Source organism: Pan troglodytes, chromosome 9 (genome assembly GCF_028858775.2).
Source record: "Pan troglodytes isolate AG18354 chromosome 9, NHGRI_mPanTro3-v2.0_pri, whole genome shotgun sequence".
NCBI classification, from domain to species: Eukaryota; Metazoa; Chordata; class Mammalia; order Primates; family Hominidae; genus Pan; species Pan troglodytes.
Genome location: NC_072407.2, coordinates 63,730,077 through 64,289,147, shown reverse-complemented (window position 1 = coordinate 64,289,147; position 559,071 = coordinate 63,730,077). Strand labels below are relative to the sequence as shown.

Genomic DNA, 559,071 nt, shown 5'->3' with positions numbered 1-559,071 from the left:
ACAGACAGAAAAGAGACAAATTAGAGAGAGTGGGACTGCAGGAGGTGGTAGAGGCAGGAAATAGGGAGCCTGGGACAGTGGGAACAGCCACAGGCTGGAGGGAGGCCTCATCCATGCTGAGGGTGAGATCTTTGGGGTCCTGACCCTCTCATAGGACACTCAGGATTTCCCTCTGCTGACCGAGGCCCCATCTGCTGGCCCAGCAAGACTCACTAGCTCTCCTGGATTGTGCCCCTTCTCTGGGGGCAGGAAAGCCCTAGCCGCTCCTTCCGGCTGCTTCATTCTGCTGCCTCCCAGCTGGGTTAGTTCCTGGCTGCTGATCTCTCAGATCCTCTTGATCCCTACTCCCTCCAACCCGGTGCTCAAGGGACTGTGCTGTGCAGCCATCGTTCCCCTCCACCATAGTGAGTGTCTACACAGTGAAAACTCCTGAGGCATAGTTCCCATTTCCACGAGGAGGCACTCCCAGCCCCTGGCTGCCAAGGCCTCTGGCTGCTGAGGTCCCTGCCCAGACTTGCAAGACATTTTTCTGTTTTTTCATCCTCCTCCCAAGGTTGCTAGCCATGGCTCCCACCTGTCACCTGCGCTGAGCTGGGCCTCCCCTGATTTGGCCAGGGTGAGCACAGCTGAGCCTGGATGGGGTGATGTGGGGATGCCATGTGGCTGGGTCCCAGCTGACGGGGTGCAACGGGAACTGTGGTAAAGAGGGCGCCCAGAGCGGGTACTCAAGGTAGCATGGGAGAGGGCTGGCTTCAGATACCATAAATAATACAGGAATCAAAGTTCAGAGAGGCCACATGGCCTCTTCACTGTGTGCATATCCCAGGGGCTCCCTGGGAAGGATACAGCTGGGGACTGTTAAAGGCAAGACCCTTGATCTCCAGGAGCCGCTAGTCCAAAGGTAGAGAGCCGATGCTCTGCTGGGCATGACCATTCCAGAGAAGAGGTACAGAGCTGCAAACTGCTACAACTGGAGGGACCCCCGGGCTGTGCCAGGGTTGGGGACACAGCTTAAAAGTTCAAAGTCCAGCCAGGAGGTAAACACATAGCTAGGGCATGTGATAAGGTCTCTGGCAGAAGTCTGGAGTGCAGTGAGGCCTGAGTTAGCGTTCAAAAATGGGCCTTGCCTTCCATTCACAGTTGTCCTCAAACATCGCAGGCTGTGGCTCTCGTAAACCTTCTGGAAGGGGGGGATTCCAAGTACCTAGACTCTGAGTTTACATGGCCTCAAGGGTTTTCAAGAAATGATTACAGGACAAGCTCTGTGAGTATGATTGCATCATCCAGAAATGTACCCAAATACTGATTTAGTATTGTTTTTCCTTTGGTCTGAATTTCAAAACTCGAATTTCCTGCTTTACTTCACTTCACTTCAGGGGAAATCCCAGACATTTAAAACATCAGCTCTTCAGTTAAAATACCACGTAACCCATTCTCTCCCAATCCTCATCTATGTCTCCAGCCCTGAGGTTTTTCTTTGTTGCAATTAGCCTGTGGAACGGTTTGGGGTCTGGCCTTTTCACATAGCATTCCTGCACACACACATTCCAGCAACACACTTATTAAACACACTTACTGTATTTAATGGCCATGCGGGGTTCCATCATGTGCCCTGTCCTAGTTTTCAGCTTGTGTTTCAGCCAGTGACTCTACGGCTTTGGGCAAGCCTAACCTTTTTTGGGTCTCACCTTATCTGTAAAACATGATGATTTGGAAGCTCTAACGTCCTTTCCAAAGCCTTAAAATTTGTGGGGGGTCTATGATTTCCTAGCTGTGGATCCTAAATTGTGACTACACAATAACAATCCATAGAAGAGAAAGGGACCCAACATCTATTGAGAATTCCCCATGCGGCGGGAAGGCACTGAGCGAGGGATAGGTAGGAAAAGTGACACCTAGGCTTGCCAGCAAAAACACCATCAGAGGCCCCCCTGAGTGATCTCAGACCCCTTTGTTCCCAGTCCGGCCTCTGGACTTTGTCCCATTAGGAAATGAGGGGAGGGGGACACTCTCCCTCCCTCCCTCCCTCCCTCCACAGTGAAGCCACAGCCCTCCAGGTCTTATGACTGCTCTTCTCCTCCATGACAAAGCACTTTTTGAGCCCAAGCCCAGCCTAGCAGAGTGCTGAGTCACGGTGGGACAGCAACTCTCCACCGCAACCCCCACCACCGCCCCCTCCTGCTCCAGGATGTGCTGAACCTCCAGAAACCACCGGCTTGGCTCTTCTCTCATCTGAGGTCCCTCCCGCCACTCCTGGCCCTGGGAGGCGGCTGTCCTGGGAGACCAGCCAAACTCTCTGCTGCCTCCAAGTCACGAGGAGCTGAGCTGGAGGGTGGGGGAGGTAGAACCCTGGTCAACAAAGGTCCCAAGACCAGGCCACAGCTTCAGAAGAATCTAAAGGCTTGGACATTGCAGTTCTGACACCTCAAGTTACCAGAAAGTAGGGAACGGACACAAGCAATCATATAAACAATCATAAACACACACACACACTCACACTCCCCTACCAATAGATTTCCCTTCCATTGTTCCCAGCCAGCCTCCTCCCAATGACCTTCTACAGCACAAGCTGTCCCTCAGTCTTGCTGCGATGTTCACTGCAGCTACATGCATGTTTAGCCAAGCATGGAGCCAACACTGATTCAGGAAACCTACTCCCTGCAGCAGACCGACTTCCCTCCAGTGGGTCCGACAGCTTCATGCTGGCTTTGTCCCCCTGGACATCCCGGAAGCCTGGAAACTCAGCACATCTAGTCCAAAACCAAGCAGGCCTTCCCCAAGGGCTTTCCCCGAAACCTTCATTTCCTCCTGTGCTCCTTGGCTCAGGGAATGGCAGCAGCAGCCAGGCCTACCAAATCATAAAGCTGGGAGATCTCTTACACACTGCCCACCCCTGGCCCCCGACTTTCGCCAATCAGCCTGTTCATTTGATCTTCTCCAGATCTGTCAAATCTGTGTTCTATCTTCTCTGCTCACTAATAACTAAGGCTGCTGCCTCCTGACTGGTGCCCAGCCCTCTAGCCTCACTCTCATCCATCCTCCACATTCAATCGTGAATCCATCTGTTCATGCAACAGATACTGGGCACCAAGTAACAAGCACTTTGCAAAAAGCTGGGAGTGCAGAGACAAGACAGAAACAATGCCTGCCTTCCAGGAGCTTACCATCTACAGCACCAGTGCAGGCAATCAAAAGGGTCTCATAAGGCCAGGTGCGGTGGGTCATGCCTGTAATCCCAGCACTTTGGGAGGCCGAGGCAGGTGGATCACTTGAGGTCAGGAGTTCGAGACCAGCCTGGCCAACATGGTGAAACCCCGTCTCCATTAAAAACACAAAAATCAGCCAGGTGTGGTGGTAGGCACCTGTAGTCCCAGCTACTTGGGAGGCTGTGGCAGGAGGATCTCTTGAACCCAGGAGGTGGAGGTTGCAGTGAGCCGAGATCAAGCCACTGCACTCCAGCCTGGGCAACAAGGGCAAAACTCCATCTCAAAAAAAAAAGGTGTGACACATACATAGTACTTCATTAAACATACAAATATATATTATAGTTCCTAATCTTCATCACTTACATGAGCTACAAATATCATCCCAATTTGTCATCTCTGTTTTAACCTTGTTTACAACATCTTTTGTCTTACAGCTTTTCATTTTTAAATAGGCAAACCTGCCAACTGTACTTTTACAGCTTCTGACAGCCTCAGAAGAACATTCCTTACCCCAAAATTATAAAAATAATCTTGTATATATTCTTCTCAAAACTTTATACTTTTTTTAAGGCTTGGATTTTTAATCTATCTGGAATGTATTTTTAAATACTGAGTGAGTCATTTTTCTCCACATGACTCAATTGTTTCAACATAATTTGTTAAACCCATTCTTTCTTCCCTAATTTGACACAACAGTTTAGCATATACCAAGTTCTCATAATAGGGGGGCAGGACTATTTTGTTGCATTAATCTAGTCATCTCTTCCTGTGCCAGTACCATACTGCTTATAGCACTTTACTGTACCTTTATTATAGCACTAAACGCAAATCTATCAACACACTGACTCCTCCAAGTGAACTTTAGAATCATTTTGTGAAGTTTCAAAAAAAAAAAAAAAAATACTGTCCCAGAGACAGTAATGGCTGAGGAAAAACAAAAACAAAAAACTGCCTCTTATGGAAATTGCAGTGAATTTATGCTTATTTGGGGAAACTGACATCTTTACAGAATGAAGATTGACCGACCATTTGGGAATATGGTACCTCTTCATTTATGCTAGGCTTTTTGAATTTGTTTTTTTGTCCAGCAGTAAGCATTTATAGTTTTTTCTATATATTTCTTGTTAACTTTATTCCAAGGTACTTTAAGCTTTTGTTGTCAATGTAAGTGAAAAACATTTTTTTTCCCATTCTTTTTCCCCCTATTTTCTAACTGGTGGTTACTGTTATAAAGGAAAGCTTTGGATCCTATATATGGTGACTTTGCTATACTCTTATCCTAAGAGATTCCCAGTGTAAGGTTTCTAAAAACAAAGCTAATGAGGTGTCTCTATGCTGTCTCTAGGATCAAGTTTAACCTCTTTTTATGGAACACAACCCTGCCCGATCTTGCCCCTATTCTCCACCCTAACCAGCATCCCCCAACATAAACTGTACTTTCCAGGCCAACATTCTTTCTTTCTTTCTTTTTTTTTTTTTTTTGAGACGGAGTTTTGTTTTGTCTTCCAGGCTGGAGTGCAAAGGCGCGATCTCGGCTCACTGCAACCTCCGCCTCCCAGGTTCAAGCGATTCTCCTGCCTCAGCCTCCAGAGTAGCTAGGATTACAGGCGCATGCCACCACACCCGGCTAATTTTTGTATTTTCAGTAGAGAAGGGTTTAGCCTTGTTAGTTAGCCAGGCTGATCTCCAACTCCGACCTCAAGTGATCCGCCCGCCTCGGCCTCCCAAAATGCTGGGATTACAGGCATGAGCCACCGCGCCCAGCCCCAGGCAACATATTTTCTTAAGGCAGCTTTAACAGGCCATGCATTTCCACATTGCCACACCTTTGCATATGCTGTTCACTCTGCTCCAAATTCCCTTCCCTGTTTCTCTCCCGCACTTCACCTTCCTTTTAACTTTTTCTTCAAACTCAGCTCACGTGTCTTGCTTAGGGAGGGCTTCCCCGACCTCCTCCTATCCCAGACTGGGTAAGGTACTCTCCTGGTCTAGCAGCATCCTTCTGTTTACCTTATTCTTGTAGCTCTAGCACCACTAAAACGTTTTTCCTGCAAATAACATAGGTGCATTTTTAAATGAAACCGTGAAAAAGAAATCACCCTAATTCCGTCGGCAATTTATTTTAGTATTTCAGGAGAGTTGCTTTTTTAAACTAAGGTTTGGAAGTCTAGCTTCCAGCTGCAGGTTTGTGAGCATCCTGAAATTCAGTTCTTCCACCGATGCGTCAAAAGACGCGACAGAACAGTGGACCTCGAAGCCAGGACCTAGGTAAGGTTAGGGCCTAGCTCTAGCTCTGCCACCCATAAATTCACATCCACCCTGTGCCTGGGACTCAGCTGCAAGCCACACACACTGGCCCCACCCCTCCGGGGTCTCTTTCACCTGTCACCCGCCATTAACCCCGTCAGCTTCTCTCCAATGACACCCCAGGGTTGTCCTACAGGGCCACCGAAGCCTGAAGCTCCTGTGAGTGGGGCCGATAAGAGGCCATTTTGAAAAGTCCTCAGCATGGGCTTCGCCTTTAGATCCACGTCGTTTCTCCTTTCTAACCCGAGATGTGTCCCTTGGGTGCGAAGCGACACCAGCGATTCTCTCGGAGGCCCCGGTGGCTCACCCCCACGACTCCCCGGGGAGGCGGTCCCCATCCCTAGGGAAACCCGGCCCGCCCAGCCTTTGTTGCAGAAACTGCACACGGAGCCATATTTGCTTTCAGCCAAAGGCAGACGTGGTCGGAGGAGTCGGAAGGGCAGGGGCGGACCCGAAACCCGCCGTGCGCCCCACTTCTCCATCGCGCTCCTTCCTGGACTCTGAGGAAGAGAAAATGCGCTCGACCACCTAAGGACCGCGTCTCCACCTTCCACCTTCCCAATCTGCAGCTTCCCAATCTGCAGCAAGGTGTCACAAGGGCTTCTCCGCAGCTATGATTTTTAACACCATGCCCCGGGCCAGGAGCCTCAGGGTGCCCGTTCGGGAAAATGGGAGCCGAATCAGGATCACCCCATGCGCCCCCGCACCCTTCCCCCGCCGGTTCCAACGCCCGGGCGCCCCTAGACCGGGGGGGGGGGGGTTCTGAGGTGGACTTCCTGCGCCTCCTCGCAGCTTCCCTCCAACTCCACTAAACGGGCACAGAGACGCCACCGCTGTCCCAGAGGCAGTCGGCTACCGGTCCCCGCTCCCGAGCTCCGCCAGAGCGCGCGAGGGCCTCCAGCGGCCGCCCCTCCCCCACAGCAGGGGCGGGGTCCCGCGCCCACCGGAAGGAGCGGGCTCGGGGCGGGCAGCGCTGATTGGCCGGGGCGGGCCTGACGCCGACGCGGCTATAAGAGACCAAAAGCGACCCGCAGGGCCAGACGTTCTTCGCCGAGAGTCGTCGGGGTTTCCTGCTTCAACAGTGCTTGGACGGAACCCGGCGCTCGTCCCCCACCCCGGCCGGCCGCCCACAGCCAGCCCTCCGTCACCTCTTCACCGCACCCTCGGACTGCCCCAAGGCCCCCGCCGCCGCTCCAGCGCCGCGCAGCCACCGCCGCCGCCGCCGCCTCTCCTTAGTCGCCGCCATGACGACCGCGTCCACCTCGCAGGTGCGCCAGAACTACCACCAGGACTCAGAGGCCGCCATCAACCGCCAGATCAACCTGGAGCTCTACGCCTCCTACGTTTACCTGTCCATGGTGAGCGCGGGCGGGCCTAAGCGGTGGCGGGGGCCGGGCGCGGTTCCCGGGGCGCGCGCTGGGGCGGGCCGGGGGTGTGGCCACCCGCGGGCTCCCCCGCCTCCCTGCGCCCTTCTGGAAAATGGAGGCTGCTCGAGGTTTCCGAGGACTTCTCTGGCGCAGAAAGTCGGGGCAGCTGGTTCTTCTCGGCTGTACCCTGAGAATGCTCCCTCCTAGGCCAGGGCCGCCTCTGCACACCCTTCTTTTTTAAGGAGAGCTTGGTGTCCTGAAATCCTGGGGTTGCAAGACTGCCAGCCTGTGTGATCAATCCTGCGGTTAGGAAGGTGGAGTTTTGCTCTCCCATCTTTTCCTCTGCCTCCGGCATTTGGCCCTAAATGCCAGCGTTTTTTGCTTAGGTATCCAGCTCCCGTCCGCCTGTGTGTGGCGGAGCTGCTGGGTAACGGTGTCGAATAGCAAACCTTGGGGGCTGGCGGGAGGTGGCTTATCTTGTGGGTAGATCCCTCTCGAGCAGCCGTATCCACCTCTCGGCTCTGCTTATCTCTAAGTCCCACTTGCTTTGAAGCATATCTCTAGGAATCGCCCCTTCTGCAGTCACCGAAGTGTCACCTGACCTTGCGCCTAGGGAACTTAATTTATCTTTTATGTATCTTACCGTAAGAGGTGTGGAGTTTGGCCTACTAATTGAACCCCCAGTTCTTGGATAAAGTCCACCGACAGTTACTGGGCAAGAAATTTTTCAGTGATCAGTGGAATCAATTTTCCCAAATCTTGGTCTTAGGCAGTGTCGTGGGAGTCTTCCTTAGAATTGCCTTGTGATTGTCCAAACTATCCCAAGAATAAATGTGTTCCAAATGGATTTGAAAACAGGCCTGTATTTCTGTGACTGTCACTGCCTTTCACAAACACTTGACTACATCAAATGTCTACAACTGAAAATCAAATTTTTGTGATATAACTATTATAAAAGTATGTTTACATCAACATACTGTCCACATTTGCCACCTTGCATGGGGGTTTTTAATTTGTGTGTGTGTGTGAGAGACAGAGTCTCGCTCTGTCACCCAGGCTGGAGTGCAGTGGCGCGATCTCGGCTCACTGCAGCCTCCGCCTCCTGGGTTCAAGTGATTCTCTTACCTCAGGCTCCTGAGTAGCTGGAATTACAGGCGCACGCCACCACGCCCAGCTATTTTTTTTTATTTTTAGTAGAGACGGGGTTTCACCATGTTGACCAGGATGGTCTCGATCTGCTGACCTCGTGATCCGCCTGCCTCGGCCTCCCAAAGTGCTGGGATTACAGGCTGAGCCACCGCACCCAGCAGGGGTTTTTAATTTTATAAATAAATATGTGGTACAGCTGGCAGACTCCTGAGCTCAGTTTTAACCTTGCTTTAACATGGTTAATACAGGAGCAGGGAGGAGAAAAGGACTAAGTGCAGGGTCAGTACTCCAGCGCCCTCTCATCAGACAATGAATTCTGACACTGGCTGTAAGTTTTCTGTGCAGTAATACAGATCCTTAAGACATTGCCCCAGGCAATGCCCATAATATCCTAAAGGTTCCTTGAAGTTAACTTTCAAGGATCAAGTTTCAGTTTTCTATTTTAGAATAGAAACATTACTCTTGGGTTCAATCCAGTAGCTCATCTGCCCCCAGTCTCCTTAGGCACTGATTCCTTCATGCTGTGCTTTGAGAAAGGAAGCCTAGGCTGACGAGACCATCTTGCCTCCCTGTAGACCGTCACAGCTACCTGTTTCTGGGGATCCCTAGTATAACACATTCAGTGTTCCCCTTTCAGTCTTACTACTTTGACCGCGATGATGTGGCTTTGAAGAACTTTGCCAAATACTTTCTTCACCAATCTCATGAGGAGAGAGAACATGCTGAGAAACTGATGAAGCTGCAGAACCAACGAGGTGGCCGAATCTTCCTTCAGGATATCAAGGTGAACAAAAGATCCTAGGGGTGTCATACTTCATCATCTGGCAGTGTTCGGGTATCAGAAATCACTTAAACTAGCAATTGCCCTTATAAAGTGATGATACACTGGGCTTTTGCCTTTTGTGCTTTTTTAGGCTTACCATCTAAACTAAATTAGGTAAATAGTAATGTCCCTTTTGCCAAAACGTGGTGGTTAGAGATGATGGGCTTGCTGACTTCTAGGTTAGTTGGTAGAGATGCATTAACCTATTCTCATTCAGAAACCAGACTGTGATGACTGGGAGAGCGGGCTGAATGCGATGGAGTGTGCATTACATTTGGAAAAAAATGTGAATCAGTCACTACTGGAACTGCACAAACTGGCCACTGACAAAAATGACCCCCATGTGAGTATTGGAACCCCAGGAAATAAATGGAGGAAATCATTTGCCTTAGGGATTGGGAAAGCTGCCCACTAACTGTCTTCCCCATTGTTTTGCAGTTGTGTGACTTCATTGAGACACATTACCTGAATGAGCAGGTGAAAGCCATCAAAGAATTGGGTGACCACGTGACCAACTTGCGCAAGATGGGAGCGCCCGAATCTGGCTTGGCAGAATATCTCTTTGACAAGCACACCCTGGGAGACAGTGATAATGAAAGCTAAGCCTCAGGCTAATTTCCCCATAGCCGTGGGGTGACTTCCCTGGTCACCAAGGCAGTGCATGCATGTTGGGGTTTCCTTTACCTTTTCTATAAGTTGTACCAAAACATCCACTTAAGTTCTTTGATTTGTACCATTCCTTCAAATAAAGAAATTTGGTACCCAGGTGTTGTCTTTGAGGTCTTGGGATGAATCAGAAATCTATCCAGGCTATCTTCCAGATTCCTTAAGTGCTGTTGTTCAGTTCTAATCACACTAATCAAAAAGAAACGAGTATTTGTATTTATTAAACTCATTAGTTTGGGCAGTATACTAAGGTGTGGCTGTCTTGGATTCAGACAGAACTAAGGGTTCCCGACTCTGAATCCAGAGTCTGAGTTAAATGTTTCCAATGGTTCAGTCTAGCTTTCACAGTTTTTATGAATAAAAGGCATTAAAGGCTGAAGTAGTCTGGGATTTTTATCTATTAAGCTAACCATTTGATTCAGGCTGTTGTAGGACATGTTCTTCAGTGTGGACAGCTGTATGGCTGTGACTGGATCAGTGTCCTGCTGGTGTACACACAGGTGAGGACCTGGCTGGCGAAGCATCCCCGTTAGGAAGCAGGTTAGGAATGTGCTTCATCCCTAGTGAGAATGAAAGTATTAACAGCGTGAGTATGGAAGGTACCTTCATTTCAAATACCAAAATGTTGCAGTAGGAGGGCAAAGGTTGAGATGATCCTTTTTTTTTTTTTTTTTTTTTTTTTTTTGAGACAGTCTCACTCCGTCGCCCAGGCTGGATTGCAGTTGCTCAATCTCACTGCAACCACCACCTCCTGGGTTCAAGCAATTCTCCCCTCAACCTCCTGCATTGGGCCTACAGGCACACCACGACGCCCAGCTAATTTTTGTATTTTTTTTTGGTAGAGATGGGGTTTCATCATGTTGGCCAGGTTGGTCTCAAACTCCTGAGCTCCTATGATCCACTTGCCTCCATACCCAGCCCAAGACAAGATTCTTAAATATTAACATCCTTTGCTGAACAGGCCACAGATGTTTGCCAAGTTCCTGTCTAGCCCTAGAAGCAAGACTGAAATTGTTGCCCTTTTAAGTTTTCAATCATAATAGCTGCGTGTTCTGACCGTGAAAGTAGCTGCTTGAGAATCCAGAAAAGGGAAGTTACACTTCCTCCCACATGATTGGGGCTGAAGTGGGGTGTTTATAATTGGGTGAAAGTGTCCAGGAAATCTGGAATAAAGGGAAATATCTGATTTTGTGACAGCTTTGGGCTGACGCCAAGGAAGCAAGAAGTATTTTGGTGAGGTCCCCAGGCAGTGAGAAAATGACCTAAGGGCCCTGGACACCCTCAACCTCACCATCTACCAGTTCCTAGGAGTGAGGCAGTTCCTGCCACCTTTTCCTGTAGTGCTTGGGTACTACCCTAAATAGTTACGGGGGAAGTGTTCATCTGTCATCCAGCTGACTGCCACCTCATGGTTTTGGGTCAGCCACCCTTGCTCAAAGTAAGTTGGGGCCAGTGATAACATCTGCTCAGCTAAGCCTGGCCTGTCAGCCCTGGGGCAGTTCTCCAGCAGCATTCTGGTCAGCACAACCTCATCTTCCTTCACCTGGTCCCAAGAAGTCTTCTGGGTGATACCAGGGTGAAGTGAGAAAAGGTCCCGAACACTTCCCTAGGATCCCTGTGAAGGTGGCCAAGTATATACCCCAAGCCAGTGCTGGGCGTAGGTCCAGTGTGCTCTGGCAGTGATGGAACCCTAGGAAATTGTGGAGGAAGGGTAGGCTCAGAGCAAGGGAAGCTGGGGTGGGGCACAGGGCAATGCAGTGCCCCTGGTTCAGGTGGAGGACAGACCTGTTTTCCAAGGCCCAATAAGGATCCATGTGATCTTTGAGTGTAGTGTGTATGTTGGTTGGTGATTGTTCCAAAGGTTCTTTGAGGTGATTTTCGGGGATCTCTGGCATATCCGTCAGGTTAAACTCCACGGTTTTCCTCCTCACTTGAGATACTTCTGGGTGCTCCATCAAGGCCCCATCGCTCTCTGAGAGCAATTCAAAACTTTTCTTGGCCCCAGAACTCACAGTCTTTAAGCTTTTGTCTTTGGTGTCTATGCCTGTGACACTGTGAAGCTTTGACGGCGCTGATGGTTCTAGGGGGAAGAACATGGGAGTGGGGCTGAGGGGCGTCTGTGGGGCACTGTAGTAGCCTGGCCTCTGATACAGTGGGGCAGACTTGAAGGCGTCCACAGCCTTAAGCTTCCAGGCCTTGTTGTCTTCCTGGCCCCTAACGTTCTGTTTGGCTGCCTTGTGGTTTTTGGGCAGGCCCTCGTGGAGAAGGGATTCCCTCTTGGGCCACAGTAGTTTGGTCCTTGAGTTTGCCCTGGGAGGATGGTGATCATGGGACTGCAGGCCTAGGAAGCGGCCAATGATGCCAGCGTGAGCATCCTCCTCGTCCTCCTGATTGGGCTGGAACTCCATCTCCTCTTTGTTCAGGCTGGAAAGAAACAGGAGATGCAGGGCTGAGCCAGTGGACAAAGGACCAACACCTGGCCTTACTTCTCCCTTACCCCCGCTCCTCTCTCTCAGTTGGCCCAAGCCAAGGCCACACCGTCTTCCTCACCATGCCCCAGCTCTCACCTCTCTCCTGATCTGTCCTGTACCTCCCGGTGATCCCTCCAGGCCCAGCTCACCTCACTGTTTGTTGATTCCCTCTTGACCAGAGTTAACATCCAGCCCCCGCAACCACCCCGCCTGGCGTGTAAAGGCCTCCTCATCATTCACTTCCCCTGTAAAACCCCTCACTCCAGGCAGTCAGAAACACTGGTGCCCTGGCATGAGTGGTTCAGATGAGGCCCATGAGTGACTCTGGGCAATGCCAGGAATTTGTGGTTCCAACTGGGAGTGACATCCACAAAGAGAAATTTGGCTTCCTAGCAACAGGCATCCCGAGAGCCCCAGACCTTTACCCTGCAAGGGAAAGCTTATCTACCAGAGAGTATGGCCTGCCCTTGCCCAAGTTCAGATTCTTCCCATGTTCCATGGCCCAGCTCCAGACCCAGCTGGAAGCCGCCTCCCAGGCAGACAAAGATGACTGTGTTCCATGTTCTGTCCCTTTTCTGGACATCCAGTACTTTGTACCTTGTATCCAGAGTTTGAGGCTTGGGTTTGAGCTCCCTCCATAAATTGTGCATTCCTTGGAGACAAGGTCTATGCTTTATCGTTCTGTTTTCAGCCCTCCCCACCCCTCAACAACCTTCAGCTGCTGGGGTACAGACCATGTAGGGCTCAAAGTCATCCTCCAGAAATGTTTCTGACCTAAGCAAGCCTCCAGCCTTCATTTGATCACCTTCCCAACCCTTCCTCACACTATCTATAGACTGTAGTTAAACTCGATTGCAGTCTAGTAGGATATTTGGTTCTTAAAAGAACAAGCAGCCAGGCACAGTGGCTCACACATGTAATCCCAGCACTTTGGGAGGCTGAGGAGGGTGGATCACCTGAGGTCAGGAGTTCGAGACCAGCCTGGCCAACATGGTGAAACTGTCTCTACGAAAAATACAAAAATTAGCCGGGCTTGGTGGCTGGCACCTATAATCCCAGCTACTCGGGAGGCTGAGGCAGGAGAATTGCTTGAATCTGGGAGGCGGAGGTTGCAGTGAGCCGAGATTGTGCCACTGCACTCCAGCTCTGGGCAACAAGAGTGAAACTCCGTTTAAAAAAAAAAAAGAAAAGAACAAGCGAGAACAGCACTGGATACCGTGGAAGAAACCCTTGAGTATGAACCCTGACATGTGCCCAACACTCTCCAAGGCACTTTCAACTCTGTTGTCCTGGGGAGAAAGGACCAGCTGGGATAGCCCTTCAGCCCACTGCAGCTCAAGAGGGATTCAGATGGAATCAGGGAAGTGGGACCATGTGGGGATAAGTCTGGCTGCTGTGGGTGGCCTGAGCCCTTTACTCGGTAGGACAAAGTCAATTCAGGAGGTACCTGTGATGGCCTCGCTGCCTGCTGGGACTTTGCTGCCCCTCCCCCATCCCAGGGAACCCCACTTCCACTTCCCATCCAAGCACCCTAGCTTATCAGAAAACATAGTTTTGACACCTATAATTCCAGCATTTTGGGAGGCCAAAGCGGGCAGATTACTGGTCAGGAGTTCGAGACCAGCCTGGCCAACATGGTGAAACCTCATCTCTACTAAAAGTACAAAAATTAGCCAGTTGTGGTTGTGGGCACCTGTAATCCAAGCTACTGGGGAGGCTGAAGCAGGAGAATCACTTGAACCCAGGAGGCGGAGGTTGCAGTAAGCCAAGATCACGCCACTGCGCTCCAACCTGGGCGACAGAGCGAGATTCTGTCTCAAAAAGAAAAGAAAACATAGTTCTGGATGACAAGAGCCAGGTCCTAACGTTCCACTGCATCACTGATCACAGGCTGTCCTTCCAGCAGCAAATGCACCATTTGGTAGCTATGTGGCCTTGGACAACTTACTCTCTCTGAACCTGTACTTGAATTATCTGAAAACTTGGGATAACAAACCAGAATTATTGGGAGGAAAAAAATAGTTAATGTTTATAAAGAGCATAGTACAGTGCCTGACACTTACTGAAGCAACCTGTATGTACTAACTAGTGCTATTCTAAGTTCCTAGGCAGACCCCTGCACTAGGAGGGGCTTCCCACCCAGCCCCCTGGCTCTGGCCACACCTGATGTTGAAGGTGGAGCCCATAAAGGAGGCTCGACGGAACTGGGCGGAAGCAGCTGTGTAGGGGGGCTGTGGCTCAGGCTTATTCCAGTACATGTCTGGCTCCATCCGAGGCAGGTCCTGGTGCATCTCATCCACAGCCAACAGGGACACCTGGTCACCAGGGACAGAAGAAGTCCCACAGAAAGATCATCCCAGGCAGGACCTTGTATGTGCCTGATGACTTGGAGGAATCTCTCCCTCTCTCTGGACCTGTTTCCCTGCCTGTGAAATGGGGAGATGGGTGCCTGCCTGCAGCCTCAAAGATTGAGGTGAGAATCCTGTGAGTGAATGACTGGCTGCAGGAGGGAGGAGGGGAAGGGGTGATCATTCACTGTGAGGCCTCCCTACAGAACAGTGGGGACCTCTCTTTGGGTCCACTTTGGGGAAGGTCCATGGTATGGTCTCTCTCCCTCTCCCCATACCTGCAAATTCCTGTCGACAATCCAGTTGGTCTCAAAATCATCATCATCCTCTCCAAAGGGGTTGATGAGCTGCTCTGCCACCTTGGGGACAGGTGAGGCTCTGTAAACCCTCAGGCAGAACTCCTCAAAGCCAGCCTCCCCCTTTAAACCTCAGCTGCTGCTATTTCCACACCCCATGACGCCCTTCCTGCCTGACCACTGTCTTCAAAGGCAGAGTTTAGGGCTCCAGCCCCCCACACTTGTGGGCACCCACACACTTCTGGACACAGCCCCTCTAACTCTTCTGAGCCAGTCCTTCCCTGAACACCCACAGCTGTCCCTGAGTGTATCACTCGGCTGAGTCACTGCCTTTATCTCACCTCATGTATCTTACCTGGAGTTGCATAATTTTATTCATTCATGCAACAGAGATACATACTGAAGCTGGGCTGAACTAAAGGGCAGTCTAGGTGGGCAGATTCCTGGATAGCAACCTCTAAAATGCCCTAACAAAGCCCCGAAGAGGTGACACGCGTCTGCCTTAGGGGTCCAGGGGACATCTTGCAGGCCACTGGGGCACCCTGGAGAATTTCAAGCATAAAAGTGTGATTTGTTTTGATCTGCAGAAACCAAAGATAACTGGGGGGGCAGGGGGAATTTAGAGGAATAGGAATGCGTGTGTGTGTGTGTGTGTGTGTGTGTGTGTGTCACAGTGACAGGAAGGGCAGAGACAGAGACTTACACCCCCATTACCAAAAAATAAAGGAAGGTAGGAAGGGAGAGAGAGTGGGTGGGCAACAGAAGGAAGGAAAGATAAAGAGGTGGAGAGAAAACTGTGTGATTCAGAACATCTGTTCGGAGTATTGGCTGTGGTGGGAGGGAATACCTGGACAAGCCACCTGAGGTGAGGAACAAGACAGCCCAACAGGCATCTTGAATAAGGATAGGTGGTGCCAATCTGCCTTCTAAAGGGCAGGGGCTTCTGAACCTTAGGGCTTTGTTTTGTTGTTGTTGTTGTTTTTGAGATAGAGTTTCATTCTTTTGCCCAGGCTGGAGTGCAGTGGCACGATCTCAACTCACCACAACCTCTGCCTCCCGGGTTCAAGCGATTCTCCTGCCTCAGCCTCCCGAGTAGCTGGGATTACAGGTGTGCGCCACCACGCCTGGCTGCTTTCTACCCGTGAGACCTTCCTTTCCTGACACTGCATCCTCGTCTCAGGCAGCTGCTGGCCATGACCCCTCTGGCCATGCCTCCAGCCCAGCAGGGCCCTGGAGAGGCCCACCTTCAGCCAGCCAACATAGAAGAAGAACTGCAGGAACGTGAAGACGGGCACAACGAGGTCCAGCTCATGGCCAGGGTAGGCCTTGGCTGGGTTCAGAAACTGCCGCCCAACTAGACAAGTCAGGAAGAAGCTGTACACCGCCACAGTCACCACCTGGGAGGAGGAGGAGGAGGAGGAGGATGTGGTAGCAAAGGGCTAGGTGGGAACCCTGAAATCAGGATGCTCCCGGGGCTGGGAGTCTGAGACAGGAGACCAAGGCCTTGTTCTGACTTGCACACTCATGTGACTTAGGGTCTCTGTTAACCCCTTTGTTTGTTTGTTTGTTTGTGACAGAGTCTTGCTGTGTCGCCCAGGCTGGAGTGCAGTGGCATGATCTCAGCTCACTGCAACCTCCACCTCCCGGGTTCAAGCGATTCTCCTGCCTCAGCCTCCCAAGTAGCTGGGATTACAGGCGTGCACCACCACACAGCTAATTCTGTATTTTCAGTAGAGATGGGGTTTCACCATGTTGGCCAGGCTGGTCTCGAACTCCTGACCTCAGGTGATCCACCTGCCTCAGCTTCCCAAAGTGCTGGGATTACAGGCATGAGCCACTGCGCCCGGCCAACCTCTCTTTAATATAGGGATAATCACATTGCCTCTACTGGACTGGGCCAGGCAGGAGCCTGGACTCTTAGAACTTGGCACTTCGAAGTCCAGACCCAACTTCAAAGTGTGGACCCAACTCCCAGGGGAGCCACTTAGCCTCTAGGTGAGCCCTTCCCACCCCAGCTGCTTCCTTGGTCCTTCTAGCCTCAGTTTCCCAAAAGGGCAGCCTCACCAGCCTAGTCCTCACCTGTGTATACACCAGTGGGATACTAATCCAGTCGTAGGCATACAGGTGTCCACACTGAGTACGCAAGGTGTTCATCTCCTGGGGGGCAGAAGAGGGGGATGGGGTTCTGAACACCACCTGCCCCCACCCTGGGCTCGCCCCCCCCTCTTCTCCAGGTACCAGGGCCTGGTACCTATGGTCCACTCCTGGCTGTGTGGCCATGGGCAGCTCACTAAACCTCTTTGTGTCTCAGCTTCCTCATCTATCAAAAGGGAACCAGGACCTCACAGACTCGGAGAAGAGGGAGGGTCCTCTGAGAAGGGACCACCTCGGGCTGTGGATTGCTGTTGGAAAAGATTCTGCAACCCCACCTCAGGCTCTCGGAAGACCCTCAGGGGCCCGAGGCTTCTCTTTGTAGGAAACCTTGTTTCCTGTGGACCACAACCCTTCCCACTCTGCGGCAGCCCTGTCTGTACAGTGGGCTCACGTTCAGCAGGCTCTGGAGCAGGATAGGGTCCCGGATTCGACCTCCAAGCCACGCCTTCATTGACAGGTTGGCAAACCACACCCAGGGCACCCAGAACATGTTGTGTGGTAGGCTCAGTTTCTCCAACTGCTTGTGTTCTGCCGGAGTCATAAAGCCTGCAGAGTGGAGTGAAGAAGGCGGTGGGTGGGAGAACCTGCAGAAGGGATGGCCGGCACCTGCTGACCTATAGGAACCTCAGCACTCCTTTGCCATCCTCTTTCTTTCAACAACAAAAAAATTTCTGAGCACCTACTAGGTGCTGTTCTGGGCTGAGCATGTGGGCAGGGTATTTATTTATTTCCAGAGAAAGGGTCTGGCTCTGTCACCGAGGTTGGAGTGCAGCGGTGCGATCTTAGCGCACTGCAGTCTGGAACTGCTGGGCTCAAGTGATCCTCCTGCCTCAGCCTCCCGATACTCAGCCTCAGACTACAGGCACACGCCACCATGCCCTGCTAATTTTTAATGTTTTTGTAGAGATGGGGGTCTCGCTATGTTGCTCACGGGCGTCTCAAACAGCTGGGCTCAAGCGATCTTCCCACCTTTGCCTCCTAAAGCGCTGGGATTACAGGCGAGAGCCACCACGCCTAGCCTGGGTCTGTCTTATTAACCAGGACCAGGTCAGGCCAGGCTGAGGGGGTGTCAGAGACCAATGTCCCATACCTCCAGAGTGGAAACCGGAGATCAAGAGGGGCAAGGGCAGAGGGAAGTAGACCCTAGAACCTCACCAGTTCCCAAGCCGTCACCCTTCTTTCCATTATCCCTCAAGGGTCCTTAGCCCTGCCTCAGACTCCTACTCTCGGAGGGTGGGCTCCTGGCCTCGCCCCACCTTCAGACACCCGACTCTGTCCCGCCCAATTGGACCCCCAAATCTTGACAACACCCCACTCCTGGCTCCACCCAATCCCCCGAGTCCGGGGGACTTTGGCTCCACCCATCTTCCATTCCTGCCGCGCACATCTCGGCCCCTGGCTCTGCCCGGTGCCTCCCCGTTGCTCCCGGTCCGCCCACCTGCTTGCACCAGGTGCTGGGCGCTGGGGAAGCGCTTGTAGACTGCGGTGCTGACGCTGCGCAGGATGAGCACGTTGCCCAGGTTGGCGTAGCGGATGAGCGTGCGCCGCAGCAGCCGGCCTTGCTCATCCTTGCCTTCGACGAAGCCCGACACCAGGCTCATGAGGCGGTCGGGCCACGGCAGGTTCTCGTACTGGTTCCACCAGCGGGTCACGACCAGCGTCACGTAGAAGCCTGGGCAGGAGGGGCGGGGGGCGAGGGGCGAGGGGCCAGGCTGCGGCCAGAGCCCAGGGCCCAGCGCCCGGCGATGCCTCGGCTCCTCCAGCTTTCTGCTGCGAGCGGGCCTAGCCCCCAGCCCTCCTGGAAGGCGCTCGGGAGCGAGAGGCAGGCAGAGCCTCGCATGGAGGCGCGAGAGCCCCAAGGGTTCTGTCACCCGGGGGTCCCCCTTCTGGTCCCAGAAATCCGCCAGACCCCCTCCCCTCCCGCGCAGGGGCTCCAGGGACCATGATGTCAGCGCTTCCCTCAGAAAATGGGGTTTTCATTGCTAACGGCAGGACGTCTCACCTAACGTCTAACTTCAGTTTCTCTGGCTGCAGTCCGCACCTTTCCCTACAGAGAGGCGCCGACCTGCCGCTGGCGCTCCCCCGCCCCCTCCCCAGCCCCTTGCCGCAGCTCCTCGTGATCCTCCCCTGGCCTGTCTGGAGCCTGGGCGGCCACAGGGACCCGGAACAGCCAGAAGGGGGAACTCACCCAGCACGAAGGAAATGGGGATGAGCTGGATGTAGCTGTCGCAATACAGAGTCAGTTTCTCAAACATCAGCTGTTGTTCTTCCGTGAGGGCCAGCCTGAGGGTGGGGGTGGGGGTGGAATTGTGTGGACGCAGCGAGGAGATGGCTGAGACTGTCCCCAGGTCTAGCCCGGCCCTGGGTAGGAGTGGGACTGCCTCGATGCTATCCCACATTTTCCCCAGCCCAGGGCCCCCCCTGAGGCCTGAGCCAGGTCCATGATGCTCCTTGTACAGCCCCAAACCCGGACAGGAGGAGGCCCCCTCCAGTGGTTTCTTGTGGGGAGAATCCTCACACTGGCCACTGGGAGATGTGTAGGAAAGAAGGTCCTGCTGCAGAGGCCAGTTTCAGACACCCTGATCCTTTGAAAGCAGCCAAGGGTCAGTTGTTTAAAAGCAGGTCGAAACAGAGTGTTTGGGACGGGCACGGTGGTTCACGCCTGTAATCCCAGAGCTCTGGGAGGCTAAGGCAGGACCAAGAGTTCAAGACCAGCCTGGGCAACATAGCAAGACCCTATCTCTACAAAAAATTAGTTGGGTGCCGTTGCCGTATGCCTGCAGTCGTAGCCACTGGAGGCTGAGATAGGAGGATCACTTCAGCCCAGGAGTTGGAGGCTGCAATGGGCTGTGATTGCCATTGCACTTCAGCCTGGGTGACAGAGCGAGACACTGTCTCTAAAAAGAAAAAAAGAAACAGAGTGTTTGGCTTTAATGAGAGGGGTGAATAGGCAGAGGATTTTATTAGAGCAGTGAAACTACTCTGCCTGATGCTGTGATGGTGGAGACATCATTACACATTTATCCAAACCCATGGAATGTACAGCCCAAGAGTGAACCCTGCTGTACGCTATGAACTTTGGGTGATAGTGATGTGTCACTGTGGGTTCAGGGATTGTAATAAATCTACCACTGTAGTGTGGGGGTGTTGATAGTGGGGAGGCTGGGGGCAGGGGGAGGAGCAAAGAGACACATGAGAACTCTACCTTCTGCTCAATTTTGCTGTGAACCTAAAACTACTCTAAAAAATGAAGTCTGACTCTTTTTCAGCATGCATTGGTGCCCAAGTAAAAACCAAAGACCAATGTGCTTTGTATTTGGTATTAGGAGGAACTCAAGAATTTTATGTATTTGATGTTTTATAATCCATTGTAGTCATTAGTGCTTTTTCAATTTAAAATGCTATCATATATTCGGTGATTATATCTGTCCTTTATTTTATTGTTTAGATAAATGTTTTTGGTTTATTGGTTTTTGTTTGTTTGTTTGTTTGTTTGTTTTGAGATAGGGTCTTGCTCTGTTACCCAGGCTCAAGGGCAGCGGCACAGTCATGACTCACTGCAGCCTCAACCTCCTGGGCTCAAGCAATCCTCCCGCTTCAGCCTCCTGAGGAGCTGGGTGGGACTATAGGCATAAGCCACCATGCCCAGATCATTTTTTGATTTTTATTTTATTTTTAGACGGAGTCTCACTCTGTCACCTAGGCTGGAGTGCAATGGCATGGTCTCGGCTCACTGCAACCTCTGCCTCCCGGGCTCAAGCGATTCTCCGGCCTCATCCTCCTGAGTAGCTGGAACTACAGGTGCGTGCCACCCCACTCGGCTAATTTTTGTATTTTTAGTAGAGATTGGGTTCACTATGTTGGCCAGGCTGGTCTTGAACTCCTGACCTCATGATCCACCCACCTCGGCCTCCCAAAGTGCTGGGATTACAGGTGTGAGCCAAAGGGCCTAGCCAATTTTTTAATTTTTTATAGAGACAGGATCAGGATCTCCCTATGTTGCTCAGGTCCTAAACTCCTGGCCTCAAGTGATCCTCCTGCCTTGACCTCCCAAAGTGCTGGGATTACAGGTGTGAGCCCCTGTGGCTGGCCCTAACTTTTTTTAAAGTACCTTGGTGCCCTAGTAAAAACCAAATGTGCCTTGTTGCTAGCATTATTAAGAACACAAGAATTTCATGTATTTGATATTTTACAATCCATGTAATCATTAATGCTTTTTCAATTTAAAATGCTATCATATATTCTGTGATTATATTTTATTGTTTAGATAAACATTATTTTGTTTGCTTTTGAGATAGCCTGTCACTCAGGCTGAAGTGCAGTGGTGCGATCATAGCTCACTGCAGCCTCGACCTCACAGGCTTCAGCCATCCCCACACCTCAGCTTCCCAAGTAGCTGGGACCACAGGCAAATGCCACCACTCCCAGCTAATTTTTTAAATTTTTGGTAGAGACGGGGTCTCACTATGTTGCCCACGCTGAACTCCCAGGCTCAAGTGATCCCCGCACCTTGGCCCCTCAAAGTGCTGGGATTACAGACGCGAGTCACTGCTACTGGCCTTAGATAAACATTTTAATTAAAAAATAATTTTAAAAAATGTACCATGTGGGCTGTGCATGGTGGCTGACACCTGTAATCCCAGCACTTTGGGAGGCCGAGGTGGGTGGATCACTTGAGGTCAGGGGTTCAAGACCAGCCTGGCCAACATGATGAAACCCTGTCTCTACTAAAAATACAGAAAAAAAAAAAATTAGCCAGGCGTGGTGGTGTGTGCCTATAATTCCAGCTACTCAGGAGGCTAAGGCAGGAGAATCACTTGCACCTCGGAGGCAGAGGTTACAGTGAGCCAAGATTGCCCCCACTGCACTCCAGCCTGGGTGATGGAGTGAAACCCTGTCTCAAAAAAAAAAAAAAAAGTACCATGTGGTTGGTCAAGTGCAGTAGCTCACACTTGTAATCCCAGCCCCTTGGGAGGCTAAGGCAGGGGGATTGCTTGAGCCTAGGAGTTCGAGACCAGCCTGGACAACACAGTGAGACTCCATCTCTCTCTCTCTCTCTCTCTCTCTCTCTCTCTCTCTCTCTCTTTTTTAATGTACTATGTGGGCCTATGAGTCTGTGTGGGATTCAGTAAAACAGGCCAGTTGAGTGGGGCCAGACAAAGCCTGGGCTCCAGGGGTCCTCCTGGGGTTGGAGGAAGGGTGGCTAAAACCCTGCTGGCCTGGGTTGAGCAGCCTCTCAGTCTGACTTCTTTTCTCTCCCCAGCCCCCAGCCCCAGCCTCAGCTCCAGTGCCCAGGACCTGGTCAGGAGCTCAGCTTAGTCTTGTAGTGAACTGGTACACTGGCCCCTGAGCTGGCTGGGAGGCCCCCAGGAGCTCCCAGCCCCAGCCACATCCTTCCCAGGCCCCCCGGCCCAGCCCTGCCAGCTTTACCTATAAATAAAGCGGATGATGTAGTAGCAGAGCAGGAAGATTAAGAACTCGCCATATAGCAGCTTGTAGATGCTGCCCCGCCAGCACAGCAGCAGGCGGGAGAAGGAGCCTAAGCGGGCATTAGCCACTTGGCTTGTGTAGGTGATGGTCATGGCCAGGCAGTGGGCTGCAGCAGGTGGGCTTGGGTCCTGGTAGAGAGGGACACTGATTGGGGGTTTGTAGGGATCAGAGGCCCTGGTCAGAGCCTGTCAGGACCCTTCCCTGCTCTAGACCTCAACTCTCCCATAGGGATCCTAGGAGGTGGATGAAGTGGTCTCCAAGGCCCTGCCAGTTCTGACTGCCTTTTGGAAGTGGAAACCCAAGAAAGTGAGCCCAGAGGCTGCCCTTTGCTTTGGCAGGGAAGACGTAGATAGGCGTGTGCATTGCCATGTGCCTTTAACTTTCTATAATCACTGGGCGCAGTGGCTCATGCCTGTAATCCCAGCACTTTGGGAAGTCGAGGCAGGTGGATCACCTAAGGTCAGCAGTTCGAGACCAGCCTGGCCAACATGGTGAAACCCTGTCTCTACTAAAAATACCAAAAAATTATCCAGGCGTGGTGTGGGTGCCTGTAATCCCAGCTACTCAGGAGGCTGAGGCAGGAGAATCGCTTGAACCCAGGAGGTGGAGGTTGCAGTGAGCTGAGATCACGCCATTGCACTCCAGCCTGGGTAACAAGAGCAAAACTCTGTCTAAAAATAAATAAATAAATAAATAAATAAATAAATAAGTAATACAATGACAAAGGCAGTAACAGCAGCAATGTCTACACACTAAGCTCAGGTCCTCTGGGCTAGGCAGTGTTCTCAGCCCATCTTGTTCGTTAGCTCCCAAGCTCTCTCAACCACCCTAGTGTGAGAAGTATGGAAGGGACCAGGCAGCCCTGTCCACCACCATATTCCCATTCCCATAATGGAACCTAGCTGGTAGAGATGCTCAAATGATGTTTACTGAATGGTGGCTCCAGGGCCTTTCCACCTGCTGATCTTCCTGCCTGGAGGAAGCTCTTCCTGAGATACCTGCATGGTTCCTTCCCACTCCAGGTTCCCTTTAGAAAGGATGTTCCCAACCATCCTACCTGGAAATAGAGCCCCACTGCCACCGGTGCTCTGTGTCTCCTCACCTTGCTTGATATTTCTAGAGAGCACTTATCACTACTTGAAATTATACAGGATATCTGCCTGTTTCCTGCCTGTTTCCTCCTCAGAATGGAAGCTCCTCTTGTGTTCTCGTAGAAGGCGCTCAATAAAAATTTACTGAAGCAGTGATTGATGCCCCCTCCATTCTTTCCCTGTGTGTTTTGCTGCAGCCACACTGGCTGGCTGTGCCTGATGCACACCAAGCTCATTCCCACCTCAGGGCATTTGCACAGACACACAGGTGCCCACACACCTGCGCATGTGCTGCCTGTGTGTGCACATCCCACACAAATATGCAAGATGGCCATCCAACCCTGAAGGCCTCAAAGCCCCAGCCCAGTCCACCTGGGGCACCTTGTACTCACAGGTGGGGTTCCAGGTGGGTCCGATGACCCCACAGAAGGTCTGGCGACTAGGCTGGTGGGACTCCCTGGGACTCTGTGGCCAGTGCCCCTGCCCACTCTTAGAGGCTGGCACTGCCCACGTGAGTGCTGAGCCGCCGTCACTTGACTCCCTAAGCCAGGACCTCCACAAAGGAGTCCTTGTCTTGGTCCCTTCTTGTAATCTGCTCAGAAGCAACGGCCAGCACAGCCTGGCCATGGCCCCTCTAATTTCTTCTTGGAGGGCATTGGGCTGAGACCAGGGCTGGAATTTAGGGCAACACCCCCTCTACCATGGCCCTAAAATCCAGAGGCTGAAGGATCTGCTCCACCAGTGTTCTGACCCCTGAGGCCTTGCAGAGAGAGTTGGGGGTTAGGGGGCTGTGCTGAGCCTCAACTCCTGTGCCAGGAACTCTCCAGGAAGGAGGAGCCTCTGACTAGGCCCTGGGGTCTTTGACAGCCCTGTGGGCTATGGAAAGAATGAATACCGGGCTGCAGTCACCAGTCCTGGTTTCTGGTCCCAGCCTTGCCACCTGTGTGTGGTGACCCCGGGTGGGTTTCAGCTCCTCTCTCAGCCTCAGTGCCCTTATCTGAAAAGGATGGTGTTGCTTGGGAATTTCATCACCCTAGTAAAATGACAGAATTCTGCATATGCTGATGAGGAGCTCTGATTGGCTGCTGGTGACATCATACGTTATTCTGGCTGTGATTGGCTGGCAGGGCCCATCAGTAGGTTGCTTCAGAGAGATGGAAGGAGAAGCCTGCCGGGGCTGGTGGAGGGGGGTGAGTCTGGTGGGGGTTGACAGAACAGCCCTGGAGTTTATGCTGCTGGCTTCCAGCCAGCCAGTGCAATATGGGAATAAATGCCCAGATCCCCACGGGCAGCTGGTGAAAATCTCAGCATGTGATTCAATAAACTTTAATACATCAATCCATACTCAAGGGCTCTCCTAAGCTGTTGGAAGTGATGGGTGTCTACCTACACACTCCTCTTGTATTGTTCAATGAAGAGAGCAGAGCTCTAGGCAGCAGTGGTTCTTGGTCTTTAGAGGCCGTAAGAATCGCCCAAATGTTTATTAAACGGGCAGTTTTCTGAATCTTTCTCCAGAGTCTGAGTCTGTGGCCTTAGGGATGTTGCATTTTAATCAAGCACTGCAGGGGTTTATGAGGTGTGTGGTTTTGGGACTAAACTTCCAGAAGCCCTGATTTTATAATATGACCTTGTGTCTTAAAATAAACCCACTCTCATCCTCCCTTTCCTGTCACCCTCTCTCTCTGAAATGTACTAAGCGTTAACTATGCTGAGATTGCAGGTGATTTTTCTACACACCACTTTTTTTTTTCACTTTAAGTTCTGGGATATGTGTGCAGAATGTACAGGTTTGTTACATAGGTATACATGATGTGCAGGTTTGTTACATAGGTATACATGTGCCATGGTGGTTTGCTGCACCTGTCAACCCATCATCTAGGTTTTAAGCCTTGCGTGCATTAGGTATTTGTCCTAATGCTCTCCCTCCCCTTGTCCCCCACCCCCACACACCATTTTTGCCTTTATATAATTATCTGCCTAGAAAAAAAAACACTATTTCGCAATGACCTTGAATACTTTTCTAATCATGGCAAACAATAAAGCTGTTGTTATTATAAGAATCTCTTTAGAGGCAGCCTTGTAGGAGTATTTACTGCCTCCCCGCTGCCCCATCGCTGTCCTCAACTGATATGGGGAAAGAAGCAGGTTCACTTCAGCCTCAGTCTCCTCATATGCAAGATGGGACAACGATGCCTACCTTGGCAGCTGAATGAGAATGATGGATGGGACATGTGTCCGTCAACTCTCCAAACCAATGGTGCCTGTGCCTGACCCCTACGAATTCTGATTTGATTGGTCTGGATGGACCCCAGGTGTTGGGATTGTTCAAGTTCTCCAGGTGATTCTGATTTTATGGCCTGTGCTGAGTCATTGCTTAATGGATTATTTCCCTATCCTGTATTCCCTTCCCAACCAACACATCCTGAAACTCAAGAGAGAGTTTTCCATTTAGAAGATGATAAACAAATATATATTATATATATTTATATATTAACATATGTAAATACGTATTAATATGTCTATAATATTACAAATATATTTATTTGTATGTACACATATATTTATACATATAAATATATAAGTAAATATATAAGTATATTTTTGAGACAAGGTCACCCAGGCTGGAGTGCAATGGGTGTGATTTTGGCTCATTGCAACCTCCACTTCCCAGGCTCAAGCAATCCTCCCATCTCAGCCTCCCAAGTCGCTGGGACTACAGACGCACACCACCACACCCAGCTATTTTTGTTTTTTATAGAGATAGGGTCTCACTACATTACCCAGGCTGGTCTTGAGCTCTAAGTTCAAGCAGTCCTCCCACCTAGGCCTCCCAAAGTGGTGGGATTACAGGAGTGAGCCGCCACACTCAGCCAATAAGTATGTTTTAACTAAAGTTAACACACATGCCTGGCACCATGCCTGGAACATTGATGCTCATTCTGTACTCTCTGAAGGAATAAATGAAAATCCTGCCTTTGTGGAGACAAGTTCTTGCCTTCCCTGTGGTGGCCACTAGAGAGCGTGCTTGACTAGCTGGCTCTGGCTGGGGAAGCCTGGTTCACTGGTCAGGATCAGCGTAGACCACGGAGCTGGCACTGCTTCATCTCCCTGACCCCGACCAGCAGCCATAGAGCCATGAGAGGGAGTTGGAGACACTAGAGTCCCTCCTCCCTGTTCCCTCAACCGCAGGCTCCTTGGCAATATCCCAGGAGTACCACCAGGACCATCGACAGTGCATGCCCAGTCTCCCTTCCCCTCCCAGAGGCCCCAGCATGTCCCCAGAGACATCCCATGAGCAGCTGCTCCTGGCCCTGCCCCAGAGCTGAGACAGGCACACCCTGGCACAAGTCATGGTCTCTCCTACTGGGTCTCAGCTATGAAAATGTCCCCAGTTAGCCAGGCACGGCTCAGGCACACAGCAAAGTCATGAGTGCTGATTGACCCAAGCCGTGCCTGGAACAAGAGTCCCAGGATTGACCCCTGCAGAGATGGCACCCAACCCAGTCAAGGTCGCCCTCTTCTGCTTTCTGTTCCGCAAAGAAAATATTCGCCAAACCATTTCTCCTTCCAGAACTGAGCCTAATCTGATTCCTGCCTGTACGTATTCATAGTCAAAAAATTTGGAAACACTTAAATAACAACTCTAACACAGAATGGCAAGGCCTAAGATCTGTGCCAAGTGCACAGAGGTCAGGGAAATTTTTACAGACAATGGGGCATTTCGGTTGGGTCTTGAAGCATGAGTAGGAGTTCATGGAGCGGAGAAGAATGGAAGAGCATTACACATCAGGGGAACAACCTACGGAAAGTCATAGAGCTATTCCTGAAGGATGATTCAGTATCGCATGTTTATCCACATTTTACAAAGGAGGACACTGAAGCTCAAGGCCTGCCTTGTCCAAGGTCACACAGCTATAAATGGCTTGAGACTAGGATCTAGGTCTTTTGATTTTGGATCCTGAGCCCTTTCCCACTATCAGCTCTACAGTAAAGGTCAGTTTCTGAGAGATAGAGTCTTACCTGCTAGGGTAGTGGTCTCTCTTGGGGTTGAAGGGAGGTCCAAAGGATGGGGCCTGCATGAAAGATACTTTTTTTTTTTTTTTTTTTGAGACGGAGTCTCGCTTTGTTACCCAGGCTGGAGTGCAGTGGCATGATCTTGGCTCACTGCAACATCTGCCTCCTGGGTTCAAGTGATTTCCGGCTAAGTTTTGTATTTTTAGTAGAGATGGGGTTTCACCATGTTGGCCAGGTTGGTCTTGAACTCCTGACCTCAAGTAATCTACCCGCCTCGGCCTCCCAAAGTGCTAGGATTGCAGGCATGAGCCACTGTGCCTGGCCGCATGGAAGAGACTTTGACTGCAGCAGATTCCAAGCTCTCGAGCTTCCCAGCAGAGAGCCATCTCTTGGGGCAGCAGGGCAGAGCTGGGGAGATGCGCGGGGGTGCCAGACACAGAATGCTATGGCCTTCTCATCTAGAATTACCATAGCAACAGGAGCATCACAGAGGGCCTGCCTCGGTGCCCTTCTAGGCCCTGCCTCAGCTGGGCAGGAAGAAGGAGACCCAGCTTGGCTGGGGGCAGTAGGCAGGGGGCCCCGGGGTAAGTCAGCCAGGCCTGGATGCTGCCTCCAGGCTTTATGTGGGACACCTGCCAGCCCACACCCCTCTCTTGGGCCAGTCACAGAACAAATAGGGCAGAGGCCAAGAAAGAAAAGGAGGGGGCTTGGCATAGCTGGACAGGGGTGCTGGGGGACACTGCCAGTCCAGGGCCCGGAAGCCAGACAGACAACAGCACCTCCACCCTGAGCTCAGGCAGCCCTGATCCCTGAAGGGTGGAGTAAACTCAACATTCAAAGAGATAGAAACATAAGCCCTGGGCACCACAGAAAGACGACAGAAACCAGGAGAGGCTGGGATACACCTAGGTCCAACTTCATCAAACCCAGTCCTGCCCATGACAACGGAATAGCATGGAATAGACCAGAGCTGGACCAACTAGAGACACGAGGCAAGAGGATCCACTGTGCTGCGAGGTCCCCCATGGACTCTGCCAGGCTGCAGTTGGCCAGGTGAGGCACTGACCACTCTCCACCTTCCACCCACCCCCACCCCTCCAGCTCAGAACTGGGGCTCGTGGCAGGTGGGTATCAGAAAGGACATCATGGGTCAGGCTTCTCCTAGACAACTGTGCAGGGCCTGGATGCCGTCAAAGGTTCACACCCAGTGAGTAGCCTCAGTGTCTTCAGCTCAAATGGGCATGTTGAGTTTGACGTGCTGTGAAAGAATGGTAAGTTTCTCGTCCAGCTGCTCGTTTTGCAGACAAAGAAACTGAGGCACAGAGAAGGAAAATGACTTGCATGAAGTCACAGTAGGCCGCCTGTCTAGGTGAGTGCAGCAACTCCCCGCTGCCCCAGGATGCTCCTGCGGTTCGCTTCCACGGCGAGCACTGAATGCCGACCGACCGTGTTTAGCGCTGCGGTGGCCACTGTGAGAGGGAAAGAATAGTAGAAACAATCAGTTCTCCCCATCTTGACCACTTACCAGGTGTCAGGCAGTGCACTAAGCGCTCTTTAGAAATGTCATCTACTCATCAAAACAACCCCTGGGGAAGAGGAAGGGTCATCCATCTGTCATGGTGGATGGATGTGGGGGAGGACGGCACAAGGGTAGGCTAGATGAGGAGTAAGCCACATTGGCCCCTATCTGTCAGGTCAATGGGCTGATGGCAGGCTGCCTTAGCTGCCTTTCCCTGCCTCAGATGCAGACTGGCTGGGCTTCCACAGCTACAGCCTTCTCCACCCATGCTAGGGCTACCAGACTTAGCCAATAAAACTACAGGCCAGGCCAGGCGTGGTGGCTCCTACCTGTAATCCCAGCACTTTGGGAGGCTGAGGCGGGTGAATCACGGGAGGTCAGGAATACAAGACCAGCCTGGCCAACATGGCAAAATCCCGTCTCTACTAAAAATACAAAGATAATTAGCCAGGCATGGTGGCGCATGCCTGTAATCCCAGCTACTCGGGGAGGCTGAGGCAGGAGAATCACTTGAACCTGGGAGACAGAGGTTGCAGTGAGCCAAGATTGCACCATTGTACTCCAGCCTGGTTGACAAGAGCGAAACTCCGTGTCCAAAACAAAAACAAACATTAGATGACATCCTGGCAAAACAACTACAGGACAGTCGGGCAAATAAGAACTTCAGATAGAAAAGTGAATAATTTTTAGTGTAAATATGTCCCGGGGGAGGGGCCCGGGAGCATCGTCCTTTTTTCTGTGGTCCCTCTGCTTTGCTGATTTGCTTAATTGGTCCATTCCTTCCTGCTGCTGACTTCTAGAACCTGGCTTCTCAAACTGAGGTCTGGGGCCCAGTTACATCATTTGGAAGCTTGTTACCAATGCAGAATCTGCCCTGGTGCAGTGGCTCACACATATAATCCCTACATTTTGGGAGGCTGAGGTCGGATGATTGCTTGAGCCCAGGAGTTTGAGGCTGCAGTGAGCTATGATCACACCAGCTCAGAACTGCAGTCCAGACTAGGTGACAGAGCAAGACCCTGTCTCAACAAAGGAAGGAAGGAAGGAAGGAAGGAAGGAAGGAAGGAGGGAGGGAGGGAGGGAGGGAGGGAGGGAGGGAGGGAAGGAAGGAAGGGAAGGAAAGGAAGGAAGGGAAGGAAGGGAAGGAGGTAGGGAGGACTCCATTCTGCAGGTCGTCTTTTTTACTTTGTCGAGGAGGTTCCTTGATGCACAAAAGTTTTTAATTTATTTTGAAGGAGGGAGGAAGGGAGGGGAGGGGAGGAAGATTCATGTATGCCTGCTTTATACAACTATAAGAGAGATTTAAGACTATTGCTTACACTTCAAAAGGACTAAATGCTTGTTATAAACAATTAGGAAACTACAGAGCAGTTTAAAACAAAACAAAACAAACTCCCAAACAAGGTTATCATTTTGATGTATTTCCTTCCAGTCTTTTTTTTATAATTTTAATATTGAGGGGCAATCCGTGTCCTGTAAAATTCACCTTTTCCACTTATGTATGTAGTGTTTACATATTTACTGATGCTAAAGCCATCCTAGTAGGTGTGCAGTAGTATCTCATTGTGGTTTTGATTCTCATTTCCCAGATGGCAAACGATGTTAAGTATCTTCTCATGTGCTTATTGGCTGTTTGTTTATCCTCATTGGAGAAAGTCTATCCAAGTCTTTTGCCCATTTTTTCAGTTGGATTGTTTGCCTTCTTGTTGCTGTTAGAATTATTTATATATTCTGGATACTAGACCATTATCAAGCACGTGATTTACAAATATTTTCTCCCATTCTGTAGATCATCTTTTTTACTTTCTTGAGGAGGTACCTTGATGCATGAAAGTTTTTAATTCATTTTGAATTTTAAACATTAAAATTTTAATTTAGATAAATTTTGACCCTGTCAAATCCAAGGTCATGAAGATTTACCCCTACATTTTCTTCTAAAAATTCTATCGCTTTAGTTCTTACATTTAGGAATTTGACCTATTTTGAGTTAATTTTTATGTATCATTTGAGGTAAAGGTCCAACTTTCTTCTTTTGCATGTAGCTATCCAGGTGTCCATGTATATTTGTTGAAAAGCATATTCTTTCCTATTGACTTGTCTTGGCATACATGTTGAAAATCAATTGATAATACATATATGGGTTTATTTCTGGACTATCAATTCTATTGAGCTATATGTCACTTCAATATTTCATTGTTTGAATTATGTAGCTACGTAGGAATTTCGAAACCAGGAGTGTAAGTTCTCCAACTTTGTTCTTTTTCAAGATGGTTTTAGCTATTTGGGGTCCATTGCAATTCCATGTGAATTTTAGGATCGCCTTGCCCATTTCTGAAAAAAACGCAGTTGGAATTTTGATGGGGATTATACTGAGTCTGTTGATCACTTAATCATCTTTACAACATCAAGTCTTCCAATCCATGAACATAGGATGTCTTTTCATTTATTTAGGTCTTCTTTAGTTTCATTTACCACTGTCGTAGGGTTTTCAGTGTACAAGTCTTGCATCTTCTTGGTTAAAAATATTCCTAAGTCTCTTATTCTTTTTAATAAGAATAAAGTTCCATTTTGTAAATGGCATTATTTTCTTAATTTTATTTTCAGATTGTTTATTGCTAATGTATGGAAATACAGCTGATTTTTGTATATTAATCTTGTATCCTGTAACTTTGCTGAATTTATTTACTAGCTGTAATAGTTTTTGTGTGGATTCTTTAGGGTTTACTACATATAAGATCATGTCATAATTTGCCAGGTGCAGTGGTTCATGCATGTCATCCCAGCATTTGGGGAGACCAAGGAGGGAGAATTGTTTGAGCTCAGGTGTTTTTTGTTTGTTTGTTTGTTTTGAGACGGAGTTTTGCTCTTGTTGCCTAGGCTGGAGTGCCGTGGTGCGATCATGGCTCACTGCAACCTCCATCTTCTGGTTTCAAGCGATTCTCCTGCCTCAGCCTCCCAAGTAGTTGGGATTACAGGAGCATGCCACCATGTCTGGCTAATTTTTGTATTTTTAGTAGAGGCGGGGTTTCACCATGCTGGCCAGGCTGGTCTCAAATTTCTGACCTCAAGTGATCTGCCCGCCTAGGCCTCACAACGTGCTAAGATTATAGGCATGAGCCACCATGCCTGGCCTTTACACTGATTTTCATATGTTCAACTACCTTGCTTGCATTCCCATGATAAATCCCACGTGGACAGGATGTATAATCTTTTTAACATGTTGCTGGATTGGATTTGCTAGTATTTGGTTGAGGATATTTGCATCTATATTCATAAGGGATATTGGTCAGTATATTCCTTCTTTTTTTTTTTTTTTTTTTGAGACGGAGTCTTGCTCTGCTGCCCAGGCTGGAGTGCAGTGGTGAGATCTCGGCTCACTGCAAGCTCCGCCTCCTGGGTTCACGCCATTCTCCTGCCTCAGCTTCCCGAGTAGCTGGGACTACAGGTGCCTGCCACCACACCTGGCTAATTTTTTGTATTTTTAGTAGAGATGGGGTTTCACCACATTAGCCAGGATGGTCTCGATCTCCTGACCTCGTGATACACCTGCCTCAGCCTCCCAAATTGCTGGGATTACAGGCCTGAGCCACCACGCCCAGCCTGGTCTTTATATTTCTTTCCTTGTGAGATATTGTCTGGCTTTAGTTTTAGGATAATACTGGCACAAGAGAATGGGTTATGAAGTATATTCTTCTCTATTTTTTGGAACAGTTTGAGGATTGGCATTTATTCTTTATTTGCTCCTAATCGTTTCTCTATTGGAAGTTTTTTGATTACTGATTCAATCTTGTGTTTGAGGTCTATTCAAGTTTTCTGTTTCTTCTTGAGGAAGTTTTGGTTTCTAGGCATTTGTTCATTTAATCTAGGTTATCTAATTTGTTGTCATACAATTTTTCATAGTGTTCTATAATTCTTTCTCTATCTGTAAGGTTGGTAGTAGTTTTTATTTTTTAAATGTTTTATTTATTTTATTATTTATTTATAGAAACAGAATCTCACTTTATCACCCAGGCTGGAGTGCAGCTGTGTGATCATAGCTCACTGCTACCTTGAATTCCTAGGCTCAAGGGAGCCTCCTGCCTCAGCCTCCCAAGCAGCTGGGATTACAAGCACGTGCCACAGTGCCTGGCTAATTTTTACATTTTTTTTTTGAGATGGAGTCTTGCTGTGTTGCCCAGGCTGGAGTGCAGTGGTGCATTCTCGGCTCACTGCAACCTCCACCTCCCGGGTTCAAGTCATTCTCCCACCTCAGCCTCCTGAGTAGCTGGGACTATAGGCAAGTGCCACCATGCCCCGCTAATTTTTGTATTTTTAGTAGAGACAAGGATTCACCATGTTGCCCAGGCTGGTCTCAAACCCCTGACAAGTGATCCGCCCACCTCGTCTTCCCGAAGTGCTGGGATTACAGGCGTGAGCCACCGGGCCCAGCCTAACTTTTAAACTTTTTGTAGAGATAGGGTCTCACCATCTTGCCCAGGCTGGTCTCGAAATCCTGGGCTCAAGGAATCCTCTCGCCTTGGCCTCCCAAAATGCCAGGATTACAGGCATAACCACTATGCCTGGCCACATTTTTATTTTTAATTTTTATTCATTCATTTATGTATTTACTTTTTTTTTTCTTTTTTTTTGAGACGGAGTTTCACCCTTGGTTGCCCAGGCTGGAATGCAATGGCATGATCTCGGCTCACCGCAACCTCCACCTCCCAGGTTCAAGTGATTCTCCTGCCTCAGCCTCCCGGGTAGCTGGGATTACAGGCATGCGCCACTATGCCTGGCTAATTTTGTATTTTTAGTGGAGACAGGGTTTCTCCATGTTGGTCAGGCTGGTCTCGAACTCCCGACCTCAGGTGATCTGCCAGCTTCGGCCTCCCAAAGTGCTGGGATTACAGGCGTGAGCCACTGCACCCAGCCTATGTATTTACTTTAGAGACAGCATCTTGCTCTATCACCCAGGATGGAGAGAAGTGGTACGATCATAGCTCACTGCAGCTTTGAACTCCTGGGCTCAAGGCAATCCTCCTGCCTCAACCTCCCCAGTAGCTAGGACTACAGGCACGAGACACCATGTCCAGCTAGTAGTAATTTTTCTACTTTCATTCCTTTTTTTTTTTTTGAGACAGGGTCTCACTCTGTTGCCCAGGCTGGAGTGCAGTGGCAAGATCATAGTTCACTGCAGCCTCAATCTCCTGGGCTCAAGTAATCCTCCTGCCTCAGCCTCTCAAATAACTGGGACTACAGACATGTGCCACCACACCTGGCTAATTTTTTAATATTTTATTTTTAGCAGAGACAAGGTTTCCTTATGTTGCCCAAGCCGGTCTTGAACTCCTGAGTTCAAACAATTCCCCCGCACTGGCCTCCAAAAGTGCTCAGATTACAGGCGTGAGCCACTCCAGCCTTATTCCTAACTTTAGTAATTTGAGTCTTCTTTTTTTTTCTGGTCAGTCTAAAGTTTCATCAATTTTCTTGATCTTTTTGAAGAATCAACTTTTGTTTTCATTGATTCTTTCTGTTGTTTTTCTCTTTTCTATTTCATTTATCTCCACTCTTAATTTTTATTCTTTCTTTTGCTTGCTTTGGGTTTAGTTTATTCTACTTTTTCTAGTTCCTTAAATTGGAAATTTAGGTTATTAATTGGAGATCTTTCTTCTCTTTGATGTAGGTTTTTACAGCTATAAATTTCCCTTTGAGTACTGCTTTTGCGGTATTCGATAAGTTTTGGTATGCTGTATTTTCATTTTCATTCATCTCATCTAATTTCTCTTGTGAGTTTTTCTTTGATCCGTGGGGCAGTTAAGAGTGTGTTGCTTAATTCCCACATATTTGTGAATTTTTCACTTTTAATTCTGTTATTTCTAATTTCATTCCTTTGTGGTCGGAAAGATAATTCATATGATTTCAAATCTTTAAAATTTATTAAGACTTATTTTGTGGTCTAACATATGGTCTATCCTGGGGAATGTTTTATGTGTACTTTGAGAAGAATGTATATTCTGCTATGGTTGGGTAGAGTTAACACTGTTCAAGTCTTCTATGTCCTTATCTAGTGTGTAGTTCTAGCCATTATTGAAAGTGAAGTATTGACGTTTCCAACTATTCTTTTTATTTATTTATTTATTTATTTATTACTTTTTTTTATTTTTTGAGACAGAGTCTTGCTCTGTTACCAGGCTGGAGTGCAGTAGCACAATCTTGGCTCACCGCAACCTCTACCTCCCAGGTTCAAGCCATCCTCCTGCCTCAGCCTCCCAAATAGCTGGGATTACAGGCACACACTGCCATGCCCAGCTAAATTTTGTATTTTTAGTAGAGACAGGGTTTTACCATGTTGGACAGACCGGTCTTGAATTCCTGACCTCAGGTGATCTGCCCACCTCGGCCTCCCAAAGTGCCGGGATTAGAAGCGTGACCCACTGTGCTCGGCCGATATTTCCAGCTATTCTTGCTGGCCTGTTTCTACTTTGAATTCTGTCCATTTTTGCTTCAAATACTTTGAGGACTCTCCTGTTAGGTGAAATATATAATTGTTATATCTTCTTGATGAATTGAACCTTTTATCATTACAAAATGTTTCTCTTTGTCCCTTGTAACAATTTTTGCCTTAAGGTCTATTTTTTATAATATTAGGATATCCACTCCAGCCCTCTTTTTGTTAGTTTTCGTGGAATATATGTAGTATTTAGATACAGAGTCCCTTGTCACTCAAGCTGGAGTGCAGTGGCTGCAGCCTCAAACTCCTGGGCCGAAGGGATCCATCCTCCCACCTTAGCTTCCTGAGTAGCTGGGACTACAGGTGTGTGCCACCATACCAGGTTTTTTTGTTTGTTTGTTTGTTTGTTTTAGTAGATAGCATAACTTTGTTGCCCAGGCTGGTCTTGAACTCCTGGCCTCAAGAAATCCTCCCACTTCAGCCTACCAAAGGGCTGAAATTACAGGCGTGAGTCACTGCCCCTAGCCTGGAATATCTTCCATCCTTTCACTTTCAACAATTTGGGTCATTTGAGCTAAAGCGAAGCTCTTGTAGACAGCATATATAGTTGGATCATGTGGGTTTTTAAAAAAATTTTTAATTTTATAATGGAAAGCTTCACAAATTTGCATGTCAACCTTGCACAGGAGCCACGCTAATCTTCTCTGTATCATTCCAATTTTAGTATATGTGCTGCTGAAGTGAGCACTGGATCATGTTTTTTTAAAAAAAATCAATTCTACTAATCTCTGCCTTTCAATTGGATAATTCAATCCATTTACAGTTAATGTAATTACTGATAAGGATTTATTCCCATTTTGCTATTTTTTATATGCATTATATATTTTTGTTTTTTTGTTCCTCAACTCCTTCATTATTGCCTTCTATTGTGTTAAATATTTTCTAGTGCCCCATTTTGATTCTCTTTTTTTCTTTTGATTCCCTTCTTTTCTTTTCTTTTAGTTATTTTCTTAGTGGTTGTCTTGGATATTGAACAATTTGGCTGGGCATGGTGACTCAAGCCCTACCACTTTGGGAGGCTGAGGTAGGAGGATTGCTTGAGGTCAGAAGTTTGAGACCAGCCTGGGTAATAAAGAAAGACCCCATATCTAGCCACCCCCCCACCAAATTAGCCAGATGTGGTGATGTGCACCTGTAGTCCCAGCTACTCAGAGGCTGAGGTGGGATGATCACTTGAGTCCAGGAGTTCATGGCTGCAGTGAGCCATAATCGCAACACTGCACTCCAGCCCAAGCAACAGAGCAAGACCTGGTCTCAAAAACTGCAACTACAACAAAAAATTTAAATAATAATATTTAACAATCTAATTCTAATTAGTACCAACTTAGTTTCAATAGCATGCAAAATCTTTGAACCTCTATAGCTTCATCCCCTACCTTTCATGTTTTTATTGTCAGTAATTACATTTTTATGCCTTACATGCCCATCAACATAGATTTATGGTTATTGTAGATGTATTTTAAATTATATAAGAGAAAAAAGAGGAGTTTAAACTAAAAATACAGTAATACTAACTTTTATATTTATCTATGTATATTTACCTATGTATTTATTTTACTGATGTTCTTTATTTCTTCATGTGGTTTTGAGTTACTATCTAGTGTCCTTTAGTAGCAACCTGAACAGCTCCCTTTAGCATTTCTTATAGGGCAGGTCTACTAGCGACAAACTCTCTCGACTTTAGTTTATCTGAGGATGTCTTGAGTTCTCCTTTTTTTCCTGAAGGATAGCTTTGCCAGATATAGAAATCTTAGTTATATATAGATAGATATAGAAATCTTAATCCTCTTTTGTTTGTTGGTTTCAGCATTTTCTGAATATATCATCCCACTATCTGGCCCCCATGGTTTCTGATGAGAAATAAACTGTTAATCTTATTGAGATTAGCTTATATGTGATGAGTCACTTTTCTCTTGTTGTTTTCAAGATTCTCTCTTCAGGCAGGGAATGGTGGCTTACGCCTGTGATCCCAGCACTTTGGGAGGTCGAGGTGGGTGGATCACTTAAGGTAAGGAGTTTGAGACCAGCTTGGTCAACATGGCGAAACCCTGTCTCCCCTAAATATACAAAAATTAGCCAGGCACGGAGGAGGCGGATGTTACAGTGAGCTGAGATCGTGCCACTGCACTCCAGCCTGGGCAACAAAGTGAGATTCTGTCTCAAAACAACAACAACAAAAATCAAGATTCTCTTTTTATCTTTGTCTTTCAGTAGTTCGATTCTAATGTATCTTGGTTTTGATCTCTTTGTGTTTATCCTACTTGGGATTCATTAGATTTATTGAATGTGAAGACTGAATCTTCCATTACATTTTGGAAGTTTTGGGCCATTATTTCTTCAAATATTCTGTCTTCTTCTTTCTCTGCCTCCTCTCCATCTGGGACTTTCATTATGCATATGTTGTTATGCTCGATGGTATTCCATGGGTCTCTTAAACTCCATTTGCTTTTCTCCATTCTTGTTTCTCAGATTGTTAATCTCAGTGGACTTATCTTCAAGTGTGCTGATTGTTTCTTTTGCCTGCTGTAATCTATATTGACCTCCTCTAGCGAATTTTTATTTGTTATTATACTCTTCAACTCCAGAATTTATTTTTCTCTTTTTTCTTTTTCTTTTTTAAATGTTCCTCTTGGCATATACCTAAAACTCCAGGATTTCTATTTGTTTTCTTTTTATAATTTATCTTTATTTATACTCTATATTTAGTGAGATATAGTTCTCATGGTTTCCTTTAGGTCTTTGAATAGATTTAAAATAGTTGATTTAGGCCAGGTGTGGTGGCTCACCCCTGTAATCCCAGCACTTTGGGAGGCCGAGGTAGGTGGATCACCTGAGGCCAGGAGTTTGAGACCAGCCTGGCCAACATAGTGAAACTCCATCTCTACTAAAAATACAAAAATTAGCCAGGCATGGTGATAGGTGCCTATAATCCCAGCTATTCGGGAGGCTGAGGCAGTAGAGTCACTTGAACCTGGGAGGTGGGGGTTGCAGTTAGCTGAGATAGTGCCCCTACACTCCAGCCTGGGTGACAAAACAAGACTCCATCTCAAAAAATAATTAATTAACTAATACAATAAAATAGTTGATTTAAAGTCTATCTATAAAGTCTAATGTCTGTGCTTCCTCAGAAACAGTTTCTTTCTTTCTTTCTTTTTTTTTTTTTTGAGACACAGTCTTGCTCTGTCACCCAGGCTGGAGTGCAGTGGCTCAATCTCAGCTCACTGCAACCTCTGCCACACGGGTTCAAGCGATTCTCCTGCCTCAGCCTCCCAAGTAGCTGGGATCACAGGTGCGTGCCACCACGCCCAGCTAATTTTTGTATTTTTAGTAGAGATGGGGTTTCAACATCTTGGCCAGGCTGTTCTTGAACCCCAGACCTCGTGATTCATGGCCTCCCAAAATGCTGGGATTACAGGCGTGAGCCACCGCACCTGACCTAACAGTTTCTATTAATTTATTTTTTCCCCACACATAAACTATGCTCTCTTGTTTCTTTGAATGTCTCATAATTTTTGTTTGAAACTGGACATTTTTAATATTTAAATGTAGCAACTCTGGAAATCAAATCTGAAATCTCCCAGCACCCCAGAGTTTGTTATTGAGGCTTGTAGTACTTGTTGGGATTTTTTTGTTTTGTTTTGTTTTGTTTTTTGGTGACTTTTCTGAACTAATTTTGTAAAGTCTGTATTTTTTCTTGTGTATATCCACTGAAGTCTTTGTTTCATTAGCTTAGTGATCAGCTAATGACTTGACAGAGATTTTCTTAAATACCTAGAACAGTGGTAAAAATCTTCCAGTCTTTGCAGAATGGCTCTGTATGTGTTTTGGCACATACCTTCAACTCTAAGCCAGGCAATTTACAACTGTGCCTTAACCTTTGTCTTCTGCTTACAGAGAGCCTGAAGATCAGGTAGAGGTGGGAATTTAGGACCCCTTCAGGTCTTTTCTGAGCATGCACCCAGCCCTAGGCACGCATGTGCACCTCTATTCCCTGGACTATGTAGGAGCTTTTCAAAGCCCTTAGGGACTTTTGAAGTTTTCTACTATACCATTTGCACTGACATCTGATCCTTTTCTTTAGGCATAGAATATATATATATATACACACACACACACACACACACATATATATGTATATATACACATATATGTATATATGCACACAATATATATATTGTGTATATATATACATATATGTGTATGTATGTATGTGTGTGTGTGTGTGTGTGTGTGTGTGTATATATACTTACTCAGGCCAGGCACAGTGGCTCATACTTGTAATTCCAGCATTTTGGGAGGCTGAGGTAGGAGGATCACTTGAGCCCAGGAGTTTGAGGATGCAGTGAGCTAGGATTGTGCCACTGCACTCCAAGCTGGATGACAAAAGAAGATCCCATCTCTTTTGCTTGGAAATCATCTCAGCTAAATATTCAAGTGCATCACTCACAAATTCTGCTTTCCATGCAACTGTAGGACAAAGTATAGCTAGACTTTCTACCTCTATAGAACAGGGACCTCGTCTCCTTCAGTTTCTAGTAACATTTTCTTCATTTTGTTCTGAGTCCTCACTGGTAGAGCCTTAATAGCCATCTTTCTTTTTCTTTTCTTTTCTTTTTTTTTGAGACAAGGTCTTGCTCTGTTACCCAGGCTGGGGTGCAGTGGCGCAATCTTGGCTCACTGCTGCCTGCACCTCTTGGGTTCAAGTGATTCTCCTGCCTCAGCCTTCCTAGTAGCTAGGACTACAGGCACACACCACTATGCCCAGCTAATTTTTGCATTTTTAGTAGAGACAGGGTTTTGCCATGTTGCCGTGAGCCACCACACCCAGCCAATATCCATATTTTTACTAACAATCTGTTCAAGGAAACCTAGGCTTTTTCTGTCATGCTCCCCAAAATTCTTCGTCTCTACTCATTACCCAATTTCAAAGCTACCTCCACATTTTTAGGTTTTGGTTACAGCAGCACTCCACTCTTGGTTCCAAAATCTGCATTACTTTTTTTAATGATAATTGTAACAAATTATCACAAACTACGTGACTCTAAACAACAGAAACTTATTTTCTCACCATTCGGGAGGCCAGGATGTCCAAAATCAGTATTACTGGGCCTAAAGCAAGATGTCAGTAGATCTATGCTCCCTCTGGAGGCTCCAGGTGAGAATCCATTTCTTGTCTCTTTCAGCTCCTGGTGGCTGCCAGCACTCCTTGGCTTTTGGCCACAACACTCCTCCATCTTGTGCCTTTTCCTCTTTTGTCTGTGTCAGATCTCTTTCTGCCCCCCTCTTATAAGGATACATGTGATTGCATTTAGGGTCTACTCCAATGATTTGGAATAATCTCCCCATCTCACGGTCCTCAACTTAATTACATCTTTACAGACTCTGTTTTCATATAAGGTAACATTTACAGTTTTCAAAGATTAGGATTCAATATCTTTGAGAGGCCATTTTTATCCTACCACAGTTATGGTCCTATCATGGAATATTATACAGCAATAAAAATGAATGAACTGGCCAGGCATGGTGGTTCACACCTGTAATCCAAGCACTTTGGGAGGTTGAGGCAGGCAGATCACAAGGTCAGGAGTTTGAGACCAGCCTGGCCAACATGGTGAAATCCTGTCTCAACTAAAAATACAAAAATTAGCTGGGCATGGTAGTGCAAGCCTGTAATCCTAGCTACCTAGGAGGCTGAGGCAGGAGAATTGCATGAACCCGGAGGCAGAGGTTGCAGTGAGCTGAGATTGTGCCACTGCACTCCAGCCTGGGTGATAGAGTGAGACTCCGTCTCAAAAAAAAAAAAAAAAAAGAACTATAGTTACATAAAATAAGGTAAGTCTTGCATATAATGTTGAGTTAAAAAAAAGTTCTAGAAGACTTTATCACTATTTTCTATTTATGTCTTTGATTTCTCTTTTATTTGTGTCTTTTATTTCTTTTTAATGTCTTTTATTACATTGTAAGCCCTATAAAGCTTAGAATGTAAACCTCACAGGGCAGGGCCTTGTTTTGCTCATTGCTATACACCCTGTGCCTGGAAGAGTGACTGTCAGGCAAAGAAATACCAAACAAATAACTGCTGAATGAATGAACTATTAACATGGATATTTTTGAAGCCTGATACAAGCAAATAAAAAATCTTACAGTATAACACTAATTTTTTTATAAACCAGAATCCCAAAGTGCTGGGATTACAGATGTGAGCCACCATGTCCAGCTAAGGTGGTCTTTTTCAATTTGAAAACTCATATACTTCAGTTTTGGGAAATAATCTTGAATTATTTATTTGATGCTTTACCCCCTTCATTTTCTTTTCTTTTTTTTTTTTTTGAGACAGAGTCTTGCTCTGTCTCCCAGGCTGGAGTGCAGTGGTGAGATCTCGGCTCACTGCAAGCTCCACCTCCCGGGTTCACGCCATTCTCCTGCCTCAGCCTCCCGAGTAGCTGGGTCTACAGGCGCCCGCCACCACGCCCAGCTAATTTTTTGTATTTTTAGTAGAGACGGGGTTTCACCGTGTTAGCCAGGATGGTCTCAAACTCCTGACCTTGTGATCTGCCTGCCTCAGCCTCCCAAAGTGCTTGGATTACAGGTGTGAACCACCATGCCTGGCCAGTTCATTCATTTTCTTCTGTTGCTTCTTTATTCAGATATTGAATCTCCTAAATTGATTCTCTACTTTTCTAATCTTTTCACTATTTTCCATTTCTTTCTTTCTGAAGGATATTCCCTCAACTGTGTCTTCCAACCTTACTCATTGTTTTCATTTCTACCATCATGCTTTTAAATAATATATTATTTTCCAGTAGTTTTTGTTGTTCTGTGAATGTTTACTTTCATAGAATCAGGTTATTATTTCATGAATGCAATACCTTCTTTTCTCATCCTGAGGTTATTAATGCCTCTCCTTCTTCCTCCTCCTTGCCTTCCTTCTCCTCCTCCTCCTCTTCACCTCCTCTTCTTTTTTCTACAGAGTCTCTGTTTCCTGCAAGTTGCTTTTTTTCTGCTTACTGGGTTTGGTCTCTCTTAAGGTAGAGGTTCTCCTTAGTTGTCTGATAATCCTTGATTGCTCATTATTAAGAGCGAGATCTTAAAAACTGATGGCAAGCATGTTGACTTTGAGCTGGATGGATATTTTGTTGGGTAACATTCGTCTTAGATCTCTCTTCTTGGGTTGGCCAGAGTCCCATAGAGGGGCTGTCTGGAGGGTAAAAGTCTGTCTTTACCCTCCTGGTGACTGAGTGAGTTGCCACTTTGGCTGACAAGTGACAGAAGAGGGTTGGAGGTCTCGGATTTCAGTGTGTATACAATCACTTAACCCCCTTATTCAGCTACTGGCCCAAAGACCTTCTGTTTTGCCTTCTCCAGAGAATGAATCTCCAGTGTTATGCTAGACTAAGAAAGGGGCAGTTGGCCAGTGGCATGGAGTAGAGGAGGGGACCTAGGGATCAAATTGCTTATCGGTTCGCTTTGATCTAGTGCTCTATACTTCAGGTACTACCAAGGCCAGTGGTCTCTGCTGCCGCCAGCTCCTGATGTTTTGCTGCCTTGATGTAGCCATAGTTCAGAGACATTTGTTGACATCTCACACCATAATGATAGATGTGTCTATTTTCCCCTGTAGCTTTAATTATTTTTGCTTTAAATATTTTAGGCTATTTTATTAGGCACATATTAATTTAGATGGTTATATCTAGCTGGTGAATTTTTTTTAAACATTGTCATCACTTTATTATTACTGCATAGTGACCACCTCTACACTAATAATGTTGTTCGTCTTAAAGTTTGTTATTAATTTGGTCTTTTTGAGACAGGGTCTTGCTGTGTTGCCCAGACTGAGTGCAGTAGCATGATCACAGCTCACTGCAGCCTTGACCTCCCAGGCTAAAGTGATCCTCCTGCCTCAGCCTCCCAAGTAGCTGGGACTACAGGCCTGCACCACCACACCTGGCTAATTTTTGATTTTTTGTAGAGATGGGGTCTCCCCATGTTGCCCAGGCTGGTCTCGAACTCCTGAGCTCAAGTGATCCTCCCTTCTCAGCCTCCCAAAGTGCTGGGATTACATGCATAATTCACCATGATTCGTCTTAAAGTTTGGTTATTAATGCAGAAATACCACCTTGCTTTTGGTGTAACTTTTTCAAGCTCACCCTTTCCATATCCTTATGCTTAGGTGGTCAAATATGCCTTTTAAAAAAATATTTTGAACATTTTTAAGTATATAGTTTAGTGACATTAATTACATTCCCATTGTTGTGCAACCATTATCCATCTCTAGAACATTTTTTATCTTCCCAAATGAAACTCCATACCCATTAAACAAATATCACCTCCCCTCCATTCTCTATTTTCTATTCTTGATTTCATAGACCTTATAAGTCTATGCTTGGCTGGGAGCGGTGGCTCATGCCTGTAATCCCAGCACTTCAGGAGGCCGAGGCAGGTGTACCACTCTAACCCAGGAGTTTGAGACCAGCCTGGGCAACGTGGCAAAACCCTGCCTCTACTAAAACCACAAAGATTAGCCGGGCATGGTGGTGGCATGCGCCTGTAGTCCCAGCTACTTAGGAGGCCGAGGCAGGGGAATCACTTGAACCTGGGAGGCAGAGGTTGCAGCGAGCCGAGACTGCACCACTGCACACCAGCCTGGGCAACAACGGAGTGAGACCTTGTCAAAAAAAAAAAAAAAAAAAAAAGCCGGGCGCAGTGGCTCATGCCCATAGTCCCAGCACTTTGGGAGGCCGAGGCAGACAGATCACTTAAGGTCAGGAGATCGAGACCATCTTGGCCAACGTGGTGAAACCCCGTCTCTACTAAAATACAAAAAATTAGCTGGGTGTGGTGGTGCACACCTGTAGTCCCAGCTACTCAGGAGGCCGAGGCAGGGGAATCGCTTGAACCCAGGAGGTAGAGTTTGCAGTGAGCTAAGATCACACCACTGCACTCCAGCCTGGCGACAGAGCAAGACTCTGTCTCAAAAAAAAAAAAAAAAAAATCTGCTTGGTTCTCCTTGATAATCTCTTGTTGTTTATTCATGTTCAGATCATACATTGTTTTTAAATTTTTTAAAAGTTTTTTGAGACCAAGTCTCACTCTGTCACCCAGGCTGGAGTGTAGTGGTGCGATCTCGGCAGCTCACTGCACCTCTGCCTTCTGGGTTGAATCGATTCTCGTGTCTCAGCCTCCCAAGTAGCTGGGACAATAGGCGCATGCCACCACACCCAGCTAATTTTTGTGTTTGTAGCAGAGACAGGGTTTCACCATTTTGCCCAGGCTGGTCTCAAACTCCTGGGCTCAAGCGATCAACCTGCCTCAGCCTCCCAAAGTGCTGGGAAGCCACCATGCCTGCCCATATGTATATATTAACAATAACTTATCATACATGTCAAAATAGCTACAAGAGATGATTTGTAATGTTCTCAACACAAAGAAATGATAAATGTTTGAGGTGATGAATATCCCAGTTACCCAGATTTGATCATTATACATTGTATGCCTGTGTCAAAAGGCCACATATACCCCACAAATATGTACAACTATAATGTAGCCATAATTAAAAATAATTTTTTTTGTTTTTTGTAAATTTTGTGTGTGTTCTTTTTCTTTAAAAACAGATTCTAAAAATTCATGTGTTAACCTTTCTATATCATATATAGGAGACCACTACCTGGAGTCCTGTAGCATCTAAATCTGTTGCGTGTTGTTTCTGTTGATTCTTACTCATAGTGGCTAGCATCTTTATGTGCTGGTGATCTCTGATTGTGAGCTCACTGCTTGATATTGAGCAATAGGAATCCTTCATATCTAAATTTGGACACATTCCTTCAAGGAGGATTTGAATCTGCTTCTGCCTGGAGCCAGGGGTGTCACCAACATGAAACACTTCAGCCCTCTTTGAGGGTCCTAGCTCCATGTATTTTGAGGGTCCTCGCTTCATGTAGTTGGAGGGTCCTAGCTCCATGTATTTGGAGGGTCTTAGCTCCATGTATTTTGAGGGTCCTAGCTTCATGTATTTTGCGGGTCCTAGCTCCGTGTATTTTGAGGGTCCTAGCTCCATATATTTTGAGGGTCCTAGCTTCATGTATTTTGAGAGTCCTAGCTCCATGTATTTGGAGGGTCCTAGCACCATGTAGATGCCCAACATTCATGTCCCCAACCTCCCTCCTGGCCAAAGCTCCCAGCTTTGGCTGCACTTTCCTTTGTGGGTAAGGAAGTGGCTTTGGCAGACAAGGCCTAGAGCTTGATAGACAACACATCCTCAAATAATTATAGCCTATTTTTCTAGAATTTTTTTTTTTTTCTGTAGCAGGAAGGCTCCTCTCTGCTTCAAGTCCACCACATAACTAAGGAGCAGAAATTCTCCAAGCCATTCCACACTTATCCATAGGAGCCATCTTTTTGATATGTGAATCCGTTCACATCACACTCCTGTGTAAATCCTTCAATGACTCCTCTTAGTCTTTAAGTATAAAGTTTGAACTCCTTACCTAGCATACTGTATTAGTTCATTCTCACACTGCTATAAGAACTACTCAAGGCTGGGTAATTTATAAAGAAAAGAGGTTTCATAGGCTCACTGTTCTGCAGGCTGTACAGGAGGCATGGCTGGGGAGGCCTCAGGAAACTTATGATCATGGCTGAAGGTGAAGGGGAAGCAGGCACATCTTACATGGCCACAGCAGGTGGAAGAGAGCAAAGGGGGAGGTGCTACAGACTTTTAAACAACCAGATCTTGTGAGAACTGACTCACTATCACAAGAACAGCAGGGGGGAAATACATTACCATGACCCAGTCAACTCCCACCAGGCCCCTCCTTCAACACTGGAAATTACAATTCAACATGAGATTTGGGCAGGGATGCAGAGCCAAACCATACCACATACAAAGCCCCACAAGATCTAGCCCCTGACTCTCTTGCCAGCCCCAACTCTTTCAATGGTCTCCCTTTCCACTCCCAAACTCCTGCCTCAGGAAATTTTTCCAGACTCCTAACCTTAAGTCTAGGTTAGGAGTTCCTGGATGTGCTCCCAGACGACTTTGCACTTCCCCTATCCTTGTACCTGACCTGTGGTCCTGTGTGTTAGTCTGTTTTGCATTGCTATAGGGAATACCTGAGTCTGGGCAATTTGTATAGAAAAGAGGTTTCTCTGGCTCGCAGTTCTGCCAGCTGTACGGGAAGCACGGCACAAGCATCTGCTTCTGATGAGGGCCTCAGAAAGCTTCCAATCATGGCGGAAGTTTAAGTTGGGGGCATGCATGTCACGTGGTGAGAGAGAGAAAAAGAGAGAGATGGAGGGAGGTCCCAGACTCTTTTTAAGAATCAGATCTGGCTGGGTGCGGTGGCTCATGCCTATAGTCCTAGCACTTTGGGAGGCCAAGGCGGGTGGATCATCTGAGGTCAGGAGTTTGAGAGCAGCCTTGCCAACATGCTGAAACCCTGTCTCTAATAAAAATACAAAAATTAGCGGGGCATAGTGCCTGTAGTCCCAGCTACTCAGGAGGCTGAGGCAGGAGAATCGCTTGAACCTGGGAGGTGGAGGTTGCAGTGAGCCAAGATTGTGGCATTGCATGGGCCTGGCACCAGGCAAGAAAGAGTGATGAAATAAAAGTTTTCTGTATCTCGGCCAGGTGTGGCTCACATCTACAATTCCAGCACTTTGGGAGGCCGAGGCAGGCAGATTACAGGGTCAGGAGTTCGAGACCAGCCCGGCCAACATGGTGAAACCCCCATCTCTACTAAAAATACAAAATTTAGCCAGGCGTGGTGGCGTGCACCTTTAATCCCAGCTACTCTGGAGGCTGAGGCAGGAGAATCACTTGAACCCAGGAGGCAGAGGTTGCAGTGAGCTGAGATGGCGGCACTACACTCCAGCCTGGGCGACAGAGTGAGACTCCATCTCAAAAAAAGAATCAGATCCTGCAGCAACTCGTTACCACAGGGAGGGCACCAAGCCATTCATGAGGGAACCAAGCCCCCATGACCCAAACACCTCCCACAAGGCCCACCTCCAACACTGGGGATCATATTTCAATGTGAAATTTGGAGGGACAAATACCCAAACCATATCATGCTGTAATTAGATGTCTGAATCCCCCGCTACACATAATCCCCTCCTAAACTGTATACTTCATGAGTGCAGAAACATTGTCTGTCTGGTTCACTAATACGCCATCAGCACTTGGCATGTGTGTTCTTAAAAATCTGATGAATGAGCGAACACCTCTATTGAGCTCCCAGTGTTTTTTCTTATTGATTTTTGCAAATTCTTTATATGTTAACGATATTAACGCATTGCCATTGCCTGGGAATATTTTCGCCAAGTTATTTGCCTTTTAATTTTGGCTTTTTTTTTTTTTTTGGCAGGAAGGAGCATAAAGCAGCTTTACATTTGAATGCGGACAGATCTATTGATCTTTTTCTGTTAAGATCTCTTCAAAATGTTTCCAAGTTTAGAAAGTCTTTCCCTTGCTAGATGTGTAATAAGTGTTCACTTCTATTTTTTATGCACACAGCTGTCCATTTAATCTTCCCAAAGCAGGGCTCTGATCATTTCTCTCCTCTGCTCAAAAATGTTTAACCATCTCCTTGGAGCCTTTAGAATAAAGTCCAAATTCTTTAACTCGCCTCCAAGGCTTTTCAGGATTTAACCTGAGGCTGCCTTTCCAGACTTTTTTTTCCTGTCCCCCAAATGAGCCTGAGCTCCTGGCAAAGTGAAGGGTTTGCCTCTCTCTGTCTGTGTTCTGCCCTTCCCACCTCCAGGCCTTTTACCTGTTGGTCCCTCTGCAGGGAATGTCCATCCTTCATTTCTATATGGATTTTTTTTTTTTTTTTTTTTGAGACACAGTCTTGCTCTGTTGCCTAGGCTAGAGTGCAGTGGTGTGATGTTGGCTCACTGCAGCCTCCACCTCCCGGGTTCAAGCAATTTTCCTGCCTCAGCCTCCCAAGTAGCTGGGATTACAGGTGTGTGCCACCATGCCTGGCTAATTCGTGTATTTTTAGTAGAGACAGGGTTTTTACCATGTTGGCCAGGCTGGTCTTGAACTCCTGACGTCAAGTGATCCACCCACCTCAGCCTCCCAAAGTGCTGGGAATTACAGGTGTGAACCACTGCACCCGGTTCTATATGGATATTTAAATCCTATTGATTCTTCAATCCCTACTTTGTTTAAAAAGCCTCACTTTACCCTTCCTTCTGAGAGAGTGACTGGTGGAGGGATAAGAAAACAAGCTTTGGAGTCAGACAAACCTGGGTTAAAATCTGAGTTCCTTTACTTGTTAGCCATTGGCCAAATCCTTTAACCTTTCCAAATCTGTTTCCTCATCTTTAAAATGGGAACAGAAAGCAATGAAGGACCACCAAGGACCGTCGGGCTGCTGCAAGGATTAACAGAATCTGAGATTGCACGTAAAGATCCTAGCACAGTCTCCAGTTCACCCCACATTCTGCCACCTTGGAAGGGAGTCATCAGCTCTCTGGGGGTCACACCCTCCTCCACTAGTCATGTTTTCCCCCTGAAGATTTCTGATGGATTCTCTGTTCTCTAATAATTCCACAAGGTGGCTGAGCTTTCCTTCTGAGGAGTTGAGAGCGGGCGAACAGGTTTCATCTCTAGGAATTCAGCTCAGGCCCCAGGCACCTTGGTCAGACTCCCACACCCATCTGGGCCCAAAGGAATCCCCTCCTTCCTTCCTCCCTTCTTCGTCTGAAGTCAGTTTCATTACCAGGAACTGTTGATATTTCCAAAGGGGTTCACCAGCACCTCCTGCCCCTCACCATCAGCACCCCACAATATGATGATAAGTCAAGTGGAACAAAGATAATCCTCCCAGGTTTAAGGTGGGTAAACTGAGGCTCAAACTAGCTTCCATATATTTGTGTCTAGAACTTATGGGTCTTCGCAGCCAGAGAAGGGATTCTTTTCGTGGGGGCGCTGAGGGGCCTGGGCAGCTGTGGTGGAGAACTGGGGGAGCTCTGGCCCCAGAGCAGGAGATGGGCCAGGAATCCTGTCTCTCAGGGCCTCTGCCTTGTCCTCGAGTAGGTTAATTCGAATCTCTCAGAGGCTGGCCTGGAGTTTAGTGTCTGTGCTTGCTTTGTGAACTGACTTTGTGAGTAGATTCTTTTGCCTGCATCATTTGGGGAAGAAGCAAAGATGACGACTCACTGGCAGGGGCTGTATCTCTGGGGCTGAGAGTGAGGATGGGAACTTCCTGGACAGTGAAAAGAGCAAGTTTAGCTTCCGGAGGCCTGGCTGCTAGCTCCGCTCTGTACCCAGCATGCTGTACCACCTGGGACAAGTGCCTGCCCTCTCTGGACCCCAACTGCCCTCCCTAAAAAATGGAGATGGTGGTCGAAGGAGGTCTGTTGTGAATCTTAGTGTTCTCAAAGTGCTGTCCTGGGCTGAGCCCCTCCCTGAGCCCAGACTGTCCCCGGGGCCTGGCTTCACCAGGTTGGCCTGACCAAAGCTGTGACCCCATTCGGCCGCCTCCACACCCTCTGTCCTGCCCTTCCCTGAGGGGCCTGGGCCTGGTCTTGGTCAGGCCTGGGGACAGAGCAGGGAGCCTCCAGGCCCAAGTTTGACCTCCTGAGTCGCTTCCCCTCTCCCTGGAGCCAGAACCAGCGTCCTCTTTCCCTCCTGCTTGAAATCTGAGCTCAGAGATCCAGGGAGGACTTTGGCTGCAAAACATTCCATCCGCGCTGTCCAAACACCCTGCACAGCTGGCGGAGGGAGGGGCAGCCAGAACTGGCTTTCAGGAGCCCTGGGGCTGTTGTTTTCATGGAAATGGGGGAGCCCTCACTCTGAGGACCAGCACTGGCTGACCTGAGGAAGTTCACAGGGTCAAGTGGACCAAGGAAGGGCCCACCTGCACACATGTTCCTGGGGCTTACCCAGGGCCCCTCTGCTGAACACCCAGCCCTGCAGGGGAAAAATCCAGTTGCTTCAAAGTCTGCCCAGCCAGGTGTGCGTGGCTGCCTTGAGCCTGCCAGCTGGGAGGTGTCTGCGCCACAGGCAGGCGGATGGTGGCCTTGTGAGCCTCCCCTCGTGACTGAGCTCTATGCAGAGGCAGGGGAAGGGCAGGCAGGAATGACGCTGAGATAGCAAGAAGGGGAGGCGACTTCAGGCAGCGGCTTTTACTGACAAGACGTCCCAGACCTGGCTGCTTCTTGCTGTGACTCACAAGTGACCCTGGATGAGTCTCTGAGCCTCAGTTTCCTCATCTGCAAGAAGAGACAATCGGGCCTTTTCTGGCTCTGCCTTTTTTCTAAGAAGTTACAACCAAAGACAAGATCCTCAAAGCTTCCCATCCAGTCCAAGCTGTGTCTAAATGTCCAGAAACATAACAGGTTTTTCCATAAAGTCTCCAGCAACTCTGACTCAGTTTCCCCTCTCCCGCCCCCCCCCCCAAGAGGCTGGTGGGGTCTTGGCAGGGAGGGACCAACTCCCACATATGATGCCACCAGCCAGGCCAAGCCCTTTCCCCTCCTGCCATGTTGGGGTGATGGGGAGACCCCCACCCTTCACATATCCTGTTTTCCATTAATTGTTTCCAGGTGAGCCCAGAGGTTGCCCAGCAGAGGAAGGTGGGGGCACAGGAGAATTGAGCAGGGGGATCAGAGAGGAGCAAAAACAGGAAGGAGGTGGGAGCAGGCCATGGAAAATTCATTGCCAGGAAAGGGAGGACAGCATCTGGTTTGCATTAGGCTGAGAGAGCTTCGCAGCCCAAAGCCCAAGTGGCAGATACTGTTATCCGCTGGGCGGGGCGGGGCAGGGTGGGGTGTGAGGAACTGGCAGCTTCTCCCCAGCAGGGACTCAGAGGCTAACCAGAAAGAAGAGGGAAGTCCAGGCAGGAGGGAATAGGAAACACTTCTTTCAGTCTACACTGTGGCAGACACTTCACAAATGTTATCTTCTTCTTCTTTTTTTTTTTCCAAGACGGAGTTTGGCTCTTGTTGCCCAGGCTGGAGTGCAATGGTGGGATCTCAGCTCACCGCAACCTCTGCCTCCTGGGTTCAAGCGATTCTCCTGCCTCAGCCTCCCAAGTAGCTGGGACTACAGGCGCCTGCCACCACGCCCCGCTAATTTTTTGTATTTTTAGTAGAGACGGGTTTTTTTTTAAATAATAGAGATGAGGTCTCGGTTTGTTGCCTAGGGTGGTCTCCTGGGCTCAAGCGATCCTCCCACCTCGGCCTCCCAAAGTGCTGGGATTACAGGCATGAGCCACCGCACCTGGCCACAAATGTTATCTGCTTTAATACTCACTACTTCACAGGGGAGAACTTCCCATTTTATATAGATGAGGAAACTGAGTCCCAGAGAGGTTAAGTGACTTGCCTAAGGCCACACAGTCAGCGAGTGGCAGAACTAGGATGAGAATTTGGGCCAAATGAAGACAGGGTGGCACATTCACACCATCCCACAGGTGGATGGAGTCTGTGTACCAGGCAAGGTGACACTGAGAAGGGTGACGAGGATGGCCCAGCCTCTGCCCAGAGGGCCACTCAGTTCTTGTGGGAGTGTCCAACAGTTCCAGGGGGTGTTTGTCATGACGCAGGGCTAACCATGTGTCTGAGGGCTCTGGCGCCTGCAGAGGAAAAAAGTAACCCACAGGAGAGGGCTTCCTAGAGGAGGGGGTATGAACAAAAGAGAAACTTACTAGCAGAGGCAGGATGCAGTGGAGATAGCAGTCAGGGGGCATAGTATGTGGAAAGAAGAGGAATGGGCACATCTGGGCAATGACAACCGGCCTGGTGTGCTTTGGAGGGTAAGAATCCATCTCATAGTTGGAGAAACTGAGGCACGGAGAGGCTAACGTGCTCAAAGGCACACCGTCTGAAAGTGGGGTTGAATCCAGCCTGTCTGACCCCAGGCCTGTGTTCCCAGCCTGCTACCGCTGAGTTGTTCCTGGGCGGTGGTGGTGAGAAGTTTTAAGGGTAGTGAGACCCCGTCTCTCCAAAAAATAAAAAAAAATTTAAAAATTAGCCAAGCATGGTGACACATGCCTGGAGTCCCAGCTGCTCAGGAGGCTGAGGTGGGAGGATGGCTTGAGCTGGGGAGTTTGAGGCTGCCCTCCAGCCTGGGTGACGGAGCGAGACCCTGCCTTGAAAAATTAAAAACAAACAAACAAAAAACAAAACTGGGAATCTCAAATCTAAGAAAAAGAATTTAAAAATAAAGAAAAAAATAAAAAATAACAGTTTTTTGTTTGTTTGTTTTGTTTTTTGAGATGGAGTTTTGCTCTTGTTGCCCAGGCTGGAGTGCAATGGCCCAGTCTCAGCTCACCGCAACCTCCGCCTCCCGGGTTCAAGCCATTCTCCTGCCTCAGGCTCCCGAGTAGCTGAGATTACAGGCATGCGCCACCATGCCCGGCTAATTTTGTATTTTTAGTAGAGACAGGGTTTCACCATGTTGGTCAGGCTGGTCTTGAACTGCTGACTTCAGGTGATCCGCCCGCCTCAGCCTCCCAAAGTGCTGGGATTACAGGCGTCAGCCTCCGCGCCCCACCAATAAGAAAGCTTTAAGGGGATATTCAGGTTTGTGGTCACAGGCAGGAGGGCCTGTCTAGGGCTACACAGCCAGCTATGACAGCTATGACAGGATCAAGGCTGGACGGGCTCTTTCCAACACCCCAGCCTGCGTGGTGAGGGGACAAGCGGACCATCTGGGAGCCTGGCTAAAACACGGGGCCTCCCCTAGAGGTGTCTCACCTCCCCTGGCCCAGAGCCCAGGAAGGAGGGCCCAGTGTCTTCTGCTGCCTGAGGAGCCACAGGAGTTAATAATTACGGGGTTGAAGGAGATAGCGGCTGTCCTGGGAGGTGGTACCTCCCTCCCAGGCTGCTGCTCTGGGGAGATAGCAAAGGTTAGTGTGAGGCTCAGCCTGGTGGGGGGAAGAAGGCTCCTGCTACCTCCCTTCCCGGCACCCTCCAGAGGGACCCTCAGTCTGGCCTTGCAAGCATGGACTCTTCTGAGGAGCGCGCTGGGTGCCCCGCCCGAGGGACATGTCCCGTGTTCCTGGCCATGAGTGCAGGGACTGTCCGCTACGCCCCATCAGGCCTGTGCCCTGTACTTGAGGGGAACTTGAGAGAAGAGCCCTGGGGCACAGACAGGTGAGCTCAGGACCTGGGGCATGGAGGGGAGGGGGAGTCTTGGCAAGCTTCAGGGCAGCCAGTGTGAGAAGCTGGGCTCAGAGAGTCCTAGGCAATGGCTCTGATTGTCTTGTCCAATTTGGTGGCTGTACAGAGGTGGAGACTGAAGCTCAGAGAGGGCAAGACACTCATCCTGGGTCACACAGTGAGCTGAGGACACACCTGTAAGTCCAGAATCAGGGCCTGGGTTGTCCAGGCTGACTGTCTCCTGCTCCTCAGCTGCCTTCAGTCAAGGGTCTGTGGTCAAGGCTGCCAGGCTTGGGATGGAGCAGGCAGAGGGAGATAGAGGGAGGGAGGCTGAGGAGGGCAGTGGCTTGTAGGCAGAGGACACAACTTTTATTTATCCCTTCCCTGCCACTGGCCAGACACCTAGCATGTGCTCAGGAACCTCTTGCTGCCTGGCTGCACACAGCTGCAGCTGCCAGTGAGCCTCTAGTTTCTGGGTGGTCTTTTTGGAAAACGGGTGTAAGAGGACTCAGCCCCACTGCCCCTGGCTGGTGTGATATCAGGCAGGCTCCTTAACTTCTCCGAGCCCATCCTTTTCAACTGAGGAGCAAGTTCAGCTGAGCAGTAGGGTCCTCCTTACTGGGGGAGGCAGTGAGCCCTAGGAGTCCATGGTAGCAGGAAGCATGGATGACAGGCTATTTTTGGTTAGAAATTGAGTGTGGATGCTTCCAGAGTGGTGACCACAGACTTGTCCTTCAAGACCTCGCTCAAGGGCCTCCCCGGTCCACCAGACCTCCCAGGCTGAGGACTCTTCCTCCAGGGACATAGCCCTGAGCTGACGCCTCCTCCACCCTTTATCTCCCACTGGTCTGGGTTGCCATGACTTATCTCCTGCCGGGGCTTGTGAAGACTTGGAAGGCAAGGGCCCTGTGTTGGGTTCCTTTTGTGTCATTTTCTCCTCCTTCTCTAAATAGTGAACAAAATAAGGGCCAGGAAGACAACAGTTGCTCAAGACCAACTGATGAGGGATTCAAGCCAGCAAACACATGTGGACATCTGCTTTGGGTGGGCCAGACCCTGAGCTGGGCTGGGGGTGGGGTAGGGGAACATAGCTCCAAGAAAGAGAGAATCCCTGCCCTCTGGAAGCCATGGCCATGGAAACAACTGCCCTGCTGAGTGATGGCTATGGGACGCCTGGGCTAAATGATTCTAGAAAGTTGGAAGGGATGCTATGGAGAACTGCCTAGGTTGTTCACTGCACAAAGTGCTGGCCAAGGGAGCAAGCAAGGCATAGAATCCAGCCTCGCCTCCACTATCCAGATTCCATACCTTGCTGTGCGCTGTGCCCAGCGGGGAAAGAGCATTGTCTATTTGTGCCCTGGACGTGGAGGTCTTAGAGAATACGTCCCCCATCCTCCATCCTCCACCAACGTGGAGCCCCAGGAGGGCAGAACCTATGTCTGTACAGTTTCCTTCTGGGTCCCCAGCCCCTTGCATGCCCCATAGTCTATGCTCAGATGGAGTGGCTGAATGTATGAATGAGTAGAATGAATGAATAAAATGTGTCCTCAAATGAAGATCTGACTAACTTGAGCCTGCGGCCTGAGTCAGTGGGCCTGGAGGGGTAGCACTGGGACCTCTGGTAGCACCTAGAAGGGGAAGTACCTCCCACCACGCTCCCAGTCCTCCCCTAGACAGGGAAGGTGGGAGCCATGGTTCCTGGCGGGAGAGAAGACGGGTTCTGCTCTTACTGGTCCAGTCCCAGGCTGAAGTTGAGACGAATGATCAGGACTCAGAATGGGTGGGACGGAGGAACTGAGGGACAGGTAGACCAGTGGTCTGGGATTCAGGGAAGGTTTCACGGAGGATGTGGGACCAGACAGGTGTGTGTATGTGTGTGTGTCGGTGGGGGTGGGGTGGGGAATACTATCCAGAGGGCAGATGGTGAGTAAAGGCAGGGATGGGCAGAGCGTGTTAAGTGGCAGGAGGCTGAGTGAGGAGAGTTGGACCAGAAGTGGAAACTCCTTCGGGATAAAACTCAGAGAGTAGGACTCAGAAAACTTGTTTCGGGTTTGTCCCCTCCCCTTCCCAGCAGGCAGGATGTTGCACAGGGACAGGCACTAAGCAGACAGCCTAGGGAAGGAGTGCCGGGTGAGGAGGGGGGAGGGTGTCTGCTGGCCTTAAGTGACAATCTGTGTGAGAATCGAAAAGCTGAGAGCTCGGGAGCCATTGTAGGTTCTTGAGCAGGGGTGGCCCAAAGTGGGTGGTGCGGAGGGCGACTGGAGAGGAGGAGTCAGCTGGGGAGTCTGAGCGCGGCGCGGCCCGCGGGATGTTGGGGGCCGGGTTCCCTCCCAGCGCCGCGGTCTCCCTGTCCCGGCGCGGCGGGCCGGGTGGGGCCGGGCCTTGGGAGCGCGCGCCGGATCCCAGCGCCGGGCCGGCGGAGGGGCGGGGCCGGGCACGTGTCCTCGGGCCGCCCCCCCTCCGCCACGTGACCCGCCCAGGGCAGGGTCGGGGCTGGGCTGGGGGCCGCGAGCCCAGGCGGCTGAGACCTACTGACCGGCCGCGGGCAGGGCTGACAGGCGGTGGGGCGGCTCGGCCCCTGGCGGAGTCGGCGGCGGGCGGGGACGCGGCGCTGGGAGGACGCGGCGGCGGAGGCGCTGGGAACGGACGCCTGGGCGCCCCGAGGCGCCGGGATGTGGAGCGGGTAGGTCCGCGCGCGCTCGCGGTCCCGCGCTGGGTCTGGGCCGCGGCCGCCTCCCGGGACGGGAGGATTTCGGGGGTCCCCGCCGGGTCTGCGCCGCCACCCGGAGGTGCTGTGCGCCCCCGCCCTGCCTGCAGGCGAGCCGACTCGCAGCCAGGAGACTCCGGGGGAGGGGTCGGGGGTGTCTCTCGGGGTGCAGGGTGCGAAGGGTGGGCAGCCGACCGTCCCGGGGTGACAGCGTCAACTCCTCTTAGCTCATCAGGAGCGCAAGTGAGAAGAGTCGGGGTGTGGGGAAGAGTGTGCACGACTCTGGGGCATGCACCTAGAGGAAGGACCCCCAGCCCACCCTCCCAACCTGTCCCTCAACCCCTTCGCTGGATGAACTCTTGGAAAGCAGTGTAGCTGGGAAAGAGGGACTGGGTCTTTGCCAGGGTGGCTCCCAAGTTGAGGGCAGAACCTCCTTGTGGGGCTCTCGAAGTACGGAGGCTCTCAGAGGTGTGGAGTGGGAACCCCCCCCGCCCCGCAGCCTGGAGTGGGGTAGCACAGACTCTGGGTCCTGGATTAGTGGCCCCAGTGGCTGTGTCTGTTCAGGCCACTGGTTCTCAGGGGCAGTTGCAGTTCCTGGCCCATCTGATGTGGGACCCCTGCCCTGTATGTGCAGAAAGGTTGTGGTGTTTTTGTGGAGTTGGGCAAACACTTCCTCTGCCCCGTGGCCGGGAAAGACCAGGTCCTGGAGGAAATGTGGCCAGAATGGGGGACAGGTTGTACTCCTGTGCCCCCTGGGCCAGATGAGTGGTCCCAGGAGAGGGCTACTGCCCAGCTACAGCTGGGGAGTGAGGGAAGCCCCCCTGGAAAGGCAGGCAGGATCCACTTCACTCCATGGCACCTAGCAAAGGTTGAGCTGCGATGCTAGGGGAGGGATGGCCTTTCATCCCCAGCAGGGGGTGTGGAGAGAGTGGGCTCCTGTTAGGGGTGAGGTGTGGAGAGGCTTGGGACTTTTTTTTTTTTTTTTTTTTTGAGACAGAGTCTTGCTCTGTCACCCAGGCTGGAGTGCAGTGGCGAGATCTCAGCTCACTGCAACCTCCGCTGCCTGAGTACAAGCAATTCGCCTGTCTCAGCCTCCTGAGTAGCTGGGACTACAGGCACACACCACCACACCCGGCTAATTTTTGTATTTTTAGTAGAGACGGGGTTTCACAATATTGATCAGGCTGGTCTCGAACTCCTGACCTCAGGTGATCCACCAGCCTCAGCCTCCCAAAGTGCTAGGATTACAGGCTTTTACCACCACCACGCCCTGCCCTAAGACTTGAGACTCTTTTTTTTTTTTTTTTGAGACAGAGTCTCACTCTGTCGCCCAGGCTGGAGTGCAGTGGCGCGGCTCAGTGCAAGCTCCACCTCCCAGGTTCACACCATTCTCCTGCCTTAGCTTCCCGAGTAGCTGGGACTACAGGCGCCCGCCACCACGCCCAGCTAATTTTTTTGTGTTTTTAGTAGAGACAGGGTTTCACCATGTTAGCAAGGATGGTCTCGATCTCCTGACCTTGTGATCCGCCCGCCTCAGCCTCCCAAAGTGCTGGGATTACAGGTGTGAGCCACTGCACCCGGCCTGGGCTTGAGACTCTTAAAGGGAGAGAGTTGAAGGCCACTAGTGTATTTGTTGGCATTGTGCTTGGAGGAAGGAGGCTGGCTTAGGAGAAAGTGCTTGAGGTGGGTTTGTGGTACCTGGAGAGGTTAGGGCAGTCCTGCCCGGGGTGAATTGTGTTTGGGGAGCAGCCTCGTCTGCCGGAAGCCTGTGTCTTGTGCCGGCTGGGTGGACTCAGGCAACACAGCCCCTGAGTTAGTTGCTGTGTGACCTTGAGAGTGTGGACTTCCTTCTCTGGGCCTCTAGGTAAAATAAATGGTTTCTGGGGTGGGAGTGATCGCAGGTCAGAGAATGTCCTTCCCTGGAGGCACCCAGGCCAAGGCCAGACACAGCTGAGAGCCACCAGTAGATGGATGGTTGCTTCAAGCAGAGTCAGAGAGCCTTATATCCTGGGCAGGGACCCCTCCCCACCATCCAGCCCCCCTGCCATATTCCCAGCAACACTCTGGATGAGCCAGCTGCCAGGCTGACCCCCACAGAATCCTCAGTATGGCTCACTTCCTGCATGCACCCCTGCACCCCCACACCCCCAGGGGCCTAGCTGGGTGCTGAGCTCATATCATAATGGGTGCTTCATAAATGCAGATGGAAAGGATGAGGGGCAGTGAGAAGCTGGCGGAAGGGGTGAGGCAGAGCTTGGGGGTTACCTTGAGCTCTGTATTTTTATGGCCCCCCATTTGGGTGAGGAAACAGGGATTTAGAGTCAGGGGCCAAGCTGCCAGCCTCCACTGGGTGCCTGGTGTCCTAGGAGCTCACCCAGACCCCAGCAGCAGTTGGGAGGGGTCCTGTTCAGAGTCATACTTGCCAGGTTACTCTGACCAAGTCTGATGACAGCTCTGGCAGGTGTGTATTTGGGACTGTTGATCTTAGAACAGGAGGAGCCGGGATTAGGAGTCGGTGACCCCGGCGGGGCCGGTGATGTTAATGGACTTCGTTTCCTCACCTGTGAAATGAACTGAGATCTTTCTCTTGGTGGCTGTGCTTTGTTAATGGCCAGGTCCTGGTCATGGCCCCAGCCCTGGGCTACTCTTCTGGGGTGGGCGGCAGTGGCTGAACTCTGCCACAGCCTGGGTGGGTCCTCTTCTTTGGGACTCCTGAGCCTGGGCCCTGAACTCCAAACCCAGAGGCAGCTCCAGTCTGACTTTAGGTGCCCCTCCAAACTGGGCTGTCCCCCTTCCGATTCCCCACAGTTTCACACATTCATAGTTTTGGGTGCCAAGCCTGCTCCAAGGTGACGAGGTGAGGACAGCGTCTTGAGTACTTCTGTATCTAACATGGTGCTGGACACTTGGGACTTGGTCAGCAGAAGCCAGCGTTCAAGTTTCTGCATGACACTGTTCCAGCCCCCTGGTCTCAGTTTCCCCAGAGACGGGGCTCATCATACCTGTGGCTAGAGAGGGCCAGGCATTGATGGATGGCCCAGGAATGAGATGAGACCACTCCAACCTCCCAGGGGTTGGGGAGCATGTTTTTGCGGCAGGCAGGGCTGTAGGGGCCATCAACTGGCTGTGTGATCCTGAGCAAGTCACTTCACTGCCCTGGGCCTTGGCTATTCTAAGGGCATGGATCTGTGGGCTCCTGCCTGTAAGGCCCAAGTCACAGGGGACTAGAGGCCATGAGACAAGAGTCTGAAGTATGGCCCGAGGGCTCCAGGTCAGGCACGCAGGCCTCTTCATTGGGAAGGGGTTGTATAACCCTCACTGTTGCTGCTCCCTGGAAGCCCTCCGTGATCTAACTGCCTACCCTACCCCTCAACAGGTGGAGATCTTTCCTGCTGTTCTTTAATCAGGACATGGGTGTCGGGGGCAGACATCCTCATTAGAATCCTGCTTGTCCTAGACCCTCCAAGCTCTGCACATGATTTATGCCTAATAGGTCTTGGGAAATGAGGTAGCGGGAGGGAGATGCAAATCAAAATAGGATGTGGTAAGAAGGGGGCTGCCTGGTCGTGCAGATTGGATGGATCACGGCTGGTGGGGTGCCTGGCACATAATGGGTGCTCAGTATACACACTAGCTATTGGAGGTCTTCGGTGTCAATTCTTGGACTGAATGGGCAGGGTCGCCACAGGCACATTTGAGGATGTACTGCGTGCCCAGCCCTGTAGAAGAGGAGTGAGATGCGCCCCCTCCTAGGCCCTGTGCTGGCTCCCATGGAGAGACAGGGCTGGATTCCCCCGCCAGGGCTGGGCTGGACTGGCCTGGTGGCCTGGGGCTATGGCTGGCGGAGGCGTGGCCTGACTCACCTGCTTTAGGTGTTCTGATCTGCTTCCCATCCCCAGCTGTTCCTGACCTTCTCCCCCACTCCTCCTCCATGGTCTCTACTAGGACGTGCTGTTGTGCCCTTCTCCCTACTCTGGCTCCCCTTCCCCTGTGGCCCAGGCCCACCTTGGTTCCCACCTGTCCCTTTGTCCCCTCCTTGACTTGAGCTCATTGGATCCTGGCCCAACTCAGTGAGACTCATGACGATCTCTTTCATCCCCGGGTCCCAGACACTCTTCGGCTCTGGCGTCCAACACTCTCGTCCTTTCTGGCTCTCAAGCCCTTGCCCTCTCTGACACCCCCTCATCCAGGCTCAGGCTGCAGCTGCTCCCCCAAACCAGTGCCACTCGACAGCGTCACCCCATCCTGCCTATTCCCCCTCAGCTGCCTACGGGACGTGCCACTTCCCAGATGCCTCAGCCACCCACTTTCCTGTCCCTGAAAGACCCCCTCCCAGTTCCTCACTCCCAGCGTGGGTACCGCTGTTCTCAGCTTTCACCTTTTCCTTAGTTTTGAATTATCTTAATTATTGTTATTGCTTTTTCCTGCCCCCCCATCCAGCCCCTGTTCCTCCCACAATTCCCCCTTCCCATCTTTGTTTCTGTGTGTCCCCTCTGCTGTCCCCTCTTAGCCCAGGTCCTGCCTGGCTGTACAGCATTCTTGGGTGGCACCTCCAGTACTTGGGCGCTGTCTCAGACTTCCTCAAACCCCATCTGCCTCTTGCCTCACTTCTCCAAAACCGCCATTCATCCCCTTTCCTCTGGGTGACAGGCCACGTGATGCGCTATGCCTGTACTCTGTGTTCAGTTCCCATCCTGCCACTTCCTTGCTGTGTATTCTGGCCAGGTCACCATCCCTCTCTGAACCTCAGGGGCCTCATCTGGAAACCAGGTGGAGGAGCGCATCTCCCTGCAATTGTCCCGAGCTTCCAGGCCATGACACCTGTGGAGTGGTGGGCTGGCGTGGATGTGGCCTAGCGCTTGGGAACCTGACATGCTTGTGGGTTTGGGGCTGAAGACTTGGCCGCTCTCTAGGGGAGCCAAGCTTTGCTGGGCTTGCAGGCTGGCCTGAGAGCTGGCCCACCAACCCTTTCCTGGGACTCCCTTGGTCCCTGGATGTTAATCACATGGCTGTGAGCCTCCGTCCCCTCAGCGTCACCGCACAGGCTGAGCCTGAGTCTGAACAGGCCCCTGTGCCAAGGCACCGCCCCGGGGAGCCAGGCCCTGGGTCGGGGTTTCTGCAGCCTCCCCAGAGGCCTGGGCCCTGGCAGGCCGCTGAGTAGTCCCAGTGTGCCCTCCCAGCCGTCTCCTTCGTCCAGTTTCAGAACCACCCTTGCTGTCCCCTCCCCTGCTTATTGAATGAATCCGTTGTGCCCATGACCAACAGGGGTCTTTAGTTCCAGGAGGTAACTGGACAGGGTCATCTTGGGCACTGGTTGGAGAATAGGCTGGTCTGGCCACTGGCCAGGCCCTGCTGGCTTGGGGACACTGAGAGACCGAGGGCCACGGAGTCTAGGTCTCCTTCTTATTTTGTGGGTCGGGGCAAGAGCCCTGCTGGCCCTCCTAGGGTGGGCCTGGTGGGGTGAGGATTGTGGTTACTGCATTTTCTTTTGGTTGTGTGTTTCCTGGGGAAGTGACCCGTGGGGCCTTTCCTGTATGAACTGCCCGGGCCTCTCGGCAGTGGGAGCTGGCTTTGGGATGGGGGATGTTGGCTGGCTGCCCCATCTACCTCTGACCTTGACTCCTACCCTCTGAACAGGCTCCTTTCCAGAGGCATCTGTGGCTCATCTCAGATGCTGGGCTCTGTTTCTGCAGGGAACGGGGACTGAGGAGGTTTGTACAGAGAGCGGTGGACCCGGACTGAGGAGGGTAGGGACGCTGGGCAGCAGAACATTAAGTGGTCCCTGCTTGCCCCACGACTGAGTTCACCGCTGACTTGGGTGTTCACAGCCAGGTTTTCAGGCCTCTGGTCTGGGAGGCTGAAGTGTGTGTGAGATTGGAGATTCTGGCTTGGGCTGGACCCGAGGAGCCCAGGGTCCCTTCTTTGAAATTTCTGAGTCTCAGGAGTGGGCCTTGCAGCCTGGAAATGAGGAGGAAGAGGGTCTGCAGATTCTGGCTACCCTCCAAGGGCAGGTCAGGCCCTTCTTCCCTCCTGCTCCTGCCACCTTTGGCGTTGGGGAGTTGGTGGCTACTGGGTGGTCCCACTGTTCCCATGTTCCCACACTTCTTGCCATTGGGATTTGGCCTTGGGCTCTTCTACTGGGGGTGATGGGAAGGATGTCACAGACTCTGTCACAGGCCTCCTGGACCACTGTTTCCTCTGGCTACAAAATTGGGCCCTGTCCCCACTCTGCCCCACAAGGCAAAAATGAGAGCCTGTTGGGAAAATGGTGAGGTCAGCCAGCCACACCTCCAGCATATGTGCTTGGGACCAGCAGGAGAGACAGTTAGTCTTTCACTGTGGCCCAGAGGCCCAGACCACACTGGTGGATGAAGCTCGGCCCCCATGGGAGGGCCGGCAGCCTGGTTCTCCTCGGTCAGGGCATAGGCAATTGCAAGAGTCCTCTGTCCTGTCCTGTGCTGTCACCTCTTGCCCTTGGCCTGCAGTGAGCAGCCCTCAGCCCAGCCTGAGTGACTATGGCCATCCTGTCCTACCTGAGGACTTGGGCCGTGATGATTAAGGTGGGGACACATATCCATCACTCCATCAACAGTGTCTGTGCCAGACAGGGCTCTCAATACCCTTGTTCGGGGAAGTCTTCTTGGCAAGGGTCCACAGGCCTCCAGTTTAAGCTGTGGGACCCAGAGCCCAGGCAGGCTTCGTGAGTGTCTCAGCCAAACATGGCTGTGGATTGAACATGATTCACCCAGCACCAGGTCAGGACTGCTCTTAGAGCTCTTGATTCTTAGAGCACCTCCTGCAGGATTTCAGCTCCTATCCCTCAGGTGCAGAAGCAGGTTCAGAGAATTTCAGTAGCATTCTCAGGGGCTCATGTGTACCCCAGGTCAGAGGCCGACATGGACCCCAGGCTTGCCCCATCTGGCCTGTTCTCTCTGCCACAGCTCCCCCTGCCTAGGCCCTGCCTTCTGGAAAGGGGGTTTCTGGGCCTGCGCAGAGTCTGAGAAGCCAGTTCGGGCCAGAATTGGGTCAGATTTCCCTACTGCAGCCAAAGAGGAGCCTCCGAGTCTCCCTGGGCCCAGCAGCGCTTTATCTTGAAGCAGATGCACCGATTCCAACACTCACACTCCCCACCCACCTGCCCTTCCCCTGCAGCGGGGAAGCTTTGGGCCTGGGCTTGAAGACCTGGCCACCTGTCCCAGCACTGTCACTGACCAGCTGCGTGACCCCTGACAAGTCCCTTCACTCTGTGAGCCTCCGTCCCCTCATCTGTAGAATGGGACAATACCACGAGTGCTGTTGAGAGAGTTTTATGTTTGTTTGTTTGTTTTGAGACAGAGTTTCGCTCTGTCGTCCAGGCTGGAGTGCAGTGGCACAGTCTTGGCCCGGCTAATTTTTGTATTTTTAGCAGAGATGGGGTTTCACCATGTTGACCAGGCTGGTCTCGAACTCTTGACCTCAGGTGATCCACCTGCCTCAGCCTCCCAAAGTGCTGGGATTACAGGCATGAGCCACTGCGCCCAGCCGCTGTTGAGAGAATTTTAAAGGAGACAGCGTGGTCAGAGACCTGTGGAGAGTCTGGCAGAGTGAGTCCCCAGGGCACAGACCCCAGCCCAGGGCGCCGCCATAGCTCTCAGGCTGCGGGGGACCCTTGCCAGCAAGACTTCCCCAAACAGGAGTATTAGGAGAGAGCCCTGTCTGGCATAGACACTGTTGATGGAGTGATGGATATGTGTCCCCACCTTAGTCCTCAAGACCCACATCCCTGCCAGGCAGGACCCAGCCTGAGGAGCCTTGAGGCCACACTCTGGGCTGGTTCCAGAGCAGAGGGCAGGTGGGGCTGGGCAGCTGGACCAGGCTGTGTGAAGGGACTCATTGCTGGAAGTGGGCTCCTTGCTGGAGTCTCTGGGGGCCCATTTTCTGTGTGTTAACCAAGGGAGAAACTGAGGCTCAGGGGCTGCTTGGTGACCTTCCCAAGGTCCTGAGGACAGGGAGGGGAGACTGGTCCACAGACTTGCCTCTCACTCCTCCCTCTGCCTCAGCCGTCCTGAGTCCCACTTTCTCCTTGGCCTTGCATTCCCCCTCTGGTGCAGCCTCCCTGAGCCCCTCCCCCCAACTTCCCTCACTGATATCAGTGGCCCGCCCAGCCCCCCATCCCCAGCCCTGGTTGCTGCGGCTCAGAAGCTGCTGGCTCAGGAGCCTCCAGCTTTTGCTGAGTGAGCGAGTCCAGAGGTGCTGTCTTGGCACAAAACACCGCTGGCCGGGCCCTCGCCCTCCCTTCCCTCTCCAGGGTCCACTTTGGAGTGGAGAGTGTGGGTGGGGGGGGAATGAGGCCTCACACCACCTCCAGGGTCTTCAGCTTCAGGGAAGGGAGGGTCCTGAGGCCCAGAGAAGGGGGTGTTTGCCTGAGGTCACAAGGCAGGCCAGGGGAGAGCTGGGACTGCTCCCCACCAAGTCCAGGGGGACAGGAAGTGGGTCTGTCTTGTCCAAGCTGTTTGCAGAATCTTCCTGCCTCAGCCCTGCCTGCCCTGGCCTCATCCTTCCTCTCTGGTCCACCCTGAAAGGGGCAGAATTCGCATTAACTGTATCAGTGAAGGCAGCTCCTGCTTGAGTGCATCCGAGGTGCCAAGGTTTTACCCACACCTCCTCTGATCATTCAGTGACCTTTGAGGTAGGGCCATTGGAATAGGCTTCACTTAATACAAGTGGGACTCAACCCTGATGCATTTACAGTCACCTGTTAGACAAAGACGCTGACCACCTACTGTGTGCTGAGCACCTACTGCGTGTGCCAAACACAGCCCTCAGCCCTGGGCTGGAAGGGGTGGTTGACAAAGAGGAATAAGCCTCTTGCCCCAAGAGACTTTGTGCTTGGACATTTGCCCTTGTAACAACACTGATGATAGCTGGTAGGGTCCCAGTTTTCAGATGGAAAGGCTGAGGCTCAAGTGGCAGGCACATTGCCCCGGGGCGGTTTCTGGACTCAGCTCTCCAGGCCTCAGGACCCCACCCTGAACCTGCTGATACCTTTGTTTGTCTCCAGCCCACCCCAGCCAGACCAGGGCCTCCCGCCACCCCTTGCAGCTGTCCCGGTCCCCTGGAAGAGCACGGACCCCTGCCAAGGCCACAGGGAGTCCCCAGGAGCCCTGGTGGAGACCTCTGCAGGGGAGGAGGCCCAAGGCCAGGAGGGCCCCGCAGCCGCCCAGCTGGACGTGTTGCGCCTGCGCAGCTCTTCCATGGAGATCCGAGAGAAGGGCTCCGAGTTCCTGAAGGAGGAGCTGCACAGAGCGCAGAAGGTGGGTGCCTGCAGCAGGCTGGGGGGTCTTCGGTGGGGAGAAGTCAGGTTGGGAGAGCTGTGGGCTCTCATCAGGTGCCCAGAGATGTGCCCGAGGGAGAGGGATGTGCCCTCACCGAGGCCAGCTGCTGGCCAGGCCTGTGCTGGGCGCACCGATGGTCACCCGTCTTGACTGCAAACGTGCCCTGAGCTCTGATGAACTGGCAGGCAGGGCTTCAGCTTCATGCTGTGGCTAAACGGAAAAAGCATCACAAACTGTCAGGCACCAGAGGAAATAAACTCTGAGCCCCACATAAAATGACGAGGGGATGGAGCCTGGTCCGGTGGGCCTGGTCCCTCCCGTGCCAGGCCTGGGGATGCTGAGGTGCTCAAGTGCCTGCCTCTTTTCCTCCAGGAGCTGAAGCTAAAGGACGAGGAATGTGAGCGGCTGTCCAAGGTGCGGGAGCAGCTAGAACAGGAGCTGGAAGAGCTGACGGCCAGCCTGTTTGAGGTACACCGGCTGGGTGCGGGAACAACTTGGGGAATGGGTCATCTGGGCGTCCGTTGGCTCCTCACCACTCATGCAGGGACTGCCTTCGTCCTAGGAAGCTCACAAGATGGTTCGAGAAGCCAACATGAAGCAGGCAGCATCAGAAAAGCAGCTGAAGGAGGCTCGGGGCAAGGTGAGGCCCGTCCCCGCCTGCCCAGGCCAGCCCAGGCACCCGCCCTGCCTCCCGGCTCAGCGAGCACTGAGCTTTGCTGCCCGAGTGGACGCTCACCTGGCCTGGTGGGGCCAGCAGGAATGGGTGAACCTAGGCCCAGGGAGGGAAGGGAAGGGTGGGGGTCTGAGAACACAGGGCCCAGTGCCCCGGGGCTCCATCAGTGATTCTGCTGCACGGCAGAGCCTTTTCTGGGATCGTGCTGGGGCTGGGAGGACCCTGTGATTATTGTACCTTCTTCCCTCTCCTCCCAGCCCCACTTTACAAAGCAGAAACCTCACTCAGTATGGCTGTCTGAGCCTGGGCAAGTCGCTTCCTCTCTCCAAGCCTGGTTGCCCATCTGCAAAATGTGAGGCCTGGGCCTTTCCTGGCGCCTGGGGGCGGTCCCAGAACTCTCATGGGAGGCCCAGCCAGCTCCCAGACACTTGTTCCTAACAGAATCCTGCTCACAGAGTGACCTTGGGCAGGCCATGTCGCCTCTGTGAGCCTCAGTTTCCCTATGTGTAAAATGAGTGTCTGGGTCTCTGCCTCGAAGGCTGTTCTGAGGGCGTCGGGTGGGACTAGGTGCCCGTCACTGCAGGGGTGCATTGTCCTGAGTTAGGCTGATAGGCGGTGGCAGCCAGGATGGCATCCAGTCTGGGTGAGGGTTGACAGCCATCCCATCCCATGCAGATCGACATGCTGCAGGCAGAGGTGACAGCCTTGAAGACGCTGGTCATCACGTCCACACCAGCCTCTCCCAACCGCGAGCTTCACCCCCAGCTGCTGAGCCCCACCAAGGCCGGGCCCCGAAAGGGCCACTCTCGCCACAAGAGCACCAGCAGCACCCTCTGCCCCGCCGTGTGTCCCGCTGCGGGACACACCCTCACCCCAGACAGAGAGGGCAAGGAGGTGAGGGTGGGAAGTGGGCTCTGGGCATGGGGAAGGGTGGCAGTGCCTGCGGTAGGCAGGGTCCGAGCCCAGTGAGGACCAGCCTGCCCCATGCTGTGTGACCTGGAGCCTGTCCTGCACCTCTCTGGGATGTGAGGGCTGGGCAGGTCCTTTCTCTCCAACCTCCTGTGATCTGAGGCACTTGGCCTGCAGCCTCCAGGGTATACCATCTGGGGACCTGAGGCCCCCTTCCCTGCCCCACTGACTCCAAGCAGTAGGTAGTGGTCTCTGCACCTGAGGCTGGCTTTGGCCCTGAGGATCTGGGGCCTCCACTGAGACACACACTTCCTTGGCCTTAAGAGGCCAAGCAGCAGCCACTGGGCCTCAGGGGAGAGGCTGCCTGGACCCCGTGTGGCCACAGCCTTGAGCCCCAGGACCACCTGGTGACAGCCCTGTGCTCAAGGGGTTTCTGGCGCCCTCTGACTGTGGGGCTGAGACAAGCGTGGCCTTTGGAGGGGTGTCTCCGTCCCACCTCAGCTGGCCACACCAGTTGCTGGGCCCAGGCTGGGCTGACACTCATGGTCATGGGTCTGTAGGCAAATGAGGCCACCTGTCAGCACCTCAGCTTTCTCACCTGATAAATGGGGCCTCCCGGGGCTGCTGGAGGAACCAGAGACAGGGACATCAAGAGCTGAGTTCAGGGCTGCACCCAGGTAGTGCCTCAGAGGGCTGTGGTGCCTTCAGCTTCCTGGGTCCCTGGCGCCAACCCACTCGACTCCATCCTGGCTTCCACCTCTGTCTCCAGGGCCTCCAGGGAAGACCAGCAGGCCCTCATCCACCTCCTGAGCTCTGAGCTTCTGAATGTACATAACTTCTCCCCTTCCTCCTGTTCTGTCTCTGTGCACCTGTCTACCTGTCTGTCTGTCTATCCGTCTGTCTGTCCATCCGGCCCAGCCCGGGCTGGCCCCGCTGCTCTCCCTGCTCCTCTGCGTGGTCCCCAGCAAGGTGGTTCACCTCACCTATGAGCCGGCCTGGCCGCTCCCACCTGGGGAGCCCCCAGCCCCTGCCTCCACTCCCTCTCCCTCCTTTTCCCGACAGGTAAATGGCTCCAAAGAGGGGCCTCCCACTTTGCCCCCTCCCAGCCTCCCTCATTCTGCATGTGGCCTGGAGCAGGCCAGCAGTCGCCTCTGAGGTGTGGGCCCAGGGCAGCCTGTGTGTGTCCCCTCCTGTGTGCACGTGCTTGTGTGTGCTTGTGTACCTGCTGGTACCTGTGGCCTCCTGCCAGTTGCTCTTTGACTTTTCCTCCTCAAGGAGGCAGTGAGGGTCTTCAGGACAAAGCCCTGCACCCCACTCTAAAATCCAGTAGCGCCAAGAAACTTAACACCGGCCTGGAAACAAAACTTTTAGTTCTAAATTCTTTGGTGCAAAGGGCAGAAGGGAGCTCTGCTGCTGCTGGACTTGGCTTCCCTGCACGGCTGCTGGGGATCGACCTGCTGGCTTGCTGGGCCTGCCCCACGTCCTCCCTCGCTCCCCTTCAGCTCAGCCTGCATCTTCTATGCTGGCCCCAGTACCCTGACCGCCCCCACCCTCGCTTGCCCTCCCCCACAGGTGGACACAATCCTGTTTGCAGAGTTCCAGGCCTGGAGGGAATCCCCCACCCTGGACAAGACCTGCCCCTTCCTGGAAAGGGTGTACCGGGAGGACGTGGGCCCCTGCCTGGACTTCACGATGCAGGAGGTGAGGCATGGCAGAGGCGGGGCCAGCTGGGGGACACACCCCTCCGCCAGGGCCCAGCCCCTTACCACCCTGCCTGCCGCCCTGGTCTGCCACAGCTCTCGGTGCTGGTACGGGCCGCCGTGGAGGACAACACGCTCACCATTGAGCCGGTGGCTTCGCAGACGCTGCCCACAGTGAAGGTGGCCGAGGTTGACTGTAGCAGCACCAAGTAAGCTGAGGGTCTTAGCTCCTTCCTGCCCATGTGGGAAAGCCCTGCCAAGCCGTGTGTTCACTGTGCCGAGGGGTGGTCAGGATGCAGCAGCGCCGACAGGACAGGGACAGTTGCTGCCCCCACAGGGCAAGGAGGCAGTTTGGCAGGTTTCCTATGGACCCCCAGGCTTTCCAGAGAGGCCGGGAGCTAGGGTCTGCCTCTTCCTGACTGGTCTGCTCTGTGCCCTCCCCTTCTTTTCTTGAACCATGATTATCAGTTGCTGGCTGTGCCCCTGCCAATAAATAACGCAGTAGCCCTGGCATTTGTCCTCCAGCTACTCACCTGGCATTGAGCAGGGGAGCAGCAGAACAAAATAGCCAGGGTGGAGCAAGGGGCAGAAATTGGGGAGGATTTCACCTTGGCAGCCAAGAGCCTGGCTGGGGATGGCTGGTGCCCTGGTGGGAGGCTCATCACGGAGAGGGAGCATTTGAGCCAGGTTTTGAAGGATGAATAGAAGTTTGCCAAGCAGGGAAGGGCATTTCAGGCAGAGGGAACAGAATGTGCAAAGGTGTGAGAAGCTGGAGTATTAACGGAAGCACCACTGGGGCATCTGGCTAAGCAGTGGGGGGACAGGGAATTGGGGTGGAGGCTGCAGAGGCTGTTGGGGCCAGAGTATAAAGAGCCTTCACAGGTTTGGGCTTTAACCCACCAGCCAGTGCGGCAAAAGTCATCAATAGGCCGGGTGCAGTGGCTCACACCTGTAATCCCAGCACTCTGGGAGGTTGAGGCGGGTGGATCACTTGAGGTCAGGAGTTTGAGACCAACCTGGCCAACATGGAGAAAACCCCATCTCTACTAAAGATATAAAAGTTAGCTGGGTGTGGTGGCACACGCCTGTAATCTCAGCTGCTCGGGAGGCTGAGTCAGGAGAATTGCTTGAGCCTGGGAGACGGAGGTTGTGGTGAGCTGAGATCGCACCACTGCACTCCAGTCTGGGTGACAGAGTGAGACCCTGTCTCAAAAAAAAAAAAAGTCATCAATAGCTGCCACCTGAAAAGAGGCTCTCCGGTCCATCAGAGAGTCCCAGTGAACCAGGAGGCAACAAATGCTCTGATAAGTCCGCAGCCAAGGAGCTTTTTAAACCTTCATTTATTTGGGATTCTCCCTATTTCTTGGGAATTAGGAAAGCAAGAGAGAAAGATGATGGGTTAGATGTGGGTTTTTGGAGGAGCCCTGGCTCTGATGTGGAGAAGAAAGAGAGCGATGAGGCAGAGAGCTGGCCAGAAGGAGCCAAGGGGATGCAGGCCAAAAGTCCTGCTGCTGTGCCCTGGCCTGGGGACTTGGTGACCAAGCAGAGGGTGAGGACGAGAGAGCCGAGCAGATGATGGCCAGTGAAGAGCAGGTTTGGGGAGTGGGGCCCAGATGGGGGTTGCTCAGGGCCTGTGGAGACCCTTCATGTGGGTGGCTGAAGATGCTGAGCGACGTCACGCAGGACTCGGGGGAGGAGAGAAGAGGGCATAGGAGAAGGCTCTTAGACGGGGTTGGTTGGCATGCGGCTGAGAACCATGGGGGTTAGTGGGGTCAGAAGGCCTGGATGGATGAAGCAGGGGAGCTGCTGGGTGTTGGGAAGCGGGAGGCAGCCAGACCTCAACTCTGGTCTAGTTGGGGGAGGAGTGCCTGGTCTGAGTCCCCAGAAGTAGAGGGAGAGGCATATGCAGAGCCTGCAGAGGGTGGGACTTTGTACACCTGGCATGAGATTAACCAAGCTCTCTTGCCCAGTAGGGGCAAAACAAGGGTTCTAGGGGTACAGCTCAGCTTAGTTCGAGGTCTGTCCCAGGGATGGCTGGGGCCAGCTCCCTTCTCTGCCTGGCTCTGGGTTCCTTTGGAAGCCGGGTGGGGGAAGGGAGGCCTGCCCCTCCCCATGCATCCTCTCAGCTGCTGCATCTTCCCTGCATGCAGGGGTGAGGGAGAGGGGCAAGCCCCAGCCAGCCCCCGTGACCCATTTTGCTTTCCCCTAGCACATGTGCCCTGAGCGGGCTGACCCGCACCTGCCGCCACCGAATCCGGCTCGGGGACTCCAAAAGCCACTACTACATCTCGCCATCTTCCCGGGCCAGGGTGAGTCAGCCTTTGCAAGCGTTACTTGACTCCTTTGGGGCCACCTGGGTGCTGGGACACTGGGCCCTGGGCCTGGGAGTATGAATAGCACTACACCTTGATTTACTTATTTTATTTATTTATTTTTTGAGACAGAGTCTTTGTCACCCAGGCTGGAGTGCAGTGGCACAATCTCAGTTCACTGCAATGTCTGCCTCCCAGGCAGACATCAGCAATTCTCCTGCCTCAGCTTCCCAAGTAGCTGGGATTACAGGCATGTGCCACCACGCCCAGCTAATTTTGTATTTTTAGTAGAGATGGGGTTTCACCACGTTGGCCAGGCTGAACTCGAACTCCTGGCCTCAAGTGATCTGCCTGCCTCGGCCTCCCAAAGTGCTGGGATTATAGGTGTGAGCCACCACGCCCAGCCTTACATCTTGATTTACAGAGCAGGGTACAGGCTCAGAGAGGCGCAGAGACTGACTCGGGCCACACAGCCAAGCCAAGGGCAGTGGTTTGCTATTACGGTGTAACAAATTACTATCAACCTGGTAGCTTAAAATGGCGCAGTTCCCCATGTTGGACTCTAAGCACTACTTACTTACTGGATTCTCTGCTCAGGGACTTGCAAGGTCGCAGTAAGCTGTCAGCAGACTGTGTTCCTTTCTGGAAGTCAGGGTCCTCCTCAAAACTCACATTGTTGGCAGCATTCAGTTCCTTGTGTTTGAAGGACTGAGGCCCCTGTTTTCTTGCTGGCTGCTGGCAAGGGGACACCCTCAGCTTCTAGAGGACACCCGCAGTCCCCTGCCACAGGGCCTTGTTGCACAGGGCAGCTGACTTCAGAGCCATCAGGAGGGCCACTCTCCAGTCGGCTGAGATGCAGCCTTATGTATGAAATGTCATGGGATGACATCGCCCCCCTCTGTCATTCAATGTCACCTAATCCAGGAGTGATGCTAGAGTTCCAGTTAGAGTGCGGGGCTCCTGACGCCCAGACTCAGGTGCTGGCCGAAGCTTTGGAAAAGGTTCAGCGGTGCGTCTGGTGCACCAGCCTTAAGTCGGCCGTGAGTGCCAAGGGGCCTCTAGGAATCCCAGCTCCCACCCTCCCCTGCCGAGTGACCCAGACCAGGACAGGGGTTCTCACCAAGCTGGGGATTGAGGACAGGGATTCCTCTTCCTCTGTCCCTCTGTTGACTCTTAAGAGGATTGAGGGGAACAAGAGAACATGTTTGGAAACACGTTTCCAGTGACACAGCTTGAGGAACCATCTCAGGCCTGCTGGAGGCTCCTCGCGGGGGAGCAGGTCTAAAGGGGACAAATGGTCCCTTTGCTGGCAGCAGACTATACTGTCCTTGATGGACTCCACAAGGCATCCGAGCGTGAGTCCTCCCAGCGGTGTGCTGAGCACCCATTTACCAAAAGGGAGGCTGAGCCTTGGCAAAGGAAAGGGGTGTGTTCAGGGCCACACAGCCGAGACCTGGGATCCTGGCTCTGAGTCCACTGCAGCCCCTACCCTGTGGATTTGTGCCCACTGAGCCTTGTTCAGTGGCCACTTATCTCCATCACCGCTTTCCAGGCCCAACCATGGCTCAACAGCAGGCCCCACAAAAGATGTTCCCGTGCTCAACAATGTCACCTCTAGTGCTTTAAGTCCCTGGCCTGGGTGTCCTGCTGCACTGGATGAAGCTGGGGGTGGGAGATGAGGTGAGGAGGGTCTGAAGTTTTAGGATGTGGTCCCTGCCCTGAAAGACCAAGACATGTGGAGTCGACAGGGAAAAGTGTTTTCTCCCTAGCACACTCCCTGGAGAGGGAAAGCCCCCTCCCTGCTACTCCCTGCTCATGAGCCTCTGTGGGCATCCACTGTCCCTGCTCCTGTCCTGAGCTCTGCCCTGCCCCACCCTCCTGCCGCAGCCTCTCCTCAACCCTCCCTGTGCAGCGGTGTCCCTGCCACGACGGGCTGGTTCCCCGACCTCGCCCCGCTCTCTCGCACCTCCCTATCTTTGCCAGGCCACCACCGTCCCGCCCCTCCCCGAAGCTTCTCCACTCCCCAGCCTGCGGGTGCCCCTCTCACTTGACGTCCCTCCCCAGGAGTGTTGGACATTCAGTAGGGGCTGTTGCGGGCGGGCACAGCCGCCGGCTACCTTCCACCCTGTCTTAGGCTGGGTTCCGAAGAGGCAGAGCCTCACCTGGAGATTGTGTGCAGCTCCCAGGAGAATGAGGGAAGGGACGGGGGAGTCCAGCCAGGATGTGGCCTTAGCTGTAGCCCAGCTTCAGCCCCATCCACCGGGCTCTTAGCAGAGTTGATTCCACCCTGAGGCAAGGGGACTGTCCTTTCTATCTCCACACAAGTCAGTCATTGGCTGAGGTCTACAGGAGGAGTGAGTACAGAGGGGGGCACCTCTGAGCCATTAGTGCCCCCACTCTCAGCAGCTGGGAGATGGGGCCCAGGCCTGGGAAGGGGCCCTGGGCCAGGCACCAACAGTGCCCTCTCCGTGGTGTGAGTCCTCATAGCAGTGTCTGAGCCAACACAGGGTCCCCGGGGCCTGGCATGGAGCAGGCCTGAGGCCCCAGGGGCCCCGGGCAGCCCAGGTGAGCGGCTTCTGACCCCCTTTCCTTTCCCAGTGTTATCAGTAGCACTGGACTGAGGCCTGGCTGGCCCAAAACTCCAGCATCTGGAGCAAGCCGGCCTGTGAGAGGGCGAGTGTAGACTCTGGGACAGCCTGCCCGGTTCATCTCACAGCTCTGCTGCATGCTGGCTCATTAGCTCCGCCATCTCCGTGATGGATGTCAGCGGCTTCCCCCAGGTGGCTCCGCTTTCCCCCATGTAAGATGGAATAATAAGCGCGTCTACTCCGTTCGCTGCAGGCGCTTGATGAAATGACTGCTGCTGCTGCTGCTATTACAGCAGGGCTAGTCATGCTGTTGTTGATTACTACTTGAAAGCCCAGTCCCAGCTGAGTCAGGGAGCACTGCCTGGCTCTGCAGGGACCTGGGGCCTCCTGCTCTGGACTCAGATCCGCCTGTCAGGGGACCCCCAGCGTGGGGCTGGCAGGTCACACCGTCCCCACCTCTGCCCACAGATCACCGCAGTGTGCAACTTCTTCACCTACATCCGCTACATCCAGCAAGGCCTGGTGCGGCAGGACGGTGAGCGCCCCCTGGTGGTCGGTGCAGGGATGGCACACGGGAGTGGGGCTGGATGGGGAAGCGCCCTCTGGGCCCACCTGCCCCTAGCGGAGGCAAGACTCAGCTAGGAGGCTGGGGAGCGGGGAGGGTTGTGGTTTAGTAAAGCGTTCACAAACTTCCTGGGTGCTGAGCTCTGTACCTGAGTCCGTCCGGCTGGTCTTTCTCCTGTCCCCAAACCTCTCCCGGCCCCGCACAAGGGGGCCACCCCTGTGAATCTCTCCCTGGCCCTGGAGGTGGTGGCCACCTCCTCCTGGTCACCTGAACACAGGGTCACCCACCTCCAGCCTTTGCTCCCACTCCACTCCATGCTGGACAGGGCCTCCCTCCACCCCCTCCCCCCACAGCCCATTCTGCAAGGCCTGGCTCCCCGCTCCTCCACCAACCTTTGCTCGCTGCTGAGTCTTCTCCTGAACCAGTCTGGCCCGACCCTCTGAGTAAGGAGCTATCTCCTCTCCATCCTGGGGGTCAAGTCCTCTTGGAGGCCAAGGCCAAGGCATGCTGGGTGTTGACACCTGCTAGGTCCCCGGATGGCCGCTGTGGTCCCCGCCTCACTGCGCAGGGTCCTTGTGAGACCCCAGGGAGGCATCTGTGCCTTGTCTAATGTAGTTCCCAGGTCTGGACCACCGCTGTGGCGTGTGACAGCGTGTACCTGCGTGTCTGCATCGGGCTGTGGGGGTGGCCGTCAGTGTGGTGCAAACAGATCCCTCGGGTGTGGTCGGCACTCAGCAGTTTCCAAGGCTCAAGAGTGGAGCCTCAGAGAGGTCCAGCCACTCGCTGAGGTCATCTGTTTTGGGGGCCAGGGACCCTAGGGTGCTGTGCCAGCTGCTCTGTCCAAAGCCACAGGAGGGGACCTGGCCATCTGCCCGAGGTGACCCTGAGCTGTCCCCGACCTGTTCACCCTCTCTCTGCCTGCAGCAGAGCCCATGTTCTGGGAGATCATGAGGCTGCGGAAGGAGATGTCACTGGCCAAGCTCGGCTTCTTCCCCCAGGAGGCTTAGGGCGCGGCCCAGGCCTGAAGGGGAGCTCTGAGACAGAGCAAACACCCACCCCAGAACAAGCCGACACACAGGGAGACGGGGGCCTGGAGCCAGCCCTGAGCCAGAGGCAGAATGGATGGACAGACAGGCCATGGAGGCAGCACTGAGCCAGCACCACACGTCCATCCTGGGACAGACGGGCCTGGACTTCACGGCAAGACCCCCCTCTCTTCCCCACTGGGTTCTGCCACCACCAGGAGGATTTCAAGAAAGCACCAAAGACCAGGGAGCTTGGATCCATACTCGGGGGGCCTGAGCCCTTGGGAGGGGACACCTGAGGCAGCCAGCGCCCCCTCCCCAGTCCCCAGAACTGCCTGCAGGTGCCTTGTTGCTGGCTTGTTTTCAGAAAGGGACTGTTCTGGGTGGCTGGATCTCCAGGGTACCCTCCACCCCAGCTGCCAAGCCCTGGGCCAGCAGCACCCCCTTGTGGCCATCCTGTGCCTTGTTCCCGGTGGCCTCCCTATTGGACTACTAGGAGGGGCTGGCAGGGCCTCCATAGCACAGAACTGCCCCAAAGCCTTGTTAAGATGAGTCAAGACCCCTCCCCCGCTTCCTCCCTTCCTTTCCCCCTTCCTCCCTCCCCCTTCATAAAGGCCTCCCTTGTCACCTTCCCTCCCACCCCGTCTCAGCCCTGTGCTCCTGGAGGCCCTGCTCCCAAAACCGCTGGAAGGACTGGGGCACTTTCTCCCACAGTAGAACACAGACAGGGCTTCAGGTCGCCCATGCCTGTTTTCAGCTGTGGGTGGCCATGCAGACATGCGCCCTGGCATGTGGGGCCTGGGTGGGCAGGCAGGACCTGGGCCCTCCCACACATCAGAGCCCACTCGGGACCAGCGTTCGGAGCTCCCACCTGGACACATCCCTCACCACGTCCGGATTTCCTTCTTTGGATGGAATGTAACGCGATCTCTATTTAATAAAGGCAGGCTTTGTTGGTACAGGCTGGGTGGCCACGCGCCCTCACTCCTGCACCCTGGGGCTCTGGCCAAGGCTTGGGCATCTGAAGGAATGAAACCAAATCCTTTCCCTGCCCGCCCTCGTGCTTGGGATTAAACCCAAATCCTGAAGCCACCCCACCTCCGCCATCACCACTTACTTGCTGTGGGGAGGACTATTTGAGTCCTCCCTTAGTATTCAGAGGGCTGTGGGTTACTGGGGGATGAGCCAGGCCTCCCTCTCCCCGTGGCTGGTGGCCTGCTGTTGGGAAGAACGGCACCAAGGCTGGCTCTCCCACTGCCTCACTGTGGCACCTTGGTCAGGTCCTCCCCTGGGTCTCCTTGCATCCAGCAATGGTTACCTCCAGTCTCATAGAAGCCTGCAGCTCAGAGGCAAAGCATCGAGGCCACCTGTTGCTCAGTGGGACAGTGGCAGGATTGATTGGTGATGTCTGCTGGAAGCACAGGCGGGGACCATGGAAGCCCAGGTCTTAGACGAGCTCTCAGCAAGGGGCAGCCGTCACAGTTGGAAGAGGTGGGGGTGGCCAGGACCTCTGAGGACCCAGAGTGGGGCTGGGAAGGTGTCTTGTGGCTGAGCCCCTCCCCACCTGTAGGGATGTGGGCCCAGGCCAATAGATGCCTTCTTGGGGTGGTGGAGAGCATAGCAGCTTCTGAGTCGGGTCAGTATCTACTGGGCTGGTGACACCTTGTGGGGACTTCCGTATTGGCCTGAGGCCTTGGTGCCACTCAGCTGGTAGGTCAGGCTAGCTGTGGACTGGCCAGGACCACAGGAAGCCCTCCACCCATGCTGGGGACACCTGTGCTTGAGCTGAGAATGTCCAGGGGGAAGACTGGCAATCAAAAACATACCAGGAACACGCACAGGGCATCAGATGAAAGAGAGGAAAGCAGGCAGGCAAAGGAGGATGTCAGAAAAGGGCGCAAGAGGCTGTGTTCGCTGCTGTGATCCCCACAGCCTCTCTTGCGTGGCAGTCGCTTTCTCTCCTCTCTGTCAGTCCTGGGTCAGCTGCGGGGCCAAAGGAAGTTGGAGGTCTGGGCCCTGGAGCTGTCCACGCTACCCCCAGCTTCTGTGCTCCTGGCCCAGCAACACTGAAGACCTAGGAGACACCAGACCACGCTCCAGGGGCCAGGCAGAGGGTCCCATACCCCAGACCCGTGCTGCCTGCCCCTGCAATGGCATAGCCTGCTGTCAGACCCCAAGTGGGGTCATAAACAGAGAACTGAAATGCCTGGAGGATGGACATACACTCTCAGTATCTCCCAACGAGAGATAATAGCTGAGCACTGACTGTGCCAGGCATGATTCTAAACCCTTTAAATGATCTAATTCATTTCATCCTCCCAGCAACCTTATAGAGTACTATTCTCCCATTTTGCAGATGAGTAGAATGAGGCACACAGAAGTGCCACAGAGGAAATGATGGCCCCAGGATAGGAATCATGAGGCCAGCCCTGGAGCCCACAGTATGAACCAGCATCCTGGATTCCCTTTCCTAGACACCTGCAATGTGCTTAAAGGTGGCTGGGGAGGGTTAGCCGACATCAGCCACGAGGGAGTTGTTCCTCTTAAATGGATTTTCTAGATAACCCACTTGGGCCTCTCTGAGTACCCCTGGCACATGTGAACATTTTAACCCTCTTTGGCCCCCTCTTCAAACCTAGCAACGACTCTGGCCTCTGAGGGTGGAGGCGCTGAGCTGAGACCAGCTGCGCACTGGCGTGCTTCACTCCTGCAGGATGCTTTCCAGTCTGCCAAGACTGTCCTGATGGAACTCCTGCCGGGGCTGTGCACCTGGGCAAAGTCGCTCCTCTCTGGGCTTCAGTTTCCTCATCTGTGAGTTGGAAATATAGGACTAAATGGCTTTCGCAGCCTCCTTGCCTTTTTCATTTTATTATGGTAAAAAACCCATAACTTGTACTACCTTAACTCTTTTTTTTTTAATTGTTGTTTTTGTTTTGTTTTGTTTTGAGATGGAGTCTCACTCTGTTACCCAGGCTGGAGTGCAGTGGCGCAATCTAGGCTTACTGCAATCTCCACCTCCCGGGTTCAAGCGATTCTCCTGCCCCAGCCTTTCAAGTAGCTGGGTCTACAGGCATAAGCCACTATGCCCAGCTAATTTTTTGTGTGTGAATTTTTTTTTTTTTATTTTTTCAGTAGAGACGGGGTTTCACCATGTTGGCCAGTCTGTTCTTGAACTCCTGACCTCAAGTGATCCGCCCGCCTCAGCCTCCCACAGTGCTGGGATTACAGGTGTGAGCCACTGTGCCTGGCCCTCCCTTAACCATTTTTAAGTGTATAGTTCAGTAGTGCTAAGTCCATTTACAGTGTTCTGAAACATCTCCAGAACATTTTCATCTCACAAAACTGAGACTCTGTACCCATTAATCAACCCTCTATTTCCACCTCCTCCCAGCCTTAGGCAACCCCCATTCTACTTTCTATGAATTTCACTGCACGAGGGCCCTCATTTAAGTGGGTGATGCAGTATTTGTCCTCTCATTACTGGCTTCTTTCACTTCATGTCCTCAGTGTCCATCTGTTGTAGCGTGTGACAGGATTTCTTTCCTTTTTAAGACTGAATAATATTCCATTGTATGCATAGACCACGTTTTATTTTTTATTTTAAATTTTATTATATTATAATTAATTATTACTCCAGGCTGGAGTGCAATGGCGCGATCTCGGCTCACCGCAACCTCCACCTCCTGGGTTCAAGCCTTTCTCCTGCCTCAGCCTCCTGAGTAGCTGGGATTACAGGCATGCGCCACCATGCCTGGCTAATTTTTGTATTTTTAGTAGAGACAGGGTTTCTCCATGTTGGCCATGATGGTCTCAAACTCCTGACCTCAGGTGATCCGCCCGCCTCAGCCTCCCAAAGTGCTGGGATTATAGGCGTGAGCCACCGCGCCTGGCCTGACCACGTTTTGTTTATCCAGCGTCTGTGGATGGACAGTTGTGCTGCCTCACAATGACCTCTTGGCCATTGTGAATAATGCTGCTAAGAAAATAGATGTACAAATATCTCCTCAAGACTCTGCTTTCGGTTCTTTTGGGTATATGCCCAGAAGTGGAATTGCTGAATCATAGGCATTTTAAAGCCATTTTCATACTCTTTTCTATAGTTGGCTATAGCACTTCACATTCTTACCCACAATGCACAAGGGTTCTGCATCATTGCCAACACGTGTGATTTGATTTTTTGAGACCGGGTCTCCCTCTGTAGCCCAGGCTGGAGTACAATGGCATGATCTTGGGGCACTACAACCTCTGCTTCCCAGGCTCAAGTGATCCTTCTACCTCAGCCTCCTAAGTAGCTGGGACTGCAGGCGCATGCACCACCATGCCCTGCTAGGTTTTTTTTTTGTTTTTTTTTTGTTTTTTTTTTTTGTAGAAATAGGGTTTTGTCATGTTGCCCAGGCTGGTCTCGAACCCCTAGGCTCAAGAGATCCTCCCAAAGTGCTGGGATTACAGGCATGAACCACCATGCCTGGCATGATTTTTTCATTTATGTATTTATTTATTAAAGACGGGGTTGCTGCTATGTTGCCGAGGCTGGTCTTGAACTCCAGGGCTCAAGCAATCCTCCTGCCTCGGCCTCCCAAAGTGGTGGGATTCCAGGCCTTTTTCTTTTTTATAGGAGCCCTCCTAACAAGTGTGAGGCGGTATTTCATTGTAGTTTCATTTGCAGCTCTCTGATGATTAGCAATGCTGAGCACCTTTTCGTGTGTGTGTTGGCCATTTGTGTGCAGCCCCTCTTTCCTGAGGAGCATTCTGAGGAGCTCCGCCTGGCCTCCACAGTGATCCCTTCGAGGAGGACTTGGCCAATAGGGCTGTGGTCCCTGCCCTCACTCACAGCTCTTGCATGATTCTGTGGCCCCCGCTTCATCTTCCCCATCTCTTCTGGGGGCAGCTGGGGAAAGTGGAGGTTCTAACCTATCACAACCCCCAACCACCTCACACACAGGGGCTGAGACCAGGCCAGGGCTGGCCCCAAGGAAGAAGCCCCTAGGATGGCCACATCTGGCCACTCAGGGCTGCTGAAGGTGGGGCCAGGGCCAGGTCCATGCCCTCAGTGGATGGGCTGGATTTTGGTACAGGGGATGCATTCCTTCAAGAGTCAGCCTTCTTTCCTGTGCTGTGTGAACATGGTGGGGGGCAGGGGTGCCTGCAGCCCCCTTGGGCCAGGGCCACCAGCCATGCTCTTGCACCCCCACACACATGTGCCAGGTTGGGGTTCCAGGATATGGTCAGTGGGTGCCTCAGTGGAGAGGGCCCAGGCAGCCCCGGTGCCTGATGACATCATGGGCCTTGCTGGATGTCCTGACAAGCAAAGGCAGGAGCTCCTGGTACCATGGAGAACTCAGAGGCCCCCTCTGCCCTTCTGGGGATACTGGTCCTCTTTAGACCAAGACAAAATATTAGCATATCAGAGAAATATACTTAGGGTTTTCTAAGTGCATTTCCCCAACCAGCCGGTCAGCATCACCTGTGAACTGGCCATGTAAGTCTCTGCCTCCACACCGGACCCACCGAATAACCCTCCTGGGTGGTTCTGATGGAAGCCTTTCAGGTGGTTCTGATGGAAGATTGAAGACCAGTGCTCTGGAAGTAACCTTAGCCTGATTTGAATTCCTTGCTGGTGTGAACGCTTAACTTTTAGGAACAGGTATATTTATCACAAAGAAATCCGAAGCAATTAGGGGAGCTACCTACACCTTCAGAAGGACTTGAAGGTATTTAAATTAAAAAAAGCGGATGGGGCCCAGGTGCAGTGGCTCATGCCTGTAATCCCAGCATTTTGGGAGGCGAGAGGGTCACTTGAGTCCAGGAGTTCAAGACCAGCCTGGGCAACATGGCAAGACCCCCATTTCTACAAAAATAAAATAACACCAAAAATTAGCCGGGTATGATGGGGCGTGCCTGTAGTCCCAGCTGGGGACTCCCGAGACTGAGGTGGGGGTATCTCCTGAGCTTAGGATGTTGAGGCTGCAGTGAGCCGACATCATGCCACTACACTGCAGCCTGGGCGACAGAGTGAGACCCCTGTCTCAAAACAAAAAAGGGGTGGGGAAGCAGTAACAAGCACAGGTGTCCTCAGCCCATGGATGGCAGCGCCCGCCTCCACGCGCCAGTGCCCTCCTGCTCCCCTACCTCCCCCTTGGCCACCCCTGGCCATCCCCAGCCCTGCAGCGCCGAGGGCGGAGGAGAGGCCACCCGCCCCCAGCAGAGGGCTCCGCGAGAGCTGCAGCGGCGGTGGGGGCCCCGCAGAGATTGGGGCCCATGGTTTGAAGACTGTTCACAGGCACCCCGAGACAGCGTCCCCCCTCTGGGCGCACTGGATTTGACGTTGCAGGACGCGCGGCTGGAAGCCCCCCAGGCCCCGCTGCTCACAGACCGGGACTCCGCCTCCGGTTCCCGAGGGCGTGGCGAGGCGCTGCGGGACGCCCAACAGGTGCGTGTTGTGTCCCCAGGCCCCGCGCTCCGGGCGGAGTCAAGAGCCTGGAAGCCGGCAGCCCGGGGAAAGGGGGCGGGACGGTGCCCCGGGGCAGGGCTGGGTGGCGGCCGCTGTCCTCCCGGGAGGGGCGGGCCGCCTCGACGCCGCCCTCCCTGGCGGCCAATGGAGACCGAGGCCCCGCGCCTGGATTGGAGCGGACGCGGGGGGTCAGCCAGCCTTGGGGGCCGGGGCCTGGCCGGGGGCGGGGGGGCAGGCGAGGCGAGGCGGGCGCCGTCCGCGCGGTTATAAGGCGGGGAGTTCCCTGCGCCGCGAGCCGGGAGGCGCACGCTCGCTCGTACGGCGGCCGCGGCGGCAGGGCGGGGCCGGAGCAGCGGGCGGCGGCGGCGGAGGCGGCGCCCGGGAGCGCTCTTCGCTTCCCTCGGGGTCTTGCTCGGACCTCGGCCACCGCCTGGGATCCCCAGGACTCGTGCGTGCAGCATGGGCGGCGTCGGGGAGCCGGGACCGCGGGAGGGACCCGCGCAGCCGGGGGCGCCGCTGCCCACCTTCTGCTGGGAGCAGATCCGCGCGCACGACCAGCCCGGCGACAAGTGGCTGGTCATCGAGCGCCGCGTCTACGACATCAGCCGCTGGGCACAGCGGCACCCAGGGGGCAGCCGCCTCATCGGCCACCACGGCGCTGAGGACGCCACGGTAAGGAAGCCGTAAGGAAGCCACCCACCGGCGGGTGGAGCCTGGAGCTCGGTCGTGGGCGTGATGTCCCGCTCCACCTGTGGGGCCTTAGCATCCTCCCTCCCCTCGCTGACCTTTGACCTCCACGCCGGGACCCAGAGTTGGGGTGGACTAGCCAGGGCCAGATGTGGGGTAGGGAGGGCAGTTCCCTGCGTGGAGGACCCGCAGCTGTCCACGGAGCAGGTCTGCGGGGGAGGAGGGGGCCTCAGAGGTGGGTGTGTCATGCTGCAGAGCCTGCCCTGGGTGAGGGGCTGCCCTGTTGCTCCCAGGTCCCTGTTTCAGTTCTGGGTCCCCATGCTGGGTGCTTGCTGAGTGCTAGGCGTAGGGCAGGGCAGGGTCCCCAGGGGCCGGTAAGGACATGCCATTAGAGGCTGGGGGCTGGGCCGGCCTGAGGTCTGTGGCTTTCCCAAGAGCTTCTGTAAAGGGCTCAGGGACAGTGACTCACCTCTCCGGGCTAGCAGCTGCACGTGGGAGGGCTTTGCCAGCCAGGCTGGGTGGGCCTCTCCTGGAAGCACAGTCACCCCAGGAACAGGCTGGCCCCTGGGGACCCCAACTTCCCAATCCCAGCCCCTGTCTAGACAGGGAGGGATGTAGCCTGGCCCCAGGGTACTGTCTGGCTGGAGTCCAGTGGTGGAGCAGCCCGACCAGCCCCTTTTCCTTAGTTACCCACCTGCATAATAGGGGTTGGGGCCACGATGCCCTGTCTTTGACCCTCCAAATTTCTAGGTTGGCCACACTGGGTATCAGGAAGGTCTTCAAGACCCGAGGACATGAATCCTGAATGCTGGCTCTTTGGGCAGCAGCGGAGGTTCTGTCCAGTCCCAGGACTGTCGGCGTCCCTCTTGCCAGGGCCACCTGCTCTCTGCCGATTGCCATCTCCAGCATGTTGGACAATCTTCACTGGACTCTTTGAGGAAGAAAGCCCCTCTTTTCTCCTTCCACCCCATGAAGCTGAGGAGTGAGAATAAGAATCCTCCTGAAATTCTAAAAAAAAAAAAAAAGAGAGAACGCCTTGTCCGTGGCTGTTCAGGCGCCAGACGCTGGCCCGAGGGGACAGCACAGCCGTGGGATGAAGCAGCCCGGGGGCAGTATTTGCGCGTGCAGGTGTTTGCATGTCTGGGTGAGTGGTGTGTGTGCCTGCCTTTCTGCCAGGGCGTGGCGAGGTGAGGGGCACGGCTTCTCCCCAAAGGCCTGGCTGAGCCCTGGCCTCCCTTCAAGGAGTCTTGTGGATGCCTGCTCTGGTCTTTTTTTTTTTTTTAAGTATCTATTTTATTTATTATTATTTGTTTAAAAATAGAGACAGGGTCTCACTATGTTGCTCGGGCTGGTCTCAAAGTCCTGGGTTCAAGCATTCCTCCTGCCTCAGCCTCCGAAAGTTCTGAGATTACAGGCATGAGCCACCACTCCCGGCCTGCTCTAGTCTTTTGTAACCTAGAGGACAGTATGGATACAGAAAACTTTACTCCCCACCAACCGCCGGAGACAGAGTCTTGCTCTGCCACCCAGACTGGAGTGCAGTGGCGCCATCTTGGCTCACTGCAACCTCCGCCTCCCAGGTTCAAGCGATTCTCCTGCCTCAGCCTCCCGAGTAGCTGGGATTACGGGCACGCGCCACCACGCCCGGCATATTGTATTTTTAGTAGAGACGGGGTTTCACCATGTTGGCCAAGCTGGTCTCGAACTCCTGACCTCGTGATCCACCCACCTCGGCCTCCCAAAGTGCTGGGATTACAGGTGTGAGCCACCACACCCGGCTGGGATACAGAAAGCTTTTATTTCATCACTGTTTCCTGCCTGGTGCCAGGCCCATGCTGGGGTTCCTCCCAAGTGGAATTACTGACTTAACATTTAGCTTCGGATCCTGAGACTTCCATCACACAGTTTTCTCATTGATTCGCAGCCAATAATATCTGTTTTAAAAACATCTCAGGCCGAGCGCGTTGGCTCACACCTGTAATCCCAGCACTTTGGGAGGCTGAGGTGGGCAGATCACCTGAGGTCGGGAGTTTGAGACCAGCCTGACCAACATGGAGAAACCCTGTCTCTTCTTAAAAAATACAAAATTAGCCAGGCGTGGTGGCGCATGCCTGTAATCCCAGCACTTTGGGAGGCTGAGGCAGGAGAATCGCTTGAACCCAGGAGACGGAGGTTCCGGTGAGCTGAGATCGCGCCATTGCACTCCAGCCTGGGCAACAAGAGCAAAACTCCGTCTCAAACAAACCAACAAAAAACATCTCTCTGCTCCTTGGGGCCGGGTGCCAGCTCTGCTATTGGAGGCACTGAGCGACCTTGAAGCAGGCATGTCACTCCTCTGTGCCCCAGTTTACTCATCTGTAAAGTGGGGAGAGCTGGGGCAGACAGTGAGCTGGCTGAGGGCAGAACTGTGTCTTCTCAAGCCCATGGCCCAGGGCTGCCATGTAGTAGTTTGTATTCGGTAAATGCTGCTGGCCCCTAAGTGTGAGCGTGCCCTGCAAACTGCAGCGTACGGTGGGACAGCCCTGCATGGCTACCCGTTTCCTGGGTGACCTTACTTGGTTACGGTCCTATCTGAAGTAGGAAAGGGACACTTTAGGCTGTCTCTTAGCTCCCTCAAGGCCCCACAGCCTGGACTAGAGTTGCCAGAAATACTTGGTCCATTCAGGCCAAAGGGACTGTGAGGTTGCTGGGATGGTGCAATCACTCTTTGTCCATGATGAACCCACAGGGTAGACCAGGGGTTGGGCCAGCCCAGTGCCCTGTGTAGTTGAGCCCAGGCCCCAGGCATCCCATCCCGGGCGGTGGCCTCAGGTGGAGGTGGGGCAGCCAGTTGCCAGGGATGTGTTCCAGCGGTCACCTCTCACCAGCCCCGGCTGCCCATCAGCTGTTCTCAAGTCCAGGCAATGAAGCCTTCCTGCCAGGAAATTCCCAGAGTTTCTGTGCCATGAAGTCAGCCTGTGGCCATCTTGGGACACAAGGCCGGGTGCCCTGGGGAGAGTACTCTGGGCCCTTGGCCAGGTTTGTCTGAGAGTCATAGGCAGCCTGATACTAGTGGAGCCAGCCAGGGAGGGATGAGGCCCAGCCGCTGCTGGCCATAAGTATATAAGGGCCATGTGCTGAGCGCCTACTATGTGCCAGGTTTTGAAATCAGTACTTCATTTATTGAAACCCTCTCTTTTAATCCTCAAGGTGCCCCTATGAGGCACGTACCATTTATTGTTATTGCCACTTGACAGATGAGAAAACAGAGGCTCAGAGAGGCAAAGTGGCTTGAAATTCAGTGATTGGTCTGGGATTTGAATCCACAGCCATGTTCTTAAGGGCATGCTATGCTGCCACCTATCCTGTTTATTTCCGGCACTCATTCATTCTTCAATGTTTGACTCATTAAATCCATCAGTGAGCATCTTCTCTGTGTCATGCATGGTTCTCACCTCTGAAGATGTAGCTGTGAGCAAAACTTCTACAGGGAATGAGTTCACAGCAGAGGGATCAGCTAGAGCAAAGGCTCAGAGGTGGGACCGTGCGTCCTGTGTTCCAGGAATACAGTATGGCTGCAGCAGAGAGCAGTGGAGAGAGGGCCTGGCAGTGAGGTCTAGAGGCGGCCGGGCTGGCTCATGCTGGATGTTTGTGTCCTCGGAAGGACTTTGGCTTTATTTTAAAGAGGATGGGGAGCCCCAGAGAGCACAGCAGGGAAGCCTGGGGAGTCTGATGGACATTTAAAAGGATCCTTAATGGAGAGAGTGAAGGCAGAGCCTTCCAGAAGGGTAAGAGAAGGGAGGATGGAGACCTGCCCTCCCCCAAGGGAGGCCACTCAGAAGAGGTAGAGTGTGGCCAGGGCAGAGAGCAAGAGAGGCTGTGGACACAGGCACACTGGTCCAGTGAGAGCCATTAGACATTAGATTTAGCTTCATGTTGTCTTTAGAGAGGGAGCCAGCCTGGCCTCGCTCTATGATCTTGGACACATCCTTTCACTTCTGGGTCTCAGTTTCCCCATTAGTGTGATGAGGATGAGAATGCTTTTGTCCTGGGCACACTATGAGGGTGGTGCTGGGCACCTGGGTGCCTGGTTACCGTGGGCAACAAAGCTCTATTTGTGGGTGTGGTGAATGCATTGCCCACAGCAACTCAGGGCGGATGAGGGGTTTCCCAGCAGCCCCTGGTGCCCTTTCCGCTGAAGCCCTAACAACTGTGGGAAAATCCAAGTTCCAGCAGACCCCCTGAGCCCTCTGCCTTAGGACCCTCCTTCTAGGTGGTTCTCTGAGCCTGGCCTGAGCTGGAGGAGGGAGTGGCCAGTGCTGCAGCAGAGGCTGCTTCATAGTAATTGCAGCTAACAGTTATTGACTAGGCACTGTTGTGAGGGGTTTAGATGTGGTAACTGATTGAATTCGCCTAACAACTTTATGAGGTAAGTCCTATTGTTAGCCCATTTTGTAGATGAGGAGACTGAGTTTGAAACTGGGGGGTGTAATGGAACCTTCTCAGGACCCTTGAAGGGTAGGGCCTTCGTACTCGGGCCATGAGGGTGGGGTTTGTGTCTGGGTGGGAGCTGGGGAGGGACAGGACTAGGACTAGGCAGATCTGAGGCCACGGGAGTTGGTTGGGGGGTGGCTCCAGAGCCACTCCACTCCCTCCTACCACATTGACTGCCTTGAAAGTCCCCTAATGGCCACTCCCATGAAGTGTGACTGCTCTGGGCTCCCCGCAGGCGTTTTCTGCAAGGCCACCGCCCACCCAGGCCCCTTCCCCAGAGGGGCTACAGTGCCTTGCTCCTTCCTTGTGGGAAGAGTTGGGATTGTCTGGCGTCAGCAGGATACTGCCCCTGGGCATCCCTCCCGGTCTCTTCCTGCGGGTTTCTGATGAAACAGCCAGGCTCCAGTAGTGGAGCCAGAGGTCAGTGGTGGAGAGAGGACCAGGAGCCAGAGGGTATAGCTGCTTTGGGGCTACTGTGGGGTCAGGGACACTTGTGAGGCCAAGCGCCCTGGCTGCAGGAGCCCTCATATATATGCCCATCCTTCACCAGGACATTGAGGGGTGCTGGGGGACAGGGGTAGCTTTTTGGGGGTGTCTGCCTTCGACTTGGGCTCCGCTACACAGGCCAAATTTGGATGTCCCATGTTTAGAGCTGTGTTTCTTTGGGACCTCTTGGGGCCTCAGTTTCCTCATCTGTAAAATGGGATACTGATAGTGCTTCCCCACTGGCCTCCTCTGACGGGCGCCAGGGAGAGGATGGGACGGAGCATGGTGTGCTGGGCATGCTCCTGCTGTACCCACCCACCTGGGAGAGGAGAGAGGCAGGAATGTCCTGGGGGTGTCCTTTGAGGCATAGCCCTGTCACCCCAACATCCTACAAAGGCATGAGAAGGCAGCGAGGACAGACCCCGACCACCTGAGCCCTCAGCAGCCCTGCCACACTCCCTGCTTCACCCCCTTCCTGACTGATCTGGCACATTCTCGATTCTCCTAGGGAGTGACCAAAAATCCCTCCCTGCCCTGCTGTGTCTCTGGGGTGGAAGGAGGCTGCCAGCCCCTCCTCTCTCCCAGCCTCAGGCTTGGCCAGGACTTAACAGGCAGGCAGAGAAGCAGCTTCTCCACTCTCTTCCCTGACACCTGTAGGCCCCTCCTGCAGGCACTTACCTCTAAGTGGACTCTCAGGAGGAGGCTCATCAGGGCTGCAGGGCTCAGAAAGAGCTGGGCTGTGGAGCTCTTGCCAACCGCCAGGCCCCTTCTAAGTGCTTTAGCGCCACCGACTGCATCCTCCCAGCAGCCTTGTGAGATGGGGATTTGTGGTTCCCAGTTTACTGATGAGAAATACTGATGAGAGATGGGTGTGGTCTTGTCTGGGGCTCCCTGGCTCCTGGATAGCAGCTCAGGTTCCATCCTGGGCAGGCTGGCTCTGGGACACCCCCCCGACCAGCTGCTGTGTGGGATTCATGGTGGGGCTGGGACAGGGTGTGGGATCTTGGGGCCAACTGAGCCACTCTAGGCTTCCAGGGACCAAGGCCAGGCTGAGCTGTCTCTGTATCCTGAGAGAGCATGAACATCACAGAAGATGGGCCCGGGTTCGAATCCCAGCTCTGCCACTACTAACTGGGACCTGGGCAGGTGTCCCTTCCCGCTGAGCCTTCATTTCCTCACCAGCAAAATGGTTCGTGCCCCTGCTTTGGGGGCTGTGGAGGGTTGGCTCTTGTCTACTTGTTCATACCTGCTGTTGAGCAGCTGCTCTGTGCCGGCTCTGAGGATGCCACTGTGAACAGAGCCTGTCGCTACCTCCAGGAGCTTGTGTTTAGGGGTGCCGTTTTGATTCCAGCACTTTCACCCAGCTCTGCTTCGGTACCCGATGAGAGACGTCGAGTGCCGCTTTCCACTCGCTTGGGTGCGTGTGGGGGTTGGGGGGACAGGGCTTGGTGCACATACCCCTGGGTGGATGTTCCTGGGTGCACTTAGGGTGTGTGAGGGTGGGAACCTCCCACAGTTCCCTGAGGCTCCACTGATGAGGTCCAAGAACCGCCCTCCTGCCCCCCAGCCCAGGCTCCCAGCAGCTGGGCCCTTGGCTTCTTGAGATAGTGACTGGCCTCATGGCAAGGACCCCCGCACCCCACCTAGGAGAACTGCTGCTTCCCCTCTGTTCCAGGAGTGGCGACAAGCACAGTTTTTCGCTTTTGTTTTTGTTTTTTTCACTTGAAGTTCCGGGAAACGTGCAGAATGTGCAGGTTTGTTACATAGGTATACATGTGCCATGGTGGTTTGCTGCACCCATCAACCCCTCATCTAGGTTTTAAGCTCCATATACATTAGGCATTTGTCCTAATGCTCTCCCTCCCCTTGCCCCTCACCCGCCCAGTAGGCCCCGGTGTGTGATGTTCCCTTCCCTGTGTCCATGTGTTCTCATTGTTCAACTCTCACTTATGAGTGAGAAGAGACCTGGACTCTGATCTAACCTCAGTCAAATGGAACTGTGTGACCTTGAAGAAGTAGCTTAACCTCTCTGAGTCTTAGCTTCTGCCTGGCACCCCCATCCTTAAGGAGAGGCCCACAGAGGACCAGGTCACATGACCTCAGCCAGTTCCAGAGAAGGCTGTTCGCTTCCAGGTTTCGGCCTGAGTCCAGGCCCCTGCCCTACTCGCACTCCCTGATAGCATGAGAAGCACAGCCCCAGGGTGCCCACCCAGCTCTGAGAGCCCAGCCTGCTTCCCAGGGAACTGTCACAGCCCCACCTGTCCCTTCCCCAGCTGGAGCCCTGTCAATGGCTTTGGGGTTCTCTGACACAGCCCTGAGGGGGCTCACACTTCCCCTTATCATTGCAAGGGGTAGATCTGGCTTGAAGGCCCTGGGGCAGGCTTGGTTCTGTCCTCCCCTGTCAGTGCCTCAACAGGGCTGGCCTGGGTGAATCAGGACCAACGGGAAAGGAGGCGAGGAGACCAATCTGGACCCAAGATCCTCAGCTCAATAAGGTGGCCCCAGAACTGACATGGGGTGATAGAGGGAAGGGCTGGGAGGGAGGAGATTCTGGGGCCGCAGCCACAGCTTGCACGTTGTGCCGGGCGCGTCTGTGCGTGCCAGCTGCATCTTTGCGTACCATGTGTGCAAGGCTGTGTTTGGCTGAGTGTTCATGTGGGCCGTGATTGTGGGCATGTTTCTGAGTGTCTGAGTGATGCCTGCTGGTGTGGGCTGGTGGGTGTGTCTGCATGTGCGTGTGTGTCTGGGGAGTTTCAAAGGAGAAAGAGGGACTCGCCATCACGCTGGCTCAGCCTTAAAAAGGTAGGACATCCTGACATGTGCTGCAACATGGATGGACCTTAAGGACATTGTGCTGAGTGAAACAAGCCAGAGGCAAAGGAACAAACATGTGATTTCTCCCAGATGAGGTTTCCGGAGGAGGCAGATCTGTATGGACAGAAGGTAGCATGGTGGTTGCCGGGGCAGGGGGAGGAGAGAATGGAGAATTAGTGTTTAATGGGGACAGAGTTTCAGTTGGGGAAGGTGAAAAGGTTCTGGAGCTGGATGATGGTGATGGTTGGACAACACTGTGCATGCACTTAATACCACTGAGCTGGACACCTAAAAATGCTTACAATGGTAAATTTCATGTATATTTTACTACAATTTTTAAAAAATTGGCTGGGCGTGGTGGCTTATGCCTGTAATCCCAACACTTTGGGAGGCCAAGGCGGGAGGATTGCTTGAGCTCAGGAGTTCAACACCAGCCTGGGCAATATGGTGAAACCCCGACTCTACGAAATATACAAAAATTAGCCCGGTGTGGTGGCTTGCACCTCTAATCCCACCTACTCAGTAGGCTAAGGCACAAGAATCTCTTGAACCTGGGAGGTGGAGGTTGCAGTAAGCCGAGATCATGCCACTGCACCCCAGTCTGGGTGACAGAGCAAGACTCTGTCTCAAAAAATAAAAAATAAATAAAAAAATTAGAGGCCAGGTGTGGCTCACACCTGTACTCTCAACACTTTGGGAGGCTGAGGTGGGAGGATCGCTTGAAGTCAGGCGTTTAAGACATGCCTAGGCAACATAGTGAGACCTTGACTCTACAAAAAAATTCAAAAGTTAATGAGACATGGTGGTATGTGCCTGTAGTCCTAGCTGCTGGGGAGGCTGAGGTGGGAGGATCACTTACGACCAGGATTTCAAGGCTGCAGTGAGCTGTGATTGCATCACTGCACTCCAGCCTGGTGACAGAGTGAGGCCCTGTCTCAAAAAAATTTTTCAGTGTTTTTCTGGGCTGGGCGTGGTGGCTCATTCCTGTAATTCCAGCACTTTGGGAGGCTGAGGTGGGTGGATTGCTTGAGCCCAGGAGTTTAAGACCAGCTGGGCAACATGGCAAACCTCATCTCTACAAAAAATAAAAATAAAAAATTAGCTGGGCATGGTGGTGCACACCTGTACTAACAGCTACGAGAGAGGCTAAGGTGGGAGGATCACCTGAGCCCGGGAGGTTGAGGCTGCAGTGAGCCATGATTGCACCACTGCACTCTAGCCTGGGCGATACAGCAAGACCCTGTCTCAAAAAAAAAAAAAAAAAAAAAGGCACCCAGTGGGGTCAGTAGAGCCCCAAGAGTCTTCTTCCCTCCCAGCTCCCCTGTACACCAGCCCCAGCTCTGCAGGTAGCCGGGGGCCCAGACAGCTTCCTGGGGACCCCCAGCCTTCCCTCTGCCCCTTTTTCTACCAGTTTTGCTGCCCCTCCTTCAAGATTCATGTCCAGAGGGGGTGAGATCTGCACTTATACAGCCCCCTCCTCTGTAATGAGTGAGCCAAGTCAGCCCAGGTTATTCCAGAAGGGGCACCCTACCAGCCCCCCAGTCCCCAAGCTGCCCTGGGCCTATAAAAGCAGGCAAGGGGACCCCTAGTAGATCATGTAGGTGTTACCTCTTAGTGGGTGCTGGAGGGGCCTGAAGTGCTTTCTTCCCCCAGGGTGGTAGGAGAATGTCCTGGCAGTGACTTCAGGGCCCGCTGTCACTTCCGTTTTAAGACTCACCAGCTGGTAGGCTCATTAGCAAGAGGACAATAGGAGGCCCCTGTCCTCAGTCAGCTTTCTTCAAAGGTGTTTCCTTTAGCAACTGGGAGGCCTCCCTTCTCCAGACCCATGGGGACAACACCACCCAGCTACTGGTTCTATAGTCGAGGCTGCTGTATGGCTCTGGCTAGCCCATTCAGAGAGAGCCTCTGAAAGTACAAGGAAAAAAATCAGTCCAAGAGCTGTGAACAATTAGTGAGCCGATTACAATACCAAGACCACAGGCAGACCCGGAAGGCTAAGTGAGCCCAGGTGTGAAGTTCAAGCTTACTTTACTTCTGGGCCACTTCCTGGCTGGTCTCTTTCCCTGGCCCTTATCTTTCTCCTGGTCTGTCTTTTCTTCTCACCCCCTTTCTTTACTCTTTCTTCCTTCTCCTGCATCGTACTCCACCCCCACTCCAGCTATTACACAGAATCGCGAGAATGTTGGATTATTCATTTTATTTATTATGTTTTCTTTTTTGTAAAAATAGACAAGGTCTCACTATGTGGCCCAGGCTGGTCTTGAACTCCTGGCCTCAAGCAATCCTTGTGCCTTGGCCTCTTACAGTGCTGGGATTACAGATGTGAGCCACCATGCCTGGCCCATTTTATTTACTTTAAAAAAAAAAAATTAGGCTGGGCGCAGTGGCTCACACCTATAATTCCAGCACTTTGGGAGGCCAAGGTGGGCAGATCAACTGAGGTCAGGAGTTAAAGACCAGCTTGGCCACCTGGGGTCAGGAGTTTGAGACCAGCTACTCCGGAGGCTGAGACCGGAGAATTGCTTGAACCCAGGAGGTAGAGGTTGCAATGAACTGAGATCATGCCATTGCATGCCAGCCTGGGCAACAGAGCAAGACTGTCTCAAAAAAAGAAAAAAATTATGTTTTGTGCTCCTGCTTCCTGCTTTGTAAGTCAAATCAGTTTAACTGTTCAAGTGTCTTCCTTGCAAACCCCCAAGGACTCATGTGTGTCGCCCTTGACTGATCCCCCCACCCCGTGACCCAGTGGTCCTCAGTTCCAGGTTTTCCCACCTACCCTTCACCCACTGCTTATGTTTATAAAAATGGGGTAAATCAAATGTTCGTGACCCAGATCTTATTCTACATGCAGTGGAAACTTGTATGACTTAAGCTTTTTGGAAAAGCAGAACCTTTTTTCGTGGTTCAAGAAATCAGAGTCTTCCCGGGAGGTCTTTCTGTAAATCCAGAGCTGCAGATGTTTGACTGTGTTCAGAGAGGGGCCCTTGTGCTGGGTGAAGTGGATGGGGCACAGCAGGCAATAGGTGAAAAGCAGGACAACCTGGGGCCCTGGGAGGACCAGGGAGGGCCCATGGGCAAGGCGGACCCACTTGGTCCCATGTCTTTGACTGTTCATCAGCCGGCTGACTTCCTGTCCGCCTGTCGTCTGCTCTGCCCATCCATCCGTAGTCCTTCCGCCTGTCTCTGCTGGTTGCCACTGTGCTACTCAGCTGTGTCTGTCTGTCCGCCTGACTGTCTGCTCTCCTTCAGGATGCCTTCCGTGCCTTCCATCAAGATCTCAATTTTGTGCGCAAGTTCCTACAGCCCCTGTTGATTGGAGAGCTGGCTCCGGAAGAACCCAGCCAGGATGGACCCCTGAATGTGAGCAGAGCCCTAGGGGAGGCTCAGCCCCTGAGGGAGGGGGATGGCTGGAGGGCTGGGAGACATTGCCACATGGCCAGGAGCAGCTCCCTCGGCATTCGCCCAAGGGGATGCAGAGCCAGGGCTGAGCCTGCCCTCCCCTCCCAGGGGGCAGGCAGTTGAAAGTGAAGCTGTAGGGATGCCCTGAGAAGTCCAGGGCTCCAGATCTGGTTTAGCCAGGCACTCGTTTGGATCCCGAGGCAAGCTCCCTCCCTGTTGTCGCCCAGTGTCCCCATCAAAAGAAGGATTTTGATGAACTGATTTCTCTCCTGGCTGTAGCGTCTTACCCACCCCATACCTTTTGGGAGGGAGAGGAGGCTTCACCACCAGCCAGTGCTCCAGCTCACACCCCGGGCTGGGTACTGTTGTCACTTCATTCCCCTTTGCCCACACCCCTTGGGCCTGGCGATGGGAGGAGCGGCTGGGGCTCCAGGAGAATGGGGGTGGGGAGGAATTTCTTCCTTGGCTGATCGGCCCCTCTGCTATGGCAGGCGCAGCTGGTCGAGGACTTCCGAGCCCTGCACCAGGCAGCCGAGGACATGAAGCTGTTTGATGCCAGTCCCACCTTCTTTGCTTTCCTACTGGGCCACATCCTGGCCATGGAGGTGCTGGCCTGGCTCCTCATCTACCTCCTGGGTCCTGGCTGGGTGCCCAGTGCCCTGGCCGCCTTCATCCTGGCCATCTCTCAGGTGACCCCAGTTCTGTGTTGCAGCCACCTTAACTGCCCAACAGACGTGGGCCCCCATGCATCTGGGCATTGTGAACATATTTGCTAAATGAATGAATGGACCTATGAAAGGATGAATGGATGAATAAACAGATGAATGAGTGAACAGTCTGAAGGCCCATCAGGCATGTCTGTGGGTCAAGCTGCATTCCAGATGAGCCAAGAAGTTCCTTCTTGAACAGATTCCGATCAAGCACAGGGCCACTGAGCCAGAGGCTGCTGCCCTGCAGCTTCATGACACTTACGAGCCCCTCCACCTCCCTGGGACTCAGTTCTCATCTGTAAAAAGAGGACACTGGCCCACAAGGGTCTTGAAATGGAGCATTAGCACGGGGGTACCCTGCAAGCTGAAAGGATTCACTGGGGCCCCAGGCCCTGGCGGGCTCCGTCCTTCCCAACAGCTTCTGACCCTGCCTCTCTCCCCAGGCTCAGTCCTGGTGTCTGCAGCATGACCTGGGCCATGCCTCCATCTTCAAGAAGTCCTGGTGGAACCACGTGGCCCAGAAGTTCGTGATGGGGCAGCTAAAGGTGAGGGTGGGTTGGGTGGTCAGCCAGGTGCTGGGTGGCGCTGGGTCTGCCCAAGTGTGTGGGCACAGTCGGGGGCACAGCCTGCCCTGAGAGCCCCCTCGTCCTCCACAGGGCTTCTCCGCCCACTGGTGGAACTTCCGCCACTTCCAGCACCACGCCAAGCCCAACATCTTCCACAAAGACCCAGATGTGACGGTGGCGCCCGTCTTCCTCCTGGGGGAGTCATCCGTCGAGGTGGGTGGGGAGGGACGTGGACACCCTCTGGCTGGGCCTGCAGCTGAGGGGGAGCTAATGCACTGGGTCCCCACTCTGCCCCTGACCTAGTCCCTGATCTGGCCTCCACTCTGGCTGGGCCAAGCTCTGCCCCCGTGTCTTTCCTTCCCACCTCCCAACCTGCTGGGGAAGACCAACCCGCTTGCTAGAATCTAGAGTTGCCTTTGACCCTTGGCCCCAGCCAGCCCCGTGACCTTGCCCGGGAGAAGGAGGTGGCCTGGAGAGCTGCTGTCTCCAGCCGCCGCCTGTCTCCACAGTATGGCAAGAAGAAACGCAGATACCTACCCTACAACCAGCAGCACCTGTACTTCTTCCTGAGTGAGTGTCCATCTGTCCTTCTGGGGTGGGGGAGTGCCTGAGCCTGCACTGTCCTCCCTGCTGTCCTGGACCACTCCCAGCCACTTCCTGGGGCGGGGCACGCCTGTCAAGTCTCCCTGGTCATGGCATCCTCCCAGCCTCTGCAGTCTGTACACACTCTCCCAGCAGCATGCCTTTGCCCCAGCTGTCTCCCGTGCCTGGGACACCTTGCAGCCACGGGCCATCACAGCCCTGCTGGGAGCTTCCCCAAGCCCCACGTAGAATTTCTTCTTGCCCTCACTAGAGTGGTCCGGAGCCCTAGAGTCTTTGGGCAGTTGTTGGGGCGGACAGAGTGAGGACTCAAGTCTGGCCCTGACTTGCGGTGAAGGGTGGTGGGAGGTGGTGGGGTAAGGGCAGCCTGGGGAGGCTTGGACACAGAGTTGGGGGTGATATGGGGTCATTCAGCTGGATGTGACCAGCACCAACGTCCCAGGGGCATTCCTGGAGTAACAGAGCCCCTCACTCTGCTGCCCACTCACCTTGGCAGCCCAGCCCCACTCCTGAACACTCTCATGCCCCTTCTTGCAGTCGGCCCGCCGCTGCTCACCCTGGTGAACTTTGAAGTGGAAAATCTGGCGTACATGCTGGTGTGCATGCAGTGGGCGGTGAGTGGGGTTGCCCAGGACCCCGGGCATACGGCTGCCGTGGCAGGAGGTGGTGCCTCGGGGGACAGTACCTGCCCATGAAGGCAAACAGGGTGCACATGTGCGTGCAACAGTGTGGCTCACATGTGTGCGTGCAACAGTGTGGCTCACGTGTGCGCGCAGCAGGAGAGCGAGTGTGCCCGTGACTGTACGTGTGGTGGTGGGGGGGTTGAGGAACGGGGGGTGTGTGGGTCTCTCTCGGTGAGGGTGTCTTCCCAGGAGGAGTTGCTGGGCCGACTCTGCCAGGCATCTGTGTCCCTGGCAGGGTCTTCCCCAACACACCCTGCATGACACCTTCGTCACTAAAATCAGCCTCGTGAGCTGGCAGGGCAAGGACCCTGTTCCTTTACTCAGCTGAGAAAACCAGAGAGGGTGGTGGCCTGTCCTGGGCTCTGAGGCAAATCAGGCAGAAGGGTTGGATGCCTGAGGTCCTCCTCCCACCCACCAGGCCTCCAGACCTCCGGGCACCTGGAGACCTCTCGGTATCGCCTCTGCCCTCCTCTGCAGGATTTGCTCTGGGCCGCCAGCTTCTATGCCCGCTTCTTCTTATCCTACCTCCCCTTCTACGGCGTCCCTGGGGTGCTGCTCTTCTTTGTTGCTGTCAGGTATGGCAGGGAGTGGCGAGGTCACACACAGGCGACAGGTGACCCCACTGCACCCCCCCACCAGAGCTTCCCTTTTCCCGTCTGCAGAATGGGGCCAGTGGCACTGCCTCCCTGGCTTGCTGGCGGAATCACATAAACACAAGCATGGCAGGAGCCCAGGGTCGGTGGGTTTAGGGAGCGTGGCCTGGCTTGTAAGTGGCCTGGTGGGTGTCGGAGCTGCTCTGGGCTCAGCCTCACAGTGGACACTGCTCCATTCAGATTCTTTAAACACTGGCAAGGGGGCGATGGCCACAATCCTATTGTACAGATAAGGAAGTCAAGGCCACTTGGGGACAGCTGCTCTCCAGCCTCCACTCAGGGTGCCTAAGTGGTGAGCTGGACCTAGGGCAGTGCCCGAGCCTCCCCACAGGGTCCTGGAAAGCCACTGGTTCGTGTGGATCACACAGATGAACCACATCCCCAAGGAGATCGGCCACGAGAAGCACCGGGACTGGGTCAGCTCTCAGGTGGGCAGCAGGGGTGGGGCCCATCCTGGGTGGGGTGGGGGGTCCCAGCTAGGAGCCAGATGGCAAAGCAGGGATGAGGCCCTGACGGGGCTGCCAGGTGGGGGATGGTGCCGTGGGGTCAGGGATCTGCAACGGCCTCCTCACGTGTGCCCCGCCGGCTTCCGGCAGCTGGCAGCCACCTGCAACGTGGAGCCCTCACTTTTCACCAACTGGTTCAGCGGGCACCTCAACTTCCAGATCGAGCACCAGTGAGTGTGGGTGCTGGGGGCCAGTGGGAGGTGGGGAGGGGGTCCTGGGAGGGGATCCTGGGAGGGGACCCGTGGGTGGGGCCTCTCTCTGGAATCTCCCACTTCAGGTGCCAGCATACGCTCCCCACCCCCAGCCTCTTCCCCAGGATGCCGAGACACAACTACAGCCGGGTGGCCCCGCTGGTCAAGTCGCTGTGTGCCAAGCATGGCCTCAGCTACGAAGTGAAGCCCTTCCTCACCGCGCTGGTGGACATCGTCAGGTGAGGCTGCAGCCCGGCCCCTCTGCTCTGGTGGCTTCCCCAGGGCCTATGCCTACCCTTGTCCAGGTCAGCCTCATGCTGAGCCCCCAGGGTCCCTGAGCCTTTCTGTCCACGTCCCATGCCCTTCCTCCCTTCCCCAGCCTTCACGCACACAGTGAGAATTTCTGGAGCACCTACTGCAGACTCACAAACAGCAGTGCCTGCGGTGAGCAGGTCTATGCAAACCTACCCCCAAAGGCTGAGGGAAAGAAGCTAACAGATCCAGTTTCTCAGAAGGAAACACTTAACAGGGACTCATAAACAGAAGCCATGTCTCAGGGCCGGGTGCGGTGGCTCACGCCTGTAATTCCAGCACTTGGGGAGGCTGAGGTGGGCGGATCACTTGAGGTCAGGAGTTCGAGACCAGCCTGGCCAACATGGTGAAACCCCGTCTCTACTTAAAAAAAAAAAAAAAAAAAAAAAAAATTAGCTGGGTGTGGTGGCAGGTGCCCGTAATCCCAGCTACTTGGGAGGCTGAGGGAGGAGAATCACTTGAACTCGCAGGGGCGGAGGTTGCAGTGAGCTGAGATTGTGCCACTGCAGTCCAGCCTGGGCAACAGAGCAAGACTCTCTCAAAAACAAACAAAAAAACCATGTCTCAGGCAGCCAAGAGTTGGGACATCCCCTCACACGCCCTCTAGAAAGAACCCTCTATATAGCAAGCTTTTAGGGTGAACCCCATGCAGGTGGTTCTTATGAACCTGGTGACCACTGGAGGTTAGATAAGCGTCTACAAGAGGAGGTTATCTATGCCATGAGCTTGGCATTCAGGGTCAAGCATCGGTCATCAGACAGTTTTGCTTGAAGATGGCATTGCCCTTGTAGCAAGGCAGGCTCTAGAGAGCTTCCTGCCCTCTTGGAGCTGATGTTCCTTCCAGCAAAGGAAACAGCAAGCAATTAAAATAACAAATAAGTACATTACAGAAGATGGGCAAAAGAACAATGAAAAGCCCCTCAGGGTGGGGACAGGGGAGGGGAGGGGGGCGGCCAGGCAGGGGCGGCAGTTTCTAAATAGGTGGTAGGGTGGGCAGTATTGACAGGCTGACGTGTGAGCAGGGACAGGGAGGAGGGGAGAGGTCTCGCCACAGGGACATCTGGCAAAGAGCGTTCAGGCAGAGGGCACTTGACCCTGAATGCCAAGCTCATGGCATAGATAGCCGAGGCAGGCATGCAGGCACTCAGAGAAGGGACACGCCCGGCTTGCATCTTGGAAAGCTGCCCCTACTGGGAATGACTGGCGGGCAGGAGTCGAAGTGGAAAAGGAGAGCAGAGGACACTGCAGCCATCCAGGCGAGGGGTGATGGGGCTCAGCCCTTGTGGTCACCTTGGAGGTGGGGAACAGAGGCCAGATTCCAGGTCTTATACCTCTCCGCCTTTGTACACGCTGTTCCCCTTACTTGGTTGCCCTTCCTTCCTATGCTGGTGTTCAGATGCCCACTTCTCCTTCATGATCTCTCCCAGCCTGATGCTCTGAGCCCCTGCCATTTGGCACAGCCCTTTAGAGCGCCTGGCACAGGGCTTCCTAGCAGATTGTTGACATTTCTGGCTCCACTGCCCAATATCAGGCCCAAGATCGGGTGGGCAGGTTCCACGTCCTCTCTGTCCTTGGGTTGCAGTGCCCAGCAGGAGGCAGCAATGGAGAACTGGGTGCAGGAGGGACAGGCCCACCCAGGCTCATGCCTGGACTTGGCCTTGGCTGCCCTCCAGCTCCCCTACCCGACACCCGTCACCCGTCACCCTGGTCTAGATTCCATTCCAGAGAATGAGCATTCAGCTGTTCTCCCAACCCACCCTCCAGCCCGCATCGCTGCCTGCCCCCAGGGAAGGGAACCCACAGGGAATGGGGATCTCCGCTCACACTTACCATGGGGGATACAGGGGTGTTAGGATCTTGCAACTGAGCTCCTAACACCCACCCCCACTGCCACCCCCACCTCCCAGGTCCCTGAAGAAGTCTGGTGACATCTGGCTGGACGCCTACCTCCATCAGTGAAGGCAACACCCAGGCGGGCAGAGAAGGGCTCAGGGCACCAGCAACCAAGCCAGCCCCCGGCGGGATCGATACCCCCACCCCTCCACTGGCCAGCCTGGGGGTGCCCTGCCTGCCCTCCTGGTACTGTTGTCTTCCCCTCGGCCCCCTCACATGTGTATTCAGCAGCCCTATGGCCTCGGCTCTGGGCCTGATGGGACAGGGGTAGAGGGAAGGTGAGCATAGCACATTTTCCTAGAGCGAGAATTGGGGGAAAGCTGTTATTTTTATATTAAAATACATTCAGATGTATTATGGAGTGAAGTGGTGAATTTGCATGAGTTTTGAAGCTGGGGTCTGCCCAGACTCCCCAACAGCATTCAGGCCCTCGGCCATCAATGTGTGTGTTGGGGCCGGCGGCGGGGTTGAGGGGGAGCGCTAAGGAGCTCCCTTCAGCTCTAGATGCCCTGGGCCTGGGAGCCCAGGGATGCCTGGACTCGGACCTGCCCGAGGGCCTATTCACTTCCTATTCATGCTGGGCTTCAAGTCACTTGACGCTTCTGCATGGTGGGATGAGCGGGCCCAGCAGATGAGGACCCAGGGCTGGGGGCCATGTCTGCGGACGCTCCTGGACATGGACTGGGAAAGACGGTTGTGCCTCTTGACCTGCACTGGCCTCCCACGGCCCTCCATGATGGGGGGCCTGAAAGGGCCCCGCGCCGCGGGCCACCTGCTGATCTTAGCACCACACCTGGCATCACACCAGTGGTGGTGGTGCAGCCTGTGCCCGGTGGCCCAAGGAGGCAACGTCGATCTCCCTCAAGCCCACCTGGGACCAGGTGCTTGTCTGTAGTTACTGCAGTGAATAGGCTGGACCCCCGAGGCATGGCCATTCCTGTCCCTGAGTCCCTGGAGTCGGGTCTTAGGCTCCTTGTCTGGCAGTGGGCTGGACTGTGCCTGTGGGTTTCGGACAGTTCTGGGGAGGGCTTTGAGTTGCCTCTTGGGGCACCCAGAATTGGGAAGAAGATCTGGCTGGACCAATCAGTCCCCAGCATCCACACAGCCTGACAGCTCCAAGCTGAGCTGAGGGTTTCATCTGAAGTGTCGGCAGCTTGAAAAAGAAAGCTGAGTGAGGATTTCTATGAGGCCTTTCTGGAGTGGGAGCTGGGGTCGCCCTACCAGCTGCAGGGGTTGCCCCCTACTTTTTGGGCTTCCATTGGCCTGGACTGGGTTCTCTTTGGGAGGTGGAAAAGGCGCAAATTCTGCCAATTTTTGTTCAGCCCCTCCAAGGCCCATCCTCCGTGGGACGGAGCTGGAGGGGAAGCCCCACTGCCCCATCAACCCGCCCCCTACTCCACACATACACAAGGTGGCGCTGAGTGTTGCTGCCCATGAACTTCCCTTCCGAGACAGCCAGAAAGCTCCTCAGTGCTAAAGCTGATCACCGTAGTCTCACACCTGCTTCCTCTCTGTGAGGAGGGGCCGTCTGCACATTCCCATGGACTCTTGCGGCTCTTCCCAGGGGCTCCCCTTCTAGAAAGTTCTCTCTGACCCGCAGGGCTCCTCCCCTTCCCTGCCCAGCCTGTGACTAGGGTGTCTGTGACAGCACCTGGAATACTGACGTCATTTGCTGCTGGAGGCTGGTGGCAGCCCAGAGCCTGGCCCGGGAGACCCTGGTGTGTGTTTTCTGAGAGGATGACAGACAGGGTGTTTGGGTCCTGCTTCCCTCACCCTGACTTCTGGGGCAGGAGAGCACTTGGGGAGGTCCTGTTCGGCTCACATAATCTCCCAGACCCAGGAGCAGACAGCCCAAAGTTCCCTATGGCCTCCCGGCCCAGGGCAGTGCCAGCAGAGGCCTCCTGGTAGGGCCAGGGAAGCAGAGGGTGGCAGCCCCTTCAGCTTGGTTGTGAGTGAGATGCCTGCCCTCCTCCGGGTGCCACCCAGCCCCACCGGATCCACTCAAGTCAGACAGACTTGGGGGTGGGGTGGGGTGGGGGCAAGTCCTGTTTCTGCCAGGATGCAGGCTGTGTGACCTTGGGGGAGTTCCTTGACCCCTCTGAGCAGCAGTACCTAGGGTGATGGAAGAAAGGCTCTTAGCAAAGGGCACAGCAGCAGGCTCAGTTTATTCACAAATTTTGTGCACACAACCCAGTTCCCCAGGATGACCATTTGCTCTGTCACCTAGGGCAAGTTCTTTTTTGCCTTCCCTGAGCCTCAGTTTTCAGCCGAGGGTAAGATTGGATGCTCCTTGAAAGGTACTTCCTGCCTCAGACACACGCTTCTCATGGCCAGGGCGTGCCTTGCATTCAGGGTCTCTGCACAGGCTGTTCCCTCTGCAGGGACTCCCCCTTCCTGTCACCGCCTGTTTAAATCCTGTTGGCTCCTAGTGCCACGCGGGCGCCCTGAGCCAGCGCAGGCTCCGAATGGCATTCCCTCCGTCCACACCCTGGTAGAGATCGCTGTGCGCTGGCTCCGAGGCGCTCGCCAGGGAGATGCTAACACCGAGGATCCACGACAGCCGAGCCTGCAGCGCCACCCAGGGGCGCCCGGAGCATCTGCGCCAGTGTGGGGCGGGCCGTGCTCCCTACTGTCCCTGGTAACTTGCTTTGCGGACCCCTGGGAGGCCCCGCCCTCAGCAGCCACTCCTAGGTTTCTCCGGACCACCTGGGACCCATCACTGGCAGGGGAATCTTTGCTCTTGTCCCACTGTCCCCCATGCTAGATCCCCTGGGAACAGGTCACCCTCAGTCCTGAGCTGAGCTCCCCCTTCTCCATCTGTAGGTCTCTTAGTCTCAGAACAAAGGCTTAGGGCACAGGGGCCAGGTTTGTAAAAGGAAAGAGGCTTTGGTGGAACCTCTGAACCTCTGAGAAACCGTGTTCCTTTTTTATTGTCTGTACAACAGGTGTGGGCCCGGAGGAGAAACAGCTCCCGAGGGAAACCATAACCGCAGTGTTGGTTTGTTCCTTTGATCATCAACATTTGCTACGGGTCTCCCAGCCCAGGCAGATGTTGGAAATGATGATGCCCAAGAGCCAGCCCCTGCCTGGTGTGTTGGGAGTAGCTGGAGGGGAGCAGGGGGTCAACAAACTCTTTTGTGACGGGACAGGCCATGGGTTTCTCAAGGTTCCTCCCCCCACCACACTATGTCCTCAGGCAATGAGCCACCACAACTACTGGGAGCTTGGCCTATTCCAAGCTCTTGGCTGCTGTCACTCTTTCTCTTGGACACTTGCTCTTGAATGGGACGATTTAGAAGAAAGACCTGAATGCCTTTAAAATCCAAAGCAAAGTGTTTGTGATGGTGGAGGACGATGGGGACGTGATCCTGAAATCTCAGCACGCTGGGGGGCTGCTTGTTCCGTGTATGCACTGGCCACATGAAGCCAGTCGGCTGAGAAAAGGAAAACCAGTCCCGAGGGCAGTGGCGTTTCAGCCTGGGGCAAGCCGTCCCCACCGCGCCCCATTTCCCTCTCAGATGTTGGAACAGGAACTCTTTGAGAGGCAGCTTCTTTGTCCAGAGGGGCACACCTCTCGGGGGAGGGTGCAGCCCGGCTCGCTGAGGAGTCCCGATGGGCCCAAGGCACTGTGTCACACAAGCAATGGCCAGCCACTCCTGATGGCAGCCCAAGCCCAGCCCCAGTGGCTGCCAGCTCTGCCCTGGTCCAGCTTGGTAAAGGCTTCCTCTCCCCTCCGAGTAGGCACGAGGGCTTCGGAGTGTCCAGCCAGACACCCCGAGGATCTGCCTGTGGTGCCACAGCACCCTCCCCCGCCCCACACACACACACAGCTTAGACATGGGGCTGCAGATGTCCCCGCTACCCACAAAGCTGATACCCTTTTATCTGCGTAGCTACCCTGCCCTTATCTCCTCCTCAGAGACTAACTGCCTTCCACTGCCCCCACTCCTCCAGCCAGCCGCTGGGCCTCCTGGGAGCTGTCTGACATTTGACGTGATGGGGGCAGGGTCTGGGAACCAGCCCTTTCTGTGCAGGAGAGGTGGCCAGGAGCCTGCGGGTTAGGAGCAGGGTCCTGCTGCTGTGTGGCCTGCTGCAGTCCTGTCCTCTCTCTGGGCTCAGCCTCTTCACCCATGATGGAGGTGTTGGGGTTTGATTGCTCAGGGCCTTGAATATTGGGGCACCATGACTTTGGCAGGGGATAGGGATTAGAAACTCACAATTCTGGGTGTGTTGGCAAGGGGGTCAGCTGAGTACAGGGACAGGAGGGGGCGCTTAAGCAGAGAGCAGATATGAATGTCCTCAGCTTCTTGACCCAGGGAAGTATTCAAGGGCAAGGCGGGGCTGGGTGGGGCTGGGGAAGTCAGAGAAGCTCCAAGTGCCTGGTGAGGCTAGGCCAAGATTTACCTGGTGCCCTCATAGCCCCAGCGTCCATCTGGCCTCCAGTATCCCCAACTCCAAGCCCCCTGGTTGTTATGGGTGATGGACCCATGGATTTCCAACTGGTAGGGTTGGGAGGCCTGGGCTGGTCGCCATCCTGGAGGCGGGTCACAGGCACAGGGCAGAGGGTGGGAGCCGTGCCTGCCAGGGTCTTGTAACCTTGAAGGCCACTGCCAGCGGGTCCACCAGGAGGGCAAGGCCTAGGGTAAGCGGGTGTTGAGATAATGGCATCCTTGGGGCCCCTCTAGCCTGCCCCTGTGGACTATGGCCCACAGGGCCAGGGAGGGCAAAGGACTCCCCAGAGCCACTTGGTGAATCTGGGGTGAGTCGGCCACCTCGCTCAGGGCTTCTGTAATGCCAGGCCCTACTCAGGACACCCTGTGGCCACTGGGGAGCCATACGTACCCCAGCCAGTCTGCTGGCTGTCCCTACCTGGCTGGATTTTGGCCAGGCAAAGCGGGGGTCAGGGAAGCAGGCGGGGGCTGAGGTCTACTCAGGAGCCCTCCCCAGCCCTGCTGGGAGCAGCTACAAAGCCAAGGGGAGGCCCCAAGGTGTTAACTAGCCAGTGCCTCTTGGCCCTTCCTTGGCACACTTTCCCAGGATCAGCCCTGCCAGGAAAGCCAGCCCAGAGACGATGACGGAGCAGCATGGGGGTCCATGGGAGGCCAACTGTACAAGTGCCCCTGGCATGTTGTTTTAGACTCTTCCCAGCCTCTGGGGTCAGACAGACCTAGGATCCAATCTCTGTGCCTATGAACTGGTGACCCTGAGCTAGGATGATATCAGCCCCCCAACAGCCTGTGGGTTCTGAATGAGCCATTGCATATATGGGCATGGGAGCCACAAAAAGAATCATCAGCCTCCAGAGCCTTCTTCGGCCCCCTTTTTATTTAATTTAATTAATTAATTAATTTATTTATTTGAGACAGAGTCTCACTCTGTCGCTAGGCTGGAGTGAGCGATCTTGGCTCACTGCAACCTCTGCCTCCCAGGTTCAAGCAATTCTCCTGTCTCAGCCTCCTGAGTAGCTGGGACTGCAGGCACACACCACCATGCCCAGCTAATTTTTTTTTTTTTTTTTTTTTTGAGACGGAGTCTCGCTGTCGCCCAGGCTGGAGTACAGTGGTGTGATCTCAGCTCTCTGCAGGCTCTGCCCCGCCGGGGTTCACGCCATTCTCTTGCCTCAGCCTCCCACGTAGCTGGGACTACAGGCACCCGCCACCTCGCCCGGCTAATTTTTTGTATTTTTAGTAGAGACGGGGTTTCACCGTGTTAGCCAGGATGGTCTTGATCTCCTGACCTCGTGATCTGCCCGCCTCGGCCTCCCAAAGTGCTGGGATTACAGGCGTGAGCCACCGCACCCAGCCTAATTTTTGTATTTTTAGTAGAAACGGGGTTTCACCATGTTGGCCAGGATGGTCTCGATCTCTTGACTTTGTGATCTGCCCGCCTCGGCCTCCCAAAGTGCTGGGAGTACAGGCATGAGCCACCGCGCCCGGCCTTCTCCAGCCCCTTCCAAGGAGGCCAGGAATTCTGTTTGGCCTGGCGCTCTGTGGAAGCCGGCTGGCCCAGGGATGGGAGGGCAGATTGCACTTGGGGAGACAGCTGGGGAGGGAGGATGTTAGGAAGAGTCTCTGCAAGCCCCTCCATGCCACCCGCCTTGGGTAGGGGTCAGCTGCTGAGAGGTGGCTCTCAGCCCTGTTTTAGAATTGGGCTGGGGTCGGCTGCTGAGAGGAGGAAGATGGGCCAATGTTTTTGGGTCATTTCCACCAAGTTCCGGGCCCCAGAATGAATTTCAGAGGCAGCAGGGAGAGGCGGGTGGGATGGCCACAGGGGAGGGAGGGGATACAGAGAGATGCAAGCATGGGGACTCCTCCTGGTGCCCAGGCCCAGCTAGAAGGGCCTCATCTATCACCCAATACCATGGCCTGGCATTGGCGTGCAGGAAACACAGGAAGTGAGAATAAAATTCCTTATTTTATTTCAAAAAATGTAGGGGTGGGGAAGCAACATGATAAACATTACGATCAGCTCCCTATGGGTTCATTCTGCCTCTGCGGGGGTCGGGGGCATACAGTAGCTGGGGGGCATGCCATTGCCATGGCAACCCAGATGCTTAGTTGCAGGTCCCTCCTGGCTGCTTAGAGCTGGGGGGACTAGGCGCCCTCCCCGAAAGCCCCCATTCTGAGTTGTTGGTGCCTGCCCTTCCCCTGAATCTAAGAACTGATTAGTGGGTTAGACTGCAACAGCAGCTCAGGATCCTCCCAGGACTTCCCTCCCTCCCCTCTCACTTGCCCGTCCCCTCAGCTACCAGCACCTCCAGCCCCCGCCTCCTCCTCTTCTCAGCTCCACCCTGGTCCTCATGAGGTACCCCCCTCCCCAGCCCCTCAGGGCAGCCTCCTCCTGAGACTCCCTCCCGCTCTGCCTCCCTGGCCCTCCCTGACAGTCAGGGCCACCGAGGCAAGGCCATGTGGTGAAAGGCAGATTGTCCCAAGGCCCAGCCCTGCCGCCCCCTCCTATCAGAATGCATCCTGGAGCAACAGGTTAAACACAGTAAGGGCAGGTTCAGACAGGAGAGTGCCTGAGGCAGCGCCGTCCACACAGCAGCCCCGAGATGGGGAGGGCTGGGACGAGACCTCCCAGCTCCAGTGCCCTCCTGCAGCCTGCAGGGCCCACGTCCCCTGGGGCCAAATGGCCAGGGATTGGCTGGCACTGCCCAGCTGATAACAGAGCATTTGGAGAAGGGTCAGATTGCTCCAGAATCTTGGACCTCAGGACACCCTGAGGAAAAGCTGGAGGGTGGGCTGAGCCTCCAGGCCAGCTGGCCCCTCCCTGAACGTGGCCACTGCCTCTGCTGAGTCGCAAGAGACGAGGGACTCCCCCGTTGGTCCCAAGGTCACAGGCTCAAGTTGGGGAGGCGGTGGAATGGGGCCCGTGAAAGCCCAGGGTCAGAGCACTCTAGTGATGGGGTGGAGGACTCTTCCAGGGCCCAAGGTTTGGGCTGGCTGTGCCCGCAGGCCTGGGGCCCTGGACATCTTAAGAGAGGCCTCGGGTACTTAACCGAGCTGCAGGAGGGAGACCCGAGCTTTGTAACAAAGCAGGCCTCTCTACGAAAGGGTGGACCAATGGCAGCCGTCAGGGAGAGTGAAGCCAGGCCGGAAGGGTCAGGGGCCCTGCCCGACTAGGACCTGCCCCTACGAACCCCAAGAGCATCTGAAGAACCAAAGCGGGGGTGAGGCCTAGTGACCAGGCTGCAAGGGGAGACTCACAGGCCAGACCCATGGACCGCTGGTCTCCTCCCATCTTTAGGGGCAGAGAGTGGAGGTAGGACAGAGCCACCCCCGGTGGCCACTTCTCTGCTCCTTGGAAGAAGCGGCTGGGAGGCACTGGGAGGGCCATGACTGATGGCTGACGGCTGAGGGAGGGCAGGTCCCATGAGGGCAGGGTGCTATGGGGGAGATGTGAAGGGAAAAAGGAGAGGAGAAAGGGAGAAAGATCCAACATGGGGTCCGTGAGCAGTGCATACACCAGCCTCTCGGACACCCCTCAGAACAAAAGCCCATCATTCCTCTGGCCATCACCCCACCTGCACCCCTTCCCCACGGTGTCCCGGGGGCTGTGGCTTCATTTGTGAAGGTAGGCGTCCAGCCACAGCTTCCCAGATTTCTTCAGGGACCTGCAAAGTTGGGGATGGACCAGGGTCAGGGACCAGGACGGGACTGGCCCCAGGGAGTGCAAGGGCTGAGGAGGCCATCATTAAGGTGGCATGTATGTCCCCTTGGCCCTAACCAGGGCTTACCACTGCCACTGGGCCTGTGGGGCTGTCAGCTCAGAGCCTACCAGGAACCCCACACAGAAAGGGATGGTCTTCTTGCAGCCCAGGGAGAAAAGCCCAACAGCTCCTAACACAGGCTCGGGAGTAAGGCAGGTGCCCTGGTGGGTGACTGTGCCAGGAGGGCCCAGCCCCTCTTGTGATCCCACTGTCTGCACCACGGGTGATCCCAGGGCCCAGTGCCTGTGGACCTCCACCCCTCACCTGATGATGTCCAGCAGGGCCCTCAGTAGCGGCTTCTCCTGGTATTCAATGCCATGCTTGGCACATAGAGACTTCACCAGCGGGGCGATCTTGTGTAAGTTGTGCCGGGGCATGGTGGGGAAGAGGCTGAGGAGCGTGTAGGGTGGGCACAGCATGAGGACTCAGAGGGCCATGCTGCTCCCACTTCCTCCCACCACCCGGGCAGAGGCTGGCTGGGGCCCTCAGAGACCCTGTCCACAGCCAGGACCAGGCTCAAAGTGTGGCTCCTCGTGTGTGCCCAGTGGGGTGCCACGTGTGTGGAGGGGAGGGTGCAGCCCTCCGTGAGCAGGAGGGCGTTTGTGCTCTATGGAGCTGGGAAGATGTTGGGTGGACAGAGACAAAGTGTCATGTTTTTTAAAAAAGAAATGAAATAGCTGGGGAATGCTAAGAAAAGAGGCAGTGAGGTGAGGCACGGTGGCTCACGCCTGTAATCCCAGCATTTTGGGAGGCCGAGGCAGGCAGATCACTTGAGGCCAGAAGTTTGAGATCAGCCTGGGCAACATGGCAAGACCTCTTCTCTACAAAAAATAAAAATAAAAAATTAGGCCGGGCGCAGTGGCTCACACCTGTAATCCCAGCACTTTGGGAGGCCAACGCGGGTGGATCACTTGAGGCTAGGAGTTTGAGACCAGCCTGGCCAACATGGTGAAACCCCGTCTCCACCAAAAAATACAAAAATTAGGGCATGGTGGCACACGCCTGTAATCCCAGCTACCTGGGAGGCTGAGGCCTGAGAATTGCTTGAACCTGGTAGGTGGAGGATGCAGTGAGCCGAGATTGCGCCACTGCACTCCAGTCTGGGCAACAGAGCGAGATTCTGTCTCAAAATAAATAAATAAATAAAAGTAAAAAAAAAAGAAAAAATTAGTTGGGCATGGTGGCATGCACCTGCAGTCCCAGCTACTCAGGAGGCTGAGGTGGGAGGATAACTTTAGCTCAGGCGTTCAAGGCTGCAGTGAGCCAAGAAAGCACCACTGCACTCCAGCCCAGGAAGCAGGGTGAGACTCTGTCTCTACATTTTTTATTTTTTAATAATAAAAAAAAAAACCGTGACAAGAGGTGAGGCAAGGACAAGGGGCAGCAGGGCAGTCCCTCGGCCGATGTTCCAGGCAAGCTACGTAGCCCTGCCCTGCTAGCCTCACAGGGTCATGAGGTGCGTGTGCAGGCTCCATAACTACAAAGTCCCAGGCCCACGTGGAGGGAGGTGGTAACCACTATGACCAAGTGGCACAGGACAAGGGGCACAGGATGCCCCTCGGGGAGATGGAATAGGGGAGCCCCTCTCCTGACCTCAGCGGGGCTGGCTGGGAGCCTTGCTCTATATTGGGCAGAGACCTTGTCAGAGAGACAACAAAGAGGTGGCCCCCACATTCTGCACTCTGCCCAGTGGGGTAACGGCCACTTCCCTCCCGCTGTGGGTCTCCCCACCTCCCCGCAGCCCCGCGCTCACTGGTGCTCAATCTGGAAGTTAAGGTGTCCACTGAACCAGTCGTTGAAGAAGGACTGCTCCACGTTGCAGGTGGCTGTCAGCTGTCAGTAGAGGGGATGAGTGTCAGGGAACAAAGGAAGGCCCTAGGGCCCAGCCTTACCCAGGGTCTCCAGGCCACCCGTCCACGTCATACCGTCCTGCCTGATGGCCTCAGCCCACCCAGATGCCCCACCTGTCCTTCTGGGGAATTCCTGCTGCCCTTTCTTGCTCAGCCCTGAAGCTCCCAGCAGAAGGACACAGGCAGCCCCGGGAGGCCCAGCACAGCCCTGCGTTAGCAGGTGCAGAGCATCTGGGGCCAGGACATGGACATTGGGACCAGGCTCTGGTGACCGGCCCTGACTTCCCTACCTGGCTACTGAACCAGTCACGGTAGGCCTCCTGGTCAATCTCCATGACGATGTGATTCATCTGTGTGACCCACACAAACCAGTGGCTCTCCAGGAACCTGCAAGAGAACACAGCTCAGAGCAGGGGCCTCCGGGGGCCCAGCCACGGTGGGAACAGATCCACTCTCCCAACCAGCCCAGGACAGCCCCTGCCAAGGGGCCAGGATGGGAGGTCCCCAGGCAAAGTGGAGCCATCCGAGCCTCTTCTCATGCCAAAGCCATCATCAGTGCCAGTGGAGGGCCCAGGGATGAATCAGCAAAGCCCAGGCACCTGATGAAGTTGAGGAAAAGGAGGGCTCCCAGGATGCCGTAGAAAGGGATGTAGGTGATGAAGAACCGGATGTAGTAGCTGACAGCCCAGGCCAGGTCCTGCGGGGAAAGATGAAGTTAGGTGCAACCTGCCCTCTCCTCTGCCCTGGCACCAAGTGCCTGCCCCAGATGTGCACACACCTCACACTCAGGCCTCTAGAAGCTGGACCGCAGCCCACTGAAACGCAATGGGCAACTACACGCCACCTGCTTGCTCGGGGTTTGCATGGCTGCCTTTGTTTCTAGGGAAATGCTGAGTGTTTTAGCATCAGGAAGTGACTGTGCCCTGTTTTTCGGGAGAGAAACGGACCCTCCTGCTGAGGGGAAGCCATGGGGTAGGGGTGGGGGTCAGCAGCCCTCTCGTGGGGCAGGGGTAATTCTGAAGGTGCGCCCCCAACCCTGGGCCAGGTCCCCAACCGTCCCCCAGTCCTGTCCCTGCTCCTCAGCACCTGGGTCTCCTCCTGGCCTCTCCTTCCAGCAGGACAGAGGGCTTGGAGGGGTAGGGAAGGTCAGAGGTACCATCGTCCCTATCTCAGAGCTCTCACAACAGAGACTGGCCTCCCCAAGCCCCACTGTCATCCTGTGTCCCTCCACTCTGCTCTCCTCCCTGCCTCTGGCTGGACTGGTGTCAGGGACTGGGCTTGGACGTCTTCTCTCATGTACTGGGAGGGTGACTTCACGGCTCCACCTTGTCCACTGTCTCTCTGCCACCCAAGTCTTGTCTCAACTGGACCACAGCATCAGCTTCCCACAGTCCCCTGCTTGTCCTCGTGGCCATGGCAACCAGAGTGGCCTTCGCTCCAAGCAGGTCCCAACTCTCCCCTGCTAAAGCCCCCATCCCACCCAGAGTCACCCACGGAGCCTCATGGGGTTAAGAGCCTGTCTTTACTCAGCCCCCTGACCCAGCTTACTCCCTCCCCGGGGCCTCTGCATGGCCTGTTCCCACTGCCAGGGCGCTCATCCTGCCGTGAGTTTAGGTATGGTGACATGCCACAGGCTCAGCACAGGTGTCCGAGGTGGAAGGTGAGGCCAAGGGACTGCCCTGTCTCACTTCAAACGACTGAAGAACAAGGTCACATTTGTGTCTTAAAATAGATCCCCACCCACTGGAGAGGGGGAGACTAGGAAGTTATTCCAGCGGCTCAGACATGAAATGACAGAGGCCTAAACCAGAACCCACGGCGCTGACAAGGAGGTGACAGATTCCAGAACTGTCAGAGGCAACAGTGGCTGCATTTGTGCCTGCTTGGCTGTGGGGAATCTAGGCTGGTCCTAGGTGATCAGGGGTCGGGTGCCAGCAGCTGAACAGGAAAGGAGGAGGGGAGCGCTCAGGAGAGGCCGGAGATGGCCTCGGGGCCAACATTGGCCGAGGGCAGGACGATGTAGCCAGTTCTGCTCCCACTTTCCATCACATTCCTTCTATTCTGTGTGTGTGGTGCAACAGTGTGCAGTGTATCAACACATATATGGAAACAAAATGAGGATGGGGTTATGGATTTTTTTTTTTTTTGGAGATGGGATCTTGCTTTATTGCCCAGACTGGAGTGCAGTGGTGTGATCATGACTCTGTCCCAGGCTCAAGCCATACTTCTACCTCAGCCTCCCGAGTAGCTAATTTCTTTTCTTTTTTTTTTTTTTTTGAGAGGGAGTCTCGCTCTGTCGCCCAGGCTAGAGTGCAGTGGTGCGATCTTGGCTCACTGCAAGCTCCGCCTCCTGGGTTCATGCCATTCTCCTGCCTCAGCCTCCCAAGTAGCTGGGACTACAGGTGCCCGCCACCACGCCCGGATAATTTTTTGTATTTTTAGTGGAGATGGGGTTTCACCGTGTTCGCCAGGATGGTCTCGATCTCCTGACCTCGTGATCCGCCCGCCTTGGGCTCCCAAAGTGCTGGGATTACAGGCATGAGCCACTGTGTCTGGCCTTACCTGGATAATTTTTTTAAAGTTTTTATAGAGATGGGGGGGTCTCACTTATTTGCCCAGGCTGGTCTCGAATGCCTGTGCTCAAGTGATCCTCCAGCCTTGGCCTCCCAAAGTACTAGGATTACCGGTGTGAACCATTGCCCCGGCCCAACTTTTATTTTTAAGAGACAGGGTCTCACTCTGTTGCCCAGGCTTGAGTGCAGTGGTGTGATCACAGCTCACTGCAGCCTCAAACTCCTGGGCTCAAGCCATCCTCCTACCTCAGCCTCCAAAGTAGCTAGATTACAGGTGCGCATCACCACGCCCAGCTTTTTGTAGAGACAGGGTTTCGCCCATGTTGCTCAGGCTGGTCTCAAAACTCCTGGCTTCAGGTGATCCCTCCCACCTCAGCCTCCCAAAGTGCTGAGATCACAGGCGTGAGCCACCATGCCTGGCCTGGACTTCTTTTGAGTGTAAAGAGCAACACATACACAGAGATCGCTGGTTTCAGGGGCAGAGAGCCCAAGAGATCAGAAGCAGCCAAAGAGGTGGAGCGAGAGGGTTGGGAAGAAGCCAGCAGAGGTGGGGACCTGGAAGCCAACAGGGAGAACTGCAAGAGGGAGTGGCCAGTGGTGTCAGATACAGCAAAATTCCAGGAAGGTGAAGCGTGGGAGCATCTCAGGATCCAGGACGTGGCCCCGGGAACGGGGAACCTTGCCAGAGCATGTAAACCTCCCCGGGAAGCCTCCTTCAAAGATCTTAGGGTTTGTCACCTCTTTCCTCTAAGCCAGGGTCCCCCAACCTCCACACTATTGGCACCTGGAACAGGCTGCTTGTTGTCATGGGCGGTTCTCCAGGGCATGGCAGGGTGCTAAGCACCATCCTGGCTAGATGCCCACCAGATGCCAGTAGCACCCTCCTCTCCTGAAGTTGTGACAATTAAAAGTGTCTCCGGATACTGCCAAAGGGCAGAACAGCTCCCCTGAGAACCAGTGCCCCAGGTAATAGGTGCGCTCCTGGCTCTGAAAGCCCCGTGGGCTCATCACATTGTCCCCACTCTGCCATCCCCTTTTAGGAACATAGGGTGATTTCTTTTCCTGTTTAATGCTTTGTTCCTTAGGGAACAAGCACAGTCAAAAACAAACAAAAAAAAAGAAGTTGCTCACTGCAAGCTCCGCCTCCCAGGTTCAAGCGATTCTCCTGCCTCAGCCTCCTGAGTAGCTGGGACTACAGGTGCACGCCACCATGCCAGGCTAATTTTTTGTATTTTTAGTAGAGACGGGGTTCCACCATGCTGGCCAGGCTGGTCTCGAACTCCTGACTTCATGATCTGCCCGCCTCGGCCTCTCAAAGTGCTGGGATTACAAGCATGAGTGACTGCGCCCGGCAATAGGCCATTTATGAGTTAGAACGGGATTGGATGCTAGAGGCAAGGAGAGGGTGTAACATATATGAGGAGGGAAAAAACATAATGGTGCTAGTCTCTAACTTGAGCCACTGGGTGGATGATGGAGCCATTCATTAACATGGAGACCATCAGGATTAGGTTGTGGGAGAAGAGGAGAGGACTTATATTGAATATGTTGGATTTGAAATGGCTGGGACACCTCCAAATGGAGTTAGATTGGATATATGGGTCCAAGACTTGGAGATAAAATTTGACTTGGCTGCTCTTAAATTCACAGTCAGGGTGAAAAGGACAACTTCAGTTAGCGAGTGATAAAACAGTAATCAATAGGCCGGGCACAGTGGCTCACGCCTGTAATCCCAGCACTTTGGGAGGCTGAGGTGGGCAGATCACCTCAGGTTGGGAGTTTGAGACCAGCCTGACCAACATGGTGAAACCCTGTCTCTGCTAAAAATATAAAATTAGCTGGGTGTGGTGGTGCATTCCTGTAATCCCAGCTACTTCGGAGGCTGAGGCAGGAGAATTGCTTGAACCCAGGAGGCAGAGGTTTCGGTGAGCCGAGATCGCGCCATTGTACTCCAGCCTGGGCAACAAGAGCGAAACTCCACCTCAAAAACAAACAAACAAACAAAAAACAGTAATCAATAAACAAGTCCACATTTGGTTAAGAGAGGAAAAACTTCCCCATGGCTATTGGTTGGAGCATGAGGGACAAATAGACTGCTGAGAAAGACTGGATTTTAAGCAAGCATTTCAGAAAGTGACAATTTAGTCTTCGATAATTTTCAGATAAACAATTTATCTGCAAGGCGCAGTGGCTCACGCCTGTAATCCCAGCACTTTGGGAGGCCGAGGCAGGTGGATCACGAGTCAAGAGTTCAAGACCAGCCTGACCAACATGGTGAAACCCCATCACTACTAAAAATACAAAAATTAGCCAGGCATGGTGGCGGGCGCCTGTAGTCCCAGCTACTCAGGAGGTTGAGGCAGGAGAATCGCTTGAACCCAGGAGGCGGAGGTTGCAGTGAGCCGAGATCGCACCACTGCACTCCAGCCTGGGCGACAGAGCGAAACACCGTCTCAAAAAAAAAAAAGATGACGTAATTACAATGGGCCCTAATGCAATATGACCAATGTCCCTATTTTAAAAAAAGGAAAAATTTTCAAGTATCCGCTTTTGGTGAAGAAAAAAAGAAAATTAAAAAATAAGCCAGGCGTGGTGGCTCATGCCTGTAATCTCAGCACTTTGTGAGGCTGAGGCGGGCAGATCACTTGAGGCCAGGAGTTCGAGACCAGCCTGGCCAACATGGAAAAACCCCATCTCTAATAAAAATACAAAAATTAGCTGGGCATGGTGGCCGGTGCCTGTAATCCCAGGTACCTGGGAGGCTGAGTCACAAGAATCGCTTGAACCCAGGAGGTAGAGGCTGCAGTGAGCCGAGATCACACCACTGCACTCCAGCCTGTGTGACTCTGTCTCAATAAATAAACAAATAAACAAAATAATTTTTTTTAAAGAGGGATATTTGGACACAGATACAGATACAAATATGCAGAGAGATGATGTACCGAGAGGGAGGACGAAAGCCATCAACCAGCCGATGAGAGGCCCAGAACAGAGCCTTCCAGAGCCCTAAGGAATCCACCCTGCTAACACCTCAGTTTTGGACTTCCCGTCTCCAGAACCGGGAGAAAACACATCGCTGCTGCTTATGCCACTCAGTTCGTGGTGCTTTGTCATACGGTCTTCGCAAATGACCACACCTGTCATCTCAGCCAACGCCTAGCTGCTCCAACTTCAAACCAGGGTGTGGGGCAACCCAGTTCATGGGACTCAGGGCCCACAGGGAGCGGGGAAGGGAGATGGCCACACTTGCCTCTCATCATGCTGCCTTTGAGAACTTTCTCGGGGGCTCTGCAAAAGCAGGGGCTGCCCCAGTGGACTCCCTATGTCTGAGGGAGAGTAGAGATCTTTAGGACTGGGTCCTGGTGGCCCCAGAGGGAGTCCTTTCCTGAGAGGCAGCTACCCCAGGGAGGAGATGCATGGGGCCCCACAGGCTCCACTGGGGCACACGAGGAGGCAGCGTAGGACCCCCGGGTCCACCTGTCCCAGTCACCCTCCTCCCCATGCCAAGCCAGCTGTGTCCCCAACTCACCACCCAGTTCTTATGGACGATCATGGTCATGATGATCTGGTACTGGAAATACATGGGGATGAGCAGCGGCGGCCCAACTGCAGGAGAGAGACAGGCGCTTAGAGGCATCCATTCCACCCTGCCTGTGCCGGAAGGTCGGGGGAACCCAGGCCCAGCACTGAGCGCAGGGGCCAGCCCTGCAGATGTGGGCAGAAGCAGTCAGGGACCCCGGGGCCTGCAGAGAAGGCTGGGAGCCCTTGAGGACGTGTGTCACCCCTGGGACTCTCTGAGCCTCTGTGTCCCCGTCAGGCCTGTAACACGGGCTGAGGGGGTCTGCACAGGAAGGCTGCTGTGGCCCCCGCTTCTAACAAGTTTAGTGTCACTTTCTGGATCTGAAAAAGATGTCAGGTAGGAGGGAGAGACACACCACTCTGGGGGGAGGGGAGGGTCCCAGAGTGATTTCGGGGCGCCGAGCACTCACTCAGGAAGAAGTATTCGTGCTGGTGATTGTAGGGCAGGTATTTCAGCTTCTTCTTGCCGTACTGAGGAGAGAGGAGAGATCATGAGCACCCAGTAGCCTCAGCTCCCAGCCTCCCATGTTCCCCAACCTGTCCTGCAGCCACCATCCCTTCTATCTGCTCAGGGCACACCACTGTCCCTTTCCTGTCAATCTGCACCCTGGGCCCACCAAGCCTGGGGCCCCTCCAGCCCTCTGGGCTCCCCATGCTACAGCCAGCAGCGGCCAATGCTTCCTCAGCCCTAGCTGAGCACTGGCCCGATGGCATCGATCCTCTACAAGGCCGGCACTTCTGAGGCTGAGGCTCAGCGTTAACCCATGGCCCAAGGCCACGGGAAGTGGCCCTGGCTGGGATCACAACCCAAAAAGCTGACTCTGAGCCCATGTGACAGGCGCTAAACAAATGTTTGTTGAATGAATGTGCAACAGAGCAACTCTCGGCGGAGCATAAGCACCCAGGGGAGTTCCTAGGTCACCATGGAGAGCTCCCGGAGCCCGCAGTGGCAGGGAGAACCTAGGTAAGGGCCCCAGAATTGCTGCCAGTCATCAGGCTGGGAGCATCTGCCTCCCTGGAGCCTCCCTGTAACTTACAAGAGTGAATCACTCCTCCCCAGCTGGAGCCTAACCTTGAGGACAGAGGAGGCCACAGCACAGACTCCTCAGGCCATATCTGGCTACCTGAGGTCCCCATGAGGGCACCGGTTTCTTCCCCATCAGAGCCTGCACCTTGGGCAGCCTGATGCCCAGAGGCTCTAATGGAGGAGGGCTGGGCTGGGTCCTGGGCATCGTCATTGTCCAAAGCTGCTCAGGCCAGTCAGTGTGAGCCAGGCATAGGAACCACGGCCCCAGGGGATCCCTGGAGCCCTTAATTCCATGGTCCAGCCCCTAGGGACCAGCCCACCCTGCACTTCCAGGACTGAGACCAAAAGATGCCGCTCACTGAGTGACACCTGCTCCTCTTGCTTGCAGTGTGGGGAGGCTGGGCTTGCAGCCAGCAGATGCGCTTGAGCCGACTCTGCCTCTCACCAGTGCTGAGACTATGTGAGTCGCTTAGCCTTGCTGAGCCTTGTCTGGCATTCGAATCAGTGGTTGGTAAGAGGAGCCAATGAGAACATGGGCATAATGCCAAGTGCTGACCCCAGGACACTGCCCGTCACCCTCCCTATACCCCTGGATCCGAAGGCCAGAGATGCCTCCTCCTATAGTGTCCAGTCATACTTATTGCAGTCAGGAGGTCAAAGTGAGTTACAGAGGGAAGGGACTTTGGATGATGCCTAGGCCAGCGCCCCTCTCATCCAGGTGAGTAAAATGATTGTCCAAATCACAGGGAGAGCATGGATTCCTGAGGGAAGAGGCTATGGGTGGGAACCAGGTCCACCCTGTCCCCAAGACTTGCATCTTGGCACCAATGGCCATGGTCACGGCACACCCAGCTGAAGAACCCCCAGAAACAGTCCCTTTGTTCTGTGTGGCCTCCTGAGCCTTGGCAAGGATCTCACTCATTCCCAGAAAGGACAGCCACTTGCAGGAAGACTATCATTAAGGCCAGGGCTGAGGCCGGCCATGGAGAGGTCCGAGCCAGGGAGGCCTCACAGGAGCATTTCATGAGTCTCCAGTGGACGGAGGTGCTGGAGGAGCCAGCACTGCAGACATTGCTCTCGTGGCCAGTCTCGGGGCCTGCAGTGGCCCACAGAACAGGCCCCTGAGTCCTGCTCTAAGCTTCTCCCAGAGGCCAGGGAGCAGGCTCATAGCCCCAGCCTTGGCGTGCAGTGTCTCCAGCTCTGCTCAAGAGCTCCTCCCCACCGCATCTCTGTCCCACAGAGCATCCCATCCCTCTCGGGCTGGGCCGGCTGTACTCGGAAGTGAGCACAGAGGGCAACCCAGGCAGGTCAGCAGGGGTCAGGGCATCCTATGGAGGGACTGAGGGCTGGCCACGCTGTTGTGGGGGCCTGGGAGGCACCTGGGGAGTCTGTTTGGAGCTGCATGTGTACAGTAGGCACCCTGTTCTCATGGGTGATGGTGGCCTTTGGGTGGACAACACAGGTTACAGGGGCTGCCTCCGCTGGTAAGCACTGCTGGCTTTAGTGTGCGTCCCTTCAATGCCCCAGAATGACCCTCGGGAGCCAGGGGGTCCTGCTTGCCAGGCAGCAGCTGGCCTCAGAGTGGGCCTCTGTGGGACGGTGAGCAAAATGCTCATCACAGTCACGCGCGTGTATGTACATGCGTATGGTGACATACCACTACACATCTGTACCCATCTCGATGGCCTCAGCTGCAGTGGGTCTGCTGGGGGATGGCCAGTACTCCCCTACCAAACCAGAAAGTACAACTGTGGGCTTGGGATACGAAGCCCTGCCCTGTGGCTAACTCTCTGCTATCATCTTTCCCACGCTCAGTTCTTTGCCAGAGTTTTGCCGTTTAAGTCATGGGAGCAGGGAAGGGAGGGAGAGGTATTTTAGAATGTAGCAAGCTAGGGGGGTGAGTGCCTGGCTGTTTAATTGATCAGAAAGCTGGGGCTACCCAACAAACATATTTCACAAGGGCCCCCAGAACTCCGAAGCTGTGGTTTGCAACCAGATGGTTTGGGTTCGGACAGTGGTGTTGCCTTTTCCTTGCTGTTACCTTGAACAAGTCACCTCATGTCTCTTGGCCTTAGCTGTTCCATCCATGAAAGGGGTCGATGACAGCTCCCGCCTCACGGGTTAAGCAAGGACTAAGTGACGTTGTGCACGCACACTGCCCATCACAGTGCCCGGTCCACAGACTCACTCAACAAGAGTCAGGCTTCTTCCCAACTGGGGGCTCAGAGCCCCAAGTGTGGGGAGTGGAGGACCCCACACATCTCCTCCTCCCGAGGAGTCCCCGTCACACACACAGAGAAAGCCCAAGAGGCAAGGAAGACACATGACTTTCACCCGGCTGGGCTGCGGCCAAGGGTGTGGGTGGCACACATGGACCTCCCCCTGATCAGGAACGGCGCCTTCCCAGGCTGCGGTTGACAGGCAGGGACGCAGGCCAGGGGCAAGGGAGGGAGTGCAGCCAGCCCTGGCGGAGGGGCTGACTCTCCTGTCCTCGGCCTCTCCACGCACCTCAAGGCCAGGCTTGGATGAGGGCCTGGGGGATGCCGGGCCATGTGGAGGGGACCTTTCAGCTTTGGAACAAAATGTCTGAGGAATGACAAGGGCCCTCCTTGTCCATCGAGGGTTGGGGGAGGGGAGCTGTCGCAAAGCCCAGTCTCTGCCTCTGGGAACCTGCAAACTCACACACAGAGAGAAACAGGCGGCACAACCTCCCCAGCAGGAGCAGAATGGCAAGGTCCCAGTCCAAGGTCCCTGAGAGGGCGGCATGTGTGTCCCAAGGCGGGATGGGTGGCTTAAGCCTGTTCATGAAGGTCTGCCTGAAGCAGGAAGCCCAGGAGGTTAGCTTCAGACAGTCAGAGCAGCAGAGGTGGTTTCCCAGATGGGAGGAGGAGGAGGATCTCAGGCACGGCACGGCTTCTGAGGCCCCTTTACACTGCTACTGGGATAATGGTCTCACCAGCCCCCTCAGAAAACGGGGATATGGCAAAAGAAGAACAAAACAAGGCTGCTGCCAATATCACCGCCATTAAACTCAGCTCTGAAATTTCCCGTCAATGCAATAAAACCCAAAGCAGAAAACAGAGTGGAGCTATTAGAAAGAAAGAGACTACTTCAACATCCAGATTAGAAAGAAAGAAGGAAAGAAAGGAAGGAAGGAAGGAAGGAAGGAAGGAAGGAAGGAAGGAAGGAAGGAAGGAAAGAAAGAAAGAAAGAGTGACTACACTTTTTTTCTGTTTGTTTTGTTTTGTTTTGTTGTTGTTTTGAGACGGAGTCTCACTCTGTCGCCCAGGCTGGAGTGCAGTGGTGCTATCTCAGCTCACTGCAACCTCCGCCTCCCGGGTTCAAGCGATTCTCTTGCCTCAGCCTCCAGAGTAGCTGGGACTACAGGCGTGTGCCACCACGCCCAGCTAATTTTTTGTATTTTTAGTAGAGACGGGGGTTTCATTGTGTTAGCCAAGATGGTCTCGATCTCCTGACCTCATGATCCGCCAGCCTCGGCCTCCCAAAGTGCTGGGATTACAGACGTGAGCCACCACACTGGGCCGAGAGACTACGTTTTCATTATTTTCTAGGATATGATCATCTACCCAGGAAACTCAAAAGAATCAACTGAAACACAACTAGAATTATGAAGAGACGTAAGTGGACACTAGCGGGACAAAAGATAACTATCCCATTCATTGGAAGGCCATGCAAACAAAAATTTAGAAAAAAAAAGAAAATTAAGATAACTACCCCAATATCCACTGCTTTCCCGAGTACTGGAGAACCTCCAATCATAATGACAAAATATAAGACATATAAGGATTGCGTTTTAAAAGAAACATCCATGAGACATATAAAGAAGTACAGACCTTGGCCGGGCACAGTGGCTCATGCCTGTAATCCCAGCACTTTGGGAAGCTGAGGTAGGCAGATCACTTGAGGTCAGGAGTTCGAGACCAGCCTGGCCAACATGGTGAAACCCCGTCTCTACTAAAAATACAAGAATTAGCCGGGCATGGTGGCGGGTGCCTGTAGTCCCAGCTACTCGGGAGGCTGAGGCAGAACGATGGCTTGAGCCCAGGAGGTTGAGGCTGCAGTGAACTGAGATTGCGCCACTACGCTCTAGCCAAGGTGACAGAGCATGACCTTGTCTCAAAAACAAAAACAAAAACAAAAAGAGAGAGAAAGAGAAGGGGAAAGGCACCCCACTACGAGCTTCCAATGAGTTAAGTGCCAAGGATGAATGAGTGTGAGTGTGGCCCCCAAGTCATCCAGACGGTGGCCTGGGAGAGGACAGACAGCCCAGCCCAGGCCAAGCCCAGGCTGAGGAGCACTCACTGCCTCATATGAAGAAGCAATGCCACCTCATGGGGGTGCCGGGAAAACTGGCCGACTCTGGAGAAAAGTGAAGGCCGAACATCATCCTACCCATATCCCATTTGGCAGAAGTTAAAGATTGAAACACAAAACCTTAAAGAACTGAAAATAATATGTATGAAGAACTTTCTAAGCACACAAGAAATGAATCTCTGGGTAAAGTGAATATACTTTGCTACATATGACAAAAAGAATCCTCCTGGACAGCATCAATAAGACCAAAATGCAGAAAACGAGGAAAAGGGCTTTACTGCGGAGCCCGCGCTATTCACAGTTCCACGTGCTGGGAGCCGCTTGGCAGGGCTGCTTTGCTTATCTGTCCCCAGAGATAGAAGCCCTGGCCAGCGTCCTTGCTCTGGAGACTGGGATGGTGGCATGAGGCCCTGGGACCTGGCCGCTCCACCTGGCCCTGCTGTGGTGTGTGGGACTGGCATGTGACAAGTCCCATCAGACCCACTGTCACTTCAGTCAAGAGACCAGGGTTCCTTCCAGGGCAGCCGGGTCCTGCGAGAGCCAGAGCACAGGTCAAAACACCAGGAACCCAGGAAGCACCAATCCTTTCCCCATGAGTGTGAGAGCGGGGATTTCCACAGAACACCGCGGCACTGGCTGGGGACTTCCAAACGCCACTGGTAACTGAACAACCAGATCCTCACAGCCTCCCACCCCTATCTCCTGCCCCAAAGCCAGCATTCCAGAAGTGTCGGGGGTGAGAAGATGTCGGGAAAGGAGAGGCTTCTCTGGCCACCACGCACAAGAAAGACGCCTTCTTGCCAGTGCAGCTGGTGGGACTAGACTTTCTTTGTTAGAGACACAGAGAACATCTGTCAGGACAGCCAACGGCTCTACATTACAAAGCCTCCCCGAGAAAACGAAGCCTTTGTCCCCACTTATCAGAGGGCCTCAAGTTCATCAGTTCCGTTTTCTAGACACCTCTAATTAAAGCTGGCAAACTGTTTCCTAGAAGAATAACAATAGCCTGTACTTTGGCAGAAAATGGAATCCCTGGCAGCTTAGAGAGGCTTCCAAAGTACAGAACTGTGGCTGATTTCCTGCGAATTGGCCATGTTACAGAAAAATCCACGTTCCTGCTCAGATAGTCTCACGGGTGGAAATGAAATAAGAAGAGGGTGTACAAACCAGAACTGGGGAGCCAGGCTGTCTCCTCGCCTTGTTCCAAGCCTTAGGCGCCAAGGCTGTCGGGAATACTACTTCACTCACAGTGCCACTCCTTAGTGAGGGAAAATTGGCCTCACTTGGCAGATGCTGATTGAACCCTACTCTATGCATGGCTTTGTGGCTCCTAAGATCTGCATAAAAGCAACAAGGATCTTCTAAACTTTCATTTTAATCATTAATGTATTTCCAAAAAGCAGCGCATATATTTATTTTTTTCTTGTAAATTAGGTCCCGACATAGAGACTCTACATAAAAAAAAAGAATGTATTAAATAAGAACTTTTTTTGTGGAACGCATTGGTGGGGCCTTTATTCAAAAGAAATTATGGGCCGGACGCGGTGGCTTACACCCGTAATCCCAGCACTTTGGGAGGGCGAGGTGGGCGGATCACGAGGTCAGGAGTTCAAGACCAGCCTGGCCAACATGGTGAAACCCCGTCTCTACTAAAAATGAGAAAATTAGCCAGGCGTGGTGGTGTGCACCTGTAATCCCATCTACTCGGGAGGCTGAGGCAGGAGAATCACTTGAACCTGGGAGGTGGAGGTTGCAGTGAGCCAAGATAGCGCCACTGCACTCTAGACTGGGCAAGAGAGTGAGACTCTGTCTCAAAAAAAAAAAAAAAAAAAAAAGAAAAGAAAAGAAAGAAATTATGAATTACTAACACTCAATTTGTCTACCTTATAAAATAATGTAGGTCCTGTTATGGTTCAGAAATACAACAGAATACCATATGGCTAGAGGGAGATGAGACCTGTGTACATGAACTGGGGGGGAAGGGCATCCACATTCGCAGAGGTGGCAAGTTGCAGGATACAAGGTAGAATTTTTTTGTTTTTTATTTTTTTATTTTTGAGACAGAGTCTCCCTCTTCTGTCCCCGCTGGAGTGCAGTGGTGCAATCATAGCTCATTGCAGCCTTGAGGCTCCCAGGCTCAAGTGATTCCCCCACCTCAGCCTCCCCTGCACCTGGGACCACAGACGCACACCACTACACCTGGCTAATCTTTTGTATTTTTTGCAGAGATGGGGTCTCACTATGTAGCCCAGGCTGGTCTTGAACTCCTGGGCTCAAGCACTTCTCCCACTTCAGCCTCCCAAAGCACTGGGATTACAGGTGTGAGCCACCACAGCTGGCCTAAAATTTTTGTTTGTAAAGAAACAGATATATGCATGTTTATACACATATAAAAATATCTAGAAGACTGTATAGCATTTCTTGTTAACAGTGGTTACCCTCAAGGGCATAAAATTTGGGGCAAAGGGGAGGTTTGAGAGATTCACTTTTTTTTTCTTTTTTGAGACAGAGCTTTGCTCTGTTACCCAGGCTGGAGTGCAGTGGTGTGATCATAGTTCACTGTAGCCTCAACCTCCTAGGCTCAGCTCAAGGGATCCACCCACCTCAGCCTCCCCAATAACTGAGACTAGGCACGTGCTACCATGCCTGGCTAACTAAAAAAATATGTATTTTTTTAGAGACAGGGTCTTGCTATATTGCCCAGGCTGAGACTCGTGTTTTAATTCTGGATATTTCTGTACTGTTTAGAAGTTTATACCAAGTGTGTTCTATATTTGTAGTAATAAAATGAACTAATAGGAAAATAAAATGGTATAGTAAATGGAAGGCAATGGCCTAGCAGTCCAAAGGTCTGGGGCCTCACCCTAGACTGGCCACTAAATTACGTGACTGTCTCGGCTGGGCACGTTGGCTCATGCCTGTAATACCAGCACTTTGGGAAGCCGAAGCAGGCAGATCATGAGGTCAGGAGTTTGAGACCAGCCTGGCCATGGTGAAACCCTGTCTCTACTAAAAATACAAAAATTATTTGGCATGGTGGCACATGCCCGTAATCCCAGCTACGTGGGAGGCGGAGGCAGGAGAATTGCTTGAACCCAGGAGGCGGAGGTTGCAGTGAGCCAAGATTGTGCCATTGCACTCCAGCTCTGGGCAACAGAGCAAGACTCCGTCTCAGAAAAAAAAAAAATAAATTATGTGACCCTGAACGTGTTCCATCCTCTCGCTGACCTTCAATTTCTCATGCACTGGTGAAGCAGATTGGACCAAGCCACGTTGAGGCTCCTCCCAGTGTACAGGATGATGATTCTCCAAATAAGGTTTTCTCAACATGAGCTAGTCGGTTGGCGACCAAGCTTGAGCCCCTGAAATCTTGCCTTCCTGCTGAACTGGAACAAGATTTCCCTCTACCCTGGGAAAAAACAAGCCAGAAAATGCCCTTCCTGGCCTAAGGGTAGGAGGGAGACATCTACCATTCTAATGAGGAGCTGTGTCCGTATTTACAGGTGAGGCCATTCCACATACATTCCAGCCAGAACAATTCAGGGTACCTAGGAGAGGTATCTGTGTAGCAGGAGATGTGGACCTGCCTGGCTGAATGTCAGCTCTCTAGGCTTCCTTCCCTGCTCCCTGCTCAGGCCAAACACTTCCTAGGTCAACACCAACCCCTTAGTCATACCTCGATGGCTGCCATTCGCCCAGGCCAAACACTTCCTAGGTCAACACCATCTCCTTAGTTGTACCTCGATGGTCTGCCATTCGCCCAGGACACTTCCTAGGTCAACACCATCCCCTTAGTCGTACCTCGATGGGCTGCCATTTGCCCAGGACAAACACTTCCTAGGTCAACACCATCCCCTTAGTCGTACCTCGATGGGCTGCCATTCGCCCAGGACAAACACTTCCTAGGTCAACACCATCCTCTTAGTCGTACCTCGATGGGCTGCCATTCGCCCAGAACAAACACGTGCAGCATGTTCACATCGGGATCCTTGTGGAAGATGTTAGGCTTGGCGTGGTGCTGGAAGTGGCGATGATTCCACCAGTTGGCAGAGGCACCCTGTGGGGAGAGAGGGGTGGGGATGAGCCATGCAAGCCACCAGGGAACTGAGCTCGCTTGTAACAGGCCCTGCTTAGGAGCAGTTCCCAGAACCTTCAACCCTCGGGGATAGCACTTCAGGCCCCCACAAGGCCAGAATCCAGCCCTGCCATGACTGAGCTCAGAGCATGCGCCAGCCCCAGATGGAGTGAAGTCACTTTATCTCTCTAGGCTTCAGTTTCCCTGATCATAAGACGATGGTGGCAGATGAGGCGTGCTGCTGAGGGACCACACGGTGAGCGCTCCAGCAGGTGTGGCAGCCGGTCTCTGCCTCTCCGTCACCAGGTGTGGAACCAGAGCTATGCAAGGTGAAGCTGAGGTTTCAGGGACAGTGAGAAGTGGTCCCTACTATGTGGCCCAGAAATCTCCCTCCTGAGCGTATATCCAAGAGAAATGAAAACATGTCCACACACCAACTCATAGAGCAGTGTTCACAGCAGCATTCTTCAAAAGAACCAGAAGAGCAAAAGCAACACAAATGTTCATCAACAGATGAGTGGGTGAATGAAATGCAGATTATCCACACAATGGAATATCATTTGGCTGTGCCATAAAACAGAACGAATCACTGACACTTGCTACAACATGGATGAGCCTGGAAAACATGCTAAGGGAAGGAAGGAGCCACAAAAGACCACATATCACATGATTCCACTGACATGAAATGTCCAGAATAGGGAAATCTATAGAGACAGAAAGTTGAGCAGTTGTGTAGGGCTAGGATTGGGGTAGGGGAGGGAGTGAGGGGGTTGGGACGTGATGGCTAAGAAACGTGGGGTTTCTTTTGAGCATAATGAAGATGCTCTAAAATTGACTATGATGATGGTTGCATAAATCTGTGAATATACTAAAAGTCATTGATTTGTCTACTTTAAATGGGAAAACTGGCTGGGTGTGGTGGCTCACACCTGTAATTCCAGCACTTTGGGAGACAGAAGCGGGTGGATCACTTGAGGTCAGGAGTTTGAGACCAGCCTGGGCAACATGGTGAAACCCCGTCTCTACTAAAAATACAAAAATTAGCCAGGCGTGGTTGTGGGCGCCTGTAATCCCAGCTACTCGGGAGGCTGAGGCAGGAAAATCACTTGAACCCGGGAGGCAGAGATCACACCACTGCACTCCAGCCTAGGAGACAGAGCAAGACTCTGTTTAAAAAAAAAAAAAAAGTGAGAACTGTATCTCAATAAAGGATTTGGAGAGCGCAGTTGTGCTGCTATGCTGAGGGTGGGTCCTGAGATTCATGTCACACCAGGAAGGCTGGAGGGAGGGCTTAACAAACAACTGCTAACATGAACAAGAAGAACTTTCCTGTTTCTAACACTCAAATAGGATCCCATGAGACAAGACACATAACATGGATATTTCTTTTGAGGCCACAGGTGTCCGTCTCCTCAGCTCAGAGTTATGGCCCTCAACAGTTGCCCAGCGACAGATGAAAGAAAACACACTTTCCTGACCCTTTGGCATCACGACTATCCTGGTGAACTGTTGCCGGATCAATGCTTTGGCTAAGGGTCTGCAAAAAATGCCTATTTGCTAAACAAACATTTTACTTGGGAGATGCTTTTGGCACACACAGTCTATGGACACTAATAGCCATGGGTGGGAGCAGCAATGGACAGCTGTGGCCTTTGCAGTAACCTCAGGGCCCTGGAAACTGGCAGGCCTCAAAACCGATGAGAGAGAGAGAGAGAAAAAAAAAAAAAAAGTCAGAGAGTGAAAGCTCAGAGGCTTCACTTTGGGAGGCCGAAGCGTGTGGATCACTTGAGGTCAGGCGTTCAAGGCCAGCCTGGCCAACACGGAGAAACCCCGTCTCTACTAAAACTACAAAAATTATCTGGGCGTGGTGGCGGGCACCTGTAATCCCAACTACTCAGGAGTCTGAGGCAGGAGAATCCTGTGAACCCAGGAGGCCAAGATCATACCAACTTCACTTTAGCCTGAGCAACAGAGCAAGAGTCCGTCTCAAAAAAAAAAAAAAAGAAAAGAAAGAAAGAAAGCTTAGAGGCTTGAGGAATCAAATGACACATTTGCGTTTGTTGTCAAAAGGAAAAAAATTCCTGGGAAGAATCAAATGGAAAAATCTCTGGCACAAAGAAACTGAGGAGCAAGGCCTGAAACAAGTAAGCGTGATGTTTGGAGGATACCAACCCAGAGATGTTTATTGAACAAACAGATGGAGGAAAGCAAGACGGGCTGACAACAAGGAGGCAGTGAGGTGGGCAGTCCCGGTTCTCCCTGGACTTGGGATGAGATGTAATGAAAGCATTTTTTGTTCATGCTACTTCCTCTGCTGTGATTCTCTTCCTTTTTTTTTTTTTTTTTTTTTTGAGACAGAGTTTTGTTCTTGTCGCCCAGGCTGGAGTGCAGTGGTGCAATCTCAGCTCACTGCAACTTCCGCCTCCCAGGTTCTCCTACCTCAGCCTTCCGAGTAGCTGAGATTATAGGCGCCCGCCACCATGCCTGGCTAATTTTTGTATTTTCAGTAGAGATGGGGTTTCACCATGTTGGCCAGGCTGGTCTCAAACTCCTGAACCCAGGTGATCCGCCCACCTCCGCCTCCCAAAGTGCTGGGATTACAGGCATAACCCACCGCACCTGGCCTCTCTTCCATTCTTCTTTGCCAGGTGAAGCCCTGCTTGTCCTTCAAGAGCCCCTCCTTCCGGGCACCGGGAAGCCCGCCTTGCCCAGGAACAATGGCCAGCTCCGTGTTCCCAGAATGTGGTGCAGATGTTGCCTACCCTCAGCCAGCTGCCATGCTCTGCCTGGGAGGTGAACCAAGAGACAAAGCCCTTGTACTCACGGAGCTGAGAGGGAGGGTCTGGCCTCATCACACCAAACCCAAACTGAGCTGGGGCCAGGAAAGCTAAGTGTCCACGCAGCTGGAGAAGTTGGCCAGGCAGAGTGAGGGGTGCTTTCCTGACAGAGGCAAGAGCCTAGGGGAGGCCCTGGGAGAGGAAGGGGGAGTGTAGAATGCTCCAGAAGCCAGAGGAAAGCTCCTCGGTATAACTGTGACCAGCAGTGCTGGGTGGCGCCATATCAGAGCCTGAGGCAAAAAAAAAAAAAAAAAAAAAAAGTGCACTTCTGGCTTTAATGGAAGCAAACTCATCGATAACATTTTCTAAGTCTACTTTTTGCCTCATTTCATTTTCTTTCTTTTTTCTTTTTTCTTTTTTTTTGAGACGGAGTCTTCCTCTGTCACCCAGGCTGGAGGGCAGTGATGCAGTCTCAGCTCACTGCAACCTCTACCTCCCGGGTTCAAGTGATTCTCCTGTCTCAGCCTCCCGAGCAGCTGGGACTGCAGGCGTGTGCCACCACGCCCGGCTAATTTTTTGTATTTTTAGTGGAGATGGGGTTTCACCGTGTTAGCCAGGATGGTCTCGATCTTCTGACCTTGTGATCTGCCCTCCTCAACCTCCCAAAGTGCTGGGATTACAGGCGTGAGCCACCGCGCCTGGCCTCATTTCATTTTCAATGGAAAGAATTGCTGAGTTTGATGGTTTCTGTCAACCAAGCGATTAGCTTAAATAATTTTTATGTTTATTTTTTATTTTTGAGATGGAGCCTCACTCTGTCACCCAGGCTGGAGGGCTGTGGCACGATCTTGGCTCACTGCAACCTCCACCTCCCTGGTTCAAGTGATTCTCCTGTCTTAGCCTCCCGAGCACCCTCGCCTGGCTAATTTTTGTTTTTTTAGTAGAGACAGGGTTTCACCATGTTGGCCAGGCTGGTCTTGAACTCCTGACCTTAAGTGATCTACCTGCGTCAGCCTCCCAAAGTGCTGGGATTACAGGCATGAGCCACCACACCCGGCCAAGCCACCTCGCCCGGCCTTAACTAATTTCTAATTACATTCAACTGAAGCAAAAGTATAATAAGTTCTGTTTTGGTATAAATAAAGCATTTACACTTAGAATGTTATGACTTTTAATACATCAACTTCTTCATTGTTAAATATTTTTTTAACTACTTTAATCCTCTGGAAAAAAAAATCAACCATTAAAAAATGACACACGAACATGTTTAGAGGGTTGCATGTTTTTCCATTTGCCTCAGTTCATCCTGATCTTTATTTAAAATTTTGATATTTTGTTCATTGTGGATTTTTTTGCATTAATTTTGATTTTTTAAAAAACATATTGCAGGCCGGGCGCGGTGGCTCATGCCTGTAATCTCAGCACTTTGGGAGGCCAAGGCAGGTGGATCACCTTAGGTCAGGAGTTCAAGACCAGCCTGGACAACATGGAGAAACCCCATCTCTACTAAAAATACAAAAAAATTAGCTGGGCGTAGTGGCGCACACCTGTAATCCCAGCTACTCGGGAGGCTGAGACAGGAGAATCGCTTGAACCCGGGAGACAGAGGTTTCAGTGAGTTGAGATCACGCCATTGCACTCCAGCCTGGGCGACAAGAGTGAAACTCCATCTCAAAAAACAAAACAAAACCACGTTGCATTAAAACGTCATTTATCTTGATAACTGAATTTGTCTGGTGTCCCCTTAGAATTTGTCTGGTGTCCCCTTAGAATTTGTCTGGTGTCCCCTTAGATTTTATACCCTAAGCGAGTGCCTTACTTGCTTCACCCTAATCCCAGCCCTGGTGGCCTGAGATGAGGCTGCAGAAAGTCTGGTGATGTCCATTTCCAGATGCAGCGCCCAGATGGCACTGGGCCTTTCAGCTTGCATTTATTTATTTAGAGACAGTGTCTCACTCTGTCACCCATGCTGGAATGTAGTGGCACCATCACAGCTCACCGCAGCCTTCAAATCCCAGGCTCAAGCCATCCTCCGGCCTCAGCCTCCCCAGTAGCTGGGACTACAAGCATGCACCACCACCCCCGGCTAATTTTTTTATTTTTAGTAGAGACAGGGTCTTGCTATGTGGCCCAGGCTGGTCTCAAACTCTTGGCTTCAAGCAATCCTCCTGCCTTGACCTCCCAAAGCGCTGAGGTTATAGGCGTGAGCCACTGTGCCTGGCTGAAGTTTGCATTTCATCCTAAGTACAGTGCTGAACTACGAAAGAGTTTTAACCTCAGAATCGTCTTTGTAAAAGATCACACTTTGGAAGAAATGTCCACTGGGCATGACACGGGCTGAAGGCAAACAGGTCAGGATGTGGAGAACTCCCATTAAATCCCATTAGCAGTGCAGCCAACAGGAAGAAGGGGGTCCCAGCCTCTCACAGCACCTGGTAACCTACTCACAGGTCTTTCCAGCCTGTGCTAAGACATCTGAGTTGGCGAGGCCCTTGAGGACCTCCCTGTAGCCAGTCCCCTTTTTCCCAGTGATGGGAAGAGACACAGACCTACAAGATTTGTCCCCATGGCTGTGCACCTGCCGAGTGCTAGAGCCAATTTCAGGCAAGCTTGACCTCCGTGCTCTGGGGCACCCCTGAGTGAGCCACATGTCCATGTCCTTGGCCTGTCTCTGTGACACAGCACCAAGGACACAGCCAGTGGGGGCTGGTGGGCCGTGAGTGGAGCCCACATCCCCAAGCCCAAGGACCCTGTTTGCTGTCATCCACGTTCTACATGGAGACCAGTCCTCTGTCCTGGCCCCGTCTCCCGCCTGACGCAACAGCCGTGCTCTGGGGCCCCTCAAAGACTGAGGGCAATTGGACAGGAACAGTCCCCCCTGCCCGGCCCCTGCCCAGAATCTGGAAGCAGGACACAGCCCATCTTTGTTAAGTGTGTGGGTGCTAACATGGGTCAGGAGTTAAATGTTACTTTGCCATACTGAGGAGGGTTTGATCCAACAGAGAAGAGTATAAAATGAAACAAAGCACTCCACTATGTGCACCCTCTCCCTTTGCCCCTGAGATTCTGGACAGAGACCAGGTTCTCAGGCCACTTCAGGCTCAGGGCCAGGCAAGCTGCTCGCTGCGAAACTGGTGACCAGCTCAGGGGTGGTTGGCCACCAATGAGATCTGCAGCCGGCAAGCCAAGGGCGCCGTTGCGGTCTGGGTGGAAGAGGGGATAAGCTACACCCTACATGTAGCTCTTCCCTTGCCAGGGTGTGGAGGGATGGACTCTTTAGGACCCAGCTTTTCTCAGGAAGCAGGTACTGTTGGGTCAGGCTGCGATGGGGATAGTCTATTTCAGAGAGCAAGTTGGCAAAGACTCATTTTCAAAACTGAGGAGATAACGCCTGTCAGATCAGAACAAGGCAGTTGGCAATTCCAGCTTGTCTTTCTACAAACATGCTGAGACTCTGTGGTCTGCTTCCTTATCTAGGGGGAGGTGAGAGTGGAACTTCCTTAACTCCTGCACTTCTAACGACTTTTGTCCTTTGGGCCAGCTGATCATTCCGTAGTTTGGTGTCCCCTATCTGAGGCCTTATAGGATGACTTTTACTTTTTGTACCCCGCTTATTTCCAAAGAGTATTTGAAGTGGCTTGAGATAAAAGACTCATATATAACAGAAGGCTAAAATAAAGATAAAAGCATAAATGCCAGATGAGGAAGGAGAGAATGGGGGCACCAAAAACACAGACTAAAGATAGTTGCTGTTTCAAATGCTGCTTTGTACCTCTTGGCTTCTGAGGGGAAGAGAGAAACACAATGTGTTTCTTTTCCTTTTTTTTTTTGAGAGATGGGGGGGTCTCACTATGTTGCCCAGGCTGGTCTCGAACTCCTGGGCTCAAGCAATTCTCCTGCCTCAGCCTCCCGGGTGGCTGGGGTTACAGGTGCATGCCACCACACCCAGCACAACGTATTAAAGAGCTCACATCCCCAGTGAAAGGAAGCATACCAACTCATCAAAAAAGATGCTACAGGCCGGGTGCGGTGGCTCACACCTGTAATCCCAGCACTTTGGGAGGCCAAGGCAGGTAGATCACAAGGTCAGGAGTTTGATACCAGCCTGGCCAACATAGCAAAACCCCATCTCTACTAAAAATACAAAAATTAGTCAGGCATGGTGGCGAGTGCCTGTAATCCCAGCTACTCGGGAGGCTGAGGCAGGAGAATTGCTTGAACCCGGAGGTGGAGGTTGCAGTGACCCAAGATCACACCATTGCTTCCAGCTTGGGTGACAAGAGCAGGACTCTGTCTCAAAAAAAAAAAAAAAAAAAAAAAATACTGCTACTTTACTGTCCCCAAACAAAAACAGATTTGTTAGATGAGTCCTTAGCTAAGGAACATCAAAAAATACAATCCGCTGAGCCAAAAGACAAGAAAGGTGTGTGCCTGTCTTCATAATGAGTAGTACACCATGGCTTTGTGGTTCGGACCTGATCCAGAGACAGGGCTCAGGAAGTCAGCAGAATGGAGAGTCACCATGGCCCTCAGCATAGGCACACCTGCCTTGTCACCCTGTAGCCTCAGAGCACTGAGCAGAGAGGAATCCTGGTCCCTCTGTCTCAACTGCTGTCCAACAGGACAGATGCCCAGGGCTGCTGACACTTACCTTTAAGTGGCCAATGACGAATTTGTGGACAAGGTGGTTCCACTTGGGTTTTCTGTAGACAGACAGGTGGCCATAATCATGTTGCAGCCATCCAGCTTGGGCCTGGGGAGAGAGGGTCACACGTGCTGTCACAGCCTCAGCAAACAGGCACCAGGCCTCTGTCAGCTGGGGGAGGTGAGGGTGTCACGCCTCACCTGAGAGGTAGCAAGGACAAAGGCCGTGATGAGGGTAGGAATCCAGCCATTGCCAAAGTAAAAGACAGTGAACCATGCAATGCTCTCCAGGGCGATGATGTGGGCCAGGAGGAGGAGGAAGAACACGTGGTTGGTCTTGAACAGGTTCATGTCCTCAGCCGTCTTCCTCAGGGCCCGGAAGTCCTCAGTGATCTTTGACTGTTGACCAAGAGCACAGGGAAAGGAGTCAGCCACCAGCCACTCTGGAGGGAACATATGTCTCGGGCTGCCATTTCAACAGCCAATGCACAACCCAGAGAAGCTGTGGCAAGAGGGGGCCAAGCCACAAGCCTCGACCCTCCAGGAGTCCCTACAATAGCTGCTGTTACCACATGCCCCACACAGCCCTGGGGCCTGTATATTTGTCACAGCTAGGTAAGAGTGACAGAGAAAGGCTTTGACTCAAAAGCTTGCATTTTATACACCCTGTGTTCATAGCTCTATTCACATCAGGAAAAAGGTAGAAACAACACAAAGATCTCGTGATGGATGAATGGATCAGCAACACGTGGTCTATCCATGCAATGGAATATTACTCAGCCTTGAAAAGGGAGGAAATTCTGACACATGCTACAATGTGAGTGAACTTTGAAGACATCATGCTAAGGGAAACAGGCCAGTCACCAAAGGACAAATATTGTATGATTCCATACACAGGAGGTCCTTGGAGAGGCCAAATTCAGAGACAGAAAGTAGAATGGTGCCTGCCAGGGGCTGAGAGGTGGGAGAATGAGGAGTGAGTGCTTAATGGGTGTGGAATTTCAATTTGGGGAAGATGAGAACTGGATGGTGGTGATGGTTACATAACAATGTAAATGTGCTTATTTAATGCCACTGAACTGTACACGTCAAATGACTAAAATGGTTGACCACACTTTTTTAAAAAAGAAAACTTTAATCCCAGCACTTTGGGTGGCCGAGGCAGGCAGATCACCTGAGGTCAGGAGTTTGAGACCAGCCTGGCCAACATGGCGACACCCCATCTCTACTAAAAATACAAAAATTAGCCAGGCATGATGATGGGCACCTGTAACCCCAGCTACTTGGGAGGCTGAGGTAGGAGAACTGCTTGAACCTGGAGGCGGAGGTTGCAGTGAGCCGAGATGGTGTCACTGCACACCAGCCTGGGTAACAAGAGCAAAACTCCGTCTCAAAAAAAAAAAAAGAAAAGAAAAGAAAAGAAAAATAAAACTTGCATTTTCCACCACCCAACAGAGCACCACTTGCTCTGTGCACACTCTTGGGTCTTGAGGGGTTGAGTTGGGGGCGACACAAACTAGTGCAGGAGGGTGAGCTGAGGCAGGCAGGAGGGGGCTGTGAGCCCCGGGCACATGGAGCCAGGGAGGCAAAGCGGAGTCAAGGAGGGCCCTGGGAACACAATGGCATTGCGAGGAAGAAGGAACTTGGGACAAGAGGCAGGGGCAGGGCCGGATGGGGAGGAGAGTGGATACAAGGAGAGGAGCAGTACCCACAGGGCAGGACCAAGGTGCTATGAAGGGTGGTTCTGGTGGTGCCTGGTGGGAGCTTGGATGCTAAATGGTGCAGGATCTGCAGCAGAAAGGGAGAGCAGTGGAGAGAGCCAAGGAGCAAGGCCATGGACAAGGGAGCTACAGGGCAGGACGAGCAGAGCTGGGGAAGCCGCAGGCCAGGAGGTGCTGGGGCTGAGAGTGGGAGATGGACCCACTTGCGAAGGAGGCAGGAGGGGACAAGCATGGGCTGGCATGGGTACAGGGCAGGTGATCTCATGTGCCATGGAGGGCAAGGTGAGAGGAGGGGCATTGGCCTTTGAAGGACCTGCAGGGTGGCCCGCAGCTCATCAGGAAAGCCAGAGGCAATGGGGGTGGTGGGGGACTGGCCAAGAGTCCAGGCCAGGAGAGACCCTGGTCCTGGCCTGGCTCTGCTAAGCAGAGGGGTCCAGCCCAGACTGGCAACAAGAGGAGGAAGGGCTCGCTGAGGCCAGGGTGGGACTTCCCTAGTCCAGTCCCTGTTCTGGACACGAGGGTGAGGGAAGCTCAGAAGGAGCCATCCCCTGGGGCAAACAGGGGCCACAGTGGCCCAAGAGCAGAGTGAGTAATTGACCCAGCCACCTCGCTGGCACCAAGGCCCCACATGGCATCTACGGCCCTACCTGGCGGTGATGGGGAAGAAGAATTTCCAGAGTGCCAGCCTCAACCCCGGGGTCACAGCGTGCCTAGCAACGGCCTAGCGCAGACCTACTTGCTCTACCTAGGACAAGGCTGGGCCAGATGGATGCAGGAAGGGAACAGGGAAGGGTGCCCTCAGCCCTGCAAAGGACCAGGGTAGAACCAGCTTCCTGGGAAGGAGACTTGGGCAGGGGAAGGCTGGGATGAAGGAAGGAGGGGAGGAGGCCAGCAAGGGGAATATTGGAGACCCTCAGGAAAGCCAGAGGCAATGGGGGTGGTGGGGGACTGGCCAAGAGTCCAGGCCGGGAGAGACCCTGGTCCTGCCCTGGCTCTGCTGAACAAAGGGGTCTGGCCCAGGCTGGCAACAAGAGGAGGAAGAGCTTGCTGAGGCCAGGGTGGGACTTCCATGACCACCCTGGTCACAGCCTGTGGGTACCACTCCTCTCCTTGTAACAACTCTCCTCCCCGTCCTGCCCTGCCCCTGCCTCCTGTCCCAACTTTCTTCTATAAACCGCTCCGCCATTTACATGGGGACTTCATTGTTGAACAAAACAACAGCCCATGAGACCTCAGGGGTTGCTATTTTCACACATGGCTGTCCTGGAAGCCCAGCACCCAGGGGGGCGTCTGACCTGCAGACAATGAACAGATGACCAGGGAATGGTCATTCTTTCTCAAAGAGGTGCCCCGGACCACACACCCCAAAGCCACTCTTGTCATCAAATGACATTTTTCGGTGTTTCTGTCCTGTCTTTCCCCTAGATTGTCATCTGGCACCTTCCTGGAAAGGGATGGAGGAGAAGGAAAATGAAACTGGCCAGGAGAGAGGAGACGCCACTAGCCGTTGTCAAACCCCGGCTCCCAGGGAGGCTCTGAGGCCCTCCCTGAACACAGGTGATCCACAGTGGCTCCTCCAGAACAAAAGCACCCCTGCCTCAGCCCCAGTTACTGGTCCTGGGGCAAGGGGAGCCTCTCTCAGACTCCCAGCCACCCCCAGCCTCGTCTCCACCCCCACCCAGGTTGCAAGCCAGACTTACGTTCTTGCCGTGGTCCTGGCTGGGCTCCTCCGGGGCCAGTTCACCAATCAGCAGGGGTTTCAAGAACTTGCCCACGAATTCCAGGTCAGGGTGGAAGGCGCGGAAGGCATCCTGGAGAGCAGAGGGCAGTGGTGAGGCTGAGACCCGACCTCTGTCTGCTCTTGGGCCCCAAGGAGGACAGTGCTCACCAGCAACAGCTCCATGTGCGCACCCAGACACCAAACGGGGTCTCCTGTGATCTGGCCCCAAATGCCATCTCCAGCATTTTTCCAGGACAAAGCCCTCAGTGCCCAACGCCAATGGCAACAGCCACCTGCGCTTCTGTGCTGGTGCAGGCATGCTACACTCCCCAGGGGTTTGTGAATAGATGCATAGGCTGCCTTTGGGCAGGTCGGGAAATGGTGACCCTCCAGGAAGGCGCACCAGGCAGACACGGGGCTCAGGGAGGACTTGAGCCTCGACTGCTCGTGAGCTGAGTGCCTTGCATGGTGCACAAACCGCACCACCCACCATCTCTTACCAGTTCCTCACCTACATGTCCAGGGTTGTCAATGAAAAGGACAAGACCGAATACTACCATGGCACTGGAAATGTGCTGTGATGAAGTAAACAAAAAAATAAACACAGAATTATGTAAAAAGCGTTCCTGAAAAAAAGCCTAGGAGGATCTAGGCTATTATTGCACATGTTAAGGTAGTTGGATTATGCCTTGCTTTATTTTCATTACTTTCCAAACTCTAACACTGCTATAATGATACACATTTTAATCTTTTTTTCCCAATTATAAAGTAAAAACGTGCTGAGTTTTGGCCAAGTTAGAAAAGGCACAGCAGAATAAAGAGGAAAATAAATATCACCCAGAAAGTGGTCATTATTGCTAATATTTTAGCATTTTTCCTTCCAGCTTTTTTCTATACATATTATGCATATTACATGAATTATCTCATAAAAAATCTAGTATTTCTATTAGAGATGAGCCAGCACCAGGCTCCCCTGAGGTGATGCAATAGAATGTCCCAGTGGTGAACACTGTGTAATCTGCATCAAATCAAGCTTCCAGACATTGGTAGGATTGGCAAACCAGTCAAACTCCACCATGAGAAACAATCAGGAAAATCAATATAGCTGGGGAAAAACATACAAGTTTGTGGAAAAAACAAAAGTACAGAAGCATGGTCTAGATTAAAAGAGACTAAAATGATATAAAAACTGCAACTCTTGACTGGTCGCAGGGGCTCATGCCTGTAATCCCAGCACTTTGGGAGGCAGAGGCAGGAGGATCACTTGAGGCCAGGAGTTCAAGACCAGCCTGAGTAACATAGCAAGACCCCTGTCTCTACTAAGAATAAACAAAATTAGCCAGGCATGGTGGCCTGCACCAATAACTCCAGTTACTCGGGAGGCTGAGGCAGGAAGATACAATAAGCAATGATGGTGCCACTGCACTCCAGCCTGGGCAAGAGAGTGAGACCCTGTCTCAAAAAACAAACAGGCCGGGCACAGTGGCTCATGCCTGTAATCCCAGCACTTTGGGAAGCCGAGGCAGGGCGATCACCTGAAGTTAGGAGTTTGAGATCGGCCTGGGCAACATGGTGAAATCCCACCTCTACTGAAAATACAAAAATTAGCCAGGTGTAGCGGCGCACGCCTGTAATCCCAGCTGCTCAGGAGGCTGAGGCATGAGAATCCTTTGAAACCAGGAGGTGGAGGTTGCAGTGAGCCAAGATTGCACCACTGCACTCCAGCCTGGGCGACAGAGTGAGACTTTGACTCAAAAAACAAACAAACAAAACAACATCCTGCAATTCTTTAATGTGACAGGCTCTCACTTGAAGGAAAAAATAAGTTATACCAGGTTTTTCGGGAGTTGAATGAGAAAAAATGAATATGGACCAGATATTTGATCATATCAAGGAATTACTATTAATTTTCTTAAATGTGACAAAGGTACTGTGATGATGTTAGAGCATCTCTTCCTTTTTTCTCCGGAAATGATGAAGACCTTAGGGATGTGATCACACAATGACGCAGCTTATTTTCAAAAGGCAACTGCACACATATAAAGAGGAAAAACGCAAATGTGGCAAAATGTTAAGACTAGTGAATCTTGGTTGAGGATACACAGGTGTTTGCTTGTTCCTTCAACATTTAAGGATGTTGGGAAAATTTCAAAATTAAAAAGAAGAGGGGGCCGGGTGTGGTAATCCCAGCACTTTGGGAGGCCGAGGCGGCGGATTGCCTGAGGCCAGAAGTTTGAGATCAGACTGGCCAACATGGTGAAACCCCGTCTCTACTAAAAATACAAAAAAAAAAAAAAAAAAAAAATTAGCCAGGTGTGGTGGCACACGCCCGTAATCCCAGCTACTTGGGAGGTTGAGGCAGGGAATTGCTTTAGCCAGGGAGGTGGAAGGTTGCAGTGAGCTGAGATGGTGCCACTGCACTCCAGCCTGGCGACAGAGCGAGACTCCATCTCAAAAAAAAAAAAAAAAAGGGTCGGGGGAAGGTGGAGAAAGTGCTAACCACTCCTGGAAATCTTTTCACCCCCACACGTAAGGATCTCCCAAGGGTAACTGCCAGTCTCCCATCATCTCCTTACTGCATCACTGGCATCAAGTCCTTTGCTTGGTCTTTGTTCTATTTGTGTCCAGAACAGACTGACAAAGCAACACTTCGTGCAGGAGAAAACTGGGCCCACGGTTTCTTAAAAAATGCCTGTGACCCATTAGCCGAGCCGAAAAGGGATGGTAGCAGAGGATCAGGTCAAGAGTATTTTCAGGGAAAAGAGATGTGCTATTCCAGGGCCCTGGGGAGGCAGGGAGAAGTCCCTGGGGAGGCAGGGAGGAGGCCCTGGGGGCAGGCAGGGAGGAGGCCCAGGGTGCGGGCAGGGAGGAGCCCAGGGTTGCAGTGGTGACCAGCTTTGCTGGCTCTGGGTGGGGTGATCAGTCCCCACCAGAGCCTCAGCCGCCTATGCAAAATGAGCAAGGCCCTGGGAGAGGCCCGGAGGAGCTGCCAAAGTCAGGGCCCAGGGCTGGGCCTGAAAAAGCCCCTTCATTGGTCCTCCTCACATCACACCACGGCCTTTGAGAAATGAACAGGAAGTCCCTGGTAAGGCAGTTTCCTGAGAAGCAGCTGCAGTGGCTGATAACTAATGGATTCCTCTTGTCTCATTGAAAGGCAAGACTCAATGGCTTGCAAATAGACTTATCTCCACTCCTGCTGCCTCCCCACACCCGAACCCTGCAGTCTAGGTTCCAACTCCAAGGGAGCAGACAGATGACGAGCCCTGCCTTGACCTTGGTTGCTCCTCAGCCATTTCCAGAGGGCTCTCGGGCAGCCTCACCTCCCTGAGCCCAGGGGTAATGGGCATGCGCCAGGCAGGGAGCCAGGAGTGTTGCTCATGTTACTCCCTTAGGCCTTAAGCCCCAACTTCTGAGATGAAGATGCAGGAGCTCAGGAAGCAAAGTCCTGGGCTCCAGGTGGCAGAGCCAGGATCAAATCCAGGTCCATCTGCCTCTAAGGACTCTTTTCTCACGTGCCACACGCTTCCTGCCGTTTTAGAAAACCGAGCAGTCTGTTGGATCAGCTCCTTGCCCATGGTCAATGTGGCAGCTTTCCGAGCAGGCCTGGTGTGGACCGCCCTTGAACATACCACGCTCCTTTCCACACCAGGGCTGCCTCCATTCGGGACTCAGCCTCAACATCACCTCCAAGAGGCTTTTCCCAACATCACATCCAAAAGAGCTCTCCCAGCCCTGGGCCTTCCCTGGGTCATTGCCCTGTTAGATCTTCATAGCAGTCATCAAGGTTCGTCATCAGACTGCGTGACGTACCCACTTGTTTATGGCCTGCGTCCCCTGCTGGAGCATAAACCCCAGTTGGGAAGGCCTGCACCTGTCTTGTTCGCTGCAATAAACACAGTGCCTGTAACGGGGCCTAATAAGATGGCTCACGAGGGAATGAATGGACCCAGGACCCCACAGCTGCACACACTCTGATCTCATACTTTCCCACTGTGCAGTCATGACCAGACACTTGTCCTCTTCTGCGTTTCACACAACTTGGCTTCTGCCTCTGGAACACCAAAAGTCTTCTCCGGCATCCCCACGCTGGTGGTTGCTACAGCTGCCACCTGCTGAGGTGACGCAGGCGAGCCACGGGGCCATGGGAGTGGCTTGCATACATCAGCCAGGAATCTTTACCAAACTTCGTGAGGCAGGTCCTTTTTTAGAGATAAGAAATCAGGCGTAGGTTGGCAGAGCCACCTGCCCACTATCACACTTGGGAATGAGCTGAGCAGAGTTTGAGTCACATGTGGCTACCTTGAGCATTGCCCGCTGTTCGTACAAAGGCTTCCCTCAACACGAGTGTCCTCCTCCCTGAGAGGTGATTATATTTTGTGTCTCTCCCTTCACATTGCCATAAATGTGTCTCACACGCTGGCAGAAGGTTTCCAGCACCTGCCGGGTTACAGAAATATCTGGCAGGTATAAGGCAGACCAGGATTCAAGGCAAGGGAGGGCCAACCCAAACTTTGTCTTTGGACCAAGAATTGGAACTAGGCTCTATCCTAGTGTAACGGGAGAGAAGCCAGAGACTTTCCAGGAAGAGGACCCGGGACATGGGGAAGAGAAAGGATTGGTAAACAGGTGGAGAAAGCAGAGATGCACCCGCCTCGGCAGGGCAGGTGTGTGAGGTGGGGAGGTCAGAACACCCTGATTCTGAAGCGCTTGTCACACTTCGCTCTTTGCCAGTTCCTGCTTCTGCCATCACCCAGGTCTGATGCCAGTCAACTTCTCCACAGGGACATTTTCCCTGCCCCTGCCCCACTCTGGGTACAACTCACAGTTGCTCGCCATCCACTGAGAACCTGGTGCCAGGATTTGTTTATGGCCGTGCCCATGTCCTCTGGGGAGCAAGGCTAATCTCTGATCGAACGCTGAACAACTGGGCACTTTGCCTAGGATTTGGGAAGTGCAGCACGGGCAAGCACAGGGCACACAGTGCAGTAGGTGGCAGCCCTGCGGACCAGAACTTTATGGAACAAGTGATCTAAGAGTGTGGAGATGCACAGGAGGGACCCTCGCATTCTCCAGTGGAAATGAAGAGCAAGACAGGGACGCTGACTTCCTTTCTGCAGCAGAGAGAGGCAGGCAGGGCAGGAAGCCCCTATGCCATGTCCCCTCCAAGGAAAGAAGCAATGGAGGCTGGTGGGGCAGTGCTCTGTGGCCAAAGAGCCCTGCAGTGAGAGCCTCCCCCATAACACAGGGTCCAGGCACTACCCTGAGGGCAGAAAGGCAGGGCTGCACAGGAGACAGGCCCCTACAAAGGCAACATGGGCATGAAGAAATTGATGCCATTCTCCACTTTCATCTCAGAACTGCTTCCTGGGGATGCTGAGGCTGCAGCCACAGGAATTGGACAGCTCCCACCCAGATCTCAGCTGGGGAGATGGCGCTGCCCTCCAGGCCTGGGAATTCATAAAGCTGGGGCTGGAACCCAGGTCTCCTGCCTCTAAATACTACAACCCTCCTGCCCCGTGCAAAGGAGGCCAGAGTTCCACTTTCGATCTGTTGCGTTTTCACAAGAACATAGGAGCAGGCTGAAAGGTGGAACAAACCTCTGGTCTCTTCTCACCTTCCCTTGATTCTAAGAGGTCACCAATGCAGACCGGGCAGGAACAGTTGCTGAGACAAGGGCTAGGGGTAGGGGGCTGATGTCTAGAGGCAAAGGGTCCAGATCCAAGCCCCAGCTTGAGAGAGAGCAGGGGGAGCACATCCCACAGCTTCAGGTCTCTGTCTGTGAATAATTCATCTTTGTGTCTGGGCCCAGCTCAGAGCCATGGAGACACTCAATTAATGTTTGATGAATTGTTGCTGAAGATGAACAGTTCTGCAGTGGTGGGACTGCTGTGAAAAGAGCAGACACGCTCTTAGGGCGCGGGTGAGGGTTCCTTTTGCCCACAGCAAGGAAAAGGCGAGAGAAGCACCGCAGTACCAAAGGGAAGAGATCAGAGGTAGCAACAGGAAGGGAAGGAAGCTGGGAGGACTTGAGGTCAGATTCTGAGTTTAAGTCTGAGCACTGCCACTTGAGCCAGGTTTGATACCTCAGAGCAGTGAGAGATGCCTAAGGGGGCCGATCCGAGTATGAAATGAAGTGATACATATGAATGTGTTTTGTAAGTTGCAAAAATCAAGCAACTTATATTATTATAGGCAAGGTCAGGGTTTAGCTTCTGTGGAAGGACCACGTAACAGTTGCCCCATCCTTCTAGGGAGATGGATCTTGACTACCTGGATCTTTTGCTCTTCAGAAAAAAGAAAATGCCCTATTGAGGCCCCTGATTGTCCCGAGAATGGCTTCCTTGACTTCCAAGATTGTCCCAAGAATGGCTACCTTGACTTCTGACCTGTTTCCAGCCTTGTGTTAGGAATGACTGCACTGTGATGGGCTCAGAACATTGCCTGGGAATGTTCCAGGGAATCCAACCTGTCTTCTGATCAGTCCCTCCCCAGACTGTGCCTGGTCCACAAATTGTCACTCCCCATGTTCTGGGGGACAAACCATCACCCCAAGGGGCAAAGCCACTTGCTCAACAGCCTAGGCAAGGGTCTCTGGATTTCAGTAGCCTGTTCCTGCTTCTCTCTTTAGGTCCCCTTTCCACGTGCCCCACCCACCCCATGCTGCTCAAGGCCTTTTACCAACCTGGTCCTGGACAGTTTAAAAAAACAAAACAAAACAAAGAGAACCCAGCTGCTCACTCCACCATCACCATCATTCAACTCTGTATCCCCAGTTCGTGTATTTCATGCCCCCAAAAGTCTTATTTTAGAAGACAGGAAGCTCTGGGGACAGGGATTGCTTTTACGTGTTGCTACACCAAATAAAGCTAGCATAGATTTAAATTTTTTCTTCAAATTCCTCTTTGCATACTTTCCATTCTAGCTGTTTCGTAATCCTTGTTCTTATTCCCATTTGCCTGATAACACCCCATTGCATTCATCTAGTGGTTACAGTTGCTGGGTGCTTTGCCACAAATCAGTCTCATTGAAACAGGTACAGGTGTACCTTATAGATGAGGAGATGGGGCTCAGTCAAGTGACAACACTTAGTGGATGAGGCCAGTAATGACATCTTTCTTCAATTCTAGATCTGTTTGCAGCCCCGGTTGGCTCCCACCCTAGCTTATGAAAATAACAAAGCAACTAACATCCAAGATACCAGATTTATAGTCCATGAAAGTTATACAGAAAGCGCTGGAGCAGGACCAGAAATGAAGAGACTATTACATTTTTATGAGACAGAGAAAAGGTCAGGGAAGAGTAGGTCATCCTAGTCCTCTGTTAGGAGAGATGTGAGCACTGATTTTTGGAGGGAACTCAGTGTTAAGGTCAGGTAAGCACTGAGAACACCCAGAACAAGGAAGAAATAAACCAATCTGATGTGGTAATTAAACCAGAAAGGTCAAGGCAATTGCCAGACTAAGCGTTCACATAAGAAAATATGTTTAACAATGTGGAATAATCAGACCAAATTCATCGTATTTGACTTTTCCTTCTGGAAACTTTTTGGTGAGGGCCTGGACAGGACAGGAACCTTCTACAATTTACCTATGAAATCAGAAACAGACCAGCCCAAGTCCAGCAACATATAGTGGAAAGATCCCAGCCAGGATCCAGAAGGTCCTTTACTTAGGAATTACATTAACCCAACCTCCTCACTGGGCCGCGGAAAGGTCCAGGTGAGATAGCACTGAAGGTATGTGAAACATACCCACCTAAGTTCTAAATAGCATCACAAACCCACTGGGCTTAAGCAATGTCCACAAGCAAGTAAAACAGGATGGGACTGAAAGCTGTAGGGAATTTCAATATCGCTGACCTTCCCAATCTTAGATAAGCCCTGGCTCTGCTGGCCCACACCACCTGTCCATTGTCCAGCTTGGGTTATGGTGGCCTGGTCTGGCCTTCCCCTAGGCCTGTCTCCATGAGATGCAAGAGGTGGGGAAGTTAAGGGTTGGGCCTACACAGCTTAGAGAGCAAAAGCCCACCAACAGTTGGGCATCCTAGACCTCCAGGTGGAATGATCTACGTCAAGTTCATCCCTCCTTTCTGCCTCTCTCCTATTCACTTTCCCCAATTTCTGTATCCCATCAGACCTTTTTTCTTTGCATCCAATTCACTACCACCAATAGCTGCCCTTTCTTCCCTCCTTGCCTCTGTTCTTTTCCCTCTGGCCCATTCGAATCCATGGGATACCAGCTGCATCTCTAAATAAATGCCAGGATTTCAGACTGGGGTCCCCGGTGCGGGTAGCTGGTGCGGGGTAATCACTGAGCCACGCATTTGGTGCGGGTAAGGTGGGCAGCAATGGCTCCAGAGAGGCCCACTACCTTTAGGAGTGCAAGATGAGGGAAGGGTGTTCTTGGCAGGATTTAAAAAGAGAGAGCCATTGAGTTGAACGCCCGAGAGTAACCTCGAGTGCAGATGGACCTGTTGCCAAGCCAGTCTAGTGCTGCTAAATCCACCGGCTCAAGGCCTCACTCGACCTGGGCTTTGCAAACCCCAGGCCGTTCTCCTTCCACCAATCCCGGACGCCGGTTCCCAAGAAGGCCGGCTCGAGCTTGGGGTGAGTCTAGATAATCCCTGGAGCGTGGGAACCCGAGCTACTGGGCGGTTTTTCCCAGGTGGCCATTGAGGAACTTCTTAGACAAGAGTCCCAGCAGGAGCGATCCCCGGCCGGGGACGAGCTTTCCTTCTCGCCACCTAGTCTGGATGGAGAGTGCGGGACAAGCGCCGAGTCCCACACCTGGCTGCTTGCGCTCCCGCTCCTTTCAGCGGCGCGCAGGGGCGGCCATCTTCCCCGCTGGGGGCGCCAAAGCCGTCTGGCCCGAGCGCCCCCCTTGGGGAGTCCCTGCCTCCAGACAATCCCCGAGGAAGGGGAGGACGCGTGGGTCCCGGCGCGCGCGGTAGATGCTGCCCTGTTCTCCACCGCTGGGACCTTCACCGCAGCGCCGCCTCCCCGGGTCCCAGATCCGGTCTCCACCCCAGTCGGCCCAGAGGAGAAGGAGGATTGGGGAGGGGGTACGAGTGCAATAGATGCACTTTCCTTCCCTACAGGACGTCCCAAGCTCCATTCAGCGCCGGAGGTCTGTTTGGCGCACGGGGAGCCAGGGATCCTGACTCCGCCTGCAGCAGAGAAGGGTGGCTGGGGCGCCCCCAGACCCTTACCGTTGCATCTTCTCCAGCGTAGTGCCCGATGACCCGCTGGCCCCCCGGGTGCTGGATGGACCATTTGGTGATGTTGTAAACCTTGCGGTCAATGACCAGCCACCTGTCGGTGCGCAGGTTATGCTTCTGAATCTCCTCCCAGCTGAAGGTGGGCACCGACACCTCGCGCTCGGCGGCCCCCTCGCCCTGGTTCCCTCCCTTCCCCATGCTGCCTGCCGATTGTGACGCCCCGTGCACTGCGGCCTCCCCGCGCCGGCTGCTCGCTGCACAGACGGTTGCCTCCCAGCCGGTGTGTGCAGCCCGGGCCCTCTTCGCTTTCGGCTTTTGTCTTCTCCTACTCCTCCCACCGCGCCCCCTCCCCCAGCCTTCTCGCCTGCGCTCGGGAGTGTCCCTGCCTTCCTGGCGGAGGATCCCTGGCTTCCCAGTGCCCCCAAGCGGTCCCCTTCCTCCGCCCCTCCCTCAGCCCGCCCGCTATGGACTTTTGCCTCCAGTAAAAACTCCCCGGGAGCTCAGGGCCTCGACACCTCCTCTGCCCGCCCCTCCGGCTCCCCCCGCCTCGGGTTCCACATCCTCCCGCGTTCCCCGCCGCCCGGGTTTCCACAGCGATCAGCAGAGCGCCTGCACCAATCCGGTCGCGTCGCCCCGCCTGCCATTGGCCCAGGAGGATCTTTCGAAGGCCAGCGGGCTGGAGCGGCGGGTCCCCGGCTCCCCCGCCCTCCCGCGTGGAGTCGAGCCCTGCTGCGAGGCAGGCTACGTGTCCGACCTCCTCCCTCCCCCACTCTCCGGCCCCGGGCGCCGGAGGAGATCCTAGAGGAGATCCCGGTGGGGGCAACGAATGGGCTCCGAGCGCTCCGGGGCGCGTGCGCGCACGCCCGGCGCTCTGGGGGTTTGCACCTGATGCCGGCACAAAGCCGGCGCGGCCACCAGGGTGCCAGCAAGCGGCCGGGCGGGTGGACCAGCGGGCTGCGGGGCACTCAACTCCAGGGCCGGCTTGGCTAGGTGACGCCCTTCCTTGGCGCGCGGCAGTCGAGACTCCAGTATCCCACATTGTCCGCGCCATCCACATTCTGGCGCCTTTCTGCAACCTCCCTAGAGACACAAGCCGGCCTTGGATTAGAGGGCTTTGAACCCTCTAATCAGACAATCTTAGAAAAGAATTGCGGAACCTCTGCTCTGCTTTCTTGGTCTGGGCGCCATGGCTGCGGTGAGGGGGAAGGGAGGGGAAGGCAGAGGAAGGGGGCGATGAGGAACTGGCGCGGTCCTTGCCCAGGTCTCAGTAAGCTCAGTCTCTTTGGGAATTGTGGAAGCAGACACATCATTGGGCAGTGATGTTGTACAGACTCCAGCAAATAAAGACTGCCGTATCGAAGGGATAGGGGGAGGGTTAGGTCTTTTAGGCGTGGGGCAAGAGACAGGCCCCTCAGACCCCAGCTGGATGGGGCGGCTTAGTGCCGGGCGTCCTGGGGGAAATGGGCCTGACTGCATCCGGAGGGCTAACGGGACACGTGGGAAGTAAGGATGAACAGAGAGGGTGGGGTGCACGAGGCTTGGGAATCACTAGAGGAGTTATAGGGCCCTCAGATTTCAATGGGATTTACAGGTGCCTGTGTGCTAGCACACCCTAATCATTAGATTCTCATCACAGGCTGAGAGGTAAACAGGACGCATATTATTACGTCTCACTTGAAAATGGAGAGCCTGAGATTGAGAGAGATGGTCAAACGGGCCCTGCCCAATCTAAATTTCACAGGGATGCAGGGGTGGTGGGGGGATCACTCTGCCCAACTGGTGGGGTTGTACTTGGGGGGGCAGATGGGCTCCCTTTCCTCACATTCACAGTCCCCAACCTCTCCCATCACATTTCATGCTGGTGTCAGCCCTGAGCATCCTTCATTCACTCCACAGACTGCAGACATAAAGACAGTAAGGCCTCTCTGTCTTTGAGTGGGAGCAGACATCCCAAACAAAAGCCTTCTGTACAAGATAAGAGGATGAAGCAAGACCTCCAGAGAGTACGGTGGCCTTGAGGACTGTCAAACGTTGACGGAAATGGAACCAAGAAAATTATTTTCTCAGAAATGGATTAACACACCATATAGATAACTTTAATGAACATTTGTAAAGGGTGTGGAGCTCGGAGCAGGGAGTGATAGCTGAAAGGCAGAACCAGGGAGTATCTCACAGAGGAGGCTTTGAAGGTTCAGGACCTAAAAGGGAGCACGTATGGGTGGCCTGTGTAGGGTGGCTGAGAAGCGTGGACCGGCCAGGGCCTGGGGTCCCCAGCGGCTCCCAGCACAGTACTAGCCAGGGTAGGTCCTGAAAAAACATAAAAACATGTGTTGAAGACACAAATGAATGAATGAAGTTCAAAGAATGGCTCCAATGAGGCCGGCGGTAGATGGGGCTCAAATTGAGAAAAGCCCCAGCAGCCTCAGTAAGGGGTAAGAAGGGAGAACTTGACCATGGAAGAGGCTTGGACATCCGTAAAGCAGGTGTACTGTGATCAGATCCATGGTGTAGAAAGATAACTCCAGAGGCTGGGGCTGGACTGGGATGTACGGGAGAAACTGGGGAACAGTGATGAGTTCAAAGATGAGGGCAGTGCTCGAGGAGAGGGGAGGGGAGGCCTGAATTAAGAGAGAACTTTAGGGGGCTGACCCCACACTGGACACTGCCGTGTGCCTCCCTGCCCTCTAATTTTTTTTTGAGATGCAGTCTCACTCTGTTGCCCAGGCTAGAGTGCAGTGGTGCGATCTCTGCTCACTGCAAGCTCCACCTCCCGGGTTCACGCCATTCTCCTGCCTCAGCCTCCGGAGTAGCTGGGACTACAGGCGCCTGCCATCACACCCGGCTAATTTTTTTGTATTTTTAGTAGAGATGGGGTTTCACCGTGTTAGCCAGGATGGTCTCGATCTCCTGACCTCGTGATCCGCCCGTCTCGGCCTCCCAAAGTCCTGGGATTACAGGCATGAGCCACCGTGCCCGGCCCCTGCCCTCTAATTTTTTTATTTTTTGTGCAGACAGTATCTCATTATGTTGCCCAAGCTGGTCTTGACTCCTGCTCCTGTCTTATTTCTTGCTCTCTCTACTTGGAGAGACTGATGAGACTGTCCGGAGACAGTCTGCCCAGAGAAAACCCTGTAGTATCCATCCAACCCCAAAGTCGCTTGGGAAAAGGGGTGATCTCAGAGGGGAACGAGGTTCCCATGGCTTCCTCCTGCCCCACAGAATCCTCCTACCCTCCATCCCCAAACAGTGCCAAGGACTGCAGCTTCCTGGGGATCTTGCCAGGACCTTGTTGTGATCATCGTACTCTATTTGATCAGGGACAAAAGAGATTGGCCTGGGTGGCTTGGAGCCCAGACTGTTTCAGGCAGCCAAGTGGGTGAAAGGCTGGACTGGGTGGGGGGTGTGCTTTGGGAGACGGGGCCTGGTGGGCTGGAGCCCATGCCACCAATCCCCACTGAATGGGTGAAGGAGGCTTTCCAGCTTGTCCTCACAAGGAGTCTGAGGTCTGCTGGGAGACTCACAGGGTCATGGGAGCAAAGAGACTAGCTGATTAGAGGAAGAGTGAAAGTGAAAGGCATCCTTCAGCCACCCAGCAGCCAGCAGGGGCACGAGAGGGACTGCGACACTGACACGGAGCACCTGGTGGGCAAAGGACCAGCAGAATACCTTTCCTGGCCTCTTCCATCTCTTCCTTTCCTTGGTTGATAAATAATCTTTATCAACCAATGTTTAAAAAATCTGAGCTGTGTCCTTCTCAAGCCATCACCCCTATCTATTGCAGTCCATTCATTGTCAAATTTTGTGAATGAATAGTTCTCTCTGGGTCTATTTTTTTCCTTCCTTCCTTCCTTCCTGCCTGCCTGCCTGCCTGCCTTCTTTCCTTCCTTCCCTTCCCTTTCTTCCTTCCTTCCTTCCTTCCTTCCTTCCAGTCAGGGTCTTCCTCTGTCACTTAGGGTGACTGCAGTGGCACAATCACAGCTCACTGCAGCTTCGACCACCCAGGCTCAAGCGATCCTCCCACCTCAGCTTCCTTGGTAGCTGGGACTACAGGCACGCACCATCATGCCTGGTTAATTTTTTAAGTTTTTGTAGACACAGGGTCTCGCTATGTTGCCCAGGCTGGTCTTGAACTTCTGGACTCAAACAATCCTCCCACCTTGGCCTCCCAAAGTGTTGGGATTACAGGCGTGAGCCACTGTGCCTGGCCTCTGGGTCTACTTTCTGTCCCATCCATTTCTCAGATCATTGCAATCTTCTCTGATTCTAATAGTAAAGATAATAATCCTTCTGATTGGCTTCTCAATTTAGGTGGGCAAAGGACTTTCAAATAATGGACAAAAGCATTTGCACACTGTCCGGGGCTGAGGAAGCATTCAGTAGGTGGTGATTCTTATCCTTCTTCCTCCTAGCCTCATCCTCATGACAAGGCATAAAGTGGATATTGTTACTCTGTCTTTTCAGATGAAGACACTGGTGCTCATGGAGATAAGTCTGACCCCTCCATCTGCCCATGATAGATTGAGTCTTGGAACGCAAACCCCAGACCCTGAAGGCAGCCCTCTTGGCCTGCTCCCATCAAGCCTTCTGGAACCCTCTCTGAAAGGTCAGCAAGTCCAGCCGTGCCTTCTCAGACCTCTTTGAGGCATCCAGCCGGCTGACGTCCTGAAATGCCTTGCTTTCGGATTCTCTGACAATGCACAGTTCCCAGTTTGCTGCTGGACCAACCCCCTTCCTCCCTCCTCCATTTGTTTCCCCTTCTCCTCCTCTGCCTCCTCCTCCTCCCCCTCCCCCCTCCCCCTCCTCCTCCTCCCTTCCCCCTCCTCCTCCCTTCCCCCTCCTCCTCCTTCCCCTCCCCCTCCTCCCCCTCCTCCTTCTCCCCCTCCTCCTCCTCCTGCCCCCACCTCATCTTCCCCTCCAAATGCTCTGGGCCCTTGGCTCACTCAGTATTTTCTCCTTTAGGGAGATGACTGCATCTCAGATGGACATCCACAGACCTCTCCCAGGGCCAGAGCAGATTTCTAGTCAGCTCTTGCACATGCAAAACTGAGCTTCCTGCTAGCAGCTCAAAGACAATACAGGCTTCTCAGGACAAGGGAAAGGTCGCACCAGATGTGCTCTGGGACCTATCCAGGTCTAACCCTCACTGTTTCTGACCCCAAACTGACATCATCGTCCCTTCCCAAAACTGCCCCTTCCTTTTAAGTCCTTCATTTCTATTCATGGTACCACTGTTCCTCCTGTGACTTGGTCTCAGAATTCCAGAATGTCTTTTTCCGCTTCTCATCTCCCACCGCCCACCCTTGAAAAAAAATTGTTGTGTTCAGCAGACTGTGCCCCCAATGGTGTTTTCTTCTGCCTCCGCCGCTGCCTGCGCTGGCCAAGGCTCCCTGGCAGCCAGCTGTTGCACACACTGCTGCACGGTCATCTTGCTGGGGCCAGATCTCGCTGCACCCAAATTTTCAGTGGTTCCCTGTGGCCTAGAGAACCCAGTAGGGATAGGGGAGGAAGGAGAACGCACAGGAGAAGTGCCACGGAAGCAGGGGCACCGCTTCTGCCCAGCCCTGATGGCTCCTGGAGGCCCCTTGGGGAACGAGACCTGGAACAGAAACCCAAAGACATAAAGTCTAGTCCTGGCTCTGCAGCCACCCAGCTTTGAGATGAGTTTCATGTCCGGTCAAATCAGATGATTAGATCAGATGCTAAGTTGTGGCCAGCTCCAACATCATAAATATGCGTAGATGTCATATCTATAGATAGGTGTGGGAATCATTTAACTTGCATCATACCAATTTTAAAAGTGCTTTTTCTCTCAGTTATTTCAAATGATTGTCACAATAGTCCTTTGAGGCAAACAGGACGTGTATGTTTCTCTTTTTTACAAATGGGGAAACAGCATTGAACAGGTTAAATGAGTAGCCGGAAGTAAGCCTAGTTAGAGAACAGAGTATACTTTGGAATCAGACCTAAAAAGTCAAACTCCAATGACTTAACTTTGCAAAGCTTCAATTTCCCTGATGTAAAATGGGGATCATAAAGTAGTACCCACTTCTCCATATGTTGCCTCCTTTGGGTTACACCACATTTGGGCACCAGCAGTGAGAGTCAGCCATGCCGCAAACCAAGGCTGGGAGGTAGGTGCTGGACACTAGCTTGGTAAGACCCTGAGAGGGTCTCTCAACCTGAGACCCTCAACCCAAGAGGTTCTCTCAACCCTATCCCAGGCAAATTGTGGCCTCCTAATGCTGCGTCTCTCAGCAAACACTAAGGTGAGAGGAGGGGGCCCAGATATAGCAAAGGGGGACCACAGGGGGATCCCCCAGGATCCAGACTCTGAGACCCTTTGGAGCTCCTTGACCCAGTAAGCATCACCCTCAAATGCTTGCATTTGTTCGTGGTGTTGGATCAGGTCTTATCATGCATATTTGTCTTGGCTGTTATCACTAAGGCATTGACCTCAGCTCTGAGAGAGGACAGATGTCTTCTGAGTCAAGTTGGTGTATGGCCAACTTTGAGAGGCTGGGGAGGGGCAGAGGAGGTGCCACCAAGGAAAGAGAGCCTGTGGCAGCTACGAGGGCAGTACTGAAGCAGAGGGGGAATGTGGTTAAGGTGCCAGCAGGGCAGGAGCCCTCAGAAATACACAGCCAGAGGCACAGGCCAAGAGAACACGGGGTAGGAGTGCTGTACCTTGGGGCAGAAAGCAGCCTGGCAACTCTCTGGCTTTACCTTAAGACAGGGAAACTGAGGCCCAGAGATTGGCTTATCCAAAGTCACACAGTAGGAAATCTGAGAGGTTTCCTATTTCTAAGACTAGGATGGTCTACACATCTGGATCCACCCTCTCACCAAAAACACATACAAAACCTCAATAAAATACATAAAGCATCACTGAAATGCAGCAGTCACCAATTGCTTCATCTGTGCAAAGCTTTTTCAGATTTGGCTGACCAAATCTCTGGTGAGCTAATGTGCTAATGAGCAACATCCCCCACCTTTGGGTCTTGCCCCCAGGGGAGATGACACCCTACCCTAGCACCACCACTTAATGTCGTTGGCCATCTCCATCTGAAGGCCAAGTCGAGCAGGGGGAAACCAGATGACAGCGCACTGTGGTAAGAAGGATGCCACGTGGGGACAGGATAGGCTCAAGTTCATTGCCCTGGTTCTGTCTGCTTGGCTTTTCTCTTTCTGGTAAATGGTTTCGAGTAGACAGCCTCTAAATTCCTCTCTCATCTGTGATTCTGCTTTCTCCAAGGGTGGTAGGTTGCTTCAAGCCCAAGGCACCACCTCCTTTGTTCCAAGGTGGCCAACCTTGGGCGGTCAGTGTGCGCAGGAGTCAGCCCGCTCCAGTGCTGGCTACTAGAAGGAACCTCCTGCAGTCTGGAGGTCTCTGAGTCATCTCGGAATCCTGTCTGGACTGGCACCGGCAGACTAGAGACCTTCCTGCCTGTAGGAGTCTGTCCCGGAGTCCAGAGTAAAAGAGGTTGCTGGTCTCACCTCTCCTCACCGCCTGTCCCAGGCCCTGACATTGGGTGTGGTGCAGGGAGGGGCTTCTTCATCCATCTCTGCCATTGCTCTAAGCCCTCAATGTCAAACCTACACCTCTCACGCCCTCAAAGAGATCCTCTGGGTCTGCCAAGCCAACTCCTCCCCCTAATTGTCTCAAAAGTATTTCCTCTCACCAGCCCTAGGCACTGCCCATGTCTGGCCATCTGCATGTTCCTGCCAGAGTTCTGCACCCAACATTTAAGAGCCTTGGTGGTCTGGCACCTACCTCACTTTCCTGGCTTTATTCTTTCCTCCAGTCATCCTTCCCTCTGGCCATGCAGGGTGGCTCCCCATTTCCCACGCATGGCCGTGGCCTGCCAGTCCTCCTGGCCCTTGGTCCTTGCTCATCTCCTGGCCAGAGTGTCCTTCCCCACCTTGGCTGCCTGCAACTCCTATTCCACCTTAAGATCCAGCTGGTGATTGGGCTCCACTGTGGCAAAGTCAGGAGTCCTCTCTTTTGGGCTCCCAAATCACTTCTTATACACATAGCATCAAATTATGTGTGCATCTACCTCCACCAGCCAGCCTGGAAGTTCCCTGTGAGAAGAGGTGGAGTCTGATCAGCGTGGAGTCCTCGGTGTGGGCCACGTGCTGGAGGCTTATTAAACATGTGTGGAATTCAACTCTAAAGAGAGCTCTGGGGAAAGTCTGAGCCACAGGCCTCACACCTGAGCAGTGGGTGTGTCCTGTGTTGTGACCTTGTGGCTGGGCTGAGCTTCCAGGTCCTGTCCAGAAGTAAACATGGTACAGTGGAGCCCCCTCCACCCACTCCACATTACATTCCAGCTTTGCCTCTCAACTGCTTACTGCACGCCCCGGGACAAGTCACTTCATTCATTCATTCATTCATTCATTCAATCATTCATGTGTTTGTTCAGCATTTAATGGGCATTGGGGTGGCTTTGCAGTGTGTCAGCTTGGCTAAGCTGAACTACATTGCCCAGAATTCCCTTGCCCAGAGGGTCGTGGGTTGGGGTGGGTGGGCCAGGAGAAAAACCTGCACAAGATTTGGAAAGTAGAAGGGCAGCACAGCTGTTTTTGCTGTGCTCTGAGGCTGTGCAGGGCAGGCGCACGGCGGCACCTCCCCCAAGCTGTTGCTGAACACTGGCTTACCTTATTGGCCCGGGGCAGCTGCAAGGCCCGCAGGTCATCCAGCTCCTGGACCAGGTGTGTGGCTCTGCAGTGAAAATCCCCAGTTTGTCCCTCAGGGCCTTTGCATCATGGAAATTGCAGGTGGCGAGAGCTAGATACCATTCCAGTTTGTTCTTTGTCTTTCCCCCTTCACATCCAGCCTCTCTCCCTGAGCCGCCCCAGCTGACCTCAGGCCCAACAGAGACACAGAGATAACCCCTTACATAGACTAACCAACCAGCTCCTATCACTGAGGAGTTCTGACATCTGGAGAAACTCCTTATTCTCTATGGCTCACTGGAGTTCGGCTTCTGATGGAACCCCAGTGGATCCTCTGTGACAGGCACCCTCCTTGTCCATGCAGATAGGAAAATAAGCAAGAAATCACCCCCCTGGGCCTCAGGTTCCTCACTTTTACAATGAGGGTGGAGGGGCAATTGGATGATCCATCCCTAAGATTCCCAGCTGCTCCATCGAGGGTGTGATTGAACAAGCCCCCAAGTGAAAGGCACATAGAGCCACTGTTTGCACACCCATGGCTTAGGAAGCCGCTACTCCTGGGACAAAACACCCAGGGTCCAGAAGCCACCCAGAGTCCGAGCGCGGTGGCTCACACCTGTAATCCCAGCACTTTGGGAGGCCGAGGCAGGCAGATCACCTGAGGTCAGGAGTTCCAGACCTGCCTGGCCGACACAGTGAAACCCTATCCGTACTAAAAATACAAAAATTAGCTAGGTGTGGTGGCGGGCGGCTGTAATCCCAGCTACTTGGGAGGCTGAAGCAGGAGAATCACCTGAACCTGGGAGGTGGAGGTTGCCACTGCACTCTACCCTGGGCAGCAAAGTGAGACTCCAAAAATAAAGAAGCCACCCAGGAGCCAGGCTTTGATGACCTTGAGGCTGGGTCTGCCCCGGACTAAAGAGAGACCTTTGGGCTCTGATCACCTGTTAGTTTGGCCAAACAACCACTTGTTATTTTTCTTTCTGTTAATCCTGAGGTCAAAGAGCTTCCATGCTCTGTGCAGGAAGTGGGAGGTTTGCAACCTCTACACTGTGCTTTTTAAACTATCAGTAGTGAAGGAATAGCTTATTAAAAAGAAAAATCCAATCTGTCACAGACTGACATTCATAAAATGTAAAAAAATGAATCATTAGAAAAATAAAATGAAAAAAAGAAATACCTGAACCCAGATCTTTTTTTTTTTTTTTTTGGCAGAGTTTTGCTCTTGTTGCCCAGGCTGGAGTGCAATGGTGCGATCTCAGCTCACTGCAACCTCTGCCTCCCGGGTTCAAGCAATTCTCCTGCTTCAGCCTCATGAGTAGCTGAGATTACAGGTGTGCACCACCACACCTGGCTAATTTTGTATTTTTAGTAGAGGCAGGGTTTCTCCATGTTGGCCAGGCTGATCTCAAACTCCTGACTTCAGGTGATCCACCAGCCTTGGCCTCCCAAAGTGCTGGGATTACAGGCGTGGGCCACCACACCCAGCCCCAGGTTTTTTTTAAAATTAGAGCTAATAGGCATAAAATTACACCATCAAATTGCTAGAAACATTTCTAACTGCTTACTCCCAATTCTTGCACTTACCTCATCATGAACTGGCAACCAACAATCTGTGGAAAGTGCTGACGTGTGGACCACACCCCAAGTAGGATGTACCAGGGGGCAACCCTGGCTCCCTAAAGTATAGGCACTGCTGGTGAAGTTTCTTGCATTCTCGTGCAGAATAAAGAACACAGGCCTTAGCCTCTCACCGTGTGACCTTGCTCTGAGACCAAACCTCTCTGGGTCTCCAGTTTGACATCTGTAAAGTGGGGCACTGGTGGACCGCGGGTGATGTAAGTGACAGCACATTGTACATGCTTTCCATCATGTAGTGAAGACCCAACTGAGTCTACGCTGGGAACTGGCTGTGGCTGCTGATTGGTGGTTGGTAAAAGGGCTCTGCAAGGAGCACATTTTGGGGGTCCCGGGAGCAGGGACGGAGAAGGATCATTGTCATATCTATCTCTCTGAGACTAAGGAAGGCCACCCATGCTTTCTCCAGGCCCGGAGACACAGAAGGGGACAGAGCAGAGAAGGGAATGTGCCTCCTTTCTGGGAGACACACAGCACGGTTTGGGGCAGTAAGGTCTGCAGGAACCTTGTACCTTTAGCTCGCCAAGGCTTCTGCTACTTTGGGAGTGTGGACAGGCTGGGAAGTATGGGGTCCTCTGCAGTGCTTGCTAGTGGGGGCAGCAGTGAGGCACGTTCTTAAAGGAGACCACAGTGGGTATGTTGGTGAACCCAGATGAGATACTCTCTGTGAGCCCCCATTATAACTGGGGGAGCCTTAAACTACGGTATGCCGGCTGGGCGCAGTGGCTCACGCCTGTAATCCCAGCACTTTGGGAGGCCGAGACGGGCGGATCACTAGGTCAGGAGATCGAGACCATCCTGGCTAACACAGTGAAACCCCGTCTCTACTAAAAACACAAAAAATTAGCCGGGCATGGTGGCGGACGCCTGCAGTCCCAGCTACTCAGGAGACTGAGGCAGGAGAATGGCGTGAACCTGGGAGGCGGAGGTTGCAGTGAGCCGAGATCGCGCCACTGCACTCCAGCCTGGGCGACAGAGCGAGACTCTGTCTCAAAAAAAAAAAAAAAGTCTACAGTATGCCTTCTCAATGGGGCAGTATCACCCCTAGAGGGGCGAAAAAGTCTTATTCTTTTAATGCCTACAATATGTAAACATATATAGCATATCTATGGCTTTAACATTTCAAAGGGGGTGGTTGCAATTAAGGAGGAAAATGTCTAAAATGGCTCCTTAGGGGTGCAATAATGGAAAAAGATTTAGACACACTAACCTAGAAGGTCTGAAGCCCTGCTCTTATGTGAATGGATGCAACAAGCCAGTGAAATTCGTTCACAGGTGCCATTGTGAGCTCACTGGCTCCCCCCAGGTTGCTAAGACCCAGGGATATCCAAATTGTGTTATTTGTAACAAAAAACCCCAAACTCCTGACTCCCTGCAAACAAGGACACCACAGGAGTCTGCAGTCTCTCCCCTGCGCACTGTGCTTCCGTACCAGGCTGGCCTCTTCCAAAGCCCTGATCTGTCCACAGGTTACTCCTTGGCTTACTGTTATCTCTGAGCCATGTTAAGAAGCTACCAGTTCACTCCAGGTGCTGCTGAATGAGAGGATCCAGGAGATTTAGTACAGATTGTGCTTAGCCCTAATGAGCAAATCCTGTCTCTGATTGTGTCAGCTTCCAGAATAGTACTCCAAGCCTGTGGCTATTCTGGACACATTCACTGAATGGGGATCTCTTCCCTTCCTGGCCCCTGTCTCAATGGTCCCCATAGAGAGCCTGGAGGCCGTAGCACCAGCGACCTTCTTTTCTCTCTCCACCCCTCTCTTGTAGCCTCCTGATGATCCTCCAGCTTCCACTCTTAGCCTGCTCCATTCAGTTTGGGTGACCTTAAAATATAGGTTGGGTCCTGTCATTTCCCGGCTTAAAGCTTTCCCATTGTGCTTAGAATAGTCCTAATGCCTCACATCAAGGCTGCTTGATGGTTTTGAAAAGTCAAGTTCTTTCCTGTTTCATGGCCCTTGCCTAAACTGTTGCCTCTGCCCAAAATGTCCCTCCTCTCCACCAACTCATGTCTAGCTCAAAAGTCATATCTCAGGTGAGTTTTCCCTGACCACCCTGACCACTTTTTTTTTTTTTTTTTTTGCCACCCTGTTTGTTCTCTTCATGCATACGTTTGTTTGCTGATTGATTTATTGTCTTTCTTCCCACTGGAAAGGGTGGAACTTCCTGAAGGCAGAACCTGGTCTATCTTGTTCACTGCTGTATACTCAGCTCTTTGCAGAGAGCCCAGGACATAGTAGGCATTCAATAATTAGTTGTTGGGAGAGTAAATGTATGCATGAGCAAACGTTGTGCTGCAGGAAGGAGCGGGCTGGTGTGAACATACATGGGAATGGTCAAGGAACTGGAAGACTGTCCCTCACTGGGCCTGCCACCCACACCCAAACCCCAGCACTGCTATTAAGGATCCACATGGGCTGGTGACAAGAGAGGGCTGAGGTCAAAGAGGGTGCAGCCCAATATCTTCCAATGTATAGGCCCAAGGGACCCTGGGGGACTTCATATTTTTTTTCTAATCCACAAGGCCTATTGGAAATTAATTCTGAGGTTAACTTTCAAATTTCTACCGCCTCCTTAGTAGACCCGCTCTATGAGCAGGTAGGAAGGGTGTTTCCTCCTCTGCCTGCCCTAGTGAATATGTCCCAGAGGCTGGACAGGAGGGAAAAGAAGGCTTAGTCACCACTCTTAACAGTGCCAGCAATGAGAGCAACACCGATACTTTTTTAGGGTGCTTTTTGTTTTCAAGGAACTGTAATGACGTTTATACAATTTCCATGAAAAATGTCTCCTCCACCTGACTCAGCCACGCTAATTCATTGTGCTATTTGTAACGCCAGTGGTTTTATGTTTTCAAGGAATTGTCATGTTTCTAATCTTCCTGAGTTAGCTTAATCATCTACGCCATGCTCTGGTGAAGAAAATAGAAGGAAAGAGTGTCAAAATAACTAGTATATAGTAGAACTGTGCTTTACGGATTTTATCTCATTGATCAGTCACTACCTGAGAAGTAGGTTGCATTATTTCCATTGTACAGAAGAGGAAACATAGACTTGGGGACCATGAGTAATTTATCAAAACCACAAAGGTATTAACTGAAAAGCCATTAAGAGTTTTTCAAAAGAACAGGTTGTATTTTTCCTGTTTATCAGGATATGTGATAAAAGATTTGGATTAAATGCATACATCCACTGCACAATCTATGATCAAGAGAGATTTCCTTAGAAAAGATTCCATGTTAACAAAGTCAAGTGTCATCTGTTTATCAGCCACCAAATGAGTATTGGGAGATCTTGGCTGCAGGGAAGTGAGATTAGAGATCTTTCTGTGACATAGAATGAAAGCCTCACTGGACCAGGAGGCCCAAGTTCAGGTCCAGTCTCATTTTTCACACATGATGTGCCTTTCACCATCCCTTTCACCTCTCTGAGCCTCAGTTTTTTCAACAATAAAACAAAGAGGTTGAACTATATATCACTTACAAAGTTCCTTCTTGCTCGAATGTTCTGTGAGTGAATCATTCATCTTCTCTAAGACTCAATTCAACCTTCCTGGACACAGCAGCATATTTCCTGAATTCTTTTCTGCCTGGCATTACCAGGTTTCCTGGCGGCAAGTTGTGAAAATTCTAGTTCCCCATTCCCCTCTCCAGCAAATGAGTATTACCTCCACAGCCAGTATTCTTTCTTTCATGTTATTTGGATTTCACTGCTTCCCACCCACCCTGCCTCCCCTTTCCTGCCACCACCATGCTGGTCCAGGTTGCAGTTGCTTTCCAACTGGTCTCTTCCTCAGCGTCAGCTCTGGTCCAGACTGTGGATGCCACCAGACTGAGCTTATTAAGAGACCGCAAAACTGTTCTCTCTGTTCTAAACTCTCAGTGATATCTCTGAAGCCATGGCCCTTCCCTCCAACCCCTCCCAGGTCTAGTCCTAACCCATCCTCGGTGCCTCTTAACTAGTCCCTTGGAAACATGACTTCTCCTGGCCTCTTTCCTTGCCCCTAAAAAAACGGAGAGTAGATAAAGTCCTGCTTAAAGTCCCCTTTGATTGAGAATTCCCTAACTCTACCATAGCCAGGCTCTCATTTGTCAGCTGCCTCTAGCATTTCCAGCCCCCTGCCTGCCTACTCCCTATTCTGTCTGGAATGTCTTGGGAGTAACTGAGAGTGTGACTAGTAGAGACAGCGGAGGGTCTAGGCCCGTGATCTGGGCTAGTTATAGGATTCTGGATATAGTATTTAACTCCCTGAGCCTGTCTCTTCAACTGTGAAAAAAGGAAAGCCATCCTTTTCCTGTCTCCCTTACAGATTTGTTGAGAAGATCAAATGAAGGAATGATTATAAAAGTAACACTTCCTTCTTTCCTTCCAAAAGTATCAATGCTGGGCACCAGGCACTTTGCTGGCCATTAGGTATGTTGTGGTACACCAGGCAGATTTGGTCTCTGCGCTCAGGAAAAGTTTGCAGTGTAGACCAGAGCTATCCAATAACACTTTCTGGGAGGTAGAAATACAGTAGCCGCTAATCACATGTGGCTACTGAGCCCTTGAAACATAGCAAGTATGACATGGTCTGAATCTTTAACTTAATATAATTTCTTTTCTTTTTTCTTTTCCTTTTTGAGACGGAGTCTTCCCCTGTCACCCAGGCTGGAGTGCAGTGGCGCGATCTCGGCTCACTGCAACCTCCGCCTCCTAGGTTCAAGCGATTCTCCTGTCTCAGTCTCCTGAGTAGCTGGGATTACAGGCGTGTGCCACCACACCCGGCTAATTTTTGTATTTTTAGTAGAGAAGGGGTTTTGCCATGTTGGCCAGGCTGGTCTTGAACTCCTGACCTCAGGTGATCCACCCACCTCGGCCTCCTAAAGTACTGGGATTATAAGCATGAGCCACCGCGCCCGGCCAACTTCGTTTAATTTTTAACTAATTTCATTTTAAATAAGCACACAGGGGTAGTGGCTACTACATTGCATGGTGCAGGCCTGGGCATTTAGTGAGTAAAAGAGGTATTAAAAACAAGTTAATGGAAAGTCCTAGCCAGAGCAATCAGGCAAGAGAAAGAAATAAAGGGCATCCAAATTGGAAAAGAAGAAGTTAAACTATCTCTGTTTGCTGATGATATGATCTTGGATATAGACAACCTTAAAGACTGCTCCAAAAGATTCCTAGACTTGATAAATGAATTCAGTAAAGTCTCAGGTTACAAAATCAATGTACACAATCCAGTAGCACTACTATGTACCCACAACAATCAAGCTGAGAATCAAATCAGGAACTCAATCCCTTTAACAATAGCTACCAAAAAAGTACCTAGGGATATAGTTAACCAAGGAGATGAAAGAGCTCTGCAAGGAGAACTATAAAACACTGCTGAAAGAAACCACAGATGACACAAACAAATAGAAAAACATTTCATGTTCATGGAGTGGAAGGATCAACATCGTGTAAATGACCATACTGCCTCAAAGCAATCTACAGATCCAACACAATTCCTATCAAAATACCAATTTCATTTCCCACAGAATTAGAAAAAAAAAAAAACCCTGAAATTCATACAGAACCAAAATAAAAAGCCTGAACAGCCAAAGCAATCCTAAGCAAAAAGAACAAATTTGGAGATATCACATTACTCGACTTCAAATTATACTACAAGGCTATAGTTACCAAGACAGAATGATACTGGTATAAAAGTAGACGCATAGACCAATGGAATAGAATAGAGGATCCAGAAATACTTACAACCAACTTATCTTCAACAAAGCACACAAAAACATAGACTGGGAAAGGACATCTTATTCAATCAATGATGCTGGGAAAACTGGATAGTCACATGTAGAAAAATGAAACTGGATCCCTGTCTCTCACCACAAACAAAAATTAACTCAAGACGGATTACAAACTTAAATCTAAGGCCTGAAACCATAAAAATTCTAGAAGAAACCCCAAGAAAAACTCTTCTGGACATTGGCCTAGTCAAAGAATTTGTGACTAAGACCCCAAAAGCAAATGCAACAAAAACAAAAAGAAATAAATGGACTGAATTAAACTAAAAAGCTTCTGCACAGAAAAAGAAATGATTAACAGAGTAAACAGACAACCCAAAGAGTAGGAGAAAGTATTTGCAAACTATGCATCTGACAAAGGACTAATATACAGAATCTACAAGGAACTCAAATCAGCAAGTAAAAAACAAATAATCCTATTTAAACAGTGGACAAACGACATGAATAGACATTTCTCAAAACAAGATATACAAATGTCAAACATGAAAAATGCTCAACCTCACTAATCATCAGGAAAATGCAAATTAAAACCACAATGAGATATCACCTTACCCCAGCCAGAATGGCCATTATTTAAAACTCAAAAAAAAAAAAAAAAGCCGGGCGCAGTGGCTCATGCCTGTAATCCCAGCCCTTTGGGAGGCCGAGGTGGGTGGATCACCGGAGGTCAGGAGTTCGAGACCAGCATGACTAACGTAATGAAACCCCATGTCTACTAAAAACACAAAATTAGCCAGGCATGATGGGGCATGCCTGTAATCCCAGCTACTTGGGAGGCTGAGGCAGGAGAATCGCTTGAACCCGGGAGACGGAGGTTTCAGTGAGCTGAGATCTTGCCACTGCACTTCAGCCTGGGCAACAAGAACAAAACTCCTCCTCAAACAAACAAACAAACAAACAAAATGTTGGCAAGGATGTGGTGGAAAGGGAACGCTTATACACTGCTGGTGGGAATGTAAATTATTACAACCCCTGTAGAAAACAGTATGCAGATTTCTCAAGGAACTAAAAGGAGATCCACCATTCAATCCAGCAATCCCACTATTGGGTATCTACCCAAAGGAGAAGAAGTCATTATATCAAAAAGACAGCATATGTATGTTTATTGCAGCACAATTCACAATTACAAAGATATGGAATCAACCTAAGTGCTCATCAACCAACCAATGAGTGGATAAAGAAAATGTGACATATATGTAACTACTATGTAGCCATAAAAAGAACAAAATAATATATTTTGCACAACTTGGAACTGGAGGCCTTTACCCTAAGTGAAGTAACTCAGAAATGAAAAACTAAATACCACATGTTCTCATTTATAAGTTGGAGCTAAACTATGGGTATGCGAAGGCATACAGGGTGGTACAATGGACATTGGAGATGCATAAGAGGGGTGGGGAAGTGGGGGAGGAATGAAAAACAATGTATGCTATTCATGTGACGGGCCTAAAATCCCAGACTTCACCACTATACAATTTGATGTGGTTAGGCTTTGTGTCCCCACCCAAATCTCATCTTGAATTGTAATCCCCAAAATCCCCATATCCCCACGTGTCAAGAGTGAGACCAAGTGGAGGTAATTGAATCATGGGAGCGGTTTCCCATGCTGTTCTGGTGATAGTGAGTGAGTTCTCACGAGATCCGATGGTTTTGTAAGGGGCTCTTCTCCCCTTCACAAGGCACTTCTCCTTTCTGCCAACTTGTAAAGAAGGTTCCTTGCGGGCCGGGCACAGTGGCTCATGCCTGTAATCCCAACATTTTGGGAGGTCAAGGCGGGTGGATCACTTGAGGTCAGGAGTTCGAGACAAGGACAGCCAACGTGGTGAAACCCCATCTCTTTTTGTAAAAATACAAAAATTAGCTGGGCGTGGTGGCGCACACCTGTAGTGTCAGCTACTCAGGAGGCTGAGGCAGGAGAATTGCTTGAACCCGGGAGGTGGAGGTTACAGTGAGCCGAAATCGCACCACTGCACTCCAGCCTGGGCGACAGAGTGAGGCTTCTTTCTTCCTCTTTACCTTCTGCCATCATGATTGTTAAGTTTCCTGAGGCCTCCCCAGCTATGCTGGACTGTGACTCAATTAAACCTCTTTCCTTTACCTAAGCTCGGGCAGCTCTTTATGGCAGTATGAAAATGAACTAATACACACTTCATCTATGTAACCAAAAACTACTTATACCCTTAAAGCTACTGAAATTTAAAAAAAGTTTAATAAATTCATGAATGATTTCTGAAAAAGTTAAACATAGAAGTACCTTATGACTCAGCAATTCACTCCTGGGTATATACCCCCCAAATTGAAAACAAGTACAGACATTCCTTGTTTTCCTAAGCTTCACTTTATTACACCCTGCAGCTATTAAGTTTTTACAGACTGAAGGTTTGTGGCAACCCCATGTGGAGCAAGTCCATCAACACCATTTTTCCAACAGCATGTACTCACCTCCTGTCTCTGTCACATTTTGGCAATTCTCGCCTCTGTTATAGTGATCTGTGATCAGTGATCTTTAATGTTACTATTGAAATTGTTTTGGGGTTTCACGAACTGTACCCATATAAGACAGCAAATTTAATTGATAAAAGTCGTGTGCTCACTTGAGTCCTGGAGTTTGAGATCAGCCTGGGCAACATAGTGAGACTTCATCTTTACAAAAAAATCAAAAAAATTAGCCAGACATGGTGGTGCATGCCTGTAGTCCCAGCTACTCGGGAGGCTGAGGCAGGAGGACTGCTTGAGCCCTAGATGTCAAGGTTGCAGTGAGCTGTGAGCACCACTGCACTCCAGTCTGGGCAACGGAGCAAGACCCTCTCTCCAAAAAAAGAGTTGTGTGTGTCCTGACTGCTCCACTGACCAGCTGTTCCCCCATCTGTCTCCCTCTCCTCAGGCCTCCCTATTCCCTGAGACACAACAATATCAAAATTAAGCCAACCAATAACCCTCTAAGTGCTCAAGGGAAAGAAAGAGTCACATGTCTGTCACCTTACATCAAAAGCTAGAAAGGATTAAATTTAGTGAGGAAGACACGTCTCTACTAAAAATACAGGTGGCGGGTGCCTGTAATCCCAGCTACTTGGGAGGCTAAGGCAGGAGAACCACTTGAACCTGGAGACAGAGTTTGCAGCGAGCTGAGATCACGCCACTGCACTCCAGCCTGGGCTGTAACAGAGCGAGACTCAAAAGAAAAAAAAAGAAAAAAGTTATGCTAAGTGAAAGAAGCCAGATGCAAAAGACCACATATTTTTCTATCCCATTTACATAAAATGGCCAGCAAGATAAATCTTTACAGATCATCTGGTGGTTGCCTTGGGCTGAGGGGAAGTGGGCACTGGGGAGTGATTGCTTAAGGGTATGGAGTTTCCCTATGAGATGATGAAATGTTTTGGAACTAGATAGAAGTGATAGTTGCACAACATTATAAATGGACTAAGTGGCCCTGAATTATATACTTAAAATGATTAATTGCATGTTATGTAAATTTCACCTCAACAAAAGTAAATAGATGTAAATGAATACTTATTGTGATTGATATTTTAAAGGAAAAACCGGGATACTTTGGTAGAGAATAATGGGGAGCCGGGAGGGAACCTTGTATCCAAGGTTGATAAGGAAGGGCTATCCAGCTGATACCTGCAGGTGAGTAAGGACCTTGCTGTGGGAGAGTGGGGCTTCGAGCTCTCTAGGGAGGAGCTCTATGGCTGGATGGGAGAGAGCTGGGCAGTTCTGGGAGCTGGAAGGAAGCCAGGCTGGGAGCCACAGCACATGCTGGATGAGTTGGAGAGATGGTAGGGACCAGATTGTATGGAGCCAGGGGGCCATGTTAAGGGGATCACATGTGGCAGTGCCTTTCTTTTCAGGCCCACAGTTTATGTAGGACAACCCTCCACACCCCCCAGGAAGGGAACAACAGCATCACTGATTTTACTATGTTTTCAGTTGAGTTGCCTTTTGTTGGAAGTGTAGCTAGGACTAGAGATGTGCACCACCACGCCCAGCTAATTTTATAATTTTTTAAATATATTTTTTTTTTTGTAGAGATGGGATCTCGGTGTGTTGCCCAGGCTGGTCTCAAGCTGCTGGTCTCAAGCTCCTGGGCTCAAGGGATCCTCCTGCTTCAGCCTCCCAAAGTGCTGGGATTACAGGCATGAGCCGCTGTGCCAGGTAGGTGCTTTACACTTTGTAAAACACTTCCACTGACTTCTCATTTGATTTTCACAACCACCTGCAGGTCAGCCAGGCCAGCTGCCTTCCCCCTCATTTTACGGGATGAGTCCCAAGGGTCTACTTGCTTCAAGGTCATCCAGCAAGGGTTAGGACTCAAGTCCCCGAACTCCCAGGCTCAGAGGTCTTTCTTCTGTTGCCGGTTCTCAGATGCCTCCTGGAGACCTTCCAAAGGGAAACATGCTTCTCTCCAAAGAGCATTTCACATTAATGCTAGAGTGATGGAGAGGCAGAAGGAAGGCCTGTCCTGGGAGTTTCCTAAATGAACAAGGCTGGCCCTGGCCTTAGAGAGACAGGTGCCAAAGTCCCTGGGCACAGGTGCTTCCTGAAGGGCTCTTTCCAAGCCAGCATCCAGGGGCTCCCAGGTTGGCCAGGCCTGCCTCTGACCCCCAGCTGTTGTGATTCTGCCGCCGAGGTACCCACCAAGGGTCTCAACAAGGCCGGGGGGCTTCACTCTGGGGAGAGGCCCTGGAGCTGCTGCACAGATCTGGACTGTCTCCTGTGGTGCCTGCTGCCCTGCTAAAGCTAGAGGAAGCACATGGATTCTCCCAAGGTCATTGGAGTTCAGGAGGACAAGGCAGAGGCAAGAGGCAGAAAAATGACGTGAATGAAACAGGCATGATCATTGGCCTGAGACAGCCCAAGCTTCACTTGGATCTGCTGAGTAGATCCTGGCCTTTTCCTGGCACAGAAAGTGCCAGGCTGGGAAGCAGGGTCTGCCCCACTGTTTGTCTATCTACACATTCTCTGAATTTGTTTGCTTTGTTAGCACTAAAGGGTCACAGATAAGAGGCTGTGGGGTCACTGGTGAAAAGCTACAGATCCCCCCAGATAGAGCTCCCATCTGTGCTCTGCTGGGAGGCCCATGGCCTCCAGGAAAGAATGCCTGCCCCCTCCCCAGCCTGAGCTTGTGCTGTCCCCCTGCCAGACTTGAGTTCAGTGAGGGAAAGGTTTCCAGTAACCATAGATCCTGACATTAATTTGTCATGTGATCTTTAACAAGCCCCTTTCTTCTGTGTGCCTTTATGTCTTTATCTGAGTAATGAGATACCCAAGGCCCTCATTACCTCTGGAATTCTCCAGGCTAGAGTGTCGGGGCAGTCAGCACTGAGCCATCTGCCTCTGTGTGTGAGGCTGGGAGGCCCAGGAAATGTGTTGACATCCTACACCTGCAGGAAGGTCATGCCCAGGGCCTGGGCATTCGTGCCCCACCTCTTTTCTGGGCAGGACCGCCAAGGTAGAGAATCAGACAAGCTACCAGTGATCGAGGGGACCCAAATCAGGTGGGCTTTGCTGGTGTCCTCTGAGAGGGTGCTGCATCTGGGCCTGGGCCACCACTCCACTCCCACACCACCTCACTCCCCAATCACAAACATACACATCTCTCCTCCTGAGGCTTAATGATTAGCATAGGTGGAGGGGTCAATAGTCCCTGGGCCCACAGGCCAGAGGCAGAGGGCCAGACTTGGTCACAAATCACCTCCACCTACATTATCTCCACATCAAAGCTTTATGTGGCATTATCTCTATCTCGATCAGATGAAAAAATATAGATGAAGAGAACTATGAAATAAACAGCCCCAGATCACACTGCAAATACTTGGTAGACCTGTGTCTGCAGCTTAGCTCTTATATCCTCTTTAGCAGGGCTCCTTGTCTACATCTGTGGATGCCAACATTTGTCCTTGCAGCCACACCAGGCTGGCTACACTGGGAATCGAGGACCTTGCTTCTAGAGATGCTGATTCAAGAACACAGGAAGTCCGTGGTCTAAACCAACAAAAGGCTTCACTTCCCTACTACTCCCACATTTTGATATGGATTCTAGCTCCCTATATTCTCCTCAGCCCCAACTTTGTCCATCACCAATGGGGACATCCGTGTCTATGCCAAGTTCCATCTCATGTGGTAGACTGGTCTCACAGCTTCCACTGCCACGCCCCAACCACACACCACAGTCTCTGTGTGAAGGCGCCATCTTGAATTGCCAAGGTCGGGGTCTTCCTCCCTAACATCCTCCTCGATCATTGCTCCTTGCCTTACCATGCAAAGCACACACAGAACTCACCCGGACCTCAGGTAGAGGGATAAGCTGTTTGTTCATTCCCTAGCCTTCGAATTGTTTTTGTTTGTTTGTTTTTAAGGTATGACTATCCATCTCTATTTCGTTGATGGCTCTATAGAACGGGCAACAGGAATGAATTACAAATAAGAAAATATGCCATCTCAGCCGCCTATAGGCCCAGCTTATCAGGAAGCTGAAGCTGGAGGATCACTTGAGCCCAGGAGTTCAAGTCCAACCTAGACAACATATTGAGAACCCTCTTAAAAAATAGGAAGAAGTTTAATAAACAAAACAAAATGAAGGCCTCCAGGTGGCTCTGACGCCCAGGCAGGTGTGGGAATGACAGCAGGCTCCCATCGCCATCATCCCCCAGCCTCCCTCCCAGTGACATCCCAGCTTCTACTTCCTGCAGCCTCCAGTGTGTGCCCCACTGCCCAGCCCTCTGTCCCCCAATTCCTGAAGCCCAGGCCCCCTCTGGGGCAGGCTGCCTCATCGTCTGTTTTCTGATATGCCTGCTTGGACAGCATGGTCATTCCGTCTGCAGTCCTGGCCTCCCCTCGCTGAGGGAAGGCGGAAGCCATGCTGGGCCACAAAGGCTCTCCAGGGTGTCAATCATCCTCCACATCTGCATCTGCCTGGGCTCAGTCTACAGAGCTGCAGGGGCTGGCCAGCCCTCCCTCAGCCCCAGGCCTGGTTAGCCACCACCATCAAGGATCAAGGGCCAAGGACCAGCAGGAGCAGTGGAAGGCAGCTCCCACACTCATCTGGAAACCCCAGGGCTATGGCTGAGATGGGGCTCCCAGAAGGCAATGGCCTCTGCTAGGAGAACAAAGTGCCACCTCTCAGCTGTGGTTAGGAGGACAAGGAGAGAAGGCACGAAGAGGTTGGGGTTAATGTCACCCCACTGCCAAGGGCACAGGACCTGGGCTCTGTGATGCTAGATCCTGAGACCCCCGAACAGCCAAAATGGCTGCAAAGCATTCTGAATGTCCCAGGGGCACATACTGCCCTAGGCTTGGTGACACTTATGCCTCCTCTCCTCCTGTCTGCAAGTGGATGCAAACGCACTGCAGGGCCAGCCCTAAGGCAGAGATACCTGTCCCTCGGGTGTTCACAGTCCTCAAAGAAGATAAGATCCTGGTAAAAACGAGAAGCAAGAGCCATCAGGCTACAGGAGCCTGGGGCAGGCACTGCAGAGGAGGGCAGGAGTCCTGAGATGACAATCAGATTGGCTCTTTGAGGATGAGGACAAGACTGCTAGCTAAAAGGGTGGGGAGAGAAGGCGATGTTCTAGACAGAGGGCATGTCATGGGCAAGTCACAGAAATCATTGTGGGACCCCAAAGTCCCCCATGGACAGTAGCCTGTTGGAGAGAACACACTGAAATTCCTTCACTTGTCCAAGAATCCTATCCTAAGCCCTCACCACATGGAAAGCTCTATACTGGGTGATCAGGGGTGGGGATCCAAGAATAAACTCATCTCTGCCCTAAAGGACATCCGGTCTGCAGGAGAAACAAAAGGGAAACAGTAGCTGAGGATTATGGAGTCTTATCTATGAATGGAAATTTCCAGATGACTTGGCCTGATTTTTTTTTTCTAAACATAGAGAAAGAAGAGGTGGAGCGATATGTCCAAGACAAAAATCCTGCTGTTAGGAGGGCCTGGATGAGACTCAGGTCTTCAGATTTCCATTTCTTTTTCTTTTTTCTTTCTTTCTTTCTTTTTTTTTTTTTTTAAGACAGAGTCACACTCTTGTCACCCGGGCTGGAATGCAGTGGCATGACCTTGGCTCACTGCAACCTCTGCCTCCCGCGTTCAAGCAATTCTCCTGCCTCAGCATCCCAAGTAGCTGGGATTATAGGCACGTGCCACCATGCCGGATTTTTGTATTTTTAGTAGAGACGTGGTTTCACTATGTTTGCCAGGTTGGTCTCGAACTCCTGACCTCAGGTGATCCGACTGCCTCGGCTTCCCAAAGTGCTGGGATTACAGGCGTTGAGTCACTGTTCCTGGCCCAGATTTCCATTTCATGCTCCTTTCTCTATACCAGGTATGGTGGACACCACAACAGAAAAGTTTAGCTGGCCGTGGGAACTGAGAGGAGAGTGGGAAGACTTCTGGTTGGGTGGTGTCTGGGCGAGGCAACCCCGAGCTGGACCTTGAAGGCAGGAAGGCCAAACTGTATGTGCTCAGGAAATGTGTCCTGTGGCCATGAGACAAAGGGTACAGAAGGGGCCCACTGGAGCCAGGCATGGGAGGACCTTCCAGGGAGTTGATACTTTATTTCTGAGCAATGAGGAAGTGAAGAGGCATTGGAGGGTGCTGTGGGATCTGAGCTGTGTTTTTGAGATCATGCTGGGGCAGATGGGGAGTGGGGTGATGGAAAGGACAGAGACCTGAAGGAGGCGACCAAACAACTGTGGCTGCAAGGCTCAGGAAGAGATGACGAACACAAGGATGCTAGAGACTTTGAGGTGGTAGAAATAACAAGACTGAAAGACTGAGGAGTGGGAAGGAACAGCTGGGACCAGCTAATCATTGTCCAGGAAGAGCACACAGATGTAACACAGGACTCCGACTGCCACCTGCCTGCCATCACTAGTCCTCCCACAACACCCTCCAATGCCTCTTCACTTCCTCATTGCTCAGAAAGAAAGTATCAACTCCCTGGAAGGTCCTTCTAGGCCTGGCTCTAGTGGGCCCCTTCTGTCCCCTCTGTCTGGTGTCCGCCACACCTGGTACAGAGAAAGGAGTGTGAAATGGAAATCTGGGCAGGGCACAGTGGCTCATGCCTGTAATCACAACACTTTGAGAAGCCAAGGCAGACAGATCACCTGAGGTCAGGAGTTCGAGACCAGCCTGGCAAACATAGTGAAACCACGTCTTTACTAAAAATACAAAAATTAGCCAGGCATGGTGGTGCACGCCTGTAATCCCAGCTACTCGGGAGGCTGAGGCAGGAGAATCACTTGAACCCAGGAAGCAGAGGTTGCAGTGAGCTGAGATCTCGCCACTGCACTCCAGCTTGGGCAACAAAGGTGCACTCCACGTTTCTAGGCTTATGTCCCCGTGTTCCTGTGTGTATATACTGCTCCAGCCAGACTTGACTCTGGTTTGAGAGCCACTTAATGCTATCGAGCCTCTGTTGCAGCTACACAACTACTCAACTCTGCCAGTGTAGCATGCAAGCAGCCATAGACAATAAATACACAAATGAGCATGGCTGGGTTTTAATAAAGCTTTATTAACAGAAACAAATAAAGGGCCAGATTTGGGCTGTGGGCTATGGTTTGCGAACTTGATCTAGGGGTCTGCACCTCTATGTGACTTTCTGTTGACTACTGATTAAAGGCTTCTGGGTCTGTGAAACTCCATGTTTTTTTTGTTTGTTTGTTTTTTGTTTTTTGGTTTTTTTTTTTGAGACGGTCTCGCTCTGTCGCCCAGGCTGGAGTGCAGTGGCGCGATCTTGGCTCACTGCAAGCTCCGCCTCCCAGGTACACGCCATTCTCCTGTCTCAGCCTCCCGGGTAGCTAGGACTACAGGCGCCTGCTACTGCGCCTGACTGATTTTTTGTGTTTTTAGTAGAGATGGGGTTTCACCGTGTTAGCCAGGATGGTCTCGATCTCCTGACCTCATGATCTGCCCGCCTCGGCCTCCCAAAGTGCTGGGATTACAGGCGTGAGCCACCGTGCCCAGCCAACTCCATGTTAACTTGTAGATTTTTGTCAGGCAGAGTGAAAATAATTTCTCTCAGGTAGAAAAGATCATTCCAAAGGATTTTTGTCCTAGAGGACAACACCGGTTTTGTATCTGACCTATCAATTTTATTCTAACATTCATTTTTTTAAATTTCTATACTCTCTTCCTCAAATTCTCCCTAGAGAATTTATACCTGCTGAATCCCTCATTAATGAGTTAAATAAACCTCTAACCCATGTTCTTTCTTTAAAAAACAAAAACCTGGCCAGGCACAGTGGCTCACACTTGTAATCCCAACATTTTGGGAGGCCAAGGCAGGAGGATCGCTTGAGCCCAGGAGTTCAAGACAAGCCTGGGCAACAAAGTGAGACCCCATCTCTACCAAAAGAGAAATTAGTTGGGCATGGTACATGCCTATAGTCCTAGCTACTCAGGAGGCTGAGGCAGGAGGATTGCTCCATCAGGCAGTGTCAGCCCCACTGTGCCTAAGAGCACGCTGTGGTTTGGAGGGTAAGTGATTCACCCAGCACTCAACATGTTGCAGGCAGGGTTGGGGCTTGAGCTCTGTGGCCCAGGTTTTTATGACTCTGTGGCCCGGGGCCTTCCACTTCCGTCCACTCCTTTTATATGAGCACCAGGGGCTCTGCCAGAGGCCCAGAGGCTGTGCTGGGTGCTACCAGGCTGATGACGCAAATGGAAGAGTCTCTTAAACTGTTTACAGTCTGCTTCCAATGATGTTATGATGTTTCTGGTTGTAGGAAGGGCTTGCTATGAGTCATATGCAGCTGCTGGTCTCCGGCATTCCAGGCTGCGTCCAGAGTGTGCACACTGAGTGCTGGGCGTTTAAGGCTATCTCAATCTGTTTGCTTGGGGATTGCTGCCCCTCTGCCTTAGGTCATTGATTTGCTGGCCCTGGTGGTGCCACAGGCTGAGCTCCGCAGAGGCACTGTCCTGCTGTGACAGGGGAATGTTGGTTTGTTCCTCGGCTTCTCACTAATCAGGACTGATTCTAAAAAACTTAAAATCCTCCTCTAGGCAGCCATGAACCCTGGGACCCTGGCCTGAGCCAGTGAGCCTCTCTGTAGCCACAAGGATGTGAGCTTATTCCCCCAGTCACTCATTGAGCTGTGGAGCCCAATTAAGAAGCACAGGTAAACAGCCGGGGAGGTTCCTGACATGCCTGCCTTGAAACAAGCTGCCCAGCCGTGCTCTGGGTTATGGGGATTAAGCAAGGTAAACTTTCTGCAGTCTTGAGGCTCTTCAGATCAGCCTCTGGCTGCTGCCTCTTCCAGAGAGGGATGATGTTGTCAGGCGCATGTGCTTCTCACCATCCCACAGTCTAGAGCTCCTTCTGTCTTGTCATTCATGGCCAGGACAAATCCCTGCAGATCCTTCTGTTTCCTTAACAAACAAATCATGAGCCAGCAGCTCCACTGCTAGATATAACCACAAGAGAAATGAGCACATCTGCCCACCAAAAACATGTGCAAGACCCATCAGGGGAGCTTCACTCATAATAGCCCTTAATTGGAAGCATGCCAAATGTCCATTAGTAGTAAGAAAGGATAAGCATATTCAAACAATGAAACACTACTCAGCAGCAAAAAAGAACGAGCTACATGCAACAGCTTGGAGGAATCTCACAGACTCCATGATGAGCAAAAGATGGTAGACATAAAATGCCCCCTATGTATGATTCCATTTAGATGAAGTTCAAGAACAGGCAAAACTAATCGATGGTGCTACAAGTCAGAAGAGTAGTTACTTTGGGTCAGGGAGGTACTGTCTGGGAAGGGGAATAGGGAATGTTCAGGGTGTTGGAAACATTCTTGGTCTGGGTGTTGGTTGCATAAGGGGTGAGTGTGTACACGTAGGTGTGTAAAAATTCTTCAAGTTGTACACTTGAGATTTGTGCACTATACTATATGCATGTTATGCTCAATAAAAAACTAGCCAAACACATTCAAAATTTGTCCTTTAAAATATACATTCCTGGCCAGGTGCAGTGGCTCATGCCTGTAACCCCAACACTTTGGGAGGCCAAGGCAGGAGGGTTGCTTGAGCCCAGGAGTTCAAGACCAACCTGGGCAATATAGACAGACCCCATCTCTCAAAAAAATACAAAAGTTAGCAGGGCAGGCCGGGCACGGTGGCTCACACCTGTAATCCCAGCACTTTGGGAGGCCGAGGCGGGTGGATCACCTGTAGTCAGGAGTTTGAGACCAGCCTGGCCAACATGGTGAAACCCCGTCTCTACTAAAAATACAAAAATTAGCTGGGTGTGGTGGCACATGCCTGTAGTCCCAGCTATTTGGGAGGCTGAGGCAGGAGAATCACTTGAACCTGGGAGGCGGAGGTTGCAGTGAACCAAGATTGCACCACTGCACTCCAGCCTGGGTGAGAGAGTGATACTCCGTCTCACAAAAAAAAAAAAAAAAAAAGTTAGCCAAGCATGGTGGCACATGCTTGTGGTCCCAGCTACTCAGGAGGCTGAGGTGGGAGGACCACTTGAGCCCAGAAGGCCAAGGCTATAGTGAGCTATGATTGCACTACTGCACTCTGGCCTGGGCAACAGAATGAGACCCTGTCTTCTGAAAAGAAAAAGAAAAGATATACATTCCTACTCTCTTTTCCAACCAGCTGAAGTATCCCAAGAATACTTGCTGTCTCCGTCAGCTGGCTACTGGATTAGCTGCTTCCATAAGCGGGTCTTCAGAGTTTTCAGCTCTGAAGTGTGGAACACTGTGACCTGCTGCCCCCAGGACCTGCCCACATAAGCAGCTTCTTCTCTTTGCCATTTGTCCCCTAACCCTTTATGTTCCTGTATTAGTTCATTCTTACGATGTTAATAAAGACATACCCAAGACTGGGTAATTTATAAAGAAAAGAGGTTTAATTGACTCACAGTTCCGCAAGGCTGAGGAAGCCTCAGGAAACTTACAATCATGGCAGAAGGCACCTCCTCACAAGATGTCAGGAGAGAGAATGAGAGCAAGCAAAGGGGGAAGTCCCTTATAAAACCATCAGATCTCATGTGAACTTACTCACTATTACGAGAATAGCATGGGGAAAACCACCCCCGTGATTCCAATACCTCCCACCAGGTCCCTCCAGTGACTTGTGTGGATTATGGGAACTACAATTCAAGATGAGATTTGGGTAGGGCACAGCCACACCATATCGGTTCCTATATAAAGTGTCCCCAGGGGCAAAAACAGAAGAAAAAAAGGGATCCTGAGCAAGGATCTGGGATGTGGGAAGGCTTTAAGAAGGAGTGAAAATTTGAGCAGGGCTATGGTGGAAAAAGGCCTGGAAGGGGCACACGAGATTGGTAACTGTGGTTGTCTCTGCAGAGAAAATGGTGAGGGGGGGTGTTCACAATTTAAATATTTCTGCAATAGCTGAAGGTATTAAATGAACATGAATTTATGACTTACTTCTGCATTTAAAAATAATAGCATATATTCACAACCTCATATAGTCCAACCTCCTCAGTTTGCCAGTGGCGAGGCTGAGGGCAGAGATGAGAGGAGTGCTTTGCCTGAGATGATGTGACTGTCCCACTGTGGGCCAGAGCTGGTCTCATGTCTCTGCCGACCAGGATCTTGTTCTTTGGAGCTTGTTTTGTACAGGACCCAGCCTGGAATTACAGCTGAATGATTTTTGTTTTACCCCTTGGTGACAAGCTGATTACACTGGCCTTGTTCAACCTCGAAAAGGTCAGCAATTCATCTTGACTGTAATTGGTACACATATCAGTCTTTCCTGCCCACAGAGCCTCAGCCAGCACTGAGGGCTTACAGTGCTCAATATGACAACATGAGACCCCACATTGTCTAGCATGGGACTAAGGCACACACTCAAGAGCAAAGGAGGTGTGGCAGTGGGTATGTGACCATGAAATCCACTGGCCCTATCTCGTAGGGCTCCACCTAAACGCTGACAGCCTGGCGGAGTGATGGAATAACCTTTTGAAGGCACCAACATGGAGACCATAGCTTTCGAGGAATGAGGTGGCATCCTCCAGGATGCAGTATTCACCCTAAGACAATGAGTTTTATAAGGTACCATGTCCCCAGGAGGTAGAATCCATATCTGTGTCCAAGAACCAAAGGGCAGAAGTATGTATGAGAGGCCCTGCTCACCATTACTCCCGGTGGCAGGGCTAATTGTCCTCTGATCATCATGAACAGGTAGGATTTCTGTTATACAATAAGGGCAGGGAAGAATATGTCTGGCATGTAAGTAATCCACGAAGGGCATCTTTTGCTAGCCAATTGTCTATGTCAGCTTTATTGAGATAAAACTGACATACAATAAACTTCCCTATTAATAAGTGACCAATTTAATGAGTTTTGACAAATACATAGAAGTAAGGTAACCACTCCCACAATCGTATTACAGAATATTTCTATCTCTCTCTCATTCTATCATTTCTTTCTCTCTCTCTCAAAAACAAAACAAAACAAAACAAACAGAACAACAACAACAACAAAAAAAAAACCTAACCCAGGAGCCACACTGCATTTAGTCATCATGTCTCCTTAGGCTCCTCTTGTCTGTGACAGTTTCTCAAACTTTCCTTATATTTTTAAATAATTCTTTTATTTTTATGTGGGTACATAGTAGGTGTACATATTTTGGGGTACATGAGATGTTTTGACCATATTACTGAACATTTCTGTAATATGATTGTGGGAGTGGTTACATTACTTCCCAGAAAGTCTCTTGTGCCCCTTCACAGTAAAATCTCTCTTCCTACCCTGTAGTCCCTGGCAATCACTGAGGTGCTTTTCCTGTCATTATAGTTTTGCCTTTCCTAGAGTGTCATAGAAGTAGACTCACACAGCATGTAGTTTTAGGTGTCTGGCCTTTTTCATTTAGCTTAATGCTTTTGAGATTCATCCATGTTGTTGCATGTAGCAGTGGCTTTTTCCTTTTTACTGCTGCATAGTATGCCATTTTATGGATATACCACAATTTGTTTCTCCATTCACCAGTTGATGGACATTTGAGTTTTTTCCAGTTTTCAGCTATTGTGAATAAAACTGCTATGCTCATTGTGTACAAGTCTTTGACCAAATATTTCCTTCTGTCTTGGGTAAGTGCCTAGGAGTGGAATTGCTGGCTCACATAGTAAGCGTATGCCTAACTTTAAAAGAAACTCCAAACTATTTTCCAACGCGGCTGGACCATTTTGGGTTCCCACCAACAATGCATAAGAGTTCTCAATTGCTCAATAGCCTTGCCAATACTTGGTGTTTTCAGTGTTTTAAATTTTAGTTGGGTTCAGTGGTACCTCACTGTGATCTCATTGTGGTTTTAATTTGAATTTCCCTAATGACAAATGATGTTGTGATATATACCTATAGAGGTAGATATACATAAAATCTTTAGTGAAGTGCCTTATTTGCCACCCATATATATGGAAGAAGTGGCTATTGAAATATTTTGCCACCTTTTGTTGGGTTTTTGCTTTCCCATAAGTGGGTTGTTGGAGGTCTTTACCTATTATGTGTACGAGCCCTTTGATGGATTTTTGTTTCACAAATATTTTTTCTCAGTCTGTAGCTTGATTTATTTTATTAACAGTGTTATTTGAGGAAGAAAACATTTTTGATTTTAATGAAATGCAATTTATTAATTTTTTCTTTTAGAGTTTTTGCTACTTTTGTGTATTCAAGAAATCTTTTCCTAACTCAAGGTCACTACAATTTTTTTTAATGTTTTGTTCTAGGATTATATCATTTTAGCTTCTAAATTTCTTACATTTATGATTCTTTCAGAGATATTTTTATATGGGAATTATTTCTTCATCTTCTAATTTTGGAAGTTTTTATGTAGAACCAATGCTATGTTTTCCTTAAACATTTGGTAGAATTCACCAGAGAACCATTTGGACCCAGAGTTTTCTTTGTGGGATTTTTTGTTTGTTTGTTTTTTAAGTTTATACTTTGTTGAGCTTTCCCTAGTTTCAACCTAATGTCCATTTTCTGCTCCAGAATCTAACCCAGGAGCCACATTGCATGTAGTCATTATGTCCCCTTAGGGTCCTCTTGTCTGTGACAGTTTCTCAAACTTTCCTTATATTTTTAAATAATTTTTTATTTTTATGTGGGTACACAGTAGGTGTATATATTTTGGGATACATGAGATGTTTTGATACAGGCATCCAATGCATAATAATCACATCCTGGAGAATGGGGTATCCATCTCCTCAAGCATTTATCCTTTGTGTTACAGACAATCCAATTATACTCCCTTAGTTATTTTAAAATGTTCAAGTAAATCATTATTAACTATAGTCACCCTATTGTGCTATCAAATACTGGTCGTATTCATTCATTCTTACTATTGTTTTGTACCCATTAACCATCCTTAACTCCCCTCCACCCCCACCCCCAACTACCCTTCCTTGCCTCTGCTAACCATCCTTCTACTCTCTATCTCCAAGGGTTCAATTGTTTTGATTTTTAGATCCAACAAATAAGAGAACATGCAATGGTTGTCTTTCTGTGCCTGGCTTATTTCACTTAATATAATGACCTCCAGTTCCATCAAGGTTGTTGCAAATGACAGGATCTCATTCTTTTTTGAAGGCACCAGCATGGTGACCATGGCTTTCAAGGATGAGGTGCCCTCTTCCAGGGTGCAGTATTCACCCTAAGAAAATGACTTTTATAAGAGATTAATGTGGCTGAATAGTACTCTATTGTGTGTATGTACCACATTTTCTTTATCCATTCATCTGTTGATGGACACTTAGGTTGCTCCCAAATCTTGGCTACTGTGAACACAGCTGCAACAAATATGGGAGTGCAGATATCTCTTTAATATACTGATTTCCTTTATTTTGGGTATATACCCAGCAGTGGGATGGCTGGATCATACGGTAGCTCTATTTTTAGTTTTTTGAGGAACCTCAAAACTGTTCTCCATAGTGGTTGTAAACTTTCCTTGTTTTTGACAACCTTGGCAGTTTTGATAACTACTGGTTTGATAATTGTCAGATATTTCTCAATTGGGATTTATGTGATGTTTTTCTCATGATTAGACCAGGGCTATGACTTTTGGAGAGGAAGACCACATATAGATCAGTTATGGCAATAATTAGCAATGGCTTAAGTTCCTCCAATAAAAAGTCCAAGACTCAGACTGGAGTGAAGATGAGAGTGAAATTATAGGTTGTTTACAGAAGACTCACTAAAAACAAAATGACCCCAAACAGTTACAAATTAAGGCTATGGCAAATGCATACGCAAAAGAAGCAAAAATTAATATCAGATAAAGTAGAAACCTCTATTAAATGTCAAAGACACTGTTCTTCTTTTTTCAACTTTTATTTTATGTTTAAGGTTCATATGCAGGTTATATAGGTAAATGCATGTCATGGGGGTTTATTATTTCATGTCCCAGGTACTAAACCTAGTACCCAATGGTTTTTTTTTTTTCTGCTCTACTCCCTCTTCCCACCCTCTACCCTCAATTAGGCCCTAGTATCTGTTGTTCTCTTCTTTGTGTCCATGAGTTCTTACCATTTAGCTTCCACTTATAAATGAGAACATGTGGTATTTGGTTTTCTATTCCTGGGTTAGTTTGCTAAGGATAATGGCCTCCATTGCCATCCATGTTCCCATGAAAGACATTATCTTATTCTTCCTTAAGGCTGCATAATATTCCATGGTGTATATATACCACATTTTCTTTATCCAGTCTCTCATTGATGGGGATTTAGGTTGATTCCATGTCTTTACAATTGTGAATAGTGCTGCAATAAACATTCATGTGCATGTGTCTTTATGGTAGAATGATATACATTCCTCTGAGTATATACCCAGTAATGGGATTGCTGAGTCAAATGGTAGTCTGTTTTTAGTTCTTTAAGGAATCACCACACTGCCTTCCACAATGGTTGAACTAATTTACACTCCTACCAACAGTGTATAAGTGCTCCCTTTTCTCCATAACCTCGCCAGCATCTGTTATTTTTTGACTTTTTAATAATAGCCATTCTGACTGGTGTGAGATTGTATCTCATTGTGGTTTTCATTTGCATTTCTCTAAAGGTCAGTGATATCGAGCTTTTTTTCATATGCTTATTGGCCACATGTATGTCTTCTTTTGATACGTGTCTGTTTATTTCCTTTGCCCACTTTTTAATGGGGTTGTTTGGTTTCCCTTTTTTTTTTTTTTTTTTTTTGCAAATTTGTTTAAGCTCGTTATAGATGCTGGATATTAGACCTCTGTCAGATGCATAGTTTGAAAATATTTTCTCTAATTCTGTAGGTTGTCTGTTTATGTTGTTGACAATTTCTTTTACTGTGCCAAAGCCGTTAAGTTTAATTAGATTCCATTTATCAATTTCTGCTTTTGTTGCAATTGATTTTGGTGTCTTCATTATGAAATCTTTGTTCATTCCTGTGCCCAGAATGGTATTGCCTAGGTTGTCTTCCAGGGTTTTTATGGTTTTAGGTTTTACATTTAAGTCTTTAATCCATCTTGAGTTGATTTTTGTATACGGTGTGAGGAAGGTGTATTCATTCGTTCTCACACTGCTATAAAGAACTACCTGAAATTGGGTAATTTATTTTTAAAAAGAGGTTTAATTAACTCACAGTTCCATAGGCTGTATAGAAGGCGTGTCTGGGGAGGCCTCAGGAAACTTACAATCATGGCAGAATGCAAAGGGGAAGCAGGCACAGTCTTCACATGTCCAGAGCAGGAGAGAGAGAGTGAAGAAGCAAGTGCTACACACTTTCAAACAACCAGATCTCATGAGAACTCTATCAGGAGAACAGTGGGGGGATGGTGCTAAACCATTAGAAACCACCCCCATTATCCAATCACCTCCCACCAGGCCCCATCTTCAACACTGGGAATTACAATTCAACATGAGACTTGGGTGGTGACACAGAGCCATACCATATCAGAAGGGGTCCAGTTTCAATCTTCTGCATATGGCTAGCCAGTTATCACAGCATCATTTATTGAATAGGAAGTCCTTTCCCCACTGTTTGTTTTTGTCAGCTTTGTCAAAGATTAGATGGTTGTAGGTGTGCAGCCTTATTTCTGGGCTCTCTATTCTGTTCCATTGGTCTATCTGTCTGTTTTTGTGCCAGTACCATGCTGTTTTGCTTACTGTAGTCCTGTAGTATAGTTTGAAGTCAGGTAACATGATGCATCTCTCCAGCTTTGTTCTTTTTGCTTAAGATTGCCTTGGCTATTTGGGCTGTTTTTTGGTTCCATATGAATTTTAAAATAGTTTTTCTTAGTTCTGTGATAAATGCCTTTGGTAGTTTGATAGGAGTAGTATTGAATCTGTAAATTGCTTTGGGCAGTGTGGCCATTTTAATGATATTGATTCTTCCTATCCATGAGCATGGAATATTTTCCTATTTGTTCATGTCATCTGATTTCTTTGAGCAGTGCTTTGTAATTCTCATTGTAGAAACATTTCACCTCCCTGGTTAGCTGTATTCCTAGGTATTTTATTCTTGTTGTGGCGACTGTAAAAGGGATTCCATTCCTGATTTGACTCTCAGCTTGGCTGTTGTTTGTGTATAGGAATGCTAGTGACTTTTGTACATTGATTCTGTACCCTGAAATTTTGCTGAAGTTGTTTATCAGCTGAAGGAGCTTTGAGGCTGCGAATATGGGGTTTTCTGGATACAGAATCATGTCATCTGCAAACAGGGATAGTTTGATTTCTTCTCTTCCTATTTGGGTGCCCTTTATTTCTTTCTCTTGCCTGATTGCTCTTGCCAAGACTTCCAATACTATAATGAATAGGAGTAGTGAGAGACGGCGCCCTTCTCTTGTGCCAGTTTTCAAGGGGAATGCTTTTAGCTTTTCCCCACTTAGTATGATGTTGGCTGTGGGTTTGTCATAGCTGTCTCTTATTATTTTGAGGTATGTTCCTTCAATACGTAGTTTATTGAGAGTGTTTAACATGAAGGGATGTTGAATTTTATTGAAAGCTTTTCTGCGTCTATTGAGATAATCACGTGGTTTTTGTCTTTAGTTCTGTTTATGTGATGAATCACATTTATTGATTTGCATATGTTGAACCAACCTTGCATCCCAGGCAAGAAGCTGGCTTGATGGTGGTGGATAAGCTTTTTCATGTGCTGCTGGATTTGGTTTGCAAGTATTTTCTTGAGGATTTTTATATGAGTGTTCATCAAGGATATTGGCCTGAAGTTTTCTTTTTTTGTTGTGTCTCCGCCAGGTTTTGGTATCAGGATGATGCTGGCCTCATAGAATGAGTTGGAAAGGAGTCCTTCCTCCTTGATTTTTTAGAATCGCTTCAGTAGGAATGGTACCAGCTCTTCTTTGTACATCTGGTAGAATATGGCTGTGAATCCATCTGGTCCTGGGCTTTTTGTTGTTGTTCTCGGTAGGCTATTTATTACTGATTCCATTTTAAGCTCATTATTGGTCTGTTCAGGGAATCAGATTCTTCCTGGTTCAGTCGTGGGAGGGTGTATATGTCCAGGAATTTATCCATTTCTTCTAGGCTTTCTAGTTTGTATGCATAGAGGTGTATGTACTAGTTTCTGGTGATTATTTTTATTAAAGATGCTGTTCTTCAGGAGATGCTTAAAACACACCTCTCCAGCCCTTCTGAAGCTGGAACTTTTGGAAAAGGAAGTCTGCTAGAAAGGCTCAAGGTAGGCTTGCCAGGGACCCAGGTCACAAAAGTGGTTAAGACAGGCTGAGCTTCTTCATGCCCTTGGGACGTAAATGATTAGGCTGACATCTTTCCACCGTTTGGGAAAGTCAACACCGAAGAGATCCCCTGCCCTTCTTCTCTGGTAACTTCAAATCACCTCCCTCACCCCAGAGAGAACCAATTAGAAATAAGTGGCAGGAGAGACCACATGGGAGGCCTTAGCAGCCCTGGGGCACCATGTTACTTCGGCAAAGTCACTTCTCCCCTCTGGACCTCAGTTTTCTTAATTGCAAAAAGAGCTTGGACCTGGACCTGTGGATCTCCAAGTTCCACCTTAACACTAACATATGAAGGCTCTTCCTGCTATTTTATTTCCTCTCTTTAAAAAAAAAAATCTATTCAACCAGTGTTATTGATCATGTGCCAAATACACCAGACGTGGGAGGCAGTTAATGAGAGCTCTAAGCCAAAGTCCCTGCTGGAGGGACACCATCAACCCATGCTTGACTTCAGCGTTAGCTAAGGGCTCAGCAGCAGATGACCCAGTGGGCTGCCCCTCCCCCTCTCCCTCTTCCCAAAGGCGAGGATGCATTCATGGGGGTGAGGTGTTAGGTGGGCCTCCTTTCATGCCCTCCCCTTTGCAGTCTTCCAACCTTGCAGGAGACCCCCTTCTGCCTCTGACTGCCTACTTCATGAAAAATAATCCTTACCTTCCCTACCTTAATTGTAAGATAAATAAAATAGTAGATAACTGTACCTTGAGAGCTGACACATAAAGCTATTTTTAAAATGATAATTTAGGAAAGATATCCCCCCTATAAATAAGACTGTCATAAGCAGTGCAAGGTCAGAGATAAGCAGGTCTACGCACATTTGTGTCTTTTTTACAATGTCAGGCTTTTATTGGTGCTATTTCAATCCCAAAAGCCACGAGCTACATGGAGTTCCCAATTTTATGATCTCCGGGATTTGCTTCAAAACACTGTGGATAAGAAGCAGGTGGGGTATTGATGGCACATATCTGGTCTTGGGCTGAAAACTGTTGAAGCTGGAGATGAATACATGAGGGTTCATTATACTATTTTCTCTACTTTTGTCTATGCTTGAAAATTTTTATAATAAACAATACAATGAAAACTATCCTTTCTCTCTTCTCCTGCACACGACTCTCCCACATCTAAGGCAGTTCTCCTTAGTACTGCCCCATTCACCCGGGAGTCAGAGCCACAGGCAGGTTCTCCTTAGTACTGCCCCATTCACCCGGGAGTCAGAGCCACAGGCAGGTTCTCCTTAGTACGGCCCCATTCACCCGGGAGTCAGAGCCACAGGCAGGTTCTCCTTAGTACGGCCCCATTCACCCGGGAGTCAGAGCCACAGGCAGGCTCTCCTTAGTACTGCCCCATTCACCCGGGAGTCAGAGCCACAGGCAGGTTCTCCTTAGTACTGCCCGCTCACCCGGGAGTCAGACCCACAGGCGGGTTCTCCTTAGTACTGCCCCATTCACCCGGGAGTCAGAACCACAGGCAGGTTCTCCTTAGTACTGCCCCGCTCACCCGGGAGTCAGAGCCACAGGCAGGTTCTCCTTAGTACTGCCCCATTCACCCGGGAGTCAGAGCCACAGGCAGGTTCTCCTTAGTACTGCCCCATTCACCCGGGAGTCAGAGCCACAGCCAGGTTCTCCTAAGTACTGCCCGCTCACCCGGGAGTCAGAGCCATGGCACACAGGCTCAAGCCATCCACAAGTCAGTCAGTATTGCGAATCATATACAATACTTAATCAACATATAAGTTTCAGATTAAACGTTTCACAACAAAGTAATATTTAACATCAAGAGGAAAAAGAAATGGGAGAAAGCGTTAACAAACCAGTCGAGGGGAGTGAAGAATACAAAAGTAGTCCTAGTCTGGGTGGGGTGGTCCATCGGCCTTGCAAAGAAGAGGCTTTGAGGTGGCAGAGCCTTCGGCAGCACATGCTGAGTTGTTATCACGCAGGATTGCGAGATGGTGTCAGTTAGGACGACCCTTCGGAGCTGCTGAAGGCCTAACCTGTTATAGCCACAGAGTCCTCTGGTGAGAACTAACAGTGGAAGTGGGTGCTTATTTGTGTCCTTATCTGGTTGGATACAGTCTTTTTTTTTTTAATTTGTTTATTAAAGAAAACATCTTATCCTTGTTGGCAACGTGTCCTACAAAATATAAAATGGAGTCTTTTTCTAAGATGGAGTTAGTTATGTTAAGGGTGCTCTATGCAATGACCAATGCTACCCATTTGAGAGAAATACTCCTATTTCTACGTATAAGCAACCACTAAGGTTTGGAAATGTTAACTGTCTTGCTTGAGGTCTTGCACAGCAAATCAGAATTGAAAGACAGACCTTCCTACTCTGTAACTCATGTTCAATCCACATAGCAGCCATCTTCCCTCACTGTTAAATTTTTCTTAGGGGTGATAATAATGGTCTTGGGGTAATGTATTTACATAAATATAATATATATAATATATGTGTACATTTTTTTTGAGACGGAGTCTTGCTCTGTCACCCAGGCTGGAGAGCAGTGGTGCAATCTTGGCTCACTGCAACCTCCACCTCCTGGGTTCAAGAGATTCTCCTGCCTCAGCCTCCCAAGTAGCTGGGATTACAGGCGCCCGCCACCACACCTGGCTATTTTTTTTTTTTTTTGTACTTTTAGTAGAGGTGGGGTTTCACCATGTTGGCCAGGCTGGTCTCAAACTCCTGACTTCAGGTGATCCACCCACGTCAACCTCCCAAAGTGCTGAGATTACAGGCATGAGCCACCACACCCAGCCGTATTTATGTTTTTAAGAGTCTTAATCTTTATGACATACATAATGAACTATTTGCAGATGAAATTTTATGATCTCCAGGATTTGCTTTGAAACACTGTGGGTGAGAAGCAGGTGGGATATTGATGGCACATATCTGGCCTTGGGCTGAAAACTGTTGAAGCTGGAGATGAATATATGAGGGTTCATTATACTATTTTCTCTACTTTTGTCTATGCTTGAAAATTTTTGTAATAAACAATACAATGAAAACTATCCTTTCCCTCTTCTGCACATGAATCTCCCACATCTTTTTTCCGAGCAACAGGATTACACTTTTCTGACAACACCTAACCTCTTCTGTCATCCAAGCACCCAGGTCATAGAAGAACCAGGGGAAGGACAGCAAGAGAGGCCAGCCATTGGCAGATACAAAGTGGCAAGGAGGGCACCTGGCAGGTGATGCCTGCCACCTCCTGAGTCCTCCAAGAATAAACCCAACATTAAAATTATTTTGAGGCCGGGAGCAGTAGCTCACACCTGTAATCCCAGCACTTTGGGAGCCTGAGGCAGGCAGATCACCTGAGGTCAGGAGTTTGAGAACAGCCTGGCCAACATGGTGAAACCCTGTCTCTACTAAAAATACAAAAATTAGCTCGGCGTGGTGGCGCGTGCCTGTAATCCCAGCTACTCGGGGAGCTGAGGAAGGAGAATTGCTTCAACCTAGGAGGCAGAGATTGCAGTGAGCTGAGATCACGCCACTGCACTCCAGCCTGGGTAGCACAGAGAGACTGTCTCTCAAAATGAAATAAAAAATAAAAATAAAATAAAACAAAATAATTTGATACTTTTATTGCCTGAGACCCTTTAGGAGATAATAGGACAGTAAAAACAGCTGAGGCAGGATCCAAGAAAAGGGTAGAAGGTAGGGTTTAGGGAAGGCCAGTGCTTCCCCAGAGATGCTTGAGCAACTTTTCTTCAGGGATTAGCAAGAGTTCACTACTGGGACCTTGCCCTGATGGCTGAATGTCATGGGTTTTTGCCAGCCTACCTGGTAGAAGTTGATCTAGCCTGGGCTCAGGCAAGCTCAGAGCCTGCCTGTTCACACTAGAAAAGTGTTCAGACACCAAATGCCGGCCAGGTGCAGTGGCTCATGCCTATAATCTCAGTGGTATGGGAGGACAAGGCAGGCAGATCACTTGCACCCAGGACTTTGAGACCAGCAACATGATGAAACCCTGTGTCTACAAAAAAATTTTAAAAAATTAGCCAGGAGTGGTGGCGCATGCCTGTTGTCCCAGCTACTCAGGAGGCTGAGGTGGGAGGATCATCTGAGCCTGGGAGGTTGAGGGAGCAGTGGGACCAGGTCGCGCCACTGCACTCCAGCTTGAATGACAGAGTGAGGCCCTGTCTCACAAAAACAAAAAAGCCACAATGGCTTTTTTTAAAGAAAAAATCCACGAAAACTGTGGACCCCAATTAGGCTTAGAAAATAACAGAAGTGGGCCGGGCGCAGTGGCTCATGCCTGTAATCTCAGCGCTTTGGGAGGCCAAGGCGGGCGGATCACCTGAGGTCAGGAGTTTAAGACCAGCCTGGCCAACATGGTGAAACCCTGTCTCTACTAAAAATACAAAAATCAGCCGGGCATGGTGGCAGGCACCTGTAATCCCAGTTACTCTGGAGGCTGAAGCAAGAGAATCGCTTGAACCCAGGAGGTGGAGGTTGCAGTGAACCGAGATCACGCCACTGCACTCCAGCCTGAGAAACAGAGCGAGACTCCATCTAAAAAAAAAAAGAAGAAGAAGAAAAGAGATAAAAAAAAAGAAAATAAGAGAAGTGTAGGTCAAGAGAAGAATAGCAAAAAATGAAAGATGGTGAAACTCTTTGCGGTCAGAGGGTGATGTCACCGATGTGATACCAGAGTTTAGCAAGAGCACCAGGTTCTAGACCACAGGAGAACAGGAGAGCTTCCTACAAAATGATTTTGAACTCTGGTAGGGAAAGACATCATCAGTGAAGTTCCATGACAAACAACAGATAGGAAAAAATATGTTATAATTAATATCTTTACAAATGAATGAAAAAAGACTATCATCCCAATAGAAAAATGAAGCCTGGCACAGTGGCTCACGCCCATAATCCCAGCACCTTGGGAGGCCAAGGTCGGTGGATAACTTGAGGTCAGGAGTTCAAGAGCAGCCTGACCAACATGGTGAAAACCCTGTGTCTACTTAAAATGCAAAAATTAGCTGGGCATGGTGGTGAGCACCTGTAATTCCAGCTACTCCAGAGGCTGAAGCACGAGAATCGCCTGAACCCGGGAGGCAGAGGTTGCAGTGAGCCGAGATTGTGCCACTGCACTCCAGCCCGGATAACAGAGCAAGACTCTGTCTCAGAAAAAAAAAAAAAAAAAAAAAAAAACGCGTGGGGCAGGGGATATGAACAGATAGATTAAGAAATAAAAATAATGAGTGACCTATGAAAAGAGGCCCATCTCAGCCAGGTGCAGTGGCTCACACTTGTAATCCCAGCACTTTGGGAGGCCGAGGCGGGTGGATCACTTGAGGTCAGGAATTCAAGACCAGCCTGACCAACATGGTGAAACCCTGTCTCTACTAAAAATACAAAAAATTAGTCAGGCATGGTGGCACACGCCTGTAATCCCAGCTATTCCAGAGGCTGAGGTGAGAGAATCACTTGAACCCAGGAGATGGAGGTTGCAGTGAGCCAAGATCGTGCCATTGCACTCCAGCCTGGGTGACAGAGCGAGACTCCATCTCAAAGAAGAAAAAAAAAAAGAGGCCCATCTCATTAGTGACCAAAAGAATGCAATATAAAACATCAACGATAAATGTTTTTGGTTATACTGACAAAGATCTCTTAAAAATGGATAATACTCAATATTTGTGAGGATGTCATTACCAAGGAATAGTTGCCTTAACTAGTTCAAAGTTTGTGGAGGGCAATTTCATATAATGAAATGTAAAACATATTGGCCGGGTGCAGTGGCTCATGCCTGTAATCCCAGCACTTGGGAGGCCAAGGCAGGTTGATCACCTAAAGTTGGGAGTTTAAGACCAGCCTGGCCAACATGGTGAAATCCTGTCTCTACTAAAAATACAAAATAATCCGGGTGTGGTGGCCCATGCCTATAAACCCAGCTACTCGGGAGGCTGAGGCAGTAGAATCGCTTGAACCCGGGAGGTGGAGGTTGCAGTGAACCAACAGCACACCATTGCACTCCAGCCTAGCCAACAAGAGCGAAACTCCGTCTCAAAAATAATAATAATAATATGTAGCTTTTGACCCAGTAGTTCTAGTCCTAGGAATTTATTCTAAGGAAACACCTGGACAAGTGCCTAAGGGTGTGTATACAAGGAAGGCCGTGTTGTAATTGGAACATAATTAAAAACACCCAAATGTCCTCCATGGGGACTTCGCACTCTCCCGCTTTCTATTTGGACTTTCCAATAAACATGTAAACACGCTGACACCTGGAGTATCTGTAAACACCTCCTCCACTCCCTGTCCCCAAGTTCACTTCACTGCCAGACTTGCCGCAAGCCCTCACCTCTCAGCGCCTTGCAACCATCTCTGGTTACATCTGTGCCCATCTCTTCCATGCCACTGCTCTCACTAAGGTCATCATCATGGCCCCCAGTAGCCTGGCCTCTGTCCACGACCTCTCGGAAGCTTTTTGTTGTTGTTGTTTTGTTGTCTTGAGACAGAGTCTCGCTCTGTTGCCCAGGCTGGAGTGCAATGGTGTGGTCTCACTCACTGCAACCTTCACCTCCCAGGTTCAAGTGATTCTCCTGCCTCAGCCTCCCAAGTAGCTGGGATTACAGGCACGGACCACTACGTTCAGCTAGTTTTTGTATTTTTTTAGTAGAGCGGGTATCATCATGTTGGCCAGGCTGGTCTCAAACTCCTGACCTCAAGTGATCCACCCACCTCGCCTCCCAAAGTCCTGGGATTACAGGCATAAACCACGGCGCCGGGCCTCTCAGAAGCTTTTGACACTTACACGCTTTCTCCTTCTTAAACCACGCTTTTGCCCTGGCGGCCATGAGCCTATCCTCCCCTGTTCCCTCTCCCATCCCGGATGCTCTTCCCAGGCTCCCTCGCCACCTCTTTTCCACTGCCCAGCACCCCGCTATGGGCGTTCCTCAGGGCTCCGTCCTAGGACACCCTTCTCACTCTCCCCAGGTGGCTTCCATCACCACCTAAGGGCCCAGGGCCCCCCAGACCTGAGTCTCTCCAGAGCTCTGTCTCCAGCAGCTGAGTGGACAGCTTTGCCCGGTGTCACACACGTTTCTCAGACTCAGAACACCCAAACCTAAGCTCATATTGCCTCCACCTGCCCCTGCACCCCTCTTTCCTTCTCTTGGCCAATGGTACCACTGTTTGTCCAAAACAGCAATCGCTATTGGTTTCCCGCTGCCTTGCCATGTTCAATCCACATAAGGCCTGTCTATCCATGTGAGGCCATCCCACCCAGACCACACTGCAGCCAGAGGGTCCTTCATGGCAAGCCCACTCATGCCCCTTTGCTACTTAAAATGGGTCCAGGTTCCTTACTCCCCTTAGAATAAAGTCCAAACCCCTGACCATGGCCTCCATGCCCAGGCCCCTATCTGTGTGTCTAGCTTCCTTCTTACCACTCCCCATCTCGCCTCCAGCCCTCTCTACTAAACATCCTATCCCAAAGCCTTCCCTCTAGGTTCTCCATGGTCCTCCCCTTCTCCCACCCTCACGGTCCTGTGGGCTGTCCTACTTTCCAGAAGATGGGGAAACTGCCAGGACAAGCACTGAGTCCCTTGTACCCCTGGATGGACAAAAAGACCCACATTTCTCCAGAAGTTCATCAACACAGCAAAAAGCAAAAGAGAGAGGGGAAGAGAGAGACAGGAAAAGAGAGAGAGAAAGAAGAAGAGAGAGAGAGAGAGAGAGGGACCTCCTCCATGGCAGGAGGTCCAGGGCTATTCATTCACAGAGGTAGGCAAACCGAGACCCATCGGGCGTCAGGGCTCCTGGCTCCCCTTCCCTTGTGGGGCTGAGCTCCAGAGATTGACCCAAGGCTTGGGAAGTGGTTCCTCGGCCACTGATGACACCCACCCTGCAGACCTGTGTATTCTGTAAGGCAAGGGTCCGCTGCCTTTCAGGGAGACTAATGGGGGTGCCTTGCTCAGTCTTCTGGCTAAGAGCCATCAGTGGGCTGTGGCCTAACTGCCAGAAAATAGTGGGGAAGTTATTATAGAATTTTGACAAGATTTCAGGAAACCACAGTGAAAAGGGGAACTCCAAAATTCACACTGGAAGTTCCTCACCCTGGATCTAGCCAAGCGGATCCACCTCCTCTTCTCCGCCTTACGAAACCCAGGTCTGCTCTCCCTGAACCTATAAAATCCAGCAAACCCTGTCTTCTGAATAAGTCACAGCTCCTCTGAGTCCTGGGTCCCTGAGAGCTACATTCTGTTTATTTATTTATTTAGAGACAGGGTCTCACTCTGTTACCCAGGCTGGAGTGCAGTGGTGCAATCATGGCTCACTGCATCCTTAGCCTCCCGGCTCAAGCCATTCTCCCACCTCAGCCTCCCCAGTAGCTGGGACCACAAGTACACACCACCACATCTGGCTTATTTTTGTTTGTTTTTGTTTGCTTGTTTGTTTGTTTGTAGAGATGGGGTTTCTCCATGTTGCTCAGGCTGGTCTTGAACTCCTGGGCTCAGGTGATCCTCCCGCATCAGCCTCCCAGAGTGCTGGAATTACAGGCGTGAGCCACTGCACCCAACCCCAAGAACTACATTCTTGAGACTCTGCCAGCGTTAGAGGAACAGGCTCCAGCTCACCCCAACTCCAGGAACCCTCCCCTTATTAGGACTCACATTAGCAGGTCGGGTTGTGTCTCACTGGCCATTGGGACTGGAAACAACTCCCTTGTCTGGATGCAGGAAGCCAGACTCCATCACACCCAGGAGTTCAAGAGGCCCACAGTCTCTTCCCCTGGCTCAGCTGTGCCCAGAAAAGCCTTGGAAAACAGCCGGTTCTGTCTTCACCCTGAGACGCCTGGGCTTGCTAAGACTTAGCTGCTAGGCCTTCTGGGAAATTGCTCACTTGCCAGGGACCCCAAAGCCCTCGTCAGTTTATTCCTCCAGCCTGGAAGCCTGAGACCAGATTGTCCTTAACCTTCAGAATCCACTTACAGTGTTCACAGGAGTTCCAGAAAAGCTTGGAACCCACACTGACTAGCAATGATGAATGCCTTCTGTGAGTGCCCTAAGAACGTGGGAGGAAGCTTTCCTGCACATCAGGGAAGGGTGGGCACCCAGTGACTAGCCCATTGCTGTACCTCTAGGACTGGGAGGCCAGTATCTCTGAGGGTATGCAAGGCCATGTCCAGGTCTTCACCCCATCCCCTGTCATAGTGGCACTTAAGTGGAAGAGTCTAAGACACGGTGTCCCCACAAACAGAGGACTCCTAAGGGGTAATGGTGTCAAACCTAAAAGGCTGGCTGGGATGGTAGCTCATGCCTAAAATCCCAGCACTTTGGTGGGGCTGAGGTGGGCGGATCACTTGAGGCCAGGAGTTTGAGACCAACCTTGACGACATAGCAAGACTCTGTCTCTACAAAAAATTTAAAAGGTAACTGGGTGTTGCATGCCTGTAACTCCAGGTACTTGGGGGGCTGAGTTAGGAGGATCACTTGAACCCAGGAGTTCAAGGTTACAGTGAGCTATGATTGCACCACTGGGTGACAGAGCAAGATCCCGTCTCTGAAAATAACAACATCAACAACAAAAAGTGAAAAGGCTATTCCAATGGTTGCCATGGAATGACATTTGTGACCCGAGTAACAAACACCTAGACTTAATTCCCAACACATCTCCAGAAGTGCCTGAGTAGGTAATGATTGCCTCACTTATTCATTCATTCTTCAGCATCTATAAGCCAAGGACAGTGTTAAGTTTTCGGGAGTAGAAGTTGATGTCACAAATATGCTTGAATATAGTTCCCGTGGTTTCCCTGATGCTAAAGGCTAATGCAAGGACATCAGGACCAAGTTTAAGATTCCCAGAACCCCAAGGATAAGCAGCCACCATATCTGAGTTTCAATCATTCTTAAACGTTTTTTGTAGAGATGGGATCTCACTGTGCTGTCCAGGCTGGTCTCAAACTCTTGGCCTCATGCGATCTTCCCACCTTGGCCTTCCAAAGTGCTGGGATTACAAGTGTGAGCCACCAGGCCCAGCCCAATTCTTTAAAAAGACACCCCTTCAGATATTTTTAAACTGAATGTGAAGTGGACATTATCCCAACTTGAGGGTTGGAGAGATTAAGAAACTAGTCCAGGGTCACACAGATAAGTTTCAAAGCTGGCTTTAGATCCTGGCCCTGTCTGCCCCTAAAGCCTATGCATGCTCTTTGCCCCATGCCTCAAAGCCCTTGAGAGAAGATATTCTTAGTGCCAACCCTGGCACTTAGAAACCTTATGTGAAAAAAAAAAAGTAGGGGGGGCCTTCTCCCAGGGGCTGGGGAAGATACGGAGTGACTGCCTATGGGTACAGGATTTCCTTTCAGGGTGGTAAAAATGTTTTGGAACTAGATAGAGGCGTTGTTGCACAACATCGTGAATGTCCTAAATACCATGAATTGTGCACTTTAAAAATGGTTAATTTTCTGTTACAGGAATTTTTATCTCAATTTAAAGAAGAAATTGTAAATAAAAAGCTTCTCTTTAACAGGTTGGGCATTGTGGCTCCCACTTCTGCTAAGACAGTAAGGGATTTGGCTTTTGAGTACAGACAGCCTTCCTGTTAATTTTCCTCAATAATCTGTCTCTGGACATTTATGACACATCGATCTGAACCACTTTTCAATACCCTTGTCTGCTAATTCCATTATTTGTCAACACAGAGTCTATTTCTATTCATCATATTTTCCCTAAGTCTTAGTGTTCCAGAACATCCAGCATGAAGTTCACATATTCTCACATGACTGAATTCCACAGATTTTATTCAGGGCAAGTGAGAAAAGCAGATTCCATTGTTCTTACAGGCACCAAGGATCAGAAGTCAAAAGTCAGCTTATGGGTTCAGGCTCAGGGAATAATTCCAGGACAAAACTGCAGAGGTCGCTCGTTAGACCAGATTACATAGGGCTTTTGTTGTTGTTGTTGTTGTTGTTTCGCCTTAGCATATTACTCCATTTTTTAAAAAGTTTTCATGAACCACAGTATCTCATTCCTAGAAACCCTTACCTTCTTGCTGAAATGAGGGCATGAGCAGAGGACCGGGAATAAGAGCTATGTGACTGGGTCAGGCCAAGGCCTCTGAGCAGGAGAGGGGCAGCCAGCAACACCGTTTCCATCCTTAGCTCATCTTGACTGTCTTAGTCCATTTGGGCTGCTATGACAAAATACTATAGACTGAGTGGCTTCTAAACAACAAACATGTATTTCTAAGTCCTGATGGCAGGGAAGTCCAAGGCACCATCAGATTCAATATCGGACAGCCCACTTCCTGGTTCATAGATGGTATCTTTTCATTGTAGCCTCATGTGGTGGAAGGGACAGGAAGCTCCCTCTGGCCTCTTTTATGAGGACAGTAATCCCATTTCTGAGGGCTCAGCTCCCATAACCTAATCGCCCTCCCCAAAGTCCCCACCTCCAAGTACTATCACCTTGGGGGTTAAGCTTTCAATATACGAATTTTGGGGGGATGCACACATTCAGGCCATAGCATTGACCAAGTCACAGGAGAGTCTCAAGTCAGGAGGACTGCACAGAGAACTGCAGGAGGATCTCCTCAAGTCTCTGGCTGAGTGGTGGTATGAACACACATGAGCGGAAATGACTCAAGGCCAGGGGAAGAACCACCAGCCAGCTGGAAGCCAAACGATTTCTGGAGCACACATAAAGTCAAGATGTTTCTAGTAGCTGAGTGGAAAGACCTTACAATCACACAGGGCAGTGCCGTAGTAGTGGGAATGAGTTAACCCTGGATTAAAGGCTGCTATGGATCCACTCTAACAAAGCTTAAAAACAAGTCTCAGAAGCATCAATCAGATTCCAAGTCACTAACTGCATGCCCGAACAAAGGCCAACATCATTTAAGTGAATACAACAAATCCATCATCCAACAATATAAAACAGACACTGTCTGGCAGCCGATCAAATATTACTACACATGCAAAGAATCAGCAAGTGTGGCTCATATCCTGGGCCATACTTAAAAAACTTTCATGAACCACAGTATCTCATTCCTAGGAACCTCTACCTTCCTGGAGAAAAACTGATGAATAGAAATAGACTCGGTATTGACAAATAATGGAATTAGCAGACAAAGGTATTGAAAGAGCTATCAAAAATATGCTCCATATTTTCAAGAAGTTAGAGGAAAATGGGAACAAGATGAAAGATATGTTTTTAAAGATCCAAATGGAACTTCTAGAAATGGAAACTACAATGTCTGAGAGGAACACTAGATTGGATGGGATAAACAGCAGATTAGACATTGTAGAAGAAAAGACCAGTGAGCTTGAAGGCATAGCAATAGAAGCTACCCAAAATGAAGAATGGAGAGAAAAAAGACTGACAAAATATGAACAGATCATCAGTGAACCACTCTAACATACGTGTTATTAGAGTCACAGAAGGAGGGGAGAGAAGGGGGGCAAAATAGAAAAAATAGCTGAAGAAATAATCAGGCCACTTTTTGCTGAAAACCCTTCAGTAATTTTCCGTGTGCCTTAAAGCAGTGCCCACAGTCCTTACATTGACCTGCAAGATCCTACTAGCCTCCCTGCTGCCTCTCCAATCTCAGCTCCACCACTCACTCCACCCACTTCACTCCAGTTATGCCAGGCTTCTCTCGACTCTGTGAAATTCCTCCTCTCTTGGGCTTTCCCACATGCTGTTCCCTCTACCAGAAGGCTCTCCTGACTCTCAGTTGACTTCTACCCCTCCTTTGGATCTGAGCTAAATACCACTTCCTCAGAGAAGCCCTCCCTGACTTCCCAACCAGACATGGTCCTCTCAGCACCTTTAACACTCACACTTCTCCATGGCAGCATTTGGTACATTTCAGATGAATTAATTATGGTTTTAATCTCTTCTTCCTTAGAGTCTTGTTCATGGCCACATTCTCAGTGCTTAGCCTAGTGCCCCAGCCCCCCAGCTAGAAAGTGAAAGAGATGAAACTTCTTTGCCTTGGTTTGTCTCTCTCTTAAACTATGTTTGCAGTGGCAAGCAATTACCTGGTGGGACTTCTGCCTCCTCGGCATGGAGTGGCTGTCTCAATGCAGTCCATGGTAGCCCCTCTTCTATCTGCTGGCAAATACTGTCTTTTCTATGAGCAAATGGGCCAGGGGAGCCCTTGGAGAGGGCCACAGATATCCATCTGTATTAGTAAGAGCTCTCCAGGAAAAACAGAACCAGTGGGATTAGGGGGCAGGGGGAGAAAACTGGCTCACAGCATTATAGAGGCTGACAAGTTCAAAGTCTGCAGAGTGATGGCTGGGCGCAGTGGCTCACACCTGTAATCCCAGCACTTTGGGAGGCCGAGACTGGCTGATCACCTGAGGTCAGGAGTTCAAGGCCAGCCTGGCTAACATGGTGAAACCTGTTAACTACTAAAAATACAAAAATTAGCCAGGCGTGGTGGCAGTGCCTGCCATCTCAGCTACTCGGGAGTCTGAGGCAGGAGAATCGCTTGAACCCGGGAGGCGGAGGTTGCAGTGAGCCCAGATCACGCCACTGCACTCCAGCCTGGGCAATAAGAGCGAAACTCCATCTCAAAAACAAAACAAAACAAAACAAAACAAAAACTCTGCAGGGTGGACAGGCTGGAGACCCAGGGAAGGGCTGATGTTGCTGTTCAAGTCTGAGGTCCTGTCTTCTGACAGAATTCCTTCCTGCTCAGGGGAGGTCAGTCTTTGTTGTATTAAGACCTTCAACTGGTTGGATGAGGGGTACCTCCTTAATGGAGGGCAATCTGCTTTACTCAAATACCACTAGCCTAAATATTAATTCATCCAAAAAACACCTTTATGGAAACATTCAGAATAATGTTTGACCTGATGTCTTGGGCACTGTGACCCAGCCAAGCTGACACATAAAATTAACCCTCATACCATTTAAGAATGAATGCTTCTCTGCACAGCAAAGGAAACTATCATCAGCATGTACAGGCAACCTACAGAATGGGAGAAAAATTTTGCAATCCACCCATCTGACAAAGGTCTTATATCCAGAATCTACAAGGAATTTAAACAAATTTACAAGAAAAAAAAACAACCCCATCAAAAAGTGGGCAAAGGATATGAACAGACATTTCTCAAAAGAAGACAATTTATGAAGGCAACAAACACATGAAAAAAAGCTCATCATCACTGGTCATTAGAGAAATGCAAGTCAAAACCACAATGAGATACCATCTCACACCAGTTAGAATGGCGATTATTAAAAAGTCAAGAAACAACAGATGTTGGCAAGGCTGTGGAGAAATAGGAACGCTTTTGCACTGTTGGTGGGAGTGTAAATTAGTTCAACCATTGTGGAAGATAGTGTGGCAATTCCTCAGGGATCTAGAACCAGAAATACTATTCGACCCAGCAATCCCATTACTGGGTATATACCCAAAGGATTATAAATCATGCTGCTATAAAGACACGTGCACACATATGTTTATTGTGGCACTATTCACAATAGCAAAGACTTGGAACCAACCCAAATGCCCATCAATGATAGACTGGATAAAGAAAATGTGGCACATATACACCATGGAATACTTTGCAGCCACAAAAAAGAATGAGTTCATGTCCTTTGCAGGGACATGGATGAAGCTGGAAACCATCATTCTCAGCAAACTAACACAGGAACAGAAAACCAAACACCGCATGTTCTCACTTATAAGTGAGGGTTGAAAAATGAGAACACATGGACACAGGGAGGGGAACATCACACACTAGGGCCTGTCAGGGATTGGGGGGCAAGGGGAGGGAGAGCATTAGGACAAATACCAAATGCATGGGGGGCTTAAAACCTAGATGATGGGTTGATAGGTGCAGCAAACCACCATGGCACATGTATACCCATGTAACAAACCTGCACGTTCTGCACATGTATCCCAGAACTTAAAGTAAAATAAAAAGAAAATTAGAGCGAGGACTGCTTTATGTTAGCTTTATATATTCAGAAAAAAAAAAAAAAGAGAGAATGAATGCTTCAGACACACCCTGCCTGTGAAACCTCTCCCATCCCCATGAATGCTCCCAAAACACTTTGGGCCTTCATTATGGAAATTATACCCTGCTTGCCTCTGTCTCCCTCTATGTAAACGGAGTGAGGGGTCAATCTTACTCATTTCTGTGCCCCCAAATCACAGTAGACACAGATAAACACTTGCTAAGTTGAATGGCATGAATTAACATCAGGGCACACGCTTTGAGGAGGTCTTTCTAGACTTGCCAACCTACGCCCAGGGCTCACATTTACCTGGAGAAGCAAAGGGAAGTCAAAGGAGCCAGGTGAGGCTGGAGCGCTGGGTCCAGACCCCTTACAATGCCTTATGGAGGCTGAAGCTACTCTGTGGTGGATGCTAATGTGCCGTGTTGACTTCTGATTAACTCCAGCTCTGGGAAGGCCTCTAAGATTTCCAGTTCCTTGTGTAACAGCACATACTTTCCATGAATCCTGACCTTAGGTCTAAACCTTAATGTTATTGTGCTTTGATTATCTTACACATTCCTTCTGAATCACACATACTCTTCACCTGTGGTATATAAGCCCTGGATCTGGGAGTAATGGCACGGGATCCACCATTTGTCTTGCTGCCACCAGAGACATAAACATGGCTTCTGTTCCTAAGTGCCTATTAAATGTTTCTTTGTAAGAAACTGGATCTGTTAGCCTCTTTCTTTGGCCTCTCAGCTCCCTCAGACTTTTGGGGGTAGGCTTGCATAGACCTGCCCACAACAAAACACACCTCCCCCACCAACCCCAACTGGCTTTGGGGCCTTAACAGCTGATGGAGACACTCATTAATCCCTGCTACGCTGATTCCATGATTAAGGACACAAGCCTTCACCATAAGGCACTAGACACAGGACACGGGCTTTGGAGTCCACATAATAGGAGTTGAATACCAGCTTCTATCTTTAAAAAAAAAAAAAAAACAGAGAAAGATGAATGATACAATGGAAAAATGGCTAAGGAATGTAAGTCAAATAGCCAAAAATATGCTTAATTTCATTAGCAGTTAAAGAAATATATATTAAGCAGGACACAATTTTTCATCTAAGAGATGAACAGAAATATAAAAATGATAATAAACAATGTCAGGCGAGTCGTAAGCTGCAAGGAAACAAAAAACTCTGCACAGAGGAGCATCAGTGAAATGTGTACACCCTTTGAATGAGTAATTCCACTTCTAGGAACTTATCCTATAGAAATTTGCAAAGATATGCCTATAAGTATGTTCAAAGAAGTACCAGTTTTAAGTACATATAATTTAAAAATACTCATAAAGTGATACATGCAGCTATTTTTTAAATGGCACAGAGCCATATTATAATATAAAATGATATACAATGATATTAAGTGACCACAAGCAAGTTACAAAACATGTAATCTAATCTTTGTTTAAAAAATTAAGATAAGGCTGGGCGCAGTGACTCATACCTGTAATCCCGGCACTTTGGGAGGCCGAGGTGGGCAGATCACCTGAGGTCAGGAGTTCAAGACCAGCCTAGCCAACATGGTGAAACCCCCTCTCTACTACAAATACAAAAAATTAGCCGGGTATGGTGGAGGGCACCTGTAATCCCAGTTACTCGGGAGGCTGAGGCAGGAGAACTGCTTGAACCCAGGAGGCAGAGGTTGCGGTGAGCTGAGATTGCGCAATTGCACTCCAGCCTGGGCAACAAGAGTGAAACCCCATATCCAAAAAAAAAAAAAAAAAAAAATTAAGACAAATACGTCGAGCCTGCCGCTGCCACCATTGCCTGAAGGGAGCAAGAAGAGGCTGCAACCAGGGAGAAAACTCAGGAGAGGAGTCGACTCCCTAGCCGCAGCCGCTGCCAGAGAGGCCCACGCAACCATTTCCCCATCTCCCTGCCCCGTTCACAATGCAGCCTGCTTCTGCAAAGCAGTACGATCAATCGAAGGGACTATGTCTTCATTGAATTTTGTGTTGAAGACAGTAAAGCTGTTCATGGACATTTTGAAAAATCCAAACTTACATTCAGTTGTCTTGGAGGAAATGATCATTTTAAGCATTTAAATGAAATTGATCTTTTTCACTCTATTGATCCAAATGATCCTGAGCCTAAAAGAACGGACAGATCAATTTTATGTTGTTTATGAAAAGGGGAATCTGGCAGTCATGGCCAAGGTTAACAAAAAAAAGGGCAAAGCTTAACTGGCTTAGTGTGGACTCCAGCGATTCGAAAGACGGAAGATGATTCAGATGAAGACATGTCTAATTTTGATCATTTCTCTGAGATGATGAACAGCATGGGTGGTGGTGAGGTTATAGATTTACCAGAAGTAGATGGAGCAGATGATGACTCACAAGACAGTGATGATGAAAAACTGCTAGATCTAAAGAATATTGTCATCACTTGGATTTTGAGAAAGAAAAATAACTGCTCTGCAAGATTTCAGAATTGAAAGAACTCCTGAATTGATAGCTCCAAAGGCATGCTGTATTTGCCTACTTTAACCCATTTTTCAACCTGTTCTGTTTTTGAAAAGGCTTCACAGAGGGTTGATATGTACCACTGTATGGGGCAATTTTAAGTCAGCTAAGGCAACAACCTGATGTGTGAAGACGTCCCAGATTTCCAGGAAGCTGTTGAGGTCCTAGGCAATTGAAGCAGCAGTTGGAATAAATACAAACATCTCACCTAAGTCTCCTTTTCTTCATAGCACAGATACTGACATGATAGGAAGCTCTCAGCTTAGGGAAACAGAACTAAATTTTAGATTATAGAACATGGATTCAGAAGTGGCTGGAACAAATTGGCTGACACCTTACTGGTAACCTGCTATGCCTCTGGTGTTATCCTTCAGGATTTTTCACTAAAGTTTATTTTTCAAAAAATTTACTTCACACGATTCTATGTAAATGATCACTTGTCAGTGTTCCAGATGTATCTTAGCTAAATCTAGTGAATGCCCTGACTTAAGTGGTTTTTAAAAATTATTCATTTGGGTCGCGTGCAGTGGCTCACACCTGTAATCCCAGCACTTTGGGGGGCCAAGGCGGGCGGATCACCTGAGGTCAGGACTTCAAGACCAGCCTGGCCAACACAGGGAAACCTTGTCTCTACTAAAAGTACAAAAATTAGCTGGGCGTGGTGGCGGGTGCCTGTAATCCCAGCTACTCAGGACGCTGAGGCAGGAGAATCGCTTGAACCCGGGAGGCGGAGGTTGCAGTGAGCCGAGATCCTGCCATTGCACTCCAGCCTGGGGAACAGAGTGAGACTCTGTCTAAAAAAAGACAATATATATATACATTTAGTATTGTTTGACCCTTAAGCTTTTACATCTCTTAGCATGGAGGACAAAGAAAGCTGTACATAGTTGCTTGAGAGTGTGTACATTTAGACCAGATTTGTAGTTGCACTGTCAGTATGGCAAATTAATAAAAAAAAGTTCACTACTTTTTTTATTTCTTTTTTTGATTCAGCTTATACCAGAGCTGAAAACCTCAAGTTAAGTTCATGACAGTGGGGATTTTTTTAAACATCTACATTCTTTCTAATAAACTGTTGGAAGAGTTAAGAAAAAATAAGATACATATCTACAGGCATATGCGTAGAAAAAATCTGGAGAAACAAATAGAAGCTCTTTCTGGGGATACTTTTACTCTGTTTTGTTTAAATTTGTTAGAATAAGCATGCATCCTGCATACCATCTTCATAATAAAATAAAAGCAATCAAGACTTTAACAACAAATAGGCATCTGGGGCAGGTCCCTTCTAAAGCACCTGTAGGTGCCGAGAGTTGCACAGCCCACTGCCCACGCCTGACCCCGCTCTGTGCACTCTGCACGCCGACCCAGGCCACCGCTCAGCAGCTGGAAGGAAGATGGTGCCTGATGGACACCAAAGGCTTTGATGAAGACATGAAATAACTAGCAGTGGGAATGGCTCTGTAAAACACGGGTGCAATGGCCAGACCAGATTGTATCATCTCTCATGATAGTGTGTCCAGAATTGGTGGGTTCTTGGTCTCACTGACTTCAAGAATGAAGCCGCGGACCCTCGTGGTGAGTGTTACAGCTCTTAACGTGGCGCGTCTGGAGTCTGTCCTTTCTGATGTTCAGATGTGTTTGGAGTTTCTTCCTTCTGGTGGGTTCGTGGTCTCACTGGCTCAGGAGTGAAGCTGCAGACCTTCGCGGTGAGTGTTACAGCTCTTAAGGCAGCACGTCTGGAGTTGTTCGTTCCTCCTGGTGGGCCTGTGGTCTCGCTGGGCTCAGGAGTGAAGCTGCAGATCTTCACGGTGAGTGTTACAGCTCAAAAAAGCAGTGTGGACCCAAACAGTGAGCAGTAGCAAGATTTATTGCAAAGAGCGAAAGAACAAAGCTTCCACAGTGTGGAAGTGGACCCCAGCGGGTTGCCAATGCTAGCTCGGGCAGTCTGCTTTTATTCTCTTATCTGGCCCCACCCACATCCTGCTGATTGGTAGAGCCAAGTGGCCTGTTTTGTCAGGGCGCTGATTGGTGCGTTTACAATCCCTGAGCTAGATACAAAGGTTCTCCACGTCCCCATCAGATTAGTTAGATACAGAGTTTCCACACACAGGTTCTCCAAGGCCCCACCAGAGCAGCTAGATACAGAGTGTCGATTGGTGCATTCACAAACCTTGAGCTAAACACAGGGTGCTGATTGGTGTGTTTACAAACCTTGAGCTAGATACAGAGTGCCGATTGGTGTATTTACAATCCCTGAGCTAGACATAAAGACTCTCCACGTCCTCACCAGAGCAGCTAGATAAACAGTGTCGATTGGTGCACTCACAAACCTTGAGCTAAACACAGGGTGCTGATTGGTGTGTTTACAAACCTTGAGCTAGATACAGAGTGCCGACTGGTGTATTTACAATCCTTGAGCTAGACATAAAGGTTCACGTCCTCACCAGAGCAGCTAGATACAGAGTGTCGATTGGTGCACTCACAAACCTTGAGCTAAACACAGGGTGCTGATTGGTGTATTTACAATCCCTGAGCTAGATATAAAGACTCTCCACGTCCCCACCAGACTCAGGAGCCTAGCTGGCTTCACCTAGTGGATCCCGCACCGGGGCTGCAGGTGGAGCTGCCTGCCAGTCCTGCGCCGTGTGCTCGCATTCCTCAGCCCTTGGGTGGTCGATGGGACTGGGCGCCGTGGAGCAGGGGGTGGCGCTCGTCGGGGAGGCTCGGGCCGCACAGGAGCCCACGGAGGGGTGGGAGGCTCAGGCATGGTGGGCTGCAGGTCCTGAGCCCTGCCCCGTGGGAAGGCAGCCAAGGCCCGGCGAGAAATCAAGTGCAGCGCTGGTGGGCCGGCACTGCTGGGGGACCCAGTACACCCTCCGCAGCCACTGGCCTGGGTGCTAAGTCCCCCATTGCCCGGGGCCACAGCAGGGCTGGCTGGCTGCTCCGAGTGCGGGGCCCGCCAAGCCCATGCCCACTCGGAACTCCAGCTGGCCCGCAAGCGCCGCACGGAGCCCCGGTTCCCGCTCGCGCCTCTCCCTCCACACCTCCCTGCAAGCTGAGGGAGTGGGCTCCGGCCTTGGCCAGCCCAGAAAGGGGCTCCCACAGTGCAGTGGGGGCTGAAGGGCTCCTCAAATGCCGCCAAAGTGGGAGCACAGGCAGGGGAGGTGCCGAGAGCAAGCGAGGGCTCTGAGGACTGCCAGCACGCTGTCACCTCTCAATAGCAAAAACCTCACCATAAAAACTGAGAGCACTTTGAAGACAACAGTTTTCTTCTTACACCCTGGTTAGAGAAGTTAGAGGAAACTACAGCTGGTGGCAGAAAAACTCTGACTGTCTGTGCTTACAGATGGCACATTGGTTCAACATCAGGAGAGGGATGGGAAGGAAAAACACCACAACAAGAAAAATCAAAAGATGGGAAATCAGTGGTGGACTGTGTCATGAACAATGTCACCTGTACTCAGATCTATGAAAAAGTAGAATATTACACCATGGAATACTATGCAGCCATAAAAAAGGATGAGTTCATGTCCTTTGCAGGGACATGGATGAAGTTGGAAACCATCATTCTCAGCAAACTAACACAAGAACAGGAAACCAAACACCACATGTTCTCACTCATAATTGGGAGTAGAACAATCAGAACACATGGACACAGGGAGGGGAACATCACACACCAGGGCCTGTTGAGGGGTGGGGGGAGAGGGGGAGGGATAGCATTAGCAGAAATACCTAATGTAGGTGACAGGTTGATGGGTGCAGCAAACCACCATGGCACGTGTATACCTATGTAACAAACCTGCACGTTCTGCACATGTACCCCAGAACTTAAGGTATAATTTAAGAAAAAAGAAAATGAAAAAAAAAGTAGAATAAAAATTTCACCATCACTTTGGACAGGAATTAGCTATGAAAATAAACAAGCTCAGTTCAATGAGCAGAGCTCCATACTGCTGGGTTTTTGTTTTTTTTTTTCTTTTTCATGACTGTGTTCAATTATCTTTATCACAAATATTTTACATGCAACTATTTCGAAGTGTTGATTTGGTTAGGATCATCCCTTTGGTTAATAAATGTGTCCATGCTAAGAACAAAAACAAATATAAAACGAACAAAACAAAGAATACAGTGTGTTTCCTTTAGCAGCTATATGGCCTCAGGGCAAGTTACTGACTTCTCTGACTCACAGATTCTTCATTTGTAAAATGGTCAACAAGAATATTGTCAATCTCAGAAAGTCGTTGGCAAAGTTAAATGAGGAAATATATGTGAACGCTCGAGCACAGGGCTTAGCCGATGTCCATGCCTAATAAATGGTCCCCTCTCTCTTCTTTACTCCCTTTATCCCTGTAGCCATGTTCTGTCCCCCTAGGACGTTAGTCCTGAGTGAACGGCCAACCTTGGTTCTCTGTACAGGAGCAGTTTGTCTTTCTCTTCCACGTCGCTGGTATTCATCCTTGGATTGTCATTTTGTGTTTATTAATGATGGCAAGGTTGACTATTCTAGTAGCCAGTGGGCATGTCCTGTTTCCCCAGAGTCTCTTTCTGGACCAGCCCATCTGTGCACCTGGGTAGGGCTTGCTGATTTGTGTGTGTCACATTAGGACGAATGGGCTGGGAGCTGGCCTTTGGATTGTGGGAACCTGAAGTGGCAGAACGGAGGGGCTCTCCTCTGGGGTGCCAACTCACCATAACTGCCAAAGCTCTCCTTTAGCAGTTCCTTCATCTAGGGCTAAATGGCTGGTGTCTACCAGCACAGGATGAGGGGAGAGGGAGAGGGTGCAAGAGTGTGAGAGTGTGAGCAGCCGACAGATGCAGCTGTTTAGCAGATAGACTTTCATGAATCCCTGGCACGGCCCTGCCGGCTCAATCCCATCCCTGGCCATCCTCCTCTCCAGGACTGATAGTACGCATCGGGCTAGCTGTATCCTCCCGCATTCCTTTTTTTTTTTTTTTTTTTTTTTTTTGAGACAGAGTTTCCACTCTGTCGCCCAGGCTGGAGTGCAATAGTGCAATGGCACAGTCTCAGCTCACTGAAACCTCCACCTCCTGGGTTTTAAGAGATTGTCCTGCCTCAGCCTCCCAAGTAGCTGGGATTACAGGCGCCCACCACTCCACCTGGCTAATTTTTGTATTTTTAGTAGAGATAGGGTTTCTCTGTGTTGGCCAGGCTGGTCTCGAACTCCTGACCTCAGATGATCTGCCTGCCTTGGCCTCCAAAAGTGTCCTCCCACCCTCATTCTTGGCTGTGGTTTCCTACATTCCACTTCCTCCATCACGATGCTTCTGTTTTCTACCTCCCTGAAATTCATTTAACTCCCTTGTCCACTGAGGGGCCATCCTGTTTTCTTCAGTTTTATGAGCTTAGTTTTCCTTCCTTCCTTCCTTAATTCCTTCCTTCCTCCCTCTCTCCCTCCCTCCCCCACTTTTTCTTCCTTCCTTCCATTTTTCTTTCTTCCTTTTCTTTCTTTAGCTCTCTCTTTCCTCTTCTTTGTCTTCTCTTCTCTCTTTTCTTTTTTTTTTCCTTCTTTTCTTTCTAGGATCTTGCTCTGTCACCCAGGCTGGAGTGCAGTGGTGCAATCACAGCTCACTGCAGCTTTGAATTCCTGGGCTCAAGTGATCCTTCAACCTCAGCTTCCCATTGTTTCTTTTCCTAATTTTAATGGCAAATCAGGAGGGGAGAAAGACAAACAAGTGTTGGGTTTGCTGCACTGCAAAGGATGTCCAGACTAGCCTTTTAAAAGGTTGACTTCTTTTCTGACTTCTTTTCATTCGAAGGTTTTGATCCATGCCAAAGTTCCCATGTCCCAGAAGACGTACTACTTGCTGTTATGAACATTGACGCCCTTATATAAATGCAGGCTGTGAGCACACCTTCTGATCCACCTCGATGGATCAGTCTAGATGTCATGCACCGTAGGAGTTGCTGTGCATGCATAACTCACTTACTCCTCATGGGAACCCAACGAAGTGGGTATTACAATCCCCACCTTAAAGATGAGGTAATTGGGGCTTAGAAAGGAAACTAACTTGTGTGGGAATTTTTACAATATTCATTCATTCAAGAAATATTTACCAAAAGCCTTCTATGTGGCAGTCACTATTCTAGGTGCTGGGGATAGAGAAGTAAACAAGACAAAGTCCCTGACCTCCTAGAGCTTATATTCTAGTTGGCAGAGATGGACAATAAAGGAACTAACAAACAAACAAATATATGGCGTGTCAGGTGGTGACTGTGCTATGGAGAAGAACAAGGCAGGAAAGGGAGGGGGGACAGGAATTGAAATAGGGCGCCCTCTTAGAGTAGATGGGAAGGCCTCACTGAAAAGGTGGCGTCAAGACCCAAAGGGGGACAATACAAGCTCCCTCTTTGATAAATGACAACCACAAAATGAGTCTTTTTTCAAGAAGGGAATCAGCTCTAATTAAATAGAGACTATGAACCCCGGGTGCAGTGGCTCACACCTGTAGTCCCAGCTACTCGGGAGGCCGAGGCAAGAGGATCTCTTGAACCAAGGAGTTCAAGACCAGCTTGGGCAACATAATGAGACCCCTGCCTCTTCAAAAATAAATAAATAAATGGAGACTATAAAGCAAGGTACTTTATTTGGGTACTATACACGCATTTGTGTGGGAAGCTGAATTTCCAGCCGTAAACAACTGCATAAAGATACTGGATGAGCTGAGGCATGAGCTCAGGTGAAGGTCCCAGTGAGCTCTGCTCTGTTCTCTGTCACAGGTTACAGGTTCCTCCACTTCGTTTTCCTACCATTTGACATAAGGAGATAAGAACTCTCCTGTCAAACTGTTTGATTGTAATACGCCTTTACTACCTAAAATATAAACTTTCATGTTTGGTAGACATCAAGGATTGTGAACCAGGTTTTAGCTACAAGAAGCCATAAGACAGTATGCTACCACTTATGTAACAAAAGAGGAAAAGGTGCATACACACACATGTGCACATACATGCACACATCTTCACACACACGTGCTGTCATAGACAGCAGAGAATGCCCTCAATTCTTCTCCTCTCTAAATGTGTGCCCTCTTGCGATGAGACTTTACAGCTCTTTCCACCATGATGTGGGGTCTATTTCTCCATCCCTTGAACCTGGACGTGGCCATATGAGGTTCATTAGCAAATATGATGAAAGCAGAAGCTTGAGAGGGCTTGCGTGTTGGAGCATAACCCCTTTCGCTGCTGGGAACTCTTCTGTCGTCACGTTAGTCGGAGCTAGTCTCCCAGATGATGAGAGGCATGTGGCCATCACTTCAGCTGACGTTAAGTCAACTTCCAGACACGCAAGGATCCTCTGGTTCGCCCAGCCTGACAATTCCAGACAGGTGACTGAGGGCTATCCTCTACCAACCAGCCCTGCTAAGCAAGCGCAGACTGAAGTGCTCCACTGGCCCATAGATTCCCAAGCTTGTTTTTTTCTTCACTCACTAAGCTTTGAAGTGTCTTGTCATGCAGCAAAAGCCAACATATATGTGCAGAGAATATCTCTGGAAAGATTTTCTTAACTGCTGAGATTGGTTGGCTGCTGGGTAAGATGGGTGGGGTCAGAGGCGAGAATCACAGGGAAACTTTGTTCACTGCATTATACTTTTTTTTGTACCTTTTGAATTTTGAACCCTATGTATTAACCCATCCTCAAAACACAGACACACACACACACACACACACACACACAATTGTAAAATGTTACAGTCATAAAGCATGACTGATGGAGAAGAGAGTTTTCATCCATAAATTGTACATTTTGCTGTTACTTCAAAAATACAGTAGGTCATCATTTAAGGTTGCTGATAGGTTCTTGGGAACTGCAACTTTAAATGAAATGATGCATAACAAAACCCATTTGACTATAGGTTAATTGACAGAAACCAGAGGTAAGTTCCTACAGTATATTTCTGTCACAAAAGCATCACCAAACTTCTAGATAAAGACCAAACACTCCCAATATATTAACACTGAAATAAATGTGAACTACACATACATTTATTTAAGATTGGTAAAAACAAATAAGATAATTACCTACCCAATTATTTCAGTTCAGGTGGCCAGAGTCTTTCCCTGCAACTCAGGGTATAAGTGGGGATCAAACCCCAGGCAGGACACCATCCCGTCCCAGGGCACACGTTCACACACTCACACACACTCTCTCTCACACTCTCTCTCACACACACACACACATTCTTTCTCCCACACACACATTCTTTCTCCCACACACACTCTCACACACACACACATTCTTTCTCCCACACACACACTCATACACATACACACTGACACACACTCTCACTCACACTCACTCTCTCCCACACACTGTCACACATACTGTCACACAAACACACACTCAGACACACTCCCATGCTTTCACACACACACATTCTCACACTCACGCACTCTCAAACTCTCTCACACACCCTCACACAGCCTCTCACACTGTCTCACACACACACTCATGCCCACACTCACATCCCCACACTCACATCCTCTCCCTCACACACACACTCATATCCACACATACACCCACACTAACACACTCACACCCTCTCTCCCTCACACACACACTCATATCCACATACACCCACACTCACACCCACACCCACACTCCCTCACACACACACACACTCACCTCCCCACACTCATACATGCAGTCACGTACCCACTCATACCCCACACTTACCCACACCCTCACACACACCGAAGACCCTGCAACACAAGCTCAGACACCCGAGGAGAACGTGCAAACTTCACTCAGAAAGTAGCCCCAGCAGGGAATCGATTTTTCCTCTCAGCAGCGTTACAGTGAAATGACGTTAATCGAGGACCCGCTGTAACTGAACTGAAAATGAACGTGCACGGCTTTTTCTTTTGTTTCCCTTTCTCAGATGCATCTGAGACCTTTGTCCTCAACACAATAGAAGCCTCACCGTACTGTCTGGTGTTCCAGACAACAGCCCAGGCTGCAGTGGCTGAACGTGAGTGCTTCTGACAGTTTCTAAGCCTGTAACACCATGCAGTATTGTTTTTTCACATCTTGCCAAAGTTCTTATTCCGAGGTCCACTTTCTTTCCACTGTAGTGTGCTACCTCCTTACTGGGGAAGAAGGATGAGAGCACTGGGATCTGAGCTATACTGGTTGCATCTGATTAAACTTGAATTGGCTTAGAAAATAGGAGGAGGCTGGGCGCGGTGGCTCACACCTATAATCCCAGTACTTTGGGAGGCCGAGGTGGGAGGATTGCTTGAGCTCAGCATTTTGAGATCAGTCTGGACAACATAGCGAGATGCCATCACTACTAAAAATTTTAAAAATTAGCCAGGTGTGGCCGAGCGTGGTGGCTCACACCTGTAATCCCAGCACTTTGGGAGGCCGAGGTAGGTGGATGACGAGGTCAGGAGATCGAGACCATCCTGGCTAACAGGGTGAAACCCTGTCTTTACTAAAAATACAAAAAAAATTAGCTGGGCTTGGTGGCAGGCGCCTGTAGTCCCAGCTACTCGAGAGGCTGAGGCAGGAGAATGGTGTGAACCCAGGAGGCGGAGCTTGCAGCTAGCGGAGATGGTGCCACTGCACTCCAGCCTGGGCGACAGAGCGAGATTCCGTCTCAAAAAAAAAAAAAAAAAAAAATTAGCCAGGTATGTTGGCACATACCTGTAGTACCAGCTACTCGGGAGCCTGGGGTGGGAGGATCGCTTGAGTCTGAGATGTTGAGGCTGCCACGGGCCATGATTAACGCCACTGCCCTCTAGCCTGGGCTACAGAGTGAGACCTTGTCTCAAAAACAAAGAGAACAAGGAAAGAGAAGGATTTATTCCCTTGCTCAATTCAGGGAAAGGCTGAACAATCTAACCATGGGAAAGGTGGGGGGCGGGGCAGCCTCGGAAACAATTGGATCCGGGGACTTGAATGCTGCCAAGTTCTCTCTCCTGTTTCTCCTTGAGGTGGCCTCATTCCCTCTTCCTGAAGACAGTTTATGGCAGAGGGACTGCTGAAAACAACTGAGTCAGCATTCATGGCTTGCTGCATTAGAACGTAACACCTTCTAATCTCTGGAGGTATAAGCTCAGACACCCGAGGAAGATCTCTGACTGGCACTCCCTCCTTGGGTCAAGCTCCTATGACTGGATGGGTCAACTATGGCTTGGAGATCAACCTCCCTTGAGCTCAGTGCAAACGCTGGAGTAGGAGAAGAAGCCATTTTCAGAACAGATGGCTGCTTCCAGGAGTAAAGTAAGTGCTAGACATAATACCAGAATCTGGGTGCAGAAAACTATGGGCTTTGGAGTCAAGATTAAGTAAGCTACTCAAAGTCACACTGTGGTGGTGGCCACTCCACTACAGTGTGACTTTGGGTAGCTTAATCTTTCCAAGCCTCAGTTTTGTCATCAGTAATACCTACCCCATAGGATTGCCTTAGGTGTTGACGATAGCACGCCTGGTGCACATAGTATGGGCGTCGGCACAGGTAAAAGCTCTTCACTGTTTCTGCTCAGCCCCAGCGCTGAATATACCTACTGGGGACCCTTCTGCAACACGAAAACTACTTGTGCATAAAGTCTCAGAACATTAGGTTGGAAGAGACCTGAAATATCATTCAGGTATCCCCAAGAGCTGGTCCGCAAACTGGTCCCAGATATAACGGAGTTTTCAACAGCTAATGAAAACACTAGAAAAATAAAAAAGAATGTAGAATATTCCATAAAAATTAAGGGTATCCCATTTAAATGTTTGCCTTTAGTGAAGAAGTTATGTCCTAATTTTTTGGTACTAAAATGGTTTTTGTTTTTTTGTTTTGCATGTTTCTGTGGGGATTTTTTGTTTATTTTTTGAGATAGGGTCTTGCTCTGTCACCCAGGCTAGAGTACAGTGGCACAAACACAGCTCACTGCAGCCTCAACCTCCTAGGCTCAAGCAATCCTCCCACTTCAGCCCCCTGAGAAGCTGGGACTACAGGCACATACTACCACGCCTGGATCATTTAAAAAATGTTTTGTATTAAAATGTTTTTATAATGAAATGATGACAGTTGGTGAGTTTTTAAAAATGTTTATTTGGCAAAATGAAAAGTTGGCAACCCTACATTGATTTCTATTTTTACTTCTTCATGAGAAACCCAAAAGTACAAGAACCACTGATCTAGCCCAACTCTTCATTTTCAAGTAGAAAAAAAGAAAAAAATCAAGCCCTAGGTTAGTTACATGACTTGCTCAAAGTCCTAGAGTTAGAAAGTGGCTACTACAGAGATCACCCAGCATTTTGACTCAAGGTGGGATTACATCTACTAGAACAGGTGGTTTTCTATCTTTAAAGTCTCTTTCATTATTATTATTATTTTTTTGAGACAGAGTCTCGCTTTGTCGCCCAGGCTGGAGTGCAATGGCGTGATCTCGGATCACTGCAACCTCTGCCTCCTGGGTTCAAGTGGTTCTCCTGCCTCAGCCTCATGAGTAGCTGGGACTAGAGGCTCACGCCACCAAGCCCGGCTGATTTTTGTATTTTAGTAGAGATGGGGTTTCACCATGTTGGTCAGGCTGGTCTCGAACTCCTGACCTGGTGATCCACCCGCTTCAGCCTCCCCAAGTGCTGGGATTACAAGCGTGAGCCACCGCATCCAGCCCTGACTCCAGTTTTGAGCATCTGAAAGAAGTTCAGTAGGTCTGGAACACAGAAGCGGCCAAGGGATGGGGAAGTGGAAGGGAGAGTTTCAGGCAAGAGGAAGAGTGAGAGACAAGGCTGGAGGGGCAGGCAGGCTCAGGCTGCAAGGGCCTGGCAGGACACTCTGAGGAGCTGGACTTTATCTTCAGGTCAGGGAGAAGCCAGGAGATTGACTGGCTACAGAGGAAAGTAGAGGGTGGCAAGACTGGAGGTAGGAGGTAATCTACTCATTCATTCAACAAATATTTGTGGAATATCTACCCTATGCCAAGCACTGTTCTAAGAAATGGAAGTACAGCTGTGTGCAAGCGCTTGCTCCCACGCTACTCATATTTTAGTCGGGGAGACAGATAACCAACAAATAATTTCCGAGAGTCGTCAGTGTGCTGGGAGGAAACAAAAATAAGGTAATAGATAGCAACTGATAGAGGGCAGGAAGAGATGGGGTACCACAGGGAGACAGGTTATGGGGAATATTGAAGAGCTGGAAGGAAAGACGTGGTTCGTCTCCTAGATGAAGATGGAGTCTTGTCAGTGCTGAGTACAGTTAAGGACTAGCAGATCCCAGTATTTATAAAAGCTACCCTTAAATGGAAGCATACAGATTGTTAGTGTAGTCTTCCCACTTGGTGATGTAAGCCTGAGTTTTAAAAAGCAGTAATGTGGCAAGAATCCGGTTTCCTTCACAGTTCTGGCAGGAGCTTTCTTGTGCAAAGGGGTTAGGAGCAAGGGAAAGGCTGAGAAAGATGTGTAGCCTTGCTCGTAGCCACCTCTCTTCCTGCAAGTCCGGTACCATTGGCTACGTAAAGTCGGAACTTAGAGTAGAAGTGTGTTTCTCTGTGTTTGTGTATGTGTGTTCTCTTCTTGCCAATCTCTAACCTAATCTAACACTGCAGGAAGGCAAGAAAGGCCTCTCTGAGACAAGGATATTTATTGAAGCTAAGAACTGAATGAGCCAGGTGCAGTGGCTCACTCCTGTAATCCCAGCACTTTGGGAGGCCGAGGCAGGAGGATAGCTTGAGGCCAGAAGTTCTAGACCAATCTGGACATTATGGCGAGACCGCATCTCTACTAAAAGAATTAGCTGGGCCTGGTGGTGCATGCCTGTAGTTCAAGCTACTCGGGAGGCTGAGGTGGGAGAATCACTTGAGCCCAGGAGGTCAAGGCTGCAGTGAGCCATCATGGTGCCACTGCATTCCAGCCTGGGCAACACACAGTAAGACCCTGTCTCAAAAACAAAAACTAACTGAACCCTAAGGAGCCAGGCTAACAAAGATCTGAAGGAAAAGTACTACAAGAAGGCAGAACAAGAGAGTGGTGAATTTGGCATGTTCAAAGCACAGAAAGAGAGGCGGTGTGGCTGAAGTATGTAGTGCCTGAGGGGGCACCAGTAGAAATGAGGTTTGAGAGGGAAGCAGTGGCCAGATCACTAGAGATCTTGAAGGTCTTAGTAAGGTATTTTTAAGTACACTGAGAACTCCTGGGAGTTCTGAGCAAGGGAAAGAAATTATCTGACATATGGTTTAAAAGAATTACTTTAGTTTATTTGTAAAGAATCAGTTGTAAAGGGGAAAGAAGGAAAACACAGAGCTCAGTTAGGAGACTATTGAAGAGGTCCAGGCAAAGATAGATGCCGCTTCAATCAGTGGCAAAAGTGATGGAGATGGAGAGAAGCAGATACATTTAGAATATCTTTTCTTTCCTTTTCTCTCTTTTCTTTTCTTTTCTTTCCTTCCTTCCTTCCTTCTTTCTTTCTTTTCTTTTTCTTTCCCTTCCTCCCTCCCACCCTCCCTCTGTCTCTCTCTCTCTCTTTCTTTTTCTTTCTTTCTGACAGAGTTTCGCTCTTGTTGCCCAGGCTGGAGTGCACTGCGCCTCCTGGGTTCAAGCAATTCTCCTGCCTCAGCTTCCTGAGCAGCTGAGATTACAGACATGCCACCATGCCCAGCTTATTTTTTGTATTTTTAGTAGAGACAGGTTTCACCATGTTGGCCAGGATGGTCTCGATCTCCTGACCTCGTGATCCACCTGCCTCAGCCTCCCAAAGGGCTTTTTCTTTCTTTCTTTTTTTTTTTTGAGACAGGGTCTCACTCTGTCGCCCAGGCTGGAGTGCAGTGGTGCGATCTCAGCTCACTGCAACCTCCACCTCATGGGTTCAAACGGTTCTACTGCCTCAGCCTCCTGAGTAGCTGGGATTACAAGCACCCGCCACCATGCCCGGCTAATTTTTATATTTTTAGTAGAGACAGGGTTTCACCATGTTGGCCAGGCTGGTCTCAAACTCCTGACCTCAGGTGATCTGCCCACCTCAGCCTCCCAGAGTGCTGGGATTACAGGCGTGAGCCACCCTGCCCAGCCTAGAATATCCTTTGGAGGTAGAATCAAGACCGCATTAGTTGGAGGTACAGGGGCAGGGGTGATGGTAGAGATGAAGGAATAAGAGAAATAAGTCTGATTCTAGCATTTGAGTTGAGCAAATGAATAGATAATGGGACCATTTACCAAGATGAGGGAACAGAGTTAGTACAGGGGTGAAAAATTAAAAATTCTATTTTAACGTTATGTTTGAAACACCTAGGCTGGGAGCAGTGGCTCATGCCTATAATCCCAGCACTTTAGGAGGCCGTGGTGGGCGGCACCATGCCCAGATAATTTTTGTATTTTTAGTAGAGATGGGGTTTCACCATGTTGGCCATGATGGTCTCGATCTCCTGACCTCGTGATCTGCCCACCTCAGCCTCCCAAAGTGCTGGGATTACAGGCGTGAGCCACTGCACTCGGCCAACGCCTGATTCTCTCTTACCGCAGAAGGTCTCCTCCATGTGACAAAAAAATATGGCTGTATTTGCTAAGCAACGCTAGCAGAAATAATTCTCCCCCATTCCCTGCTCCCAAGGATTAATTCCAGTTTAATGGGCTCTGCATCAGATGCTAACCATTGGGCCATTGTTATCAGAGGGCTGAGTTACTCTATTCGGTGTAGGTCATAAGCCAAGCAGCAGACCTGGGCTTTGGGGAACAGGGTCTGTTCCTTTTTGTGGGAAGTCACAAACCAAAAGCAATTACAGACCACTACAGTATTCCTTTCCCATACCTACCATGTGATGTTAGACCTCTGTCTCTGACCTTCAGTTTCCTCATGATAAAAAGGAGACAGTGATTTCTTTCTCTTTCTTTCTTTCTCTTTCTTTCTTTCTCTCTCTCTCTCTCTTTTTCTTCCCCCCCAAGATGGAGTCTCACTCTATCCCCCAGGCTGGAGTGCAGTGGTGCAATCTTGGCTCACTGCAACCTCTGCCTCCCGGGTTCAAGCGATTCTCCTGCCTCAGCCTCCCGAGTAGCTGGGATTACATGGCATGTGCCACCACACCCAGCTAATTTTGTATTTTTAGTAGAGACAGGGTTTCTCCATGTTGGTGAAGTTGGTCTCGAACTCCCGACCTCAGGTGATCTGCCCACCTCGGCCTCCCAAAGTGCTGGGATTACAGGCATAAGCCACCGCACCCAGCGGAGATAGTGATTTCTAACCTATCTCATCTATTTTAATAACGAGGCTCAAAGGACACAAGGTATGTGAAAGTGCCATACATGTATTTTCTTAACTAGCAATATTGGTGAGGTCAAACTTTAACCAAGCTCACTAGATAATCATTTATTAATATGTGGTGAAAGTCATAACGATTTTTAAAAAATGAATAATTTTCAACAACAAAAATGGCATCAACTTAGTAAGTGCATCAAATTTAGATGCCTTAAATGACAGGCTGGGGACCCTATCTAAGAAACTGGGTTAGGCCAGGCGTGGTGGCTCACACCTGTAATCCCAACACTTTGGGAGGCCAAGGTGGGAGGATCACTTGAGCCCAGGAGTTTGAGACCAGCCTGGGCAACACAGTGAGACCCTGTCTCTACAAAAATATAAAAAATTAGCTGGATGTGGTGGTGCATGCCTATAGTCCCAGCTACTCGGGAGGCTGAGGTGGGAGGAATGCTTGAACCGCAGAGGTGGAGACTTCAGTGATCCATGATCGTGCCACTGCACTCCAGCTGGAGTGCAAGACAGAGCAAGACCCGTCTCAAAACTCAAATAAAATAAGCTGGGTTATTATCTCTAGGTGGACATTGATAAAAGGTATGGTATGTTAGGTAAAACTTTAAAGCACAGATTGCTAGTGCTGGAAAGCATCTGGACAATCTCTTCACTTTACAGATAAGGGATCCGAAACCCATAGAGGTGGACATAATTGTCCAAGATTACACAGCAGTAGGTGGACTAGCAGGTCCAGGTTGCAGGTGTCTCAACTACAATCCTTATTCTTTCCATTCTACCACATTGCCTCCCTTCCTTGGTACATTCTACTGAAACTTGATGGATCCTTCTCCAACTCTGAAGTGCACAGAGAATAGAATTTGAGATCTTCACATCCCAGAATCTAGTGCTTCGTTACTGCATCTTTAGTGCTCATAGTATTGGTGGAGAGGTACTTGGTCAAGGAGCTGTAGGACACCATTCCTTTCCTGTTCTGGTGACAAGAAGTGCAGTAAAACTAAGGAATGCATACTAAGTGCTCGAGGAATACCTGTGAAATAATTCAGCAGTAAATTGGTAATTTGGCAACAAATGACAAGAGACTAAAAATGTTGTTATTACCTGATCCACTAATTACACATGTAGAATTTATCCTAAGAAAATGTTCAGAAATAGAAACCAGTATCTATATACAAAAATATCCATCGCAACATTTATACAAGCGAAACTTCTACACAAATGTCCAACAATAGGGAAAAAGTTAAGTATATTGGGAGTATATATATGTGTGTTTATAGATATATGATGACTTACTATAGTGAAGTAAATATTGTCATTATAAAATTTTAAGCTTAGCTTTTTTGTTTTATTTTAAAGAGAGATCATTTGTACTGGAAAGTTGCATTAAAGGCCCAGCAAAATGCTTACAACAACGCCTAGAGGACTCCAGACCCATTCCCCGGGCAATCTGAAGATCTGGGACCTACCTGCCCAGGCCTCCCTTCTCCCACTTAATAGAGGCAGGTCTGAGGGCCTGGGAGGAAGAAGGCACCGCAGAGAAGCAAGGACAACAGCCTCCTCCTCTTTGAACCAGGGTGGCCTTATACGAAAACATTTATTGAACTCACTGCTAAGGAACTCATGTAGAGAGGAACTAAAAGTTATAAATAAGTTCTGGGGTAAATTCTAGCCCCAAATATACTAAATTTCATGTGTGGCTTCAGCTCTTTGGATCTGTCACCTTGTCTATAAAACAGTGGGTTTAATATATCTGTCCCTAAGGCATCTATATTCTATACAATGATAAGAAGACTGGGCTGGGCGCGGTGGCTCACGCCTGTAATCCCAGCACTTTGGGAGTCTGAGGCGGGTGGATCACCAAGTCAGGAGATGGAGACCATCCTGGCTAACATGGTGAAACCTTGTCTCTACTGAAAATACAAAAAATTAGCCAGGCGTGGTGGCAGACGCCTGTAGTCCCAGCTACTCGGGAGGCTGAGGCAGGAGAATGGCGTGAGCCCGGGAGGCAGAGGTTGCAGTGAGCCGAGACAGCACCACTGCACTCCAGCCTGGGTGACAGAGCGAGACTCTGTCTCAAAAAAAAAAAAAAAAAAAAAAGACAGCATTAAGGAAATCCCGTGAATTCCTCCATGAGCCCGCCTCTGCCCCATCCCAATCTCCCACACTCGTAGAATGCAGCAAAATGAGAGTCCTGTTTCTAGCTCTCGCTCTGCCTCTAATAGAGGTATGATTGGGATTCTCCCTTTAGTTTAAGCACTATATGTCATAAATTATTTTTAATATTACTTAACATTAATCTGCAGAATTATTACAGATGACTTTTCTTAAAACAAAGACTGATTCTGTCAACTTTATTAGTGCCTACTGTGTTGTAGTCACTGCACCCCCATAAGTTATCCGATTTCACAGAAATCCAGATTTTTCAAAAATGGTTTTGGTCTTTAATGGCCTGAAGGGCTGCTACTGAGGGGAGGCATATGTGTTGACTTTGTAAAGGATCCAGGCTATTGGCCAACTATTATGTTTAGGATCTTTTGTTAAAATGGATCAAAATTTGAACTCACAATTCAGGTTATTCCAACAGCCACTGGCAGTTAGGTTATTCAATTATGGCTTCATTACAATCAGCATTAAGGTCTTTTTTTTTCTTTTCTTTAGAGAGAAAATGGTGGGACAGTTAGGAAGGGGTCTCACTATGTTGTCTAGGCTGGTCTCCAACTCCTGGGCTCAAGTAATCCTCCCACCTCAGCCTCCCAAAGCGCTGGGATTATAGGCATGAGTCACTGTGCCTGGCCTGGCATTAGGGTCTTAAGCTCATTTCGTTCTGTTCCTTGAGGATTAATTTGGCCAGAACAGTTAGTATTCATAAGTGGCAACCTAAAATTAAGCATGTGATTCATATCCAGGATGAGGCAAGTTCCCTTAGGATCAACAGGGCCTGCAAGGCAAAGGTTTCCTTTAGTTGACCTGGATATGGGTTTATTGCAGTCTGTGTGACCACCTGTGTAGGTGGGTAAGGAGATGAGAGGGCAACACGACATTTGCCTAGTGGCCTGTAGGCTTACTCACCTGTATTTTTTCAGGTTGAAATCATCAGTTGATCCAGCAAATTATTTATTTATTTATTCATTTAGAGACAGAGTCTGGCTCTGTCGCCCAGGCTGGAGTGCAGTGGTGCAATCTCGGCTCACTGCAACCTCTGCCTCCTGGGTTCAAGCGATTCTCCTGCCTCACCCCCACAAAGTAGCTGGGATTACAGGCACCCCCCCCACCACACCCGGCTAATTTTTGTATTTTAGTAGAGACAGGGTTTCACCGTGTTGGCCAAGTGGGTCTGGAGCTCCTGACCTCAGGTGATCCGCCCTCCTCACCCTCCCAAAGTGCAGGGATTACAGGCATGAGCTGCCACGCCCGGCCAATTCAGCAAATTTATGTGGGATTCCACCTAGAACTCCAAACCAAGGTGCTCTGAATATGTATTGGTAGTATAAACAGAATCCACAGCCCTATCCTGGATTATAAGCTCGTTAGGGAGGTAGCAAAATACATGACACTGACCTAAGAACACATGAAAAGCAAAGAAACATGAATGCAAAGTCATGTCATATAAGCTGTTTAAATCCTGAGTAAGATGAATTTAATTTGCATCTATCCTACTGACCTATAATCCGTGACTCACTTGTCTCTCTCCTCCAGTAGACATGGCTAGGCATGACCCATATAGTACTGAACTTTGTATTCCCAGCACCTTACCAAAGTAGGTGCTGAGAATACAAAGAGGAGACACCCCACAAATGTTAAATAAAACACTTAATGAATGGTTCTAGGTAGGTGGGGTTGATCAAGGAATTATCCTACAAGTGGTATGGGTTTTTTGGTTTTTTCTGAGATGCAGTCTCACCCTGTTGCCCAGGTGATTCTCCTGACTCAGCCTCCCAAGTAGCTGGGATTACAGGCACTAATTTTTGTATTTTAGTAGAGACAGAGTTTCACCATGTTGGCCAGGTGGGTCTCGAGCTCCTGGCCTCAGGTGGTCCACCTGCCTCTGCCTCCCAAAGTGCTGGGATTACAGGTGTGAGCCACCGTGCCCGACCTAGTCTTTTTACAGAACAGTTATCTCTGTAGCCAAACTTATATCATATTATTTAATTTTCCTTGATTCGGGGGAGGGGGGAGGGATAGCATTAGGAGATATACCTAATGCTAAATGACGAGTTAATGGGTGCAGCACACCAACATGGCACATGTATACATATGTAACAAACCTCCATGTTGTGCATATGTACCTTAAAACTTAAAGTATAATAAAATAAAAGATTTACATAGAACATTTTTCCTTGATTCTGTATTAAAGGAAATATGACATTATTTTCAATGTCTGCAAAATATTTCACTGATGGGCATTTAGAGTGTTTCCATTTCCCGCTATCATAGATACTGCTTTAATGAATATTTTTTGTTTATAAATAGTTTTATTTTTTTTTGTGGATATAGAATCTTGCTTTGTTGCCCAGGCTGGAGTGCAGTGGCACCAGTGGCACAATCTCGGCTCACTGCAACCTCTGCCTCCCGGATTCAAGCAATTCTCCTGCCTCAGCCTCCCGAGTAGCTGGGACTACAGGCGCACGCCGCCACGCCCAGCCAATTTCTTTTGTTCAGGCTGGTCTTGAACTCCTGAGCTCAGGCAATCCGCCTGCCTCGACCTCCCAAAGTGCTAGGATTATAGGCGTGAGGCACCCCGCCTGACCTATAAATATTTTTCTAAGAACATTTCCTTAGGCTATATTCCTAAACATGGAATTATTGGGAACATTTTTATTTTTCTAATTTTTTTCATCTCTTCAGTATTCAAAACATTCCTAAATTCTGGCCGGGTGCGGTGGCTCACGCCTGTAATCCCAGCACTTTGGGAGGCCGAGGCGGGCAGATCACGAGGTCAGGAGATCAAGGCCATCCTGGCTAACATGGTGAAACCCCAACTCTACTAAAAATACAAAAACAAAATTAGCTGGGCGTGGTGGCGGGCACCTGTAGTCCCAGCTACTTGGGAGGCTAAGGCAGGAGAATGCCATGAACCTGGGAGGTGGAGCTTGCAGCAAGCTGAGATCAGGCCACTGCACTCCAGCCTGGGCGACAGAGCGAGACTCCATCTCAAAAAAAAAAAAAAAAAAAATCTTAAATTTCTATATAAAGTTGTCAAACTATTTTTTCCAGTTTAATCAACTTACACTTCTACCAGCAGTATGAGAGCTTTTATCCCACTGCACAGTCACATAGGAAAAATGGTTTATGTAAAGGACCTCTCTTCTGTTATTTAATACCCATGAATTTCTTATATAGTTGTAATCAGCGAACCCATACTACTTTGGGTTCTGCTTATTTCACGGGGAAGGATTCTATATCTATCAATATAGTTCACATTCTAGCCATTTAAAATCATTCTTTAATTCTTCATTGTGTTAACAGATCCCAATAAGTTTGGCGATTTTCTTATTGTCAGGACTCGGGTTTATTTCCAGTTTTTTCTATTAAATTGGCTATTTCTGCATCTTTGCACAGTCTCCCCTACTTTACCAAGAGTGAAACTGCTTGATCAAATAGAAAATGTTTTGTAGCTCTCATTAGACACTGCCAAGTTGTTGGGCAAGGTTTTTAAAAAAGGAATATTGGCTGTACAGAGGTGCAGCTGTGTGGACCATCATTCCTGAGCAGGGTCCAATAGCCTGGCATCTTACCTGGAAGTCAGGACATCTAAACTTCCCTATGGGAACTTGGTAAGTCCCTTCCCCATTCGAACCTCAATTTTCTTATCTATAAAATGAAGAATTTGGATGGAATGAATTAATCCTTTTCTACCAGAAATCTAGCCATATTTCACCTAGTCTATTCTGTATCACCCTCTCCTGACTCCTACGTGCTCAGAATCTAGCTCAGTGCTTGGGACAGTTATGTTTCCTTTCTCTTTGAAGTGCCCAAATACCAGTGTAATGAGAAATATGGCAGAGCCTGAGAGTTCAGAGCACAGGCCAGGGTCAAATCTCAGCCCTCCACTTACAAGCTGTGTGACAAAATAACCTCCCCCGGGCTCAGTTTCTTCACTGTAAATTAGGTTAATTGTTCCAACCTCATAGGGTTGTTAGGAGAATTAAATGAGTTAAGGTTTGCAAAACGCTAAGAACAGTGCCTGGCACACAGTAAGTGCTTTATAAAGTGTTTGTTGAATAAATAAAATTTTGGACCTAAACTCTGGGTCTCTTCAGGACTGCAACAGCTTTGTAACTGGCAACCCCACTTTTAGGTGCGTTCCCACTCCTCTAAAACCCAGAGATCTAAATGCCAAATCTCTCTGCTTAAAAAGTCTCCCAGGGCTCCCAGGCGCCTCCAGGCTAGAACAGAAATGCCTCAGCTTGAAGACCCAGGCTTTTCAGGTGAAACACCTAAGGGTCAGGAGACGCTAGGATCATCACTCAAGGATCCCAGTGAATTTTTCCAAAATACAATAAAAATAAAAACAAAAAGAGGCAAACAGGGTTATAAAAATTGTGGGGCATTTTAAATGTTTCATTGAACAAATTAAAGCATTAACAGCCCTCCCCCAACCACCACCAAGCCCAAGAGACCGTAAATATGCTGTTCACAAGATAACTGCAACTTTCAAGGGCTCTCAGGCTGCTACTTCGGGCAGCACAATTGGCGGCACGACGTGGCGAGCAGGCAGTAGTTTCCAACCCTGGAGGGTCAGCGTCTGGAGACCCCGGCCAAGGCATCCACAGCCTAAAGATGATGTCCGCGACCGCCCGGGCAGCCTCGTGCACGGAAAAGCCTCAACCCCGGCCCCGCCCACCCTTCCTGCGGCCACCCCGCAGCCCTGGCCCCTCAGTCCATCCACTCCTGGAGCGCGGCCCCCCACCCAGGGCCTGCACTAGAACCGCTATTCCTACCGCGGCGCCCCCTGGGAGCCAACGCCGCGACGCCCGCCTGACGTCAGGAAGTCGAATCCGGCGGCGACGCCTTTAGGGAGCCCGCGAGGGGGCGCGTGTTGGCAGCCCAGCTGTGAGTTGCCCAAGACCCGCTGGGGGGCGGGGTCTCGCTCCCCGCGCCACGAGGCTCGGCCAATGGGAACGCGCGCTGCGAGGCCCGCCGGTCTGCCCTGCGGTGCTGAAAACCCGGCGCTTAGGCGGCTGGCTCTGGGCGCGCGCCAGCAAATCCACTCCTGGAGCCCGCGGACCCCGAGCACGCGCCTGACAGCCCCTGCTGGGCCGGCGCGCGGCGTCGCCAGGCCAGCTATGGCCCCCGACCCGGTGGCCGCCGAGACCGCGGCTCAGGGACCTACCCCGCGCTACTTCACCTGGGACGAGGTGGCCCAGCGCTCAGGGTGCGAGGAGCGGTGGCTAGTGATCGACCGTAAGGTGTACAACATCAGCGAGTTCACCCGCCGGCATCCAGGGGGCTCCCGGGTCATCAGCCACTACGCCGGGCAGGATGCCACGGTGAGCGCAGCCAGGCGGGGGCACAGGAGAGGGCGGGACCGGAGGCTGAGTGCAGGGGAGACAGAGTTACGCACTCCGAGCCAAACACCGACTAATTCGGAGGAAAGCCCGGAGGCGCCTGATCATACCTGTTGCCCGGTGATTGGGTGTCCTGCGGATGCGGGATGAAAAGGCGGGAGAGAGGCCTGGAGAAGTGGAGTCTGGGGAGTGGGGATGGAGGCCAACAACACGCACACAAAAACAAAGGGCCCCGCCTCCCTGCCGTGCATTCCATCTGCAGCCCCGAGCCTCAGGTCTCTGGGCGGGGACAGGACCCCGAGCTGGGTAGGCTAGGAGGGAGGAGAGCAAGGATGCAGGCCGCCTGGGGAGGGAGGGGGTCAGTGGCCAGGGGAGGGAGTCACATCCTGTCTCGATGGCTAGGAGAGGCAGCGCAGCCGCGTCTGGACCTAGGTGCCGGTCTCCACTCGCCAGCAGGAGCGGAGAGGGAGCAGGAAAGGAGCCCATTCTCGAGGATGGGGCTGAAACGGGAAGCTTGGGGAGACCGCTGCCTTGGGGACCCCTGCGTCGTGTGAAGACTGGAGGACGCGGAAGGGACAGCGCTGGCCGGGGAGGGCAAGCGGCCGCTGGCGTACATAAGGGATTGGGAATGGCATACACTTAGCGAGGACCCCCAGAGCTGTTCTCGAATCGCCGGGGAGGCCACTGAGCCGCAGGCCAGCGAGGTCTTCAGCTATTCCGCGGAGCGGACCGCTGTTTACGCTCTGGGGCGGTAGGCCCTTCGCGGGGTCCTGTCCCTTCTTCCGTTGGTCTCACTGCGGGGTCGGGGCGCGCCCCAGCCCCAGGCCTGCTGCTTCCCTTTCTAGACCACAGCCCTCAGAGCTAAGGCCCCGGCGCCTCTCTGCTGGGTTGGAGTCCTGGGGACTCAGCCCTAGGGACTCGAAAGTCGGGGCGTTCCCTTCACCGCGTTTCCCCCTTGGCGGCCAGAATGGCATCCCCTCCCCTTGCATCCCCCTCTGATCCCGTGCCCTGCAGCGTGATGCCCTCCACTGTCCCTATCCACTACCCTGGCGTCCCAGAGTGTGCCGCGGGTCACCAGGTTCCCATAACGTCGCAGCAGAGCTTAGACGCTGCGGGGCGAAGACCCGCCTCACCCTCTGACGCGACCAGCCTAGTGGGCGAGGCCAGAGCTTGCGCGGGTCAACCAGAGTGACCACTCGGGAGCCCTGACTGCGGCCAAGGGCGCAGGCGTGTCCCGGCGCATGCGCAGACGAAACAGGCACCAACGCTGGGGCTTCCCGCAGTGTGATTTGGGGCCGGGGATGCCGCGGCGGGGACGGCGATTGGTCCGTATGTGTGGTGCCACCGGCCGCCGGCTCCGCCCCGGCCCCCGCCCCACACGCCGCATCACTTACAGGGCCCGGGGCTGCCGGACCTGCGAACGTGAATCTTATCGCCGTGGACCTTACCTTGCACAACCCAAAGTAGCTGCCTTGGGGCAGGGGGTGGCCAGAGTGCTTAGGGAAATGTGGAGCCCTACCCAGAACAACGGTGGAGGGAAAGGGAAGAAACGCAGAAGTGCCCCAGTTCGGACGTAGGGAAGTCTTCCTCTTCGTGGTTTTTGGAGAACCCTAGCTAAGAGAGGAAAGGGACTTATTGAAAGACCCGCAAGAAGGGACGGAAGTCTCATAGCCCTGAGAGGTGAAGCCAGCTGGAGTTGATGGGTCGAGTGGGGACCTAGAGAACTTTTCTGTATCTAGAGGTTTGTAAAATGCACCAATCAGTGCTCTGTAAAAACGCACCAATTGGCGCTCTGTAGCTAGCTAGAGGTTTGTAAAATGAGCCAATCAGCAGGACGTGGGCAGGGACAACTAAGACAATAAAAGCTGGCCACCCCAGCCAACTGCTGCAACCCGCTCCAGTTCCCTTACAGGCTGTGGAAGCATTGTTCTTTTGCTCGTCACACTAAATCTTGCTGCTGCTCATTCTTTGGGTCTGCAAAGAGTGTTATTCCTTTAAGAGCTATAACAGCGGGAAGGTCCACGGCTCCATTCTTGAAGTCAGTGAGACCATACCCGCCGGAAGGAACCAACGCCCGACACAGCCCCACCCATCTCTCCTGTTTCTCACCTATACTGAAATTCTTGGGCAAAAGCTGTCTGTGGACACACCCAGGGGAAAGGCCAGCCCAGGCAGGTGTTTCTTAGTGGTCCCCCTCAGCCAATGCTTCCCATTCCTTGATGCATCCTTCTAACTAGAGCAGATGCTCGGTGATCTTAAACTGTGGACACCTGGGAGCACCCTCAAAAGGCAGCTGGGCCTAGGGAGATGGCCTGTGCTTCTGTGTCAGGAGTTGGTTCCTTCAGGTGGGCTCGTGGTCTCGCTGACGTCAAGAATGAAGCCATGAACCTTCGCGGTGAGTGTTACAGCTCTTACAGGTGGCGTGGACCCAAAGAGTGAGCAGCAGCAAGATTTATTGTGAAGAGCAAAGAACAAAGCTTCCACAGCGTGGAAGGGTACCCGAGCAGGTTGCCGCTGCTGGACGTTGGGGGGTGTGAGGGGGAGCAGCCTTTTTTTTTTTTTTTTTTTTTTGAGACGGAGTCTCCCTGTCGCCCAGGCTGGAGTGCAGTGGCGCGATCTCGGCTCACTGCAGGCTCCGCCCCGCCCGGGGTTCACGCCATTCTCCTGCCTCAGCCTCCCGAGTAGCTGGGACTACAGGCGCCTGCTACCTCGCCCGGCTAATTTTTTGTATTTTTAGTAGAGACGGGGTTTCACTGTGTTAGCCAGGATGGTCTCGATCTCCTGACCTCGTGATCCACCCGCCTTGGCCTCCCAAAGTGCTGGGATTACAGGCGTGAGCCACCGCGCCCAGCCGGGAGCAGCTTTTATTCCCTTATTTGTCCCTGCCCATGTCCTGCTGATTTGTCCATTTTATAGAGCACTGATTGGTCCATTTTACCTCTAGCTAGCTAAAGAGCACGGATTGGTGCATTTTACAAACCTCTAGCTACAGAAAAGTTCTCCAAGTCTGCACTCGACCCAGGAAGTCCATCTGGCTTCACCTCTCACTTCAACTCGGGTACAGCCTTCTGGCGGGCAGGAGGATGGCCTTTGGTGCGAACACTGCTGGAGTCCAGGGGGCTGGCTCCCTCACCTTTCATCTTCTCCCGGCACTTGCAGGATCCCTTTGTGGCCTTCCACATCAACAAGGGCCTTGTGAAGAAGTATATGAACTCTCTCCTGATTGGAGAACTGTCTCCAGAGCAGCCCAGCTTTGAGCCCACCAAGAATGTAAGACCCTGTGTTTGCTACGTGGCAACTATTGGTTGTTGAGGGGGACAGAGAGGGGGTGGAAGGAGAGTCTAGATGGGATCACAGTCATAGTAATCACAGTCAGTAGTAGCTCTGGGGAGTCTTGAGGTCCCTGCTTCTCTTGCATAGTCATGAGGTCACAGGCCCAAGGGAGCATGGCTTTGCAAGCTATGGCTCCCCCAAGGCTGCCACTACCATGGCTGCCATCATTGTTATCATCATTGTTATCATATGAGCACTTACTATGCACCAAGCATAAACTCATAACTCTTACACATTTACAGATGAGATAACAGGCTCAGGGAGGTTAAGCAACACAGCCAAGGATCACACAGTTAGTAAATGGCAGAGCAAGGACTTAGTCCCCTGAACTCTTAGGCACTATCCCATGGCACCTCCTCCTGTCATCCTCATTGTCGTGGTATCTTTGCCTAGGACTGTGGACTTCCCACAGCTACCTCAGTGGGAGGTCCTTGAGCCTGAGAGGGCCCTTGTCTCCAGTAGCGTTGGGGTGCAGATGAGAAAAATAACAGCTCCTCTTCCTCTTCTGCAGAAAGAGCTGACAGATGAGTTCCGGGAGCTGCGGGCCACAGTGGAGCGGATGGGGCTCATGAAGGCCAACCATGTCTTCTTCCTGCTGTACCTGCTGCACATCTTGCTGCTGGATGGTGCAGCCTGGCTCACCCTTTGGGTCTTTGGGACGTCCTTTTTGCCCTTCCTCCTCTGTGCGGTGCTGCTCAGTGCAGTTCAGGTGAGAGCCTTTGGCTTGTCAAGTGCACAGCAATGCTCAGCATCCCTGGGGAAAGCTCCTTGGGTGTTTGAGGAAGGCCAAGAATGCCTGCCCTCCAAGCAGGGCAGATCTGAAGGTATGCAGGAGTGAGTGCAGGAACATGCATTCTGCTGTCTTGACCTGTCTGCTCTTTAGCCACATGGGCATCTTCATTTCTCTCACTGCCTTTTTAGCTGCTTCTCCAAGGGTTCTCTTCTTCCTATGCGGTTTGTTCTCTGCCACAGCCCACCTGTGCCAGGAACCAAGTTTCTGGTTTCTTAGCAAAGCTTGGCTCCCTCCCCACCACTGACATTGCCCAATATGTTAATAATGATTGAGCGCTAATTCTTGACTGTCAGGACCCATTTGGCAAGCCTTCTGCTCATGTTTCAGTCCTTTCTGTATTCTAGATGTCAGTCCGTCATAAGTCATGAGCTTCAGGCCAGGTGTGGTGACTCATGCCTGTAATCCTAGCACTTTGGGAGGCCAAGGTGGCCGGATCACTTGATCTCAGTTCAAGACCAGCCTGGCCAACGTGGTGAAACCTCTACTAAAAATACAAAAAGGCCAGGCACAGTGGCTCACGCCTGTAATACCAGTACCTTGGGAGGCCAAGATGGGCAGATCATTTGAGGTGAGGAGTTCGAGACCACCTGGCCAACATGGTGAAACCCCGTCTCTATTAAAATACAACAATTAGCTGGGAGTGGTGGTGGGTGCCTGTAATCCCAGCTACATGGGAGGCTGAGGCAGGAGAATTGCTTCAACCTGGGAAGCGAAGGTTGCAGTGAGCCGAGTTGGCACCATTGCACTCCAGCCTGGGCAACAGAGCGACACTCTCAAAACAGGCCAGGTATGGTGGCTCACACCTGTTATCCCAGCAGTTTGGGAGGCCAAGGTGGGCAGATCACCTGAGGTCAGGAGTTCGAGACCAGCCTGGCTAACATGGTGAAACCTCGACTCTTACTAAAAATACAAAAAAATCAGCCAGGCTTGGTGGCGGGCACCTGTAATCCCAGCTACTTGGGAGGCTGAGGCAGGAGAATTACTTGAACCCAGGAGGCGGAGGTTGCAGTGATCTGAAACCGCACCATTGCACTCCAGCCTGGGCAACAAGAACAAAACTGTCTCAAAAAAAAAAAGTCATGAGCTTCGGAGCTGGCGAAACAGAAGAACAGAGAAGGGATGGTGATTTGCCCCAACTCACGTGTGAGTCAGTGGCAGAGGCAGAACTAGGACCCATGTTTCCTGACTCCTGAGGTGCATCACAGGCCTTGGCAGATGAAGGAAGTGGGAGAGGCTGAAGGAGGCATCGAGGTCAGTGAAGGCGACACTGGGGCTGGTGGGCTGCTCTCAGTGTTGACTCTTCTCACCTAGGCCCAGGCTGGCTGGCTGCAGCATGACTTTGGGCACCTGTCGGTCTTCAGCACCTCAAAGTGGAACCATCTGCTACATCATTTTGTGATTGGCCACCTGAAGGTCAGTGGGATGGGGAGGAGCTCTCTAAAACTCCAGGCAATGAAGGGCTGCCTTGGGGGAAGCTTTTCATACTCGTGTCCCTGCTTTTCTGTAGGGGGCCCCCGCCAGTTGGTGGAACCACATGCACTTCCAGCACCATGCCAAGCCCAACTGCTTCCGCAAAGACCCAGACATCAACATGCATCCCTTCTTCTTTGCCTTGGGGAAGATCCTCTCTGTGGAGGTGCGTGGAGGTATCAGTGGAAAGGTCTTGGGGAATAGGAGGCAGCCAACATAGGGTAGTTGGGGAAGATGCCCACGATGTTGTCAGTGTGGGCAAGACACTGGGGCTGGGCTGGCTGGGGCTTTTGCCATTTTGGAAGTTCTGGAAGGCAACAGGCAATAGATGGGGGCTGCCCAGGAGGGAATCACCATCCTCCCTAGAGAGTTCAGTCAGCAAACCGTTACTGCATAAAAGGCACCTCATTTTGCAAAGGATCCAGCGGATGACCAGAAGGATCCAAATGATGAGATAGCCTATCCTTGAAGGTGCTGATGGCACCTCCTGGAGGTGCTTTTTTGACACTCTTGCCCCAGGCAAGTATTCCCCTTGCACTTTGTATTTCTCTCCCACACTTAGGTATCCTTCTTGTCACAGTCTTCTCTGTCCAGGGCTGGACTGTCTTACTCTTCTTTCATGTCCAATATCTGGAACATTCATTCACTGAGTACTTCTTCCCACCCTGCTGATCCCCAGCCTGATTTCCTGGGTGGTCAGCGTTGGGTTTGAGATGTCGTCTGAAGTTGTAAGCAGAAATAATGTAGCTGCTGAAGGAATAATGCCTGGGGGTGGAGATCTGGTGAGCTTTTAGTGAGCATTAGGCAATGGAAGGTTCTAAAAGGCCAGCAGAATTCTTTGAAAAGTTCATTTAAAGCCCTTTGTCCCAAGGCTGTAGGCTGCAGAGTTCTTCCAGGTCCACCTCCTCCACTTTGTGACATTTCAGCTTGTGAGGAATTAAATTGTCGTTAAAACACATTTCAGTTCTAGGCATGAGTTCAAGGTAGCCTGGCGTTCCTCTCGCCCCTGGCCATGAGAACTTTGAAAGGGCTTTGGCAGCACTGGCTGGCCTGGCATGAGGACCTCATAGCTTGAGGCTCATGCCCCACCTGTCCATAATGTTCTTATTTTCCCATCATGAGCATGGACTTGGGTTTGTTACATGTCCGATACCATTATGGTCAGTACTATGCAGATGACGAAGCAGGCCTGTCCCCCGTCTGACTCCCATGGCTGCTTCAAGGGCAGTGTGGTTATTTGCTGGGCAGTGGCATGGGGCTTTTGCATTTCTACTGTCACTACAGAGGGTTTAAAAAAAAGACATGGGCAGGTTAAGTGGAAGGGAACAGTCTCACACCACTACCTTTATTGCTTCTTGGTACTTGGGTTTTCAGGAAATTCCTATCAGCAGACATCAAAAACAGAGAATGAAGGGACGCAGTTGGCATGTGCCTGTGGTCCCAGCTACTTGGGAGGCTGAGGTGGGAGCATCGCTTGAGCCCAGGAGGTGAAGGCTGCAGTGAGTATGATCACGCCACTGCACTCCAGCCTGGGTAACAGCACAACCCTGTGTGTAAAAATAATAATTTTTAAAAAAGATTAAAACCAAAAAAAAATTGTAAACAGAGTTCAACATAACTTACAGATTAAAAACAGTAAAATATGACAGAAACTGAGAGGTAGTCATGATCAGATATGGCCTCCTTCGGGTGCCGACATCTGAACTGAGACCTGAATGATGAAAAGGGCCAACACTGCAAAAATTCAGGGAAGGAACATTTGGAACAGAGAGAACAGTCAAGTACAGAGGCTCCCGGATGTTCAGGGACAGTAAGCAATGAGAGAATGAGAAGACCAGAAAACTAGGGAGGGGCCAGATCATGTAGGGCCTTAGAAAGCCATGGTAAGGGTGTGGTAAGAAGTTTGGGTTTTATTCCAATAGCAATGGGGAGTCACAGGAGGGTTTCTGGTGGGTACAGCAATCTGCTTTGCACTTTAAAAGGCTTGCTCTGGCTGGAGGTGGAGAGGATGAATTATAGAGGGTAGGTATAATCACAGATATAACCTCAATGAGGTGGCTGGAGCAAGTCCAGACCAGACCACGGAGGAGCAGGTGAAGCCAATGGATTTGGGATATGTTTTGGAGGCAGTGTAAGCAACGCTTGCTGAGGACCTGGATGTGGTGGTGAGAATCACCCCATCTCGAGCAACATTAACTGAGGAAAAAATTGAAAAAGGGGCGCCCTTGCTTGGGGGCTTCCTGTTGTGGAACTGTTATGGAAAGGAGCCCCATCCATTGCTTCCTCCTTGAATGGCAAATGCCTTTATGATCCCTATAACTTGTCCCATCATGTTTAGACCCTTGGTGGTCAGAAGGGTTCTATTTAGGGCAGTGTCCCCTGCCCCTCCTTGTCCTCCAAGAATTTTGGGAGGCACTGATGTGGATGTCATGGGGTCAGCACAGGCGTCAACATCCCCAGAGGGATGGAACCAAGCAGCCTATTGCCCAGGCATTCACTAACAGGCAGCCCATCCTCAGCCTCATAGCTGGCCGGGGAGAAGAAAGGCTATTTTGGGTCCCAGATCTTTTTTTTTTTTTTTTGAGACAGAGTCTCGCTCTGTCACCCAGGCTGAAGTGCAATGGTGCGGTCTCAGCTCACTACAACCTCCGCCTCCCGAGTTCAAGAGATTCTCCTGCCTCAGCCTCCTGAGTAGCGGGGACTACAGGTGCCTGCCACCAAGCCTGGCTAATTTTTGTGCTTTTAGTAGGGACGTGGTTTTGCCATGTTGCCCAGGTTGGTCTCAAACTCCTGGGCTCATGCAGTCCGCCTACCTCAGCCTCCCAAAGTGCTGGGATTACGGGCATGAGCCACTGCACCCGGTCTCTGTTTACAAATTTATCACCAGCTTCATCCCCTAAGGTTATAAGCTCCATGAGGGTGGGAAGTCTGTATTGTTCACCTCTGTATCCTGAGCATCTAGAACATAGCCCGGCACACAGTAGGTGCTGAAGAACTTGAATCTGTTAATGTAGAAAGGATGTTTCATCTAGCTGAAGTGCCTTGTACAGAATAAACTCTCAATAAATGAACTGTGGACACATGGAAGGGTGAGCTAGAGCTCTGCTCAGGGGTTGAGTGCTCCTCTTGTGCCCTTGTGGTTGTCTGGTTACCTGAACTAATTGGAGTGCGATGCAGACATAGTCATGGAGTGAGACAGCAGAATTTTGCTGTCTTGTTTGTGAGCCCACACCAGGGGTTCTAGACTGGCTGGTTGACATGGTGGCCCCAGCCTGTCTCTTCAGCAGCTCGGCTTATAAAAAATAACCACCACCTACTGGGGAAAACTGCTGGAACCTTCAGATTGCCAAATTGTTCTTGGTGTCTTTTCCAGAAATATTTGCCAAACTCGAATTAGCTTTCAGGGGATTTGATAAAGCTCATGTTTAAGTCAAGAGACCAAAAGATTTTGATGGGGAGAATTAGGGGCTGGATATAGAGGGAATACTTAACCTGTATAGGGGCAGATATGGTTGTCCATGGAGATTCTGATGTGAAAAAGTACGATGGCGGCCGGGCGCACTGCCTCACACCTGTAATCCCAGCACTCTGGGAGGCTGAGGTGGGCGGATCACCTGAGGTTGGGAGTTCAAGACCAGCCTGAACAACATGGAGAAACCCCATCTCTACTAAAAATACAAAATTAGCTGGGCGTGGAGGCACATGCCTGTAATCCTAGCTACTTGGGAGGCTGAGGCAGGAGAATCGCTTGAACCCAGGGAGGCAGAAGTTGTGGTAAGCCAAGATCGTGCCATTGCACTCCAGCCTGTGCAACAACAGCGAGACTCCGTCTAAAAAATAAACAGAAAAGTACGATGGGAGAAAGGGGAGAGGGCAGTGGGGCCTGGAAACCTCATGACAAAGAGAATGAACACAAGAGCGCCTGTGGTCCTGTAGACTCTGTGCTGTGCACATCCCTCATGTGAGCATGGGCCATCCAGCTGCAGGCCATGGTGTGACACGCTCTGCAGATTACAGCCTAGGGCTTCATGTTCCATGTGCTGGAGGTAAGGCTGGGCCTCTTGGAGCTTTCCAATAGCACCAACAAGCTGTCAGCCCTGGAGGAGGCCTAAACCTCCAAGCAAGGAAAGGTCAAGTCACAGAGGGAGGAATCACTGGTCTCCGAATGCTCATGTGTTTGCTTTTCTTCACAGCTTGGGAAACAGAAGAAAAAATATATGCCGTACAACCACCAGCACAAATACTTCTTCCTAAGTGAGTGTCCCCATCCAACACAGGGGAGCTGCCTCAGGAGGGAATGCTGAGGGAATGAGGAGGATGTGGCTGTCCAAGGGATTATGGTATTTTAAGGAAAGGGGCTAGAGGAAGTACCCCACTCCCACCCCCAGTTACTTCCTGCATGACAGCAGTTTGCCATCTCAGCTGAGCGAAGTGAAGTTAAGCTGATGATTGGTTGAAGGCAAACTAGTTCTTCCCATCCAACCCCAGTTTCCACTGGGAAGCTGGGTGTTTGGGGTGTAGCGGGGCCTCTTGCTTTATCCTCAACCTTATCTTAAACTTTGTCAAGATGGGCCAAGGTAACCTGGTAGAGCCCAGTCCAACCCCCAGAGGAACAAAGGTACAGATAGTTCTGGAAGGATGGGTCCTGAGGAGAGAATGGAAGAGCTGTTAGAACGAAGATCTTTCTGATGACTGCCACATATTCCCAGCTTTAAAAGTCTGTCCCAGCTACTAAGGAAACTGAGGTGGGAGCATCCTTTGAGCCCAGGAATTTGGGGCTGCAGTAAGCTCCGATTGTGCCACTGCACTCCAGCCTGGGCAACAGAGTGAGATCTTATTTCTTAAAACAACAACAACTCTGCTCCATAATGCCTAAAATGAGCTTTAAACGCCTTTAAATTTTCAAATTTTTTAAAGAAGGAAGGGAAGGAGTCCACTGATCTTATTTTAGTTTGAAGGAATTCATCCTAACTGCCTATCACCAACTATCACGAATAGAGAAAGGCAATGGGGCAGAAGGGTAGAGCAGAGACCTCTGGAAGAAATAGTTTTAGAATCCATGGCACATCAAGATGGAGGAGCCATGGGTGAGCATTGTCATGCTAGGAGTTATGGGTAGCATCAGGTGCCACAGAGAAGGGCTACAGAAAAGGAAATGAGGAAGCGTGTAGAATGCAACACTTCTTCAACTCCCAGTTTTCTTTCAAGAGAGGCCCCTCTGTTCCGTCCCACAGCTGACCTCCAGTGCTTCAGATTGGGGTGGCACAAGCCCATCTCCCTAGTTTAAGGAAGTGAGCTTCACAGCCTGTGAAGGATCCACAGGGTCCCTCCCAACACACACACACTTTCCTGCTTCTGCCCCTTCACCTGCATGGTGGAGCTGCCAGGAACAAAGGGCAGATGACTGTAGGGACAGGGCTGTGGCCAAGGTAAGTAAGAGAGTATTAGCACCCTTTTAAAAGTGTGGGATCCTTGGAGTGTGTATGTAGAAAAGAGAAGAAAAATGAAAAACAATAAAGGTGTGGGAGCAGAGCAAGTCCCATGCATGGGGCCTGAGTTCCCAAGCACCTGTCACTGAAGAGTGCCACTCGCACACCTCACCTTCCCTGGCATCCTCTTGGGAGTTTTTGCCTTCCCCAGACTTGGATTTATGCCCACCTTCAGTGCCTGCTGGTTCCAGTGGATTGCAGAGCACTCAAGCAGCTGGAGGGGAGACAGAAGGGATGGTTGGAAGAGGCAGCCCCCTGCTAGAGGCCATCTCTCCAACATCAACTGGCCCTTTCATGACCTTCCTGTGCTCATGCCTCCTCTTTGTCTCGGTTTCCTCCCCAGTTGGGCCCCCAGCCTTGCTGCCTCTCTACTTCCAGTGGTATATTTTCTATTTTGTTATCCAGCGAAAGAAGTGGGTGGTGAGTATCCATGGCCCAAGAAGCCCACATCCTTGTCTCCAGCACCCAGAGTGGGGGATAGGGGTTCCCCAGGGGAAACTTGAGACTGACTCCAGGCCTAATTTAGAACAAAATAATAGAACCAGACACAGATCCTCCTTATCTCTAAGTGGGACGAAATGATTTGAGCTTAGCAGGCAGCCTGATTCCCAATGTGTAATTTCATGCGGTCAGTGTCTCCAGAGGTTCTTGTACTGGGCATAATGCCAGGGGGCTGAGTTGGGAATGGGGAAGATGAATGAGAGACAATACCTACTTTCAAGGAAACTTCTGATGAAGCAGAATGTGGTTATTAATCAGAAAAGAGGTACAGGCAATAGGTTCTGGGGACTCCAAAAGGGGCCTGACTGCACCTGGCTTTGTGAAGTCACTTTTCTAGCTGGCCTTGAGGCTGGGCAGGGTTTCTGACAGGCAGAGGTGGAGCAGGGGGGATGAACTCTGAGCAGAGAAGCTGGAAATGAGGGGTAAGTTTGACCACCAGACATATTGTGGAGGACTAGTGTCAGGGGAAGAGTATGGTGCTTGGTTCAGTGATGAGAGATTTGATCAGGGCACTGGCATGGGCTGAGCCATGGTCCTGGCAGATTCATTTGGCGGCATGCTGAAGGATTTAGATTGGCTAGGAAGAGCTAGAGGCAAGGAGACCTTGTAGGCCTTGGTACTTTTGAAGGGGACATGCAAGAAGGGCTGGGGGGTGCCAATGGGAATGGAAGAAAGGAGCAGTGGCACTAGATATTGCAGGATTGGACCCCTGAGAAGCTGAAGATGACTGAGTCTGGATAACCAGGAGAATGGCTGCACCATGCAAACAAAGAGCTGCTGAGAGGAAGAGGAAGAGTTGTTCGTGACGGTTATGCTCGCTGCTTTTCTCACTATAGGACTTGGCCTGGATGATTACCTTCTACGTCCGCTTCTTCCTCACTTATGTGCCACTATTGGGGCTGAAAGCCTTCCTGGGCCTTTTCTTCATAGTCAGGTAGTATTCGGTGGGGGCGGATAGGGACTGGTGAAGGAAATGTTGGGGAGTGACCAGTCTGGTCTAGGGGCCGTGCTGGGGCTTTGGGTAACAGTGGGTGTTTCAGGAGTTGGCTTGGGAAAGTAGACAGGCTGGAGCAGTTATCTGAGGGGGGAATCAGAATTCTGGGCTCTGTGTGTACTGTTTTTGTCTGTGTAATACATCTAACAGGTTCCTGGAAAGCAACTGGTTTGTGTGGGTGACACAGATGAACCATATTCCCATGCACATTGATCATGACCGGAACATGGACTGGGTTTCCACCCAGGTAAGGGACAGTCACTCAGAAGACTGGAGCATAACACAACTATTGAAAAGGGTGCGTAGGTGAAAACAGCAAAAACAAAAAGTCCCCCAAACAGCATTTTCTCATTAGCCTGAGGCTCTTGTTCTGCTACCATGTGAAGGGAGTGACCAAGACAGTCTCATGTCCCTTCCTCAGCCAGCTTTACCTGGAGAATGCTGGGCTGGCCTTTCCATCTGATATTCAACATGCTCTCCCCTGACCTTTTCCGCCAGCTCCAGGCCACATGCAATGTCCACAAGTCTGCCTTCAATGACTGGTTCAGTGGACACCTCAACTTCCAGATTGAGCACCAGTGAGTAGGGAGCCTGGGGAAGCAGGGTCCTGGGGAGGGTGTAAGTGTTGGGTACAGGTGGGAGCAGAGAAGCAGGAACCACTGACTCCCCCATTCTCCCTAAAGTCTTTTTCCCACGATGCCTCGACACAATTACCACAAAGTGGCTCCCCTGGTGCAGTCCTTGTGTGCCAAGCATGGCATAGAGTACCAGTCCAAGCCCCTGCTGTCAGCCTTCGCCGACATCATCCAGTGAGTATCTGAGACCAGGAAGATGGCTAGTAGGGAGGGAAGAGGGCAGGGCAATGGAAATGATGACATGTAGGGTGGGGAGTGAACAGAAGGTGTTCCCAGTCGTGTGGGATGGAGTTCACCATGGCAAAGGCAGGATTCTTTATTGGACCTGTGGCCAGGTCAGGCCTTTGCCCTCATTGGGGTTCCCCTCAGTACCATGGCCCAAGCTAGCTTTCTCTAAAGTAGAGGGGAGGAAAACCTCCAGATGGAAGAAGGCCTTAACCTCACTGCTCCATCTCCGGTGGGTTCAACTCTGCTTGTCTCCCTCACTGTCTGCCCCCATTTTGTCCCTGCAGCTCACTAAAGGAGTCAGGGCAGCTCTGGCTAGATGCCTATCTTCACCAATAACAACAGCCACCCTGCCCAGTCTGGAAGAAGAGGAGGAAGACTCTGGAGCCAAAGCAGAGGGGAGCTTGAGGGACAATGCCACTATAGTTTAATACTCAGAGGGGGTTGGGTTTGGGGACATAAAGCCTCTGACTCAAACTCCTCCCTTTTATCTTCTAGCCACAGTTCTAAGACCCAAAGTGGGGGGGGTGGACACAGAAGTCCCTAGGAGGGAAGGAGCTGTTGGGGCAGGGGTGTAAATTATTTCCTTTTTCTAGTTTGGCACATGCAGGTAGTTGAACAGAGAGAACCAGGAGGGTAACAGAAGAGGAGGGACCTACTGAACCCAGAGTCAGGAAGAGATTTAACACTAAAATTCCACTCATGCCGGGCGTGGTGGCTCACGCCTGTAATCCCAGCACTTTGGGAGGCCGAGGCAGGCGGATCACGAGGTCAGGAGTTCGAGACCAGCCTGACCAACATAGTGAAACCCCGTCTCTACTAAAAATAGAAAAATTAGCTGGGCCTTGTGGCGCGCGCCTGTAATCCCAGCTACCCAGGAGGCTGAGGCAGGAGAATCGCTTGAACCGGGGAGGTGGAGGTTGCAGTGAGCTGAGATCACGCCATTGTACTCCAGCCTGGGCGACAGAGCAAGACTCCATTTCAAAAAAAAAAAAAAAATCCACTCATATAAAAGGTGAGCTCAGCTCACTGGTCCACTTCTCAGTGCCTTCTCCATCCTCATTTGCAAACCTCAGAGGGATAAGGCAGTTGAACCTGATGAGCAAGAATTATAACAGCAAGGAAACATTAATGCTTAGAATTCTGAGATCCAGCACAACTCAGTCTGTGGGAGCTCAGCTCGCTGCCCAGGGATAGGTATGACCTATGTCTGCCTTAGGCTGCTGGGAGATGCCATTCTCCAGTTTCAGAAGCAGGCAGGGCAAAGGTCAAGACTGTGGTATTGGGGTCTTTTGGCTCTGAAGGATCCTGGAACCACTGATTTTGGTTTATTCCCTCCAGGGTCTAATGAGAATAAGAGGTGCTAGCTCTTACCAAAACAGATGGTAGAGAGAGTTGCTGGCTATTTAAAAAGCTCTTTCATCTTTTAATTCACCTCTTCTTTTCACCTCTTTAACCACTCCTCAGGAACAGAACACTTCTAGGACTGGGGGTCTTTTAGCTCCATAAGCAAGTGAGCAGATGGGACAAGTCAGTCTTTTCTCCCTAGAAACAAAGGGGATGCCCAGTGGTTTCCCTTTGCTTCCCAACCTAAAATTTCAAGTTTAATAAAATAGCAATTAGCAGAAGTGACCAAATTGGGAGATAATTATCATGAGGAAAGACAGATTTCGGTCATAAAGAATGTAAGGGCTATAAGTAGAAACTTTCTATAACCTAAATGATGTTATAGAATTATTTTTGAGCAGGAGCAGAAAGATTAAATATGATCACTTCATACTTCTAAATCAGAAATAGGAAGATTAAAACCACAGAACAGTTTGTGATTTCTATTGCTGTAGCTAGGTATCTTACTCTGTCCACTCTTGTTCAAGTATCTAACTCTTCTGGAAACCAAACAGGCTTTAGAAGAGATTATCCTATATTCCTATCAGTATAATACTAAAATGTAACTTTTTAATCATCTGGTTTTTAAAAGATAAACAGTTTAGCCCATCTCTCCAGAGAGCAAACATAGGAATATGACTCAGGAGCCTCCTAGGGCTTATCATCAGCCCTCACACCCGCTTCCCCCTCCAACCCACAGCCTTTGCTTCCAGGTGGCAGGATTACTACTTTGCCTCTTCAGCAGCATCTACTCTAGGCATATTGATCATTTTAGACACTGAGAGAAGAGAACCTCAAACTAGGAGGAAAAGACAGAGCTTCCACTTAGTTTTGGGAGGGGATGGCAGACAGTCAAGGAGATGAGCGTCCTAAGGCATGTTGGGATAGGGTAAGATGCACCACCCATAGAGAGGTTTGTCAACACAAAGACATGGAAGGTTAGAGGTTTGTCAACAAAAAGATATGGAAGGTTAGGCTTGTCAACACAAAGACATGGAAGATTAGAGGTTTGTCAACACAAAGACACAGGAAGAATGGGCTGCAGAAGATTTAGATGTTTTCCATTTGGGCACATTTTACTTAGCTGGAGAACTAGGTTTAAAACAGCCTGGGTAGGAAAATTAGAAGCAAGCTGGATGCAGTGGCTCATGCCTGTAATCCCAACACTTTTGGGAGGTCCAGGCAGGAGGATCACTTGGGCCCAGGAGGTCAAGCCTGCAGCGAGCTGAGATCACACCACTGCACTCCAGCCTGGGGTGATAGAACAAGACCCTGTCTCAAAAAAAAAAAACAAAAACTTAGAATTGAGGAGTTGTACCTCCATTGGCTTCCTCACTCCAAAATAGGTGCTGATCCTTCCTATTCCTATTCTTTGCCACCTTTTGGGTGTGGTGTCACCAGCCTGTTTAGCCAAGTAGCTTTGGGCATAGGCTGCCCAATCTGAGCAAACACCAGTGAGGCTCTATTGAGCCAAGACCAGGTCCTCAAAGCACCTGAACCACTGTGGCCTTCTCAGCCTACAGCAGTGTGGTCTCTTACATGGCCACAAAGGGACACACAGTGAGAAAAGGCTCGGAATGTTACAATGGTAAAATGAGTGATCTCAAATCCACTGACAGATATAAAATAGGCTTAGAGAGGAAAAGCTGCCTCTGGTCAAGTAGATCATGGCAGCATGAATTCCAACTCACTTTTTTACAACTCCAACTTCTATGTTTATCTTTGTTACTTTCACTTTTTTACAACCTGGCCAGAGGCATTTTTTAAATCAGGCCCAATATCAGTATCCTCTTTGTGTGTGCCAATTTTGTTATCACATCCCTATGAAGTTGAAAAATAAAGTTAATTTTGACCAAAAGACTTCATTTGTAACCCATGATGTTCATGTGTGTATGCACAGGATTCCTGAGTGCCTCTGCTACGAGTTACTGTTCACCTCTCTGTGCTCTTAAGTTCTTGAATCACTAGACTCCCCTTTGTATTGGGCAGAGGAAGAAACATCAGGACCCTCCAGAAAACACCAAGGCAAGGGTGAAGTATGGCAAGGAAGAGCAAGGCAAAGTCCTTCTGATGACTCCCGTGTTCAAATGTGAGATTGTCAATAATCTCACCAAGTTTCACACGTATCACTTCCTCCTATTCATGAGGCAATGCCCTTGCCCTTTTGTCCTTCAGCTTTCCATTTTGAATTATTTTCTCTTTATTTTTACACTTACTTGTTTTGAGACAAGGTCTGGCTCTATGGCCCAGGCTGGAGTGCAGTGGTGCTGCCATCTTAGTTCACTGCATTCTCTGCCTCCCAGCCTCAAGCCATCTTCCCACCTCAGGCTAATTTTTTTTTTTTTTTTTTTTTTTAGACCAGAGTTTCCTTCTTGCTGCTCAGGCAGGAGTGCAGTGGTGTGATCTCAGCTGATTGCAGCCTCCGCCTCCTGGGTCCAAGCAATTCTCCTGCTTCAGCCTCCCGGGTAGCTAGGATTATAAGCATACACCACCGCGCCCAGCTAATTTTTTATTTTTAGTAGAGACAGGGTTTCACCATGGTGGCCAGGCTGGTCTTGAACTCCTGACCTCAGGTAATCCACCCGCCTTGGCCTCCCAAAGTGCTGGGATTACAGGCGTGAGCCACTGCACCTGGCCTCTCTTTACTTTTAAACTCATTTCTAGTTTCCAAATAGTCTCCCTACGTCCTATCTGCCTAAATCTTCCTCTGCAAGTGTGATCCCTCAGAGCTTGACTGCAGAGCAGTGCCTCTTAACCATCCAACTAGAACAGCTCTGAGCAAAAACATTTGTAGGCATCATTAATCTTCCCTGCAGTGTGCACACAGAAAGTCAGATTAACAAAATTCTATAGGAGACAAACTTACCTTCAAAAGACAAAAGAAAACCGCTACATTCTTGACCACCACAGGGTATAAGCCCTTAATTATTAAGAGCTACTGCATTGAGGCAATAACTCCTAAGAAATCTTAACATTTCGCCAGGCAAGGTGGCTCATCCTGTAATCGCAGTACTGGGATTGAATGGCACACATAATCCTAGCCTTTAGGAGGCCAAGGCGGGAGGATTGCTTGAGCCCAGGAGTTCAAGACCAGCCTGGGCAACAGTGAGATCCCATCTTTACAAAAAATTGAAAAATCATCCAGGCATGGTGGCCTGTGCCTGTAATCCCAGCTGCTTGGGAGGCTGAGGTGGGAGAATCACTTGAGCCCAGGAGGCTGAGGCTGCAGTGAGCCAAGATCGCACTACTGAACTCCAGCCTGGGTGACAGAGCAAGAGACTCTGTCTCAAAAAAAAAAAAAAAAAAAAAAGAAATCTTACCGTCTTTAGTTCCTATCACCATTACTGCAGATTTAGAAGCAATCTACCTGAATCAGAAAATAGAGCTCAAATAAGTTGTGTGGCTTGGTATAATCTGGGAAAATCAGTTTCAAAAGTTACCTGCCCTTGGGATAGAACTTTTTGTCAACACCAGTTTTCAATAAGTACCCTAGTTATGAGGCCGTTGCTGGGTAAACTTTATCCCATTCCAGCTTCAACCAGAGGAACCTGTACATCCTAAAGTTTCACATAAGATTACACTTGAAGAATAGGTTTCTCCATTAAAAGACTTGAAAACTACTGGTCTTCAGGCTCCCTACCTGTTTAATCTGTCAAGACATTGCCAGCTTAAATTTTGGACAGTTACATAAGTGTCCCTGTTAACTTCAAATGGCCCTGACAGGAATGCTAAAACGTCGGACATTCAAATGGGCCAAGCTTTATCAGGATTATAAAACTTTCAAAGTTCAAAAACATGCCATCTCTATGGGAAACAGTATCTTGGATTTGATGTTACAAAAGGAACAAGAAAATGGTTTCTGAATGGCAGCTTTCAGTTTACAAGTAGTGGCAAAGTAAATGCTTGGATGTTATGAGGTAGTTGATCTAAATTGTGAGGCTTTCTTAAAGGCACTCCTTTGATCTCATATGGAGTGAGAGACTAGAAATCTATTCAACGTATTAAAACTCCTCTCCCAGCAAAATAAAATAAACAAAGCATCCTCCTCCTAATGGCTGAAGTTCCATCTAGCTGCTATGGCCATTTTATGGAGCATGGTGCCATCTTGTGGCCACTCTCAAACCACCCATTGTTAATCAAGTGCAATTACAGCATGTTAAGAGTGAAAAGGAAAGCTATTTGGAGCCATGGTCACTTGGGATATTTTCAAATGTTCTCAAAGAACATGACATTTTGGTTACTTTTAGAATTTTATTGACTTTTTTCTTCATAACTTTAAAACAAAAACAGCGCATGAAAACCAGTGTCTTATTCCAAAGTCTCAACTAAGCTGATTGCCAGATGAACATCACCATCTTACTCCTCTGAATAACTAGACACAAATTACATAGCAAGTTCGAGTTTCTGCCCACCCAAGACACAGCCAGTAATCAGTCACAAACACAGACACAGCCAACTCCAGGGTCTCCAGCTCTCTGCCTATCTTCTCTCAGCAGTTCCTCCCATCTGCTAAGATACGCCTTCCTGGTGGCTCTCTCTCAAGGTGGGTCAAGGCTGAACAAGACAGAAAAGCACAGTCTAGGTCCACCATCACCTGCCACTGGCCACCAGTTGGCCAGCCAGGAAATCATTTCTGTACATCTTTTGTCTCCCCCTTTTATCTCCCTCTCTCTTCTCCAAAACTTGTTGCTATCTATCACTTTCATGTACCAATGGACTTAGTGTCCATTAAACTGCCTGAGAAGTGGTTTGAGCCTGACATATTTTCCTGAGCTAAAAAAGGAAAAGTACCTCTGTGGCCTTCTTGCCATTAAGATCAAGTAAAAAAGGGACTACCACTACTGAAAAGGGTCACACTAGAAAAGCCTTAGAATCCTCTCTCCACCCCGTGAAGGTTTCTCTAGCTGTAGCTCTTAAGGGTACAAGACGGCAAATATTCTGGGGTGAAGGAGGTATAATGGGGAAACACATTTATTTTCCCCTTTTAAACTTCCCTGCTGCCCCAGTCTTTGCCTTCTTCTTAGTGGATCCCTTGGGTTCTGGCTCCTTGCGCTTAGCTGAAGAGAGTGAGCCGGTCACCTTGAAGAAATCATCCAGGCGGCCCTGGGTGCTGCCTTGGCGGCTCTTACTCAGCCTCTTGACCCCACTGCGGATTCGCTCCTCAGAGAACTGCTTTTCACCACACATGAACTTGATCAGCTCTTCTTCATTTGGCTCGCTCCACTTCAGCTCCACAGACTCTGGGTCCAGCACCTCAGGTTCCAAGAAGAGCTGGTGAGCCTCCTTGTGGAGCCAATTTTCTGGCACAGGGTACTTGTTGGGGTCAAGTCGCCGCACGATCTCCTCGATGCTCTTGTGCTTCTGGATGAGGTCCACAGCCCGCTTGGGCCCAATACCCCGGATACTCTCACAGTAGTCACTGCCTAGCAGGATGCACAGATCCACAAACTGTTCCTGGTTCAGGCCCAGCTCCTGCAGAATCCGGCTCAGGTGGAATTCCTGGATTGGCAGCTTTTTGGCTTCACTGGCAGTCAGGTGTCGCATTAGCACAGGGCTGCCGAAGGTGAGGCAGTCCATGTCCTCAGTAGCCGCAGCATAGACTTTGCCAGCCTTCACCAGGGCAGCACAGCTGGCCTCTGCCTCACTGGGTGCATCAAGATAAGGGATGCCCATGAGGCTCAGCAGATGTTTGCACTCATCATTGTGCTGCTTAGTGACCTTCACCAGCCGCTTAGTGAATTTTTCCACCTCCTGCTCGGCCCCAGCAGCCTGAGCCTGCTGCAGCTGCTTCTCTGCCTCAGCCCGCCGCTCACTGCGTTTGGCCAGCTCGCCTGACTTGAGCTGTGGCGGCTTGCCATCAAAGACATACACGGGCTTGATGCCGTTCTCCATCATGCGAATGGTGCGGTAGAACATGCCCATCAGGTGGCTGGTGGTCTCACCCTCCTCATTCTGCAGCACATCCCCACCCTGGCGAACAGCAATCAGGAACTGATAAATGCTCATAGAGGCATCAATGGCCACCTTACGGCCAAAGTAGCTCTTGATGTCATTCTCCCGGATGGCACTGGGGGCCACATCAGCAATTAGTTTGGCCAGGCCTTGAATTCCCATGGCAACACAGAGGAGGGATGACTAAAAAAGAAAGGCAAGTCAGAGACGGAGGAAAGGAGAAAGGTTATAACTGGTGTTATCTCACCAACTTCATGCCTTCAACTAAATTCCACACAACAAAAAGGACACCATGTCAGCACTGCTAAAGATAAAAAGATGAACAAGGTCCCCATTCTCAAAAAACTCAGTCTAGCAGGAGAATTTACTCAATAGTAAGGCTCAATGAGTACCAGAAATTGAACCACGTGCTTAGAGAAATAAGATACTGTTGATATTCTAAGGTAGCAGCATTATTTATTACACAAAAAACCCCTGCAACATAGGTCTCCATCAAGGACCACAGAAGGCCAGGATGCTTGGCCTGGCTTGAGGAGTCCAGGGACCATAATGGCAGACCTGAAAGACAGGCAAATACACCAGCTAAACAAACAGATCTGATTTGTTTTGAGTCTCTGGAGAACCCTGACTAATAAGGCAGCCTTGAAAAAGGATTGCAAACATATCTGAATGGAGGTGATGTGGCTTTCTCACAAGCTTCTCTAAACTCTCTTCATCATCGCCTCAGCACATAAGAGTTTCTACTTTTATTATAATGTTGCTAGAGTTTCAAGTCTTTCCCTTTGCGTTTTCTCGCCACCACTCAGTCTGAAATGTTAACTCCATGGCTCCTCCCCAGGTCCTGATTTAGGGGTCTGGCATGCTGTAGTCACTGGGCTCAAAAGAGTATTGCACTTCAGAGTTCAGTGTTTCCCAGATAGCAGTGTTTCCCAAATCACCCTCACGATTTTTGCTACTTCCAACTAAAACCCATACTTTCATTCACTTAGAATTTTTTTTTAAAAACTAAACTGGAAAACTCATAAGCAATAATATTTGTGTTCTATTAGTTATATTTTAATATGTATTAAATGTATAACTATTAAAAAGGATTTTTAGGGGGTGCAATTTAAAATCATCTTGCCATCCTGGCCAACACGGTGAAACCCTGTCTCTACTAAAAATACAAAAAAAAAAAAAAAAAAAATTCGCTGGGTGTGGTGGTGTGCACCTGTAATCCCAGCTACTCGGGAGGCTGAGGCAGGAGAATCGCTTGAACCCAGGAGGCAGAGAATGCAGTGAGCCGAGATTGTGCCGCTGCACTCCAGCCTAGCAAGAGAGTGAGACTCCGTCTCAAAAAAATAAAAAACTCATCTTGTGCCCACTGTTGGTATGTATCCAATACTCCAAGAAATATTCTACTGGGGCCAGGCACAGAGGCTCTGGGCAGTAATCTCAGCACTTTGGGAGGCCGTGGTGGGAGGATCACATGAGCCCAGGAGTTCCAGGCTACAGTGAGCTATGATTGTGCCACCACACTCCAGCCTGGACAACAGAGCAAGACCCTGTCAAGAAAAGAAAAGAAGACAAAAGAAAAGAGAAAGAAGAAACGAAAGACTCCATCAGGCCTTTTCATTGTTCCCACTCTTTCTTCACAGAGTTCTTTCTAGAGCATCAATGACTGTTCAATTCTTCCTTCTAATTCAGTCCAAACACTTCAGCATGGCATCACGACCTTTCATGTTCTGGTTCCCAACCTAACCCTACATTCTGGGATCTCAACAGAAAGCTGGAATAAGGCCCGCCTTTTCCCACTTTTCCTTAGCTGTGCCCTCCTCTCGCCATCCTCTCACGCGTCCTTCCAGGTCCATCCCTGGATTATTAATCAATTAATAATTAATTGGCAATGAATTATTCATTTGATTAATATGAATAATTCCCCTGTGAACTGCAGCGGCAAAAGCTCTGGCCTTGAATCTAGGCGCGGCATTTACCATCCGTGTGACGTTACCAAGCCACTGAGGTTTATTTTCTCGTCTACAGAAGAAGAACGATTACCATGCCTGTCTCTCAGGGCTGCTGCCAGGGTTAACTGAGACAACAGACGGAAACCTCTAATGTCCCCTCTCCAGGCCTGTTCAACCCTTCGGCTCTTGCCTCAAGCCGGCCGCGCTGCTGGAGTGTGGACTGAGGACCAGGCCATGTAGCCCTTGATCCCCTCACGGCGTCCCACAGACAGGTAGGCAGGAAAGGGGCCTAAACAACTCAAGTGTCAGAAATGTTTCCCGTCCAAGGTCTTAGGAAAAATACAACACGACCCCATAAGGTGGAACTTATTACCGCTTTTCTACAATGGAGGAAAGAGAGGCTCGGAGCTTAGGCGACTGGCCCAAGGCTCACAGGGGGAAAAGTGGCGGGACCTCTTGACTGCGAATCCCGCGCACTCCAGACCCCGGCTCCCCACGGCCCCTAGCGCCAAGCGGACCCCGTCGCTCCCGGAGGCGCTTCCCATGGGGTCTCACCTGGCCTTTGGGACACGAGGCCTCGGCGGCTAAAGCTTGGTTCGGGGTTGCCCCGGGCAGGCGGTCCTAAGCCCGCTCTCCCTTCTCAGCTTAGCGGCGGGTCGCCTGACGTTCAGCCGCCTTCCAAAGCCCGCGCTCCCGTCACGTGACCTGCTCGCCACGCACAGCCTCTTGGGGCGCGTAGTGCAGGCTGCGTCCCCTCAGACGGCTGCTCTCATGGCAACCAGTCCCTCCAGGGAGAACAGAGTCTCTCAGCGACCCTGGCGTACCCTTCTCCACCGCTCGTCCCCACTCCACCCACACCAGGTCCCCGCAGGCCCCTGCTCCCTCTACACCCTAAATCGCAGGACTACAAGTCCCTCAATGCCACTTGCGCCGGAGGCACTTCCTTTTCCGGTTGTGCTAGGCGCCTGCTCCTGCCGACGTGTTCTTCCGGTGGCGGAGCGGCGGATTAGCCTGCGCGGGGTATAATGGTGAGAGCGTTGAGGGGAGTTCCAGACGGAGATGCGAGGACCCCCTCGGGGTCTGACCCACACCGCGCTTCTCTCAGACGCCGGAGATCCAGAGGGCTAGACGCTCCTGGAACCTCCGGCTTGGGCTGAAGGGTGGGGAAGGGGGAAGCCCCTTGCCATGAACTCCTTAGGTTTCTCAGCTCGCGATTTCTAAGGGCGAGAGGCGTGGGGCGAATTTTGAATACCTTCCAGTTTGTATATCTCTGTTATCGGTGGTGTGTTATCTTTATCTGGAAAGTTCTTCTGCCGAACCCGTGCCCATCCTACAATGCCCTGGGCAAATGTTTCTTGGTGAAGCACTTCCAACTCTCAGGCACTTGGCCAGACTTTCCTAGGAGCGCCCACAGCCTCTGTACAGATCTCTGGCCACGTTCCATGGACTTCTTTGTTTTCGGCCACGCCTCCTAGTGACCACCGTCTGACGCGCATCTAGCTCTGGGATGATGTCTATTCATCTTTGTATTCTCAGTGCCAAACAGAGGGCCCGTAATTGGAAGCTCAATAAATGGCAGTGATTGTCTTTATCATTTTGGGGGAAGGGGGCCGTGATTGTTTACTGAATTGAATTCCAGTGTCTCAGAACAATGGGGGCAGTTTACTTCTCTAGAGTTGTTATGTTCTGGATTTTAGAAGCATTGGCTGACGGGTGACAATGAAGTTAACATTTGTACAGATCTTTACGTTTACAGCCCTCTTTCATAAAAGGCATTATCTCATCATCTTCCCTACAGCCTTAGGAAGGAAGCAAATACCTGTTGAGCAAAATACTCCCTGCCAGGCACTAGATGCTTTGATTCATCATCTTTCTTATTTTTCAGTTCTGTGAAATAGATATTACAATCGCTTTACTCAGACTCAGATTACTCAGAACCAGAACTTGAATGTCTTGACCATAGCTCACAAGATTCCATAATAGCATAGGTAGTGAGGAAAATACTGAATTAGAAATTGAGGGCCAGGCGCGGTGGTTCACTCCTGTAATCCCAGCACTTTGGGAGGCTGAGGCGAGCGGATCAGGAGGTCAGAAGTTCAAGACCAGCCTGGCCAGCAAGGTGAAACCCTGTCTCTACTAAAAATACAAAAAATTAGCCGGGCATGGTGGTTCACGCCTGTAATCCCAGCTGCTCGGGAGGCTGAGGCAGGATAATCACTTGAACCCAGAAGGCGGAGCTTGCAGTGAGCCGAGTTGGCACCACTGCACTCCAGGCACTCCAGCCTGGGCGATAGAGCAAGACTGTCTGAAAAAAAAAAAAAAAATTGAGCCTGGGCGCGGCAACTCACACCTGTAATCTCAGTACTTTGGGAGGCCGAGGCAGGCAGATCACCTGAGGTCAGGAATTCAAGACCATCCTGGCCAGCATGGCAAAACCCTATCTCTACTAAAAATACAAAAATTAGATGTGGTGGTGCGCACCTGTAATCCTATAGTCCCAGCTACTCGAGAGGCTGAGGTATGAGAATCTCTAGAACCCGGGAGGCAGAGGTTGCAGTGAGCCGAGATCGTGCCACTGCCCTCCAGCCTGGGCGACAGAGTGAGACGCCGTCCAAAAAAGGAGACTCCGTCAAAAAAAAAAAGATATTGAGATCTGGGTACCACCAGTCAGTGACTTATAGCAGGGGTTCTCAGCTTGGTGTCTATAGACACTGGTCCACAAAGCTCCGGAAATTGTAGGCAAACTTTTTCTTGTATGTGGTTTTTCTCAGGCAGAGAGTTCGTACCTTTAGTCACGTTTTCATAGTGGTCAGATTATTGGCCTCAGAAAATGCTAATAAGGACCATTGATCTGCAGCTACATTTCCGGGCTAAAATCAGCCTCTGTTTCACAGCAGCACCAAGCTCCTTGATAACCCCATGTTCTCTCCAGGCTGAAATCGTGGGATTCTTTGATAGCTCTGATCTCTTTCCCTCCTCTAGGAGCTCGAGGCCATGAGCAGATATACCAGCCCAGTGAACCCAGCTGTCTTCCCCCATCTGACTGTGGTGCTTTTGGCCATCGGCATGTTCTTCACCGCCTGGTTCTTCGTGTATCCTTTCACTGAGCAGCCAGAGGAACAGCATTAGTGATGTGGGAAGCTCAGGGAGAAACCATGCTAGGTACATGGACTCCGCCGGTTTTGTACATTGGATTGGGGCTGAGAGAAGGTAAGGAGGAGAGGAGAGCTGGTGATGCCCAGGGGCAGGTTATGGCCTTATTTCCCAAGTTCAGGTGAGCTCAGTTTGTTCTTTGGATTTCCAGGACAGTGAGCAGGGGGCCTGGCTGGAGTGGAGGTGGGGAATAGGGGTGCTACAGTTGGAAAGGTGGTATAAGGAAGGGTGCACTCAGGTGTCAGGAGGTCTGAGGGCTAGTCCCAGCTCCGGCCCTCATGAGCTGTGTGACCTGGGGCAAGTGACCTAACTCCTCTGGGTCTCATTTTCTTCATGGCGGTGGAGCACCAGAGTCCAAGGCATCTCTTAGGCCCCTCTGCCTGGCTGCTCTGAGCCAGATAGGCCTCCCAGAAGGCATTGAGCCAATGCTTTTCTCCTCAGATTGCCATGGGCTGGGCTCTCTGCACTCCACAGTCCACCCCTTCGCTTTGCCTTAACTGCTGTGCCCAGTTACGAGGTCACCTCTACCAAGTACACTCGTGATATCTATAAAGAGCTCCTCATCTCCTTAGTGGCCTCACTCTTCATGGGCTTTGGAGTCCTCTTCCTGCTGCTCTGGGTTGGCATCTACGTGTGAGCACCCAAGGGTAAGAGCTGCAATGGGATGGATGCGTGAGCCTCCAAGGCACAGCCCAGGGAAGCCTCCCCAGAGTCAGGTCAGCAGGGTCCTTAAAGCTCTTCCAGCATGACCCCTTGGTTGATGGAGACAGACTCAGTGGAATGGGTAGGGACACTAGACATTTGTGCCTCTTTCCCTGCCCCTCATACGGATTTGAGCCAAATGTGACTCTGTCAGTTCTGAGCTCACATGGCCCAAGGCCTCGATCTGCCTTTGGGATGTACCACCTAGAAGTGTGGACGCAGGCATCCCATGGCTGTACATTTACATTCTTAGAAGTCAGACCCCAGTGACTTGGAGAGGCTGCTGGGAAGTCAGCTGGCTGAAAGGGGGTCAAGATCCAGGGCTTAAAACTTGCTGCAGACAATCCACCAAACAGGCCACTAGGAATCAGCTCTGGTGGCTCATCCTCAGAGGTGTGTGCTCAATAGCCCTTGCCCCAGGAGCACAGGGGTGCAGGGAGAGAAGGAGGAAAGAAGGGCCATTGGTCTTATTTTGATACCCCTCTCCTCTTTTAGGTAACAACCAGATGGCTTCACTGAAACCTGCTTTTGTAAATTACTTTTTTTTACTGTTGCTGGAAGTGTCCCACCTGCTGCTCATAATAAATGCAGATGTATAGCAGTCCTGTCTGGGGCCCATTCTGCAGGGGTGGTGGGTGCTGGGACCTACATTGCTTCCCCAATCTCTTCCCTTTCCCATTTCTCATCTGCCTTTCACAGTTCCTGCTGCTGATCTACTTAAGGGGGATGAGATTTGTGTGGCACCGGTGTTTTGTCATTGGAATTTAAGGCTTACCTGTGGATAGGGTCTGGGCCTACCCTTTTCTATTGTTTCTAGGACAAACTTCTCTAGGAACCCACATCGGTCCATTCTGCCCTAGGCCAGTCCCTGCCATAAACATAGCCACCATTCTCTGTGCTGGGGCATCCTCACCAGGCTCAGCTTCTCCCCCTAAGAAGGCTTTTCTCCTCAGTGGCTACTTTTAATGCAGGTGGGCAGCAGCGGGTGCGCAGGAGGGGAAGGTGTGGCCATGGGAGAGGCTGATGAGTCCACTCCTAGCCCCAATATGAAGCTAAGAGGATAAGGGGTATGAAGCATCCATTTGGCCCTCTGGTTCAGGAGCTCAGAGATTCCAGGCTTCTCAGGAAGAACTTTGAATTCCAATTGGCCCTAGCCTTATAGGTGACTCCTCTCCCACCAGACCAATCCCAAGAATAGACAAGGAGGCAAGCTCAGATACAAAGCAGTATTTATACATTTATTTATATATGTATATTTACTTCAGAAGAAACGAACATTTCGGGGACAGGAAGCAAGCAGGCCTGGGGCTGCTTCCCTCACTGCCCACCTCAGAGTCAGAGTTGGCACACGACAAATACCAAGCTCAGGGAGAACTGGGAGTTAACTGGGAGGTAGGGGGCGCTCTATGCACACGCAGGCTTCTAAGGGTGCACGGTATGGGCAGGAGGATTTGCACTGGGAGGCCCTATGTACAGCTTGAAGCTAGGGGGAGATTAGCCCAGTGACTACAGGAACAAACGCCAAAGGAGAGAGAAGAAGGGAGGGATGACCTGCTGGACCCCAGGGCAGGGACAGGGCCAAGACACTCACACCATTGCCAGCCGGGCAGCTGGCAGCTTCCAGCAGGTGGCCCACTTACCTTCCCTGAAGCCCTTTTACCACAGGCTTAAGGCAACTTTGGTCCAAGGTTGACCCCCTCAAGCAGCTTGGATCCCCAGCCTGTCCCCAACTCCTGCACTGAGGAACCCCTCCCCAGGCTTGGAAACAGAGCCAGCTGCTAACGGTTTTGGGGCTGTGCTGTGTCCAGATGGGCTCCAGGGGGCAGTGGACGGTTACTTTCCAGTTAAGGACTGAGGGGCCGCAGTCCAAGAACATGAACCCCCATTGAGGAAGCCCAGGAATCCTATTACATGGAGTGGGGCTCGGCAGTTTTAAGGCATAGGGAGGATTCCCCCAGTGGGAGGGAGAACAAAGTCATCATAAGGAAGGCTCAGCCCCTGCATGGTTTGGGAATCGTAAAATTCCTATGTCAACGGAACCAAATTGGGGAGGGGGCTGGGAGCAAGCTATCCCTGCTATTCCTGCATCCCCCTGCTCTTCCCTATCCTGAGGACAAGTGCTTTGAGATCAATGGCAAAAGGGGGCCTGCAGTTCATAGGCTTCAAGGAAAGGCCTCCACTATAGAAAGGCCTCCCATTCAAAGCTGAGAATGAGTGGTGGGACAGGGGCAAGGCCTGCTTCCCAAAGAGGTGGCAGCATACCACAGGGCAAGGACAGCAATTCCCTTTCCCACTTCTGGACCCATGGCAGACATGGCTAAATGAATACCACACTCCTTCCATGAGCCTGGATGTAGCCTCAGAATGCACCAGGCACCACTAAGAAACTTGAAGGTGGCACTTAAGATACAACTTCTTCCCTAACCCAGGGTCTTGGTGGTTGGGAGTGGGATGGGTGTCGGAGGCTCCCTGGGAGGGATCAGAGTCAGAGCCCTGTCTTTGCAAGTGTCACACCCCTGCTTTGGCCCACTCTGAGCTTTCTAGCTCCATCCTTCCATTCCTTCCTGCCCTGGTTTAAGTGCATTTAGTAATTACTTCATTAATAACAGCAAAAGCTATTTGCATCTGCCCACCAGCCAAGACCAGGCTGCTGCTTGAGGGATTCCTGCTCCTCTGCTCAGAGAGAATGATGTGGTCACTGATCACTGTGAGCTCCAGACGCTCCCAGGAACGCAGGCAGTGAAGCTGCAACACCATCTGGGGGCTCAAAGGGAATTTCCTCTTCCTGGATATTCCTGGTTCAAGGCTCTAGGGCTTACCTGGCCCACTGGCCCCTACTGGTTCAGGCCTGTGAAGGGCTGAGGGTGGCTTCACCAGGCACTGAGTAGACTTAAGGCACAAAGTCAGTTTCTCCAACCCAGCCAGGGCTGGCCTCAGCTGCCCTGGGACTTCTTGGGAGCCAAGCCCTCCCAGGGAGAAGAAACCTCCTGGGCCACACTTAAAGCTTAGAAGTCCGAGTCTGGCGTAACAGGCAAACCCCAGAAAGTCCACTACCAAGCCATCCCCCAGGGAACAGCTTTAAGGGGGAGAGCCGTCTGCCCTCCATTGACTCATGGGGGTCCACCCAAGTCTCTTAGGGCTGGATCCGAGCCCCCTGCTGATCTCAAAGGTGGGCAGGTCCTCTCTCCAAAAGGGTTGGCTCCAGTCTCAAAAGAGGAGGCAAGGGAGAGTGGGCTCTGAACAAATCAGGGCCACAGGCTTCCCCTTCCCTCCAGGGCACCTGAACCAGCCCTCCAACCACCATATCTGGAAAGAGGTAAACTGGTCCTGTCCTGGCCCCTAGGGGGTGGCAGGCAGGAAGGCCCAGGAAGTCTCTGGCTCTCAGGTTCCCTCTGTGCCGTGAGGGGCAACCAGCTGGAACAGCAACTCCAGTGTGAAGACTTCCAGTTTCACCAGTCTCGGGTAGGGCCAGTGAACAGCAGAGCTGGCCTGCAGCGGGCTCCAGTGTAACACCATTGCATCCAGTGTTGGGGGGTGCCTGGGCACCCCTGGTCCCTGGTGTGGTGCTGCCTCAGGAGGGCAGCTCAGTCACACAGGCGGTAGAAGTGGAAGTAGTAGTCTGTGGCTGGCTGGGCGAGAGCCTCTGAACTGCAGTTGGCCTGACCCTGGGTGGAAGGGCAGTGGGAAGGTGAGGCGGCTCTGGGGGTGCGGGGCAGACGGCACTCCCTGCTGACATTGCTTGACACTGTGCCCCCAGCCCTACCACATACTGTGCAAACCCCCCATTCCTCAAGCCCCACGTCGCAGACAGGGGTGCCCAGACCTCCAGGGTAGGTGGGATGCCCCTGCTCACCAGCAGTGCCACCCGGAAGTGGTAGGTGAATTCACGGAAGGACAGGATGGTTATTGGCCACCGGTGAGAGGTGCCCTGGAGAGAAGGGAGAGAGGGGTCAGGACAGACTGCTGCCCTTATCCCAACCAGCATCTCACCACGGCCGTTGCAGTCCTGGGGTCTGTGGGGAGTTTTATGAAGGGAAAAAGCAGAGAACTTTGAAGAGATAGGAAGGAGCATGTTCTGCTTTGGCAGAAGGAGCAATGGCAGCTACTCCATGCAGACCGTGCCCGGGACTGGCAGGTCCACAGCCACCTCCACCTGGCCCCTGCCTCCTTCCCAGTCCTGTTGTGCTGGGTTCCCTCACCCACTATGCTCTGGGCACATCAAAGTATTTCATTAGCCCCATCCTCAGTACAATCCAGTGACACAGTGCTGCTACTAGCCCCATCTTCTGGATGAGGAAACTGAGCCACTTCCTAAAAATCACACAGTGTGGCAAAATCACACAGCTGGGATTCAAACCCAGGCCTGTCTGGCTGTCTCCCTCACAGCGTGGCATGCAGCCTGGCCGCAGGCAGCTTGCCCATCTACCTGAGGCTTTGGCTGTGCGTCTGTGATGTGGTTTCAGGCCCGAGCACCATGTCTGCTGCGTGTCTAGCTGGGCTCTCCCTCTGTCTCGGACACTGTCTCTTCTGCAGGGTGACAGGGCTCGGGCCTCCCTCAGAAGCACCCCCACCTCTGTTGCAGGTGCTTTCTGCACGTCTTTTCTCCCTCACTATAGAGTACGTTCTTGGAAGTCAAAACCTGTGTCTACTCCACCTCTCTCCCCTGCAGCTGGGCCCACCCAGTACAGGGCCTGGGACAGATGGGGCCCCAATCAATATTTTCTGAGTAAACACATGAATGGGCGAGAAAAAATAATCACTACTTCCCTTCATTTGTCCTGAGCGTCTTCTCCCATGGCCTCTTAGGCTCAAGAAGAAACTGGGGGTCCATCAGCCCCAGGGACAGTCATAACTTCCGGTTACCTGGCCAGGGAGGAGCTCACCATCCAGTTCTCCCAGAAGAGGTAGCCAAACATGGAACCTGAGGGGCCCTCTGATGCTGCACATCTAGCTGTGCCACTTCCCCAACCTGAGCATGAGGTCGGCTCCTTCCTGCTTCTGCAGACACCTCCAGTGAGCCACAGCCCTCCCCGCCATGGGCTCCCAGACACCTGCCTGTTTCCATCATTGCACTCATCCACATTAGCGCCTGTGATCTGCTGTCTTCCCCACATCTCCAGCACGGCAGGGCTGGGAGATGCTCAGCAGAGTGCAATGAACAAACACGGACATGCGTGCCCCTCCCTGGGACACAGAGGCCCAGGCCCCAGAGTGTCCCTTGTGGAGAAGGCTTCACTCTATAACTCCCAGCTTCTGCTCCTTGCCCATTTGGGGGCCCAGTTGTGCCAGGAGAGAAGCAGCTCGGGCCTGGCCGGCCCGCAGCTTCCCAGTCCCACCTACCTGGGTGTCCTGGTGGGTGTGGAGACTCTGTGGAAGGCTCCCCTCCTCACATGGTTCCTCCTTTGACCTCAGGCTGCACAGCACCACAGACACGGGGGAGGAGGAGCTGTAGACAGGCCCAGTTAGCAGAGAAATGAGGTTCTGGAGTCCCTCAACCCCAGCCCCCTCCCAGCCAGCCTGCCACACGCCTCTGAATCTCCACCCAGCCTGAAACACCGCATAATAACCAGGGCCCTCGAACAAAACCTTTCCCATCAACCATCCCATGTGGTCCTCAGCCCATGAGGCCAGGTCATTTAGCCAGCTAACCACGAAGTAGGCAATGAAGTCAGCACTTATCCCACCATGCAGGAAATACCAGAGACTCTCCGGCTGTCCTCAGACTCGGCTGTTCTGAGGCTCTGCGGGAGATTCTCCCTGGCTCCCCTCCTGCCTCCCACTTCCCCACGCCGGCACTCACTTCATCTGCAGAGTCAGGCTGAGGTGCAGTGGGGTGCCACTGCTGACAGGGATGTGGTAGGTGAAGTTCCCAGGCCTGCAGGGGCAAAACTGGCACCTTAGCCTGAGGGTACCCTGCCACCCCCCCCCCCCCCACACCAGGGACTCCTCAGCCCCCAATCTGTACTGGAGCTCCACAGAGGCCTGGAAAGGGGCTGCCCTGCCTTATGGGGGAGGCTCCTCCCTGAAAGGGCAAGTTCTGGGCGATCTGTACCACCTGGGCTCATGTCACCTGAGGACCTCCCTGGGTGAGGGGAGGGAGCCCAGCCCACCTGCAGGCATCCCCTGGAGCACAGTACTGGGAGGTGATGGACATCGAATTCTCCAGCACCTGGATGGAGGTCAGGGAGGGCACTGGCTCTGCAAGGAGAGAGGCTGTTGGGGCAGGAGTAAGGTGACAAGGCAGGACACAAATGAGAAGCAGGCAAGTCTTTCCTTGCCAGACTTGAAGCAGTCACTCACACCTTAGTATGAATAAGTTCCAGGTTATTTTTTTCCAGATCTCCACAATGGCCAGCATCACACTACACCCTTTCCTCAGCAGCCCTAGGACTACCCAGTTCCCGTGAGCCTGACATCTGCCTCCTCAAAAGAACTGGAACACCCAGAAGTAGGGATGGGTCTTCACATCCCCTGCCAGGTGTGCAGGAGCCCGCTCGAGGCCTGTGTTCCTGACTGCGGGCATCTCTCCCAGTTCTGGGTTCAGAAACATCAGTTACACTGGTAGCTTGAAATCAGCAGTGTTGACAGCATCACACAAATCAGGCTCCCCTCTGCCCCGAGGCCGATGATTACACCGCTACCAGCACGCTGCTCCTCGCAGCCTCCCTGAACAAACCGACTGCAGGCTGGCTGGGTAGGGGTGGGACTGAAGTGTGACAAGTCAGATGGGGGAGACAGGACTTCTTGCTCATCTAGTTCACATACAGTCTTGCTGCTGCCTGACTATCCACCCAGGAAGGGGGAAGCTGGGGCCGCTGAACATTTGCTGGACCTGGTACGTTTTCAGCTCTGAGGCATGACCCAGGGACCCAAGGACCCCAACAGGATCCAGGACACCCTGTGTGGTCAGGACAGGTATCAGATACAGACGAGATGGAAGGTGCCCTTCCCACATCCCTTCTGGGCAAATTCCAAAGGTCCTTTAAAGAGTCAGCTCAAATGTCACCAACTCCAGAGAAGTTTTCCCTGATCCTCCCCACCTTCGTCCGGATTAAGTGTCCTCCCCAGTCCCAAAGCTACCTGCATGTCCCCTCAGAGCCTCATCACACTGTGTTTTCATCTCTGTGAGGTCTTTGGGGACAGGGGCATGTCCATCTTCATCACCCCCAGTCCCCTGTACAGAGCCAGCCACAGAGTGGCAGGCAGCTCAGTAAACGGGTGCCTGGCAAACATCTCCCCCATGGGGTTCCCCCATCACATTGAATTTCCATCTCTGTAAGCCACATTTTCCAGGCTTTCTTTTTCTTGAAGCCACAAAATCCATCAAATGAAAGTTGGTGAGAGCAGAGCTGCCTGGTTGAAGCCAGGAAGCCTCCCAGCCTCCCCTTCAACCCCCAGGGCAGCCCCCAGCGCAGCCCCCAGGGTACCTCAGAGGAACCCAGTTTGAAAACTACAATAAAAGGTTCTGTAGCTTTGTTAAAACCAAAGATCCAAGGTTTTGGAAACAGTAGGGGAGACCCAGTATAGCACCCTCCTGGTGCTGGCATGGCGAAGGAGGAGCCAGGCTCGGGATCAAATACAAGCCCTGCCTCGGAGGGGCTGTATAACCCTGGGCAGGTCACTTCACCTTAGTCTCCATCCCATTTCTTCAGCTGAACAATAGGAACAACAATTCCTTTCGTGCAGGAGTGCTGTGGGGACTAAATGGGATGATCTATGTAAGGCTGCAGGCCTGATTCCTGATCCTGATTCTGTGCTCAGCAAACGTCTATTGACTGACAAGTCTGAACCCAGACAGTCACATGACTGGGCTGAGGTGGGCCCTGGCCAGTGAGCCTTGCCAGGCTGGGCTGGGTAGTGTCAGGGGTGCAGCAAGTACCTGACTGGCCCTGGGCCCAGGTGGGCTCAGCAGGGCCCACGCTGGACTGGAGGGCCCCTCGGCGGGCCCGGCCATGGAAACCAAGGCTGGGACTGTTTTTGGCTTTGCCCTGCCCCCCAGGGAAGGGGACTGCAGGGCTGGCCAGAGGCTCCAGACTCTTGTGATGCTTGGAGTGGCCAATGCCATTGACTGAAAGACCCCAGGACTTGGCTCTGATGTTGGTGACTGGCAGAAGGGCCATCTGGCTGGGGCCTGTGGATAGAACCAGGCACAGGCTAAGAAGCTGGAAGCTGGTTTCTTCCTGTCCAGCTGTCTCTAGGGCCCCACAAGACTGAGTGAACCCCATGTGTCTCTTGGTCCTCTCAGGGGAACTTCTCAGTCATTGTCCAGAGCCTCGTTCTAGGCTCCAGGAGACCCTCCCACCAATGAGTATTTGGGCCTTTCTCTCTAAGAAGGTAGCCCCCGCCCCAAGCCCCAGCCCACAGAAAGCCTTACCTGAGCGGTTGGTGCTGGGGCTGGGACTTGGGCTGAGGACATGGCCAGGGTTAAAGCTGGGGCCAAGACTAGGACCAGTGGTAGGGTTGGTGGTGGGTGAGGAACAGCAGATGACAGGGCAGGGGTGGCTGGAACACATGTCCAAGGTGCGGACAGCAGAACCTGGGGCCGAGCTGGTGAGGCTGGTGGTCACTGAGGAGGCCAGAGGCTGTATGAGCCGGAGAAGCCCCAAAGACAGAACATAGCAACCTCCCTGTCCTACCCAGACCTGCCCAGACACGCACCCAGCAGCAAAGAGGGCTGTATGCCTGGTAGCCCAGTGGTCAAGGGGGACTGTCGGAGCTGCGTGGTCCCAAAGCTCTGGCTGGACCTGCTGGGGAAGGATGGGCTGAGCTCAGAAGGGCTGGGAGAGCTTGAGGGGAGAGGGCCTGACAGTCCTGGAGAGGCAGGAGGGCAGGAAGAGGCAGAGAGGGAGGGGAGGGAGGCAGGAAGAGGGGCAGCAGGAGCCAGAGGAGAGGGGCGCTGGTCAGCACGTACCATGGGCACAAGGCCTCACTCCCCCCAGGGGGCTGGGGCCGGAGCAGGGCCAGGAGACAGGAAGTGGACACGGCAAAAGAGCTAAGGGGCAGCAAAAAGGCAAAGGGTGAGACAGGCAAAGGGGAAGAGAGAAGAGAAGACACAGTCAGAGGTGGCCCCAGGAGCTGGGGGTGACAGTGGGCTCGCAGAGCCCAAGGCCCTGCCCTGGCCCTCCTTCCTCCTACCCCATGTTCCAACCCCAGCCCCTCAGACAGCCCTGACTCGCAGGCCCAGCTACCTGGAGGGGCACTAAACAGGCCAGACAGAAACATCAGCGTCAGCAGGGACTGGGAAAGGCTGCCCACCCTCCAAGGAGGCCCTCCCTGGACCCCCACAGCACCCCAGCAGGCTGAGAGGCTAAGGATGAACTCCTTTAGAGAAGACAGTCTCATGGCTCTCTGACCTGGGACTGCCCACCAAAGCCCCACCTGGCCTGGCAGCTTGGCTTGGCCTCCAGGAACCTACCCATCAGTGTCTACCAGGTCCTCCTCTGTGCGCAGGCTCAGCACGTACAGTGTGGACATGGACACCACGCTGGAGCCACAGAAAAGGGTGACCGTTAGAGCTGGAGCCACCATCCAGTGCCCTCTCTCTAGGACAAGGCTGTGGTCCTTGCTCCTGAGGCTGGGCTCCCAGGTGATGCCTACAAAATGGGTCACCCCAGAGGGGAAGAGGCAGAAAGGCCCACCTCACCGAGACCTCAGCTGCCTGATCTCCCAAGCTACATCCTCCTCTTCCCCCAGGCCTGAGCCCATGGGCAGCTGACTCCACTGGGCAGCTCCATTCCCCTAGTCAGCCACCATGAGAGCCCAGGGGACAAGTCACCTGAAGGCCATGACCACCACCAGGGCAATGATGGTTCCCTGCAGGAAGCGCTGGCTGATGCAGGCCTGGTCCGGAACCACGGACGATGACTGAGGACCAAGAGGAAAAGTGCAAATGCAAAGAGGGCCAGGCTGAGGCTGTCCCCAGTGGGCTCTGCTGGAGGTCGGAGGAGCGGTTAAGGGGGTGCCCCATTTCCCCGGGGGCAAAGGGAGAAGAAAGAGAAACGGGGCTGGGAGGGCTACAGAGTCACAAGGAGAGGGAAGCACCAGAGGCAGTGAGGCTGGAGAACTGCAAGCCAGAAAGGGAGGCCACAAGGGAGGCCCCCTTTCCAACCCGCCTGCCATCCCTGCTCACCCCTACCTTGCTGGCCACCTTGGGGGGCCTCTTCTTGTGGGGGACGCTGCCCGCCCGACTGAACTGGCTCCCTGCATGGCTGCAGCAAGAGGGCCAGGATCAGGGGTGTCCCTGGGAAGAAGGGTCTCACCTTCCCCCACCCCGCACCCCTACCTGAAGGCGCCCGAGCTGCCGGTGGACTTGAGGCTGTCGAGCCGCCGCAGCTTGGCCAGCTTGTGGCTCCAGCGCTCCAGCTCATCAATGCGCGTCTCCAGGTTGTCTGTCAGCTTGCACAGCTCCTTCACGGCCCCTACGTTCTCCATGAAGATGCGCTCCTGCCATGGGCCATGGGCCATGGGCCAACACAGAGGGCCCAGTCAGCCCCGGGAGCCCCAGGCTGCCAGACATCAGGGGGCAGGAGGGGCGGCCACTGTCCTTGGCCACTGGGAGGCCCTCAAAGCCTCCCTACCTGGGCGGGCCCCTCCAATCCAGCCTCGGCTCCCACAGCTCCTGTGCCTGTCTCCGAGCAACACCTCCACCTCTGCACCTTCACCTGGGCTGTCCCACCTGCCTGAATGGCCCTCCCCACTCCCTGCCAGAGCTCTCCTTTCCTAAGCCTGAAGGCTGCAGCCCCGGGATCTGCCCCTCGGATGACTGGTGTCTCAGATGTCAGCACTTCACTATTCAGCTGGGGTGGAGACCTATTACATGCCTCCTTGGCGCCCAGACTCAGGACAGGTAAGTGACAAACGTCCTCACAATAAACCACGTATTTCAGCCTGGAGGTAACCATACGAGGATGTCTGTGCAGTTCTATTACCGCCCTCATTTTACTGGGGGTGGAAGGCCATGGCCCTCCGCAGGGTTTCTCTTGCCCTTGATCACACAGGCTCCAGGGGCCAAATCCCTACCCACTCATCTCCTTGAACACTCACCCCTTCCCTGTGGGGTGCAGAGGGCGCTCTGGAGGCAGCATGAGAGCCGAGGGTGCTCCTGCCTCTGCTTTGCAGTGCCCCCAGTATCTATGGAGGTGATGAGTGTTCCCCAGCTGGCTCCCCCCTTGCCTCTGGGCTCCCTCCCATTCCCCTACCCACAGACCTTGTTCACCACCAGGAAGTTCTCTATGGTTTTCCCATTGGCAAAGACCATGTCTCCGGTGTCTTTCACAGCCTCAGGCAAGATGTCCTTCACCTCCTGAGCGATGACACCTGGGGGCAGGGAACAAGCCAAAGATGGGTGGGGGGGTGGTAAAGGGCTACTCACAGCTTTGTAATGTACAGTGGGAGCAAGACTGGAGAGGGTGAAGTTCTGGAACCCAGAGATTTGGATTCCAAGGAGCCCTGGAGCAGGGAGATCCCACGAACCAGTGTTCACAGGATTGCAATTCCAGGGCTCAGGTGTGAGGTTCCTGGGCTGGGGTGGGGCGGATTCCTGGGGGTAAGGATCCCAGGGCGAGTGGGTAGTATTCTGGCAGGTTAAAGGTAGGATTCATCTAGCGCGAAGGGCGAGGGTCCCTGGGCCGCGATTCTCGGATTTCCACTGACAATGGGGCGAGGTTCCGGGGACCTGGAGAGGTGCGATTTTCCAAGGTCTGAGGGGCGGGACTTCTAGAAGGCATGATTCCCAGGGGCGCAGTTCCGGGAGTCAAGAGGAGTAGGATTTCCAGGTGACAGGGGGCAAGGTCACTGAGGCCCGAGGTTTCTGGGTTTCCGGACCCCAGTCCGCACCAGCCCGGTCCCTACCTGTCTCTGGCGCGGTGGCCTCGATGCCCGCGCTGGCGGCGAACTCGGGCTTGTATCTATAGTGCACCAGCCGCATGCGCGAGATCCTCTTCAATTGCTCGGTGGTGTCCACCTGCGGGGAGCCAGGCGCGGGAACGAACCCCTCTTGCGGCCGTCCCGGAGCAGGCCCCGGAGCCCAGGAGGGCGGCAGCCTGGAGGCTGCAGTGTGGAGAGGAGACCCCACCACTGGAGTCGTTAGATCGGGATTCGAGGCCAGCCTCCCTCCCTTCCTTCCCCCGCAGCTCCGCCTTTCCGCGTAGTCACGCCCCCTCCCCAGGAGCCCCGCCCCCGCGGCCCGCTCCAGCCTCTGGACCCGCCCGGCCCCACCTCCTGCACGTGTTCCTTGGCGCGCAGGTCGGAGGGGTGCATAAGCGAGCCCATGACCTTGACATTCCCGTGCACAACCAGCGCCTCATCCGGCCGGTCTGTGTTGATGCCCACGCGGCCGTGGTGGAAGACGGTGTCGGGCACCTGTGCCCGCTGCCACAACACATCGCTGTCGCTCTCGAACTGGCCTGGGTTGGAGGCCTACCGCGAGTTGGGGCTGGATCAGTCCTGGGGGATAGGGAGGGGACCTGCAGGGCCCTGGGAGCAGGGGAAACTCCACAGCAGCCCCTCCCCTTCCAGCCAGGGTTTCTCACTGCACCAAGCCCAACTTGAACTGTCCCTCCCACTGTGACAACTTTTTGTCACTTGTGGGATCCCAGAAGCTACCAGGCTTCGTCCACCTCCCTGCTTTACTGTGGAGACCCTGCAGCCCAGAGAGGGTGGGAGCTTTGCCCAAAGCCACACACCCAGTGCCTAGCAGGATGAGCATGCCCACTCCTGACTCTCAGTACCCGGGTACTTCTGCTTGCTGTTTCTCCCAGTCCTGGGGAGGGCTGTCTACGCCCTGGGAGGAGGTGGCTCTCACCCGCACAATGATGCGCTCTGAGATCTGGGCGGCCAGCGTGTAGTTCTGGTTCTGTGCATGAGCCTGGAGGGCCACCACCAGCATGAAGTACCTGGGACACACAGGGGTCTCAGAAGTACTCATGGCCTGCCCCCACCCCCAGGGCCACCCTTTCCCTGGCCAGATGCATGTTCATCTCACCCCCTCCTACAGAGGAGGAACCCGAGCCTCCACCAGGGGGCAGAAATTCCCCAGGGCCCACAGCAAGAAGCCAGGGCTGTTTCTCAACCCAGAAGCCAGGCTTCTGCTCTTCCCATCCTTAAGTCAATGAAGGGCTCTAAATCTCAGGTCTCTCATCTGTGAAATGGCTCAGCCTGTAGGACTCTGTGCCTGGTGTGCCACCCAGGGCGGTGTCTTCCTGCCTCAGAAATGGAGGGGCTCCGGGGCAGGGCCCCCACCTGCTCACCTCTGGTCGGGGTTGGGCTTGCCCTTCTTACGCATGTTGTTAGCGGTGGTCTCGCTGAAGTGCAGCCGCCCCACAGTCACCTTCGTGACCTGCTCAGGGGGCAGATTGACCCTGCAGAGGAGAGGCAGGGTGCTCAAGGGGCAGGGAGGGAGGCTGCAAGAGCCACGCCACTGAGGGGCACCCAGGCCAGCAACGTACGTGAGGCGGACACCCTGGGTACCTCCCTGGCCCCTCCATTCCCAAGCCAGCTTTAGTTGTGGACCCTTCTAGGTACCACCCCCAACAGGGTCAGACACTCACGTGACCGGGTTGAAGGGCCGCTTGCTCCGGTCTGACTGGGACTGCTCGATGTTAATGGACTGGTTCAGGGCCTCCAGCTGTGGGGAGTGAAGCCAGTGGCACCTCGGGACGGGGCTACCCAGCTGGTCCTGCCCTCCTGCCCCCTCTCAGCCAGGCCTGGCCCAACTAGACCTCACCAGGAAACAGGGCAGCACCCAGCCCTCAGCCGCGATTCCCACAAGCTCAGATGCCTTCTGCATGGTCACACCCCCCCACACCCTACTTCACACCCACACCCTCCTCACCCCTCACAGCATACCACTCCCCCAACTTCTGCACAGCTACGCATGCAGTCACTCCCCAAACACCCACACCCCCATTCCACACCCACACGCTCCCCCCACCTCTGCATATATGCACTCACACACAGACACACACACACACTCACAGCCCCACCCTCCCTCATGTCCATACCCACACACCTCACAGCAGCCTCCAAGCCCATCCACTTGCACCTAGGCCCACTCACTCCCCAGATCCTCTCCATACCCACGTCTCCTCTACTCCTCCACGTGCACTGGCAGAGCCATGCCAAGGTACCATGCCTGGCTCACTCATCACACCGAAGCCGACAGACCCAGCCATGCCCACAGGGAGCTCATAGACTCAAAATCAGCCACTACTGGGGTTGTGCTGTGGTGCCTCCCAATGGGTCTTAGGGGAGGGGCCCCTGGGGAGGGGACCAGCATGGAGTCTGCCTGGAGAGGAGGGATGGGTGTTGGGAAGGGCATCCAAGGCAAAGGGAGCCACAGGGTGGAGGGCGGGGGCTGCGATGGTACCACAAGTGGCAGAGCTGGAGCAGAGGGCAGGGCCCCCAAGGCCCCCGTGGTACAGCTTGGAAGCCGGGGCTTTGCTGGGAGGGCACTGGGGGCCTTGGAAGGATATGGAGTGCTGTGGCCCCCTGAGTCTCAAGTGGGGCAGGAGTTGGGGGTCCCAGCTGCTGTGGACATTCCGACAAGGAAGGGAGGTAACCCAGACCAGGGGATGGACAGGAAAGAGGCGAGGACCGGACCAGGTAGAGGGATCTTCCAGGGCAATAGCAAGGCCAGATGCATGATGAGGTTGGGGAAAGAGGGCCCTGACCCAGATTTGCGGCTCAGGTAACCAAGGCCCTGCGCCCCATTCCCTGAGAGGGGAGCCCAGGGTGGGAGGCAAGTGTGCAGGGAGTTTAGTTTGGGACCTGGAGCTGAGGCACCTGGTAGAGGGCCCAGGAGATGGGTCTTGACTGGGGTTGCAGACTTGGGAATCACAGGCTGGAGCAGGAAACGGGGCGAGAGGGAGGCAGGGAGGCAAAGAGGCACAGAGTCAGGGTAAGGTGCCCAATGAGAGGGAAGCAGGCTGAGGAGTCTAACGTTTAAGGGGCAGGCACAGGGCGAAAGGGAGGCAGGGAGGCAGGTTGATGAGCCCAACAAGAGGGAGGCAGGCGCAGGGCAAGGGGGAGGCAGGCTGAGGGGCAGGCACACGGATAAAAGGCGGGAGGGCGGGGTGGCAGTAGCAGGGGGGGAGTTTACACACACATACACACACACACGCACACAGATGCTTGCTTTTTTTTTTTTTTTTTTTTTTGAGATGAAGTCCCGCTCTGTTGCCAGGCTGGAGTGCAGTGGCGTGATCTCAGCCCCCTACAACCTCCGCCTCCCGGGTTCAAAGGATTTTCCTGCCTGCCTCAGCCTCCCAAGTAGCTGAGATTACAGGCCCGTACTACCACACCTGGCTAATTTTTGTATTTTTAGTATAGATAGGGTTTCACCATGTTGGCCAGGCTGGTCTTGAACTCCTGACCTCAAGTGATCTGCCTGACTCCCAAAGTGCTGGGATTACAGGCGTGAGCCACAGCATCCAGCCAACGCTTGCTTTTTCTGGGGTCTTTCAGTGCCCCCAAAGGGCCCTCCTGCCCTCCCTTCCTTGCTGAGCTCCAAACTTGCCTTCACTCCGTGCAGCTTCAGATAGAAGCAGTCGAGGGGCTTGAGGCCCTCGGGCGTCTTGACGTACTTGGGCTCGCCCAGCATGCCGATGTACACTGTCACCTGGAAGTGGTTCTTCTTCTGGCACACAAAGGCGTCGTCGCCCACCGAAAAGTTGAAGCCCTTGTCCGCATCCACGCGGTAAGTGAGCATGGGCCTGGGGGGGCGGGTGAGGGCACTCCCCTGAGGCCCCAGAGCCGGGCCTGGAACATCGGTTCCTCCCACCTGCTGGGTTCCAAAACTATTTCCCACACCACACCCCTGCATCCTCAAACCACCAATGCGGCTGCCCCCACTCCTGAGAAATGGAAACTGAGTCCCGGAGAGGATTCTAGTACAGGGCTGCAAACTCCTCAGACAACATTCTCTCCTATACCCCATGCCTTAGGCCACCGCCCCGCCCTGGTGATGGGGGAAGCAGGGCCAGACCCTGAGGCCCACCAGACTGGAGGGAACTCCTGAGTGGGGGAGGGCTTGACTGCCCTCCCCACACTCGGCTCCTTCCCAGAAGGCTGCCTGAAGCCCCCTCACTCACCCGAGAGGGACTGTGTCTGCAGAGCCTCACAGCGCCTGACAGCTAGTTGCCCTGGAAACGGTGGAACCAGGCGCCTGCTCTGCTGCAGACCCAGCCCCTGCCCACCGGCTTGCTCAAGCCCGCAGATGCCCTCATTCCCACTCCCTCCTCATTCCTACTCCCTCCGTCTGCCTGGGGAGGGAAGGGGCACTCCTGGACTCTCCCTCAGACTCAGCCTCAGTTTGCCCATCTGTTGCTGGGTTTAGTGTCCCATGTTTGGCCCCTTTGAGACACCTCTAGTTGACAGTAAAAAGAGCAACTGGGCCAGGTGCGGTGGCTCACGCCTGTAATCCCAGCACTTTGGGAGGCCAGGGCAGGCAGATCATGAGGTCAAGAGTTTGAGACCAGCCTGGCCAACATGGTGAAACCCCGCCTCTACTAAAAATACAAAAATCAGCCGCCTGTAGTCCCAGCTACTTGGGAGGCTGAGGCAGGAGAATTGCTTGAACCCAGGAGGCGGAGGTTGCAGTGAGCAGAGATCATGCCATTGTACTCCAGCCTGGGCAACAGAGCAAGACCCTGTCTCAAAAAAAAAAAAAAAAAAAAAAAAAGAGCAACTGTTGGCCTGTGGCTTAGCGCACCCTCACTCAGGTCCCCAGGCACAAGAGTGGTCACAGGAGTGCCCAGTGCTGGCCTGGAGGAAGCTGGGCAGGGAGAATGCTTCCAAACTTGTGGGAAGAGGCCTCTGGGCCTGGCCAGTGTTGCCAAAGGCCTGGGCTCACCACCTCTTCCCTCCTGGAGCTCCACCCACCTGCCTGACCTAGCAAAGCACCCAGGAAGTGCCTGGGCCACTTCCGGGGCTGCAGCTGCCAAGCTTCCTGGCCTTGGAGCCTGGGGTGGCAAGGGTGGCCCAAAGAGTATGGCAGTAAGAGTAAGGGGTTTCCTCCCCATGCCAGAGAGGCTGGAGTGCCATACGACTGCACCCCCACCTGGCAGGACTTCATGGGACCCTTCAGCCACCCCAGCAGCCAGACGCCCCCAGGCCTGGGACTGCTGGCTAAGAATTCCCCCAAAGCCTGGAGCACCCAACTCCATGCAGCTGGTCTAATCCACTGGCCCAGGCCTGGCAATATCCACAGTTACCCTGTCACCCGCCCACTGGCCTTCTGGGTGAGCCAGGGGAGTGGTCCCCACAGGGCTCCCGGCCTGCGGCCTGGAAAGATGGAGCCATCTGGGTGTTGAGGGGGTGCTAGGAATGCTCAGGCAGCCTCTGACAGGATCCTCCCCAGCCCCTCCTCCCTCCCTCTAGGGAGGGGGCTGCCGGGAGGGCCCAGCTTGGGCTCAGCTTCCGGCTACCTTCCTGGAATGCAGAGGGAGGAGGTGGGGAAGGAGGAGCCGGGGGAAAAAACACCCATCTGCCCACTTCTCCCTGACTTGGTTCCCAGCTGCCCCTCCCTGGCAGTCATCACCTTCTCAGGGAGGCCTGGGGCTGGCCTAGGAGTCAGGAGCCCTGAGTGCCAGTCCTGGCTCTTCCCTGAGCCTGTTTGCTCTTCTGTGAAATGAGTGCTCCCAGGCCCTGCTCCAGGACCTTGATGAGGTCCTGGGCTGGGGCATCCCAAGATGGGGGGGCCTGGAGGAGTGGGGAGTGTTGTAGGGCACTCACAGCTCCTTGTAGTTAGCATCGTACAGGGTCGCCCACTTGTTCTGCTGATGAGGCTGCCACTTGATGGACTGGTAGTTGGGGTCCAGGTAGGAGCCACTGAGGCTGTCACTGTCCTGCAGGAGGCCTGGAGGGAGGGAACGCCCATGTGGGCCCTGCACCTTGGGTCCCACACCCCACCTTGAAGAGTTGGCCAGCCATGTACCTGGGGAGGGGGCACCTGGCGGGTGCCAAGGTGGTGTCTGGACACGGGCAATGCTGAGAGGCAAGGAACCAGGGCCCGGGGAGAGCGGACCCTGGGGAGGCCAGGGTGGCGATGGGGCTCGAGTGGGGTGCAGAGGCAGGGCTGTCACGGTCCCAGGCTCCTGTTTGATCATTCCATTCAGCATCTGGGCATTGAGGGTGCTGGGGGGGGATTCGGAGTGCTTCCTCTTCTTGGATGGGTGTGTAGGGAGCCTGGGGAAACAGAAGTGTGCGCCGTGGGGGCTGGCTCTCCCCGAGCCCCTCCCACTGGGTAGTATCCACCTCTCTCCCCTCTCTAGCCTGTTTGGGCCAGGATGTGCCCCGCCCAGAGGACACCTCCTTAAGGAAGCCCTCAGGCTTTGCCTCCTCCTACTCCCCATTGCTCCGTGCTGTCATTTTCTGCTTCTGTCACTCTTCGCTTCCCCCAGACTGTGGACAGGAGTCACACCTGACTTGGTGTCTCCATCATGCCCAGCAACAGGGCTGGCTCACAGAATCACAGCAATCGCTTGAGGAATGAATGAGTTTGTCCCTGCCTGCAGTGTCACACTCAAGGTCACCCTTTATAGTGGGGGCTCTATGGAGAGCAGGCCCTGTGATCAGAAACAAGCCACAGAGGGCCTGGGCCACAAAAACCAGGGAAGGGGAGCTTCCTGGGGTGGGGAGTTTAAAGGGGACTGCACGGCACTCCTTCCCCTTCTGGTTTACAAAATGTTTTGACAGCAGAACCTTCCTTTGAACTAAACCTTTCATGGAATCTCCACATGTAAAACAGATGAAAAGACAATCGTGCAGGTTGAGTCAGAGTGGGGGGCTTGGGTCTAGGAAGAAGACTCCTCAGAAACCTGAGGGTTCCATGAGACAGCTGCAAAATCACTGGGGTCTGGGTAAGGGCACAGCCCCAGGCCCAGTCCTGGCTCTGCCCCTGGCTCATGATCTGGATGGGACATTTCCCCCATCAGAGCCTCAGTTTACCTACCTGTGCCCACCAGATAAGGTAGTTGTGAGCAATTAGCCATGGCTGTAAACCCCTCAAGGTATTGCTGGGTAAACATGTGTAAATATGTTACCCCCATCTGCCCTGCAGAGCCTTCTGCCCTCCCTGGGTGCATCCCGGTCCCTACCTCCCTCTCTGGCCTGCCCGCCGCCCTGCCCACCCTGGTCCCTGTACCCCACCTTCCCACCCCAGGGAGCCAGCCACCCACGTCTTACTCAGCTCCGTGCTGCTGCAGGAGCTGGTGCAGCATCTGGGACTGCTGGGTGTGGTGAAGATCAGTGGGCACCAGCCCCTGCCCCATGGCAGCGTAGGGGGGGATCGGGGGCTCGGCCTTCATGTACAGATCCCGCTGCAGGACAGGGTAGTGAGGTGGGGGTGGTGGGGGTGGCGGGGGGCCTGGCAAGTGGGCTGGAGGTGGGGGCGGATGCTCCAGGCGGGAGGGCACTCCCACGTGGCACAGCGTCTCAGGGGTTATCGTGCGCAGGAGATGGGGCTCTGCAGGAGAGATGGGGGAGCAGGCATCTGAGACCAACCTCACTCAGGCTCCTGGGCACCGTCCTCCCCAAGGCAGAGTCTCCTGCTTCCACCCCGTCCTGAGCCAAGCCCGGGGGCTGCCCCCCATCTACCCTAGGTGGGAGGGCCGTTGGTCAGCCACCTACTAGAGGCCTGGGCAGGGAGGCACAAACCTGCCCAAGGAGGGGCAGCCTTTCACCTCATCCTAGCCACCTCCTGCCCCCAGGCTGGGCCAGGAGAATCCAACCCAAATCTAAAGGTCCCCCTCCGTCCCCATCTCCTCTGAGGCCTGCTCCTCCTCTGGGCCTCAGGAAGGCGTCTCCGGAGACCCCCAGCCCAGGCCTGCCCAGTGCTCCCCCCTCCGGCAGGCAGTCCCTCTTCTGGGCTCTCAGGGGCCAGCCCCCCAGCCTGAGCGGGGAGGCCCCAGCTCCCTTTGTTCCCCAGGAGGCATTCCAGGGATGTTTTTGGTAAGATAAACAGAACTCTTGACCCCAATCCGGACTGCGGGGAGCCTGCTCCCGCGGTGGTTCTGCTCTTGGCCACCTGGGGGCCAGGGCACCCCTGAGCACCCTCTAAGGTGAGGTGGGCCCGGCCTGGGAAGCCTGCACCCAGGCTGCACCCACGGCCTTCCCCAGCCACCCACTTACCGCCGAAGGGTGCGTCCATGATGGCGCAGGCGGGCAGGCGGGTGGCATCACCGCGGGGATACTTGCTCAGAGGCAGGGCCAGGCTCCCCACCCGCCCGTGGGGAAACAATAGCCAAGCGCCAGGGAGTATTTGACCAGCGATAATCTCAGCCCGTTGGGCAGCCGCTGGCCCCCTCCCTCCTCCCCTACCTCCCTGATAAGGCCGCCCCAACTACTTGCCCAAACCCTGGAGCAGGAGGGCGGTGCCCGCTGGACTCACCATTCACCTGCTGAGGGGAGTAGGCCTCGGAGCCCGAGTCTGGGGGAGAGTCCGGCAGTGTGCTGCGAGAGCCAGGGGAAGGGGCCGGGGCGTGAGCAGCTGAGCTTCTGCCTTCCAGCTGGGCAGCTTCTCTGCGTGGTAGGGTCCCACAGCCCCCCAGAAACTGGCGACACTGAGGTTTCGTCACATCCACCCTTAGGGGCATTTCTCTGCACCACCCACATTGGGGTGCCTGGCAGGGCCTGGGGCCGAATTGTAGGTAGGGGACCGCCCAGGATCCCCTCAGACCTACAGGGCACTTGGGGGGCAGTTACTAGTGTCCTTGATGATGGCACAGGGAATCAAAGACTCCCGCCCCAGACCGAGGGCCAGGCCTTCTTCTCTCTTCCTGCACCCACTGAAGCCCCACAGCTTCCTGGAAACACAGGGCCCTAGGGGGCTGGGCCTCAGGGCATTCAGCAGGTCATGGGGGGCTGCCCCACCAGAGGCAGGTGTGGACTGGGAAGGGAGCCAGCACCACCGGGCCTGGGTTTATTTTTTTCTTGCAGGTTTCACTTTTATCAGTGTTCAGGAAAAAGAACAAACTCAACCCAAGAGGTCAACACGTCCTGCGTGAACCCTGTGCTCACCCAGCAAGTGGAAGGCTGTGGCCATATGGGATCCAGCTCTTTGGCTATCCCTGGTCCCCACATCTGGAGCAACTCCCCATTCCCATGCCCAGGGAACTGCCAGAGAGGCCATGGCCCTGTTGTGGACACAGCCCTGGGGCTGGCTCCAGAGTCCCCCTGCATCCCTGTGCCAGCCACCCACCCACCTTCGGGGCCTCATGTAGAGACCTATACAACGATTCAAGAACACAGACCCTGCAGGTTTTGTGTGAATGATACAAAAACGTGTATGGGGACTCAAACCCATACTCCTCGCCACAGCCTCAGGCCCCCTGGGCTGCCACTCCGTCCTGTACTTCCCTGACAATGGCCAGGCCTTCTGTAATGTGTTAAGGTCTTTCACACCCTGCAGTCCCTGCAGTCCCATGCCCCAAGTCCACAGCACCTTGTGTTCTCTCCTCTTAAGTTCCTCTGGCACCTGATTATTCCTCTACTTGGAGATGTACTGGTGAATACCTCTCCCCAGTTAGGCTTCAGGAGCCACTGCAGAGCCGGGTGTCTGTTTTTTTTCTTTTCTTTTTTTTTTTTTTTTGAGACAGAGTCTCACTCTGTCACCCAGGCTGGAGTCCAGGGGCACAATCACCACTCACTGTAACCTCCACCTCCCAGGTTCAAACGATTCTTGTGCCTCAGCCTCCCAAGTAGCTGGGATTACAGGCTTGCGCCACCACACCCGACTAATTTTTGTATTTTTAGTACAGACAGGGTTTCACCATATTGCCCAGGCTGGTCTCAAACTCCAGGCCTCAAGTGATCTGCCCACTTCAGCCTGCCAAAGTGCTGGGATTACAGGCATGAGCCACCGCACCCGGCCTTTTTTTTTTTTTTTTTTTTTTTTTTTTTTTTTTTTTTTTTTGAGACAGGGTCTTACTCTGTCCCTAGCAGTGGCATGATCACAGCTCACTGTAGCCTCGACCTCCCTGGCTCAAACTATTCTCTCACCTCAGCCTCTCGCGTAGCTGGGACTATAGGCACACGCCACCACACCCAGCTAATTTTTGTATTTTTTGTAGAGATGGGGTTTCATCATGTTGCAGACTGGTCTTGAACTCCTGGGCTCAAGCAATATGCCTACCTTGGCCTTCCAAAGTGCTGGGATTACAGGTGTGTGCCACCACACCCAGCCTCATGTCTGTCTTGTTTATCACCTAGACTCAGGTCTGGCCCTGGGTCCCTTCCTGGAGTGGCCCTGCCCACAGAGTCCCTGTGTGGCTCTGGACAAGCCCCTTTCCCTCTCTGAGCCTCAGTGTGCCATTAAAATCCTGACGGGAGCAGTGGCCAGGGCTCCTTGTGGGGTCTCCCAGGAGCTGGATACCCAGGAAGGCTGATGAGCTCACGCAATCATAGGCACATGATACAGCAGCGGGCACCAGCAGGCGCTTACCAAATGTTAGTTCTCCTCCCTCTGCCCTCAGGGGCCTGTAGTTTAGGAACAGCCTCACAGCCTCAAGCAAACAGTTTGCCTTCTGCAGCAAAGGTTCACCCCTGGCACCCCAAGCCTGGCCTCCACTCCCTTCTCCCCAAAAGCCAGGGAGCTCAGGAAGCACGGCCGGCCATGTGTCCATGGCCACCATGCACCCAGGGCATCCTCTGTGCCCTTGCTTGCTTCCCACGATAATCTTGAGGGGTAAGCATTTGAGGGCTCACTTCACAGAAGAAACTGAGGCCATGGGTTACCAAGGCAGACAGCTGATAAATGGGGAAGCTGAAGTTGGAGCCAGGCTGTCTGAACACAGAGTTCATGCACCTAGTGTTTTAATGCTCTTCCACCCAGAGACAGGGGCCCCTACATTTGCCCTGAGCTCCCCTGCAGACCCATGCTCCCAGCCTCCCACTGTGAGCATGTGCTCCGGGAGCTGCCCTGGAGTCTGGCTGGCCGGGTGGCTGCCTGGAACCTTTGGTCAAAGCCAGGCCTAAGGTTCAGCCCTGGGTCAGGCCCTTGGTGTGGACTCCTCAGAAAGATGGGGGGAAGGGCCTGGGTTCTGGGCCCCATGAGGCTTGCTTGGGTAGGGGGGAACTGAGGTGCCACATCTGAGCCATGGGCCAGCTTCTGTGGCCACAGTACACGTCAGCTGGATGCGTAAGTGGGTGGGCTTGGCGCGCGTGCACGGGTATGCAGGTGTTCCCATGAAGGTAAACAGTCACAGCCTCCAGTCCCGCCGCCTCCTGTCCACTCTCCACACAGCATCGAGATTTTTCTAGCACTTACGTCAGCCCTCATCACTCCCATACTTAGAAGCTTCGTGGCTGCCCACTGCCTCAGAACAAAGCCCAGGAGTCCCCCCTTGGCCTGGACTCATCCTCCCTTCCCTCACCTGCCCACGCACAGCCAGTCACCCAGCCCATCCCATGCCAGGCCAGTGTCTAGCACCTCCCAGGTCATGGCCACAGCCCTGCTCCCTGCCTGCCCCTGTGCCGCTGTATCCCCCTACTCCCTGCCCTTACTCACCCTGGGGCATAGGGAGCCTTGGGCTCGGCCTTGATGGGGGGCCCGGTGCCCCCCGGGAAGGGCTTGGGGGCAGCGCCCATGCCGTTGTTGTTGTTGCAGTTCAGCGGGGTGCCATAGCCCGGGGGTGGGAGGGGACCATGGCGCCCCGGGGAGGGTCCACCCCCAGGGGGGCTCAGGTGGTGGACCCCGCTGGAGCCGGGCATCGCAGGCTGCCCATGGGAGTAGGAGGCCGAGCTGGCTGGAGCAGAGATGTCAGGGAAGCAGCTGCAGGGAAGAGGGGCGGCTCAGCTCCAGCCAGGACCCCAGCCCCAGCAGGGAAGTAGCCGCCCCCTCCCTGCAGGGAACTATGGAGATTTCGGAGGAGTCAGTGGCTGGGAAGGGACGAGGAGCAGCTTTCAGAGGTGGGACCACAGCAGACCCCAGGTCCAGCCCTCAGACCTCCCTGGTGACAGAAGGGAGGCGAAGGGCTGGGGCTGGGCGGGTGCAGGCTGGGCGAGGGGGCCACTCACAGGTCGGAGGCATCCTCCTTGCTGATGTACTCCTCCAGGATGCTGGTGTCTATGTTGGAGGGCTCCAGGGCACCGTTGATGTCGTGGCCTGCAGGGCAGGAGAGATGGGCTAGGCAAGAGGCCCAGCTCCCTGCAGACCCTGGGCTTCAGGGCCCAGCCCTCCATCCCTGCCCAGGCTGGCCCTCCAAAACAGATGCCCCTGCTCCTTCCCACCCAGGTATCCATGTGGGGGCCGGCTCTCACCCTCCACTGCCTGGCACCCCTCCAGGAAGCCCTGATAATGCCCCCCCGCCCCACCACAAGGCCACCTTGAGTCTCAGAGGAGGAGAGGGGCCCAAGGCATGGATCTGGGTACAGAGAGGCCGATCCTGCCATGCCTCTTTCTAGCTGTGTGACAGGGAACAAGTCCTTTCCACTAATCTGTCAAATGGGGTCACTGTGCCTCTGTCTTATGGGGTGCTGTGAGGCACAAATGAGGTGCTTACTGAGTCAAGAGCCCCGTGGGTGCCCACTGCCCTCGATGGGATGGCTCGGACCCAACAGGCACTGTCCTGCCGTGTCCTCCAGGGGTCAGTCCAGATGGCCCAGCTCCAGGAATGCAGGAGCACGAGGCCTGGCTGAGTGGGACCATATATCCTGGGGGCCCACAGGGCTGTGGGAGTCTCCTGCACCCAGGCCCTGGCTGCAGGCGGGAGTGGGGATCAGAATCAGGAGAGCTCCCTGCACCCTCATTGGATATGCCCATCACCCTATTGGGCACAGGCAGGGGAACTTAGCCCCCTTTTTCCAGAGGAGGCAGAAACCTAGAGAAGGAAGGGCTTGCCCCGGCCTCCCAGCAGGGAATGATGGCCGCCAGAGCTCCACTCCTCTGCCTGCCGCCCTCTCCTGGGCCCTCTGCGCTGGCCCCGGCCCCACCAAGGGGAGGGGCCCCTAGAGGAAAGGCAGCCAGGGCTCTTGGGCATCATGAGGGAGGACGGGGGAGGTGCCGGCCTTTCCCCTCCCAGGGTCACCTTGCAGGGGGAGCCAGAGGGCGGGGTGATAAGGGGGCTGACGTGGGAGATGCGTCAACCCCGATAATGGAGGACAGCCCCACCCACACGGCTGACCCGGGCTGGCCAGCCCCACTGAGGCAGGAGGGCCCCTCCCACAGGCCTCTGGAGCCTGAGTCTGGGGTCTGCCCTCTCCTGTTGAGCTCAGACAGGTCCAGGAATAAATCCTGGCTCAGCCACTCCCTGCTGAGTGACCTTGGGCAGGTCACATGCACACTCTCTGCGCCTCAGTCTCCTCATTCATGCAATGGGGACATGTACAGCTATGGCTTCACGGGGCTGTTCTGAGTATGAAACGAGATGAGGTGTGTGAAGTGCCGGCCACTTAGTGGGTGCTCGGCGGTCGGAACAGCCGTCCTCACTTCCCAGCCCCAGAGCCCTGGGGTCCCCGGGAGCCCCCCGCCCAGGCCCCTCCCTGGCCTCAGCCGGCATTTCAAGAATGCTGAGCCCCGCTTAGGTGATTAATGAGCGGCTAAGCCCTCCTAGGAGTCACGCGCTGCCTGCGACAGGCCAGGGCCCTCCTGCTGACCCCCACCCCCAGCTCGCCCAGCTAGGAACAAGGGACACCCACCACGCACCACCAATGGCTGTCCAGGGCAGTGTGGCCGGGGCAAGAGCAGCTTCTCGAGCTGGGCGTGGCCAGTCTGTGTGCCTGGGTTCCAGGACCCTGCCTCTGCTCAAGCCCCACCCTGCCGTAACCACGGGTCCCATTTACTGAGTGCCTACTGTGTGCCAGGCATTTTGTGAATCAAATACATTAATAATCACAGGAGTTTCTTTACTTTATTTCTTTTTTTTTGAGACTGAGTCTTGCTCGGTCTCCCAGGCTGGAGTGCAGTGGTGCAATCTTGGTTCACTGCAACCTCCACCTCCCAGGTTCCAGCGATTCTCCCACCTCAGCCTCCCGAGTAGCTGAGATTACAGGCGCCCGCCACCACACACGGCTAATTTTTTGTATTTTTAGTAGAGACAGAGTTTCACCATGTTGGCCAGGCTGGTCTTGAACTCCTGACCTCAGGTGATCTGCCCGCCTCAGCCTCCCAAAGTGCTGGGATTACAGGCGTGAGCCACCACGCCCAGCCTAATCACAGAAGTTTCTTATGCGCAAGGCATCCTGCAGGCTCTTCACCTGCGGTGTGTTACTCAATCCTCCCAGCCCAGAATGCTGACCATGACAGAGACAGTGACTTGACAGTGGCTCATAGTGAGTATCTCCCAGTGCTTCTCAACTCATCATGGCGATGATGACAAAGACAGTGGTGGTGACAGTGACTGCAGCTCACACTGACTGCCTACCAGGCCAGGGACGATTCTAAGTGCTTTATGCATTTTCCCTCTCTAAACAGTGGGGATGTTCAGATAGGTAACATAATCACCATCCCCTGTTCAGAGAGGTCAAGTCTCTTACCCAAGGCAACACGGCAAGGAGGATTCCAACCAGGTGCAGGGGTCTGACTCCACGAGGGAGAGTGTGACTGGCGGTTGCTGTGCCTTCCCCACCCCACCTGGAGCGTCGCCCCAACCCTGGCCGCTGAAGCTGCAAGTTTTTGAGCCTGAACTTGGAATCTACGGTGAATGATGGGCTGATGCAGTCATGGTGTTGCTATTTATAACAGACCCAGCCCCCTCCTCTCCTGGCCAGGAGCACTCCTAATCGCCCCTAATCCTCCTGCCCACCTCCCTCGGGATAGGGGGCCTCAGGCAGAGGCATCCTGGGAGACCCTAATGAGAACCAGATGTGCTTTGGGGGAGGAGGGACCCTCCCGTGCCAGGGTCCGGGCGGACGGAGGATGGAGGAAGGAGGTGGGAGGAGGGAACTGATGGGGCAGCGTTGCGGGGAGGCCAGTGGGTGGGGAAGAAGTTTGAGGGTTGGGGGCTCGGAGGGCCTCCTGAGGAACGCTGACCCCACACCTTCTCCTGGAAGCCTTGGAGGCCGCGTCGTCTCTTCCCCACGCCGCTCGGCCCCCAGCCCGCCCATGAACCACACTGGAGGTTTCTAACAGACTTTCCAGGTGGACAAGACAAGGGTGGGGGCTTGCCAAAGCCCAGGATTGCCGAGGCTGGGATAGAGCCCCCAAGAACCCAGGACGGGGGCAGGGTCCCATGGGCACACTCTTGGGAGCGCCCCTCCCCACTGCTCCCAAAAGAGCCCCAGAACATCACTGGAGCCCAACCAGGGGTACCTGCCAGGCAGGAAGCGGAACATGGGCCATATGGCTCATTCTGATCCTCAAGACCTCTCTGAGAGAAGGGAAGCCGGGCCTGCCAGAGGCTGCCCGAGGCTGCCCAGGGCCCAATAACCCGAAAACAGCACCATGAGCTCACAAACCAGCATCTCTGTCCCTCCCTTCTCAAACCCTTCAACAACTTCTCACTGCTGGGGAGACACCCGGAGCCCTCTGGCAGTCCAAGACCTGACATGGTCCCCTGCCTGCCCCCGACAGCCTTTTCTCCTTCCCCAGGTCCCCTGCCTCCCCTCCTCTCCGTGGTCAGCCCTTGCCTCCTTTCCATCCTCCATCCCACATCAAGGCCTTCACACATGCCATTCCATGCTGTTCCCTAAGCCTGAGAAAGCCAGGTCCTATTCAGGCTTTAGGTTTTGTCTTAAATGTAAATTCCCCCAAGAGGCCATCTCTGACTCTCCCATTCTGTTTAGCAAGGGATGGGCAGGGGCATTGTAATTCCTCATCAGTTCTTTACCTTCCCGCCTACACACACCCCGCTGGGCAGGATGAGTGTCTGTCCACCACCCGCCCACCACCCACAGCTCACTCGCCCAGTGGCCACTCTGTGCCCAGCCCTGTGCCATGCACTTTACATGGCTCATATTGAATTCTCATCCCAACCTACAAGGTAGGTGATTTTCTTTTTCTTCATTTTATAGATGAGGAAACTGAGGCTCAGAAAGGATAGGCATGTGCCCATAGCTTACAGGGGCAGGCACTGGGCTATGAGCGCTGCCCTGTTCTGTCTCTCTGGGATATAGTATCCCAGCACACAGCAGGCACCCAGGAAATGTTCACAGAGTGGATGAGCCAAGTGGCCAGTGAGGGACCTCGGCCAGGCCATGCTGTGGCCAGGGCCGGGGCTACCTGGGGCCCCTCCAGGTCCTGCCCCTGCCCTGCTGAGCTGTGTGCCTCAGCTGCTCCTCATTAATTAGGCCCTTTATTACCTGCCTGGAACAGGAACCAGACACTGCCCCTTCCCAGGCAGGCTGCGATCCAGACTATGGGAAGGCAGCCCCCTCCCCTCCGCTCCGCTCTTCTCTCCTCGTCTCCTTAAGGCCACCCAGCTGGCCAGGAAAGGAACGGAGGGCACCCAAGCCAGGTGCAGGATGAGAGCAGGCAGGGGCCCAGGTGGTCCCTCCACCCAGGACCCCTCCCTTCCGCCCCTCCTTGTGCTTATGTGCCCCCCCCACCCCCCACCAGCTGTGGCCGTTGGCTGAGTCTCGGCCATTGTCCCGGGGAACGGGGGAGGGTGGGGACAGGGCACAGTGGGAGGCTTGTGCCCTGCCCACCCCCTCCCCTGCCCCGTCAATGGGGCACTTGTCAATTCATGCCCCAAACATGGCGGAAATCCCGTCAGCCACGTGGCTGTGGGTAGGGTGGGCCGGGGCCCGAGGATGCTGGCCAGGCTTGGTGGATCTGAACCTGGGGTGCAGAGGACACCAGGGCCCAGGCCTATTTCCGACAACCCCAGTTGCTCTGAGTGTCCTCTCAGAGCATCTGAACCTGAAGGATGCCCTAGCTTCAGGCAGCAGCTGAGGGCCAGGGTGGTAGCAGTCAAGGGACAGTCCACCTGGGCATAACCACGATGCCCAGAGAGACCTCCAGAGTCAAAGAGGCCTGGTTTCTAATGTGGACTTCCCACTTGATGGCTGTGACCCTCAGCAAGTGACCTGAGCCCTGGCTTCCTTCTCCATCAGATGGAGCACGAATCCCTGCCATGGAGTGAGCCTTAAACGAGGTGACCCCCAGGAGGCCATTCCGCAGTCAGGGTGAACCGCCCTGTTTCCATCTCTCTTAGGACTCCCATCTCCTTTCCTGCCCGCACGCCTCCGCCCAGGCTGTCCCCTCTCCCCCAGGCCCCTCCGCCTTGCTGCACACGTGCTCCAGAGCCTCCGAGGGACATCCTCACCTTCTCCTAAGTCCCTCTGAGGCATGGTCAGCACTCTGCTGCTATTCTTACACATGCACAGCACAGTCCAGCCTCCGGGCCTCGGCCCCAGCCATCCCTTCCAGTGGGTCAGCCTTCTGCGACTGCCTCCCTGCCTGCCCTGGCAGCCCCTCCCCATCGCCCCAGTCACAGAGGGCCCCCAGTACTGTGGCTCATCTCCCAACCAGTTTACATGGGGGCAAGGCACAGTGGCCTCACCTCCTTTGGTTTGGGCTTTCTCTCTTTATTAATATGATCTATGGCCAGGCGCGGTGGCTCACACCTGTAATCCCAGCACTTTGGGAGGCCGAGGTGGGCAGATCACGAGGTCAGGAGTTCGAGACCAGCTTGATCAACATGGTGAAACGTTGTCTCTCCTAAAAATACAAAAATTAGCCAGGCATGGTGGCACGTGCCTGTAATCCCAGCTACTCAGGAGGCTGAGGCAGGAGAATCACTTGAACCCGGGAGGCGGAGGTTGCAGTGAGCCGAGATCGTGCCACCACACTCCAGCCTGGGCGACAGAGCGAGACTCTGTCTCAAAAAGAAAAAAATCTATAACTGCTAGCTGCCCTGCTTCAGGCTTCAACTTGTGACCAGAGCCGTCTTAGTCAAAATGCCTTCAGGTCAGATGTTTGCTTGTGCAAGCAACCCTTTGCCTCTCCGCATCAAATCTCAGTTAGCTTGGGCCCAGCAGCCACACCTGACAAAGATGGGGCTCTTGAGCCGTTTTTCTATCAGGTTCTTCGATCTGAGTCACAGTAGTCTTTGTTCTCTCCCAGCTTCTTACCAAAAATGCAGAAGAGCCCCCACAGGCTGCCTACAGAGACCCCTCTCTTTTTTTACCTTTCTTTTTGAGACAAAGTTTCACTCTGTTGCCCAGGCTGGAGTGCAGTGGCACAATCTTGGCTCACTGCAACTTCCGCCTCCTGAGTTCAAGTGATTCTCCCACCTCAGCCTCCCAAGGAGCTGGGATTACAGGCGCCTGCCACCACGCCTGGCTAATTGTTGTATTTTTTGTAGAGACGGGATTTCACTATGTTGGCCAGGCTGGTCTCGAACTCCTGACCTCAGGTGATCCACCTGCCTCGGCCTCCCAAAGTGCTGGGATTACAGGCATGAGCCACTGGCCCAGCCGGAGAACCCTCTCTTCTAGGAGACCCAGAATCTTTAGCCACCCTTGGGCTATGGCTACATCCACTCCAAGTCCCCACGAAGCTGCCGCCCTGTCCTCAGGTCAACATAAGGCTGAACTCACAGCCCCAAGATGCTCCAAAGCCAGGTCCAACAGCACCAAGGCCAGCAGCTGCGACCTGTTCCTACTCTCTCCCACAGGGACCAGGGCAGGCAGGCCACCAGGTGCCAGGTAGAGACCCTGCAGCTTGGGGTGGACACAGGTCTCCACCAGGGTCACCTGTGCCCATCTGTGCCTACACACCAGTGTGGCCCCACGCAGGCACACTGCCAACACAAACACATATATGTAAGGGCACACCCTGCAGTCAGGTATCCACTGACATGCGCATGATCACGTACCACCTGCCCCCTACTCACGCATACACAGTACTGACACACAGTGGCATGCCCCACACACATACCCACACACATGCGCACACCAGCATTCATCCGTGTGCCTTCATTCATTCAGCAGTTATTTACTGAGCACCTGTTATGTGCCAGGCAAGCATAGTGCCCAGCTTTGGGGCTACAGCAGTGAGCAAAAGGGACAAAAGCCTTGCCCACATGGAGCTGACATTCTAGGGAGCAGAGTCAGATGACGAGAGCGCAAAATGCCTAGCATTCTAGAAGGTTCCAGATGGCGGGGACAGCCGGTGCAAAAGCCCTGAGGTACGAGCATGCCTGTGCATGTTCACACCTCAGCACACTTCACAGGTGTATATGCCAGGACACGCATGTACACAAACGCTCACTGACCCGACGACAGGCCCAGGCCCACAGGCACAGCGTCACATGCATGGGTTAGGTTAGTGGCCACCCAGGAAGAGCTCCCGCCTCCTCTTCTTCCCTCCAAGCCCCCTCCCCGCCTGCTGTCAGACCCTCCCTAAGCAGCTCCGGCTGGAGCCAGGCCCCACTGAGTGAACTCAGTGTCACAGGCGCAACTTCCCTCCTCCAAGCTAGCAGGGCAGGGGATGGGGATCCCCTTGCCCCAGCCATGGAGGGAGAAGAGAGGGGAGTGAGGGAGGCCGGAGGGAGATAGGATCCTCAAACTCCACAAAGGAGAGACAGAGGCTGTGGTTGTGCACTCCGGCGGCTGCACGCACCCGGGTCAGCTGGAGGGAGAACTTCCCTCACTGATGCAACCTGGGGCACAGGGAGGACAGAATGTCCGGGAGCCCCCTCCATAATCTAGGCCGGCAGGGGGCTCCGGACCCAACTGTACTCCCCACCCAGGGGCTTTGCCCCTCCCCCCTCACTCCAGGCCTTGGCACTCGTGGGATCTAACTGCTAACATCACCCAACCTTGACCATGTGAGTGAGGGCTCTGAGGTCTAGAGAGGTCAAGGAGGCTGCACGGACATCACCTGGCGTGGCCACCCGTGCTGGAGCCACCCCTCAGCATGTCAGGAGGAGAGGCCCCTTCCCTGCCCATCCCAGGCTGGCACACAGCTGGGACCCAGGCTCCAGTCCCAGCTCTGTTGTGGCCACCTTGAGGGAGCCTGACACATCATCGCCTTCCTGTCCTGCCTCACAGTCCCCCTCAGAAATGGGAGGCCGTCACCCACGCTTCCACTGCACCCCAGGACTCCAGGAAGACAACGTGCAAAGAGCCTGGGTGCAGCAGATGAAGTCACAATACAGCCAAGCCCCTCCTCCTTGCTGGCAGCAAGAACAGAACCCAAATCTCAGAGGGGGAGGTGGGGCGGGCCCCACTGGATGTGCCAGGGACCAGGACCAGGCCACGCTGGGCCAGAGCTGTCATGGTTCAGGCCTTGTGCACAGAACCACAGAACATGCTCAACAAGCCCCCTAAGCTTAGGGGCACTGACCTACCCTGGGGACCAGTAATCTTCAAGGTAGGGCGCAGAACACCTGCCATGGACCAATGGAGTGTTCACCAGGCCAGGCACAATCTTACCTAATCACCCCAGAAACCCTGGGACGGAGGCCCTGCCATTACAACTGCACTCCCATTTTACAGATGAGAAAGCGGAGGCACAGCGGTGCCCTGATATGGCCAAGAGAAGCACTGTGGGTAAGCAGGAGAGCTAGGAACAGACCCCAGCTGCCCTCGCTGGCGAATGCACAGAACCATTACATCATCCTACCCCGAGACCCAACCAAGAGGTACCCACACCCCGTGGCAGCCAGGGCTGAAGGCCTGGAGATAGGAGAGGAGGCCCCACATACTCCAGCACCCAAGGCAATGAGAGAAACTGAGGCCCAGGAAGGTGCTAGGTCCGTGAAGAGGAAGGTGGGAAGGTAAGGCAGGCTGCCTGGGTAGGGCGGGGCCACCCAGTTAATGATTCAGTTAATAATTTCTGCTCCCAGTTCCTTATCAGGGAGGGCAAAGTCCAAGGGTGGCAGCCAATGAGCAGCTCTGCTGGGCTGTTACCCAGCAGCCTCTGCTGCCAGGGCCCTCCAGTCTGTAACCCCTTGGGAGTTGGTAAGTGGGGAGTCAGGCTCCCAGGGAAAAGGCCATTCTGCCCTCAAATGCCCTCCTTGGCTCTACTTAAGACCCCAAGGAGCACTCTGTCCAGCATTCCAGTCTCAGGAGAGTCCCTGAGGCCAAAGGGTTGGTAACTGCCTGTTTCTCACCCCTGCACTGACCCCAGGCCCTCCAGAGAGGTGCTTTCTGGGGTGCGTCCCCCACCCCCACCGCCTCTGTTCACATACCCATTGTTGTCACCATTGACCCGGAGAGCACTTCCTGCCCACCCCCCACCCCTGCCCTGCACTGGGTGCTGGGGACATGGGGATGAGTCAGACCCCCTACTACCATTTCCTCCCCTGCCTGGGCTCAGGAAACCCTGTGCCTGGCCACCCCTCCCATCTACTTACTCCCTGGGTGCACCAGGGACAGACACAGACAGGCTGACACGGGCCACAGTGCCACCCCCATCACGAAGCCCAGCTCAGCCCCCGGATTCCTGTCCAGGTGGGAGTCCTCTCTTCCAAATCATCAGGTAGTCTCTACCTGGGACCTCCTCCTGCCCTCTGGAGGCAGAGATGTTGGTCCCTGACAGGTAGCCCCCTCAACCCCAAGGTACTGGTGGCAGAGTAGGGAGCTGGGGGCTAGGTGTCCACTCTGGCTAACTCTGGCCAACTCCCTTCTCTCTGAGCCTCAGCCAGCGCCATTCCCCTCCCCTTACCCATCCCACAGCCGGGAAGGGTGGCTTTCAAACCAGTATCCTGGTGCTCCAGGGGCTGTGAGGAGCGCAGCCCCCATTATCCACTGTATCTGTCCTATCAGGAGACTATGAGTTTGTTTGATGGTTAAAAAATCACATTGGAAGCCCCTGCTCTGGTCCAACCCACTTACTTACCCTGGGAGGGGAATGAGGCCAGAGAAGGAAGTCACCAGTCCAGCCACCCATCAGCTTCAGAAGGGGCGAAATCCCAGGCCTCCCTCCTCCAGCCCTGGTGGGGCTCCAGAGGCCGGGCAGAGGCCCACTAAACTCCAAGTGGTCTTTCCAGCACCTGCTGGAAGGCGACTTCCCTCCATCCTCCAAGCCTCCCTGCACACCCACCTGCTTTCTGGGGGACACTGGCTGCTCACTCGAGCCTCATGTGCCCCTAGAATCTAGGGCCAGCAGGCACCCCTTCCAGGCTCGGCCATTCATACTTTAACATGTCTCTCCTTCCCAGGGCTGGGCAGTGAGCTTCTTCAGAGCTGAGGTTCTTCTCTGCCACCCCCTCCTGTCTTGCAGGTGAGGAAAAAGGACTTAAAGAGGGCAAGAGCTCTTCGGGGGTTCCCTGCCAGGCACAGACGGTCACCCCACTCTCAGTGGTCCAGCCTGCACCAGAACTCTGAGGTCCTGGCAGGATTCTCAGACGCTGCCCTGTCCCGTGCCTGCCCTGGCTCCGGAGTCCAAAGCCCCCTTATACTGTGGCCCGGTTACCTGCTGGAAGCCAGTGCATCCTGCCCGGTGGGTCCCCTCTCTGCAGGCCCTGTGCCCGCCGATCTGGGCTGCCTTGCCTCTCTCTAGGGGATTAGCCGGGCGGTCACGGGGGCCCGGCTGTACCAGCCTCGAGGGGGCCGCCCTGTCCCGGCCTCCCACCTGAGGTCCAAAGCGCCTTAGCCCCCAGCCCACCACCGGCACAGGGCAGGACCCAGCACCTATGCTTGGTGTGTGCCCAGGGAGGGGGACCACGTCAGGTGAGGGGGTGCGCTGTGCTGCGGCCCCTTCAGTAAAACTCTTTCCCAGTCTCCCAGCCCAGAGCCGAGAGCACAGGGACTGCTACCCACTGTCCAGAGGGATGACCAAGGCCAAGTGGGGACCAGGATGAGAGCTCAGGTGTCCCCAGCCCCAGCCCCGAGTGTGACAGCACTCAAGAGTGACGCAGCCACGGCTCAAAAGCACAACTTCCCGCTCCCTCGCACTTCACACACTCACAAGCACACCAGGCCCTGCCACTCCCAGGCCTTCTCTCACACCTACAGTGGGTCCCCCACATGGGCCTTCCCCTCCCAAGTGGCCTGGAGACCCTAGGCCTCAGGGCCCACCCACACCTTCCCCCATCGCAGGGGCTGGGAGCTGTTTCCAGCCCAGCCCTCCTAGACGGGCAGCCTCACACCCCTCCCCTGCTCCCCACAGACATTCTTGAGTCTCCTCTTATCTCTCTGGAGGGAGTAGCGCAGCCTCCCCCCGCCAGGCCGCTGCATGGCTAAGCCGTGGCGTCAGCCCCCGCCCCCCAACCCATGGTCAGGAGGGAGCCAGGGAGTCCAGGCCAGCCAGGCCCACCCCTCTGCTCTCTGTCCGGGCCCAGCGTCCTGGGGCAGGCAGTGTGGAGGTCAAGGGAGCCTGGCCTGCGGGTCCTCTGGGTACCTAGCAGGCTCAAGGCACTCCAGACAGTAACCCAAGTAAGCACGAATGTCTGGTCCCCTCTTCCCTGAAGGTCTCAAACCGCGTCAGGCCCCTCGAGAGCTCCTATGGATCAACAGTGTCTGGGGAGAGCCAGAGCCCCGGGACAGATGCAGGGCTGCCTAAGACCCTCAGATGGCCCACCTGACGCAGACTCAACCATTCAATCTAGTCCAAGCCTGAATTCTTGGGTTCCGGGTCTGTGGGGTGTCCAGAATCCTGGAGTGGGATGACTGAGGCTTAGGGGCGCCCCTGCCTGGGCTGCTCAGCCAGCAGGTGTGAACAAGGGTTCCTGCCTCCCAAGTCACAGAGGGAGAGAAACTGAGGCACCGGAAGACCTGCTTCTCTCCTCCACAGGACTCCACAGGAATCTGGGGCTTGAAACTTGGGCCTTGGTTCCCTGCCCTGTAGCCCTGATAGGTTCACACATGAAGGGAAGGTTCTCAATGCACCAAGGAGCAGGATGTGGCCTTAGGGACTAGAGGGAGCTTGGGGCAGGGGCTGGGCTCACTGTATTGGTAGACAGGGGCACAAAAGGGGGCCAGAGGGTCTGGCTAGATGTTCCAGGGAGGTTCTGAGAAGCGGAGTGGGCTGGGAGGCAGTCAGCCAGAACTTCCCCTCCCCCTCCCACTGCGGTCCCATCCCTCCAGAACCCAGCACCAGGAGGAGTGGTGGCCCTGCAGGAGGGGCAGGGGTCTTCCAGGAAAAGACAGGGAGTTGGTTAGATGGAGGAGCAGACCTCCAAAACCAATGTAGGGGTGGGGGCAGAAGAAGATATTATGGGGTGTATGTCAATTCCACCCCAGAGGGCTCCTTTCAGGGTCAAGTGGGGGTGAGGTCACTCTTTGAGGGGGCGAGGTCAGAGAGGCACAGCTCCAGGGTTGGGGGGACATAGTGCTGAGGAGCCTCAGAGGGCTGGTGGGATGCAGTTCACAGCACTAGAAGGGTCTCAGAGAGCAGAGGTGACCGGTGGCAGGGATGTCAGCTTCAAGAAGGTTCCAGCCCTAGGAGAGCATGCTAGGGAGGGGGGTCCCAGCCCCAAACAGGAGAGCAGTCACTAGGGGCAGCATTGTGGAAAGCAGGTGACAGTCTCCAAGGGGGTCCAGGCTCGAAAGTGGTCCTACCCTCATGGAAGCACAGTGGGGAGGTCCCAGCTCCTAGAAGTCATGGGGGATGGCGCCAACCAGAAGGGCACACAGGGGGTCTTGGTCTCTAGGTGGGGGTCACAGATTCTGGGAAGCAGGCTGGGGTCCAGCCTCAAGAGGTACGGAAGGTCCTAGAAGGCACGCCGGGGGTCTGGGCCTTGAAAGGGGTTGTATCCCGCTTGGGGTTCTGGGGAAGCACAGTAGAGGGCCCCCGGACTCGGGAAGTTTGCTGGGGGCGAGAGTGTCACAATTTAGGGAAAGTTCCGGGTCCTGGAAGGCTCAAAGGAGTCCGGACCTGGAAGGGGACACAGTCCCAAGGAAGCTGCGAGTTGAGGAGCGGGGAGGGGGAGCCCAACTTCAGCGGCGGTGAGTGGTAACCGCTAGGGGACTCCCAGCCCCGGGAGCCTGTCTTGGCGGGCTGGTGGCAGCCTGAAGGAGGGTCCCAGCCAGAGGAGGCGGAAACACAGCGAGGATCCCCAGTTCCCGGGGAGATCAGCCGGGGGTTCCCAGCGCCAGAGGGTCGCCGCCGCCAGCCCGCAGTCTCTCACCTTCGAAGAAGCGCTGCAGCGCCTCCGTCTCGTCCACCACCTCCATGTCCCGCCTGCTCGGCGCACACTCCGGCCGCGGCCCCGCTACAGCCCGGCCCGGGGGCGCGGCATCGCCGGCGCGGCCCGCGCGACAGTCCCGGCTGGGCTCCGGCTACGGTCCCGCCCGGTCCGCCGCCGCGCTTGCCCCCCGCGCGTCCCTGGCCCGGCCCCTGCCCGCCCCACGCGCCCCGCCCGCCGCGTCCAGCGCCCCCTGCCGGCCCGCGCCGCGCCCAGCCCGGCCGCGGGCACCACGCTCCCGACTCCTGCAGGCGGCGCTCAGCGCTGGGCAGTCACAGGCTTGCGGGGCGCGGGGCCGTCCCGGGTCGGGGGACGCGAGACCGTCCCAGGCTTGAGGGGCGCGGGGCCTTCCCGGGTCGGGGTGGGGGCGAAGGGCCGCTTGGCCTCTGTGGGGTCGGGACTGGAAGGGTGTGTCCTCGCCGTCCTCGCCTTCGTCTTGCACGGGACAAGGTGTCACGATTCCGAATCCAAACCTCAGAGACAGCCCCCATCCCTCTCGTTAGCCACCCACCCACCCCGCTCAGCAACAATAACAACCTGCATTTAGGGAACGTGTGTTATGTGCCAGGCCACACAGGCGTTATCTCATGTAATCCTCACAGGCACCTTATCAAGGAGATGCTGTTGTTACCTGCATTTTACAGATTGGGAAACTGAGGCTCAATGCATTAAGGACTGCCAGGAAGCCCTGTCCTGTGGCTGTGATGATGGAAATGTTCCCTGTGTTGTTCAGTATGGTAGTCACTGGCCACAAGTGAGCACTGGAAATGTGCCTATTGAGACTGAGGAACTGATTTTTTCATTTTGTTTAATTGTAATTAAACAGTTACGTGTGGCTGTGGTATTGGACAATGCAGGTCTAAAAGCTCCTTTTTTTTTTTTGAGATGGAGTTCTGCTCTGTCGCCCAGGCTGGAGTGCAATGGCGCGATCTCAGCTCGCTGCAACCTCTGCCTCCTCGGTTCAAGCGATTCTCCTGCCTCAGCCTCCCGAGTAACTGGGATTACAGGCGCCACCACGCCGGGCTAACTTGTATTTTTAGTAGAGACGGGGTTTCCTCATGTTGGCCAGGCTGGTCTCAAACTCCTGACCTTAGGTGATCAGCCCACGTTGGCCTCCCAAACTGCTGGGATTACAGGCATGAGCCACCGCTCCCCGCCCTGGCTAAGAGTTTCAAGGTCATTAAAGTTCAGAGCCAAATCCTGGCTGCCCCGGGAATCCGAGCTCTCCTTTGCCGTGGCCCTGTCTGGTATAATGAAACCTGGAGGTTCTAACTCGATATAAGTCCAGGATAAAGCGGTTGTCCTTGTGCCCCTGCCTTCACCCTTATGACTGACTGCCTCCACATCTCTGTCCTGCCCAACTTGCACAGCCTCTCGTCTCACTGATATCCCCTTCAGTTCTCCCAAATCACCCTTTCTGAAACATACATCCGATCATGTCATTCCTTTGCAAAACTAAGTTTCCCTTTGCACTCAAAACAATATCTGAATGTCTTGCTCTGGTTTCTCAGGCCCCGCCTCTACCACTGGCCTCAGCTCTTCCCCTCTCTCCATTGCTCACTGAATAACAGCCACCAAGACCTCCTTGCCATTGCTCAAACATGCAAGGCCTACACCTGCCACAGGGCCTTGGCACATGCTATTCCATCTGTTTACAATGCTTGTCTCCACATGGCTACTTCTTTGTAGCAGTTGGTCTCAGCTCAAATGTCATGTCCCCAACCAGCCTACCTAAAGCAGTTCTCCCTACCTAGGCCTTTCTTGCTCACCATGTAAAAGATTCCTATTTAGTTTCTGTTATTATCCTTCTTGCTCTAGAATGGAAGCCCTACGAGGGCAAGATATTTTTCTGTATCGGTCACTGCTATAGCTTCAACACCAAGAACATGACCTGGCACACCGTAGGTGCTCAATAAATGTGTTGAATGAATGTACGGTGGCATCTTCAAACTACCGAATCCAGTCAGGCTCCAGTGGCTCACACCTGTAATCCCAGCAGTTTGGGAGGTTGAGGCAGGAGGATTGCTTGAGGCCAGGAGTTCGAGACCAGCCTGGGCAACATGGCAAGACCCTGTCTCTACAAAAAATTAAAAAATTAACTAGGCACGGTGGCACATGCCTGTGATCCCAGCTACTGGGGAGGCTGAGGAAGGAGAATCGCTTGAGCCCAGGAGGTTGAGGCTGCAGTGAGGCTGCAGTGAGCCATGTTTGCACCACTGCACTCCAGCCTGGGCGACAGAGCAAAACCCTGTCTCCAAACACAAACAAACAAACAAACAAAAATCTACAGAATCCTGGACCTCTGAAACCTTGGGAGCGGATAATTCTGGAATCCCAGACCTGGAGAATCATCCCGCTTCAGAGTGGCTCAACTTGAAGCCTCTCGGGACCCTTCAAGGCAGCACGTAAAAGCTGGAAAAACCTACCCCACCCAACCACTGTTTGACAAGCCACTAAACAGAGGCCAGAGGTGTGGGGGACTGCTGGCAGATCAAGATGCCAACATAGCCAGCTTCGGACTCTCACCTCTGCCTTGCAGCATCCCCAGGGAGGGCGGGGCACAAGCCAGGCCACCCCGTGGGGATGGGGTGAGAGGCCTGGAAGCCGCTCCCACCCCAGCCTCCCTGTCAGTTCTCAGTGGCCAGCCGTGGGGGAGGGGCAGCCAATGCCTGAGCCCCAGATGTGGCCCAGTCAGCAGGCCCGTGGTGGCCCGCCGAAAAGGGTCAATGCCACGACAGTTCTGGGGTTGGGGGAGGGGGTGCTGAGGCCGGCGGGTGCCTCACAATGAGGTTTTGTCCCTCTGGGGGCCGCTCTCGGAGCTGTTGCTCTTAGATATATAGAATGGGATTTTGCTGGAGGCCCCAGCTGTGTGTGCTGACCGCAGCTCCCCCACCGCCCCCGCAGGGGCTGGGCTGAGAGGGGGGAGAGGGGCCACACTGAGACTCCTATTCTTTTCCAGCTGATACACCCCAGAGGTTTTTCTCCCTCCGCAGACTCCCTTAAGACAATTGTTATTCTCCACCCTGCCCCTCCTCCACCCGGGGTCAGGCCTGCCTGCAGACAAAGTAGACACCCGCCTACACCACGCGATTCTGAAAAATGGATTTACATTATGAGTCGCCTGGGACCAGCCACAGAACCAGCTTCTCTACGAGCCTCCACATACCCACGGATCTTTCCTCCGTATCCCGCATGCTGCATAACTGACCATCCTCTAAGGTCTCACCACCATCCGTTGAGCTACACATTGTCCCTGTCCTGGTCAGCAAGGCCTGGAGGTAGAAGGGAAGACTCGTACTTTGTCCCTAACGCCCCAACTCCATTGCATTATAATCAATTAAGAGTATAGATTATTCAATCTCTAGGGTAGCCTTGAAGTTGGAAGGGGTGGAATGGAGCCTCCTGTTAACCCTGTAGCAGCTGACCTGGCTAAGGGAGCTCAGGCCCTGCCATCTCCCCTGTTACACTAGGTCACTGAGCAAAGGAGCAACTGTCCCCAGGGATTTTCATCTCTGGACTGGAGGAAAGAGGTGGCTGAAATGTCCCAGAGTCAAGGGCTCAGCCAAGAGTTGAGGCTGCCATCTGCCAACTCCATAATGAAGTTGGGTCCCAAGCAGCGCTGGGGCAGAGGCTGGGGCAGGAAGGTGGCTGGGCCGGTGAAAGTAGCCCAGGGGACTTGCATACAAGGACCTAGGGGGGCCCATCAATGGAGATGAGTCCTCATCTGTGCCCCTGGCTTCTCTACCGAGCCACAGTGAGTGAGGGGCTGAGATTTCAGCCCTAGCCCAGCAGACATGGCTGTCCCCTGTAGCCAGCTCCACCTGGTCCCCAAGGCCTGCCCTCTGTCCTCAGAGGCCTCATCTATAAAGCACACTCAGTATCCCTGCCTTACAGTGGAGGTAAAGTGCCAGGTCAGTGATAAGTAAATGGTGCCCTCTCCAGTTCCAATCAGCTCTCAGCACCCATTACTGTCCCTTGAGTGGGAGCAGGGCCAGGAGGAGGTGGTAGACAGAAGGCAGCACTGGGGAGAGGGATGCTGGCACCTGAGGGTTAATGGGTAATGGGCGTAGAGGCCAGCCCAGGAGAAGGTACAGCCCTGTCCTCCCCACCGTGGGACTCTCCTGGCCTCCTGTGGACCCACACAGCACTGGCATCAGGCCATTTCGCAGAGGAAGAGGAGGGCTCAAAGTGGGGTGAGTGTCAATCCAGCAAGCCAGTGAGGCTGGTGGTCCAGCTTCCCCGGACTAGGGCCCAAGGGCACACCTGAGTGTGGGGTCCTGCAGGGTAGACCCCTTCCTGACTGCAGGGGCACCGGGACAGGAGGGGGCTGCTGCAGGTATTGAGTGGAGCTTGAGGCAGAGTGCCTCTCTAGCCCTTCCCAGCACTGCCCTCTCAAGACCCTCCCCAATGCCACACCCTGGCTGCAGCCCCGGGCAAGCCACAGAGCCTCCCTGGCCTTCAGTTTCTTCTGCCTGTGCTGTGCTCACTGGACAGGATAATTTGCAGACCATTGAGACCACTGAGGGCAAAGAACCTCTGAAAGCCATCAGGTGTGGTGGAGGCCAGAGTCCTAGGCTGAGAGGCCCTGATTCTGGTCCCCAGTCTGTCCCCACCTCCCATGCGACCTTGGGCAGGTCTTCACCCTTGTTTGGCCCGTTTCTGCTTCTGTTCAGTGGCTGTGGGTGAAGACAGGCTCTAAGGCTGGGGGCATTCTTCTATCACTCTCCCCAGCCCCTCACCAAATAGGGCCACTGGACACTGGGGGCCGAGATGGGGGCAGGGTCGGGGGAAGGGAAAGGTCCGGTCAGCTTGGCTGGGTCAGTGCCGAGGCCGGACTCCGCGGCCAAGGCGGGACTGACTGGCTGAACAGCGCCACCTGCTGTGTAGAGGGGGCAGGCCCCACCACCTGGGCCTTCCAGCCACTCCCTAGGCCTCACTGCCCGGAAGCTATGCTGGCCTGGGGTTCCTGGGCTGCACTGGGTCTGGCCAGGTATTTTGCGCCCTCTCAGGAAAGCCCTCAGCAAAGACTTCTAGTGGCCCCTGCATTTCAGTGCTGTCCCACTGGGATCTTCCACCCCTGCCTGCCCTAGCTGTCTGCATTGTTGGGGAGGGAGGTGGGCATGGTCAGACCAGCCTGGTCCCCCAGTCGCCGGCTTGGCAGTCTTGGGCAGCTAATCCTCTCAGACCCCTCAGGGAGGAAGGGGAGGCCAGCAAGCTGTATCTTTCCAGGCTGTAGTATGAACGTGCACCCGCTGGTACATCTCTCACACAGGCAGGACTCCGCAAGTGGCTGCCCTCATTCACAGGGGGCTTCAAGGGTCTTCTACTCCCTCCCTGCAACTCAAAGTGTGGCCCCGGGCCAGGGCACTAGCCGAGCAGGAGCAGGTAAGAAATCTATACCTGGGCCCCACCCCGGACCACTAAACCCGCACCTGCATTTAGCAAGCGCCCCAGTGAGTCATGAGCACCGTGAACTTTGAGAAACGAAGTTCTAACCCAGTACAGACAAAGGGCTGGACCTGAACCACCCAAACACACCCTGCGTCTTGTGGGTGAAACGGGCTCTGGTCCGAAGGAATCTGTTTCCCCCTTAGGCTTTCTGTTCCATCCAGGGAACAGTGGCAGAGGCCCCCCCAGCCCCCGGCCCCATGCCAACCCCCTGCTCTGCTGCAACCTCGACATCAAATTTCTACCCAGTCCCCACCTGATGCAAAGACATTCGAGGCAGCCAGCGTGCTTCTACATCCAGTTTATACACAGCTCTATACAATATACAGAAACCTTTATATACAGATATATTTATAGAATAAGCTATATTAATTTGTCTCTCCTTTTTACAGCAATATTAGTTTGGATCTTTCATACATTAAGTACAAAAAAAGTCTGGGGAGAATGGCACGTAAGAGAGTGCGTGAGGGTCTGTGGGGCCCAGCTGCTCGCTACTGATTGCATATGGAGTCGCCCAGGCCCCTGGGAGGACAGGCCCGCGCACTTGTGCTGCAGGTCTGGGGATGGAGTGGGGGTCGGTCTGAGCCGAACGGGGCTGAGGGGGGTGGCTCAGACCCCCCAGTGTGGTATGGGGTGGAGGAGGGAGACGTGCAGCAGGCCCATCCTTCAGGGGCGAGGTGGGTAGGAGCCAGGTTAGGAGTGGGCTGCCCCTGGGTGCCCAGGATTGAGCCCAAGCCTGCCCCAGCCCCAAGCCTGAAACATGGTGTGGCTGCAGCCTTGGGGGTGGGGGGTCTGTCCCTGATGGCTCAGTCCTGGGGTGGACGACATGCCCACATTAGAGGTCCCAGGACCCACCCTGGCAGAGGAGGAATTAAAAGGCCAGACATCAAGTCTCTCCCTGTGACTGGCCGCGGTGCTTGTCAGATCTTTCCTCTGAGAGTCTGTCTTGTTTTCTAAACTCTAAGAGCCACTGATTTTGTCTTGCTTCTGTGCTGGGCTGAAGCTCTGTATTCCTCAGCAGGGCCAGGGTGTCCTTGAGTCTGGTGAAGGCGGGAGTTACAGAGGATGAGGGGAGGCCCAGCTCCCTCTGTCAGGGTGGGCAGGGGCTCCCAGGACAGCCATCCAGGCCAGTCCCAGCTGTGTGGGGAGCCGGGGGCCAGAATTCAGGCCCCCACGTACCAGTGATCATGAGAGGGGGGTCTCTTGGTCGGGGGAGCCTAGGCCACCCAGGGAGGCTGCGGGTGGAGCCAGAATGGGAGGGACCATGCCGCCGCAGAATGAAGGCACGAGCAGGCGGTCAGCCGTGCAGTCAGCGCCTCGGTACACACCAGTTTTCCAAAACAGGGGTCACAGCAGCAGGCGCGATGGGAACAGATGGTGCCTAAAGCTGAGCTTGTCCCTGCGACCCTGCCTCAAAGGCCCCATCATGCTCCCCTACCGTTTTCTTGGCAGGCTGGGAGGGGCAGCAGGCAGGCAGGGCAGGTAGGGTGGGCAGCCCCAGAGGCCCCTTCCTCAGGAACGGTGCACACTCATGCACATGCACACGTGCCAACACTAGCATGCACACCCTCCCACCCCGCTTCTGGGGGAACTCCGGGTCGCTATCTCCCTAACTGCTTCCCAAACCCAGCAGGGGAGGAAGCCCTATGGGGACCTCAGGCTAAACCGGGACTGCTCCCAGCCCCAGGCCCCTCCCTGGGCAGTGGACAGAGGTCTCCAGCCAAGGCCCACCATACCCCACTCTTGGCCCCACCTCCTACCAACAGGACATTGGGGGTGGGAGGGAGGAAGGCCTGCTCCCAGGAGGGTGCCCAGGCCAGCAAGGAGGGAAAGCTGAGGGGAACAGGGGTGTGTTGGTTCCAGATCCCAGGGCCCAGAGCTGCCTAGGCGTGGTGGGGGTGACACCAAGGGGTGAGGTGGGGCCCTCAGAGGAAGGGGGCTCTCAGTGCCTTCCTTCCGCCCAGGGCACTGACTCTGCAGCTGGGGTGGTCACAGCAGTGCCCACCACCCTTTGGGTGGTGAGGATCCTTGGGGGTAGAAGGTAAGCCAGGAAGTAGCCAGCAGGCAGGGCAGGCCTGGGTGCCCAGGACCCATGGGCAGAGGAGGCAGCATGAGAGGCACAAGGCAGAGAAGGGGCGGCCCTGACCCCACCCTCCTCTGGCCCCTCCAGGCCCCTGGCTGCCTTGGGCCCTGCTCAGAGGACGGCTACTGAACACATGATTGGGCGGGGGGCTTGCAAGCCCAGAACACATCCTGAGCCAAGCCCAGCAGCTTCTGTAAACATGTACAGCACTGCAGGCCACCTCGGCAGGGGCACCCCAGGGGGCCGGCCAGCAGGCACCAGATCTGGGGGGTGGCCAGGACAATGCCAGCCTGGACCACAGATGAGAATACATGTGTCGGGGGGCACTGCTCTCCACCTGGCCCCTGGGAGAGCAGCCAGCAGGCAGTGATGGGAGGCAGCTTGCCCATGGCCTGTCCTGGAGCAGGGGGTGCCAGAATGCCCCCATGGAGGGCAGTCAGGCTGAGTGTGGCCCACCCAGCAGGCTGCCCAGGCTCCTCCCCACTCCACACCCTTCCCCATCTTTCCCCATCTGTGGGGCCAGATCCCAGCCACCTTGGCTCTGGGGGTCCTAAGCTGAGGTAGGGATGCGGACCCCCAGCTCAGCAGCGATGCCTGTGCCTGAGGCTAAACTGCCCCTGGGGGTCTGTCCTTAAAGCTGCCCGGCAGGGGGCAGGCACCAGGTGCCCACAGGGCCACCTGCTCCTGCCTGGGCCCAGCTGGCCACGCAACTGGGGTGCTAGCGTGCTGAGATGACCAGCTCATCTTGCTTGGCGGGGCTGGCTCCGTGGCCAGTGGGGGTAGAAGTCCGGATCTTGTCAGCCGCCAGGCATTCCTGGCTACTGAGGCCCGTGGGCGTCAGGTCCATGAGCTCACCCGAGGAGCTGAGCGGGAAGGAGGGCGAGAGTGAGATGCCCGAGGAGGGGTCGGCTGAGCCGGCAAAGAGCCGTGGGGGCTTGGGCACCAGGTTGGGCTCGAACTGGGCACGGAGCAGGATCTCTTGCTGGCTGGGGGACTTGGGGCCCTCGGCGTAGTCACTGGTGGGGCTCTCGGGCACCACCATGCAGTAGAGGTCTTGGAAGGAGCTGCTCTTGCTGTCCAGGTTGAAGAGGCTGTCGATGAACTCGGCGAATTCCAGCACCTGAGGACTGGGCGAGTCCCCCAGGCGCCCATTGTGCAGCGCCAGCTCCCCGCGGGAGGCCAGCCCGCCACCCCCACCGCCAACCTCTTCCTCCTCGTCATTGGCCGCAGCACTGGGGGGCCGCTCAGGAGTGACGCCGCCGCTGCCCAGGGCCGCCTCCAGGGGCTGCGTGTCCTGTGAGTGCTTGGACAGGCTGTCGGCCGCCAGCAGCTCAGTGCGCGAGCTCAGGGACGGGTTTTCCTCGGGGATGGCAGGGTCAATGTAGAAGAGGTGGCCTTCATCACGCTCCAGCACAGCGTGGAGGCTGGGGGAGCCCCGGATGCTGCGGAAGCCTGAGGAGCGGCGCGAGTCGAAGCTGTACAGGGACTCAGTGTCCGAGAGGCTCTCCATGGTGGCCAGTGGTGCCCGCCGGGCCTGCAGCTCCGCCGCCAGCCGCTCCTGGGTGGACAGCAGCAGCAGCTCCACCGGGTCCTGGCGGGCCGCCGCCGCAACCACTGGCGACAGCAGCCGCCCCTCCGAGAAGCCCTCCAGGCTCATCTCAGACTGGGACTTGCTCCTGCAGAGGGAGAGGAGAGCAGGGGGTATAAGACTCAGAAGGGAGAGGGGACTGAACCCCAGCTCCCTGGCTAAAAGGAACTTGCAGGGAATAAAGGGTACAGTTCATTTAGCAGTTGTTGATGGTTTGCAGCAGGGAATGCTTCTTTTCTTTTTTTTTTTTTTTTTTTTTGAGACGGAGTCTCGCTCTGTCGCCCAGGCTGGAGTGCAGTGGCACGATCTTGGCTCACTGCAAGCTCCGCCCTGGGTTCACGCCATTCTCCTGCCTCAGCCTCCCGAGTAGCTGGGACTACAGGTGCCCGCCACCATGCCTGGCTAATTTTTTGTATTTTTTAGTAGAGATGGGGTTTCACCATGTTAGCCAGGATGGTCTCAATCTCCTGACCTGGTGATCCGCCTGCCTCGGCCTCCCAAAGTGCTGGGATTACAGGTGTGAGCCACCGCACCCAGCCTCTGCTTATTTTTTTTTTATTTTTATTTTTGAGATGGAGTCTTGCTGTCCCTCAGGCTGGAGTGCAATGGTGCGATCTCGGCTCACTGCAACCTCTGCCTCCCAGGCAGGTTCAAGTGATTCTCCTGTCTCAGCCTCCTGAGTAGATGGGATCACAGGCATGCGCCACCACGTTGGGATCACAGGCATGCGCCACCACGTCCGGCTAATTTTTATACTTTTAGTAGAGACAGGGGTTTCACCATATTGGTCAGGCTGGTCTCAAACTCCTGACCTCAGGCGATCCACCCACCTTGGCCTCCCAAAGTGCTGGGATTACAGGTGTGAGCCACCGCGCCCAGCCAGGAATGATTATTTTTTAAAAACAACTCACAAGAACCCAAGATAGAAGACAAAAGAGTTGATGCTGGGTTGAGCCGCGGGGTCCCTGAGGGGCTAAGGCCCTGCTGGCAGCACTAGGACTTCAGGAGTGCTGCTGGGGTTCTCTGCACCAGAACCCCTGTCATTGTACCAATGTGAGAATGAGGCTCTGAGAGACTGGCTGCCCCAGATCACTCATGAGCCTGCCCCAGGTCACTCATGAGGCCACAGTGGAATGAGAGAGACAGAGGGAGGGAAGGAGGAAGGGAGGGAGGGAGGGAGGGACAGAGGGCAGCAGGGAGACAGGGAAGGGAGAGAGCCCTGCACATAGCTGCCCAACTGGTTCCACCCCAATCTCAGAGCCAGCAACCCTGGGTGCCACTCCCAGGGATCTCATCACTTCCTTCCTCATCCGGGTCTCCTCCTGTCTCCCATGGGCCGCAGCCCTCTGCTGGGTGGGGAGCCTAGTGCCCCTGGCTCCGCAGACCAGCCTGCAGGGAATGAGTGACAGGGCAGGGAGTGGGTGGCTTGCAGCAGTCACCGCAGCCGGAAATGGACACTGGCTTCTTCATCTGGTTGTGCAGCTGCCACAGGAAATGCACAAATGGCAGGGAGAGACGTCCAGGTGTCCCTACCAAGGGCCAGGAAGCAGCCTCTTGACCAGATCTGTGACCAAGCACACAGGGCCTGTGTGGGAAGGTCCTAGAAAGGCAGGACAATCCTCCCCTGGAAGGACTACCACTTAAGAGCCTCGCACCCCTCAAAGAGTGTGTGAATAGCAAGGGCACTGTGGCCCCCATGTGCGTGCCCCTGTGAGCATGTGTGCACGCCTCTGTTCATGTGTATGAGTGTGTAGACCAGATGTCTGTGTATGTCAGCTGGCTTGTGTGTCTGGGTCTGTGCACAGGTGTATTCATGCATTTCCATGAGCAGCTGCCTGTCCACATGTGTCCTTGTATATGTGTCTCCACCTTTGTCTTGGTGTGTGTCTTGTACACGTGCATGTCTGTAGGGGGTGACCTGTGTACTTATAACTAATAATTGTGTGCACATGTATGTGTGTAAGCTTCAATACAAATATGTAAGTAAATGGGTGTCCATCTGTTTGGGTCTAAGTGTGTAAGAGTGAATCTGTGCAGGCCAGCCATGGTGGTTCACCCCTATAATCCCAGCACTTTGGGAGGCTGAGGCGGGCAGATCACCTGAGGTCAGGAGTTCAAGACCAGCCTGGCCAACATGGTGAAATCCCATCTCTACTAAAAATACAAAAATTAGCTGGGCACGGTGGCAGGCGCCTGTAATCCCAGCTACTTGGGAGGCTGAGGCAGGATAATCGCTTGAACCTGGGAGGTGGAGGTTGCAGTGAGCCAAGGTCACGCCATTGCACTCCGGCCTGGGGGAAAAGAGCGAGACTTCATCTCAAAAAAAAAAAAAAAAAAAAAAAAAGAGTGAATCTGTGCTTTTGTGGCCCAGGGTTTGTGGGTCTGTGTGCCTCCCCTGGCTCATGTAGGATTCAGGGACAGCAGGCTGTGGGACAGCTGGAGCACAGCAAGAGAGCCCTAGAGCACAGAGGGTGAGTTTGACCCCTTCTGTGCACGTGTGCAGAGCTGAGCCCAGTGCATGCACAAAATGCATGTGCACACAAGTCTATGTGCTCTGAACCACACTCACCCTGGGGTGGGGCTGGGAGTGGCCAAGGCTCACCTGACGCTGCTGTTGCGGTGGTCTGCAGTCGGCAGCTCCAGGGCAAGGCCAGTGGGCATGGGCGGCCCCGTGGGGAGTGGCTGCTGCTGGAAGATGAGCTCAGGAGTCAGGTCCACCTCGGTAGGGCTCACCATGACCTTGGCTGCAGAGAGCAAAGCGGTCTTCCCCTTGTTGTAGTTCTCCAGCACCTGAGGACAGGACAGAGGAGGCTGGGGGGGGTGGAGGGACATCAGGCCCCATCGTGGGGCCGATGTGGAGCCAGGGCCCAGGCCTCTCAGGCCAAGCAAAGCCTCATGGAGTCACTTGGGTCCCACTCTCCTCCTCCTGAGGTCACCACTCCCCAAGGCCTGAGACTTGCCCATCTGGTCACGACTCGCCCCACAGCCCGGCGAGTGCTCCTGCCCTGCCGGCCTTCAGCCTTTCCACAGCCAGGGGATGGCTGTGGCTGTCGCTGCTTGCCCATTCATCTGTTAAGGGCCAGGTGGCCTTCCGGGCCTCTGAGCTGAGCCTGCCTCAGGGACAGGCCCCTGGGAGTCTCCTTATCTCCTCCCCACCATGGGGCAATGTGGTGATGTGGACAGAGCCAGGGGTGTGAGGTTGAAGTATTTGAGTGGGGCTTTCTGGCCCAGCTACCTACTTCTCTGAGCCCCAGCACCCTTGTCTGTAAAATCGGGCAGTGATCTGATGGTGCTTACGGGGTTCTGATGGGGTGACAGTGCCTTATTCCCTGGTGATACCCTGCCGGGAGCTGCCTCACCTTGTTGAGCCCCTCCATGACCACATAGGGCAGGTGCTCATGCAGCATGGCTGGCGAGATGATCACCTCATTGAAGGCCTTGTTGTCTCCCCAGATGGCAAAGTACGTGGGCTCCTCCTGCTCACAGCAGCTGAGAGGGACATGGACAGAGGGGAGTTAAGGGTGGGGTGGTGGCCTGGCCCTCGGTGCCAGGGCCTCCTGGCTCTGTTCTCTGCCCTGCTCAGCAGAGCTGGCATGGTTTGGAGGCCCCTGGCCTGCCTGGCAGCAGGGCTCTGTTCCCTGGACTGGCTCCTGCCCTGCCCTCAGCCTGGGAAAGGCTGACCTCGAGCCTCAGCCATGGTCCCTCCACAGCCTTCGACCTGCTTTTGGCCTGGGCCACACCTGCTCCACCTGCTGCACGGCCCAGCTCACCAGCTGTGTCAGGGGAGGAAGCCGACCCTGGAGGGAGGAGCCAGGGCCCAGCCGTCTGAAGGAGCACAGTGGGAAAGATCTACCCACTTGCCTGCTCCTATTCTCTCTCCTGGCGCAGCCCCCACCTTGCTCACAGCTGTCTTCGAGGAATTCCCTTGGTGAAACCAAGTGACAACTGAGGTGTGAGCTGGCCAGGGCCTGAGGGGTGAGCCCTCCAGGGCACCTACTTTTAAATGGACCACGAGTTGGGAGAGCTGCCCTGGGGGACACCAGGGAAGGGCTGACACTGGAGGCAAAGCCAGACTATGGAGAGAGACGCCTGGAGTCCTGCTCAGGGCTGGCCTTTTGTTCCATTTCCAGAGCCCAATGCTGGGGAAACCCGTCCATGGAGGCCCTGGGCCATCTTCTCCCAGCCTCCACCCCCAGCCCCGAGCGGTGATTGAGCCAAGGCCGGCCCTGCTCTCCACTGCCCCTGCCCTGGCCACTACCCCCTGCAGCAGCAGACCCTGGCAGAACCTACCAGCACTGCTCTGCAGGGTGGTTGTGGACCACGTGGATGATGCGGCCGGGCGGGTAGAGTGGAGTGCTGGCTGAGAGGGCTATAGTTAGGTCGCTGGGGTGGGTCCAGAGCCGCGTGCTGGCCAGGGTGGTCACCTCTACCTCCTCAGGCAGCTCCGACTTGGGGATGCATTTGGTGGCCCCCACGATGATCCGCCACTGCGCGGGGTGGAGTGGGAGAGATGGGGACAGAGCTAAGTGGCACTGGCTGGGGGGCAGGGGCAGGGGGACCGAGAAGGGGGGCTCAGCAGGTGAGAGGTGGGCAGTAAGATGGCAAAGGGGCAGGGGAAGGGCAGTGGCCAGAGCATTAAAGGTCGGTGCCCACCTGAAGAGGCAGTGGCTGAGGTGCACGGTGGCCAGACGGCCAATAAGGTGCCAAGGACAGATGACATGGAATTGTTGAATTTCAGGGCTGGCAAGGGGCTGGAAGCCCAGCCAACCCCTTATCTAGTAGATGGGGAGACAGGCCTAGTGAGGGGAAGGGACTTATTCTGGATCACTCCACAAGTCCGAGGCCAAACACACCCTGGAGTTGAGTCCAGCTGGACCTGCCAGGCCTGGCCTGACAAAAGCCCAGGACTAATCTGGTGGGAGCAGTTCCACCTCCCCAGAACCAGGCTCCTCCAGGCAGGCAAAGTCCCACAAAGCTTTGCTGCCCTGCTCACCGCCTGGCACCTAGTACCTGGCCCAGGGCCCTGCCTGCCACAGGGTCTAGGGCACCAAAGCTGGGAACGGTCCAGACGGGGCTGAGATGGTGAATGGGCTGAGGGCCCGCCCGGGGCAGGGGGCAGGGGGCAGGGGGCGAGGAGGGGTGACCACACAGAGGACCCTCTCCTCCTGCGCTGGCCTGCCTCAGTGTGCCTGGCCACCATGTCCCCACCCCCACCTGGCCAACCTGTCTGCCAGTGTCCTCCAGAGACCTGATGCGGATTAGGAAGGGCTGACCCTCTCCTCTTGGTCACAGCAGAAAATCAGAACAAACTGTACCCAAATCCTCTCCACAGGTCATTCCCAGCCCTCCCTGAGCCTAGGGAATCTCAGAGGCTTCGGCAGAGGCCTTTCCTCACCGCTCAAAGTCTCCAGATCGCTTTCTCCTGACTGTGGGCAGCTCCCAGCTCTGTGTGATGGGAGCCTCTCGGTTCCTGTCCTGATTCTGTTCTAACTTTTTATGTGAGCAAATGCAAGTCCCTCCCACTCTGGGTCTCAGTTTCCCCATCTGCACAATGACAGGGGATGGATGGGTTGAGCTTGGGGATGCTGAAGGTCTGACTTCCTGAAGTTCCCACAACACCAGCCACACCCTGCCCTGGCCTTCCATGGCAGGGCCTCTTGTGCTTTGTCCCAAGAAACCGGTGGGGGTCAAGGGCAGGGACAGATGAGGCTGCACAGAGGCAGGGTGCCCAGGTGGGGGCTCACTTTGGGCTTGGTGCTTCGCTGCAGGACATCCAGGAGCTGTCTGCGGAAGCCTTCCAGCTGGGAGAGGCCAATCCTGGGGAGGGAACGAGACAGGGCCGTCAGCCAGGCCTGGTCAGCGGCTATGAGAGGTATGGGGCTAGGGGCGGAGGGGCAGGCACACGCCTAGCCCCTGGAACAAGAAGACACGTCAGCCAGGGTCACGGGGTGGAGAGGTGTCCACAGAGCAGCTCCCCAGAGCAGAGGCGAGGAGTGAGAGGACAGGCAGGGCGGGCGCCAGCACGTGCGTTCACCTGGGCTTCTCACCACTGGGCAACTAAGGGTGGGGAGGGGCGTGGGGTCCCTTGAGAGACAGGAATCGGAGTGAGAGAGATGCGGGGGCTGGGGGTGGGGAGAGGCCTGGAGGAGGGAGGAACAGCCTGGCAAGGGACCATGGAGCGGGGCCAAGGACTCACCTGGGGACGAGGTCTTTGCCAAGAACCACAGCAGTCACGAACTCCTTGGAATACTCCATCGCATCCTCACTGCAAGGGAAGCCGAAGCAGAAGCTAAGGCCAAGGGGGCGGGGTGGTGGTGTTCCGGAATCGGGGGGCCCAGCCACAAGCAAGCCCTGCTCCTGCACTCCTGGGATGCCTCCCGGGGAGCTGGCTGGTGGCAGGCTGGGTTGCCTGCTCCCTGCTCTGTCTTTCCCACTGGTAAGGCCTTGCTAGGTAGATCCTGGGGGGCGCATGGCATTTCAGAGCCCCCACCCTCCACCCTCCAGGCCACTGCCAGACCTCCATGTGACCAGAAGTCAGACTCCCAGTCCAGCCCCTAGCACCAGCCAACCCTCAGCCTCCACTGGTCCCAACTGCCCCAGCCAACTCTGAGGCCCCAGATGGCTCACCTCAGCAGGCCCCCTGGCGGGGAGTAGGCAAAGCACTTGAGGGTCGGATACTGTGGGCGCAGAAGGAAGGAGAGGATGGCAGCAGTGCCCGCGCCCAGGGAGTGGCCCACCACAATCAGGCCGTAGTGTTTGGTTCCGCGGCCCTGGAGACCGAGAGAAGCCTGAGAGCCCTGCCCCAATGCCTGCCAAGTGACTGTCTTAGCCGACCCAAGGGAGGCAGAGGGTCTTCCCATCTTCCCAGAGTCCTGGGATCTTGTCTGTGCTGTGTGAATGCTGGGGCACAGAGAACCAAGCTAGGGCCCCACAGAGCGACTGCTTAGGCAGACTGTTCTAATAAACTCTTATTTACGCTTCCAAACCTTGCTCAGAGGTTATGTCCTTGGGGAAGCCCTTCTGATTTTCCAGGAGTGGCTCACTCCCTCTACTCATTGCATCTGTACCTGGGATGGAGCTTTTTATCACTATAAACATGTGGTTACCTGACCCCATCTCTCTACCCTCACTACTAGACTGAAGTCTCCTGAGGCCAGAGCCTGCTTTGCTTTGGAAAGGGCAGCTGGTGGCACCTCAGGAGCTACCTGCACAGACCATGGCCAGTGGGCAGGACTCAGTTCCCCCCTAGGTAGAGCAGCACCCCTTCTCTCTGCTCTGTATCTTGAGCCTCTCCATGTTTCCTTCTGACAAACGGTTCTGCAGCTATGAGGCTTAAAAGCCGTCTGCCCTGAATCATCTTTGTGCCTCTAGTGTCTGGCATGAATCAGGTGCCCAATGACTGTAGGTGGGGCGGAGAAGGATGCCCACAGGACCTGGCACAAAAGAGGAGGGGTTAGGAGCCTGGCTTGTGTGGGAGGTGTGAGGCTCCATCACCCATCCATCCTCTCCTCTCTGTGCTGCGTTGGAGGAGGGGGACCCAGGTGTGAAAAGGCTTGGTGCCATGGAAAATGCCTCACCAGGTCTCGCCCAAAGGCCTGGGACAGGACCATCTCCTGCTCCAGTTTCTTCTTGATGTACTCAGCTGAGAGGACCATTCCCTGGGTGGGCAGGAACAGAAGCAGGTGTTGGTGGGAGGCCTCCCAGTGACCAGCAAACCCGCAGTGACCTGCAGCTCAGGAACCCTGCCTCATCCATTTTTCCCTTTGGGCCTCGTGACAACCCAGCTGTGGGGGATGGCAGACACGCTGATCCTGTCACTTCCATTTCACAGGTGGGAACTGAGGCTCAGAGGGGCAGTGTGGCTAATGAAGCTGGTATGATCTCTCCGCAGCTGCCTCTCAGGTTCTTCCATGGTCAGGCTCTGGGCTGTGCAGGGCAGTGGGGTCGCAGCAGTGGGCCGCAATGGGCCTTCCAGACTAATTCATGCCTCTCTGACCAATCTCTTCCAGTGAGCCCAGCAAGCAGGGAGGAACCCCCAACCATACACGCCTCTGCACACTGGCAGGGCAGGAAAGAAGCCCAGGGGCCCTGGGGTCCATGACATGGGTTACCTTGTGGCCCAGCCAGGTGCCGTGGTGCCCCTCAACGGGGAGGCGCTCAGCATCACCCGTCAGGTCAGTCAGGGCATCCTTGGGGAGAGAGGAGACAGGTGAGGGGTGGGCTAAAGTGGACAGGAAGAGGGAGGCAGGCACCCCCGGGGGCTGGGAGCCATGGGCAGCGTACCTTGGGGGACAGGGTCCCCCGGATACTGATCACCACTTTCTTCTTGTCATGGTCCACCGCCACGTAGAAGGGCGTTTCATAGACCTAGGAGGCGGGCAGCTCGTGAGCCTGAGCGGCCCTGGTGGGGCCACACTCAGGGAAAGTGACCTAGGCAGGTCTCCTTCCTGGCCAGGAACTCTGGCTCCACCAGCCACAGGGCCTCTGCCGCCAGAAAGGCTGACGGGCTCCCAGGGTCACTGGGGATCTCCTCCCGATCCCAGCCACAGGCCTGCCCTGCCCTCCCCGCTCCTTGCTGGCTCTGGCAGCCCTGAGTGCCACCACTTGCCCCTGAGTCCAGGTGATGGCTGCCCCTCCCTGCTTCTGCCCTCAATTCCTTTCCCCAAAGGGCTAGGGCTCGGCAACCCAAACACTGGGTGTGGGGTTGATGTCTGCTTTCCCAGCCCCAGAGGTGGTACAGGCAAGCCAGGGTCTGGGGAAGAGAAGGGGGCCACCTCTGGTCTGCCCAGCTAGGGATGCCTGGAAGCTGCAGCCAGCCAGCACCAGCCAAGCAAGGGCTCCTGCCGGCCTGGAAGGATAGCCTCGGCACCCTAGGCCCTCAGCTGCCTGCTCCTGACACCAGGCCCCAGCCCTGCCCGGCCTCACCGCATCATGGCAGGAGGTATAGACGATGTCCACCGCAGTCATGTTCTCGTCCAGGAAGTGGCGCCGGATGGCAATGGCATTACAGCCACAGCAGTTGTCTTCCTCGATGGTGACTCCAGGGGCGAACCGCGGCCTCGCAGGACACAGGCAACACCTAGGGTGGGGTGACAAGAGAGTTCAGGGCCAGGGAGTCCCCGAGGGAACAAATGTCTCCTGCCACTGTCCCTGGAACCAGTTCCAGTTGGGCATTCAGCCCCACTGCCTCTACCAAATTGCCCTTGCTAAGTCCTAGTGACCCCCACATCACCAAATCCACTGGCCACTCTTAGCCTTCCTCTTAACTGAGCTCTTGGCAGCACCTGACCCTGTGGGCCCTTCCCTCTCCCCACCTGGCTGGGGCCCCCTCCTCTCTGGGATCTCCCCTCCGGGCAGGGCCTACTCAGCGATGCACCCAACACTGAAGCCCTGGGGTCCCTCTGGGGGCACTGGCTCCTCCATGCACTCATGCAGTCTTGTGTTTTAGACACCAAATGCATGCTCAGGAATCCACCCCAGGCCTGCCCCAACACCCAGATGCTTCCATCCAATGGCCTAGCCAGCACCTCTCTCGGACACCTGACACCGTGCCAGCTCTCAAACCCCTTCCCTGCTTGTGTACCCCAACCCTCCTGAGGTCTTCCCAAGGCCCCTCGGTGGCTTGGCCTCTGGCTTGCAACTGTCTGTGGCTCCTCAGCCCTCATCCCCACGGCCATGCCACTCGGTCAGTACACGTGCTCGGCTTCCCTTCAGACTCAGAGCTGGACTCCAGGCGCTCCCTCACCTCCCCTACCCCTGCCCTGGCAGCTCTGCCTGGGACTGTCATGGTGGCCTCGACTGGCCTCCTTGCACTTGCCCCTACGCTCTCAGCTCAGCAACAGAGTGGCCCTTTTAAGATAAGTTGAGCCACATCATTTTCTTTTTAAGACCCTACAGCAACGCCCTGTCTACCCCACCTGGCTCTGGTCTCTCTGACCTGCTGCCAGCGTGTTCAGCAGCACCTGAGACAGCGTGGCCTGGCCCTTGCTCCTCTGGGCCTCTGTTCAAACGTCCTGTCACAGTGAGGTCTCTCTTGCCACCTCATCTAACAGCCAGGGCTCCCCAGGCCCCCAGCACTCCCCATCCCAGGCACCTGGCTTTATGTGGGTCCAAAGTGCCCATCCGCTCCACCATGTGCCCTATTTGCCTTGTCTATGCGCTGTCCGCCTCCTCGCTGGGCAGTGAGCACCACAGAGAGGTCCACAGCTGTATCCCCAGCACCCAAACAGGGCCAGGTACACAGTAGCCTCCCCACAGAAATGAATGAGGCAGCCTGGGAGCTGGGCACCCAGCTAGGTGCAGCTGCACCTCAGGCCACCAGAGGGAGCCAGCATCCAACTGCTAAGGTACCAGACGCTGGAGCCCACGTGACTGGGCCTGCCAGCTGTCACGGGATGACAGCTGAGATTTTATTAAGAAGCTTGGATTCTGGTGATGCTAGGAGGTTTGTCTTCACTCAGAGCATCACCTGAGTGACTATTACACACTTTCCAATGGGGAGAGACTTTGCTGAGAAAGCCACAGTGCTTGCTGGGGGGACAAAGCCGATGTACAATGGGAGAGCATGGTCCCCCACACTGCAGGTCAAGTGGTGATGGGCCAGGGTCTAGGGGCTGAGCTCCTGTGCTCGGCAGCTGTTCCCTCTCCAACCTCAGCTGAGCATGAGGCTGTAACAGTGTGGCCTTTGGAGACTGGAGGCTTGAGTTTGAACCCTTGCTGTATCACTTCCTGACCGCAAGGGCCTGGAGGTCACTCAGCCATTCTAAGCCTCAGTTTCCTCTTCTGTAAGAGCAGGTGGTGACAGCTACTTCACAAGGCTGGTGTGAGATCAAGGGTCCAAGATGTAGAAATGGTCTGGCCTATAATAGGTTCTTAATAACGAGTGGCTCCTCGCTTCTCCGGTGACAGGGCTGCCTCTGAGTCAGTGATCTGTGGGCCAGGAGGACCAGTCAGGGGAGCAGGGCCAGCACCCCGGATGGGAGGGCCCTGGGGCTCATCCAGGGCAGGGCTAGGGCCAAGCCAGAAGCAGGCCTGGCTCGCTGTGCTCTGCATGGGCTGAGAACTGCTGCCGGGGGAGAGGCCTGGGCCCGAGGCAGATGGGCAGCCCTTCTCCCTCTGGCCAGGCTGTTATGGACAGGCTGGGGCACTGGACTCTGGCCTCCTCCCAACACCCTGGGCTGCAGGCCTGCCTCTCTCTGCCCCACAGGCACCTGGTTCTTCCAGGCAGGGGCCTGGCTGGGCCCTCATGAGGTCTAGGGACTCTGCTCTCTCTGCAACACTAAGGCACCTAATGCAAATGCCAGCACCCCTCCTGTCTGCAGAGCACCAGAGAGCCCTGCCTGCCAGTGACACCCTGGGTTCTGAAACACCCTATGGGCAGGCAGGACAGATACCACCTGTTACAGTTTAGGAAACAAAGGCTCTAAGAGCTGTCCCCACACCACCAGTGAGTAATGGAGCCTGGTGCTCATTTTGAAGAGTTCTCTGCCACGGCTGGGACTCCCAGGGATGCAGGCAAGAATGCCAGGCACATGCAGCTGACAAAGATGGGAAGAGGGCATGAGGTGCTCTAGTCTTCTCTGATCAGTCGCTGGAGGGATGGTGAGAATAAGGTCCCGAGAGCCACCCAGCTTTCTGAGGACAGGGAGGGCGCTGCAGAGTGGGTGTGGCTGCTGTGGGTCCCAAGGGCAGGGGTGTCAAGGAAAGAAGCTGCTGCCCAGCATGCCAGCCTTTCCAGAACGGGAGCCCAGGGAACTGTCCTCCTTCTGCCTGGCATGAGCTGAGGGCGGAGACACCCAGGACAGGGAGGGGTTCCTCCTGGAGCAGGCGCCCTTCTCTGGCCCACTTAGGAGAGCAGAGTCCACCCAGCCCCCAAGAGGTGGGCTGAGAGCAGAGCTAGGCTGCAGGCCAGGTCTGGGGCTAAGGCCTTTCCTAGATCCTACGAAGAAGGTTGGAGCCTTAACTAACAGGCCTTCTTGGTGCCTTTTCAAAGACCTCTATGGATTGGGCCTCCCTACTAGGAAAGTCCTTTCTTCTAGAAAGGCAGAGCACATGAGGGGAGCTGAGAGAAGGGAAGATGTGGGCAGAAGGGAATGGCTGAGGGGGCAGAGAGAGAACGCCAGAAGGGGAGGGGAGGCAGCAGTGTGGGTGTTATGCAATATCTCATCTAGCCCTCTCCAAAAAATTCCACGAGGTATGTATCAACATCTCCACTTCGCAGATAAAGAAACCGAGGCTCAGAGAGGTGGACCCACTTGCCCCAGGCTGCAAGTGACAACATCTGGATTCGAACCCATAACTGTGTGACTCCGAAGCCTACAACTTCACTGCTCAGGGATAACACAGAACTAGAAAGGTTGAGGCCCAGAGAAGGTGTAGAAAAGAAGCCATTCAGGGCAAAGCAGTAGGCGCAGCCCGATAGCCCTTCCTCACACACCACCCGGGAGGAGAGGTGCAATCGCTGGGGGATGGGACAGGGGTACTCACGAGCAGGACCGAGCCAGTTGGCAGAGGCCGCAGGCGGGCTTCCGCATCAGGTACATGGGCCACCCGTAGGCAGCCAGGGCAAAGAGCATGTAGTAGCAGACCTCTTTGTAGCGGAGCATCTCTTGCTAGAAGAGAGGAGGCAGAGGGTGGTCACCTCCTGCCCTTCCTGCCTACAGCCTCAGGGCCCAGCAGTTCCCCAGGGTGGGAGCCTGCGGACCCAACCCCTGGCAGGGAGGGGTTGCTGGTCCCCTGTTGAGGTGTGGGGCCCAGGCCTTGGAGGAAGGACACTCCTCCAGGTGATAATTGCATTTCCCTAATTATCTCCATGCAACCAGGACACGAATCCTCAGAGACCTGTCCTGTTGCTCCAGTCTCAGAATTAATGATTTGGGGACAGAAAATCACTTGGTCCATTTCCTTGCCTGTTTCCCAGAGAAGGGAAGAGTTGAGGGACGTGAGTAGTAATCCCCCCACCTCAGCAATCAGCCCTGAGAAGGGCCCTTGATGCTGGGAAAATGTAGCCCTGAGAGGCCCCAGCCCTCCAGCTGGGCGGGGTGTGTGGGCCTTGGGCAACAGGGCAGCCACGCTAGGCCAGGAGACCAATCACCAAATCTCTGGCCCTTGGGTTCTTTGACTGCAAATATTGGGAGCCTTCAACTTGACTCAGCCAGCTGCAGGCTCCCAGGGCTCCGGGCAGGGGCCGCGTTGGTGGGAGACTGGGATCTCTTGGGAGAAAGGCACCAGTTTGAAAGCCAGTGTGTCTGAGGCCCAGCGGCCACTGTTGATGCTGAGGAGGTTATTGGCTGCTGGGGTGGAGGGAGGAAGAGGCAGGGGTGCCCCAGCAAAGTGTCTGCCAGCTTCCAGTCTTTCCCGAGTGCCCCAGGCACCGGGAGAGGGAATTAGTCACCTTGTAAAAGTTAAGGAGGGTGGTTAGTCACCTTGTGAAGTGAAATAGGTGGCACCTTGATCAGGGCCCGGAGGGGTGGAAACATCCCTGGCCAGCTCAGCTGCTCTTCAGGAACGAGAGTGGAGAGGTAATTATCCTCTCCCTGTCAGAAGCTCCCTGCAGCCCTGGGGGTGGGGTGGGCCCTGGCAGCCTCTGCCAGGTGGCAGGTGTGACCCTGGCACCTCGATGGGAGTCACTTGATGGGAGTCACAGCTGCCTGCCCTCCCCGCTCCCTGTGAGGAGTGGGAGGGAGAAGGTGGTGAGAACAGCCAGGGCAGAGCCTGGCAAGCAGAAATGGGCTGGTTTGGGGCACTTACTATGGATGTGGCTATTTTTAGAGAGGATACAAATGCCTGCTTTAGTGGGGAGTAGGGACAGGCAGGGAGGACTGAGGCTTTTCTAGAGGACTGAGTGTTGGTTTTTTTTTTTCTTCTTTTTAAGGGACAGTGCAGCTGGAGTGCAGTGGCAATCATAGCTCACTGCAGCCCTGATCTCCTGGGCTCAAGCAATCCTCCTACCTCAGCCTCCCAAGTAGCTGGGGTCACAGGCATGTGCCACCATGCTTGGCTATTTTTTTTTTTTTTTTTTGTAGAGACAGGGTCTCACTATGTTGCCCAGGCTGGTCTCAAACTCCTGGCCTCAAGCAATCCTCCCACCTCGGCCTCCCAAAGTGCTGGGATTGCAGGCACAAGGCAGCACACGTGGCCTAAAGGACTGAGATTTCTAAGAGACAGAATCCTTTCCATCAGCATCCTGGCTGGCACCGAGGCTTCCTGGCACTGTGATGGGAATGGCTCGTGTCCTCTCAGCACAGCTCTGGTAGAAGGTGTGCCTAGTGTCATTTCACAGATTCAGGATCCAGCTCAGAGGGGATGAGGGGCCTGCTGGAGGTCGCAGCGACAGGCATCAGAGCAGATGCACGCTCCAGCCATTTGCTTCCTGAGGCAGGGCCTGTTTCTCCCGGCTGCCAGCTGTGGTTTCAGCCTGGGCTGTACTGGGCCCTGGGCTGTACTGGGCCCTGGGCTGTGTGCTGGGCCCTGGGCTGTGCTGGGCCCTGGGCTGTCCTGGGCCCTGGGCTGGGGTTCTCCCACCATGGTACTGGCACCACCTTTCCCTATTACACACTGGATTTCTACGAAAGGCGATTGAGAAAAGGTTCCACTACTAAAAAAGCTTGGAAACCAAGTACTACGCCCATTGCGTTTCATTAACAGCAGCAGCAGCAGCAAAAATGCTAGCAGCTCACCCTGGTGAAGCGCTCTGTCATCTCAAGAGACCAGGACCAGACACTTCTGAACTTGGTAAAGGAATTCAGGGGATTTGTCTGTCGAACCGGTGTGAAGTGGGTGGTTCTCGTGAGGGGCATGATCTGAGCAGAGAGGCTCTCTGGAGAGCCGGGGGGAGACCGGGCAGGGGCAATGTGGCTGGCACTGCAAGGGCAGCTGGGAGGAGTTTGCTTAGGTCATTGTGGCAGAGTGGGAGGGATGGGGACGGGGTGGGGTGAGAGTTGATGTCTGACTCACCGAATTCTTGAGGTCGAGGTACTTGGTGTTTCTGGTCACCGGCATCCCAGACAGGAAGGCCAAGATGTCATTGTTTGCCTGTAAGACGGGCAGGTGAAGAGGGACAATCACTGGCCCAGGCCCGGCTGCATGGCTGGGAAAGGGGGCCCAGGCCCTGGCGTCCGCCTGCTTCCCAAAGGCCGAGAAGCCCAAACGAGCATGCAGCTTCTAGTTCTTCCAAGATTCAGTCACTTTTCCAAAATCTGAGGTTTCCCCATATTTCCAGATGCTCCCCTTCTACCCAAAACATCAAGCCCCTGAGGACATTCCTGGCCCACAGCAGGCGAAAGGTATTTTGTATGAGACACTGAGAAACCCTAACTGGGGTTGGTGTGCTGGTGGGGATGTGGGGTGGGCGGAGCGGCCACGCAGAAGACCAACTCGGGAGCTCACCACGTCCACTAAGCCTGTGGTTAGAAGTCCTTTGAGGGCCAGCCCCAGAGGCAGCCATGCATGACCCAGAAAGTCCCTAGAGTAGTAGTCACGGAAAGCCTGGCCGAAGGACAAGCTCAGGAAGGCAGGGGGAGTCAGAGGTAAAGGTGACCTCCAGGGTCCAAGAGAGTGCGTGGTCACTGGGGAGCTGCGTGGGAGCCGAGCCCTCCGCTGCAGGGGCCACAGGGAAGGGGCCTGAAAGGAGGGTGGTGTGGAGAGGTGACCTGGAGAAGGGGCTGGTGGTGCTCACCTCGTCCAGCACGGCGTTGCGCTTGGCCCGCTGCCGCTGCCGGAGCAGCACCAGGCCAGCAATGATGTCGGATGGCACAATGTCAAGGTCCCGGAAGAACTCCGCAAAGAGGTAGGCGATTTCTGAGTAGGCATCCTACGAGGTCCAGGAAGGCAGGAGGCAGTGACAGGGGAGCAGGAGAGAGGACGAGAGGCCAGGAGTAAATCCCCCAGGGCTGGGAGGCTGCAGAAGCAGGTGTCTGCTCGGGGTCCCCTGGACAGGTTCTCCCCAGCACCTCCACAGCGCCCACTGAGCCTGACCCCATGTGGCCCTGTGACCCTGAGGGCCCTGCCCAGGGCTCTGGGCTCCTAGACCTGGCAGTAGCCACCCAGCCCTCTCCTCTCCTTGGAATTCGCATGGTGCCCACTGTCTACCAAGAGCAGGCGCCAACTTGAGCCACTCCTTTTTGCTTTCCCAGACGCTAGAATCAAGGCCGGGTGGCTCTGGCTCATTTCTCCTCTAGCCATTCTCTCCAGCACAGAAACCAAACTAAGCTCCTGGCTGCCTCTGCCCCACCAGCTGGGACCTTGGAAGTCCCTCGTAAGGCCTCTGTGGAGCCTGCCAGGTCTCAGGGCCCCTCCCCCAGCTACCCACAGGCTGCTGGCTCAGTGACCCCCACAATGTGCCCTAGAAGGGGGTGTACTCTCCGGCCCAGTGGTCCCCCATGGCTTCTCTCCAGGCCCTTGGCCTGAAGACAGTGCATGTCTGGGCCTCAGGGCAGGAGGCGAGCCCTGCTGGCTGGTGCCCTCTTAGTCTTTCCTTCCTGGCCCCACGCTGCAGCCCAGAGCCTCTTCCCTAACCTGTTAGGAGACGCTGAGGTGGGAACAACCACATGGCAATGAAGTCTGTCTCACTGGGTCTCGCCCCTGAGTGTTTGGCACTTGTAAGTGAATAAATCAAGGGCTGCAAATTCAAATGCAGAATGGAGCCAAACGGAGCCAGCTACTGCTCGGCTCCAGCTGACCGGAGGCCCTCCAGGGCCCACTTCACCAGATTCAGAAATACAGAAGTTTATGGAAATACCCCTGATTTTTAAATGCTGGCATCCAATTAAAATGTGTAAGCAACACAACACACGCTGATCAAAACATGCTTGGGACCAGACCTGGCCCCTGAGGCCATCAGTGTCTAACAGGACCTTTGCCGTGGGGCTCTGCTGTGATGTGCTATCTTTTCCCCAGACTCTGACAACAGCCCCAGCTCTGCCCGTGCACCCAGAGGGGCGGGCGTGCCCTCCACACAGCAGCCCCAGCCTCCATCCGCCAGGGGCCGGCTCTCTGCCCTCTGCATGGCCTGCCTTGCAGCCCAGACCCCTCAGACCGCCCCAGAGAGACCCAAGGGGGTGCTCCCCGCCCACCAGGGAACCTCGGGGGCTTTCTTACACTTGATTACTCACTCTACGGCTCACCAGGGGACGCTGGTGGGCAGGAGCCACTCGAGGCTTCCCGGTGGCTTCCGTGGAAGGCACTTTGCTGTCTGCCTCAGGGAGGAGTGGTCTCCTGACCTCACTGGCTCTGCTACTAACTAGCTGTGGGACGCTGAGCAAGTCACTCCACCTCTCTGGGCCTCAGCTGCCTGATCTGTAAAATGAGGGGTGGGACTAGATGATCTCTAAGGTCCCTGCCCGCTGCGGGGCACCCCTGGATGATCCCGGGGCCTGCCTCCCTTCCCTCCCCTTGGGGGCCGCCCCCAGCTGGCCCTGTCTTCCTTCTGCAGTGCCCTGGCATTAAGTCCGGCCCTCTGGTCACTCCTCTGAGCTCCCAGGTGCTGAAGGCTATGTGTCCCCATCTAGGACCATGCTAAACGCCTATCGGCTTTGCCAGGCCTTCTTGATTAATTTGCTGCTGGTGAAACGCTACTTTTCTTTGTCTTCAGGTCACCCTGACTTTGCATATTTCTTCTCCTAAACTAGAGTATAAGTTCCAAGGGAGTTGATGCAGTCTTCACAGCTTTCTGTTCCCTTGACAAAGCAAGTGGACGTGGTCCTGTGTGCTGGAGCAAGTGGCTCAGTGAATAACAGGCCCTGTGTGAGCAGGCCATACTTGCTCACGCTGGAAACGCAGCTCCTTCCCACCAGCCCTGCCCCATCCTGCTTTGCCAAAGGAGCCAACAGCCCCTTAATCACCTGACCACAGGATGTGAGCCAGAGGGGAGCGACCTCCCAGTACTTACTGACTGGGAGTCCTTCGTCCGCGTGCAGCAGAGGAACACTTTGAGCCGGCGCGACCAGCTGGTGGCTTGACCCTCCTCTAAGCGGTGCCTGCAAAGCAGGAGAGGCGGTATGTGTGAGGTCAGAGGGCTGGACCAGAAGAGCTGGGACCCAGACGTTATGGAAACAGGGCAGGCTGTTCCCAGGACCCTACCAAAGGGTTCCCGCAGTGGGTTCTGGGGGAGAACAGGGCCCAGGCCCTGCCAGAGCTGGTGGCCAGTGGCCTGGCTGCTGGCCAGCAGGGGCACTCCCTGACAGACTCCTGCTAGCCTAAGATGGTGTGTGCCGTTGGCCAAGGGTGGGTGGGTGGAAGAGAGAGGTGGGGAGCAGTGGAGAGGCTCCTTGGCTTTTGGAAGACTGAACACAGGCAGGCTCTGGGGCTTCAGAGCTGGGAGCCCTAAGTGGGGGCTACCCTGCAGCTCAGGTGTCCAAAGGCTCAAACCCTGGGAGGTCAGCAGGGTGTTGGGCCTCCCTGTCGTCTCATTCTAAGGCCTGGAACAGACCTTCCAGAAAGACCTGCTTTTCCCCAGAAAGGATTTCAGACACTTACATACTTACATACTCTACTTACAGGAAATTTATGGGGCTGAGTTAAGGCTCTGCATTTCCCAATTCCTTGGATCTGATACCTAGGTAGGGAGAGGGCTCTACCCCTCACCCACATGGTTGCCCTTGTCTATTCTCACCCCCCAACCCCATCCCCAGTGGGTCTGGCTGCTCAGATGGAGAATCAGGGTCTCCAGGAGTCTGTACCCAAAGGCAGAGCAATGGGCCAGTTATTCACAGAGGTTCCTCCTAGGCTGGATGTCTGCAGTCAGTGTGTTGAGCATAAAGATAACAGATCCAACATTAAAAGTGCAGACCTCCAAACTGAGCAAGAAGGGGCTAGCTTGCTTTTGTGCCATGTGCGGCCCCTTAAAAGCCTGATGCTGGGTGGTCAGGAGAGGAAGGCAAGGGTGGCCCTCATATGCATTCAAGGCACTTAACATCCATCTGTAGTGACAGGCCAGGCCCTTTTTGAGCCTCTTGGCTCCTCCGTGTGTCTAAGGACCGCTTCCCACTCTCCAACCCTGGCTTCATAAGGCAAATGGCCACAAGGAGAAGGAGGGCAACAGGGTCTTCCAGGGCTACAGGAGGCAGGTAGGGAAGGGTGCAGGGAATTGCTACTCTGGGGACCTGCTGGCTCTTAGGGACTTGGACAGCTGTACATCCTAAACCAATGTCCCACCTTCCGGGGCATGAAGGGACAGTGTGCTGGCCAAGCAGGGTTCCCAGAGCACTGTGGGATGGGTGGTGGTGGCCAGCTGGGCTGGGAGGGAATATGGGCTTTGGGGCCTTGGCTCCCAGACCTGACATTTTGGGCTGGGACGTGGCCACAGCAGGCACGGGTGTGGCTCTGGCTGCAGTGCTGAGCTGACGTGGAAGGTCCACGGGGAGCCGAACACAGCAGCGCAGGAGGGTGGGACGGTGAGAATTCCTGCCGGGCAGCGGGGGTCCAGACAGCCTGCTCCCCAGGTGCTTGAGCCAGCTGCTCTGGGCTGCAGGTGTGGTGCCAGTTCTGCACCCCAGCAGCATGACCCAGGGCAGGTGACCTGCCCTCTCTGGGACTTGGATTCCTCATCTGTAGAATGGATCTCACAACCATGCCGGGGTTCACAAAGGGATTAAATGGATGAATTGCGTAAAGGGCTCGGCATGGGGAGCTCCTTACATAATGCACTGTAGAAGCCCCATTAACAGGAGGTACTGGGACCCACCCTGGAAGCCCCTCTCTTTTTCTTTCAACAAACAAATTATTGTGACACTACCTGGATGCCCTCCCTCATCTTGTCTGCCATGGCACACTTTCCCCCATCTTTAAAACATCATGCAAAACTCACCCCCTCTAGGAAGCTTTCCTTGACTTGCCTCTCCCAATCTCTGAATCCTAGAGGCAGCCTAGCCTAATTTAATAGCTAGTTAAGCGAGGACTCTAAGGCCAGACTGCCTGGGCTAGTTCCCAGCCTTACCATTTTCTAGCTGTGTAACCTCAGGCAAGTCCCATCATCTCTCTGTACCTCAGTTTCTCCACCCATATTATGGGGAAGATGACAGCTGTGTGGTGGACTTGTAACTTACTACACGCAATGCTTGGCTTCACTGTTACTACCATTGTTATTATCAGCAGTGGACAATGATGACAACAACTACTATTAACCGAGCACTTACCCAGTGTGAGCAATGTGTTAGTCACTCTGCAGGTATTAGCTCAGTTAAATCTCACAACAACATCATGAGACAAGAATTGTTATTATTCCCACTTTATAGACAAGGAAACTGAGGCAGGGAGCAGTTAAGCCCTTTGACTAATGCCCACAGCTCACACGAGGTTGGCATGCAGTCTGGGAGGCCTGGGGTAGCCTTCTGGAGAATGGAGACCTCTGCCCACCAGACAGCAAAGCCCACCCTGGGACTGCCCACCCAGCCCGCTGACTGACCGCAGGTTGTAGGTCCGCAGGTTACGCTGCCTCCTCTTGGTGGCTCTCAGCTTGACAAAGGTGCGGCCCGTGGGGTCGAAGACGCAGAGGACAGTGATGCACACACTGAGGATGACTACCCAGTTGCAGACAACCATTCCTGCGGGCAGCAGTGGGAGGCAATAGGTAGGGGCGCTGGGGACACCTCTCTGGCTCACCCGCTCTGAAGAAAGGGACATTGGAGCCTCCCTAACCCCAAATGCTTCTGGGGACAAAAGCCAGGCTCCAAAGCCCCTGGTCCCAGTCTCTGGCCACATACGTGGCCACCCTATTGCCCACCCACAACCCCAAGGGCCACTCTTGGCTCAGAGCAGGCAGCTCTGTGGGTTTCCAAGGAGGTGCTGAGGAGCCTCAGCTTGACCTGAGCAGCTCTGTGCCTGCTGCAGCCCACCCCAGACCAGGTAGCTGGCAGGCCTCAAGGGTGAGGGAAGCAGTCTCGCCCAGCCAACCTGCTGGTGCCCCCACAGAAGGCACTGCCCTCTGGCAATGCCCAAGCTTCTTCCTCTCTAAACTGATCTCGCCCCCTGTGCCCCCGGGGCTGCTGAGGCTCCAGCAGGCCTCACCCAGACGTACCGAGGGTGACATTCTTGGCAGTGAGGTCGTTGCAGGAGGTGTAGTACTGAGTGAGCCAGACGATGCCCACGATGGCGTAGATGAACTCGATCACCAGGATGGCTGCAAGGAGAGCAGGCCTGGCTGAAGGATGGCTGCCACTTGCATGCCAGGGAAGGGCCTAGAACCCCGGCCTGGACTTTCCTATCGCTGGGCTTTCAGCCAGCTCAGTAGCAAAGGCAGAGGCAGTGGGCCAGCAGCAGACCCCCCACCCCCCGCCTCCCAGGCCCCAAGCCTGTCCTGTCACCATTTGGTCCTGTTGGCCCCTGACTGACCGCTTGCAATGTGCCCACCACCTCTCCTAGCTTCTGTGCTCTCAAGTCCCCGGGGCATCCCTGATGGAGTTTTGCTCTTGTTGTCCAGGCTGGAGTGCAATGGTGTGATCTTGACTCACTGCAACCTCTGCCTCCTGGGTTCAAGCGATTCTCCTGCTTCAGTCCCTAGGGTAGATGGGATTACACACACCCACCACCAGGCCCAGCTAATTTTTGTATTTTCAGTAGAGACGGGGTTTCGTCATGTTGGCCAGGCTGGTCTTGAACTCCTGACCTCAAGTGGTCCACCCGCCTCGGCCTCCCAAAGTGCTGGGATTACAGGCGTGAGCCACCGCACCTGGCCCATTTCCTCATTCTATCAGGATCTCAGAATCATGTCTGAACTGTGGAATCAGACACATCTTAGGCAAGTTACCTAATCTCTCTGAGCCTCCATTTCCTCATCTGTAAAATGGGAGTGACAACATTTATGTCATAGGACTGTGCAAAAATTAGATGAGAGCGTGTTCACTTCATGGAAACTATTTCCCAGCAAGAGGCCTCTGGAACCTGATGGAGGAGAGAGGAAGGGCCCAGCAGCTGGTCTGCATCCAGCTCAGGCCCCTCAGGGGCTGAGACTGGAGGGGAGGGGTATGGAGTGGTGGCTGAGAAGGAGATCTGCTGGCCTCATGGGGGCAGCCTGGAAAGCCCCAGCTGCACGGGCAGCACTGTGGTAGCTCAGAGACCAGACTTTGGAGCCAGACAGCGTGGGTTCAAATCCCAGCTCCGACATTTACACGCTTACTAGTTGTGTGAGAGCTAGGCCTGGGCCCCAGTTTTCTCATCTATAAACGGAGACCAATAACACCCACTCCCTGTGAGTTAACACAGGAAAAAGGGCCTAGCCCAGTGCACAGAAGCACAAGAGCAGTGTTCACTACAAATGACCAGAAGAAGGGGCTGCAACCTAAGCCCAAGAAGAGGACACAGGCTGGTCCTCTGGGGAGCTGGCCCAGACTCCTGAGGGGGTTCCCAGGAAGCAGAAGGCCTGTTTTGAGAAGGATCACAAGGAAGATATGCTTTGAAGAGATGCACATGGTTGAAGATGGGGTCAGCACCTTTTCCTGTAAAGGGCCAGAGAGCAAATATCTTGGACTCTGGGAGTCCTACAGTCGCTGTAGTAACTACTCAACTCGGCTGCTGTAGGGGCAAAGCAGCTGGAGACAATACCTAACTGAATGGATATGTGCCAATAAAACCTTATTTTCTATTTTTTTGAGATGGAGACTTGCTCTGTCACCCAGGCTGGAGTGCAGTGGCGCAATCTCGGCTCACTGCAACCTCCGCCTCCTGGGTTCAAGTGATTCTCCTGCGTCAGCCTCCCAAGTAGCTGGGATTACAGGCGTGTGCCTCCACGCCCGGCTAATTTTTGTATTTTTAGTAGAGACGGGGTTTCCCCATGTTCGCCAGGCTGGTCTCGAACTCCTGACCTTGTGATCCACCTGCCTCGGCCTCCCAAAGTGCTGGGATTACAGGCATGAGCCACCACACCCAGCCTAAAACCTTATTTAATAACACATACAGCAGGCTGGATTTGGCCCTCAGGCTGCAGTTTGCTGGCCCCTAGTCTAGAATGTAAGCTACAGAAGGCCTTAGTTCACTGCTATACCCCAGTGCTAAAACAGGGCCTGGCTCGCAACATGTGCCCAGTAAATACTGGCTGAGTGAATGGAGAGGTGGGAGTTGTCTGGGGCAGCACCCCAGGGTGGGTGGCCCTTACCCAGGCGCACGTAGAGCACGTACTGCATGGAGTCACGGGGCTCCGTGTAGAGGATGCCCCCACGCATGCTCAGCCAGATGATGGCCATCTCAGCGATCATGCAGCTCAGCAGGATGCCCAGGTAGCCGCGGCCGTGGTCCACCAGGTTCAGGGAGCAGGCCTCGTGCGGGTTATAGACCAGGCCGAAGAGCACCACGGACAGGATCACAAACCTGTCACAGGAACGCCCGTGTGAGCAAGGCCAGGCGGCCCCTGTACCTCGAGATGCTACTAGCAGGCAGGCCCTTCCCCAGCCCAGATTCAGTGGAAGGAGGGCTGGCAGCAGGCGCCTCCTCCATAAGACCATTGTCCACCTGGCATCGAATGCCTAGAAGGGCATGGGCGGCCAGTAAAAGACTCAGGGTCAGCCATGGGGAGACAGTAGCAGCAACTCCCCCCAGTGTTGGGGTCAGGTCCAGCAATGGTAGCAGGGGTGTCATTGCCCTAAGGGGCTAGATGTTTCAAGCACCTCCTCCGGGCAGCTGGGGGCATGACAGGGTTGGGACTTGGGCCCAAGCAGGGAGGAACAAATGGCCAGAAAGCGTCCTTCCAGGCCTTTCTCTCCAAACCCAGGCCTGTGGCCCCGGGCCTGGGGACTCACCAGGTGGTATGCAGGAGAAAGAGGAAGATGGCCGGTAGGACGAGGTCATCACTGCCCACAGACCAGCGCCGCCGGAACACCACGATCCCAGGCATGGCTGGTGGCTCTGCAGAGGCTCAGTGGGCCTGGTGCTCACCTCCTGAAAGAAAGCAGAGGACCCTGTAGCTGCCTGAGGAGGTGAAGGCACCCAGGGCCACTGCATTCCTTGGGCCACGGGACCAGTCCCTGGTGTGGCCAGAAGCACAGGCATTTTTGGAGCTGGCCACTGGAAGTGCTGACCCACCTCCGGGCAGGAGCCAACACAAAGGACATTAGCAGCAGGACACAGACTTCAGCCTTCCCCCTGGGGTCTCTCCTGTCCCCCGAGACTGGCACTGGCCACTAGGGATTGGCTTCTACCTGGGGTTACCCCAGCAGTCACTGTTCAGCTCTATTAAAGACCCCGTTTCCTCCTTCATGGGATCAGTGGGACCCTCAGCCCAGCCCTCAAACCCTATAATCTTTAGACCTGGCCCAGTGCACACTGTCCTTGGAGTCAAGGGACGGGCTTCCCAGACCAAGAACAAGCCCACCCAACAGCACAAAGCCCAGCAGGGCAGGAGGAAGGCTGAAGGCCTTGGGAAGGTGGGGGCAAGGGACCCTGTATGGTTGGCAGCTGGGACTGACAAACATGGAAGGTGAGGAGTGCCTGGCATAGAGCAGGTGCTCAGTAAGTATTTCTTGAATGAAGCCTTCAGTTTCCTGCTTTGCTGGAAGCCAAGAGCATGCTCTATGACTTGGTTTTGAACCCATCAGACAGAAGTCCCCACCACAGCTATGCCTCCAGGGAGGGAAGGGCACGGTTGAGGTGCAGGGTCAGGAGTAGGGCTTGGGACACCTTCCACCCCACACTGCTGGAAGGATGGGGTAAGCCCTGCAGGGTAACACCCCTCCTGGCAACCATACCTCCCAAGCCCACCCTGAGCCATGCAGCTTTTCCAGCTGGATTTTCAACTCTCTGAAGTAGCTGAATTCAAATCAGCCCCAAGCAAGCTCAGGAAAGAGTGCCCAGGAACTCAGGGCCCTCACTCCTTAGCATCCCAAAGAGAAAGGAAGCAGCATGGGTGGGAGGTGACCCCACAGGGAGTTAGGTCCCCAGAGATACCCATAAAGGGCTCCAGGGTAGCTCTGCACTAAACTGCTGCAGGGGGCTGGGGACCAAGTTGGTGGGCAGCTGCCCCCCGCCGGGGGCCAGTAGAGGCTTACATGGCACCTGGTCCGGGGCAGGCGGCAGATCCTCCTCTCCCCAGTGGCGGCTCCAGGGAAAATGTGTGTCCGAGGAGCCCGGCATCATTCGGGGAGGAAGCAGCCAAGTCTCCCTTGGCCAGTGGGCATAGCCCCCAGGGTGGGCGAGAGGGCGTGGGGCCAGGTGGCCAGCCCGCATGTCCGCCCGGCCCACCTCCCTATCCCCGGTGCAGCCACTTGGCGAGCTGTGGCCTGGCGGGCTGGCGGGCTAGCCTGCCGGGGTCGTGCCTACTCCTCCCCCCACCCTCAGGAAGTGACATCATCCCACTCTCTCTCCAAGGAGGAGTCGGAGCTCAGCTTCTGGGAAGCGGGGAGAAGGGTGGAGAGTGAGGGAGCGTGGTGGTGGGGTGGCTGGGCTTTGGGGGTGGGGGGTGGTCTGTGGACTGCAGGGGTCCGGGGCGTCAGCAGTGCCTGTGACATGTGGCTGACAGCACCAGCTTCAGATTAGGGTTGGACACGATAGGACAGGAGGGGGGGCTGGGGCACCGTGGGTGGCAGTTGGGCTGGGGCAGAACAGAGCTGCCAACAGCTGGTATTGCCGCCCCCTCCCTGTCTCCAAGTAGCTCACAGAGGGTAAGGTGCAGCGCTGGGTCGGGCTCAGGGGGCTGTCGGGGCTGCCAGGAGCCCCTCACATGAATGGAACAGAATGAAATGGAATGAATCTAGAGGCTGGGGGGGCAGTACGCCCCCGCAGGTGCTGTAGAGCCGCATCCTGCTCTGATCTGGCCAGACCAGGGGAGGAGGGAGCAGTGCTGTCCCAGAGGGGCTGGCTGGAGGGCTAGGGTCTGGCCCTACCCAGCCTGCCCCCAGGCCTGCCTCTGCCAGCAGCCAAGAATATCTCCTTCTCAGGTCCACCCCATGGATGGCCCCTCTCAGTCACCCTGGGAGGTCCCTCCTCTCACTCCCACCCTTGGACCCATGGAACCCAGGATAGCTAACACTCCTCGAGATCACACACCATCCACCCAACACACACACTCACTCTGCACTCCCCTCCTCTGCCCGAACAATGCCCGCTCGCTCCAGCTCTCAGGCTGGAAGGAGTGAGCCGAACCTGGCCCTGGGCCCTGCAGAGGTGAGGTGGCTGAAGGACTGTCAAGACGCTGGAGGGATATGACCAGTGGTAACCACTGCCCCCACCTCAGGGTGACCAGCCTGAGGCCAATTGCCATGGTCAACACCAGTACCTACCTAGAGTATGAGGCGGGGCTCCTGGGGGCCGACCCTGCTGGGTACCCAGTGACAGGCCTGCACCAGTGGCCGGCCCACCACCATAGAATCCGAGGCACAGAGGCTGGGACACAAGTGCCAGGCTGGCTGGTTTTGAACCTGGGCTCTACCACATACCCACTGTGTGACTTATTAGTCGTGCCTCAGTTTCCTCAACTGTAAAATGTCGATTTGTAAAATGTCGATTATCCCTACCTCCTAAAGTCCTGGTGAGAATCACATGAGAGGTCTGCAGAGGCTCTAGCTGTCTTAGCTGGGGCGGGCGAGGCGGAGGGAGTGCAAGGAACCCCTTGCTGGACCAGCCACCCCTCCCGCCTGGGCTGGTGGAATCTCCGGCTGGTCACCAACAAGTCAAGGTCTGGGGTGGGGGTGGCAGGGCCTGTGCTGCATAAGGGTTGGGGGTGGGCTGCACCACTCTCCAGGCCAATTCATACATCTCTTGGGGCTATTTTTAAGGGCCTTGAATGGTGCCCTTTCTCTAGAGACCCCGGCCCATCACAATAAGGGCCTGTTCCCCTGCTGGGGATGTGATTTCATCTGGAGGAAATGTCTCAGGAGCGGGGAGGGCAGAGGCTACTTCCTGGTCTGGGGCTGCCACAAAGCACCTCTTCTGGCTCTCCTCCCCTGGGGCACAGGGTCCTCCCCTCTAACAGCCACAGTGGGGCAGGGGTAGGCGCTGCCTGCCCTTCCTATCCCACACCAGTGGGGCTTCCAGGGCAGGCACGGCATACCTTCCAGCAGGGGCCACAGGGGCACTGCTGGGGGCTCCTCCTGCCTCTGGTTGGACCCCCAGCACAGGCAAGTGTGAATGGGGTGCCAGGACCCCTCTCACATCAATGGAATGACTTAAGCAGCCCAAGGAAGCCTCCTTCTTCCCCCACCCACACAGCCCAATTTTCCTGCTGGTGATTCAGGCCCCTGGACTAAGTACTAACCATTCTGGGAGTTCCTCTTTCTAAAAATGCAAACTCTTTTTAAAAATGCATATGCTGCCCCCTACTTTAAAAACCTTCCTGGCTCCCCATGGCCTGCAGGACAAAGTCCAAGCCCCTCGGGCGGCAGCTAAAGGCTTCCGTTACCCTTGCACTGACAGGCGGTGCAATCTCAGGCATATGCCTCGCCCTCTCTGAATCCATGCATTCCCTTATCACCTGAGCAGAAAGCGATCCCGGTGCAGACAGACTCCAGCACAGAGCCCACCCTCAGCTGACAAATCCTTCTGGCTGGAGAGGCTCTCCAGCACCTTCTTACACTGCCACATCCTTCTTTCTCGACACCCCCCAAACATGCTGCTCCCCAGAAACACATCACTGGAAGGGTCCATGCTTTGCTTACTCCAGTTCTGATGGGTGAAATCCAACTCATCTCTCTAGGTCAGCTAAAAGTCACCTCCTCTTTGAAGCCCTCCCTGACAGCCCTCATGCACCCCACTCTCCTCCTGGGAAACAGGCTGCTCCCTTATGGGAACCCTAGACCCCTTCCCCCAGCATGGCCCTGGTCACACTGTGTTACGGTTAACCTGCTGACTCCTTGCTGCCCATCCCCACCCCAGCTCAACAGTCCCCGGGGCCAGGGTCTCACAGTACCCATCGCCACACCTCTGGGTGCCAGCTGCAGTGCCTGGCTCCAGCACCTCAGTCCCACCCCATGGCCTCCTCAGCACAGCTCCCCTTCCAGTCACAAGGGCTGAGACAGTGGCTCCTTCCCCCTCTGAGCTCACACCCTTCCCTTCTGGGGAAACGTCCCTCCCTTCCTGACTGTCAGGCTGGGTTCCCACCCCAGTGCCTTCCCTGACAGCTCAGGGAGAACCCTCTCCCCCTCCTCTGGCTAGATGAACTGTTCTGGGACCTCAGTTTCTTCTCTTGTAAAATGGGGCTAACAACATCCCTCTCAAGGCTGTGGTCAGAACAGACTGGGGTGATGTCACTACAGGACTCTGCACAGGTCCTGCACACCCCAAGGATCTGCTGATGGCTGCTGTTGCATTAGCAGACACCTGAGGGGCTTTGTGGGGACCTCCTGTGATGTGACCTGTGACTGGGTGCTGGGGTCTGGAAGGTGCTGCTGGTGCCCAGCTGGTCAGAAAGGGCTGGAGTGAGCAAACAGAAGCCCTGACCGAGGAGCCTGCCCCCACCATGAGTGCTCCGGTGCTGCTGGTAAAAGCACCCCAGGCTGGGCCTCGCCCCCTCATCCTAAAGTACCCTGTGGGCTTGGCCCTGGGAGCAGATTTTAAGGAGCAGAGTCCCTTGGCAGCAAGACTCCCAGCAGATGGGGCTCCAAGAGCTCCCAGGGGGATTGGGGGGGGAAGAAGGTACTGGCTCAGCCCTCTGGAGTGTCCACAGGGAACTGGACAATGAGCTTGGGAACCCCCGCGAGTGCCACCTCCAGCCCATGAGATTTCCCATCTGGCCAGAGATGGCTTTGGTCATTGGCCTGGGGATGGGATAGAGGTTGCGCCTGAAGGAGGGGATGACAGCCAGGTCCAGCCATAGGGATCCATCTGACATTAGCTGAGCACCTTCTGTGTCCCAAGTCCTGGACTAACCGGCTTCAGTCCTCACAGCAGTAACACAGGGTCGCAGTGTCGCTCTCATTCCACAGTGTGTGCAAGGGGTGGTTAAGACCCTGCACTCTAAAACAGGCTGCATCTGAGTCTTGGCTCTGCCACTTACTGGCTGTGTGACCTTGGACAAGGTACTTAACCTCTCTGTGCTTCAGTCTCCTCACTTCTAAACCAGGGATAAGAAGAGTACCTACCTCCGAATTATCAGGAGGGTTAAATCAGTCAACACTTCAAACAGCGCCTGTTATCTGGTAACTGCTCAGCAAATGCTGCCACTGCCATTACTATTACTACTGAAGAATGAGACTGAGATGCAGAGACTGCCTGACACCATCCGAGGATCAAGAGGCCAGGCAGGCAGGAGGCGCAGGTCATTCCTGCTGCCATCCAAAGCCCACACCTAACAAAGGTCAGAGTTAAAAGGAGTCTCAGAACAGTCCCACTGTCCCCTTTCATGGGCGAGGAAACTGAGGTTCAGAAAGAACACAGAGGCCCTAGCTCTTCCCGTGATATCCATCCCAGCAGCGTCACTGCCAGGTGCTGGACACACAACCCAAGCCCCCAAGCCAGCCTGCTCCCTTCTACCTCACTACATACCCCACTCAAACTCCCCAGTGACAACAGCATTAACAGCGTGTCACCACAGGGAGCCTGGGCTGAGATCCTCTCTTTCACGATCTTGAAGATGCCTAACCCTCCTAGAAGCCAGCAACATCCACAGAAGCTCCCTCACAGGAGATAAATCTGCAGGGAGGCATCAACCATGTGCCTACTTCAGTCACCTGCGGCTGGCTCTCCTGCCTCCAGCGGTGGAGTCCCTGTTGCTCTGCAGCAGCTGTGGTGACAGAGAGGAGACTCTCAGACAGATCCAGAGAGCCACCTTCCCTGGGCCCCCATTTTACTCCTGCCTCCGGGGGCTGGTGATAGGGACCAGGTCCAGCCACATCCTAGAGCTGCCTGGTGCTGAATGAAGAGCAGTGTCCCCAGGACAGAAAGTCCCGACCCCTCTAGGCCCCAGTAAATCAAAATTGAGGGCCGGGAGGATGAGTCCATTGCACACATGTGAGATATCAGGGCCCCCATGGTTGCTATATGTAAAACTAGCACTGGACGCCACACTTCCTGGTTGCCAAAGTAAATGTGGAAACTGGCAAGTTTGTAAGGGCTCTTTTTCGCTCTGCAGGGTTTTTTGACCCTTGGTGTCCTGAAGGGAGAGCCCAGGACTCCCATTTCCATGACGAATGGGATTCCTATGTGAAAGGGCTTTGAAATTGGAAGGTGGTCCAAAATAGTGGAGAGGAACTGATGCCTACTGCCTGCTATGCTCTCGTGGTCCATCCGATTCTGAATGTGCCTTGTTGGGCACTGGAGCTTATCTGGTCTGGGGGTGGGCATCTGATCTGTGGGACTCAGCACAGTGAGGCTGGGCCCCCCGGTGGCACCCCGCAGGACACTGGTGGCCCGCCCCCCAGCAGAGGCGTTGTGTTCAGAGGCTCCACCCCAGCTAGGGTGGGCTCACCAACAGGTCGCTTTCTGGCCTCGCTGGGCTGGCAGACAGGTCCTGCTCTCTTTAGCACAGGCTTTGGTCGTGGTGAGATTCCAGCTGTTCACTGTGGCTGCAGGACTGTGGTAGCGAGTTAACCTCTCTGCACTGGTGAAACTGCAGGCTCCAGGATCCTGGGTGGTGACAGGGACAGAATGATCTCAGCCACCTATAAGTCGGGGACTGGGCTGCTTCGGTTCTCCTAACATTTATGAATTGCCTACAAGGTCTCGGCGCACATCTATGCCCTTTACAAACATGAACTCACCTAGTCCTCATAACAGCTCTGTGAGGTAGGTACTACCCTTCCCCTTATTTGACAGATGAGCTGAAGTGACTTGCCCACAGCCACACAGCCTAGGCCCAGAACCCAGGTCTTTACCTCTGCATGCTGTTTCTGAGAAGCAGGTTTCAGCTAAATGCCTGTTTCTGAACTCAAAAGCTGGCTCTAAGCCTCTTCTTACAGACTGAGGAGCTCTCTGGGTCTTCATCTAGCTTCAGACTCACAATCATGTGGGATAGCACGGGACCCATTCTGCAGATGAGGAAAACTGAGCCCAGGGGAATTCCACGGAGCAGGCTGTGGAGTCGGGAGAGAGCAAGGCACTAGAAACACTGTGTATCATCCAACTCCAGCCTCATCAGGCCACAGGGTATTACCCCAACTTTACAGATGAAGAAACCAAGGCTCAGAGAGGCAAAATGGTTTGCACGAAGATCCCTCCACGAGGACATCGCAGAGCTGGGATTTCAAGTAGCTTCCTTGAACTACTTGCAAGAAAAAAATACCCTCTCTGCCTGTCAGTCTGACTCCTTATTGTCACAAACACAGAGACAGTAGGACCCACAGGTCCCACCCCAGGCTCCCGGGGCTACAGTACCTTCCCCTTCTTCCCAGTGGCCGAGAGGCTGGCCTCTGAAAGCACAGGAGGGGAGAGGTGACAAGGGAGACGACGGAGAGAAAGCACGTGTGGGCTGGGGGCCACGTGCGCCACCAGCCTGTACCCGGGTGTGTGCAACCCAAGTTAAGGGCCTGAAAGCTGTCGCTTTTCACACATCAGCTGCGCTAGAGCAGAAGGCAGAGCGGAGCCTGCCCAGGGCTGGGGCCAGATTTCAGCATGAGATAGGTCCTCACACGCCCAGGCCTAGGGATGAAAACAGTGTGCCTTGTGCAGCCAGGGGCAGGAGTGGGAGGCCACTGACATTTGTCCCCTCCTACCCGCCGCCCAGGGTCTTAGGCTAACAAACGCCTTTCCCACTCTCCCCCAGGATGGCCTGGAAGGACCAGAGGAGGCACCTCCTCCACCCCTCGCCATGTGCCAGCCACATAACCATCCTCACTACAACCCCAGGGGTGGGTCTAGCTGTTCGCATGTCATGGATCGGGAAACTGAGGCTCCAAGAATTTAAAGAAGCTAGCAAGTGAGTGTCCAAGTCAGGCTCTGAAGCCAGGTCTACCTGCTGTGTTCTCTCTGTGCCCTCCTCGTGCTTCTTGGCCAGAGACCCCTCCCTATAAAACAGCATTCAGGGAGCTGGGCACAGAATTCAGGGAGGAGGACGGAAAGAGAAGCTCCAGTGACTTGGGGGCAATGCCAGCCTGGGCCGGACCCAGAAATAGTTCCAACAATTACTCGATCGTGTTTATTTAAAAACAAACTCTTATATAGCATTTACTACATGCTGGTTACTTTAACAAGCAGTTCACAAAAATTACCTCCTTTAATGTAATCCTTTTAACAACCTCTTATGCCCTGTATTATGGATGAAGAAATGGAGGCCCAGAGAGGCTAAATAAGTTGCCCAAGGCCACTCAGCTCTTCAGCGGCAGAGCCAGGCCTGAGGTTGCAGGACCTGTGCTCCAGGCCTCTCCCCAGAAGGCTTCACCAGGGCTCCATTTATTACCAAGGCTCCAGCTACTCGTTCTCACGCTAATTATTTTCTACTCATCCACAATGAGCAGAATTTGCCATCTGCCACCAGCCCTGCTACTGACACCAGCCAACTCCCTGGGAATCAATTGAGGCCTTTCGTTTCCTGCTGGTTGTTTTGGAAGGATGGCTGGCTGCTGGGGAGCGGGGAGTGAGGGCCAGGAGGGCAGCAGCACCCTTCCCTGGCGACCAGGCTGGGCCCTCCTCCTGCCCCCAGCCTTCCTCTGACCTCTCTTCCCAGGGGGATTCACATCAGAGCCCACTCAGTCCTGTGCTCCGACAATGTTTTCCAACAGTGGAAGGAGTCCCCCAGGCTCTGGCCAGACCAGGTCTGGCTTCTGGATTCTTCCTTGGAGATTATTCATTTTTCTGAAAGTCGGAACAAGCCCTTGTCCCACACGTCCACGTCCCCTCTGGAGAGGCCCAGACAGGCGGGCTCTGCTGGCCTCTGTGATGGGTGCGGCCGGGCAGCCTGGATCTCCAAGCCCTCACGCAAAGGCCGACACCACCCCACACTGGGTGGCACCAGGCTGTTTTCTCCTGCCTGTCTGTGGGGAAGGGTGTCTGTGGTTTTCGTCCTTTCTACCTGCCCCCGTGGTCTTCTCAGTCAGTCCCCTCATGCCCTAACATGTCTTTACCCTACTCTACTGGGAACGCGACTCTCTCAAAGGCATCGACTTGGAGGGGGTGGCCATCCAATGAGCTGACCGAGGCCTGCCTTCTGGCCCCAGAGCGGGGCAGCCCGAATTTGAATCTTAGTTCCATCACTTCTAGTTGTCTATGACTGTCACTTCACTGAGCGTCAGTCTCCTCATCTGTAAGATGGAATAATGAAGGTACTCACTTCATAGTGAGTGAGTCATGAGGAGTTAACGAAATAACGCACATAAAGTGCTCAGCTCTTAGAAAACAGGAGCTACCATCATTGTGATTTAGTAACCATGTCTCCCCAGTGTGCGCAGAACCTTTACCTCACCTTGCATGGCAGGGGCAATAACTCTCCGCGATCTAAGTCAATCTTCCCAAACAGACAGGTGAGCAGGCTGACCCACACCTGCCCTCACCCTTCCAGCCTGCATAATCCTCTGACCTGCCTTCTTGGAAAGGGAGAGCTCCAACTCCTAGGAGCCCAGCACGGCCGCACTGGCACTGCCTCCTTTAATCCACAACCACCCAGGGAGAGGAGACCCAACACCCCTGGGACAGCTTGAGCCACAGAGTTCTCGCCCAAGGCCACAAGCCTCTAGAACACTCCAAAGCCTGAGATCCTGCCAGGATGCCCCGCATCTATCAGCTTGCATGTTTGAGTTTCAGGGTGTCTCATTGAAGGCCCCTTCCCAGCTCAAACGCAGGATGCCCTGAGAGGTAGCGGTCCCCCCTCCCTTTAAGCCCATCTGCCCTTCCAGCTTTCCACTGGCCCCACCCTCTGCTCCTCCCCCCAGAGTCACCCCCTCTCCTAGGAGCCACTTGCTGGGACCTCACTCCCCAGATGGCGCCCCTGCCAGGCAGTTCATCAGCTCCCAGCACGAATCCCAGTGCTCTGGCTTCTCAGAACTTCCTCGAGAGGAGACTCCGTCTGGGTGCTGGCAACGCCTCAGTGAAGAATTAGCACCTTCCACTTCATTAGGGGCCCCCTAATGAAGCTGTTAATGATACGCTAAGTGGGCACACCTAGCCTGATGCCTCCCCTCTTGGGGCCCCCGCCCCCTTGCCCAGCCTACCCTGAGCCCTGGTCCTGCTGCCTCCTCTCCTCAGGCTGTGGGTTGGCCCTCGGGGTCTGGCTGGTGTGGGTGCCTGCTGCTCAAAGGTGGGGAGGCTTCGTGGGCCACCTCCCTAAGCTGCATGGCCATCTAGGGCACAGGCTGGCCAACTGGGCTATTGGGTTTCCCTTCGACTGTACCCCGGGCATCTCAGAAGCAAGCAGGGATCAAGTGACTTCGTAACAGGAGCTCTTTCCCCAGGGGAAGAGGTTCTGCAGAGCTCTAGTATGTGACAGGAAGGGCCAACATCCCCTGCCCCCACAGAGACTGGAGAGGGAGGTGGCACCTGCCACCACCAATGGCACACAGGCTGCAGCCCCATCCCCTCCCTCTGTCACCCTCCTCTCCTTCTGTGCTCAATGAGGGGGATCTCAGTGCTCTTCAGTGGGTTTCCAGAAGCCCTCAGGGACCCCAGATGAGGGGAGGTGGCCATAGTGGGCAGGCTTCAGTGGGCTTGCAGGCAATGTCAACCACAGCAGCTTTCAGCTGCTCTGGATCACCTGAGGTCAGGAGTTCGAGACCAGCCTAGCCAACATGGTGAAACCCCATCTCTACAAAAAATTAGCGGGGCGTGGTGGTGCACGCCTGTAATCCCAGCTACTTGGGAGGCTGTGGCAGGAGAATTGCTTGAACCCTGGAGGAGGAGGTTACAGTGAGCGAAGATTGCGACATTGCACTCCAGCCAGCCTCGGCCTCCCAAAGTAGCTCTAGGTGACAGAACTAGACTCTGTCTCAAAAAACAAACAAACAAACAAAGTTTGAAAGCCACTAAGCAGGATATGCTCTCAGGTCCATTCTAGTCTGGACTTTTAGAGTTTTACTTGCAGAATGGCCAAGGAGAGAGCCTGGGGGCTACATACAAGTGCCTGAGCTCACACAATGATCACAGCACTTCCTCCCCTTGCCTGAGCCAGGAGGGCAAAAGGGGCCACAGAAAAAAGTCACTGACCCAGAAGCTTAGAGACCTGGGCCTATAGCTGACTATTCTGTCCTTCAGACCTCCCTATTCCCTCCCATCACCCCAGGCAGGGCAAAGCTGGACCCAAGCACAAGGCCTCCAGGAAGGGGCAGGGGCTCAGAAGGCCCCTGCTGCCGGGTGGAGGACAGGACTGGACCCGGCTTTGGTCCCAATGCCTTGATTTACTCAAACGGCCACAGAGTTGTGACCTTCAATATACAACGCAGCCCTCTCCTCGTCTATAAAATAGGATGAGGATGATGACAGTGCCTCCCTCTTGGGGTGGCTGGGAGGACAAAGCGAGTTAAAAGTTGTAAAGTGTGAGGCTGGGCGTGGTGGCTCACGCCTGTAGTCCCAGCACTTTGGGAGGCCGAGGCGGGTGGATCACGACGTCAGGAGATCGAGACCATCCTGGCTAACACGGTGAAACCCCATCTCTACTAAAAAATACAAAAAAATTAGCTGGGCGTGGTGGCGGGAGCCTGTAGTCCCAGCTACTCGAGAGGCTGAGGCAGGAGAATGGCGTGAACCCAGCAGGCAGAGCTTGCAGTGCGCCGAAATCACGCCACTGCACTCAAGCCTGGGCGACAGAGTGAGACTCCGTCTCAAAAAAAAAAAAAAAAGTTGTAAAGTGTTGAAAGCAGGCTCTGGCTCAGAGGAGGCGACTGGTGACATAGAGCTTTAATTAAATCAACCCCCAAGCCGGGCGCGGTGGCTCACGCCTGTAATCCCAACACTTTGGGAGGCCTAAGCGGGCGGATGACTTGAGGCCAGGAGATCGAGACCAGCCTGGCCAACATGGCGAAACTCCATCTCTACTAAAAATACAAAAATTAGCCAGGCATGGTGGGGGGCACCTGTAGTCCTAGCTACTTGGGAGGCTAAAGCAGGAGAATCGCTTGAACCAGGGAGGCAGAGGTTGCAATGAGCCGAGACTGCGTCACTGCACTCCAGCCTGGGCAATAGAGCAAGACTCAGTCTCAAAACAATAAAAAAAAAAATACATAAATACATAAATAAATTCCCTTCTCAAGAGCGTATTATGACTCCTAAATGCCCTTTAAATAAAATTAAAACTCCCAACCATTAGCTATAAAGCTCTCCATCAACCACACCCCTACCCCGCCCTGCCCAGCCCTGCCACCAGCACCCATACCCTCCACCTTGTCTGACTCTGTCCCTGCCGGCCGGGCACGCCCACTCCCAGCTCCTGTCTTTCCACCTGCTCAGCCACTGAGTGCGCCCCATGCCCGGGCATTTCCTCCTCTCCAGATGGCCCCGCTTGCTTTGGGCACTCCGCCCCGACATGGCCTCCACAGCCTGCGAGGCCTGCTCAGTGCCTGTCCCAGCTGGCCTTCAGCCCCAGCCCTGGCAAACCAGCCCACAAATGACCAGGTAAACCCGTGACCCACTTTCCTGCATGCTTCTGGTGTGTCTGCCTCACCTCCTCCATTACACTGTAGGTCCCAAGAAGACCCTGGCCTCCATCTGCCTCTCTCCCAGCCTGTGGGGGAATAGGCCAGGAGGCTCTGGGCAACATAGAGACTGGAAAGGAGAGGGGAGAACAGGCCTCCACGATGAGGGGAACCCCATCAGGCCCCTGACAAGTGCCAGCCTCTGCCTGCCCATGCCTGAGCAAGGCCACTGACCCACTCTGTTCTGGGTAGGTAAGTGCCCATCTGCTCGACCTCTGACCCCAGAATTTGGCATCACTTTCCTTCCCAAGAGACTCGCCCAGCCTTGTCACGCTGTCACTTCTGTGGCCTCTGCTTCCCGACCTGCTCAGGGTGTGGTGGGAGGTGGAGCTGGGGCCACATGCTCGGCACAGCCCCTCTGGCCCCAGTGGCACTCCACTCCCACTTCACGAGGACACGGCAGGGAGGTGGCGGGAGTTTGGCAGGGCTTCATCCCTGTCAACCAGGGGCTGGTGCCCTCGGCCCCCCTAACCATCCGCAGTGGGGAAAAGGCAGGCTCCCGCTAACCCCTGCTGGCCCAGGGGAGGTCAGTGAAGCTGCTGTAACTCCAAGGGATGAACCTTTCCGTGAAGGAGCTGACGGCAACGTCTGAGAGAGACCAGCAGTGCTAATGGGATGCTCAGCTGGGGCTGTCAAGCCAGACAAGGTCCTGGTGAGACCAGCAGAGGCCAAGGCTCCTGCCAGGCAGAAAGTGGCACCTCGTCTCCTCCAGGGTTTGGGGAGGCAATCTGATAATGCCTGCTTCCTCAACAGACCCAGTCCTAGGAAGACTCTGGGGTGGGGGTGGTGGTAAGGGAGTCAGCGAGAGCTAGGGGACCTCGGCGGGGTCAGCCTGCGTCACAGCTCATGCTGACTCCTCCACCTTCAGTGGCCGCCGGCTGCTATAAATACCACTCCTGTCTCTGGATGTTGTGGGAGGTGACCTAGAATCATGGGCTCTGAGGCCTCCTGGGTGCACCCCCCGCCTGTTTTAGACAGAGCCTGCCGACCAGAAAATCCTCACAGGTCAGAGCCCACCCCCAACCACGAGCAGGGCCCTCGGCCAGCAGATAAAACCCCAACACTGAGGGAGATGGCTTCCAAACCTAGAGCTTCCTCCAACTTGCACCTCGACATGTTCATGGGTGGGATGCAGACACCAGGTCCCTGGGAGCAGAGCCCTGGCCAGCCCAAGACCCGAAAGAGACATGGCACCCAGGGCCATTGGCTCAGCCTGAGACCTGCTGCCATTCATTCTCCTCCATGCCCACCGCCCTCTGGAGCCCAGCTCAAGGGTAAAGGCTCCAAAGCCATTTGATCCTGAGTCCCTTCCCCGCCCCCAACTTCTCAGTCCTACGGTTGTCCTCGATTCTTGATTCAGCCTGGTTTCCAAACTTGTCACCACCCTGGAAGCCTCCCTGGGGTGTACTCTACTTCGAAAGGGGCCCTGTTAGACTGTTCTGCAGTTGCTCAGATGAGTCCTTGACGATTTCATTCTTCCATTTGGTAGCACGCTTCTGAGTGAGCCCTTCCCTCCTCCAGAGATCCCAGACAGGCCCAGGCCTCAAACCCCAGGCTGGGCTGGCCCAGGAGCAAGGACAGGAGGTGGTCCTGGCCTCGGCAGGTGTGAAGACACCAACACCCACAGATGGCCAGGGCTTGGTTCCAGGGTCCCTGGTTTAGGGCAGGGGCAGGCTCTCAGAGTAGAAAAGGCTGGAAACAGCCCTGAGGGTGGGCCCTGGGTGGTGTGAACACAGGTGAAATCTGGTTAAAGTCAAGTTAGTGCATGCAGCCATTCTCCATCCATCCACAAATCACCAGAGTGCCTACTATGTGCCAGGGATTGGGTGGATGGTGACAAAAGCCGACATGGTGCCAGCCCTTATGGAGCCTGCAGACCAGAAGGAAAGAGACTTCAAGTGAACCTTCACATACAACAAAGAAAAATCCTCTGACACGTGCTCAGGCAGGGAGGCTGCCTATAGAACTAGGAGCTGGAGCTGTTTCTGAAGGACTAGCAGAGGGAAGCGACCACAGGAGAGAGCAGCGCGGAACAAGCACTGGAGGATACCCTCGGCAGCAGGGCCTGGATGTGAGGACAGTGGAGGCCTGGAGGATGGAGAAAAGGCCAGAGTCAGGCCAGCAGAGAAGAGGCCAAAGCAGGCAGGCTGGCAGGGCCAGGCCCTGGACTCTGAGCCTGGGAACGACAAGCCAAGGTGGGTGCGAGAGTGAAGAGAAGTGGGTGGCCCAGATGGAAATTCAGCAGACAAAATGGGGACAGACAGGGCGGGTATTAAGGATGTTTACTGCTCGCTGTAACACTGGCGCTGTCAAAGACGACCCCAGCTGTCTGGCCCGTGCAATTGGGCGGGCAGAGGGGGCACTGGATCCCAGAGGAACGCCTTGAGAACGGAGGCCTGGGGCTGCCCATCCCACCCTCAGAGCAACAGCTCCGGGAGTCAGCCCTGGGCTCTGTGAACACAGGTGAAGTCTGTGTCCTCCCCCTCCCCCCAGTCTCAGCTCAGCCCAGTCCCGAGCTCAGGCGAGCCCGGGCACGGCAGGTCAGGATGTCAGTCCAGGAGTCCCACTCAGGAGCAGTCAGTGGACTCTGCTCCCACCGCTGAGGGTTCCCAATCATGTGCTTGAGGGGGTTTGAGGCATTTCTCCTGAACATTCAGCTCCCCACTCTTCCTGCCATCCGGGCCCGACCATGAATAGGACTACGCAGAGGAGCTCTCAGAGTTAATTCAACCTACTACAGGAGGGGAATGGAAAGAGGGTCTCTGTATGCCAGTCACCCACTCTCCCAACCACGTGTTGGGGCTCAGAAAATGGTACCCCAAAGTGAACACCTCACAAACAGCCTCAGAAGCAAAGCTTTTCTCTGAACATCTCCTGCCTTCCTGTCTCTATCCCTTACTCTCCCGACACAAACCACGTAAACTAGAATTCTCTTCCCCACCCCTCACTCTCCCCAGAGGCAAGCCATAGAAACTAGAATTCCTCTTTCCCAAGGCAGGTCACAGAAACCAGAACTCCTTTCCCCTAAAGCCACCCATAAAACCTAAAAGTATTAGCCTTCTCCTGCCTTTCTGTGTAAGAGCTGGCCATAAAGAAATCCTTTGGTCGGGCAGGGCACAGTGGCTCACGCCTGTAATCCCAGCACTTTGGGAAGCTGAGGCAGGCAGATCACCTGAGGTCAGGAGTTCGAGACCAGCCTGGCCAACATGGTGAAACCCCGTCTCTATCAAAAACATAAAAAATTAGCTGGGCATGGTGGCACGCGCCTGTAATCCCAGCTGCTTGGGAGGCTGAGGCAGGAGAATCTGTTGAACCCGGGAGGCAGAGGTGCCATGAGCCGAGATCGTGCCATTGCACTCCAGCCTGGGTGACAGAGTGAGACTCCATCTCAAAAAAAAAAAAAAAAGAAAGAAATTCTCTGACCTACTTTGTTTGATAGTAGATCATAAGACCCCCACTCAGAATCCTGCCCCATACCCTGAAGGAAGGAATGCAGCACAGAGAGGCCAAGAAGGATCTGTGAGCAGGCCTTGCTGGGTTTCCCCACTCAGTCTGCTCCCATGGGGTCTTACTCTTTGTGTCCAATCATAGCTCTTCATAGTTGCCCATTCCTCCTCAAACTTAAGCATAAAAATGGAGTTTCCCTGGATCTTTGGATCTTCATTCTGAAGGCTCCCATGTCACGTAAAACTTTGATTAAATACATTTGTTATGCTTTCCTCTTGTTAATCTGTCTTTTGTTACAGGAGTGTTGCCTATGACCCTCATGATGGGGAGAAAAGGGATCACCCCATAGCTGCACCTACAATCCATTCATCCATCCATCCATCCATCCATCCATCCATCCATTCCTCCATCCTCCATCCACCCACTCACCATTTCCAGTCATTCTACACTGTTCATCACACTTAGAAAGCCCTCTCCCTCTCACGTTGGCCTGCCAGCCCTGTGGCCTGGCCTCTGCCTGCCCTCCCCAGCCTCCCAGGCACCCTGGCCTTCTCTCTGTTCTTGCAACAGGCCAGGCGTGCCGAACGCCTTTGTCCTCACTCCTCCTCTAGCCTGGAGAGAACCCCAACCCCACCCCCAGAGCTTTGCGTGGCTGGCTCCCTCCTGTCATTCAGCTCCTAGCTCAAACATCCCCTCCTGGGACCTGCCTGCCAAATCTCAGGTACCCCAAGCGCCCCCATCATAGGACTCAGTTTTCCTATCAGCCCTTCTTACCAACTAAAGTTCTGGTGAATGTGTTTACCATCTGGCTCCCTCCACCAGGGTGTGGCTTCTCAGGGGAGGGGTCTCGCCTGTTTTCTTCCTTGCCAGGTTCCCTGCACTGAGTAAAGGTTTGGCAGGTTGGGGGAGCTCACCACGTCCCTGCTGCCTGAAAGAGAAACCATTTCGGAGCACGGCCTGAGAAGGACAGAAACAGGAGAATGTAGGAGCCACAGCAGAGCTGCACCCAGAACCCAGGGCTCCTGACTCCCAGCCCTGGCCTCTTTCCACACCATCTGCTGGCCATGCCTGGGATCCAAAGCCCTATCCTGAACTGCCCACATATGCAACTTCACTGGCTACCAACAACCACGCTGTGGGCGAGGCAGGGAGGAAATGTGGCATCTTCATTTTACTGATGAGGCAACTGTGGCAGGAAGGGGCTGTGGGTGATTTGCCTGTGGTAATGCAGTGAGTGGTCCTGCTACTGGAGGGCTCCCTAGCATTGACAAGCCTGGCTTCCCTCTACCTCCCTATGCATCTAGGGCCGTGTGACTTGCGTCCACCTCTGTACAGCATCCTGTGGGAGGGAGGGCGCACCTCCAGGAAAGAGCACAGAAAGCTACGTTCTCAGGATGCAGCCAGGAGACTCAAGCCCTCTCCCAACCGGGGGCCCGGAGGGCACCTCAGCCATGGCCTGGCTATAAGTGAGAAGGGGAAGGACCTGGGGAAATGACTTCTCTTCTAAGAGACTCAGTGTCTTCATCTGGAGGATGAGGGGGTTGACCAGATGATCTCTAATTTCCCTAGGATCCACTTTTACCCCTATCCCCCAATGCTCAGTTTATAAGGGTCTGCAGCCTCTGGCTCAGGAATATAATCCCACAGAAGACTCGGAGCCTTAAGGTGCTATCATCTTTCTCACCCACTTTCTTCTGGGCCCCAACATTGTCCTGGAGGTAGAGAGGCCAGGAATTTGCACACCATGGCCCAATGCTTTGATGATCCCCACTTTTGAAATCTGTCAGAACTAAGTTCGAAACCTAACATGTTCAGCTTGTAATTATCAGAGTTAAAGACAGAGAGAGAGAGAAAGAGAGAGAGAACCTAACATGGGCTAGCTGTGGGGGCTCACACCTGTAATCCCAATGCTTTGGGAGGCCGAGGCTGGAGGATCACTGAGGCCAGGAGTTCGAAACTAGTAAGAACCCATTTTTACAAAAAAAATTTTTTTTAATTTAGCCAGATGTGGTGGTGCATGCTTATAGTCCCAGCTACTCAGGAGGCTGAGGCAGGAGAATTACTTGAAGCCAGGAGTTTGAGAATAGTTTGGGCAACATACGGGGAACCTGTCTTTATTTTAAAAAAAAAATTTATCTGGGCATGGTGGCACATGCCTGTAGTCCTAGCTACTCAGGAGGCTGAAGCAGGAGGATCACTTGAGCTGGGGAGTTCCAGGCTGCTGTGAGCTGTGATTGCACAACTACATTGAAGCCTGGGTGACAGAGCAAAACCATGTCTCTAAAAACAAAACAAGAAAACCTAACCCCCCGCTGACTGCCGCTGTGTGACCTCAGCAGGCTCGGGGGTGAGACTCGGTAAAGGGCAGGTTTTCGGGGTCCTCATCCACCCCCTTCCCTGTGACACAGAACTGCCCTTTGCCAACTTCCCTCGAATGTGAGAACAAACAAGATATACTGAGGGTTCCTTAGAGGAAGGCACTAGAACAAGCCTCAGCAATACTCCTTCCCTTTAAGCAGAGCCTTGGGCCCCTGCGCGCACACATCCCCACCACATGGGGGCTCATCGAATCCTGGCTGCTTTCCTCCTCCGGGTTCGTACAATCCACGAGACCAGAGGAAGACAGCAGGTGCCTGAGACATGCCCGAGCCTCGGCAGCTTCCCTACCCAGAGCAGAGGGAGAGGTGGGCAGCGGGCATGCAGTAGGGCTGGGCCTGGCAGCGGAGAGGCTGGCTCCTAGTCCCCATGGCCCCTCAGAGCCCAGCCTCCTCTCTGCTCTTCTGGGGCCTTGGTAGGACACATGAGATCACGTCTGGGCGGTGCTCAGGGCGTCTGAGAGAGAAAAGGCCCAAGGGATGGAGGTGGGATTAATTATGTATTAGCATGCTTCTTTATTAGCACTTCTGTTTACTGCAGGGCACAGTGGAAAACACATGGGGCTTGGTGTCAGAGAATCCAGGCTGGACATGGGGCCCAGCCATTCAAGAGGTGTGGGCAAGTCACAACCTCTTTGGGCCCCGGTTCCGGGAAAAAGGGAATGAACAACATCTGAGCGATGTTGGAGAAAGCATGACACAAATCACATTTCCTCACCTGTCAGTGGGATTGCAAGAACACCAGCCTCCCAGCATCGCTCACTGTGAGGTGGCCAAGTGCCTGGCCCGGGGCCACATGTGAGTGACATGCAGGGGGTCTCGTTATTGCTGCTGGAGGAGCAGGGAGGTGCAGGGTGAAAGGCCTGAGGATCGGGCTATTGGCAGTGCCGTTCAGGCTGGCACTCTCTGGGTGTGTCCCAGGTGGGTATGCTGGGCCAGCTCTCCTTAGGCAGATACCCACAGCAGCAAGAGAAGGAAGGGGCTGTGCAGGACTGCAGGGAGGGAGGCACCCGGCTCCTTGCCTGGCTAATGCAAGCCTCTCTTTGGGGTCCCAGCTGTGGGAGAGAAAGGGCTCCCTCTTCCCTAGGATGCCAGATCCATCAGCAGCTAATTATCTAATCTGTTCCCCTTGGCCTGAGGACCACAATTACAGGCTCAAGGAGTCACTGGCCATGAGCTGAATCTGACAGAAAAGGACGCTTGGAGGCCACACCCTCAGGAGGGCAGGTGTTGGGGAGGCAGGTCCAGGGCTTCTGCCTCCAGGGCCGGCCCAGAGGCTGGAGAAGTCCAAGTTCAAGTTCCTGGGACTGACTCATCAGAAAGAGGGTGAAGAGAAGGTCAGGGCAGGGACTGGTTGAATCAAGACAGGCTCTCCTTGCAGGAGGACCTGCAGACAGGCTGCTGCAGAAAAGGAAGGTGCAGACGTGTCCATAAATACTCCCAGATTCAGTTATGTGCTCCTCTGCCTCCTGCCATACAAAAGTCTCACTGATGCATCCCGTCACCCCCACAACCCAGGACCAGTGCCCCAAAAGGAGGGCTCTGGGGGCCTCTCCAGCTCCTTACTGACAGTCCGGCTGCTGCTGCCGCTGCCCTGGCACGCCAGGCATGCCAGGCCCAGGCACTGCCAAGTCACATGCTCTGCGCGGGCGAGGCCAGGCACTGCTGGGGCAGCCTTGGGGATGCAGGGTGGTGTGGCATTCGCAGGCAGTGTGGGTCTGCAGAAAAACGGAGTGCCCAGAGGCAGCCGGCCACCTGCCTGCCACCCTCCCCAGCCCCACCCTCCTTCCAGGGGAGAAATCCTTGGGCAAACAGTCAGCCAGGTGTGAGCAGCACAGCTAATGCAGGGCTGGGAAAAGCAAACACGGAGGGCCTCCATGCTGTGGGCCCGCTGCCCTATGGGGTGGCATTCAGGTGGCCCTGCCCACAGCTGCCATTGGTGTCCCCAGCACTCTGCCTACAGCATTTGGAGGGTCTTCCAGGATGAATGCTTTGGCCTTCCCTCCACTGTACTTCCCGGAGGGGCCTGACTGTGAGGTGACAGAAGCAGCGCAGAGAAGAACAGGCAAGGCATGAGTCTGCAAATGGTGAGGCAGACCTAGGCCTGGAGTCTCTGCTGGGCCACGCCTTGGCTGGGTGACTTGGAGCAAGTCAAAGGACCTCAGGGCCAGGGATGCCCACCGCACATGGCCTTTGTGAAGGTTAAATGGGATGAGGCCCATGTGGGACCACTGAGAAAGGATTTGGCACAGAAGAGGGTCTGGATACGTGGGTGCTCAGCTTAGTGCCACCTGTGGGTGTGGGGTGGAGCCAGGGCGGGTCGCAGTAGGAGGGGCAGTGCCATGGAGGTCTGGCCCACACACTCTCCCAGGGCATGCTCACCTGGCTGATCTGTGACCCCCTGGCCTTAGCTCCAGGGCAGTAAGGCCAACACCAGACTTCTGGCCTGTGGCTGCAGGGCCAGCCAGGAGGGAAGGATGGTCCAGTTCTATTCTACCAGCAGGGGCTGCTGCGTCTACTGGCCCCAAACTCAGGGCAGAATTCCCCCCAGCTGAGAAAGGCCTGTTCCCCCAATGGCTCCCATCCAGGGCTTCAGCTTCAGGCTGGCCCCCACCCATACGCAGCCAGAGGAGGCCCTGTCTTTCTGAGGGTGCATAGCATGTCCTGCTTTCTCTGCTCTGCTGCGCACCACAGTTGAGCGTGCTCTGCAGGCAGTCTGCATGCCTCTGTGCCCTTGCACAGTCTGTTCTCTTTGCCCAAAAGGCCTTTTCCAATCCTGCTCCCCTGGGAACTCCTCAGTGTTCCAAAGCTCAGCCTAAACACAACCTCCTCTGTGAAGCTGCCAGGGCCCGCCAACCCCCAAGGGCAGACCTAATCAGTGCCCCCTCCATTCCGGGCTCCCCACTGGGCTGGGAGCTCCAGGAGGGCAGGGCTACACTCTGCATCTCTGTGTCCTTGGCACCCAGCACCACGCCTGGTGCCTAGCAGCTGCTCAAGAAATGTCAGACAAGGCCCCCGGCCCAGCTCCCTTGCTCCTCTCAGATCATGCTGCCAGCACATTTGGCCAAAGAGACTCAGAGATGGCATGTGGGAAGCAGGGTAAGAGTGAGCTTCCCCAGGGAAGCAGGTGGGGTACGAGGTTTCCTTTCCTTTGGAAACTGTCCGTGCTACATGCACCAAGCTTCACCCACTATCAGAAGTGGCTCTGGAGGCTTGCAGGCTGCCTCCCCATCTCCAAAAGCAGAAACCAAAGTTAGCAGGGGGGTGAGCAAAGGAAAGGGAAGTGCACCGGAACTGCAGAGAGAAAGGCAGTTGTGGCTGCCATCTGCTGTGAGCAAGATGTTTGGAGAACATGCGCTCCTCATTCTGAGGTCTCCCAGCCAACTTGCAGAGAGCTGGGCCGCCCCTCTGCAGATGGGAGCCTGCAGCTCAGCCAAGCTGCAGAGGCACCACAGGAGAGATGTCAGGGACCCTGCCTGCCTGCCCTGACCCTCTGGCTGGCCCAGTCTGACCTTCTGATTCTTGAGCAGACTGGGGGCCAGGATGCCAGCCCAGGACAAGAGTCACACTGCCTTTTCCAGGGAGCCCCCAACAGGCTCTGAGAAGGCAACTCCACAATAAGGCTGATGATAATGTAAACATAAGGGTGATAAGGGCAGTAGTACCAGCCATTGCTCACTGAGAGCCCAACTAGCTGCCAGAAGACCTGGTACTGGGAACTTCCAGTCATTATCTCACTTTGCCCCATGACTCCCAGGGGAGGAGGAAATGGAGGGTCCAAGAAAGGGCCCTGGCACTGCTCCTCACTGCAGAGACACCTGGCTACCCAGGGCCATCACAGGAGGAAATTAGCTGGGCATGGCAGGGCATGCCTGTAGTCCCAGCTGCTTGGGAGGCTGAGATGGGAGGATCACTTGAGCCCAGGAATTCGAGGCTGCAGTGAATGCACTGAGCTATGATTGTACCACGGCACTCCAGGCTGGGTGACAGAGCAAGACCCTGTCTAAAAAAAAACAAAAAACAAAAAACAAACCAGGAGAATATCTGAGTGGGAAGGAACCTCTGAGCCACTGAGTCACAAATGCTCATTTGAGGGAGGAAGGTGAGGAAGGATGTAGACAGCTGCCCCAGGCCACATCGAGGTCAGCAGCAGGCTGGGAGCAGAACCTGGAACCCTGCCCCACAGCCCAGGCTCCTGGGGCCTTGGTGTGCTCCTGCGCAGGAATGGCTGCTGTCCTCCTGTCCTTGGCACCACCTGGGGCTCAGCCATGTGTGGCCATTCCCCCAAGCAGAGCGATGCATTTCCGAGGACTGAGGTAATGCTGGCCTTGCCTGGAGGGCCCATCTCAGTTTAGGCCAGGCCTTCCCTCGCCCTGGCCCGGCTTCTATGCTCCTGACCACAGCAGCGGGCCAAGCTCAGGAGGCTGGGTAGGGTTGGGCCTACCAACCACATTCCTTTCCAGGGCCACCCTACCCTGGGGCTACCCACAAAGGAATTTGCACAGCCAACAGCCTCATCAGAGTCACTGGAGCTGTCCATGGCACTGGGGCACAGAAACCGCTTCATTTCTCACTGGCCAGGCGAGCAGGTAGGGGGCTGAGAAGTCTGCCTGCCAAGACCGAACCATGCCAGGGTCCTGAATGTCACCCTGTGCCCTCAGCCCTGGCAGGCCAGTCCCCAGAGGCTACCATCCCCTGCTATGCCATCCCAGGGAGGTCATGGGTGACCTCCCTCCCCTTGGCGATAGGAAGGTGAGGATCTTGGGGCAAACCACCCAGATCCACACCTACTATCCCACCCCACGCAGCTCTGCTGCCACTGCCCCCACAGGCCAGCTCACAAGCCGCACACTCCACATTTCTGTCTGCTCAGTCCTCCCCCAGCCCCCTACACACCGTAATTGCAACACCTCCACCCCACTGACAGCGCCTGCCGCTGCCTGCTCGCTGCCAAGGAGGCTGGGATGGCCCAAAGATGTGCTTCACGCAAACCTTGCTAGGGGAAGGGACTACAGTTTTCCCCTTTTCTCCAAGGGGTCTTTGGATCCGGGTGCTGACCCCACTTCCTGCCTCTCACAGCTCCCCACCCCACCCCACCCCACCCCACCCCCAACCCCGGGTCGCCCAGTCTGTGAAATGCCTCTTACTCTGGGAGGGATGGAGGGAATCAATGGCTTCCCTATTCTCCTGCCTCTCCCACAGGGGAAGGGGAGGGGAGGCATGTGGCCCCTGGGGGGATCTTTCAGGGAGCGCCCGGCCCCACTGCTCCTCCCCGCTGGGAAGTGGGGGTGGTGTGCTTGACGGAAGGACGGCTGGGCGTCAGGTCCACCGGGAGTGGAAGGCAGGCAGCCAGGGTAGTGGGCACCTCCACCCCCACTCTCCCGCTCCCAGGACTCCATGGGAATCGCTGTCACTATCCAGACACCTTCACAGAGAACTCATGCCTAGGCTGAGGCACAGCCAGGCCGAGGGTGAGTCAGCCAGGGAAATCCCGGCACTGGCGCCCACCGCTGGTGACGGTTCCGCTGACACCTACGGAACGGGGTGCCCAGCCCCTCCCGCAGAGGGTGAGAGGAACACCCGGGCTCCCCCACTCCCATTTCCTGCTCCCTGAGAGCGAGCCTGGTGGTGGGGACAGGGAGGAGTCTCAGTGGGGGCGGAGTCCTGGAGCGAGGCCTCCGCAGGCTGCCGTCTTTGGGCCTCTGGTCCCTCACCCTTGAACACTGGCGGGGAAGGAGGTGGGAGAACGGTCACCACAGCCCCTGGGCTCTGGCCTGGAGCCTGTCACCCACACTCTGGGTATCTGGCTTTCCAGGGTCTCACCGGGGCACGCAGGGATGCACACCCTACCTCATTCCTGAAGGGCCCTGCCCCTGCCCTCCTTCCAGGCAAGGCCACTGCTCTTCCTGAGCCCAGCACCCCCACTATATGCTGTCCTGGACCCCAAAAAGGCAGGATGGAGAGCAGACTTAAGCCAGAAGTCAGTACCCTCCCTGGGATGAAAGAGAGAGAGGAGGAGCAAAGAGGAGCCAAGAAGAACAGAAAGCCAGGCACAAAGCCTCCTTACAGCAGGACATTCTGTCCCTGGAGAAGCGCCTGTGGCCAGGTCCCCACAAACTCGCCAGACCGGTTGGCTGGAGCGGGGTGGGAGGCTCAGACCAGGGCCAGAGAGCGGACCTAGGACCTGAAAGCTCCCAGACAAGAAGCTCCCACTGCTCCTCCCCGCTGGGAAGTGGGAGTGGGTTGGACTCAGCAGGCCCTTAGGCAGGAGCTTCTGGGGACATGAACTCGAGGATGCCAAGCCCTATCCTCAAGTAGCTCACAGTGCAGAATAACAAGGAAACCGGGGCGGGTCAGTGAGCACAGAGCTCCGACACTGATGCCTGGACCACTGCTCAGCCCCAGGCAGACAGAGAAAGCTTCCTAGAGGTGCCTGATGGTTGAACAGAAAGAGCGGGGAAAGCAAAGCTGGCTACCCTCCTCTTGCCCCTCCTCCCACCTGGTTCCCCAGAGCCTGTGGGCAGATGCACCTTGTGCAGGGCCAGATTCCAGCCAGCAGAGAGGCTGGGCACCACTTTAGCTCCCAACCCTGCCTCTCAGTTGCTGGCAAAGGTAGTTTCTGCAGGCTCCCTGGGCTAGGAAAAACACGCTTGCGAGTACACAGAGAGGGCCCGTGGGGCTGCTTCCTGGAATCACCAAAACACAGGCGCTTGGTGCTCCCCAGGCAGAGCCCCTCCACTGGCGGGGAGACGTGCACATGTTTGGGTTTCGCCAGGCCCCCAGCTTTTATCTTCCAGGCTTCCCCTCTCCATGGTTCTTCCTGAAGACCAGGCCTCTTGCTCTTCCTAGGCAGGGAAGTGGGTAATGCGAGCGATCCAGAAACCCAACTATTACTTTGAAAGAAGACTGAAAACATGTGACCGCATGAATCCCATGGGTTTACTTCAATGTCTTTAAAACAAATGACTTGAATGGATTTCTCCCACCCTTCCTCCCCACAGAGCCACTCAATGGAAAACAGCAGCTCAAAGGGCCACAGATTCAGGGCTGCCGGAAATGGGGTATCAGACACAAAGCCTGGCAGGGGGCACTTGAATAAAGGCAGCTTTGGCCAGGAGAGAATGAAAGGCAGACACCTGACAACCGACAGGCAGCCGGCGCAGAGGCACAAAGGGTGCACGCGAGGCCAATGTCAGGTCCAAGCACACCCAGGCACCCCGGCCCTCTGCTATGGGTGGTGGATCGCTCTCATGTCCCAGCATTGGTCTCCCTTCCTCCTGCCACAGCATGGAAGCCTGGCTGTGGGGACAGCAGTGGCCTTGCTCAAGCCCTTGACTGGAGAGCCCTGCCCTGAGCAGCCATTTACGCGCAAACTCACTGGGTAGCTGGAACACGCAGGTGAGGTCTTCTTGGGCAGCAAAAATTGCTTAGAAAAAAACAGGCAAGGAAGCAGGACTGAAGACATGTGACAGTCCCCAGAAGTTCAGAGCTGGAGAGGCCCAGGGAACTCAGATGCCACGCCTCCCTGATTCCCCGAATCCTACAGATGAGTACCCTAAGCTCATAGAGGAATGCTGACGTGCCAAGGTCACACAGCTTTGGGCCTCTGCCCCATCCTTGGCTGCCTTCCCAGCCTCATTCATGCAGCCATTACTCTCCGAGCATATCCTATGTGCCTAGACTCTGGAATTTAGATTTAGTCACCTAGGTGATGCCAAACTAAACTTGGCCTCAGAGGTTTGCAAGCTGGGGGCTTCCCACCTCTCAGCTGTCCCCTCCCCACCCTCTCCTCTTCTGTAAAATGGGAGGAGTGCTGGGCATCATCAGGGAAGACTCAAAGCAGAGAGGAAGTAAGAAAGCGGGAGAAGCGGTGTGAAGCCCTGGGGATCATCAGCCATACCCTGGAGGTGAGGGAGGCGATGGTGAAAGTCACCCCAGTGGGGGAGTCTGGGCTGCCCCTGGCTGCAGGAGGCCTCACCTCAGGCAGGGCAGGTGCACTGTGACCGGGGACCCCAGACCAGACACGCTGACTTATGCATAAGAAAAAGACTTATCTTTGGCCGGGCATGGTGGCTCATGCCTGTAATCCCAGCACTTTGGGAGGCCGAGGGAGGCGGACCACAAGATCAGGAGATCGAGACCAGCCTGGCCAATATGGTGAAACCCGGTCTCCACTAAAAATACAAAAATTAGCTGGGCATGGTGGTGGGTGCCTGTAGTCCCAGCTACTCTGGAGGCTGAGGCAGGAGAATCGCTTAAACCCAGGAGGCAGAGGTTGCAGTAAGCCAAGATTGCGCCACTGCACTCTGGCCTGGGCAACAGAGTAAGACTCCATCTCAAAAAAAAAAAAAAAAGAAAGAAAAAGAAAAAGACTTATCTTTTTATTACAAAAATACAAGTTCTCTATAGAAAATAGAAACTAGCTGGGCGCAGTGGCTCACATCTGTAATCCCAGTACTTTGGGAGGCTGGATCACCTGAGGTCCAGGAGTTCGAGACCAGCCTGGCCAACATGGTGAAACCCCATCTCTACTAAAAATACAAAAATTAGCCAGATGTGGTGGTGGGCACCTACAGTCCCAGATATTTGCGAGGCTAAGGCAGGAGAATGGCTTGAACTGAGAAGGCAGACCGCACCACTGCACTCCAGCCTGGGCAACAGAGTGAGACTCAATCTCACCAAAAAAAAAAAAAAAATAGAAACCAAAAAGAAGAAAATATAAATCACCCATGATCCCTCTAGGAAAACTATCAACTATTAACATCCTTCTAGTCTTTTTTTTCCTCTATCTAATTGCGGGACCATTCGGCATCTACCATTTTTTTTTTACTGAACTAAAAGGTGAGCACTTCTCCTTAAACATTTTCCTACCGCCATCTTTCCTCATTATTGTGGAGTAGTCCACATACAAGATATACAGAAGTTCATTCAACCAACTCTCTACTCGGGGATGTTGGGTTGTTTCCCTCTTCTCGGTGTGAGAAAACCCCACAGCTGGGCCCCAGGCAGAGTGGCTCTGGGGTCCTGGGCTTTGGTGACAGGATCCTGCAGGAACCCGGAACTCCTGACCCCAGCCTGGTGTTCCTTCTCCCCCTGGCAGACGCAAAGGTTTATGCATAAAGGGTGGGAGTGGGGAGCGGGGATTCTGCCCTTCTTCCCATCTCTCAGGCAATGAGTGGTCGCCAGTGACTCTCAAACTTATGCAGACTCCCAGGCCCCGCCCAGCAATTCTGAATCAGTAAGCCCAAGGCAGGGCTCAGGAACCTATATTTTTAGGTTCCAAGTTCTACCATGGCCAACCCCAGGAGACTCTGAGGCTGGAGTTAACCAATCTACACTCAGAAATCCTGCTCTGAAGGATGAGTCCTGGCCAGGACTGCTCAAGTGTGCATAAGCAGAACTTCCAGAGCTGGCTGCAGGCTCCCCTCCCAGCGATTCTGATGTGGAGGAGGGTGGTGGTGAAGGGATGCTGACATGCTGCATTTCTAACCTGGTCCCAGGTGATGCTGAAGCTGCCGGCTCATGGGCCACGTGGGCACCTGTGCAGGCCCTGGGTTCTGCCTGGATGTATGATCACAGCAGGCTCTAATGCACTGACTATGGGTCAAACACTCTGCCCTCCAGACTCAAGGTGAGGTGTGCTCCAGGGCCTGCAGCAGCAGCATTATTGGGAGTTGTTAGAAATGCACATCTGGGCCCAGCCAGCCTAAACTGGAATCTGCGTTAGCAAGCTCCCCAGTGATCTGTGTGCCCATCAAAGAAGCACGATGCTGAGTCTGTCACAAGCCAGCATCATCTCATGTCACCTCCTAACACTCCTCAGAGGCCAATTATTCCCTGATTTTACAGGTGGAAACTGCAGCTGAGAGGTGAAAGGACCTGGTTAAGGACTCAAGACTACCCCCAGCAGGAGCTGCAACAGGCAGCCAGACCGTCTGGCCTGAGTTCTCAACCCTACATCCCAACACCCCCTGCGGTTTCCCATTCAATCACCACCAGCACTCCAAGGTGGGTTCACCCCACTTTATGGAGACTCGAGGAGGTCAAATCAACTGCTCCAAAGCGCTCCCTGGAGCATGGTGGAGCCTGCCCCTGTGGCTGTGTTTGTTCCCTCTCAGCCCACTCTGTCTGCAGGCACAGAGCCAGAGCACAGGGCCAGGTTGGGTGGTGGGGGGGGGTCCCACCTCCAAAGGCTGCAGGCTCTGCAGACACAGTTGGAAGCAGGAAGTGGGAACCCGGGCGGAAGAACCAGGAGCTTGATTTGGGCTGAGGATATTCTTTCTTCACAGCCAGACTCAGTTTTGTGTGCCTTTTGAAAGGAGACAGAGAATAGCTGTGCTCAGCCCAATGAGGCCAGCCACTTTCAACCTTCTTGTTGTTGCCATTTCCAATTACAATTTCAGAGGGTTCCTATAATTTATACATCCCAGGATGCACTGCTCCAGCTGCTTTATGATGGGAGTTCATTACACCATTAAGGTTAAACTTTTATAAAGTACTGAGCAGCTGGTGGGCTGGGCGCCCAGCTTTGTTATTGCTGCCGGAAGCCTGCTGAATAGGGTTCACCTGGGGAAGGGAGGGATTAAAGGGGCGAAGAAATGGAGAAGGCAGCTGCTCAGGTGCCCCGAGCCCTCCATTAGGCTGTGTTCTAAACTGCATGGTGTAGCAGGCAGGCAGCAAAGAGAACAATCTGGAGTGGCACTGGCAGGGGCGTGTGGGGTGAGAGGAGCCATGCTGTGCGAGCCTGAAAGCCGCCTGCCACGGCCGGCGAGGTACAGGGTCGGTGAAGGTCGGTTGGACAGTGGGAGTAACAAGGTGGTGCAAGCCACAGATGGGTCTACATGTGGGGAGAGGCGAGGGCTTCCTGGGAGCGGGGCCTGGCCTTCGCAGCAAGAGGATAGCCAAAGGGGGCCTTCCTTTTGTGGGCGGCTGTTCCTCCCGTGGCTCACAGAATCCCCAAATCCCATGCCAGGTGAGGGGAATGTGAACACCCTGAGAGCAGGGGCCAGACAGACGGAACCTGAGTCCCAGCTACAAACACGCAGCCTCTAACAGATTCCCTCAATTCCCCAAGGAAGCTGAGGTCCTAGACCTGGACCCCTGCTGTGAAACGAGTGCTTCCTCCATGGGTGCCATGGGACTGTCCTGAGCACAGAGCCTAGAGGGGTGAGTGTCTAGAAAATGGAAGCCATCACTGTTCATTGCATTAAATGTGTCCCTACACATAAAGCACTGTGTAGCAGAGAGGACTCACCACATAGCTTTTGCCATTGTGGCTGCTGGTAGAGTGGTAGTGTCCGCTTATGCCAACCCAGGAACTCCCTCAGGACAAAGTGATACCATTATTCCCAGCTCCAGGCATAAGGCTTGGCAAGTAGGTGCTCAATAAATGTCCTTGAATAAATGGGGAGATGGGAGACTACACGTGGCAAAACTATTATCTGCTCCACGGTCTGGCCCCAGTCCCAGCGAAGGTGTCAAAGGAGAAGCAAGTTCTTTTCAAAGGTATGAAACTGAAGCAACCCTTAAGAAAAATTCCTTAAGTTCCTAGGGGGAAAGAGACTTGGATACGGCTGGTGTTCTGGCCCTGGGGGTGCACTGGGGCTGACTCTGGCCCTGCAGCCCAGGAGAGTTTGCGGTGCCTGGAAGCTCAGGCCTCAGCTGGGGCTCTGCAGACCCAGTGGGCTGCGCTCCCATTGCCCTGGAGAGGCTGCCCAGACCACAGAGGATGGCATGGAATTCTGTGAGGCCAAGTCATGACCCCCCAACTCTTAGGAGGGCAGCTGAAAGGGCTGAGGGGCTTTGTGCGGGGAGACTCAGAGAATCTGAGGAAGAAACTGGCTTCCCCTAAAGGCCTCAGAGAGGAAAAGTTAGACAAAGAAAAGGCAGTGGATAGAAGCAGTACCAAAAGAGGCCAGGCACAGTGGCTCACTCCTGTAAACCCAGCACTTTGGGAGGCCGAGGCGGATGGATCACGAGGTCAGGAGATCGAGACCATCCTGGCTAACACGGTGAAACCCTGTCTCTACTAAAAATACAAAAAATTAGCCGGGCATGGTGGCAGGCGCCTGTAGTCCCAGCTACTTGGGAGTCTGAGGCAGGAGAATGGTGTGAACACAGGAGGTAGAGCTTGCAGTGAGCCCAGATCGCACCACTGCACTCCAGCCTGGGCAACAGAACAAGACTCCATCTCAAAAAAAAAAAAAAAAAAAGATGAGGAAACTGAGGCTCAAACAGGTCAAGTGACTTGCACAAGTAGTAGTGGTCTCATATAAAGCTCTGTCTTTATGCTAAAGCCCATGTCTGAAGGCCTGTGCTATGCTGAATTTAAAGAGGGAGAGAGAATGAATCAGAAGTGGATAATCTTGGAGACCAGGCAGACTCGAGTGGGTGAAGTGGGCAGGTGCTAACTGGGAGGCAGGGCACTGGGAGTTCCCAGCCTCTGCAGCTGAGGCTGAAAAGGCCAGGACAGTCCCCTTAGCCACTGGGCCTAGGGCTGCGCAGTGATTCTGCAGCCTGCCCCAAAACTGCAGCGGGGCAGCTGTCCCAGGGCAGTGGAGGAGCTTGGATGAAGTGGGAGTTGGCTAAAGGGCGTGCCAGGGGAGCCTGATGTAATCCCGGCCCGCAGAAGGCGGAAACTTGGGAAGTGAAACAAAACATCCCCTAACAGTAGCCTGGCCACAATTTCCAATGAGCGATGGCAGGCATGCCTTGCCCCCACCCACAAGTCCAAGGGCTCTGCCCTTTTCTTCAGGCCCTGGCAGCACGTGTCATCTTCCCCAGCCCCAGCCCAGCACTGAAATGCGCTCCGAGTAAAGCTGATGAGAAAGCAGAGGATTCCCAGCCAGCGCCCCGGGAGCCTTGCCACTGTGAGGCTGGTGGCCCCGTCGCTTTCCGGAACAGACACAGGGCTCACCTCCTCACAAGGCTTTCCGCATGTGTTGAGGGGTGAGGGGAGGTCTGGGTGGCTGCCTGGCGAGCTATCCTCCTTCCTCCCCACACCCAGCCTGAACTGACCTAGTTAGGCTGCATGTGGGAGATGGGAGAGGAAGCAGAGCCCAGAACCCCCCACGGGCCCCCTGCACTTCCACAAAATCCAGGCGCCCAGAGTGGGAGGGATGGGAGGGACCGCCTCCAAGGACCCAGGCACTGCTCATCCAGCCAGGACAACAGACCAGGGCCTGGCAGCCACTCTAAGGATCTCCCACCCCTCTCCTGGCCACACAGGTTCCTCAAGCAAGTTCTTGGCAGCTGGCAAGCTGCAGAATTCATCTGCGGGGCTGGGGTGGCTTAGAGGGTGGGTGCAGATGCCTTGGCTTGGGTTTATGTGCCCAGCCTTAAGTATTCCCAGCCTTCATGCCAGCTCTTGAATCTCATGTACGAGCAATCCTAATCCTTTTTTTTTTTTTTTTTTTTTTGAGACAGTTTTGCTCTGTCACCCAGGCTGGAGTGCAGTGGCACGATCTCGGCTCACTGCAAGCTCCGCCTCCCGGATTCACGCCATTCTCCTGCCTCAGCCTCCCAAGTAGCTGGGACTACAGGCACCCACCACCATGCCCGGCTAATTTTTTATATTTTTAGTGAGACGGGGTTTCACCATGTTAGCCAGGATGGTCTCGATCTCCTGACCTTGTGACCCGCCCGCCTCGGTCTCCCAAAGTGCTGGGATTACAGGTGTGAGCCACCGCACCCGGCCATCCCTAATCTTTTGTTAGTACGATGTCTTTCCCAAAGGCCTTTCCCATCCAGTGTCACCTTTGAACAGTGAGGGAGACAGGACAAATATCATTGCTGCTATTATACAGACAGGGCAACTGAGGCTAACAAAAGAAAAGTGACTTGTTCACAGCTGCCCAGCAGAGCCAGGAACACTCCAGGCCCAGCAGTCCCATGCTCCTTGTTATGGTCATGAGGATTAAATGAGAGAAGGTACAAAAAGTACTGAGCTTGGTGCCTGGCACCTGTGCTCCCTAAATGTTATTTCGCCATGATTGTTATGCTTCAGTGAGGACACAGATCAGTGAGGGGAACACACATGCTCTCTCTGAGGGGCGCCAGCGCTATTCAGATAAGAGAGTGCTACAAGATGCCTTTGTTTGGCCAGGCGCGGTGGCTCATGCCCGTAAGCCCAACACTTTGGGAGGCCGAGCGAGGCGGGTGGATCACCTGAGGTCAGGAGTTCAAGACCAGCCTGGCCAACATGGTGACACCCCATCTGTACTAAAATAAAAATTAGCCGGACGTGGTGGCATGTGCCTGTAATCCTAGCTACTAGGGAGGCTGAGGCATGAGAATCACTTGAACCAGGAGGCGGAGGTTGCAGTGAGCTGAGATCACACCATTGCACTCCAGCCTGAGTGACAGAGCGAGACTCCGTCTCAAAAAAAAAAAAGAGTGCTAGAGTCAGTAGAGCATGGAGAAAGGCCTCATGGAGGAGGTGGGCTTGTGTGGGACCTGAGGGAGAGGTGGGGTATGGACAGGGACACCAAAAATAACCCATCCTGGGTTCAAACCCTGGCTCCCTGCCTCTCTGAGTGTCCCTGAGCAGGTGATGCAAGCTCCCTAAGCCGCCCGTAAGATGGAGGTTGGAGGGATGGGAGCGTGCAGGGGGTTGCTGTTGCAAGGAGTAAATGACATCTTCTATACACTCTCCTGGGTTCAGTTCATCCACATTCAGAAAATGGAAGTTATTGTTACTAGTATTATTTTGTGGCTGAGCAAAGCCTCCTAAAGACATGCCCTGGTGCCCTCCCTGACCCCAAACCTGAAAGGCTTTGAGAAAGCTAAGTGCAGGGCCCTGTCCCCAGGGGACAGAGGTGCAGCCCCAGGGAGCCCACTCCACGGTGTGGCCTGCCCATCAGGAGCAGCCAGGGGCTGGGAGGTGCAGCATATGTTATATAAACGAAGGGACATCAATAATAGATTAACCTCAAGGAAGTCCAGGAACATCAATCATCAATTAATTAAATGGCTCCAGGAGAGACAATGACGAGGGGCCCATTCAGGATGAATTCGAGGCAGCATCCTGTCTCACCTTACACAGCGGAGGGCCACCGTCCCGACCTCCACCCCAGAGCCGCAGGCTCCCTGGCCAGGACCGTCTCCAGGTGTAGGACTGGTTCGCAGGAGCAGCCCCCAAACACAGGTGAGGGCAAGCCCTGTTCTCCTCCATCCTCCTCCAGGCTCAGAGAACTCCCAAACACTGAAAAGGTTTTGATGAAACTTCCCAGAATAGTAACCTCCTGGGCTGAACTCAGGCAGGCGCAATTTCAAGGGGTAATTTGGTGAGAAAATGATCAAATGCCTGGAAATAAGTGCTGTGAACATTGGAACCCCCTCAGTGGGTCCTCAGGGATGGGAACGGCCTCGAGGGCAGCCCTGAAAGCCTGCCGTTCATGCTCCCGCCCGGCACTGACGGGAGTCAGACCCGCTGAAAGTCAAGTGTGGGCAACACATTCTAGGCAGCGATTCCAAGGCCCAGCTTAGCTTCCTGGCCCCACTTCCCACCCCTTCCCCTCCTAGTAACCACACTGACCAATCTCATGATTTCTGTCTCCCTTCCATAATCAACCAGGCTTTGTCTCTCCCCTTTCCCCTGCAGAGTGGCCACTGCCCTGGTTCAAGCCCTCTGTACCTGGGCACCCCCTACTCTTGTCCCTCAGTACCCTGCTGCCATACCACTCTTCCTGGTGGGTGGCACCAGCCTCCAAACCCTTGCTCAGAACACTTCAGTGAATGCCCATGCATTCACAGATTGGAGACCAAACCTTCAGCCCTGCCATCATGGCTCCTGGGGACCCAGCTCCAGCTCATTTTTCCAACCTTAGCTTTCACCACTTCTGTTGTATGCGCCCTACAGCACACAACAGACGGGCAGCAGTTTCCCCTCCCAGCCACCAGTCACCCCGCCAACCCGCCCCCGTTGCTGCCAGTTCCTCTACAAGCACCTTCCTTTGTTCACTCCCACCGGTCCCCATGGCCCACATAAAAAAGCCGTGGCCACCCGAGTCTCCCCGACCTCCCTGGCTCGAGTCACTCTCCCTCCTTTGACCTCTGGCATCACTCATTTCTAGAACTTAATTATATCTTCTCAACAGATTTTAAGCAACTTGAGGTCAGAATCTACACCTTATAGGCTCTGGTATGACCACCTCATCTGCATGCCCTCACTAACCCCCAACTCACAGCAGGCGCTCAAGAAATAACTATCGACTATGTCCAAGTGGAAACATTCCTCAAGGCTAAGATATACTCTTGCTGATGACACTGCTAACAGATATGCAAGATTCTGTCTATCCCAAGGATGTGGGGAGCTAACTTCTTATCAAGTAATGAGACCCATTACATCTTCCCTGCTGCTAATATATGCAGATCACGACATAACCACTTCTCTATGGAAAGGATTCCGGCCGCAAGAGCAAAAACATTTTTTTCAGTGCGTGTTTTCATCAGGATCTCTCTACACACCAGGCATTACCTGGGAGAATTCTTGCCATTCGGCTCTCGGAGGTTTTACTATCCCCATCTTACAGATTAGGAAACCGAGGTGTGCCAGCATCCAATCTGGGTCCGTGAGGTTCCAGAGTCTGAAGTCATAACTACCCATGGGCTACAATGCTATCTTCTGTCATGGGGGGGAGGGGACTGTCCCCAGCTGACTTCCAGGTGGTTCAAGGAGGAGCATGGAAGCAGGCGTGTGAGACGCCCCCAGGTAGCGCACAGAAGGGTGTGAGAGCCCCGCCTGCAGCCCAGCTTCCTTCTAAGGAATACTGAGAAAGCACTCGGCTCCTCATGTTAAGAGTCATAACATGAGGTATGAAACCCACCCTCTGCCCTCCCACAGCCTGAAGGCAGCCTCCTCCGACTCCCACTGTTCCCTCCTGCTGTGAAGAGCCCGGCAACCCCCAGCTCCGCACACCCACCAACACCAGGCCAGCCAGACACGGGAGCCTGCGCGCTCCCACACCACCAGGCGCTCCACACCCCCTCCGCCCTCACTTCCCACAGAAACACTTATGGGCACAAGCAACTTTACACACGTGCACTCCCCGGGCAGCCCCGCAGTAATAACAGCCCCATCCCCATCTAGAGGACTTAGGCGTTCCTGCCAAACACCCCATGAAAACAACACCCTTACCCGTGGTCACACCGATCCCCTCCACGGCATCTCCCTGGACTCCTTCCTCAGCAGCAAAGAGGTCCTCACAGATAAGGCAGTTTCCTGGGTCTTTCCTGCCCACACACACAACCCACGTCCACACCCACACTCACGCTTCCCATCCAACCCAGAAAGACCACGCCCAGCCCAAGTCAGTATCAGAAACAAAAAAAGAAAATCAAAATAAACCATTTTCAGCCCTATCCGCTGGGGAGGTAACCGCATCCTGCAATGTCCTGGGCTCCGCGGTTCTAAAAGATTTATCTTCCTCTGACCACATGCTCATTGATATTTCCCCCAGCGCTACTTGCCCAGTCCACTGGAGTGTAATGTAAAGCTATTCCGGTGAGAAATTGAAATCACAGAGTGATGGGCCAACAGGTGATTAAACACTGAGGTTCCCCTCTGGTCTCGAGGAGAGGGACTGGGGGAGGAGTGGCTTCCAGTGACAAGCTGTGCCTTCAGCTGCAGCCTTCTGGCCTGCTGCTGTCAGCTCTGGTCCAGCATCCTCTGGCCACAGATGCCTGGCTCCCCGGCACCCCTAAAGCACAGCAGCCAGGCACTGTGATTTATGGGGCAGCTGAGGAACTGCCAGGAGCTGAGGAAAGCAACTTTTAGAGAAACATGGACAAGGAAAATGGGAATATGACTGGGGACCAGAGTTGAAATATTGTAGCTCCAGGGAGCTGCTTGCCCTTGAGGTCCACTCCTAAGTGACTGGCCCCCTGCCTCAGCTGGAACTTACTCGAAATCAGCATCTGTGCACAATGACAAGGGTGCTAACCTGGCTGGGCTCCCTGCTACCCCAAAACCCCAGGACTGGGAAGAAAGCTCAGCTCTCCTTTTGGGGAACAGAGGCCAACTCCTCCTCTCAGTGTCTTCAGATCTGCCCTGCCTGCCACTCAGCTCTGGTGTGCAGTCCCAGCATCCCAAGCAGAAGGCAAAGGGTGGCTGAAAAGGGCTCCTGGAGCCCCAAACCATAAGGCTGAGCCACAAATCAGAACAAACAGGAGGAGGTGTGGAGGGTGAGCTGAGGAGACTTGAATACTGAATATTCACAACAGGGAGGCTGTAGGCTTCTTCCTTAATGGACTCTGCACTTAAGAGAGCTTTCCAGACATGAGCTGAAGTGCCCAGCAACTCCTCAGGGGAGGTATGAAGCACTGCAGGGAGCGGGTGAGACAGGCCATGGATACCCCTCAGACCAACATGGGAATGACCAGGGAAGCACTTGCAATGCTGGACAGTGTCTGGGTGGCAGCTACGGGGACAGGGCGAGTCCATAGCATGGAAAAGTCAGCTCACAACCCTGGGTCTGGGAGGGCCGTGTCCTCCTTCCACCCACATGGCTTGACACTGCAGCCTGGGCACAGGGCAAAAACTTTCCTCGGGGAGCAAGGATGTGAAACAGGTTGCTGGCTAAGGCAGACACCCGCATGGAATGCTGAAGAAACGGCCTGGGTGAGAGAAAAACAGGACTTCCAGCGCCATGGGGCAGGGTCTGCAACTCAGGCTCTGCAGCTTGTTGTCGGGAATTAGGCTCCTGGTGGCAGAGAGCAAAGCACTGTGCAGCCACCCTCATCCTCCCCACCTGGGAAGGCACTTCAGCCAGAAGTGGGGCCACATTGGGAGAGGTGCCACACCTGTCTGCCCTCAGAGGTGCCTGTAGCCCCCTTTCCTTTCCCCCATGTGTCTGAGGGCATCCTCCACACCTCCCCCCCCCCCGTCCCCCTGCCATCCAGCCTCAACCTCCCGCAGAACCATCCAGACCTGAGCCAAATCAATCTGTGGATGCTCTGACCCACTTCATTTCCTTCAGGCCACAGCCCAAAAGACGCTGATGTGACTGCTCCCCACCCCCGTTCTCAGAACCCAGAGCCAAAGGAAATTCTCCAGAGAAAACACACACACTTCCCAAGTCTTCCTCCCACACAGGTACCCTAGATCTGTCAGCCACAGACACCTCCCAGACCTACCCTGGCAATGAGGCAAGTCTGCTGCCCAAGCAAAGTGCTTCCTCCTGCTTGGGCCTCTCCTGCAGGACTTCACAGCTGCCGGGGCCATGCTCAGGACCGTCCTCGGGAGACCGGGGGCCTGGTTCCAGCTCAGCAGCTGACTCACAGTGTCAACAGATCCCACTTGCCCCCACCGGGAGCATGTGCGCTCAGGGCCTCTAATTCCCTATGACAGGCCCTCAACCTTCCGGCTCCCTTCCTCCCAATCACATCCCGTGCCACCATTTCCTATGGCTCCTGCCTCCAGCCCTGGTCTCTTTACTTGATGAGACTCTCTGACCTTTGTACAGTCTTTCGCTGTTTGCAAAGTGTTTCCACGTGCACCATTTCCTTTCATTCTTTACTACCAGACCACCATGTGACATGCCTTGATTGGTGAAGTCACCTGCTGAAGGTCACACAGCCAACACTGGAATTAAAGTGATATGGCTCCAAAGGCATCGGACAGTGCTCCGGTTATAGGGAACTCATCAGCATCTCCAAGCACCCACCTTGGCAATTTGGCGACTACCTGCCACCCTAGTCTCCAATACCCTCAACATCATCTTTTTGGACTCATAAGTGCCTTCCCCAGCACAAGCTCAACCCTGTGATTCTTCTACCACTGATCCCACTCCCCCAAGAGATCCACAAAGAACTGAAGATTTCCCCTACACTGTAAGACTTCTCTAGGGGGAGCTGCAATTTGCTTCTCTGTAAAGTAAGGCACTAGGTGATGCTGAGTGAGACCTTCACCCAAAGCTTCCCAAAGGACTGGTGAGAGCAAACACAATCTCAACGCAGATGGGGGGGTTTTAACCTAGGAGCTAAGCAGAGAGGACAGACAGAGCCCTTGGAAAGGAATTTAAGCCTGGGGGTGGGAGTCCCGGTGGCCCCAGCAGATTCCCAGTGGCTGCAGAATCATCTTTCAAGCATACCCCAATCGATCCAATCCTCTGGACCCAAAGGCTCCCCAGCATCAAAGAAGAGAGGCAACTCCCAGATACCCTGGAGTGAACCCATCAACCCAGGGAGAAGGCAGGACCCCGTGACTACAGATAGATGGTGCGCCATACCACTCCCTCACTCGCTGACCCGGGTTACCTCTCGGTCCTGCTTGCTTCTCAGGACATATTCTGGGACACCGATCACCACTGAAAATCATCCACCCCTCCCTTCATTCCCAAAGCTAGATGAAAAGCTAGATGAATGGTTCTCTCTACCTTAGCCCAGGACAACGGTAGTGCCTGGAAGGTCTCTATCTGGGTTACCATCAGGGCCCTTGTGGTAGAAGCTTCTCCTGGCATCTCCTGTTTATGCCCATTATAAAGGACACCAACCTTCTCCCAGCCTTCTGCCCTCCTCAGTCCAGTGTACCCAACAGGCATTAAAACTGGACCCCCATGACAGAGGCAGTGTCCCCTTCATCGCCCGTGAGGAAGGATGGGCATTTACCCTTCCCATTCATCAGGATGGGAGGGCCACGGACTCCCCCCGCGGCAGTGCCGGGTAGCCCCCCGCACCACACCGTGCCAAGGCCCTTTCTCACAGTCATGCCAGGAACTCTAGCCATGCTGAGAACACCAATTCTTCAAGCCCCCAGTGCTATCACCCCAGATCATGTCAAGCCCAAGGCCAGAACCATCCCAACACCCAAGCAATGGCAGCACTTCCTCACACCCATGCTAGCGGCACCACCATGCCGGCACGAGCTGGCCACCTATCCCAGAATCAGTCCGAAGGCCGTGCCCATCACCTACCTGTGCAGACAGCTGCACCACCTCACACCTGCGCGGCCACGACCGCACCAAGGTGGAGGCGAGTCTTCTGAGACCCGTTCCAGGAAAACCACGCCGCCTGTGCCGGACCCACGTTGCCCACGCCCGTGCCACGCGTGTCACCATCCCCACGCCGGTGCCAGGGGCTCCACAGACCTCACACCTGCCACGGGCGCGCGTGGCAGCTGCAACTCCGCCCGCCGACCCGTCGGGCCGGCCACCGCGCGCCCTGGACACTGCCCAGCCCGCCGCGCCGCTCGCACCGCGCCCGCGCCCAGGACCGGCCCGCCGCGCCGGAGGCCCCCCTTACCTCCTGCCCGCCGCAGGGCTCGGCCCGCCGCCGCGACCGCCACCTCCATCCTGGGCTCCCCAAGGCCCCGATTCACTAACGCCGCTTCCGCAGGGCGCCGGCGCCGGCGCGAAGGCCGCCTCCGCCCCTCGGGGGACGCTGCGTCCTTTACGTAAACCCCTCTCCGCCGCCAGCGGTGACCATGGCGACGGTCGTGGGGAGGCAGCGCCCCCTGGCGCCAGGGAGGGGAGCGGCGTCGAGGCCAGGGCGAGCCGAGTCTTCCGCGGGCGCCGGCCCTGCGCGTGGGGGCGGTGGGCGCCTGGCTCAGGCCTCGGCTGGGGCCCCGTGGGCGGCCGGGAGGGGCTGGACTGGCCGCGCTGCGTGCGGGGAAGGGAGCCGCCTGGGTGCCCGCCCCTCCTTTAGGTCCCTCGTGACCAGTTTTAGCGTGGGAGAGGGAAAAAAGGAAGTAGGATCACTGGAGAACTGGTTCATTTGTGGGGAGGAGAGAGACGGGTCCCACCTCCTCGGGGTGACTGAACTCTGCTTGAGAAGTCAGAGCATGGCTAGAGTTCCTGGCGTGACTGTGAGAAAGGGCCTTGGCACGGTGTGGTGCAGGGCGCTACCCGGCACTGCCGTGGGGGGAGTCCGTGGCCCTCCCATCCTGATGAATGGGAAGGGTAAATGCCCATCCTTCCCCACGGGCGACAGAGCCCGTGGGTACCCTGGGTACCCCCTCCTCCCTACCACCCCCCCACCCCCCACCCCTACCCCCGTTCCCAGTGCCCAGCATCGTGCCTGGTCTCCAAAGGGGTTTACTTGGTCAATTTTGAATTTCTGGTAAATGAAGAAAACCGCCCCTCCTGTTCCCCTTCACGCCCTTTCATTCACCGTAAGTCGCTTACACCTCCCTGGGAGCACTGTGCTGAGCTGGGGGAGTGGAGGACAGAGAGGAGCAGAAGGCGGGCCCTGACTTCAAGCAGCTCATTCTGCTGGGGAGGAGACGCAGATGGAGGGGGTTTTAACACAGAAGCTAAGCCGAGAGGACAGACAGAGCCCTTGGAAAGGAATTTAAGCCTGGGGATGGGAGTCCAGTCTGCAGGTCGGGATGACTCAGCTGGGTCCCAAAGATCCAGTAAAGATTCATCAGAGACAAAAAGGGGAAGAACGTTTTCTTTCAGGCAAGAGAAGTGCCTCTAAAATGTTTCCTAGGCCCTGTTGCCACCCCCAAAATCACAGTGATCGCGCAGTTCAGTACAAGTGGGAGCCATAGGTGAACAAGGAGGTGTGGGTAGTGGGGTGCCCGGCTTGAGCAGAAGCCTCGGTCCGAAAATTACGTGGACATTTGGGTTGGAAATGAGACTGTGAGTCCAGGACTGCCTTTTATTGAAGCAGATGGAGCCACTTCTGGAAGGAGTTCTGTGTTACCTGTGTTTATTTAGAAAGCAAATTCACGTAGGTAACAAGGAAAATGAGGAGTGGGCGCATATACCCAGTGGGGCACCTCAGGGGATTCAAGGAGGAGTTGAATTCCTCAAGGCTCAGGAAGGGCAGAGATCAGGGGAGGCTTTAAGGGCCAACTGTAGCAGTATCAGTTTAGGGATCTTCTTTCTAGATCATTGCCATTAATCAGAATCAAAACTGCCAGACTGGATGTCTCTTGGTTCAAAGTTCCCGATTCCCAGAAAAAAAGAATCTTATTAGTCCAGATCAGGCCACGGTCAATCAGCTATGGCCAGGGCAGAAAGTGCTTTGTGATACAAACATGTCAGTCCACTTTTCCCCGTTGAGAGACACTCCCAGAGGAGGAGAATCATGTCTGAACAGCCAGTCCAAAGACTGTCGGCCAGGGGCGGTGGCTCATGCCTGTAATCCCAGCACTTTGGGAGGCAGAGGCAGGCGGATCACTTGAGGTCAGGAGTTCGAGACCAGTCTGGCCAACATGGTGAAACCCCATCTCTACCAAAGTACAAAAATTAGCCTGGCATGATGGCAGGTGCCTGTAATCCCAGCTACTCGGGAGGCTGAGGCGGAAGAATCACTTGAACGTGGGAGGCAGAGGTTGCAGTGAGCCGAGATCGTGCCATTGCACTCTAGCCTGGGCAAGAGAGCCAGACTCCATCTCAAAAAAAAAAAAAAAAAAAAAAAAGGCTGTCTACTACGATCCATCCCTTAGCTGTCCCATGTACACAAACTCACATGTGTCCATGTGCGCACACGTGTCCCCACACACGCCAGTCCTTCTTCCCATTCCTCCAAAGTTGTCTTCACCAGACAAGTACCAACAGTCACCTTCACACTTGATGTCATGAGGCTACTATTATTTCAAGATCTTCAAGGTGATTGATCCCATCTGGTCATTTAACTGAATTAAAGGGTTACTTTTACCATCACCAAATCCTTTGAACTCTTGCTACTCAGAGTGAGACATTGGCACCACCCAGAAGCTTAACGGGAATGCATAATCTCAGGCCCAAGAATCTCAGGTTGGCAACAAGATTCCCAGGTGATTTGAATGCACATGAAAGGCTGAGAAACACCACTATTATAAATGTTAGGTGACCGGGTGCGGTGGCTCACACCTGTAATCCCAGCACTTTGGGAGGCTGAGGCGGGTGGATCACCTGAGGTCAGGAGTTCAAGACCAGCCTGGCCAACATGGTGAAACCCCATCTCTACTAAAAATACAAAAATCAGCTGGGCATGGTGATGGGCACCTGTAATCCCAGCTATTCGGGAGGCTGAGGCAGGATAGTTGCTTGAACCCGGGAGGTGGAGGTTGCAGTGAGCCGAGATCCCGCTACTGCACTCCAGCCTGGGCAACAGAGTGAGACTCCGTCTCAAAAAAAAAAAAAAAAAAAATAGGCCCGGCGTAGTGGCTCACGCCTGTAATCCCAGCACTTTGGGAGGCCGAGGCAAGCAGATCACAAGGTCAGGAGTTCAAGGCCAGCCTGACCAACATGGTGAAACCCCGTCTCTACTAAAAATATAAAAACTAGCTGGGTATGGTGGCGCGCGCCTATAATCCAAGCTACTCAGGAGGCTGAGGCAGGAGAATCGCTTGAACCTGGAAGGCGGAGGTTGCAGTGAGCCGAGATCACGCCACTACACTCCAGCGACAGAGCAAGACTCCCTCTCAAAAAAATACATACACACATAAATATTAGGTGAAAGGAAAAGGAAAGATAACAAAAACATTTTCAAATTGTGATTCATATTTTCTTAAAGGGGGAAATGGTCAACTATTTAATCTTCAACAACTCTAGTAACAAGCAAGGAAAGACAGGGAGGGACTGCAGTCTTTATTTTTGCAATTGGTCACAAACTCCTAGAAGGTACTAGCAAATTCCATCCTCTAACGCCTTATTTCTGTGTTCTGCAGGTCTCCTGCCCGCATCTTATTCAGTCAGGATTCTTTGCCTGACAGACTGACCTAAGCCTTCTTCTTGAGGGCTGAGCCATGGCTGTAAGGCATCTCAGCAGGCTTCCAGCGACATTGACCACTGGGTACAATGATGTAAGAGGTCCTTCACGGGGGTGTGGGTTCTACCCATGGTGTGTGTGTGTGTGTCTGCGTGTGTCAAAGATCCCCAGATGGCCAGTCCCAGTTTCCAGTGGAACCACAATGGTGCCTCCTGATGGATTTGCTCCTCCTTTCCATTCTAAAACCACCAGACACACAATCAAAACCCAGAGCCGCCTGCACAGGAAACAGGCATTTTGATGAGAGAGAGGGGCACCCTCATCACTTCTATTTCTAGTTCCAAGACGCTTTGGAAGAAACATATCAGAAAGGGTGGCTGTTCCAGAGCACACACTCCCCACAGACCTGACCTGGTCCAGCTACCAGAGCTGCATCCTCTCCATGCCAAAGCCATGCCTGGCCTTCTCTCTGAGCACCTTCAGGCCCAGTTCTGACAGCATTTGGCCAGGTGTCTTTGGAGATAGTCACCAGCACTGTGAGCAGACATGAGCTGGGGAGGAGGACAAGAGCAAGGGCACCAGAACAGACAAGTCGTAGACTGGTCCCAGTCCAGCTGTCAGGCTGTGCTCCCTCCGCTCTGTGCCAAGTTCCCACTCTGGCCTCAGTTTCCTTCTGAGTCCCAGTGGGGATAATAACATGACTCTTCCTCCTGCGGGGCTGTGCAGATTAACTAATTAATGAGTGTGACAGCGTCTGCATCCACAAAGGGGCTGATTAAATGCTGAGTGTTGTTATTAGTAGCTGTGGCAGTTGTGTAACAGGCAGTTGGCTGGAGACAGATCTGCCCCCTGCCTCCTCCCCATGGAGGACCCAGATGGAAGGGTCCTCCATCTGCCCCATGCTCCGCAAGCCGAACATCTTGCAAGACAAAGCCAGGATGATTTTTAGCACCCCAAAGACAGCATAGAACTTTTGCGCATTTCCCCTGTGCTGGAATGTGAGTCACAGCCGAGCTTCATAGTGTAATCTATCTCCGACAGCTGGCACAGCTGTACCCTGCCCCAACTCAGCTCCCAGCAGCTGCAGGATGGGATGGCTTGGTCAGTAACTGCAGTAGGGTAGAGCTGCCTGCAGAAAGACAACTGCGGAATTCCTAAGCTGAGCACCACCCCCTGACTGTATTGCCCTGTGGAGGCAGGGATTGAGTGACCACCTTTCCTCACTGCCTGAGATAGTGGGAGCCAATATGACACCTTGGCTAAGCAGTCAGGGGAATTCAAAGCATGCAGGGTTTTAAAGTATAAAGTATCTGCTCATGGCCGAGGGAGATACAGTGACTATATTTTAGCTTGGCTGCAGGGTATAGGATAACTGGATGAAATCACAGCTCTGGGGCATGATAGCTTTAGCCTAGCTTATTCCCAGACGTAGAAAGTCCAGAGAGGCCTCCGAGCTAAACAGTGAATGTGACTTTGCAATACACAGCCCTGGATCCCGTAGTCTGTGTGAGGTCTGTTGCCCACCCCTCCAATGCTGGGTCTTCCACCCTTGAACGTGATGAGTGCTGGTTCCCACCCTGAGTCCTGATGCATCTGACGAGGTGGGTAGGAAGGAACTGCTGCTACCAGGTAAATAAGTCTGTCTCTGACAACCACGGGGAATGTTGTTTACCCAAATAGCACAATCTCAGCCTGTCTGGGGAGGCCAGAGAAAAGCTCTGGAGGCTAGGCTGCAGACTGTCACAGAGGGAGAAATTAACCAGTTGCAAGGTCTAGCAAATCCATGTGAAATGGACCTCAGGACACCTGGAGTCAGCTCTGGATCACCAGGGCTTCTCCTGGTAGGATTTCAGACCTTCTTGCTTCTGAAAACAGCGACTTTCCCTGCACTGCCAGAACTTTTCTCTCCCTGCCTTCCTTGTCCCTCCTGCTATAAGGTAACATGAATGGATCACAGGACCAAACAGGCTAGAAGTGGGAGCTGGACCACAAGGCTTTGCTGGTAGCCCAGGGGTTAAAATGTTACCCACCACCAAGAGACGAGTTGTTCTCTCTTGCCAGAGGGGCGCCTACAAGCCCCTATCTTTTACCTGGTAAACACAATTTTCAGTCAGAGTCTCAAAAATCTGTGTGGTAGTGGTTGTAATGGGGGTGGTGACAGAGGAGATGCTGGAGGTGGTGACAGTGATGGCAGTTTGGTGGTCATGACAAGAGGGAGGAGAACAAGGACTGACAGCTTCCTAGGGGAAGCTCTGGGAGTTTTTTCCACCTCTGCCTAATCCCCATTAGTTTGGGTATCACCAGCACTTCCCCTGAAATGCCCAGAGGATTGGGAGATCCTTGCATCTCATTAAGCAGCCTATTTGTGTCTGCTCGCTGATGGGTATGGTAGCAAATAGTTTTTCTCCTTGGGGCACTGGGGAGCTATGGGAGAGTAAACACAGATGTCTCAAAGGAAAACTGGTATTTACTGACTAGTGTGATTCATCTGCACTTTCTGGACACCAACAACCAGAGGAGAGAGTCTGTCCTCTTGAAGGTGTTCCATCCACCCATTCACCCACACACTCATTCTCCCCCCTACCTTTTCACCCATCTACCCATCTACACACCTGCACACCCACCTACCCATCTACCCACCCAACCATCCACTCACCTATTCATCCACTCAGTCTGTTCATTCACCCATGCACCTACCCATCCACTCATTCACCCATCCATCCATCTGTCCATCTATTCATTCACCTATCCATCCATCCATCCATCCATCCATCCATCCATCCATCCATTCACTTATCCATCCATCCACTCATCCATCCATCCATCCATCCACTCGCCTATGCATCCATCCACTCACCTATCCATCCATCCATTTATCCATCCATCCATTCATCCATCCATCCATCCATCCATTCACCTATCCATCCATCCATCCATCCATCTGCCTATCCATCCATTCACTCACCTATCCATCTATCCATCCATTTATCCATCCATCCATTTATCCATTCATCCATTTATCCATCCATCTATGCATCCATTCATCCATCCGTCCATCCACCTATCCATCCATCCATCCATCCATCCACCTATCCATCCATCCATCCATCCTTCAATCCATCCATTCACCTATCCATCCATCCATCCATCCATCCATCCATCCATCCATCCATCCACCCATCCATCCATTCACCTATCCATCCATCCATCCATCCATCCATCCATCCATCCACCCACCTCTCAACCCGTCCATCCATCTATTCAACTACTGTATCTCCTAAATCATGTCCTATTGATTCTTCCTCCTAAATATATTTGAAACCACCAACTTCTGTCCATTTCCCTCAGTACCTCCTAAGCCAAGGGCACCTTTGTCTTCAGGGCAACAGCAGCTGCTCTCACTTCTCATCTGTTTTCTACCCAACAGAGAGAGTGACCTTTTATAAGTGAACACCAGATTATGTCACGTCACTGCTTGAAACCCTGCTGTGATCTCCCATTGTTTTGAAATACAGACTTCAACCAGGCGCAGTGGCTCACACCTATAATCCCAGCACTTTGGGAGGCCGAGGCAGGTGGATCATGAGGTCAGGAGATCAAGACCATCCTGGCCAACATGGTGAAACCCCATCTCTACTAAAAAAAGAAATACAGACTTCAATTTTTCTTAGTTATAACTCACTGACAGTAAAGCATGCAGCATGACAAACTTCTATATATGTGCATACCTGTGACCACACCCAGATGAAAATGCAGATCATTTCCAGCCCTTTGTGCCCTTCAGAGTCAATTTCCACCCCCAAGTAGTAACCACTATTTGGATTTCTGTGCTATGCATTGGCTTTGCTGTTCCTGAACTTCTTATAAATGGCACCATCTAGTATGCAGTCTTTTGTGTCTAGCTTCTATAGCTCAACATTATGTCTGTGAGATTCATCCATGTTATTGTATGTATCAGTAGTACATTCTTTTTTATTGCTGTGTAATATTTCATGAGATTAATACACTATAATTTGATAATCTATTCTGCTGTTGGTGGATTTTGGAGCTTTTTCCAGTTTGGGGCTCTTATGAATAAAGCTTTGCTATGGTTTGAATGTATGTGTCCCTCCAAAGTTCATACATTGGAACTTAACCCCCAAAGTGATGGTATTAAGAGATGAGGCCCTTGGGAGGTAATTGGGCCATAAGGGCAGGTGGCATTAGTACCCTTATAAAAGGGTACAAGGGAACTTCTGTCCCTTCTGTCCCTTCTGCCATGTGAGGACACAAGAGACACCATCTTGAAAACAGCAAGCTAGCCTTCCCCAGACACCAGTCCTACCAGTGCCTTGATCTTGGACTTCCCAGGCTCCAGCATGGTGAGAAATAAATTTCTGTTACTTGTGAATTACCCAGTCTAAGGTATTTAGTTATAGCAGCAGGAACAGACTAAGACAGCCTGCTGTGGACATTCTTGTACATGTCTTTTGGTAGATACTATGCTTATTTCTCTTGAGTTAGTGTGGTAGGCAGAATAATGGTTCCCCAAAGATGACTGTGTCCTAATTGCCAGAAGCCATGAATGTGTTAGGTTACATAGCATAGGGAATTTTTAAAAATTAATTAATTAATTAATTTCTTAGACAGAGTCTCATTCTATTGCCCAGGCTGGAGTGCAATGGCACAATCTCAACTCACTGCAACTTCTGTCTCCCAGCTTCAAGCAATTCTCGTGCCTCAGCCTCCCAAGTAGCTGGCATTAAAGGTGCGTGCCACTACACCTGGCTAATTTTGGGGGTGTTTGTTTGTTTTGTTGTTTTTGTTTTTGAGATGGAGTCTCGCTCTGTTGCCCAGGCCGGAGTGCCATGGCACAATCTCAGCTCACTGCAACCTCCACCTTCCGGGTTCAAGATTCTCCCTGACTCAGCCTCCTGAGTAGCTGGGATTACAGGTGCCCACCACCACGCCTGGCTAATTTTTGTATTTTTAGTAGAGACAGGGTTTCACCATGTTGGCCAGGCTGGTCTCAAACTCTTGACCTCTGGTAATCTGCCTGCCTCAGCCTCCCAAAGTGCTGGGATTGCAGGCATGAGCTGCCATGCCTGGTCGGCATAGGGAAATTAAGGTTGCAGATGGGATTAAAGCTGCTAATAGGCTGACCTCGAGATGATGTATTATCCTGGATTATCTGGATGGGCCCCATGTAATCATAGGATCTCTATAAGTGGAAGAGGGCAGCAGAGTGAGAGGACCAGAGAGATGACAGCGTGAGAAAGACTCAGCTGGCCATTGCTGGCTTTGAGGATAAGCCAGGGAGCACAGGCAGCCTCAGGGAGCTGGCAGAGGCAAGGAAACGGGTCTTCCTCCTAGAGCCTCCAGAGGGAGCAGTCCTGCCGCCACCATGATGACAGCCCAGTGACACCCAGTTTCCGACTTCTGACCTTCGAAACCGTAGGATAGTAGATTTGTTTTAAGCCACCAAGTTTGCGGCAATTTGTTACAACGGCAATAGGAAACTGAAACAGGAAGAAGCCTAGGAGTAGGATTGCTGGGTCCTGGAATGGGCTAAAGACTCCTTTTTTTTTTTTTTTTGAGATGGAGTCTCACTCTGTTGCCCAGGCTGGAGTACAATGGCATGATCTCAGCTTATTGCAACCTCTGCCTCCCGGGTTCAAGCAATTCTCTTGCCTCAGCTTCCTGAGTAGCAGGGACTACAGGCACGCACCACCACGCCTGGTTAATTTTTGTATTTTTAGTAGAGACGGGATTTCACCATGTTGGCCAGGATGGTCTCGATCTCCTGACCTCGTGATCTGCCTGCCTCGGCCTCCCAAAGTACTGGGATTACAGGCGTGAGCCACAGCATCTGGCCAAAACCCTAATTCTTTGCATGGTCTCCACCACCCAGCACAGCCAGCCCTGCCAACACGTCCACCCTATCTCGTGCCACTCTCTGCCCCACCATCCGCACTCCCACCATGCCAGCCTTCTCGCCATTCCTCAAAGGTCTCCTTTGCATGTGAGTGCCATCTGCTGAGGTGTCTTTTCCCCTTCCTGCCCTTCAGTTATCAGTTCAAAGGATATTCCCTCAAGGGATCAAGGCCAGGTTCTCTGTTTTGTACTCTCTCAGTGCTCTGTTCTTTTCCTTCAGGGCACTTGCCAAGGTTTGCCATGCCATCTTCACTTCAGTGATTATTTAACTTTGTCCCTTCACACTCCACCCTCAGACTAGAAGCTTCATGTGGGCAGGGACTGAGCCACCATGGTATCCTCAGCACTTAGTAGGCTGTGTGCCTGGCACATAGTAGGCCCACCACAGCCACTTGCTCGATGTAAGGTGAACTCTTTCTGTTTGGTAGGGAGGGGGAGTTGTCAACTGGATGCATGAGGATGTCAGAGAGCATGAGAATAGGAGGGAGGAGAAGGAAGGAAGGAGAGAGGAGAAGGGAGAAAGCGAGAGAAACTTACACCCTGGAGGCCAGGTGCGGTGGCTCATGCCTGTAATCCCAGCACTTTGGGAGGCCGAGGCGGGCATATCACGAGGTCATGAGATTGAGACCATCCTGGCTAACATGGTGAAACCCCATCTCTACTAAAAATACAAAAATTAGCCTGGTGTGGTGGCGGGCACCTGTAGTCCCAGCTACTTGGGAGGCTGAGGCAGGAGAATGGTGTGAACCCGGGAGGTGGAGCTTGCAGTGAGCCGAGATAGCACCACTGCACTCCAACCTGGGCGACAGAGCGAGACATTGTCTCAAAAAAAAAAAAAAAGTAACTCACACCCTGGAGATCACCTCTGCCCTCAGCTTTAGTCTCAGGTCAGCATCTCCAGGACAAGAAGATTCTTGAAAACCATTCAAGAATCTTGAGTGGGTGGGTGGATGGATGGATGGATGGACAGATGGGATCAAACCACAGAAGGAAAATGCTGATTTCTTAGGGAGAAAGGCCCTGTATTCCTTTATAGACAACTCGATGCCTTTCCAGGGATCTTGTGATCCATGCTTACTGCCCTTCGGAACAGCTGGCCCTGTCCCTGAGGCAGGAGGGACATCATAAGTAGGTGAGGTGACCAAGATTCAGAGAGGGGCAGTGAGTTGCCCAAGGTCACCAACATGTTGGAATCAGAGGGCTGGGACCCGCAACTGGAACTCTTGACTCCCCGCTCAGGGATGGGGTGAGGTAGGGTTGCCAGATTCAGCAAATCAAAAAACAGGACACACAATTAAATTTGAATTTCAGATAAACAACAAATAATTGTTTAATATAAGTCTACCCCTGAAGATTGCAAGGGACATACTCATACTAAAAATTTACCTGTCCATCCGATATTCAAATTTCCCTGGGCATTCTGTATTTTATCTGGGGTCGGGGTAGGGCTTCAGGGTGGTGGTGGGGATAATCCTTGCTACACTACCAAGCAGTCCTTTCTAGGGACCCTGCCCATGCTACCCACAACACAGCCTGTTTGTTCCCTGGACTGAGCTGGACACCCTCTGACCTGTTTGGCCTCCTTCCCTGTTGGCCTCTGAGGATACTCCAGCCTTCAGGCAGCAGGCCACTGTTCCCAACTTAACACATTAGAATCCCCTGCCCTGGCTGCACCCAAGGCCAATTACCTCAGAAACTCTGGGAGTTAGACATCAGGAGTTTTAAAACTCCTGATTCCAGCATACAACTGAGGTTGAAAACCACTGTGCTAGAAGTGTTACTGGAAAGTGGTCCCAATCCAGACCCCAAGAGAGGGTTCTTGGATCTCATGCAAGAAAGAATTCAGAGCGAGTCCACAGTGCAAAAGTGAAATCAATTTTATTAAGAAAGTAAAGGCCAGGTGTGGTGGCTCACGCCTGTAATCCCAGCACTTTGGGAGGCCAAGGCGGGTGGATCGCCTGAGGTCAGGAGTTCAAGACCAGCCTGGCCAACTTGGTGAAACCCCATCTCTACTAAAAATCCAAAAATCAGCCAGGCGTGGTGGTGGGCACCTGTAATCCCAGCTACTTGGGAGGCTGAGGTAGGAGAATTTGCTTTAACCCGGGAGGCGGAGGTTGCAGTGAGCCGAGATCGTGCCACTGCACTCTAGCCTGGGCTACAGAGCGAGACTCCATCTCAAAAAAAAAAAGAAAGAAAGAAAGAAAGTAAAATGGTGAAAGAACAGCTACTCTATTGACAGAGTAGGGAGTTCTCGAAAGCAATAAGAGGAACGTGTCCACCCTCGGTACAATACTCATTTATATATAGGATTTAAAAAAGATCATGGGGAGATGTGCTCTGCTACAAGGGTTTGTGATAAAGGATTACTTTTCTTAATTACTGTGTTTTGCAAGAATCGATATTATTATCTGCAAAGCAAAATTAAGAATGCTTCTGTTCTCATGGCATCAGGATATCAGGACACTCCTCTAAGTCTGGGTCTGTTTAGTAAACGTTATCAATCTGTTTCCTTAACCGTAACATCTAGAGGCTAGGAATAGCTAACTTTCTGGGAATGCAGCCCAGCAAATCCCAGCCTCATTTTCCTAGCCCTCAATCAAGATGGAGTCGCTCTGGTTCGAACACCTCTGACAGAAGACTTGCTTCTCCGCTGTTAATGTGGAATGGGCTCCGCCTTTGCCTGTTGGAGGAGCCTCAGGAAGCTCCGCAGTCTATCCCAGCTCTCCCATTTGCAAACCTCCCTGGGATGGACCCTTCTGCCTTTGACCTTCTCATCCCTTTCTGGTTGATTCAAGGAGTTTCCAGTTCTGAGGATGACAGTTTATGTCTACCTTCAGACTCATCGGGAAAGCAGGGGTGGGAGCACCCCACTCAGGATCTGAGCCCCTGATGTACTGACCCCAGGTAGTGGGGATCTGGAGCATTGGGGAACAAAGAGCTACGTGGGGCTCCAAGGCAAAGCCCAGGCAAAAGCTGAGTTGTTCTCTGAGCTGCTGCTTTGTTCTAAGCCCAATGCCTAAGGCTGGGTTGGATCTGTCAGCTGTGGGCCCCTGCAGTGCCCTAGACTGCTCTCCAGAGTGCAGTGTCCTTGTGATTACTTGCCAGTATCTGTCTTCCCTACTAGAATCAACTTCTGGAACAAGGGACAGGTCAGTCTTGCTCCCAACTGTATCCCCAGAGCTTGGCTGCTGGCTGAAGTAGGGGCTTAATCAATATTTGTGTAACCAGTACATGAACCCTTAGCAACCATGAACTCCAATCCTACTGTTGTACAGATAAGAAAACAGAGACACTGAGAAGGGACAGGACCTGCCTCAGGTTGCACAGCATGGTGGGGGTTGAGTTAGGAATAAAACTCACGGCTCTGATTCCCACTCCAGGGCTCATTCCACTCAAGAGCACTAGGAGCGCCCTGACTCCTATGCCCACCCTCCCCACCCCTCTCACCCAGTTCTGAGCCATCAACTTCTCCAATCAAGATAGCTCCCCAGAGGCCGGGCGCGGTGGATCACTCCTGTAGTCCCAGCACTTTGGGAGGTCAAGGCGGCAGATTGCTTGAAGTCAGGAGTTCGAGACCAGCCTGGCCAACATGGTGAAACCCCGTCTCCACTAAAAATACAAAAACTAGCCAGGTGTGATGGTAGGCGCCTGTAATCCCAGCTACTAGGGAGGCTGAGGCAGGAGAACCACTTGAGCCAGAGAGGCAGAGGTTGCAGTGAGCTGAGATCACACCACTGCACTCCAGCCTGGATGACAGAGTGAGACTTCACCTTAAAAAAAAAAAAAGATAAAAAAGATAAGCTCACCACCCCAACACACGTACATTCTCTCTTCCCAAGGCTTCCCTGTCTGTAAAGGATCAGCGTGACCCTGGCTGTTGGCAAGGAGGTAGGCAAAAAGGGGAGGAGAACTGTATTCTGTGGGAGACACAGAAGTCCCTCTAGCCAGAAGCCTCCTCTACCTGAAAGATTCCTGGGTGAAGAGACCCTGCCAGATATGCAGGGAGCCAGGGCTTCTATTTTGATAGGCCTCACAGAAGGGGCTGAGAGTGGACTTTGCCCTCTCTCTCCTGCCTCTTATCTCTGAGAAAGGGCTGCTGTTGCCTCTAAGCTCAGAGAGCCTGCTGCACCCCCCAAGGCCAGCCATGAGTCTGGAAGGTCCCTAACTGGGATTTAGAGCTGGCTCTGAAGTGTGAATCCCTCATTTTCTGGTTGTGGGACTCTTTATGAGGCTCAGTTTCCTAATCAGGGAAATGTGTTCAATAATGTCCTCTTTGGGTGCTGTTAAGGATTCTAGGTGTGGTGCTTGGTGCACGGTAGGTGCTCAGTCGAGGTGCTTTCCCTGAGCTTTTGCCCTGGGGTACTGGCGACATTCAAAGCTGAGCTTGAGCAGTTAGCAGAAACTCAAGGCTGATCCCTTGATTGGGCAAACTGATGTCATCCCATCCTCTCCTGAGGTGTCAGCCAGAAGGTGGCCTTTTTGGTAAATTCATGAATGACGATGGCTTCCTAATGGGCCCCCAAAGGAGCCAAAGCTCCTTTCAGATACTTTTCTGCCTTGGGAAGCTGATGTCAAGAAGGATCTGCAAGCCCTTGAACTCCAGGGTGCTGAAGGCAGGTTTGTGATGGGGTCTCAAAGAACAGGACCGGCTAGAGGAGGAGGGGGAAATCCAGGAAATCTCAGGGAAGCCTGAGCTCTCAGAACCTTTTTTTTCTTAGTAGCTTTAAAAAAGAAATTGACGCAGGGCACGATGGCTCACACCTGTAATCCCAGCACTTTGGGGGCCGATGCAGGTGGATCACCTGAGGTCAGGAGCTCGAGACCAGCCTGGCCAACATGGTGAAACCCTGTCTCTACTAAAAATACAAAAAATTAGCCGGGCGTGGTGGCAGGTGCCTGTAATCCCAGCTACTCATGAGGCTGAGGCAGGAGAATCGCTTGAACCCAGGAGGTAGAGGTTGCAGTGAGCTGAGATCTCACCATTGCACTCCAGTCTGGGCAACAGGAGGAGACTCCGTCTCAAAAAAAAAAAAAAAAAAAAAAAAAAAAAGAAGGAAAAGAAAAAAAAATTGATCATGCTAAAATATACATAACATTAAATTTGCCATTTTAACCTTTTTTAAAAAAAAAATTGACAGGGTATCCCTGTGTATCCCAGGCTGGAGTGTAGTGATGTCATCATAGCTCACTGCAGCCTTGAAATCCTGGACTCAAGGGATCCTCCTGCCTCAGCCTTCAGAGTAGCTGGGACTACACGGTGTGCCACCATACCTTGGCTACATTTTTATTTTTGTAAAGATATGGTCTCACCATGTTCCCCAAGCTGGACTCAAACTCCTGGCCTCAAGTGATTCTCCTGCCTTGGCCCCCCAAAGTGCTGGGATTACAGGCATGAGCCATCGCACCTGGCCCATTTAAACATTTTTAAGTGTAGAGTTCCGGCTGGGTGCAGTGGTTCATGCCTGTAATCCCAGTATTTTAGGAAGCTGAGGTGGGAGGATCCCTTGAGCCCAAGAGTTTGATACCAGCCTGGGCAACATGGCGGGACACTGTATCTACAAAAAAAAAATACAAAAATTGTCCAGGCATGGTGATGCACACCTGTACTACTTGGAGGTACTTGGGAGGTACACCTGTAGCTACTTGGGAGGCCGAGGTGGGAAGACAGCTTGATCCCAGGAGGTTGAGGCTACAGTGACCCAAGATCACACCACTGCACTCCAGCCTGAATGACAGAGCAAGACCCTGTCTCAAAAACACTTTGTTGTGCTATCATTACCACCACACAACTCCAGAACTTTCTGACTTCACAAACTGAAACTCTGTTCCCGTTAAACAGTAACTCCCGTTCCTCTCTCCCCCCAGCCTCAGTCACTAGGATTCTACTTTCTGTGTCCATGAATTTGACTATTCTAGATACTTCATAGAAGTGGAATCATATTATACATATTTTTTTTTCTTTTTTTTTTTTGAGACAGAGTTTCTTTCTGTCACCCAGGCTGGAGTGCAGTGGTGCGATCTTGGCTCACTGCAACCTCGACCTCCTGGGTTCAAGCAATTCTCCTGCCTCAGCCTCCCAAGTAGCTGGGATTACAGGCACCTGCCACCATGCATAGCTAATTTTTGTATTTTTAGTAGAGACAGGGGTTTCATCATGTTGGCCAGGCTGGTCTCGAACTCCTGACCTCAGGTGATCCACCCGCCTCGGCCTCCCGAAATGCTGGAATTACAGGCATGAGCCACCGCGCCTGGCCTGGAATCATATAATATTTATTCTTTGTGACTGGTTGGTTTATTTCACTTAGCATAATGTCTTCAAGATTCATCCATGTAATAGCATGTATCAGAATTTCATTCCTTTTTAAGTCTGAATAACATTCCATTATATGTATCATATTTTCTTTTTTGTTTCTTTTTTCTTTTTTCTTTTGAGATGGAGTCTTGCTGTGTTTTCCAGGCTGGAGTGCAATGGTGCAATCTCAGCTCACTGTAAACTCCGCCTTCTGGGTTCAAGTGATTCTCCCACCTCCGCCTCCCTGAGTAGCTGGGATTACAAGCACCCACCATCATGCCTAGCTAAGTTTTGTATTTTTGTAGAGATGGGGTTTCACCATGTTAGCCAGGCTGGTCTTGAACTCTTGACCTCAGGTGATCTGCTTGCCTCGGCCTCCCAAAATGCTGGGATTATAGGCGTGAGCCACTGCCCCTGGCCATATGTATTGTATTTTCATCCATGTCTGAAAGCCACATTTCATTCATTGATGGACGTTTGGGTTGTTTCCACCCTTTGGCTATTGTGATTAATGCTACTGTAAACATACGTGTACAAATGCCTGTTCAAGTCCCTGCTTTCAATTCTTTTGGACATATACTCAGAAGTGGAATTGCTGGATCGTATGATAATTCTATGTTTAGTTTTCTAAGGAACAACTCTACCATTTTCCACAAGGGCTACGTCATTTTATATTCCCACTGACGGGCACAAAGTTTCCAATTTCTCCATATCCTTGCCAACATTTGTTATTTCCTGTTTTTTGTTTTGTTTTGCTTTGCTTTGTTTTCTTTTTTTTTAATTTTATTTATTTATTTATTTATTTATTTATTTATTTATTTGAAACAGAGTCTTGTTCTGTCTCCCAGGCTGGAGTGCAGTGGCGCGATCTTGGCTGAGTGCAAGCTCCACCTCCCAGGTTCATGCCATTCTCCTGCCTCAGCCTCCCAAGTAGTTGGGACTACAGGCGACCACCATCATGCCCAGCTAATTTTTTTGTATTTTTAGTAGAGACAGGGTTTCACCGTGTTAGCCAGGATGGTCTCGATCTCCTCACCTCACAATCTGCCCGCCTCGGTCTCCCAAAGTGCTGGGATTACAGGCGTGAGCCACCGCGCCCGGCCTTAATTTTATTTATTTATTTATTTATTTATTTATTTTTTGAGACGGAGTCTCACTCTGTCACCCAGGCTGCAGTGCAGTGGTGCAGTCTCAGCTCACTGCAACCTTTGCCTCCCAGGCTCAAGCGATTCCCCTGCCTCAGCCTCCTGAGTAGCTGGGATTACAGGCACCCGCCACCATGCCAGCTAATTTTTGTAGTTTTAGTAGAGGTGGGGTTTCACCATGTTGCTTAGGCTGGTCTCGAACTCCTGTCCTCAGGTGATCCACCCGCCTTGGCGACCCAAAGTGCTCGGATTGCAGGCATGAGCTACCACGATGGCCTGCTTTGTTTTCTAATAGACATCCTGATGGGTATGAAGTGGTGTCTCATTGTGGTTTTGATTTGCATTTCTCTAATGATTAATGATGTTGAACATCTTTTCCTGTACTTACTGGCCATTTTTAAGAAAGATTTTTTCTTTTTTATTAAAGTTACACACTAATCCTAAGTGAAGGGCTTGATTAATTTATTTTATTTTATTTATTTATTTATTTATTTATTTTGAGATGGAGTCTTGCTCTGTTGCCCAGGCTGGAGTGCAGTGGCACGATCTTGACTCACTGCAACCTCCACCTCCCACGTTCAAGTGATTCTTCTGCCTCAGCCTCCCAAGTAGCTAGAACCAGAGGCGCGCACCACCGCACCCAGCTAATTTTTTTTGTATTTTTAGTAGAGATGGGGTTTCACCATGTTGGACAGGCTGGTCTCAAACTCCTGACCTCACGTGATCGGTCTGCCTTGGCTTCCCAAAGTGCTGGGATTACAGGCGTGAGCCACCGCGCCTGGCCAATGAATTTATTTCACATATGTATACACCCAGATATTCAGATCTTTCCTTCCTTCCTTCCTTCTTTCTCTTTCTTTCTTTCTTTCTTTCCTTTCTTTCCTTTCTTTCTTTTTTTGTTTTTTTTGAGACAGAGTCTCACTCTGTCACCCAGGCTGGAGTGCAGTGGTGCAATCTCGGCTCACTGCAACCTTTGCCTCCCAGGTTCAACCGATTCTTCTGCCTCAGCCTCCCGAGTAGCTGGGATTACAGGTGTGCACCACCACGCCCAGCTAATTTTTGTATTTTTAGTAGAGGTGGGGTTTCACCATGTTGGCCAGGCTGATCTCAAACTCCTGACCTTGTGATCTGCCCACCTCGGCCTCCCAAAAGTGCTGGGATTACAGGCGTGAGCCACCGTGCCCGGCCACACCAGGTATTTCTCAGGAAACACACACACAAGTGTTTTTCTGCCCTCTCAACACAACCACAATCAACACCACAGAATACTTCTGTGACCAAATGCGTGGGTTTTTTTCCCCCACACACCAAGCAGCAGACACTGGCTGGGTGTCCTCTCATTCAGTTCAATTCTGGTGCTGTTTACCTGGAGATAGCATCACATCCCACAGGGTTAGAACTCAGTCCCATCAGACTGTCCCCACTTCAGACACCTGCAAGTCCAAGCCTCCAGAACTTCTGACCGACTGGTTTCAAGTTGGGGTTCCCCGACCTCCTCAATTAATTTGCTAGAGCGGCTCGCAGAACTCAGGGAAACTTACGTTAACCAGTTTATTATAGAGGATTACAAAGGACACAGATAAAGGGATGCATTGGATGAGGTATGGGCTCTGAGCTTCCACGCTTTCCCCTAGGCACCACTCTACAGGAAACTCCAGGTGTTCAACTGTCCGAAATCCTGTCCTTTTGGCCTTTTGTAGGAGCCATGGGAAAAGTTCCCCTTCACCCACTGAAGGTTTGCTGAAAAATCAACTGACAAAAAGCTGATTAATAAGAGAAAAGGCGGCCAGGTGGAGTGGCTCACGCCTGTAATCCCAGCACTCTGGGAGGCCAAGGCAGGTGGATCACCCAAGGTCATGAGATGAGTTCGAGACCAGCCTGGCCAACATAGTGAAACCCCCATCTCTACTAAAAATACAAAAATTAGCCCGGTGTGGTGGCACATGCCTGTAATCCCAGCTACTCCAGAGACTGAGGAAGGAGAATCGCTTGAACCCGGGAGGTAGAGGTTGCAGTGAGCCAAGATCATGGCCACTACACTCCAGCATGGGCAACAGAGCCAGACTCCATCTCAAAAAAAAAAAAAAAAAAAGGAATGTAATCCCCAATGTTGGAGGTGGGGTCTGGTGGGAGGTGCTTGGGTGGATCCCTCATGGCTTGCTTCTGTCCTCTTGATAGTGAGTGAGTGAGTTCCCCCAAAATCTGTTTTTTGGGGGTTTTCTTGTGTTTTTTTTTTTAGGGGGACAGAGTCTTGCTCTCTTGCCCAGGCTGGAGTGCAGTGGCATGATCTCGGCTCACTGCAACCCCCACCTCCTGGGTTCAAGAGAGTCTCCTAGCTCAGCCTCCCAAGTAGCTAGAACTACAGGCACCTGCCACCACGCCCGGCTAATTTTTGTATTTTTTTTTTTAAGTAGAGACGGGATTTCACTATGTTGCCCAGGCTGGTCTCGAACTCCTGACCTCGAGTGATTTACCTGCCTTGGCCTCCCAAAGTGCTGGGATTATAGGCATGGGCCATTGCACTCGGCCTCTGTTCTTTCATAATGTGTGGCAACTCCTTTCCCCTTGCTCCCCCTCTGGCCATGTGATGTGCCTGCTCCCACTTCACCTTCCACCATGAGAAAACCTCCCTGAAGCCTCATGAGAAGCTGAGCAGGTGCCAGCACCATGCTTCCTGTAAAGTCTGCAGAACCATGAGCCAATTAAACCCCTTTTCTTTATCACCTATGCAGCGTCAGGTATTTCTTCACAGCAATGCAATAACGGCCTAACACACTCCCCAACCATGTGTGAGGGTTTCAGTTGCTGTACATCCTTGCCAACAGTTGGTATTGTCATTCCTTTCAATTTTGCCAATTTTCCAGCCACCTTTTGAAGACTGTAGCCCCAACCTGCTCCTTTTGTTACCGGAAAGGGGCCCCGGTCCAGACCCCAAGGCAGGGTTCTTGGATTTTGTGCAACAAAAAATTTGAGGCGAATCCATAGAGTAAAGTGAAGGCAAGTTTATTAGAAAAATAACAGAACAAAAGGGCTGCCGGTTAATCATTTTTATGGTTCTTTTTCTTTTTTTTTTTTTGAGACAGAGTCTTGCTCTGTTGCTCAGGCTGGAGTGCAGTGGCGAGATCTCGGTTCACTGCAAGCTCCGCCTCCTGGGTTCACGCCATTCTCCTGCCTCAGCCTCCCGAGTAGCTGGGACTACAGGCACCCGCCACCAGGCCCGGCTGATGTTTTTTATTTTTTTAGTAGACATGGGGTTTCACCGTGTTAGCCAGGATGGTCTCTGTCTCCTGAGCTCGTGATCCTCCCGCCTCGGCCTCCCAAAGTGCTGGGATTACAGGCGTGAGCCACCATGCCCGGCCTCTTTATTTTTTTTGAGATGGAGTTTCGCTCTTGTTGCCCAGGCTGGAGTGCAATGCTGTGATCTCACTCACTGTAACCTCTGCCTCCCAGGTGCAGGAGATTCTCCTGCCTCAGCCTCCCGAGTAGCTGGGATAACAGGCACCCGCCACCACACAAGGCTAATTTTTTGTATTTTTAGGAGAGACAGGGTTTCACCATGTTGGCCAGGCTGGTCTCGAACTTCTGACCTCAGGTGATCCATCCACCTCAGCCTCCCGAAGTGCTGGGATTAGAGGAGTGAGCCACCATGCCCAACTGGTTATTTCTTGAGGATATGCTAAATAAGGGGTGGATTATTCATGCCTCCCCTTTTTAGACCATATAGGGTAACTTCCTGACATTGCCATGGCATTTGTAAACTGTGTACCAGTGAGGGCCACCAGAGGTCAGCCTCATTGCCATCTTGGTTTTAGTGGGTTTTAGCCGGCTTCTTTACTGCAGACTGTGTTATCAGCAAGGTCTTTATGACCTGTATCTTGTGTCAACCTATCTCATCCTATGACTTAGAATGCCTAACCATCTGGGAATGCAGCTCAGTAGATCTCAGCCTTATTTTACCCAGCCCCTATTCAAGATGGAGTTGCTCTGGTTCAAATGCCTCCGACACTTCATCCATCCCTTGCAACGGCCCCACTGGGAACAGGTGATTGCCCTGGACTGACCTCCAATCTGTCCAGCGCCTCCATTTGGGCTGGACAGGAGGTCAGCTAGCCTCTTGGTGGGGGCTGGCCTAAGCTCTGCCCCATGGAGTTGCTCCATAATGAGTGGCACTAGGATGGCCCAATCAAAGCCTTTTCTCAGCACATATACCAGCAGGGAGTAGGTGACATGGATCAGGACTGTGGTAGTGACCCTGAGCCACCCCAGGGGGTTGAGCTGGGTCCTGGGGGATTCTGGCGCTGGTGCATCAGTCACTTCTTTCTTGCCTTTTCCTAGTTTCCACCTATGCCTTTTACTCAGCATTGGCCGTAAGTGCCCCAAGCACTGTCACTGGAAAGCATTTGGCTTCTACAGATGTAATGTTTTTCAAATGAATGTGGATGCCACTGTGATTAATAACATTCAAATTCACTGAAAGCATTTCTGAATTCAAAGTAGTCTTTTGTGCTGTATTTTCTCAGCCAATGAATACATTAAAATACAGCTATTAACAAATGGGATGGAAATAGGTGAAGCTGTTGAAATTTAAGAGTTCAGAAACAAACAGAGTTCAGATGGGCCCTGGACATAAACCAACATGGCCATTTTGGAGTTTCCATTGGGACAGGATGCTTCTGATCTTCCACCTCCCTGGAGTCACCCTTCCTTGTAAGATCCAGTGAAAATGGCTGTCTCTGTCCTTCATACCAGGGAAGGCTAGCATCCTTCTCAATGTTTTTGAGAATCTCCAGTGAATGCCTATGATCTCCTGTTACCTCTTAGCCCAGATTTCTTCAACCCCGCCCCAGCTCCCTGCATACTGCTGCGATTTCCCTTCGCAATGCTTCACTAGAGCACAGGTCTGGCCCTTGCTAGTGGGGTGATCAAACAGGGGCCACAGGAGCCAGACTGCCTGGGTTCAAAGTCTTGCTCTGCAACTGATGAGCTGATTGGCCTTGGGCAATGGTCTCCATCTCTCTAGGCTTTGGTTTTCTCATTATAAACTGGGGGTAAGTGTGGCCCCTACCTCTTAGGCCTTGCTGCAGGTCACATGAGTTAGTGTGAGTAAAGCATCAGCAGTTTGTTAGGGAATATGAGCCATCATTTTTATTGATCCCCCTCCAAGCACCATAGTGTGTAACTGACTTTTTTTTTTTTGAGACCGAATCTGGCTCTGTCACCCAGTGTAGTGCAGTGGCGCAATCTCTGCTCACTGCAACCTCTGTCTCCCAGGTTCAAGCAATTCCCCTGTCTCAGTCTCCCAAGTGCTGGGACTACAGGTGTGCACCACCATGCTTGGCTAATTTTTGTATTTTTAGTAGAGACAGGGTTTCACCATATTGGTCAGGCTGGTCTCGAACTCCTGACCTCAGGTGATCCACCCATGTTGGCCTCTCAAAGTGGTGGGGTTACCCAGCCTGTGTAACTGACTTTTATGGACAAATTGGGAACAGCAGAGGGGGATTACAGATTTACAGTTTAGCACCTCTTGTCTGTCCCCACCCCAGGAAGCATCTCAGCAGCCTGCCATCTCCTCTGGCCTTGGCCTGTTGCCATTTCTTGGGGGCTGCTCACTTCCCACCTCTCTGGACCCTTCTCCCAACTGTCCTCTAAGTTCCACAGCCTCCCGCTCGCCTCTCAGCCACCAGAAGAAGATGCAGATTGGTTTTACGGGGCACCTGCATTCTGGTCTCAGCTGCTGTAATTACAGAAAAGGCTCTAAGACAATGACACCCAATGAGGCCAAGACAGCCCCTCAGAGGAGTCTGGGAAACCTGCAAGGGCATTTTTCTTTGTCAAAATGGGAGACAGAGACCTGTTTTTATATAAACACAAAATAAATAACTTTTGCATGCTTTCAACATACACAGAATTTTCTAGGAACATGACTATTGTGTATACAAAGAGAAGATTGTCCTTTGTTTTGCTTGGAATTTGGCCAAGACTCGTTGCCCATTTCATGTCACTGGCAACAGCACCGCCTGTGGGGTCTGAATCACCATCACAACTACCTGTGTCCATCTGCCTTGTGGCCGCCATGGTCTCCATGGCCCCACCTCTAGGAGCAAGTGTGGGGCCACCTCATCTCTGGCTGTAGTCAGCCTGCAGATTTTCTTTCTTCTTCTTCTTCTTCTTTTTTTTTTTTTTTTTTTGAGATGGCATCTCACTCTGTTGCCCAGGCTGGAGTGCAGTGGCACAATCTTGGCTCGCTGCAACCTCCATCTCCCAGGTTCCAGCGATTCTCCTGCCTCAGCTTCCCAGGTAGCTGGAATTACAGGCGCCCACCACCGCGCCTGGCTAATTTTTGTAGTTTTAGTAGAGACAGGGTTTCACCATGTTGGCCAGGCTGGTCTCGAACTCCTGACCTCAGGTGATCCGCCCACCTCAGACTTCCATAGTGCTAGGATTACAGGCATGAGCCACCACGCCCAGGCTGCCTGCAGATTTTCATCCTGAAATTTATATTATTTTGTTAGAAATTACCCTCCTTTTATTTCTCCTTCATATTATAGTTAGGATATCATTGATTTTTTTTTTAAAGCATGTGTGAGGGTAGGTTAGTTTATTTATGAATTTCATTTCAGCTTGGTGAAGGGAACATTACAAAATATTTGTAATGGGGGGCGGGGATTGGGTCTGACTTCTCTACCTTTGCATAATTCAAGAAATCCATTTCTGAGCTCTCGGCAACCTGGAGTGATTTGCTTCTGAGATGAAGTGCCCAGAGGTGCAGGCCGCTGCTGCCCTTTAGTCTTTGGAATCGCTTTTTCCTCTTCCCTATAAGTGTTCTGGGTTCACGACCCCATTGCTAATCTCTTGCTCCCAGGCCTCTGGCCTGGACCTGTCCTCCACAGAGTGGCCCCAGGAGATGCTCCCAGCATATCAACACTTCTCAGCTTGAAACACTCATGTGGCCCCACGTCCCCCATGATCTACGTTTGTCATGTGCAGGGCACAGCATCAGTTCAGGTCACTCCTCCCCTCTCATTTTGCATCCAGCCTCCACTCCTTTGCCCATGCTGTTCCCTCTGTCTGGAATGCTGCCTCACCACCCTGCACCCCTGCACCCTCTCCTCCCTGCACCCCCTGTACCCTCACCACCCTGCACCCCCTGCACCCTCACCACCCCGCACCCCCCTGCATTCTCACCATCCCTCACTCCCTGCACCCTCACCACCCCGCGCCCCTGCACCCTCACCACCCCGCACCCCCTGCACCCTCACCTCCCCGCACCCCCTGCACCCTCACCACCCCGCACCCCTGCACCCTCACCACCCCACACCCCCTGTACCTTCACCTCCATTTCTGACTGTCCCCAAGGACTTCCTATTCTTCTCTTCATTAGAAACTCAGTCCTGAAGTTCCTGAGTCTTGAAGATGCCTCTAGAAAATCAGCTTCTAGACCAGGCGCAGTGGCTCACACCTGTAATCCCAGCACTTTGGGAGGCCGAGGCGGGCAGATCACCTGAAGTCAGGAGTTCAAGACCAGCCTGGCCAACATGGCGAAACCCCATCTCTACAAAAATACAAAACTTAGCCGGGCGTGGTAGTGTGCACCTGTAATCCCAGCTACTCAGGAGGCTGAGTGGAAGAATTGCTTGAACCTGGGAGGCGGAGGTTGCAGTGAGCTGACCAAGATCATGCCACTGCACTCCAGCCTAGGCAACAGAGCGAGACTCTGTCTCAAATAAAAAGAAAAGAAAATCAGCTTCCACCTGAGCATGGAGTTGGGCAGGGGAGAAGGGTGTGGGGAAAAGCAAGAGAGATCAGATTGTCACTGTGTCTGTGTAGAAAGAAGTAGACATGGGAGACTCCATTTTGTTATGTACTAAGAAAAATTCTTCTGCCTTGAGATTCTGTTAATCTATAACCTTACCCCCAACCCCGTGCTCTCTGAAACATGTGCTGTGTCAACTCAGAGTTAAATGGATTAAGGGCGGTGCAAGATGTGCTTTGTTAAACAGATGCTTGAAGGCAGCACGCTCCTTAAGAGTCATCACCACTCCCTAATCTCAAGTACCCAGGGACACAAAAACTGCGGAAGGCCGCAGGGACCTCTGCCTAGGAAAGCCAGGTATTGTCCAAGGTTTCTCCCCATGTGATAGTCTGAAATATGGCCTCGTGGGAAGGGAAAGACCTGACCGTTCCCCAGCCCGACACCCGTAAAGGGTCTGTGCTGAGGAGGATTAGTATAAGAGGAAGGCATGTCTCTTGCAGTTGAGACAAGAGGAAGGCATCTGTCTCCTGCCCGTCCCTGGGCAATGGAATGTCTCGGTATAAAACCCGATGGTACGTTCTATCTACTGAGATAGGGAAAAACCGCCTTAGGGCTGGAGGTGGGACATGCGGGCAGCAATACTGCTTTGTAAAGCATTGAGATGTTTATGTGAATGCATATCTAAAAGCACAGCACTTAATCCTTTACCTTGTCTATGATGCAAAGACCTTTGTTCACATGTTTCTCTGCTGACCCTCTCCCCACTATTGTCTTGTCACCCTGACACATCCCCCTCTCGGAGAAACACCCACGAATGATCAATAAATACTAAGGGAACTCAGAGGCTGGCGGGATCCTCCATATGCTGAATGCTGGTTCCCCGGGCCCCCTTATTTCTTTCTCTATACTTTGTCTCTGTGTCTTTTTCTTTTCCAAGTCTCTCGTTCCACCTTATGAGAAACACCCACAGGTGTGGAGGGGCAACCCACCCCTACAGAAGGGGCCACTGGGGCAGGGAAGAGACAGATGTTGGATTTTAGAGGATCCAGTAAAGGATGCTACTCTTCTCCATCCAAGTTTGAAAGCTACTGAGAGAGACACACAACAGTCAGACAGAGAGAGATCAAAATATTTTCCTGTGACTTAAGAGCAATGGCCAAGCTGGCTTCCTGCTATCCTACCCTTGAACTTGACATTCACCCACTGAAAATGCCCAGTCCCTGGCTCAGTGGGGATACCAGAGGCTGCTAACTGCCAGGCAGCAACAGACCAATAAAGGCTTCCAAAAGAGATGATGTGCTGGGCTGGGCATGCCCAGGAGCTCCTCCCACACTTGGCCATCAGGTAAGTCACTTCTCTGCAGGGGAGAAGGAGGGAGTGAACACATGGCGTTGCTGTAATTCAATGGACACTTCCCCATGGAAGCACCATGATGTCGGGGAGGGAGGGGAGGAAGGAAGGGTGGTGCTCAGAGGGGAGGAAAGCTGTGACCCGAGATGCCATTGCCTGGTTAATGTTCTTGGCAAGTCCTGGATGGGGCAGGAGCTGAAAGAGGAAGCTGAGGCCACAGGAAGCCGTCAGAGCCCGGGACTATGCCAAGAACGTCTCTAGTTTAAAATAACTTTTGGCTGGGTGTGATAGCTCATGTCTGTAGCCCCAAGACTTTGGGAGGCTGAGGCAGGTAGATTGCTTAAGGTCAGGAGTTCGAGACCAGACTGACCGACATGGTGAAACCCCGTCTCTACTAAAAATGCAAAAATTAGCTGGGCGTGATGGCATGCACCTGTAGTCCCAGCTACTCGGGAGGCTGAGGCAGGAGAATGGCTTGAACCCAGGAGGTGGAGGTTGCAGTGAGCCAAGATTGTGCCACTGAACTCCAGCCTGGGTGACAGAACGAGACTCCATCTCGAAAAATAGTGAAATTAAATAACTTTTATTATCAGCAAAGCTGTTTAGGGGTAGAAAGGTGTGCTAACTTTCCTCATTCATCATAAAGGTCATGGCTGACACTCCTATAATAAAAGACTGGTTAACAAGAGGAAAGCAAAACAAATTTATTTAATCAAAGTTTTACAAGACACAGGAGCCTTCAGAATGAAGACCCAAAGATCCAGGGAAACCTATCTATTTTTATGCTTAGATTCTATGCAAAGCAGACAGCCGTGTAGAAAGGTGATCGGACAAAAGAGCATGATTCATGGGAATAGACTGAGCGCGGATACCCAGCAAGTCCTGTCTATTGAGATGCTTCTTGGCCTCTCTGTACGGCACTCCTTCCAGCAGGTATCGGGCAGGACCCTTTCTGGAATAGGGGTCTTCAGGGGAGAAGGGAGAGAGTGACCCTTTCTAGGTTTTATGGCTTGCTTTAGGGGAGAGGGGTTCTAGTTTCTATGACTGGGGAAAAAGAATTCTGGTGTCTATGGATTCCTCTGGGGGCAAAAGAGGGGCAGGAGACAGGAGGATGGGAGAACGTCAGAGAGAGAGTTGACTTTTGAGACCTTCCAGTTTCTTTAGTTCAAAGTACTCAGCCTGCCATAGCGCCATACTTTGGAGTACCGTTTCTGAGCCCCAACAGCTGTGCACGTACATTAGAGAAAGCTGGAAGTTACAGATGAGCAAAAATAAGAAAACAAAACCACTCTATTCCTACCATCTAGGCAGTATCCTCATTGTCTATCCTCCCGTATCTCTCATATATATATATATATATATATATATATATATATATATAATTTTTTTTTTTTTTTGTGAGACAGAGTCTTCTCTGTCACCCAGGCTGGAGTACAGTGGTGTGATCCTGGCTCACTAAAACCTCCACCTCCCGGGTTCAAGCGATTCCCCTGCCTCCGCCTCCCAAGTAGCTGGGATTACAGGCACATGCCACCACACCCAGCTAATTTTTGTATTTTTTTAATAGAGACAGGGTTTCACCATGTTAGCCAGGCTGGTCTCCAACTCTTGACCTCAAGTGATCCGCCCGCCTCGGCCTCCCAAAGTGCAGGGATTACAGGCATGAGCCACCGCACCCGGCCCCGAATCTCTTTTTATGCCTTTGTAATTTTTTATTATTTTTTTAGAGGCAGGGTCTCACTATGTTGCCCAGGCTGGTCTCAAACTCCTGGGCTCAAGTGAGCTGCTTGCCTCAGCTTCCCAAAGTGTTGGGATTACAGGCATGAGCCTCAGCGCCCAGCCCTGCATATGTAATATTTTTGTGTTTTGTTTGTTTGTTTTTCTGAGACAGAGTCTCACTCTATTGCCCAGGCTACAGTACAGTGGTGCGATCTTGGCTCACTGAAACCTCCACTTCCCAGGTTCCAGTGATCCTCCTGCCTCAGCCTCCCTAGTAGCTGGGACTACAGGCCCTTGCCACCATGCCCGGCTAATTTTTGCATTTTAGCAGAGACGGGGTTTTACTGTGTTGGCCAGGCTGGTCTTGAACTCCTGACCTCAAGAGATCCACTCGCCTCAGCCTCCCAGAGTGCTGGGATTACAGGCATGAGCCACTGTGCCTAGGCATATGTAATTTTTAAAATCAAAATGAGATCATGCTGTCCTTGTCAGTTATCTCAGCCTCTCCCTGTCAATACATCTCCATCTTATCTAATGCTCAGCCCACATTCAAATTCTCTCATTGCTCCTAAAATGTCCTTTATGCTGGCACCTGAAAATGGGAGTGCAGTCAAGGACCCTGCAACGCCTGTGGTTGGATGCCCTTAAGTCTCTTTTAGTCTGGCAAGTCCTTTTTTATGACAATGACATGTCATAAAACTGGACTTGTTGTTTGCAAAATGCCCCACCTTCAGGGTTTATTGTGTTGTTTTTCTCTTGTTTCATTTCTTCCTTAGTCTCCTGTATTTCTGGTAAACTGGAAATTATTGGACCCAAGTTAGGCATTTTGGGCAAAAAGACATGAAGCACCTTCACATCATGAGTGATACTGAGCTAGGGGGATGGTTTCCTGAAGGACTGGATTGGAGGCCTTCCTGGCTAGAAGGCCCTTGCAAGCTCCTTGCTCTTATTTTACAGACATGGAAACGGAGGACCTGAGAGCAGCCTCCTGGAGCACAAGCCTTTGCAGTTTATAGAGGGTCTTCTTGAACCTGCAGGGGCTTCTCCACAGGCCCAAGATGCAGTTTTGATTTCTTTTTTCCTTTCTTTTCTTTTTTTTGTTTTGAGATGGAGTTTCGCTCTTGTTGCCCAGGCTGGAGTGCAATGGCACAATCTCGGCTCACCGCAACCTCCGCCTCCCAGGTTCAAGCGATTCTCCTGCCTCAGCCTCCCGAGTAGCTGGGATTATAAGCATACACCACCACACCCGGCTAATTTTGTGTTTTTAGTAGAGACAGGCTTTCTCCATGTTGGTCAGGCTGGTCTCGAATACCCAACCTCAGGTGATCCGCCCACCTCAGCTTCCTAAATTGTTGGGATTATAGGCATGAGCCACTGCGCCTGGCGGAGGAGTTTTGATTTCTGTGTTAAGGAAACTGACACTCCAAGGGTGAAGTGACCACAGCTGGGACATGCTCTCCGTTTCCCCTGTGCCAGGCCCTGGGGTTCTGCCTGACCTTCTGCAGCAGGAGAGGCCTCGTGTATCTGGCTCTTGGGTTATCAGGGCGTGCTCTGGCTCCAGGGAAGCCCAGCACCTGTCCTTGCCTTTCAGAGGGACGGGCCTTCTCCCTGGGCTGGGGGCGGGGAGGGGACACAGCTGTCTGGGCCCCCAAATCTGCTGACTCAGCAGGTCTCAGGTTTCCCTCTGAGAAGGAGGTGGCCTTTTTGCAGGCAGCAGAGGACACAGTGGGAGGCTCTGGGGCTCTGAAGGTGGCCCCCGGCTTTGTCTGTCCTGCTGCTCCCTGGTTCTGCTTCCTGACTCGGGAGTAAACTGAGTCTCAGAGAGCCTGGAAAGCAACTGGCCCTGGACACACAGCCAGATATAGCAGAGCTGGTTGTGCCCAAGCCATATGGCTTGACTTCACATCGCAACCCGGGGCAGCTTCCATTGTGCCCCTGCCCGGCAAACCAACCTGGGGGAGGTCCCCTCTGGCCAACCAGTCCCCAGCCCATTAAGAAGCCAGGTGAAGTAGGGCCAGGCACAGTGGCTCACGCCTGTAATCCCAGCGCTTTGGGAGGCGGAGGCGGGTGGATCACCTAAGGTCAGGAGTTCGAGACCAGCCTGACCAACATGGAGAAACCCTGTCTCTACTAAAAATACAAAAAAAAAAAAATTAGCCGGGCATGGTGGCGCAGCCTGTAATCTCAGCTACTCGGGAGGCTGAGGCAGGAGAATCGCTTGAATCCAGGCGGTGGAGGTTGTGGTGAGCCAAGATCGCACCATTGCACTCCAGCCTGGGCAACAAGAGCGAAACTTGGTCTCAAAAAATAAAAATAAAAATAAAAAAGAAGCCAGGTGAAGTAAAGAGGGCACTGGGTGAACTCCAATCACAACCCAGCCTGCCTTCCACCTAGCCAGGCCTGTTCACACAGGCATTCATTGACATTCATTGCTGCCCAATGTGGGCCAAGCTCCCACTAAATGTGGGGGATATACAGATAACTAAATGTGGGGGATATACAGCCGGGCACAGTGGCTCATGTCTGTCTAATCCCAGGACTTTGGGAGGCTGAGGTGGGTGGATCACGAGGTCAGGAGTTCAAGACCAACCTGACCAACATGGTGAAACCCCGTCTCTACTAAAGATACAAAAAATTAGCCGGGCGTGGTGGCGGGCACCTGTAATCCCAGCTACTTGGCAGTCTGAGGCAGGAGAATTGCCTGTACCTGGCAGGCGGAGGTTGCAGTGAGTTGAGATCACGCCACTGCACTCCAGCCTGGGCAACAGAGTGAGACTCTGTCTCAAAAAAATAAAAAATAAAAAGATTTAGAATCAGACAGAATTGTTTTCATACTTGGCTCAGTGACTCACATGTTTTGTGACCTTGGACAAGTCATTTGACCTCTCTTAATCTCAGTTCCATTATCCAAAAATAGTGATAAAATTTGCTGTTTGGTTTGTTGAGAGAGGTAAATACATGTAGAGTACTTAATAACCAAAGCTCTTGCTTATATGATGCTTACCATGTGCCAGGCACTGTTCTATGCATTACACAAAGATTTATTCAATCTGTACAACAGAGGTAGGTACTATTATTTCTCATTTTACAGATTAGGATCCTGAGACCCGGAGAAGTTAAGCAACCTGTCCAAGTTCACACAACATGTAAGTGGTGCAGCTGGGCTTCAAATTCGGCAGGAAGTCTGGTTTCAAAAGAAAGTAATGTTTGTGGGCCCAGGCATGGTGGCTTATGCATGTAATCCCAGTGCTTTGGGAGGCTGAGGCAGGAGGATCACTTGAGGGCTGAAATTTGAGACCAGCCTGGGCAACACAGCAACACCTTGTCTCTACAAAAAATTTAAAAATTAGCTAGGCTCGGTGGCACACACCTGCAATCCCAGCTAATCAGGGGGCTGAGGTGGGAGGATGCCTTGAGCCCAGGAGCCCAAGGCTGCAATGAGCTATGATCACACCCCTGCCCTCCAGCCTGGGAGACAGAGTGATGAGACCCTGTCTCGAAAAATTTTTTTTTAAAAAAAAAGAACAATGCTTGTACGTCCAGGCACAGAGGCTCACGCCTGTAATCCCAGCACCTTGGGAGGTGGATTACTTGAAGTCAGGAGTTTGAGACCAGCCTGTCCAACATGGCAAAACTCCATCTCTACTAAAAATACAAAAATTAGCCAGGGCCGTGTGCGGTGGCTCACGCCTGTAATTCTAGCACTTTGGGAGGTCAAGGCAGGTGGATCACCTGAGGTCAGGAGTTCAAGACCAGCCTGGCCAACATGGTGAAACTTTGTCTCCACTAAAAATTCAAAAATTAGCCAGGCGTAGTGGCAGGCGCCTGTAATCCCAGCTACTTGGGAGGCTGAGGCAGGAGAATCGCTTGAACCCGGGAGGCGGAGGTTGCAGCGAGCCAAGATTGTGCCACTGCACTCCAGCCTGGGTGACAGAGTGAGACTCTATCTCAAAAAAAAAAAAAAAGAAAAAAGAAAAATGCTTGTAATCACTGTGCTTAGACTATGGCCTGGCCATAACCCTTGTAAAGGCTAGATGCTAACATCGGGTTCCAAAAGGGAAATGTTCCCTGTCCACTCACTCTCCTCCATTGTGCTAGGCTCCTTAAGTTCTCTGAGGTCAAAGGGCTGATATGTCTGTGCACAGCACAGTTTGAGAAGGTATATTAGGTAACTAATGCTGTGATAATGCTGTACGTCACCCCAAAGCTCAGTGGCTTAAATCAGCAATCATCTATTCGCAGGCCCACAGGCCTGCAACTTGGTCAGACTTGGCTGTGTGGCTCCGCTGCAGATGGTGGGTCCAGCTCAGCCCAGCTGCATGTCTCACCCTGGGGCCCGATAATAGTCAAGGATCTCCAGAGAAACGGAACCGATAGTGTGTATGTGTATACAGATGAGGAGATTTATTATGAAAATTGGCTCGCGTGATGACAGAGGCCAAGAAGTCCCACGATCTGCCGTCTGCAAGCTGAGGACCAGGAAAGCTAGTCATATATGTAATTCAGACTGAATCTGAAGGCCCAAGAACCAGGAGCACGTGGATGTCCCAGCTCAAGAAGAGAGAGAGACTTCTCCCTTCCTCTGCCTTTCTGTTGTATTCAGGCACTTAATGGGACTGGGTGCTGCCCACCCCTTTTGGCGAGAACAACCTTCTTTTATTTATTTATTTATTTTCTGAAATGGAGTCTCGCTCTGTCACCCAGGCTGGAGTGCAGTGGCGCGATATTGGCTCACTGCAACCTTTGCCTCCCAGGTTCAAGAGATTCTCCTGCATCAGCCCCCCGAGTAGCTGGGATTACAGGCATGCACCACCATGCCCTGCTAATTTCTGTATTTTTAGTAGAGATGGGGTTTCGCCATATTGGCCAGGCTAGTCTCCAACTCCTGACCTCAAGTGATCCACCTGCCTCAACCTCCCAAAGTGCTGGGATCACAGATGTGAGCCACCACGCCTGGCCTAAGAGCAACCTTCTTTACTCAGTCCATTGATTAAAATGCTATTCTTTTCCAGAAACACTCTCACAGACATGCCCAGAAATAATACCAGCTATCTGGATACCCTTAGCCCAGTTAAGCCTATAAAATTAACCATCACAGGCCTGGACTGAAGGGGCAGCAGCAGCCATCTGGGAGGTATTTATTCTTCCAGTGGCTACAGCAAAAGCACAAGGAACAAGGAAAGCTAGTTTCAGCTTCTGTTCATGTCTGAACAGCAAGTCCTGGCAAGTCACATGATCAAGCTGAAAGTCTAGAAGAAGAGAGTACACTCCATCCACAAGGAGGCCATGGTTGATGGGTAAAATGCTAAACACCACTACAGGGTAATGAAGAATTGGGATCAAGAACTCAAACTTTCACAGAAGGGAAGGGCCCAGGGCTAGGCAACCCAGCCTGTGGCCAGATATCAGGGTGGGAACTCTCTAGAAGCCAAGAGTGGCCCCGAGCTCCTTCCAGTTTTGGAAACTCCTGGGTTTTTTTGTTTTTTTGTTTGTTTGTTTGTTTGTTTGTTTTTTGGAGTCTCACTCTGTTGCCCAGGTTGGAGTGCAATGGCGCAACCTCTGCTCACCGCAACCTCCTCCTCCCAGGTTCGAGGGATTCTCCTGCCTCAGCTTCCCGAGTAGCTGGGACTACAGGCGTGCACCACCACACCCGGCTAATTTTTGTATTTTTAGTAGAGACGGGGTTTCACCATGTTGGCCAAGATGGTCTCGATCTCCGGACGTCGTGATCCGCCCGCCTCGGCCTCCAAAAGTGCTGGGATTATAGGCGTGAGCCACCGCACCCGGCCACTCCTGGTTTTTTAAAAAAATCAAGACATGCTAATACGTCTTACGATGATTGTGGCATGTTTTAGATGTTTACATTTAACAAATTAATGCTTTTAGCACACACACAAATTGCCAAGCAATATAATTATGCTATTCACAAGAAAATTATAGGATTTATTAGAATTATTAATTGCCGGTACACTTCGGGCAGTGGGCCGCAGGTGTGAAGCTTCCCAATGAATGTTGTCATCAGTTGGGCCAGGTTCCCTGTCACTGAGCAGGTGACCTCCTTTGGAGACAATGCCCAAGGTCTAACCCTGGGGCACTCACTGCGCATTAGAAATACCTGGGAAGGGCCAGGCGCGGTGGTTTGGCTCATAATCCCAGCACTTTGGGGGGCCGAGACGGGCAGATCACCTGAGGTCAGGAGTTTGAGACCAGCCCTACTAACATGGTGAAACCCCATCTCTACTAAAAATACAAAAATTAGCCGGGAGTGGTGGCAGGCGCCTGTAATTCCAGCTACTCAGGAGGCTGAGGCACAAGAATTGCTTGAACCAAGGAGGTGGAGGTTGCAGTGGACTGAGATCAGGCCACTGCACTCCAGCCTGGGCAATAGAGCAAGATTCTGTCTCAAAAAAAAAAAAAAGAAATACCTGGGAAGTTTTTAAAAATGCTGAGGCCTGGGCTTCACCCACAAAGTTTCTGATTTGATAGGGCCAGGGTGGTGCTTAGGCATCAATATTTTTTCAAAAACTTCCTGTGAATTCTGATGAGCAGTCAGGGTTAAGAATTAATGGAGTCCGGGCGCGGTGGCTCACGCCTGTAATCCCAGCACTTTGGGAGGCCCAGGCAGGCGGATCACAAGGTCAGGAGATCGAGAGCATCCTGGCTAACACGGTAAAACCTCGTCTCTACTAAAAACACAAAAAATTACCCAGGGATGGTGGCATGTGCCTGTAGTCCCAGCTACTCGGGAGGCTGAGGCAGGAGAATCGCTTGAACCCGGGAGGCAAAGGTTGCAGTGAGCCAAGATCGCGCAACTGCACTCCAGCCTGGGTGACAGAGCGAGACTCCGTCTAAAATAAAATAAAGAATTATTGGATTATGGGATGGGCAGGTCTAAGCCAATTTGGGCTAACGAGGTGAGATGTAAAGGGAGGCTTACTCGGGACTTTTGGGAAGGCATCTTCCTCATTCTGGAAAGCAAGCCCTGGGAAGTTCAGTCTCTCCTGCTGGACAGGAATAGGAAGCATTCTGTCCAGCTGCTCCTGGTGGCCATCTCGCAGCCATGAGGGAAGTTTGTGTGAAAAAGAAAGTCAGAGAAACAGTCAGAGATTTGATCCCACCATACCCGAGGCTTACTAACCCGCGGTTGTGTGAGCCAATAGAATCTCCTCTTGCTTAAGCCAGTTTGGGTCTTGTTTCTGTTGCTTGCTCCTGCACATGTCTAATCACGAAAGCACTTGTGAGGATTGAGTGAGACGTTGTGTACGGAGTGCTCGGCACAGGGCCTGGCACTTGTGAGTGCTCCGTAAGTGTTAGCTGCCACTTGTCACCCCCACAGAGGGAGTGCACAGAGCAAAGGGAGTGCCCTGGCACAGGTAGTCCAAGGCATGCTGCGTTGCAGAACCTAGACCCAAGGCTTAGGTTCTTGATACATTTATTTTTTAGTGGGTACTTGATAAATTTCTGCCCAATGGGGTGGATGCTTTGTGCTTTCATTTCCCTTTGCTCAGTGCACTGATCTCTGCCAGATGCAAAGAGGAAGTAATCTGATGATCTGATTATAATAATATGGTCCCTTGTACCAGCAAAGCTGAGGCTTAAACCACAGGGGCAGATTTGTGTGAGTAAGAGGCTTACCACCCAAAGGGTGAAACAACCAGGCAGGCAGGGGAGCAGTTAATTAAATGAAGGCTTACTAAGTGCCTACTACGTGCTGGACATTGCACTAAGGCAGCTGAGGAAGCTCCAGGGTCTTTGCCCCCAATAGAAAGCTTGAGGAGTCTTTGAGGAGGGGAGAAGCACCCTGTCTCTTACCCTGTGTCATCTTCTATATACCTCAGCTAATATAATGGAGGGCAACGCCCCCAGAGAAGGTCCGAGGCTTCACCCCTGAGCTGGAGCACCGGACAGACAGACTGACAGACGTAGCCGAGGTGTTGCAGGAACACACAGAGCTCACTGCTGTCCACCAAACCTTCTCCTCTTCCAAGGCCTCCCCATGCCTCCATGATGTGGGGAACAGGGAAGGAAAGCTACTCTTCCACGTGCAGTGCTTTTTAAAAGAATGATGATTTTTGCACCAGGCAATACAGTCCCATGGTCCAAACATCAAAACAGGATAAAAAAGCAGGGGCTGGGCCAGGCGTGGTGTCTCATGCCTGTAATCCCAGCACTTTGGGAGGCCAAGGCAGGTGGGTCACGTGGTCAGAAGATCAAGACCATCCTGGCTAACATGGTGAAACCCCGTATCTACTAAAATACAAAAAAAAAAAAAAATTAGCAAGGCGTTGTGGCACATGCCTGTAGTCCCAGCTACTCTGGAGGCTGAGGCAGGGGAATTGCTTGAACCCAGGAGGCAGAGGTTGCAGTGAGCTGAGGCCGAGATTGCGCCAGTACACTCCAGCCTGGTGACAGAGTGAGACTCCGTCTCAAAATAAATAAATAAATAAAAATTTAAAAAAGCAGGGACTGAGAAGTCTTGTTTCCATCCCATCCTGTTCGCTTGTCTCCCGTCTCTAAGATGACCCCTTTTTCCGTTCCTTGGAAGTCCCTCTCTCAGAGCTGCTGCTGCTGCTGCGGTCTGCTCTGCACTGGTTGTTAAATATTTTGATTATCACCCTGCCTTCCTGCGTCTCTGAGACAAAGAACAAGGAGATGCAAAAATAGATTTTTTCCTTGCCTCCTGCCATGGGCTGGATGTTTGTGTCTCCTCTGTCCCCCACATGCCTACGTTCCTACCCCCCAAATTCCTATGGTGTAATCTCCACCCTCAATGTGATGGTATTGGGAGGAGGGGACTCTGGGAGGTAAGTGGGTCATGAGAGTGTAGCCCTCATGAATGAGATCAGTGTCCTTATAAAAGGGACCCCAGAGAGCTCTCTCGTCCTCTTCCTGCCATGTGAGGACACAGTGGCAAGTTGGCAGTCTGCAACCCAGAAGGGGCCCTCACCAGACCCAACCATGCTGGCACCTGGTCTTGAACTTCCAGCTTCCAGAACTTTGAGAACTACATTTCTATAGTTTCCAAGCCACCCAGTTGATAGTATTCTGTTATAACATCTCAAACTGACTAAGATAATGCCCTTCTTTCTCACACAGAAGTAGTAACATTATAAACACTCTGTTCTGTATCTGGCCTTTTTGATTAAACTATCCCAGGGGTCTTTCCCTCTCTGTATAAGAAGCTTGTTTGTTCTTTTTTGTTATTGTTGTTGAATAGTATTCCTTCCATACTTTGTTTAATCAGACCCTGGTAAAATGCACACTTATATTGTTTCCAATCTTTTTTTTTTCTTTTTTTTTTCTGAGACAAGTTCTCGCTCTGACACCCACGCAGTCTAGAGCAGTGGCACAACCATGGCTTGTTGCAACCTCGACCTCCCAGGCTCAAGCAATCCTCCCACCTCAGCCTCCCGAGTAGCTGGGACAACAGGCATGCGCCACCATGCCCGGCTAATTTCTTTTTGTTTTTCATAGAGATGGGGTCTCACTATGTTTCCCAGGTTGGTCTCGAACTCCTGGGCTCAAGCAATCATTCTGCCTCAGCCTCCCAAAGTTCCTGCACCCAGCTCCAATCTTTTCTCTTTTTTTTGAGATGGAGTTTCACTCTTGTTGCCCAGGCTGCAGTGCAGTGGCATGATCTCGGCTCACTGCAACCTCCGCCTCCCAGGTTCAAGTGATTCTCCTGCCTCAGCCTCCCGAGTAGCTGGGATTACAGGGGCACACCACCAGGCCCAGCTAATTTTTGTATATTTAGTAGAGACGGGGTTTCGCCATGTTGGCCAGGCTGGTCTCGAACTCCTCACTTCAGGTGATCCACCCGCCTTGACCTCCCAAAGTGCTGGGATTACAGGTGTGAGCCACCGTGCCCAGCCTCCAATTTTTTGTTATTAGAAGCCATGCTGCCGTGAATAACCTGGTACATCATCCTTGCTAGGCTCTACCTATAAGAATAAAATGTAGACTCAGGACTGCTGACTCAGAGGGCAAACACATTTACAACTTTGATAAATATTGCAGAATTGCCCTCCGTAGGGAATATAACACATTGAATCCCCACCAGCAATATACGAAGGTTTATTTTTTTTAAGGGAATCAAATAAAATACTTTTCTTATTGAAAACAAAAACATAGTCTTCATGGAGGACTGGGAAATACAATCACAGAGCAGGAAGTAAAAATTACTCAGAATCAGAATGTGTGGAGACCTCCCGGATTTGCAATCTGGCGTATTTCCCTCAAGTCTTGATTCATACCCTGCATACTGTTCCAGAACCCGATTTATTCACTCCACCAATATTTTGTGAACAGCGTTGTCTCATGTCAGTAAATATTTTTTTATTATACCTTCAGAGACAGGATGGAACAGAGATATTAATTAAGCAAATGGACCCTGGTTCAAATCTCGGCTCTATTGCTGTCTGTCTGTGCAATGTTGGGCAAATTATATAAGTATTCCCAGCTTCGATTTCCTCTTTGTGAAATGAGGATCATAAAAGCACTTACCTGTAGAATTATTGTGAGAGCTGAGTGCATCAGAATACGTGAAATGTGCAAACAGGGCTTGGCACAGTAAACACTATAAATAATCCCAGCACTTTGGGAGGCCCAGGCGGGTGGATCACCTGCGGTCAGGAGTTTGAGATCAGCCTGGCCAACATGGTGAAACCCCATCTCTACTAAAAATACAAAAATTCGCCAGGTGTGGTGGTGGGCGCCTGTAATCTCATCTACTCTGGAGGCTGAGGCAGGAGAATTGCTTGAACCCGGGAGGCGGAGGTTGCAGTGAGCCAAGATCACGCCATTGCACTCCAGCCTGGGCAACAAGAGCAAAACTCCATATAAACACACACACACACACACACACACACACGATAAATGTTAGTCGATGCTGCATCATTTTTGACTGCCTGGTAGTCCCTTGGATGGACACGCCATAGTTTGTTGGATAAATTCCTTGTCGTTAGACATTTAGGTTATTTCTGTGTTTTCGGCACTACTTCGATGATGCAGCTTGGTGGATATAGCTTTATCCAGATCCCTGGTTTACCTTTGCTGAGGGAGGTGAGGGGACAAGTGTGGCCCATCCCTCATGGCTGCTCAGGGTCTACCTTGTTGTGCTCCTTTGGAACTCCCTGGAGTTGGTTTCCACATCCCTTCTCCTCTGGATTTTCCTTCCTGCAGGCTCGAGAGGCAGGGTCTGGGCTTTCTGATGCCTCTCTCAGCCCTACCGCCTGTGTTAACTCGGTCGCTTCTCTTGTCTAAGAGAATGCCAGAGCCTTAAAGCCATCTATCTACCAATGAATAGATTTTAAACATGTGGTCCAGCCATACAATGGAATATTATTCAGCAGTTAACAGGAATGAAGTCCTGATGCATACTATGACATGGATGAAGTTTGACAATATTACGCCAAGGGGAAGAATACAAAAGAGCAAAAATGAAACACAAAAAGGCCAGATATTGTATGATTCCATTTATATGAAATGTCCGCAATAGGTGAATCTGTAGAGATAGAAAGTAGGTTAGGGTTGCCAAGGGCTAGGGGGAGGGGAAATGGGAAGCTCATCACTACAGGGTTGCTTTTTTATTTTTCTTTTTTCTTCTTCTTCTTCTTTTTTTTTTTTTTTGTTTGAGACGGAATCTCAGTCTGTCACCCAGGCTGGAGTGCAGTGGTGCGATCTCAGCTCACTGCAACCTCCACCTCCCGGGTTCAAGAGATTCTCCTGCCTCAGCCTCCTGAGTAGCTGGGATTACAGGTGCGTGCCACCAGACCTCGCTAATTGTTTTGTATTTTTAGTAGAGATGGGGTTTCTCCATGTTAGCCAGGATGGTCTCAATCTCCTGACGTCGTGATCCACCCGCCTTGGTCTCCCAAAGTACTGGGATTACAGGCGTGAGCCACCGTGCCCGGCCACTACAGGGTTGCTTTATGGGGGGATGGAATGTTCTGGAATCTGATGGTAATGGTTGTACGACCTTGTGAATATGCTAATCCCCCACTGAATTTTTACTTCCAAGGGGTCAATTTTATCTAATAAATAGCAAAAGGCAACTGAGTAGACCTAGGGCTGGGGGGATATGAGGAGCCACCACTGGTTTGTCACCTAGCAGAATAAAGTTTAATCTCTGTACCATAGCCTGTGAGGCCCTTTGCAAACCTTGCTGCTCATTAGAACCACCTGGGAAGCTTAAAAAAATCCCAGTGTCCAGGATGCACCCAGACCAAGGAAACTTAATGAATCCAATGGGCATCCAGAGCTGGGAACTAGCCCCCACATGGTCTTAAAACAAAAACAACAAAACAAATAAAACTAAACTAAATATCTGACCTGAATGGGGAGGACCCCAAGGCCCAGAGAGGTGAGTGCATTTGCTTAGTAAGTCATGGGCTGCCCCATTGTTACTGGAAAGGGGTCCTGATCCAGACCTCAAGAGAGGCTTTTTGGGCCTCACGCAAGAAAGGACTCGGGGTGAGTCCATACAGTAAAGTAAAGGCAAGTTTATTAAGAAAGTAAACAAATAAAGAATTGTTACTCCATAGGCAGAGGGCTGCTGGTTGGCTATTTTTTTGGTTATTTCTTGCTTATATGCTAAACAAACGGTGAGTTATTCATGAGTTTTCCCAGAAAGGGGTGGGCAATTCCTGGAACTGAGGGTTCCTCCCACTTTTAGACCATATAGGGTAAATTCCTAATGTTGCCATGGTATTTGTAAACTGTGATGGCGCTGGTAGGAGTGTCTTTTAGTATGCTAATGCATTATAATTAGCATATAGTGAGCAGTGAGGCTGACCAGAGGTCACTTTCGTCGCCATCTTGGTTTTGGTGGGATTTGGCTGGCTTCTTTACTGCCTCCTGTTTTATCAGCAAGGTCTTTGTGACCTGTACCGTGTGCCGACCTAGCTCATCCTGTGACTAAGAATGCCTCACCTCCTGGGAATGAAGCCCAGTGGGTCTCAGCCTCATTTTACCCAGCCTCTATTCAAGATGGAGTTGCTCTGGTTCAAACATCTCTGATGCTGCTAGGCAGACTCATTGCTTTGTGCACCAAAGCTTGGGCTCTGGAGCCATGTGGGCCTGGGTTCAAATTCCGAATCTACCACTTTAGCCTAATCGCCTAAACCTCTCTGGGCATCAGCTTCCTCATACAGGCTAATAGTACCTGCTCCTCAGGGATCAGATGAAGTACTACATGCAAAGGGCTTCTCCTAGTGTCTGGCACATCATGATCCTTGTTTTAAGCATTTTATTAGCAATTTCTACTGCTTGGAGGGGAGCAAGGGAGCATGAATCTGACCCAATTTACCTGCCCCCACCGCCTTTTTGAGAGAGGGCCTCAATCTGTCACCCAGGCTGGAGTTCAGTGACGGGATCCTAGCTCACTGTAGCCTCAGAACTCCTGGGCTCAGGCAATTCTCCCGCCTCAGCCTCCTATAGGTGGGTGCCACCACACCCAGCTAATTTTTTAATTTTAATTTTTTATAGAGATGGGGGTCTCACTATGTTGCCCAGGCTGGTCTTGAACTCCTGGGATCAATCCGTCTTCCTACCTTGGCCTCCCAAAGTGCTGGGATTGCAGGTATAAGCCACTGCACTTGGCCTCAATTTACCTGTCCTTTTATACCTTTAATAATCATAAGAATTTTTGAGCTCTGGACTATTCCAGGTACTTCACAGGGTACCACGCCCATAAGGCCAATATGGGGAGCAAGGCATGGGAAAATGGGTGTCTTGCTCTAGGTCCCCTGATTGAACCCTGAGTTCTCTTCTATATGGATGTATACAGGGGTGGGAGGTAGATATAGGGCGGCCCAGCCTCTGTAACTCTCCTGGTGGTAGATTCTCTGGGATGGGAATCACCTCCTTTCTTTGTCCACAACACCAAGCATAAATCCTGGCACCTTAAAAGGAGCTCAAGCAGCCGGGTGCGGTGGCTCACGCCTGTAATCCCAGCACTTTGGGAGGCCGAGGCGAGTGGATCACTTGAGGCCAGGAGTTTGAGACCAGCCTGGCCAACATGGCAAAAACCCGTCTCTACTAAAAATACAAAAGTTAGCCGGGCGTGGTGGCGCACATCTGTAATCCCAGCTACTCAGGAGGCTGAGGCAGGAGAATCGCTTGAACTCTGGAGGCGGAGGTTGCAGTGAGCTGAGATTGTGCCACTGCACTCCAGCCTGGGTGAGAGTGAGATCCTGTCTCAAGAAATAAAAATAAAATAAAAAGGAGCTCAAGCAATGTTTGCAAAGCTCTCCCAGGGCTACATGCAGAGCAGCCCCGATGCTGGCGAGAGGTCACACGCTGAGAGCTGCAGTCCTCCGTGTGGCCACGAGGGGTCTCCACGCTCCACCGAATGGCTGGAGGGTCTCTCCTAAGGCTACGCACCAGGCCATGGCTAACTCGGAGCCCCTGGACACTGGCCAGGCACGAGGGTGACAGGGTGGGACGCCAGGCCCTGGCCTCCCAGGGTGCTATCCGTCCTCCCTCCTGTCCTCCCCTGGGGTCAGGTTAGAGATCACCATGTGGTCCTGCCTCAGGCTGTCATGGCCTGTCAGGGGCTGGGGGCCTGCTTCATGTGGGCTGAATGCCTACTGTGTGCTCCTTCTGCCTGCTCTGAGGCTGTCGTAGCCTGTCAGGGGCTGGGGGCTTCACGCTGGCTGAACACCTACTGTGTGCTCCTTCTGCCTGCTCTGAGGCTGTCGTGGACTGTCAGGGGCTGGGAGCTTCACGCTGGTTGAACACCTACTGTGTGCTCTTTCTGCCTACTCCTTTTCTTTTTCTTTTTCTTTTCTTTTCTTTTTTTTTTTTTTTTTTTTTTTGAGATGGAGTCTGGCTCAGTCACCCAGGCTGGAGTGCAGTGGCGCAATCTCGGCTCACTGCAAGCTCTGCCTCCTGGGTTCATGCCATTCTCCTGCCTCAGCCTCCCGAGCAGCTGGGACTACAGATGCTTGCCACCACGCCCGGCTAATTTTTTGTATTTTTAGTACAGATGGGGTTTCACAGTGCTAGCCAGGATGGTCTCAATCTCCTGACCTCGTGGTCCGCCCGCCTCAGCCTCCCAAAGTGCTGGGATTACAGGCGTGAGCCACCGCGCCCGGCGCCTGCTCGTTTTCTTTAAACCCCACTGTCACAACCGTGGGAGCAAGTGTTGTTTTATTTTTTTTTCTTTTCTTTCTTTCTTTCTCTTTCTTTCTTTCTTTGTTTCTTTCTTTCTTTCTTCTTTTTTTCTTTTCTTTTTTTTTTTTAAAGAAGTAAGCCTTTATTTCCTTGTTTTGCAAATAAAGCTGGCTAAGTTGGTTGCTTTTTGGTGATTAGTCAAAGAGACCCAATCCCATATCCTCGTCTGACTCCTCCCTCCGACTCTTCCTTGGCTTCATCCTTAGCTGGGGCTGCAGCAGCAGCAGCAGGAGCAGCTGTGGTGGCAGCGGCCACAGGGGCTGCAGCCACAAAGGCAGATGGATCAGCCAAGAAGGCCTTGACCTTTTCAGCAAGCAGGAAGGTGTCATCAGTCTCCACAGACAAGGCCAGGACTCGTTTGTACCCGTCGATGATAGAATGGGGCACTGATGCAACAGTTGGGTAGTGGATCTGCGGACAGACACTGGCAACATTGCGGACACCCTCCAGGAAGCGAGAATACAGAGTTTCCTCTGTGATGTCAAGCACTTCAGGGTTGTAGATGCTGCCGTTGTCGAACACCTGCTGGATGACCAGCCCAGAGGAGAAGGGGGAGATGTTGAGCATGGTCAGCAGCGTGGCTTCACTGGCTCCCACTTTGTCTCCCGTCTTGATCAGCTGCGCATCACTCAGGATTTCAATGGCGCCCCTGGAGATTTTAGTGATGATACCTAAAGCCTGGAAAAAGAAGGTCTTCTCAGGGTCCAGACCAGTATTCTGGGCTGGCACAGTGACTTCACATGGGGTAATGGCACCAGCACGGGTGGCAGCTGGCACCTTATTGGCCAGCAGCAGGTCCCTGATCTCAGTGAGGTCCTCCTTGGTGAACACAAAGCCCACATTCCCCCGGATGCGAGGCAGCAGTTTCTCCAGAGCTGGGCTGTTTTCCAGGTGCCCTCGGATGGCCTTGCGCGTCATGGCGTTCTTGCCCATCAGCACCACGGCCTTCCTGCAGAGGGACATGCGGATCTGCTGCATCTGCTTGGAGCTCACATTGTCTGCTCCCACGATGAAACATTTCAGATAATCATCCAATAGCTGGATGATCTTAAGGAAGTAGTTGGGTTTCCAGGTCATCCTGTCTTCCCTGGGCATCACGGTGGTGCGTCAGGGATTGCCACACAGGTTTAAAGATGATGTCACTTCCATGAGGATGCCTGGCAAGAGGCAGGCATTGTTTTCTACGCTGCCTGAAGAGTGAAGAGAGGTGAGGTTGGTGGGGTTGGGACTCCAACTCAATTCTGCCTCGTTTCAAAGCCTGTGTTCCTTTGGCGTCTCTCTACCCCTCTTAGCACCCCCAGGGCATCTCAGGCCTGGCGTCTGGACAAGCCGACTGGGCCTGAACCTCACACACCCAGTTGCTCACACAATCACACCCACACACACTGACACACACATGGGCCCCACACTCCATCCACACCTGGAACCTCAGAGCTCAGTAGGGATTTGATACTCAGTCCTTCAAACCAGCTTCTCATCGAGGGGGTGGGCGGAGAGGAGTTATAAGAGCAACTGCTGTAATCCAATCGTCTCTGCTTTTCTTGTTTTCTTCTCTCTGAATACACTTTGCATTAAGGGCTTGTCTTCTTGGTTCCCATGAGAACGCTGTGCTTTTTCTTAAATGAAGGTTTGTTGATCGTTTTTTCCTGTTATTACAAAAGCAATTTGTGCCACTGCAAAAAAGCACAGAGAAGCCAAGAGAACAAAAACTCCTCCCTCCCCTCCTCCAGGGACAGCCCAGGCTGACAGGTGTGGCACTGTCCTCCCCACACCCCTCCTCCCCAGCACACCCTCCTCCTGCCATGGAGCCCCGGCGTCCTCATCAGGCCTAAGTGCTTCTTCCAGATGGGGCTCCCAGGCTGGGAGTCAGAGGCTGGATCTTTGTCCTGCCTCATCACTGGGTCCCACATGTCCTTGGCAGGTCCTCACCATTTTGGGGTGGGAAGGGGATGATCTCAAAGGGTCTTCTGCCCTCACACTTAAGGATCCTGTTCTCTTATTCCAGACATGAATCTGGGGCTGGGCCAAGCAGCAGCTATTAGGAGTTCCTAGGTAACAAGGGGTTCTCCTAGAATAATCTGGAGACCAGGGGAGGTATGGAACCCAAAGCCTCACTCATCGCCAGCATTGAACAGACAGGCAACCCTCCCAAGGACAGAGAGCTGAGCCCATTATAAAGATTCTGGTGTCCTGTGTCCCAGTCCCAGCCAGCTTCATGGTTGTGCAGCCTTTGCAGCTGCAGAGGGCCCTACACTCCAAAGGGCTAGAGCTTGATTTAATGCTCTACTGTCAACACCTTGAAATTCTTCATGATGTGTGAGCAAGGGCCCCACATGTTCATTTTGCACTGGGCTCTGCAAAGTATGTAGCTGTCCCTGTTCCTAATAATAATAATACCTGTTACTGACATACAGCTTGCTGTATAGCCAGCACTGCATATTTTTCCTATATACTGTATAATTCACCTGTCCCTCACAGAAGCCCGGTGTAAATTGCCTCTCTTAGATTTGGCCAGCCCAGGTGATAATATGAACTGGGTGCTAGGCACTTTAGATATGTGACTCTCTGGAGGCTCTCAGCAGTACCAGAAGCCATTGTAAGCCAGGCACCATGGCTCATGCCTGTGATCACAGCACTTTGGGAGGCTGAGGCAGGTGGATCACCTGAGGTCAGGAATTCAAGACCAGCCCTGGCCAACATGGGGAAACCCTGTCTCTATTAAAAATACAAAAATTAGCTGGGCGTGGTGGCGGGTACCTATAATCCCAGCTACTCGGGAGGCTGAGGCAGGAGAATCACTTGAACCCAGGAGGCGGAGGTTGCAGTGAGCCGAGATTGTACCACTGCACTATAGCCTGGGCAACAGAGCAAGACTCTGTCTCAAAAAAAAAAATTATAGATGGGGCACATTATAGATGAGGCATGAAGTCTGGGGAGGTTAAGTAACTCCCCTGCAGTTGCAGAGCTAGTAAGGAGCCCACAGACCCTCCCCTCCCTGCCCGGCTGGCCAAGGGCCACCCCAGGGGCTCTGCAGCCCTCATCCTGCCCTAGCCACCATCCCAGCTGTGGTGGGCACCTGGCAGTGCCTAGGGGGGTGAGAAGCTCCACCCACACTGTCAGTTCCCATTTCCACCACCTCCTGATCCGCCAGCAGTTGCTGCACTTCACCACTTCCTGTGCCCAGGTGTGCAATTGGCTTTCTACATGGGGCACGGAGCCGTGGAGCCAAGAGGTGTCAGTCTCCATTTCTCCCCACTGTGCTGAGCTCCCAAGCATTCTTTTTTTTTTTTTTTTGAGGTGGATTCTCACTCTGTCACCCAGGCCGGAGTATAGTGGCACAATCTTCGGCTCACTGCCACCTCTGCCTCCTGAGTTCAAGTGATTCTCCTGCCTCAGCCTCCCGAGTAGCTGGGACTACAGGCACATGCCACCATGCCTGGCTAATTTTTGTATTTTTAGTAGAGATGGGGTTTCACTATATTGGCCAGGCAGGTCTCGAACTCCTAACCTCATGATCTGCCTGCCTCAGCCTCCCAAAGTGTTGGGATTACAGGCGTGAGCCACTGTGCCTGGCCTGCTCCTGAGCATTCTATGCTACAGGTGTGGCTCCAGGAACTCTGGTTCATCAAAGCTGGTTTCATTTATTTATTTATTGAGACAGGGTCTCATTCTGTCGCCCAGTGCAGTAGCACCATCACGGCTTACTGCAGCCTCAACCACCCAGACTCAGGCCGTCCTCCCACCTCAGCCTCCCAAGTAGCTGGGACCACAGGTACGCATCACTACGCCTGGCTAATTTTTGTATTTTTTGTAGAGACGAGGTCTTGCTACGTTGCCCATACTGATCTTGAACTCCTAGACTCAAAGGATCCTCCTGCCTCAGCCTCCCACAGGGTGGGGGTACTCAGCCCCCAATGCCGGTTATTGCTGAGGTAGCCCAGACAGAGAGGGTTGATGCCAGAGTGAGCCCAGGCAGCTGGAATTGGAGTGGACAGAATAGCACTAGGAGACCCTCACACACCTAGGCTGACTTGCTCAGCATCTCTGTCTCAGCTCCCAAATCTGTAACATGGGGTAAAGCAGCGTTCCCCAAACTTTTTGGCATCAGGGACCTGTATAAGGAGTGCATAAGGCTGGGAGCGATGGTTCACGCCTGTAATCCCAGCACTTTGGGAGGCTGAGGTGGGTGGATCACCTGAGGTCAGGAGTTTGAGACCAGCCTGACCAACATAGAGAAACACCATCTCTACTAAAAAAAACACAAAATTAGCCAGACATGGTGGTGAGTGCCTGTAATCCCAGCTTCTCGGGAGGCTGAGGCAGGAGAATTACTTGAACCCAGGAAACGGAGGTTGTGGTGAGCCAAGAACGCACCATTGCACTCCAGCCTGGGCAACAGGAGCGAAACTCCGTCTCAAAAACAAAACAAAAAAAAAGTGCATAATCTAGATCCCTTACATGCGCAGTTCACAGTAGGGTTCGTGCCCCTATGAGAATCTAATGCTGCTGCTGATCTAACAGGAGGCGGCACTCAAGCAGTAATGAGAGTGACGGGGAGCGGCTGTAAATACAGATGAAGCTTCTCTCGCTTGCCCTCCGCTCACCCCATGCCGTGTGGCCCAGTTCCTAACAGGCCACAGACCAGTACCAGTCTGTAACCTGGGAGCTGGGGACCCCTGGGATAAAGAAACCAGTCCAGCAGTTAAGAATTTGAGGTTTGGGAATACAACATCCTGAGTTCAAGTCCCAGGCCCAGCACTTAACAGCCATATGACCTTGGGCAGGTTGCAAAACTGAACTTCAGTGTTCTCCATAAAAACACAGCAAAAATGGAGGCATTCTAGTTAAGAACTCAGGCCCGGCAGACCAACAAGAGTTCAAATCCCACCTTGAGCACTTATTAATTATGGTAGCTTGTACAAGTTATTTCACTTTTCTGAGCCTTGGTTTCCTTGTCTGCCAAATGCAGATAATCCCTGCAGCATCCTCATGGGGTTTTGTGAGGACCAAATGGCCTGGTGCCTGTGGAGTCCTTTTCTCAGTCCCTGGCACTTAGTAAGTGCCCAATAAGCCGTTACGACAAGTGCAAACGGATGGGATTGCTAGGACGTCATGAGAGCAAGTGCCCTGCCAGAAGGGTCTGTGTCAGGACAAGCCATGGAATAAGAAAGCCAAGCACAGGGCCATCTTCCCATAGCCAGGTGGCCCTGGGAATTGGTGGCTGAGGCCTGGGAGGGCTGCTTATTGAGTGAGGTCCAGGGACTAAGCCACCAAGAGGCCGTTGACAGGTCCATGGGGACAGCTTCATTTAATGGGAACTGTGGCAGTGGGATGAGAGAGACAAAACCAGGCTCACATCAGCCTGGGCCGCCTCCCAGCCTCTCAGCTACCTCTCCTGCCGGGCTCTGGGGTCAGGCTTCCCTCCCCCAACTCCCGCCAGATGCCACTCTGTAAACCCTGAAGCTGTGCTCCCACGCTGCACTGCACCGCGCACATGAATTCCCCGAGGAACTTCTTAATGCGCTGATTCAGATTCAACCGTGGGGGTGGCCCGAGACCCTGCATTTCTAATCAGCTCCAAGGAATGCGAGACCACGCTTTGAGTAGCAGCATCTAAAACATGATATAAATGTAGGTCATGAAAATTAATAATAATGTGGGGTGTGGAGTTACTACCGGATCTGACTAGCAGACTTTGAGAGAGAGCCTGTCTAGGAGAAAATTCTCCCCAGAGGTCAAAAGGAACCCCCACCCCAGGTTCTGGGGGTGCTAGGATCTGATTTTGCTCCTAATAGCAAAGAGACAGGCAGAGGGTACCTTTCAGCTTGAGCCACACGGATGGCGGTTCCCAAACTGCAGAGCACACACCAGCTGCATCAGAAGTACTTGAGGATTCGTTTTTTGGTTTTTTTTTTTTTTGGTTTGTTTGTTTGTTTTTTGAGATGGAGTCTCAGTCTGTCACCCAGGCTGGAGTGCAGTGGCACAATCTTGGCTCACTGGAACCTCTGCGCCCTGCTAATTTTTGTATTTTTAGTAGAGACGGGGTTTAACCATGTTGGCCAGGCTGGTCTTGAACTCCTAACCTCAAGTGATCCGCCTGCCTCGGCCTCCCAAAGTGCTGGGATTACAGGCAGGAGCCACTGTGATGACTGAATTTTTTAAAATTACAGATTCGGAGTCACAAAAAGACAGATCCTGTATGACTCCCTTATATGAAGTATCTAAAGCAGTCAAATCCATAGAAACAGAAGTAGAATGCTGGTTGCCAGGGGCTGGCTGGGAGGGAGAATGGAAAATTGTTGTTTAATGGGTATAGAGTTTCAGATTTCCAAGATGAAAAAGTTCTGGATGTCTGCTTTACAATGGCGTGAATATACTTAACAATACTGAACTATCCACTTAAAGATGGCTAAGATGATAAATTTTATGTTATATATTTTTTTTACCATAATGATAGACAGAGTCTTGCTCTGTCACCCAGGCTGGAGTCCAGTGACCCAGTGGCTCTCAACTCACTGCAGCCTCCGTCTCCCAGGTTCAAGCCTCAGCCTCCCGAGTAGCTGGGATTACAGGCGCGCGCCACCACACCCGGCTAATTTTTGTATTTTTAGTAGAGACAGGGTTTCACCATTTTAGCCAGGCTGGTCTCGAACTCCAGGCCTCAGGTGATCCACCCGCCTCAGTCTCCCAAAGTGCTGAATTATAGGCATGAGCCACCACGCCCGGCCTCATAATGATGATTAAAAAAAAAAAAAAAAAAAGATCCTGGGCCAGGCACGGTGGCTCACACCTGTGATCCCAGCACTTTGGGAGTCTGAGGCAAGTGAATCACCAGGTCAGGAGTTCAAGAACAACCTGGCCAACACGGCAAAATCCCATCTCTACAAAAAATACAAAAAATTAGCTGGGCGTAGTGGCAGATAACTGTAATCCCAGCTACTCGGGAGGCTGAGGCAGGAGAATCACTTGAACCCAGGAGGCGGAGGTTGCAGTGAGCCAAGATCACGCCACTGCACTCCAGGCTGGGGGACAGAGTGAGACTCCATCTAAACAAAACAAAAAAACAGATTCTGGCTCTAGCCCCTGAGATCCCGTTTAAGGGCATTTTGAGTAGACCCCAGAAACCTATTTTTTAAAAATCTGCCCAGGGAATTTGGGTGCACAGCCAGGCTTGGGGACCACTGGCCAGGGGGAAGCTTTCCTCCAAATATCTCTGGAATCCTTCCACCTCTCCCACCTCCACCTCCGTCTCCACGGCTGAGACTCCATTCTGGACAATGACAGAAGCCTCCTGTACCCTCTCCCTGCCTTCGTCTGCCACGCGGCTGCCCCGGTGATCTTTCAAAGCACAAATTCAATCCTGTTGCACAGCTCCTTTGAAACTGTTCCATGGCCTCCCGTTGCCCTCGGTACAAAATAGAAAAAAGCACAACCTTCTCAGCAGAGTGGAGTCAGGGATTCAGCTGTGTGCACAGAGTATTACAGCAGGAAGCCTTTGGAGCCGCAGAGGTCTGTGCAAGGGCCCCGGGAGCACTGGGGAACACAGATGAATTCTGCCAGGAGGAGAGAGGTGGTGGGAAGCCTTCTCAGAGAAAGAGGCGTTGAGCTGGGCCTTGCAAGTGAGCTGGTGTTTGTCAGGAGAGTGGGGTGAAGGCAAAAGGCGGTGGCAGCAGGGGGATTCCAGGCAAGGGGGATAGCATCTGCAAAGCCAAGGAGGTGTTGGGGGCTATGTCCCCCTCAGTGCGGGCAGGGGCTAGGTGAGCTGGGAGAAGAGGGAAAGGTGAGGGTGGGAAGAGGCGGTGAGGGAAGAGCAGAGAGACTGTGAAAGTCCAGTTCAGCTGGGAAGCAGGGAGGGGGTGAGCGTCTCCATCGCCTCCCAGAGCCATCCCGCCCAGGGGCAGGTTACCAGCTTCAGGCCCTTGTCCTCACTCCCCACCCCCTGCCCCACCCCCCACTGCTTGGTGGGGGCCTTGGGCAAGGCCATCTGGTCGGGAAGGGGGACATGTTCCTTCTCTGCTCCCCCAGGGGCCCTATGGCTCCCACTAATTGTTCACAGTTCATACCCTTGGCTCTCCGCCCCCCTCCCCCAGGGCCTGCCTGGGCGCTTCTCCTTTGCCCTCACCCTTGTGTGTGTGTGTGTGTGTTGTTGTGTGAGTCCTGAAGGTCATGTGGTCACCCAGTCTCTGTCTTTGTCTGTCTAAAAGCTAGTATGGCACAGTGTGCATGTGTTTATGAACACGTCCCTCCCACCCGAGGGTTCCTAGCCTCAGAGTCAAGTCCCCCTGGGCCTTTCAAGGCTGTAAGAGGTGATTCTAGGGGCTACAGCAATAGATACCCAGCCAGAGGGAGCAGGAGAGCTCCAGCCCACAATTCCAGGAGCCCCACGGCCAGCCACCTCCGGAGGAACACACAGCATACGTGAAAACAGCCCGCGGCACAGCCACAGCACCTGGCGCGGCCGAATTCCCCTCCTGCCCCGCTCAATGCCCAGCACCAGCCCGACACTGCCGTAGAGGAACTCGGGAGCTGCTTGCATTTCAGAAAGGGCCCCTTCACCACAGTTAGAGAGCAAATAAATGGGTCCTCTGGGGCTGGGGCTGGGGCTGGGATTCCCTCTGTAGCCCCCTTCCCCACTGTGGAGGCCCCTTTCCTCCGCACACCCTCACCCCTGCAATTCCTTACCTGGAGCAGAAACAAGGTTCTACCCAGGCCATGGGGCCTGGCCATGCAGGTCAGCCCTGGGTCCTGGTGGAGGACCCAAAGTCTCCCTGCTGAGGACCAACGTCCGGTGGCCCTAGCTGGGGTGATATCACACAAGGGGCTCGCACAAGGCTTCTGTCTTCCAGGAAGGAGATGGGAAGAGAGATCTCCCTGCAAAGGCTGGAAAAGAAATCACGTCCCAGAATTGTTGGCAGGTTAATTGGATGCATTTGTAAGCTTGTTCCTGGGACAGGCGTGTTAATAGCACTAAAACATCTGAAAACTTCCAGAGCTACACGGAGGAGTTAATAGGCCTGGAGAGTCCAAGGTTACATTGAGGCACCTCCCAGCAGTGGAAAGAGCAGTGGACCAGGAGCCTGAGAGCCTGAACCCCTGGCTCCTCACCACATCTCGCTGTGGTCCCCAGGCAAGCCCTGGCCTCTCTAGACCTGGAAAACATTAGTGTGGAAGGCGGGTCGCCTGGGTCGTCCGAAGGAAGCCTCACTGTGGTCTTGTGTGGTGATGTTATCATTATTTCCGTTTTGTGGAAGAGGAAACTGAGATTCCTCAAATGAGATGGAATTTGCCACTGCTGGTGATGGGGTCAGTACTGGAGCCTGACTGCAGGCCAAGGGCTGAAATCACAGGGCTGGACCAAGGGCCAGCCAGAGTAGACGTTCCCTTGGTGTCCACTGGGAGGCGCCCTAGACTGCTTCTCCTAGTTGGCACCAGCACCTGAATCCCTCAGCCAGAGTGGTTTCCCCTGAGTGATCTCTGGACAAGGTGGGACTGGGGGCTGCCAGCTCCTGGGACAAGGTCAGGAAGCTTCCTGGTCCTCCCTCCCCATCCTAGCCACCTCCATGAAGGAGCCTCCTGCTCTCACCTTCCAAGGGCAAGGGAGGGAAGAGTGAGGTTTCAAACCCATGAGGTTTCAAACCTTCCCTCCTCAGGCCCCTGGGGAGCCCATGTATCAGATTGGAGTCAGCTACAAATGTCAGAGGCTCAGAGAGGGTTAGTCACTTGCCCCAGGTCACATAGTCACGTCCGTCTGATTCTGAAAACCTAAACTTGGTCCTGATTCAGGCGAGGCTCACGGCAGATGTGGTGGGATTCCGTCGGTCACATGGCCCACAGCAGGCAAGAAGGTGCTGGTCAGCTGGGCCTGCAAGTCCCACTGGTGGCAAAAGGGCTGAGTCTCGTAGAGGGGGTTCCTACAGTCACTTGAGGGTCCAGGGCTGCGTGCAGGTAGTCAGGGCCGGGTATGGGAGCTCGTGAAAGGGCAGGAGGAGGCATTCAGCCAGTGGATGTCCTTGGCATCAGGGTCCGTGTCTGTATCTGAAAGTGGGCGTGTAAGTGGGGGATGGGGTGGAGGCAGAGGGCTGCGGCTCAGGCCCAAGACCCCAGGTCATGCTCGCTCAGAATTCAAGTTTGTCAGCTTGTTAGAAGAATGAGGATGGTGACAGCCGGGGATCTGGGGAGGAAGGAGGCCTTTGGAGATGGGAGTTGGGGAGGCTGTGATTGGGGGATGTTGAGCAATGGCTTGAGGAAGTCGAAGGATCAACCTTCCCGAGTATTCCGAGTTGGTCTGGAGCTGACGGGGAGTGGCTGGGCTGGGTGAGGGGAGGTGACAGTGACATTGAGTTTGGGGACACAGTGCTCATCTCTCCCTGCTGGGCTTTCTGGAGGGTGGAGGACAACAGGAGGGAAGCTGAGCATCCCAGGACAGAGCTTTGCAAAGTTACAGCTGGTTCCTGCCCTCTATACTCAACTCTTGCAACTGTGACTCTCTCCTAGAGCAAGCCTGACCCTACTGAGACCCCTACCAACATAGAGACCACCTAACCCAACCCGTTACTCAGGTCACCTCACCACAGCAGAGGCAGGAGCAGGCCCAGGGCTGGAGAGAAGCCCACCCCCAGGCCCCAGGGCTCACAGCAAAGCCAAGGAGACAAGCAGCCACCAGGTGCGCCGGATTAAGGCTGTCCAGGTAGGGGGCTCCATCTCCCCGTAGACAGAGGTAGCCAAGGGGACTATAGGGCTAGAGGAGGCATCCTGGAAAATCCCAGCCCTTCCCCAGCAGGTCACAGAACTGGCTCTCCCAGCTGAGGCCCTTCCCTCCCAGCAACATGTCCAGGGGCACCTGACTTGAACTATAAATAGAGGATGACGGAAGGCTCCGGAAGCCCAAGGGAGGGCAGGAGAAAGGAATTCTGATTCTCCCCCAGCGAGGCCCTGCAAGGCTGCACTGACAGAGCAACACCTCTCTTCGAGGTTGGATAGGAGTGCCCCTGGCATTGGAGGTCCGGGAGGGCCATTCAGGCAGAAGGAACAGTCTGGGGAAGCAAGGAATGGAGCAAGCAGGTGGCTCCGAGAGGCTGGACACAGGCTGCAAGGGACTGCGGCAGTTCCTGAGACCCAGTGGCCAAGGGCCCTGAATGTCAGGCTAAGGGCTTTGTTCTGGAGACCTGAGTCTTGGTCTCAGGGCAGTTCTGGTTTTGTGGTGAGGAGTTAAGAGTAACACACAATGGGGGGAGGGGGGAGGGATAGCATCGGGAGATATACCTAATGCTAGATGACGAGTTAGTGGGTGCAGCGCACCAGCATGGCACATGTATACATATGTAACTAACCTGCACAATGTGCACATGTACCCTAAAACTTAAAGTATAAAAAAAAAAAAAAAGAGTAACACACAAGGCCGGGTGCAGTGGCTCACGCCTTATAATCCCAGCACTTGGGGAGGTTGAGGCAGGTGGTCACTTGAGGTCAGGAGTTCGAGACCAGCCTGGCTAACATGGTGAAACCCTGTCTTTACTAAAAATACAAAAATTAGCTGGGCGTGGTGGTGCACACCTCTAATCCCAGCTACTCGGGAGGCTGAGGCAAAAGAATCGCTTGAACCTGGGAGGCGGAGGTTGCAGTAAGCTGAGATTGTGCCACTGAACTCCAGCCTGGGCAACAGAGCAAGATCCCATCTCAAAAAAAAAAAAAAAAAAGAGTAACACACAAGAACATGTAACATACAAAAACAAGGTCACCTGGAGCAGAGTACCAGAAAGTACATGGCCATCTTTCCCCGTGGAATGGAGGAATACCATGGTGTGCCAGAGACTATAACTATTCCCCAACATCTGTTCTGTCTTCTTTGCCACGGAACCCCTGATTTTTGCTGGGCAAACAACCCCCTGAAATACAAGCTACATTTCCCAGCCTCCCTTACAGCCAGGTATGGCCATGTGTATAAGTTGTAAGAAGAAGTGCCACTCAGAGGCAGCAGGTTGCACCGTGTTACCTCTTCTCCCTTTCTGCTGGAAAGGAATATGCATGTGATTGCTCGAGCAGGAGCAGCTATCTTGGATCATGAGGTAGAAGCCCCATGTTAAGGATGACCAAGCCACAAGAAGGAAGTGATCTGGGTTTCTGATGTTTGTGGAGCTGCCACACCAGCCCTGGACCAGAACCTCCAAATATTGTTTACTCGAGAGAAAAATAAACTTCTATATTATAGTTTACCACACAGTTTCTTAAGTTTTCCTTCGGATGAACATAACCTAAGCACATACAGGAAAGGAATTAACCTCGAAAGAGGAACCTCAGAATTTTATACGTCTTTTTTTTTTTTTTTTTTTTTTGAGATGGAGTCTTGCTCTGTCGCCCAGGCTGGAGTTCAGAGATCTCAGCTCTCTCCAACCTCTGCCTCCTGGGTTCAACTGATTCTCCTGCCTCAGCCTCCCGAGCAGCTGGGACTACAGGCACCCACCACCACGCCCGGCTAATTTTTTGTATTTTTAGTAGAGACAGGGTTTCACCGTGTTAGCCAGGCTGGTCTCAATTTCCTGACCTCGTGATCCGCCCGCCTCGGCCTCCCAAAGTGCTCGGATTACAGGCGTGAGCCACCGCGCCTGGCCTTACCTCTTAAGTATTAAGAGGTATGCTCTGATTACATTCCACATATCGTCTCTCATGAACTCTCTGCAGAACCTTCCTTCCAGGTGTAGGGGTGGAAAAGGCATGATACCTCTTCTCATCCATCATAAGGGTCACGGCTGACACTCCTATACCAAAAGACAGAGAGAAGTTAACAAGAGAAGAGCATAACAAATATATTTAATCAAAGTTTTACATGACATGGGGGCCTTTGGAAATGAAGACCCAGGCCGGGCGTGGTGGCTCATGCCTATAATCCCAACACTTTATGAGGCCGAGGTGGGTGGCTCACTTGAGGTCAGGAGTTCAAGATCAGCCTGGCCAACATGGTGAAACTCTGTCTCTACTAAAAATACAAAAAATTACCTGGGCATGGTGGTGCGCACCTGTAGTTCCAGCTACTCGAGAGGCTTGAGACATTAGAATTGCTTGAACTCAGGAGGTGGAGGTTGCAGTGAGCTGAGATCATGCCACTGCACTTCATTCAGCCTGGGCAACAGAGCAAGACTGTGTCTCAAAACAAACAAACCAAAAAAAAGAAAAAGGAAAAGAAATGAATACCCAGACTGTACAGTATCTTTTTATGCAAAGGTTCGATGAAGAATGGACAGTCATATAGGAATGTGATTGGACCAGCTGGGCACGGTGGCTCACACCTGTAATCCCAGCACTTTGGGAGGCCAAGGTGGGCGGATTACTTGAGATCAGGAGTTCGAGACCAGCCTGGCCAACATGGTCAAACCCCATCTCTACTAAAAATACAAAAATTATCTGTACTTGGTGGGGGCACCTGTAATCCTAGCTATTTGAGAGGCTGAGGCACAAAAATCACTTGAACCCAGGAGTTGGAGGTTGCAGTGAGCCGAGATCTCACCACTGCACTCCAGCCTGGGCAACAGAGTGAAACTCCATCTAAAGAAAAAAGTGATTGGAGGCCGGGCGCGGTGGCTCACACTTGTAATCCCAGCACTTTGGGAGGCCGAGGCAGGTGGATCACGAGGTCAGGGGATCGAGACCACGGTGCAACCCCACCTCTACTAAAAATACAAAAAATTAGCTGGGTGCAGTGGTGAGCACCTGTAGTCCCAGCTACTCGGAGAGGCTGAGGCAGGAGAATGGCGTGAACCCGGGAGGCGGAGCTTGCAGTGAGCCGAGATTGCGCCACTGCACTCCAGCCTGGGTGACAGAGCGAGACTCCGTCTCAAAAAAAAAAAAAAAGTGATTGGAACAAAAGAGTATGACCTAAAGGTAATAGGCCAAGGGAAGGAACCTAGCAAGGCCTGTGTGTGTACATTCTTCTTGGCCTGTCTGCCATATTCCTTATTTCTGGGTATGGAGCAGGACCCCGCTGGAGCGAGGGTCTTACGGCCTACTATCAGACCAAGTGGAGTCAGAGAATTTCCTTATGGCCAGCTCCTACACAGAACAGCAGGGGAAGGTAAGAGTAATAGTTCTATTTTCTCTTCTTCTTCTTTTTTTTTTTTCTTGAAACAGAATCTCTGTCACCCAGTCTGGAGTGAAATGGCACAATATCAGCTCACTGCAAACTTCACCTCCTGGGTTCAAGCGATTCTCCTACCTCAGCCTCCCAAGTAGCTGGGACTGCAGGCGTGTGCCACCATGCCTGGCTAATTTTTGTATTTTTAGTAGAGACGGAGCTTCACCATGTTAGCCAGGCTGGTCTCAAACTCCTGACCTCACGTCAGGCTGGATCTCGGCTCACTGCAACCTCTGCCTCCTGGGTTCAAGAGATTCTCCTGCTTCAGCCTCCTGAGTAGCTGGGACTGCAGGCACACGCCACCACATCTGGCTAAGTTTTGTATTTTTAGTAGACACAGATTTCACTGTGTTGGCCAGGCTGGTCTCAAACTCCTGACCTCACATCATCCACCCACCTCGGCTTCCCAAAGTACTGGGATTACAGGCATGAGCCACCACACCCGGCTCCCAATATTTCTACTTTCTATGACCTACCTTACGGAAGAGGAATTCTCATTTCTATGGCTGCCTTGGGGGAGAAAAGTGGGGACAGGTCAGAGAGAGAGAGAGATACTGCTTCTGAGGCTGCTTCTGAGACCTTCCAGTCTCCTTTAGCTCAAAGTACTCAGCATGCCACAGCACCATACTTTGGAATATCATTATCTCAGCCCCAATACGGGAAGATGCTTGAAAATGCACTCTCTTTGTTGCAGATGACAAGCAACATCCCATGAGAACATGATTCCCATGCCAGGCCCCCCATCCAGACAGGCCTGGTTTTCTGGACCCCATGACTCAGGGCCCCAAGAGCCATGGGCTCAGGGAAGCCCCAGAAACTTTATTTGACCCCTTTGGCATTCCTGTGTCGCTTCTTTGTCTCCTTTCCCAAAACACATGGTTGTGTGGTCTTATCTTGGCCACGATAACTACACAAGAACAAGAAGCTGCCGTTCACTGAAGACACTACCATCTGCCCCCACAAGATCAGCACCCTAGGAGCGGACTGAACATGTGCCCTCTCCCCTTGGCTGAGACAGAAACAGAGGAGATGTGGCTCTTGGCTAAGGATTTAATGGAGCCGTTTCTGGGAACAGCCTTCTCTGTGCGGAACTGAGGGAGCAGTTGTTAGGGGCCCAGGCACCACTCTGCATGGTCATGCCACTTACTGGATCCGGGGCCAGCAGTGTTGGAAACAGGAGGTGGCTGGGAAATGTTTCCCTCTACTTTATGGCTCAGGCTCTGCTGTTCTGTCTCTGAGTCTTCTGTTTGCCTTCAGGAACGGCTTGTGGTGTTCCCAGGGTATGGGAGTCCCGCCTGCGGAGGGAGATCTGCAGGTGAGCTAGGAGGGGCCGCCCAGATCCCTGACACTGCAAAGGCCAAGCCCACACTCTACCCCCTCATGCTGGGGCTGGAATGCCTTGGTCATTCCTCCTTACCCCGGTTGCTGGTAAGGTCCCTCCTGGTCCTGCCCCATACCTAGTGGGACTCACTTTCCAACACCCTGGGGGGAGGGGACATTCACACGGGCAAGGCAGGAAAAGGCGGCAAGTTTGAGGTTAAGAGAGCATGGGACAAATGAATGATTGGACCCAGAACCGCCTGGGTTTGATCTTGACTCCACCACCAGCTCTGGGAGCTGCCCAGTGACTTGACCTCTCTGAGCCTCAGTTTCCTCATCTGGATAACAAGAAAATTCATAATACCTTCCTCCTAGGGCTGTTATGAGTATTAAACGAATTAACACATGTCAAAGTTCAGGATGGTGAGTGGCGTATAAAACCTGCTCAAAGAAGAGTAGCTGTTAGTATTAGTATCAGTGTTAGTATTATTGTTAAAGTATTTCTTTTTTTTTTTTTTGAGATGGAGTCCCGCTCTGTCACCCAGGCTGGAGTGCAGTGGCACAATCTCGGCTTACTACAGCCTCTGCCTCCCGGGTAGCTGGGATTACAGGTGCCCACCACCACATCTGGCTAATTTTTTTGTATTTTTAGTAGAGACGGGGTTTCATCATGTTGGCTAGGCTGGTCTTGAACTCCTAACCTCAGGTGATCCGCCTGTCTTGGCCTCCCAAAGTGCAGGGATTACAGGCATGAGCCACTGTGCCTGGATTGTTACAGTATTTCAAGAGATAAACTCAAACTCAGTGAGCCCCCTCAGGGAAGAGAACTAGTGAGGAATTAACTTCTGAAATGCCACCCCAGACATGCTCTCTCTAGCACACACCTTGAAGTATTACTCCGCACCACTGTAAAGTTGTCTAATCACTCCAGCCCACCGGGAAGAGGGTCTCATCCTATTTAGGGAGGTGGAGGAGTGTAGTGGTTTTGAGTGCAGACTTTGGGGCCAGACTGCCTGAGTCTGAATCTGAGCTCTGCACTGCTGGAAGGTTCCTTAACCCTCTGTTTCTTGGTTTCCTCACTTGTGGCATGGGAAGACGCAAGCACCTGCCTGGGAGGTTTAAGTGAGATCATGTGTGCCTGGTGAGCCCTGATGACAGCCTGGCATTGGTGGCACTGTGGACTAGGGGCTGGGTGCGGGAAGGTCGGGGCTGCCACAGGCCACCCCCGCTGGTGTCCCTAAGGGGTTGTGCCCTGGAACTCCAGTGTGACCAAGAGGGGGAGGGTGGCAAAGCCACACCATGACTTCCTCGTAGGCTTCTCTCTCCGAAGAGCCCTCGAAGCAGAGGGGCCCGAGTGGCTGCCTCAGGTGACCAGAGAGGTTCAGGTTCTGTCCAGCTCCCTCCAAGCTGGAGGCTGCTGACTGTGCAGGGCACAGGGTGGGGCACGCTGGTCCCCATTCGGTCATCTCATTCAAGCCTCCCTCTACCTACCTCCAGGAGGCTGGCATTTACTGGCCCATTCTGCAGATGAGGGACTAAGGCCCAGAGACCCAGACATGGCGGTATCAATTCCAGGCCTGACTGACCCTGGAGCGGCCCCATCCCTCACCAGGACATCCCTGGCATCCCCACTCTGGGATGAAGCCACTGTCTCCCATCTCAGGTACAGAGCCAGCCATGCACACTTTCCCTCCTTCCAGGTCTAATTTTCCATCCCAGCTAACTTTTCTGTTCCCACTTGCTGGCTCCCCCTTTCTCTATGTATCTGAAAGCTCACCCCTGTAATCCCAGCACTTTGGGAGGCCGAGGCGGGCAGATCACTTGAGGTCAGCCTGGCCAACATGGCAAAACCCTGTCTCTACTGAAAATACAAAAATTAGCTGGACATGGTGGCATGCCTGTAATCCCAGCTTCTTGGGAGGCTGAGGTGGGAGGACTGCTTGAACCTGGGAGGTGGAGGTTGCAGTGAGCCAAGCTCATGCCACTGTACTCCAGCCTGGGCAACAGAGCGAGACTCCATCTCAAAAAAAAAAAAAAAAAAAGATCAGTGAGTGATTTTTCATGCCTATGGACTCCGTCATGGAACCTCAGAGACTCACAGAGGTAAAAAGCAAGCCCTCCCTTCTAGAACTTGTCCAGGAGCTGGGGAGGAGGTTATGATCTGGAATAGACATTCTGCAGCCCGGGAGGTTGGAGAGATCTGCCCTGGAGACAGCCAGGAGGGCTTCCTGGAGGTGGTGGACCTTGAGACGGGTTTGGAAGAGGTGGGGCCTTTTGGCCAAAACAATTCATGAAAGGCAACGAATGCCTGCAGACCTGGGATCAGATCTCAGGCTTGCTGCCACCTAGCTGGGTAACCTTGGTCCTGGTAATTAACCTGTCTTTGCCTCAATGTCCCCATCTGGAACAGAGGCATCAAGTCATTGATGAAGGAGTGTGACTTCCTGGCATGAGCACTGAGTCCAGAGGCTTGGGTCCCCACTGCACTGCTAACAGGTCAAGCAACTTTGATAATGGATGTGGCTGAGCTGATTGGTGCTTGCTTGGTGCTGCATGCTTTACATGTATTATCTCATTTAAATGTCACAGTCACCTCACTTGAGAGGTCTCCATTTCTCAGATGAGGAAGCATGTCCAGAGAAGTCTGGTGACTTCCCCAAGGTCACACAGTTGGCATGTGTCAGAGAGGGTGTCTGTCAGATTCTCGAGCTCGTGCCCCTAACATTCTGGACACTTTGACCGACACTCCCTCTCAGGCTTCCCCATCATTAAAAAGGGCAGGGGGTGGGCAGGTGACATTCTGCTCCATCACAGCTCGCAGCCCAGCTGCCTGCTGCAGCAGGAAGGGTCCCTGCTGGAGCCCAGTGCCCTCACCCGGCCTTTCAGCAACTTCCCTGAGGCCTCCACCCCCAGGATGGTGAGAAGTCTTGCCTGGGGGCTCTTTTCCTGCCTTTGAGAGGGTGGGGCCTTGGGGAGGGAGGAGCTGGGTCCCCAGTGCCCAGGTCTGCTGGCTAAATTTAGGTGCTGGGGCATAGAAAGAACAAGGGTAATTAAGGAGCATGGTGTCACTTTCCAGCCGCCTCTCACATCCCCTGAGAAGTCACACGCCATTTGGAAAGGAGCAAGGAGGCGTGGGTGATAGAGGGGAGGAGAGGGGAGGAATGATGGACAGTTGGAGCCGGAGGTGGGGGAAACCTACAGCTCCTCCACAGACCTGATGGCTGCCTGAATCACAGCAAGACAATTTTCAGCCAAACACCCCAAGGGCTTCCTTCAATTAACACCATTCATAAATGGAAAGTCTGCCCTGAAAGTAGTGACCCCTGCCATTGGAAATGCTCTGCGCAAAAGGAAATCTAGCAAGCATCGATCAGGCACAAGATGCAACAGGATTTACACGTATGTTCTCAGCAAGCCCTTGAGACAATGCTATAAGGAAGGTGTTATCATTCCCATTTTACAAAGGAGGAAACTGAAGAGTTAGCCACCCAGGTTGCACAGCTGAGACTTGGGGGAGCCAGGATCTGAACCAGGCAGGCTGGCTCCGGAGCCCGTGTGCTTAGCTGCAGGGTACAGCTAACTCTGGCCCACTGCAACATGGTCGGCTATCACTCTGCGATCAGAGAAGGATTATAAAGAAGGTTTAAAGAAGGCTGTGCTGAAGAGATGAGAAGAGAAGTCATTGTAGGTGGCAGACACTGCTTCTGTAAAGACTAAAAGGTAATTCTGCCCACCTCAAAGTGCACAGTCTGATGTCAAAGCAAGCACAAGGCTACTGTGTTGGAGCCTTCACAATTGTTGCTTTATCCCTCTATCAAAACGAGACCTGAAGCCTGAGCATGGTGGCTTATGCCTGTAATCCCAGCACTTTGGGAAGCTGGGGCGGGCGGATCACTTGAGGTCAGGAGTTTGAGACCAGCCAACATGGTAAAACCCCATCTCTACTAAAAATACAAAAATTAAGGCAAGGCGCCATGGCCCACGCCTGTAATCCCAACACTTTCGGAGGCTGAGGTGGGTGAATCACCGAGGTCAGGAGTTCCAGACCAGCCTGGCCAACATGGTGAAACCTCATCTCTACTAAAAATACAAAAATTATCTGGGCACGATGGTGTGTACCTGTAGTCCCAGCTACTTGGGAGGCTGAGGCAGGAGAATCATTTGAATTCCGGAGGCGGAGGTTGCAGACAGTTGAGATGGCACCACTGCACTCCAGCCTGGGTGACAGAACAAGACTCCGTCTCCAAAAACAAACAAACAAACAAAAAACAGAAATCATCAGGTCATGGTGGCAGGCATCTTTGATACTAGCTACTCAGGAGGCTGAGGTAGGAGAATCGCTTGAACCCTGGAGGTGGAGGTTGCAGTGAGCCAAGATTGTGCCACTGCACTCCAGCCTGGCCAACAGATACCCTGTCTCAAAAAAAAAAAAAAAAAGAAAAAGAAAACACCCAGACCTGAATCACCCCATTAAAAATGGGCAAAGGATTTGAATAGGCATTTATCCAAAGCAGATATACAAATGGCCCATAAGCACACAAGAGATGCTCAGCATCATTAGTCATGGGGGAAATGCAAATCAACATCACAATGAGATATCCCTTCCCACCACTAGGATGGGCTACAATAAAAAAGAAAGACAATAACAAGTGCTGGAAAGGATGCGAAGAAATTGGAACCCTTGTGCACTGTGCTGGGAATGCACAGCAGTGCAGTAGAAAACAATCTGGCAGTTCCTCAAAAAGTTAAACATGGGCTGGGTGCGGTGGCTCACGCCTGTAATCCCAATTGGAGGCCGAGGCGGGCGGATCACGAGGTCAGGAGATCGAGACCATCTGGCTAACACAGTGAAACCCCGTCTGTACTAAAAATACAAAAAATTAGCCGGGCGTGGTGGCGGGCGCCTGTAGTCCCACCTACTCGGGAGGCTGAGGCAGGAGAATGGCATGAACCTGGGAGGCGGAGCTTGCAGTAAGCCGAGATAGCGCCACTGCACTCCAGCCTGGGCAACAGAGTGAGACATCGTCTCAAAAAAAAAAAGTTAAACATGAATTACCATATGATCCATCAGTTCCACCCTTAGGTATATACCTAAGATATCTGAAAACATAAGCCCACAGAAAATAGTGCTCCTATGAATCTGAATGTTCATAGGCTGGATCTCGGCTCACTGCAACCTCTGCCTCCTGAGTTCAAGAGATTCTCCTGCTTCAGCCTCCTGAGCAGCTGGGACTACAAGCATGTGCCACCACACCTGGCTAATTTTTGTATTTTTAGTAGACACGGGTTTCATCATGTTGGTCAGGCTGGTCTCCAACTCCTGACCTCAGGTGATCCACCCGCCTTGGCCTCCCAAAGTGCTGGGATTACAGGCATGAACCACTGCCCCCAGCAAAATGGAAACAAGTTAAATGTCCATCAACTGATGGATATATCCATACAGTGCAATATTACTTGGCAATAAAAAGGAATGAAGTACTGATACATGCTACAAGATGAACGAACCTTAAAAGCCTTATTCTAAGTGAAAGAAGCCAGACACATTTGATATAATTCCATTGATATGAAATGTCCAGAATCAACAAATTCATAGGAACAGAAAGGAAATGAGTAATTTTCAGGGCTTGGGTGTGGGAGGGAATGGGGAGTGACTGCTATTGGGTGCGGGGTTTCTTTTGGGGGTGATGTAAATGTTCTGAAATAGATACTAGTGATGAATGCACGACTTTGTGAATATGTTAAAAACCACTGAAGCGTATACTTCAGAAGGGGGAGCTAAGGCTCCCATAAATTACATGTGAATTATATATACATATATATCAATAAAGCTGTTATTAAAAAAACTCCCAGACTTGTCTCTAATATTTGCAAGAACACAAATGAAGACCCACATACCATATGCCTAAATATTTCAAAATCAAGCGAACAAGCTGTTAAATAAAATATGTTCTCTTCTCTTACCTTGACAAATATACATTCATAGTGGCACAGTTGAAAAGCATGTGTAAAGCTCTGGTTTTTATATGCTTGAAAGCTGGTGTGTTTGGGTATTCTGTTGAAGGGCCAGCTGTGTTTAGACAAGTGATCAAATAAAGACATACATAATTCACAAATTCTTATCGTTTTAATCCATAAAAATGTTCAGGCCTTTATTTCACCAAAATTGCTTATTTGTGTTTTAGTGACAATACCCATCCAAAAAGATTAAAGAAATAAAATATAGTTTTTGTCCAAAAGGAAAATTATAGTAAAGGTAAAATTTTAAATGCTTTTTAAAAAGGTTTTTTTTCTAAAATATCCAAAATTATTTATTGAAATTAAAAGGTAAAATACAAATTATAATGAGTGTAACTGTTTTTTGAGAGAGAGTCTTGCTCTGTCACTGAGGCTGGAGTGCAATGGTGTGATCTTTGCTCACTGCAACCTCCACCTCCCAGGCTCAAGCAATTCTCACGCCTCAGCCTCCCAAGTAGCTAGGATTACAGGCACATGCCACCGTGCCCAGATAATTTGTGTAGTTTTTGCAAAGACAGGGTTTCACCATGTTAGCCAGGCTGGTCTTGAACTCCTGGCCTCAAGTTATTTGCCCGCCTTGGCCTCCCAAAGTGCGGGATTACAGGTGTGAGCCACTGCACCCAGCCTAGTGTAACATTTTAAATTAAATCTGGGGCTGGGCATGGTGGCTCACACCTATAATCCCAGTGCTTTGGGAGGCCAAGGTGGGAGGTTTGCTTGAGGTCAGGCATTCCAGACTGCTTGGGCCACATAGCAAGACCTTATCTCCACAAAAAGTTTAAAAATTAGGCAGACATGGTGTCACACACCTGTGATCCCAGCTACTCAGGAGGCTGAGGTGGGAGAATCACTTAAGCCCAAGAATTCAAGGCTGCAGTGACCCATGATCATACCACTACACTCTAGCCTGGGCTACAGAGTGAGACCTTATCTCTAAAAAAAATAATAATAATTTTAAAAATATATTAAATCTGAATTTTTATTAATCTTTTGAAATTGTAATAACATTTTATTAAACATTTTTAGAAAAATGACATATTAGCAATTCCAGTGTTTAACACTATATTAATTCGTTTTCACACTGCTAATAAAGACATACCCAAGATTGGGCAATTTACAAAACAAAGAGGTTTATTGGACTTACAGTTCCATGTGGCTGGGGAGGCCTCACAATCATGGCAGAAGGTGAAAGACACGTCTCACATGGCGGTAGACAAGAGAAGAGAGAGAGAATGAGAGCAAGTGAAATGGGTTTCCCCTTATGAAACCATCAGATCTCGTGAGACTTACTCATTACCACGAGAACAGTATGGGAGAAACCATCCACATGATTCAATTCTCTCCCACCGGGTTCCTCCCACAACACGTGGGAATTATGGGAATACAATTCAAGATGAGATTTGGGTAGGAACACAGCCAAACCACATCAAACACCCATCTAGTTGGTACTGTAAATAATCAGTATCACACTTCATGCATGTTATATCTAAATTTATATATACAAATATAAGAGGAAATGAACAGTTTAAACATTGCAAAAGGTTCCTCAGCTGCTATAGGCGTCATTGTGGATATTGCATTAATCCACAAGAACCTCTGGAACCAAGAATTGGTACATGAAGAAAAGCAAGAAAATGGACAGTTGACCCTGCCGAGAAAAGGCTTCGGTTTGCAATAATCTACTGCATTCGTGCTCTCTGAGAGTGAAAATTTAAAAAGTTCATCTTAGGCTTTTCTCACACATAAGCACTGCTGCCTCTCAAGTCTGCCCTGTCCTCAGAAGCAGAATCTGTCTCTCAGGTCAGCAGCTGCACAAGCCCTAAACCTTCATACATTCCAGACTTAGATCACCTTTCGTATCCAGGACCTAGAGCAAGAGAAGAGGAGAAGCAGTCCCCCGGGACCTGGATGGTGCCAGTCACAGGAGTGGGTGTTCAGGGCTGTCCTTGCAGGGGGGCCAGTGCTGAGCTGAGGGCAAGGGTGCCTCTTCCCCTGGTCTGCCAGTGGGACTGAAGGAAAGTACAGCCCTTCCATGCGTCACACATCCCAATGGATGAATGCTCATGAGAATTGCCTCTTTGGGCCCCTGACCCTACTGTCTTCTCTCGCTTATCCACCTGCCTACCAGCTGGCCTGTCCTGCCACCCCCATCTGCCAAGCGTCAGCCTCAGCAGTGGGTAGAGAGGGGCCACCCCCTCTCCCCAGCTGACGGGCAGATTATATAGCTGACTCTCCCGGAAGAGGGGGTGACAAGGCTAATTACCCACCCACCAGCTAGCCACCCAGAGGAGCGGGCTCTGCCCCGAGAGGTTAAAACAACAGGGGAAGGCTTCCTTCACCTCCCGTTATGGCCAATGCCTCCCCGCCTCCTGAAGGCTTCTGGGTGCTGGAGCTTTGAAGATGCCCAGCCCCCTAGTCCTCTAAAGGGGGCTTGTCAACCAAGCAGCCATATCACGTTGCAGGGCTGTAGAAAGAGCTCTGGCTACAGCCTTAGGAGGCCTGGGTTCCAGTCCTGCCCCTGTGTTGCTGTGTGACCCTGGGCAAGTCATTTCCCCTCTCTATACTCTGGTGCCCTGATATATAAATGGGCCTGGCTAGGGGATGACCAGCTCCAAGCCCCCTCCATTGTGTAACAGTGCAGACCCTGTTGGCTGCCCACCGAATTCCTTTTCCCTCCCTCCCTGCTTGCTGACCAGATTCCAATTTTGTACAGGGTTGCCACATTCCCCCACCTCACATCTGTATAAACAGAAGTTGACTGTGTGGGGTTTCAGGAGAGTTTTCACTTTTAAAAATAAGGGGCAGACTGGGCTCGTAGCGTTTCTTTTGGTCCTAACTTCCATTTTTCTTGCCAGGAATCTGAACGTGAAATCTGGAGGTACGGTAGCCATTGTGGCACCATACGGTTGAAAGTCAACATCTAAAGCTGTGGGAGCAGGAAGCTGGCATCTTGAAGTCAGCACACTGGTTCTGGGCAGCTCACCTCCAGAGTCCTTGTAATGTGAGAAGAGAAAGCCCTGAAGTGTTTAAGCCACAGTTTTTGGGTTTCCTTTGTCTTGGGACCAAATGTGTTCCTCATAGACACAGATTAGAATCTGTCTGTGGGGTGGGCTGGGTACGGTGGCCCACGCCTGTAATCTCAGCACTTTGGGAGGCCGAGGAAGGTGGATCACTTGAGGTCAGGAGTTCAAGACCACCAGCCTGGCCAACATGGGGAAACCTGGTCTCTACTAAAGTACAAAAATTAGCCAGGTGTGGTGATGCACGCCTGTAATCCCAGCTACTCTGAAGGCTGAGGGAGGAGAATCGCTTGAACCCAGGCGGTGGAGGTTATAGTGCTTACAGTGAGCCAAGATCGCACCATTGCACTCCGGCCTGGGCAACAGAGTGAGACTTGGTCTCAAAAAAGAAAAAAAGGAATTTGTCTGTAGGGTGACTCCATCGCTCTAGGCCACTTTAGGATGTTTGGACCTGTGCCTGGATGGTATTATTATTATTATTATTATTATTTTGAGATGGAGTCTTGCTCTGTCACCCAGGCTGGAGTGCAGTGGCGTGATCTCAGCTCACTGCAAACTCAGCCTCCTGAGTAGCTGGGACTATAGGCACATGTCACCTCACCTGGCTAATTTTTGTATTTTTAGTAGAGACAGGGTTTCACCATGTTGGTCAGGCTGGTCTTGAACTACTGACTTCAGGTGATTCACCCACCTCAGCCTCCCAAAGTGCTAGGATTACAGGTGTGAGCCACCGCGCCCGGCCATAAGCATTTGTTAACCTGTTTGCACGTCTCCATCTCTGCCTTGCTCCCTTGTAAGCCCCTGCAGGTCTAGAGCAGTGTCACTCACTAGCTCAGTGTCCCAGGGCTGCCATCACAACATACCACAAACTGAGTGCCTTGAAACAACAAAGCTTGATTGTTTCCCAGTCCTGGAGGTCACATATCTGAAATCAGGCATCAGCAGGGCCGTGCTTCCACCAAAACCTGCAGGGGAGAACCCTCCTTTGCTTCTCCCTACATTCTAGTAGTTGGCTTGGTGTTCCTCGGCTTGTGGATGCATCACTCTCATCTCGGCCTCTGTCACCCCTTGGCATTCTCCTGGTGTGTCTGTGCCTTCACAGGGCTGTCTTCCCTCTTTTCAGAAGGACACCAGTCATATTGGATTAAGGGCCACCCTACTTCAGCAGAACCTTGCCTTAATTTGATTACATCTGCAATGACCCTATTTCCAAATAAGGTCATATTCTGTGGTGCTGGGAGTAAGGACTTCAACATTTCCTTTGGGGGTATATAATTCAACCCGTAACTATCCGCAAGGCATCCTCAGCACCTGGCGTAAGAGATATCTGCGGGATGAACAACAAATACAAATAAATAGATCCTTCTGACTGTGAGCCCCCAGGGGCAGGGCTCAGCACCCCATCTCTGTGTCCTGGGGCTTAGGTCAGAGCCTCCTCTCCTGAGGGCAGGTAGATGGATTTTCATTTAGATATATCACAGGGAATCTGCCCAGCCAGCTGGCTGACCAAGCCACCCCTGACGAGAGTCCTCTGGCTGGGGGTGGGGGTGGCCCAGGGAGGGGTTTTCACCCCTCAGAGGTGCAGGACTGACTGCTGAGCCCAGAAAAACTGACAGCCTGCTCAGTACTGCTGCCACTCAGCACAGATGGGGCAATCCCTAGGGAGATGTCACAGGCAGCCGGGGGCGACTGATGTCTTAGTGACACTGCTAATCTGGGGCCCAAGCTGCCCTTGTGTGTGTGCATCAGGCTGACTTGCAGTGGGGGTAGAAGGGGTCCTGGCTGCGAGGGGGCAGCAGATGCTGAATCAGGGAAGAGTGGGCTCCTCCTGCCTGGGGTGGGGAGGGGAGGGCAAGCTGGGCTCTGCAGGGCCTACCTTCCCGTCCCCCATGCCAAACAGCCCCTGGCCACCACCACCTGCCCCCTCTTCCCCTTCAAGGCTCCAGTATCCGGTGGCCAGCCTGGCTGCACTCAGAAGGCTGGAAGGGGAGGAAGGACCAAGGCAGCAGCCATAAAGGTCAGCAGCCCTTGGGGCTGGGAACATCCATGATGCAAATGTGGAATTTACACTCCTGGAGTGCCTGTTGGCCAGCCTCCCGCCTGTTTCTATGCCAGCCAGCAGCCTGGGCAGCAAGGACACAGCAGATGTTCTGGGCCCTGGCTGGAACGGACAGCTCTGGGACTCCCCACTGCTTTGGGCACCTCCCCAGAAGAGCCCTGATGTGCATGGGGGAGGGCCTCGGTGGGACTGGGCAGGTCTGCTCCGGCTGGATGAGCGCAGCCCATCCTACTGGTTGCGGGCTGTCTGCCTGGGATCTCCAACCTCAACTCTCCTGGTTCCACGGCTGAAAGGGCCAGACGTGGGGAGAACAACTAGACACTAACCGTGCCCTTTCCCATTCAACCTGCTCCACCCAGCTTCTTTCCAAGACCAGTTCCATTCAATGACTTTCCTGACTGTCACAGGGACTTGGGATGAGGGGAAGGAGAGGCAGGACCATGGAGCGCTCCTCTGTGTCAGGGGCTTTCCTTTAAACCTCCCAACAGCCCTGCTCTTATCATCCTGCTATTCCAGGAGAGGAAACTGAGGTTCAGAGAAGAAAGCCTCCCGACAAGATCACACACCCAAAGAATGGCAGGGCCGGGACTCAAATCTGTGTCTCCATCACTTCCTATGGCTCAAGGAGCTGACTCTAATCTTTACTCAGTACCCACCGTTCCTGGCCACCGTTCTGCAAACTGCTTAGCCTAGCAGACCTGAAACGATGTCCTCCAAACCTCACACCAGGCACTGAGAGTCACACGCCTTTGCTGTGTGTGTGTGTCTGTGTATGCGCGTGTCCCATGCAGCTGTGCGGTGCCGTGGTACTGCGTGGTGAGTGTGAGGCCAGGAGTCCCAGGCCCAACACCTGGTCAGCCTCACCTAGCCTCTCTGGACTGCAGGCTCCTCCCATGTCCTCTGTAAGTCTAGAATCCCCAAGGCAGAGTCGACCTCCCTCTCTCTCTGCTCTTCGAGCTCCCGCCTGCCCCCCGGCAACCACAGCAGAGCCTGACACGCCGTGGGTGCTTGATACATCTCGTCCTTGCCTGACTGACAAAGCTGCCATTCTGAGTCCCTGGGGACACCGTCCATGGCTTCCTCAAAAGGCTTCCCAGGGCAGAACCCTTCTCAGTGCTCAATCTTAATTTTCCTCTCATTTACATACTTGCTTGTCCCCTCCCCCATCCCTCTGCACTGTCACACTCGCCCTTGCTGGCATGTGCGCGGGCACTCTCTCTCTCTCAATCTCTCTCTCTCTCTCGCTCTCTAGCTCTCTCTCTTTCCTTCAATCTCTCTATCTCTCTGGTTTCTTTTGCTCTATCTCTCTGGTTGTATCTGGGATTCTGTCTCTCTCAGTCTTTTTTTTTTTCTAAACTTTCTCCTTTCTTGGTCTCTCATGCCTTCCTTTCTCTCCTTCTATCATCTGTCTCTGGCTTTTCTCTGTTTCTCTGTCTCTGTCACTTGTCTCTGTCTCTCTCATCTTTGCTACTATGTATTTGCTTCCCTTCCCCCTCTCTCTCTCTCACACACACACACGCACACACACACACACACGGGACCCCACCCCCCGGGAGCCCTTCCACGCATCTGTCATGATGTGTCACGTCACATTTTTCTCCTGGACCATCAGAGCCTTTAATCCTATTGATATTCAGTTAACGAGTTTCTCTCGCTGTTGACAGAACCTCCTGCCCCACCCGTGCTGGGCTGACCGAGATCAGAGTTCAGAGTTGTTGCTGGGCCATTTAGGGCTTGCGGGGAAGGGAGTGGGGAAAATGGCCTCGGTTGTGAGGGGTTTATAGTCTCCTGCAGCGGCCTGAGGGGTGCCATGGGGAATAGCCCCTTGAGTAGTGGGAGTCGCCTCCTCCTTCCTTGGGATGAGGCTGGTGCTGGGGGAGCTGGCACATTGGGGAGGTGCTTCGCGGCGTGCAGGAGGCTGTGGACACAGTGAGGCCCCGGGAGGCAGAGGGACGTGCCCAGGGCCATGCAGTGAGGTGCACTCATGGCTCAGGGCCCTTCTTCCCCCATCTCTGGGCTCTCCAGCCAGTTGTTGGTCATGCCAAAGAGATCTGGGGGCATGGAGCCAGAGAGGAGTGAGGCCAAGCCCAAGGGATCAGGGATCCAGCGCTAAATGTGCACAGGCTGCTGGGGCTGTGGGTTGCCTGGAGAAGGACAGGGGAGGGCTCAGGAAAGGGACAGAGACCTGAGGGAACAGCCTTTGGAAGTTGCTGCTGAGAAACGAACCCTTGGGGGTGCCAAGGGAGGTGTTGTCAGCATTGCCCTCTGGGGATGCCAACCTGCCCAGAGCTTAGGACCAGTGGAGCCCACCTCCCATGGAACCGCACCCTGGGAGAGCAGAGCTGGGCTCTGGAGGTCCTTCTCAGGGAGGGCCTCTACCCCCATGCAGGGCTTGGGGGGTCCAACCCTCTGTTCATCACCCAACTCCAGAGAAGCAATAGCCCTGGGAGGGTCCAGAGCCTAGGTGGGCCAGGTGGGGTGGCTCCTGGCCTAGGGTGTCCTCAGCAGCCTGTCACTGAAAGGCAGCCTGGAATAAGGAAGGAGAATTGGCCCGAGTCAGACAAACTGGGTTCGAACTCCCATGCTGCTCCCAGGGCTATAAGGACTGTAGGAAAGTGCCTAACCTCTCTGGGCCTCAGTTTCCTCCTGTATAAAATGGAGCAACTGCTCTCTGCCTCCAGTGGCTCCCCATGAGGAATGAGCAGTATGTCATATGTAAACGTGCCTGGCATGGCGTACTCCTGCTCGGTAAACAGCCACCAATATAATTGCTGTTTTAAAATGTCTAACCACACTGACATACCATTATTCAAATATCAGATTGGCAAAGCTCACAGAGTTTGATAACACTGCTGGCAAAGCTATGGGGACCAGACAGATGCAGACAAGGCCAGTGGAAGTGTAGCCTGGTGTAATCTCCAAGGAGGGCCATCTGACCTCTCCTTTCCTTCGCAACTGTGCATAGCCACGTCTAACCCGGCGGTTCCACTCCTGGGAATTTCCCACAGGTCTGCTAGCACACATTTGAAGCGGGATGTGTACAAAGTTATTTATTGCAACGTTTCATGTAATTACCAAACACTGGAAACAAGCTAAATGTGCATCAATAAGGGATCAGCCGGGCACGGTGGCTCATGCCTGTAATCCCAGCACTATGAGAGGCCAAGGTGGGTGGACCATGAGGTCAGGAGTTCAAGACCAGCCTGGCCAGCATGGTGAAACCCCGTCTCTATGAAAAATACAAAAATTAGCCGGGCGTGGTGTTGCATGCCTGTAATCCCAGCTACTCAGGAGGCTGAGGCAGGAGAATCACTTGAACCCGGGAGGCGGAGGTTGCAGTGAGCTGGGATTGTGTCATTGCACTCCAGCCTGGGTGACAGAGCGAGACTCTATTTCAAAAAACAAAAAATAAGGGATCAGTTAAATAATGTGCAGTCCTTCCATACAATGAAGTCATCTGCAGCCACAAAATAAGAATGAGGAACCTGTTTTGCAAGTGACATAGAACAATAATCAAGATGTGTTTTTAAGGGAAGAAAGCCAGGTACAGAGCAGGATGTGTGTGCATTTTAAAAGGATAACAAATGAGAATTCCTAGGAGGATGATGGTTTATACATAGAAGATCTCTGGAAGAACACACAAGAACTGGCAACAAGGTTCCCTCTGCAGAGGGGAACTGGGTGGTGGGGACCAAAGGAGGAGCGACTTTGCACTGTCGGTCCTTTTGGAATTTTGAATTTTGAATCATGTGAGTGCATTAGCCATTCAAAATATAAATCATGTCTTCAAAAATAAATTCTTATTTCTGTACACTTAAAAAATATCCATTTTATGATTAGCCTCTCCTGGCCCAGACTGAGCTTCAAATGGGCTTTTGGCTCCATGTAAAGTTTCTAGGGGTAGAAATGGCCTCTAGGAATACTCAGAAGCTGGGCCCTGGTATCTTCAGTGAGTTAGGACCCCCCGGGGGCCCCAAGCCCACCCCAAAAGCAAGGGAAGGGGGACACTGAGGGGCTGCGTTAGCACCTGCCCATCCATCGCCTTGGAACAGTTGTGAAGTCCTTGTGGACAGGTAAGTCCTCATTACATTCTGCTCCACATCCAACTGAGGCTGGCAGAGAGGTGGGAGTGGGTGGGCGTGAATGGGCAGAGGAGGGTGCTGGGGTTGAGGTCACCAATTCCTCTCATGGAGAGGGGAAGGTTGAACATGCTATATCCTCCAGACATCCGTTATCAAATGCCTGCCTCCTCCCCTGGGAATTCTGACTCTGCTGATACCCAAAGTGTTCAGAATTTCACCAAGTGAAGATTCTCCTCATCACTAAGCATCTACTGTATACCTGTTCCAGGTGCTTTCCCTCTCGATGGCACAGGAGCCTGGGGCAGCCAGGACCTCAATCTTACCTGCCACACTCCTTGAGGGGTGCACCATGCTGGCACCTGCCCCTGGGAGAAGCAGGCACTCAGGCTGGCCCTGTCTCCAGTGCCCCTGGCTGGAGTCCCCTTCCCACTCCCAAGATTTAGTCCATCCTGATGCTGGAGTGCCTGCAGCCCCCAGTGGGCACGGCAGCATCACAGACACCCATGGCGGGCAGCAGGAGCTCCGCTGCCAGGAGACTGTCTCCCTGGATTCTGACTCTCTGAGGTGGCAACAATGTGGAGGAAGGAGGGTGCTGCCCACCCCCTCCCAGAGCTGGGGATGGTTGGTGCTGGGCTACTGGAAGTGGGATAAAGGCCCTCTGCCAGGACTGGTCACTAGGGACCAACTGCTATACAGTGACCCCTTCCTGGCCCTGTTGTTCAGAGAGGCACTGAAGGTAGTGTTCTCCCTAGGGACAAGGTGCTCGGGCACAGGTTTTCCTGCACTGTCAACACCAGGGGGTCTTCATTTGACTTCACAAGTGGGGAACTTGTCACAACGGGTAGTTATGGATTCATCGTGTGCCAGAACCTCACAGATTACCATTATAAACCTTGGGAGAAGCTGGGATGGATATCTTCATTTTGCAGAAACTGGGGTTCAGGGAGATGGGGACTTGCCCTGAAGTCACATAACTGACCCTAAAGCCCCAAACCTCTTCACTGACTCCCCACACTGACACACATACCACTGCCTCCTTCCCCCAGGCCTCTGTAGGTGCTTGTATGTCATGGGTCAGCTCAGGCATAGGGTATTGGAGCACAGGCAGACATAGGGGAAAGAGCACTCTGGGAAGTGTGCACAGCTTAAGCAAAAGCACAGAGGTGGGACCATTCAGAAGGGAAGTGTGAAACTGAAGTGTGAGAGTGAGAAGTGAGCTGAGGCTCCAAAGTGTGGAGGGCTACCCTGGGGAATGGAAGGTTAGCCAGGAAGGATGTGTTTTGAACACCAGGAGGGATGCCTATTCAGGGAGCCCTAGGGCAGCACCGGAGGCTTCTGGCTTGAGGACTGGCAAGATGAGAGGCATCTTCCCAGAAGAGATGAGCAGGGCGGCAGCAAGGCACCGGCTCAGGCGAAGAAGCCCTGGGGCAGGTGCAGAAGGTGGTAGTTCAAAGAGGCTTCTGGAGTCAGGATGGTTGGATTGAAGCCCAGTTGCTTACCAGCGCTGTGACCTTGGGCCAGTTACTTAGCCTATCTGGGACTAAGTAATCTCATCTATAAAATGGATATGACAATGATGACGACAATACAGGTTGAATATCTCTTATCAGAAATACTTGGAGCCGGGCATCATGGCTCACACTTGTCAGCCCAACACTTTGAGAGGCCGAGGTGGGAGCCCACTTCTACAAAAATTAAAAAATTAGCTGGGTGTGGTGGTGCACAACTGTAGTCCCAGCTACTCAGGAGGCTGAGGCAGGAGGATCACTTGAGCCCAGAAGGCTGAGGCTGCAGTGAGTTATGATTGCACCACTGCACTCCAGCCTGGGTGACAGAGCGATACCCTGTCTCAAAAAATAAAAAAAAAAAAGAAAAGAAAAGAAAACAGGCTGGGCGCAGTAGCTCACGCCTGTAATCCCAGCACTTTGGGAGGCCAAGGTGGGTGGATCACCTGAGGTCAGGAGTTTGAGACCAGCTTGGCCAACATGGTGAAACCCTGTCTCTACTAAAAATACAAAAATTAGCCAGGCGTGTTTACAGGTGCCTGTAATCCCAGCTCCTTGGGAGGCTGAGGCAGGAGAATCGCTTGAACCCGGGAGGCAGAGGTTGCAGTGAGCCCACTCCAGCCTGGCCAACAAAGCCAGACTCCATCTCAAAAAACAAGCAGGCCGGGCGTGGTGGCTCATGCCTATAATCCCAGCACTTTGGGAGGCTGAGGCAGGCAGATCACAAGGTCAGGAGATCTAGACCATCCTAGCTAACACAGTGAAACCCCGTCTCTACTAAAAATACAAAAAATTAGCCAGGCATGGTGGCAGCCGCCTATACTACCAGCTACTCGGGAGGCTGAGGCAGGAGTATGGCGTGAACCCAGGAGGCGGAGCTTGCAGTGAGCCAAGATCACACCACTGCACTCCAGCCTGGGCGACAGAGCGAGACTCCGTCTCAAAAGAAAAGAAAACAAAACAAAACAAAAAAACGGGCCAGGTGCAGTGGCTCATGCCTATAATCCCAGCACTTTGGGAGGCCAAGGCAGGTGGATCACCTGAGGTCAGGAGTTCGAGACCAGACTGACCAACATGGAGAAACCCCGTCTCTACTAAAAATACAAAATTAGCCAGGCATGGTGGTGCATGCCTGTAAGCCCAGCTACTCGGGAGGCTGAGGCAGGAGAATTGCTTGGAGCTTGAATCCGGGAGGTGGAGGTTGCGGTAAGCCGAGGTCGCACCATTGCACTCCAGCCCAGGCAATAACAGCAAACTCCGTCTCAGAGAAAAAACAAAAACAAAAACGAAAACAAGTTTTGGATTTCAGATTTTTGGGGGAATATTTATATTATTCTTATCTGTTGAGCATCCCAAATCTGAAATCCGAAAGGCTCCAACGAGCATTTCCTTTTAGCGTCAGTCATGTGGGTACTCAAAAAGTTTTGAATTTTGGAGCATTTTGGATTTCAGATTTGGGGGTTCAGGATGCTCAATCTGTTCACGCATGGGGCTATTGTTAAGACAAAGTGGATAGACACATGTCCAGCACTCAGTGCCTGTTAGGACATAGTAAGCGTCCATCTGTCTCTGCGATTTGCTACTCATTATCATTACTACCTGTGACACTCAGCCCCGCCTCCCAGCCCTGGGCTGCTGGGACAGATTGTTTCTGTTTCCTGCTCTGAGAGGGAGCAGAGGGGACAACATGGGCCCAGTGGGGAAGGAGGAGCCGCCCTCCCTGGAGATTGACGTGTCCCTGGCCCAGACCTAGAGGGACCTCACTGGTTTTAGACCCCTGCTAGGTGACCAGACAGACAAGGACTGGCCCTGAAGGCTGGATCCCTGCCACACCTGTCCTTGCCCCAATTCTAGGTGGGTGGGGAACTATACACCTGTTTCCCTAGTCAGGGATCACTATGCCCACTTATCGAGGCCCCAGGTCAGACTCCTGTGTCCCCCTTGACACACCTGGGAAGAGGAGTGGGTGGGGTGACGTCTGGGCCATGGGCTGGTGGGCATGCCCCAGCAGCTCTAATGAGGCGTGTGAAGGCCACAGAGGCTGCCTTGGCAGCGGCACAGTCAATGAGAGGGCAAGGGAGAGGCGGGCCTGGCGTGACGGCCGTGGCAGTCATGGGCGATCAGCCCTTCGCCGACGGTTACTCGGGTGAGCAAGTGCGCTCCAAGCCATTCGGCTGTAATAACCCTAATCTGCTCATTACCACTCCCGGAGCTGACGGGTGACTCAGGCATGAGCTGCCAAGGGTTCCTGCCTTCGCAACCCCCATTCCACCCTCCCCCCTCACATCTGTGCAACAGCTGGGCTCCAGGACAGCCAGTTCCCAGCAGACTCTGGCACCATCTGCTTCTCCTGTGGGAGTCAGGCTCCGCAGAGGGTGTGCTCAGGGAGCCTCCTAGAAGAGCGGAGCTAAGGGACACCTGGTCTAGTGTTAGGGAGCTCTGTGTCTCACTCTGCTCCCCAGAGGGGGTGCAGGGGTCCAGGCTGGGGGCTCAGGAGGCTTGGGTCCTGATGGATGTTAAATGACTCATTTTCCCAACGCCTGAGACTCTAGGTCTCTCCATCTGCATGATGGAAGGACTGCCTGGCTCCCTCCCCACTTCTCCAGCCAACCAGACCTAGTGCCAGACAGTGTTTTTCCCATCTGAGGCCTGGGGCTCCTGTGTGTTGTGTGTTGGGGTGTGGGGTACATTACAGGACACTTGAACTGCTGACTTCTATGGAGTGTGGACGGGGTGCAGTGGAAGGGGAAAGGGCAGAGGCACCACCTCCCAGTACCTTTTGCCCCACCCAGCCCCAGGCTGCCTATCAATTTGGGGGTTCTCAATCCTCCTCTCCTGCTCCTGCTGGCTTTTGAGACTTGTTCTGCATGGCTACCCCTTCCTAGAACTGGGAGGACCATCGGGATCCTTGGTAGTCATGAGAGCAGCTTACTGAGCACCCACCTTGAACCCTTAGAAGGCATTGTGCTGGCAGTCCAGCAATCCAGCTAGGTTGGCGCTATCATCCCACTTCCCAGATGAGAGACCTGAGGCACAAAGGGGTTACAGAAGGTCACACCATTAGCAAATGGCAGCTCTGGGGTATGAACCACAGTGCGTATGACTCTGGGTCTCCTCACAGAACTGCAGAACCACACGTAGCCCCAGTGTACAGTTGGAGATGGAAGACTCCCCTTCTAAAGAAGGAACACACTGAGACTGGAAAACCTGGCTGCCCCACATGACTCTGTGCCCACCTGGCATGCAGTAGACACTCAGCAATTGCTCAGGGCTCAAAGGGCTCATCAGGCAAACTGCTTAAATCAGAACTGCTCTGGTAGAAGCAAAGATGGGGTCCCATTGGCAAATTGCTCATAAACCTCTCTCCCAGCCTCTCATTTTCAGGTAATGAAATTGAAGTTGAAAGAGGGAAGGGACTCCCAGGGTCACTCATCAAGTTGGTGGCAGAGTCAAGACTAGAACTCATGTGGTGGGATGTCCCCAGGGGAGCAAGCCCGGAGAGGTCAGGAGCAGGTGGGAGGCTCTCTCCCCTCCCAGAGTGGGATGGGTCACGCCCCTGCCCCTTTCCTCAAGCTGAGCCAGAGAGACAGGGGAAGAGGCCTGGAGAGAGACGTGGCCTGGGCTGAGCCATCTGAGCACCCAATGGGCAAGTGCACTGGGCTCCATGGGCTCCCACCAGCCAGTGCCCTACATGGCCCTCTTGATGGCCTAGTCCAGGGACAGCCCGTGTGTGTGTAGTGCAGAGCCACCTCATTCCCCACTGTTGACACACCTGACTCCCTTATTCCATCGGCAAACACTGGGCCTGGAGAGACAGTCCAATTGGCTGGCAGTGTCCTCCTCCCAGCTCCCCTCCTTGCCTAAACAGACAGCTCTGTTTGTCCTCCCTGCCCAGCCACCAGGACTTCACTGTCACCCAGATCCCTGCCCTGTCAGCAGCTCGCCTCCTCTCACTCCCACAGAATCCCCGTGTCAGAGCTGGAGAGGCCCATGGGAAACTTTTAGGACAACCTCTAACCCCCTACTCAAGCAACACCACCTCCATCATTTTTTTTTTTTTTCGAGACAGAGTCTCGCTCTGTTGCCCAGGTTAGAGTCCAGTGGAGTGATCTTGACTCACTGCAACCTCCACCTCCTGGGTTCAAGCGATTCTCCTGCCTCAGCCTCCCGAGTAGCTGGGATTACAGGGGCATGTGCCACCACTCCCGGCTAATTTTTGTATTTTTAGTAGAGACGGGGTTTTGCCATGTTGGCCAGGCTGGTCTCGAACTCCTGACCTCAGGTGATCTGCCCGCCTCGGCCTCCCGACCTCAGGTGATCCACCCGCCTCGGCCTCCCAAAGTGCTGGGATTACTGGCATAAGCCACCGTGCCTGGCTACCACCTCCACTTTTACAGATAAAAAAAAACCAGAGGGGTGGCCAGAGCCATGTAGAACAGGAAGGCAGGCCTTGCATCCAACCACTCACTGCTGGGCGTGGCCTCTGTGTCCTGGCATGTGCTGTTTCTTCTGCTAGGACAGCCCTTCCTCGATGAAGCCTCAGCCCACTGAATGAATGACAACCTTGGCTGCACCTGCACGTCACCCGTGGCTGTCTCTATTGTGGCTCATGATGCCCAGCCCCCTTTCCATCACCCTACAAGCTTCTGAAGCCCCAGACCCAGGTTGGTTCATTGCAGAGCCCCCAGCTCTCAGCCCAAGGTGCCCAGGGAGAGATGCTGAAAAAGGCTTGGACATGAATGAATCAGTAGGCTTGAGCCAGAACAAATTCTCTCAATCCTGGCCCAGCTTGGACCCCCAAATCCCAATCCCTGTTCTCCTAGGCCAAAGCTATTCTGAGAGGTCTTTCAGGCCCCTATTTCCAGATCCCAGTGGGCTTTGAAGACATGGTCTCCCTTGCTTCCCCTGGGCCTCGGCCCCGCCTGGGCAGAGCCTTCTCTCAGTTGTTGTGGGTGAATCACTGGCAGGCTGTAAACAGCTCTATGGAGCACTGGCTGTACCACCAAGGCCCTGGCACTCATCCTAGCCGCGCCAGGGGGATCTAAAAGAAGACATGGCTCCCACGCACCCACGATGGAAAGGAGAAGGTGGAATAGAAACAGGGGGGAGGCTTCCAGATTTGCATACCAACACGTGCACAGGAGTCTGTAATGCAGCCCAGCCTAGGAGGGGACAAAACAGAACCTGGAGAATGAGAAGGGGATGAATCAGAAACCCTTCCAAGAGGAAGGGACCTGCAGCGAGGAGGTGGGGTGGCTTCTGGGAGTTTAAAAACCACCAGTATTTACTGAGCACCTACTATGCAACAGGGACTGCTCCAGGGCTGCAGGTACTGCCATGAACAAAACAAAGACCCCATGCCGCGCAGGACAGAAAAGCAGAGCAGGGCCAGGGAGGGTGTGGGCAGCTGCCTTATGCATCATTCACAAGATTCTGAAGAAGGAAAAGAGCTTGGAGACCTTTCCAGCCACTTAACAGATGGGGAAACTGAGGCCCAGAAAGGGCTGAGGAGTTGCCTGGAGTCGCACAGGAAGACGGGGCAGAGGCAGACCCCCAGGCCCTGTGGGTGGGCTCAGAGGTGAGGATGCCTCTTTGGACTTCAGAAAGGAGAGGCTTTGACCTTCAGTAAAGCCCTGAGCTCAGTCCCTCCCCATGTGGCCCAGGTGGGGACTCATGTCCAGGGTAGGTAGTTGGGGGCTGGCTCAGGGCAGGACCCCTCCCCTCCTGCCCCTCAGAGGAGGGATCCCAGGGCACTCAGAGAAACAGCAGAGGCTCGTGAGGAAAGAAACAAGTCACTCAGCGGTGGGCTCCCCAGGGCTACGCCTCCTCCCCTCCCCGTCTGTAGATGGGCAGCTCTGACTCCGGGCTTTTGGCCTTTCCAAGACCAAAAATGTAGCTTCCTTTCCTCCCCCAGGAGCAGCCAGCTGGGGCCGCCAGTATGGTCTGGCGTCTGGAAACTCAGACTTCTTCCAGCCCCACACCCCACCTACACCAGCCCCAGCGCAGAGCTTGATGTCTGCTGAGTGACTCGCTTTCTGTGGCTTCAACAGCCTCGGCCGCAGCAGGGTCAGAGCGCGGGCACCGACTTTTCAGGCTGTCGCTCTGCTAAGTGAACATTAGACCCACATTACACAGCCGCTGAAATTTGTGGCTGCCTCCTACAAGCCATTTGATAAGCCCTTATTGTCACCTCCCCCTGGTTTGCGTGTATCCCCAGGGACTGGGGCAGCTTGTTCACTCAGAGCCAGGGCGCTGCCAGGGGGCAGAAGCGGGGCATGGGTGGCACAGAGCCCTGGCTGGGAGCTGTGGCCCACTTGTGTTGCCTTGAGCATGACGCTTGCCCTTTCTGGTTTCACCTGGAAATGGCTCTCCAGAACGTGACTCAGCTTCCCTGTTCAGCCGGCCCCCTCACTGGTCCATTCCTAGGCACAGTCCTGGGCTCTGGACAAAGCAGCCTCTTCTGAGGTCACTAAACCAGCCCCCAGCCCTAAACCTGCCCCAAACAATTTGTCATACCAAGACTCTTGGACCTCTTCCCAGAGCTTCCCAGTATCCCTACTCCAAAGCTATCTTTCCCTTTTCTAAGCTCACCTCGCCTTGTCCAGGCTCTGTCCAGACAGCGTCCTGGGCCATTGCACAGGTGGGTACTCCAGGGGGGTGGGGGCCTCCTTTACATTGGACCCCCCTGCACAGGACTGACAAATAGTTGATCTCTATAGATGCCCATTCAGTCACTCACCAATTCAACAAACAGCTCTTTGGGCCAGCTTTGTATTCAACTCCACACTGGGTCTGGGGATAGATATTAGAGGCTGACAAGGCACAGCCTTACCCTCAAAGAGCTCCCTGTCTGAGGAGGAGAAATACGACAAAGCAGGTGATTCATGCCCTAATGGGGGAAACCCTGGGAGCAGTGGGAGCACACAGCAGTGCTACCTAACCCTGGGGAAATAAGGGAAGGCTTCCTGGAAGAGGCAACATCTAAACTGAAACTTGAAGAATGAGTAAGAGTTAGCCAGATAGGGGAAGCAGTTCCAGAAAGTGGGAGCACCCAGGCAGAGTTCTGGAGTCTGGAGACAGCACATAGATTCTGGGAACTCGCAGGAGTCAGGCTGGCCTCTTTTCTTCTTCTATTGACTGCCTTTTTCCCACCCCACTAAGAAAGGAGGACAGATAGTTCTCTCCCACTGGGTGGGCTTCCCAGACCCCTATTCCTGCCGGAAGAGGCCCGATAACTCCCAGATGGCTGGTCACTTACCACATGCACCTAACTTGCCCGTCACTTCTCTGCTCTGAGCCTCAGCCTCATCTGTCAAATGGGGTGGAGCACTTATGCTCCTATGTCATTCTTACGAGAGACCTGGAGGAGAGAAGAGAAGGCCCAGCCCTTCCCCTGCCTAGCTAGGGGTGCAGCCCGGATTGGGCCTTGGTCTGCAGGGGGAAGTGGGGTGGGGGAGACCCTGAATGCTATTGCCCACCAATCTGAGCCCAGGCCAGCCGCAGACCCCTGGCTTCTCTCCCATCTCAGGAGACTTTCTCCCTCAGCCCCCTCACTCCCAGCCACGTTGGATGATGATAAAAAAAGAAAAGAAAGAAATGGTCCTCCCACTACCTGGCAGGCATGCCCACGATGAGAAATGCCTTTCCAGGGGAGCGTGGTCTCTGCAGAGCCCTTGCCAACCCCCAGCCCTACCTGTCGTGATCCTCTGGCTGCTCCCCTATATTTTCTCCCCCTACTCCCACCTCCACCTCACTGGCTGGAGGGGAATGGGGAAAGAAAACAGCCTTCATGGTGGGGCTGAGGACTCAGAGACTAGGCATGGGGAAATGGGGGGCAGAGGGTGGGAGGGGAACCCCAGGACCAGCTTGAAGCAAGTCATTCTTCCCTTCCTGGTTTATAGGGAGGCGGAGGTGAGGAGTGGGAGTGGAGTACCTGACCATCAGACACTCTAGGCCAAATTCAATGCCCGGAAAGGGCTGGGCCCCAGTGAAGGGCTCAACAAGCTTATGGGATTAGATCAGAGAGCCAGGGGGACATCAGGAATGGTCTTATCCAGCAAAGGTGCAAACTGAGGTCCAGAGAGGGGCCAAGACTTCCCCAATCACACAGCAAGTTAGAGGAGGCCGAGGCAGGACTAGAACAGGGCCTTCTGTATCCAGTCCCAGTGGTGGGAACGGAATGCAGGATAACTTAGAGGACCGTGACAAAGCCAGGCCAGGCTGCCATGGAGGTCACGGTCCAAGCCTGACCACAGCTTTTATTCCTCCCCTACACGCTGGGCTCCTGTCCCACCAACTTGGATGCACTCACAGGGAGAAGAGACATTCTTGCCTGGATCTTCCGGGGAGCCAGATTTCCAGGTCTTTCAATTTCCAGAATTGCAGAAATGCTGGAAGGAACCGCCTGGATCACCTACTCATGAGAGAACTCAGGCCAAGGAGAGGAAGGGCATGCCAAAGGTCACCCCAGTGAGTGACCCATGCATGTCTCAGGCTCCCAGACCAGGGCTCTTTCTGGTGTATCACAGTGGTTAGGAGGCCAGGCTATGGATGGGTCTGACATACCTGGGTTCAAATCCCTGCTCTGCCATTCACTGGCTATGGGACCTCACTTTACTTCTTAGTCATTTATCTGAGCCTCAGTTTCTCCACCTGTAAAATGGAGATGGCAGCACTTACCACATAGGGTGCTACAAGAATTTAATGCAACAACATTAGCTCCAAGGGGACAGACTCTGTCTCATTCACCACTGTCTTCTTAGCATCTAGAACACTGCTCAGCACATAGTAGGTCCTCAACAAAATGGAACAGTCATTATCACGCTATACTATGCTGCTCTGGCTTGACATCAGTAGCAGGGGCAGAAAGGGGATGACCTCTTTTATTCCACTAGCCCCTGAAGAGAAGCCAGAGTCTGCCTGTTGCAGAGGGAGGCCACCAGCCATGTTAGAAAGAATGGCTGTGCAGCCTTAGACAAGTCCCCTGCCCTTTCTGTTTGGCTTCCCCCACGGCACAAGAAGGGCATTGCTAAGTGATGACTTAAGTCTCCCAGCTTGAAGACTGCTCCTGGACCCTGTGCCATGGCCCTACCTGAGATACTTAAATTTTCTCTTCTGGGATGCCCAGAGGGAGGGGCTGAGGGGCAGGGCTGGGCATCCCAGATGAGAAAAGGGGTGGGGACGGGGCAGTGGCCAGGCTCTGCCAGGCTCCTGGGATCCTGTGCTCTATTAGCCAGTCAGCTTATAGGACACAGGAGTGATCAGGGCAGCCAGGCGTCAGTGCAGGCACCAACCTCCACTGGGGCCTGAGAACAAAGCTTCTGGTGGTTGCTGGCTGGTTCATTAAGGGGATGAAGGGCAAGGCTGGAGACTTGCTGAGCACTTCATCTGCCCCCACCACCAGCCCAGCCTCACACTACGTGGCACTTAGTGGTTCCCTCCCCAGCAGGCACCGAGGAATGGTGAGGAACCTTGAAGCTCTCATAACAGTCTCCAGTGCCCGCTCTGCCCATTAGCTCCTGCTCCTTGTGGCTCTTTATTGTGAGGGAGGCTTTATTGCTACCTCCGGGTTGTAGGGTGGAGGGTAAAGTTTTAGGAGCAAGAGGCCCTGGCTGGGCATGACAGAGCAGGTTCCCTGCAGGACTGTGAGCCCCCTCCCAGGGCTGCCAGCTCCCAACCTGTGGTCTTGCCGTGGTTTGTTGCCAGCCAAGCCACATTTGTCCCCATGAATGCTCTTGTCCCCTACACACACACACACACACACACACACACACACACACGCTGACCACACCCTCAGCAGAGCCCCACCCCACTCCTGGCATCAGGGACTCTGGGGCGGCGCTAGACAGCAAGTCTATTTTCCAGGGGGTTTCAAAGGCCCAGATCCCGAGGTTCATGAGTCCAGAAAGCTCTGGGCTCAGGAGAAAACAAAGCAACACCTTTCCCTGACTCCTTGGAGGAAATGGCCTCCAGGGGCCAGGGAGGAAAAACAGGAAGGGCCAGGCTGAGGAGGATGTCCTGAGGGTGGGGTTGGGGAAGAGGGCCAACCTATCCCTGTCTTCCTCCCTACACTAGTGGGCTCTGGGGAGGGAGTGGCCAGTGTGGTCCTGGCCTTGGGCTGCGCTAGGGACTGTCCTGGGCTGCACTGGGAGGTCTGTTCTCAGCTGGTGGCCGCCCACCTGAGAGCTTCCTCAGGGATCCCAGTTCACGTGATGGGAGCTCAGCCCTGGGGTTAGAGAGTCGGAGTCGTCCGCGCGCGGGGGCAGAGCGGTGACACCTGCCCTCCTCTGCCCACTCCTTGGCATGTGGGGGCCCAAAGCAAACTCCCCTCCCCTCATTCACCCTTCATTCTGCATTCACTGAGCCCTCCTCAGTACAAACTAGCAACAACAGAGTAGAGGATAGCAATAACACAGAGTGCTTCCTCCTACTTCCGCCCCTACTTTACAGATGAGAAGACTGAGGCATGCGGACAATTAACGAAAACAAACAAAAACTTTGCCCAGGTTACACAGCCAGTGAGCACGGGAGGAGAATTCAAATGCTGGCTGCCTGACTGCACGGGGCTTGCTGGTAACCCTTTCCTACAGCAGTAAAGGCTTAAACCTCAGTGGGGTCAGGGAGCCCCGGGAGCCCAGAGGTGGGCAGCTGACCCCAGCCTGAGTGGGGCAGAAAGGCTCACGGCTGGTGATTCTTCACACTTACCACTGAGTCTGTTCACCCTCCCTTGCTCGTGGGCGATTCATGCTTTCTCACGATCTCCTCTCCTCAAACCCCACCCCACCCTCCCCCGTCCTCACTCTCAGCTGTTGACCTTGTTTCTCACTCCCTGAAGACAATCCAGTCTCTCAGAAGTACTTCCAGATTTACACGGACACATCCGCCCCCACCAGCCTCTGCACCCACACATTGTCTCCCCGAGTCCTAGGAGAGATGACTGCCCACGCCTGCCCTCACCCACCACCCCAGGCGGGCACCAGAGCCCAGTCCCTCTGATCAGCAAGTCATCCCGTCCCTCTTCACCGGACCATTCCTGTCAGTGGCTGTTTTTCCTCCCATCTTACACATACCTGCTCTTGATCCTGCTTCCCCTGCAGCTGCCACCTAATTCCTTGTTCCCCTTTGCAACAAAATTCCTCCCAGAGTTGTCTCTATCCACTATCATCAGTTCTTCTCCTCCTGTTCTCTCTTAAACCCACTCCAATCTGGCTTTCATCCCCACCACTCTATCAAAAATACTCCTATGGGCCAGGCATGTTGGCTGATACCTGTAAGCCCAACGATTTGGGAGGCCGAGGCAGGAGGATTGGAAGCCTGGAGTCCGAGACCAGCCTGGGCAACACAGCGAGACCCTGTCTCTACAAAAAAAATTGTTAAGGCTGGGCGCGGTGGCTCACGTCTGTAATCCCAGCACTTTGGGAGGCTGAGGCGGGCGGATCATGAGGTCAGCAGATCAAGACCATCCTGGCTAACACTGTGAAACCCCGTCTCTACTAAAAATACAAAAAATTAGCTGGGTATGGTGGCACATGCCTGTAGGCCCAGTTACTCGGGAGGCTGAGGCAGGAGAATTGCTTGAACCTGGGAGGCGGAGGTTGCAGTGAGCCCAGATCACACCATTGCACTCCAGCCTGGGTGACAGAGCGAGACTCTGTCTCAAAAAAAAAAAAAAAATTAAAATTTAGCCAGGCTTGGCGGCACACATCTGAAACCTCAGCTACTCAGGAGGCTAAGGTGGGAGGTGGGAGGATAGCTCAAGCCCAGGACGTTAAGACTGCAGTGAGCTAGGACCATACCACTGCCCTCCAGCCTGGGTGACAGAGTGAGACCCCATCTCAAAAATAAATAACTAAATAAAATGCTCCTATCAAGATCTCCAGGGGCCTCCCCATGGCGAAACTCAGCTGTGGGTTCTCAGTCTTTCTGCCATTTGCCCCCGACCCCATGACATTTGGCAGTGTAGCCCTCCCTCTTCCCTGAAACACTCTTTCCACTGGGCTTCTAGGCCACCTGCTGTACTCACTTGGTTTTCTGTTACCTCTCTCACCTTTCCCTCTCTGTCTCCTTTGCTGTTTTTTTCTCTTCGTCCAGACAGCCCAACATGGGGTGCCCCAAGCCCAGACTTTGGTCCTGATCTCATTCCTCATTCCTCTGGTGAGCTCACCCAGTCTCATGGCAACAGCATATATACACCAATGACTTTCACATCCATACCTCTAGCCTGGACCTCACATGTTCCACTGTCCACTCAGCGTCCCCTCCCTGCACTAGATAGCTCAGGTCCAACATGTGCCAAGCTGAGCGCCTGTTCTCCCTTACAAAACTCGCTCCAACACATGCCTTCTCCACAGGATGCCACCTTCCCCAGTGGGCAAAAATTGGTTCTTGGGGGGACAGAAAAATATTGATATTACAATGGTTTGTAATTTTCCAAAGGGCCAAAGTATATGAACATGTATACATTATAGCTATGGTGGTAAAATTCCATTGTGGGCCGGGCGTGGTGGCTCACGCCTGTAATCCTAGCACTTTGGGAGGCTGAGGTGGGTGGATCACCTGAAGTCAGGAGTTCAAAACCAGCCTGGGCCACACAATGAAACCCCGTCTCTACTAAAAATACAAAAATTAGCCAGGCATGGTGGTGTGCACCTGTAATCCCAGCTACTCAGGAGGCTGAGGCAGGAGAATCGCTTGAAACCAGGAGGTGGAGATTGCAGTGAGCCCGTAGCCCATATCACGCCACTGCACTCCAGACTGGGCTACAGAGCAAGACTCCATCAAAAAAAAAAAAAAAAAAAATCCGCCACAGGGAGAAGTGATTAGAGAAAAACGTCTTAAAAGGCTCCTGAGGGTGGGTGATGGTGAAAAACTGATTGAGAAAGGGCGCTGCTCCAACACAAACCCCATTTCAGCCAATGGCAATCCAAGCCTTCCATGGCTCAGGCCAGAGCCTTGGACGCGATGATCTTGGCTCCTCCCTTTTTGAAACAACCCACGTCCAATCCATCAAGAAATCCAGTTGGTTCTGCCTTCAAAATAGATCCAGAATCCAAGCCCTCCCAACCACCCCCACAGCATCTACCCTGATTCCAACCACCATCACGTCTTGCCCGGATTAGTGCAGCAGTCCCCTGACTGGTCTCCCTGCAGCTATCCCCACTCCCTACACACACACACACACACACACACACACACACACACACACACACACACCCAGAGTGATCTTTTTACAATATAAACCAGCTCATGTCCTTCCTCTTACAAAAAACACTCCAGTTGCTTCCCATCTCCCTAAGTTTTCACAGTGACCTGTCCTCGCCTCTCCCCCGACACTCTCCTGACCACCTCCATCCTCCCTCTGCTCCAGCCCCACAAGCCCCCTTGCTTTCCTCCAACAAACCAGGCATTATCCCACCCTACAGCCTTTGCACTGGCTGTTCCCTCTCCCTGGTACACTGTTATCCAGACAACTGCAGGGCTAAATCCCTCTCCTCCCTCAAGTCTTTGCTCAGATGCCACCTTCTCAGTGAAGCCTGTCCTCACCACCCTGTCTCAACATTGCAATCCACCCCCAGATAACCCTCACTTCTCTCCACCTTTTCTTTTTCCACAACACTCATCACCTTCTAACACACTATAACATTTCCTTCTTTTGCTCATTGCTGATTGCTACCTTCCTCTGCTAAATGCCAGCTCCTGAGGGCAGGGATGTTTGTTTTGGTCACTGCTGCATCTTCAGCATGAGAACAGAGCCTGGAACACACTAGGTGTGCCTGATACACCCTGGACACTCACTCCAGCCTCCTGCCATATCTGCTTTCTGATTTTTCCCAGATGGGAGGTTCCATCATATCTCCCCACCTTTGAAATCACATTTCCCTATCCCTGAAATGCTCCCCACGCCCCTATCCCTTAGTGAGCTTTTTCTCAGCCTCAGAACTCTCTCAAAGATGACTTTGCCTCTCTGGTTAGGTCAGGAAGGGCCCTGCCTGCCAGACAGGGAATCTGAGCTTTTTCCTAAGAGCAGTTAAGGATCCATGGAAGGGCTTTGAGCTGGAGAGAAACCTCGTCACACTTGCGCTTTGCTGCCCTTAGGACAGTGGACGGGAAGGGAGCCAGGCTGGAGGCAGAGGAGGAGACCCAAGGAGGAGGTCGATGCAAGTTGGGAGGACCGGGGCTAGGGCCATGAATGAGGGGCAGGGGAGGCTGGAAAGGACTGGAGCCAAGAAGGAAAAAGACCAGGACTCACCACCAGTGAAATGTGCCAGGTAAGGAAAAGAGGGAAAGTAGGGACATGGCCAAGGTCTCTGCTTTCAGGGTCAGGGTTGTGGTGGTGCCTCAGCTAAGGACAGGTCACGGGGGAGCATGCATCAGAGTCCTGTGTGAGAAGCTTCTCTCTCACTACAGCTTCCATCCCCTTTCACTGAAGCATCTTGCACCCCAACACTTCTGGCCATAAAGGAAGAGGTCAATGGGGATTTGGAGAGGGATGGGCCTTCCCCAGGGGAATCCAGACCTCAGACCTGGAGTGGAGGGAAGGGGCTCACACAGAGGTCTTTTTCAGAAAACAGGCCTTAAGGCTGTTCCCCAGAAATTAGAGAGGAACTTCCGGCCGAGAAGCCCACACTTGCCTCATGTTCTGCATGGCCTTGTTTGACCAGAAAGACAAACAGGACAGGGAGTGGCCTTTGTGACATTATGAGGACTCCCCAATTCAGCCCAGGGTGTGGCAGTCAAGAGAGGACCAAAGGCATCCCCTAGTCAGACACAGCTGTCCCTGGAGCATCTCCCTGGAGGAGCCAGAGACCCTCAAAATCATCTCATGGTATGTCCTCATGTTGCAGATGGGGAAACTGAGGCCCAGAGAGAGAAGCAAATTGCCACAGGGCACAGCTGATATTACCATGAGGGAACTGAGGCCACAAGGAGAGGACTTATCTGGTCTGATGGGGATGGACTAATAATAGCCCCGATATTTGTACAGTTATTTTCTTCCCAGGTGTTCAGAGCACTGCACGTCCATGATCTCATTTGTCCACAAGACATCCCTCTGGGATGGGTGACAAAGCGACTTCATGCAGATGTGAAAATGCTCTGTCATCCCCCGCCACCTGGCCCCAATAACCTTAATTTTCTTTTTCAATCTCTATTATGTCCCCTTTCTTCCTGTAACCAATTTAATTCAGCAAAGATTTACGAGGCTACTGCTTGGTGCAAGGTGCTGGGCATTTGGGAAGCTTCAGGATTTCCCCAGGGCCAAGGTCATTGCTCTGCTTTCTGTGGTCCCAAAGCACTGTGTTCAGACCTGCCTTTGTACACATCCTATTGTTTTTATACAGCTACCATCCTGGAGGGCAGGGCTTGGTCTTGTTTAAGCTTGCACGCCCGCATGGTGCTCAGGCCAGGGCCTGGCGTTCGGGAGCCTGGAGAAATCCTTGCCCAGGGCCATGTTTCCCTGAATCCACCTGTTAATGCACTTGTCGCACTGTATGACAATTACCCAGAGAAAGAGCAGGATTCTGTATATGCAGTGCCTAGCACATAGCAGCTACGTCATTAATGTTTGCTGAATGGATCAATAAAAAACCTGAGAGGAGGAAGATAAAGGTGGATAGTAAATGGGTGATCCTTGCCCTGAAAGAGCTCCCAGTCCATTGCAGGGGTGGAGGAGGTGGACAGAAAGCAGGATTGATGAGCTGTATAAATGCTATCAGCGTAGACAACTCCATCACCGAAATGCTGAGAAGTGCCATGGGGCTACAGAAGAGGAGCATTCAAACTCACCTGGGAGAATCAGGGATGGCTCCCTGGACAAAGTGACAGTGAAGATGGGCTTTGAAAGGTGGAAACCCATAGGGAGAAACTCAGTTTTTAGCTGAAGGCAGGGCACTGGGCAAGACGAGGAAGTCAAAAGTCATCCTGGGGCAGACTCCATCTCAGGCTAACCTGCTCCTTCTGCAGGCATGGGGAGCCATCGAAGGCCCGGGGGCTGAGAAGCCAGCAGAGCAATTGGATCTTGTGTCTCAGAAAACCACAGGGAGGCCAGGCGAGGTGGTTCATGCCTGTAATCCCAACACTTTGGGAGGCCCAAGATGGGCGGATCATTTGGGCTCTAGACCAGCCTGGCCAAGATGGCGAAACCCTGTATCTACTAAAAACACAAAAATTAGCCAGGCATGATGGCAGGCGCCTGTAATCCCAGCTACTCAGGAGGCTGAGGCACGAGAATGTCTTGAGCCTGGGAGATGGAGGTTGCAGTGAGCTGAGATCCTGCCACTGCACTCCAGCCTGAGTGACAGAGCAAGACTCTGTCTCAAAAAAAAAAAAAAAAAAAAAAGAAAAGAAAGAAAAGAGAAAAGAAAACCACGGGGAGGGAGGGCACTGGATGGAAAAGACTGGGGGAGGCAAGTGACTGGGCAGGAGCCAGGTGAGGCGGAGGCTGATCGGCTTGAGTGTCTGACTTAGGGAGGTGGCTCAGGAGTCTGAGAACAGGGTGTGAGAGGCTGGGAAGAGAAAAGGGTCTGAAGGATATGGACAGTAATTAGGTGTGGGGGAAGAGCAGTGGGAGGATTTGGGGAACCGATGTGGAGCTTGAGAGAGTGATGGGGTCTTAGCAGCTGTGGGGTGACCCCAGGGAGGTGATGTTTCCTCCACCTGGTGGAGAGGCTTCACTAAGTACACAGCTGCGGAGCTTGGGAGGGAGGTCAGGGCCCCAGAGACAGTGCTGGGAATGGGGATGAAGCAAAAGCTGAGGCCGTGGGCGTGGATGAGGTCACGAAGAGAGTGGGTGAGAAAGAAGAGGGAAGAGAGGACGGAGCCTTGGGGGACGCCCACCGTTGGGAGGGGTGGGAGCAGGAAGAGAGCAGGAAATGAAGCAGCCACGGAGCTGGGGGTCCCTCATTCTTCCTCCCTTCCAGGGCGCCTGGCCTCTGCGCCCCCTCACCTCCCACGGGCCACATCCAGCTGAGGAGCAGGCTCTGTTGCCTGCTCAGCCTCCAGGAGAGCTCCGAGGACTCGAAGGCAGGAAAGCTCAGGGGTTGAAGGTTTGGGTTCTAGACCTGGTTGGAGCTGGCGTGACTCCCACCTGTCCCTCCACCCTGCCGGCTGCCCGTCCTCTGGCAGGCCACGCCCCAGGCAAGCCACGCCCCTGACAAGCCACGCCCCTCGCCTCAGCCCTCTCACCTTCCTAAGGGGATCACAACGGGACTTCTGTGACTATTAAGCGGGATAATGCGTGTTATGCACTTGGCACCCGGGCCTGGCAGTCCCTCAGAGCTCAGTAAGTGCTGCCGGCTGCTCTGATGATTATTATAGAGCAGGATTGGATTCTGGCGCTCAGGCTGGCAGAACCAAGGAGCCCAGCAGCTCCCCCAGAGGCCTTGGTGAGGGAGAGGGCCTGGCCACCTGAACTCGCCCAGCTCTCGGAATGCTGGGGCCCCTCCCGTCATCCTCCTGAGCCCAGAGCCAGGGATCGCGGAACCGGGACAGTCACAGCTCTCCCGGTGCAGATCACCCTTCCACCTGCGAGGGATAGGCCCCACCCCCACTGAGGTCTTCAACTCCAGCTAGGGCAGAGGGTGGGGCCTCAATCCTGGGGTTGGGGATCCCTCAGAGAGTCATGTCCCCCGCCCCCCATCTGTGTACCGTCCCCCTCCTCCCTCCGGGCCGGCGTGGACGGGTCCTCTCAGGTCCGCGGTAATTTGTCTGCTCACGCGGGCTCCGCGGCACCCCCTCCGCGCACGCGCATCTCTGCCCCGGGCCGGATACTCGGGGCACTCTGGGTGGGTCCGTCCAAGTTGCAGAGAAAGACTTCAATGCTGGGGGCGCCCGTCGCTGGAGGGGCAGGCCTCGAGCCCAGGCCGGGCGTTTGCCGGCGCTCAGCTATTAAGAGCGGAGACGCCTCGTCCCCCGCCCCCCAGGAATTCTGCAGCTGGGACTCAGCCCAGGCGCGCCTTCTGCGCGGCCCTGGAGGACCAGGAGCGCGGGCGGCGAGTGGTGCTGGCTGGGGTGGGGCTGCTGGAGCAGGTCTTGGGTTGGTGGATTCTGGCTCCTGCCCCCTCACACACCAAGGCCTGAACCCTGGACTTCTCAGAGCCTCAGTTTCCCCTTCTCAGCCTCAGCCTCAGACCTGGAAACAGGTCAATTGCTATCATCGTGGGCCTGCATGCCTGTCTGTGCAGCCTCAGCTGGGCGGGAAGAAGAGTCACGGCCCGCTGAAGGCTGGGGAACAGGTCCCCCACCCCACACTACCAGACTCGGCCTGGGCTCCCTGAGAGGAGCGGGGCTTGACCCCTCTACCAGCTGGGCTCGGGTCTGGGGTTCCAACTCAGGCCAGAGTCGTTCAGCGCTGGGAGGCCCCCATTAACTAGGCCACCCCTGGGTATGGGCGGTGGAGGCTGGAGCTGACTGGCCTGGGTCCCTGGGGGAGGTGGCTGCAAGGCCCAGGGCTTTGAACAAACCACAGAAGGTTTCTGCAATATCAAAAGAGCTCTTAGAGACTAACCATGTGGGGGGAGGGGGGACAGTTGGCGAAAGAGCGTCTGCTTGGTTCCCATCAGCAGAGGATCAAAAAGCATTTGGTCAAAGAACCTTTAAATACCTTGAAAGGCAGGTGAAGCCAGTTCAGTGGGTTCCAAGAGGGATTGAAATGCTGGTCTGAGCTGCAGACAAACTGGCACCAGCCACAGGAAATGCTGGGGGAGGGGCCCACTGAGGCAGGAGGGAGAAAAGGTGTGGATAGACCAGCAACCCACCTCCCTAACTGTCCCCTCTTCCCCCACACCCAAAAGTCACTGCGGAGAGGATGGGGAGGGCAGAGAACTGGGTTCAGACTGACAGCTGGAAGCAGTCTTGCAGGCTTCTGGGCCAGGGGCTTTTCATCTGGAACCCGAAGGACCCCCACCCCAAACACACACCCAATTATGGGCAAAATGTTGTGTCTGTGTTTGTATATGCACTTTTCTAGGGAGGAGAGGTCCACTGACTTCATTAGATTTTCACAGGGGTCCAAGACCCAGTCAAGATTAAAAAACAACATCCTATGGTACAGACTGGTAAAATGAGGCTCAGAAGGACTGAGGGGCTGACCCCGGGTCACTCACCTAGTAATCAGCAAACTGAGGTGTTTCCACAGTGCATCCCAGGAAGGGGATCTCAGTAGCCCCCATGGCCCTCAGTCAGTCTCAGGGGTCCCAGAGCTGCCCAAGGGGTAGGGAATGTCTCAGAGCAGAGGCCCAAGGCCAAACTTCTGCCCAAGCCTGGGGCTGTCCCAAGGCAGAGGAAGGAATACCAACTTTAATCTTTTAAGGGTGGTGAGGGATTTGAGGGGCTGAGCCAAACACTTGGGGAGTGTCAGGGTGACCATGGAGAAGAGAGAGACTGAGAGCCAGAATCTGGATGAAGAGGTTACAGGGTGAAGGGGTGTGGGAGGACAGATAGGGTGAGGGTGGGGTGGGAATATGGTTTCTGGCCCTGTAACATGGCCTGAGAGACCCTTGGGGGCCTATAGCTATGGAAAGTCAGCTTGCAGCAGGGTCTTTGGTGCCTGGGGTTACCCCTACGGAACCAGGAAAGACAGCCAGCCCTTGCCATCTCCCCAGGGTATTCTCACATCTTTGTGTGGAGCAATTCTTAGCCTTATTTTACAGATGAGAAAACTGAGGCCCAGAGATGTCAAGTAACCAGCCAAAGCCAAACAGTTAGAGAAACAGGCAGAGGTAGGACCCGAGTTCGAGTCTCAGATTCTTCCCTTGATGCTGGGGTCCAAACCCTGTCTTTTAGCACCAGGGCCCCAAAGCAGAACCCGGCAGAAGTGTGACAAGCATAGACTCTGGGTGGGCCTCTGAGATCTGGTAGTTACTGGGTCTGGCGAGAGGAGGCAATAGATCAGCAAGTATTGATGGTGATGAGGTGGGTATAGAGATGGCTGCAGCTGCCTCCTAGTAGTTTGCTCTCATGTCCTTTCTGGGGTGGAGATATCTGTTAACTTTATACTTTTATCTTCTCCAGACTCTTGTCCTCTGCAGAGGAGGAAGGGGAAGTCTAGGGGGTAGGAGCAGGTACAGGATGACAGAACAAGTCCTCACTCCTGGCCGGTCACCACCAGTGGGCTTTGCTGTTGCCCTGCACAGCCAACTTCCAGCTGGTCTAAGCCTGTCCCTCCTGAATCAGGCAAATGCTCAGCCTGAGTCTCTTGCCACATGGATGATGGCAAGGAGAGAGGTGTGTTTGTTCTGTCACGTGAACTGCACAAACAGCTTCCTCAGCATTTTTATTAATAATTCAGCCCATAGCCAAGGGGGTGGGGGTAGGGGGAAAGGACTGTGGGGAGACAGCAACAATGAAGACCATGCCAGGTAGAGGCCAGAGGGGAACTCAGGAGCCCTGCCTCCTAGCCGTGGCCTAGCAACAGAGCCAGGCAGCCTCAGGGGCCCTGTTTGGGAGAGTGCAGGCCCAGCATCTGCTCCTGAGGGACAGAATGTCCCTCCCTGAAGCCGACCCAGGACTCCTGGCCCTGAGAATGGTGCCAGATCGGAAACAGGCCTGAAGGGTCTGCAGCACACAGCAGGGCAGTCCTTGGGGAATCAGGTGCTGCCCGCATTTCCTCCACGTCATGGAACCCAGGACAGGGGACCAGCAACGAAACAGAATGAGGGGGCCTCTTTGGGCCCCCCTCCTGTAGGGGCTGGAAGGGGAGAAGCTGAACGCCCAGAGGCTCAGGCCCTCCCCAGTGAGAGACAAGACCCAAGGGCAGGGCAGGGGTGATTCACAGCCTCTGATCTTTTTCCTCAGAGGACCTGCTCACTCCTGCAGGCTCCATTTACTGCCTCTACCCAGTTCTCCGTGAGTACTCAGAAGAGAATTGGGATTGGATTCTGGCGCTCAGGCTGGCAGGGTCAAGGAGCCCAGCAGCTCCTAGAAGCTCACAGTTGGCTCGGCTCTCATCGATATTCCAGCAGGAGAGATTAGCCTTCTAATGCAGCAGAATGGTTCATGGTTAGACATCTGGAAGAACTTTCCTGACAGGCAACACATGGGAATGGGGAGTATGTGTCGTCTCTGTTAAGGGTAAACAAATAGCAACAACAATAATAATAAAGGCATTCAAAAAGTATAAGGAATAAATTATATGTTCCAAGTATCTTTTTTTTCCTTTTTTCTTTTTTTTGAGACGGAGTCTCATTCTGTCACCCAGGCTGGAGTGCAGTGGCACAATCTCAGCTCACTGCAACCTCCACCTCCCGGGTTCAAGCGATTCTCCTGCCTCAGCCTCCTGAGTAGCTGGGATTACAGGCGCATGCCACCACGCCCGGCTAATTTTTGTATTTTTTTTTTTTAGTAGAGATGGAGTTTCACCATGTTGGTCAGGCTAGTCTCGAACTCCTGGCCTTGTGAACTGCCCGCCTCGGCCTCCCAAAGTGCTGGGATTACAGGCGTGAGCCACCGCGCCCAGTCCCCCAAGTATCATTTTAAGTGATTTGATTTTTTCACCATGCTTAAACTTAACAATAGTCAAAGGAAATAGGTGTTATTATTCCCATTGTAGAGACGAGGAAACTGAGGCCCAGAGGTGTCTGCCCAGGGTAAACACAGCAATGATGGCAGCGCCACATAAATCTGTATTCTTTCCTCTTTCCCATGACTCTGCGTCCCCTAAACAAAGTGACTGAGGCCCAGAGGAGGGGTGTCTTCAAAGCTTTTTCTGTGTCAATGCTGCAGGCAGGAATTTAAAAACTACCCAAGATTCCCAATGCCCCAGAGCCGCAGTTTGCACAACTATATCTCATGGCGTTTCTCTTGTGTGTCTGAGAAGCTGTCCAGCTCTGACATCCTGGAACAAGGACCGTCTAATGCCCGTGAGGAGAGGATGAGACTGGGCTTCGTATTCTTGTAAGAAACAGGCTATAAGCCCTCAGATGGGAGCAAGCACTGGGTCTCCTCATGAATCCCACAGTGGTTAGCAAAGGGCTGGGAGTCTCAACCAGAGTGATTCTTACTCCAGGTTCTCTCACCAGCTCCCCAGGGTGCTGGCTCCGGGGCCTTTAGCTCCCTGGGTCAGTTCCTTCTCCTCTAGAGGCCTTGCCTTCATCACCTGACACTTGCAAGGGGCAGCCTGGGGCATCTCTCAGATGTCCTCTCTGTCAACTCTGAAAAACTTTAGATGCTTAGTAAAGACCTGTTGAGTGGTGGTGATGAGGAATTCTGCTCTCCCTCTCTGGACTTTCAGATTGATGGGTGGAGGGATCTGGAGTGGGGAGATTCCTCAGCAGGGAACCTGTCTGTGTGCCCGTCTGTTGTGGGAGGGTGAGGGGTGCCCTATTTGCTCTTTTTTTTTTTGAGACCAGGCTCACTCTGTTGCCCGGGTTGGAGGGCAGTGGTGCAATCATGGCTCACTGCAGCCTCAAACTACTGGGTTTAAGCCATCCTCCTGTCGCAGCCTCCCGAGTAGCTGGGACCCCAGGGGCGCAACACTACACTGGGCTAATTTTTTTTTCTTTGTAGATATGGGGTCTCACCATGTTGCTCAGGCTGGTCTCAACTCCTGGGCTCAAGTGATCTTCCCGCCCCGGCATCCCAAAGTGCTGGGCTTACAGGTGTGAGCTACCATACCCAGCCCCTGTTTACTCTTTACTAGGGCAATGAGAGAGGCAGCTGGAGTGGGTGGGGGAATGAGCCAAGGTTGCAGACCTTGCAGTCCCAGCCTGTTGGCTTAGCTTTCTGGGGTTTGCCAGGTCCCAAAGCAGAGTGTAGATAACTCCTGGGTTCTTGGCTGTACTTGGGTGAGTGGGGGGAAGACAGCTGTGAGGTGTATGGAATAGGATGGCCCTTCCCCAGAGGGTGAGGGCTGAGATTTCTGGCCACTGAGGAATTGTGGCCTTAACCTACGATGCCTTTTTTCCTTCCATTTTTATGTAGAACATTCATTCCCAGGAAATCTGCTCTCCACTGGAACAGTCTTCATGGAGGTTTGCTGGGGGAACTTCCTTATCTTTTTCTCAACCGGAAAAGCTGTAGGTGGAGGTGAATGTGTATGTGTGTATGTGTGTGTGTGGTGGTTGTTGGGGATAGCCTCCATGTGATTTCAAGGGGATGGGGTCTGTTTGTGTGTGTGTCGGGGAGACTTGAGATAGAGGGTTGTTCCTGGCTGCCTTCCACACTGTGGGCAGGTGGAGGTGTGGCTGGGCGTGAGTAGTGCAGTATAAAGCCAGCAAAAGTGGATTTCTCAGGGTGGAAATAATAATCCTTGACTCTGGGAAGCCTGGCTCACCTGCAAACTGCATTCTCAGCACAGGGGAGGGCAGGATGCTGCCACAGACCCAGGGATTTTGCCCTCTTACCTGACCCATCAGTGAAGGGTAGGGGCAGCACCTGTATTGTGGGGAGCGTCAGTGTATGTGTCTCTTTGTGTGGGCAGCATGTCTGTGTGGGTGTGTGTGGGGGGGGGCATCATGTCTGTGTGTGTGTGTGTGTGTGTGTATGTAGGTGATTACGTGTGTAGGTGTGTGCAGGGAGGTCTCTGTGCCTACCATACCACTAATGGTTCATTTCTGGGTTTTTCATATCCTTAGGAGACAGGTCTCTTCTCCTCCCTGCCCCAGAATCAAATCATCCCAATTCTGTAGAGAAATGAGTGTTCACCTGATTTAGACTGTGCTGAGCCGGCAGAGAGGCAGAGAGGACCAAGAGAGGTCCAGGGTTGGAAGGAGAAGGAGGGATTTCCTTCCTACCCTCCGAAGTGCTAGGGTCAAGGAATAGAGGGGAGGATCAGAGGAGGAGCTGCTGCTATAGAGGGATAGCCAGAGGCTGAAAAGTCTATTTTCTTCTTTCGTGGGGCTGGGTTAGATGAGGAGGGTCACTAGGCCAAACCTCCCACCGAGGGCAGGGATCTTAGCCCTTTCGGCTCCACCTGTGTGCGAGCTTGCAGAAAGACCGGACTGGCGGACTCAGGCTCAGCGCTGCCAAAAATTCCACTCCTGGTTTTTGCACACACCAGTCCGTCTGCCCCGGACTGCCGCGGTGTTGAGTCCGGAGCTGACGCCCTCGAGCCGCCAGCAAGCGGAAAACCCGGAGTGGATCTCCACGCCTTTTGGATCGGAGCCAAAGGGCACCTCGGAGGAGGTGGCCGGCTCTGCGGCCCTGCCCGGTGCCAGGCCGCGGCCATCGGGGGAGCACGGGCTGGTGGTGGGTCGCGCAGCGGAGCCGGATCCCCTGGCCGGACGAGCCCGGCCGTGGGGCTCGGCGGCCCTCCCCGCGGGGACTGCGAGGCGGGCGGGGTGCGGGGCGGCGGCCGTGCCCTCGGGGCGGCTTCGGGCGGCGGCGGGCGCGGGTGCAGTGCGGCGCGCGGCCGGCAGCGGGCGCAGGCGGTGGCTGTGGCCGCGGCGTTCGGCGGCTGGCGGGCGGCGCCGGCGGTGCCCCGGGCGCGCTCACACACGCGCTCACACACACACATACACACGGCCTCGTACACACTCACACACGCTCCGGCGCGCACACGCGGCGCGCAGGCCGGAGGGAGGAGGCTCGGCGCTGTTCGGCGGCGGCGGCAGCGTGCTCCGCGGGCGGGCGGGAGGGCTGGCGGGCGGCCCCCGCTCCCCGGCTCCGCGGCTAGGTGCAGCCCGCTCGGCCCCCGCCCTCGGACCGGCCCCCGCCCTCGGACCCGCCCCCGGGGGTCGCCCGGCCCCATGCCCAGCGGCGGCGGCGGAGCAGCGCGCGGCCGCGGGCGGCTCTGAGGAGCCCGGAGGGAACCGGCGACGAGGGGACCATGTACCGGGACCCGGAGGCGGCCAGCCCAGGTAAGCGCGGCCCCGGCGGGCTGGGGCGCCCCGCACCGGCGGGCAGGACAGCGGCAGCACCGGACGCCGTCTCGGAGCCCCAGCCTGGGGCTGTTGTCCGCCCGGAGCCGCACGGGCTCCCCCAGGGGTCATCCCAGCCCCGGGGGCGCGGGATCGAGCGGCAGCGGCTCGGACCCCGGTCCCCCGCAGTCTGGACACTGCCAGGCTGGATGTCTGGGACCGGCTTCGCAGTGTCCCCACAAGGACCTCTCCCCCACCCCTCAACAGCCCAAGGACAACGTGTGTGGCGGAGCGAGGAGCCGCTGCCCCTGTGGGAGCAGGGCAGTGCCCTCAGAGGCACCCGAGGCTCCCCAGCACCGGTGCCCCGGGGGTGCCAGCGCTGGCGGACCCCAGGGCGAGGATCCCGGCAGCTCTTGGCCAAGGTTGCGGGCACAGGGGAGCGGAGTGGCATCGCAGTGCCAACTGTGAATTGAGAGGGTGCCAGGGGGCAAGTGGGAATCTGGTGCGGCAGCTGGGCAGGGAGGCTCTGGGGGGTGGGGAACTGCAGGGGCGTTGATGGGTGAGACGGGGGTGCCTGAAGGGAAAGAGAGCAGGGGCTCATGAGAATGGGGGTGCCAAGAGAATGTTCTCCTAGGTTTGGGGAGGGGGAAGCAAACAACCCCAAACTCTCTCCCGTCCTGGGGTGGGGGAGGGCCGAACTCCTTTGCCTTCTGCTTCGCCCGCCAGGGGAGTGGCCTGGGAGCCCACTGTCTGCTTGGTATCCTCTAAGCCAAAGCCGAAGAATCTTCCCGTCTTCCTCGGAAATTGCTCTGCCATTTCCTCCTTGGCTCCTGATGCCTCCTCACCCAATGCCCACCTGTAGGCAGGTCCCCTGCAGCTCCTGCCCAGGCTCCATCCCCGCTCCCACCTGGGGTGCTCCACCCAGTCCCAGCACCCCCAGTCTGCCAGTTCTGGCATCAGGGTCTGTTTCTGGGCTTCTCTCTGATGCTAAAAGCACGACTCCCCAGCCCAGGATGTGCTCCCAAACGAAGAGCCTCCAGGCTCCCTCCTGCCAGCCTCCTGGGGGCGGCGGTGCTGTAGGGAAGGAAGGGCTCTAAGACCCTGCACAGAAGGAGCCTGCAGCCCTGAGGCTCCTGAAGGCAGTCCAGTGGGTGCTGGCTTTGCCCACTGTTGCCCCAGCCCCACATTTGCTCTTTCCCCTCTAGGGGCAGCCTCAGCCTGTCCCTGCCTCCTGAGGAATCGGCTCCCACCCCCCATCGATTCTTTTCAGCCCAGTCGATATTGAGGACGACCCACTGGGCGCCAGGCACTGCCCTCACTCAGCACTTGGATATGAGGGTGAGAGATTCAGTCTCCTTCTCTGGAACCTTGCGCCCTTCTCTGAATGTCCTCTAGGTGAGGGCTGAAGGGGCATTGCCTGTGGAGAGCCCTCCCCTCATCTGTCTGGACCTAGGTCACCTACCCTGGCATCTTCGTCGAAGAGGCCGCCGGCTTCCAGCCCATGGCCCGTGGCAGGAGTATTCTCTTGCTCTGCTCACCTTCTTAGAAGCCAGTAGCTTAGTTCAGAAGCCAGCTCTGGGGTATGAGGATGGAAGGTAGGGAAGAAGTAAGGACACTGTCCATCCCCTCGCCCACCAGGCTGGCGGCCTCCCCTCTGGCCTGTTAGGCCACTGGCCTGGGGCTGTGCCCTCTCCCCTCTCCCTCCCTCCTCTTCCCTCCCATGCCTGGGCACCATGACATCACCACTCCTCCAAGCACCTCTGCCCTCACCACGGAGGCCAGCTTGACGTGCTTGGCATCTTCTAGGCAAAGGGTCTGGAGTCCAGTACCATCCCTGGTGTGCTGGCAGCCCTCAACTCTTCCCTCACCCCCTCCTTGAATGGGCCTCTCTGGCTGCAGTTGGGACCTGTCTTGCCCACCCCAGTTGCAGCTGCAGGACCCACCAGTGCCTGTGGTAGGGCAGCTGTGACTGGGAAAGGGGCTGGCCTGAGGCTGACTCCTCTCCGGTGTGGGCATTGGGCTGGGTGGGGTCAGACATAGGCTGGAGAGGGCACAGTCTGCCTTTGAGCCTAGTCATCTGGGGTCCTTGAGGAGTCAAAGATCTCATTCTGGCCTCTGCCCTCTGGCATCCCTGCCCACCTTTGTAGGCTCTATAGTTCCAGGTCAGATTTCCCTTCCCCCCAGCTCCCCCAAGGCTCCCCAGACTCAGCTCCCCAAGCCAGGGCTCTGTGTCCCCCATTTCTGCCTCCCCATCTCCCCTTGGCTGGTACTGGTTGGGACTGAGATATGCAAATTGATTTATGTGTAACTCAGGCCACCCCTCCCCTCCCCTCTGGTCTCCCAGGGGCCAGTGCCTTTTATATCCTGATCCTCTCATCCCACTCTCAAGAACACCTGCGGCCCAATCCTTAAAAAAAAAAAAATCTGTCCTCTCCTGCTCCCCTTTGCCTCATGCTGGTTCCAGAAGATCCCTGTGGTACTCCCTCCCTCATCCCACTTACTATGCAGGTCCCTAAGGGCTCAGCTACTGCGAGGACCTTACCTGACAGGTGTGGTTCTCTCCCTACTTGGGCCCCAGGCCCCCAGGCCCTTGGTTCCCTGATCTATTGTGAATGAAGAAAGGGACTGTGGGAAATAATCGGAGTCCAATGAAGAACCCAGACCAGCCCCCTCCCATGCACACCCAGGCTCCAGCTCTACACTCTGTCCAGCCTCCCTAGGCCATACCTGCAGCCTCCCTTCTGCCCCCTCCCAGACTTCACGGCCTCTCCCTGCCCTCAGCCTTCACCCTCTGGTTCATCCTGAAGTCCCTGTTTCTCTCGGACTGCTTGTCCCCAGGCCAGGCAGGCCCCAGCAGGCCTACAGGGGTCAGCGTTGCAGTGGGCAGGCAGGACAGCGGCAGGAAAAGAGAGAGGGAGGGAGAGGTGACCTTGCAGTGAGCTGGTAAGCAAGGCCAGAGAGGGAACCACTGGGACAGAGGTTAGGTCCTGAAGGCTGCCTGCCCTGCCCCCAGCCCTCTGTGAGCTTGTCCCTGGGAGTAGTAGTGCTTGAAGCCTTCTTTTGTCCCACCTGTTAGTGGGCTCTGTTCCCTACAGACACTCCACCAGGCAGGTCGTGACTTGGGAGCATGCAGGGCAGGGGGCCTTGGCACAGCGGGCCTCTTCTCTCAAGGTGAAGGATCCACTAGATTGTCCAGGCCAACCCTCCAGTCACTGGGCACAAGTTAGGGGAAGAGGCTGATGGCGGGTGAGGGAGGTGCAGAAGTTAGGGGTGTGGCTGAAAGGGCAGATCAAGGATATGCCCTGAGGAACACCTGGGTTAGAGGCCAGGGCTGGAGTGTGGGAAGGTCCAAGGAGGCCTGACTGTGTCCACCCATTTCACCAACAACCTCTCTCCTCCCACCTACCTCCCCAAAGCCTGCCCCATCGGCACATGCCCGGGCCTCCCTGGCCTGCATCCTGGGCTTGAGTTAGAGTCCAGACTGAAGATCGAATGATCTCCCCACAGGCCAGGACACAGTGGAGGACCTGAGGCTGGGCAAGTCTAAAACCCAGAGCGGGTGAGGATGATTTCAATGGGGCATGGGCCAGGGTAGCCAGTGCCCCCAAGCTGTTGTGTTACCATGGAGACAGGCCCCCTCCATGGCCCTGGTTCACACTGTTCTGTGGCCTTGCAGGGAAGCTTGATCAACAAGCTGCCCGCTTGAGGGCTGGGGCATAGTGGGGAGGGAGATAGCCCCAAAGCCCCTCCTCATACTGGGGAGGGGGTTAGAGCAGGCCGGATTGAGGTGGGAACATACAGGCCAGTAGGTGACAGGTAAGGGGACAGCTGGAAGGCAGGTCAATAGGTGGGTGCTGGGTGAGCAAAGACAGGCCCTGGGCAGCTGGGTTCTGCTCCTGGCTGACCCCAAGCTCAGGCTTAAGGGGCATTGAGGGCAACATGGAGTGCCAGTGGGGGCTGTCTCTTTGTTACACCCTCTAGCCCGGCCATTGCAGGATGTTGTGTGGAACAGGCAGAGGAGCCGTATATGGTTCCCTCCCCCTCCTGCCCCTCCTGAGTCCCCCCATCCTACTCCCCACCCACCCCCTATTCTCTCACGGACTTTGAATCCTTATTGAATCTGATGGACCGTTTTCGTTTTCAATAACTGGTTCCCCCAGGGGAATGAGGCCAAGAACAGCAGGGAGAAGAGCTGGGAGGGGTCACGTGGGGGCGGGAGGCCCAGTCCGGAGCTGATGACCCCCAGCTGGAGAATGAGTTGGCTTGATGGCTCCTCAGAGCACTGTGGCATCACAGGTGGGCATGGGCAGCCCTGTATAGAGCTGGTCCTCTGCTCCACAGACAGTGCCCGGCAGGTGGCATATGTGGCCGAGAGGTCAACTTTCTCTCGTCGGGGCAGTCACTGGTCTGGCCAGGTGCCGGCACCAGCCTGTGCCAGGCCCAGCCCGGGTGCCTGCCTGCCTTGCCAGGGAACCCCAGCTGGTGATGCCAGGTGAATTCTGCCAGTTCCGTGGGCATGGAGGTCCCTGACCTTCCAGGCAGCAGGGGCAGCCCTGCTGGGCCCTGTCCAACTAGTGTCTGGAGGGCAGGGCTTTGGTCTCACCCAGCAGAATTCCCCAAGGGCTGGAACAGAGTTGGCAGACAGCATGGGACCTGTGGAAGGGGCTGGACTGTGCCCAGAGCTTTGGCCTGGAATTCCAGGTCCAGTTGGTTGGAAGGCGGGCAGGTGCATCCGGCCTGCTCTGGGGAGTCTCTGCAGCCTCCACCTGGAAGGACCCCTTGGGATAGAATGGACCGGGAGCTGAGGTATTGTGAGCTGGAACCCCTGCAAAGCTGCATGTTTGGGGAATTGGTATCTTCATGTGATTGAGCCCACGGGTGGAAGGGGAGGGCGGAGCCAGGGGGAGAGGCACTGTCTGTATGTGTACCTAGTGTGTGTGCGGGTGGCAGCTGGATGGCCATAATATCTGTGCTTATCGAAGTGCCAGGACCGCTGTAAACAGCAGCTAATGAGTGTATTTGTAGCTAGGCGCGTTGAGGTGCGTGGGGAGCTATGACGGAAAGCTTTAGGGGAGGGCCCCTCCCCTGGCCCTGTACCTGGCCAGGCAGGGCCTGTGTGCCAGGGACCCTGCCTACCCCCTGCCACACCCTCCCACCTGCTGGCATGGCCATGAAGGCCTCGTCTGCTCGGAGCAGGGCCTTACCTGCCTGTATGGCATACATGGGTGTGGACGGGGGTGATCATGGGAGCTTTCATGTGTAAGATACAAGCATTTCCATGACAGTGTGTGGCTGTTAGTATGTGTGTATGTGTCTGGGTCAAACTGATCTCGCCTGTTTGTTTGTGACTAGGTCTGGTCTGTGCATGTGTGTATGCACTGCTTCCCCAGGCCCTAAGAGGAGGGCTGCCCATCATCTCTGTAGTGACCCTGATAGTAACAAACCCTAATAGTGACAAAACCAAAGATGCTGGTAAAGCAGGGATATGCTGCTGGCCCTGCTCCTTCGGTGTCCTTTCTGGAGTGCAGAAGGCTGGTAGCTTCCATGGCTGACTGAAAGAGAAAGGGGGGTGACTGTTCTGCCCATTGTAGGAGACAGGAGGGAGAGGTCTGAACTCTAGCCCCAGTGGGCTGCCATAGTTGCTGCTTGCATCAGAGATTGGGGAGAACCTGGGACCTAGAGAGCCCTCTGGTTCTAGAGCCCCCAGGAGCCCCAGGAATGAGAGAGGAACGGTGCCTACCTGTTAGTCCTAGCTGGTTGGTGGAGCATGCACCCTGCCACCAGCCAGGGCAGGGTGGCATGAGGGGTGGGAGGCAGAAGGGGCGCCTGCATGAGGCTCTGCACGAGGGGAGTGGAGGAGAGAGCATGCAGCTAATGTGTCCAATTAAATTACTTCAAACCCTGCCGCGGCAGCTGCTCCCGGCGGGGCCCTGGGTACAAATTGGATCCGTCTCATTACCATGGGGTGGTGTCAGCGGGGCCAGAGAGCGGCGGCCAGCATGGCTGGCACATAGCAGGCTCTCTCCCGCTCTGCCAGGCCTGGGCCCGGGAGGGCCCCCTCAAGCATTTGCTTGCTTCAGCACCCCTCAGAGGAAGTGCCCCGCGTCCAGATACTGGGACTCCCTGCACACCTCCTTGCCATCCCTGACCCCCATCCAAGGATGGGGGTCAGGGATGGCAGCCAAGGGACCCTTGGAAACACTTTCTCCAGGAATGGGGGTTTTGTGCTTTGCAGAGGGACCAGCTTAAGGAATCCCATCTCAGGTCATCAAACACATCCTGTGTCCTCCCCTGATAATAACAATAGTATGATAATAGCAAGCCTTGTGGAGCACTCAGTATGTGCTGAGCACTTTACATATGTGCCTCCAGGGACAGCTTGCTTGAGCTAGGGCTCTAGTGTCAAACAGCTATTGATTTGAATCCTGGCAGAGACACTTGCTGCTGTGTCTCTGGAGCAGGTCAGCCCACCTCTCTGGCCTTGGGTTTCCTCTTCTGTTATATGGGTATGATGATGGTTCTTACCTCCCAGGCGGTTGGAAGATGAGGTGAGATAAGGCAGAAAAAGTATTTAGCAGAGAGCCAGCCCATAGTAAACACTCAGCCAGCGGTAGCTGTTCTCAACATTGTCCTGTACCAAGCAATTGATGTGTGGGATGAGGGTTCTGGATCCTCCAAGGAGAACATGCCTGCTACCTCCATGGTGGAGGAGTTGGGGAGGGCTTCATGGAGGCAGTGTCAGTTAGGTTACCATCAGAATAGCAGAGACATGTTGTGTGCTCACTATGTGCCAGGTGCTGTTCTAAGCACATAACATGCGTTAGCCCCTCCATCCTCAGAACCACCTTGGGAAGTGCGAACTTGCAGTTAGAAGTAGGTCTGGGATTCCAGCCACACTGCCATACCTAAGGGTGTGAGCTTCAGATACAGGGCCTTGAGTCCTGAAGGAAGAATAAGAGCTTTGCCATGTGAGCGAGCAGAGGTGAAGGGGTCGGTGAGGTGGGGACAGCACATGCAGTGGCTCAGAGGTTCGAGGGATCTTGGCCAGTTGAGGCAGCAGGGAGTGCTTGAGCATGGCCAGAAGGGAGACCTTTGGGGCACAGTAGCAGGAAGTGAGGCTTGGGAAGGTAGGTTGGGCCAGATTATGAAGGAGTTGGCATTTTGAAATAGGAAAACTGAAATTCTTTTAAAAAGTAAGGCATGGAGTGCCATGGATGGCTTTTGAGCAGATCTCTATAAAGAACTTTGACAGCACGGTAGTGTGGAGGGTGGGAAGTCAGGAGGCAGGTGGGTAGATGGAGCTAGAATCTCAGCCATTAACATATCTGTCCCTACCTCTGCCAGGAGATCTGCAGTGTCCAGCCAGCCTGGACCCCTGCCCTTGGAAAGCTTGCAGCAGATTATAGGCAGTAAGGGGGTAGCCGGGTGCAGGTGGGCATGAATGAACACCCTGAGGGGGCTTCCCAGGTGCCTGGGGTATCAGAGAAAGCCTCCCTAGTGAGGGATATGGAGCCAAGATGGGCAGGCCCAGGGCCCTGTGGACACAGTTAGTCCTTTTGAGGATTTGTTCTGTACCCACATAACCCCCCCAGGCATCAGGGCCAGGCCCAGGAGGGGCCACACAGCTCCTGCTCCAGCTGCCAGGCCTGAGCTCCAGAGCCACACCAAAGCCAACCTGTCTCCATGGCAACTAGACGGGCCACCCCCCTCTCCATGCCCACGGCCACTGGCACAGGGACCCATTCACAGCGGGGCCTGGTTATGTCTTCCCACTTCCCTTGGGGGTCATCCCAAGGCAAACGCCCTCACACTGAGGCGCTGGCAGCACACATGCATGTTGGCATTTGGGTATGTGTGCACACATGATGTGTATGTGTGTGTGTCCTGCAGCAGGAAGCAGGGAGGTGGGGACCATCTGTGTTGACTACCCACCTTAGTTGGAAATTTGTTACCCCTGAGTGGGGGTCAGATGGGTGCCAAGGGCCCTGACGCCAGGATGAACTGTGGGCTCCTGTCTTGGAGATTGCAGTGAGAAAGCCAGCCCAGAGAAGGGGCAGCTAGGAGAAATGGAAGGTCAGGGAAAGCTGCAAGGGAGAGGCTCCCAGTGGTGCCTGGTGGGTCCACAGACCACCTTGTTCTTTCCATTCATCATGTTATGTCATCTTCACAGCAGTCTTGCAAGGGAGATATCCAATTCACTGCAGTGCAAATGAGGAAACGGAGACTCAGAGAGGTTGAGTGTCTTGCCCGGGTCACTCAGTAGAGCAGGAATAAGATTGCAAGTCGGCCTCACTCCAAAGCCTGGGTCTTAACCACTGGGCTACGTTGCCTGGTGCCTCCTTATCCTACTAGGCTCTAAGCCAGCCCGTCTCTCAGCCCGTCTCTCAGAAGGGAGCACTACGAGTTGGTACTGGCTGCAGAGCTGGACTCAAAGGGTGTCCCAGTGCCTCTTCTAATTCTAGGGTATCCCCTAAAGCCTTTGTTCTTCCTGGAGTGGAGGGGAGTCTCCTTCCTACCCTGTCTCCATTCTCTCTACTGGCAAGGTGGAGGGATCCTCTCACTCATGGGGGAGGCTCTCAGGAGAAGGGGAGGAACCCCTCTCTCCCTCCTTGGCACCTGCCAGCCCTGGAGGAGCCTGATGAATTGTCTGTGTGCCCCCCCCCCAACCTCATTCCTCCCTCTCCAACCCCCGCCTGGTTGGGGAGGTGCGAAGGGAGTGATTTCACAGCCTGTCAGCTGAGGCCTAAAAATACCCAGAACTCTAAGATGCTTGGGCAGGGGGAGGAGAGAGCAGGGACCGGGGATAGGGTGGTGAAGGGTGCAATGGTAACTTGGTCAGAGGAGCCCAGGTGGCAACACAGTCCTGCTCAGGAATGATGGGAGACCCTCTGTCCCCAGGGTCCCCATCTGACCCCATATCTGGCAATGACAGAGAGGGCCAGTGTCTCGAGGGTCTTGAGAGCTCAGCTCTGGCACTCAGACCTAAGGGAGGGCCTAGTCTCAGACAGGAGCCATTGTGGACCCCAGGCCCCCTGGAGCCTCCAGTTGATGCCTTTCTCTCCCTCTCCACCCCCAGGTTGGCTGGCATCTTTGGGCCGTGGGAGCCAGGCTGTGCCTGAGTCTGCTTCCTTCCTGGAGAAGGTGCCCGCTTCTGCTAGGGGAGAGGCGTGAGGAAGTCAGTGTAGATGGGGGTGCCGGCAGGTGCGGGATGTGACGTGCCAGCCACCCAGGCACTAGAAGGAAGCAGAGGAGAAGGGGTGTGGTGGCCCACGTCACTGCCACATGGCTGTGTGCTGCAGCATGGCACATGGCCCCCACAAGTCAACCACTGCTCAGAGACGGGAACACGTGTATATGTGTGTGTGTGTGCATGGACCTGCTAGAGTCGGCTTGTTCTGGTGCTGGGATGCTTGTGGACATATGTGACCCAGCCTGGCTACTTCAGGTAGAAATTGGGTGGAGGCACAGGAGTGGGTGTGGGAGCATGAGCTAACACACCTCACTTCATGCAGATGCATGACTGTGTGTGTGCTTCCCATGTGGAAACACGATGGTAGGTGTGTCTGTGCTGAGGCACATGGGCACACATCGCTGGGGCGCCAAGCAGGGGCTGAGAGGGTTCTTAGGGAAAGAATGCAGAGTGGTGGCCAGGGCACAGGGGCTCTGGATCAAAAGTAATGAGGCTCAAATCCCAGATGTGCCTTGTGCTGACTTGCTTTGTGGCCTTGGGCAACTGACTTAACCTTTCAGTGCTTCATTTCCCACCTGTAAAATGGAGGGAATAATAGCACCATCATGGGGCTGTTGGGAAAATTCGATGAGTTAATATCTGTAAACCACCTAGAACTGTGCCTGTCACAGAGTTAGCACTATGTACGTAGTAGTTCTTCTTATCTGGTCCTACCCTTTGATGGTACAGGTGGGAACACGAAGGCCCAGAGAGGGACAGTGACCTGTCCAAAGTTACACAGTAAGTTAGTGGCTGAACCAAGACTAAAAACCAGACTCTAACGCCATAAGACAGGGCTTGTTCAAGTCTTGGACCTCATGGATTGCAGTCCTACTGGAGTTTGGGGCTTAGATTGTGCCAGGGCTGTTCTGGGACCTTGGGAACTCAGGGACCTGCACATCTTCAGATAATGTTGAGGGGTCTTCAGGGCAGTGGCCTCAAAATGACCAGTTGCATGAGTCAGAACCATGCCTCTGGCTAGCTGTGTGGACTTGGCCAGGTCACCCAACCCTCCTGAGTCTCAGTTTTTTCCCTATAATGGAATAATAGTGACACATACTTTTAGGGTTGTTGGGATCAAATGAGATCCTGCATGTAATGTCTTAAGTGGCTGGCACACTGTATCTAGTAAGTGTTCAGTAATGTTTGTTACAATTATAACCCTTGCAGAACCCTCTCACCCTGTGCTCCACAAACGTGAGTTCCTTTGGTTCCCTTCCAGCCCCTGGCCACCCTCACTCCCTTCTGCCTGCCACCCCACACTCCAGAGGGCTTTGATCAGGACTGACTTGCTGGCAGCCATGACTTGTCTTTGTCTCCTGTTGTTGCCCATTGCCCAGAAGGGAACAGGACCCACCAGTAGGACTTAGCCCCTGAGCCCTCTGCATCTGGCCTCATCACTCACTTGACCTTGGACAGGCACAGTTTCCTATCTGTGCCTTGATCCTCCCTCTGAAAAGTGGAGAGGCTGGACACAGCCCCAGAAGCTCCTGGTCGTGTTGCTGTGTGGCCCAGGAGGGCCCCTGGCTCAGCCTACTCTAGGGGGTGGCAGGTTGGCAGGGAGGGAGGTCAGCTGGCTGCCCCGGGTGAGTGGAGCATCTGGGGCCTGAGCCGGCTGGTGGCCTGCCATCATGCCCGCCCGCACCTGTGGCTGCGTAGGAGGGTGTGCAGGCCCAGCTGGCTGGGCACTGACATTGGGGGAAGCTCAAGGACAATGACGTAGAGAAAGCCCTTCTTGGGGCTCTGGGAGCTGCCACTCCAAGCCGTCCTCCCCCGCTCTCCTCCCCCTTCTCCCTGGGGTTTTCCTTCAGCAATTCCTCCTTCCTCCCTGTCCTTCCTCTCCCCTTCCCTTTCCTGGAGTCTTCCAGTATCTCTCTCTCTGCCTCTGCCCCTTCTGTAATCTTGACCGTTTTCTGGGGCACCTTCTCACTTCCTCTCTCTCCATAGAGGGGAGATTCCTACCCCTTCCTGTCTCTCTGGCTCCTGAGATTCCTCCTTTCTTCCTTCGATGTGTCCCTGTTTTTCTGGCTCCTCCTGGCTCCCTCTGCTGCCCCAGAGCCCAGGTCTCTCTCACTTACTCTGCATGGACATGTTCAGGCTCCTTCCAGCTTTTTGTCCCCTTGCTCTCTCCCACTTCAGAGTCCCTCCCTCCCCAGCATCCCTGCCTCCCTTCTTCCAGTTCTGTGGAGCTCTTTGCTCCTCCATCAGCATCCCCTGCCCTGACAGAACCCTGACCCAGGCAGTTTCTGTGGCTGGAGCTGCTACCCAGTACCTCCACAACCCCCCTGCCCTCTGTGGGTTGAGAAAAGGGTCAGTCCAGGGCCGAGGGACTGGCAGCCCTGCCTCCTAATTAGCAGGAGGTAATTGCCTGGAAAAAAAAATTCATTTAGAATGAGACTCCGAGACTCCAAGTTAAAGCTGAGCCAACCAATGGACCCCGGGGAGTAGGAGTGGGGAAGCAGCCCAGGTCATGGCCTCAGGAAGCCCCTCAGGAGATGAAAGCCCCTAGGACTCCCTGCCTGGCTTGTCCCCAGCACCCCAGACTTGGGGAAGTGGGAAGAGTACACTGGACTGGGTGTCCCACCGTCTTTGCCTGAGTTCTGGTTCCACAGCTCACTGTGTGACTTGGGGCAAGCCATTTATTCCTTGGAGCCATACTTTTCTCTCCTACAAAATCAGAACAGGGCCATCCCTGCCCACTTCACCCCTCAAGATCATGAGGGTCAATTCAGACAGTGGCTCTGAAAGCACTTGGCAGGCTGTAAAGTGCTACAGAGTTCAAGGTGTTACTCTCTTCCTTCACGTGGCTCTCAGCCGAGAGGTGAGGATGGTGGGGGGCTGGAGTGGTCTTGGAGAAACCTGAGGCATAGTGTGGCCTCTAGAACATGGAAGGATGATGAGGTAGATCCAGCTGAATGGCAAGAGTAAGGGCAGATGGATACACTCTTCCATGCCCGTCTCAGCACTCGCTGGCTGCACCAGCCTGAGCGGTCACCTCCCTTTCTGATCCTCACTTTCCTCATGTGTAGGAGGCTGAGCATGATGCTCCCTCCTGGGGAGGCAGGGTGGCTGGAAGGCTAAATGAGATCATGTTTGCACAACTCTTAGCACAGTGCTTGGCATACAGTAAGTGCTCAATAAATGATACATACCAGCTATGTCTACTGTAATTGAAGGCTATTATCTTGACTCCCTTGACTCCAGAGAAGCTGTGGTTTTGGGTGCTGGCTTTTCACGTGGTATTATTTGTTTTGCTTTTTGTTTTTGGAAGGGGGAGAATCTCTACAACCCAGTAAGGTTCATATCAAGCAGCCCCTAGAAACACCAAGCAGATCTGCCTTTCAAAGAGCCCCCACCTGTAGGGTGGGGGAACAGGAGTGGGCTGCAGTTATGGCATTCTCCTGCAACCCCTCACTTTTTTCTGGGGCGGGTATGCGCAAAGTTCTTGTTTGGGTGGGGGAGAGGTGTGGAGCCTCTGCCCTGGGGGAGGCCTTTGTGTTCATCTTGGCGGGACTGGCCCTGCCGCAGAGGAAAGGTTGGTGTTTGTTTAAACAAGCCTTCCCCACCCACCTTGGAGGAGGGAGCAGGAAGTTTTGCCTGCCCCAGGTCTGGCCAGCTGGGTTGAGGCTGCACTGTGACCCAGGCAGCCCCAAAGCGGCCAGGACACAGTCAGACAGGCTGGAGTGTGCGGGTGTCGGGCAACGCCGCAAGCTCTGAGCGCCAGATTGCCCCGGGAGCGGTGAGGGGGCGGCGGGGGCCGGAGAACCGTCTGCCGCTGCTTCGCCGCCGGCCCAGGCCGCCGCTGGGGACCGTCTGTGCGCCCACCGGGGTGCAGTGCCCGCGCCAGCCACCAGGAGGCAGTGCGGCGGGCCCCCGGGAGGGAATGGGGCGTGGTATTTACCACGTTCGCGGGGCGGCCCTTTTTGTCCTGAGTCAGGACTGGGGTCTTCAGCATCCGAGGACCTAACTCGAGGAAAGGGGGCTCTTGAGGTCACTGGGTGCTGCCATAGCTTCAGCTGAGGGTTGATCAGGGAGGCATTGGCAGAGGAAGGCGGAATCACTATGCACAGTCTCTCGGATCCTGCTCGCTGGGAGCTGCGCAAAGGGCGACCTGGAAGAGGGCGCAGCCCCAGGACTGAGTTCTGTTTCAGCACCAAGGACAAGGAGCCGCATGGCCGACAGCTGTTTCAGCACCTTGGACAGCTCTGGGGGGGCGGGGCGCTCAATGGCTCCATCCTAATATTTGCCGTGTAAATGATACCCCTGAATATGATAGAACGGCATCTCGTAGAGGGAATCTTAGACCCTGCATTCCAGCCAGGAGGCTTAGGACCAGAGAGTTGAGTGAGTAGCCTGAGGTCACACAACTGGAAGTGACAGAACAGGATTCAGATCCGCAGTGGTCTCTCTATCCATTTCTCCCGCCCCTGGATTCCCACTAGTTATCTCTGTCCTGAAACCTTTCTGGGAGCTTCACATTATGTTGCATCCCCAGGAGCCTTTGAGCTTGCAAAAATTAAATGCACTCGCCTCCCCAACCATAAGCCCTGGCCATGGATTTGAATCCCAGGATGGAAGATTTCTAGCTCTGGTGGCCTTCACGGCTCCAAGCCTCAGGTGGAAGGGCATTCGGGCAGGTGGCCCGTGAGGAAGCCTATGACTCGGGGAGATAAAGTTGAGTCATCAGCATGAGGAGCTTTTAAGTGCTCTGAGATCCTCAAATGAAACATAGCATACAGTTCCAACCCCAGCTTCTTTGCAGCGTGTATTATTAATAACAATAAGATGCTGATTTAGGCCAAGGCACAACAATGCATTATTCATAGGAGTAACTAGTGGTCAAGGCCCACACTTAATCATCACATGTCCCTGATCCTGCCTCTGCTCCGCATTCCCGGTGAAGAGCCCCCTCCCCATTCTGAGCCCCTCCTTTCTTGGGCTCCTGCTGCTCTGACAGACGTGATCATTTTCACAGCTGCTCAGGTGGCTCATCAGCTTTGGGATCAAGGTGGGTGGGGAGGGTGTCAGGTTCCGAGCTAACTCCTGGCTAGCCACTCTTCAGCCTGGGCTCCCAGCTCAGAGCTGGCACCTGGCCCTTTCCATCCTGAATGGCTTTGGCCTTGATGACTTCTGGGCTTAGCAGCTCTCTGGGGTCTACAGATGGCCAGTCTCCCCTTCCTCCTCTTTTGAGGCTGAATACTGAAGCCAGATGCACCAGGCCTCCCTAGGCCAGGAATTGTGGGAGGTAGGGGTGGCTGTGGTGAGGTGAGGTGAGGTGAGGGGGTCACTGAGCAGAAGATGCCATCACCTCCATTAAATTCAATAATGCATGTGAAACCCTCGGTAAACTGTGGAACACTTTATAAACTGCTCTGCACTGTACAGATGTGAGCCATTATTACCAAGGCCATGTCTCGACTGGAAGAGACAGCAGAGGTAGGGAAGGCGTGGACAAGGTCCTCATAGCTCACCAGGTCTCGCTCTCTGATGAGGAGTAGGAGTGCTTGTGGATCCCGACATGTCCCCGTCCAATTTCTTGCCGGAACGGCTGCTGGCCCATCCAGATAATCCTTCATTCACTGTTTACTCACTTGGCATCTCCTCTGAATTCTAAACCGTCTGCATCTAGCCGGCCTCTGCGGCCCCAGCCAGCACACTCTCCCTAGCTCACTCACACATTATCTGTTTTTATTACAGTCAAGGTTGAGGAAGCTTGCTCGTGCTGAGCCCCTATTTTCAGCTACTTGTAACTTTCCAAAACAATTCCCCTTGGGCTTCCTCTTTTGCTAGCCTAGTTCCCACCCTGGGTAAAGCCCAAGGGGTTGTGGGCACCTCCAGGGCTTTCCAAAGGACACTCAGAGAATGTCCGGAGGGCATGGGGTGGGGGTAGGTCCAAGGCCCAGCTTTTCTGGGAAATAGGTGCTGGGTGTTCTCCCTTCCTTATTCTTTTTTCCTTCTCGCCTATCTCAATTTGTTTTTCCTCTTGCAAGAGAAGAGCTGGCCCTGTTCCCCAGGTGGGTGGCCTGGAAGGGAGAGTCTTACAGTGGAAAGAGGTCAGGAAATTCTGCAAGATGGCAAGACCTGGAGCTTTGCCTGGTTGTCTGGGGTGCAGGGTTTAGCTCACTGGCTTTCTCTTCCTTTATCCCCAACTCTGCCTCTTTCTGGCTTTCTTGTGTGTTTTGGGTTGAGGGGAGGGAGGGAAGCAGGATAGGCACCAAAAATGTCCCCCTTTCCATGCCCAGATCACCCTGGAGCTGGTAAGCTCTGCCCACTTGTAAATGCCTGCCATCTTCCCCCATTTCCATCTGCTCAGCATGCGCATGGAGGGTGCTTCCTATGGAAACCTGTGACTCCAGCTTTCACTGTTTCCCACCTTGAACGTCATCGGGAGCCACCAAAAGATGGGGGTGGGGAAGTGCTGGGGCTTGACGTGTATTGCAGAATCAGGTGGGAGGAGGCAAGCTCAGGATGGGGACGTGCTGGCAGATGTAGCCCCAACCACCCCCAGCAGCACTCTGCTTTATCTCCGGAGTAGTGGTTGCACCCTGATCAGTACCAGAGACAGAGCCCTGGGCAAGTCCCTGGGACACCCCATTGTCCTCCTCTTCCCACTCCTAGACTGTCCAGTGCCAGATACCCAACCCCCAACCTGTCCTGGGACCCTGAGGCCAGCTGAGACTCTTATCTATTGAGGGTGCTTCTCTGAGGCCAATGCCTGGGCCAGTGGATGGGGGAAGGAGCCCCAGAAAAGGTGTGTGTGTCAGAGGAGTCTCTGATGTACCTGGGGTAATTTGGGCATGGCTCTAACTGGTAAAATTCTTGGGAGAGTGGGAGCCCTTTCCCTAACTGTCGTTTGTGTCCACTCAGGTTCTTTCTTCTTTTCTGTCTATTCTCAGAGTGTCTGATTTCAAGGCATGGCTCCCCTAGGGTGGAACAAGAATAAGAGCCACAGGGTTTGAGGTCTTACAGACCTCCAGTCTAATCCTGGCTTTACTTCTCTTCTGCTGCGTGTTCCTGGGCAAGCATTTAACCCTCCTGAGCCTCAGTTTCCTTCTTTGTAAAATGGGCATAAGAGTATTTACCCTCAGAGGGGTGCTGAAGTCTGCAGACATGATTCAATGCCAAGCATACATTCGTTACTGTAATGAAAGACACTTGGGAAGAAGAGCAGTGGCCTGGGACCTGTCAATGCCTGTGAGAGCCTCCAGGAGCAGAAGCAGTCTAGGTTGGGAGGACTTGCAGGTGATGGAACAACTCTGGAAGGGCTGGGTGTGGGGAGTGTGCATGTCACCATCTGAGAGTGTGAGCACACATGCACACATGAATTCTGGGGGAAAGAGCCTATAGGCACAGATTCCCAGCATGTCCAGCAGCTTCTCTGTACCTTGACCTAGGCTACAGGCTGTGGGAGACCCTGAGCAATTGGGAGACAGGATATTATCCTGTTGCCCCTGCTTGTGGGGGTCAAGTCTATCCCCAAGAAAAGGGGGTTGACAAATGGATCCATTAATTCAAGTTTGGAGAAGGAAGAGACTGCTATGAGTGCTGTCATTGGGGAGGGCTTCTTGGGGGAGGTGGGCTTATCTGAGACCTTGAATGATTTCATGAATTTGTTTAGCAATTACTTCTCCAACCTCTCCTGTGTACCAGACTTTGGTCTTCAAAGCTGAGTGAGCTGGGGGTCTCAATCCTCTAGGTGCTCCCAGTTGGGGAAGGACACAGAAAGAGCTAATTATTAACCCAAAATAGTTAATTGTCATAGTTACTAGGGAGGCAGAAAGGATTGTAGGAGGGGAGACCATCTTTGTCTAGTTGCCTTGAAGATAGAGAAGGAAAGGCATTCCAGGAAGAAGGAACAGCCTAGGCAAAGCATCATAGGTGTGACAAAGGTTGGACTGCTTGTGGGAAAGAGGAAAGTGTGGCTAGGTTGTACAGTCTAGCACATTATAGAATGCCATCACATTCATCAGCTCAAAGGGAGGCTACTGTGGCCGGGCAGGAAAGGATGGGCTCAAGCACCTATTATTCCCCATGCCTTAGTTTCTTCCCCTGTGAAATGGAGATAATAATGGTCCGAGGTTGTGGAGATGGTGCATGTAAACTTCATGGCGCAGTATCTGCCACCTTGTGTGCACTCAACTAATGTTAGCTATTATTTGATGGTGACCTCCCCAGCAGGGGAGGTTAGGGGTCATGATCATCATTTGAAGGTAAAGTGTTCAGGCCCAGCATGGGCCTTGCCCTGGGTAACGTAGTTGGCCAGGGGCAGGGCTGGGGCGTAAACCCAGGTCATCTGCCTCCGTGTCTACAATATATCCCACTGCTCTGCCTCAGAAGGACAGACAGAATCTGAGTAGACAAGTGACGGCAAATTCATGGGGAGAGAATTCCAGGCTAGAGGAAATGCGTGAATGCCTAGAGCTCATGAATGGCGGAGCTGGCTGGGCATCTGCTTGTGGCCACGGCCATGGGTGTGTGTGCATGGGTGTCTGTGCCAGGGTGAGTCTCTGTGGCTTGTGTCTGTGGCCTGTGTGCATGTGCCCACTGCTCCTGCGGCCCCCCCTCCCGTTCCCCTCTGGGCAGCTGGTGAGCTTGCCCTCTGAAAGCCATTCCCTCTCCTGCAGCTCCCCAGGGCATCCCAGCAGCCAGCAGCCCTGTTTGATTCTGTTCATCCATAAATCATGGCTTGCTGAGGAGATGAGAAGGAGTTGGGAGTCGGGGCTGAGCCCTGGTAAGGGACTGGATTGGGTCGGCAGTTCACACCTGAGGCCCAGCCTGGCTTCCAGCTGTCACCCCTGATCCCATGTCCCCATGCCTTAGCCCTCCCTCTTCTATACTGTAGGTGCTCACTGATGCTTGCTTTGGTCAAGCCCTGCAGGTCCTGGGAGGGTTCAGGGGTGCACAAAATTGAGTAATATGTGACCTCTGACCTCTGCCATCCTGTGGAGAAAACTAGAGTGTATCCAATCCAGTATTTCATTTACCACCATTGAGTGCCAACTCCGTGCCCCAGATATCTCTAATCCAGGGCACGATGTGATAATGCTATGATAATAGCTAGCATTTAGTGCCTACTTATTCCGTGTCAGGCACTGTGCTGAGTGCACTGTACATGCTAATTCCTTTAAACCTCACCGTAGTCCTATGAGACTATACTATTATCAGCCCTCATTTACAGATGGGGAAACCAAGGCACACAGAGATTAGGTTACACGGCTTGGAAGAATCAGAGCCAGAATTTAAGCATGAGCAATCTGACTTCAGAGGCCTGGCACTAATCACTATTCTCTAAAAGAAGGATGTAGGCCCAGTATGCTGGGAACTCAGAGGCAGGAGAAATTAATTCCCACTGGGCAGACTAAGGGAGGCTTCCTGGAGGAGGTCTTTTCATCTGGGCCTAAAAAAATCAGGAGTTTGTCAGGCAAAGTTGAGCATGGGGAAAGAACAGAAGGGGTCCTAGTGTATGTGTGTGTGTGTGCGTGTGTGTGTGTGTGCATATGTGTGTGCATGCGTGTGTGTGTGCATGCGCGCACACACACTTGTAAAAGAGAGCTCTCAACTCATCACTGCAGCCTCTCCCATCTCATCACTGCAGCCTCTCCCATCTCTTCTCTTCCATCTTATTTGGGTGACAAATGACATAACATATACAAGCATTGAACATTCAACAAATATTTGCTGAGCACCCCCCGTGTGTCAGACGCCGAGCTCGTCATAGAGGATACTGGAGTGAGCAAAGCAGATACAGCCCCTTTCTTTGTGGACCCTGTAGTGTGGCATATAGTAGGTGCTTAATAAATAGTAGCACCTATTATTATCTTTGTTCCTGGAGGCCTGGGATTCTTCCTCCTTCATTCTTTCAATAAGCATTTATTGAGCACCTATTGAATGCTCCACCGTTGGTGCTGGGAATACAGTGGTGAACAAGAGACCAAGCCCTGCCCAGATGCTAGAAGGGAAGGCTGTGCATGGACATCTTGTCCACCCTCAGAGGCAGGCCGCTTCCTGGGGTACACATACCTGACCCTGAGATCTCCTTGGGGGGTGGCATGGCCAGGAGCATAGGCTGTGCCCACAGGACCCAGCAAAGCACACAGGACTCAGTTAGACCCTTCATCCTGAGCTGTAGTCAGCTGATATGCCTACCACAGGCCTGGGTAGAGGGGCAGCAGCCTGCCCCAGCTCATACCCCACTCCCAAGACATCCCGGCATTGGACCTAGGAGATCTGGCTCTGCCTAGCTCCTGGTTCACCCTGCCTTCCAGGTTTCCTGATGTTGCCTGTCTGCCCTTGTCTATGCTGTGCCTTACCCGCCGGGACCTAGGATGTCTCCTCTGCCTCAGGATAGGTTGTGGCACTCAACCCTGTCAAAAGGCTGACTAGGGCTCCAAATTTTCTTTCCCCCAGTGTTAATATGCTGACAGTAAGGGGACTTGAAACCATGCATGTCATCTGAGGAGGGGTTAGAGGGCTGAGGCGGCTTTGCCTGGAGAAGACTTGAAGGGGACATTAGAACTGTCGGCAAGGATTTGGAGGCCTGTCATGTGGTAGAGGCAGCCAGCTCGTTCCTGGCAGCTCTGGAGGGCAGGCTCAGGACCAGCAGGGAAAGTTCTGGGGAGACAGATTCGGCTCTGCGAGAGGTACAGCAGCCCTCCCTAACAATGCCCGTCCAGGAGGGACCTGCTTCCTGCCTTCTGCTCCCTGCAGAAGCTCCCTGTCACCAACAGGGCTGCCCATGGGCTTTGTGCATCCCTGGGGCCTGACTTCATGACTTTCAAGGTCCCTTCCAGCTGGAGACACAGTGACTCCATATTCAGGGAATGGTTCACTCTGGCTGGTAGGCGAGAACATGCTTGCACCCCTTGATGGCGACATCCCCCTTAGGATCTCCTTAGGATGTCAGCATGCTGGCCGAGGACATCATGTCACTATTATTCACAACATCAATGCAATTTGCAGTGGCAAGTGTTTGTTTCACCCTGCCTTTGAGGGCTGTCCGAGGGAGGCTGAAGGGTCTGGGGAATCTGTGGGGGCCGTACCAACTGCCTGGAAGATGACAGCAGCCACCCACACTGTAGGGGACCCTGGGGCCACTCATCCAGAAGAGTTCAACTTTCCTTAGCAACACAACCCCTTCTCCAAATGGAATATTCTGCAAAAGCTCAAGAACACAGACGGGAACAGTGCTACTGTGGCTGAAGAGGGCTTGAGGGATCACAGCCTTATCTGCTCAGCCTCCACTCCCCAGAGCCCCAGAGAGACTCCAGGCAACCCTAGGGGTTCCAAAGACTACCTCTTGAAAACTAACCACGTACCTCTAGTTGGTGTGATGTCAAAGCAAAGGGTATAGAATCTGAGCTGGATTGCCTGAGTTCAAACCCTGGCTTTCAACTTGGACATGGTATTTGACCCCTCTGTTCCTCAGTTTCCCCATCGGTAAAATGGGGACAACTCATAATGCTTATCTCTGTTGTCGTTGTGACTGCATGTGGATCACCTGGAATACCTGGCTTGTCCTCTGAGTGGGGAAGGGTCAGGGTCAGCTCTTCCACAGATGAAGGCACTGATATCCAAGAGTCGAGTGTCTTGCTGGCCACATGGCTGGTTAGCAGCTGGACTAGGGTCTCAGCCTAGTTCTCCTAGACCCCAAACCTAGGGCTCATTCTGCTGTGCCCGCAGAATGCTAATTGCTTAAGATGGGTGTTTTGTTGGGTTTCTGGGGACCTTTCAGAGTGTGCCCACTGGACTCTGGGATCGACAGGCTTCTGTCCCTAGGGACTCTCTGACCTGCAGCAGGGGTTGAGGATGGTTTTTGAGAAGGATCTTGTTTGACAAAAAAGGAGGGAGCTCCAGGAAGGTGACCTTTTGGAGAATTCCCAATGGCAAAGAGGTGTATGGGGGAGCGGGGAGTGTGGAGAGGGCATCAGAGCAGAGGAGCCCACTGGAGTGTGGCTGTGACCTCCTGCTGCTTCCTACTGTAGCTACCAGATCATGAGCTTGTGAAACACCCCTCTGATCCCATCCTTCCCCTGCTCAAAAGCCTATCATGGCTCCCATGGTCTACAGAACAAAACAAGCCCCTCAGCTGGATAGACAAGCCCCTTCCCCATCAGGCCCTCCTTTCCTTCCAGGCTGGTCTCCCTGAATTCACTCCCCATACCCTAAGTCCGGCTCCTCACGCCATGTGCCTGACACTTTTCCCACCTCCATGCCTTTCCCTCTGCCTGGAATATCCTACTTTCACCTCACTTCCATCTTCAGACTACACCAAACACCGCCTCCTCAGGGTGGCCTTCCCAGATAGCTCCCTAGTCCCACAAGATTGATAAAGTCCTCATTTGTGCTCCCAGGGTCCTTTGTTTATGCCTGAGATAAAACAAACACCAACAACCATACTAATACTACCCATCTATTGAGTGCTAACAGCAACCCCGTGGGAGACACTGAGTGGTTAATACACTTGTCCAAAGTCACACAGCTGTTAAGAGGCAGAGGTGGGGCTGGGCACAGTGGCTCATGCCTGTAATCCTAGCACTTTGGGAGGCCGAGGTGGATGGATCACCTTAGGTCAGGAGTTCAAGACCAGCCTGGCCAATGTGGTAAAATCCCATATCTACTAAAAATACAAAAAATTAGCCGGGTGTGGTGTTGGGTGCCTGTTGTCCCAGCTATTCGGGAGGCTGAGGCAGGAGAATTGCTTGAACCATGGAGTTGGAGGTTGCAGTGAGCCAAGATCATGCCACTGCACTCCAGCCTGGGTGAAAAGAGCAGAGCTCCGTCTCAACAAAAAAGAGGCAGAGGTGGTACTCACACTTGGGTCTTTTTTCTCAGGTCTTTTGGAGTCTGGGGCCCCCTGCTGTTTGATGGTTCTGGGGCACCTAGCGTGCTAGGAGATAACTTAATTCTAACCTGTCTTCCCCACTGGAGTGGTAGTTCCTTGTGGGCAGGGCCTGTTCCCCAACAAACACACACCCTCATAATTTATATATATATGTGTGTGTGTGTGTGTGTGTGTGTGTGTGTATATATATGTGTGTGTGTACATATATGTGTGTGTGTGTGTATATATATATATATTTTTTGAGACAGAGTCTTGCTCTGTTGCCCAGGCTAGAGTGCTATGGTGTAATCTCAGCTCACTAGAACCTCCGCCCCCCCTCCAACCCCCATGCCAGAGTTCAAGCCAAGCAATTCTCATGCCTCAGCTTCCCAAGTAGCTGGGAGTACAGGCACACGTCACCATGCCCAGCTAATTTTTTGTATTTTTAGTAGAGATGGGGTTTTGCCATGTTAGCCTTGAATTCCTGACCTTAAGTGATCTGCCTGCCTCTGGCTCCCAAAGTGCTGGGATTACAGGCATGAGCCACCATGCCCACTCATAATATATTCTTAATAGATAGTTGCCGAGGAAAGCTCAGCGTAAGAATGGCGTTTACTTTATTTCAAAGTGAGTTAAACAAAGGAAAGTGTGGGCTCATCTGCTTTCAGCCCACACAGCTCCCCTAGCCCTTCCAGTGGGGCTGGGCAGGTTCCATGGGGAGAGCTGGGAAACAGATCTCATGTCCAGAAAGCGCCTTTGCCCATCCCTTCCCTGGAGTCCTGGCCATGGGCCGTGGGGCTGTGGTGGAGTGCCCTGCTCCTATTCTCCCTTGGAAGCTTGGAGATCAAAGTCCTAGTTCTCCCATTTGGCCTGAGAACTTTGACAAATGTGGCCCCTCCAGCCTTGCAGAGCTGTGCTCCTCAGCCCAGGAGAGGGAGGGGCAGGACCTTGGTTATTGCAGGTTGTCCAGGTCAGAGCTCCTGGGTGCCGTGGCCCCTGAGGTTGAAAGTGAACTGGGTGCAGGGGCTTCCGGGGGGTTGAGGCTGCAGACTTGGTACAGGAGGAGGCTGAATTTGCCTGGCAGGTGGACAGGTGGGAGCCTCACAAGTGTGGTCTTTCCCCACAACTAGGAGGCTCAGGAAGTCAGGAAGGGAGAGGTGGGGCCCAAAGAGGGTTCTAGTAGAGCAGGTAGAGAAAGGGCTGCCCAGGGTGCTGGAGTGGAGGAGGGAGGGAGCCCAGAGGCCCCTGAGAGCTGATGAGAGTCATCCCTGAGGGTGACTGCTGGGCCCTCCTCCACCAGGCTCCATGGCCAAGCAAGAGAGACTGGGAGAGGAAGAAAGGCAGAAGCTAAAACCGCAGGAACCAGAACCAGACAGATACCGTCAACTCTTAATTACCATGATCACTGGCACCAAAAAGCCCACGCAGGCTCCTCTGTAAATAAACAGCATCTCCTTGGCTTTAGGATGCATCCCAGCACACACAACAGATTGATAGCGCATGTGTGATCTATGCGGGTCTCCACTCACTGCCCCACATGAGAATTTGTCCTCAAAGTTTTTGCCTTCCTTACATTTGGTTTGGGCTAATGTTTACAATCACCCATGAGGAGGGCGGGGAAGGAGGTCTGATCTGCATTTACAAAGGAAGAAACCAAGTGCTTCTGTGACTGGCAGAAGCCACACAGCCGGGGAAGGGGTGGGATTCAGACAGAGGCCTGAGATTTTCCTCCCAGGACAGGTCTCATCTTTGCCAAGGGTGCCAAGGTTTCCACTTCTGAAGTTTATGGCACCTCGGCACTTGGGATGAGAGCATTTAGGAATTACAGATGGGCTGCAGCCATGGTGTGGTGGGGGTGAGCTTGGGAGATAGGAATGTGCAGAGGCCAGTGGGTGGGCTTCCAGACCAATGAAAGCTGGGCTAAAGGGGGCAACAGCTGGCCAGAGGGTTCCAGAGATTCCTTTGACTACACATATGGCTGGTGAGTCTTGGGAAGCAAGACGACCGGCTAGTGCCATGAGGCAGATGTCCTCAGAGGGGCTGTCAGAGCTAATAAGGACCCTTTGGACAAATTTCACTAGAGTTGCAACTCAGAGTGTGTGTGTCATCAGGGCAGCGGGTGGAAGAGTGCTGTGTGAAAAGGCCATCCAGGAGCAGTGGCCTGTGGAGGGATTTGATGGACGGGTGAAGTCTGGCTGAGCTGAGGGGCACATTTGGCCTCTCCCTTTGAGGGTCTCAAGTTTGGAGGCCGGCACAGATCCCATGGACTCACACAGGGTCCGTGCAGGGAGAGACAGAGAAAGATGCCAACTGGCACAGTTTCCCCATTTTACAGATGAGGAAACTGAGGCACACAGAGAGGAAACTATCCAAGTTCATCCAGCAAGGCAGAACTGGGAGTAGAACCTGGGTTCAGAGCTCCCAGTGAAGGGGCCAGATGGAGGGTAGGGTGGTGGTTCTGGAGGGCTCTGGGCTGAGGGAGGGTGGCAGGCCCTGGCCAATGAGGGTGTGACCTGTACCTGTCCTCCCCAGGGGCGCCCTCGCGCGACGTCCTGCTGGTCTCTGCCATCATCACCGTCAGCCTTAGCGTCACTGTCGTCCTCTGCGGCCTCTGCCACTGGTGTCAGCGCAAACTGGTGAGGCTCCTGAGGGCCCCTTGGAGGGTGGTGCCTAGCCCTGCACACTGCCCCACCCCCCCCCCCCCCACACACACACACAATTACAGGCTTGGGAATTTTCCCAAGGGTGCACACAGGTGACTCACCTGTCCGCATAGTCAGGGGCACTTCCATAGAAATTCAGACCGCGTGCATACGCATGCATGCATGCACACCCTGCGTTTACCCGGGTCTCAGCCCTATACTTCTGTTTATATACCCAAAGCCATGCATCTAGGGACACATTCGGGGACAGACTTAGGACTCACAGGCATTCGCACGCGAGCAGCTACACACGCGCGCGCACACACACACACACACACACGCCCTGCCTCCCGCATAAAGCACCGCAGGCACACACGCGCAGACTGAGAATAGAGCCCCAACTCTAAGCACCGCGCCCCCTCCCCTCTGCCCGCTCCCCTCCATGGGCGTGGCTGAGCCGGTGGCCAATGCGGAGGCGCCGCCCGCCCCACCCCCGCACATCCATCCTGGCTCTTGGGTTTGTACAAGCACAAACGGCTCCTTTTCATTTTTAACGAGGGCTGGGGAATTAACGAGCAGGATTAGTCCATCAATAAGTAAAGAGACCGTCAGGAGGGACATTCATCCCCTGAGGGCGCCGGTAGGGGGAGCGGGGCTGAGCCGCCCGCCCCGCATCGCGCCGCCCCGCCCAGCCCGCAGCCCACAGCTCCCTGAGCCGCTGCTCCGCAAGACCTCCACTCCCGTCCCCACTCCTGCCGCCCGGCCCAGAAGTGTGGTGGGACTTTGGGGGCAGCAGGGGGCGAGGGGGGCGACGGTGGGCCCGGGGGTGTCCGAGGTGCGACGCCTTTGGCGGAGTCAGGTGAAGGAGGGTCACTAGCAAGCATCCCCCATCTCCCCGGGCCGAGAATGGTGGGAGTGGGAGCAGGGCACCACCTCTGGGAACCCCATTCTCTTCCTGCGCAGCCAAAGGGGGGCCTTAAGGACAAGGGGGGAGCACTGTGGCTGTGGGCACTGGGTGGGTAGAGGCTTCATGCCCCACTCCTCTGGAGGAAGAAAAGGGGCAGATACCCCTGGGAAAGGGTTTTGGGGTCTTGTGAGAGACCTGCGGGAAAGACCTGAGAGTCCCAGAACCCAACATGCCTCCTTCAAGAATGGCAAACTGAGGACTTGGGAGCATGCGGCTCCGTCCTGGGTGTTGAACTTCAGGCAGCTCCGACCCCTGGGGAGGAGCCATAGTGGAGGCCAGCTCTGCTCCCTGTGCGAGTGTGTGTGCATGTGTGCAAGTGTGTGCATGACCCGATCCCCCTCTGCCTGCAGGTGTGTGGAACCGGGCTGGCTGCCCTGCTTTGTTCCTGGGTCCCCTGTGTCTGCGTCTGTCTCAGAATTTCAGGAAAGGTGGTGGAGGAGGCTGGGCCATGTGCCTCTGTGTGTGAGTGTCCTCGGAGGCTGGGGGAGTGGCTGAGCGTACCTGCAGCCCTGAGCATCTTGTTGCAGGGCCCCTTAGGCTGTCTTGCTGTCTGTCTGGATTTGAAGGATAGGGAAGAAGGCTGCATGAGCAGGCGCTGATGGCGACCTTGTGTGTGTGTTCCATGTGGAGTCTGTGCTGAGTGTGTTGACTTTGAGGGTATTGGTGCACTGTGTGTGTGTGTGTCTGTGTGTGTGTGTCTGTGTGTGTGTGTCTGTCTGTGCGTGTCCGTTCACCCCTCAGTGGTGGGATGTGCATCAACTCATCAGATCCCTGTGTGAGCCAATGCTGGGGTCTGCCCCACCCTCCTGGCCTCCTCTGCATATGTGCTGCAGTGTGTGTGTGTGGGTGTGGGTGTGGCTGTGGGTGTGTGCGGTGAGAGATGACTTCCAGGACCCAGGTACAACTGTAACTGGTCTCCACCCCACCCCCATGCACCTCCAGTCAGGGGCAGGGCCTGGGGACAGGAGTTCAAAGACAACAGCTTTTGCAGCAGATAGGGGGCTGTCAGCACAGGAAGGACCTTGGGAGCTGAGAGATGCAGAAGCAGCCTCTTCCCTGGTCCCAGCCCCTCCCCACAATCCCCAGCCAGGAACCCTCCCAGGGTCCAGACCACAGGCTGTCCCTCTTGACTTGCTGTGGATAGAATGCTACTCTCCCCCAGTCCCCCAAGCCCTGCCACCCCCTCCCCTCCGCCTCAGGGGTTCCAGAAGCCAGGGAGCTCGTTGATCAGGCTGTCTCCTTGCTCCATGGAAGGGACTTTAAAACGCTGTCCCCTCCCCCAACACACACAGTTGTTGGGCTCTCCTTGCCTGCCTGTCCCCTCAGCAGCAGTGACGTGATACCCTGACAGCCCAGATCCCATTTCCAAACATTAATAACTTCCTTAATCTCCAGCTGGCTTTTTCCGGATCAGCCTGGCCACCCCTCCCTGAGAAGCGGGCTGGTGGTGTTGGGCTGCTTTGGAGCTGCCTAATGTCACCTGGACCCTGCCTGGTTTCCTGTTAACTTGGGTTGTCCCCCTGCCCTCCAAATCAAGTCCTGGCCTGGTTCCTGTCCCCCATAGCACCTCGGCTCCTGCTGCAGAGCAATAGTCGAAGCCAGAGGGGAAGGTTCTCGGAGTTGGGGAAGGAAGAGGGGCAGACAGAGGCTCCCAGAATGTCTGTGGGGGCGCTGCTCGGAAAGGGCTGACCGTGCCCTTCCTGGCCTCGGGGAAGGGGCAGCGGCCCTGCCTTACAAGAGGGTGCTGGCCAGGGCAAGCTCTCCTGCCAAGCCAGAAAGAAGGAAGAGAAGGGCGAGGGGTGGCATGGGATGCCCTCAGCAGCCCCACTCTTGACCCACACTGCCTGTGTGCTGGAGAATAGTGGGGCGGGGCTCCTGCCTGAGGGTCCTGCCAAAGGGGGCCTGAGGTCACTGTGGCACAGCCGCATAGGATCTTCCCAGTTGGAACTGGGAATTGTTTGAGATTTGGACCTCTGGGTAGTGATGGGAGGGATCGGAGTTGGAGCTGTGAGTGGCAGCTTTTGTGAACCCAGGGTGTCCGGCATCTCTATATTTCAACTCTTAAAGTTCTGACTTAGAGGTCGCTGCTGGGGGCCCAGACTCCAGGGTGGGCGGGGCCACAGAAGGGACACTTCCAGATGATGATTTCTGAGAACTGCCCAGTACCAGGTTCCACACTAAGTACCAGAAACCCACAGCCTTGCCTCTGTGGGAGCACGTGCCGGGAGATAGGAGCTGAAGTAAGTGAACAGAAATACTCATATATGTGATGAGAGCCTGGAGGGATGAGGAGTCTTCCTTCTAGGGGTTCATATGGCGACACCATTTCAGAAAGGAGGAAAGAGGCCAGAGAAGGGAAGACACTTGGCTAGAATGACGGGGGAACATGCAGCATTGCTGGAGCCAAGCCCCAGGCAACCTTGAGGTGTAGGGCACTGCTGGTGGGATGAGGGAGCTTTGCTGCCGGTCTCCCTAGATAGGTGGCTCCCGTGCCTGGGAAGGGGCTGCCCCTGGCAGGAGCATCAGGGAGCATGGCTGTGACAGGAATCATGGCAGTGGCAGTGACAGCTCTTACTCTGCTTTAGAGAGGATGGAATAATTGACTGTTGTGGCTGTGGTGCTGGTGCACATGACAGGGTGTTGGGAAGCATTTGTGCGCGCACGTGTGTGTGCATGTGTGTGTGTGTGTGCAGCCGGGGAGGGGCAGGCCAGTGCCCAGTGGGAGAATGGGCTGGGAGAGGCAGCCCCAACCCCCGCACAGCCCCTGTCCCCCGACTGCCCATATCAGCCCTGGACCTGGCCCAGGTCCGTGGCCCATGGGTGCGTGTGAGGACGCTTGGTGGCAGCCAGGAATGTTAATGGGGCTAGGCTCTGCATGAACTAAATTTAGAAACCCAAACTGAGAAGGTGAATGGTGCTCACCTTCCCGGCAGCAGGCCCAGTTGCCGCTGTGGCCACGGCCCTTCCTTTAGCTGGAGGACCTGGGGTACCCACCTACTGCCCTGCTCCCTCCCTCCCCCTGCTAGTGTGAGGGACTCTGGGGGGCAGGGGCCCAGGCTGCCTCCCCGCAACTGCCTCTGAGTCAGCGGGCAGTCTCTCTTCCTAAGACTGCCTTCCTAAAACAGCCTTGCTCCTGCCTCACAGCCCCAGGGCACAAGGACCCCCCAGAGAACCCCCAGACAGTGGTGGACACAGCCCCGAGCAGGACTGGGGACATGGCCTTCTCCCCGCCCCCACTGCTCACATCACTGGCCACTGCCAACCTTGCCCTGCAGGATGCCACCCCCACCATCTGGGGGCGGTGACGTGGACAGTGTGACGTGGCCAGGCGCCTGAGAGCCGTCTGTCCGTGGCAGAGGGAACTGTGTTTCTGGGAGCTAGGCCAGAGCCCCAGGAGATAGGCAGACAGGAGGGGCTGATCCCTGGGAGTCAGGGATGAGGTTCGGGTCGAGGTGGGTGGGGCAGGTCCTAGAGCCCGATGGGGCCCAGGAGCTGCCAACCGGGGAGCAGGCATCCAGGGGATTGGCCCCCACCGCGGTGACAGCCTCGCACACTGGTCCTGGCCTTGTTGCCACGGCCCGACTCCAGTCTATCTCCTTCCCCTCCGGGTCCCTGTTCTGGGGAGGTAGGGAGGATACAGTCCTGTTCCCCAGGAGTGACCCCAGTGCTATCTCCACAGGGCAAACGCTACAAGAATTCCTTGGAGACGGTGGGCACGCCAGACTCAGGGCGTGGGCGCAGTGAGAAGAAGGCTATCAAGTAGGTGCCAGGCTGCTAGTTTGGGATGGGGCCACACAAGCAGCCCAGGTGGGAGGAGCCCCTTCTCTCCCCCAGCCCCACAGACCTGACCACACACTTTCACTTCCCCCACACCCCGATGCCGTGCTCTCTACACCCCCCACACACCCCCAACAACTCAGGGGCCCCGTCTTTTCTGCCTGTGCCCAAGCCCCTCGCAGTGCTCCGGAGTCCCTGGCCTCCGTTTCCGCTGCCCTCACCGCCAGCACCTTCTGCGCCCACCTGAACCCTGGTTGCCGCTTTCTCATCCCACCCTCCTATCACACACACTGTGCCCACCACCCGCCGGCTTCCCTGGACCTCCAAGCCCCTCTGATGGGGCCCCTGCTGCTAGGCCGGGGAGGCCCCTCCCTAGTGGGCCCCAGGTTCTTTTCTCAGATCCTGCCAGTGTTTGAGGATGACCTGGAAGTGGGGAGGCAGACACACCTGTGTCTGGGCCACTCGGGGAGCAGAGCGCTGGGGAGCACTCCCTCCCTCCCCGTCAACCCCACCGGCCGCTGTGTGTCTGGCTGTCTCTGCCTCACCCAGGTCTCCTTGTTCTGCCGTAGAGCCCTCTTCAAGGAGTCTGCCCTCCCACTGCAGACCACCTTGGCCAGCCCTCTGCTGAGGTCACTGGGAGACACCAAGAGAAGTCCCCCACCCACCTGGCGGGGGACTCAGGCCACCTGGGCTCTGGAAATGGAGGCTTTTGCTGGGGGGGAGGCCTCTGTGCCCACTGGCCAGTGGCCCCAGCCCCTTCCTCTCTGCTGAGCCCAGAGGTCAAGGTAGGGGTGGTAACCCCACATCTCAGCCTGGCCTGGACCAAGCCTGCCAGCCAAAGGGCTCTGCCTAGAAGCCGAGCGCCCCATCCCTCCCTACCTCCACTCTTCCTCCCTCTGAAGGCCCAGCCACCCTCCCCCTGCCCTCTGGCCCCTGCCCACTGCTGGTCTCCCCTGCCTTCCCCTGTGTGTCTTTCCCCTTCCGTTCCCTTCCCTTTCCTATTTCTCCACCTTCTCTTCTCCACTCCTCCCCCACCCTCCACCCCGCTCCTGAGGGCTCCCTCCCAGGTCCTCTTCTGCCCCATTTTGTTCATCTCTTGCACTGATCCTGTTTGGGGCGTTGGTAGAAGCTGTGTGCATGTGTCTGGGGTGGGGCAAGAGGAGGCGTGGGCCAGGCTGAGGCTAGGGGAGGGCAGGAGGCTCAGGAGGAGGCTGTGGGAGACTTTGAAGCTAGGTTGGTTGCCCAGACTCCGGTCTTCAAAGCCAAGTGCTGGCAGGGCCCAGGGGCTCTTGCAGAGTGCAGGCCCGGGCTTTCTGAAGGCGAGGGAGCACGTGGGGGAGCGTGGCCAGCCCAGCACCTGTGCCTCCTCCAGGACAGGCCGTTTACAGCCGCGGGCCAGGGCTGGGGGCCTGCCTCTGCCAGGTGATCATAACCTTCCTGGATAGGGGTGCGTGTGGCAGGGCCCAGAGTCCTGGAAAGGGCCCACAAGAGGAGACAGGATTCCCAACTAGGGGGAGGGCGGGCAGCAGGCTGTGCCAGGCTGGGACCAGTGCCCATGAGGGCTCTCTAAGACAAAGTGAGGCAGCAGCGGCCGTCCAGCCTGCCTCTGTGTGGTCCTGCAGCCCCCGCACTCACAATCCTAGCCTGCCCCCGAAGCTGCTGAGTGGTCAGGCCCTCTGCCCCGAGGGAGAGAAGCCACCGTGTGTGTCTGCATGCACCTAGGCCTTTGCTTCTTTCCAGAGAACAGAAAGGTCCCAAGTCAGTGGAGTCACAGGTGGCGGAGCCTCCTTCATGGGCTTAGGACCCCCAACAGAGGATCGTCTTATCAAGGATTCTGGGAAACTGTGTTCTTTAGCAGTGCTTTCCAAACTGTGTTCCTCAGGGCCCTTGTGCCCCACAGATGAGTCATAGCTATTCCACGAACCAAGGGTCTCACGGCCAACTAAGTTTGGGGAACACTGCACACTCTGTCTCCCTCTTGGCGATACTGATATTCATGGGCACATTAAAGGCTCTGAGAAGTCCTGCGGTAAAGGAATCAGTGTTTCCCAAATTTCTTTAATCAAAGATCCTTTTTTCCAGTACCGCAGTGGAAAAACCTGAGAGACCCTGGAGCTCTTCAGAACACAGGGTGGGAGACAAGTCTGGCAGTGGTGACTCTGGGTGGATTTTTTTCTGGGACCTCGGGCTGGATGGCCCTAGATTCTGGAGATCTGGAGGGAGCGGGAAAGAGAGGCTGCTACCTGCTCCATCTTTGTTATACCTGACGCAGGGAGGCCCCATCCATACCCTCGTGTGAGGCTCTGCTGGGAAGGGACATCTGTGGTGGGAAGGGGGTTTTTTGTCAAGGGATTAGGTTCCCCTGGGGCCTGTCCTGCCTCCTCCATACCCACCACTTACTGCCCCTGTGAGCTGGCTCTACGCTTTGGCTTTGAACCCTGTACAGAGAGTCCCCTGTGAGACATTTCCAAGGTCTACTCTGGACAGAGAAATCTGTCTACAGCAGGGATGCCCAACACCACCATCTCGTCTGGGCCTATGGTGGCAGCTCAGCCTCTCTTCATCTTTCTCACTTTTGTGCCTGAGTCTGAGGTTGAGAACCAAGGTCAAGGTCAAATTCTAAATGGAGGAAAAAGCAGGTCCCACAAGAACATGTTTGCTTGATCCTGGGGGGTGGGGTGTGCCCCCGCTGGCACCCTTCCCCACACTGCCCCACCTTGGCTTTGGGGAGCGGCACAGCCTCAGTCCTCCCCAGGCCCACCCCAGCGCTCTTCCTGGGGCCCCTTCCCTGGAAACATTCCCATGCCTGAAACACGGCTGCCTTCCAGAATAGTCACTGTCTCTATTCCCCCTGTACTCCCAGTCCTGCTTCTTGGGGTCCCAGTAGCCTGATGAGCTGGTGGCGCCCCTTGTCCTTGGCTCCCAGGGTTTCCAGGCCATGCCCTCCACCGGCCAAGGCTTCTGCCACCCACCCCACCTGCAAGTCCCCACGTTCTCAGGAGAAGGTGGAGAGTCCGGGGTGAGGGTCCCTTCCAGACCCAGCAGCTCCACCTTGGAAAGGGACAGGGACCCAGGGAGGGGCTGCACCAGCAGGCAGGCCAGGGACACACCCAGAGAAGGACAGGTTCCTGCTGCACAGGCCCCAGAACAAAGGACCGAGGGGCCCCCTGGTTACCTTAGTGACATCCTCAGCAAGGTCAGAGGCCCAGGAATGCTCCCCTTTCAGGGGAGTGGGGTGACCCAGCTGCCACATTTGCAAGGAGTAGAGATGGTCTCCAGCTCAGCTGAGATCCCCCAGTCTTAGGTTAAGGCTGCAGCCCAGCCTCATGGAGTAGAAGAGAGAGCAGAGGAAGCCAGGGAGCCCCTCAGGCCAGTGGGAGGAGGAGGAGAAAGATGGGCAAGGGGCTGGGCCTGCCCCAGGAGGGCCTCAGTGGAGAGAAGGTGGAAGAGGAGAGAACCTTGAGTTCTCCAGTACTAGAGCTTTTATTCTGCAGTGAGAGAGTTGATAATATAGCAGTTACAGCCAGTCTTCTCCTTTGACAGGCAGGGAAACTGAGGCCAGGAGAGGTAGGGCCCAGCAAGTTGGCACCTGGGCCTGATCTGCCTTTCAGCTCCATCTAGCCAGAAACCAGCACTCTCCTTCTCCCACTCCCCCTGCTCACCCCAGGCCTCATCCCCAACCCTTCTCCCCTCTGTCCCCCTCCTCTCATCATTTTCTCTCTCCCACCAGCTTCCCAGGTGCGAGGCTCCAGTCTGCCGACTGCCGCTTGCCTCCTTTCTGTGTGGCTTCCCGGCCCTCGAGTGCGTGCGTGTGTGCATTGGTATGTTTGCACATGTGTGCGTGTGCGTGTATGCATGCGTGTGCCAGGCACAGACTGCGGTGCCCGCCTGCCTTTCTTCCTCCCGCAGGAGCTGACCCACGAAGCCCCGCCCACTGTGTGCCCGGCCCCGGGGTCCTGGTCCCTTCTGCCCCCGCAGGACTTGCAGTTCTTGTTTCTTCTTGTATCTCCCTGTTTTCTCCCCTCTCTCTCTGCCCCTCCAGTGATCTAGACAGAGACTTTTGGAATAACAATGAGAGCACAGTGCAGCAGAAATGGAGCTCCTACCCTCCCAAGGAGTTTATTCTAAACATTTCACCCTACGCCCCTTATGGCGACCCACGACTGTCCCTCAAGTGAGTGACTTTACCTGGTTTGATCATATGTACCGAGTATCCGCGCACGCCCTCCTTCCCTCCTCCTGCCCCCACCCACCTCTGGACCCGCTCACTCCCTCTCTCCTCTCGCTCCTGTCCCCCAACTTCCCCACCCATCCACCCCATGGGCAGGCCGACCATGGAGACGAGCAACCCCACCTGCCCCAACCCACCTGCCTGCCCGCTCCCGTCCCCTCCCCCAGGGCCAGCCTTGCAGGAGAGCCCCCTCGGCAGCCATACCTGGCCCCCCCAGCTGGTCCCGGGGCCCACCCCACCTTCTGTGCAGTCAGGATGGGGTTGCCCGTTTGGGTCCCGCCCCCTCGGTTGTGGTCGCTTCTTCCTCCCCGCTGTGTGCTGCCGTGGCTGCTCGGTGGTCGGTGGTCGGTGGTCGGTGGTTCGTGGCGGTGGTGGCGGTGATGGTGGTGGTGGTGGTGATGAACTCTGACTAACACGGCTTTCTCTTTCTCCCTGCCTTGGGGCCTCCTGGCCTGGACAGCCCGCTCTTCCTCCGTCGTTAACCCTTCGTTGTCCTGTGGGATAGAGTTGGAGGTGGCTGCCCTCCCCCCACCCCCGCCGCCCCTGCCCCAGGCGGTGGGGAGGGGCCCCCCCTCCGTTGTCGTGGTGCGTTGTTCTCCGACCCCCAGCCCGCCCGGTCCCCCTCTCTCCTCTCTGCAGGCTCCGCTGTTAACCCATTTGCAGTGCTGATGTCTCTCTCTCTCTCTCTGTCTGTCTCATGTCCGTCTGTCTCTCTCCTCCTCCTCTCTCACTGTCTCTTTCTTCCTTTTATCTGTTATTGTTTTTCTTCCTCTTCCACCCCCCGACCCCCACGTATGGCCTGCCCTCTCTCCCCTACCGCCACCCCCGGTGCCCCTCTGGCCTGGCTGCCTCGTGCATGCCTCCAGTGGCACCCTCCTGTCGGGCGCCAAAGTGGCCGCCGCGGCGGGGCTGGCGGTGGAGCGGGTAGGCCGGCTGGGGGAGAAGCCGGCACCGGTGCCGCCACCCGGAGAGGACGCCTTGAGAAGCGGCGGGGCTGCCCCCAGCGAGCCGGGCAGCGGTGGCAAGGCGGGGAGAGGCCGCTGGCGGACGGTGCAGAGCCACCTGGCCGCAGGGAAGCTCAACTTGTCCAAGTGAGTGATGGCGCCCCATGGCTGCCGGAGCCATGAGCTCAGGCCTGCCCTGCCAGAGTGGACAGCGGGGCCCCTGGCATGCCCGCTGCTGCCCCCAGAGGTGCCGTCCTCGGCCCCTGGCTCATTCCATCCCTTCATGAGACTCTCCCATCATCCTTGCCATCTGGCACGACGAACTCAGCCATACAGTGATGCATTTCAGCCTCTGGCTGATGCCCCATCAGTCCCTTCCTTTGCCAGTGACCAGGTCATTCCATTTTCTGCCCCCAGGGCAGCTTCATTTCAGTCCCCGGGTCATCCCATCCTCTTTGATTGGCCCCCCCCATCTCAGCCACCAGGTCATCCCTCCATGGGCAGCAGGCCTGTGGTTGTTCCATCTCATCCTGGGTATCTGGCCCACTCTCAGCCTGACAATCACCCATCAGCTCCCAGGCTTTCCCTCTTACAGCCAGCAGATGGCTCTAGACCCAGAAGTTGAGCCATTCCATTTTTGACCATCGGGTGACTCCATTGGCTGTCCCAGTCTTGCTTGAACCATACATCATCTGTTGTGGAAGCCACTCACGAGCAGCCGCAGGCTGCCCCATCGGTTCATCCTCATCTCAGCCATCCCCGTTGGCTGTCCCAGTCTTGGTCACCGAGCTATCCCACCACTGGCTGTTGGGACCGTGTATTCCTGGAGGTTGGGTTGTCAAACCCCAGCTAGCTTCACTTGCCAGATGTCATGGGGTGTTCTAGACATCAGGCAGAAGGAGCCATCCCCTCTGTAATAGCTGTCTGAGCTTATCGAACAGTCAGGCCCACTCTTGGCTGATGGACGTAGGATTGGCCCCTGTTTTCCACAGACAGTATATCCCCTCTCATGGGGCAGCTTTATTCTCATCTTGGCCTTTGGAAACTTCTGATTCCCCTCATCAGAGCCCTTCTAGGCCCTGAGTCCTTTGAGCTGTGACCAGTCTCCCTTGGGGTATAAATTCCATTTTCAGAAGTTGGAACTCCCAGCTAATGGAGCAGCCTCCCATTTAACAGGCCAACAGCCCTGCCCCTTCCTAGCTGTTGGGCCATCCTGTTGCCTCAACTGAGGGCCCTCCTGATTCTCTTCAGAAGACCTGTGGTTCCTGCCATTGGGAGCACCGAAGGCCACCGTACCAAGATCTCTTTTGCTAGTTGGCTTGAGTGCACACACGCCAATTTCTCCCAACATCTGGCCCCAGGAGGGTCCCACAGGGAAGCCACACACCCCTTCAGAGAGCCCGGCCCAGTGCCCCACCCTCCCAGCCTGCCCCGGCCAGTCTCCAGGCCGGTTAGGCCTCCATGCCATCCACTGGCTCCAGGCCTGGAGGAACCAATTTTAGTTTCCTGTGACTGAGAGGTTGTAAATTGGACTAATTTTGGATGTGATAGGAAACCAAAATGAGGTCACCAAGGAGGGGGAGGAGGCAGCTGCCAATGTGCCGCCCTCCCTCTGCCTTGACCTGCCCCCAGGGAGCTGTGGGCCTACCTGGCTGGCCAGGCCTGGGCCTGCCCCTGGAGGTAGCCCGGATTTCAGGCCTGAGTTAGGCAAGGCTGCCACCCCTCCAAGACCCCAGCTAAAGCTACGTTTTGCTTTCTTCTCTTTCTTTCGCTCTCTCTTTACTATACTCTTTCTCTCCCTCTTTCACTCTCTCTTTTTCTTTCTCTCTCTCAGCCCACAGGGGTAGCCTAACTGTTGTCTTTTGGTTCCCAGGGTAGGCTCAGAGGGTGAGCAAAGCTGAGGTCTGGTTGCGGTGGTGAAGGTGGCTCCCAAGGGCTCTGGGGCCTCCTCCCTTGGGCAGCCCAGGGGATACTTGGCTGCCCCATGGCCCTAGACCAGAGGTCAGCAAAGTTACTCAGTAAAAGGCCACTTGGGAAATATTTAGGCTTTATAAGCCATATACTCTCTTGCACAATGACTCAACCCTGCCATTGTGGAATGAAAGCAGCCAGAGTCACTATGTAAACTAATGCCAATGGCTTGGTTCCAATAAAACTTTATTTACAGAGACAAGCAGCAGGCTAGATGTGGCCCACAGGCAATGGCTTCCCAACCCCTCCCCAAGACCACTGGATTGAGAGGTGGAGGGAAGGGACAGAGGAGGAGAAGATTGGAACGCCTGAAGTTCCAAGATGAGAAATGATTCACCCAAAGCTGCTCATTCAGCCCAGTCTCTGGCTCCGCTCTGGTGCCTGGGGGCAGCCTGGCTGTGGCCCTGCCTGTGGGATATGGTGAAATCTCCAGCCAGCGCATGAAGCAGACAGGTTCTCCAGGGGAGGCCAGGGACTTCTGACTCCAACCACTGGCATGGGGAGCTTTTACCAATACAGCATTTTCAACACAGCCCAACCTCATTAGATCCTCATGGCAATTCTGTGACAGAGGAAGCTCGGGGATTATTTTATTACTCCCATTTCATAGATGAAGAAACTGAGGCCCAGAGAGGTGGAGTCACTTTTCCAGAGTCCCATATTTAGTAAGTGGCGAGGTGGGGTTTGAACCCAGGTCTCTCTGAGGCTATACTGCATCTGACCAGCCATGTCCTAGTTCCTCTCTGTCCTTGCCCCACTTCCCAGTGCATTTCAGAGATGCTGATGGGCCTGTGGGAGAGCATCCCCTTGCAGATGCATCAAAGACAGTCACCCTGTTCTCTGTTAGAACTGCGGTGAAGTGTCGGATGAGGGGATACTGGGTTCCACCCTGTCTGCACTCTTTCTTGGTCCAGTCCTCTGACTGGGAGATATTTCCAAGGTCCCAGGAGAGGATGCTGGACCTTGGAAACAAAGAACCCTGAAAAGAGGGCAAAGATCCACGCCAGAGCCTGAATTCTAAGGCTGTGCTGGCCACAGGGTGGAGGTCTGCCGCTTCCTTGCCTCTGTGGACAAAGTATAAGAACTGATGGCTTCCCCGGCCTCCCCAGGATTACTAGGCCAGCTCTGCACTGGCCTGGATTTCTTCCTGTCTCCAAAGGATGCCAGTACTTAGAACACAGAGGCAGACTTTCCTGGTGTCCCCCAGCGAGATAGTGGGAGGGGCCACAGCAGCTCCCTCTACCCCTCCCACTCCAACATGACAGGTAGCCGCAGGGCCCAGGGGACCTGCCTTCACCACGCAGCCTCAGCAGCACTCGCAGCCCACTCAGACCGGCAGGGAGGTCGGCCTAGCCAGGAGGTATTCTGGCACTAGCTGAGCCAGGGCCAGAAGGTGGGTGGGCAGAGCCGACCTGGGGCCTCAGGGTGGGCGCGAGGGCTTTGCAGCCTCCTGGGCGAGGCAGTGGCGGCGACGGCGGTGGCGACAGCTCCGATGGAGGCCTGGCGAGGTCCGGCAGCGCGCACCCTGCACTGGGGCCTCCTAGTCCTGGCCCTCGGCTTCTTTCTCTTCCACTGTGATCCCTTCATCTGCTTCTCCTTTCTCTCCTCTCCTCCACCTGCCCCAAGTTTCGAGGACTCCACCCTGTCCACGGCCACTACCCTTGAGTCTATCCCCAGCTCCACGGGAGAGCCGAAATGCCAGCGACCCCGCACCCTGATGCGGCAGCAGAGCCTGCAACAGCCGCTGAGCCAGCACCAGCGGGGCCGGCAGCCCAGCCAGCCCACCACCAGCCAGAGCCTGGGCCAGCTGCAGGCCCACATGGCCTCGGCACCAGGCCCCAACCCCCGGGCCTATGGCCGGGGCCAGGCTCGGCAGGGCACCTCGGCCGGCTCCAAGTACCGGGCGGCAGGGGGCCGCAGCCGCTCCAACCCAGGCAGCTGGGACCACGTGGTGGGGCAGATTCGAAACCGAGGCTTGGACATGAAATCCTTCCTGTAAGTCCTCCCCTTGAGCGGGCCGGCCCCCACCTCCCTGACCCAGCCTCCTGCCCCCCAGATCTCCTTGGGAGCAGCTGGTTGTGTGTACCTCCCGGCCCTCCATCCCCTTGGCAGTGTGCCAAGCAGACTTGGCAGCCCCCTCCTTAGCCTCTTGTGGCTCCTGCCTGAAGGCCACCACGGAAGAATTCTCAGCCACCTCCCTATGAGGACCCCTGCCCCCTCAGTGCTCTAGGGCTCAGGGAAGTTCCCCCTAAAAGTTAGGTGGAGACACTGGACAATGCCCTGAGATACATCTCTTCTCCCCAGCTAGTCCCAGGCTGCTCTTGGCCTCTTGGCCAGTCTTCCTTCACTCCTGCGACCTCTCTCCTCCCCCTTCTGCTCCAAAACCCATCCCTTTTACTCATCTCCAGCCCTGCCTCCTCCCCTGCAATTTACTTCTCCCCTGTAACCCGACTCTGCTAGCCTTCTTGGCCCACACCCCTCCCTCCCTCCCTCTCACTTCCTCTATCCCTGTCCCTGCCACCAGCCCTCCCCCATCTCTCTGACCTTCTATAGCCACCTGTCCTCCAGCTCCCGCCCTGACTTCCCAAGTCTCCTTCCTCCAGTAATGACCCATCCCCTGAGGACAAATCTGAGATGTTGCCCCAAAGCTTTAGAAAAGGTTGTTTCTAAATTGGAGCTTTCTTTCAAGTATATAGGTCTAAGAAGTAACAACACACCATCAGTGTCTAACCTTAACCATTCCCACCAGCCATTCGACCACCCCCTGCTCTCCCTGGAGGGGCCCCACCCAGGAAGCCCCCTCCCCAGCATCTCTCTGGACATCTGCCCCCACTCTCAGAGCCTAAGACAGGTCTGGGCTGCCATCCCCAACATCACCCCCCTCCTTTGCCCTAACGTGAGCTTCCTTCCAGGCCCTGGGGATTGTTCCCATCGCCCAGGTCTTCCCTGGGAGCACTTTTCACGGAGCAGGAGACCAGCACACTAAGCCTGGGCGAGGAGAAAGGGAGGAGGAAAGGGAAGCATTGGCAAGATATAGGGATTCTGAAGGCAAGCAAGTTCCTCGGAGCATCCTGTCTCTCCTCTGAGACCTCAGCCAGGGCTTCCCGGGCAGATGGGAGCACTGCCCTGGGAGAGACACCCCACCCGAAGAGGCCCTGCCATGCCAGCTTCCCATACCCGTGCGAGTGGCCCATGGCCAGCAAGACATGCTGCCTGTGACTCTTTGGCAAATCAGGACACCATATTCTCTGGGGCTCTACCCCACTCAAGGACCTGCAGGAATCTAACTGGACGCCTGCACAAGATGAGATGCCCAGAAGAGCCTCCGGTCTTCCAGGTGGCGGTTTGTTTTGGGACAGAGGCTGTGATCCAGGCGTGGATCTTGGAGAGTCGAGGGAATTGGTTCTGCGTGGCTTGAACAGGACTGAGAGCCTGCTGGGCCCCTGCAGGTCCTTGCTCCTCCCCACCTCAGACTGTCTTATCACAGCTGTCACCCTACTTCCTGTTCCAGCAGCCATTAAACTGGGCCAGGGGCCTGCCAGGAACCTGGGTACCATCTCTTCCCTGCCTGCTGCCTTCTCAGCTAACTGGGATTCGTCCAGCATCATGCATGCAACAGCATCCTCTGTCCCTGCTCTGTGCCCCAGGACAAGTCTCATGTCCCCCTAGTTGCTGGCAACCTCCAGAGCTCACCTCAAGGGTCGGCCAACTTTTCCTAGAAAGGTCCAGATAATAATTTAGGCTTTGCAAGAGGCATGTGATCATCACATATTCTTTTTTTCTTTAAAACAACCCTCTAAAAATGTAAAAACCACTCTTAGCTCGTGGGCCGTAATTTGCCCCTTGCTTTACAGTTTAGCTGCCCTGTTTCTGAGGCTCTTTACTTGCCCAAACGCTGGTGGCTCCAGTAGAGAGGCAGGTGGCGAGGGTTGTCCCGACGCCCCATGATCCCACCCACCCCTTGCAGGGAGGGCAGCAGCCCTCTGCTTGATGGTCGTGACTCCCCTAACATTGCCAGCCTCTCCCTCCACTCTCCAGCCCCTGCCCCTCATCCTAACCCTCGCGTCCTGCAGAGCTGGAGAGAGTGACGAATCGGGAATTTATGCAGAGGAGCTGTTCTGGTTTTAAGAAGAGAAAAAGGAATATCTGAAAAATGCATTAACTGGGGAAAAAACATGTTGTTTTCACTGAGTTTGCCTTCCCCCCGCACAACTAGCTCCCGAGCAGCCAAATGGAATTTTACCAACTCTGAAACAGTACCGGTGGGCAGAAAACAAAGAAAAGGAGGATTCGTCCTGAGGGAGGGTACGGAGTTGTTTCCCGAAAGTTAGATCCCAGCACAAGGGTCAGCCTGGAGTAACTGTGCCCAGGACCAAAGACGCAAAGACAGGGAGGGGCACAGCAGCCACTTAGCTCCCTCCGTTCACTGAGACCCCAGAGGTAATGTCCCATTTTCCAAGACCCTCGTGCCCTCGCCCCTTACCTCAGAGGCTATTTCTCGCCTGTTTGTTCCCTGTTTGACAACTGCTCTGAGAAGTTAGAGCAAGCTCTTCCTCTGTAAACCTCGCCTCCCTTCACAGTGGTTGAAGTGGTAGACTTCCTGACCCAGCATCCTCTCCCTTCCAGAATATTCCGTCAGCCCTACTGTCTTCCCTTTGGCCCTTCTTGAGACGAGCTTTCCTGCCTGGCCTGTCCAAGAACCCCTCCCTCTCCTTTTGTTCTGATGAGAGGCCCAACGCTGGAGGAGCTCCACAAAGCACCCAGAAAACGCTCGCGGACTCTGATGGTCTTCAGGGACAGCAGGGTCGCCAATGATTCTCCCTTCTCCCCCCCTGGCAAATGCGGGTAACCTCGCAAAGACCCTGGCAAGTTGCCCGATGGTTCTCTGAGAATGCCCCCTACTAAAGGTGTCACACCTGGCCCCATACGGCTGCCCACATGTCCACTCCAAGAGAGTCTCGCCTTCTTGCCTACCCCCTCCCCGTTCAGCCTTGACTGTGCTCCCTCAAAGCACGATCTCTCACTGTAGCCACAGGCTCCCTGCAGTCCTGCCAAAACTTCTCCAGACCTTGCCAAGTTCCTGCACTTTCTCGCCGCCTTGGCTTGTGGTGCCTTCTGGACCTCTTCTCCAATGAAAGGCCCTTGACCTGGACTCAGCGGTGGTGCTCATTCCCTGGATCTCCAGCAAGGAGGACACAGGAGACAGCCACTATGGCCGAGTTGCCATATACCACAAAGGACTTTCATTCTCCTCTGATGGGCTTGTATATCCAGGAGCCGAGGGGAGGTAGCTCCTTAGACCCTACCTGGCTTCAAGGACATCTGGTTGACCATGACACAGCGTTGTCTATGAAGGGCTTCCATAAGGACAGGGTGCAGTGCCCACTGGATTTCGAAACTTTCAAAGCCTGCGCGGTGCCGGTGCAGGATAGTGACGGAGCCCCTCCCTCTTCTCCCAGTGGCCCAGATGGTCAGAGCGAGTCCAGCTGGGCACGCATTAGCAGTTGGAAATCTGTGGGGTCCCAGGGCCTGTGCTCCATTCCCCCCACCCTATCCCCCGTGTTCCCCTGGGACTGTCCCAGCCACAGGCCACCTCTGCAGGCCTCTGCCCAGCCCCTTGCAGTTTAGCTCTGGAGAATCTTGCTCTTGGCTCAGACCAGTGGAGTCTCAGGCCGTAGTCAACTCCCCTCCCTCCCTGCCTCCACTCTCCCCACTCTATCCTGCAACTGTTGACACTGCTGAAGTTTGTTTTCTTTCCTGCAGGGCCAGTTTCTTACACTTTTTTCTTCTCTCTCTTTGTCTCTGTCTCTCTCTCTCTCTTTCTCTCTCTCTCTCTCTCTCTCCTTCCCCCCTGCCCCCGCCCACGGGGCCTCCTCGTTTCACCCTGGCCTGTGGGCTGCCCTCCCCGGGCAGGGAAGGCCGGATGGTGGTGCTATCCTTGGTCTTAGGGCTTTCGGAACAGGATGACTTTGCCAATATCCCTGACCTGCAAAACCCAGGAACCCAGCAGAACCAGAACGCTCAGGGGGACAAGAGGTACGAGCACAGGCGAGGGCCTGCGGCGGCGGCGGCAGAGAAGGAGGCGCGGAGAGGCCGCCTGCCTCGACCGGCCCCGGCTGCTGGACGAGGTGGTGGTGCCTTCAGCGGATGCTGGAGTGGGAGGACAAGCCCCCTCCCCAGCCGGTGCCCTCACGCACTGCCACCTCGGTGGTGTCCCTGGGGTCTGAGGCCACTTGCGGCCATCCTGGGACCATTCTGGATCAGGCCTGCTCTTTGGCATGCTTGCCCCGGCCCGGAGCAAGCGCAGCCTTTTCTGCCCCATCTTCCTGCTTGGCTCCTCTCTGCTGCCCCTCCATCTTTCATCTCTGTCCCCACCCCAACTGGAAATCCCTGTTTCTCTGGTGGTTGGTGGGCGGGGGGGATGTAAGGGAAGGGGCGCCAGCCCGTTCTCCCTCATCCCCACCCCCTCAACCTCCCTCTTGCCTGGAGGTCCTGTTGGGCTGCTTGGCTGATGGAAGAGGAGCCCATGGTGGGAGGGTCTGGGGCATGGGAGAGGCCTGGTGACCAGAAATAACCAGAAGGCTCTCCCCTGAGCCGGGGCACCAGGAGGGAGCTGGGGAGGGCCCGGAGCGGTGCAGGCAGCCGTCCTGAGCAAGGGTGAGGCCTGGCTTTGTTGGGCTCCTTTTCACTGCGGCTGGCCTCGGGACCCTGTGGAGACTGGGCATAGCCTGTGTGGCCACAGCACAGGCCAAGCAGAAGGCTGGTCACTTACACTGCCACAGCCTCAGCTATCAGGAATTCAGGGAAGCATCTCCTACTGTCTCCATCTCAGGGAGGGGGTGGGGCGCTGCTCATGGGCAAGGGGTAGGGTGGGAGGTCCCAGGGTTCAGGCGGCATCCCACAGCTGGGGCCAGTGGATGCCTGACCTTAGGTTGGGTTGACCACACCTGTGGTTTCCAGGATGAATTAGCCTTTGGGAATCATGGGAGGAGGGCTTGTCACCTTGATTGGGTCTGCTTCCCATCAGACCAAAGGCCTGCAAGGGAGCATGGGGCCTGGCAGCCCAGACATCTGCCTTCCAGCTCTGGTTCTGCTAGAGCCTCATTCTGCAGCCTTGGGCAAGTCACAGCCCCTCTCTGGGTTCTCTGCTCACTTATCTGTCCAGCGAAGGATTGGACAGGCTAACCTCTAAGGAATGGCCCCTCAGGCTCAGATATGCTAAGCTTTTCATGAGGGAAACAGGCCTTTGGGCTGGGGCATGTGTCCTGTGAACTGGGCAGGGACTGTTGGGACAGGCCATCCTGAGGCTCTTGAGAGGCCCCTAGAGGCCAGAAGGGACTGTCCCAGGCTGCTGCCCTGGGCTTGTGGGCTAGGGAGGATGGATAGGCTGAGAGGCAAGATGGCTGGCTTGCCTGTCCCTCTGGTGGCTCCTGGAGACCACCCCTCCCAGTTTCTTCCCATCCCGAGTCCACAGTTGCATGGTCTGTGGTGGGCAAGGCTGAAAGTCCCCAGAGAGTGGGGTCAGGTCTTTCACTGAGTGGCACAAATGGTGTCAGGCGCTGAGCCCATGTGCAGGGGTACTGGAGGAGCGGAGTCTGCCACCCCTGACCCACCTGGGCACTACAGGAGCTGTGACTTCCTGAGCCAGGATCTCAAAGCTGGGCTGCAGGGCAGTCAGAGGGCCACTGGGAGGGCCAGGGGCCAGGGGCGAGAAGGCACACAGGGGGTGGCTGGCGTCCTCTGAACGCCCACTAAGAAGCTGAGACTGGTGCTGGGAAAGGTGTGAAGCATGAGGGAGCAGAAGCAGGCTGGAAACGAGATTTCACATCACCCATGTGTTAATGAACCGGCTCCATTGTCACCCACAGTCTATTTTTACCTCCTTGCCACTTAGGTCTCACTCCATGTTTAACACACCCATCCCTTCTGATCTTCACATCAGCTTGTCCCCTGCCTTCCTGGGAAAGGTGGGTGTGGGGGTGGAGGCCGCGTGCCCTCGCCACCACCCAGCCTGACTTTCCGAGTGGACCATGCCATTCCCGCCTCGTCATGCCCACCCATCCTGGAAACATTTCTCATGGCCACTGGGGTGCTTCTCAGGTGGTGGGCTGCCACAGGGGTCCAGAATCCAATGCTTCCTTCCCAGCAGACTCTCCCCTTCCCAAAGCTTGGCACCAGCACCACCCACTGGGCACCTGGCAGCTTAGGGCCCCACCCCTCTGAGCTCCTGGACCCTCAGACCTTGGAGTGGTGGCCTTGGAGCGGCTGTCCCTCCCTCTTCAGCCTTTCCTTCTAGACCCAGGGTCTGCCCTTCTGCCCCCAGCCCCACCTTTCCCTCCCCAGCTGACCCCTTGACCAGATGTCTCTGGAGGAAGGGGTGGTGGCCCTTGGCTCTCACCGGGGAGGACACTCAGCCCCCTTGGTCTGTGAGCAGCAGGCTCATGGGAGACAGCGTCCCGGGAGGAGGAGTGGCCATTCCAGGTTCCAAGCAGCGTGGGAGTGTGTCCAACAAGCAGCGGGAGATGGGAGGGCCAGTCACTGCCTCTGTCCCCACGATTCTTGGTGTCCCTGAAGTCCCCCATCTGGGATCCTTCAGCTCCTGGGCCTCGGCACCACACTTCAGACTGCGCTCCCGGGAGGGAGGGAGGCCCTGGCTCCACGCCCTGCTGCGCCCATTCCACCCTCAGCCACTCTGCTCGTGTCCACCCCCTCATGCTGTCTGCCATCGTTTCACCACTGCTCTTTGGGATCCAAATGGTTTCCACCGCGGCCCACCCCCACCCCAAGTGGGGGACAGGGCAAGGCGGGGACCAGGCCACCCCCATTGCTCTCCCTACTCTGAAGCCACCATGTTCCTCTGTCACGGTGTGTGTCCCCCGCCTCCTCTCTGCCTCTCCTGTTGGCCGCACGCTCCTCCCTGTCCCCTCGTCCACCCGGCAGCCTTCGCACGTCTCTGACTAACTTTCTTGGCCTCTCTCTCCTTCTGTCTCCTTTCTCCCATCTGCTCCTCACAGGGCTGCCCTGGGCCGGTGATGGGCCCCTCGGCCTCTCCCTCTGCCTCTCTCTGTGCCTCTCGCCTCTGTCTCTGTGTCCTGTGACCTCCGACAGCTTCAGTGGCGCTGACCATCTTTCCCAGGCTGCTTGGCAGCTGTGCCGACGCTGCGGCGTGGCCAAATAACTCTAACGTTCTCATATCTTCAGCAGTCAATCTCACACTCTCCCTGCTCTTCCACTCTGTTTCTAACCTGACTTTACCTCTCCAGCTGTTTCGGGCTCCTTTCCTTCCCCCTGCCTGCCCGTGTGAGCACGTGTCCTCTCGTGTGTGTGTGTGTGTGTATGTGGTGCGTGCGTGTCCACATGTCCATGTGTGCCATGGCCCTCTGGGAGGGGCGCCCGCGTGTTGCTGGGTGGAGTGGGCGTTTCCGTGTTGTAGAGGCAGGGCCAGGTTGTCACAGCAGGTGTATCGTGCTTCTGATAATCAGGATGTTGGGCCCTGAAACCACTCCCTGCCCTTTCCGTTTCAGTTTGTCTCCCTTCACGTGCACACGTGGCATGCCTGGGTCTCCCCAATGCATCTCCTCTCGGGATCCCTGCGTGCCATCGCTGTATGTGTGTCGTCACTGCTGCTGTGGTTGGCCTGCCTGTGGCCTCTGCCATCCTCTCCCTGCCCCTCTGGATGTCTGTGGGGCTCATGTGCGTGTGTGTGTACATATGCACACACGTGCGTGTGTGTGTGCGTGCGTGTGTGTGCGTGTGTACGTGTGTGTGCGTGCGTGTGTGTGTGTGCGTGCATGTGCGTGTGTGTGTGTGTGCGTGCATGTGCATGTGTGTGTGCGCACGTGCACCCTGCTTTGGGATCCTGATGTCTCCCCTCCAGGGCCTGGCATATTCCATGCATGTCTGTCTGTGCCTGTCGTGGTCACCTGTGTGCTGGAGGCTGGTCTCTACCAGAGGGCCATGGCTCATGTCCACCCTCAGCGTGTGGCTCCCAGTTTGTGGCTGTGTGCTCTCAAAGCTGTTCTATTTTAGCCTGTCCTGAGCCTCATGCTACTGGTCCCCCGTCTCCTCCTCCCTACCTACCCCTACCTCTCTTCCTCCTCATGGGACATTCCATCCTGGTCCCTGGGCAGGCTTTTAGTGCCCCCTTCCTGACCCCCAGCTGAACGGAGCCTGGGCTCACCACCCAGCCATTGGGTCAAAGAACCCAGCATCCTGGGAACGGCATGGAGTCAGGTACAGACAGGGCTTCTCGGTGGTGCCCGTCTTTCTGTGACCCTGGGTGAGAGCCTTACCAAATGCACAGTCTTCAGCAAGTGGGAGAAGGATGGGAACTGGGGAGCAAGGGGGTGTAGGCTCACCCTATCCAATATGGGGCCATTAAACTAAATGAGCTTACATTCAACAAAATTAAAATTTCAGTTCTCAGCCACACTGGCCACATTGCAAATGCTCAAGTGCACACGTGTGGCATGTGGCTGCTCCACTGGACAGCACAAATACAGAACACTCTGTCACTGTGGAGAGTTGTCCTGACCTCACCTGGTCAGTCTCACGTCTGGAGGGTGGGAAGAGAACTCTTGATGAGCCCAAGCAAACACAGGTGGGGCATCTGGGAAACAGACATTCTGGGCGTGTTTGCAGAGGGTAATGACGCGGAGAGGCACCTGGACACACCACACCACGGTGGAGCCTCCCCCTTCCAGGCTGGGGGCGGATGGGATAGAACAAGCCTCTGAGGACTGGGGGCAGTGGCCAGCTCAGAGACCGACTATGCAAGCCAATGACTGGAGGGTGGGGGGTTTCTGGGGAACAGAAAGAATGGGGACACCCCCCAAAATATCCCCTATAGGAGTAGTTAAGCCACAGTCGCCTGGGGTAGAGGCTGCAAGGAGAATGGGCCCCGGGCATGGGTCTCCAGGGAAAACCAGGTGTCCACGTGGACTGGAGTACCGCTCCTGCCGGCCCGCCGGGGATGGCAGCTGCTGGGGTCTTCAGAGAAGGTCCTGCCACCCCCCAGGCCGGGGTGCCCAACCCAGCTCACTTCCCAGCCCAATCTCATTTGGACTCCCCTGCCCTCAGGTTGCCTGCAGGAGGGAAGGCGGTGAACACAGCCCCCGTGCCAGGCCAGACACCCCACGATGAGTCCGACCACCGGACCGAGCCACGTTCCTCCGTCTCAGACCTCGTCAACTCCCTCACCAGCGAGATGCTCATGGTGAGAATGAGGGAGCCTGCGCTGCTCCAAGGAACTGGGCTCGGAGGCCAGGGGCAGGAAGAAGAGGGACGTGTGTGGGAATGGGCAACGGCATGGGAGTGGCCAGGCAGGGAACTGGGTCAGAAGCAGCCTGGAGAGCCAGGCCCAGCATGGTGGCCACTCGGCGCTTGGTGACTGAGCGTCCAAGGCCTGGGTTTGCTTCCCAGCTCTTTCACCAAAATATCTTCTCCATGTCTCAGTTTCTTCCTTTGACAAGTGAAAATAAGAATACCCATCCTGCTTGGATCCCTTTGTGGATTGAGAAGGGGCCAAAGAAAACCCACTCATGCAAGATACTTTCAGGATCCTAGAGGGAAAGGCTGGTGGGCAGAGGACTCGGGGCAGAAGATGTCCCCTCCTGAGAGTGATGTCCCCTTAATTGGAGGTCTGGGGTAGAAGGCCTAGCCCAGTGACCTGCCCCATTCCCATGGCTGGTGGCCCCTGAGAACAGGAGAGCAGGAATCCACTGGTCCCGGCTCCTCTGAGGGGACAGCTGTGATGGGGGCTCCTGTCCACACCCACGCCCCACCAGACGCCACCAACCCTGTGGGATCCTAGTTCTAGGTTGTTTGGCCCAGACAGAGGTTGTGGTTCCCATGGTGCCCCCAGGGGGGCAGCAGTGAGTCACAGCCACTTGCCCCACCTGTACTTTCCAAAGAGGCCCTGGAGGGAGAAAACTGGGGATTAGCTCAGAAGTCTCAGGAAGGCTTGAAGAGGCGATGAGGCTGGGAACCCAGCACCTGCTCTGTTCCTACTGGACTTGACCTGGGACACTTCATCTCCTTGGATTGAACCCCTCCCTTCTGTAGAGAGAAAGAAGTAGGCTTGGGAGCTCCCAGCCCTCCCCTACTGCCCTGGCACCAGAGCCCCCACCCTTCTGCCATGTAGGGTTCCAGCCAGCTCTAACCATCCACCCCCACTGCCCCTTCTAGCCTGGCGTTTCTCAAATTGCTACGTGCACAGGAATCAGCTGGGAACCTTGGTAAAATGCAGATTCCTGGTCAATGGGCCTTAGGTGGGGCCTAAGAGCCTGCTTTTTTTTTTTTTTTTTTTTTTTTTTTTTGGAGACAGAATCACTCTGTCCCCCAGGCTGGAGTGCAGTGGCACAATCTCAACTCACTGCAACATCTGCCTCCCGAGCTCAAGTGATTCTCCTCCCTCAGCCTCCCGAGTAGCTGGGATTACAGTAGTACACCACCACGCCTGGCTAATTTTTCTATTTTTAGTAGAGACGGGGTTTCACCATGTTGGCCAGGCCAGTCTCAAACTCTTAGCCTCAAGTGATCCACCTGCCTCGGCCTCCCAAAGTGCTGTGATTACAGGCATGAGCCACTGTGCCCGGTCTATCCTGTGGTTTTCTTGAATCCACATTAGAGCATCAGATTTTCCACATCCTAGATCTGGTCACCTTGGGCCTCCCCACTTCTCCCCTCTCCCCTTCTCCCTGCCCGCCAGGCCCCTGTGTGTCTGGCCCTCCACTGCCCTCCTTCCATCTTCCCCCACCCAGGAAGACTGGCCCCGGCTGTCTTCTCTTCTGGATGGGCCATTGCCACAGCCCACCCTGCCTCCCTGCACAGCCCCTTAATTGGTTACAGCTTCCTGGCAGCCAGGTTCCCAGAAGGGACAGCCCCTTCCCAGCCAGCTTGCCTGCCCCTTGCTGCCCCCAGGGAAGGGCCGACAGCTGCAGCCAGCGGAAGGAAGGGCAGGCCTCATCTCCCTCTCCTGTACTGGGAGGATGCTCAGAGGTGGGAGGGCAGAGTCTAATTGCACAGCTCTGTGCCAATGCTAGGTCGTTGATGTTAACAGCCATGATAAGATAAGCAGGGCAGAATCAGCCCACTGTGACCTCCGCCTGTCCTGGTCTCTGGACCCTGGGCTGTGGAATCTGGGGGTCAAGAGACAAGAGTTAAGCACCCAGAGCTGGCCAAAGAAGGAGCTGAGGGGCAGAGGTGTCTGAGAAGAGGCGAGGCCACACCTGCTTCTGGGCACCTCCTGCCCTGGTATAGGGGTGGCTTGCTGCTTTTCGAGGCTGACTTCTGCTGGTGCAAGCGCTCAGGAAGCACCTTCCCTGACTGTGATGGGGTGGCCAACCTGGTTGCCACAGAGATGGCTCTGTCCCAGCTGAGTAATTAGGGCTCAGGGTTGTGGCTTAAGAAAGCTGGGAGTGGGCATAGAGCTGCCACCCCTTTCTCAGGTGAAACCTACCTGGCCAGCCCAGGCCTTCCCAAGACCACACTGTTTGGCAGCCAGGAGCCAAGGGACCAGAGGGACCTCAGGTGGGGCTGAGGCCAGCTGGGCTTCAGTCACCAGCAACTCCACCCCAACTTCAGAAGCAAGGGGGAGGGCGAGTGATCTTTGCTGGCACTGTCTACCCATGCTATGCCCCAGGTGCTCGATCCCTCTGCCAGTGGGTCAGGTCGCGGGGCAGAACTCTAGAAGGAACCCCTTCTAGCTCGCCCAGGACCCCGCAAAGTAGGTCTCATGGTCCCCACTCTGCAGATGTAAAAACAGGGTCAAAGGGTGTGGGGCTGGCATGAGCAGGGAAAAGAGCGTCGGGAAAAAGCAGGCTGTGGGCAGGAAAGCCACATTCTCAATGGGCCTGCGGTGGCGCTTGCAGGTTTGTCTGGGTGGGGGCTGGAGGGAACATCTTCTGCTGTAAGGCAGCTCGGTGCCCCCAACTAGGCAGGACCGGGGTAAAGCCTCAGACTCTAGATCTGAGGGCAAGAGCAAGGTGCAGGTGGAAGGACACTCAGGATTCCTGGCCGATAAACTGGGTTTCATTCCCACTGGCCATTCAGTCGCAGGTGACTTGAGGCAAGTGACCTAACCTGTCTGTGCTAGCAGCCACAGTTGGAACACCGGGAAACTGTTCCAGCTGTGTTCCAAGTGTTCCAGCGGGAGTGCCTGCCTCATTGGGATGTTGTAAGAGGTCAGTGAGGACAAGGCACAGGGCACAGGGCAGGGTCTGGTGAGGTGGGCGGCCAGCCAGTCTAAGATAGTTACTGCTGTGAGTGTGAGGCCGGGTGTGTGGCTCATGCCTGTAATCTCCGCACTTTGGGAAGCTGAGGCGGGCATATCACTTGTGGCCAGGAATTAGAGACTCGCCTGACCAACGTGGCAAAACCCTGCCTCTACTAAAAATACAAAAATCAGCCAGGCGTAGTGGCACGCCCCTGTGGTCCCAGCTACTCAGGAGGCTGAGGCATGAAAATCGCTTGACCTTGGGAGGTGGAGGTGGCAGTGAGCCAGGATTGCACCACTGCACTCCAGCCTTGGCAACAGAGCGAGACCCTGGCTCAAAAAAACAAAAAACTATCATGAGGGTGATTCCGACGCTTTTCACCTGGCACGGTGTCTGTGGGTCTTTGCCGGCTTGAGGGGAAACCTCAGTGTTGCCCTGGGGTGTGGGCCTGCTTTAGTGAAAAGAGCAGGATTTTGAGTCAGAGAGGGTTCCTACTGCCGTCAGCCTTGGCCATGTGACTTCACCTCTCTGAACCAGTCTCTTCAGCTAGAGGGTGGTGACACCTGCCTCGCCTGGCTATTGTCAGGATTCAGTAAGGAGACGGCGATGCGAGAGTCGCTGGTCATGGTAAGAGCCCACTGGATGCATTATTATTATCTGTATTATTTAGTCTTTCAGAGCCTAGGGCTGCCTCTCCAGGATGAAGGAAGGGGCACAAAGCAGGTTTCTACAGGGGAAGTTGGGGAGAGAAGAGATGCCTGCAGTTTTTCTTAACTGTGGTACCCAGGGTCCTACTTCTGTCCCTCATCCAGTCATCACGGGAGATTTTCGAGCCGGGGTACCTGAGCCATACAGCCCCCTAACTGGGTCTGTTGTGGTCAGTGGTCTGGGGCTCAGGCGGCTGGGGGGTGGGTAGGGTTCTAAAACCTCCTAGGTACTACTGGTGTGCTCACAGGTTCAGACACGTGGCTGGGAGACCCTCCTCCCAGCTGCTTCCTGTGGTTCGATGTCAGAACGGGATGAGATGCTCACCCTGCCTCTGTGTGACTGTCTGTTGCTGGGTCAGCCCATGCGCCCTCCCTCCCAGCAGTCCTCAGCCCCCATGGACGGTACAGTCATCTGAGGCGCCTTTTACACAGCACTGATGCCCAGGCCCACACCAGCCCCATCGTCAAACTGCTTGGGGACGGGGCCTGGGGAGTCTGCAATTTTCTTGTCCCTAGTGATTCTGCCTTACACAAACAGACGTTGCTCCTGAAAACTTGCCTCTCTCATTTTGTAAATCACACCATTCTCCGCACCCTAGAGAGTCACTTTCCAAAGAATTGTTGCGGTAAACTCTTTTGTGATGTGAACAGCCTCCCTCATCTGCTGTGTAGCCCAGGTTTGTGTCGGTGCATCCCACAGTTGGCCCTACCGTGCCATGAGAAGGCAGGGAGGTCTGGGGGGCTCAGGAACCCCAGCACGCGCCAGGGCAGCTGCAACCAGGAAGGCGAGGCAGCTGAGCTGGAGCTTGGGGCAGGCAGCAGGCCCAGGGCTGCGAGGAGAGCCTGGGAAGTGAGTGTCGTGCATACCACTCTGAGGTTCAGGAGACAGGGCTGTCTCAGCTCTGCCCTCCCCCTTCCCCTCCCCTCCTGGGAGACCCTGGTCAAGGCACCTGCCCTCTGAGCCTGAGCAGCGTCCGTGGGATGTGACTGTGGGCTGGGCCACCGCCTCTGGCCTCTCACCCGTGCTAGCCAGCGGTGGGGACATGGGGGAAGCAGAATCCTCCCCAAACCCTGCCGGCCTCTCCCCCACCCCCAGCTCTCCCCAGGCTCCGAGGAGGATGAGGCCCACGAGGGTTGCAGCCGAGAGAACCTGGGCCGGATCCAGTTCAGTGTCGGCTACAACTTCCAGGAGTCCACGCTCACCGTGAAGATCATGAAGGCCCAGGAGCTGCCGGCCAAGGACTTCAGCGGCACCAGCGACCCCTTCGTCAAGATCTACCTGCTGCCCGACAAGAAGCACAAGCTGGAGACCAAGGTGAAGCGGAAGAACCTGAACCCCCACTGGAACGAGACCTTCCTCTTTGAAGGTGAGTCTAGTGCCACCTTCCCCCGCCATGGTCACCTCTTGCCGTCTACCATCCCCCTACCCAACCACACATGTGGCTACATGCACAGACACATATGTGTACACACACCTGCAGGCCCACAAATGCACAAACACACATGCAAGCAGATACACTTATGTGCACACCTGCATGTGTGCACAGGCACAGATCCACACACGTGCTCTCGCACACGCCCACACAGGCAACGTCCTGGCCCGGTTAACCTGATGCGTTTTGTGTCTAGTTGGGATCAGGTCACAGGAGCCCAATGGAGCCAGCATCACAGCCAGAGGCCGAGGAGGGAAGCTGGGCCACCGCCTGGTGTTTCAGCCCAGACACAGAGCTCATCCTGAGGAGGGCAGGGAGGGAGGGAGGCACCCGTAGGACTCAGAGCTGGAGCACTCTGGAGCCACCAGATCATAGTGGTTCAGTGCACAGGCTGTGGCCCAGGCTGCCTGGGTTTGAATCCCAGCTCTTGCCACTTACTCGCTGCGTGACGTTGGGCAAGTTCCTGAGCCTCCCTATGACTTGGTTTCCTCATCTACAAAATAGAGATAATAATAGCGAGGGTTCAATAAATGAGTGAATTGTAAAAGCACTTAGAACAGTGCCTGACACCCAGCAAATGCTTAATACCAGGTTGTTAAACATACTCCATCTGTTGCCGTTCTCTGACCCCCTCCCCCGCATGGGACAGGAACCACAGCTCTGAACCATGCCTGGAGGCCGCTGAGACAAATGTCCTTTCTCTCTCCTGCAAGCCCTCTCTGAAGGCCGGTCTTTATCTCTTATCTCTGAGGATTCAAGGTAACCAGGAAGCTGGGCGTGTGATTAAGGAGTGATTTCTATCCCAGGGCCTTTGGGTGCCAGGACCCTGCTTAGACAAGCCGTAACCCTTTGCCAATGGCCCCCGGTTCAACCAGGGAGAGTAAATCCCTACTCCAGCTGCCCCAAGCCCTAGCCTTCCAGAATCTTCACCGTGTACCCCAGGGACCTTTCCCCACCTGCCTTCCCAGCCACTTAGCACCCCACCTCTTCTGCAAGATGACAGCCAGGTCACCCACTAAATGGCACTGAGGGTGAGCAGTGAGTGTCCATGTGTTTCTGGACGCCCTCCTTTGCAGGCACCATGAGGGCCCATTTAGAGATAGCTCAACCAGCAAGAGGTTCAGCTGTCTGGAGGTATATGTAGGCAGCTGGCAGGGCGAAGTTTTTGAGCAGAACTCCAATCCTCCGGTCTCTTCCACAAGCATGTACCCAGCAACAGCCATGAGCTGGGCACTCTTCTACGTACTGGGGATGTAGAAAAGAATGAGGCACCATTATGGCCCTCAAGGCATTTCTGGCCTAATGGAGACACAGATGTGTAGATAACTCAGCCACACACAGCATGACAGGAGCTGCAGGAAGCCAGTATGAGCTCCCTTTGGTGGTGCTGAAGAACATTTCCCAGAAGAGGGGCCATTCAAAATGGGTTCTGATGGATGAGTAGGAGTTTGCCAGCTAGGAGCCTGCCTCCTCTGGTGTTGATGAGAGCTGACTGGGGTGCAGTGACCTCTTGGAGCTTCCAATATTCCCAGAACACTTGTCCTCATGCATTTTACCTGAATTGATGCCAAGGGTCCCCTGGGCAAGGTCCCTGGGAGGCTCTGAAATAAGCAAGACACAGCTTCCCACAATATGAGGAAAGGGACCCTGAACAAATTCAGAGTCTCCTCTTCCAGCTCACCTGCTCCTGTCAGAGCTCCTGGGTGCTTCCAGAGTCTCTGGGGGAAGGTGCTGGAATCTTCTAGAGCTCTTCCTTCCCTTCATCTTCTGCACCAGCCAGGCTGAGGTTCCAGGCGTCCTCCTTCCTGCTCATACCTGGTTTCAGAATCTCCTCACCTCAGGCCTCCAGGCTGGCCTGTGCCCCCCGGCACCTCCTGGGCCAGTCCCACCTCTGACTAAGCCTCCAAAGAGCTAATGACTCCTGGCTTCAGACCTTCACCTGGCCCCCTCTTCCCTTCTGCATCCCATCCAAGCCCCTTCTGCTCCTCTCCCTCTGACCTTAGCGGACACCTCACCTCAGCACAGTCCTGCTGCTCCATCAGGCCATTTCATTGGCATTGATTCATCTGTTCAATTATGCATTCACTTAACAAATATGTATTGAGTGCCTACTATGTGCCAGAAGCGGTGTTAGGCACCGAGAGCCAGTGGTTAGTAACAGAGAGGCCTTTCTGGGAATCCTTGCCTTCCGGGAGAGCCAGACAAAAATCAGGGAAAGAGACAGAGAAATCTATTACCGCGTGTGTTATGTTTTGCGGAAAAAAAGGTGCTAGAGCAGATAATGGGATCCGACACTCTCTGGGGTGCCAGGAAAGAATGCTGAGACCTGAAGGATGAGAGTAGCCAGGAGGGGGGTCATGATGGGGCCAGTGTGTGCCCGGCCCTGAGGCGGGAGGAGTCGGGGTGTTGAAGGGCCAGGAAGGAGGCCGATGTGGCTGGAGCCCAGTCATTGAGTGAAGAGCGGTCACAAGCCAAGCAGGGAGAGGACAGCCGGGCCAAATTGTGGAAGGACTTGAAGCCAAGGTAGGGTGCCCGGCTTTTATTCTAAGTGCACTGGGAGCCATTGAAAGGCTTTAAGCAGGAGCATATCATGATGGAATTTCTATTTTTAAAAGGTCTCTCTGGCTGCCGCATTGAGAATGGACGGTAGGAGAAAGCGTGGATGCGGGGAGGGCGGTTTGGAGACACTTGCAGCTGCCTAGGCAAGAGGTGCCAGCGGCTCGGATGAGGGAGGTGGCAGTAGAGAAGGGGACGCTGCAGTAGGAAGGATGGAAGCACAGGCAGGAGGAGAGGGGTGTGGAGTCACAGGACACTTGTCACCTCCTGCTTCTGTGCCTTTGCCTTTTCCCTCCCACCGATGCTTCCCCATGTCCCTCTGCCCTGAGTCCTCCTGGGGCCTGCGTACTGGCAGCTGTGGCCACCTAGACAGAGCCACTTGCCCAGACCCGCCTCGGGACGATTGGCAGAGGCTGCTCAGCCACTGAGATGGACACAAGGTGCATGGGTGAATGGATGATCGCAGTTCTACTCTTTACTAGCTGGGAGTCTGGGCAAGTACTTTAAGCCGTCTGAGCCTCATCTGTAAGATGGACGAGATGCCATTCACCTTGGAGAATTGTTGAGGGAATCCCATGAGATGGTGACAGTTCTTGCTAGCACTTCAGTAAGGTCTAATTGCAATCCAGTGTGCCTGCTGGCCCGGTGGGGTGGCAGCGGGAGGGCACAGGGCCTGCCTCCTCTTCCCAGGGCCTTCCTTGCCTCCCAGGCCCCGTGCAGCCCCTCTGTCCCCCTCTTCACTCACACTCATCTATACCCCCAGGTTTTCCCTATGAGAAGGTGGTGCAGAGGATCCTCTACCTCCAAGTCCTGGACTATGACCGCTTCAGCCGCAACGACCCCATCGGGGAGGTGTCCATCCCCCTTAACAAGGTGGACCTGACCCAGATGCAGACCTTCTGGAAGGATCTGAAGCCATGCAGCGATGGGAGTGTAAGGCCCCATGGGTGGGTCTTAGCTGGACAGGCAGCAGGGCAGGGCTGGGAGATCTGGTCCCAGACCCTTGTCAACCTTAGGAAGGCCAGGAGGGCTGTGGGAGAGGGTGCAGATGGGTGGACCCGATGGAGCTCAGCCCTCGCTAGCAGTCAGAACATTGGTGCTTGGCACTTGGGGGGACTCACCCGATCTGTAAGAAGGAACCTAGGGCTGTGTTCAGGGAACAGGGAGGCGATGGTGACCCTGGGAGGGGCAGTACACACACCTGCCAGATGCGGGGAGACAGAGTGAGACAGAGGTGACAGACAGGGGCATGGGTAAGCGCCAAGGTCAGGGTAGAGGGGACCTGGGGGCAGCTAGGCCAATCAGAGAGCTCTGCTAGCCTAGTTCCCCACACCCCTCCTGTCGTGCCTCCCAGGGGAGCCGAGGGGAGCTGCTCTTGTCTCTCTGCTACAACCCCTCTGCCAACTCCATCATCGTGAACATCATCAAAGCCCGGAACCTCAAAGCCATGGACATCGGGGGCACATCAGGTACGGGGCTTCTCCAGCAGAGGATGGGCGGGCCGGGGAGGTGCTGGTGACACAAAGGTTACACCGGATGTGGAGAGCAGGGTCTGCAGTGGTCCTCACCCCAACCCGCCACACCCCCACCTCCAGTCCTCACTCCTTACCCTAGAGACCCTGGGGCCCCCCTTTGGAGCACCCTCATCTCAGACTCTGTTCAAGAGTCAAGATGTCGGCATCATCCTGGACTATGTTCTTCCAAGAATCAGAAAGAGGGAACATTGTGGGAAGACCTGGGTTCTATCCCCAGCTCTGATGCTACTTGTCTGAGATTTTGGGCAAGACCTGGCCTCTCTGGGGCTCGGTTTCCTCATTGGTAGTAATAGGAGGGCCCCAGGTGATCGCTAAGGTCCATCTGCTGATTCTCCCAGGTCCCTCTTGTTCTTGCCTGGGTCTTTCCTTGCCTCTGGGGAAAGCACACGGCCCTCCTGCCTCAGCTTCCATTCCTGGAAGGGGAAAAGGATCCTAGGAAGTCCCTCCCCCACGGTCCCTCTAACCCTTCCCCACTCCCTCCCCTAGACCCCTACGTGAAGGTGTGGCTGATGTACAAGGACAAGCGGGTGGAGAAGAAGAAGACGGTGACGATGAAGAGGAACCTGAACCCCATCTTCAATGAGTCCTTCGCCTTCGATATCCCCACGGAGAAGCTGAGGGAGACGACCATCATCATCACTGTCATGGACAAGGACAAGCTCAGCCGCAATGACGTCATTGGCAAGGTAGGGGCGAGGCAGGTGGTGTGGTGCACCTGCTGGCACCAGTGAGGCTCCGTTCCTTAAAAGAAGCAGCGGGGGTAGTGGACGGGCACAGGCTGGACACCAGGAGAGATTGGGATCAGTCTCCTCTCCTCTCAGGCCTCTGTTTCTTCATCCAAAAATAAGGGGATGAGATGACCCCCTCCCTAGGGTTCCTCTCTGAGTGTCCTCCTATGGGTAAGTCAGCTCAGGACAGACTGCCAGCTGAGCAGGGAGAAAAGGAGTGCAAGAGAGGAATGGCCTGGATCTCAAAAGAAAGGTTTACTGGACAGGATGATGACGTTGGAGCAGTATTGCCCGGGGTCCCATCTGCACAGGGTGAGCTGCGTGGGGCAGTGTTGGGAGCTGCAGTCAGACTCCAAAGACCTCGTTTCAGTTCCCACTCCATCTGCCGATAAACAACCATATCACCTTGGGCAAGTGGCTCGGCCTCTCCAAGCTTTAGTGTTCTCATCTGTAAAATGGAGCAACTAATACTGTCCCTGTAGAACTTTACAGGGTGGCGTAAGAATTGCTTGAGGTATGTGGATGTTCTTCTTGTAGAAAGTTGGCCAGGCACAGTGGCTCATGCCTGTAATCCCAGCACTTTGGGAGGCCAAGACGGGTGGATCATCTGCGGTCAGGAGTTTGAGACCAGTCTGGCCAACATGGTGAAACCCCGTCTCTACTAAAAATAGAAAAATTAGCCGGGCATGGTGGCGGGTGCCTGTAATCCCAGCTACTCAGGAGGCTGTGACAGGAGAATCCCTTGTACCCGGGAGGTAGAGGTTGTAGTGAGCCAAGATTGCAAGACTGCACTCCAGCCTGTGCAACAGAGAAAACTCTGCCTGAAAAAAAAAAAAAAAAAAAAGGTGATCTCTTCATATCACGTAACCAAAAAATTCATACCTGACCTTGAGTTTTCCCAGGATGGGATTCTGTGACATAAACCCTTCCATGTTTCTACCTTAAAATGTCTACTCCTGTGTTTATTTATGGTTTAGTGTTGAGAGCATGGGCTCGGGAGTCAGATTGCCTGGGTCCAAATCCTAGCGTTACTTTTTAACGCTGTAACCTCTCCGAGCCTCATTTTCTCCTCTCAAAATGAGAGTGGGATGGTCCTACCCTTACAATGTGCCGAGAGGATTAAGTAAGATCACACAGGTGAGCTGTTTAGCATAGGACTTGGAACATATGTTAGCTAGTATGATAATAAAGGGGCATGTATATCCATTCAGGCAGGACAGTTTGACCAGGAGTATGTGAGGAACCAGTGCTCAGGGCAGTCATGGAGGAAGGGGAGATGCCAGGAGTGAGTGAGGGGCACATACCTGGGCATTATCCTGTGTGGGGGAAAGGGAAAGGGGGACTGGATACCCACAGGGAAGGGAGCTGAGTTGGAGGCAACCCTCAGACAGATGGGAATGGAGAACTCACCTGCTGGGGTGAGGGAAGCAGCCTGGCCTAAAAGAGGAGAGCTTGCCCTGCTTGCCATCAGGTATGGCACGGGGAGTATGACTGGCCAATCTGTGGTCACAGGTGAGACAACTCCCCAGGACATTGCCATTCATACTCCAGAAAAAGTATGTGGCCCTCCCTGGCCAGGGCTCGGGTCCTGCCAAGCACCCCCTTTGACCAGCTCAGCCCAAAGGCCAAGTGACCATATCTCCTTTGATGTTCTTTTGAAGCTTCGCCTCTTGGTGTCGGATGTTCCTTAGATACCAATTAGAGCTCCTTCTGAAACAGGCCTACCTTCTGTTGGCTGAACCAAAGCAAATGTGGATTTGTTCTCACTTTGGCCTGGTAACTTACGGAGCCCAAGGATCTCTGAATCCTTCTGACTCCCGGCTCCTGCTCAGCCCCTGGAAGCCAAGAGTCTGCCCCTTGTCTGCCTGGCATCATCCAAGGCTATCAGTATCATGCTGGGCTGAGGTTGCAATGGGGGCAATCCCAGAGCAGGGCAGGCCCACAGTGGCCCTAGAGCTCCGTGACCTCCAAATAGTTAACCAGCTCCAGCAGGATGGAGCCGCTGGCTGAGAGAACTCACCACACAGAGGCAGGCCACTGTTCCCAGCTGAGCACATGACATGCACCATCCCAGCTATCTGTGAGGCAGGTACAGTCATCAGCCCGCTTTACAGAGGAAGGTCTGGGGCTAAAAGAAGTTCCACCATATGTTACAGAGCTGGAGCTTGCTCCCCATCCTTTTCGTTTTGTTTTGTTTTGTTTTGTTTTTTGAGATAGAGTCTCACTCTGTCACCCGGGCTGGAGTGCAGTGGCACAATCTTGGCTCACTGCAACCTCTGCCTCCTGGGTTCAAGCGATTCTCCTGCCTCAGCCTCCCAAGTAGCTGGGATTACAGGCATCTGCCACCATGCTGGGATAATTTTTGTATTTTTAGTAGAGATGTGGTTTCACCATGTTGGCCAGGCTGGTTGAACTCCTGACCTCAAGCAATCCGCCCGCCTTGGCCTCCTAAAATGCTGGGATTATAGGCATGAGCCCCCGTGCCTGACCTCCCTATCTTTTTTTTTTTTAGACAGAGTCTCACTGTAGTCCAGGCTGGAGTGCAGTGGCACAATCATGGCTGACTGCAGCCTCGACCTCCCCAGGCTCATGTGATCCTCCCACCTCAGTCCCCCAAGTAGCTGGGACTCCAGGCACGTACCACCATGCCCAGCTAATTTTTTTGTATTTTTTGTAAAGATGAGATTTCACCATATTACCCCATCTGGTCTCAAACTCCTGGGCTCAAGTGATTCTCCCACTTTGGCCTCCTACAGTGCTGGGATTAGGGGCGTCAGCCACTGTACTCCTCCACTGAGGCCACAACCATCCTTTTTTTAAAAAAAAAAATACACTGTTTATTGGCTGGGCGTGGTGGCTCACACCTTTAATCCCAGCACTTTGGGAGGCCAAGACAGGCAGATCACGAGGTCAGGAGTGTGAGACCAGTTTGCCCAACATAGTGAAACCCATCTCTACTAAAAATACAAAAATTAGCCGGGCATGGTGGCGGGCACCTGTAATCCCAGCTACTCGGGAGGCTGAGGCAGGAAAACCACATGAACCCAGGAGGTTGCAGTGAGCCGAGATCGTGCCATTACACTCTAGCCTGGGCGACAAGAGTGAGACTCGGTCTCAAAAACAAACAAACAAACAAACAAACAAAAACACTATTTTTGAATAATTTTAGATTTACAGAAAAGTGGCAAAGATAGTAGAGAGAGTTCCCATCTACCCTTTACCCAGCCTCCCCAGTTGTTAGCGTCTCACATTTGATGGGACATTCGTCACAGCTTGAGGAACCAACATGGGCAGTGCGTTGCTGTGAACTAGACTCCGGCCGTTATTTGTATTTCACCAGTCTTTCTGTTAATGTCCTCCTTCTGTCCCAGCATCCAATCCAGGACACCACATTGCATTTAATAGGCATGTCTCCCCTGTCCCCTCTGGCCCATGACAGTTTCTCAGTCTTTCCCATTCTCTATGATCTTAACGGTCTTAAGGAATACTGGCCGGGTGTCCTATAGAAGGCCCCATGTACCTGTTTTTTCTCCAATGCTCATACTCTTAATCACCCCCAAGTCCCAAAGCTGAGGTCAGCTGGGCCAATCCTGGGGGTTCCGGAGGGATTCATGCATGCAGCCGCGTGAGGCTGCGAAGCAGGATTAGGCCAGTAGCATAGAGCTCCCAAGACCTGGATTTCAATCCCTCTGCACCACTTATAAACCCTGTGACTGTGGGTAAGTCTCTTAACTCTTTGTACCTTAGTTTCCCCATCTGAAAAATGGAGATAATCATATAATCCTACCTCACAGTTGTAGGATTTGATGATCTATGTGTATGAAGTCCCTAGCTCAGTACTCACATGTAGCAAGTGCCCAGGAGTTGGGAATGATTATAATTCAGGGGGGCTGGACATCACCCAACAGATAGGGCAGGGAAGGCCATGGAGACAAGCTGCCTCCAACCCCACCTTCCAGACCCCACTGCAAAATAGGTTGGCAGTCTAATTCCGAGAGGCCTGGCGTGCCCAGGCTTGGGGGTGTGGGGGTAGACAACCAGGAAAATAGATCAGGCTGACTGGGGGAGGGAGGAGGGCGCCTCTGTGGGGTAGGTTGTCACAGCATGTGGAGGCTGGGGGGCCACAGGCTAGGGTATCATGGTGGAGTTGGGGTGTCACCCCTGTGGGGGAAAGGGCCAGTGCCCTGGAGCCTGTGCCGATGCCATCGTCTCCCCTTTCTCCCCAGATCTACCTGTCCTGGAAGAGCGGGCCAGGGGAGGTGAAGCACTGGAAGGACATGATTGCCCGTCCCCGGCAGCCCGTGGCCCAGTGGCACCAGCTGAAGGCCTGAGTGGGGCCAAGGGAGGCCCAGGGGGCCGAGGGCCCAGGTCCCCATCATGCCCTCACCACTTTATGCACAACACCCGGCCTGAGCCCCCTGCCATAGGGAGGGGAGGACCCTGAGGGCTCAGCCAGGGAGGGGTCCCAGGACTCAACTGGGCCCCGTTTCTAGGAAGTACCAGCCCCATCCCCCACAGTCCAGCTCGGGGGAAGGGGCTCTGGGAGGCATTTTCCTGCTTTGCCCCTTTTCTTCCTGACTTACTAATACTAAAGAAGTTGGGGGAGCTCGAGAGCCAGACGGCCAGACAGGCAGACCCCTCCAGAGGCCCGCCAGGTGGGCATGGTCCCCCATTTTCTTTAAGGCAGCACCTGGAGTGGAGAGAGGCCACTCCCTCTCCAGCCCCCGATGTGGACCCAGGGAGGGGAGGCTGAGGCGTTTGGCCCCGGCCTGGCCAGGAGAGGCCCATCCCCAGGGCAGTTTCAGGTGCCGGCTGGGCCCTGAATGTCGAGGATAGTATATAGCCCGCTCCTGGGTCCGGGAGCTGTGGCCCTTTGTACTCATGTTGTGTCCATTGTGTGTGTGCGTGGGGACAGAGGCCTGGAAGTGCGGAGGACTATACAGAGAAGGCAGGTTTTGTGAAGGCCAGGCAGGGTTGGAGGCCGGGGGTGTGAGAGGAGAGGCCCATAGGGCTGAGTGGGGTCGGGTGAGGCAGAGGTCAGAAACAGAAGAGCTGCAGTTGCTAGAGCTGGGCTGAGAACTGGGCTGCCTCCTGCCATCCCCCCATCTCCTCCCCTTCTCCCCTTGGTGCCCCCCTCTGCTCAGAATCTGAAGTAGCTCCCTCCTCAGCAATTTCATCTCTTGAACACTGGCTCACACCTTTTAGGCACCTACTGTGTGCATAGCATTCCACCAGGACTCAACTCCCTTCCTTCTCAGGGGGTCCCGAGCCCCGACTAGCTTTGCCCTAACTCCTTCATCAAAAGACCCCCCGCCAGCTTCCCACACCTCATACGCAGCCACATCTGCCCTATTCTCCATGCTTTCCAGCTTGCCTGCCCTTCCTCATCTCTCCCTGCCTGTGCAGACCTCCACCCTTCTTTCCTCCACCCCTCCATCCCCCAATGCTTGTAGACCTTCCATTCATTCCGTCTCATCGTGCGTGGTCTCTGATCGTCCATCACCTGACCTTCTCCAGGACTGTCTTCTCACCCTGGTCCCCGGGAGCAGCTCCTTCTGCCCGACTCACTCACAGTGCAGGGAAAGGAGGCAGGGAAAAGACCAGGATTCTGTGAGTTCTGAGGTTGCCACACACAAAGAAGCTGTGGTTTCTCTGCCTCGGCCACTGATGAGACTAAAACTAGCTTCCCCTTGGAGACGGCAGATTTCAGGCTGATCCCTGCTTAAGCCCTCTCATCCCCACGCTGGTCCTGGTATTGATACAAGAACCCAGCTGGTGACAAAGCCTCCAATCCTGGGGGTCCACGAGCCTGGGCCTGACATTCCCAGAACTACCGCCAGGTGGCGCCAGGCCCCCACAGTCTGTGGCCGTGGTCTTAGCCCACAGTTCCACTCTGGATGGGCCTGTGACACCCCAAAGAGAAGAAGGGGACTCTGGATAGGGTCCCCACATCCAGGGCGTGGGGAGACCATTGGCATTTGGGAAGCATTTTCCTTCGATCGGCTTCCCCTTGAGCTGAGCATTCTGCTTGCTGCAGTAGATGGGTCGCCTTTTGCCCACACCGAAATTTTCTGAAATTGAATCGCACACCCCCACCATTTCCTCTCCCTGGGATCTGGAGGAACATCATACATAGTAGGTGAATCGTTTTGTAGAGTGAAGAATGCTAATGTAAAGCAAATAGTCACCCACGTTCTTTGTAAATCCAAATGTTTCTATATTGTAGCTTTGCTTAAAATGGGGTCGGCCCCAACTGCATCCTCCTCTTTGGCGGGCTGGGGAGCGGCCCCCAGCCGGGACGGGAGGGCAGCGACCCCGAGGCCTCGTGGACGTGGGAGAGAGTGTGGTGGGAAGTCTTGAGCGGAGGAGGGGATCTGCCCTTCTCCACTCCTCCCTTGGATCCGCCTCGGTTTCCTGTCACCCCACCACCCGCCTGCCCCGCGGAAGACCGCCCAGTGAGCCAGCCCCCACCTTCCAGGCGCCTTCGCCTGCTAGGGAGTCCCCTGGGGATCCAACCAACTTGTATCGAGTGGGCAGGGCAACGGCTCCCCCTTTTCCCGAGCCCCGCCCCCAGAGCTCTTAGCCAATCCTATGCAGAGAGCATCTCCTGGCAGGGGTCTCTTCCCAACCAGACCCCACCCAGGCACATTAGCGACCAGGCTTGGGCTTCCCCAGCGCCCCACCACCACCACGTGCAGGTGGAGCTCTGGGATGCTATGTTGGGGCGGCAAGCGGTGGGCCGAGGGCCGGGTAGGCTAGCACGGGAGGCAAGGGTGGTATGGGATGGGGCGGGGGTGGTCTAGGGCAATAGGAGAGCAGAGAATGGGGGAACTTGAGGGTGGCGGGAGGGCACCGGAGCCTTGCCACCATCCCAGGACTTTGGGCAAGTCACCCGCACTCCCTGGGCCTCGGTTTCCCCATCTGTAAAATGATGGTAATAATACTTCACCTACCTCATAGGGGAGGTTGTGAGGCCACCATCACCTGACCTGGGGGTCAAGGCAGGAGGACTCCGAAGGTGCTACCCGTGAGCAAAGTGTAATTACCGAATCCTGAGTGCAAGGCCCACCTGCCCCTCCCCCACAGAGCCTCCAGAGCTAGCTGAGGCCAACGCAGGCCCATCCGTCTCTTCACTGTGTCGCAGGCCCTTTCATGGGCCTCGTCTGCCATCTTTGTGGGTGCCCTAGACTTAGTCCTTATCTTGTCCTGGTTTCCTTTCTTGTGACCATCTCCCCATGAAAGTGCTGTACAAATTCCACCCGCCCCAGGACCCCCGCACCTGCCCTCTGGCACCAGATGCCGGGGAAGGGACAGAGGAAAACAGCCACAAACAAGCCAGGGGGGCTCCCCTGAGTCCCCCAGGGGTGGGGATTGGTGGCCACTGTTTGTATGTTCTTGAGTGCAAGTGTTTTATAAAAAATAAAACAAAAACCCACCATCACAAAAAAAAAATTTTTGCAGCGAAGAGAAATGAAGAAAAACTGAAGAAAAAAAAAAACAGGAAAAAAAGAACCATATAAAATTTTTCCACCACACATACCCTCTAAGCCAGCAAGATTTCCTCTTTGCAAAATCATATTTTTGTGGGAATGGGCCCTGCTTTTTGTGGCAAGGCCTGTTCTGATTAATAAAGGATCGTGAAAAAGTAGGGCCTTGGCTGTTTCCTCCGTGGGTCCCAGCCCTCCCTCACCTCCCTGGGGGCAGAGGCAGTGGGGTGAAGGGGATGGGGGCCCCGGGGCTGAGCCTCCCCTCAGTGTGTCACCTTTGGGATTTGACTTCACTGGTGACCAGGCCCTTCCCGAGTGTCCAGCCATCCTCAGATCTCTATAGAATATGATCCCACTGGCTTCCCAGAAAGCAGAGAGGCAGCTACATCTCCCAGATCAGGCCTGACACAAGGCTTTTTGGGAGTAGAGTCCTCTCTAGGCCTCAGGGGTGCCCTCCAGGGTCACCCAGCCTGACATCCCCTCCCTCAGTTCCCAGAGGACACTTGCCACCCTCCAAGGCAGCTCAGACAAACCAAAGGGGGACGCTCCAGCTTTCCCACCACCATCCACGGGGCCACTGTAGTTTCAGGCCAGCGCCTCCTTCCTGGTCCCTGAGGTGGGAAAAGGAAAGACAATGAGCTCTGTGTCTGTTGGCTGGACCTGCGGCTTCTCTCAGCCCTCTTCTAGTTTCATTCTTTAGGATTAGAAAAGTCTCTTCCACTCAATAGAACAGATTCCAGCCTGAGGTGTGGGAAGCTGGGTTGTAATCCCTTCTGCAGCCTCTGTGGCCCTGGGCAAGCTCTTTCCTTCCACCTGTTTATTCTGGCCACAACAAAGCAATAACCATCCCCATCCCCTGCCCTTTCTTCCCCACCCAGCCCAGGGGAAGCTGAGCCCCCGCAGCTCTCAGAGTACTTCAGAAGGAAGGTGCTACATCTGGTTCAGACACAGGCACAAAAGGAACGAGCACATCCCCATTGTCATGTGTCCACCTGCTGGCCCCTGCCCCCACCAGGAGTGAAGCGGGCCATCCCATCCGCCCTCTGCTCCCAGCACTTGGGGCCAGCAGCTGCCTCCCGGAGCTGCACTAAGTACCCCATCCAAAGCTGTCTGTCCCTCATTTCCCACAACCTGGTTTAGATATCACTTCTGATCTCTGTTCCAGAGATCAGAGGAAGCCCCGGGGTCAGGTAAGTAGCCTCAGGGGCTCCCTTGGCCAGAGCTTCTGTTCAGGCGCTCTCCGTGAAAGCAGCCCTGGAAAACTGAGCCTGAAGTCAGAGACAGCTCAGGCCCAGCACAGGGGGCAGTCCCTTGCCACTGGCTCGGGCCCTTCCCTGGACTTTTTGCCTTCCTCCATTTTTGCTTCTCTGGGTCTGTCTTCGTCCATGCCTGCTCTGAGATGTTCCCCCACCCCTCCCTGTACCTGGGACCACCGCCCTCTGGTGTTTTCTTTCCCCTGTGAGTCCCCCCTGGATACTGCTGCTTTCTGGAAGGCTGTCCTGGGTTACGTCCTGCGCTCCTCTCCCTCCCACGCAAAGACAACCAGAAGGACAAGGCTTGAGCACGCCGATGCCCCAGCTCGTGGCTCCCCAGACCACCTGTTTCCCGTGAAGACGCCCCGTTCCCCGTGTCTGTGTCCTGCGTGTATGTGTCGTGTCTTGTGTAGATTGTGAGCCCCCTGGGCAGGGATCCCTGTCTGCATACATGTTCCATGTGGCACGCCCGGGTGTGCTAATAAACGTTCATCTTCAGAACAAGATCGCCAGGTGTCTTGGGGAAGCTTTGGGACAGATGGCTGAGTAAGCCAGTGTGGTGGCATGGGAGGCAGGGAGGGACTTCTGGGTAGGGCCCCCAGCTCCAAGAACCTGTTCTCCCACTTTCCTGAGTCCCATGAGGGTGGGTGGGAAGGGGGTGAGGAATGGCATTCACAAGGTTGGAAAAGGCTCCAGGCCTGGGTTTCTGCTGCCACACTGGCCAGCAGGGCTGCTTGCCTGGAGGCTGATGGGGGCGGGGGCCTCAAGAACAGGCGCAGTTCTCAGCCATTCCATTCCACTCACAGACCTGACTGCCAGCCAGGGACCAAGCAGCTCTTCTGTGACACAGTGAGCACTGGGTTGGGAGTCCTCACACCGCTTACGGGTGAGTCACTCGCGCCCACACCCCCCCCCCAACCCTGTTTCTTGCCCTGCCGCCTCCTCTGCCTTTCCCTCCACTTGGTTCCCACAGCAGGAAGGAAGCTTCTTGCTCTGACCACCAGCGCCCTTGGCCTCTGCCCCTGAATCCCTGGTACAAACATGACTCTTGCGGAATTTCCCTGCCCTATTCCCCCATGGCCTGCCCACCTCTGACTGCCCCAGGACGATGCGGGGAACCGCAGAGGCAGCCCATCCATCCCGTCCCATTGTTACAAGCGTCCCTTCCAGTCTCCCCTGCCCCCTGCTCCCCAGAGGCCAAGTGGGAATCACAGGAAGTTGTGGGTGGGGGAATGCTAGGACTCCTAATACAGTGCTAGCTCCATCACCAAGGGGAGCCGTGACACCCAGTTGTCCCTGGCAGTTAGCTCCCTCCCTACTCACACGGAGACAGAGACCCTCAATCGTGCTCTATAGCATCAGCACCCAATTTAGCCAAACTCAAACTTTCCAGAAGGGACTGGCTTCTGAGGGTGGAGAGCAAGTGAGTAGCAGGGCCAGGGACAGAGCCCATTCCCATTCCCTGGGGGAGCGCCTGCTCAGCTGGCAAGCAGTCATGGCTGCGGGTGCCACGTTTGACAAAGCAAAAGGGTAAGGCCCTGAGTGCCTCAGGATGGCCCGGGGGACTCATTGCCAGGACTTTGCCCCAACCTAGAGTCCTCAGGTGAGAGCAGCAGGGGAGGAGGTACAGGGAAACAGATCAGACAGAAGGAGGAGACCTGAGCTCACTAATGACAGCAGTTATTGCAGGTGACCATGGCTGCCTCTGCACCCTGCTGCTTCTGTGTCTAAGATTTGCATGAAAGGAAGGTAGACAAACCCCTTGCGTGAAGTATTGAGCTGCAGCATCAGATCTAAATAAACCCAATTCCTTGGGCCAGGTGCAGTGGCTCACGCCTGTAATTCCAGCACTTTGGGAGGCCGAGACAGGCAGATCACCTGAGGTCAGGAGTTCGAGACCAGCCTGGCCAACATGGTGAAACCCCGTCTCTACTAAAAATACAAAAAATCAGCCGGGCGTGGTGGTGCGCACCTGTAATCCCAGCTACTCAGGAGACTGAGACAGGAGAACTGCTTGAACCTGGGAAACAGAGGTTGCAGTGAGCCAAGATCATGCCGCTGCATTCCAGCCTGGGCAACAGAGAGAGACTCCATCTTGGAAAATAAAATAAAAGTAAAGTAAATAAATAAATAAACCCAACTCTTCGTGTACAAACGAAGAAGCTAAGGCCCAGGGGGGTCGTGACTTGCTCAAGATCACTTGGTCAATAGCAGAACCAGGCCTGCAACCCCTGCCTTCTGATTCTAGGCCCAGGGGTATTTTCCCTATGCTGTGATACAAGTGGCAGGTCAAGAGGAGAGTCCCCAGTCAGCTGCAGCTCCTACCCCACCTAAGTGATCTTCTCTCAAATTACTTTCTCCAAGTTTCCAGACCCCTGAAAGGCCCACTGGCCCTGATGGAACCCCAACAGGGGGAACTCTGGGAGGGACAAGGTCTACAGCAGCCAGGCCCCAGACCCTCTTCCTCCTTGGGAAGGTGGCAGTCTCCAATCTTCCCCACCCACCACCTCTTTCTGTCCGTTCAAGGCCTTCACTCTCATTTGCAAGCTGACAGCCCCAGACCCATGCCCAGCCTCCTCCTTAGCCAGGGCCCTGCCTCCTCCTTAGCCAGGGCCCAGCCCAGTGTGCCAGCAAAGCTGCTGGGCAGGGCCTGACCTTCTGGCCCCATATGCCCCTGTTGCCATGGTGATGAAGATCTGGCAGGATCTTCTCCGGGGAGATGGGCCTCCAGGCTTGGGTTTTACAACTTTCTTCCTTTCTTTAAATCGTTAATTTATTATTTTCCTGAACAACAAGGGGAGAAAGAAATGCCAAAACTGAGCAAAAAGAGACTAAGAAGGAGAGAGACAGAAAGAGGAAAATAGAGCGAGAGAGACGGAGGGAGGCGAGTCTAGAGTCATGGAGGGGGTAGAGGGGCAGTGCCAGTGAAAGAGTAGGGAACCATCGGCCCAGCTTGAGGGTGACTCAAAAACATACAAAATCTTCTGCAGAATTAAGCTGCGGGATTCCGCAAGACAGGAGAGCAGCCACGAGGGGCAAAAGCCACTTCTGACGACAGCACTTGTTCCCCAGACAGACAGCACACCACAGTTGGCAGGGTCGGTCTGACATGGATCGGGGAGCACGTGGGGCGGGGGCAGTGCCAGAGGGAGCCCAGGGTCCCCACGGCAGTGGGTTCCGGTGCTCCCAGGGATTATAAATAAACAGGCACATGGGAAATGCACATTCTTTCTCCAAGAAATATAATTTACGTTTACAGCCAGTTGTTTTTTCTTCTCTCTAAAGAAAACATTACCATGTGGGGCCGCTGCCCCAACAGTGTCCCTGAGTGTCCTTGGCCCCGGCTCCCTCGTCCCGTTATTGCTTGGATGAGGAAGATCTGGCTCTGGGAATTGCAGAGCAAGGCCCCTCTCCTCACCCCCTCGGGGCTGTCCCTGGTGACGGAGTGGAGGTACAGAGTGCCAGTCCTGTGCCAGCCACCCTGGCTGTGCCCATTTAAGGGAAAGGAGAGTGCAGGCCGTGGGAGAGGCGCTGAGCAGCCTCCCAGAGCAGAGAGCCCCTCTCTGCGGTGCAGGAGGCCCTGGAGGCACGGTGGCTTCTTTTCAAACTTGACAGCTGGAAGGCTCAGGCTATGGGGTGGGGAGTGGAGGGGGAGCTCTCTCTTCCCAGCAAGGTTCCAGGCACATGCTGGGAGGCTGGGAGAAGAGAACAGAATAGGGTGGGGGTGACCCCCTGCCTTCTGTGCCCCATACCAATCTCAGGGGGCCGAGGAGGGAGGTATGTACGATCAGCCCTGATGGAGGGGTGAGGGCAGCTTCGGTGTTGGGGCCCCCATCTGTTTCCCACTTCTGTCCCGGGCACCAGCCCCACTCCAAGCCCCTGCTCCTGGGCCAGGCCCTCCTCGCAAGGGCAGTCCTGCCCCACACAGGCACGCAGTCCACCCCAGAGGTAGCGGTTCCTGTCCTAGAAAGGGTGGGCCTAGGAGACCCAAACCCCAGAAAGAGGGAGGGTGTTGGGTGCCCTGCATCCAGACTCAGGGAGACGTGACAATTCTGTGGCCCTCAGTGACCCTGGTTCCAGGAGGAAGCTGGTGCCTCTGTTATCAGTGGCTCCATCGGGGACTGGACCCAGCCCAGACTTCTTGGTCTGACAATTGCCCACAGATCAGCCAGGGTATAGTCAGTCCTCTTACTACCTAGGAGTGTCTGAAGATGAGCCCCAGCCCTGCCTGTGCCCGGCAACTCGCCAAAAGTGGCCGCTCCATTGACCTAAGTAGGGACCCACCGGTCCCGCAGGCCTAACCAGCCAAAGCTTCCTAGAGCCCCTCCTCTCAGAGTGGCTGAAGCCCATCAGCCAGAACATAGGCTCAGGTGCCCAGTCCTGGAGCGGCTTCCAGGGCGCGGAGGCTGACCCCGGGGGCGCCCAGAGCCCGGGAACCAGCGCCGCCTATGAGCAGGTCTTCCTCCTCCTCATCCTCAAAGGCCCGCGCTGGGCGCCGGGGCGGAGGCCGGGGCGTGGGCTCGTCGCGCTCCGCCATGCGCTCGACGGCGCCCTCGCCCACGAGGAACACGGTGTCCGCGACGCGCGGGGGCCCGGTGACGGGGTTGTGATCGTAGGAGAAGACGCGCAGCGCGCGCAGCGGGTGCAGGTCGGGGAAGCCGCCCAGGCGGTTGCGGTCGAGGTCGAGGATGTGCAGGCGGCCCATGCGCAGCAGCGCGGGCGGGAACTCCTCGAAGCGGTTGCCGTAGAGCCAGAGGCCGCGCAAGCCCGTCATGCGCGGCAGCTCGGCCGGCAGCGCGCGCAGCCGGTTGTCGCCCATCTGGAGCGACTGCAGCGCCACCAGGCGCAGCAGCGGCCGCGGGAAGCGCCGCAAGAAGTTGCCCTCGATCCAGAGGCAGCGCAGGCTCTGCAACTGCGCGAAGTCGGCGGGCAGCGCCAGCAGCCGGTTGCCGCCCAGATAGAGGCGCGTGAGGCGCGGCAGGCGGCACAGGCCGTCAGGCAGTCGCTCGAGCTTGTTGAAGTCCAGGGCCAGGATGCGCAGCTCGCGCAGCTCCTCGATCTCCTCCGGCAGCTCGCGCAGCCCCGTGCCGCTCACATACAGCTTCTGCAGGCGGCTCAGCGCGCACACTGCGCTGGGCAGCCGCCGCAACCGCCGCCCGCTCAGCTCCAGCTGCTGGTCGCCGCTGCGCAGCTGCTCCTCTGCGTCCGACGGCAGCTCATCCGGCGTGGACTCGGCGATGCCCATGGTCACGGGCCCCGGCCGGGGCCGCCGCCACTGCCACCGCCAGGCATCGCCCCGCCCCGGCCGCCCCCCAGCCGCCCCGACGGTGCCGGAGCCGCGCCGGCCCCCGGGCCCCCCGCCCCGGCCTGCCCCCGCGCCGGGAGGGGGGCCGTGCGGGGCCGGGAGGAGGCACCCACTTGGGGCACCGCCGCCGCGCGCCGCGCTCCACCGCCCGCCCTCGGGCCTCCCCCGTTGCCTCCGCCGGAGGCCGACTGGCTAGGGTTCGCGCTGACTCGCAGCTTAGCGACCCGTCGCCCTGGCAACCCCGACGCGCGTGCGGCTGCCAATGAGGCGGAGGGAGGGCGGGGCGGGGCGGGGCCAAGGCGCCACCCTAGTGGGGTCCCAGCGCCGGAGCCCGCCCCCTACCTGCCCATCCAGCCCACCGCGGAGCAAGCACAAGCCGAGAGATTCCCCGCCCCGGCCAAGCCTGGCACTGAGACCCGACGCCCGACTCTGTTTGGTGTGCGGTTGTGTGCGCCCCAGAGCTGCGGGTCCAAGAAGGCGAAGGAAACGCTGGCGGTGGATCAAAAACTCTGGACTAGAGGCTCACAAGGAGGGGCTGAGGGGCGCGGTCACTGCCGGCCATTCACGTCTAGCGGCGTGCGGCCGGCCTACCTGCTGGGATCACTTCAGTGTAGTAACTCGAAACAGTGTTACTGTCCGGCCCTTTTCACATCTGCTGGTTTTACCGGGACCCAGGGCTTGGCTCCGCCCCGCCTAATTGCCCTACAGCTTCCTCATTGCTACACTCACACCCCTCTCTCCTGCCAGGATCCCTCCACCGACGCTCAAAGTCTGTGTGTGGCTGCGGTGGACAGAGGACTGGGACACGTGAACGCCTTTGAGCCACCAATCATGGCCACTCTCATTCCATGACTCTTCCTTCGCCTGCTACCACCAGCAGCAGTTCCCCCCTGCCTTCTCCCCCCACCTCCCATCCGGAGCCCTCCTGCGGGAGCTCCTGGCAGAAAAGCACTGGCTGTCACTGGCTTCGAGCCCACGTGTGCCCAGCACTATGCTGAAAGCATTGCGTTGAGTCCTTGGCACAGCCTATGAGGTAGACACCCTCATCACCCCGATTTTAAAGATGGAGAAACTGAGGGTCAAAGAGACATGACTTGAGCTGGGTCAGTCTGAGCTGGGTGAAGTGCCCAAGGTCACCCAGCTGATGAGCAGCTGGATTCGAAGCCAGGTAGTGTGACTCCAGAGCCTGTGTTCCTAACCATAAACCATACCGATAGATGGAAACAAGGATCACTCCACCTCCAGCAATGAATTTTCTCACAACAGAGCCTCTGATTCTCTGGACAAAGCTACAAAGACAGCATTATAATCCCACATGAAAGATGAGAGAAGTGGCCTCGCGGGGATTAGGCACCCTGCTTACGGTCACACAATGCATAGAGGTTGCAGCCCGGGAGCCAAATTTTCGGGCTCCAAGCCTCCTGCCTCCTGCCTTCTCTTGAACCCGGCTGGTGTGACCCATGTAACTGGCTGAGTGGACTGACTTCAGGAGAGCACGCTGCCCTTTGGCCCACCCCCATTGCCATCCCCACTGCAGGGGAAGGGGGATGGAAGACAGCCCAAGGGCAGAGAGCAGTTGCCAATGCAACGGGAGGAAGGGAACCATCCCCACTGGAATGTAAGCTGCCCAGCCAGGGAGGTTTGGGCATCTCCTTCCCTGCTGGCACAGGCTCTAGAGCATACAGTAGACATTCCATGCAAATTTTTATTTATTTATTTATTTATTTATTTATTTTGAGACAGAGTTTTGCTCTTGTTGCATAGGTTGGAGTGCAATGGCGTGATCTTGGCTCACTGCAACCTCCGCCTCGCCTCCTGGGTTCAAGCGATTCTCTTGCCTCAGCCTCGCAAGTAGCTGAGATTACAGGTGCCCACCACCACGCCCAGCTAATTTTTGTATTTTAGTAGAGACAGGGGTTCACCATGTTGGTCAGGCTGGTCTCGAACTCCTGATCTCAGGTGATCCACCTGCCTCAGCCTCCCAAAGTGCTGGAATTATAGGCATGAGCCACTGCGCCTTGCTGAAAAAAACTTAACAAAAAAAGTGGAGGCAAACATTGCATACAGTGAAATGCATAGATCGTAAGTGTCTTCTTGGATGCGTTTTGACAAATGTACACACCCCTGTCCCATTTCCATCAACCCAAGAGTTCTCTCAAGCCTCTTGCGGTCAATCCCCACCTCGCAGAGGCAACTATGATCCTGACCTCTATCCTTATGGATCAGTTTTCTCTGTTCTTGAATTTCACACAAATGAAATTATTCAGCACATGCTTTTTTTCAGATAATATATATTTGTTGGATACATGAATGAAAGGACAGAGCAATAGCAATTCTAATATGGCAAGAGGTGTTAGGGGGCGGACAGATGATGGGGGGACACAGAGGCAGATGTTGCTCTGAGCCACGAACCAGCCATGCACCCCCATCCTGGGAGAGACTGGCAAAACGAAAGCAGGAATCCAGGCCAAGGTAGAGGACCCAGGTGGAACCCAGACACCAGACCTAGGGTATAGGAGTCTCAGCCCCAACTGGAGGGGCTTCAGGCTCCTCCCAGATGTCACTTAAGTTCCAATCCAGCTCTCTCCCTTCTACTCATTCGGGAGGACTTCTTGGAAGAGGTAAGTCTCTCAGAGACCAGAAAGGTAGGGAATACCCAGCCAGGCTAATGGGATGAGGATGAGTCCCTCCCCCCGCCCCCAAGCAGTTTGAGGGAACATTGGCTGTGGAGGAGGAGGCTCAGCAGCCCAGCCTCGCCACATGCTCAGGCTGGCACCCAGCGCCAGGCTGCCCTCTTGGGCTCCATCAGCACGGGCAGCACCACATGAGCCCACATGAGCCTCTCCACCCCGGCACCAGCCTGGCAGAGCTTCCTGGGGCCGAGAGCATGGAGGACCAGCCCTCTTCTTTCTCAGAGTCTTTTTCTTGCTCTCGGCAGATCCTGTACCTTCACCTCCCACCAGGCCCTTCTCAGTGGGTAAAGGTAAAATGTGCTGGCGTTCCAGGCCCACGCAGGCTGGCAGTGGGGCAATCATCATGATGAATCACGCTGGCACTGCAGGCACCCGGTCCTTGTTGAGGCGTAACTAATGAATTAGCTTCGCCCCCAGCACGGGGCCTCTCAGCCTTTCCCTACTTCCCAGGAAGGCAGGAAACTGAGACCTGGGAGGGGGAAGCAGGGGAGGAGAGAGGACTCTGTCAGCTCCAGGCATGGGTCCCAGACCCTGGCCAGCCCCTCTGCCCCCACACACACTGCAAAAACACCCAAAGTGCAGGTCCCCCAGGGCCCCAGAAACTGCCTCTCTGTTACTAATCATGAGCTATAACTATTAGTGCCCACCCCCAACTCTGTATTTTTTAAAGGATTTCTTAAAATATAGGAAAAGTGTGGCGCTGTGATAAACACCCCCATGCCCAGTACCCAGCATTGACAATTGTTCACATTTCATCAAACTTGCTTTAAACCTATTTTCTTTTAAATAAAAGGAAGAAAACGGCACACGTAATATACAAGTCTCCTTTGTCTCCCCTCCAATGTCCCCATAGGCACTACCGCCCCCTCCACACTGACCCTGCCAAAGTCCCCTCTGGATTCCCCTCCCTGCCTTGGGGCCAGGACCCCCCTGGCTGCTGAATAAGATGATGGGATCTTAGCATCCTAGGTTCTTAGAAAACAAGGATTCAAACCTATTAGAGCCAACTGTACGATGTCAGAGCTGGAAGGGTGCTTAGCTCCTCTGGGAGGTCACAGGCTCTGTTCAATGTCTGCAAGAAGGTAGGGACCCTTGTTCCAGAAAAATGCATGGAGGCAGAGACTCACCCAATGATGTGTGCAATTCCCAGGGGTTCATGGTCTCTTGGGTGTCTAGGCCAACCCATTCATTTGGCAAAAAAGGAAAGCGATGATGTCCTCACCTCATGGCCCACTCCCCTTTCCTGCATCAGCCAGAACTTCAGTTCCTGCCATCTTTCAGGTATTCATTCAACAAACCTTAAGCACCTACTTCTATGCCCAGGCACTGGGGATTACTATGAATGTAAACATAATAGACAAACCCCCTGCCTTTGTGGAACTTATATTCATGTGAGTGGAGATCATCAACAAAACACGTGTCAGGTCATGATCAGGCTACGGAAGAAATAAAGCAGGAAAAAGAAAGGAGGAGGACTGGCCGGGCATGTTGGCTCACACCTGTAATTTCAGTACTTTGGGAGGCCAAGGTAGGTGGATCACTTGAAGCAAGGACTTCAGGACTAACCTGGCCAACATGGTGAAAGTCCATCTCTATTAATAAAAAATTTTAATTTTAATTTTAATTTTAAAAAAAGAGAGAGGAGGACTGAGAAATGTGTGGGGGGTGGGGAGGGGCTGTCCTTTAAAACTGAGTGGCTAAGGCCGGGCACGATGGCTCATGCCTGTAATCCTAGCACTTTGGGAGGCCGAGGCGGGCAGATCACCTGAGGTCAGGGGTTCGAGGCCAGCCTGACCAACATGGTGAAACTCTGTCTCTACTAAAAGTACAAAAATTAGCCAGGGTGGTGGTGGGTGCCTGTAATCCCAGCTACTTGGGAGGCTGAGGCAGGAGAATTGCTTGAACCCGGGAGGCAGAGGTTGCAGTGAGCTGAGATTGCCCGTTGCACTCTAGCCTGGGCAACAGATCTGGACTCTGTCTAAAAAAAAAAACAAAAAAAATCTGAGTGGCCAAAGGAGGTCTCATTGAGACCATGGCATTGAGCAAAGATGGCAGGGTACACTCCTGGCAGTGGAGATGGCAGTGCCAAGCCCCTAGCGCAAGAGTATGCCTGGGACTTTGGGAGCAGCAAGGGGCCCAGCCCAGGGAGCAAGGGGAAGCATGGTGGTCCAGGAGATCAGAGAGAGAAAGTAAGGACTGGGCAGGCCGAGGAGGGCCCCTGTCCTTCATGAGGACTTTGGCTTTGACTCTAGGTGACAGGTCATCCGGGAATTTTGCACAGAGGACACATGTTTTAACAGGATCCCTTTGGCTATGGCTGCAGGATATGGGGGGGTATGTGTGTGTGTGTGCACGCACGCGTGTGTGCATGCGTGTACGTGTGTGCGTGCATGCGTGCATGCATGTGTATGTGTGTGTGTTGGGGAAAGGATTTTGTGCAACTTTAACCTCTCTCCTCTTGGTTCTCTCCCACAGGATAATGCTAGCTGTCGTTTACTCAGCACCTACAGGTTGTCAAATTTATTCTTCACAACAGCTCTGCCGAGCAGGTACTATACTCTCCACCACCCTCTGGCTCTACAGATGAAGAAACAGATTAGATTCAGAGAGGTTAAGTAGTTTGAGTTTCAATGTGGTTAAACAGCCACTGCCAAGCTACAAGGTCACACAGCCGGTAAGGGGCGGAGCCAGGATTCAAACCCAGTCCATCTTATTGCAAAGCCCGGGCTTTGTCGACGATGTCTCATTGACTCTGTGGTCTGGGAGAAATTAGAGAAACCACCCTGGGTGCTCAAACGCTCACCTCCATCCTGCAAACAGCAAAAATATTTCTAGGGGTGCCCTGCTTGGAGGTTTTGATGTTGTCAGAGAGGACAAGAGTGGCTATGAGCCACACCACCTCCCCTTTCCCATCCCAGGCCCCAGGGCTCATATGTTTGCCTAACTAGGGGGTATCCTGAAATCCACAGGGCAAGCCTAGGAACCCCAAATCAGGTCCCACAAGACAGAACAAAGAGGTCCCCAGGTCCTGGGTCATCCTAGGCCTGTGATCTGGGCTCAGGGCTTATCTGATACCAAATTCCAGGCAGTCTCTGGCCCACCGTTGGCCTAGAGCCCATCAGTGATAGCCAAACTCACCAGGCTGGCTCAGCCACTGCCAACCTACTCCTCCCATCCTGCCTAAGAAACCAGAGCCCAGGCGTGGCCTGGGGATCATGTTTACCTGGAACCCTAGCTCTGTGAGTTACCTGCCTGATCTGTTGAAAGCTGAGAGTCCTCCCAGGTCCCCCTCAGAGACACCAGAGCTGGAGCAACAGAGGCCACAGGAGTGTGAGGAGGGGGAGAAGCTGACTGGTTCCCAAGGCCACATTCCAGAATGTTGTGGATGGAACTCTGACCACCCCAGTGGGTTCTGTTAGGCCATCAAGCTACAAAGTGGACTTGACGACTCCTTCCTCCTGGGAGGAATGCTGGGGTCATGGCTGGCAGTCGCTCTTTATGTTAATACCTTCTTGGATCTGTGGCCAAATGCAAATCAGATCATCTGCTCCAAGAATACAGATCCAGGTCCCAACCAAGACTACCAAGGACTTGTCTGGCCTGGTCCCCCTGGGGCAGAGGCTACTGAGAGTGACCAACTTCTGTTTTTTCCCCCTCTTCTTCCTGAGCCCTCAGTAAAACTACTTTTCCTAGCTGAGAGGGTAAGACCCTGGGATGACTGCTGGGCTAATAGATGTGGGCAGAAGTGAAACATACCACATGAATGCACAATCCTCCATGCTCCGTTTATCTACTGTGATGTTAAAGATGGAAAGGATCCTGGATCCCAGAGTCACCACTTGGAGATGAGCTAACCTGAAGAGCTTCTTTTCACCCCAGGACCTTTGGACATGCCAGTCCCTCTGCTTGGAATTCTCTTCTTCCCACTCTGCTTGGTTCACACTACTCATCCTTAAGGTCTCAGCTGAAACCTCCTGATATGGTTTGGATGTTTGTCCCCTTCAAATCTCATGTTGAAATGTAATCCCTGGCTGGGCGCGGTGGTTCACACCTGTAATTCCAGCACTATGGGATGCCAAGGCAGGCGGATCACCTGAAGTCAGGAGTTCGAGACCAGCCTGGCCAACATGGTGAAACCCCGTCTCTACTAAAAATACAAAAATTAGCCAGGCGTGATGGTGCCCACTTGTAATCCCAGCTACTCGGGAGGCTGAGGCAGGAGAATTGCTTGAACCCGGGAGGTGGAGGTTGCAGTGAGCCAAGATCACCCCATTGCACTCCATCCAGCCTGGGCAACAAGAGCAAAACTCCATCTCAAAAAAAAAGAAAAAGAAATGTAACGGCCAATGTGGGTCATGGAGCCTAGTGGAGGTATTGGGGTCATGGAGGCAGATCCCTCATGAATGGCTTAGCACTGTCCCCTTGGTGATGAGTGAATTCTTGCTCAGTTCACTCAAGATCTGGTTGTTAAGGAGTCTGGGACCTTCCCTCCTATCTCTTGCTCCCTCTCTCACCAAGTGATAACGCTACTCCCTTTTACCTTCTGCCATGACTGTAAACTCCCTGAAGCCCTCATCAGATGCAGATATGGCACCATGCTTCCAGTGCAGCCTATAGAACCATGAGTCAAAATAAACAGCTTTTCTTTTCTTTTTCTTTTTTCTTTTCTTTTTTTTTTTTTTTTTTTTTGAGAAAGTTTCTCTCCTGTTGCCCAGGCTAGAGTACAATGGAGCAGTCTCGGCTCACTGCAACCTCCGCCTCCTAGGTTCAAGCAATTCTCCTGCCTCAGCCGCCTGAGTAGCTGGGACTGCAGGTGTGTGCCACCATGCCCAGCTAAATTTTGCATTTTTAGTAGAGATGGGGTTTCACCATGTTGACCAGGCTGGTCTCAAACTCCTGACCTCAGGTGATCCACCCTTCTCGGCCTTCCAGAGTGCTGGGATTACAGGAGTGAGCCAATATGCCCATCTTGTCTTTTCTTTATAAACCACCCAGCCTCAGGTATTTCTTTATAGCAACGCAAGAACAGACTAACACACTTCCCTTCCAGGATCTTTCAGAGCACGTCAAGCCCCTGTTATAGATTCTTGAGCGCCCACATTTCTCCTTCAAAGTAATTATTCCAATCATACTAAATAAATAATAACTGTGAATTATTTGCTTGAAGTCTGTTTCCGATGGACTAGGATGTGAGCTCCATAAAGACCAGATCAGAGGGCCAGGCGCGGTGGCTCACGCCTGTAATCCCAGCACTTTGGGAGGCCGAGGCGGGTGGATCACAAGGTCAGGAGTTCGAAACCAGCCTGGCCAACATGGTGAAACCCCGTCTCTACTAAAAATACAAAAATTAGTCAGCCTTGGTGGTGTGTACCTGTAATCCCAGCTACTCGGGAGGCTGAGGCAGGAGAATCGCTTGAACCCAGGAGGTGGAGGTTGCAGTGAGCTGAGATCGTGCCATTGCACTCCAGCCTGGGTGACAGAGTGAGACTCTGTCTCAAAAAAAAAGAAAAAAAAAAAACAGATCAGTGCCAAGTGCCAGTGCTGTGTGGAGCCATTATTGGAACCTTCGAGGAAAGGAAAAATCAGTAACACGAATCTCATCTTCGTTTAAAATTTTGATTTTTTTTCATCATGGATTTTTGGCAATAATTTTTACTTTTACAATGATTGCATCAAACTATTACTTAATTATGGAGGTGGGGTTTTTTGGCATTTCTTTAAATATGGTGTCTAGAGCAAGTTCCTTGCCCCCCTCACCCTAGTCTCAGCTCTGGATCGGGCAAAATCACCCTTTCTCAAAGGATTATCACAAAGCGTCAGTGACAGTGTATGGGAGCTGAATGCTGTCATTTTGAGATACTAACTTATTCCACTGTAGACAATTTCCTTATATCCATTGACTTGCATTCATATGCTAAGTTGGTTTCCTATATTCCCTGCTCTCCAGGGAAACTCAGAACAAAGAGTCAAATCCTTGGCTTTGAGTTGCAAAAGAGGCTTTGAAACCCAGAGCTGAGACTATACCCTTACAACAGCCGGTTTTGAAAGAGAAATCTTTTGTGTAGGTCCAAAAAAGCTTGGCTTTGAACTTCGAGAGCAGAGAGCTGATGCCATAAGCCCTGGAGAGGGGAAGGATGCGTCATCGCAGAAGATAGCACCCAAAAGGAGATTAAGGTTCAACCGGCAGGTGGGAGAGAACGGGCAAGCAGCGCCCGGAAACACGGATGCCAGCCCAAAAACCAGTCGTCAGCCCCATCTGGGCAGAGCCTGGGGGTGGCATGAGAAAAAGTATATACCCCCAGGTATCCTGAGGGGGGCACCAGGGCAGGTGGGACCCACCTGGGTTTCCCTTACCAGGTGTGGCCTGAGGATGTAACAGGCCTCCCACAAGTCACTCTACCTGTATGGAGAGGCCTCAGTAGAGTAGACATAGAGGTGAACTCACAAGAGCAGGCATCCAGAAGTTTCCACACCTGCAAGACAGACATGGGTGTAGCCGAGAGATTAGGCTGGGGAAGTCCACATCTTTGCTAAATCCAGTTGTTACTGATAGACCAAGATACACTTTTTTTTTTTTTTTTTTTTTTTTTGGTCACCCAGGCTAGAGAAGCAATGGCGCAATCTCGGCTCACTGCAACCTCCACCTCCCGGCTTCAAGTATTCTCCTGCCTGGGCCTCCCAAGTAGCTAGGATTACAGGTGTGTGCCACCATGTCCGGCTAATTTTTGTATTTTTAGTAGAGACAGGGTTTTGCCATGTTGGCCAGGTTGGTCTCAAACTCCTGACCTTAGGTGATCCACCCGCCTCTGCCATCTGAAGTGCTGGGATTACAGGTGTGAGCCACCACGCCCGGCCCCAAGATACACTTTTGAGGTCTTGAGTATGGCTTATGAAGTCCATACTCACATATACCTGCTCTGTCTGGCTATACAAGTCATGCCACGTACAATGGAGCCGTATCTAACGATTCCTTTTGACACCAGGATCCTATACTGGAGGTAAGTATCTCGAGGAACAGCACTTTTGATCCATGTCCCATAAAGGGTCTTCGCAGGCCAACAGCAAACTCCCTAGGTGTGCAAAAGCACCGAGAGCACCCCGCTTACAGAAGGTACCCCACAAATGCCCTTCTTAGTGATGGTAACTCACGTGGGAAGGACATTTGATTTCTTTGGGCCTCCCAGCATCTGAAGCCCCTGGCTATGTTGGAGAATCCACCTGCCTTACAAAACAGAGCCCACTCTCCTCCCAAGGCAGCTGAAAACGCTGGGAGCTCACTTTCCCGGCATCCCTTGCAAGCGAGGTGGAAGCCTGTGACCTGGAAGTCGCCCCCAGGTACACCCACGTCAGATTCTGAATAGGAAATGAGAACTGCTGAGCAGAAGGGATCACTCAGATCCCTCCTGAGGGCGGTGTGAGGAGCGGCAGCAGGGGCTGTGTCCCAGGAGCAGCGGTGGGGAGGCCTGGGGTCTTTGTGGTCCCAGGGCCATGGGGCGATTTTCTTTGTGCTTCCTGGCTGGGTGGGCTCTACGTTTTTTGGTTTTTTTTTTTTTCTTTTTCTTTTTTGAGATGGAGTTTTGCTCTTGTTGCCCAGGCTGGAGTGCAATGGCGCCATCTCGGCTCACCTCAACCTCCACCTCCTGGGTTCAAGCGATTCTCCTGCCTCAGCCTCCTGAGTAGCTGGGATTACAGGCGCCTGCTACCACGGACCCGGCTAATTTTTGTATTTTTAGTAGAGACGGGGTTTCTCCATGTTGGTCAGGCTGGCTCGGAGTCCTGATCTCAGGTGATCCGCCGGCCTCGGCCTTCCAAAGTGCTGGGAGTACAGGCGTGAGCCACCACGACCGGCCGGGCTCTAAGTTTTATTCTCAGGTCCACCTGAAGATTCTGTGAGTGACCAAGTCCTTTTAAGAAATTCCTTTTCTGCTTAAATTAGCCAGCTGTGGTTTTTGTTGCTTGTGATGAACTCTGACTGACAGCCTCCATCGTCAGACCTCATCAGCCTGTGACCACTCAGGGAGTCGCGTGATCATTCTCCCTCTGCCCCTGCTTGCACTGTCCTCCCAGAAGCCCCACACTGTCAAATGCTGTTCTGTGCTCAGGAGAAGCTTTGCCCGTGTTCTTCAATGCCAGCCCACCGCCCCCAGTGCCAGAGCCCACCAGGAGAGCATGGCTCTGCGCCAAGGCCGTCTGACCATAGGGACCACAACCTTGTCATCAGGCTCCATAGGAGGCTGCTTGGCCCAGGGGCTCATGTAGCCTTTTCTGAGCACAGCGCCTTCAGCATCTCACCCAAGCTTAGGCCAGGTGAGCGACACACACACCTTCCTGCCCTGGCCCTTTAACTGGGGACTCTAAAGACACACACACACTCACAGGCTCTCCAACCTGACTCACACTCTCACACTCATACACTCACACACCCACACACATACACTCACAATATATACACTCACACACTCATATTCACACTCATACACACTCATACACTCACTCTAACACACATATATTTACACCCAGATATACTCACACACATACACTCTCACACACATACACACATACACTCATACCCACACGCTCTAACACACACCCACACATCTACACTCACACACTCACATACACACTCACACACACTCATATACCCGCACACTCACGCAGACACACATACACAAATACACACAATCATCTTCACACACATAGACACACTCATACACTCCCACTCCCACACACATACACTCACACTCACCTATATACACTCACACTCATATTCACACACATTCATATACGCACACTCTAACACACTCACACCCACACACACATACACACATCCACTCACACATATATACACATATACTGTCTCACTCATTCACACTCATACACACATATACTCACACTAACGTATACTCACACCCACAAACACATTCACAAAATACACACGCATACATTCTCACACACTCATAATCACACACTCATACACTCATATCCCACACACTTAACACATACCCACACATATACACTTACACACATAGACACACGCATACCCACACTCATATACGCACACACACCCACACACACAGATACATACACACAAATACACACAAATCATCTTCGCACACATACATTTTCACATATACTCACACACTCCAACACACACCCACACATACACATACACATATACACTTACACACCACACATATACACTCATACATACAACTCTCACACATTCACACACTCATATACTCACACTCTCAGGCACATACACTCACAGTTCCAAATTCACACTCATGCACTTACACTAATGCTCTCACACACACAGTCACATTCACACACTCTAGCACTCACACACACACACTCTCACACAAGTGCACTCACCTCTTTAGCAAAAGAAATCACAGCCCATCCCTATCACTGCCTGGCTCTCCCAGGAAGTTCCCAGGCCCCATTCCTGCTCATCCGAGACCCCCAGGGAAGCGATGGGGTGGGGAGAGGCTTGGATTCAGAAGAGAGTGCGAGCGCGCTCACGGGGCCGGCGCCGCATGGCTTTGGGCAGGTCGCCTCACCTCTGGTCAGGTTGACCTGCCCATCACAAAGGTCCTGGGCAGAGCCTGTCTGCAGCAGTGTGGGGAGGAAGCGAGGCATGGCGGGATGTCCCACAGGCCCTGCCAGACCCTTCTGATCTTCAACGGGGGCCCTCAGTGGGACCTGCTGGGTCTGATTCATCCTCTGCCCTTGCATACTTGCTTGTTCGGGGAACAGTTCCTCAGGAATGGGTGGCCCTCCAGATGGTCAGAGAGGAGACTGGGGAACCGATTCAGAGCCTCACACACTCCATCTGTCTGGGTGTATCATATCCCCCGTCCTCAGCCTCCCCACGCAGGGCCTCCCACCACCCCCAGGCCTCCAGTTCCCAAAGACAGATGCCTCTAACCGCCCCCACCCCCAGGAGCCCTGTGTTCCCAGCTGGACAGCTGTCAAGCCAACAAGCCGGTGGTGCTGCCTGCCACCACGTGACTCAGGCCAGATGGCACCTGTCAACATCAGCTGCCACCAGGCCATGACGAACAAACAGCAGCCTCACACGCGTCCACACGCGTCACAAGCCGTGTCTGATCTCACGGCGCCCAGCAGCCGCCCCACCTGCTGTCCCGTCAGCCCTCTAGGCTCCACACCCCCACACCAAAGCCGTCAGCGCCGCACCCACCTGTGTCCCTAAACTTCCCCCAGAGGGAGGCCCCTCTGTGTTCTTGCTGGAAAGGTGAAGGCCCACGGATATTCTCAGCACCCGCAGGCTGTGGGGGCTTAATAAAGGTTAATCATCATCCCTGTACACCTCAGCAAGTTTTTAAAAATATTCGTTGAGGAGGGGGCAGGAAACTTCTGGCAGCAACTGCAATGTCACCTGCCAGAAGGACTGTGAACCTGCCAGGCTCTGTGAACACCCAAAGCCTGGTTACCAGGTGAAGGGAGAAACAGGCAGCTGCCAGGAGGGCCTGGCAGAAGTTGGACTTAGGGACGGGGGCTTAAGTGGGGGTAAACCCCTGGAAGGGCAGCCAAGGCCTTCCAGGTCAGGCTGTGCAGGTGATCACCCACCCTTGATAGAGAGGAGGCCTGCTCTCAGGGAAGCGTTTTGTTTTGTTTTGTTTTGTTTCGTTTTGTTGAGACAGGGTCTCAGTATGTCACCCAGGCTAGAGTACAGTGGTGTGAACATGGCTTACTACAGCCTCAACTTCCTGGCCTCAAGCTCTCTTCCCATTTCAGCCTCCCGAGTAGCTGGGACTACAGGCATGTGCCAACATGCTCAGCTAATTCTTTAATTTTGTGTAAAGATGGTCTCACTTTGTTTCCCAGGCTGGTCTTGAACTCCTGAGCTCAAGTGATCCTCCAGCCTCAGCCTCCCAAAGTGCTGGGATTATAGGCGTAAGCCACCTCGCTCGGCTTCAGGCAAGGGTCTTGAGGGGGCCCACCCAGGGCCAAGCAGGAGACAGAGACCAGACCCTGTGACAATCTGCAGCATGGGCTTTTTGGTGGGGGGGGAGCTGAGGCAGAGGGCGTGGTGGAGTTTCACTCTGTCACCCAGGCTGGAGTGCAGTAGCGCGATCTTGGCTCGCTGCAACCTCTGCCTCCCGGGTGCAAGCAATTCTCTGCCTCAGCCTCCTGAGTAGCTGGGACTACAGGCGCCCACCACCACGCCCAGCTAATTTTTGTATTTTTAGTAAAGACAGGGTTTCACCATGTTGACCAGGCTGGTCTTGAACTCCTGACCTCGTGATCCACCCACCTCGGCCTCCCAAAGTGCTGAGATTACAGGCATGAGCCACCGCACCCAGCCTGCAGTGTGGCCTTGACCAAGTCTCCACCTCTGTCTTGGCCTCCATTTCCTCTGCTCCAGCATCAGGGCAGCTTCTATTTGTGTGCACTCTGTGCATGTTGGATTTTATCCAGAAGGCAGCTGCTGCTATTAGCTGAAGCTCAGTGTGGTTAAGTGACAACTGGAGGTCACAGAAGGGTTAAGTGACCGACTGATGGCAGGGAGCTGCCTTGGGTTGTGGAGAGCTGGAATCTGAACCCAGGCAGTCGGATTCCAGGGCTCAGGCCTGTGACAGGTACACTCTGCCGACTGCCTGGGCCTGGAGGGGAAAGAGCTCTGGGCTGATGCTGTCTGGAAGCAAGGGGATGAGGCCACTGAAAATGAAGCCATGGGGTCAGCGCCCCTGGCCTGCTGCTCCTCTGGGCCATCCCCTAGGGGCTAACTGCCTCACATGTCTTCTAAACTCTCATGCTGAGAGACCGGAACTCTCCCACTGTCCCCTGACATCACAGAGCAGGAGAGGGAAGCCACACAGCAAGATGTCCTTTCAATAGGGACTGGCATCCTGAGGAGCCACCAGATAGAAAGTGTCCCCTCTTCCTGTCCTGGGGACACGGAGAATTTCCCAGCACTGACTCTACCCTGGTCTTGGCGCCTACCAGGGGCCAAGGCTGGAATGTAGAGGCCCTTAGGCCACTTGCAGGAGAGCTTAATGAGGTTGGTCAGAGGCTGGGCTCCGTGCAAGGGGAGACCAGGGGGCACATTCAGAGAGGAAAGGTGCATCCTGGGGGCAACGCAGTGGTCCATAAGGGCCACGGCCATGGCAGCTGGGCAAGTAGCGGGTAGCAAAGTGGGAGCCAACTGCATGGACTCAGGGAGGCTGGGCGACTGACATCCTGGTAAGGTGGGTGATGCCTAGAAGCCCACATCTGCCATATCCATTCATTCATTCATTCATTCATTCATCTGGTATTTACTGAGCACCTCCATATGTGCCAGGCACTGTCCTGGGCTTTGGACTTTCAGCGTAAACAAGGCATATATGGTCCGTGCCCTTGTTGAGGCTCATAATTGAGAAGGGCTCCTTAGCATGGCCTTCGAGGCTCCCCCAAATCTGACCAACCTGCCTTCTCCGGTGCAGTGCCTCATGAATTCTCCCCCTGCCCTGGCCAAACTGCCACCTGGTGCAGGACAAGGGAGGTGGAGACGATGGAGCGGGTGTAATCAGGCTCCAGTGTCCCCGGCACCATAACTCCTCCACCCCACATTGAGCCAGATAGAGGAAGGATGGGCAGGAAACATGAGCTGTAAAAGGACACTCGGAGGAGAAGAAATGAAGACGCGAAATAGAGATGAGGGAGGTGCCGTGTGTGTGTGTGTGTGTGTGTGTGTGTGTTTGTGTGTCTGTTCTGTAAGTCTCTGTACATCTGTTTTTGTGTCTGTGTGTCCAGCATGGTGGCTTATGTCTTTAATCTTAGCACCTTGGGAAGCCAAGGTGGGAGGATCGCTTGAGCCTAGGAGTCTGAGACCAGCCTTGGCAACATAGAAAGGCCCCATCTCTACAGCAAATACCAAAAGTTAGTTGGGTGTGATGGTGTGAGCCTGTAGTACCGGATACTCAGGAGGCTGAGATGAGAGGGTCACTTGGGCCCGGGAGGTTGAGGCTGCAGAGAGCCATGGTTGCACCACTGCACTCCCACCTGAGCGATGGAGGGAGACCCTGTCTCAAAAACAACCAACCAACCAACCCTGAGACTTGGTAATTTCTAAGAAAAAAGGTTTAATTGGCTCACAGCTCTGCAGGCTGTATAGGAAGTATAGCAACAGCATCTGCTTCTGGGAAGGCCTCAGGAAGCTTCCACTCATGGTGGAAGGTGAAGGGGGAACAGGCATTTCTTTTTTTTTTTTAGATGGAGTCTTACTCTGTTGCTCAGGCTGGAGTGCAGTGGTGTGATCTCGGCTCACTGCAATCTCTGCCTCCCAGGTTCAAGCCATTCTCGTGCCTCAGCCTCTGGAGTAGCTGGGATTACAGGCGCGCACCACCACGCCCAGCTAATATTTTGTATTTTCTTTCTTTTTTTTTTTTTGAGACGGAGTCTTGCTCTGTCGCCCAGGCTGGAGTGCAGTGGCACGATCTCAGCTCACTGCAAGCTCCGCCTCCCAGGTTCACGCCATTCTCCTGCCTCAGCCTCCCGAGTAGCTGGGACTACAGGCACCCGCCACCACGCCCGGCTAATTTTTTTGTATTTTTAGTAGAGACAGGGTTTCACCATGTTGGCCAGGCTGATCTCAAACTCCTGACCTCAAGTGATCCGCCTGCCTCAGCTTCTCAAAGTGCTGGAATTACAAGCGTGAGCCACTGCACCCAGCCGGTAGCAGGCATTTCACACACAGCAGCAGGAGCCAGGGGTGGGGGGTGCCACACAGTTTTTAACAACCAAATCTCAGGAGAATTCACTATAGTGAGGACAGCACCAAGCCATGAGGGATCCACTCCCATGACCCAATTACCTCCCACCAGGCCCCACCTCCAGCACTGAGGATTCCAATGCAACATGCGATTTGGATGGGGACAAATACTCAAACTATATCAGTGGTATAGGCTGGCCGTGTGTGTGTGTGCGTGTCTGAGAGTCTTGGGTGTTTATGTGAAGATCTGGTGCTTGTGCCCGTTTGTTTGTGTTTCCGTGTGTGTGGTTGTGTTAGTTTGTCTGTGTTTCCGTGTGTGTGGTTGTGTTAGTTTGTCTGTGTGTACTTCCGTTGGCGTTTATGTGCCTAGATGTGTGTGTGTGTGCCTTCAGGGGTCTGTGTGCACATGTGTGTTTGTATTTGCATATGCTTTTGAGTGTGTGTGTGTGTGTGTGTGTGTGTGTGTCTTTGGGCAGGAAGAGGCTGGCTGATCCCACACTCGCTCACTCTCCTCCTTACTATGGCCGTGGCTGGGGCCCAGCCCAGTCCCTTTGGAGACTCACTCCTAATGCTGGGGCATGGACTGGCAGGTCGCCACCCACAGTCTGGGCTGTCGCTGGGTCCTGAGTCTGGCTCTGAGACTCTGTGTCTTCTGCTTCCCTCCTCTCATGCTGGGACCAGCTGGAGCCACCCACAGCCCACATGGAGCCCCAGCCAGGCTGTGGACAGCCCCCAGGCCTGCTGCTCAAGACTGTGCTGGGTACAGCCAGGCTCTGGGGCCAGCAGCGCTGCTTCACAGACCCCCACTAAGGAACACAAGTGGAGGCAAGGGTTCGGAGGACACCCCCTCTGCATGCCCAGACAGGGCTGCAAGGCACAGGGGATATCCCCAACCCAGCGCTGCTCCTGCCTTTCTGCCCTGTGTGACCCCGAGCAGCTCACGCACCCTCCTGGGTTCACACTTCTCATTTATAAGGAGCTGGTGCTAGCAGGGCCACAGCATACAGTTGTAGTATTGTGCACTGCACAAATGCACCTGGCTGAGGTGACAAAAGGTGCTGAGAGCTGGCCCAGATGCTGTCTTTGCAGGCTGGGGGCCTGTGTCAGGCTGCAACATCTGGAGGAAGAGACGCCCTTCTCTTCCCACACAGGATGTTGGCTCATCAGGGCCTGCGCCCACCTGGGACATCCGCCTAAGGGGCAGCTTGTTCTCTTTCTCACAAACAGGTGACCTGCTCTGGTCACCTTGGCTGGGACGGAGACTGGCACCAGCCTTTGTGATCAAGCCCCCCACCCCCGTGTTGGTATCCAGGTGGCCATGCATCCAAGACTCTCCTCTGTCCCCTTGCCCTGCGTCTGCTTCCCTCCCCTTCTCTGGACCACCTGCCCCTCCCCTGGGGTTCTTCCACCCACACTTGACCAAGTACTTTCCCAAGCAGCACAGGCCATAGAGGACCCCTTTACAGGACAAGAAACTGAGTGTGGAGAATGAAGTGCCTATCCATCGTGTCATGGTTCCTCAGAGGTTCTAGCCGAGCCCTTCCGACTCCAAATCTGGCCCTAGCTTCTCCACCCCTGCACCCACCACCCCAGCTCGCCCCTCCTTTTTCCAGCCACCCTGATAGTGATGTCACACTTCTCTGCTTCAATGCTCTTTATTTCATTAGGAAAGTAGCTGGGCAGGGGTGTTCCCCTGGGGGATGGAGTGGGGGTACAGACAGTAGCCTGGCTCCTGTCCCCTAGGATTGACAAACCTGTAGAGGAGAAGCAGAGGCGAGGCCTGAGCGAGGGGCTCTGGGGTGGTTCTGTGTGCTTGCCTGGCAGAGAAGGGGTTCTGAGAGGCCCCCTGATCTGTCACCCCCCACTTGGAAGGGGGGTCCCCAGGCAGGACTTGCTTAACCCAGGGCTTGGGAGGCAGGGCTGGCCCATAACGGTTGCCCACACAACCAGAGCAGCTGAGTGTGGGGGTCCCCAGCCCCTTACCAAGGGCTCAGGGCTCAGCTGTGTGCCACGCAGCGGCTGCTGTGAGGTGTGTTCTGGTAGAAGGGGTCGGCTGAGGTCAGGGTTCTGCAGGGAGGCAAGAGGAGAGTGTTGGGGGTGTTGGCAGGCAGGGCATGGACCTTGTCTTCTTGTCTTCTGCCTGACCCTCCCTGAGAGAGCATAGCCAGGGTTCAGCCAGGGCAGCCAAGCCACAAACATTCTTTGCCTGCCAACTCTGGGCCATTGTTGATATAAATGTAATTTCTGAGGAATTGAATTGAGCAGAAAGGAGCTGAGTGAGGCCGAACCACAGTCCATTCATCTCTGGATCCGTCCCCGCATCCCCCTCTGGATCTGAACCACCCCAGAGCCCCTTGCTCAGATCCTCCCCATCCAGTCCACCGGGCCTGGGGAACAGGGGCAGGAGAGGGAGGAGGAGCCATCTGAGGGAGGGGTCACTGGAGGGAGAGGAGGGGAGGAGCCTGTGCTAGCAGGAGAAGGGACACCAGAGCCAGCCAGAGGAGATGGGCCTCTCATAGGAATGAACCGGACTGACAGAGCAAGAGAGGAGAGGAAGGGAAAGGCCTGGCACACGGCCTGGATGAGGGATAGGGAGAAAGAACAGAGCTGGGGGTGGTGCCACCTTCCCACGTGGGGATGCAGGTGCCGCAGGCTCTCCATGGGGTTGGGGGTGGCCTCCATGCAGCTGACCGGCTGGCTGAGGGCGTAGCCTCCTGGCATCTGGGGCTGGATGCCACCTCGAGTCCAGCCTTCCTGGTCTAGACCCTTGGGGATGTTCTCAAAGTACCTGGAGGAGAGGAGGGGTCCTTGGCTGGAAGCTGGACTCTGCCCACCTCTGCAACCCCTGCTGCCCTTCTCCATCGACCCTCAGATCGCCCAGCCTCCCCACCTTTGCTCATGCTGTCCTCCTCGTCTGGCTCTCCCTAAGCCCACGTCCACTGGGGGAACTCTTACTCAAAAAGCCTGCCCTCCCCTCCACCTGACGCTGAAACACTCTTTGGAGTGTAACAGGACAGTTTCAGTGATGCCCCTGTCCCTGGCCTGCCAGTACCTTGGGGTGGGGACCCCGTCTCATCCACTTCTCTGGGCACTTAACTTTCCTTCCATTTCATTTCCATTTCCTTCCATTTCACTGAGCACAGCCAGGTCCAGAGGGTGCAAAGACAAGTAAGAAGGGGGTCCCACCCTTGAACTTATGAAGAGGGGGTGCAGACAGATCAATGCAGGAATCAGTGATGACAACCCCGGGGCTCTGCGCGCACCAGGAAGCACCAGCAAGCATGCCTGACAGCCAGCAGGAGCTCAGGACACAACAGGACACGACAGGCTGGAAGGACCCAGCAGACAGGGCTGGAGCTGGTCTCTGCCAGAGCCACAGGAGGAGGTGTTTGCCTAAGACGGGGTCAGAACATCGTTGCCCCTCACACCCAGACTGAGCCTCTGGCCCTCCCCCACCTCCGTGGGAACTGGAGCGGCCACTGTGCTGAGTCTGCTGTGCAGGCGGAAGCTCTGCTCCTCCCCTCTGAGCCTCAGGGTTTAGGCCAGAGGACAACAAACGGCCCTTCCAGCTCAGACTCTGTTGCTCCTCCAGGCCACTGCCCTCCCCTCTTTTCAGTCTCAGTTCAAACGTCACCTGCTCAAGGCCACCGATTTCAAATCCGACCCGTGCGCACTGCAGCCCTCGCGATCCCTTTCTCTTTGCCCATTACCTAACAGCTCTCGCTAACTGGCTGCAGCCACATGCATGTCTCATCCCGTGCAGAGGTCTGAGCTCCGTAGGGCAGGAGCTGCACACACATTCCCAGGGCCTGGAGCAGGGCCTGGCACCCAGTCAGGGCTCAGTTAAAGTCTATTCCATGAATGGATTCTGGGAGGTATCCCGGAGCAGGGGGTGGGGCAGGAGGAGGGGACAGAGAGGTGGCAGGGACACCTTGAAGGACCAGGAGTTGGAGAGGAAGCCGGGTGGACACAGGTGACTGATGTTGTGAGGAAAGCTTGCGCTTCCTTGCTCGGAGTTTGTCCTAAGAATTATACTTCCTGGAGGCGGGCAGATCACGAGGTCAGGAGATCAAGACCATCCTGGCTAACACAGTGAAACCCTGTCTCTACTAAAAATACAAAAATATAGCCGGGCGTGGTGGCAGGCACCTGTAGTCCCAGCTACTCGGGAGGCTGAGGCAGGAGAATGGCGTGAACCCGGGAGGCGGGGTTTGCAGTGAGCCGAGATCGCACCACTGCACTCCAGCCTGGGCGACAGAGAGAGACTCCATCTTAAAAAAAAAAAAAAAAAAAAGGAATTATACTTCTTGGCAGGACACGGTGGCTCATGCCTGTTATCCCAGCACTTTGGGAGGCCAAAGCAGGCAGATCACTTGAGGTCAGGAGTTCAAGACCAGCCGGGCCAACATGGCGAAACCCCATTTCTACTAAAAATACAAAAATTAGCTGGGCATGGTGGCACATGCCTGTAATCCCAGCTATTTAGGAGGGTGAGACAGGAGGATCACTTGAACCCAGGAGGCGAAGGTTGCGGTGAGCTGAGATCACGCCATTGCACTCTAGCCTGGGCGACAGAGTGAAACTCCATCTCAAAAAAAAAAAAAAAAAAAAAGAAGAAGAAGAAGAATTACACTTCCTTTATACCACTCCTATAATGCTTTCCCCACCCAGTCCTGGCCCCAGGAGGCTTCCCCATGGCTCTGGGGCCACCTCCTCCTGGAAGCCCTCCCTGATGCCCAGGACAGTCACTCCTAACCCAGGGAATGCACAGCACAGAATTTACCTTCTGAGGGAGCATCGAGCCCACCAACCATTGGCTGGATGGAATGTCTTAGCAGATGCTGCTGCTCCAGACTCCCTCGCACTGCCCTGTTCTTTCCATGCCCACCAGCCTGGCCACCAATGCCCTGCATCTCTGTGGGAAAGCTACCCTTGGGATGCTAGAAGCTGCTTTGCCTGAGCAAGGAGGCACCTGGGCTTTAATGTTGCCCTGGGGATAGCCTTTAACCAATGACCGATGGATGTGGGGGTATAAATACCCCAGCTCTCTCACCTTTGACTGGGGTAGTTCTGAGTTGTGTGCTTTACACTGTTTTCTAGAGTTTTCCCAGTGGGATAGCTGGCCTAGTAACATGCTCATTATTGCTGCCTTCCCTTCCTCATCCCTCTTCTCCACTCCCGCACGCCTAATAACTGCCTGATAACATGCTTGCACTCCAATCCTTGGCTTAGGGTCTGCTTCTGGGGAACCCACATTCACTCAGCATTGATCTTCTCCACAAGGCTGTGAGCTCATTACTTATCCCAGTCTCAGTCTGTTTCTCAAATGGGTTTCAGCTTTGGACCAGGAAGCGGACCTCACCCTTGGTTGTAGGTGGTCAGGTATCGCTGATCCCTGTCAGGATCACAGGGGCTCCGGACATACATGGGGTTGTTAAGGCTGAACCCTGTGGGCTCCTGCACAAGAGGGGTAGACAGGGGAATTGTCAGGTCAGAAGGGGTGGGGATTTGGGGGTGGAGGCTGGGTGTAGCAAGTCTCACCTTTTTCCCCACAGTCTCCCGGCCAAGCAGGGCAACGTTTGTCTGTTGCATCCGATGAAGTGGCTGAAACTGCTGGTGGCTCACGCTGCTGGGTTCTGGGCAGTGAGGGGGCACCTGCAGGGCACAGAACCACCAGAAGGGAGGCTGAGGTGGCCAGGCTGAGGCAGCAGGGATGGAGAGGGGAGCAGGCAGAGGCACACACAGCTGTGACTTGTCCACAGCCCCAGCGACCCTCCCTTCCCCTTCCAGCCAATTCTATTTCAGACCACACCCCTCATCTTCCAGCCCCCAGGAAGGCCCAGGCTCTCTTCACCCTCCACCTGAGGGCCTACCTCCACATCCCTAAATATCCTAATTCTTCTCATTCTTCAATGCCTGACCCAAATGCCACCTCTTCCCAGAAACCTCCCTGTCTTCTCCCTTCTCTGAGCAAGACGCCAAGGCCACTCACTCTGGGGTTCAGAATCCTTTCATTCCCTCGGCTGAAGGCTGTTTCCCGCTTGGAGCCTCTGGCCAACACAGGTAGGAACTCACCTCCCTGGAGGGAGCAAAGCAGCCACTGGCACCAGGATGTGGCTGCCTCCCCCACCACCTTCCAGAGCCATGTTCTAACTGCTCCCCGCCAGGCGGTCCCCAGCCTCCCCCTAGCTCAGCTTACATGTAGGTGAGTCTTGGGGAGGAAGTCTGACTTGGTGACACTCTGGCCTGGGAGGAGGGCCTGGAAAGAGGCCCACAGAGGATGTCAGCCCCGCAGAGGCAGCCTGGGCCCCTGGTGGCTCCCACCCACTCTGCCTCCAGGCCACTGCTGTGCTGAGCACAGAGGAGGACTCAGCTCAAATGGGCATCACTGAGAAAAGGGAAGTGTTTGGGGAGAAGACAGGGGAAGGCATGACTCTGAATGGGACCAGCAGGCCAGAGCTCTTGTCTGAACTCTGAATGACCTTGGCTACACCTCCTTCATCTCTTTGGACCTCAGTCTTCTCATCTATAAATGGGGGACTTGGACCAAAGCAGTGGTTTTCACCTAAGCTCTTTCATCTTGTGTTTGAACAAAGGGCTCTGCAGCTCACATTCTTTAGGAAAGCTAGAAACCCTGAGACTGGAGGGCTTCAAGCCCCCTAAAGTTCTAGCAGGAGCCCAGCCGACTTACAGGGTCCCCAGGGAGGGCCTGTGAGGGCGGTTGGAAGACAATGGGGCTCTGGTGGGACTGTTTGGTGAAGCCACTCCCCTCCTTTGCGCCGATCGATTTCTTCTGCAAGAAATCTGCAAAAGAAATGCCCTGTGTGCTGCCAGGCCACCTGGCCCACCCATGTGTCCTCCAGAGGCTCAGTGTCCCAGCAGGTGCAGAGGGAGTGGATCCCAAGATCCTGGAGACCTGCGCCATGAGGATCGTGGGTGGCAGGGTGAGGATTCCAGAGTCCAGGCCGGAGGACAGGAGAGGGAGCAGCAGGAAGGGCATGCACCGGCCAAGCCACCCTCCTGAGAGGCCCAAGGTACTGAGGTCAGCCCGGGAGAGGCGCTTCCCTCCAGCCACCTGTGCATCCTTCTTTCTTCCACTGGTGCCTTCTCAGTCCTAGGCCAGCTCCAGGGCCCCTGGGGTAGGAAGTAGGGAGGTGGATTGGAAGATTGGAAGGGAGCTGTGAGTTCAGACAGGGCCTACCTGGCTGGTCTAGAGGGTCCCTGAGATACTTGGAATTGTACTCTGACGTCATGAAGCGTGGGCCCTGGAACAGAGAGGTTGGAGGAATGGGGGCACTGACCCACCAGGGCCCCGAAGGCGTGTGGCGGCGGTGGAGTGGCGCCTTGGTTCTCTGTGCTCTGAGGAAGCCTGTGTGGGCCAGTACAGCACCCTGGACACAAGTCTCTGTGGGGTGGGACATCGCAGGGCCAGGAATTTCAGCACAAAGCACAGTTCCCCTGTGACTATGAATACCACGTCACACCCCACACCAGACTCCTGGTAATGAGTGGGGGGCCCAGAGGGACCGAGACCAGGAGGGGCCGTGAGCAGGAGGAGGAAGGCTGGGGGAAGAGGAGTAGCGTTAAATCGCGAGAAGCCACATTGAGGCGATTTTGGAAATAGCCAATATCAAATCCTTTGCTCTCCCATCTTTCTTGGCGCCCTGAGCCCACCCTGAGCTGGCTTCTTGGGTGAGTCAGTGCAATACTTATCTTGAGGTGGGAGGAAGAGGCGGGTGTGGCCCCTCCTCTGCCCCACCCCGAAGCCCTTAGCCGGGCTGCCACTCACATGTCGGAAGTTCTCCCGCTCCAGCGGGTCCTGGCCCTGCTGCTGGTGGAGCAGAGGCACTTCCCTGGGCTCCAGCCCCGTGATGGCCTGAGGCCCGTGCTCCTGGGTGTCGAAATGGACCTTCCGGACCTGGGAGGAAGAAGGGCCAATTACAAGTGAGGGGGCGGCAGTCACTCCCTGACTCTGCTTCTGCCCTTGACCTTTACAGAGCGCAGTATCTGCAGAGCAGCCAGAGGGGGTCCTTTTACAATGAAACCTGCATGTCCCCTCTCTGCTTAGAGCCCTGCAGCCTTCCCATCACACTCGCAAGGAATTCCACATCCTCCTGGTGGCCTGCAAGGACCTGAGTGCCTCACCCTGCTCTAGCTGCTTGTCTCCTTTCTGTTCCCACCTTGAGGCCTTTGCACTTGCTGTTGGCACTGCCTGGACCACTCCTCCCTCAGACAGCTGCAACTGGAGGAGCTGGCCTCCCTCAAGTTTTTGTCCAGTGTCTCCATAGCAAGCTCTTTCCCGACCCTCCCGATTTGCAGTTGCAACTCCTTCGCTTCTAATTTATTTATTACTTATATTTTTTGAGACAGAGTCTCGCTCTGTTGCCCAGGCTGGAGTGCAGTGGCATGATCTCAGCTTCCTGCAAACTCCACCTCCTGAGTTCAATCAATTCTTGTGCCTCAGCCTCCCAAGTAGCTGGGACTACAGATGCAAGCCACCACACCTGGCTATTTTTTTTTTTTTGTATTTTTTTGGTAGAGATGGGGTTTCACCATGATGGCCAGGCTGACCCAACAGCAGTTGGCCTCAAGTGATCCACCTGACTCAGCCTCCCAAAGTGCTGGGATTACAGGTGTGAGCCACCACGCCTGGCTTTTTTTTTTTTTCAGTCCAAGTCTCATTCTATTGCCCAGGCAATCTCAGCCTCACTGCAACCTCCGCCTCCCGAGTTCAAGCAATTCTCCTGCCTCAGCCTTCTGAGTAGCTGGGATTATAGGTGCATGCCACCATGCCCAGCTAATTTTTGTATTTTTAGTAGAGATGGAGTTTCACCATGTTGGCCAAACTGGTCTCAAACTCCTGACCTCAAGTGATCTGCCTGCTTCAGCTTCCCAAAGTGCTGGGATTACAGGTGTGAGCCATCGCACCTGGCCTGCAACTCCTTCACTTCTCTTCCTCCCTGCTTCTCCCTGTTGTATTTCCTAACCCCCGCCCCACCCCGCACTCCACCAGCTCTTATCATCTTCAAATATGAAGGAGATATTCAGAACATTCTCGCTGGATGAATGAATGAGTGTCCATTTTGGTGGTGGTGCTGATGATAAGAAGGGTGGTAATAATGAGGATAGAAATGAAAAAGATGGGGCTGGGCGCGGTGGCTCGTGCCTGTAATCCCAGCACTTTGGGAGGCTGAGGCGGGCAGATCACAAGGTCAGGAGATTGAGACTATCCTGGCTAACACGGTGAAACCCTGTCTGTACTAAAAATACAAAATATTAGCCAGGTGTGGTGGCACATGCCTGTAATCCCAGCTAATGGGGAGGCTGAGGCAGGAGAATCGCTTGAACCCAGGAGGTGGAGGTTGCAGTGAGCCGAGATCGTGCCACTGCACTCCAGCCTGGGCAACAGAGTGAGACTCCATCTCAAAAAAAAAAAAAAAAAAAGAAAAAGAAATGAAAAAGATGGGGTGAGGATGTCCATGGTGGGGGGACAGTGGTGGTAGTAGGGACAGTGATGGGGCTTGCAGGTGTGGACGGGAGTGTGAGGCTCATGGGAATGGGGACAGGGATGGGGATGGAAATGGAGGTGGAGGTAATGGTGGGGCTGGGGCAGGGAATGGAGGTGGTGGGGATGGTGGGGACAAGGATGAGGACAAAGGGGAGAAAGATGAGTGGACCCCATCCCTACAAGGTGGCTGCTCCATGCCCTGTCACCTCCACCTTGACCAACTGTTGGCAGTGCAGCCCTAGCCCCACCCCACCCTGAGGCTTCCCTCTCCTGGCCCTGGCCCAGCACTGACCTCCTTGGTGGGGGGACCCGCACTGGGCTTCTCCCGCCCATAGCCTGAGCTGGTCTGACGCATGCTCCAGGGCAGGGGATGCTTGCCGTCAGGCACCTCCAGGGGGCGGTAACTCTGGCTGGCCACAGACTGGAAATGGTCCCGGGCTTGTTCCCTGAGGGTGAGGAGGAGCTAGAACCCCAGGCCGCCTGCCTCTGTCCTCTGCTAAGGAGCTTCCCTCCTCCCTGCACCCTCCCACAGATGGCTCAGAGGTCCGCTGTGCCCTGAGTCACCCAGGACCCCCAGCCTAGGGCAGGCAAAGCTCAGGGTCCCCATCCAAGGAATCTGGAGTTGGTCTGATGAGCAGGGCAGGGGCTGGGAAGGGGCCATACAGACCGTACCCCCTGGCCGGGTTGTCTAAGGCCTCCAGACTGGCTTGGCATGAGACCACGGGCTGGAAATTTGATTTGTAGCCGGTGCCTACGTGACTGCCCACACGGGGCTTGAAATCCTCCCGACCTGCCAGAGGGGTAATGGGGAGACAGACCCCAAGGTCAAAAACAGGCAGGGCTTCCCAGGCAGGGCCAGCGTCCTCCGAGGGGCACAGGGGTCACAGTGACCGGGGAGGGCTCAGAGCCATGGGCAGGAGCTTTGCAAGCCTGCCCTTTCAGAACTGTGATGGCAGGAAATGGAGTGGGTGGGCTGGGGACAAGGTCAGTGTGGCAGAATCACAGTGACAGAATTGCAGGGACAGAACCAGAGAAGGGAGCAGTCGGGCAGGGCCCAGGGGACAAACGGATTCAGCAGCTGCTCTGCAGTGTGACAGCCAGAGGGGCTGCTCCTCCCTCAGAGAGAGCCCCTCCCTTCCTGCCCATGTCCTAGCAGAGGCTCCTGCGCAAAGGCACCCTCACCGTAGGCTGTGCAGTAGCTGGTGGCGTAGAATTTCAGGGGGTCTGTGTAGCCCCCCGAACTCATCTTCACATAAGGGGAGACGACCCCCAGGGGGAGTTTCCCCATCATGATGCTGTGGGGCAGGGCCCCAGGGGGCCTAGAAAGGAAGCACGGGGAGCCTCATGGGTCCCAAGCCTGGCTCGGAAGCCCACAGGGGCGAAGATCTGCCCCCCCGCCCACAACGCAGCTGGCCCCTTCTCCCAGGCCTCTGTCTCTCTGCCCCAGCTCCCAGGTCCCTAAACTAAGGACGAAACCGACCATCCACACTTATCCCAAGAGTCCTCATGTCTCCTCTCACTTTCCCACACCTTCTTATTAACTCTTCCTGTCCCCATTTACCACTGGGACAGTGAGGTTCCAAGTGATAAAGGATTTGCTCCATAATAGGTGGTAGTGCTGGGATTCAGACCTAGGTGTTTGACTCCTCGGCCCCTGACCTGAACCTTACATACCCACCTCTTGGAATGAATGAGCCGACAACCCACTACCTGGGGAATTCTTGGCCCCCACCCAAGAAGTCAGGCCGAGACGCTCACTCCCAGCCCCCGGCTCCTCTCTCTCCCTCATCTCCATGGCCTTGCCCGCCTCTGGCCTTGCCTGCCTCCCCTGGGAATTGGCTGCACTCTCCCCGAGGCCCAACCACAGCGGCCCCACCCTCACCTTTCCTCTGCAGAGGCTCTGAGGTCGGGGAGAGGCTGCAGGAAGCAGAGCTCTGCAGAGAAGCCAGCCCTCCTGGAGGAGGCCAAGCAGGAGAAACAATGTGTAGCCTAGCAACTGGTGCCTAGCAACAGCGTCCCCAGGCTTCTGAGCCCTTCTAGGGCCAGGGCCCACTGAGGGGCTGACCTGGCCAGGAGGGGAGGGTCAGAAGCTGCCCGAGCAAGGCCCTGCTTCCAGGGCTCCGGCCCCAACCTCCGGCCTCCTCCACAGGGCTGGGAAGAGTTGCTGTCTGCGTGACATAAAATAAAAGATAATCCCGAACACTCACTCCCATAAAGTACCCACTTCTCGGCAGATACTTTACATCCTCTATCTCCATCCTCTGAGCAGCTCTTCAGTAGCTATGATTATCCCCATTTTCACTGGGGGAACATGAGGCTTAGATAAGCAAAGTGACTTGACTCCAGAGATCTCGCAATCAGAAAATAGCCAAGTTGAGATTCAAACGTGGGTGGATGTGGATCCCGCTCTTCTGCCTCTCGGTAAATCAACGTTTACTATGTTCCTCGGGAGCCAAATCTGTGCTAAGCCCTTTAACACACATTACGTCGTGTAATCCCCCAAACCACCCTGTGAACTGGGCACTATTATTGTAGGGCCAATAAACCGCAGCAGTTAAGAGTGTGGTTCAAATCTGATCTGTCACCTTTGATGAGGTACTTATCCTCTTCACGCCCCCATATCCCCATCTTCGCAAGGGACGTGACTGCACCCACCTCACAGGGCTGCTGGCAGATTTAGCAAGAGCATGGATTCAGCACCTGACAGGTAGTAAATGCTCTTTTTTTTTTTTTAAGAGAGACAGGATCTTATGCTCTCACCTGGGTTGGAGTACAGAGGTACCATCATAGCTCAGTCCAGCCTCCAACTCCTAAGTTCAAGCAATCCTCTTGCCTCAGACTCTCAAGTAGCCGGAACTACAGGTGTGCTCCCCCATGCCTGACTTGCTTATTTATGTATTTATTTGTTGTAGAGACAGCGTCTTGCTATGTTGCTCAGGCTGGTCTTGAACTCCTGGCCTCAAGTGATCCTCCTGCCTCAGCCTCCTGAGTTGCTGGGATTGCAGGGGCAAGCCACCACACTCGGCAAATGCTCAATTTGCAAAAGCTGCTGT

The 559,071-nt window shown here is 53.4% G+C and overlaps 15 protein-coding genes, 3 long non-coding RNA genes, 1 other non-coding gene and 1 pseudogene across 73 annotated transcripts; 8 read left to right on the top strand and 12 right to left on the bottom strand.

Moving 5' to 3' along the window:
• Positions 1 to 5,462: 5,462 nt before the first annotated feature.
• On the bottom strand, positions 5,463 to 6,759 carry LOC104001207 (uncharacterized). The gene is made up of 3 exons (XM_009423374.5): positions 6,662 to 6,759; positions 6,370 to 6,520; positions 5,463 to 6,124 (listed from the first exon to the last, which is right to left on the bottom strand). Exons 1-3 carry the CDS (start codon positions 6,757 to 6,759, stop codon positions 5,585 to 5,587), a joined length of 789 nt encoding a protein of 262 aa, XP_009421649.3. The 3' UTR covers positions 5,463 to 5,584.
• FTH1 (ferritin heavy chain 1) lies at positions 6,117 to 9,617 on the top strand. Its single transcript, XM_001140124.8, has 4 exons — positions 6,117 to 6,871; positions 8,667 to 8,813; positions 9,070 to 9,195; positions 9,291 to 9,617. Exons 1-4 carry the CDS (start codon positions 6,758 to 6,760, stop codon positions 9,453 to 9,455), a joined length of 552 nt encoding a protein of 183 aa, XP_001140124.2. The 5' UTR covers positions 6,117 to 6,757; the 3' UTR covers positions 9,456 to 9,617.
• Positions 9,618 to 9,713: 96 nt separating this feature from the next.
• BEST1 (bestrophin 1) lies at positions 9,714 to 27,804 on the bottom strand. Of its 7 annotated transcripts, XM_063782962.1 has the most exons (12): positions 27,638 to 27,804; positions 27,389 to 27,441; positions 22,218 to 22,405; positions 18,976 to 19,070; positions 18,226 to 18,459; positions 17,179 to 17,333; positions 16,713 to 16,790; positions 15,878 to 16,030; positions 14,616 to 14,696; positions 14,153 to 14,304; positions 11,304 to 11,942; positions 9,714 to 10,078 (listed from the first exon to the last, which is right to left on the bottom strand). In XM_063782962.1, the coding sequence occupies exons 3-12, from the start codon at positions 22,367 to 22,369 to the stop codon at positions 10,060 to 10,062; spliced, it is 1,758 nt and encodes a 585-aa protein (XP_063639032.1). In that variant the 5' UTR covers positions 22,370 to 22,405; positions 27,389 to 27,441; positions 27,638 to 27,804; the 3' UTR covers positions 9,714 to 10,059. The 7 variants fall into 7 exon arrangements, 6 of the variants coding, with proteins under 6 accessions (XP_063639032.1, XP_001151529.1, XP_054518318.1 ...); XR_010147216.1 differs by lacking the exons at positions 27,389 to 27,441; positions 27,638 to 27,804 and adding an exon at positions 23,761 to 24,395 and having other exon boundaries at positions 15,675 to 16,030; XM_001151529.7 differs by lacking the exons at positions 27,389 to 27,441; positions 27,638 to 27,804 and adding an exon at positions 23,761 to 24,428.
• A 55-nt stretch (positions 27,805 to 27,859) lies between these two features.
• Positions 27,860 to 76,251, top strand: RAB3IL1 (RAB3A interacting protein like 1). Of its 9 annotated transcripts, none has more exons than XM_522028.9 (10): positions 27,862 to 28,435; positions 65,247 to 65,499; positions 65,893 to 65,988; positions 66,083 to 66,160; positions 66,869 to 67,087; positions 68,675 to 68,803; positions 68,899 to 69,011; positions 71,012 to 71,111; positions 74,171 to 74,237; positions 75,192 to 76,251. In XM_522028.9, the coding sequence occupies exons 1-10, from the start codon at positions 28,407 to 28,409 to the stop codon at positions 75,272 to 75,274; spliced, it is 1,167 nt and encodes a 388-aa protein (XP_522028.6). In that variant the 5' UTR covers positions 27,862 to 28,406; the 3' UTR covers positions 75,275 to 76,251. The 9 variants fall into 9 exon arrangements, with proteins under 9 accessions (XP_054518313.2, XP_522028.6, XP_054518311.2 ...); XM_054662336.2 differs by having other exon boundaries at positions 27,866 to 28,435; positions 75,195 to 76,251; XM_009423254.4 differs by lacking the exon at positions 27,862 to 28,435 and adding an exon at positions 53,271 to 53,493 and having other exon boundaries at positions 75,195 to 76,251.
• LOC112204832 (U6 spliceosomal RNA) lies at positions 35,973 to 36,079 on the bottom strand. Its single transcript, XR_002938589.1, has one exon. It is a non-coding gene; the product is annotated as a U6 spliceosomal RNA (small nuclear RNA).
• A 5,105-nt stretch (positions 76,252 to 81,356) lies between the features above and the next one.
• Positions 81,357 to 100,070, top strand: FADS3 (fatty acid desaturase 3). Of its 5 annotated transcripts, none has more exons than XM_016921040.1 (12): positions 81,357 to 81,722; positions 93,453 to 93,563; positions 94,094 to 94,291; positions 94,756 to 94,857; positions 94,969 to 95,091; positions 95,388 to 95,448; positions 96,016 to 96,092; positions 96,639 to 96,736; positions 97,146 to 97,242; positions 97,411 to 97,490; positions 97,625 to 97,750; positions 99,731 to 100,070. In XM_016921040.1, exons 1-12 carry the CDS (start codon positions 81,372 to 81,374, stop codon positions 99,780 to 99,782), a joined length of 1,476 nt encoding a protein of 491 aa, XP_016776529.1. In that variant the 5' UTR covers positions 81,357 to 81,371; the 3' UTR covers positions 99,783 to 100,070. The 5 variants fall into 5 exon arrangements, with proteins under 5 accessions (XP_016776529.1, XP_054518308.1, XP_508484.2 ...); XM_054662333.1 differs by having other exon boundaries at positions 97,598 to 97,750; XM_508484.7 differs by lacking the exon at positions 81,357 to 81,722 and adding an exon at positions 82,036 to 82,415.
• Positions 100,071 to 106,111: 6,041 nt separating this feature from the next.
• FADS2 (fatty acid desaturase 2) lies at positions 106,112 to 222,732 on the bottom strand. 3 transcript variants are annotated; one of them, NM_001364482.1, is given in 13 exon segments: positions 106,112 to 107,829; positions 108,190 to 108,315; positions 109,679 to 109,758; positions 110,066 to 110,162; positions 110,375 to 110,472; positions 115,878 to 115,954; positions 116,338 to 116,398; positions 125,221 to 125,346; positions 132,793 to 132,894; positions 132,987 to 133,184; positions 136,207 to 136,317; positions 136,727 to 136,801; positions 145,434 to 145,998. In NM_001364482.1, coding segments are annotated over 13 exon segments (1,410 nt in total). In that variant the 5' UTR covers positions 145,641 to 145,998; the 3' UTR covers positions 106,112 to 107,777.
• LOC129136429 (uncharacterized) lies at positions 149,686 to 150,770 on the top strand. The gene is made up of 3 exons (XR_010147215.1): positions 149,686 to 149,818; positions 149,904 to 150,045; positions 150,402 to 150,770. It is a non-coding gene; the product is annotated as an uncharacterized LOC129136429 (long non-coding RNA).
• LOC107967102 (prostaglandin E synthase 3-like) lies at positions 198,980 to 199,645 on the top strand (annotated as a pseudogene).
• Positions 221,881 to 239,083, top strand: FADS1 (fatty acid desaturase 1). Of its 2 annotated transcripts, NM_001364483.1 has the most exon segments (12): positions 221,881 to 222,379; positions 225,557 to 225,667; positions 226,242 to 226,439; positions 227,835 to 227,936; positions 228,031 to 228,159; positions 232,187 to 232,247; positions 233,826 to 233,902; positions 234,820 to 234,917; positions 235,128 to 235,224; positions 235,476 to 235,555; positions 235,661 to 235,786; positions 236,125 to 239,083. In NM_001364483.1, coding segments are annotated over 12 exon segments (1,506 nt in total). In that variant the 5' UTR covers positions 221,881 to 222,004; the 3' UTR covers positions 236,177 to 239,083.
• A 2,377-nt stretch (positions 239,084 to 241,460) lies between these two features.
• Positions 241,461 to 246,829, bottom strand: FEN1 (flap structure-specific endonuclease 1). Of its 2 annotated transcripts, none has more exons than XM_016921032.4 (2): positions 246,374 to 246,829; positions 241,461 to 243,358 (listed from the first exon to the last, which is right to left on the bottom strand). In XM_016921032.4, exon 2 carries the CDS (start codon positions 243,335 to 243,337, stop codon positions 242,195 to 242,197), a length of 1,143 nt encoding a protein of 380 aa, XP_016776521.1. In that variant the 5' UTR covers positions 243,338 to 243,358; positions 246,374 to 246,829; the 3' UTR covers positions 241,461 to 242,194. The 2 variants fall into 2 exon arrangements, with proteins under 2 accessions (XP_016776521.1, XP_024202967.1); XM_024347199.3 differs by lacking the exon at positions 246,374 to 246,829 and adding an exon at positions 245,677 to 246,145.
• Positions 246,060 to 249,577, top strand: TMEM258 (transmembrane protein 258). The gene is made up of 4 exons (XM_003951907.5): positions 246,060 to 246,149; positions 248,104 to 248,213; positions 248,785 to 248,921; positions 249,472 to 249,577. The coding sequence occupies exons 1-3, from the start codon at positions 246,147 to 246,149 to the stop codon at positions 248,909 to 248,911; spliced, it is 240 nt and encodes a 79-aa protein (XP_003951956.1). The 5' UTR covers positions 246,060 to 246,146; the 3' UTR covers positions 248,912 to 248,921; positions 249,472 to 249,577.
• A 611-nt stretch (positions 249,578 to 250,188) lies between these two features.
• Positions 250,189 to 286,084, bottom strand: MYRF (myelin regulatory factor). 9 transcript variants are annotated; one of them, XM_024347192.3, is made up of 27 exons: positions 285,930 to 286,084; positions 272,989 to 273,076; positions 272,480 to 272,743; positions 269,363 to 269,424; positions 268,159 to 268,438; positions 266,909 to 267,159; positions 266,707 to 266,830; positions 264,491 to 264,686; positions 262,524 to 262,600; positions 262,224 to 262,334; positions 261,779 to 261,869; positions 261,193 to 261,393; positions 260,827 to 260,938; positions 260,183 to 260,292; positions 259,259 to 259,419; positions 259,112 to 259,184; positions 258,752 to 258,840; positions 258,392 to 258,460; positions 257,888 to 257,968; positions 257,635 to 257,720; positions 257,351 to 257,542; positions 256,856 to 257,107; positions 255,087 to 255,189; positions 254,777 to 254,851; positions 254,317 to 254,422; positions 252,830 to 252,904; positions 250,189 to 252,641 (listed from the first exon to the last, which is right to left on the bottom strand). In XM_024347192.3, the coding sequence occupies exons 1-27, from the start codon at positions 285,973 to 285,975 to the stop codon at positions 252,561 to 252,563; spliced, it is 3,456 nt and encodes a 1,151-aa protein (XP_024202960.1). In that variant the 5' UTR covers positions 285,976 to 286,084; the 3' UTR covers positions 250,189 to 252,560. The 9 variants fall into 9 exon arrangements, with proteins under 9 accessions (XP_024202960.1, XP_024202959.1, XP_024202961.1 ...); XM_024347191.3 differs by having other exon boundaries at positions 257,635 to 257,723; positions 285,930 to 286,079; XM_024347193.3 differs by having other exon boundaries at positions 255,087 to 255,174; positions 257,635 to 257,723; positions 285,930 to 286,063.
• Positions 286,085 to 291,719: 5,635 nt separating this feature from the next.
• DAGLA (diacylglycerol lipase alpha) lies at positions 291,720 to 358,748 on the bottom strand. Of its 5 annotated transcripts, none has more exons than XM_016921020.4 (20): positions 358,635 to 358,748; positions 318,832 to 318,970; positions 318,192 to 318,403; positions 316,119 to 316,220; positions 315,507 to 315,645; positions 312,993 to 313,080; positions 310,782 to 310,916; positions 310,061 to 310,138; positions 307,592 to 307,716; positions 304,031 to 304,184; positions 303,389 to 303,472; positions 303,217 to 303,294; positions 302,683 to 302,763; positions 301,733 to 301,875; positions 301,302 to 301,370; positions 300,850 to 300,922; positions 299,396 to 299,592; positions 298,465 to 298,594; positions 297,708 to 297,895; positions 291,720 to 295,193 (listed from the first exon to the last, which is right to left on the bottom strand). In XM_016921020.4, exons 2-20 carry the CDS (start codon positions 318,924 to 318,926, stop codon positions 294,236 to 294,238), a joined length of 3,129 nt encoding a protein of 1,042 aa, XP_016776509.1. In that variant the 5' UTR covers positions 318,927 to 318,970; positions 358,635 to 358,748; the 3' UTR covers positions 291,720 to 294,235. The 5 variants fall into 5 exon arrangements, with proteins under 5 accessions (XP_016776509.1, XP_063639028.1, XP_063639027.1 ...); XM_063782958.1 differs by lacking the exon at positions 358,635 to 358,748 and adding an exon at positions 354,532 to 354,596; XM_063782957.1 differs by lacking the exon at positions 358,635 to 358,748 and adding an exon at positions 320,077 to 320,166.
• A 42,398-nt stretch (positions 358,749 to 401,146) lies between these two features.
• On the bottom strand, positions 401,147 to 424,121 carry LOC100613484 (large ribosomal subunit protein uL10-like). Its single transcript, XM_054662330.2, has 7 exons — positions 423,987 to 424,121; positions 416,655 to 416,802; positions 413,995 to 414,137; positions 410,065 to 410,262; positions 408,816 to 408,935; positions 402,803 to 403,028; positions 401,147 to 402,572 (listed from the first exon to the last, which is right to left on the bottom strand). The coding sequence occupies exon 7, from the start codon at positions 402,475 to 402,477 to the stop codon at positions 401,521 to 401,523; it is 957 nt and encodes a 318-aa protein (XP_054518305.1). The 5' UTR covers positions 402,478 to 402,572; positions 402,803 to 403,028; positions 408,816 to 408,935; positions 410,065 to 410,262; positions 413,995 to 414,137; positions 416,655 to 416,802; positions 423,987 to 424,121; the 3' UTR covers positions 401,147 to 401,520.
• A 6,834-nt stretch (positions 424,122 to 430,955) lies between these two features.
• On the bottom strand, positions 430,956 to 450,634 carry LOC134807354 (uncharacterized). Its single transcript, XR_010147566.1, has 3 exons — positions 450,451 to 450,634; positions 436,452 to 436,534; positions 430,956 to 433,557 (listed from the first exon to the last, which is right to left on the bottom strand). It is a non-coding gene; the product is annotated as an uncharacterized LOC134807354 (long non-coding RNA).
• A 7,309-nt stretch (positions 450,635 to 457,943) lies between these two features.
• SYT7 (synaptotagmin 7) lies at positions 457,944 to 523,703 on the top strand. Of its 10 annotated transcripts, XM_016921007.4 has the most exons (13): positions 457,944 to 458,299; positions 482,881 to 482,984; positions 487,637 to 487,716; positions 491,777 to 491,908; positions 492,832 to 493,056; positions 496,507 to 496,875; positions 500,794 to 500,916; positions 505,960 to 506,095; positions 510,900 to 511,170; positions 514,556 to 514,725; positions 515,147 to 515,261; positions 515,814 to 516,013; positions 520,282 to 523,703. In XM_016921007.4, exons 1-13 carry the CDS (start codon positions 458,269 to 458,271, stop codon positions 520,384 to 520,386), a joined length of 2,061 nt encoding a protein of 686 aa, XP_016776496.1. In that variant the 5' UTR covers positions 457,944 to 458,268; the 3' UTR covers positions 520,387 to 523,703. The 10 variants fall into 10 exon arrangements, with proteins under 10 accessions (XP_016776496.1, XP_016776501.1, XP_016776502.1 ...); XM_054662326.2 differs by lacking the exon at positions 500,794 to 500,916 and having other exon boundaries at positions 458,148 to 458,299; XM_016921009.4 differs by lacking the exon at positions 491,777 to 491,908 and having other exon boundaries at positions 458,149 to 458,299.
• Positions 523,704 to 528,020: 4,317 nt separating this feature from the next.
• Positions 528,021 to 530,313, bottom strand: LRRC10B (leucine rich repeat containing 10B). Its single transcript, XM_016921006.4, has one exon. The coding sequence runs from the start codon at positions 530,038 to 530,040 to the stop codon at positions 529,162 to 529,164; it is 879 nt and encodes a 292-aa protein (XP_016776495.1). The 5' UTR covers positions 530,041 to 530,313; the 3' UTR covers positions 528,021 to 529,161.
• Positions 530,314 to 531,823: 1,510 nt separating this feature from the next.
• On the bottom strand, positions 531,824 to 544,070 carry LOC104001192 (uncharacterized). Of its 7 annotated transcripts, none has more exons than XR_010147565.1 (4): positions 542,995 to 544,070; positions 539,133 to 539,266; positions 533,788 to 533,865; positions 531,824 to 533,262 (listed from the first exon to the last, which is right to left on the bottom strand). It is a non-coding gene; the product is annotated as an uncharacterized LOC104001192 (long non-coding RNA). The 7 variants fall into 7 exon arrangements; XR_001707313.3 differs by having other exon boundaries at positions 539,148 to 539,266; positions 542,995 to 544,069; XR_008538064.2 differs by having other exon boundaries at positions 539,194 to 539,266; positions 542,995 to 544,066.
• Positions 544,071 to 548,146: 4,076 nt separating this feature from the next.
• SAXO4 (stabilizer of axonemal microtubules 4) lies at positions 548,147 to 557,998 on the bottom strand. Of its 6 annotated transcripts, NM_001302423.1 has the most exons (14): positions 557,901 to 557,997; positions 557,201 to 557,337; positions 556,691 to 556,808; positions 556,311 to 556,464; positions 554,300 to 554,428; positions 553,712 to 553,775; positions 553,202 to 553,314; positions 552,710 to 552,769; positions 552,503 to 552,589; positions 552,052 to 552,165; positions 551,873 to 551,967; positions 549,134 to 549,298; positions 548,494 to 548,577; positions 548,150 to 548,264 (listed from the first exon to the last, which is right to left on the bottom strand). In NM_001302423.1, exons 2-13 carry the CDS (start codon positions 557,307 to 557,309, stop codon positions 548,508 to 548,510), a joined length of 1,278 nt encoding a protein of 425 aa, NP_001289352.1. In that variant the 5' UTR covers positions 557,310 to 557,337; positions 557,901 to 557,997; the 3' UTR covers positions 548,150 to 548,264; positions 548,494 to 548,507. The 6 variants fall into 6 exon arrangements, with proteins under 6 accessions (XP_024202565.1, XP_024202567.1, XP_024202568.1 ...); XM_024346797.3 differs by lacking the exon at positions 552,710 to 552,769 and having other exon boundaries at positions 548,147 to 548,264; positions 557,901 to 557,998; XM_024346799.3 differs by lacking the exon at positions 549,134 to 549,298 and having other exon boundaries at positions 548,147 to 548,264; positions 557,901 to 557,994.
• Positions 557,999 to 559,071: the final 1,073 nt, after the last annotated feature.

Bases quoted from the DNA above. Each gene is read 5' to 3' on its own strand.
- FTH1 (XM_001140124.8), top strand. From the start codon at position 6,758: ATGACGACCGCGTCCACCTCGCAGGTGCGCCAGAACTACCACCAGGAC. The intron at 8,814-9,069 runs GTGAACAAAAGA...ATTCTCATTCAG, and splicing joins TCTTCCTTCAGGATATCAAG to AAACCAGACTGTGATGACTG. The intron at 9,196-9,290 runs GTGAGTATTGGA...ATTGTTTTGCAG, and splicing joins CTGACAAAAATGACCCCCAT to TTGTGTGACTTCATTGAGAC.
- LOC104001207 (XM_009423374.5), bottom strand. From the start codon at position 6,759: ATGGCGGCGACTAAGGAGAGGCGGCGGCGGCGGCGGTGGCTGCGCGGC. The intron at 6,521-6,661 runs GTGACGGAGGGC...GGTCTCTTATAG, and splicing joins TCCGAGGGTGCGGTGAAGAG to CCGCGTCGGCGTCAGGCCCG. The intron at 6,125-6,369 runs GTAGCCGACTGC...TAAAAATCATAG, and splicing joins GAGCTCGGGAGCGGGGACCG to CTGCGGAGAAGCCCTTGTGA.
- BEST1 (XM_009423257.5), bottom strand. From the start codon at position 22,369: ATGACCATCACCTACACAAGCCAAGTGGCTAATGCCCGCTTAGGCTCC. The intron at 17,334-18,225 runs GTGGGCGGACCG...TCCACTCTGCAG, and splicing joins CCAGCACCTGGTGCAAGCAG to GCTTTATGACTCCGGCAGAA. The intron at 16,031-16,712 runs GTGAGGACTAGG...TCCTCCTCCCAG, and splicing joins TCCCACTGGTGTATACACAG to GTGGTGACTGTGGCGGTGTA.
- RAB3IL1 (XM_009423253.4), top strand. From the start codon at position 53,342: ATGGACTCTTCTGAGGAGCGCGCTGGGTGCCCCGCCCGAGGGACATGT. The intron at 53,494-65,246 runs GTGAGCTCAGGA...GTTTGTCTCCAG, and splicing joins GAGCCCTGGGGCACAGACAG to CCCACCCCAGCCAGACCAGG. The intron at 71,112-74,170 runs GTGAGTCAGCCT...CTCTGCCCACAG, and splicing joins CGCCATCTTCCCGGGCCAGG to ATCACCGCAGTGTGCAACTT.
- FADS3 (XM_054662333.1), top strand. From the start codon at position 81,372: ATGGATGGCAGCGCCCGCCTCCACGCGCCAGTGCCCTCCTGCTCCCCT. The intron at 95,449-96,015 runs GTGAGTGTCCAT...CCCTTCTTGCAG, and splicing joins GCACCTGTACTTCTTCCTGA to TCGGCCCGCCGCTGCTCACC. The intron at 96,093-96,638 runs GTGAGTGGGGTT...CCTCCTCTGCAG, and splicing joins TGGTGTGCATGCAGTGGGCG to GATTTGCTCTGGGCCGCCAG.
- FADS1 (XM_063782501.1), top strand. From the start codon at position 222,005: ATGGGAACGCGCGCTGCGAGGCCCGCCGGTCTGCCCTGCGGTGCTGAA. The intron at 228,160-232,186 runs GTGCGTGGAGGT...TTTTCTTCACAG, and splicing joins GGAAGATCCTCTCTGTGGAG to CTTGGGAAACAGAAGAAAAA. The intron at 234,918-235,127 runs GTAGTATTCGGT...TACATCTAACAG, and splicing joins GGCCTTTTCTTCATAGTCAG to GTTCCTGGAAAGCAACTGGT.
- FADS2 (XM_054661112.2), bottom strand. From the start codon at position 222,648: ATGCACGGCAGGGAGGCGGGGCCCTTTGTTTTTGTGTGCGTGTTGTTG. The intron at 125,347-132,792 runs GTAAGTGTCAGC...CTCTCCCCACAG, and splicing joins TCGTCATTGGCCACTTAAAG to GGTGCCTCTGCCAACTGGTG. The intron at 110,473-115,877 runs GTGAGTTGGGGA...CTTTCCCCGCAG, and splicing joins TCGTCCATAAGAACTGGGTG to GACCTGGCCTGGGCTGTCAG.
- FEN1 (XM_016921032.4), bottom strand. From the start codon at position 243,337: ATGGGAATTCAAGGCCTGGCCAAACTAATTGCTGATGTGGCCCCCAGT.
- TMEM258 (XM_003951907.5), top strand. The intron at 248,214-248,784 runs GTATCCTTTCAC...TGCTGTGCCCAG, and splicing joins TTCACCGCCTGGTTCTTCGT to TTACGAGGTCACCTCTACCA.
- MYRF (XM_024347191.3), bottom strand. From the start codon at position 285,975: ATGGAGGTGGTGGACGAGACGGAGGCGCTGCAGCGCTTCTTCGAAG. The intron at 260,939-261,192 runs GTGGGGCCGGGC...GGCTCCCCGCAG, and splicing joins CCAAGGAACACGTGCAGGAG to GTGGACACCACCGAGCAATT. The intron at 258,841-259,111 runs GTAGGGGTGAGC...CTTGGTCCTCAG, and splicing joins CCCCCAAGGTGGCCAGCAAG to TCATCGTCCGTGGTTCCGGA.
- DAGLA (XM_016921020.4), bottom strand. From the start codon at position 318,926: ATGCCTGGGATCGTGGTGTTCCGGCGGCGCTGGTCTGTGGGCAGTGAT. The intron at 298,595-299,395 runs GTAGGTTCTGCC...TGTCCCTCTCAG, and splicing joins CACCCTGCAGAGCAGTGCTG to CTGCTGTGAGCAGGAGGAGC. The intron at 297,896-298,464 runs GTGAGGCAGCTC...TCCTGTCCTCAG, and splicing joins TCATGGAGGGGCTCAACAAG to GTGCTGGAGAACTACAACAA.
- LOC100613484 (XM_054662330.2), bottom strand. From the start codon at position 402,477: ATGCCCAGGGAAGACAGGATGACCTGGAAACCCAACTACTTCCTTAAG.
- SYT7 (XM_016921007.4), top strand. From the start codon at position 458,269: ATGTACCGGGACCCGGAGGCGGCCAGCCCAG. The intron at 500,917-505,959 runs GTACGAGCACAG...CCCTGCCCTCAG, and splicing joins AACGCTCAGGGGGACAAGAG to GTTGCCTGCAGGAGGGAAGG. The intron at 506,096-510,899 runs GTGAGAATGAGG...CCCCACCCCCAG, and splicing joins TCACCAGCGAGATGCTCATG to CTCTCCCCAGGCTCCGAGGA.
- LRRC10B (XM_016921006.4), bottom strand. From the start codon at position 530,040: ATGGGCATCGCCGAGTCCACGCCGGATGAGCTGCCGTCGGACGCAGAG.
- SAXO4 (NM_001302423.1), bottom strand. From the start codon at position 557,309: ATGATGGGGAAACTCCCCCTGGGGGTCGTCTCCCCTTATGTGAAGATG. The intron at 554,429-556,310 runs GTCAGTGCTGGG...TCTTCCTCCCAG, and splicing joins CGGGTCCCCCCACCAAGGAG to GTCCGGAAGGTCCATTTCGA. The intron at 548,578-549,133 runs GTGGCACCACCC...GCCTCCCTGCAG, and splicing joins CTGCATCCCCACGTGGGAAG to AACCCTGACCTCAGCCGACC.